General features: G+C 38.9%; 3 protein-coding genes, 1 non-coding gene and 3 pseudogenes across 6 annotated transcripts; 4 read left to right on the top strand and 3 right to left on the bottom strand.

Annotated features, from left to right (window-relative positions):
- Positions 1–4,149: 4,149 nt before the first annotated feature.
- Positions 4,150–5,438, top strand: FOXB2 (forkhead box B2). The gene has a single exon (XM_037149101.2). It carries the CDS (start codon positions 4,197–4,199, stop codon positions 5,436–5,438), a length of 1,242 nt encoding a protein of 413 aa, XP_037004996.2. The 5' UTR covers positions 4,150–4,196.
- A 2,948-nt stretch (positions 5,439–8,386) lies between these two features.
- LOC119052102 (replication factor C subunit 5-like) lies at positions 8,387–46,868 on the top strand (annotated as a pseudogene).
- A 52,117-nt stretch (positions 46,869–98,985) lies between these two features.
- On the bottom strand, positions 98,986–104,322 carry LOC128626022 (60S ribosomal protein L21-like; annotated as a pseudogene).
- A 16,492-nt stretch (positions 104,323–120,814) lies between these two features.
- Positions 120,815–318,360, top strand: VPS13A (vacuolar protein sorting 13 homolog A). Of its 3 annotated transcripts, XM_037149102.2 has the most exons (72): positions 120,815–120,914; positions 135,490–135,533; positions 137,634–137,676; positions 143,113–143,208; positions 143,696–143,797; positions 148,025–148,134; positions 148,824–148,883; positions 152,111–152,170; positions 152,378–152,458; positions 157,481–157,538; positions 160,161–160,288; positions 160,479–160,585; positions 162,236–162,407; positions 163,918–163,980; positions 164,485–164,617; positions 165,473–165,567; positions 165,895–166,037; positions 183,328–183,517; positions 183,605–183,719; positions 185,142–185,278; positions 187,445–187,577; positions 192,440–192,557; positions 198,995–199,133; positions 208,293–208,374; positions 209,623–209,771; positions 210,086–210,242; positions 212,585–212,664; positions 213,607–213,666; positions 213,884–214,037; positions 215,260–215,376; positions 215,453–215,556; positions 219,134–219,301; positions 220,955–221,256; positions 229,542–229,689; positions 235,221–235,368; positions 236,277–236,404; positions 236,761–236,930; positions 237,476–237,693; positions 238,650–238,882; positions 246,199–246,291; positions 246,631–246,984; positions 248,319–248,420; positions 249,691–249,849; positions 250,029–250,284; positions 251,722–251,882; positions 255,197–255,300; positions 255,648–255,930; positions 257,905–258,300; positions 258,550–258,654; positions 258,789–258,935; positions 263,723–263,851; positions 264,223–264,356; positions 267,251–267,380; positions 268,925–269,157; positions 273,492–273,645; positions 274,147–274,293; positions 274,498–274,579; positions 275,418–275,487; positions 276,525–276,630; positions 280,202–280,315; positions 281,361–281,506; positions 282,713–282,794; positions 283,636–283,749; positions 284,827–284,902; positions 284,993–285,156; positions 285,445–285,490; positions 285,600–285,723; positions 294,636–294,750; positions 311,754–311,839; positions 313,171–313,294; positions 315,837–315,911; positions 318,137–318,360. In XM_037149102.2, the coding sequence occupies exons 1-72, from the start codon at positions 120,815–120,817 to the stop codon at positions 318,185–318,187; spliced, it is 9,507 nt and encodes a 3,168-aa protein (XP_037004997.2). In that variant the 3' UTR covers positions 318,188–318,360. The 3 variants fall into 3 exon arrangements, with proteins under 3 accessions (XP_037004997.2, XP_037004998.2, XP_037004999.2); XM_037149103.2 differs by lacking the exons at positions 311,754–311,839; positions 313,171–313,294; positions 315,837–315,911; positions 318,137–318,360 and adding an exon at positions 297,246–297,751; XM_037149104.2 differs by lacking the exons at positions 311,754–311,839; positions 313,171–313,294; positions 315,837–315,911; positions 318,137–318,360 and adding an exon at positions 294,934–297,236.
- On the top strand, positions 271,757–271,872 carry LOC119052114 (uncharacterized; annotated as a pseudogene).
- A 14,358-nt stretch (positions 318,361–332,718) lies between the features above and the next one.
- On the bottom strand, positions 332,719–495,317 carry GNA14 (G protein subunit alpha 14). Its single transcript, XM_037149106.2, has 7 exons — positions 494,249–495,317; positions 405,567–405,751; positions 341,460–341,614; positions 338,974–339,102; positions 337,205–337,334; positions 334,697–334,850; positions 332,719–333,749 (listed from the first exon to the last, which is right to left on the bottom strand). Exons 1-7 carry the CDS (start codon positions 494,370–494,372, stop codon positions 333,559–333,561), a joined length of 1,068 nt encoding a protein of 355 aa, XP_037005001.1. The 5' UTR covers positions 494,373–495,317; the 3' UTR covers positions 332,719–333,558.
- LOC119052112 (U1 spliceosomal RNA) lies at positions 421,738–421,901 on the bottom strand. Its single transcript, XR_005083066.2, has one exon. It is a non-coding gene; the product is annotated as a U1 spliceosomal RNA (small nuclear RNA).
- Positions 495,318–541,547: the final 46,230 nt, after the last annotated feature.

The following is a 541,547-nucleotide window of genomic DNA, read 5'->3' as shown; positions in this document are numbered from 1 at the left end:
GATGACAGGTCTAGGGCTAGAAACCACGTGTCTGGATCCCACACAGACCTCCTCCCACCCACAGTGGGGGTGCTTCGGAGGAAAGTATAGGCGGAGGAGTCAGTGGAGGGGCAGGCGACTGGCCGAATGTGGCAACTTTTACTGTTGGAAAGTCCCAGATGTAATTAATCCGCGCGTCAGAGGTCAGTGGGTAAAGACAGAACCCGTGAAAAACCAAGATGTGCGCATTAACCTTCACGTTCTTTCCAGTCTGGAAAGTTGTCCCAGCTCCTTCGGTGACCAGCGCTCCTCCTTTCGCGGCAGCTTTGGGATTGTCTGGCTTGGATCGCGGCTGAGGATTGTGTGGGACCTTCCGGGGGCTGGGAGGATAGGAGAGAGGGAATGAATAGCCTCTCCTAAAGTTCCACAGATTTTTCTGGCAAATTTTTACGCCCCTCCATAGAGCCAATTAAACGCAATAAAACCTTGCATGGAACCCCTCTTCCTCGCAGAGCGTCGCCAACAATTGCCTAGGGGTAAACCAAATACGCCTGAGATAATTACCCTAAGCCCGGGGCAATGATTACCCTGCCAGCGTCCTCAGCGCCAGCCAATATTTGGATAGTATAGTGGTTGTGTGTGTGTTTTCAAATTACACGCGGAAACTTGAAACCGACTGGTTGGTGCCAGGGTGGATACACGATCTGTTTTTCTTGAACAGAGGTCTGTAGGCAGCTGGAGCGCGTCCGTACTGGCCCCCGCCGGTGTAGCTGAGCGCCTGCAAAACTGGCCGGAATGAAATCAACCTCCGGGGAATGAGGGGGGTGGGGGGAGCGCCACCCAACGCGGCGAGGCCCTGCGCCACGCCGGGGATCCCCCACAATACTCCGCGGCCCGGGCGCCTGCAGGCCCCTTTCCAGAACGGCCAGGCGTCTGGCCCTTTGGGTCTGCACTCTCCTGCAGCTGCGGCCTGCGCGGACCGGCGGGCCGGGGCTTCAGGGTCGGGAAGCACTTTCTGCCTTTGGCTAGCGCACTGGGAACGCGGAGGCATGAAGCTTGGGCTCTTCGATCTACCGTCGTGGCTCTGTTTTGGTCTAAATTGTTTGGTGGCTCTCCCGGACGAAGGCTCTGGCCTCGTGGCCCGCGACGGAGCCGAGGCCGAGGTGGCGGCGGCGGGTCTGTAGGCTGTAACGCACTCACAGCTTTCTAATGTCCAAGTTGTGAGTGTTTGCGCTTACCCCACGCGCCCTTGAAGGGCTCCTCCCCTCCCTCTCTCCCCAGACACCACAAAGCCCACTAGCCCGACGGTAATGTCCCTGAACTACTCCCAAGCAAGAATCATTGTTTTTCCGGAAACCCGCGGAAAAAGTACTCTAGCGAGTCGCCAACAGCAGATGCCTTTGACCTCTCGGTGTGCGGGGCCAGGGCAGAAAGAGCCAGGCTCCCACCGACGGCTCCTGGGCCGAAACGCGGCTTTTCTCGCACCTCATCTGTCAAGGGAGAAGGGTACACCCAGCCCCAGCGGACTCAAGCTGTCACTGTAACTGCGGGTGTCCTCGGAATTCCTCCACGACATCGCGAGGCTAGGGGGCCGTCTGCTGCTCGGTTGCTCAAACTGCCTCAGAGGACCAAAAATTCCCTCTGCCTCCAAAAAAACTCCATTGGCGGAAGGAACGTCCTCTGCCAGGAGTGAAGGCGAAAGCATCCAACTCTGAAATGGTCTCCTTCACTTCGGACCAGGCCAGAGGCCCCTTCCCACCCCCCACGCTCAGCCGGGGTCCTCTCGCACACTTTACCGTAACTGTTTTTACCTGTTCTAAAACGGCTGCTGGCCTAAGACAAACTGGCCAAATAGCAGTAGCCAGTCCCTGCCTAACGATGACTCTGCCCCGCTCCCTGCACTCCCAGGACCCGAGGGACACAAAGCCCCTCTCGTGGCTCACCGACAACCTTAAGCTAAAAACCTGGCGACACCAAGGTTGGAGGGTAAGAGGTAGTCTCCCAAGCAGTATAGGCCAGTCGCCTTCTGCTTTCAGATTTAGACATGAAAAAGAAGTTAAAAACCCAGTGAGCCATAGTCCATAATAGATGTTTTCTCCTCAACTGGCGGAACTGGAAGGTACCCGTGAAATTTCCAACTTCAGACATCTCATTTTACAAATCATGAAATTGAGGCCCAAGAGACTGGAAGAGAGTTTGGGGGGTGTTTTTTGTTTGTTTATCCCCGCCCCCCCAAACTCTGCGTCTCCTCCTAGCCCGAGGGCATCCACAACCAAAATCAGAATATAACTTTGGGTCCTCGCTGCACTCATTTGGGGTTCGCTGGGGGGGAGTGCGGGTGCGTGCTGCGCGGGAACCTGCTCCGCGGACCCCAGCAAGCGCCTGGACCTCAGCGCTTCGGCTCGTCCGCTTTTTTCGTAGAGGTCACACTAGGGCCCTGTGAATTCATCATTTTGACCTCTTGTGTGACTTCCGTTATCTCCTTTCCCTCGACGTGCTAAGACTAGGAAAGACTTCGTTCCAACACACTACCAACTGAGCTACCAACTCCTCCCTCGGGCCCCAACTCAGACGTCACCACCTCAGAGAAATGCCTCGCCTTGTCCCCTCCATTGCTCTGGAGAATCGCAGTGGCGCCTCTATCGACCAACCCCCTTGGCACCTACACGAATTTCCTGTTTACTGTGGCCTCTCCCTCCGGAGCGCGCCTGGAGCGCAGAGCGCTGTCTCGGGCTTCCCGGTACCTGGCGCCAGCAATGGGCCTGACGTACACAGTTAGTGCACAATAAAGTTGTGACGAAGTTAGCATTTGACGAAACTGTCCCTGGCTCTCCTCCCCCATGAGCTTTTTCCTCCAGCGTTCCAGGTACTGGGGTTTCCCGCAGAAAAGAAGCTTTGAGGTCATGGTTCTCAAACTTAGCCCAGAGTGGCTAGCCCAGGAGGAAGGTAGGATAAGTAGAGAGAAGTTCAGAGCCGGTAGTGAGAAGAGGTAAAGGGCGGGGAGAAGCAGGGGAGAAGAGAAAAGGCAGGTTCCAGTGCCCCCGGGCCATGCGTCAGGACCCGGACTGCTCGGGCGCTGCGCCCCCACCCCTCCGCCAGCCCCGTGCGCTCCCCGACCCACTCCGCGGCGGCTGGGTGCTGCGAGCGGGTGGCGAATGCTCGGGGTGGGGGCGCTCGAAAGGGGCAGAGGTGGGGGTGGGGGCGGGGGCGAAGCACCTCGCCTTCGTGCCCCATCTTCTGCGAGAGACGCGGCAGCGGCGGCGCGGAGTCCCTCAGCCTCGGTCATGTGATAGTCTCGAAGCGTGAGCTGCGGGGGTCTCGGCGTCTCGGGGACCATTACAAAGCGCAGTCAGGAGAGCGCGTCTCTGCCACAGCCGCCGCCGCCTCTCCAGCTCCAGACGGGCCCGGGAGAGCGGCGGCAGCTGCGGCGCGGATTGCCGAGGCCGGCTCCGCCGCGCTGTCATCCTCCAGGGGCTCCGAACGCCCCTCGGGCCCGCGGCGCGCGCTCCGCCCCACCCCTGCTCAGAGCCTGCAGGCGCCGCGGCTGCGGAAACCGCCAAACTTTTCCCCTCCAGCGACCGTCTACAGCTCTGTCCCTGGCTCCGCCAGGAGCCTCCGGAGAAAAGGGACAAGCAGGCTGCCAGGAGCGGGCTTCCTTCTCCTTACCTCGCCTCGCCCCTCCGGGAAAACGAAACTCCAGAGTGGACTAAGCGGCGGGTCTGGGGGCAGCTCCCCGGGCGGGTAGGTGTCGCCGACCCCGGCCTCCAGGACACCGAGTGCCAATTCGGATTTAAAGGGCCAGAATTCGGACTGTCCAGCTCTTCCTCCCAGCGCGCTTGGCCTGAGCCTCTCTCAGACCGAGAAAAAGCAAGGAGGAGCCCGGAAAAGAGCACGGCGCCTCCCCACTCTTCCAACGCCAGCCCCAGCGCTCAGTCTCTGGCCACCCGCGGGAAGGCGCCGCGAGGGTGGCAGGGAAGCTGGTTCGCCGGTCGGCGACCGTCGGGGCCAGAAGTTGTGAGCGGAGAGCTAAATTGGCCCAAAAGACCCATCGCAGAGACCCCAAGCAGCTGAGAGCAGGCGGGAGACAAACGGCAGGAGGGTCTAAGGGGCGACAGGGACGAGTGGCGCGGCGGGGCGGGTGGAGTGGGGGTTAGTGGAGACGCCCAGGCCTCTGGAGAGCGCTGCGGAGCCAGAGGGCCGTGGAGTCGCCAGGGGCGATGCCGCGGCCGGGGAAGAGTTCGTACAGCGACCAGAAGCCGCCCTACTCGTACATCTCGCTGACCGCCATGGCCATCCAGCACTCGGCCGAGAAGATGCTGCCGCTGAGCGACATCTACAAGTTCATCATGGAGCGATTCCCCTACTACCGCGAGCACACGCAGCGTTGGCAGAACAGCCTGCGCCACAACCTCTCCTTCAACGATTGCTTCATCAAGATCCCGCGGCGGCCCGACCAGCCCGGCAAGGGCAGCTTCTGGGCGCTGCACCCTGACTGCGGCGACATGTTCGAGAACGGCAGCTTCCTGAGGCGCCGAAAGCGCTTCAAGGTGCTGCGCGCGGACCACACTCACCTGCACGCTGGAAGCGCCAAGGGCTCGCCGGGCGCGGGGCCGGGAGGGCACCTGCACCCCCACCACCCGCACCCCGCGCACCACCACCACCACCACGCCGCAGCGCACCAGCACCACCACCACCACCACCCGCCGCAGCCGCCCCCGCCCCCGCCGCACGTGGTGCATTATTTCCACCAGCAGCCGCCGCCGCACCTCCCGTCGCAGCCCCCGCAGCCGCCCGCGCAGCAGCCGCAGCAGCCCGCTCACCCCGGCAAGATGCAGGAGGCCGCGGCCGTGGCGGCGGCGGCGGCCGTGGCGGCGGCGGCGGTGGGCAGCGTGGGGCGCTTGTCGCAGCTCCCGCCCTACGGGCTGGGCCCGGCCGCCGCCGCGTCCACGTCGGGCTTCAAGCACCCGTTCGCCATCGAGAACATCATCGGCCGTGACTACAAGGGCGTGCTGCAGGCCGGCGGGCTGCCCTTGGCCTCGGTCATGCACCACCTGGGTTATCCCGTGCCCGGCCAGCTCGGCAACGTCGTCGGCTCCGTGTGGCCACACGTCGGGGTCGTGGACTCGGTGGCCGCGGCCGCCGCGGCTGCCGCCGCCGCAGGGGTGCCCGTGGGCCCGGATTACGGGGCCTTTGGGGTGCCGGTCAAGGCCCTGTGCCACTCGACCAGCCAGGGCCTGCCTGCAGTGCCGGTGCCCATCAAGCCGACTCCGGCGCTGCCGCCCGTAGCTGCGCTGCCGCCGGCTCTCCCGGTACCCGCCGCGGTACAGCAGCCGCCTGCGTCGTCCGCTCTGTGCCCGACGGCCTCCGCCTCGCCCGCCGCCTCCCTGCGGGAGCCCAGCGCCGCGAGCGCGGCCGACAGCAAGGGGGGCTCCCTGCACTCGGTGCTGGTGCACTCCTAAGGCTCCCCGCGAACGCGAGAGAGGAAGGCGGAGAGACGTCTGGTCCCCAGACCTGGGCGCCGGGAGAGAGGGCCCTGACCCGGCTTTGCCGGGCAGGTGTTTAAACAAACCCAAAAGTGGATGCTCCAGTTGTCTGAATAAATGTAACACTTCTGGTGTCTGTGTTTATACTGTGTTGTACAATCAGATTAATGAAAGTCAATTTTCAGGTAAGAGTTTCTATTGTAATTAATATTATAAATCAGTAAGTTATGGGGGGGAGGGAACGAAGGCGTTTGGGGAAGCCTCATTAGCAGGCAAATTGGAAATGGATTTCAGCTCATTCCTGGGGCCAGAAGCTGTGGTGTTTAAACTCCGGGGAGACGTGCGGGAGCGTGACACTGAGACAGATCCCGGCCACCGAGTTCCCCTCCGCGGGTCTCCTACCGGGGCAGCCGCCTCTCGTGGGACGTTCCGGACAAAACAGCTATTCACTAAGGATTCCTCGTTTTATTTAAGAAGGAAAAGAGGGAGGGGTCGATACTGTTATTTTCCCGACCAGGGAAATGGGCAAGGAAGCGGTGTTATGAATGACGCCGCTTTACGGGGCAGTGGGAACGCCACCAGGGATCTTGGGAAACGTGTGAGTTTCCTGGCTCTGACCCAGGGGTCGAGGAGGATAAGAGAAAAGCGAAAGCAATTAGTTTGCACAAAAGAGAGGCAGCAACGGCTTAAACAGCAAAGCCCCAGATTCCAGAAGTAAATTTCGGGAAACGCAACCAAAGAGACAATAAAAGGCGACTTTCTACCTGCAATTCGTTTGTGTATCAATCGGATGAAACCGTTTACAAGTCCCCAAGTAATACGAATTCTTAACGATCTGCTCCGTTTGGGATGTTAAAGGGGAAAAATTACTTGCATCCCGGGATTTTTGTCCCCTAACTCATGAATGCAAGAAAAATCTGCCGCATCACTGGACAGTGTCGCTCCCAAGGCTTCCAGGAGCATTTTGTGGTTTTTGGTTTGTCCCCTCAAACAGATGCGAGAGGATGACCCGGCCCCTGTGCGCGCTGCAGTCCTTGTTGAGTGGAGAGGAAACTCGGTTTGTCGCTGCTGCTCCTTCCCCCCTTTGAGCCCCAGGAATAGCACTTTACTTGCAATAAACTTTGGGGAACGAAGGAGGGCGGGTAGGGAGGAGGCAGTGGCTCGTGGCCTCCGGTTTGCGTCCGCGCCGCGTTCGGGTTGTGATTTTGTGACAAGTTCGTGTCTGCCAGTGTTGTACCAGGTGTTCTCCATTAAAACTTCTCTCTGGATACGCCGGTGCCGGTGTGAAGGTGTTTCGCTTCTCAAGAGACCAGAGCGCGGTTCCAGAGCCCACTGCGCGATCACAGGACTCGGCAGACCCTTCCGTCCCCGTTATTTCCTAACATCAGAGCTTCCTCGGGGTGAGTTCGCAGGCCAGTCACCCTCAGGGACGCGTTTCCTGCGCGGCTCCCTCTATCAGTTGGCGCATCTATCTGCTGTACAAACGGAGCTCTAGTGCACCTAGTAGGCGGGGTGGGGTGGGGGCGGGGACGGTACAGTGATTTTCGTCGTTGTTTTTCCAACACGAGGCTCACATCAGTCCTCCACCACCGCCACCCCACACCCTTTCCCATCTCCTGAGGTCCTCGAGGCAGGCCGCGACAGGAGAATCGGCTCCATTGGGTGGGTACCCAGCTGCGCCCCCCTGAAATCCGAGGGGCCGGCGCCTGGATGCGGTCCCGGCCGTCGCGGCCGCGTTAACCAGGAGGTCCCGCTCCGCCGCCCGGGCCCGGGGACCTGTTGCGCGCAGGCGCCGGGCGAGCTGGGCTCTGGGATGGCGCCGGCTGGAGGCCCTGGGCCGCAGAGTGCTGGGCCCGCGAGAGCCCTCGGACCTGCGGCCCGTCCTCCCCGAAAGGGCCCTGAAGGCTGCAGCAACTGCGGGGCTGCGCGGAGAGCTGGCGAGGTGGCCCAGCCCGGTGCGGGGAACCCCGCTGGGGCCGGGCAGCCGCGGCCCAGCTTCGGCTCTGCATCCGAGAACAGGGCTCCATCTTGAAGTAGCTTCCCTCTGCCCAGCTAGACCCCGTGGAAAACTCCTGTAGCCTTTCCTCAGAAGAAAGTGAAGGGCCAACAAGATGACATGCGCACGGTAATGACACTGGGGGGGGGGGGGTTGCTTCTTAAAAGATAGATGTTTCCACGCATCCCTGACTTACAACTCCCCGGTCATCGTGCAGCTGATCCTGGCTGTGCCTGGGAAACACGTCTCAGTTCAGGCCAGTACCTCACTGAGGGCTCAGACAATTCTAGTGTATTTCATTCTGTCAGTTTGAGACTTTCCAAGGTTTTGCACTACACTAGTTTGATGTTGAAAGACAAAAAAGAAAGGGAGACACTGACATGGGAGTCACAGATTTGGGGGGACTTGAGAATCTGGCTTCTTTGTCCACATCTCTGGGTGAGGTGAAACCTGAAAGCCCTGGGTGGGGACCCCTAATTTAGAGGTGGGGAGTGACTTGGCTTGAAGAAGGAGGTCCTGGGTTCCAGGAGTTTCTTCAAAAGAACATCCTTCTCCACCGGTGTCTGAAAGAGCCAGTGAACTTTATAGTGATGCCTGTCGTCCCACTTCTGGGAAGGGGGCGCAGCCCAAAGTGACGTTGGGCAGGTGGAGGGCTGGCCTAAGTGCCAGCCTCTCCTGAGAGAAGAGCCTGTGGGCCACGCTTCGGAGATGGATGAATAATTGACCCCCACCGGTTTCCTGAACCTTCTTATCACCCAGTCCCACTTCTGCACACTCGCTTGCACCCCCTCTACCTGTGTGGGAGGATCATGGTTGTTTTGTTTTTACTGTAAGGAGAGAGAGAAAGCAGAATACAAGGCAACATGAGTTTAGAAATGATTCCACTTAGGTTTTCTTCCAGCAGGAGACCCTGGTACTCAAAGGAGCGATGCATGGCACTGACACCGGAGAACTCGGGGATTCATGTAAGTACACACAGGGGAGGAGCTTCCTCCAAAACTCTGACCTCGAGGGAGGTCCCAGTTAAAGCCCTGGACTCTGACTGCCCTGAAGACCTTTCCTAACTAAGATAGGACCTGCAGTCTAACTGTGACTGTGCTGTCAGGAGCCAAGCTGGGGTTGGCAGGGTTATTCTGGGCAGACCTCTGGGACAGCAGGACTGGGAGGACCCCAGGCCCCAGCTTGCTGCTGGACCAGAATCAGGTCTTCATACCCATGTGTCAAAAAACACCCACTCAAAGACACTGAGCCAGATTCAGTGCTTGTTTTAAATGTTTAAATAGGGGTCAAACCATTTTAAAAAAGTTTAGTCCTGGTAATCTAAGTATATGGAGAACTGCTAAAGATAATAAGAATAATAAGATGATGGTGATATTTTGGTATCCTTCTCAACTGAGTATGGGATCTCATATGATCTCACAGGGATTCTCTCTCTAGTTACATATTGGGGTGGAGGGAAAGTAAGTTTTGGACCTAAGTGAGATGGAAGTAAAGGAGCTTATATACTTACGACCATCTCTGTTCACAGGTTCAATAAGATCACACTGGGTATGCTAAGTACTGATGGAGATAAAAAATTACACTTCTTGTTTCTAGAACGATAGAAAGAAAAATGGTTGCTTAGCCTGTATCCCACTTCACTGAATTCACAGACCCTAAGGAAGATGGGAGGAACATAGAAAGGGAGAACGGTTTTAGTGTAGGGGTCCTTAAAAGAAAAGTAGAAGTAAAACAACCTGGAATAACCTATTTGATTGTATTTCCTTGAGAAGCTAAGACGAGAGCCAAGGGCCAAGGGAGGGTGTAGTGATGTTAGCTGGGGTCCCTAGGAGAACAGGCCCTCCTGCAAAGACTGGGATAGATGCGTTTGGCATCTGGCGCTTAGGAAGCCTGTCAGTCAGGCTGGCTTGTGGTCAATTATCTCCTTAAGTAGACTGGCATTAGTCCAGCCAGGGAGGAGGGCTGGCTGCATCCACAGGAATCAGAGCCAGTTAGCTGGAAGTGGCACTGCTGAACTCCAAGCGTCTTTGCATTGCAGCCTTTGGGAGGCTGATCAACACCTCTCCTGGGGCTCAAAGGTGACATTTGCCTGCTTAGCCCACGTGCAGACATACTCCAGAAGAGTGTGGAAACAGAATGCCTGAGAAGAAACATTGATCACCAAAGCCACTAAATCCCCTTAAATTCCATTCACCAACAAAATTGCCATTTCTGCTATGCACAAAATTGTAGAGATTATTGTAAATTGTGGTGGGATTTGGCTCCTCCACTGAATAACAATTTTCATTCTTCACTGTTCCTGACTATGAAATGGGCACAGGATATTTTGGAAGTGTGATCAAGGCTTGGAAGGTGTGTCCCAGTGGAGTTGAAGTTGTGTGGGTGTTAATCCGACTGTGTGTACAGACTTCTGCATACAGGGGAGCGGAGGCAGGGTGGAATTGGTGTTGAAAATGGGAAATTAGAAAACATGGTTTCAAAAGCCAGTGATGATCTCTTTGTAGGTGAAGAGGCAGAATGGGGATCCAAATGGAGGTGGGAAGTCCTTGAATTCTGGAGGGAAAAATAGTTTCTTCAAGTCCAACATTCTCATTCTGCTCATTGAAAGTATTTTCATGAACTTTATCTTTCAAAGCTGAAATGCTACCTTATACCCTTTGGGGGAGATTGAGGAGATCTGCTTGGGATTTGAATTCAGTTTTGAACCATTGTTCAAATGGTATGAGTTTGGCAAAGCTCCAGATGTACTCTGTCCCAAGCACTTTTTCCCCTTAACTATCCCATGTGTATTTTAAGGAAAATTCAAGCCACATGTTGCTCTTTCCCCCTTGCATTCAAATGTAGTTTTATTGAATTTTAGCATGGTCCATGAAATTCAAATTCTGAGTTTTAAGCCATAATATATTCATATGATCTACATTCAGTCACATGATACACACATATATCATTAACAGAAAATAAAGCATCTGAGAATTATAGTTGTACTATTATAGTAACATTTCTTTAAACTGAAGAACCATGCTGAGAATGTCATGTTAAAAAGGATTTTATTAAATGATCAAACAGTCAAAAAAGCTAATTTAGTAACTCACGAGAAAGTTTTTAAAATAATATTGTTAAGAAGATATTTTGGTTCTGTTTAGTTTGGTCCAAACGGTTCTTTCCTGCCACAAGGAACAGGTCTTCTGTGTGCGCCCAGGTCTTGCTTTAAGTCACAGGTCTCATTATTGAAGCATCACGTTTAAGTGCGTTCAGATATGCTTTCCCATCCGAGCCGCCTCCAGTTCTGTCAGCACCGTCATGGACGGTGTGTTTTTCCTGTTACTGTGGATAGATGCTAAGTAAGAAGGCAGCTGGAGAATTGTCGTACAGGCCCAGCTGAGTTAGAGTCATTCCAGAAAGAATGCACAATATTGAAACACACGGATGAGAAGGGGAAGGAAGGAGAGAGGGAGGGAGGGAAATGAGAAGAGAAGGAATAAAGAAAAGAAGTTGCAAAGTGAGAAAGAAAGTTAGGGAGCTCGGAAGGAAGGAGAGAGAGAAAGCGGCAAATGTATCCATCCAGTGCTGACAAAGGAAAACCACTTAATTATGGTTATAATATTGCCTTGGTTTTCTCTCAGGACGTTAGATCAGTCCTTTCAATGTGTATGACTACATGCATAGCACTGCTTAGCTACCCAAAGTAATTATACCTTAGAGATGATATTCCTCCTTTCTTAAAAATGTTTCTTGGCTAGAGAGGACAAGACATTGTATTACTAACTGGTAGCCTCATTTATTGCCTAAAAAGACAAGGCTTTAGTCTGCCTGAGAATTTATCCTGGGTGAGGATTTTGTAACATTAACTGTGTTGCAATTTATTTTTATAGGGATTAACCTATATCCCCATAGGAAAAATGTTTAAATAAATAATGCTGTTTGCAGTCTCTAGAATATTATGCAGCCATTAAATATAATGCTTATAAAATTTTACTCATCTAGAAATGTTTGTGAAGTCCTATTGAGGGAATAATCTCAACTCCATAGTGTACATTGAAAATGTACTGGAAGAGAGGAAACTGAATAGTAACAGTGGTACCTTTAAGTTGATGCAACAGTTGTCATTTTACATTATTTGAGTTTTTAAATGACTTACACTGGGGTACTGAAGTTGTTGAAATTATAAGATTGTATTTTTAATCCAGGAGAACCAGAGAACCAAACTATAATCAAATAAATACTGTTTCACCAACTGGAGAACAAAATAAGACCCTGTTTATTTACCATACAAAATATATGAACTCTCATCCCAGTTACTACTAGAAAATTTCTTTTCTTCTTCCCTGCAAGGGGACCCCAGGCTGACTCAGACCTGGTTGCTGCTCCTGCCTTGTAAAGGAAGAGTAAAAAGTCTATCAGCCTGCTAACATTGCTTCTCAAACTGTTGGTGCACATCAGTCATCTGAAGAGGTTTTGTCCACAGAGCAACACAGTGTGCTGGGCCCCACCTCCAGAGAGTCGGAGTCAGCAGGGTCAAGTGGGGCCTGAGACTCTGCATTTGTAACCAGCTCCCAGGTGATTTTGGCTGGGCCCCAGATCACACTTTGAGAAGTGCTGTGCTAAAAAAGATTCTTTTCTTTCAGTTTAGCTCACCTACAGCCACCTCAGTCAATCAGAGATATCCAAATAACCTGGAACATCATAAAGAAGGCATAGATCTCCACCCTTTTTTCTCTCAGAAATTCGTTGGTGCCTGTTAAATTACCTATCACTTTCCCAGTAATCTTTGGGTACTGTGTGTTAATGCACAAGGGAAACAAAAATTCCATATGATCTTGTCCTTTGAAACCTCATGAGAAATTAAAGGTGGCATAACGAGACTTACCACATATGTAGGCAGATGGCTGGATGAAGTAGGCAGTCTCTTTAGGATATGTTCAAAACCTGAAACTTTCAAGCATAATAGAAGTATCACGCTGGTTTTGTGTCATAAACACGTTCTCTCTATAATGTTAATTTTGGAGGCACTTCTACTGGGATGACAGAAAAGAGAAAGAGCTATGTTTTTCTGATGTGAATTTTTTGTCACTACCGGAAAAGAAAACAAAACACCTTATTTCATATACCTCCAGAATTGGGGGCATTCCCAAACATCAGTCACACATACGCATAGAAAAATTGGGTTGGAAAACAACCTTCTTATTTTGTCAGTAAAACAACTGAGGCAGGGAGCTCCTTGAAAAACAAATTAGTGAAAATGGAACCTAGAAGTCAGTCCACTCTCCTGTCCAATCCTACCTATACATCATATAAGCCTAGCCAATCACAAAAGCATTTTAACCAGTGGGTTCAAGGAACTATTCTTTTCCTTTCGTAATGTGGTGTGGTTGTTTGCGTACCACACTTTTATGTGGCTTTTATATCTACTATTTTATATAGGGGAGATAGGCTTTATTCTGCGTTTGTACGTACCCAGGCTCAGATCTACAACTTGGAGGATGGGCTCAAGTGGATATTCAAACAAAGCATCATTTCAGTGAACTCACACTTGGATTAAAAATAGAACCAGTCAGCCAACCATTTATGGAATATTTGGTTCTTCAGATCTGTGGCACAAAATGGTGTGCACTCTAACAAAACAAATGTCACCAGGATGTAAGCGAGGGTCCCCTCTCATCTTTGAGAGCTCATGAAATTTTCTGTAGCCTCCCCATGTGCTGTGCAGACTCACAGCCTGGTCACTCTGGGGAATTTTAATTGGTGGCAAAGTCGGTGTAAAGGCTTCAGTGCTCCCAGTTAAGGTGGGGCCTATGGATCATTTCACTGTCCAAAGCAAACTGCCCCTTCACTTGTAAACATTTCAGATGTAAACCGGTATGAGTAGCAAATGCCAATGCCTTGAAAACTTGATTTTACTTTGCCTTATAGTCATGGTCACAAATGTAAATTTCAGTATTTGCATTTATACTTCTAAAAGTCCTACTGTCCCTCAACCAGGAAATTCTCACTGGTTACCTTTTGCCAACTACTGCAGTCTTCTTACAGTTTGCTTGGACTTTTTTTTCTTTGACTGTACAACCTCTCCTATCCCTCCAGTTGCTTACTTTTTCTCTCACCTTACTTCACCCCAGTTTCCACGAACTCCTCGTGAAAGTGTAGAGGAGGAACAAATTTCCCTCTATCCTCAAGGTGCTCCAGCTGTTCTAATGATCAAGTAGACATGAGACAGATTAGCAAGAGAAAATGAACAACTTTAACACATACATGTGTATGGGAATCCTGCATATACAAGAGTGTCAGAGACTCACATACATGAGAGGTTCAGAGATAGAAGTTGGGATTGAGGTCTGAGAATATCCTGAGCTAAGGATGAGGTAATGCACCGGAGGACTTCAAATGGTTGTTGCAGGGTGATAAGAATAGACATTTAGTAAGTAGAAGTTCACCTTGCCCTATAGATAGGTCAAAAGAAGTTATCTCTGATACTCTTTTATTATAGGCAAGTCCCCTAACTTAAGTTCTGGGCAGTTAAAGGTGGGGGTGATACAGTTTCTCTCAAGCCTGCAGCTCAAAAGGCCTTTAGCCCAAAGTAATCTGCCTACCCCTGAGGCACATCTTGGGGTGGCTCATTCTGAACCCCCACAAAAGACACTTTATTTCTCTGTTTCTTTCCGGACTTTAACATTGGAGCCTACTTTCTACAGTGAAAGTAGTCCATCAAGTTATTTTCCTAAATGAACACAGTTCTTTTTATAGCATGTTAGCTATTAAAAGCACATATTTTGACCTAACAGTACGTACATATCCATTGCACAAGCATTTCTTCAATACCATACTGCAGGAACTATACCAGGTGCTAACAATAAGACATGTTTCCTACCAGGCCAATTATTAAGCTGTTGTCTCTCATCTCTAAGTCTACTGTTTTCTACTTAGCTCTGAGATCCAGGTGCTGAGACTTTGCAAACCACATTATTGCTTTGCCAGCTGGCTGTGTATTGGGTCCTGTTAATATGGGCCTCTAGTGGAAGTTAGCAGAAAGGGAGGAAATGCTCTTTCCTCTTTGTTCCCATTGGGGCTTCCTTTCTGCTTTAAAAAAAAGATTTTATTTATTTAGAGAGAGGGGAAGGGAGGGAGAAAGAGAGGAAGAGAAACATCAGTGTGTGGTTGCCTCTCACATGGCCCCCACTGGGGACCTGGCTTGCAACCCAGGCATGTGCCCTGACTGGGAATTGAACTGGTGACTCTGGTTCACAGCTCAAACTCGATCCACTGAGCTACACCAGCCAGGGCTTCCTTTCTGCTTTTGATTCCTGGAAGCATCATGCAGGCAAAACCTCTTCACCCTGCAGTTCCTTTTGGTATCCACAGCTCAATCCTAGTAGTTTTTCCAAAACTTGAAGAACCAGACTTTTCTCTGAGCCCCATCTCGGAGCCACCAGCATCAGTTAGCAGGTGTCCCCTGACATTCTGAGGTTTAGCTTCATGGAGATCACGTCTAAGTTTCTAAGTGTTAATAATTCCAACTTCTTCCTTTTGTACTCTCCATCCTAAGGGTAAGTAGCTCCTTCCTGGAGTTGCTGCATCAGTATTACCTTGGAGTTCTTTTTCTACCATGTCAGTCATTAACATCTTCACACCTAGTTAGCAATTTATTACATTAAATTCTGTCTGTAAAGACAGAATAGTTTCTGTCTCTTGACTGGACTTCGATACATGTGCCCTCCGGGACCCAGAGGGGAGTCTGAAGTAGAAGATTGTCTCCTCTGACAAGAGGAACATCGAGGAGAATGTAAGCGTCAAATTGATAATACCAGACAATATGTAGACATTGATAAGCTAATACTTTTCAATCAAGAAAGATATTTAAAAATGTATTCATTTTAGCAAATTAATAATATATACTTTTAAAAATAAACAGTTTAAGCCCATATTTATATTGGGATGACCTTGTGTCCTCTCTGAATGGCTTCATCGCGAGGTGGTTTTGAAAAGTTGCATCAGTTTGCAGATAGGTTCTTCAATCTCACCTTGACAGACCCAGTCCAGGAGCTAATTTCCCAGGGTGAGGTTACTCCCAACCATAATGTTTGACCTCTAACCTACAAGAATCAAGCAAAAATGACCCAGTTCTCCCTAGAAATGTATGGAACTAGAGAGCAGGGTGGTCAAACAAACAAACAAAACCATTGGGAACAAACCAACTAATCAAGTAAGTCAAAGACAAGTAGGGTGTTTTTTGAAATTTCTGAATTTTATAATTCTGCTTATAGATGTGAGATAAGAATAATAAAATTTTAAAACTACTTACAGTAATAAAAACTAGTATTTACTGAGCTTTATAAAATTCAGTTTCTATGAGTTACATCCATAAATCTCATGTAACCTCACAACAAGTCTTTAACTTGGGTGCTTCTGCCATCCTTATTGCAGATGAGAAAACTGAGGCATCAGCAGTTCAGAGAGCTTGCCCCAAACTAGGCAGCCAGTAAGCAGAGCCAAAGCCAGAGCTCTTCACCAGGAGGCGTATTTGGTCCCCTAAGTGCCTTAACAATGTCCTATAAAAAAGATGGCAAGTTGCGCTAAACATATTTCATCATAGCCTTTTGTAAAGTTTTCTATTAGAGCAGCAAATATATATTTAGAAATATAATTTTAACAGAGTATTCAAGTTCTTGACAAACCAAATAGCTAATGAAGGAGTTCAAGAAGTATTTGAGCACTGTGGAGTCCAGGTTTATTTTGATGTCAGAGACCTCCTACCTATTATTTTCCTGGCTTGATATTTGTAGAAACATTTTCTTTTTATTTTATTTTATTTTTATTGATTATGCCATTACATTTGCTCTATTCCCCCCTCCCTTCCCCTCCACCCTGCATACCCCTCCCCCACCATTTCCCCCTTTAGTTCATGAACATGTGTCTCAAATTCTTTAGATTCTGTATTTCCCCTACTATTCTTACCCTCCCCCCTATCTATTTTCTATCTACTGTCTATACTACTTATTTTCTGTACCTTCTCCCCCCCTTCCCCTCCTCCCACTCCCCTGTTGCTAACCCTCCATGAGATCTTCATTTCTATGGTTCTGCTCCTGATCTAGCTATCCTCTTAGTTTGCTTTTGTTTTAGGTGTGGTTCTTAATAACTGTGAGTTTGCTGTCTTTTCACTGTTCATCTTTTTTATCTTCTTTTTCTTAGGTAAGTCCCTTTAACATTTCATATAGTAAGGGCTTGGTGATGATGAACTCCTTGAATTTGGTCTTATCTGAGAAGCACTTTATCTGTCCTTCCATTCTAAATGAAAGTTTTGCTGGGTAGAGCAATCTTGGTTGTAGATCTTTGGTTTTCATGACTTGGAATACCTCTGTCCAGCCCCTTCTTGCCTGTAAGGTCTCTTTTGAGAAATCAGCTGACAGTCTGATGGGAACTCCTTTGTAGGTGACTGTCCCCTTATCTCTTGCTGCTTCTAGGATTCTCTCCTTCATTTTAATCTTGGCTAATGTAATTATGATGTGCCTTGGTGTGTTCCTTCTTGGGTCCAACTTCTTTGGGACTCTCTGAGCTTCCTGGATTTCTCGGAAGTCTATTTCCCTTTTGCCATCTTGGGGAAATTCTCCTTTATTATTTGTTCAAATAATTTTTCAACTGGTGGTTGTGCCTTTCCCCCTTCTGGTACCCCTATAATTCGGATGTTGGAACGTTTAAAGATGTCCTGGAGGTTCCTAAGCTTCTCCTCATTTTTCTGAATTCTTATTTCTTCATTCCTTTCTGTTTGATCTTTTTTTTCTTCCGTCTGGTCCTCTCCCTTGATTTGAATCCCAATTTTCTTTCCATTACTATTGGTATCTTTTGTATCAGCATTCATTTCAATTAATTTAGCTTCCATATGTTTCTCTAATTTGTGACTAAAATCCACCAGTTCTGTAAGGATCTTTATAACCAGTGTTTTGAACTGTGCATCTGAAAGACTGGCTATTTCTTCATCACTTAGGCCTATCGGTTCTGGGGCTCTAAGTTGTCCTAGAGCCATTTTTTGGTCTATTCGTGCTGTTAAGTGAGCGGAGCGAAGCCTTAGTTGTTTACCAGGACGGGGCGACCCAGGTCGCTGGTTTGTGACGCTGTGTGTGGGGGCGGGGTCAGAGAGGGAGCAATGGCGTTCCTCTCCGCTAGCCCAGCGCATCCAGTCACTCAAACGCCTCGGGCTTGCTTATCCGATCCTAATTTTGCGAGCCTGCTGCACCGCGCGGGTTTTCCTTCTCACTGGTTTCTCCGCACGTAAATGCGCGCGACCGACCCACCGCGCCTCTTCCCTGTGCGCTCCGGCAGCCAGCTCGCTGGCGATCAGCGCCCTCGGTTGCCTGCGCGCACCGCGCACTGCCCCGGGAATTTTTTCTTGCTAACCTGCTCCGCTGCTGGCCTCGCTCCTTGTACCGGTCCAGCCGAGTATCTAGTTGTCCTTTGGACTCCGTATTGTCGATTTTCCGTGTGGCTTGGTTGTGACTGCTGTTAAAAATAGTTGTTCTTAGATTTGGTTGTGCACAGAGGTGAGGTGGAACCTCCACCTACTTCTCCATCTTGGCGGAAGTCCAGAAACATTTTCAAAATTTCTAAAAATAGCTATTGTTTTCATCTCTGTACCTCCACTTGCTAGTATAATCCCTGACTCAAGGTAAATTTCTACTGAAAATTTGTTAAAGAAAAGGAAGAATTTGGTTAATATACTCCTCCGTCCTGATTTAACAAACAAATGTGTAGATCGTTAAAAAAATGGTTGACTAAAACAACGTCTACATAAATGGCTAAGAAAATTAAGTAACTAAATTCAAGTTAGCTTAACTGGCTTCTAGATAGACAGACTCAGCTACATTGCCAAGGTGATGTAACTAGTTTATGATGAAGCCAGAGCTGGGTCTCAGGGCAGTCAAACTCAAGTTTCAGCTCTTATGCACAGTGTTAAACTGCTTTGAAAGGTCTCTTCTCTGTTTCTTAGTTTTTCACGTCTGTAAAAAACTGGGCAAATAAAACCTACCTAATTAGGTATAACTTAACCAATAAATAAGATCAGGTATGTTGACAATCAAAATTGAATTTCATATTTTCAAAAACCAGTGGAGAGATATTTCTTAGTAATTTGAGACAGATTTTTAAAAACTTACTTAAAAATTAATATGATTCAGTAAAGAAGGCCAGCTGAAAGGAGGAAATTATATTGAACAATATTTAAAAACTAGATCCAGGCAATATTTCTTATAACTTTTCAAAGCTATGTGATGATTTTAAAATCGTATTTATAGAAACAATTTCCTGGCTTTAAAATTAATTTTGGTATTATATGGTACTTACTTAAAAGTAACTTTTTGTTTTAAAAAATAATTAAAACATTAAAAGCTTAAAAGCTATTTGAACATTATTTAGAATAAAGTTTTTCAATATGTCATGGCAAGAAGACAACCCTTGAAATTGAGCATAATTGAAAGTTCATGTGAAGATGGGGTTCACCCACAGTGATGAGGAACTATGTGCCATATAAATCATAACTGCTTTTAGCATCCCAGGCATATTTTGTCTCTTCTCTCTCATTTCATTCTTTCTGTATCCAACAATTGAATTCTGTCTTTACCTTAAAACCCAACTTAAAAGCCAATTTTTTTAGTGCCTAATAGCTTGTAGGAACCCAATATTTTCTATTTTTGCCAAGAAGTTTTATCAGTTTTTCTCCACTCTATTCGGTCATTAATCTCCATTTCCCCCACTCTTAGAGCATGTTGTTAGATCCATGGCACTGAGTGCTTTGATTGGGACTGGGCATGTCACTGGCTTTCCCGCTGAAATGAACTGTAGAATAGGATGGACTTGACCTTTAAAGAAATCTGCATATTCCTTACTGCTTGGTGTTTTCTGCATAGTAGAGACTGTGTGTGTGCATGTGTGTGTGTGTGTGTGTGTGTGTGTGTGTGTATGTCCAAATTATCCTAGCTGGTCTTCTTCGAGGCTGATTTCTAAACAGACAAGTAGATGATTCTAGCTTGTCCCTCACTATCTGTACTTTTGGGTACCCATTTCTCGTCCTGGAACATGAAACTATGTGAGACTGTTGACCTCTATCTCATGTTCCTGCAGCCATTGACAACATTCAATTTAAGACATAACAGGAGCCCCAGCTGTAGGTAGGGAACTCACTACACAGCAGATTTAACTTGATGAGAAAGATCATTTTGAAGTCCTAATTCTAGACATTTCCTATGAGAAATTCTGGCCTTTGTGAATGTCATCCAAAGGAAGACATGGTACAATGAGAAGGGCTTGAGCTTTGAACCCCACCTCTGAAATTTAATACCTTGGTCACTTTTAATGATAGTAATTGATTATTCATAGTTTAACATAAAGCCTCAAAACAACTGAATGCAATAGGTTCTAGTCCCAGATCCCATCCCCATTTTACCAAGGACAGAAATTTAGGACAGAAAAAGAGTTCATTTTCTTTCCAAGCTAGTTACTGATTATGCCTGGATTGGGAACTCAAGGCTATGAATCTCAAGTCCCAACTCTTAACTTCAGTGTCGTAGTGCTTACCTTTGCCTTCCTATTTTTGTTTTCTCATCTTAACAACCAAACAAATAATTTTTACCTCCTTAGGTTGTGGAGGTAGCAATACAATGAACATTAGCTGTCTTTTATATGGAATTGTGGAACCTAATCAAATTAAATCAGACTGAATTAAGATCTTCAGGAAAAACAAGGGAGTGGTCTATGTAATGCGCTAAATTGAATCCCCTGTTGTTTTAACCAATGAATAGCTTCCCAAAGACCCAAGTGTTCCATGGACATAGAATTGAGACTCCCACAGAGAACAAGATGCCTTGTTGGTCCTCAGCAACTTAAACACATTTCTCTGAGTAATGGAAGACTTTTAAAGGAGCACTTGCCACATTTTATTGACAACAGGTTTGCCCTTTACAAATAGAAACAATTATCTTAATTTACATATCTATCAATCTGAAATGGGTTAGCTGTGTATTCACTGCTGGTGAGGAAGACCAAAGCCTGCAAAGAGAAGCTGCCTTTATGTTCACAAGAGAGTCAAAATCTCACTCCTGCTTCCCACCGAGAAAAAATAATGAACAAAGAAAGTACAAAGGGCCTACCTACAGTGACATTGCTAAATCCCTTCTTTTTCCACAACAAATGGTCAACATCCAGTGACAATATTATGATGTTGATTGTTTAAAAAGCTGATGCATCATCAATTTTTTTTTCTGTTCTTCACATGTGAGATGAGGCCAAAGAATTTGTACTTTTTAATGATTTGTTGTCTTTTGATCCTCTCCCTAACTTTTATTTAACTAAGACACTGGAGTCTTTTTTTTTAAAAAGGTCCTTTATGTAATAAAGAGATCTGAGTTCTAGTGTCTGGTATTCTGCTTGTCTGATATTGTGTAAATGGAACTTTTCTGAAATGTAGTTTATTTACAAACCTTAGTTCTGAAAACATCGATTAAGCATATCTTCTGTAACATGCAGTTTGTTGGGAAGTGTGCAAGGGAGATAATAACGCGGTCCAGATTTCTCCACAAAATTGTTGCAGGATGAAGTACCTAAATGTTACATCTTGCTCCAAAGGTCAATAATTTTCATCCTAAAGAAGTCATGAGAATTAAAGCTCTTTGTGAACTAACTGTGCTGCAAATACTAGGGATGGAGATGATGGTGATGAGAATAGAGATGGTGATCACCTTGAGAAGGAGGAAAATGCTGTGATAGTTATTATCCTGTGTTTAAGGAAGGGTTGATGCTGCTCTCCTAGATTCATTGATTTTGAATAGGCAAACAAAACTTTTATGAATACGGAAATGGGAGAAATTTTGGCTTTGATCTAATAGAAGGTTGTATGATGGAGTCTATAGTATATATATATAATAAACATTGAGTTCAGGTTCTCAGAGATGAGATACTTGAGATCTGTATTACATGATACAATAAGCAGCTTCTTAACACATTTTACAGACATGATCTTAGGCAGAGTTAGACAGAAACTCAGATATATAAGGGCCTGTTGAATTGTTTGTAATGTTCTAAGCTGCCCAGTAAGATTTACAGGCTGATTTTTTTTAGAGCATCTCACTGGGAAAAGCAGAACTGATTACCTGCTCCTATACATACTGAGTATTATTCTTATTACATTGAGCACTCTTTGCCATTAAAGATAAAAATGAAACACTTGACACTCCTTACTAGTTTGATTCTTGCATTAAGTAAGATTAAAATATATGATACAGATATGGCTTCTAAAAAGATCTAAAAATCATTACATTCTATTAATATAATTAAAATCAACATAATTGAGACTCCTCAGTTTCTAAATTAGATAGCTATATGTATATCATGATTTCTACAAAAGCTAAGATTCAGAACTTTATAGCCAACTATCCATTTAATTTTTTGTGATGATGTGTTATTGTGGATACAATCACCATATATTAGAGTTCAAAATAAGAGTTCAGAGTTAGCCCTGGCTGGTGTGGCTCTGTGTATTGAGCGCTGGCCTGCAAAGCAAAGCAAAGGGTCACCGGTTTGATTCCCAGTCAGGGCACATGCCTGGGTTGCAGGCCAGGTCCCCAGTAGAGAGCATACGAGAGGCAACCACACATTGATGTTTTCCTCTTTTTCTCTCTCCCACTCTCTCTAAAAATAAATCAATGAAATCTTAAAAAACAGTTCAAAATTATCTGCATAGATGCCAGATATATTTATTTCCTATTGCTGGTGTAACAAAGTACCACAAACTTGATGGCTTCGAACAGCACAAATTTACTCTTGCAGTCCTGGAGGGCTGCACAGTATGTAGAAGTTCAGAATCAGTTTCACAGGAATAAAATCAAACTGTTTGCACAGTTGGTCCTTCTAAAGGCTCTGAGTGGAGAATCCATTTTCTTACATTTTTCATTTGCTAGGAACAACCAGTATTTAGTTTGGGGGCTTTTCCTCTATCTTCAAAGCCTGCTTTCATCATTGCATCACCTTCTCCTCTTTTGTAGTCTAGTGTCCCTCTGATGACCTTTCTAAAAATCATTTTTCAAATTGTTATTGTATTACAGTTGTCCCAATATTTCCCACTTTGCCTTCTTCCACCCATGCTGCCTCCTGTTCTTACAGGCAATTCCCTGCTTTGCTAGCCTCAGTGGAATAGGGCCCTAGTGACCAGTGTATGTTGAACATCACCCTGAGAGAAGTCCAAAATAGGTCCTCTAGTTGTTTCTCATGTTGTCTTTCTCTTGCAGATATGCACCCTGTAGAGGGGTCCTTGAGCCTGTCCTTCCTGTTTTGCAGAACTTCCTTGTTGGTGGTGCTTGCGATCTTGTAGGAAGTGGGGGCTGGGTATGTCCTTCCCTTCCTGGAGGTGCAATCTCTGGGGAAGGGGCTCTATCTGGCTGTAAATAATCTCAGGCACTCAACTGCCACGCATTCAGTTCCCAGACCACTGCCTTTGCAACAGACACAGTTCCTGGCTCTCCACTCTGCTCAGCCTCCAGCCTGCCATCTGTGCCAGGCTGGGGCAAGGAAATCCCCTTGCTATTCACCTTCCTGATCAATCTGCCCAGCTACACTCAGTGGGAGCAAACTGCCCCCTCAATCCTTTCCCCTGCTGGCAGGGCAGCTGCACATGGAGGCCCTGACCAGCTCACCTCAGCTCTCCTTTTTAAAAAAGTCTCTTTGGACACTCCTACTGCAGCATTCAATCACTTTCCAGCTGTCTATACACAATACCTCTCCAAAAAGCCCAAAGTCTCTCACAGTCACACCTGGGCATGGCCTGCCGCCTCTGCCTGACCCAGGTGCAGACACAATCCCTTTCTGTCTCTGGCACTCTCCTAGTTGGTGTTTACTGCTACAGCTATAGGTATGCTTCTCGCTGTGTTTGTGTGCACCCTGGATATCCCTGACTTCATGTATCCAAGTCACTCCCTGCACAGGTCTGGTTGTTCTCGGCCCTGGGAAGGGAGGGAGCCACAAAGCTGTGATCTCTGACCAGACTCTCCATGGCTGCAGGAAGCACAAAAGGGATATTTCCCCTTCAGCCTATAAAATATTCTTACCAACTATTGTGAAGCATCTTCTGTACTCCTTGGCTTCCAAACTTCTATACTCCTTGGCTTCATATCACCTAAGTTTCCATTGAATGTGCAGCTTATTTTTCAGAAGATCACTGAAGTATCTGAGTTGGGGACAACAGCAAGATGACTCAGCTTCTGCCCACTTGGCCACCATCTTCTCTCCCTGCTCTGACTAACTCTTTATAAAGACACTTACAATAAGGCCCCAAGGATAATCCAGGATAATATCCCTATTTTTTGATCTTTAATTTAATTTAATTACATTTGCAAAACCCGTATGCCATATAAATTAGCATTTACATGTTCTGAGGATTTGGATGTTGACACTTGGGGAAGCCATTATTCTTCCACACAGGTAAATTACTCATTAATTGGGGACTTATATAGACCTCACCCAGATGACATGGAAATGGAAATGATAAAATAACTTTTGATTTGATGTCTTGATTTGTTCCTCACAGTGAGTTCTACGGAGAACTCTAACTAGAACAGCTGGCATTGAAGATCACAAAGCAAGAAAGACTAGCATAGAAGAGAAAGTGATAATGAAAAAAGTTCATTTATATATCTCTCAAATTAACTGACTGCAAGATGATTTTGTATCTGCAAAGATCTTTTGAAGATATAAAGTATGAAGACACACTCATTCTAAGCCAGTGGAAGCAAGCTTGTGTTGAAAATCTTCAGTAGTACAAAAGATATTCAATGGAGATATGTTAGTTTTTTATTCAAGGGTTTATTCCTAGAATATTTTTCTTCTAGTTTTTTATACTAACATGATATGAAAAATCAAATCAGAAAATTTATTCAAAATAATCTCCTACAAAAGAAGCTCCATTTTCCAGGAATAGCAAATTCCTGGAACTTGAGATGGGTCCTCAAATACCTTGACCAAGTGTATACAATCTAACTAGTCTGTACAACACCCATAGAGTATATTAAAAGAACCCTTAACCTGGTTTAGGATGAACAGCAGAGATATCTAGCCATGTTAGGAAGATGCAAATCTATTACAAGAGAAATTCATGTGACTTTTGAGGTAAGAATTATATAACAGAGTTTGATCCTTCTAAGATTTGAGACCTCTTTCCTTAAGAGACAGGGTTCAGGGGTGGGAAGGGGTAAGAGATTGGGGGAAAGGGAAAACTCCTCAATTCCTATGGATCTGAGAACAGTGGATCCACCCTTATGTATTGAATATAAAGAAATAGTAAGAAAGGGTAAAAACGGGTGAGGATAACTGGTCCTTACTTCCATGAAAAGAAAGAGGTTTATACTAATTGTAATACATGTGGATCTTCACATTTTGACATTTAAAGGAGGTGTGTGTGTGTTGATATAAAATGTAAATATCAGGAGTTTGGGTGACAATATCCAATAACTCCTTTACAGAACATTTAACATAGAGCAAGCTTTGTTTTGTAAAATTATGCAGGATGATATTTTATTTTTAAGATAATTTATGGCATGTGCTCAAGTAATACATATATGCTAACCTAAAAGTTAACTGAAATCTTTTTCTCCTGATGTCTTTGCTGAGCATATGGGGAAAGTTTTAAATTCCAAATAGTGTTTTCCCCAATAATAGCATGGGATGGTATACTTCATTAGTTTCAAGTTATATTCCAAAAATACAAATTACATTTTTATAACTCAAATTGAATGTTAATAATCTCAACTCTCTATTATATAAAGAAATTAGTAGCACATGTGTTAAAAGCAGATCACATATAGATTACTGTATTTCACCATGTATAATGCACACCTGTGTTTTTGTGCACATTATACATGGGATTTCTATACCCATGGTATGTAATCGTTTTACCCATGTATAATGTGCATCCTTACTTTTTGCTCAAAATTTGGGCAAAAACTGTGCCTTATATGTGGCAAAATACAGTATATATTATTTCCAATCACAGAAAATTTTAGGCATAAGAAAAATGAGTGAATGGTCCCAAAACACCAGCAGACAATTCTAGCAGTGGGAACAGACACCAAGACTTTTGACTTCCAGCTAGGACCATGAAAAATATACCAACTTCCATCCCTAAAGCTGGAAAATTAACAAAAATTATTTACTGTAATTTACAATTTTAGAAAATGACTTTATCCCCTACGGCCTTGTTTCAAACACAAATTCCCTGGAAAATTACTTTAGTTGTGCACTTTATCATGTCCTCTGTTGATGTAGCCTTAGTTAATAAACAGATTTTGTTCTGTTTTATTATTTGATTAAGTCTCATCCAACCCTTCTCCCTGGCAGTTGGAGGAATCAGATTCTCCATCCTGAATGGAGCATTGGATTTAGTACTTTTTAACTCAAGGATTAGATTGGCAATTGGGGAATCTTTTGAGTAGCATCAAACCCACTCTACAGAATTCCGCAATTAATTTCACTTATAAATTTAAAGGGATTTTCAGCTGTCTTCACCCTTGAAAAAGGGTTTACTGAAATGTTGCCCTCCCCAGTGACAGAGACAGTTCTCCAACCAGTGGGACTTCTGCACTCCCAGGAGTAGATGGTCTGACCAAGGCGGATGAAATTAGCACACACACACACACAAAACAGACCATCTGAGACTTTCAGAAAATGTAGATCTGGGGGAAATCTTAGAGCATAAATTACTTTGAGGGTTTTTTTCCCTTTCTGAGGTCTTAGTTGGAGAGATTTGTGTTCTTTCACATGCACAGCTGTGGAGTCTCTGGGGGAATTTCTTACTCTTTTTCATTTTTGCATATACACTGAAAACCAAGATCTAAGTATCAACTGTTGTACCCATGTAATATGTATGGATTTTGCATATTATGGATTTTACATCTAAGGGATGCTAGGCAGGAAACTGATTAAAATCCAAACTGGGCATTTTGACAGCTGGGCTGTACCATGTGTAGGTAGCATGATGAGGGAAGATACAGCTGAACAAGTGAGGTTCAGGGCTTTTTTCATGATTGTATTTGTTGCTATTGCTGTTTATTTAGTTCTCAGTCTGGTTCTAACCATCTTTATAGACTTGGCCAAACTAATGGAACCTTCTTTTATCACAGCCGTACTGGTGAGATAAATATTTGTTGCACAAATAAACCAATGAACAAACCTGGGATTAATCTTTGCCATTTGACCTTGGCCAAGTGATTTGGTCTATACTCCTTTATTTCTTTGTCTCCTGGTTAGTCTAAATAAATTCTAAGATTTATTTTGGTTCTAAATTTAATAGTTAACATTTACAGATCACTTACTATAGGTTGGGCACTATTCTAAGCACTTCCATATATACCAACTACTTTAATCTTCACAAATACTTAGGAACTAAATAATAGTATTAGCTGCATTTAAAACACAAGGAAACTGAGACAGAGAGGATATATAACTTGTCCAATGTCATATAACTTGTAAGGGGCAGAATCAGAATTTAACTATAGAGATCACTCCAAATTGCATGCTTTAACCACAATTTATACTGCCTTGCTAAAATGGTATGGGAAAAAAAAGTGAAGAAGAGCATCTGCATGTACTACATCAATCTAGATCTTATCAAACTATAGATATTTTGTTTTCATTAGCAAGGAATACATTGACCGTGTCTTTGAATTCCACCCCAACCTTAATGCTTTCCCCCTTCAAAAAACAACTAATCCTATCTCTTGGTACCTACCCTTACCATCATTTCTTTTTCTTTCTTTATATTTTATTGATTTTGCTAGTACAGTTTTCTTGATTGTTTCCTTTTGCCCCCCTTCCACCCAGCACCCCTCACTCTCTCAGGCAATCTTCCCACCATTGTTCTTGACCATGGGTCATGCATGTAAGTTCTGTGGCTACTCCATTTCCTATACTGTACTTTACATTCCCATGGCTATTCTGTAACTTCCTAATTGTGCTTCTTAATCCCCTCACCTCTTATACATCATTTCTTAGTTTACACCACCTTTGGCTCTCATCCTGGGTCTCTGCACGTGGCTGGGAGATGATAGGTGAGAAGGCACTGCCCATCACTGGAAAATAAACAGAAGCAGAAAGTTGAGTGTCGTGGTTTGAGGAATGCATAGAAATGTCCCATGTGTTAAATAGAAGTTCAATAAAAAAAACCTACCACACATTTTAATTAGTGGAATTAGAAGTGTTTATTTATAAAGGGGCTATTTATGTGGAGTTTAAAGGAACCACAGAAATATTAGTAGCACCAGAGCTGTTACCACCCCTTTGGTGTGAAGGAAAGAACTGAAGGAAAGAATGTGGTTACCGGGATCCCAGAGAAGAGACTTTTACTGAGCAGCCACCTTTGGGGAAGCAGGACCTTGGAGGAAGGGTCTCAGCCATCTTGAGGCCACCCTGTAGTGAAAGGACAAGGACGAAATAAACACCTGACCTCAGTTTTCTCCGTCTGATTACCTGGGAGGACTCCCTACTGACCAAACCCAACAAAAAACCATTAGGCAAGGGAGTCAGTTTGTGTAATCCACACAGATTATCTTCCTGGGAGAAGGAAGAAGGGTGAAAAAGAATGGAGAGTATGGTGGGAGAAGCAAACTAAGATACCTGGCAGATTATATCAAACTGGTATTTACAACAGAGCAGATGTGGGCCCAGGGAGGTTAGGTTTACCCAGAAATAAATTTTATAATAGAACAGGTAGCTCTACACTGTCCAAATCCCAAAAGCCCTTAATATTTAAAATATGGCTTTGTTTTATCATCTTTTATTCACTAAACATCTATTTTTATAAGCCATTTTAAAGGAATTTATTCCTTTATGTTCTAATTTAAGACCTAGAAATCAAAATATTATACATTTTCTTAAGATCATTGTTTAAAATTTTCATTGAAAATGAAAACTTTAATCTCAAACCCACCTTTTCAACAGACCCTTCGCCAAATGGATATAGTAATTACTAGTTTTCTCATCAATGTACTGAAAACTTACAAAGAGAAAGAAACAATATTCTGCATTCCTGTGGCTCCTGCCAACAAAGTACCTTGTAGTTTACTTTCAAAAAACATTTCTATCTTTTTATTAGTGATTCCCTTCATAATCTACTACAGTAGAGCAAGATTTGTTTTGTTCTGTCTGTCTTTCCAACTAATAAACCTTAATGGAAAAAAAGATTAGGTGACTGCCTAATATCATGTAGTAGAATAAAGGTAGTGAGTGAAAGAAATTTAGCAATCTAATTAATGTTAAACAGCCATAGTATTGTACCTCAAGCAGCTATTTCCAACTCTGAGGTCAGGAATATGGCTAACCCAATGGCTTTTACTGATTCAGAAAACAAGTAGAATTAATTATAGCCAGAAAATTCTTTAATTACAGAGCTTGTATTAGTCACAATAGGCCAAAATATGCTGCACTAACAAGCAGCTCTAACATCAGAGTGGTTAATACATACACATATTCTGGGGTCTGGCATCTTTTCAGGTCAGCCCCTCTCCAAATGGTGAGTCAGAGTTTCTAGGCAGTTTTAATATTTTAGTTATGACATTCAGAACACGTGGTCTTCAGGTTGCCTGACGCAACAGAGGAAGAGAGAGCTTGAGAGTTGCATTTAAGTGCTTTAGCCTGGAAGACACACACAACTTCTATTTAACAGTAGTATTTGGTTAGAACTAATCATGTGGCCTTGCCTATCTGTTAGAGCTAGAAAATATGGCCTATTGGTATTTGGTGAGAGGCAAGTCTCTCTGCTACCAATTCATCTTCAAATAGTCATGTAAGCAGCAGGGAGCTGATGGAGTAGATGTGAGAGACCCCTCAGACATAAAAGTATACTTCTTAGTAAAGGAGTTTGACGCAGACACCGGCCCGCACGCAGTGTCCACGATGGCATGGATGAGACATGAACAAATTCACATGGACTGTTGAGTCCTGTGGAAGAAAAGGGACGGCACGGCTACTCCCTCAAGGGGGGAGCACCTAGGATTGGCCCGGCCACCCTCTCAAGAGGAGAGCGCACTGACCCTTGCCTGGACAGGCTTTTTGGGGGTTCCATTAACACAGGAATACAGGTACAGCTCATTAATCATTGTCAGGCAGTAAGTATCAAACAGTAGATAACATACAAAGAACTATTAGGGCTTCTTCTGAGTCAGGGTTTATTAGCTTTGGGAAACAAACTCATTTCCTGTTTGGACCTTTGTCATTTAATTGAGAGCATTCATAACAAAGCAAATTTCACAGGATTTTATATGTTCTTTCTTAGGCCTGATCACCCGGGGAACCCACCCTTTCCAGCACAGGGCTGCACTGCCCCTCTGTTATTATTTCAGGCTTAAATCAGGCAGGGAAGTAAGGCAGCCAAGAGATTATGAGACTTCTCGAAAACAGAATGAGAACTCAGGCTTTGTCAAAGCCAAGGGGTGAGGGTCCATCACCCCCTTTCTCTTAAAGCCCCCCAAGTTCTTCTCTGGGGCCTCCATGTGATTGTGTCTGTCTTAGGTCATTGCCGCCTTGGGAAATCTTACCCGCCATTGACTAACCAGCCAAGCATTGGGGGCCAGTTATGCATGAAGTAAAAGGAGCAGAAGTGGTACTCCTGCCAGGGAGATTAGCTTTGTCTCCTTAGTGGCTTACGGTCTAAAGGTCGCTCACTCAGCCTTAGCCACAGGGGCATCACAGCTTCTGAAACCAGGCAGGGTGGTTCCCAACAGAGTTTGTTCTCTCTACTTTCTCTTAGATTAAAACTTCTTTACAGGAGAAGGTTAAAAATGTATGTGTTTCTTAGTGTAGCATTGTCACTGAATACTCTTCAGGGATGTAGCTAAAGCAAATATGATGTCATGGCAACAGAACAGGGTTGAGAACCAGATGCTATATCCCCAGCTCTATCATGTAACCTTGGGGCTACTACTGATCTTTTCTGAGCATCAGTTTTCTTATTTGTAAAATGGAGATTAAAAAAATGCCTCACCTTAAGGATTGTTGTGAAGGGAGGGTAAAGGGTATTTTGCTTTAGTCATAAAAGAGCCAGGTAAGGAGTTCTGAGAAGAAATAATTGATCAGAAAAATGCAAGCAATGATGAATTTATAGAATAAGGGGTTGGAAAAATTACCTAAGAAAAAAAACCACCTCCGTGCTGGGAGAGGCTGCAAGTAGGAGGAAGGAGAGAAAATGATGCAGGTGGAATGTGGAGAAGGAGCCTGAACATGGACCTTGCAGGCTGTGGTCCCTTAAAAGGAATGCCCTTAATGGAGCTCTCTTTGGTCTGAAAGGAAGGGAACAACGTAGTCTAATTTGTGTTTTTAAAAGGTCACTGAGGTGCCAGTGAGGAGAGCCCATCAGAAGCGAAGAGACTGGTCAGGAGATTGTGGGGTTACATCATCTGAGAGATGATGACAGTATTGGATTAGTTAGGTGTGGAGAAAGAAATATTTAAGGTAGAAGAAGGCATTTAAAAGGTAAAATCAACAGGGCTTGATGACAAATGGAGTATAGTATATTAGGAAGAGGGAGTTATCGAGAATGGCTCCGAGGGTTTTGGCTTGCCTAATGATGAATGCTGCATCGTTCCCTGAAATTATCCCTGGAAGGGGATTGGGTTTGGGATATGGTAGAAAGATGAAAAGTCCACTTTTGGAAGTATTGAATTTAGTATCTTTGAGCATTTCAAGCGTAGATAACAAGAGTTAACCTAATGTGTAAAATGCTTAGTGTTGTTCCTGGCACATAGTGCAAATAAAATCAGCAATAGTATTATTGTAGTTATTGTTATACATCCATAACTTTCTGGGCCCTCCACAGCCTGTGACCAGTTTTCTTGTCCACCTGGAAACAGTACTACTTGCTTTCAGGTATAACTTGTCATCCTATTTACCTTTAGTCTATTTCAAACCTGCCCATTCTTTTTTTTAATTCTTTTTTTTATTTTTTTTGTCTTCACTCAAGGACATGTCTATTGATTTTAGAGAGAGAGGAAGAGAGAGAGGGAGAGAAAGGGAGAGAGAGAGAGGAGAGAGAAACATCAACTGGTTATCCCCTATATGCACCCTGACTGGAGATCAAACCTGCAACCTAGGTATGTGCCCTAACCAGGAATTGAACCTGCAACCTTTTTTGGTGTATGAGATGATACTCCTACTAATTAAGCCACCTGGCTAGGGCTCTCACCTACCCATTTTTTATCATCAGTTTCAAGTGTCATTTCCTATATGCACAAAATCTTTTCTTATTCCCCATCGCCAGCCTCTAAAATGCTGTAAAAAGTTTTGATTCTCAAAATCTGGATCTTGGTATTATTCCAAATTGTATGACTTTTTGACCAGAATCGCTTGCTCTTCTAGCTCTCTCACACTCAGTTATCTTCTCTTAAACAAATCTGGGACCTCTAGTTTCCACGTTTCCTCTGTTTTGTCTATCAGCACCCCTCCCATCTTTCCTTTCTTCCCTACCCATCATTTCAACCACATTCTTGTCAATACTCCCAGACCCTCTGGTTTTTAGTCCTTTTATTATAGATGTCTTCCAAAATCTAACCCTGGACCAATTCAATCTGCTACCTAACATCATCTACTACCTCCAGGATTTTATGTAAGTTTATGATACCACTAGAGAAAATGATTCCACAATGAGGTCAGCACAACTGTACATTTCTGTTATGTTTCTTATGCACAATTGACTCCCTTTCTCCTATCAAGAAATTTTTTAATTCTCCTAAATTTCCAACCTACAACCTCCCCACCCACAGCTGTCAGTAAAAGAGCTTGCTGTCACAGGCAAAAGATAACTAAATAAATAAAAGGCTCCAGATGGGGCCTGGTTTACTTTCTGACACTAACTCATGAACATGCCTGAATCTATACCTATATTTTCTTAATTGTCTCAGTTCATGAGGAAGAAAGTGTCCCATCATTATAAGGCTAGTTGTTATATAAACTCTGTTTCTACCCCAAACATCACCTCCAGGAACTTGATTCTCTCATCTTTAGCACCATTATCTTCCTTTGTACTGGCTCCTCCCCATCATCATTTAAACAGGCTCAATTGTCTCCATCTTTAAGTCAAAACAAAAAGACTCCCTTGCAGTCACAAAAAAATACCTTCTTGTAATCCTGCGTCTGCTCCACTCTACTCTCTTTCCCCCATCACAGCCTCAGTCCTTATTTTATCTAATCTCTTGGAAATATTTGATGCACTCTCTTCCCTTTGCTTCCATGATATAGGTTCACTTAGTTTTCCTTTAACCCTTCCCATCACTCCTTGTGCACTATGATCTCCTCCTGAAATGCTGGTGTATTCTCTTTGAGGCCCTCTTCTCTTATTTTCTCTGTATTCTCTTTAGGCAGTCTCTCACATGGCTACAAAATACTACCTGTGCTGATGATCCCCAGTGCATAGCTATCTCAAGCTCCAATTTTTCTCTTGAGATTCAGATTCACATATTCAACCATATCTTGCACATCACTAATTGGTTGTCCCATTCGCATCATAAATTTATAAGGATTATCATGTACTCATCATTTTCTCCCAAACCTGCTCTTTCTTTTGTATTTCCTACACCAATGAATGGTAGTGCAGTTTGCTTCAATAGAAATCTGGGAGAGAAGATGGTGGCTAGGTAAGAGGGAGCAGATTCCCCTTCCCCCTACACATGGGAGAGAAACCTGGCTGATCTATGAGGAACAGAGCAGACAGGAAACAGTACCACAGCATATATGAAAATAGGAGATCAAGAATTGTGATGGACATTGAAAAATCAGATTGTAAGCAGAGTGCTTCAGGACAGTAAGGGCCCAGAGATCAGCAAGGGGACCAGGGAGGCTATAGCCCCAGGCCTGCTGGGCTGGCCACAGGGCTCTTGAGAGAGAGCTGGGTTGGTGCTCCCTCCCCAGCCAAGCAGGGCTTGAGCAGCACTGGGAGAGACCTGGTTGGTTGAAGTCACAGAGAGGGGAGTAAGGTCTGAGAGGCAAACACATGGGGGCTGTGAGCACCCACACATAGCCTGGAAAGAGTGTGCGCCCAAGCCATGCCACTGGAGGTGGCCTGGCGGGGTGCACACGCCTGCAACCCCAGGAAAGAGAGGTTTGTGGAATGCATGGGGGACCACACCCATGGACACAGAGAGAGCGGGAGCGCCTCAGGAGACCCAGAGAAGGCACCAGTGGACCTGGAGTGAGCATGAACCTCAGGAGACCAGGAGCCTGTACTGGTAAACACACCCCTCAGCCTGCTACAGCCAGCAAGAACAGAAAAATCTGTTTGGCCAGTTTGAAACCAGCAAGAGGTTTTTTGTTGTTGTTTTGTTTTTTGTTTGTGTGATTTTTTAAAGTAATTTTTATTCTTTAATTTTTATTATATTTTATCTCTCAATTCCTTTTCCTTTTCTTTCTTTCTTCCTTTCTTTCCAATTTATTAGGATTATCTTCTAACTTCCCTAGTCTGCTTTTTTTAAACACCCATAAATGAGACAAAAAAAATCCAGAGCTGTGAAAAGACCAGAGTTGGACCCAAGAGGGGGCATCCCAATAGCTGAGACAGAGAGACAAATTTCACTTTGCTATTACAGAGAACCTGCAAAATATTGCATATTTGTATTATTATTTTTACATTATTATCACATCTTTTATTTGAATAATATTTTTGTATTCCTCTTCCTTCTGTTTAGTCTCCTTTGCTTGGCTAGTTATATTGTATCATTTGACAGGTTTCCCCTGTTCTCTCATTCATAGTGTATTGCTAATTTACTGTCCTTCACTTCACCTGTGTCCATTAGCATACTACTGAAGGTCCAATACTCCCAATTCTTGGTATCTAAATCTCACAGATTCTGTCATATGATTGTTGCTCTAATATTATTGTAAATAATAGCTGTTCTATACTATTGTAAATACTACAGAACACTCTGCCCAGTTCTTAGCCCACTTCACGGTTTCCTGAACTCTATTCCTGTAGTCGTTAACTCTATTCTCTCACACACTACACTTATTTACTATCCTTTACTCTCACCCTACCTCAGAATCTAACCTCCCACAACCTCACTGCTTTCTAGATCCAACTCACAATCCTTCCGTCCCCAACAACAGTCTTATCTTCTTTCCATCCTTTCTAAAAAATGGCTAGTTGGGTGGTATATCACAGTTAACACTATACATAACCAAAGGATCTCCTATGTCTTCTTTACTGGCTGCTACTGTAAATAGCATAGAATACTCTCTTGCTGTCTTAAACCATTTTCCCTTACCCCTCCAACTGATCACAAAAAAAGAGTAGGTGAAAGCAGAGAACACCAGGATACCTGAAAGAGCTGCACCACTGAATCTCACAGGTATTCTACCACAAAAGCTCACACCATAAACCCAGGGAGTCAGAACAGATCAATTTAAGAAGCTGAGGCTAACAAGAAGAGTCTCCCAAACAATGGGAAGACAAAGAAACAATCCCCAAATAAAAGGAAAGGAGGAAGCCTCAGAAAGAATGAAATAGAGGCAACCCTACTATGAGATATTGAGTTCAAAGCAATGGTTATCAGGAAACTCCATGAGCTCACAGCAAATTACCAGAAACTACAGGTAAACTACAATGAACTCACTGCAAACTATATCAATATGAAAAAGGAAATAGAAACTATCAACAAAGGCCAAGAGGAAATGAAGAATACACTATCTGAACTGAAGAGCGCAGTAGAAGGAATCAAAAGCAGGATTGATGAAGCAGAAGATCAGATTGGTGAGTTGGAGGACAAAATACAAAAAAAAACAACACCCAGAAAGAGCAAGAAAAGGAACAGAGGCTCAGAAAGAATGGAGAGGGATTAAGAGAAACATAAGACAATATGAAAAGTAATAATATCCAAATAATAGGGATAGCAGAAGGAGAAGAAGAGACAAAATAGAAAACCTATTTAAAAAAGTAATGAGGGAAAACTTCCCTAATGTGATGAGAGGAAAAGTGACACAAATCCAGGAATCACAGAGTCCCAATCAAGAGGAACCCAAAGAGGCCCACTTCAAGACACATCATCATTAAAATGGCAAAATTCCAAGATAAAGAGAGGATCTTAAAGGCAGCAAGGGAAAAAAAGGAAGTAACATACAAGGGAGCCACAATAAGGTTAGCTGCTGACTTCTCAATGGAAACGCTCCAAGCAAGAAGAGAATAGCAAGAAATATTCCAAGTAATGAGAACCAGAGGCTTGCAATCAAGGCTACTTTACCCAGCAAGACTCTCAATCAAGATAGAAGGCCAAATAAAGAGCTTCCAAGACAAAAGAAGTCTGAAAGAATAGGCCTCCACCAAACCAGCTCTGCAAGAGACACTAAAAGGACTGCTTTAAGGAAAGGAAGGAAAAGAGAGAAACAGAAACACAGGTACAAAAATGGAAATGAATAAGTACCTATTAATAATAACCTTAACTTGGCTGGTGTAGCTCAGTGGATTGAGCGCAGGCCTGTGAACTAGAGTATCGCGGTTCGATTCCCAGTCAGGGCACATACCTGGGTTGCAGGCCAGTTCCCGGCAGAGTACACATTAGAGGCAACCGTACATTGATATTTCTCTCCCTCTCTCCTTCCCTTCCCCTCTCAAGATAAATAAATAAAATCTTTAAATAATAATAATAATAACCTTAAATGTAAATGGATTAAATTTTCCAATCAAAAGCCATAGAAAAGCTGAATGGATAAGAAAGCATGACCCACACATTTGCTGCCTACAAGAGACCCACTTCAGGACAAAAGACCTACACAGACTAAAAGTGAAGGGCTAGAAATAAATTTTCCAAGCAAATGGACAAGAAAAAAAAGCTGCGGTAGCAATACTCATATCAGACAAAATAGACTTCAAAAAAAGGTCCACAAAGAGAGACCCAGAAGGTCACTTCGTAATACCCAACGGAAGAATCCACCAAGAAGACATAAACATCAGAAATATATATGCACCCAACATAGGAAGGAGCACCCAAATATATAAAGAAAATTTTAGAGGACTTCAAGAAAGTTATTGACAGCAACACAATTATAGTGGGGGATTTTAACACCCCACTGTCAAAAACAGACACATCTTCCAAACAACATATCAACAAAGATATTGTGGCATTGAACAACACCCTAAATGAAATGGACTTAACTGATATATATATAAAGCCCTTCATCCCAAAGAAGCTAAATACACATTCTTTTCAAATGCATATGGAACATTTTCAAAGATAGACCACACGATAGGACACAAAAAGAGCCTCAACAAATTCAAGAAAATTGAAATCATACCAAGCATTTTCTCCAAACACAAGGGACTGAAACTGGAAACCAACCCCAAAGGTAAAAACCCAAAACACTCAAAATCATGGAGATTGAATAGCATGCTATTAAACAACGAATGGGTCAAGAATGAAATTAGGGAAGAAATCAAAAAGTTTCTGGAAACAAATGAAAATGAACTCAAGACAGCCCCAAACTTATGGATGACAGCAAAGGCAGTCCTGAGAGGGAAGTTCATAGCAATACAGGCCTACCTAAGAAAGATAGAAACATTTTAAACAAACAACCTCACCCTATGCCTACAAGAACTAGAAGGAACCACAACAAAGACAGCCCAGAGCAAGTAGAAGGAAGGAAATAACCAAGATCAGAGCAGAATTAAATGACATAGAGATTAAAAGTACAATTCTAAGGATCAATGAATCCAGGAGCTGGATTTTTGAAAACATAAACAAAATTGACAAGCCTTTAAGCAGGCTCATCAAGAAAAGAAAAGAGAGGACCCAAATAAACACAATCAGAAATGAAACAGGAGAGATTACAACTGATACCACAGAAATAGAAGGGATTGTAAGAAATTATCATGAAGAACTGTATGCCAAGAAATTTGAAAACCTAGGTGAAATGGACAAATTTCTAGAAAAATATAATCTTCCAAAACTGAATGAAGAAGAAGCAGAAAACTTGAATAGACTACTAACGGCAGATGAAATCGAAGCAGTAACCAAAAAACTCCCAACACACAAAAGGCCTGGACCAGATGGTTTCACAGGAGAATTCTACAAAGCATTTAAAGAAGAGCCAACTCCTATTCTTCACAGACTATTCCAAAAAATCCAAAATGATGAAAGACTCCCAAACTTTTTATGAAGCCAGCATCATCCCAATTCCAAAACCAAATAAAGACACAACAAAGAAAGAAAACTTCAGGCCAATATTGCTGATGAACATAGATGCTAAAATCCTGAACAAAATATTGGCATACCACATTCAACAATACATTAAAAAGATCATACACCATGACCAAGTGGGATTCATCCCAAAGGTGCAAGGATGATTCAATATTCACAAATCAGTAAATGTAATACATCACATAAACAAAAGCAAAGACAAAAATTACATGATCATATCAATGGATGTGGAAAAAGCTTTTGATAAAGTACAACACCCATTTATGATAAAAACACTCAGCAAGTGGGAATAGAGGGAACATCCCACAATATAATAAAGGCCATATATGAGAGACCCTAGAACCAATATCATATTCAATGAGCAAAAACTAAAATCTTTTCCACTAAGATTAGGAACAAGGCAAGGTTGCCTACTTTCACCACTTCTATTCAATATAGTATTGGAAGTTTTAGCCACAGCAACCAGACAATGAAAAAAAATAAAAGGCATCCAAATTGGAAGGGAGGACACAAAACTGTCACTGTTTGCAGATGGCATGATAGTGTACATGGAAAATCCTATAGACTCTGCCCCAAAACTGCTCGAACTAATAAATGAATTTGGCAAAATAGTGGGATACAATGTCAATATCCAAAAATCAAAGGCATTTTTGTATAGCAACAATGAAATAGCAAAAGCAGAAGTCAAGAAAAAAAATCGCATTCGATATAGCAAAAAGAAAAATAAAATATCTGGTAATGAACCTAACCAAGGAGGTAAAAGACCTGTCTACAGAAAACTACACAACACTGAAGAAAGAAATCAAGGAAGACACAAACAAATGGAAACATATATCATGTTCATGGATCAGAAGAATTAACATAATCAAAATGTCCATACTACCCAAAGCAATTTACAGATTCAATGCAATACCTATTAAAGTACCAATGGCATATTTCACAGTCATAGAACAAACACTTCAAAAATTAATATGGAACCATAAACGACCCCGTATAGCAGCTGCAATTTTGAGAAAGAAGAGCAAAGTAGGAGGGATCACAATACCTGATACCAAACTGTATTACAAGGCCACTGTAATCAAAACGGCCTGGTACTGGTATAAAAACAGGCACATAGACCAATGGAAGAGAACAGAGAGCCCAGAATAAACCCAAGTCTCTATGGTCAATTAATATTTGACAAAGGGGGCAGCAACATAAAATGGAGTAAAGATAGCCTTTTCAACAAATGGTATTGAAAGAACTGGACAGCTACATGCAAAAAAATGAAACTCGAACACCAACTTACACCATACACAAAAATAAATTCAAGGTGGATAAAAGACTTAAATATAAGCCCTGACATCATTAAAGTCTTAGAGGAGAACATAGGCAGGAAAATCTCAGATATTTCATGCAGCAACATTTTTACTGATATGTCCCCTAGAGCAAGGGACATAAAGGAAAGAATAAACAAGTGGGATCTCATCAAAATAAAAAGCTTCTGCGTGGCTAAAGAAAACAGTATTAAAATAAAAAGAGAACCAACTGTATGGGAAAACGTATTTGCCAATGATACCTCAGACAAGAGTTTAATCTCCAAAATAAAGAACTTACACAACTTCACTCTAAGAAGACAAGCAACCCAGTTAAAAAATGGGTAAAGGACTTGAACAGACACTTCAAGAAGGACATACAGATGATCCAGAGACACATGAAAAGATGCTCAATATTTCTAGCTATCAGAGAAATGCAAATTAAAACCACAATGAGATACCACTTTACACCGGTCAGAATGACCATCCTAAACAAAGCAACCAAACAACAAGTGTTGGAGAGGTTGTGGAGTAAAGGGGACCCTAGTTCACTGTTGGTGGGATTGCAGACTTGTACAACCACTATGGAAAACAGTGTGAAATTTTCTAAGAAAACTAAAAATGAATCTGCCTTTTGACCCAGCAATTTCACTGCTAGGATTATACCCTAAGAACCCTGAACACCAATCCAAAAGAACCTATGCACCCCAATGTTCATAGCAGCACAATTTATAATAGCCAAGTGCTGGAAGCAACCTAGGTGCCCATCAGTAAATGAATGGGCCCCAAAACTGTGGTACATTTACACAATGGAATTCTGTGCAGTAGAAAGAAAGAAAGAGCTCCTACCCTTTGCAACAGCATGGATGGAACTGGAAATCATTATGCTGAGTGAAATAAGCTAGGTGGTAAAAGACAAATACCATGTGATCTCACCTTTATCAGGAACTCAAACAACAAAACAATCAAACAAGCAAAATATAACCAAAGACACTGAAATAGAGAATAGGCTGACAGTGCCCAGTGGGGAGAGGGGAGGGAATTTCAGGGGAAAAGGGGAAGGGTTTACAGGAACAAGTATAAAAGACACACAGACAAAAACTAGGGGGGCTTGGAAATGGAGGGGAGGGGTGAGGGTTGAGTGGGTGGGCTGGGATTGGAGTAAAAGACAGAAAACTGTACTTTAACAACAATTAAAATAAAAAAATCACACACACAAAAAGAAATCTGGATAGCACACCCTAGTTACTAATTTCCTTAAGGCAAGAATTACAGTTGTCAACCAAAATCTAACCCTGACCAATTTATTCACCACTGTATGTCCAGCTTTTAAGGCAATGCTTTACACATAGTATGGGCTCAGTGCATATTTAAGGAATGATTTAATTATTCTTTAGTTTCTTTTTTTTCTTCATTTGAATCAATTACTTAGGTTTTTTTCAATTTTTTTCTAAATACTCATTTAATTCTTATTATAATGGGCACTAACCTAGTTCAGGCCATTATTATTGTTTTAATAGTCTTTTAATTGACCTCTTTGCCCTTAGTCTGTCCCCTATAGCAGAGACTGCTAATTACACCCAGTAGCTGTACTCTTTTCTTCCTTTAGGTAATGTAACTGAGCACCCTGCCTCCCAGCCAGAGACCACAGTTCCCAGCCTCCCTGGCAGCTCCATATTGTCCCCCAAGCCACAGTGTCACCTGACCGAGTAAGTTCCAGTTAATAGTCCAAGAATAGAAGTGAAGTGTTTACCTTTGGAACCACATCTTTAAAATATAGATGCTCTTCTTCCCTCCCCTCATGTAGTCTGGATTGTAATGAGGTAATGGGGAGTCATATTAACGCTTGCAGGTGAAAACAGCACAGTAGGGGATGTAGGAGCCATAAGATACAGGAATGCTGGACTGGTTGCCACATCAAACTTTTAAGTGAGGGAGAAAGAAATATCCTTTCTTGTGGAAATCACAGTTATTTGGCTTCGGTGAAATCAACCAGACCAGTATCCTATTAATCCCTTTTTTTCCCAGCCAGAATCTTTTTTCCTGCAATCCAGCTAAAAGCATGTTATTACATTGCAAATCTGATTTGGTCCTTGTCCCTTGTCGTATTTATTTTTGTAGCCTTCAGAGTGTAACTGAGCAAACCAGGGCTCATGCACCTGGCGTCTTGATGCATGACCCGACAATCAGTGTCGAGGAAAACCTGGTGGGGGGAACTGAAAGCACTCCTGTTCAGAGCCCTGTTTTCCCATGACACCCAGCTCTTCCCTGGCTCCCCACCAGGCTATAAACCAAAACAATGCCCAGTAGTTCCCCATATTCTTTTCTGTTCTTAAGCTGGCTGTGCAAATAGTTCTCCATCCCCTCTGGAAGGCACACTCGTGGGTTTCAGAGTCACCATCCTCCTGCAGCAGCTCTCTCTCCTTCAGGATCCAGGGTTGTCCTCAGCCTCCATGTAGCAGTCCAGAAAAACATGTGCCATAATACACTGGATTGTGGTGAAATCCAGGAAGGGACACATCTCAAGAAAGTGGCTTCTGTATCCGTCCTTCAGAGAAGCATAAGTCTACAGTCTCAGCATTCCTGTCCACAGCTCGGCGTCCCAGGTGTCTCCCACAAATCCGAGCTTGGTTCTGCAGGTCCCTGCACAGCTCCATCAGCTCTCTCCTTACACCCTTTCCTCCTGTACAGCTGCTACTTCACTGCAGACCGCGTGCCTGCTTCCTTGCTACACCATGCAACATGCTGGAAACCTGACTACAAACTGCATAGCTGCTTGCTGCTTTCTCCCTCAGGCCTCGTGGCTACCTGCTCAGAGGAGCAGACATAGCTCCTCCCTCACTACAGGCAGCATGGCTGAAACTCTCTTACATAGCTACCCTCTTCATTACAGACTGCCGTGGTTGCTTGTTGCTTGCTCACTACCTCATGGCACACTGGCCCTTCTACACCCTTTCAAACAGCTTGGCTGCCCATCCTTATTCTAAATGCCGACACAGAGGTTCCTACATGACCTCATATCTGGCCCCTCCTACAATGAGCTTCTTTTGCCAGTTTCCTGGTAATCTTACCTCCTTTCAGCTGTCATCGGTGGTCAGGGCTAGGGTACTTCATGACACAGGAGCCTCTGCTTCCCTGACTCTTGTGCAGGTGCTGTGTAAGTTTCCCAGGCTATGTCACAAGTCACTGTACATTCTGAAAATCACGTACTTCTTTTGCCCGGGCAGCAGCTGCTTCCCTTCGGGAAAGACAAGGCTATCAACTTGCCTTTGTTATGAAAAGTGTCTTAACAGCTGTATCATCCCCTTCTCCCATCCCCCAACCATGAGATGTGGGGAATATTTTTGGTGACCCCTCACAAGAGCCCTGTTACAAGAGGGCTTAGTACATGATCTTGTGTATAGCAAGAGTTCACTACTGTTGATTGTTGATTGATAAATTATTAAGTTCATTTTCTTATGGCACCTAAATTACGAAATTTAAGTTTTAATTGCCTGCTGCATCATACATAGTCAGTGGATAAGAAAGATAACAGCTACCTTGGCTTCTGAAATCACCCTAGATTTCCTCTCACCTCCCAACTCCATTGTCTCATGACCAAAGAGTCAGAAATCTTTCAGGTGATGAAGCTTATCTACAAAGAATAAAATTCCTATGTGTGTCACTGGCCTCATTAAAAGCAAATAAATAAAGTAGCAAGAAAGTGGGGTGGGGGGAGCAGAGAAAACAACGCAGAACTCTGTTTAGTGAGAGGTAGTACAAAATCATTAGCATTTTATTTATACTACCCCTGGCTGGTGTAGCTCAGTGGATTAAGCTCGGGCTTGCGAACCAAAGGATCACGGTTCAATTCCCAGTCAGGGCACGTGCCTGGGTTGCAGGCCAGTTTCCAGCAGGAGATGCATGAGAGGCAACCATATATTGATATTTCTCTCCCTCTTTCCTTCCCTTCCCCTCTAAAGGTAAATAAAATCTTTAAAAAATTTTTTATTTATACTTACCTGGTGATGTAGGCTATATTATGACCATCACACATTAAACCATAAATAATGTCTTTAGGTGCTGCATTTCTGCTAGGAAGATGATCATTACAGATCCGGGTTGCAATTTGGCTCATATTTGTTGAGCCCCTAATATGTGTCAAGGACTGTGCATGAGAGAATCTCCTAAAATAATTCAGCGTTTGAAGCTCACTTGTCCTCCAGAGAGGGTTTCCTACCAGAGAGACTATCTGAGGCCTGGCAGGTTCTCCCAGAACAAGACCATCTTTTATAAGCCCTTAAAAGTAATCCTAACGAGCTCCGATAAGGTCCACCCCTAGAGTTGGGCTAAGACAGGGAGAGTGTCAGAAACTCCGTCAAGTTCAGAGTTGCCTCCTCCCCTAATGTATGTTTTTAAAAGCTTTGCCATTTTTTTCTCCTGGTATAAAGTGTCTTAAGTTTGATAACTCTTGAGTCATCAGTAAAACTCTGTCATAAAAATCCCATCAGTAATGCAGTTATTTTTCACAAAACACTCCATTACACTTGTCATTTGGAACTAAAAGCCGCATTTTTGTGTGACACACGAAACAGATTGCCCCAGACAGACAAGTAAAGACACCCGGTCAACCAGTGCCTTCAGCGGGGTTCTTGTCATTCCTCATCATTTTGTTCAATTCATCTTCTTGTTCTTTTTTTTTTTTAATTCAAATGTTGCACCTCAAAGAAATTAACTAATTTAGAATCAAAAGGCAGTGAGGATCATTTCAAATTCAAAGTTTGTTTTTTCCCCTAAATTGTAGTTGACAAGGTAGAGAACAAAGCTGCAAGTTTTAAAGCAATGTAAAAAACCAGCATGCTCTTTAAAAATTAATCTCAGTTTTAAACCCACTAAAGTTTTGAAAATACCTGTTAACCTGAACAGAAGAAACACCTGAAGCCTTGAGGCAGAGTAGAAAGAAGAAAAAAAACACATTAATATTTCATATAAAAGGAATTTTTCAAGGTACATATCAGCTCTCCAAACAAGTGAGATAGCTGACATACACCTCCACCGCAGGTCTGTTGAGTTTCATCTGGGAGAAATGTGTCAGGTAAATTCTGAACATTACACCCCGCTTCTCTGGTGAGAAAAGCACCATGTTTTGAAAGACAATGAGATCTCCACATCTGTAAGATAAAAGAAATGAATAATAAAATTTAAAAACTGCCAGTGTTTCTTAAGTACTTACTATGTGCTAGGCTCTATGTTAAGCACTTTATTTGAGTTATCAATTTTTTCAATGACATCAGCCCTTTGAGATGGATGTTCTTGCCCTATGAGGAAATGGAGGCCTGTAGAAGTTACTTGTTAATGTTGCACAGCTAGTAAGTGACCAAGTAAGGATTTAAGCACAAGTTTTAAAAGATTAACAGACTTTCTTAAGAGCAGTTGTAGGTTCACAGCAAAATTGAGTAGAAAATGCAAACAGCTTCTTTACAACCCCTGTCCTCACTCCCACATGCACAGCCCTCCCCACAATCAGTGTCCTCAACCAAAGTCATTTGTGGTCATCGATGAACTGACACAGCGCATCATTATCACTCAAAGTCCATAGTTTATATTAGGTTCACTCCTGGTGTTCTACATTCAAAAGGTTTGGGCAAATGTACAGTGAGATATAGCCATCATTACAGCATCATGCAAAATAGTTTCACTGCCCTCAGTGTCTTCTGTGTTCTGCCTATTCTTCCCTCTCTTCCTCTAAATTCTGGCAACCACTGATCTTTTTATCGTCTCCATAGTTTTGCCTTCTCTAGGATGGCATATAGTTAGAATCATATAATTTGTAGCCTTTTCAGACTGATTTCTTTCATTTAGTCACATGCATTTAGTTTCTCTATATCTTTTCTTTTTTTTTTATTTTTCTTTAGAGAGGAAGGGAAGGAGAGAGGGAGAGAAATATCAATGCATGGTTGGTTCCTTCTTGTGCATCCCCTGCTGGGAAACGGCCTGCAACCCAGGCATGTGCCCTGACTGGGAATCAAACTGCAATTGTGTGGTTCTCAGGCCCACACTCAATCCACTGAGCTACACCAGCCAGGGCTCTCTATATCTTTTCATAGCTTGATAGCTCCTTTCTTTTTAGCTCTGAATAAGATTTCATTGTCTGCATGCATAGCGTTTATATATTCACCTCCTGAAGAATATCTTGGTTGTTTCTAAATTTTGGAAATTCTGAATAAAGCTCCTATAAATATCCATGTGCAGGGGTTTGCATGGATGTGAGTTTTCATCTCCTTTGGATAAATACCAAGGAGCACGATAGCTAGATTACATGGTAGGAAATGTTTTGTTTATAAGAAAACACCAAACTGTCTTCCAAAGTGGCTGTACCATTTTGCATTTCCACAAAAATGAATGAAAGTCCCTTTTGCTCCACAACTTTCCTAGTATTTGGTGTTATCAGTGTTTTGAATTTTCACCTTTCTAATAGGTGTATAGTAATATCTGGTAGTTTTAATTTACAATCTCCAAAAACATATGATATGGAACATCTTCTCATATGCTTTTTTCCATATGTGTATCATTTTTGGTAAAGTGTCTATTAAGATATTTTGACCATTTAAAAAATATTTTTCTCATTTTTTTTACTGTTATTCACTTCCTTCAAGGTGGACTTCCTCCAAGGGTGATCAGACACTTGACTATTAACACCAATAAGTTTTAGCTATTACAAACTGTTACTCAAGGGATTGTTTTTAGCCATGAAAATGATGATGCATATTCATTTTTACAGATGTTCATGTTATGCTGGTAGAAAAAAGATAACAGAAGAGTATGAGAATATTGGCCAACTTTTATTTAGAAAATTTTGGAAGGACACCTACCAAGAAATTTACAATGGCAGTATCTGGGCAGGAAGCTTTCAGGAGAGGTATTTTTTGTCCGCCTATCAATAAAACATTTTTTTTACAATGACTATGAACTACGTGTAATATAAAAAGAACACAAATTTCTAAACATATAAATAACACTAATGTGAACTTTTCAAAGTCAAATTTCCATTAGGAGACATATTAGGGCCATAAAAATTCCCCTTGGAGCCTTAAAGCTGGTCACCCCTTGGTCTAGGCTGAAAGATACAAGCCACATTTCTCATGAAGACATCAGAGAAACATTCAAAATTTGTCAATTAAGACTGATTGCCCAATCTGCTTTTCAGTGACCCTCCAGGCTATCTTAGCCTGTGCTAAACAACCACACAAACATTTTTTAGAAATTAGCACCTCACTAAATGGAGGATACCATTCAAGAACCAACCCTGAGCTTGGCCAACACAGGACAAGATTTAGGAAAGGCTTAAAATTAGAAGCTAACACCATGACTCACAATGCTCAGAATGCCCAAGTGATTGAGGAATTTAGGAAGAATTTCATATTTTGCCTTATCTATAACTACCTATCAAAGATCACCCCTCCATTGCAGTCCTGGCGTGCTAGGATTGAAGTTTAGTACTTTGACTCCAGAACTCATTGTTGCCTTTGTAGGACAAACCGTATGAGGAGAGAAAGCTGATATGGGTGAAGATGGATTGAAAGCACTTATAATTCTTTCTAATGGAAACGTATGAAGGTTTTTTAATATTTTGTAGAGTTCCAACATGCTTTTTATTGGGGGCGGGGGAAGGACAGATACCACTTCATGTCTGATTTTGCCAACATTCTGGCCTGGATGCTGAATCAAGACCCCACCACAGCCTATAGAAATAATATGGAGTTGACAACTCTAAGGAGGTAGGCATTACATGATACTCTTTCCCGTACATACCATTGCCTTTCCATGATTGGTTCAAATATTCTTATTGATCAAAATGATGACATGGAAACATTCTGTTGATACCAATGAGAAGAAGATTCAACTGAGTTCCTTCATTGCTGCTTTTAAATACCCAGCAACTTGATTGTTGCAGAGAATTACACTTCTAGCTAAAATTCACAGGACTCAGCAGTAGCTGAGAACAAAGGACCCATTTATGTGACAGAACTATAATCACCCCAAAATACTGGGAAGCAAAGTTTCAGGCTTTAGTTGGCAGAATTTTTTAAAGTGCCGCATTTATGGTATAGTAAAGATGCAGAAAGCAAAATTTATGTTTAAATATGTTATTGTACTGCTTATTTGTCTTTCATAATAAAAAAACAAGAACAAAAGCTTTTGTTAAATTTGAGGCTCTTACTCTTCAGTTGATTAGACAAAGAAAATTTGAACTAACCTATTCTGATTTAGAATATAAGACTTCCAAATTTAATATGGTCAAAGTTTCTTATGAATGCTTCAAAATTAAGTTTAAATGTATAGCCTTGGGCATTGTTTATATTTATTTTTAAATGGGTGTTGAACTACTAGAAGAATTGCCGTCAGATTTCCTCATTTTGGTATTAAAGGCAGACAAAAGAAAGTTGTATTTTACGTATAAGATACATCTAGCTTTTAAATGATACCATTGGATACTAGTGATTATCCAAAAAGCACTTCTTGAATACAAGATGCTTGGGATAATAAACCTGATTCTAAATCTGTAACTGTTGAAAATAGAGAACATTTTATACAAACTTAGCTGCTTATTTTACAGCAGCTATATTGCATTTATGTCAGTGCTCTTCATAATTTTTTAAAAGCAGCTTTCTTGTTTCTGTGATGTATGACCTTTCTTTCTCAAGTGATACAGTTACAAATAGGCTGTCCTACATGCATCACTATTCAGGACTTCCCAGGATGAGGTTCACAGAATTACAATTCCTGGTAGTACTAAACTTTTCTTAGGAAATCTTTTTTTCTATAAAAATGTTAAAGTCTTACAATATTGACAGGGAGAAGTCTTATTTCATCATCTATGATTTCTGTAGATTCCACCAGCTAATTGTAGACATCTTCAGAAGTTTGAAAGCTAATGGCCAAGCAGAGGGTTTCCTATTTCAAGATATGCTTTAAAATAATTTTTTTTTTACTAATTGATTCCTCAAAAACTTCAATAGTCACAAAACTGTATGGGTGACAATGACCACTTATAGAAGCTAAATTGGTGTCTTGAAGTGCTTGGTGCATAGCCAGTGAAACTATACAGCACCAAATGCCATCTCAACTGCCAGGAACCCCAAAATATTTGAAATATGATCTTAGGCCAGAAATGAAAAAATACTTTTAATGAAAGTTTTTGTTTTCCAACAACCACCAGAAATTTAACAGAGGTTTTACACTTGAACATCTGCTGGAAAAAGAGTGCTAAAACTCCCACTGAGAGGGGTTACTGCTTGCTTTGTAGACACCAAGATGGTGATACAGAGTATCACTGTTGTATAGTGACAGAGGATATTGTGGATCTTCTCTCCACCATTCCTTGACCCCAGCTTCCTTTAGGATGCTGGAGATGGACAGGTAGTACCAGGTCTGTGCTGAAAGAATTTTCAGGACCCTTATGTAAAAATGCTTAAATTCACAATAAACTAAGGGACCAAAATTTACTCCCTGCCTATGGATTTTCTAAAGACCCAACAGGAAGACCCTTTCTTCCTTCCTATGGATGTTCTAAAGACCCTTTCAACTTGTTTGTAAGTATTCACTTCCCTTCAGTGAATAATAATTAAAATGATAATTATTAACATTTTTGTGCTTACTGTTTGCTAGGATCTGTGCTAATAATGTGGCATGTATTATTCATCATTCTTCATTCTCACATGACTGAGATGGGTGCTATCATTATCTTCATTTAATGTTCAGTTTCCCCAGATTCCCATTTCACACAGTGACCAAGTGGTAGAGTCCACTGTTGAACCTGGGCAGTCTCACTCACAGCCCTCCCTTTTGACCACTATTCCACCAACCACTCCGCTCCATAAAGGAAAAAGTCTCAATTGTTTTTAAAATTTTACAGATCATAACTATGCCAGTGGTCCATTCATCACTACCGGCTAAGCAACCACATCATCTTCTCTCACAGCTTCTTTGTGTTCTATAAAATGTCTCATTCTTGCCCTAGGCATAAACACTGAGGGGTAGGAAGGGGGGTTGTGGAAAGAAGGAGGCTTTCTCACCACTAGAAAGTTGATTAATTTACAATTAGCAAAGGCTAAAAGCTCCCTTTCTGAGAGTTTTGGCTTGGGGGCCTAGAATTAAAACTTAGTCACTGAATCCTGTCTCTCTTCTGGGGAAGAAGATCCATCACTAGGCAAACGCTAACTTTCTAGATCTCAAGTCTCCTCTCTACAGCTCAGCCGAGACAGTCCCTTGACACGGAATTTCAGCGTGGAGCCTGTGTATAAATGATATGTGCCTTGTATATATGTATATACATGGAGCCATGTATATATGATATGTGCCTTTTGTGCTGATTGTCAAAACTTGATCTTTTACTTTTTCAGCTGTACATTATGAAAAAATGTAAACATAAAGAAAAGATGGGAGTACTTAAAAAATAATATAAAATTCTGGTCAGTGTGTCTCAGTTGGTTGGAGTGTCGTTCCGTAGACAGAAGATAGCATACCCAGGTTGCATGTTCGATCCCTGGTCAGGGTATGTAGGAAAAGGCAACCAATCGATGTTTCTCTATCACATCAATGTCTCTGTCTTTATCTCCCTTCCTCTCTCTCTCTAAAAGCAATGAAAACTGTCCTCAGGTGAGGATTAAAAAATAATAGAATGGATAACCATATACCCACTTATCCAGATTTCATGCCCATATGCCTACTACCTAAATGTTTAATACTTTGGTATATTAGAATATATCTATTTATTTATCATGATCCTTGACTACTGAACACCGTAGTATACATCTTCTAAGAATAAGAACATTCTCTTACATAGTCATATACCATTAATACACATAAGAAAATTAAAATTTCCCTAACATCATATAATACCCAGTCCAAATCAAATTTCCCCCTTTGTCCCCAAATTGTGTTTTATAGCTGATTTTTAAAACCAGTATTTAGACAAAATGTACGCATCGTGTTTGGTCATTGTATCACTTTAGTATTTTTCATTGGAGAAGAATCTTCCCCCATCCCTCCTTTTGTTTGTTTGTTTTTTTTTTTTACTACACCAACATTTTGAAGATACCAAGAAGTTCTTGTATTGTGTTCCACATTCTGTATGCTTTCTATTCTTGGAGTCATTTAACCTGCTTCTCTAGTTCTTATATTTCCTGTAAACTGGAAGTTTAAGGGCTCGAACAGACTTAAATGTTTTGGCAATACTTTATAGGTGATGCATTCATGCTTGGCAGTCATGATGTTAGGTAAATCATTCTTTCTGATCTAAGTTTCACCATTGGTTATGGTGGTGACAATGAGATTGCACTTTTATAAATATACGTTTTTCTTTTTGAAATAGCAAGAAATCTGTGGGATTATACTTTGGCATTATTAAAATATACTGTTCCACCACATCTTTTCACTTGATGACTTTATAATTCATTAATGGTCCTTCCATTGACCACTTTGTCATTATTAATTAGCTTTCATTCTTTTTTAAAGAGCTGGAAATAGTTATTTTTCTCCAGGTGATTATGACACCAATTTAATAGTTCATGTTTTATCAATTTGGGGTTTGATTTCAATTTTGTTCTTTAAATTGATTTTACTTTTTAATATAAAAACATTCATAGAGTTTAAAGTTTCAAGTATATGAAAAGGTATATACCGAAAAGAACTGAAAGCCAGGACTCAAACAGAAATTTGTGTACCCGTGTTCACAGCAACATTATTCAGAACAGCTACAGTGGAAGCAACCCAAGTGCTCACTGGTGGATGAATAAAGAAGCAGAAAGTGGTGCATATGCACAATAGAATTTTATTCAGTCCTAAATAGGAAAGAAATTCTGACATACGCACATAATAAAACGTGGATGAACCTTGAAGACATTATGATAAGTGAAAGAAGCTAGTCACAAAAAGACAAACACTGTATGATTCCATTTATATGAGGCACCTAAAGTAGAAAATTTGTAAAGAGAAAACTAGAGTGATGATTGCCTGAGCTTGGAGGACGGTAAGAATAAGAAGTTGTTTGATGAATATAGTTTCAGTTTTAAGATGAAAAAGAATTTTAAGATTACAATATGAATGTAGTTAATACAACTATACACTTTAAAGTGGTTAAGTTGGTAAATTTTATGCTATGTGTATTTTAACAATTTTTTTAAATTTTAATTAAAAATAAAAGTAAATGGGAAGAGTGCAGGATAGGATGGCTTTACTGGTGAATTCTACCAAACATTTAAGGAATTAATGCCAATCCATCTCAAATTCTTCCAAAAAATTAGAGAAGAGGGAATCCTGCCAAAATTATTTCATGAGGCTGGACGGGGACATTATATGAGAAGAAAATTATGGGACAACATTTCTGATGAATATAAATGGAAAAATTCTTAACAAATACTAGCAAAGCAAATTCAACAGTACATTGAAAGGATCATACACCATGATCAATTGGGATTTTCCCTGAGATGCATATTCTACATGTTCAAATCAATAAATGTGATATACCACATTAACAGAATGAAGGATAAAGATCCTATGATCATTATGGTCAATAAAAAAAGCATTTGCCAAAATTTAACATCTGTTCATGATAAAAACTCTCAACAAATTAATTATAGAAGGAATGTACCTCAACATAATGAAGGCCACATCAGACAGACCCACAACTAACATCATATATAATGGGGAAAGGTTGAAAGCTTTTCCCCTAAGATTAGCAACAAGACAAGGATGTCCATTCTATTCAGTATAGTAGTGGAAGTTCTAGTCAGAACAGTCAGGTAAGGAATAGAAACAAAAGGCATCTATTCTCTTTGGGATAGATTCCAAAGAGAAAGGAAAAAAGTAAAATGATCTCTTTTTGTAGTGAACATGATATTACATATAGAAATCCCTAAAGATGTGAACAAAAATGATTAGAACTAATAAACAAAAAAATTAAAGGCACAGGACACAAAATCAACATGGAAAAGTCAGTTGCATTTCTATACACTAACAAGGAATTACTTGAAAAAAGAAAGTAAGACAATAATCCCATTTATAATAGCATTAAAAATTTTGTAAAATATTTATGAATAATTTGTAAATATTTATGAAATATTTATGGAATATTTATGAAAAATTTGTAAATATTTGTAAAAAAGAGTAAAATATTTATGAATAAGTTTAACCAAGAATGTTAAAGACTTATACCCTGAAAACTATAAAATATTGATATAGGTTAAAAAAGACACAAAAAAATGGAAAGATATCCTGTGTTTATGAATTGGAAGAATTAATGTCATTAAAATATTCATACTACCCAAAGAAATCTATTGATTCAATGTAATTTCTATCAAAATGTCAATGGTATTTTTTCATAGAAATAGAAAAAAAATCCTGAATTTGTGTGAATCCAAAAAAAGATGTTGAATAGCCAATACAATTTTGAGCAAGAACAAAATGTACTGCTTTAAAATTATATTACAAAGCAATAGTAATCAAGGCAGTATGGTTTGGTAAAAAAAAAATGGACATATACACCAATGAAACAGAATATATAGCCCGACAATAAGTCTACACATCTACATTCAAATAATGTTTAACAAGGGAAAGGATAGTTTTTTCAAAATAAATGGTCAGGAAATCTGAATAACCACAAGCAGTAGTATGAAATGGAAGCCATCTCACACCATACACAAAAATCAGCACAAAATCTATTAAACTTTTAAATATAATAACTGAAACTGTAAAACTCTTAGGAAAAAACATAGCAAAAAGCTTCTAGAAGTTGATCCTGACAATGATTTTTTTTTGGGGGGGAAAGGGTGGAAATAGGACAATAAAAGCAAAGGCAACAAAAGCAAAAATAAACAAGTGAAACTCTATCAAACTAAAATGCTTCCACACAGCAACAATGAACAAACCAAAAAGACAGCTTACTAAATGAGAAAAAATATTTGTAAATCATATATCTTATAAGGGCTTAATATCCAATATATATCAAGAGCTCATACAACTCAATGGCAAATAAAATAAAATAAAAATTTTAAAAGGGCAAAGATCTAAATAGATATTTCTTCAGGGAAAACACAGAAATAGGCAACAGGTATAAGAAAAAGTATACAGCATCATTAACCATTGGGGAAATGCAAATTAAAACCATGATAAGATATCATCTCACACCTGTTAAGGTGGCTATTATCATAAAAACAAAAGATAACAAGTATTGATGAGAACATGGAGAAAGCAGTACTCTTGTGCGCTGTTGGTGAGAATGTAAATTAGTATAGCCATTAGGGACAACAGTATGGAGTGTCTTCAAAAAAATTAAAAGCAGAACTACCATGTGATTCAGTATTTGCTTTCACTCCTGGGTATTTATCCAAAGGAAATGAAATCAGAATTCTGAAGAGATATCTTTAGTCCCATATTCATTCAGCATTATTCACAGTAGCCAAGACATGAAAACAACCTAAATGCTTATTGACATATGAATAAGTAAAATAAATATGGTATATATATGTATAATAGAATATTATTCTACCTTAAAAGAGAAAAATTCTGAAATAAGCCAGATGTAGAAAGACAAATACTGAAGAATCTCATTTTTATGTGGAGTCTACAATAGTCCGACTCATAGAAGCAGAGAGTAGAATGATGGTTACTAGTGACTGGGAGGAAGGGATAAGAGGGAGGTGATAGTCATAGGGTACAAGGTTTCAGTTATGTAAGATAAATAAGTGCTGGAGATCTACTGTGTAGCTCAGTGTGTATAACTAACAATACTGCACTGTATATTTAAAATTTGGGAAGAGGCTAAATCTTGTGTGAAGTATTCTTACCACACATCACCATGATCATCATCATCATCAGAAAAAATTTTGGGAGGTGATATGTCTATGACCTTGATGGCAGTGATGGTTTTATAAGTATATACTTATCCCAAAACTCATTGAGTTGTATATATTAAATATGTAAAGCTTTTTATATGCCAATTTTACTTCAATAAAGGGAGGAAAAATATACTTAGTGAAATCTCGTTTCCATCTGTTCCTTTCTATTCCCATGGGTAAGTGTTTTTATTTGCTTCTAATTTATATTTCTGGAGTTTTATCTTACAAGCTAAAGGAAATACATACATGCGTTCTTATTTTCCCTCCTTTCTTACACATGAAGATGATGTACAGTAGATCCAATGTTATTTCTTTTCAAAAAGATTATAATAAAGTAAATGGATTCATAGTTTCATATGTTTAGATATTACACAAAAGGTGACTCCTCTTACAGATGGAAACAGTGGGAGTCATACAAACTTTCTACAGTAGAATTTTTGGCAACTTTTGTTTGACTGTTACTCAAATGGAGAAGCTTGCTCTCGGTGCACCCTGAAACACACACACACACACACACACACACTACACAGTAATGATCAGTCTGATAAAGAGACTAGATTTTAGATTTTGATAACATCATCACTTTCTAATTTATGTCTCCCTTTTCTAATAATATTGATAAAAATAACCCTAAGAAAACAACAAATGTTTGCTATTCAGAATTAATGCATAGAACCCTAAAATTCCTGAACCAAAGATGATAAAACTGAAAGTAGAAATAGATAATTCTACAATTATAGTAGAATATTTCAATGCCCTTCCCTCAGTGATGATGAGGTATACAGAACACATAAAGAATCAGTAGAGTTGGACCCAGCTATGCAAATCTTATTAATGGTGACTGCTATTTCTCTACTTAAGTTCCAGATGCTTTGACTACCAATATTACCCCTTTTCTGATGTCTGGCATGGAGTGTGCTTAAAGTGGCCTTTCAGATTCTGATTGGCTGAGAAGTTGGAAAAATAAGAGTATGAAATTGTCATAACCTGCAATGCATGATACGGAGCTCGGGTTAAGCAATCAGCCTCTGTCAAGTGAGACTTGAACTGCTCCAACTGAAGAACATTTCAAGAAATGTCCATCACCACTATATAAGATTCAGGAGAGCCACCCAGAGTTATTGTGATGCAAGGACCCTCAACGTCCTTGAGAATGAGTTGTTGCCTCCCCCAATGTCCTGAAAATTACCCACCAAGGTCTCCAGAGCCCCATCAGGAAATGAGAGCCTTTGCCTTTAATCTTGCAGAAATTGACACAGTTGCAACAATGTCTGACTGGACTGAAAGAATATGCCCTAATAGGAGATCTAGCTCTATAATAATGAGGAAGTCCGAAATTTCTCTAAATCACTCTGGTTCAAGTTTTTGTATCTCACAGCCATTTGGTTATGTAGGAAATATATAAAACTCATATTGTGTCTTCCAATGTTCTCACTGATTAACAACGGCCAAGTACCAGGCACGGAAAAATACAGCAAGAGTATACGTGCTGGTATGTGAGTCATCTGGGAAAGAATGCCTGACCCATGGTTGCTGTTTGGCAATGGGGCATGTAGGCAGCAGTACAGCCATGGGTTCCTACCAGAACTGTTTACAAAGACTGAGAATTCTCCTGAGTCCAGGGGATAGTCAACACTCAAGGCAGAGTGATTCATATGTTACACCAACCATGAGGAGTTTTGAGAAAAAGGAATAGAAATTGTTCAGGTCTGGTTGTATCGTATAACAGAAAGGATTTTGAAGGTGTAAACTAGAAGTCTCTGCATATTGACACTGAGCAAAGGGCAAGTTTCTTGCCTGTTTCTTAGAGACAAGTGCATTTTACCAGTTCCTGGTATGTGACTTACACTCTGAAAACTCATTGAAGACCTTTTTTGTCACTTGTTTGCTTGGATTTTCAAACTTTGGATGTGCTAACTTTCTTAAATGCCCTTGAAAGTAAAAATCAGGAAGCTGACATATTTTCTTTAACAGAATAAATGATTTATTACGTTCAACCAAATGACTTTCAAGGTAAATAGACAAACGAAGTTGAGGGAGTGTATAAAGAGATAAAACTGAGGCTGAAGAAAGTTATCTAGGGTTGCTCAGACTTCCAAGCCATTTGGCTCCTCTGTAAGGTTTCCTTTTTAGAATCTGACTCTTCTAGAAAATGGTGAGATCCCCACTGATTCCACATAACGAAGACTCAACTTTTGAATACGTTAGGAGGTTTGATTTTTCTGTTAACTTGGAAAAGTACATTGAAGACCCCCAACTATTAGGCAGAGCCATTGAGCAGACTGGACCATGTCACTCATTGTGATAGATTGCCCTTAGTGTGCTGCCTTCTTCGTCTGGAGGTGTTGCAGTCACAGTGGACACAGAGCAACGATGCTCTGAAAATCTGAAAACCAGGGAGGCTGGGGATACAGAGAGGAACTAAGAGCTTTTTATGGGTGTTGAACCTAAAGAACTAAGTTTGTCAGACCAAACTGTAATATCTGCTACCTCTCTTCCTTTAACAAAAGATTTTTTTTGAGGGGGAGGAGGGTTTGAGTGTCATGAGTGTACAAGGTATAAAGAAAGGAGAAGGGGAAGAGGGAAGCCAACACAACAATTTCGTCCAAAGGCTGTGCTCATACTCCAGGCTCACTAGGTTTGGTGCTAAGAAAGACTTTTCTAACTGTGAGTTATAAACTAGGCCGGAGCACTTCATTTTGGCCCTTGGGAGATTAACCAGCCACTTGAATGCTGATTTGGTGCTTAAAGGACTAAAGACTTTAAAAGTCATGGGGCTGTAGCTTGCAGAGTTTTGAAAATAAGTCTTCCAAGCTGCAATGCCAGGCAGCGCAGCTGCATATATTTAAAAGGACCAAGATTTGTGTTCATCACAGTCAATTTCTGTGAATTCTGTAGTAAGATAATGTCTTCAAATTATATACTTTCCTCCTGCAAATTTTCACCTCCAAAAAACTATCTATTGAAACATTTTTAACACTACCACTTTAATGTAAATATATGTGATGTTTCATATCCCATTGGTGCAGTGGACACAAATAGTCTGTTATGGGACAAAAATTCTGATTGACAAATGACATTGAAGGAAATATTTGTTAATGGCGATGAAGTTAAAGATCACTTCTTGCACCTAAGAAATATTTCTGTTCTGATTTTGCTGATAGTAAGGGAAACCTATTTAAAATCTCATTAAAGAACCATCCCAACATCACATAGGCTTAAAAGAAAGACTTAACATATTAATTTGCAGAACAAAGCCAGCCCAAGCCTACAAACAAGCCATTAGCACATTTGGCAATGCAGAGCTTTAACACCCAGTTATTCCTACAACCTCAAGAAGCCAGGGCCCTATTGCAGCCAGCCCTCATCTTCACCCCACCCCCAACTTCTTGCACCTGGACCCGGGTTTTGTGTGTGTGTTATGAAGAGGGTTATTTTGCCATGGAGAGGGGAGGACTTTCATGACTTCAAACATGGACATTAGATCAAGTTTTTATCTTCTCCCATAATCCTGTCTTTGATGTCAACTAGACTGAAACCTCTCAGAATAGAAAGGAGGAGATGTGAAAAGAAGCCTAGTTAATTTATATGTTTAAGAGCTGCTGCCCTAATTCGCCCGGGTAGCATTTTCATTGTCTTCTGCTTTGCATCCTAAAGGCAGGCTTACACCAGGCAATTATGAATGGCCCCTCTGAACAAATAATTGAAATTCACAAGTTGTGGGGTATGGTTAAACAATCTCTGGGTTGGAGGTGTGAGGTCATACATATTCCCTTGGGCATTATTAAAGTTACAGGCACTCTCCTCACAGGATGAGTAGTATTTGTCTTACATTAGCTTTAATGGCAACTAATCAGATAAGCTCCATGAGCTAAAGACTATATAATCTTGGGGATTCACTCTCTACAAAGTAATCAGGGATCTAGGGCTCCTTTGCTCTGTAAAAACAACAAATTCTCTAGGAAACATGGGGTTCCAACATGGCCATCCAATTTTAAAGTAGGAGTGAATATAAAATGGATTTAATTTCTCAAAATAAAATCTTTCGAGGGCAAGAAAAAATGGTGATCTATGAAAATTCTAAGATGTCTTTTAAATGTTTTATTAGATTCATTGGGGGGTGACGTTGGTTAATAAGATTATATACGTTTCAAGTGTACAGTTCTATAATACATCATCTGTATATTGCATTGTGTGTTCACTATCGCAAAGTCTCTTTCCATCACCATGTATTTGATCCCTTTTACCCTCACCTCCACCCCTCCCCCTCTGTTAACCACTGTACTGTTGTCTGTGTCTGAGTTTTTGTTTTATTTGCTCATTTGTTGCTTTCTGTTTTATATCCCACATATGTGTGAAGTCATATGGTTCTTGTCTTTTCCTGTCTGATTTACTTTGCCTAGCATGATATTTTCAGGGTCCATTCAAATTGCCCAAATGACAATAGGAATGTCTTTTTTTGTTCCACATACCCAGCTAGTGTCATCTACAAAGAACACTTGGGGTAAATGTTCAAAGATGAGTATATTTGCACATGTGTATTCATACTTGCATACCTTTAGCTGACTAATTAAAAACTCTGCCCTCTGCTGTGTGTGTCCAAACTGCTTAATGTAGTGGTATGTTCTTCAAGAAAAAGATTGATGCTGGCTTATAAAACATAATAGGATCTTGCACTATCATAAATATTTGTTCTAAAGCAGAATTCAGCATAAGGCAGCACAAATAGCACTCTTAGAATGGGCCCTGTTTAGTGAACTTTTAGAAGAATTTCAGTAAGGTAAAAGGATTCTAATTTCTGAGGCTCCGAATTAATGGCCCCTACCACATCTAGTGAAAAAAATCCAATGTCAGCAGGAGACTGGAATAAAAAAATATTGATGAAGAGGTTTGGCCTTCCTAATTTCCTGATATCTATGAACTATTGTGTGTTCACAATAAAAGAAAAACACACAAGTGGCAAGCAAGTAATAATAGTGTCTACTCATGAAAATAGTGAGTCCAGTTTCCTGGAATTCCCCAAATTCCACCAACAATGCCTGTGTAAAAGGGTTTCCATTTTCTTCTACCATGTATAAAAAGATTTGCTGTGTTCCGCCGCCGCCCCCCCAATTCTTGGAGTTAAATTTTAGAACAACAAAAGAAGAGACTGTCCCTCCTCTCCAGAGCCTTAATTAATTGTATGATTTTCTTATACAAAATTCTGTTTTCTTTCTTCCAGAAAAGTTGGAATTGGCAAGGAAATCTCAGGATTAAAAACTGAGAATTGGATTTATAGGAATTGATAGCCATGTGTACAGATGTATGCAGACAAGTAAGCAAGAGTAAAGAGAGGCAGAAATACATGTTCACTGAAGCATTGTTTATAATTAGAAATCGGAAATAATGTGAATGCCCCTCCATAGGGCTGGGACTTCTGTGAAATGCATGTACGCATTAAAAGAATGTTACATTCAGAGATGGTTTAAGGATGTTAAAACCCTAAACATTGAAAACATGATGCCCCTTCAATATGTAATTCCAATTTCAAATAAATTTAAACCACAAACCTCAAAACTCTCTGCCAGCAGAAATAGCTTCTTTGTAGATTTTTTAGATTCTGGAAATATTTTGCACAGGCTTTGTATAACTATGTCAGAATAGATCTCTTCCTTCCTCCTCCCTTCCAGACTCCTCTCCTCCTTTCTCCTCCTTCTCTCTTTCTTCTCTTTCTTTCTTCCTGCCCTGGCTTTGCCAGTGCCCCAACTAGGTGCCCATCAAGCAAGGCAGCATTTGAGATAGCTATAGATATTTGTAAAATGATGTGCACAATACGCTTTTAAAAAGGTAGAGTGTCATGTATTGTGTGATAATATTTATAAAAAATAATAGTTGTCAATACCTAGCAACATTTATAGGGGTACCTAGAAGCAACTGGTAACAGTGACTAACTCTAAGAAGTGGGATAGGACTTGAGGGAGCATGAGGGAAGAGATATTCCTATTCTCACTTTATACCCTTTTATATTGTTTTAAATGCATTTTATTATAAGAATGTATTTCCTTAATAATTCAAAGAAAAAGGTTAGGAAGTTGGGTGAAGGGAAATTGTGTGGGAGCATAAAATTAACATAATCCCACTAGTGTGGATACAGCTGCATAGATGAATACACTAGACTTAGGGATTTTTAATCACTCAAACCTCCTGAATATGAATAAAAATCATGAAGTGAATTCTTCCAATCCAGCACAGAGCCCACTTACTCTGAAACAAAAGGCAGAGTTTATGTTCCCAATACCCTCTGGATTTGCCTCTGCAAGACAGAAGCTTTCATGATCACATTTTTTGGTTCAGTACAACGAAGTAGTATTGGAAAAACAAAAGAAACAGAGCAGAACTGAACAGTAGCTAAGAGCGGGGCTGTGCCAGAGAGCCTAGGTTTGAACCTTGCCCTTGGCCCTTCCTAACTTTGTGACCTCGGGCAAGTTAGTTAATCTTTCACTTCTTCAGTGCCCCTCCTCTGTATAATGGAAATAATAAATAGTTCCCATTTCAAAGGGCTGTTGGGAACAATAAATAATACCATGTAAGGTGATTAGTACAGTACTCTGAAAATAATAACACTTAATGATTACTGGCTATTATTAAGAATTTTTTATCTTTAATACACGCTGGGAGAGATGATCTCACAGAATCTTATTGACTCCTCAGAGCAGTTAGACAAGTGGTTCAGAAAACCAGGTTATAATCCATAGGACTAGCCACGGACAACCACACATTTTAGTTCTTGGTTTTCCATAGATTCTAAATATATTTATTAAACAAGGTGATTTAGGATCCAAGACCCCCCTAAGATCCTATCTTCCTGCAGAAATTTCAGATGGACAGCCTCAGCACAGATTACCCACAGGAGAAGATGGGCCAGTCATGTGCTGTGAGACCTCATAGTTGACATTCTTTCCCTTGGTAATTTACCAAGACTCAGACTCAAACTTAGTCAATGTTTTGTTGGGAGAAGTTCACTTTATTGGGTCTCTAAAGCTTGATGTATAAGACCAAATCATAGGGAATATAACTGTGATATAGACGAGGTAACTCACATTCATGACCAGTGTGGGCTTCATGTGGATGATCTATGTGGGAGACCAAGTTAGAGCCCCGAGGTTGGGAGAAGTGCACTCAGAACTGGGCTTCTTAGATGTACATTTTTATATAGATCAATCCCTGCCAAAATGACTGAGAAAACCCCAAGGGCTGTGATTTTCTCTAGGATTGAGTTCAGATGGTCTTCTTTTCTTCAGCTGATGTAGCTGTCAGTCCTTTCGGGATGAACACATTCTTACTTTGGTAAGGTCTGTCTCTTCGGGGGAACTTTTCCTCACTCTGAATGTGTGTGTTACTTGCCCTGGAATGGGCTCGGACTCCTGGCAACACTATGAACTAGCGATATTCACAGTATCCCATCAGCAGCCCTGCTCAGATCCTGTAGGGTCCTGCCAATGGCTTCTTTAAGGAGTCAGTCCACCTCGTATCTGATCTTCCATTTGCCTTCTATCTTTCCCAGCATTATTATCTCTTACTAAGAACGCTGCCTTCTTATGATGTGCTCACAGTAGGACAGCTTCTCCTCCAGCAATGTTTCCAGCTTAATTTACTCTAGTAGCCACTCATTCGTCTCTTTGGCAGTGCAGACTATCTGTAACACTATTTCAAATGAATCATTTTTTTTCAATTAGTATTCTTCAGGGTCCAACTTTTACATCCATACACTGGTAACAGCATATGAGGGTGTGGATGATCTTAGCTTTGTCTCTAATGACACATCTTTGCTCTTGATATTTGAGTGCTCATTATAGAAAACATTTTGTAGTTTAGTTCACAGATGATAACTTTTTTAATCTGTAGAGCTATACTATCTGTACTGAAGACCCCCACCAAATCCAATCTGAGTGTTGAGTTTCCTGTTGAATATAATAAAATATCACAATTATATCACTTTGCTATAAAAGTTTCTAAACCCTTACTTTCTGCACTTGACTTTCACTGACTGGTAACAGCTGTAGGGCTACCACCAGTCCATGAACCAGACTTTCAGGAGCACTACCCCCAAAATTCCTACTTAGTTTAATTTTAAACAAAAAAAAACACTCGAATTCTACCTGTTTCCTAAACATACATTGGATCATTCCTTCTGCTCGTTTAAGCAAGAGGTTCTTTCATCTCCTTAATCTTCACTTCTGGAAATCCTGCAGATGTTTGATGGTCAACTCAAGCAATTATTCAGCTAGACAGTAATTTTTCCTCCTCAGACCAAAGTAACACTTTGCGTTTTTCATACTCTGCAAAGCACGGTCTTAATTCAGTCTTCCTCAGAAACAGACACTTGAGTCAGGGGTTTGAATGCAATGAGTTTATGTGAGAGATGATGTTTTCTGATGTCAGGAAATACTGATAGAAGAGTAGGCTTATTTCAACTATGTAGAAACATACATGCATATGACAATAAAGGAAGGAAATATATACAAACAAAAATAGTGTTATTGTGCTAGTATTGGAGGGAATTTTGAAAATTTTTTCAAATATTGTTGCCTTTGCAAAATAAAACATAATCTAATTATATTTCTTTTAAAATAAAGAAGTATACTAAAAGTAAAAACAACCAAGCAAAGTCAGGAGAAACATTAATAATAATTAACATTATTAAGGATCTTAAATGAAAGGCACTATTCTCTGTTCTTCATAAGAATTAGCTCAGTTAATCCCCACAGCTACCTTTGCTGTAGGAGCTCTACTTACTGCCATTTTGCTGACGAGGAAACTGAGGCATGTGAGGATGGATTTACAACTGGTAAACCATGTAGTCAGGTTTCAAGCCCAAATCTTTGTGACCTCGGTAAATTCTTGACCTTCATAAAATAGTCTTTACACAATTCTTTAAGGACCAGTACTTCTATCTGGGGTGAGAATGGTTCACCCATAAGAGTTTGTTTCTTTGTTTTTGCTTGTTTTAAAGAAATTCACTGTGAGGGATGACTGAAAGGTAGAAAAGTAAAAGCAATTTATATGAGTCTTGACAGCCACTCTGTGGAAGTAAGATCTGTGCTGAGTGAGATAAAAAGAGGCTTCCCAACCCTGCAGATAAAGATGAGCTGCAACCAGGTTCTACTGTCCCCTCAGCTGCTTTACTTCATGTTTCTTCTAGTAGCCAAAAGACATGTTGCAGTTGAAATTTCAGATGTTGGCAAACATCTAACCCATTTCCTCATGCTAGTCGTCTGCCAGGGAGATGAGCAGTATGCTGTTGCTCCATTGTGCTGATTTGGCTGGGAGAGTAATGTATGAGGGCTAGTTGTTCAACAGACATTTGTCAAGGTCCCAAAGTGTAGGAATTTTCAGAAAATGTGTGATGCACATATGAGTATATATAAATTTAGAGTATAATCTTTGTCATATGCAGCTATACAAGGAATTTTATTCAGTGAAATACCATTAATCTTACTGTTACCAGGACAAAGTACCAATTGTCCTGTTGAATATAATGGTCAAAATTCTTAGCTTTTTTTCTTTAAAAATATAGCCTAGTAAAATATCTCTATCAATAAATAAGTGACTTTATGCTAACATATTATGCAATGAATTAGAAAATATTGTGATTGTGTTACTTTTGTAATTTTTTGAGATCAGAGGGTTGTTTTCCCCTTACAAAGAGTCAATATTTGATTTTACAAATAACCACGAGATTGGAAGAAAAAGTTATGCTATTACAATAAAATAGTAGTCAAGCATTACAAAATGAAGACATTTTGCAATTGTATGGTTGCATTTTATTGTCAGTTAAACTAGCATTTAAGGCTAACAATCTTTCCATTCAAAACAAAGGTTAACTGAGTTCAAGTTGGTGTTTGCAAATAAATTTTTTTCATTCAGAAAATTATTAAACAGAGTTGACCACCTCTATAATGCTTCAGCTCCAAAATGCAAATAAGTGGTCCTCTAGGTATTCCTTGTATATTGTCTCAAAACCTACATCCTTTTCACCTTTTTTATAGTCCCTTTTATGGCTATTAATTTTTAATTCTGGAGACATAGTCACTGTGTTACTGGTTCTCTGGTGGAAGATAAATGTGATTTAGATCCTGTTTTATGTATGCTTGGGGTTGATGGTTCTGATTGTATGTATTCCCCAAGAGAAAAACTGCTGGTTTCCACAACCCCTTGCTAGCTGGTCATAAAAACAGTATTAAATAATGGCAGTAAGCTATGAACCTCCTATAGTGCTCCAATTTTCAATTAAATGATTGCTGATGAAATATGGCTGATGGAAAAACAGATTGAATAGAGAACTCACATGATGTACCCAGTGTATAGACCATACATATTGCTTGGGCCCTTGAGATCTACTTGTGAGAGTACAGAATGTCAACTATTATTTTTCAGCCATAGTCTTGTAACTTACAGCTGTCTAGTATGTCGATGGGAGTGCAGAGGCTACACAAGCTGTGTTCTTTCCAAACTGGATTTCAGATTCCCAAAGAGACCTCAATTTGACACTTAAAATAAACAAACCCTATAAATCAATTACACATAATACTTTGTGTATTCCCCAACAGCCACTTCATATGAGGTTTGTGGAGGAGTAAATAACTTTAAAAGCCTTCAGCTCTTCCATTATTTTTTTATTTTTACTTTTATTTTTTAAATATTTTATTTATTTATTTTTAGACAGAGGGAAAGGGAACAAGAAAGAGTGGGAGAGAAACATCAATGTGTGGTTGCTTCTCATGTGTCCCCTCCTGGGGACCTGGCCTGCAACCCAGGCATGTACCCTGACTGGGAATTGAACTGGTGACTCTTTGGTTCACAGGTCCATGCTCAATCCACTGAGCTACACCAGCCAGGGCTCTTCCATTATTTTTACAAAGAATCTAAAGAAGAGAGCTAGAAGAATTTAACAGTTCCATATTTCATGATACTATGGAGCTCATCTAAGTATGCTGTCTTTCCTTTCTTTCTTTTTCATTATTGTTTTATTACAGTTGTTCCAATTTTCCCCCATTACTCTCCCCTGCCCTGCCCACCCCCCAACTCCCACAGTCAATCCCTATCACATTGTCCATGTCCCTGGGTCATTTGTATATGTTCCTCGACTACAGCCTTCCTCTTCCTTCTTCCCTTACCCCCCTCCATGCTCCCCTCTGGTGTTGTCAGACTGTTCCTTGTTTCCATGCCTCTGGTTCTATTTTGCTCATTTTTTTGTTCATTAGATCCCTCTTATAGGTGAGATCATATGGTATTTGTCTTTCACCACCTGGCTTATTTCACTTAGCATAGTACTCTCCGTTTCCATTCATACTATCATGAAGAGTAGGAGCTCCTTCTTTCTTACTGCCATGTGGAATTCCGTTGTGTAAATGTACCACAGTTCTTCGATCCACTCATTTACTGATGGGTACCTAGTATACTGTCTTAATCACGGGTAATTTTGAGAAGAATGATCCACTCAGTGCTGTTATTATCAGTTTCACAGATTCTGCAGGACTATTAGCTAAAATATACAGGATCTGTTCTAAAGTACTGCAAGGAAACATGATACCTAAGTAGGTATTAGGATCAAATTATGTGTGTGCATGTGTACAACCTGCTGTATCACACACATGTTAAGTCAATAGAGATATTTTGTTTTTCATTTATCTTTTAAAAATCCTTTTAGGGAACTGTTGACAATGTTCCTCACTCTTCTCAAATCCTCACAATTTACTCCTCCCAAAACTATGTTAAATTTTTCTTAGTAGCAGCAAAAATATTCATAAACACCAATCCATATTTAAGAAATAAACGAAGCTAAGTGGTATAATGCTGAGTACTTATTTAGCAGATCCCAAATATGCATTTAGTTTATATCGCTATACCATTAGCCAAATGATGAACATTCACCAGAGGGAGAGGCCTTTTCAGATTCAAATAGCCATTTGCAAAGAATCATCAAAAATTGATCTGTTGCCCTGGCTGGTGTAGCTCAGTGGATTGAGCGCGGGCCTGCGAACCAGACAATCGCGGTTCGATTCCCAGTCAGGGCACATGCCTGGGTTGCAGACCAGTTCCCTGCAGGCCAGTTCCCAGCAGGGGACGCACAAAAGGCAACCATACATTGATGTTTCTCTCCCTCTCTCCTTCCCTTCCCCTCTGAAGATAAATAAATAAAATATTTAAAAAAAAAGAAAATCCTTTAAAAAAATTGATCTGTTTAGGACTGCAGCACATTAATTGAATGTGAGATTCAGTTATGAGAAGGAAAAATGTGCTTTTACTAACTGTATATTATCCTATATGAAGAGAGGGAGGGAAGGAGGGAGAGATAGAGATAGATAGAGAAAGAGATAGAAGATAGATGATAGATAGATAGATAGATAGATAGATAGATAGATAGATAGATAAAGAAACTTTTAAAATTTTATGGTGAGGTGAAAGAGAGCTGGATTGGGATTGGAAGTGGTGTCCAAACTTGGTTCTGACATTTTTTGGTTCCATTTACTATTTGTGTCACCTTGGGAGCACCAGTTCACTTTTCTGAATGTCAGCTTACTCCAGTGAAAACAGGAATGATAGGTCAATTTGGTGTGTTAATTCAGTTTCTTTTTCTATTATGTCTGCTGGGTGAGAAGTGAAAAACCTTGTTTTCTCACTTTAGTCAAATTCTATTTGTGGTATGGTTGTCCTAACTAATCTGCTAAAGATATGGTAGTTTTAGATATTAGTCACACCTTCTTTAAACCGGTGTTTTTCAGACTTCAGTGTCCATACAAAGCACTGAGATCTGGTTGAAATGCAGATCTGGAATGAAGCCTGAGGTTCCACTTGTCTAACCAGCTCCCAGGTAACCTTTCTTGTTCCTTGATAACATTAGGGGCCACTTCAACACTTGCACATACTGAGCGCATGTTATTTATTGGATCAGCCACAGTGTTGTAAGTGCTGCTGCTGATGTCATTCGTGTTTTTGCCATGGTGACAAATACATCCTCTGGGAATAATTGCAGCCAACAAAGAGGACTGTAAACTGAATGACAGGGTGAGGTGAGCAGGGGGGAGAGTGATCTGTGGAAGAATCTGCTGCTTCTCCTCCTTCTCCTGGCTGTCACTCATGATGAATGGCTCTATGCAGAAAGGTTGGACTCAAGTGCAGTGGTGACTTGCAATTAAACTCCTCATACATCCTTTGCCATGCCCTTCATTAGCATACTGTCCATAATATGTACCATAAATATATTCTATAATATATACCACATCAAGGTGGAGACAAACTTTTATTTTGACGGCTTGTTACAAATGTGAGCTTATCTCCCTTATCAGGGCATTTAATTTGATATGTTAAAGCACAAGTTCTGTTTTCAGGACATCAAATTGAAACAATATGAGAAATATAGACACCGAGTTAAAATGAAAAGTACAAAGACCAGCCTAACTTTGCTAAAGTCATTTATTCACCACAGTCTCCATCGTTTTTAACAATTGACTCACCGAATGAATATTTATTGAGTGCATATAACATGCTAGATGTTGTTCTAGGATCTAGGATAAAGTAGTGAGCAAAACAAACTCCCTGCCCTGATATAACTTACTGTTTGTACAAACAAATAAACATGGAACATGTCAGGTAGGGATACATGGTACAGAAAGGAGAAAAAAGATGAAACAAAGTAAGAAAGAAAGGGAAAGCAGATGAGGGAGTTCTATTTTATATGGGGGGCTGGGAGCAGTGGTGGTAGGGGGCAGAGAAGACCTCAAGGAAGTGAGAATAAGATGCACGGATACGTAGCTGAAGAGATAATCAGGCAGCAAGAAAAAGAGGAAGGAAGAGGAACAAAACTTTTGCCTGAGCAACTGCAAGGATCATGTTGCCTTTTTAATGAGGACCATATGTAAGCATAAAGGACCAAGTATTAAAATATTCTGGGCACCCTTCTTCTAAATTCGATGTTAAATTCAATTTTAAACTGATGGGGTAAATAGAGAAAAATGAGCATTGTTGTATGCAAAGATTGATAATAACCCTTTAAAAATATATGGTAATTATTTTTAGAACTTTAATTATATAACGACTTTTTACATAACTGATATTTTTCTTTTAAATACACATTTTAAAGTTTAATTTGTATATATTCCTATAATATAATAATTTTTAAAAAAATTAGTGCTGTGTACTTTATAAGAACTGTTAGCAAGAAATAATACATCAGCTAGTCAAATCAGTGCATCAAAAGTCAAAAAGAAAGATCATATCTATAGATTTAGGAAAAACTTCTGATAAAATTTGACACTAAGGAACTTCTGCTTGCAGGAGTGTAGAGTGAACATTTTCCCTATTCTTTCTGAGCATGATTTAAAAACCTGGACATTATATATTAAACAAATGTAAGAAGACTCTAAAAAACAGAGAAGAAGGCAGACCAGCTAGGGATCTTGGGACCCACGACATGATGTAATGATGAATTTGTGTTTGCTTTTTGTTGTTTTGCTTTTTTAATCACATACATTCCAGGTTTAGAGCTGAAGAACATAGTAAACCAGTAAACTCCAATGGAGACAGATAAAAAAAAGGCACCAAAAAGGCCTGCTCTTTCTACCCAAAAGACCAGGAAAAGAGAAGTCTTGAAAGACAAAAATCTTTTAGTCAATAACCACTGCAACTAAGCATCACAGAGAACACAGTGACCAATTCCTATCCCAACCAGCAAAGACTTGTGAGACTAATACAGGCACCTGAACCCACTGCCATGGTGGTATCAAAGAAGACCAAACAGGGAGCAGGCACTTTTCATCCCCACTGCTGCTAACAAGGCCTTCCCCACACCTCTCCTGTGTCAGTGGAGACCAAGTGGGGAGCCTGGGCTTCTACTCCTTCCCCTGCCATGAGTTTTTTCTCTTCCCAATGGGGTGATGTCAGAAAGTGGGGACTTCCACCATTGCCCAGTGGTACCAAGTGCACCCCCACAGTGGCCTCATGAGCTGGAACTCCTATTCTCTCCCAGTAGTAACAACAAATCTTTCCAGCTCAGGCATCACCTGAGGCTGAATGGAACCAGACTTCTACCTTTACCTCACAGCGATGAGACAATATACCTCTCCCCTCTGATGGAGTAGTGTCAAAGAAAGTCAACTATAACAAATGGTATATATAAGATCCAGAGTCTTATAACATAATATAAAAATGTCCAGGTTTCAACTCAATATCACTTATCATACCCAAACCAAGAAAACCACAAACTATGAAAAGATGACCTACAGATGCCAACAGAGATAGAATTACCTGCCAAATATTTTAAAGTGGATGTGATAAAAATGCTTCAACAAGCAATTATAAACATGCCTGAAACAAAAGAAAAATAGAAAGCTTCAGCAAAGAAATAGAAGACATAAAGAAGAACCAAGTGGAAATTTTAGCAATGAAAACACAGTAACTGAAAAGCCCAGTGGATGGGCTTTGTAGCAGAATGTAGGAGGCACAGGGGGAAAAATCAGCCAACTGCAAGGAAGAACAATAGAAATTGCCCTGAAGAATAAAGAGAATATAGAATGTGGAAAAAGAAAAAGAAGAGCCCTAGAAACCTGTGGGACTAAAACAAAAGATCTAATATCATGTCATCAGAGTCCTGAAGAAGAGGGAGAAAGAAGAAAGGGCTGAAGAAGTACCTAAAGAAATAATAGCTGAAAACTTCACAAATTTGGCAAGGGATGTAAACCTTCAGGTTCAAGAATGTAAGTGAAGGCCAAACAGGGTAAACCCGTACCAAGACACATCATGATTAAACTTCTGAAAACTAATGATAAAAAAGAAAATCTTAAAAGCATCCAGAAATAACAACTCCATCCCTACAGTGGACAAACAAAATTGTAGCATATTTCTCATCAGAAACTATGTAGGTTAGAAGAGAGTGTTCTAATATTTTTCAAGGCTGAAAGAGGAAAAAAAACTGTCAATCCAGAAACCTATAATCAAAAGAAATTCTGTAAAGAAAGAAATTTTAAAAAGTCAAAGAACCTCTGGGCACCAGTAAGGGGTAGGGGGAAGAGGCTGAGAAAAAGCTATTTGAGAAGAATAAAACCAGGTTTTGAACCCAGAGGGGTTGATCCCAGAGTATCTGTTTTTTAATGATTTTTAAAACAATGTTTAATTACAAAAGGATTCTGCAACTAGTTGTAAAGAAAAACAAGATATTTGTTAATTGATATGACTATTCCCAGATATACCCTAAGTGAAAAAAGAAAGGAGTTAAAAATGCATTTATTTTGTGACATATTATATAAAATGAAAGTCCAGTATATTTTCCTAGTTTTAAAAAAAAGAAAGAAAAAATATAAAGCAAATTAATGAAATTGGTTACCTATATATTATAAGTGGAAGTGGACTAAAATAAATAGCGATAGGAGAAAGAGTTCTTTTTGACTTTTGACCCATGTAAATGGTCTAGATATTATTTTTAAAGCAAATTGAATTAAAAAAATATGTAAAAAGAAGTAACCGGCATTGAAAATGGAGGTGGGCCGTAAATGAAATTAATAACCAAACAGAAGAAAGGATTAATTCAAGCAAATTTTATATAGAAAACTCTAGCTGAAAATTTTTAGTGAAATATGTTCTAAGAGCAAAAATAATTACAAAGAAATCTTGTACTTGATTCAGTTGTTGTATCGGTAGAATCGTTCTGAAACTTTTGTGTATGTATAAGATACAGCAAATGAATAAATGTTATAGGGAACTACTGTGACAGATACAAATATGGAATAGGGGAATATGAGGGACCCTGTAATGTTGGATTGGAATTGGTGGTGTCAGTATAAACTGAGTTGCAGTAGTAATAAGCACACCTAGTAATAAGAACCTGGCTTCTAAACACCTTCCTCATAAGGGAACCAGAGCTCCTTAGGGAAATGGTCAATTCTTGATCTGGATGAGCCTGGAACATCTTTTTTTTTTTTTAACTTTGTATCACTTTAATTTCTACATGATACTCAAGAGGAAAACAAAAACAAACATAAAAGGAAATAAATGTTAGTGCTCACACTTAAACTTTGGAGAAAAAAATTTACCTATGATTAAATGAAGTTCAAGTAATGATTACCAAAACCAAGACAAAAGGTGTGCTGATCTATTTACAACATTTGATTTATTTAAGTTACATGTATTTTATGTTTTATGAAGATTTAAGTATTTTTGTTGTATTCATTATCCATTAACATTTAGTTCCCTTACCCCGCTCTCTCCCCTGCTGCAGTCACCACACTGTGGCCCATGTCCATGAGTCCCTTTTCCTTTGTGCTCAGTCCCTCCTGGAACATCTTTCACCAAAAAGGAGGAAGGCACACAAAGAGATAGTGGGACAAGCAAAGAGAATGCAGAAGCCATTGGTCAAATTTGAGATGATTTGAGCATCAAAATCAATAATTGAAAAAATAATCTGTTATATGATCCAGTAATGCCCACTTTGGATATATGAAGCTTTGGGGAATACATACAAAGGAAGTAAAATTACCTTGAAGAGATATCTGCACCCCCGTGTTTGTGCGACATTATTCACAATAGCCAAGGTATAGAAACAATCTAAGTGCCCATCAGTGATGAATGAACAAAAAAATGAGGTATATATACATGATAGAATATCACTTGGTGTTAATAAAGATGAAAATTCTGTTATTTGCAACAACATAGACAAAACTGGAGGGTATTTTGCTAGAAATAAGCCAGATAAAGAAAGACAAATATTGCATGGCATCACTTATGTGGAATCTAAAAAATTAAAAGACAAGCTCATAGAAGCAAAGAATAGAAAAGTGGTTTTCAAAGGCTAGGGTTTGGACAAGTAGAGAGAGGTTGGTAAAAGGGTACACACTTCCAGTTTTAAGATGAACAAGTTCTGAGGATCTAAAGTATAATATTACTATAGTTGATAACACTGAATTGTATAATTGAAATTTGCTAACAAAGTGAAATGTAAATGTTCACACACATACCCCTAATATATGTGAGTTGATAAACATGTTAATGAAATCAGTGTAGGGAGTTCTTTCACAATGTATATGTATTTTAAGTCATCACATTGTACACTTAAAATATCTTACAATTATATTTGTTAATTATATCTCAAAAAAGTAAAAAAGAAAAAGAATCTCTTATTCTATTAGGACAGGCACAGAGGAGAGGCAGGAGGTAAACAACTTCTTTACAGAAGTATGCCAACTAGCAAATGTGGAAAGAAATGCGGAATTAACAAACCACCATTATACAACCCCCCACATAATAACTAAGTCAGTTAAGGATTGTGAATGAATGCTAAAACAATTTGGTGAAAAGTTATAAGGGAATAGGACATCCACAGAGTCTCAAAGTATCACCCTACAGAGACCTTATTAATTATAAAGAAGAAGATATATAATATATATAATATATTATATAGTATATATAATGTATTATATAGTATATATATTATATATCTTCCCATATATATGGAAAAAATATAATGCTGGTCATCTTAACCAAATAATCAAAGTTGGCATTATCAATGATGGGACAAACTGGCATTATGTGTCTCCTTGTATGATATAATGAAAAATGCATAATATCCTATGTTCTACTCTTACCAAAAATGTTTGACCCTAGTTACTCTTGATTAAGAGAAACTAATTTTACAAATCCATCTTGTAGGAAATTCTTTCTACAAGACAACTGCTATGAACTCTTCAAAAATATCAATACTATGAAAGGCAAAAAGGGCAGATGCTTATTGCAATGGATTAGAAGAAGATTAATGAGCCCTGGCTGGTATGGCTCAGTGGATTGAGCCCCGGCCTGCAAACCAAAGGGTCTCTGGTTTGATTCCCAATCAGGGCACATGCCTGGGTTGCAGGCCAGGTCCCCAGTAGGGGACGTGTGAAAGGCAAGCACACACTGATGTTTCTCTCCCTGTGTTTCTCCTTCCTTTCCCCTCTCTCTAAAAATAAATAAAATCTTTTAAAATAAATAAATAAATAAAAGAAGACTAATGAAACATGACAATGAAATGCTATGTGTAGTCCTTGATTAGATACTCTATTTTTAAAGCCCTATGATTTATACTTTATATTAGGTAATATTACTGTATCAATCTTAAATATTTTGGGAGTGATAATGTTATAGCGATTAGGAAGAAGAACCCATGCTGAATTATCTGGTATGAATGATAAGGTATTTGCAAGTAACTTTCAAGTGATTGAAGAAAAGATGGAGTGCATGCAAATGTGGTAAAATATTAACAGCTGATGAAAATGGGTGAAGGGCATAGAAGCATCCTCTATATACCAAACAAATCCAAAACTTGGTGGCTAAAGAAAAACTCCATTATATTTTAACCATTTTGTGAATCGAGAGTTTGGAAAGGGCCCTAACGTATGATTGTTCTGCTCTATGAGGCATTACCTGTGTCATTTTGTGGCTTTCAGCTGTTTGGATGGGCCATTACATAGAGTCCAAACCTTGATGGGGATAAATGAAAAGCTGGATTAGGCTGGGATCCTCTCCCTCTCCACGTCACATTGAGGCCTCTACACCAGGGTAGTTGAATTTACCTGGTTCAAGAAACCACACCTTAAGAGCCAGTCCACCAAAAGATAGGTCCAGAACTGGCACGGGGTTCCTTCCACAATTTTTTTATTGCTTAAAGAAGTTACAGGTTCAAAGGAAGGGGAAAGAGACTCTGTCTCAGTGAGAAGAGTATGAAACATTTTATGTCCTTTCTTGTTTTTCACAATAGGTTTCTGTAGTTTTGAATATTTTCAAAATCAAAAATTGGGATGGGGTGGGAAATCTTTAATATATTTGGCATATTTTTGCAAGTATGTCTACACCCTAAACTCCTGAAAGTAGAATGATTTTTTATTTTGACAGATATTTCCAAGTTGCTAACTGTCTAAAAAGAGTGAACCCATGTATTTGCCCAGCAAAATATTATGAGTGACTGTATTCTTTATACATCATGGTAGTTTTAAAAAAGATTTATGATTTGACAAAAGATGGAGTCTGATTCTCCCATTGAATGTGGTCAGACTTAGTGACTCCTTTCTAAAGAACAGACTCTAGCACTGGTGGTGTGCTTTTCAAGGGTAGGTCCCAAAAGGAAATGCAGCACCCACCTGGATCTTTCTCCCTGGGACATGCACTTTGGGAGTCTTGAACTGACATGTAAGAACTGCGGGTAAGGGAGTAACCAACTTTGTAGAGAGCCAACCCCCGACACCATTATACCAGACTAAAAAAAACACCAAAAAAGTATAATATATAATAAATAAGTATATTCAAATACATCATTACTTTAACATAAAAATAGGAAAAATGGATATTTATTTGAAATTATATATTTTGTATTATTCATTTTTTGTGAAATGAATGCTATTATTTAAACAAAACAATAATAAGCCTAGTTAACAGTAGCAATTAGAATTGATTAATAGTAGGATTAATTAAGTAAGTAACAAGTGAGAAAAATATAACAGTATTTTATGCTGTTTCTGTCTTTTGGCACAGTGATTTATTTGATTTTTTTAATATATAATTAATTTTATTTAGTTATTTTTCAAGTACAGTTTTTTGTCTATTTCTCCCATCCCAGCCTCTCCCGCCCCTTGCTCCCTACCTCCCTCCCATTTCCACTCCCCTTAGTTCTCGTCCCTGTGTCCTTCCTATTTGTTCCCCCAAATCCCTCCCCCTTTTTTCCCTTAACTATTTGATTTTTTTTTAAACTATTGTTTTTTTAGACTTTTCAGGTTATATTTTTGTACATTCTTAAGATATATAAATGTAAGAATTTTTTAAAAGATTTTATTTGTTTAATTTTAGAGAGGGGAAGGGAGGGAGAAAAAGGGGAGAAACATCAGAGTGTGGTGGCCTCTCACACGCCCCCTACTGGGGACCTGGCCCACATCCCAGGCATGTGCCCTGACTGGGAACCCAACTGGCAACCCTTTGGTTCACAGGCGGCCACTCAATCCACTGAGCCACACCAGCCAGTACTAAATGTAAGAACTTTAAAAATGGGAACACAAATACAATAGGAATAATAAAACAGATACTATCTTTAGTTAAATTTTTTAAAAAAGATACATTTCTTTCTGTTCTATAATACCATAGGATATTTTTACTCTTTCTGTTTTCTTTTCCAAAAGTATTATTGGAAAAAGAAGTACCTGCAGCCTGTTGGATGCCCTTTATGTCCTTTTTGAGGTGGCAAAATTGAATATAGTCGAAAGTATGGTACACTTGGACTTGTAGTTTTGCTCTTATCAAGCCTATATTACACCAATGCCAATATCAGTTGAATGGGATGTCATTCAAGCTAAATGTTCTCCCAACAAAGGCATTTGAGCATGAAATACTTAGTATTTTACTTACTGGCAACAGCAGGATTTAGACTTGTAGCTTCTAATAATGCCCGTTTACTGTTCACCTATAGGCTTGTTCTGGGGACCAGGTAGCTCATTGTCAGTCAGGTGTTTTCCATCTATAAGTCAGGTGTTTTCCTCATTATATGCTATCCACATCTAAATTGTCTGTCATTTTCAAATGCTCTGAAGCACATTATGTGTCATCATTAATTAAGCCCTTTTTTCTTAGGACAAATGGTTTTAAAGCACAAAGCTAATTCGAACTTGAGAAATAGAAGACACCAAATAAGTTACAGTTTTAGTAAAGATATTGAAAAGATCCTCTTTCATTTGGCCTTTTTCTGGTGGCATTTTTTTCTTTTCTTTCCTTATTCTATAAAAAGAATTTATTTCACTGTACCACTTTTGCTACAGCCTACACAATATCAAAGAATAAAGTGCTCAATCAGTTCATTCTCTACCAGGCTCTTTAAGATCTCAGCAGAGATAATGAACCCAGTTTGGGGAGGGTTTGGCTTGATGTTCTGGCTGGTATTACCTGCAGTCACTGAATGGCAACTAAATCCCTGTTTTACAACAATCCTTTATTCAGTGTTCATTCTCAGTGTGTTTCCAGTGTAGATCAGGACATGCTGCATATGTCACATTTTGAAAACGTGTTTGATGCCAGGCCAGCACCAATGACAGTCATTGTGGGCATGTGCCTCAGGAAGCTGCTGGCTTTTCCCATTTCTATAAAGTCGAAAATCTCATTATGTGACAAAAATGGAAAGTGACCAAAAGTTTTTGTTATGAAAACTTCAATATAACAGGTAAACACATCGCACCTCTTTTTAGCAGTGTTGGGTCAAAGTGTGCAGGACATTTAGCAAACGAGATTGATGCATTTTCTTTGGTAAAAGTTAATAGATTGAGCGACATTTGCCAAAATATGACATTTGCACTGACTACCAAGTATAAAGACACATGAGTAAAGTCTAGTTTGTGTTTAGAGAAGATACAAGCAGTCTTTTTCTTAATGTTCCTTTTAATTTTATTAAAAACTTTGTAGAATTGAAAAACACAATTTGAAACTCCATTTTCTTTTTACATCAAAGTATCAGAAAAAAAAAACAACTGCGTAGTCCTTGCTTCCCTGCAGGGATGTTTCTCCTTCCTTCCCTTCCCCTCTAAAGATAAATAAATAAAATCTTTAAAAAAAAAAAGTATCAGAGAGCTAGAAGGAACATGTTTTCGTTGATTCAACATGTTCATCTAGAATTTATAGTGATATTAGAAATTAGGTAACGATTTTGATTTTCTTAAATTTATATTCGCCTAGCCCACTGTCTCAATATTGTTTACTAATACATATTTTGCCAACTGTGGTGTCTTTGTACTCTGTCAACCAAGCTAAAACTGAATTGTTGCTTACCAGTAACCTTTTCCTCAACAAAAGAGTTACCTTTTTAAGACCTTCAGTTTTTAAGCTTTAAAGATTTAGACTACATAGCATCAAATCGGAAGCTCGTGAAGCACATAGAACTTTGCCATGTTTCCTTGCCTTTGACACTTTAGCTATTCAGTACTTACTAGCTACTTACAAAGGACTTGTCGAAGAAACACAGGCATACCTCATTTTATTGTGCTTTACAGAAATTGCTTTTTTATTTTTTAACAAATTGAGGCAAGATCTTCCACCAGCAAAAAGATTGTGACTCACTGAAGGCTCAGATGATGATTAGCGTTTTAAGGTATGTACATTGCTTTTTAGACATAATATATTGCATACTTAATAGACTATATTGTAGTATAAACATAACTTTTTAAAATATAACTTTTATATGCACTGGGAAACTCCAAAATTTGTGTGACTCGTTTTATTGCAGTATTCACTTTATTGATGTGGTCTGGAACTGAATCTATAATATCTCCAGGTTATATCTGTAAAAGGATTTGAACAAACCAGGTCAGTTGTAACACAGTCTGCTCTGTAGTAGAGGCTCATATTTCATTTGTTCACTTGCATTTTGAGGAAAGATTTGATGTGTAGAGAAGTTGAAAATGATGTTGACTGAGAAATTCTGGTTTATCTCTGGCATTTGATTTTCTATTTCCCCTTTGTTTTGCATCATTATAGACACACCTAAGTTAGAGCTGGCTTGTTCACAAATGACAATCAAAAATCTGAGATTAAAGCATTAAATTTATTTCCAAGGCAAGTAGTTTATTGTCAGTAAGAGGAGATAGCTGTTGATGTGTTGGTTCAAGTGATGTAATTGTCACTCTCATCAAAGGAATTGCCTCTCATTAGATTTAGCATCATTCTTGAATAAGACATCATAAATATGATATAGGATTCATTTCAAAAGATCAGACCTATTAAATCAGTACTGGAGACTGCAAGAAGATATAATTTTTAAGTACATTAAACACTCTTAAACACATGACCCTCCTACTCACAGATACTTCTGAGAAAATGTAATTAAAAGATAGTCTGTTTTGTGGTATTTTTTAAAAGAAAAACTCATCAGATCTGTACAACATTAGAATATTGCATACCACGAGTGTTATTCTGCTGAATTCAACAATAAGTGCATAGTACTTATCTCTGCTTATAATGGAGAACCTGAAATGTGTGAAGACATGCTTCAAATGATGAAGAAAATGTAAATGCATCTAGTTTAAGGGGAAATAGACTATCAGCTAATTGCTTCAAGAATTGAGTGATTTGGAAGACCTCAGGAGAGGGTTCATTTCTCTGATTTGCATACACTTTGCTTATGCTACCTGGCTTACTATAAATGCTTTGCTGATGTGTGTGTGGAGTGTTCCTCATCAACACCAGAGACTGAGAAGGATCCAGTGGCTCTGGGGACCAGAGAGCTTCTTCCTGCTAAAGAAGCCGCCCTTCACTGATATCCAGCCCTTAGGAGAGCAGACTTCATGTTTGATAAATGATCTGGTTTCCTTACAATCCACTGTTACTATTATTTTTGCCCAAAGTTAATTGGCTTAATTTTCATGATGAGTCGAGTGAGTTTATTAGTTAATATAGCACTTTATATGCTCATAGAGACTTTCATGTAGAAAGGGATAGAAAAAGAAGTAATATTTTTATTCTTATTTCCTTCTGGAGCTTTCAACACCTGATAGTGTAAATAATTGAGGACTCTTAAAAGCACAAAAATCTAATGCAAAGATGGCTTTCTCTTGCACAGGTGGAGAATACGAACTCCCTTGGTGGAGATGAATGGGCCTAGAAAGGAAAGGGTGAGAGAGAAACAGGACAAAAAGGAGGGTGGAAATGGTGAAAATCGTATATTTGTCAAGAATTAGGGCAAAGAAATGCAGAGAAAAAATAAAATAAAAATAGAGAAACAATGAAAAGAAGAGGGAATAAAATGGGGACAGAAATTGAAGAAAACTGAAAAGAGAAAAGTAAATAGAAGAGAGGAAAGGGTACAAAGGAAGAAGAGAACTAAAGAAGAAGAACTATGTAACTTGTACCATAACATAGTCTGGTCTGGATTGTACATTCTATTATACCACTGGAAAAAACCCAACAACAAAAACCTCCATATTCACCACGATTTATAATACATAGATTACAATGAAAAATTTGACCTTGCATCCTAACACATGATGTTTTGAACTTCATTACCCCGGGTCTTCCATACTGAGTACTGCAGCTATGCTTGAGAGAATTAAAGTGGCCCTTTTCATTGCAGATGAAAACTTTTATTAAAGCAAAGCCTCAAAGTAGCAGCTCCTAGATATACACAAAGATAATCAAAATGTTAGGATTTTTCATTTATGTTGAGTACACAATTATGATTTGAAACAGTATAAAGGGTTGAAAAGCATGTCAAAGATAAAATGCACTTTAAAAATTAAAGGATTCAGAAGGTTAACTTTCAGAGAAATCTGTTAAATATGAATGTAAAAATGAATAAAATATAAGGTCATAGGCAAATGATCCTGTTTTCATGAACCTTGATCATATAATAAAAGTTACATTTGTTACTGAAATGTGAATGAAGATGGAATTCAAGATAAGGTATTAATCATAATTAGAATGACTATGACAGGTCTGTGGTGACAAATACTTAACAAGTAGTAAGAATGCTTATTCATAACAAACCTCTTAATTTATTAAATTTTTCATTAAAAGGGCAACCTCTTAATAAATTCAACATAAAGTTGGTATAACATGCTATTTGCATTTTCTCTCTTTTTATTTCCATTTTAGGGGTGTATTGTTAATAAATTGAGATAAATCATTTAAAACATATAATTACTTGGATATGGACGCATAGTAATTCCCTAAGCAATTGCATGGTTATAAGTTGTCAGTGTGCATATTAATTCATCATACCCACCAGCCTCATCTTCATTGATTTGCTACTAGCTGTTAAAAAGACAGATTAAGACGCACATGCTGCCCTTCTCTGAAAGTTTCATTGAGGCACAAGGAGGGCAGACACTGCTTTGCAATTAGAATCCTGCTGTTTGCTGAGACTTGACAATGACTAATTACAGTCCTAAATGACTTAATATGTTTGAATGCATTATTATTTATAAATACATTTTAAGATCTGCATAAAATAATCATCTCTGGTTTAAATATAAAAGACTACTTTCTGTGCAGAGGGCAAAGACCTGTTGAACACCTGAGGTCAGATCAAAAAAGATTGTTTTAATGTTAAGGTTAGAGTTTGCTTAGGCAACTATTACTTTATGAAAAGAAAAAAAAAAGAGTGAGTTGCTTATGATAATAAAATTGTAAGAGAAGAAATGTTAGGTTTAATCTTAGTTTTATTGTCTGTAAAACTCATCGCCATAGGGTTTTTAGAGAGGTTCACCATTCTTAAAATATTTAATTAACTCTTTAAGGTTGTGAGAATTAAACAGTAGTTAAAATGTGTGCAGCACTTTGACCAGGGGCTGGGATAGATAGAGTAATCATTCAATACATTGTAGTTTTAATTATGATTCTATACCTGAGTGACGACAGCAGTCATTAACTACTTGGTAGGTCCTGACAGTGTGGAGCTGGAGTAAAATTTGTGGATGGATAACTGATTTTTTAATTTCTTTTTAACATTTTAGGGAATTCATTTGATTACCAGTCATTCATTGATCTGCTTCTATGAGTCAAGCATTGTGACAGGCAGGCCAGGGAACTAAGAGGACCAGTACTCGAGGACCAGTATGCACAAATCACTGGATTGGGTTCCACTGCAGTGCAAGTCAAATAGATGATGAAACAGAGCAAAGTGGAGTTATGAGTTGTTTTATAAATAAACTACTTTTGAACTTAAAATATTTCAAATACATGTGAGTAGAGAAGCAATTACACTGAAAACCTCATTTGCACATCAAGATTTAGCAAATGTTAACTTTTCCTGTTTTTCATTCACTTCTGTAGCAAACAGACCTAACGTGCTCCCCAGCGATTTTTTCCCCCAACAGATTAGTTATTTTATTTTTTGATTTAAACTTTACTGTATTTTTGTTGTTGTTGGTCTCCACTGATTTCCCACCTCCTGGTTTCCATGCCATTGTGCAACCGCCTCCCTTGAGTGTGGGCAGACTCTATGACTTGCTTTAATAAATAGGATATGACAATGGTGATGGACTTTCACAACTATGATTATGTTTCTTCATGTCAGGCTCCATCCTAACTGACTGAAGTGAACAATTTTTCTTCCTGGCTTAATGAAGTAAGCAGTCACATCCAGGAAGCCCATGTGGCAGGGACCTTCATTCAGCCTGTAGGATCTGAGAGGAACCACAAGCCAACAGATAGAACAAGGTTGGGGCCCCCAGTCATTCAGCCACTAGAAAACAAATTCTGGTACCACATGAATGAGGATGGAAACAGATTCTTCCCAGTGGAGCTCAAAATGAGAGCACAGCCCATTGACACCTTGATTGCAGTCTTGTTAAACCAAAAACAGAGGACCCAACTAAGCCATGTACATACTTCTGACCTGTGGAAATTGTGCCTTTATAAATATGCTACCTTAAGTCATTAAGTTTGTGGTCAATTTGTTACATAACAATAGAAAATGAATACAACTTCTAATGATAGCACAAATGCATGAAGAAACAAAGTGGCTCTTAATGTGGCTACACATTGGAAAAAAAACAGAACTCCAAAAAAATGTTATTTGGTACATTATTTTTATCTTTAAAAGGGGAAGGATTTTAATGAACCTCAGATACATTTATCAGTATGAGAAAAGACCCAATACTTCCCCAACGATTCATTCAAGTGTTTAATGTGTCTTGCTGGCATACATTGTCATAATCTATAGAATTATGGTAAAACTTATTCATTATATTCCAGGATTTTTAAAAAGTATTTATTTATTTAATGTTTTATTATTTATGCTGTTGCCGTTGTTGTCCCATTTTTCCCCCTTCTCTCTCTCCTCTGCCCAGCCTGCCCCTCACTTCCACAGCCAAGTGCCACACCATTGTCTATTTCCATAGGTCCTTCATGTATGTTCTTTGACTAATCCCTTCACCTTCTTTCAAATAATCCCTACCCCTCCTATCCCCTCTTACCACTGTCAGTATATTCCATGATTCCATGCCTCTGCTTCTATTTTGTGCATTAGTTAATTTTGTTCATTAGATTCCTCTTATAAGAGAGATCATATGCTATTAGTCTTTCACTGATTGGTTTATTTCATTTAGCATAAATAATCTCCAGTTCTACCCATGCTGTAGCAAAAAGTAGGAAGTCCTTTTTTTGCTTCATAGTATTTCATTATGTAAACATACCACAGTTTTTTAATCTACTCATTTACTGATGGGCACTTGGCTATTTCAAAATCTTGGCTATTGTAAATTCTGCTGCAATGAAAAAACCATTTAAATAGCTATTTTCTAGTCTATAAACTTCATATTCTGGAGTTATTATCAATCATTTTGGCCTCTAGGATTAAGAATTAAGATTATTTTAATATTTTATGCTCCTTTTCTTTTATGCTTTTCCCCATTCTTCTCTGGAACTGTGTATACTGGGTATATTCTCTTTGCTCTTCCAGATTCACTCTTCATCCTTCTCCATTCTACTGTTTTGAGCCCTAGGAATTGACTTGTATGGACCAGTGGTGGCCTTTTCCAATAATAACCATTTTAATTTCTTTAACTCTTTCTTCTAATACTTTAGTCTTTAGGTACTGTCTATTGATATCCTTAAAATTTTGATTCTCTTATATGTCACTGCCACACACACACATATACTTTTATTCCCCTACCCAAACAAATTATATATATAACCCTGTTTTTATTAGATAAGTATTCAGTGTTTACATGATCATTACTATGTAAATATTATTCACAGTGAAGCACATCAAATACTTTGATTACTTTTCCTACTTTGCATACCTTTCCCCCTAGACTTAATGATTACATTATTTTAGTCCATATTTTATTCATTGCTATGAATCAAGCATCGATTTATCTCTAAATACTCTAAAGCAAGAAAAAACATTTTGGTTATGTTCAAATATATCAGACCTACATAGTTTATAGTCTTTATTTCCAGGATATGTCCCTCCTGGAGGTAACTTTCCTCCTGCTCTACTCGGGACTGCTTTCTAGGCTTGCTGCAGACTTGATATCCTGGGAGTCTTCTTTCACCATCATCTCGGGATTTCTTTTACCCTTCTATGTCTTGTATCACCCATTTTTTGGATCCCATACCTTTTCTTCAGTTTTCTTTCTTGTTTTAGTGTTTCTTTCTTGTTTAGCTCTTATAATACACATTATAAGAGCTTTCTGAAAATGGGTATATGAGAATAAATTTGGAAGACAGTAAATGTCTGCAACCCTCTTATCTGATGGGTAGATTTTCTGGTTATAGAAATCTGAATTAGAAATCTTTTTTCTTCAGAATTTTTAAGACATTCCTTTACCATCTTCCAGTTTCCAGTGTTGTGGTCATGAAATTCAACGCCATTCTAATTCTTGAGCTTTGCAAGGTGTTTTTGTTTGTTTACTTTCAAAAGCTTCCAGGATCTTTTCTTTCTCCAATGTACTGAAATTTTTTAATCATGTCCTTGAAGGGTCTTTCTTCATTTTGCTGTGCTGAACCTTTAATAGACTTTTGAATCAGGGCTTATGTTTTTCAGTTCTAGTGATTTAGAAAATATATTTCTTCAGTGATTTTATCCCATCTCCTTTTTTTGTTCTTTCAAGAAGTTCTTTAAAATTGTTTAAGTATTGTACTGTATGGACTTATGCTCTTTATTTTTCCTTTTATCTCTATATTCTACTGCCTAAAATATTTTCTCAGCTTTATCTTAAAGCTCTTTTATTAAGTTTTAATCCATTCTATCCTTTTAATGCTTAATATTCTTGTTCACAGAATGTTTTCTCTTTATAGCCTACTGCATTATTTTACAGACAGTATATATATTCTGTTTCCATGAGAAAAATAATTATGTGTTTCTTTGAGTGCTTTTTCTACCAAGACATTTTTTATGTTCTCTGGATTCCTTTTATTTTATTTTTATTTTGGTCTTCAGCTTTCACATTTGAAGCTTTCCTCAAATGTTCAATGATCCCTACTGTCCAGAATGAGGCTTTAAAATTCTAATTGTAATCCCTGTGTGCATGGGTAGAGCTTGTCAATTACGAGTTTCACTGTCTAGAGATCAGGGTTTGCGTAAATTTGGGCACTCCCAAATAGCAATATGTGTAAGTTTTCTTTTGGTCAAGTTTTTTCCTGAGAAAAAAACTCTTCAATTCAGCATTCTGCATTGGGGTATGTACACAGGTCAATCATAGGAGATTAGGGCTTTTATTGTTTTCTAGTTCACATTTCTCTCAATCCCTCTATTTTTATTATAACACCTCATTCTTGCCCACAGTTGACCTCGATGCTTCTATACCCAGAGCTTTTCTGGCACAAACTCTTTATACAACATGCTGTCTTCTGTTAGTGTGATGGAGGAGCAGTGGCCTGCTACGTGGAGCAGGCAAAAGATGTGGTGAGTGAAAGGAAAGGCATCTAAATCAGTCCTGTTGAATAGAAGATATTTGTACCACAAATGAGAGCCTCATATGTGGTTTCAAATGTTCTGGCTATATTTTTTAAAGTTTTAAAATAAAATAAATTAATTTCATCAATATATTTTATTTAACCTAATAAAACTATCATTTAAATACATAATCAATATAAAATATTAATTACATATTCAACCTTCTCTTTTTTATATATTTTATACTTATAAAACTTGTAGTACATCTCAATTTAGACTAGCCACATTTCAAGACCGTAAGAGCCACAGTACCTAGTGGCTGCTGTGATGAGCAGTCCAATTCTAATGCGCATGATATAAAACTATAAAACTTTAAGCACAAAACAGGTTAAAATTAGTGCAACATATGCAAAGATTTCTTAGATAGGCAATACAGAGCAAGAACCAAAAAAAAGACCCAACATGTAAATGGATTCACCCCAAATTAAAAACTTCTACTCTTCAGATGATGGAAAAAAGAAAAATGAAAATGCAAGCCACCCACTAGGAGAAAATAGTCACAACACACATTTTGACAAAGGACCTGTTTCTAGTATGTGCAAGAAACTCTGTACAACTCAATAAGACAATCCAATTAGAGGTTCTTACTGCCTACAGTTTTTTATCTTTTCAGAGTTCTCTGCTGGCCTCGGCCTGCTTTTGGAAGGTTTCCATTCCTATAGGTTTAGTTTCAGCTTTCCCCTGGCCAGCTAAATCTCTTTGCACCGGTTACCTATCCTTTTTGGACATTCAAAACATGTATTATCTCTTCTGTATTTTTTCTCCTCTTTGTTTTTATGAGTTTATGCATACTGCATCCTTAAAGGGGCAGTTAAGATAAATATACCTGGTTAATTTACCATGTTTAACTGGAAGTCCTATCTTAGATGTAGCTTTAATGAAATGTAATCTTTTTCATTCCACCTGTTTCCCCAACAGATTGTGAACTCCTCAAGAGCAGCGATGGTATTTTATTCTTCTATCTCCACTTAAAATGCACATATTTATTGTCCTCTTCTTCCTCTAAAATATAAGTTTCATAAAAGCAATGATCTTGTAGTTCTTGACGGTAAAACCCCTGTTGTCTAAAACAGTGCCCATTAATAATAGTAGGTGCCAAAAAATAAGGATGAATGAATGAACAAATTCACATAATTTTATAACCTGAGCACGTGTATTTTATTCTACTATATTTTACCATTTTATTTACTTAGTAGCAATATACACAATATACTTCTAGAGGCTCAATTATATCTCTCTGTGCAATTTGCTGCTCAATGTCTGTGATTGGATTTATGTGCATTGTTAACTTGACTATTCAGAACTAGTCAATACAATCAGTTCATTAACATGATTCAAATAATTAGACATCAACTGATCAAGACAGAATTCAATTTTTATAGAAGTCAAGAAAATAAAAAAAAGAAGAAAAGACAAATAAATTCATCAGATAGCCTTAGTTATTTTGTGGTTCTGGTTGGCATTTAAAGTCATATACTTAAGCCAGTTAGGTGGTCTTTCAGCACCTACTGTAGGATAATGGAACTCATTCTATCTCAGCTATACCAAATTTAATTCACCTAACTGGTATTAGGAATTCACCCCCTTCACCAGCCTCTGCAACATCCCACTATGATTTTCTTCTTCCATTATCTCTCATGCTGAGAAAAACTTCCAAGTATTCCAAATTAACATGTAATCTCATTCAGTTCAATCCCTCTTGTAGATTAAAACCTTTCCACTTTATTTATTCACCAAGACACATGCCAATTTTTTGATGATTTAAATATTATTACTTAACACTAACAAAAATTCCTAAATGTTTTTAATATGACTGAAATGATGGATATAGATTATGAATAAACACTTCTCATACCTTTCAAACAAAGGTCTTCAAAATTTTTTTATCTTAAATTAACACACTGACATTATTAGCATATGTTAAGCTCTAAAGACCTCGATAAATTCAATTGGCCTGGTAGGTCAAGACAATTGAGGTTTAAAGTTAGATACGGTTTTGTTGGTTTTGTTTTTCCTAAGAAGCAGTTGAGAAACCAGCAATATGGAATTTTTTTAAAATGGACCACATATCATAGAAACTTGAGATATTTCAAAAATTCTTAAAACTAACATTTTTTACTCATGACTTTGGAAACTGTTCTCTTCTTATATGAAATAATATCTTCAATCTCAAAGTGAAGTTTTCACCGAATTCGACTGTCAAGTTGTATATAATAAAATTTGATGAATTGCATTCAAAGAATAAATTATGCATCAGAGGTGTCTTGGATTTTAAAACAAAGGTAATTTATAATCCCACAATAATGTATATCTCACAACTTTGCCTTTGTTGGAAAATGGCCTAAATTTGGCTAGGTATAGATTGTATCTCTAAAGTGCTGCATTATGAAATCTAGTTACTTAGGGTTTTAACTGTACTGGCAATTTCTAGTCAATAAGAAAGCCTTCTACCTAGAATGCTTTTCTATAGTCTAGGGAAACACATTTGTACTTCAGTTAACTTATCAACCACAAAGATGCATTCCTGGTCTTTTTCCTTTACACGATTAGTTAAGTTTCCATTTCTTCTTTCAAAATGGGAGTTCTGGGTTTTGCAACTTTGCTATGTAACTTCTAGTAGCTGAGGTAGAAAAATGATGAGCAAGTTTGGCTTTGGCTGAAGGGAAGAACTCAGAGTTTATAAATGTCTCAGGTATTTCCAATAAATTGGAGGTCACCAGGAAAGATGTTAGGATAATAAATCTGGCTTCTAAGGATACACTCCCTTTCCCCAGCGGGGAGCCTCCTGGGATCATTTGTCTGCTGTTCATTATCTTGTCTGCATTATTCAACAGCTCTGTTCTTGCTCAATGGGCTTCAGAGGGCTTTTAACAGCTGCAGCAACCTCCAATTTTTACTTAAGTTCTCATTCTCTTTGTAATAGCAATAAAAAAAAAAACTCGGAAAAGGAAAAGAAAAAAACCTGTCTTTGATGCCCAAAACCTACCTACATGATTGAACCCATTGCAAAACTGAGTTTGTTTATTGATTTCACATTAACTCTATCAGTGTTACAATGCAGCATTTGGGATACCAAAGAGAAAGTTTACATTCATATACTAAGAACAGGAGGGTTAAAAAATCCCAAAGCATCTAAATGACTTAATGAAAAGTTAGAAAAAAATTAATTTCTTAGAGAAGTTCGACTCTATTTTAAGAAAAATTCTCTTTGGTATATGACAAACCAAGAAAGATTTTTTAAATCACCAGAAAAAATCTGTTACAACATTGAAAGAGAAAATAAGCTTTGAAGAAAGAGAGGAGCCAGTTTATTAGCATGCTCAGGTAAAAACTTCTGCATCTGATGGTTTCACTAGGACCTACTCAGCTGCTCAGGTGAAATGGGTTCTCAGGAAGGTTCACATTATTCATGATCTTGATCGAACTGAAGAGGTCTCTCTCAAATCTGACTAACCTAAAGTTGTTATGGTAAAATAAAGTATGTACCCTGTTTATCAACCAGATAATGGATAAAGTAAAATACAGTAGCTCTTCCAGTGACCAGAAGTAGGGCTCCTACTTGAAAATAAAGATACCTCATGGCAAAAAGAGATAAAAATAGTTCAAGGGAACGGAAGCTAAGGAAGCACTTCAGGGGCTTATCCTATGCTCTGTATTTCACCTAAGTTATGTGATATTCTGGGGTCTCATAAATATTTTTTCATGAACACTGTGAAGATCTATTTGACCAATTTGTATTGGTCCCACATCTTAAGGTAAAGACTATAAAAAGGCTGAGGTAAATGGAAAGCTTATCAGCAAAACAGCATTTAGAAGTAAATCTACCTCTTGTCATTTATAAGGAATTGTTTATTATCCAATGACAATGTGACTTGTAATTAAAACTACATGAACTGTTCATTTTACTATGTGGCTTATGCTGTGGACTAAAATGTATTCAGGATGGGAGTGGGAGGAAGGAATACTTGTGGACAAAATAGAGACATTTCAGCTTGCTCCCATGGCCTCGAGGGTCTCTGATCCCCGGCGACAGAATAAGGTCTGCAGAGGTGACAATCCACGTCCGGAATGGAATGTCTTGATCTATGTGCGATAACAAGGGGCTGCGATTTCCTAGCATTAGATCATCATATTAAAAACCAAGGGAGCTTTTCAGTGCCACCATTTGATCAGATTAAGATCCTTAGTGTTGTACAAAACACTGCTCGTTAGCCACCCAAAGTCTGAAAAGCATCTCTAAAGTGGCATAGAAATGCTAAATAGCCTCAGACACCTGGACAATGCCTGACATCCAAGTAAATACCAAAGATGTCCTCAATTATCGGGATATTTGTTACTGGGAAAAATCTAGATAATAAGCTGACTGTGTGATTGGGAAATATGTAAATAAATGCCTGAAACTTTTATCTAAATCCTTGGCATGGTTTTGTCTGGACCTCCCAAAACACATTAAATACTATGAAAGCAAATATGATTTTTGTCACTTGCTTTCTAAGCTGTAACAATAGTGAGACAGCAAAATTGTAAAAGCTACCCACTGCTTCTCAAAATTTTCTGGATTACTAAACATTCCAAATCTAAAGCTACTTCCTTGAACTATTAGAATTCAGTATGTAAAAGTAGCTCTTGCATACCAGATCCAATCTGGCATTGCTTTATCTGTTCATTCCCTTCCTTAGACAAACTAGACAGTCAGCCTTGCAATTCAGTCAACTTGATTCTCATCATCACTGCCTTTTGTTATGCTGTCAGCACCAAAGGAAAGGTTTAAAGTGGGACACCATTAAAGCAGCTCCATGCCACAAGTGGGCGCCCCAATTGTGAAAATAACGAATGTTTGTTTTGTTGTTATTTCTCTTTTTAATTTCATCACTGCTAGAGTGAAGTCTTAGGTTTCTACTCTCAGGGAAAAGGTGAACAATTAGTCAATATATATTTTTCTGGCTGATTTCCAAATTGTTAGCCAACCAAGACAATTTATGTCACAATAAGGAAAAAAACAGACTCTTGCGCATGTATCATTTATATTCAAAATGTCTTTTTAAAAACTGCCAATGTAAGAAAAGCTCTGCTAATCACTTTTATGTACTAGAGAGAAAAGAGAGTAGTAGGTAGACTCACAGGTTAAGTATAAACAAACCATATGGTGTTCAACCAAACTAACAGTTTTGCAGTTTTACGAAATGCTCTACAATCTTCACCATTTGCTCTTTTAAAGAAGGTACGCAGGCCTCAGGGTAACTGGAAACAACTTTATTCAGTTATAATATTGCTTATGTCACAGTGATTTCTGCTTCACTCTGACTTCTAGATTAGACTGAGAGAGCCAAGTGTCTTTTTGGAAAGGTGGGGGTGGGGAGGAAGGGAGAATGTCCTTGAGTCAATTTATGCTTCCCTTTACCAACTTTACACAGATAGTGTTCTGTGTATGGAAAAGTTATTGATGAAAACAGACATTACCATGGGTGGAGCAAAGGCCAAAGACCCCGTCCATATAGTTATCCACCAGACGTAACTGTTTATTTAAGGCACTCAAGCACATCTGTGGAGCATCTACCATGTATTATACTTGGAATCAGCAAACAATGGCCTGTAGTAGAATCAGGCATGCCATCTATTATACATCACATGAGCTAAGAATGATTTTTACATTTTTAAATAGTGAAAAAGGATAACAAATATGTATGACACAAAATAATATACAGTTCTAATTTTAGTGTCCATAAATAAAGTTTTATCGGGACATAGCCACAGTCACTAGTTTACACATCATCTATGGCTACTTGTGTACAAGGCCAGAGTAGAGTGGCTGCTACAGACACTATCTGACTTACAAGGCCTACAGTGCTCACACTCTCTCTCTTTACAGAAAGAGGGGCTAGCCTCTGTGCTAGGGGTAATATGTATATCACTCCATTTAAACAGCCATAGTTCCAAAGCATTTTAGGAATTGAATTCGTTCCTAAATTCATAGTTACATTAAAGTGGTTAGCAGAGCTTTTCTTACATTGGCAGTTTTTAAAAAGACATTTTAAATATAAATGATACATGTGGGAGAGTCTGTTTTTTTTCTTATTGTGATATAAATTGTCTTGGTTGGCCAACAATTTGGAAATCAGCCAGAAAAATATATACTGACTAATTGTGCACCTTTTCCCTGAGAGTAGAAACCTAAGACTTCACTCTAGCAGTGGTGAGATTAAACAGAGAAACAACAACAACAAAAAAACAATTGAATTCCTCACCATTGTTTAATCATTTGGATATTTTCATTTCATTTAAGGGACTTTTTTCTCTCAAAGAAGTATATTGCCAATGTCAAAACTTTTTTAAATGTGTGACTGCTAGAATAGTAACACAATGATCAGTGCCTTTTCCTTCCTTGTTTTTGTCTTATAAGAATTTCTCTCTTCTTTCTTTCTATCTCTTTATCAGTTGCATAAAATTGGTCTTTATATAAGTTGAAAAATTACACAGTCCTTGGGAAAAAGAAAAGAAACCTAGCTTCTTCTCAGGCAGTGCCAAGAGTCCTGTAATATGTACTTTCCCAAACAAGGCTGGTGAAGTTGGCCACTGAAGCAGCTGTAAAAATGGAAATGCAATCACAGAAGGAGTTATCAGCCTTATGAATTGAGGCGTCTTGATACTACTTGACATTCATTCTCAATTACCAAGTTCAGGCTTCTTGCTTTCATTGAGCAGCACTACAGAGCACCTCACATAAATGAGTGGATTCTGGGCAGCCATGATGTGTAAGTAGCAGGCTTCACTTCTTCAAAGGACTTGGGTCAGCCAACAAAGCACTAAGCATTAAATTATTTCTGACAGCAGCCACAGGCTATTAGAATGTAACCTGCCTCTCTGTTTCAGATGTTTATCTTCGAAGAAACCACTCACATTTTTATTGCAGTCATAAACTCTGTTGTAATGATAAAAATAAAAGAGGCATTTAACCTGTACCTACACACTGGAGCACAGCTCTGGACACATTAACTACCTTCTCTCACACTTCCTTCACTTCTAAATTGCAAGGTAAGACTCGCGGAGAGTTCAAAATGGAGAGGGGTTGCTATGGAGTCTGGGATGTATCAGGTAACTTGTCTTCCCAAGAATATGGATGGAAATGAGTAGTGACGGCTGAGTTTTGTCCAGACATGTATGCTTCTGTTGCAAAGTATTTATAGTAACCTCAAGCATTAGAAGATATAAAAATATCTATAGTTTCTTTGAAATGTGACCGTTCATAAAATTGTACAATGTTAGAACTTAAAAGAATTTATTTCATATGTTCATCTCTTTTATAGGGAAGTATAATTGACATATAACATTATATTAGTTTCAAGTGTGTAATGTAATCATTTGATATGTGTGTATATTGGAAAATGATCACCACAAGTCTAGTTAATATCCATCACCATACTAGTTACAATTTTTTTTGTGGTGACATTTAAAATGTACTCTCTTAGCAACTTTCAAATGTACAGTACAGTCTTATTAATGAGAGTCACCATTCGATACATTCATCCCCATCACTTATTTATTTTATAACTGGAAATTTGTACCTTTTGATCACCTTCATCCATTTCTCCTGCCCCCACTCCTCTATGTGCAGGGTAGGAAAAAAGTAGGTTCGTAGTTGTGAGTACACAAAACACAGCTTATTTTGCGTTACTATTAATAAATTATTATATTATTCTCTATACAAACAACTGTAAACCAACTTTCCCACCATCCTGTATTCATCCCTTTATTGAGCGTCTAATACATTTTAGACATTGTTTTAAACAAATACATATATGACTACTAATTGTGTTCAATGCTACTGAAAGAAGGAACAAAGTACTTTGATGCTTAATGGGAATGGTCTTCATTATGTGAGGGCTTGAGTAAGTATCAGGCAAGGTGTCTCTGAGGACAAGGAGCTTCAAGTGGGATGAGAAGGAAGAGAAGAAGCCAGGCAGGAAAAATACTCCACTACCCAATGACCAATATTGTGGAGTGTGGTCCTTTCAACTCAGTAAACGGGTCACTAAGATTCAGAGCTATATTCCATAAATTTTGATCCCATCGACATGAATAACAAGATAATTCCACTTCCCTTGCAGTTTACTAATTGAAATTGGGATTTTAATTTTTAGAAAAGAGATATGCTATGAGCTAAATTGTTTAATTTGCAATTGTGTATGCAGTTTAGTAATTCATGTGGTTAGGAAAATTAAGGTTCTAGAAAATGCCTGACAAAATCAGTAGATATGTTCAATATCCGAACTTTCTCAGCTTCTTAGTATTATCCTAGTTAAAACAAGAGATTGTTGGGTGTGGAGATGGAAATTCGCTTTCTATCTGTGCTTGAATTACTGTGACTAAGATGCTTTGGTTCCTGAAACCATTTGCCCAGGAGGTTGCCCAAGACCCAAGAGTTCATGGCAATGTTTCGACCTGTCTCCTATAAAACTACATAAGGTGAGAGATTCACTCCTTTATTATATGTAGAGTAGGACAGATAAATCACTGAGGAAAAGGCCCATAATCTCACAGGAAACAGTGGATAAAGAATGTAAACAGACAGTTTACAAGAAATACAAACAGACTTCAACATGAAAAGATGTTCAACCCTCTTTCAATGAAAGAAATTCAAGTTAAAACTGCATCGAGATATCATTTTCAACGATTCATTAACAACATGGATGGAACTGGAAAGCATTATGCTGAGTGAAATAGGCCAGGTGTTGAAAGACAAATACCATATGATCTCACCTTTAACAGGAAGCTAAACAACAAAACAAACAAGCAAGCAGAATAGAAACAAAGACACGAAATAGAGAACAAGGGGACAGTGACCAGAGAGGAGAGGGGAGGGAATTTAAGGGGTAAAAAAAGGGAGGGATTTGGAGGAACAAGTATGAAGGATACAGGGACAAGAACTAAGGGGGGTGGAAATGGGAGGGAGGTGGGGAGCACGGGGCGGGGTGGGCTGAGATGGGAGAAATAGACAAAAAGCTGTACTTGAAAAATAACTAAATAAAATAAAAAAAACCAAAGCTGAAACCATTTGTTAATGCAGAATCATGGCAAGCACGTGGAGGATTTTCAAAGACACTATGGATGGGAATATAAACTGGTACTTTCTATTTGTGGGGCAATTAGAACTATCTATTTAAATGTAACTTCCCATCCTTCTTGATTGAGCAGTCTTCATTCAAAAAATTTCCTTATAGCTATCTCTCCACTTGTAAAAGACAACATAATTATGAAGATATTACTATATCATTGTCTGTAAAAGAAATTTAAACTGGAAGCAGCCAAATTGTTTAACAATTGGGTTTGAGATAAAGAGCATACTCCATCTATCCAGACAACGAAATACTGGGCAGTCATTAAAAGGATAAGGTCGATGTATCTTTGTTTGCTGACGTTAGATCAACATATAGTAAATAAAAAAAAGCAAAAGACAGTGTGCACAGTAAGATTCATTAGTATATTTCTGAAGGTGGATATAGGTACATGATATGGTCTGGATTGTGCCCCCCTAAATTCATATGTTGAAACCCTCAACCCCAGTACCTCAGAATACCACTGTATTCAGAGATAGAGCCTGCCTTCAAAGAAGTAATTCAGTTAAAATGAGGTTATTAGGGTAGGCCCTAATCCAATCTATCTAATGTACTTATATGAAGATTTGGACATACAAAGAGACCCCAGGGGATGGGCAGGCACAGAGGAAAGAGCAGGTGAGAAACCAGAAAGAAGATAGCCATCTGCAAGCCAAGGAGAGAGACCTCAGGAGAAGCCACACTGGAAGACAACTTGATCTTGGACTTCTGGCCTCTAGAACGATGAGAACATAGATGTCAGTTGTTGAAGCCAGGTTATGGTGTTTTGTTGCAGTGGCCCTAGCCAACTGATACAACATGTATGTGTATATGCGTACACGGGACATTTCTATATGTTTACCCAAGAAACAGTTGATAGTATTTATTGTTGGACAAGAGTGCTTAGAGGTGGAAAGAAGACTGACTTGCCCTGCTTAAACTTTTTTTAATCTGCTGAATTTGATTTTAGGGATGATCAAGAAAAAGCCAGGACCACTGGGGAAGAGGTGACTTGAAGAAGGGATTCACGTGTCTAGACAGTGTTGCTCTGTTGGGGATGGGGAGTCACTGGGTCAGGGAGCTTGGGGGGACAGCAGTGGTTTGGCACTGCAGGTTTTGTCTTCCTTATGGCTAGTAGGTGTCGGGTGCAGTCCTGGCGGGGTGTGCAAAGTGAACAGATTCTAAGTGGCTAAAATCTGCTTATTGAGGCTATATTTAAAGCAATTAGATATGTAAAAATTTGAGTTTGGCATCAGTGAGCTAACAGTACTGGCCTGTTGTGAAGAAGTAACCAATATAGGGACCTGTATACTGAGGCCGTCTTTAACTCTTCAGTGTAACATCACTGCCATCATTTTCAAGTCTTTAGCAGGGAAAAAAAAGATCTGTCCGTGTAGAAGTTTCATTCTCTGGAGAGTGAGATAATACGTATTTTCACTTCTACTGTCCTCCACTGGGAAACCTCGGACCAAAGATTCCTGCCATTCGCCCATTAAACATTATATGACCCCCTCCCTTATCTGAATCCACTATGCCATGTCCTGTACCTAAAGCTGATAGTGTGTTCTGAACAGCAGGATTTGCACATCTCCCAGGAAGTCATTTTATGTTTTCTTAAATTGAGTTGATACATATTAATTGGTAACACCCTAGAGGCAATGTGTCCAGTGAAGAAAATGATACCTGAGATATTTGGGTTGTTCCATAAACAGAATGTCTGTTTTCCCAAGGAGCAGAATTATCCCAAGTAAGGCTTGGTGAAGAATGTGGGAGAGTGGAATTCTTTATGTTACAATTTGACTGAGTGACTCCTAAGATGACTTTAATAAAAGTTATTTTATGATTTAGTGCCAGATGTGATGCAGGTGGTAACTATAAGCGCCCAGCTAAAAAGATGAATGATAGTTGATATTACGAGGACAGGGAATTTTCATAGAATGGTTAGCACTTGAGCTGAGCCTAGAAGGATGAGCAGCATTTGTATAAGAAGTAGAAAATGGGTAGGCAAGAGAAACATAGAATCATAACACCAAGTTCCTACTCCTGGCAAGGTGAAGCTATCAGAGACATCAGCTCCAAGTGCTTCTGACAAAGGTGCAATGTCTGTGACCAGATGAGTGACCATGACAAAGTTCTTAGTCATAGAGGCCACAGCAAAAGATGAGGAGGATGAGTGACCATTTGGAGAGAGATCAGAATTAGAGCTAGAGAAGCAGATAAACAGTTCTGGACTGAGAGATGAAGCAAAGCCATAAATAAAACAAACCATAAAGAATGCAAAGGAATTAGCATAAAAGTTTGGGAAATGGCGTGCAAATCAATTTAAGTAAGTTCAAAGGGAGGCCGTGAAACTCTGAAGGTGCAGTAACCCCAGCTTTACCTAGTGCTCCAGGAAGGGCTCCCCAGGGTAAGGGCTACCGCTATGTTTTATGAAATAAAACAGCATTTCAAAATCAGATGCGGTCTTTTAGCAGCTGTTTCACAGAAGAGAAGCTGATGCCCAGAGAGGCTGGCTTGCTCAATATCATGTGACTTAGCAGCTGAAAGGTTTGCAGAGCAAAAGTAAAGAAGGTGGAATGATTGGTTGTGGTTTTTTGTTTGTTTTGAACATTCAAGAAATTGGTTTAACTACAAATAAGAGAAAGTGTAGGAGAATAAGGGTAAATAGGTGGTTCCGGGTTTGGGAACAATGAAAGATGGCAGAGAGCAGAGATCTGATGTTATAAGAAAATATCAGTTTCTTCAAGCCTACATGAAAACATCTCTGAGAACTGATGATAGGAAGGTGCAGATCCAATGCTGTGTTGTGTATGTTTATGTGTAAGTAATTATCTTTGAGATCTGGAGTGCTGATGTGTTTGATGTCAGAAATAAATCCTGGAAGAGGGAGGATTAAGAGGGTAGAAAATACCTGCACTGTGTCCATGCAAGCACTGGGATTGTTTTCTTCAATGGAATCGTTTCATATTATATGTATGGTTATAACCACATTATTATGACATATGAGAATGCATATGAATAACAGTATGTTTTAAAGAATCCATGAAAATATGAACCGTATGTGTATTTGTATTAAGATGGTTTGGCCCTGGCTGGTGTAGCTCAGTGGATTGAGCGCGGGCCTGCGAACCAAACAATCGCGGTTCGATTCCCAGTTAGGGCACATGCCTGGGTTGCAGGCCAGTTCCCAGCAGGGGACGCATGAAAGGCAACCATACATTGATGTTTCTCTCCTTCTCTCCTTCCAAAGATAAATAAATAAAATATTAAAAATAATAATAAAAAAATAAAAAAATTAAAAAAAAGATGGTTTGTATAACAGGTGTCTGTCCATAATGTTATACTGCTTCAATGCTAGAAAAATGAAATAATTCTTATGAAAAGAGCCCCTTGAGGTTATAAAATAGAGTAAATTAGACTTTTGATTGAAGTGTAATTCCTAGGCTGTGTGTTTTTTAGGACGGTATTGTTTTTTTGGTGACAAATGCTTAGGGCAAGATTTGATTTAATGTTTGGGACAAATAAACACTTTCTTGGTCCTCAGTCTCTACAGGGTATTCAAAATTGTCTTTACTGTTATAACTGTTACTCTGTCCCTGGTGTTATTACTATATGTACAGGATCTGGCAGAAGTAACGTCTGCTTGAGTGTGGTCGGTAGGGTAATAATATGGGTGTAATAATTTATAGTTTTAATTTGAACGCTTCACCTAAAATGTCATATGGTGTGCTTGAGTGTGATATTGTAATGTTACAGAATTACATGCTTATGGTTTTGTAATAAAAGATTTTGTAATAAAAAGGGGGCTTTAATTGTGCAGGACCCTGTATAATTTTATCACTCCAGCCAGAGATGACTATCAACATGTACTTTCTAAATGTTGACACTGATAGTGATTTATACAGTGAGGTAAGGATTGTATGAGTTTCTGAGCACTTGTTAAGTAAGCTTTCTAAAATTAAGGTCAGGATTTTTATAACATTCAGAACTTAATAAAGTGCAAAAATTCTTTACAAAGACTGCCTGAACCACTGACCATTTACTTAAACAGTGTAACTTTATGGTACTTTTTATGCATTGAAAAGTAAATAAAAAGTCTAAAAGTTTTAGAAGTTTTAAAAGTATAAAACTGCTGTGTATAAAAACCCAGAGAATCTGTAGTTGACATGACACAATGAAACATCACAGGGGGCATCAAATAGACGAGAAGAACCAACCAAAACTCCCCTATAACATAGTGAGGGGGGAAAACATTGAAGAAAAAAATGGATTGAAAACAAGGGAGGAAAGGCAAAACTTCATAAGACTAATAAAATATTGGCATTACTTGTACAATAAATGTTCAGCAAATTACAGTCAACCCTGGAAGAGTCTAACACAGGAAACCTGTGTGTTGAACTCTGAGCTTTGTGACCACATGTGGCTCATACTTCTCAAGTCATCGAACACAAATTTGGTTTTTATAATTAAAAAAACAACTTCCTGTACATTTGGCAGTTCCAGTCATTATTCATAATTCATGAAGGTAGGTTTTTGATGGTATCATTGTATGTTATCTGAAATCTTCATTTTTTAGTCAGAATTCAGTTACTGGACCCATTAAATGATATGTTAGAAAAACAAGATTGCCAATTATGTCTATACTATGCAAGTAAATAAATAAAATGTTAACATTTTATTAATTACTGTAAAGATCTGATGGATTCTATTGAACTCTAAAATTTACAATGTTTTCCCACATTTATTACCTCATCTTTTCAATTATTTATTTTTAGTGATATAGAAGACAAGACTCAAGGGGTTTATTTGGCAAAGTTGGAACTATAACCTATGCCTTCTCATTGCCAACCTACGTGTTGTTCACCAAATTATGTTAATGTCCAGGAAAAACAGAGTTCCCTTGGCCTGTTCTAAAATCACACTGTCACTTTGATCCAGCATGGATATTCAGCCCCTACACTCGAGTATGGCTGTGCCTGTTCTGCTTGTCAGTTTTCTGTTCTGATGATAGAATGTTTAATGTTCTAACTATCACCCTTGTTTCTATCCAAATCTATTCAGGGCCAACTTTCCAAGATTATTACGAATACAAGGAATATATACATTCTGAAGATTAATTGCATATTACGAATATTAGTCAAGTGACTTTTCCTGATTTTTGTTTAATGAAAGATATCATTGTTGAACTATTGAATAAAGATTGGACCTTTGCTACTGTTTATATTTATTACACAGGAATTTTTTTTATTGAGAAGGCAATACAATAGCAAGATGAAGAAAACTTAAACCTAAAAATAGAAGGTAGTCATTCTCATCGGATTCTATATGTAAGCCTGTAATCGTATTTTAATATTATGCTTTATTCACTTTACATTGTTATAAATATTTCCTTGTCCCTACATAGGTTTTCTAATTTTATTTAAATGGCTCCATATTGTGTTAGTGTATATAGTTTTTATTTTAATTGTGACATTATCATTTTAATATTAAATGTATTGGTACTATTGTTTTTGGGAAACTTCATATATTTGAACACATATGATACAAGCCGCTAAAAATATTGTTTAGTGAGTTATTAGTTTAATGAGTTAGGCTTTTTCCCCAACATTTTTATCCATATGAAGTCTTATTTTTTCACACTTGTCATGCCATGAATTCACAGGGAATGGGTTCCAACAGCTCAGGCTCCTTCCTGCTGGTTCTCACACAGTGCGCTTCTCGGGGTGGCGCAGGCTGGCACTTCAGCTGAACCCAGATGCCTTTCTCTTTGGCGTCCTTCTTTCTCTGATCATTTTCTTTCACATGTTTCAGGAACCTATCTCGGCTCTTAGAGTGTAATATGCTCAATTCACACATTACTTCTCTTGGCAAGAATCCTGCCCTTAACTTGTTTGTTTACAACAATGCCCACCGCATGCTGGGTGACACTGTAGACTCTTCCAGTTTTGCCAGGGGACATTTGTGGGGCATTCCTTTCGAACTGTGCCCATTCCCTTGATATCTACAGTATCTCCTTTCTTGTAGATTCACATGTATGTAGCCAAAGGAACAGTTCTATGTTTTCTAAAAGGCCTAGAGAATATACAACAGGTACCTCTCCTCTTTCCCTTTGTGTTAGTCTTTTTGGCGAATTACTGGAAGATGGTCGTTCTGGCTGAAAAGCTGACTTAGGCTTTTGAAAACACTGTAATCCTACACTATAAACTAACATAATTCCACTTGGAAAATGTGCTAATATACCTTTAAGGTATATTACTTTTATAATTTAAAGGTACAAATTACTTTTATAATAAATACCAAATGATTTTGATGTATTTAACATAAAATTTAAATCAACATGTTACATGCTTACTTAGGGGATATTTCCATACATTCTTTTTAGGAAATGAGGAAAGATACCAACTTTGGTAAAGTTAGAATACAGTGAATTTGGAATAGAAAGAATGAAGACCTATTCCTGACCATTAGGTTATTACAATAAGCTATAAATAGTAACCTATCTAAAACGACCATTAGGATATTCATGTTATCTTGGTTGTTTTGTAGTTTGATGGCCACTTCTGTTTTAGCCCATACAACAGTGTGATTTAATTTGAGGTCAAACCTCATGCAAACACAATTTATTGAAGCAAATTTTCATCTCACCAAAGCATAACATTCTGCCAAGCCTGTTAATGCCAGTGCAGACTATCTAGGGTGCAGTTAGATGCTACTGGCACTCGCACAAGCTGGGACATTTTCTGTCAGCAGTAGGTTGTATCTGGAAAGCCAAAGAAACAATGACATGCTGCAGGAGATTACTCAATTTGGGGAGGAAAGAAATATAAAACCAGCCAGCCCTTTTCTACTTCAGATTGGTAGTGAGGAAGCTAACTCTCCCCTCTTCCACACAATGTGAATTGTTGGGGAGAGAGAAAACACTGATTTGACTAATGCAGGATGAAGTTAATTGGCGTCTTCTAGTTAGAAAAGACAAATACAATAAAGAGTATGTTAAAGGGATCTAGAGACCATGCAATATTAAGGGAGAAGGAAAAATAACATTAACATAAAATATCATTCAGGTGATGTCAAGGAGAGAAAGAAAATCAAAAGGTGAATGGAAGAAAAAGAAATAAAAGGAATAACATGAAAGAAGGGGGAAAACCTTAAAGATGAAAATATACCAGGGGCATATAGGAAAATACAAAGCTAAATAAAAAAACTGTGACATAGATTATTTTAAGTGTTTCCTTTCTCTAATCAATAAATGCAATGATATATCAATTTGCCTATCCCATTAGCAAAATTTAAAAATATATACTAATATCCAAATTGGGCAAGTATGTAGGAAAACGGCCCCCTACACTATTGGTTGATTTATTGTTTTATTTATTTATAAATACACAAGCTGTGTGGAGTTCATGGGAAAACCATTATTAAAATATTCATATGCTTTGACTCAACAATTTCTTTTATTAGAGAGAAACTGAACAAGTATGAAAGGATATACGTACAAGGATATTGCCTGCAGTACTATTTATGATAATAGAAAACTGGGAGAAAAACTAAATGTGTATAAGTAGGGCATTGGTTAAATAAGGCACTGCACTCCATATAGTGAAATATATATAAAAGAATTAAGAAAATGTTTTATTAATAAATTGTTCAATATATTGGGTGGATATGTCTATACTATTAGCAATTTTAAACAAATAATAAAGAGGAGAAGAAGAAATAGAAAATATTTATTGAGAACTTATTTTGTCTGTTGTTCTGAGCCCTTTATAAGCATTACCTCTAATTCCCCCAAGAACCTTATGATGTAGGTTATATTTTTATCTGCATTTAATGAATAAGACCCAAAGCTCAGAGAGGTTAAATAATTGGCCCAAGGAGGCTGGTAAGGGTCAGAGCTGGGTCTCAAACCCAGATAAGCCTGGCTTCCAAGTGCAGTCTCTTAGTCTAATCTCCCAAAATATAGTATAATCCAATTTTATTTCCAGAAAAAATAACCTAGTAAATCATGGAGAAAGAAACACAGAATATTCACTAGATTATTCATATCCTTTATTTACCAAGGAGGAAATTGTGAGGTTATATTACATTTCTTATTATTTCTAAAATGTTTGTAGTTTTTAATAATATTCATTGTTTTATAATATTAAGAAAGATTAATAAAGTGCTTCCTTTATGAAAGTTAATTACAAAGTAGCACTCTAACATCACTACAAATGTCTTTAACCGGTGTTCTCAGAACTCTCTGTCAAGGATTCCCAAATGCCAGGCCCTGAACTGAACACATCCCAACCACCTGTCCTTTGGCCCCAAATGCTCCATTGTACCCAGTACGTCTAGGACGGAGCTCTGGAATTTACATCTTTTAGAAGCTCCCCAGGTGATTCCAACACCCAGCCAAGTGTGGGGATCACTGTCTGAGAGAATGTGGTTTATGTAGATGAAAAGTGGAAAGGGAGATAGTACGCCACATGGTATGTTAACTCTTTCCCTAGTTTCATTTTAGAACTGGCTGCACAGAGGTCTCTAAGTGACCAGTCTATGTAATTCAGCACACATTTACGTTATCGAAGATGTGCCACCAACTTTGTCCACCTGAAATATGACCATACTTTACAATGAAATGGCGGGAGGGAGATGTTTGCGAAGTGTGATACTGAGTAATTAAAATGCTGTGGCATCAGTGCAGAGATAGACATCGGGATCGACGGAGCATAATAAAAAGCACAGCAACCCATCCGAGCACAAGTGGGGCCTTGGCTTATTGTGCGGGTGGTCGGAGAGCAACAGACAAGGATGGCACGGGGCAATATGCGATCTATATAAGAAAAAATTAAGATCAACAGCAGAATGTCTGAAGCTTACTGGGCATCTGGATTTTTTAAAGGAGTAGCTTTTTCCCTGCTTTCCTGTCAATTGCCTTCATCAGCTGTTCCTCATCTTCCTCCCCCAGCTACCTTCAAATGCTAATGGTTCTGAGTTCTATCCTTGGTTGCCTTCCATTTTATTCACACCCTTTGTGCATCCTGGGCTATTTCATCCATGCTCATGACTTAGGCTACGAAGGACAAAAAGAAACTCCAAATCTATTATTTTCAGTGGAGGGTTCTATCCCAAACCAGATCCATATGATCCCAAAGTCTTTGATCCACGCCCTGACTGGGGATCAAACCCACAACATTTTGGTGTATGGGATGATGCTCCAACCAACTTAGCTACGCAGCCAGGGCTATATTCTTGTTTTTAAAAAGTGGATGAAGGGACAGAGGAGGAAGAAAAGAAAAGAAAGAACTGAAGAAATTAGTAAGGTTGTTTTAAAAAGAACATGAGAACGTTTTAAACTGTTTAAAAAACTGTCTTGTGGAAAAGGCTTTACCCTCCATATAGTAGGGATGCTTTAACCTAAGCTCCATGAATGAGCCTAGGAGATGCATTTTTCTAGGGTGAGTGTCCGTAACTCTCATAAATCCCATAAAGCACGTCTATGATCCAAAATAATAATGTTTAGAACTACTTCTCCAGAGGAGAACTAATGAGCAGATGTTACACGGAGACCAGTTTCAGATCTCTGTAAAGAAGAAATTTATAACAAGGAGAGATGTTTGAAAATAAAATCTTTACAACAAAATGTCCAGAGCTCAGGATCAGTGGAAGAATCAAGCAGAAGCCAGATAAACATGTCCAAAGATACAGGGAAAGAAACCCACAGAATTCTGGCAGGTTGAAGACTACCCTAGAAAAATTCCCACACTCTTTCAGCTCCTGTGATTCTGTAGTTCTGTGATACAATCCATAACAAATTTGTTTTTCTTTCTTTCTTTTTATTATTATTACTTTTTTTTTAATCTTTAGAGGGGAAGGAGAAAGGGAGGGGGATTATTATTACTTTTTATTTTACAAAGATTTTGATTCTTTCAGAACTATCACAGTCTGTCTCAGTCTGTTACCTTTCCATCTATTTACCTTTAACAATCTATTTATTTATTTTTAAAAAGATTTTATTTATTTATCTTTAAAGGGGAAGGGAAGGAGAGAGGGAAAGAAATATCAATGTATGGTTGCCTCTCATGTGTTCCCTGCTGGGAACTGGCCTGCAACCCAGGCATGTACCTTGACTGGGAATCGAACTGCGATACTCTGGTTCACAGGCCTGCGTTCAATCCACTGAGCTACACCAGCCAGGGTAACAATCATCTTTGGATGTCTTTACATTTCTTAATAAGCCCAACAACTTATATGTAAATTCTATCTTAGAGCATTGATAATTCCTATTTTTCATGCCCGATCTTCTTCTAAGTTGTTGTATAGCCTGATTGCTCATCTGTCATATGTATATATCTTCCTAGGTTACTGGGAAGTTAGTTTACATTTTATAAAACGTTGAACATGAGGTGTGGAAACAATTGTTCTGTAGACCTAGTCCCCTCTGATACTTGAATTACTTTAATGAGTATGGGTTTCTTTTTTTTCAGATTTTAAAACATTTCATTTGCATATTAAAAAATTATGCATTCCAATAATTAAAATCATTTTAACAAAAAAAGGTACTCTGATTAAACTGCGTTTTACAGCCTGCAGGACACCTTGGACCAGCTTGGTTTTTACTCTAGATTTCACTGTCGTCCCACCAGCTTCTTCCTTCACCAACATGCAAGTTCTCTTCCTTCCCTGCCAGCCAGAGAGGCAGATGGGAGAGGCAGGTGCGGCCTTCATTGTCAGTAGTTCTGATGTGAAAAGGGGCAACACAGTCATTTAAACTGACCCGACCTCTTTGCAATTTCCAAAGTTAAACAGCTAAAAAAAGTAAAATAAGAAAGCAGTGCTTGTGGAATAAATATACAGTGCATGTTGACGGTGCGGGCCTCATTACAATTTGCCTGCTTGCTTCTCCTGTTCAATCATTTCTTTGGAAGGCAGTGGATTTTTCTCCTGTGTTTTTGTCTTCTTCAATTTCGACTTACTGAATTTCTCAATCTCGGCCATATCGGGTTTATCAGACAGGATTGGTGAGGAAGCTGAGGGACACCCTCAAAGGAGAGGAATCTGATCTGCTTGGTGACCCCGCTGAATGAGTACGGCTTTCTTTTGTCCTCAAAGGCATGTATTTACTTCATAATCACTGGCGACAGAAAAAAAGCTGTCAAAAATATTTACATTGCTGATCTCCAAAAAATAAAATAATAATAACAACAATATCAATTTAATTTAATGATGTGTAGATTTTCCTAGTAACTTTTCCTGACATATATCTCATTATTTGAACCTCCAGGTGATTGAAAGGATGAAGTACATTTAAAGAGATGGGTCTGCATAAATGTTAGAGTTATTCACCAAGTAATAATAGTAAATGTTTACCATTTTGCTCATGTTCTGAAGTCATTGTATTCTATTTAGAAACATAAAAAATATTTGTATCTTTTACTAAGAGCAGCCCTAAAAGCTAAAAACATTAGATAAATAATCCTTTTTGGTGATATATATTAAACTTTATATTTTTGTGTTGTCAAGGAATAAATTAAGACCTTTGCTCCACTATTTCATGTAGTCAAACTTTTATTACAACTCTTTCAAAAGAATAGACCAGGTCTACCATGGAGTAACCTTCTTGCTTCTCAATGTGAGAAGTAATGGTCGAGGCAAATGTAAGTAACTTTTGTTGTTTTTGCTGACACAATTCAAGTAAAATGCATCAAGAACGTCAAGTCTGAAGGTGTGAATTAGAGCCCAAGTCTGGTCAATGTTTGCTGCCATCTTCTGGCCAAAAGAGAAATGTGCAAGGAACGGATGAAATTGGTGGCTTGTGCTTGTAAAAATAATGTACATGCTGGCTTCAGAGCCAGCCCCTTCTGAATGGCACAGGGGGAAAGAGAGCCAGGAGGCTGATGGGCAGGGTATAACTGTTTGCCCTGGTCCATGGATTTGGTCACTTAAATTTTCATTTCAAACTCCTCCTCCCTCAACTTAGATTGCAAAGGAATGGGGCCAATTTCTCATTGCACGGCACAACATTTCTTAAAATTTTGCCCCCCCCCCAGGAAAAATGGCTCTTCTTGGTCGGAGATTGAAAACTGTAGGCTAAATACAAATTATGAAATTGAGACATAGAATTTTATAAAATTGTGGCTATTGATTTTTTAAATGGGTACGTTCTTATAAAACTCTAGATTTCCAGCTTCTCTTGGAAAATTGGAACGTCAGACCACAATGGACTCTATTCCCACTAAATCTTTTAACACTTGGTATCCATTTTCTAATCGGTAGAATTTACTATACTACTCACAGAAGAAGTGTGAAAATTAGCTCAATAAAATTTTCCTCAATGAACTCCTTTTTGTTCTTTGGACAGGTGCTATCTTAGGTCAGTTCTCCTGAAAAAGAGAGTTTGAGGTGGAGATTTGCAAGCAGGAAGTTCACAGGGAGGCTCTTGGGAGCTAAAGAAACAGGATTGGCAGAGAGAAGCTGAGCGGCAGAGTTGTTTTGTAGCAGAGGGCTCGGCCAGTTCTGTAAAAATGTCCTCAGCTGAAACCACCTTTTAGAAGATGTCTCTATGAAAACAAGGGAACTGAGTCTTTGTGCCCCTGCACAAACCACCCACTGGTGGTAGGCTGCCTCTGCAGAGGGGACAAAGCTTGCAGGAGGAAAGGTTCTCCTGTCGGGGCAATGCTCAGAGAGGGACTAAGTAATGAACCATCAGCATCTCTCAGAAGTTGAGGGAATGAGCTGTGGTTCTGAAGGGAGACAGGAAGTTGCTCTACAGCCTCCTGTGTACAGATCAGGGTGTAATTCATGTATTTTAACTTTTATGTATTATTCTTATTATTTTCACTTCTCAGTGAGTCAGAACTAAACATTCCTGGCCGTCCTTGTGTGCTCTTGGACCGAAGATAGGGCAGGTTTACACCATTACAAAGATTAGTGGTTGTGAACAGCCAAACTGAGTACTAACTTCAATGTGCTCTGATCTTTTAGGTGAAGAGAATGGTGACTGTAAAGGTGAATAAACAGAGATCATTCTAAGCACTGGATTTGGAGGGGCAGGTGTTCAGGACAAACAGATACCAGTGATAGGAAAAAACAGGGCCAGTTTGGCAGGTCTTTTCTCAAGGCCTCTTGGCTGCCTCCCTGCAGTTTTCATAAGACCTTCCTAATCCCAACATGTCAGTCCCTTACCTCCTGTCCGTGATGGCTGGCATGGCGCCCCTCTGGCTTTCCTTGCAGTGCTCTCAGCTGCTCTGCCATCCTGCTGCCCCGATGATTCTGGTATCAAGATAAAAACCACTATTGACTTTGACTGGTTTTGAGATCAAAGCTAACAGAAGTAGTTTGTTTTGTATTAAAGGTGAGCCTGCCCACCAGGTGGGTGTTAACCACAGTTCTGTGTTAGTTCACCAATTTAAAATGAGGGCAATTGAATATATCTATGTCTTCTGCTGATCCTATGCAATGCTCTTTAATTGCTTGCACAGACCCATGTAATAGCTTCTGTAATACTTAAAGTAAACCTTTGAAGTAGGTCATCTGGGAAAACAGAAATTCAAAGATTAAGGAGGAAATTATGGTTGAGTTCTAGTGATTAAGTACCCAGTTTCTTAAATCATAATGAAAAGGAACATTTCAAAGTTATTCATACATTAAAATATGTATATATATACTGTATACACATAATTTAATCCTTTACAAAGATTGGGTTCTAGTAAGATAGAAAAATAAACTCTATTAATAGAGTTCCTTTATACCAACCAGGTACAAATAGTTTCTCAGATTCACATGGTGTTGAATGACATCGAGGGAGAAAATATCTAGATGGGTTAAGACATATTAAACGTATCATTATTCTGCCCTGGCTGGTGTGGCTCAGTGTATTGAATGTTGGCCTGCGAACCGAATGGTCATCAGTTAGATTCCCAGGCAGGGCACATGCCTGGGTTGCAGGCCAGGTCCCCAGCAAGGAGTGCTCAAGAGGCAACCACACACTGATGTCTCTCTCCCTCTCCCTCTCTAAAAGAAATAAGTAAATAAAATCTTTAAAATTATCATCATTCTAACAGCATGCGTTATCTTTATTGGTCTTTTTAAGGTATTATTTTAAACATATAGGAATGTATGAGTAAATGTGCAAGGATTATTAATTTTATAATCTGCCAGTTGCATGTCTCCTTTAAGTGAAATCAGGAAAAGAAACCTCATAGAACTGAATGAAGATGCTCCCTGAGAACAGGGACTTTGATTTGTATACTCAGCACCCAGAACAGTTTCTGGCACATAGCTGTAGGTAGTAATAAATATTTGTTGAATGAATAATGGATTGATGGTGAAATCAGCTACAGGGGGACCAAAACACTTTGAAATATCTCACAGGACTTAGATCATAGGAATGGCAGTGAAAGCTTGAAGCCAGGATGGCTCATTAAAACACAAGTGCGAGGAACTGAAAAGAGCAGCTGGAAGGCTCAAGGTGCAGGGACAGTATTCTTGGTTTGGGGTAGAAAGTCTGGTCCCAAAGAAGAGTCCCTTGAACATTTCTGAGAAAGAGAGACATATTCACCAAGCAAGAGAAAAAAAGTATTTAAACTAGAGATGCCCAAGTCCACTAAAATAATCCAATCCTCAGGACAGAGCTTGCTTTTATTTTTTTAAGGACCTGACTTTTATATCCAAATAACTTTTTAACATTAAATTCAGGTTTCCTCCTATCTGGGCAGGATCCCTCACTGCTGGAATCCCAGCGAAGTCCTCTTCTGATTCTTTTGGTAGGGATCAAACCCCTTCTCGCCATTTCACCCACTCATGATACAACTTTTCCAGCAACAAAATGCGGAAGAATGCCCAATCCTGACCCACCATCTTGTAGAACACAATGTGGCAGAGATGTTATCTCTATCTGTTTTTCCACCACCGGAGTCAACTCTGATCCACTTCTGCGAAGCCTTCCTGACTTCCCCAAGCAGTGTTCGAGCTCCTTCTAGGCTTCTGTCACACATGGAACGTACGCCCAGGATGATGTATTATAATATAATTGGTCATGTCCCTTTCACCCCAAGATTCAGTGCTCCTTGAAGGAAGACTGTGTCTCTGTTATCTGTATATATAACTCGACACAATCGGCTTTTGGTAAAATATTAATTAAAGTAGACATTAGTCTGACATACTGGCTCTCTGGAGGATTCATGGACCTCAACATACTTGCCAGTACTAGGATGGAAGATTGGACGTGTCCAATCTACCCTCAGGGAATCTATATTAACCAAAACTTCTAGAAGTCAACAAAAATACATTTTCCATCGAAACACCTCACTAATTCTTTCTATATCATCTTTCCTCACTCTGAAATACAACGCATACTTCATTACTTTAGGTTGAACCATATGAAGTCACTGATAATCAACTATTTACCTAGGAATTTCAACAGTATTAAGGGACTCAATGTAATAGCATCAGGAAAGAGAGAAGGTAGAAACCTGTCAGTCCCTCTAACATCACAAAGACACCACCTAATCTTGTGAGTTTTGGTATCTTCTGACATAGAGAAACTTCTCCTCAGAACTGAAAAGTTTCCGTATGACTCAGCTTTCCAGTATTTTGTACCAGGAATATCAATTGGGTTTCCTCCTACATGTGAAATGTCAGTAGATTATCAAGATTACAAGGGGAAAAAGTGAAAGTTAAATATTCTGAAACAAAGAAAAATGCATATCATCACTTGGTGGATTTCTTTAAAAGATAGGGAGCTTGATAATGCCAGAAGACTGTTACCATCTCTAATCTGATGAACATACGTGAGAGAAATACCAAATATTGTGACATTAGGACACTGTAAAAAACCAAAGTATTATGTATGTATGTGTATATTTCAGTTTTCTACTTTATAACTTCTGACAATTACAATTAGTTTATAATGAAATTCACTAGCAAAAAAAGAGGAAGGAATAAAAAGAAAGAAGCAGCAGCAAGAATCTATTACATTTTTTGTTGTTGTTTGATGGAGCAGAGTGGCTGCTAGGACCCCTTGAGAAGAAACTGTAATAATTCCACTGACCTCTCTAAAGTGACCAAATGAATAGTAGCAATGTCAAGCATGGAAATATCAAGTGTCTGGCTCACTCATGAACCTCGAAGACACATTCTGCAGACAGTGGTAGGCAAAGCAAAGGGCAGGACACAAGGGCTTACTGAGTGCCAGGACTTTGGCGAACAAGTCCTGGAAGAGGGAGCTTGAGCCGCCCTGGATTCTGCCAGTGGTAAGAAGGCAATGATGTGCTGGGAAATGTGGATTTAGCAGCAGAGGGCTCAAAAGAGACTATTGTCATTATAACCTACACCCTTTGGGCTGTATCCATAATCCAAGGAGTTAAAAAATGAAGATGCGTGAGTTACATCTATAAATCTATTAGACAAATCAGAAACCTCCTGTTTGCTTTTATTTCATTTTGTAGTCTTCTGAAATATTTCAAACATTTGGAAAACTAAATCATGACTACAAAGACTTTATTAAAGCATCTACAATAAAAATATGATAATCATCTTTGAAAATGTAGTACTCTACTTAAAAAACGTAGAAGATTTGGGAAGATGGAAGCATAGCACACTCTTCTGGCTCAAAATAAATATGAATATACTCTATTTCCTGTTTCTTAATGTATAAAACATTACTTTCTCTCAGTTAACATATTTTTTCTGATTACAAAATTAACACTGCACATTGTAACAAATTCAATCATTAAAAAAAATCACACACTCAAAAATTGTTCCCTAATTCTACCATGTAGAGACAACCATTGTTACAGTCATGTGTAAATCCTTCCAGACTATTTTTTATGGAGACTCTTACAGGAGCTGAACGAATGTCTGTGAAGTGCTTAGCACATAGCAAGTGTTCAAAAGAGAAGTCAGCTATTATTATCAACACTGTTTTTTTTACCAATCTTTTAGATTTAGCAATATATTCTAAATATACATCCCTTCCAAATTTATATATGTATATTTAATAAATTCAACTTGCATAATAATTATCCTATCAATGAATAATGAATGCTGTTTCTTACTTTTCTCTATTATAAACTTTGCAGTAAACATCTTTATTCTTATAGACATGCATATATGCCCATTTAAAAAAACTTATAGACTTATATGTAAACTATTCCAGATATTTGATCTCTGGCTTGTTGCTAAAACTTTCTATGCATTAGTTTCCTCATCTGTAAAAGTTGATGCTATCATCTGCTTACAAAGTTGTTATAAGGATTAAATACCTATGTTAATAAAATGCATACAATAGTGACTGGCTTGGGGATAGAATTCAATAAAAGGTATATTTTATTAAGAATAATTTACCAAATGTGGACTATATTAGTACAAGTTAAAGCCTTTTGATATATATTGTCAAATGGCTGTCCAGAAAGATTATACCAATTTCTATTACCATCACTGGTGTCTGAAGTTACCCATTCATCACTTCCTTCAGAACTGAGGCTACTATCAGTATTTTTAAATTTTTTCATCAATCTTGTAGGTAAGAAGTATTTTTAATTTATATTTTGTTTTCTGGAAGCTCAAATATCTTATATATTTATAAGGCATCTATATCCGTCCTTTCATAAATTGCCTATTCAAGTCACGTGTACTTTTCTACTAGAGAGCTTTTATGTTTATAAGAATATCTTGTACTTTAACATCATGACTGACTCGAAAACCATTCCCTCATTTTATCATTTGCTTTTAAGTTCCCTTGGGATGTTTGGCTTTAGTGTCATGCTTAGAGAATGACGAACACACCAAGATTATGTTATTTACCTACATGTCTGTTTGCTTATTTATGTACGTAGATATACAGCCAATTTTCTCAATTATGATATAGATCTTCTAGATCTTTATTCCTGAGAGAAGTGTGTTAAAGGTTTCTACTCATGGAAATGGCAATTTCTCCTCTATTTCAAACAGCTTATGTATTATAATCCTATATAGTTTACAGCTATGTATTTGCTGAAACTTCTATGTGGATTGTACTTTTTAATTAATTTAAATATTTCTCTTTGTTTGTTTTTTACCTGAACACTAGTTTGTTTTACATTAATAGTAGCATCTTGAATTTCTACTCCTGAATTTTCTTATTTTAACGTTGGCTATTCTTTAGTAACAATCTTTTAATGTCTTTTCTCATTTAGAGGCATACTTACAATACTATATAACTATTTTGTTCTTTGACTCAATGTGAGTCTAATAAGAAGGAATTAATTCTCTTATACTTACTATAATGACTAATATTTTATTTTTAGTCTTGTTATTTTATATCTTGGCTTAGTATGTTTTATTGTTTCATTCTTTAAAAACCCTATTTCCTTTTATATGTTGATCGTTTGATTTTTTTTCACCTTTTATTTTTATGGCGTCATTAACAGACATATATTCTTTTCTCTTATCTATTCTACTAGTGGATAATTAAAGATTTTTTTGAAATGTATTTGATCAATACTTCATATTCCAAAGCCATTTCTCCCACAGAAACTGAAAAGTACCTGTCATACTCAACGCAGTTTTTCTGGCATCAAGAGAGATAGAATAAATTTCACTATTTTCCTTAGAAACAATATTGTAAATTTTACTGTGATGATAATCAATGGCAATTGTTTTCATCAAGTTTTCTAGGTGTTAAGCACTCTGCCCAGGGCTCTGTACATTAAGTCACTTAGTTCTCAGCAAAATTCTGTGAGGTGGGTGCTATTATCATCCTAACTGTACAAGCTTGGGTATTACAGTTGGTAAGAACTCTTAAAAATACATTTCAGGCTAAAAATATTATAGCCATGCTCTTTGGCACAGAACTTGCATGTCTTGCTTACATCATTGTCTTCCTTTTAAAGCTCAGAACGATTCCTTTATCAGAAGGTGTACCCTGAGCCCACCTCTGTGTGAAGGTGGGATGGCTTTCTTAGACTTGGTTGTCAGGTAACTCGATATCATAAAAGGAAGCCAGTCATAACACCACTTCATTTGAGCTTGTTATTATAGATTTTTACTGTGCATTTAAAATGGTTACAATTAAAATATTTGGTAAGATACATAACCTTGAGCTCAGATACATTACCTTGAACGCACTAGTCCTTAATACTTATCAAAAGCTTATTTGAGAGAAATAATAATTTTGAGAATTGCCTGTAGGGTAAGTAACCTACCTACTTCTTTCCATGTCATTGAATCTATCCCTAAATAAACTAAAGATAGACCATAATACAAGTTATTACTTAAGCTGTAGTATGTGGCCTACCTATCCCCAACACATTCATTTATTCAACAAGTATTTACTTGTCAGGTACATTGCTAAATGCTAGGGTTGTGGCAATGAACAAAATATGAGTTTCCTGCATTCAGGGAGTTTGCATTTTAGGGGAGGGTATACAAATTATTTATTGGTGAATAACAAACTAACCCTAAATTGTGTCTTTAAAAACAAGTTTATTATTAGAGTTTTCCAAATATAAGACTTAGAGATAGCTTAACTAGGCCAGTTGGGGTTATTGGGGCAGCTCTGGTGACCGGGCACTGCCTGTATATTGCTCCCCCTCTAGTAGCCTGGACCACATGTGTTCTCATTGCACTGGCTATGAGGGAGAGAACGAGCCCAGTTGTGCAAACACTGTTCAGACTCTCCTTGCATCATATCTGTTAATATCTCATTGGCCTAAGCAAGTAACACAACTGAGCAGAGTCAAAGATTTGGGCTGGATCCAACACCCACAATACAAAGTTTAATAACAAGCTGGAGATGGATAAAATAATAGAGCAATGTTGGAATTATTTCAAAAGGATCCAGAAAATAAGCAAATATGTATCATGAGAGGTAGTGATAAGTACCATAACAAGGAGTGAGGTATGTGTGGAGGGATGGTCGGTGCTATTTTTGATAGAATGGTCAAGAAAAGCCTCTTTGATTAAGAGGTATTTGAAGAGACACCTTAATGTGAGAAGGGATCCTTCATGGAATTTGAGGAATAGAGGCTATAAGAACAACAACAAAAATTAATGAAATAAGGGAATATACCTAAAGTGAAAAGAAAACTTAGCTGGAAGCTATAAACTTGTATTCCCATCAGCCAGTATAGTTGCATGACCACTTTTATGCATTTCCAGTATGGAAAAGACACGCAGCCTTCATCTGCTGCTCCAACTGTTTGCAGAGCCTCTCACCTAATATGAAATCAGTATGTCAAGCTGAGGCGTTCACTGCGTTTGTCTTTTCATATCCAATGTAATGATGAACTTTAAGCAATTATGGTAAGAGTCAAATAGTTTGTGTTGGGCATTGCCACTAAAAGATAAATTATAATTCTATGCTTAAAACTTTTGAACTTCTCCAAGACAAGCTCAAATGCTTGACATAACCAGTGAGGAGGACTCAACTTTTGTTTAGGAACTGATCCATTAACAAAAAAATGTTGGGGAATAAAACAGAGCCAAAATTTTAATCAATAACATAAAACTGCAACCAGATCTTTTAAAAAAATATGAATCTGCATGAAAAGTAATAAAATCTTTAATATGTTATAATTAACACTCAGAGGAGAAAAATCAATTCGGTAGTTAAAATGTGGTTAAATGTTGAATGAACTAGTAACTTGGATTTTCTAATTGGAAGTTTGGTTGAAAATATACTTAGAATTTATTTTAGAAAATATATAAGAATTAATTTATAATCACTATCATTTAAAAAGAAAATGTTTAAATTTATTACTTCAACTTGAGGACTAATTTGGATGAATTTTATGTGAAACAATTCCACTAGATGGTGCTCTTATAAATTCCTCTAAGGGGAAACTGAAGAAGTTTGAGTCAGTAGTTGATGCCTGCCTCTGCTAATTTAAAGTTAACAACACAAAATTAGTGCATCTGACTCAGAATTCCTCTGGCTATAAAAAGCATAGTATATAACCTAAGAACACTAAAAGCGTGATAACTAATTGATGGAGACTACTTTGATTAGAAATGGAAAAATACCATGATTACTTTAAAAAAAACAGATTCTTTGTGCTCTTTGGCAAGGAAGATCTTATGAAATATGAACAAAGAAAATTTTAAACATTACAGGTTTTACTTAAATAGTTGTTGAATTAAACTAAATATTTTAAATAAAAACACACTGCCAATACTCTTTTTTGTTATTAAAAACCTATTCTTCACCTGTGGTACTATATGTGAATTTTATATATACATGCCTAATACATGTGAATTGAATTTAAAAAGTACAGAAGCTATATATGACATGGATAAAATTATCAAAATATTAGAGCACATTACAACTTCTATATGACATCTGTGCGTGCACATGTATTTGAGGGATTTGTTTTCTCAGGACCTCACAGACATGCTTATGGTGTTATAATGGGATATCTTGTCAAGGTTTATATAAGTACGTAAAGTTAGAAACAGTTTTATACACAGCCTTTTCAATGTCTATTTATAGATTAGCCTGTCTCCAGGCAAGTAGTTGTTAAATAAAGAATGCCGGGACAAACTGTGATTAAAGCAGCCAGAAAATGGGATATGTGGAGGTGACTGGTTTATTTCTGGATCATTTAAGATTTCTTACCAGGAATGACATTATATTGTGATGATAAAAGCATATACTAAGACAAGAAGAACTTAAACACTGAAAAAATACAAAAATAATGCGAGCATTTATTGAGTTAATGAAACCACATTGGAAATGAGCATCCATTTTTTAAAAAATATTTTATTTATTTATTTTTAGAGAGAGGGGAAGGGAAGGAGAAAGAGTGGGAGAGAAATATCAATGTATGGTTGCCTCTCATGCGTCCTCTGCTGGGAACTGGCCTGCAACCCAGGCATGTGCCCTGACTGGGAATCGAACCGCGATGCTGTGGTTCGCAGGCCCGTGCTCAATCCACTGAGCTACGCCAGCCAGGGCTGAGCATCCATTTTAATATCAAAGGAACTGGTGTAAGTACTTGATAAATGTCAACATGAATTTATTTTTTTAAATAAAAACATACTATTGCTAAATATAAAGTTCAAATTTGTTAGTGACAATTTGATGAAAATCTACTCTTTTAAAATGACTTTGGTTAGATGCTTCTTAGTTGGTAAATCAAAAGACGTTGCAAGGATACCCTAGCTGGAATGGCTCAGTTGGTTGGGTGTCCTCCTGTAAGGCAAAAGGTCACCGGGTCAATTCTCAGTCAGGGGACATGCCTGGGTTGCAGGTTTGGCCCCTCATAGGGACAACCAATCATGTTTCTCTCCCTTTCTTTGTCCTTCCCTTTCCCTCTATAATTAAACATCTTTTTAAAAAGACTTTGCAAGTACTCCCTAGTAGCTAAGTTTGGTTGAGTTTTTGAAGTTTTTATCTTTTCTGACATCTGTACAATTTTGATGTTGTTGACCACCCCTTCCTCCTAGAAATTCTTGGATGTCTGTGTAACCACACTTCGAGTACACTGACTTCTATACTAGGCCTCCTCTCTCATGTCCATTTGACTCTCTCCTAAATGAGTGTTTCCTCACTGTTCAATCCCTGGTCTGCTCTTCTCTCTCTCTATTTCTTTACCACCAGTGTCGTCCACACATTGAGTATGGATAATTGCTTCTTCGTAGGGAGCTTTTGAGATTCCATCTCTTGTTTTAGTCTCACTGGGACCTCCTTCTTTATTTATAGCACTAGAGAAATCACACTGTGTCCTGGATATTTTCCCCTAGAGAATAGAAGCAGGAAATGGAGATCACTGTCAATATTTAAAAGTTCAGATATGCAGAGAGTTCATATCTGGTAGGACTTAGAAATTTTGTTTAAATCAAGATTGGCTCAGGAATTGGGAGCTGCACTGAAGAAATAAGGAAGGGGCTCATATCAGCTTGTATCGAGCCTCCTAACACCCCTGCCCTCGCACCAAAGGATCATTAAGCACAGACTCCCAGCACTTCATGTGGGTAGACCGTCTCCTGAATCCTTTGTTGTGTCCACCTCACACTTCACTCCCTGACCTGCTCTTGATTATCCTAGTCCTTGATTCTTGGACTCATTACTTTACACACTGGCAGCTGCTGCTAATCCTGACACTTAATTCAATCTCTGGCCCTAAGTCTGGCTCCTGTCCTCCCCCACAATTTGCATTACTGTCTTTGATACTGCTGCTTCCATCTCTCCTCAGTCCGACTGATCATATTGACTGCTTTGGAGCATATTGGAGTATGTATGCTTCGATAGAAAGATACATACAAGAGAAGTGTTAACAAGGTATAAAATTGTTAAGTAGTGAAAGAGTGAAGAAAAGCATTCGAGTGTATTGCCCAGTTAGTTGTTGCAGGAAGCGAATATAACTCAACATGTTGAATAAGCAAAGGAACAGACTTGGGAACTTAGAAGAGGAGACTTGAGCTGAAGCTTAGAGGTCAAAGGGGGCCTACTTGGCTGGGTGTTTCAATCTGGGGAGATGATGAAGTTGGTTCTGCTGTCTCTGAGATGGTGCAACGGTGTTAACTGTGTAAGTTAGGGAGAACATAAGTCAGATGCAGGTGCTGCTACGGAAGTGCCAATGCCTGGGTGAAGAATGGTTGCTGGGGTGAGGCTCACAAGAAAAGCAAGTAGACAGAAAGCCCCATGAAGAACAGAAACAAGCAAGTCCCTTCTTCCTTCTCCAGTCTCTCTTCTGACCCCTTGTGGCAAAGCCCAACTAAATGCCAGCTGTGAAAAGTGAACATGGTTTGCCCCCACATGGTAGAGCAGAATATAGAAGGGTAGGTTTGGGGCTGACTGACAATAATTAAATAACTAGCAGGTGTGCTTTGCCTGCCTTCCACAAAAATGTGGGTGCTCAATCTGTTCTCGGCACAGAGGATAGAACCATGAGTAAAACAATAATATGAATTTCTCTTTGAGTAGCTTATATTCTATTATATACATTATAGTGGGGAGAGATAGATGGACAAGAAATAAGTAAAAAGCCTAACATGTTAGGTGCTAAGTGGTCTGAGGAAAGATTAAGAAGGGGAAGGTGATAGGAGAGCTGAGGGGTGGGAAGAGAGCAGGTGTCAATTTTAACTAGGCTGTTCAGGGAAGGGCTGAAAAAAGACAAGAGAGCAAAGACAGAGGGAGTGAGTCATGCACATATTTGAGGAAAGAGCATTCTAGATAAGGGCAGGGTAAAGGGGAAGGCTGAGTAGGTTGGGCCTTATCTACCATTGTAGGGGCTGTGGCCACTGCATGGTGATGCGGGCAGCTTTGGAGCACATGAGTGACACGATCTGACTTACCTTTCTGAACGATCCTTCTAGGTCCTCTTTTGAGATTTCGGTAGATTGGCCTCCCTGGACCTGGATTCACTTCAGCCCTGCCAAAGGGACCTTAATTCTGAATCCAGAGTCTTGCCTTCCATTTGTCTCATTTCTTTCTCTGTGTACCGTACCTGCCTCTCACAGCACTGCAGTGGTGGGCCCCAGCCAAGCTTCCAATGTCCCTGCTCCTAGGGCTGCACCTTCACTCCACAATCACAGCCCTTGGGGTTTCTTTTTTCTTTTCTTTTCCTTTTTCTTTCCTTTTCCTCCCTCCCTCCCTCCCTCCCTCCCTCCCTCCCTCCCTCCCTCCCTCCCTCCCTCCCTCCCTTCTTTTCTTTCTCTCTTTCTTTCTTTTTTTCCCCTGCTGAATAGTCTCTCCTTATGTAGATCTTAATATATTAATCTACTTCTCTGGTGGTATGTGTGGTCTTGTGAGAGTTGGGTGTGGCTTCATAGTCAACATTTGTTTATTCTTTCAACAAATATGTATTGAGAACCTGTTTTGTGTGAGGTGCTCAAGTAGGTACTGGACATTTGACAGTGAACTAGACACATTAGTTCCCTGTTCTAGTAGTGGCAGTGGTGGGAGAGACAGAAATTTTAAAAGTCTGTATGGAAGATACTTTCAGAGAGTGATAAATGAGATGAAGATCATAAGGTGATTATGACAGTGTGAATGCTGGCTGGTTGGGACTGAGAGGTCAGGAAGAACCTTTTTGATTAGGTGATAATTTTGGTAGAAACCTGAATGACGCCCTGGCTGGTGTAGCTCAGTGGATTCAGTGTGGGCCTGTGAATCAAATAACCACGGTTCAATTCCCAGTCAGGGCACATGCCTGGGTTGCAGGCCAGTTCCCAACAGGAGACTCACAAGAAGCAACTGTACATTGATATTTCTCTCCCTCTCTCCTTCCTTTCCCCTCTAAAGGTAAATAAATTAAATTTTAAAAAAAAGAAACCTGAATGACAAGCAATCAGTCACATGAGAATCTGGGATCAATGAATACTGATGGACATCAGCAGTGTTGGGACTCTGCTTTATGGGGGGAAGCACTCATTTATTTTTGATATTTTGAGCCAGAAGGAGGTGCGTGAAAACCCCTTATTAAACATCTTTCTTCCCCTAATATTTGATGTTTACGGAGTAATTGGTATTTTAATATGTTCTGATAAGGTATTACATACAAATCCTTTTTCCTTTTTGAATATTTTACCAAGCACCATGCACAGGGATATTAAAGAATCATGTAGATTAGAATATCATCTTTCAGGCTCATCTCATGCTCAGGGGCACCTCCTATTAAGCTCCAAGTTAGCAGAGCCTTTGAAAAATTATTTCAAAATAACTACAGATTTATAGAAAGTTGCAAAAAATTTACATGTGCCTTTAACCCAGTTTCCCCAAAGTATAACATCTTGCATAACTATAGTGCAGGATCAAAATCAGGAGATGAAAACATGGGAACTTATTCAGATTTCACCAGTTTTATATGCACTCGTGTGTGTGTGTGTGTGTGTGTGTGTGTGTGTAGTATAATGCAATTTTATGTAACCACTACCACAATTAAGATACAGAAGTGGTCTCTAAACACAAAGTTACTCCCTGCTATTCATTCCTTCTCCCCATAACTAGCCATTGGCAACTGCTAATGTTTTCTATCTCTATAAATTTGTTATTTTAAGAATGTTTGATAAATATTATCATACAGTTTTCACTCAGCATAATGTCCTGAGATCCACTTAAATAGTTGCATGTATCAAGAGTTAATTACTTTTTATCGCTGAGTTCCATGGTATGGATGTACTACACACAGTTTAGTAAATGAATAAAGCCACTATAAACACTCATATACAAGTTTTGTGTGCTTTCATTTTACAGTACAAGGATTTCATTTTTCTGGGATTATGTTCAGAAATACAATAGCTGGTTCGTATGGTAGACAGGTGTTTAATTTTTTCTTTTTTTAAGAAACTGCCAAATTTGCCAGAGTGGCTGTACCATTTCACACTCCCACTAATGCACGAATGATCCAGTTTTTCTGTGTCTTCACTAGCATTTGGCGTTATCACTTTTTCTTTTTTAGCCATTTTGATGGGCATGTAGTGACAGTGGTACCTCCTTCATTTGTGGCTTTTTCTTCATTGGTTAAATAATGTATATACTTTCGCATGCTTACGTGCACTGTGTATATCCTTTTTAGGAAATGTTTGTTCCTGTGTTTTGGCAAATTTTTGAAAGTTCAAACAAATCTCTATATCAATTCTCGACCAAGGTTGGGACCTTGCTCACAAACTTCAGTTAGTTCTAATTCTTGGGGTGACTCTCTAACTTCAAATCTGAAGAAACGCTATGTGATCAAAAGTGGCTCAGCGTTTTTGATCAAAAGAGTGCCATCTCAGGTGCAGGGAAGGGGGAGTAGAATTGCAACCATGAATTTATGGTTTGCAGCGCGGGAAGTTAAATGACCCACACAGTTTAAGTGCTCGACAGGCCCTCAGAAAATTAGTTCCAGGTTGGCGGGACCCAGGTAGCCAACAATGCCAGGAGCCCCTGCCTCCCAACCTGTAACAACCACAGCGGTGCTCCCTAGAAAAACCCTCACAACGCTTCCCGCCTAAAAGCGAAAACTCCACTCCCCGCTTTATTAAGTGCCGGATCTCCAGGTCCACGTGTTGGGGGGGAGGGGGTTCTTCCGGATCGGGGGTGGGTCTTTCCCTGCTGGGCGTAACCGCCCCACCCCCGCTCTCGAAGCGGACAAGGACGGGGTCTCCGGTTGGGGTTCGGGGCGGGGACGGAAGAATTCCGCAGCTCTGGTTACCCGCCTCGTTGCCAGGAGATGGGGGAGGAGGCGGTGCACCAGGAAAAAAGAGTCGGGCACCGCAACCGAGGGGAGAGCGTCCGGGGGCCCCGAGGCCCAATCACCTCCACTCCCTTTTCTAGCTGGAGCGCCAGGTCGGCGCCTGGCTCCGCCCCCACCCTCCCACCCGAGCTGCGCACGCGTCGCACGAGCGGTCACCTCCTCCCCAATGTCCGGCTGGAGGCGGGGCTGCCCGTCCCGCACGGGTTACGCCGCTGTCAGAGCCGCGCTGGAGCCGGTGAACCGAGCCGGTCTCGCGGGACGGCTACGGGAGGGCCAGCACCAGAGGAAGGCGCGCGGGGGGCTGGCCTCCGAGTCCACAGCGGCCGAGGAAAATGGTGTTCGAGTCGGTGGTCGTGGATGTGTTGAACCGCTTCTTGGGGGACTATGTGGTGAACCTGGACAAGTCGCAGCTCACTCTGGGCATCTGGGGAGGTAACGAAACCGCCGCTGTCCCTCAGTCTTGCCTCCCGCGTGACTGTTTCTTGCTGGAGCCGGGCCCTACTATCTTGGGACTTGGGGCCCTTGGCTTGCCAGGCGTAGGCACCTGCCACCGCCCTCCTCGGGGTCAAATTACGTAGAGCCGGTGGCAGTTCCGGGCCTCCGCCCGCAAGTTTATTTTTTTTGTCAGGAGGGGATGGGCTCATGGGGGCTGGATGAAGAGGCCCACTTTTTCCGAGCCTAGTGGCTGAGGGTGCCCTAGGGGACGCCAAGGGTCTGGAGTTCAAATTCCTGCCCTCGTGGTCCGGCTTCAGCTGTGTTGGATGATGGGAGGCAACCAGAAGCACCTGGGCTAGGTCTTACCCGTGTCATTTCTCTCCCTTGGCTTGTGACGGAGAGCCCATGGAGTGTCGCACGCTGCCTTGCACGTGAAGGCAAGACACTGTCACCCAAAACACCCTCCTCTTTCCTTCCCCAGCTTCCGAGTATAGCCAAACCTGGATGTTTTCTTGGGCCACACCACCCGGACTCCGGCTTGCTCTCCTGGATCCGGCTGATAACAAAAAGCGAAACTCCTGTGCGCAATAACTCCAAGGGTTGGGTTGTGTGTTTTCAATGCACAACCTGGCTCAAGAATGTGTTGCGTTTGGGGTTTTGTGGGTCAGAGGGAGTGACTGAATTTTTAAAGAAACGAGGTGCAGGTGTGCATCATACCAACCTTGGAAGAATCAGGGTTTCTTCCTGTGCTTAACGTTGCTTAGATAGTGAAGGACCTAAGCTTTACTTTGTATTTGTTTACTCTAGTGCTCTTATTAGTAGCCTCATTTTTAGTGCTTCCGTCGGCTTTTGTATTACACCCTTAATTTTGAACACCCACTAGAAATTAGGTGCCCTATCTTTATGAAATGAATCTCTCAGGCCAGACGAAGTTTGGGTTAATTTTTTGTGTAAATAGTATATTGTTTTTTAAAAAATTTATTCTTGAATGTGCACACACCTTTAGGCTTCTTCTAAAAGGCTTGTTTTTCTTGATTTTGTCTTTCATAACATAGGTAATTTAGTTTGATATAAGAAGACTAAGAAGACCTCTTGTTACTTACTGATGTTAGTACCCAGAACCATGGTAGACAGTGGGACTAAACAACTAAGGATATAAGTATTAGGTCGTTTCGGATATTGTTTAATCTGTCCTGCTTCTGATTTTTTAAGTTAAAAATAACAAAACATGCTTCCACCTACCTCAGTGGTGGGAGCCTTGTAAATACTTTATGGTGTACTTGGATTTATAGAGGCAGTTTCCTTCTGTGTACTAGGTGGAGGTTTGTGTGGGTGTGATTTATCCCATGATTTGTTTACTTAAAACTTACCTATAATAAAAATTCACTCTCATGATACATAGTTCCATCTGCCTTGACAAAATGCAAAGAGGCATGTAGCCACTATCACAGTCATCATACAGAAGAATTCCAGCAAGTCCCCCAAATCCCCTCTGCTGCCCTTTGGCAATCCATCCTGCCCGGTCCCTGCCCCTCCTCCTGGGAACCACTGATCTATTTCCAACTCTACAGTTTTACCTTTTCTAGAGTGCCAAGTAAGTGGAAATATGTGGTATGTAGCTTTTGGGGTCTGTCCTTTTTTACTTAGTTTTACTCCTTTCATTTAACTTACATCAAATGAATTTGAGAGTCACCCATGTGTCGCATTCCATCAGTGTTTCATTGTTACATATTTTTTAGTAGTTTTTCTTTTGTGTGGTTATACTGTAAATGTTTATCTCTTCAGGGATTGAAGGACACTTCAGTTTTTGGCAATTATGAAGAACTGCTATAAATGTTTCTGTACTGGTTTTGTGTGAATATAAATTTTTATTTTGTTGTATAAATACCTAAGAGTGTGATTTTAGGTCATATGGTAAGTGGACATTTAATTTATGCGAAGTGATGGAACTGCTTTTTAAAGTGGCTCTACCGTTTTGCAGCCTCACCAGTGTTGTATGAGTTCTTAGTGGCTTTGCTCCCTCACTAGCACTTAGTATTGTCACTTAAACTCTTTTTGGCCATCCTGATAGGTATAAAGCATAATGGGTTTAATTTTTATTTCCTTATTAATTAAAGATACTGAGCTTCTTGTTCTTATTTGCTCTTTGGGCATTTCTGTGGATGTATCTGTTCAAATCTTTTGCTTATTTAATTTTTTTCTTTTTCTATTGATATTTAATTCACATATTAAATTCACGCTTTTAAAATGCAAAGTGTTTTTTTAGTGTAGTCACAAAATTGTGCAACTATTAACACTATCTAATTCTAGAACATTTTCATCCCCGAGATAAACAACATACCCATTGAACAGTCACTACAAATCTCTCTTAGTTTCCCTCTACCCTCCCTTCAGCAGCCACTAATCTGGTTTGTTTCTGTGGATTTGGACATTTCTGTGGTTCTGGGTATTTCAAATAAATGGAATCATACAGTATAAGTGGCCTTGCATTTCTGGTTTCTTTCACTTAACATGTTTTCAGGGTTCATTCATGTTATATCAGTATTCATTTCTTTTATGACTGAATAATATTCCATTGTATGAATGCATCACATTTTGTTTATCCTTCATTCAGTTGTCGAACATTTAAGTTATTCCTACTTTTTGACTTTTAAGAATACTGCTGCTGTGAACACTTACATATAAGTTTTTTATAGGCATGTTTCAAATTCTCTTGGGTATATACCTAAAAATGGAATTACAAAGTCATACGACTGTTTAAGGAACTGCAAAACTCTTTTTCAAAGAGTTTGTTTTCTTATTGTCCATTGTTGAGAGTTCTTTAGATATTATGGGTACAAGTCCTTGTCAGATATGTGATTTGAAAATATGTTTTCCCACTCTTTCCCAAGTTTGTCTTTGCAAAGCACAAGTTTTGATCTAGTCCATTTGGTTAAAATTTTTTTATGTTTATTTTTTATTTTTATTTTTAAAGTATATTTTATTAATTATGCCATTATAGTTATTTTATTTCCCCCTTCATTCCCCTTCACCATGTACACCCCCCCACCATTCCCCCCTTTAGTTTTTGACCACGTGTGTCAAGTTCTTTAGATTCTATATTTCCCATACTATTCTTGCCCTCCCCCCTATCTATTTTCTACCTACCATCTATGCTACTTATTTTCTGTACCTTCTCCCCCCTTTTCCTTCTCCCACTCCCCTGTTGCTAACCCTCCATGTGATCTTCATTTCTATGGTTCTGCTCCTGATCTAGCTGTCCTCTTAGTTTGCTTTTGTTTTAGGTGTGGTTGTTAATAACTGTGAGTTTCCTGTCCTTTCACTTTTCATCTTTTTTATCTTCTTTTTCTTAGGTAAGTCCTTTTAACATTTCATATAATAAGGGTTTGGTGATGATGAACTCCTTGAATTTGACCTTATCTGAGAAGCACTTGATCTGCCCTTCCATTCTAAATGAAAGCTTTGCTGGATAGATCAATCTTGGATGTAGGTCTTTGGATTTCATGACTTGGAATACTTCTTTCCAGCCCCTTCTTGCCTGTAAGGTCTCTTTTGAGAAATCAACTGATAGTCTGATGGGAACTCCTTTGTAGGTGACTGTCCCCTTATCTCTTGCTGCTTCTAAGATTCTCTCCATTTTAATCTTGGCTAATGTAATTTTGATGTGCCTTGGTGTGTTCCTTCTTGGGTTCAACTTCTTTGGGACTCTCTCAGCTTCCTGGATTTCCTGGACGTCTATTTCCTTTACCAGATTGGGGAAATTCTTCTTTATTATTTGTTCAAATAAGTTTTCCACTGGTGGCTGTTCCTCTTCCCCTTCTGGTACCCCTATAATTTGGATATTGGAATGTTTAAAGATGTCCTGAAGGTTCCCTAGCCTCTCCTCATTTTTTTGAATTCTTGTTTAGTAATCCTTTTCTGTTTGGTCATTTTTTTCCTCCTTCTGGTCCACTCCTTTGATTTGAGTCCCAGTTTCCTTTCCATTACTATTGGTTTCCTATGTATTTCCCTTCATTTCAATTAGTTTAGCCTTCACATGTTCCTCTAATTTGTGACTGAAATCAACCAGTTCTTTGAGCATCCTGATCACCAGTGTTTTGAACTGTGCATCTGAAAGTTTTGCTATTTCTTCATTGCTTAGATTTATTGGCTCTGGGGCTCTGAGTAGTTCTGGAGCCATGTTTTGATCTTTTTGTGCCTGTGAGGAGCAGAGCCTTGGGCGTTCACCAGGGTGGGGCCACCCAGGTCGCTGGTTTGTGACACTCTATGTGGGGGCCGGGTCAGAGAGGGACAGTGGCGGTTCCCTCTGCTGCTACCTGCAGCTGGGGCCTGTGCAGTCCATCTCACTGCTAGCTCCTTCGCTGGTTTATCTGCATGCGAATGTGTGACCTCGATCAGCCCTCAGTGGGTCCACCGCCTTTCACCCTCAGTGGGTTCAATACCTTGCACCCTCAGTGGGTCCGCCCACTTCTCCACACCAGGGATCCACCCGCGGCTGCTGGTGTACCTGGGTCTCACGCCTGGGTCAGTCCTGTGGATCTTTCCTGCCTGACTCCGCACTGCTGCTGGCTCTGCCCCTCTTACCAATTTGGTTGAAGGGTTTGTTGTCAGACTTCTGCGTAGTTCAATTTTCTGTGGTTTGGCTGCGTTTTTGTTGCAAAAACTGTTGTTTTTAAACTTGGTTGTGTGAGAAGGCGCAGTGCTTCCTCCTCTACCTCCATCTTGGTGGAAGTCCCAGTTGGTTAAAATTTTTTGGAGTCATACTTTTGATATACATCTACAAAATCTTTGCTTAACCCGAAGTCACAAAGATTTTCTTCTAAAAATTTACAATTTAATATTTTGTTAGATTTCTGATCTGTTTTTGTACAAGGTGTTATATAGTTGAAGGTTGAAATTCATTTGTTTGCATATGGATGCAAATGTCTAATTGTTCTAGCACCATTTCCTGAAAATATCCTTTCTCTTTTGAGTATCTTTGTACTTTTGTAAATGTCAGAATACTTTATATTGTGCTTTATATTGTGTGGATTTATTTTTGGGTTGTAATCTGTCCCAGGGGTCTGTGTGTCCATCTTTTTACCAATACCACACAACACCTGTCTTGATAACTATATATATATAGTTATAGGAAGTCTTGAAATCAGGTTGTTTGATCCCTCTAGCTTTGGTGTTTATCAAATTCTAAAATAACATGTCAGTGTTTTACATGTAGTAGTTGGTTATATTTTGAAAAATAAAGCTTTAAATAATAGCTGGAAAAATTTTTTAAATCTTTTGAAAATTTAAAGTAATATTTTATAAATGTAGAGGATTTTAAAAAGCATTGTATGAAAATTTCAATACTAGAAACTATAAATACATGCTACCTTGGAAAAATGTTAAGGTTATGGACTTAATATTTTATGGTCTAATGTCAGAAAGACCTATTAGTTTTAAATTTATGCTTTTGGTAGGCTTCTGTGTAATAATCCAGCTAATTTTACTGTTAGTATATTAATAGTATTAATTAGTATTCAGGAGTAACACGGATGGTTCCACACTTAATTATGGGTAGTACTTTGAAAATTTGTTTCCCAGATAGTTTTTGGAAATTAGAATCCATTTTTCATTAGAAGTGTTGTTACACATGAGTTGTGAGTTTCCAAAAACGTTTAATTGTAATGGAGTAGAACAATGCTGCTATAGTGGGTCTTATAGGTTAAGTAGATTAAGTGCTAGAAAGCATTAATTTTTGTGGGGGGGCAAGAGTAATTGATCTTTATCTCAAGTCTTGGCAAATTTTGATGTTGGTAAAGTATACTTGTCCCTCCCCATTTTTTATTGTTGTTCAAGTACAGTTGTTTCCATTTGCCTGCCATCACTTCCCCCGACTCCAGCCATCTCCCCTTCCCACCCTTGATCCTGCCCCCCTTTGGTTTTGTCCATGTGTCCTTTATACATGTTCCTGAAAACCCTTTCCATTTACCCTCCCATTATCTCCTCCCACCTTCCCTCTGGTTACTGTCAGTTTGTTATTACTTTCAATGCAAAAGTATACTTTTCCTACACCATATACAAATTTCTACTCTTCTTACATGTCAACTACTTAGGGAGGTGGTAGTGCTTCATAGACTCATCTGAGATTTATCTTTCAACTTTCTAAAGCAATCTTAGCATTTCACACTTCTTTTAAGAGCTAGGCTGTATTTTACTATATGTCAATTTTAACTAAATAAAGCTGTTAATATATAGTTTTTAAAAAAACAGATGACTAAGGACTGCTTTCTACCACTAGGTGCCCTTAAAGAGTACTTCAGGGCAAAAGTAATAGAAATTCAGAGGCAGAAGCTGCTATTGTTTTGAACAGTTTTTCATTAGGTTATTCAGAATAAGGAAAACAAAAGGCTTGATTTTACTTTCATTTATCCCTTTTCTCATGCTCTTGTACATCTGAATTTCTGACCTATATCATATTTTTTTAATCTCTGAAAACTTTTAACACTTCTTGCAAGGAAGGTCTACTAGCAATAAATTTCATCAGTTTTTGTTTGAGACAATATTTCTCTTTTTACCCACCCTCCAACTTAAAAACTGTGGTAAGATGCAACATAAAATTTATCATTTTAATTAACCATTTTAAGCGTACAGTTCATTGGCATTAAGTATATTCTCATTTTTGGACAGCCATCACCACCATCCATCTCTGAAACTCTATTTTGCAAAACTGAAATACTGTGCCAATTAAGCAGTAACCACCCATTTTCCTTTCCCGCAGCCCCTGGCAGTACCATTTTATTTTCTGTCTCTTTGACCATAGGAGGTACCTCATGTAAGTGGTATCATACAATATTTGTCCTTTTGTGTCTGGCTTATTTCATTTAGCATAATGTCTTCAAGGTTCATCTATGTTACATATGTCAGAACTTCATTAATTTTTTAAGGCTGAATAATATTTCATTGTGTATATATACCATATTTGTTTCTCCATCTGTCAGTGGACACAAGGGTTGCCTCCATCTTTTGCCTCCATCTTGACTATTGTGAGTAATGCTACAACAGACGTGTTCAAATATCTCTTTGAGTCCCTGCTTTCAAATATTTTTGGTATTTATCTACCAGTGTAATTGCTGGGTCACATGGTAATTCTTTTTTTTTTTTTTTTTTTTGTGGAACCACATACCACTTTCCAGAGAGGCTGTGTCATTTTACATTCCAACAGTGCACAAGGGTCACAATTTCTCCATATCTTCAGAAACATTTGTTATTTTGTATTTTGTTGGTAGAAGTCATCCTGATGATTGTGAGGTGATATTTTATAGTTGTTTTGACTTGCATTTCCCTAATAACTAGTGATGTTGAACATGTTTTCCTGTGCTTATTGGCCATTTGTCTGTCTTCTTTGGACAAATGTCTATTCAAGACCTTTGGCTATCCTTGGTTTTTGTTGTTGTTGTTGTTGAGTTGGAGTTCTTGATATATTCTGGATATGAGTTGCAAACATTTCTCCCATTCCACGTGTTGCCTTTGCACTGTTGATAGTCTCCTATAATGCACAAAAGCTTTTAATTTTGATGAAGTCTAAATCATCTCCTTTTTGTTGTTTCCTGTGCTTTTGGTGTCATGTCCAAGAAATCATTGCCAAATCCAGTGTCATGGAACTTTTTACCTATGCTTTCTTTTAAGAGTTTTATAATTTTAAGGTCTGACATTTAAATCTTTGATCCATTTTGAGTTAGTTTTTGGATATGTTATATGGCTTTTGTATTAAATTAATACTGACCTCATAGTTTGAGTTTGGAAGCATTCTTTGCACTTCAGTTTTTTGAAAGAGGTTAAGGGAAGTTAAAAAAATGTTTGGTAGAATTCACAGTGAGTCTGTCTGGTCCTGGACCTTTCTTTTGCTGTTGTTGGGAGGTCCCTGATTACTGATTAAACCTCCTTATTAATTTTAGATCTGTTCAAATTATTGATATTTTCAGTATTCATTAGTCGTTAGAATTGTGTTCCTAGGATTGTATCCATTTCATCTAGGTTATCCAGTTTGTTGATATACAGTTGTTCATAGTACTCTCTTATAATCCTTTTTGTACTTGTAAAATTGGTAGTATTGTTTACTTTGTTTTTGACCTTAGTTATCTGACTCTCTTTTCTTAGTCGGCCTAGCTAAAGATTTGTCAACTTTGATTTTTTTGAAGAAACAACCTTTGTTCCCATCAGTTTTTCTCTGTTGATTTGATCTTCTCTATTTTAATCTTTATTATTTTGGTCTGTGGTAATTTTGGGTTTAGTTACTCTTTTCCTATTTCTTTAAGGTACAGATTTAATTTGTTGATTTGACATATGTATTCTTTTGCTGCATCAGTTTTCCTTCTGCTATTGATTTGTAGATTCATTCCATTATCAGGAAAGATACCTTATATGATTTCAATCTTTTAAAATTTATTCAGATTTATTTTGTTGCCTACCATTCTCTATCCTAGAGAATGGTCCACGTGCACTTGAGAAAATTTTATGTATTCTGCTGTTTTGTAGAATGCTTTGTATTATGTTTGTTAAGTTCGGTTAGTCTGTTTCCTTAATATTCTGTTTTTTCTATCTATTACTAAAGTCATATTGAAGCCTCCTAGTATTATTGTAGATCTGCCTATTTCTCTGTTTAATTGTCTCAGTGTTTGCATCATATGCTTTTGAGTGTGATGTTTGGTGTATAAATGTATGTTTATAAGTAGATCTTTTTAGTGAATTGACCCTTTTCCCATCATATAGTTTTTTTGTCTGTTGTAATGACTTTGACTCACAGCCCATTTTGTTTAATATTAGTATAGCTATCTGTGCTATACTGATAGAAGCACCTACATTTTGAATGCATTTGCAACACCATGGACCCCAACAACATGTGATTTGGACCCATACACTGCACAGCAGAATACAATGGTAAATCATTGCTGCATTTTTAAAAAATTTTTTCTCATTTTGTTTTACCTTGAAAACCCTGTGATGAGACAGTTGAAAATGAAGTATCAGATAATGCTGAAAGATAAGACTCCCAGGTCAGAAAGCACTCAAATGGTAATGGGGAAGAGTAGAGAGCAAGTACAAACAGCATTGTTGCTAATGACATAGCCGAACCAAAGCCAAAAGGACATCTAGCAGCTGATGTGTACAGAGGCAAAAGGAAAGTAGTGCTGCACAGCACATGCCATTAGAAATGGAATGTAACAAGCAGGAGCCAAGGTAAACCAAGAAATGGGACAGCTACACACAGAAGTGTTTGGTGTTAGTGAACTCAAATAGACTAGAATGCAACATTTATAGTTGGAGATTTACAATGGAGATAGAAGAGAACAATAAAAAAGGAAAAACAAGTGATCTCTATTCAAACTTAGAGTAAGGCTGAACACCACTAACGAAGTACATTATCTGACCAGAAGAAATAAAGGCAAGGTGGAAACAATATACTGAAAAATCTGTTCAGAAAAGACAAAAGTATGACAGATAGCTCTGAAGTAGATTCTTAAGAGAAAGAACTTGCAATTCTGGAAAGTGAAGTGAAAACTGCCCTGAAAGTATTAGGGGAAAAAAATGACCAGGGTTAGATGCAATTCTAATAGAAACTTTTCAAGCTATAGAGACTGAATTTGTCAAAATTCTAACAAGAATGTGTCAACAAATATGGAAAATAAAACAAATAAAACATTTCATCTGACTGAAAATGGTTGATGTATATCCCGATTTTTAAGGAGATGCCAAGTAGTGCAATAAGTATAGGACCATAACCTTAATTTCCCATTCAAGTAAAGTGATGCCCACTGTGACACAACAAAGGCTTCTGACTTGTGTAGAACAAGAAATGCCAGGTGTTCAAGCAGAATTCAGGAAAGGTAGAGGTAGTAATTGTGAACATTTATGGGATACTGGCACATTCCAAAGAATTTCAGAAGGTTAGTCTACATTTTATAGAGTACAGTAAAACCTTTGTGGATCATGAGTTGCTGTGGGTATCTCTGAAAGAAATGGTTGTGCCTCAGCACTTGATTGTTCTGATGCATAACCTGTGTTGTGGCAGGAAGCCACTATCAAGACAGAATATGGAGACAGAGAACCATTTTCTATCAAAGGTGTCAGATGAGAGTTAGTTTTATCTTCCTAGTTTTAAAATCGGTACTAGAACATATCATATGAACACTGGGCTAGACTCAGAGGAAGGAGGAGTAAAAATTGGTAGAATTAATACAAATTACTTAAAATATGCAGATGATTATCTTACTGGCTGAAAGAAGCAATAGTTTGAAATGACTTCTGTTGAAAGTGAAAGGAGAAGGCATCAAGGCTGGATTGCATTTGAACATCAAGAAGACAAAAAACATGACTACAGAAAAAATTTACAACTTTAACATAAACTGTGAAGATACTGGAATTGTTACAGATTTTGCTAATCTTGGTTCAGTCATCAATTCAGATGGAGGCAGCAGCCAAGAAATCAAAAGAAGGCTGAATCTTGGGTGGAAGGGCAGCAATAGAAGAATAGGAAAGGTCATCAAGTACCAAGATGTGTCATCAGTGATTAGAGCTCAGATCAGCCACATCCTTGTATTCTCATTTACTATGTGTGAATGACAAAGCTGGACAATGAAGAAAGCTGGACAATGGGGGAAAACAGATTCATTCGAAATGTAGTGTTTGGGGGAGAACTCTATGGATACCCTGAACCACCACAAAGATTAACAAGGGGGTCCTCAAGCAAATTAAGCCTGAAATATTACTGGAGGCAAAAATGGCAAAACTGAAGCTCTTCTACTTTGGTTATATCCTGAGAAGGGAGGGATCTTTGGAAAAGATAATTCTGGAAAAAATAGAAGGCAGCAGGAGAAGAGGAATACCACATATGAGATGGATTGACTCCATAAGGAAGCCATAGGCATGAGTCTTGAGGAGGTGAGCATGGCTGTAGAGGACAGGATGCGGTGGACATCACTTATTTATGTGGTTACCAGGAGTTGGAGCTGACTCAGTGGCACATAACACACGTGGGCATGTCTGCCCTCTTGGATATTTGTGTGGGAAGTCTTTTTCCATTCTTTTACTTTCAACTTATGTATGTCATTAGAGCTAAAGTGAGTCTTTTGTAGGTGACAAATAGTAGGATTCTATTTTATTTAAAAAACCATTCTGCCCATTTTTGGGGAATTTAATTACATTTAAAATAATTACTGGTAGGAAAGATCTTACTATTGCCATTTTGTTAATTATTTTCTATATGTCTTTTAACTTTTTCTGTCATATTTCCCCCTTATTCCCTTTGTATACAGTTTTTTTAGTGACATGTTTTTATTCCCTTATTTCCTTTTGTGTTTTTTATAGATATTTGTGGTTCCAGAGGGATGACATATATTTTAATTTTTATACATTTCAGCCATATTGTACATGGGTTTCATTGTATCTACACCTGCATTAACACTTCTCTTTGCAGTTTTTTCTTTTTTAAAAGATTTTATATATTTTTCGACAGAGGGGAAGGGAGAGAGAAAGAGAAGGAGAGAAACATCACTGTGTGATTGCCTCTTACACACCCCCACTGGGGACCTGGCCTGCAACCCAGGCATGTGCCCTGACTGGGAATTGAACTGGCGACCCCGTTTGCAGGCTGACACTCAATCTATTGAGCCACCCTAGCCAGAGCATAATATTTTAATTTTGTAACAACATATTTTAGCCTGATATCAACTTAACTTTAATCACATCAGTAACTGTAGTCCATTAGAGCTTACATTCCCAACTTTGTTGTTGATATAACAAATGACATTTTTCTCTATTATGTACCTATTAACATAGACTTATACATTTATTCCTGTCTTTTAAATCCTATAAAAGAACAAAAAGTGGACTTACAAAGTAAAATTGTAATAATACTATTTTTTATTTGTCCATTTATTTACGTTTACTGTAGAACGTGTGTGTGTACACACACACACACACATTTGTTTTTCTTATAGTTTTTTGTTGCTGCCTAGCATTTTTTCAACTTGGACTCCCTTTAACATTTCTTGTAAGGCAGATCTATTGGTAACGGGCTCCTTCAGTGTTTGTTCATCTGACTATATCTTAATTTTTTAGTCTGTCAGCACTTTAAAGATATCGTCTCTCTGTTCTGGCTTGCAAGATTTCTTCAGGGAAATCTACTGATAATCTTATTGAGGAGTCTGTGAATATGTCAGTTTTTTCTTTTATCTTTGTCTCTGATTATCATGTTTCTTGATTGAGATTCTCGGATTCATATAGCCACGTTTTTCTTCAGATTTGGTAGTTTTGGTCATTATTACTTCAAATAAGTTCTTCCCCTTTCTTTTTCCTCCTTTTGGATTTGTATAATGCATACGTTTGACAATGTCCCATGAGTCCCTTAGGCTCTGTTCACTTTTCTTCATTTGAAATTTTTGTTCCTTTGTGTTATTTTATTTATTTATTTATTTATTTATTTTTATTTTTAATTTTTTTAAAATGATTTGGTTTTAAGGTTGCTGATTCATTGTTTTGTCTGTTTGAGTCAGCTTTTGACTTTCTGTAGTGAATTGTTCAATTCAGGTACTCCTTGTACCTCTCTTGGGATGTGTGTTTCTCTGCTTTCATTCAGGCTTTTAATTTTTGGTTGATCTGACTTATGTATAACATTGTGTAAATTTAATGGGTGTAACGTATTGATTTGATACATTGCTTTACAGAATTGGGCAAAAGTAGTTTTACAGTTGTGAGTATGCAAAACACAGAGTTTATTCATATATTAATTAGTTGTTGTATTATGTTCCATACCTACTTTTGCCTCACCTTGTATTGTATTATGAGCACCACTGTAATTTTAGCTAACACATTTACCATGCCACATAGTTATCATTTTTTTTGTGGTGAGAACATTTGAGATGTAGTCTCTTAGCAGTTTTGTGGTATGTATTGCAATATTGTTGACTATAATCGCTATGATGTTCATTAGATCACCAGAACTTACTCATTTCCTAGTTGCAAATTTGTACACTTAAACACCTCCTCCCCAGCTTCCCCACATCCCAGCTCCTGGTAAGAACCATTCTACTCTCTGTTTCTGAATTCGACTTTTTATATCCTAGGTAAATATTTGTCTTTCTATGTCTGGCTTATTTTCTTTTTTCTCATGGCTGAGTATTTCATATATTTTATTTTTTATGTGTATCCCTTCTCTTTATCCCTTCTCTGTTGATGTACACACTTAGGTTGGTAACATATCTTGCCTATTGTGAATAACGTTGCCGTGAATATGGGAGTAGAGATATCTTGCTGATTTCTCATTTTCTTTCCCTTTGGATGTACGCCCAGAAGTGACATTTGTGGGTGACATTCAAGATTTTTCTTAGTCTTTGGTTTTCCTCAGTTTGATTATGATATGCCTAGGTGTAGATTTTATTTTGTTTTTGTATTTTTCTGCTTGCTGTTCTCTGAGCTTCCTGGATCTATGGTTTGGTGTCTTTATCATTAATTTTGGAAATTTCTCTGTCATTATCAATGCATTATTTTTGCCTTCTAGCATTTCCATTATGCATATGTTACAACTGTTATAATTGTCCTCCAGTTGTTGGACATTCTGTTTCATTATTTTTCTTTTATTTTTCTCCTTGTACTTTAGTTTGGGAAGTTTATGTTTATTTATCTTGCTGATTTTGGATTAATGAATTTCCAGTTTATTGCAAGTATATTTAAATATAATTAATTTTTGTATCTTGTTCTTATATCATGCTGCCTTGCTAGATTCATGTTATTTGTGTAATTCTGATTAAAATGTAAAAATATGGAGCTACAACTGCAGAGGTCATAACTTACGATAAATGATGTTTGGTCAAACATACAGTCTTAGACAAATGAAGGTGAGCTAATAAGATTATAGTTGGATTCTGTTTTCTCTTATGTATTGGATTGGCCAAAAAGTCCATTTAGTTTTTTTCTATAAAATAAAAGACACATTTTTCATTTTCACCAATAACTGTATTGATTTGGATATTTTGAATATGTCAACTCTGTCCTGCTATTGGCTTCTAGTGGGTAGAGGCCAGGGGTGCTGCTAAAAATCTTCCAACCCTCAAAACAGCCCCACAGCAAAGAATTACTTGGCTGCAATGTCAATAGTACCAAGAAACTTTGCAAAAACGATTTTGACACATTCTGTCAGTCACGGCATCTTCTCCAATGCTGCACAATCTTTTTTTGAGTTTCAGTTGTGTTTTTACCTTGAAATTAAGCACGTGTACCAGAAGTGTTGCTTATTGTCTTCCATCTTCAATAATAAAATGGACAAAAATTCACCAGTTTTGCTGTTTTTTTAAACACATGCTGATATGACAGCTGTCACAATACAATCTAACAAAATTGTTTCTAATGATGTTAAAAACCACTAAGCACTACTAGAGCCATCGTATGGAAAAAATCAAACAAACTTTTTGGCCAGCCCATTATCTTATTTTTAACTATATTTTTCTTAACACGACATTTTAGGAATGAAGTACACCTAATTTTTAATATGGAAAATATTTGAATACTTCAATTTCATTTTTTTAAATCTTTTTTTTAGGAGCTGTGGCTCTGAAGAACCTGGAAATTAAAGAAAATGCCCTGGTATGTTTTGACCATAAAAATTTGTTAGTGCATTTATATAGACTTTTTCCTGATTTACTTTGTCATCTTAAATCATTTAAGTTTGAGAAAATTTTTTGATTTTTAAAAAATTTATTTAATTATTGTTCAAGTACAGTTTTCTGTCTTTTACTCCCATCCCAGCCCCCCTCCCCCCAGTGCTCCCCACCTCCCTCCCATTTCCCCCCACCCCGCCTTAGTTTTTGTCCATGTGTCCTTTATACTTGTTCCTGTGAATCCTTCCCCTTTTCCCCTGAAATTCTCTCCTGTTCCTGTGCTCTCAAATTTTTTGAAAGTAAGTTTTACAAAATGTCAGTTTTGCAAAAATGAGTTGTTAATCTCCTTAAAATCACAAATTGACAGCATAATTTTCTCCACTTAAAAATCTTCTCATATTTATTTATGGTTTTATTTTTTAAAGTTATTCAAGTATAATTGAAACACAGTATTGTATTAGTTCCTATATATTTTTTACTTATTTTCCTAGTTATCTTCAATTTCTTATTTTAGCCAGTTTTTAGTATAGAATTGAGTGGCATTAATTACATTTACAATGTTGTGTAACCATTACCAGTATCTGTTTTTAAAACTTTTTCATTATGCCAAAGGGAACCTTGTAACCATGAAAGAATTAACTTTTCAGTCCTTCTCTCTGTAGACTCTGGTAACCTCTAATCTATTTTCTGTTTCTATTCATTTACCTATTCCAGGTTCCTCATATAATTAGAATAATGCTATTTTGTCATTTTCTGTCTGGCTTGTTTTACTTAGTGTAATTCCTTCAAGGTTCACCAGTGTTATAGTGTATATCAGAATATCTGTCTTTTTATGGACAAATAATATTCTAATATATATATTTGCCACATTTTATTTGTTCTTCTGTTGATGGACACTTGGATTGTTTCTGTCTTTTGGCTCTTATGAAAAGTGCTGCCATGAACATGGGCATACACATAGCTTTTCGAGTCCCTGATTTCCACGTATGTGAGTAAATACTTAGGGGCTGAATTGCTGGATTGCATAAATTACCATATATGGTAAATTTATGTTTATAGCCTTTTCAGGAACCACCAAACTGTTTTCTACAGCAGTTGAAGCATTTTATATTCCTACTAGCAATGCATGAGTGTTTCAGTTTCTTCACATCTTTGACAACATTTATTTTCTGTTTTTTTGTTAATACGCATCCTACTGGGTATAAAGCGGTGTCTCATTTTATTTTTTCTTATCATTTCTTCCATGACTAGTAAGGTTGAATATCTTTTCATGTGTTTATTAGCCATTTGAATATGTTCTTAGGAGAGATGATTGTTGAAAACTGTTACCGATATTTTAATTTTTTTGGTCAAGTTATATAGTTCTCTATATATTCTGGATTTTTACCCTTATTAGATACATAATTTGTAAATATGTCCCCCCATTCTGTGGGCTGCCTTATGTGTTGGTGTTCTTTGATTTGCAAAAGTATTTAATTTTGATGACACTGAAGTTTGTCTTTTTTTTTTGTTGCCTTTGACTTTGGTTGATATATCCAAGAAATCACTGCTAAATTTTATTTTATGTTTTTGTCAAAGGTTTTATAGTTTGAGTTCTTTTGTTTAGGCATTTGGTCCATTTTGAGTTAGTTTTTGCATATTACATTCTTTTGCAAATGGGTATACAACTTTACCAGCACCACTTATTAGAAAGGCTGCCCTTTCCCCCACTGAATGTGGAGAATTTTTTTCATGATATTTTTGCAATATAGAGCTTTAATCTCTTTACAAGTACTTGCTGACAGTGGAAGTTTTTCCACTTTTTTTTTTACCACAAGGTAAAAGTGGTAGTGATTCTGGTATGGGTAACTTAGGTGGTCATTATTACTATAGAGCCTTTTCCCTGTGTATTTTCAAAAAGATCAGTCTTCCTGAATTTTAGGGATTTGAGCACAATAATTCAATTATATATTTATAAATTTAAATGTGTTGAAGGTAAAGGGAAGATGTAAGTTAATTTAAACCCTTTAAATCTAGAAGAAACATAATCATCTGTTTTATTGAACTATATGCGCACTAATATTTTATATGAATATATTTTTTGTAGAGTCAACTGGATGTACCATTTAAAGTTAAAGTTGGTCATATAGGTAAGCTCTGTTTATTTGAATGTTCTCCTTGCTGGATGTGCAACCAGAATAATATGCTTAGTATTCTGTAATGTAACATTTTTTGTGTTTCTGAGCATTAATTGAAAATAATCATGTGTTTTCATATAGGTGGAACTTAACTTTATGACTTAAAAATATTGTGTGGTCCACATATTCTTTGCCCAGTATGTATGAAATTATACATCTTATTACTAAGGTGTTAAAAATGAGTTATTTGAGAGCTAAAACTTTGAGAGCATAACCCACTTGGTTTTTTAGGTTTGTAATTTGTTGTTATTTCTGTATTCTGATTGACTGTGGATATGTGGTGTAAGGAGTAGAGTCTAGAGCAGCCAGATGGTGTGGTTATGGACCTATCAGAAACCAAGTTTCTCCCCCTGAAAGTTTGCTGCATTTCCATGAATGTTGTGCTAGTTCTTTTTCTGTATTATTTTCCTGGTGTTGATATTTTGCATTTTAAATGTATTGCTGGAGCAAAAACTGATTGGAATGTGTGTTTTAAAGTGTTTGATTAAAAGGTACAAGGAATAAGAAGCATAAATTAGTAGGTACAAAATAGATGAGGGGAGGTTAAGAATAGTATAGGAAATAGAGAAGCCAAAGAACTTATATGTACAACCCATGGAGTTGAACTAAGTGGAGGTGAATGGAGGAGTGCAGGGCAGAGGGGGATGAAGCGGAGGAAAAAAATGGGACAACTGTAATAGCATAATCCATAAAATATACTTAAAAATAAAATGTTTAATAAAAACACACGTTTCATTTCTTATGCTTGCTTATTGTTTCAGTTTCATTGTTTAAATTACTGTTTGAACTTTATTCCTTTAAATATTGTACATGATGATAGTGTCATTATTTGAGACTTGAAAGTTATCTAGTTATACTTTGTTGTACAGATAGTTTGTGTACTAGTTAGGCTGCAGAGGATGGGGTGGGGATAGCATAGAAAAAGCATGCATTTTGAAAGCAGAGACCTGCCACCATTTACTAGCTGTGTGATATTGTGTCCTCAACATTCTTATCTGCATAATTGGGAAAGTCATAACCATGCAGGGTGACCATCATCATCATCATCCTCAGTTAGTAGCTCCTTTTGATTGAAGACTGTGTGCTGTATAGTGAATCTAGCACTTCAAGTGTATTATCTCATTTTGTTCCCATGACCATCTGATGGGGACAGTAATGCTGTTTCATATTACAAGTAAGGAAAGAGGCCTAAGTAGCTGCTCAAGATTTATGATGGCTCTTGGTAAAGTAGATACAGTATTTTTTTAAATTGTTGTACAATTGTCTCCATTTTTCTCCCACCACTCCCACCCATCCCCACTTCTTTCCCTCAATTCTATCCCCATTTGACTTTGTTCATGTGTCCGTCATATGTGGAACAAGGTATTTTGAAAGCTCATCTAAGTTATGTGATAAATATCTCCATAATTTTGTGCACTTATGGTTGGTGTTAGACCATGGGATATTTTTTCCTGTGGAGCTTTCCCTGCTGTGGGTTAGAATGAGTCATTCCAGACACAATCTGTTGTTTGGGCGCAAAAGGGGGTGGCTCTAGTAGAGAATGCCCTGAGCCCTTCTCCAAAACAGTTTTTATTGGAATCGGTATGTGCAGGGGTATATAGCACACATGCATAGCTCATCAGTCAATGTCCAAAGGCTGCAGTTACAAAAAACAGTTATTATTTATAGATCACAATAGAAAAAACAGATCTACCTCGGGTCAGGGTCTGTTAGACGTGCTGACACCAGATGGTTGTTAAGGCATATTTCATGAGATAAGGAGTTCACCCCTTATGCTTTGTACTTAAACATCTGGTTTACACCAACAGGGCTATAGCAAAGCAAAGCAAGCTTCAAAGGATAAAATGTATATTCTGCAGGCCTGATTTCCCATGGGAACCCTCAGTTTTAAATTGGGTTGTGCCTGCCGCCTGCATTCCCAGTGTTCCAGTCAAGATTTACAGGCCAGGCCTTGCTTGTGCGGGGCTACAGTCTCTGATACTACACGAAGTGGTCCCAGCAGTTAGAACGTTTGCCCATGGAAGTTTTTATTATTTTACATTGCTGAAGCACAAATTACCTCCACTCCTCCTAATTTAAAGACATTTTAGTATAAATAAGAGGAGAAACCTTGGCACCTATTACTTTTCCACCTAACATTTATTTTTTCATATTTCTATACAACTTTTTATTTGTACCCTTTAATTACTTGTAATCATAGTATATGTACAATTTCATACTCTAACATTTAATAATGATTTCTCATTAAATATCCATGTTAATTTGACCTCATTTATTTTTTATGGTAGTGTTACAACACAAATAGTATATATTTGGACATTGTAGAGAAATCATGTATTTTCAAAGCTACAAAAATATTACAGTAAATATTTTCACGTAGCTTTAAAAAAATTTCCAAAGTAATTGAATTTTATGATTGTAATTACTATATTTCAGTGTTTATAAATTTAACATCAATTCAAGAAAAGTAAAAAAATGTACAAGGAGGGTAGATAGATCTGATTTCATTTATAGCTTGCCCTCTTTCTTTCCTCTTTTTCTTACCTGAGCATGTTTAACCATGGTACTAATGCAGCTTTTAGTGTTATAACATGATAGTGGAAAGTATACTGCATTAAGTACCTAATACACAATAATTTCCATACTCATTTAAGGTATTGTTTACACACCTGTCATTCTTTAATACCATTTTTTTCTTCTGGACAATAAGTTTTTTGAGAAGTGGATTGAATTTTTATTGTATCTACAGCACTTAGCACAATACCTAGCATATAATAGAAACAATAATTAGTTGAATGAGAGAAATACATGTTTCCAAATGAGTGGTACAGTAGTAGTTTTATAGGAACATATTGTTCCCTTGCTATTATTGTATATTGTTATTCTTACTGATTTTTTGAAGTTTTCCTCATTAAGTATGCAGAATTCCACATTTATTGAATACAAATATTCATACATACATATTTTAAAAGTAGTTGTCTTCATGTGGGTGGTTTTTGGAATTAACCTTCATTTATATTTTTATGAAGTTTCCAAATGTTCTATAAGAAGACTACATCTTATAATGAGAGGAAAAAAAAGGTTGGTTAAGAAAAAGATTAAGTGGTGAAAATGCCACATAATTAATTTTACATGTTTTTCTTTGATTGTTCAATGCTATTTTGTCACTGTTCTCTGTCCTTAAGTTCATTTACTTTTTTTGGGTTATTAATGGATGTGTATATGTATGTAATCAGTCTGCTTGATACAATTATAAATAAACTCAAATATGTCACAACTCATTTCATTTTGGTTACATTTTGTACTATACAGAAATTTAAAATGGTCACCATCTTCTCTGATTTCAAAACTTAGAAAGTTATTCTTCTTTTAGAAATCTGATAGTTTCTTTTTCTCGAGATTGACATTGTGTGAAGAAATTTTTTTCTCAGTTTTTAAAACATGGGTTATGGAAAGAGATCTAGGTGGATTTTTTCCCCTTGCCAAATTACTAACCAGTCAATGTGATAATAGTGTATTTAATAATCTTTCCCTTTCTCAGTTATGACAGCTCTTTCTAAATCTGAAGACCATACTTTCTAAATAATTTAAAACTCTTTATTATATAATTTTCTAAATACAAAGCTAGAATCAATAGTATAGACAGCCCCTTATATAGTATTTTTTCACTCAAGATGTTTAATTCTTTTGCTCTCGGGTTATAAAATATTTGTTTAAATAATTCTCAGATATTTCCCATGACCTTCATTATTACTAGAGATATTTGTGTGTACATACTCTTGTGGTGATAATTATACACATGTATATTACTGTACATACATTCATACGTTGCATAATGACATTTTGGTCAACAGAAGACTGAGTATACTCTATGGTCTCTTGAAATTATAATGGAGCTGAAGAATTCCTGCTGCCTGGTGATGTTATAACTATTGCAGCTCAGTGCATTTACTCATGTGGTTGTGGTGGTCCTGGTGTAAACAAACCTACTGCACTGCCAGTTTAAAAGTATGGCACATACATTTAGATACAGTGTATAATACTTAATAAAGATAGTAAATTATTTATTGATTTATGTATTTACTTTATACTTTCTAATTGTATTTTAGAGTGTACTTTTTCTACTTAAAAGAAGTTGGTTGTGAATGATTTCCCATGTTACACCTACAACAGCGTCATACATCTTGTGCTTAACTCAGTTGCCCGATTGTATCATTTTCTCTTGTGCTTGATTTAATTTTGTGTTTCTTTGTATAAGAACATTCTGTACAGGTTTGTAGTCCAGGAGCAACAGGCTATGCTACATCACTTAGGTGCATACTAGGCTAGACCATCTAGGTTTGTATAAGTACACCTTACGATGTTTGCACAATGACAAAATCACCCAGTAACAAATTTCTTATAATGCATCCCCATTGCAAAGCTGCAGATCTCTGAAGGTCTGCAGCTTTATCTTCTGGAGGTCAGGCCCCTTGTAGTACAGGCCCCTGGTAGATGAGTGTTCTAGGAACCCATCTGTATCAGCATACCAGCTGGTGGTGGTGTGAGAGGCTGTCTGTATTCAGATTGAGTGATTTTTTTTATGACTCTTTTAGCAGGTTTGCCCATTTCATAATGGGTGATTTACTAGCATACCTACCCACACACCTTGCTGAGTGTCCAGTAGCTTGTGGCCAAAGAACAGCATGACCCTGGTGCCCCACACTCCCTATTTACCTGATCTCATCCTGAGCGACATTTTGTTTCCCTGTATGAAAAAAAGTCCTCAGAAAGAAATGTTTTGCTGATGTGAAAGAGGTGAAACAAAAAAACAGCAGAAGTACTTAAAAGGCATCAAAATCGACAAGTTCAAAAATTGTTTTGAGCAATGGAAAAAACATCTTGATAGGTGTATTACATCAAATGGAGAGTACTTGGAAGGTGATTGAAGTTTAAACATGTAAAAATAAATACAGTATTTTAATAAATAAATTGCATTTTGGGGGATTGCCACTCATACATGTGAAAATAACACAAAGTATATATCTACTGTTTTAAAGTATATGGAAATTACTTAGAGTAAGAATGAGGAGATTCTAAATATCAAGGATTGATACAATATCAAGGATTGTTAATCGAAAAAGAATATTAGAATGTTTGTGATACAGATTGTCATAAAAATAAACTTATAAATATTTAGGTTATCATTTAGTAAATTTTCCAATAATACTAATACAAATAATTTCAAATTTTCCCAAAAGGCTTGCTTTTTGTTATAAAATAGCTTTGTACAAAGTGACTGAGCTTGTGATGTCAGAGGTCACTATCTCTGCTGATGTCTGACAGGAAATAGGCTCACAGTAAGTATTGGTTAAGTGAATAATTTTTTGTTTTTTTTTTTTAATGTAGGTAATCTAAATCTTAAAATTCCATGGAAAAACCTGTATACTCAACCTGTTGTAGCTGTACTGGAAAACATTTATTTACTCATAGTGCCTTCTTCTAGTAAGTCAAATTATAAACATTGTAATTTAAGTTATTCTTTTTTGTGGATGGAAAGTCTTTATATTCTATTTGTTCAAAATATTTTGGGGAAAAAATTGAAAAATATTTATTTATTTTTAGAGAGAGGGGAAGGGAGGGAGAAAGGAAGACAAACATGGATAGGTTGCGTCTCATATGCTCCCCGACCAGGGACAGAATTGCAACCCAGGCATGTGCCCTGACCAGAAATCGAACCAGTGACCTTTCCCTTTGCAGAATGACACCCAGCCAACTGAGCTACATGGTCAGAGTACTTTTGGGGAATTTTCTTTTAATATTTAAATTTGGTAATAGGTAATTGAATTAAATTACCTGTGTTAAATTTTTTTGTTTGGGTTATGTCTAGGCTTTTATGTTAAATTTTTGCAAACTTGGAACTAGTGATTATTTCCTAGTACATTTTTTGGAATGAGTCTTTAAGATAAGATTCTTTTTATGTTCCCTGTAGTAATAAAATATGATCCCTTAAAAGAAGAAAAGCAACTCTTGGAAGCAAAGCAACAGGAACTAAAAAGAATAGAAGAAGCAAAACAAAAAGTAGCTGATCAAGGTAAAGAAAGCAAATAAGAACTGTAATAAGAAATGGGGAAAAGACATAAATATTGGTTACATTTGAATATTAATTTTATCTGGAAACACCAAGATTACTTAACAAATATGAGAGAAATATATTACATGGAGCATTTTAATGTAGTGTATTCTATTATGTTTATAGAAATTTTAGCTTACAAACATTTACCTTAGGGCAAATGGTACACCTAGCCTGTAAGGGCAAGGTTGGTTTTTAACTATAGTAATTAACTTAATTAGTTTTTTCTTTCTAGCCTTTTTTTAAAAATTAAATTTATTGGGGTAACACTGGTTAATAAAATTATGTGAGCTTCAGGTATAAATTTCTACCAAACATCATCTGTGTATCATATTGTGTGTTTAACACCCCAAGTCCACCCAAGTCCATCACCATTTATTCCCCCTTTTCCCTCTTTTATCTCCCCCAAGCAACCCCTGCAGCTATCACCATACTGTTGTCTGTGTGCGCGAGTCTTTCTATTTTTTCTTCGCTTAGCTAGCCTTTTATTTTTATTCTTGCTATAAGTTTACCTTTTGGATGTATTTTGTCCCTAGATGTACTTAAATTTTTCCAGATCTGTTTATTTACTCTCTGGTTTCAGAACCCAAATGGTCCATTACTTTAATCCCTTCTTTTGTTGCTGGAAGAGATGTCCTGCAGAAATTTAATCCTTTTCCACTTGTGCTTCATGCAGCATCAGCAGCTACCTTTTGTCCTCAGACTCTGACTTTTCTCTCTAGTGAATCTTTCTTCTTAGCATGTAAATATACTGTAGCATTTATCTTCTAACATAAAATCATGTTTCTAACCTAGTCATTTGTTGATCTTCTCCTCTGTCCTTCATTAAAAAATTAAACATCTTAAAAATAAATATGAGGCCTGTCCAGAATGTATCCAGCCATGTAACATGAAAAATGCAGACATTTATTGAAGCAGATACAAGATACAAGAAACATGGTACACAAGACAATGCCACCTCAGTCCCCCTCAAAGTAGGCACCTTGGGGCCTCACACAGTTCTCCCAATCATCATCAGCTGTCCTCCAGTCCTCTCTTTCCTAAGTCTTCTAGGATTTTTCCTTTAATTTTTTAAATTTTATTGAGAGAGAATAAATACATATACGTTGATTTAAAAGATAAATAGTAGTTTATGACCTATAATTTAAGGAAATTCTGTCTCCTGGCTTAACTACTCCTTATAGATCTATTTTCATGTTTTTAAGGGTTTGGGTTTTTTTGTTTATTTCCAAATGGCTACATAAGATGATTATGTCTTTATTACTTGATTTATTATATTTATATATCATTTTATATATAAACTTAATTTTATGTACTATGAAGATTAACCTCTTTTCCGTATTCCCAGTATAGATATGTCACATTTTTGTGTAAATCAGTGTTCATTGTTTATGTTCCCATGGCTTTATATAAGAGTTTACCACTGATCCAAATAATATTCTCTGATTACATATATTTTTTGGTACAGCTTTATTATTTGCTTGGCAATAGTAGGTTGATCTGGGTCTGGTTGTTTATTATATAGATCTTTTTACTTATGTGTTTTTGGTGTGATAAAATCTCCCGGTACCTTCATCTATGTGATTTCAGAGTTGGAGCCTGCCACGTTAATTTTCTCTAGAATAAACCCTTCCTTGTTTATTGGTGTAGGAAAAGGGTAGTTGCTTTGCTATGTGGGCTGGGAGAAGGAGAGTGAGTACCTGGAAGTCTCTAACTGCTCATTATACAGACTCAATCAATCTGTGTATTATACCCCTCCACCATTCTTTTTACTATTCATGTTTTCTGAGGACTCCAGTTCCTAAATCTTTCCAGGGTTTGTTAATTCCTTCCTCCCTTTCCTCCTTTCTCTTTCCCTTTCCCTTCCCTTTTCCGCCCCCCCTTCTCCTTCCCTTCCCTTCCCTTCTTCTTTTTTTTTTTTTTTTTTTTTGGCTCATCTTGTGTTTCATTGTTATCTCTGTCTATGGGCATTTAGGAATGAATTTCTTTTCTGAGTTGGCTAAGGCCATCTGCTTTCCAGCTTCTAATTTTTTGAAGCTATCTATTTCTTATATATTCTTTCTCTTATACTCTTTCTTTTGGCCTTCTGCATTTATCTATTTTAACCTTTACTTTTTGCGTTATGGAGTTTTACTGAAAAATAGGAAAATATTCCTCTTAGATACAATCCATCATGTTTAATCAGATGTCCCTCCTATTTCTATATATACTTAGGTCTAAAAGACAACTGTTTAACCATGCTTAAAATTGATCAGAGATACCTTATTGTTACAATGTAGAAGTTTGAACTCTTACGCATGATATATAAAAGCTCTTGTGATTTGAATCCTGCCTACTTCTCCAGCCTCATTATTGCTTCTCTCGTATCTCCTCTATTGTTTGCTCCAGCCATACTGACCTATTTGTAGTTTACTGAATACCAACTTCTCTGTGATTGTATCTCACTTCCTACATTATCCAATATATATGTGAGAATTACCAGCATATTTTAAACTATAAGGTGTGGACACTATTCCTGTAGCAGCAGTGTAGAATGAGAAGAGAATCCATCCTAGCACTGAGCCCTAAGGAAATCCCACATTTTATGATTGTATAGAGGAGAATACAATGACCAAGAAAAAGATGACCAAGGAGGAGTGGTCAAATAAGTAGAAGGAAATGTGGAGATTATGATTCCATGGGAAAAAGGGTGTTTTAGGAAGAAAAATGTATCAGATCCTACTGAGATACCAGGTGAATATAGGATTAGGAAATAATCATTTTATTTAAGATACAGAGGTCATTGGTCACCTTAGAAATAGATATTTTGATTGATGATTTCAGAAAAGGAGCTTCTATTTCTTCCAAAGTTGGAAGCAATGTCATGTACTAAGAGAGCAGTGGGAAGGTTGTTGGAACTTTGAGGAAATTCAAAAATAATTTTTAAATAGTTGTTCTGGAGAGAGTGAACAAGTTGACTGGAGAATTGTAGCAAGGCCGCTGGTTGGTAGAAATTGGGGATGGCTAATTTACCGTAATTCTAGTCTGCCCTATTGTGATTTTTCTCCTGCAGTGCTCACCTGGCAAGACATGGGTGTGTTGATATTAAACATAGATAGTTGGTTTTATTCAGGGTTGGAGCTGTATCGACAGAAGAAAATGAGAAAAAAAGACCAAGACTTTAAAGTATTGGTGAAATAAATTATGGAATCTGAGCTGGAAAAAGAAATCAGGAGGGAACTAATGGATAATCAAAGAAAGATTTAGCATTTAATTGAATGAACAAATTTATAGAGTAAAGGGTTTTATTAAGTAGTGGTGTGATTTAAAGATTAAAAACCTCTGTTGTCAAAGAGCTTGTATGTACTTACTAATTCTAAAGTTCTTATATTCAAATATGTTTACTTCTCATTCACTCACACTGACATTTTCACCAGCTTTCCTTTAAGGCCTCCTACGCCAGCTGAGTTAGGGAGTAGTTGGTCATGAGAGGAAAAGATAGGTAACACGTATGTGCAGGTAGAATAGGACCAGGAAGAGGAAAGGAGAGAGCTTTCACTGGCATTTTTAAGTGGGGGAGAAAAAGGGTAGTAACTCATTGTTATCAAAGGCATATTAAAAAGACTAGGAACCTCAATTTCTTATTCTTGCTGTTTCCCTAAAAAGTATTGAAACTGGAGATAGTAAATATAGTTTTTAGGGGAAAAAAGATGATGAACTTCATTCTTGCTGGGAAGGAGAGAGGGAAATAATTATATTTTGTAGTCTTCAGGACGAGGATTGTATTCAACTGTTTTACACATCTAACAACAGACAACTTATGACGTTACCATTAATTTTAATAGAAAGTCCGTCTTTGCTGCTCTCTCTGTCTTTTCTCATTGAATTCTATTATAATTCTTACCTAACAATCTTAATTGTTTTTCATATCTTTATTTATTCAGGTATAGTTAACAGAGGGAAGCTATTCAATTTAATACCAATACATTCTGCAAGGTTGACTTTAGTTTCTCTGAACAAGAAGCTAGTTTTTGAACACCGTGTTTTTAGTTGCTTTTGAAAGTCTTTGGTACCAAAGACTTTTGGAAAGCAAATCTGCATATATAGATTTTTTTCTTTAACAAGGTAACATTTATTTTACCTCAGTATGTGGACATTTATTGAGTATATTTTTCATTCAAGTTAAAAAAGAAATATTTGTAATTCTAGAAAAACACCTGGTGGAGAGACAGGACACTTTCACAGAAAAATTAATTACTCAGATCATAAAAAATCTTCAAGTGAAAATTTCCAACATCCATATTCGTTACGAAGATGATGTAAGTATTTAATAGATGATACTTGTTTTTATATTTATAGATATTCTACTGTTTATTGAAACCTGCTTTGTAGAAGCCAGCCTATTAGATTTTGGGAAGTGGAGGGATAGGGCTAAAGATGACATGATCTTTCTTTCTTTAACTGTAGTTGTAATTTGCAGTCCTTACTGTCTTGATTATATTTTTGTAAAATGTTCAAACATTAGATATTGGAAAAAATGCCTTTCTTATCACCTTTGATAGGTGGGGGTTATGAATTTAGCTATTATGTATTTTTAATATATTCAAATCATACAATATTTATCTCCTGTGTCAAGCACTGGTCTAGGAATCAGTAGAACAGGACTTAAATAATTGATCTCAAATAGATCATGTATTCTCTCTAAAACACATAATAAATAGCTTCTTATAGTACTATTGCGAGGGTAAATCATTTGTTTATAAGCTTTTTTTTGTAAACTGAAATACATTGTGTAGGTATATTATTACTCTACAACACTGATGCATTGATACTACTTTAATTTGTACTGTATTAGGAAAAATATATGAATAAAAATTGTTCTGAAAAATATTAAAGTGTTTTCAAATGCTTGAAATGGCATACTTCCCAGAAAGTGAACTTTTTTTAAAATGTGAATTTTGTTCCACTACTAAAAATCTGAGTAAAATTTACTGTGTTTCCTCTTTAGATCACAAATCGAGAAAACCCACTCTCATTTGGTATTTCCCTTCAAAATCTCAGCATGCAGGTACTTTATTTAAAAATAAATTTAACCATATTTAATGTGTAGTATGGATAATCAGACTACTAATTACTATTTACTTATGCCGCCATCAAAAAATAGGCATCTATATAGAATTGGTACAGAAAATTCATAGATGAGATTAGAAATGAGGATAGGTAATTTCACATTTAAAATCATGGTGGTAATCAAATTCAAGTTAAAATATGAGGGCCTGTTTTTATTTGCTAATTATCATAGTTGATACTTTTTTACTTAAAAGAATCCATTTCTGAGTGTGTATAAAAGTTATAAATGTTTATTTTAGAAACTTTGGTATGTCATGAAGAGTGTAAAGAAACAAATCACCATGTCCTCACCACCAATAATAATAATCATCTTTCTAATTTTTCAGATTGAAGAATTTATAAGTATAGAAGTATGCAGTGGATTATGAAACATTTGCTTCATAATCATTCTGCAACCAGAATGACTCCTTGTTAAATTTGTCATTTGGTTTGACTTATTTGTCTATAAATTCCCTTTTTCTCTTCACAAAGTTTTAAATACTTTAAAAGAATAAACTGCTACAAATAAAGTTTAAATATTATATTTGTTCTCTACTACTACACTTTCCTCCTACTGCAGAGGTAATGTCCTAAGTTTTTAAATTTCATATAATATAGCCATTAAAATTTTATATAGTATTTGGTAGATTTTTTAAAGTTTTACATAAGTATTTTATACGCTTCTATAAGTTCCCTTTTTCTTTTCACAATGTTTTTGACATCTGTGTTGCCAGCGTGTAGTTCGGTTCACTCAGTTTAACTGCCATGTGGTGTTTTATTACATGCTTTATTTGTTATATCCATTGGGTTTTTTGTGTATGATTTATTTTTGGTCTTTATTTTCTTACCCTCACCTAAGAATCTGTTTACTGAGTGTAGAGAGAGGGAGAGGGTGTGGAAAGAGGGACGTCAGTGTGTGAGAGAAAAGCATCTATTGGCGGCCTCCCATATGAGCCCAACCAGGGATCGACCTGCAACCTTATCTAGTGTACGGGACAATGCTTCAACTAACTGAGCCACCCAGCCAGGGCATGTGTGACTACTGTTTAACACATGGGCCCACTACAAGCAAAAGAAAAAGTCACATGTTGGAGCATTTAAACATGTCCTAGAGGTACCTAAGCCTCTCCTCCTTTTTTTGAATTCTTGTTTCTTCATACTTTTCTGTTTGGTCATTTTTTTCTTCCTTCTGGTCTGCTCCCTTGATTTGAGTCCCAGTTTCCTTTCCATTACTATTGGTTTCCTGTGCATTTCCCTTCATTTCAATTAGTTTACCCTTCATTTGTTCCTCTAATTTGTGACTAAAATCAACCAGTTCTGGGATCATCCTGATCACCAGTGTTTTGAACTGTGCATTTGATAGGTTGGCTATCTCTTGGTCGCTTAGAAGTATTGACTCTGGGGCTCTGAGCTGTTCTTGAGTCATAATGAATTACAGGGGTATAAGAAGGGGAAGAAGAAGAGAGACAAGTGGAAAACTTATTTGAACAAATAATAAAGGAGAACTTCCCCAATCTGGCAAAGGAAATAGACTTCTAGGAAATCCAGGAAGCTCAGAGAGTCCAAAGAAGTTGTACCCAAGAAGGAACACACCAAGGCACATCATCATTACATTAGCCAAGGTTAAAATGAAGGAGAGAATCCCAGAAGCAGCAAGAGATAGGGGGACAGTCACCTACAAAGGAGTGTCCATCAGACTATCAGCTGATTTCTCAAAGGGACCTTACAGGCAAGAAGGGGCTAGAAAGAAGTATTCCAAGTCATAAAATCCAAAGACCTACATCCAAGATTGCTCTTTCCAGCAAAGCTTTCATTTAGAATGGAAGGACAGATAAAGTGCTTCTCAGATAAGGTCAAATTCAAGGAGTTCATCATCACCAAGCCCTTATAATGAAAAATATTAAAGGGACTTATCTAAGAAAAAGAAGATAAAAAAGATGAACAATGAAAGGACAGGAAACTCATAGTTATTAACAACCACACCTAAAACAAAAGCAAACAAAGAGGACAGCTAGATCAGGAGCACAACCATAGAAATGAAGATCACATGGAGGGTTAGCAACAGGGGAGTGGGAGAAGGAGAAGGGGGGAGAAGGTACAGAAAATAAGTAGCATAGACAGTAGGTAGAAAATAGACGAGGGAGGGCAAGAATAGTAGGGGAAATATAGAATCTAAAGAACTTGTGACTTGTAGACATAAACTAAAGGGGGGGAATGGTAGCAAAGGGGGTGTGCAGGGTGGAGGGGAATGAAGGGGGGAATAGGACAAGTGTAATGGCATAATCAATAAAATATATTTAAAGAAATAAAATGAAAAGAAAAAAGGAAAAGCCATATGAAGTTATTCAATAAAGTTGAGTGGGGTAAAGTGGCAAATGATGCTCTTATGTTGAAAAATTAAGGATGGAGAATTAACTGTTGGATTTGGCATTGTGAAAGTCATTGGTGACTGTGACAGCAGTGGTTTTGACCATCCTCTTTGGAGGTCCTGGAAATTTGTCTCCCAGCCTAGATGTATTCAAATAGAAACAGGAATGGCCCTAGCATTCCATGTTTTAAAAATGCTCTGTGTGATTCTATTGCAAAAGAAAGTTTGAGAATCATTGTTCTAATTCATTCAGTTCTACAAAAAAATGAAAACCGTCTTTTTAAATGAGTACCGGATCACTTTATTGTCCTCAGTGGCTTTTTGTTGCTTTTAGAATAAAGTTCATAGTTTTGTCTTCAAGTCATTTATAATCCTTTTGTAATCTGATCCCAAGTAACATACCTGGTTTCAGCTCTTTTGTTTTGCATTATGTTTTCTGGTCATACTGGGCTCCTTAAGTTCTCTGAACCTGTCATGTATTTGCACATCTTTTTAGGATGAATCATTCCCTGGGGATCTTAGAGTCAGTAATTTCTATTCGTGTGTCATATATTAGGTTAGACATCACTTTCTTCATCACATCTCAAGTTTGAGGCTCATACTGTGTTCTCCCAGCACTGTGTATTTAACCTGTATAGTGGTACTTCTTTGTAATTGCTTCAATCAGCAAGGAGCTCCTTGAAAACAGACCTTCTTATGTTCAGTTAATATCCGAGGATATTTCATGGGAAATTGGTCTAGGACATGATAGATATGATTTATCACTCTGCCACACATGACATGGAAATGACAGTTTTACTACCGTTTTTCCTTTTCAGACGACTGATCAAAACTGGGTTCCTTGTTTACAAGATGAAACTGAGAAACTATTTCGTAAGGTAATAAATATTCTATTTTGTCAACCTAGAGAGTTGATGAAAGAGACTTTTAGAAAAGCTAATGGTAATATATAACATGAACTTATGTGAATTGTGTTTACTCGCTTAACTCTGTTATATGACTGAATTGTTTGGGACTTCTGAAAATAGCATGTGTTAAAGATCCTTCAAAGAAAATGAGACCTATAATAAACTGTTTATTTTCAGTTAATCCGATTGGATAACCTTTTTGCCTATTGGAATGTGAAGTCTCAGATGTTTTATCTTACTAATTATGATGATTCGTTGGTAAGTAATTTTTATATGTTATACACATATGTTGATACTGTATTTTGTATAAAGCTTTTTTCATTGTCATTTATTTAACATACAGTAGTGAGTGATAATTTTTTTAAGGCCAAATCTGTTAGCAGAATTTACAGAAATAGGTGAATGCATATGAGGTCTGTCCAGAAAGTATCCAGCCACACAATGATAAAACTAGAGACATTTATTGAAGAAGATAGAAGACAAAAGAAACATTGTACACAGGACAATGATGCTTCAGTTCCCTTCAAAGTAGGCACCTTGAGACCTCACATAGTTCTCCTAATCATCATCAGCTGCCTTGTTGTATTTTCCTGTATCTCATCAATAATCTGAAATCTCTTCCCTTTCAAAGGTGATTTTAGTTTTGGGAAAAGCCAGAAGTCACAGGATGCCAAATCTGGGCTGTAGGGGGGCTGAGTCACCTGGGTGATTCGATGTTTCATCAAAAAACTCTTCACAAGACATGATGCATGAGGGGGCACATCATTGTGTGCTGCCACACCACCAGTTGCCCATAGCTGCAGCCTTCTGAATCATCTGAAGTTTCTATGGAGGAATGTTCAGGCTTAACACAAAATTTAATGCAGATTCATTGCTTTCCTCAGTCATTTTGAGTATGATGGCCACACAGTACACATGCTCACCCAACGGCATCTACTGCCCTCACTGACTAGTACAGTGAAGTTATTGTTCACAGATGGGCATTCTGGTCCACTTTCCTTGGTTTCCAGGTTAACATTGCTATTGTACCAACTGTTCTCATTATATTAACAATGGGTAGACTTTTTCTGGACAGACCTTGTAAGTGTCTGTACATGAACATGTATAGACAGCTTGTTTTTAATAATTGACATAAAACATTATACTAGTTTCATCATAATGATTTGATATTGCATATATTACAAAATAATCACCTCAATAATTGTAGTTAACATCTGTCATCATACATAGTTGGAAAATTTTTTTTCATGGGCTGGGCAGAGGAGGGCAAGTGGCAAAAACTGGGACAACTGTAATAGAGTAAGAATAAAAATAAAAATACTTTTTGCCTGAGATGGGAACTTTTTTAAAAGTGTATTTTATTGATTATGCTGTTACAGATGTCCCATTTTTTCTCCCCTTTGTCCTCTTCTGCCCGGTACCCCCAAACCCTCCAGCACTGCCCCCCTTTAATTTAAGTTCATGGGTTGTACATATAAGTTTTTTTGCTGCTTCATTTCCTATACTATTCTTAACCTCCCCATATCTATTTTGTATTTTCCAATTATGCCTCTTATTCCCTGTACCCTTTTCCCCATTATCCACCCTCCCCCTCCCTGCTGATAACCCTCCATGTAATCTCTATTTCTGTTAATCTTTCCTGTTCTAATTGTTGCTTAGTTTGTTTTTTTAAGTTCAGTTGTTGATAGTTGTGAGTTTGTTGTCATTTTACTGTTCATAGTTTTGACCTTCTTGTTCTTAGATAAGTCCCTTTAACATATCATGTAATAGGGCTTGGTAATGATGAACTCTTTTAACTTGACCTTATCTGGGAATCACTTTATCTACTCTTCTATTCTAAAAAATAGCTTTGCTGGGTAGAGTAATCTTGGATGTAGATCCTTGCTTTCATGACTTCAAAACTTACCAGCCCCTTCTTGCCTGTAATGTTTCTTTTGAGAAATCATCTCAGAGTCTTTCGAGAAATCAGCTCAGAGTCTCAGAACTACTTTGCAGGTAACACTCTTCTGCTACTTTTAAGATTCTCTCCTTATCTTTAATCTTGAGTAATTTATTTATGATGTGTCTTGGTGTGGCCCTCTTTGTGTCTTACTTGTTTGGGACTCTCTGAGCCTCCTGGACTTATTGGAAGTCTATTTCCTTTGCCACATTGGGAAGTTTTCTTTCATTATTTTTTCAAATAAGTTTCTAATTTCTTGTTCTTCTTCTTCTCTTCCTGGCACCCCATGTTCGGATGTTGGAATGTTTAAAGTTGTCCTGAAGGTTCCTAAGCCTCTCCTCGTTTTATGAATTCTTGTTTACTCATTCTGTTTTGGCTGAATGTTTATTTCTTCCTTTTGTTCCAAAGCATATGAGTCCTGGCTTCCTTCCCTTCATTGTTGGCTCCTTGTGTTTTTTTCTTTATTTCATTTTGTATAGCCTTCACTTCTTCCTTTATTTTGCGTTTGTACTCAGTCATTTCTGTGAGCATCCTGAATACCAATGTTTTGAACTCTGCATCGGATAGGTTGGCTATCTCTGCATCACTTACTTAGTTCTTTTTCTGGAGTTTTGCTCTGTTCTTTCATTTGGACCCTATTTCCATGTCTTGCACATGTGTTTTGTTGTAAGTGGCAGAGCCTTAGGTATTCACCAGGGTGAGGCAACCCATGTGTCGTGCTGCTGTATGTGGGGGAGAGATCAGAGAAGGAACAGTGCCTCTCTCTCATCTCTCAGCTGCCTTGCCTGCCTGTCTACCAGCTGCCACCTTGCCACACATCTCCACCCCTCCTGCCAGTCTGGATGATTGTTTCTTCTTTAACTTCTTGATTGTTGGGCTTCCATACAGTTCAATTTTTTGACAGTTCTGGTTGTTCTTTATTTTTAGATTGGTTGTTTCCTTCTTTTGGTTGTGCAAGGGGGCAAAGGTTATCTGCCTACACCTCCATCTTGGCCTGAATGCTCCTGAGATGGGAACTTTTAACATTCTCTTGGCAACTTTTAAATGTGCAATGCAGCATTATTAACTGTAGTCAATGATGCTGTATGTTAAATCCCCTCTACTTATTTATTTTATAACTAGAAGATTGTACATTTTGATTCCTATCACCCATTTTGCTTCCACCTATCCTCTGCCCTTGGCAACCACCAGTTTATTCTCTATATTAATGAGTTTTCTTTGTAGAGTCCACATATAAGTGAGGTCATGCAATATTTGTCTTTCTCTGCCTGACATATTCTATTCATTGTACTGCCTTCAAGGTCCACCTGTGTTGTCTCTAATGGCAAGATTCCCTTATTTTTCTATGGCTAAATTATATTTTGTTACATATATGGCCACATTTTCTATTAATTCATCTGTTGATGGATATTTAGTTGTTTCTGTATTGTATAAAAAGTGTAAATAATGTTGCAGTGAACTGAATTCACAGTTTTTGAGATAGTGATTTTGTTTTATTTGGATAAATACCCAGATGTGAAATTGCTGGGTCATATGGTAGTTCTATGTTTAATTTTATGAGGAATCTCCATACTGTTTTCCATACTGGTTGCAACAATTTACATTCCATCAGCATTGCACAAAGGTTTCCTTTTCCTCATATTCTTTCCAACACTTGTTATTTCTTGTCTTTTTGTTAATACTCATTTGAAGAAGAATTAGGTAATATTATATTGTCATCTGATTTGCATTTCCCTGATTAGTGAGGTTGAGCATTTTTTCATGTACCTGTTGGCCATCTGTATGCTTTCTTTGACCCTCTGCTCATTTTTTAATCAGATTGATTGTTTTACCTACTTTTAATTGTATCAGTTCTTTATGTATTTTGGATATTGACCCCTTATCAGTAGGTTTTCTCCCATTCAGTAGGTTGCCTTTTTAGTTTGTTTATTGTTTCCCTTGCTATGCAGATGATGTAGTCCTACTTGTTTTTCTTTTTGTTTTTGTTGTGTTTGTTCTTGGAGTGACATCCAAAAAAGTCATCAATAAGACAGATGTCATGGAGCTTACCATGTATGATTCTTTTCTAAAAGTTTTATGGTTTCAGGCCTTGCATTAAAATTTTTAATCCATTTTGAGTTAATTTTTGATTATGGTATAAGATGGTGCAGTTTTATTTTTTTGCATGTTGTCTGTACAGTTTTCCCAAGTTTAATCATTTGTAGTAAGTTTAAGTTAGTTAAGCATGTGTAGGAACTTATTTCTGGATTCCCTGTTTTATTAGAGACTGATAAATGCACTGATCTGTGGGTCTGCTTTTGTTCTAGTACTATACTGCTTTGATTACTGTAGCTTTGCAGTAGAGTTTGAAATCAAGGAGTGTCATGCCTCTAGCTTTGTTCTTGTTTCCCAAGATTGCTTTGGCTATTTGGGATTTTGTGATTCCGTATAAAATTTATGATTGTTTTCTTTCTGTGAAAAATGTAGTTGGAAATTTGATAAGGATTGCATCAAATCTGTAGATTGCTTTGGATAGTATGGATATTTAAACAATATTAATTTTTCCAATCTTGAGTGTGGAATATCTTCCTATTTATTTGTGTCTTCAATTTCTTTCATCAAAGTTTTATAGTTTTCAGTGTATAGTTTTATAGTTTTCAGACATCTTTCACCTCCTTAGTAGATTTATTCCTAGGTATTTTATTCTTGTTGATGAAGTTATAAATGGTATTGTTTTCTTAATTTTACTTTCTTATCGTTTGATACTAGTGTAGAAGAAATTTTTTATCCTGCATCTTTACTGAATTTGCATATTCTAACAGGTTTTTTTGAGTGGAGTCTTTGGAGATGTTATAAATAATATCATGTTATCTAAATAGTGACAGTATTATTTCCTCCTTTCCAGTTGGGATGGCTTTTCTTTTTCTTGCTTAATTTTTCTGACTATGGCTTCCAGTACAATGTTAAATAAAAGCAGTGATAGGGGGCATCCTTGTCTTATTCCCGATCTTAGAGGAAAAGCTTTCAGCTTTTTACTATTGAGTGTGATATTAGCTGCAGGTTTATGATATAAACCTTTTATTATATCTAATCATATTAATCATAAGTAGATATCAAATTTTGTTAAATTTTATATATGTGCTTGTATGTTTAAACACACACATAAATCTCAATATTTCTAAGATATTCTTTTATGAGTTATTGTCTAATGAAATATTATCTAACCACTGTAATATTTTTATATCTAAATCCTCCTGTTTGTTTTTTTAAACTTTTAAACTTTAATTTTGCATATAATAGGATTTTGTAAAGATGAAGATATATTGGCCTTAATAGAAATAAAAGCAATTGTTTTTTAATAGGACAGCTTGAAGACTGGCATTGTCAATGAAAATATTGTTCCAGGCGGTTATGATTTTGGTAAGTACAGTTCCAAAATAAAAATTGCATATTTTATTTTTTCATCAGCATAAACTTTAAATAAACATTATTGATATTATTGTGATATTTTATGTCAGTTTTATTATGTAATTAAATGTATTTATATATATATATGCAAAAGCAAAACACATATTATTCATTGTTGTTGAGCTACAGGCTATATATCAAAACCAGGAAAGAATAATTTGCAATAAGAGGGGTTGCTAGTAAATTGTGAAGTCTCTAAGGACTACTTAATAAGAATTATGATGCCTTTTAAAGACATTTTGACACGGTAGATACAGTTTAGTGAGGCTAGCTGCTGTCGTCTACAGTGTGATCTTACTATTTAAAAAATGGCTACTTAAAATTTTTCTTTTTATATTTTTATCTGGTTTTAAATCTTCTTAAATGAACATATAGTACTTTAACAGTCAGAAATAAGTTACTAAAATATGCAGAGAAATGGAGGACTGTTTCTTTTACCCTGAAGGCACTCGATAACTACCGATTGGCAGTGGATAACTTAGTTCTTGGATTGACTGACAGTGTCATTAACCATGACTCTCCTTCCTGAAAGTATTTCTTTTTCTGACTTTAGTGGTGTGTTTTTGTGTACTTCTACTTTCATAAATATTCTTTATTAATTTTTTGAAGTGGCTCCCTTTGTGTTCACTCTTAAAATATTATTTTCATGGTTTTGAATTGGTTTCATTTTCTTGATTCTCTCCTCAAAGAAAACATTAAGAACAGATGGGGTTGTTTGCAATGTGTGTGGATTCTCAAATCTGTCACTTTAGGTTTGACTTCTTTTTCTTTCTTAAACTGTCATTTTCAACTGTATCAGTCAGGTCCAATGAAGAGAGAGAGAAACCAAAATGTATTTTGAGTAGGGACAGTTTAAAGCATTACAATTTGTGTAATGGGATTGGATTAACAAAGGAAATATTGTTGAAAAGTAGAGAGAAATCTAAAGAATCAAGGAGTAGTCGATAGAAGAAATAGCTCCTAATCAACGACTGAGATGGAGTGTTCAAAGAGGAGAGTCTGCTTTCCTCAGCACTGGAGTCTAGAACTTGTTGGAAAAGGCACGGCCATGGCTCATTGGTTGGAATTATTGAAGTAATTAATTATGGTATTTCAATAGGGTAGGGAGGGAACTGAGAATATGAAGCAGAGGTGAAGGACAGAGAGGGGATCAATGAATGTACATCCCCCAGAACTTGAAGGATTGGTATTGGAATACTAGAGAGATAGGCAGTGGTGGTGGTAAGGAGAGTTTGATGCTTGAGACCAAGTTTATAGGGTGGTTGAGGATAGTGGTGCAGTTGGGTCTAGTAGGTAAGGTAAGGGTGGAGGAACCCAAGGAACTGAGAGACCATGATTTTGGAAAGATCATTTGTGTATTGAAATCACTTGGAAATTAGAGTTGCCACAGCTAAAGTCTGAGAGAGGTAGAAGAGGGTGTGTAGCACAGAGATGGGTAGTTAATTGCAACTAGGGACATATGGGTGGTATAGCTTTTATGTAAAACAAGAATTAAAGTTGGAGAGAAGAATAATTTTATTTTTCAAATACTAATATTTTTACTTTATACATATACTTTTTAGACTTACTGTACCTTACATTTATATACATACAAAGATTTCTCATTTTTAACTGTATAGTATTTTGTTGTATATATGTACCATAATGAACTTAACTGATGATCTATTAGTGAATAGCTTTTTTCTCTTTTTTAAGATTATATTTTATTTATGCTAATGTTCCATTCAACTTAAAAGTATGTTTGAATGCTTAATATGTAAAAAATTAAGTGCTAGGCCTCAGGGATGATTAAAATGAGAGATATAGTATCAGTGTATAAATTAGATTATAATTTAATAGTTGATCTTTATTTAGATTCTGCTATTACTTGTCTTCCTCTGTGTTCTTCTCATTCTTTTTGGGCACTCAATACAAAGAGTTGAGAGAAATCTGTCTTAGGTTATGAGTTGAGCTAAGGAGGTTATCCTGAGCAAACTCTCACTCATCTTTTCTCTTCTTCTTTTTCAATTTAAAAGGGGAAAACAGATGGATACAGAGAAGCTGATTAGAAATTCAGAAATTATAATTATACAATGAAAGTCAGTGGTTTAATATGGGGTGGGCAAAAGTAGGTTTACAGCTGTGAGTATGTGAAACAGTTTATTCTTGTATTATTTATTTATTAATTATTGCATTATTCACCACCCCTGTATAATCTCTTTTCCTGCATTACTCATGTACCTTCCTTCCTTAAAACTGTGTATTGTTTTTAAAGCTACTATATTGGACTCTTTTGCCTTTTAGAGAGCATTCTTGCTTTCACAGCTTATGTTAGTGTCCTGAGGGGGAGTTTAGTTAGCCTTTATTGTACTTATAGATGGATGACAATATGATTTATAGATAGGAAAAAGATAAAAGAAACTTTTTCACCAATTAAGTGACAGTTCACCTGACCAAATCATAGCCCTGGGGAAATACAGAGACCGTGGAAAGGATATATAAGAAATGAAAATTAATATTTTCAACTTGGTCCCATGAGTACTTTGAAACTCTTGAAATATAACTTAGTTTATAAAAATTTGTATTATTTTTCAGTGTTTCGCCCCATATCTGCTAATGCCAAACTTCAGATGAATCGCCGATCTGATTTCGACTTTTCTGCCCCCAAGATAAACCTGGATGTTGAGTTACATGACATAGCAATTGAATTTAATAAACCACAGGTGACTTTTTAAATGGTATTTTAAATTGTGAGTTATAGTTTGATAGAAATAGAACTAAGATTTTAAATGGTTTTCAGAAATTCTTAATGTTACATTGTTAACTTTTTTAGGGGGTCAGTAATTTAACTTTTGTTTTTAGTAATTAGAAAAAACCTGAAACGTAAGAGCTTTAATTTTTTTGTTTTTACAGTATTTCAGTCTTATGGAGCTTCTTGAATCAGTTGATATGATGACACAAAATCTTCCATATAGGAAATTCAGACCTGATGTACCTGTTCACAACCATGCCAGAGAATGGTAAAATGTCTTAAATTTTAAAAATTGAAGTATAATTGACATACATTATATTACTTTCAGGTGTACGACATGATTCAATGATCACAATAATAGGTTTAGTTACCATTCATACCATATATAGCTACAAAGTTTTTCTTGTGAAAAGAAATTTTAAGATCTACTCTCTAAGCATCTTTTATATATGCAGTACAATATTAAGTATAGTCACCATGCTGTATTTTATATCCCTGTGACTTATTTTATAACTGAAAGCTTGAACCTTTTGACCTCCTTTACCCAGTTTGCCTGCCCCAAACCCTACCTCTGGGAGTTACCAATCTGTTCTCTGTATCTGTGAGCTCAGTTGTTTTTGTTTTTGTTTTTTAAAGATTCTCCATATAAGTAAGATCATGCAGCATTTGTCTTTCTCTCACTTCACTTAGCAAAATGCCCTCAAGGTCCATTTATGTTATCATAAGTGGCAAGATTCTATTTTTTATGGCTGAGTAATACGGTATTTCATTGTATACATATCACTGCACTGCATTTATTCATTCTTCCATCGATGGACACTTAAGTTGTTTCCATGTCCTGGCTATTGTAGATAATGTGGCAGTGAACTGGGGCACACATACATTTTTTATTTATCTATACATTTGCTCCAGGTAAGTATCCATAAGTGGAATTGCTTGAGCTAAAACGTTTTTAAGATTTAAAAAATACAGCAGAAAAGCTAATTCTTGACTTTTTAAAGATTCTTTAAAGGCTGATACAAACTGTAGTTTGATTTGCAGTTAGAAATTTATGTAGCTGATTTTGCTTATTATGTTAATAAAATTCAGTTAAGGGATTCTTTCTTCTGTTGTTGTTCAAGTACGGTTGTCTCCATTTTCACCCCACCACAGCCCCCAGTGGCACCCATCCTTGCCTCCCCACCTTGAAACTGCCCCCTTCGGATTTGTCCGTGTGGCCTTTATACATGTTCCTTGATGGCCCTTCCCCTGTTTTTTCCCCATATCCCTCTCCGCCCTCCTCTCTGGTTACTGTCAGTTTGTTCTTTATTTCAGTGTCTCTGGTTATATTTTGCTTGCTTATTTGTTGTGTTGATTAGGTTCCACTTATAATGGGATTTACAACTAGAGATACTAGAATATAATTTATCCACTGCATTTTTGGAATTATACTATATTCAGCTTGTTGTCCATCAGTTTCTTTAAAAATTTTTAAATTTCTTTATTATACACATTAAGCATATTATTGAACATGTAAAGGTTATGGGAGTATATAAAGTATTATCCTTTTTTGAAATTCAGAAGTCTTGTTATTCTAGTTATTACGTTCTTCCATAGTTTCTAGAAGTTGTAATTATTTCAGTTGACTCTTTTACTTACTGTTTAGGGGACTAAAGTACTATTTGCCAATTAATACTCTAATAGTTTTTCTGTAGACCTTTATTTGTTGTAACAAAATTAAAGGATTTTGCTTACTTTCACTTAGGAAAGATTAATTATTTTGAAAATAAATATGATATTTGAAAAAAGCAAGTGCTCAGACAGTATACCATTTTCATGCTCTCTGAATGATATGTATGTTAGAGCAGGAGCAATATTAACTATTTCATACTGTTGGTTTGAGGGTATTAAGTGTGGGGTTTTCTGTTTTTTTAACTAGGTGGGCTTATGCTATACATGGTATTCTTGAAGTAAATGTTTGCCCCCGTTTACGGATGTGGTCATGGAAGCATGTTAGAGAACATAGGCAAAAAATGAAGCAATACAAAGAACTATATAAGAAAAAAATAACAAGTAAGAAGCCACCTGGTGAACTTCTCAGCCTTTTGGAGGTTAGCATTTTTAAAACTTGTTGAGTATTTTTAGTACTTCCTAATTGTTTGTTCTAATTTCAACTAAGCATTCTCCGTCTCTCTTTTACTTAGATTTCTTTTTATTCCTGATTAAAGTCAGTTGGGTGATATAAGCTTTGGTGCTATTTCCCTGGGAGCTTTTGGAATTTGAGATTATTCTCAATCTGGAGAGATTTGGGTCTATGCAAATAGTAACTGGAAGCCTTATATTATTAAGATACTTCTAACTTCAAAAGCCTAAAAAGTTTTTCCTACATTGATTCCAATTTCTCTGTGTTGGTTTCTAAGCCTTACGTCACTAGTATATTTCCCTTTTGTTACCACAGTGTAACTGCATTAATCATATAGAATCTCCTGTCTTCTATGCGTTTTATGCTTATAGCCACATCTGTGCTCATGTATTCCATCTGCCTTTCTCATCTCTCTGCCTATCCCAGCTCTACTCAGCCCTCAAGTTCTGCATAAGTCCCATCTCTTTTCTGAATTTTCTGTCCACATAGAACTCTTTTTCTTTTAATTCCTGTGGCATTTCTAGTTTTTACCAGCAACTTTACATTTAATTATTTATGTTGAGAGTTCTCTAAATATTAGTCATGTTATCTTTTAACATTGTAGTATATTCTAGAAGGGACTGCTTTACAGATGGATAAAGTATAGCTAACCATTCTGAATCCAGGCCAGTTTCCAATTAGCAACACCTAAAGATTGAGTTTTATTGTTATTTTCAAAGTAGGAGACTTTCTGAAAAGCTGTGCTAGTATAAATGTTTAAATTTGTAGAGGCCTTTTGGGCTAGTTACAGATTTCCTTACTTAGTTTTAGATCTTAACTTGAGATGAGTCTGCTGGACAGTAGAACCCTGAGCTGTTTTTTGAACAGTAGGTCATGGTTGCTTCTCTTTGGGAGGGAAAGTAGAATGCACATGAAACTCTCAAAAGTAGTCATGGACATCATGTAGAGCAATGCGGTGAAAGATTTAGCTTATCTCAGTTTATTTCAATAGCCACAACAATGTTGAAAAGCATACAATTTAAAAACAAGTTTTTAAGTGTATGTAGGTCCAGTTGGAGTATCTCAGTGATGACATATAATACTGTGCTGTGCACATAATATGAAGGTTTTATAATTGTATTTTTAGTTGGAAGTGACACTATGTTTATCCTTAGCTATGGTTAAAACCCAAATTAAAAAGTCATTTTACACAGTGCATGTATGGGATCTTTTAGAATGTTATTTCCTAAGTCTTGTAGAGTTGTAACTTTTATGCATGATACAAGATTTCTTTGTTCACAAGGTTTTTCATTACTAATTTCCAAGCTGATATATATAAATAAGTATAAATATAAAAAACTATTGCTTCTCAGAACTTAATAAAAATATGTCGATGGATGATCTGCTTCATGCTTCCCATTGTATCTTTAGCACAGCAACTTGACAGATTATATATACTAACGTTATTTATGTAAACACATTTTTATTTATATTTTTAGGAGTTGGAAAAGACCCTGGATGTATTCAGTATAACTGTAGTGAGACAACAAGCAGAAGTTGAGGTAATTTCAGATTATCTTTCAGTTAGTAAATATAAACCTAGATTGATACAGATTTGACAAGTGCTGTGATGTTATTAATATGGTGCTGTGTTATACTATTTCCTAAAAGGGATTCAGATTTGCTTTTCTGTATTTGTTATAAGATAATTTGATTTAATGTTTTGTTGCATCCATGGAAATCAGACAGGTTCTATTGGAAAAATATTCTTTCTAAGTTATTGGACTTATCAAATACTCAGAGTTCATGTGGAAATGAAAAGCTAACTTTTTTGTTTGTTTTTGTTTCTGGAATTGCCTTTGTTCATAAGACAGTGGGGTTAACGGCCTGGTAATCCTAATTCTTATGTTTGGCTAATATTGCAGTTATTTCATTCTTGTGTCAGTTTGTATATTGTATACATTTATTTACTCAAGTAGACAAGTTTTGAAATGTCAGATTTCTATTTCTTTAGATTATTAAATAAAGGATAATTTGTCATTTATTTGAAATTTTATTTATTTTAGGTAAAGAAAGCTGGATACAGGATTTACAGAGAAGGAACAAAAGAATCAGAGGAAAATAAAGGATGGTTTAACTGGCTGTGGAGTTGGTCAGAATCAAAAACTGAAGAACAGCAACCAGATATTAAACCTGGAAGTACGTTCATTTTATTTTATAGCAGTGCAGTTAATCATCAGGTATGGTAATGTAGCTAATCATCGGGTATGAAAATTGTTTTGCAGAAAATTCTCTAATTAAATAGACATTGTAAGTATATATACACATGATATATACTTTATCCTTTTTATCAATAAAATTACTGTTAAAACATTGTAAGTATATGCCAAGTAAAAATTATTTATATTTTTTATCTTACTAGTGTTTGTAAAAGAACTGCCCATGGGATTAAGTAAATGCATATAGCACAATAACAGATAAATGAAAATGCCAAATGTGTATAAATCATTGCAGATTTTTATTGAAGTCACATCATTTCTTGGAAAGAGTTTTGTTTCTCAACCAAATGCTTAAGATTTTAGCTTTGGAGTCTTCGGGGCTTGGGTTTATATCATGGACCTATCACTTGTGAACATTGTGGCCCTGGTAAATTATTTAAGATCTTTGAGTCTCAATTTTATCATTTGTAAGATGGGAAGTTATGAGATTAATGCTACTTTGTGAGCTAAGTGTGTTGCCCAGCACAGTGTCATTAAGTGCCTAATACGATTAGCCATTTTGTATGCTCTTGGTTAATACCAATATTTACAAGTGTATATTGCTAAGTTTATGTACTTAGAAATTTATATTTTTGTGGAGTAATCCTTCTAAAATTGCCATTGCCATTCTGTCATTGTGGCTATAATTTCTTGAAAGTATTATTAAAATGAGAATAAATTTACATTTAATTTATTAAAGGGAACTATTATGGATTAGTTTTATCTAAAACTAATTATGGATTAGTTTTATCTTGGTATCAGTTAAAAACACAAAACACTTTTATATAATTTGTAGGTCTTGAAGAAATCTTGACACCTGAAGAAAAAACTTCACTCTATGAAGCAATTGGCTATAGTGAAACAGCAGTTGATCCAACCTTGCCAAAATCAGTAAGAGGTTTTCTTGCCTTACTACCTCTGTTTAATGATAGTGATACCTGTTTTTAATCCTTTAGGAAATCTGTGTTGCTGACTTTTTCTTTAATGTTTTTCTGTGTCTGCAATTATTGTTTTTTAATTTTTAAGGTAGGGATAAATATTGTACTTTGTAGTGTTATGTGATTATTCTTTAAGATATAAAGGGTTGCTTTTAAAGTATTTTCTGGTTTTTGGAAAGAATAGATTATATGAATAGGATGTAAATAAGAGTGGTTGTTATTTTCATTGTGTGTGTGTCTAACTTGTTTATTTAATTTTATTCCTCTGAATATACTCTAGTTTGAAGCAATGAAGTTTTATGTACACTTGAAAAGTATGTCTATTGTCCTAAGAGAAGAACAACAAAAACCTGAGCTGTTAGATATTGTAGTAGAAGAATTTAGCACTTTGATTGTACAAAGACCGGGAGCACAAGCAATTAAGTAAGTATTAATTTATTTTCTTTTATCTATAAGAAAAAATTTCATTGTGAAGTTGGGAGTTAGATTATAATTTTACAGTTATTTTCTTTTATTTTCAGAGGGGAAGGGAAGGAGAGAAGGAAAGAAATATCAATGTATGGTTGCCTCTCATGCGTCCCCTGTTGGGAACTGGCCTGCAAACCAGGCATGTGCCCTGACTGGGAATCAAACCATGATCATCTGGTTTGCAGGCCTGCGCTCAATCCACTGAGCTAGATCAGCCAGGGCTCATATTTTTTAAAATAAGTTTTTGATTTCTCGCTCATCCTCATTTCCTTCTACCACCTCTATGATTCAGATGTTGGATATTGCCCCAGAGGTTCCTAAGCCTCTCCTCATTTTTTTTGAATTCGTGTTTCTTCTTTCTGTCCCAGGTGAATGTTTATTTCTTCCCTTTGTTCTAAATCATTGATTTGAATCCCAGCTTCCTTCCCTTCACTTTCGGTCCCCTGTATATTGTTCTTTATTTCACTTTGTATAGTCTTTACTTCTTCCTTTATTTTATGGCTGTACTCAGTCATTTCTATGAGTATTCTTATTACCAATGTTTTGAACTCTGCATCTGATAGGTTGGCTATCTCTGTTATATGTAGTTCTTTTTCTGGAGTTTTGATCTATTCTTTCATTTGGGCCTTATTTCTTTGTCTCTGAAATTTGTCAGCACATCTGTTACATTGTAAGAGCCAGAGCCTTAGGAATTCACCAGGGTGGGACAACCCACTTCATTGTATTGTGATGTTGTGTGTGGGTAGGAGTCTGAGAGGGAACAGTGCTACTTGCTCGGCTCTCACCCAGCTTTCAATCATTTCCCCCACTTTCTGCAAATGATCAGCACCCTTATAGTTGCTGCCTTGTTGCTGATTCTCTGGCTGGCTGGGCTTGTGTATATTCTAGGACCACATGGGCCTAGAGTCCTAATGGATTCTCCTGAGAGACTAGCAGTTTCTCCTGCCACTGCAACTGCCACGGATTTTTACATATAGACATCATAAGGATGGGTCAGAGAGGGAACAATGAGAGGCAACAATGCTTGCTAGAAGAGGGGGAAGTAACTGAAAGCTGGGGAAGAGCCAGGCAAACCGTGCCCTTCCAGGTCCCTCACTGGTGCTGATTCCTGAGTGGGTGGGCTTGCGTACATTCTAGGACCCTCTGGGCCTCCCAAATGAACTCTCCTGAGAGATTGGAAGTTTCTTTTGCTGCCGCAACCCCCACAGGTTTTTACAGCCAGAGATAATGAGGCTTTATTTTTCCGGTGCTGGAACTCTGTGTTGTACAGTCTGTCCTGGGCAGGGATTGCTAGGTCCCCAGTTGTTCTTCCAGGTTTTTTATCCACATGCAAATATGGGACAGCCTGGTATGCCAACTGCTTCCTTGCTGGACATCCTTTTCACTGGCTGCCCGTCTCTGTCCCTCCTACCATCTGGATGAGTGTTTCTTCTTTAACTCACTGGTTTTCAGGCTTCCATACAGTTCAGTGTTCTGGCAGTTCTGGTTGTTTTGCTTTTAGATTGGTGGTTATCCTTCTTTTGATTTTGTGAGGAGGTGAAATGTATCTACCTACACCTCCATCTTGGCCAGAATCCCCAGTTTCATTCTTTTACATGAGATCATTCAGTTGTCCCAGCAACATTTGTTGAGAAAGCTATGCATACTTTCCTCGTTGGATGATCTCGTCTCTCTTGTCAAAATGAATTTACCATAAATGTAAAGATTTATTTCTGGATTCTTAATTCTATTATCATAGATATATATCACTAACCTTGTGCCAGTACACACTGTCTTGATTACTATACCTTTGTAGTAAAATTTGAAGTCAGAAAGTATGACCCCACAAGTTTTATTTTCAAAGTTTCTGTTTCAAGATTGTTTTAGCTATTCTGAGTCTCTTGATTTCTGTGTAAATTTTGGGATTATTTTGTCCATTTCTGGAAAATAAAAAAGCTTGGATTTGATAAGGATTATATTGAATCTGTAGATCATTTTGGGGAGTATGACATCTAAACAACATTAAGAATTCCAGTCCACAGATATTGGATGTCTTTCCATTTATTTAGATCCTCATAAATTTCAGCAATGTGAGTTTTCAGGGTACATGTTTTACACCTCTTTTGTTAAATTTTTTTCTTATGTAATTTATTGTTTTTGATTCAGTGGAAGAGTAAAAAATTTTCCTAGATTTTTTTTGGATCCCTGACTGGGTCTGAAAACTGACAAAGACAGATTAACAAGAGGAAAGCATACAGATTTATTTAATATACAGATTTATTTTACATTGACATAGGATCCTTCATGAGGAAATGAAGAGCCAAAGACTAGTTAGACCTGACCATTTTTACACTAGGTTTTAGAAGAGTAAACAAGTGTGGAGGAATATGGTAAGTCAGTGGGTTATGAGGTAAATATCATGAACTGGGGAAACATAGCAAGGCCTGTTTGTTAGGATTCTTGTTAGTATCCCTTTGTCTTTGGAGATCAGGATCTGCTTTCCTGTGGGTATTGTTGGGGCACCGCACATGAGGCTTTTATATCTGTTTGAGTGACAGGGGTAGGAGAAAGTCAGAGTGACCTTTCTGCTTTGACTGTTTCCTCAAACCCCTTCGACTTAAAATATTCAGTATGCCAAGGTACCATATTCTAGGGTAGTGTGTAGTGAACTCTATCAGAGTATTGTAAGTGAAATTATTTTCTTAATTTTATTTTTGAATTTTCTACCAGTGTATAAAAATACAATTGATTTTTATATATTATCTTGTGTCCTATAACCTATTAAACTTGTTAATTAGTGCCAATAATTTTTAGTAAATTCTTTAGTGTTTTCTGCATATATGAGCATGCCATCTGCAGATAGATAATTTTACTTCTAATTTTCCAATGTAGATAACTTTTCTTTCATTTCTTGCCTAATTACTGTGGCTTGAACATCCACTACTATTTTGAATTGAAGTGGTCAGAGATCAAACCCTTGTACGAGGTATCATTGGCAAATATGTTTTCCCATACAGTCAGTTTTCTTTTCATTTTAATGCTGTTTTCTTTAGCCATGCAGAAACTTTTTATTTTGATGAGGTCCATTTGTTTATTCTTTCCTTTATGTCTCTTGCTGTAGGAGACATATCAGTGAAAATATTGCTGCGTGGAATATCTGAGATTTTGCTGCCTATGTTTTCCTCTAGGATTTATATGGTGTCACAACTTATATTTGTCTTTTATCCACCTTGAATTTATTTTTATGTATGGTATCAGTTGGTGATCGAGTTTCATTTATTTGCATGTAACTGTCCAGGTCTCCCAACACCATTTGTTGAAGATGCTAATACCATATGATCTCACCTTTAAGTGGAACCTAATCAACAAAAAAAAAAACAAGCAAAATATAACCAGAGACATTAAAATTAAGAACAATCTGACAGTAACCAGAGGGGAGGTGGGAGGAGATAAAGGGGAGAAAGGGGGAAGTGTTTTTAGGAACAACTATAAAGGATTTGTGGACAAACCCAAATAGGGGTGGAATCAGGGTAGGGAGATGGGGGGGTAAATGCAGACAACTGTACCTGAACAATAAAACAGTTAAATTTTTTAAAAAAGGAAGTGGTCGGGATGGGCATCCTTGCCTTATTACTGAGCTCAGTTTTTTAACCATTAGGTATGATGCTAAGTCTTTCATCAGTTTGGAGAAGTTCTCTTGTATTCCTAGTTTGTTTAGCCTTGCTATTGTCATGAAAGGTTGTTAAGTTTTTTCAAATGCATTTCTGTGTCTGTGAGTTAAAATAACTGTGTATTCCTGGGATAACTCTCACTTGATCATGTGTATAATCCATTTTATACATTGATGGATTTGGTTTGCTAGTATTTTGTTGAGGATTTGTACATCTAAATTAATAGAAAATAATGATCTATAGTTTTATGATTACTTTGTTTTTTGTATTAAGATGATACTGTCCTCATATAGTGAATTAGGAAGTGTTCCCTCCCTTTGGAGAAGTTTGTGAAGAATTGGTATTGATTTATTTTTAAATGTTTGGTGATAGACTTCACCAGTGAAATCATCAGGCCTGAGCGTTTCTTTGAGAAATCAGTAATTCAAATGTGTACTTCTTACAGATCTATTTATATTTTTTGTTTCTTTTTTAGTCAGTTTTGGGTGTTTATTTTTAGGAATTTGTCCATTTCATCTCAGGTATGTAACATTTGGCATATAGTTGTTCATAGTATTACCATATAATCCCTTTTTCTTTCTATGAGGTTGGTAGTAATGTCTTCTTTCATTCCTAATTTTTTGAGTCTTTTATTTCTTAGTTTCATTAAGTTTTGTTGATCTTTTTAAAAAACTAGCTTTGGTTTTGTTGATTTTTTCCTATCTATTTTTATTATATATCTAATTGAAATTTTAATATTTTCATCTTCATTCTGCTTGCTTTGGGGTTTGTTTGCTTTTCTTTTAAAGTATTTTAAAAGGGAAGATTTGTGATTTTATGGGTTTTTTTAATGTAGTCAATTACTAATCCATTAATTTTTTTTAATGTCTTCTCTTTACTGAAGTGAATTTCTTATTTTGGCTCTGATTTCCATTTCCTTCGTGACTAATGTTGTCGAGCATCTTTTCATATGGCTGTTGGTTATCTTTACAATATGTCTTCATTGAACCTACTTTTAATTGGTCATTCTTTTTGTCATTGATTTGTAAGACTATTTTATAGACTCCAGATATCAGACTGTCATCAGATAAATAATTTGCAAATATTTTTTTTCATTTAGCTTGTCCTTTTACTTTCTTGATAATATCTTTTGATACACAAAAGGCTTTAATTTTTATGCATTTTAGTTTACCTGTTTTTCTCTTCCCTTGCTCTTGCTTTTGTTACCTCTAATAAGATTTGCCTAACTTAAGAATATAGAAATCTAATTTTGTATTTTTCTTCTAAGATTTTTAGAGTTTTATATCTTACATTTAGGTTTATGATTCACATTTTGTTAAGTTTTGTGTATGGTGTGAAGAATGAGTAGAAGTTGATGAATTTATATGTGAATATCCAGATGTCCCAATACTACTTGTTTAAGGAATTTCCCCATCAGATGGTCTTTTTCTTTCTTTTGTTTTTAATGTTGTTCAAGTATACTTATTTCCATTTCCCTCCCACAACTGACCCCTACCCCAGCCATTCCCACCTCCCACCCTCCATCTTACCCACCTTTGGCTTTGTCCATGTGTCCTTTATACATGGTCCTGACAACCCTTCCCTTTTTTCTCCCTATTATCCCCTCCACCTTCCCTCTGGTTACTGTCAGTCTGTTCTTAATGTCAGTGTCTCGGGTTATAGTTTGCTGCTTGCTTGTTTTATTGGTTAGGTTCTTCTTATAGGTGAGATCATATGGTATTTGTCTTTCGCCACCTGACTGATGGTCTTGGTACCCTTGTTGAAAATCAGTTGGCTATAAATATATGACTTTTTTTTCAGGACTCTTGCAACATTGCTGAATCATTAGCCCTAGTAAATTATTTGTAGATTCTGTGGGATATATATATATATATATATGTATACACACACATATATATATGTACATATATATGTGTGTATATATACACACATACATATACATATATACATACATATATATGATTATGTCATCTGTGAGTAGAGGTTTTTATTTCTTTCCTTCTAATCAGGTATCTGTGATTTCTTTTTCTCAACTAACTTCCAGAACAGTGTTGACTAGCAGTGGTAAAAACCAGCATCCTTGTCTTGTTCCTGATTTTAGAGGAAAGCTTTCAGTCTTTTACCATTAAGACTGATTTTAGCAGTAGGTTTTCCATAAAAGCCCTTTTGAAGGTTGAAGAAGTACCCTTGTATTTCAATTTTTTGAGGTTCTTATTTTTCTTATGAAATGACTTTTGGTTTTGTTAAATACTTTTTCTATATCATTGAGATGATCATGTGGTATTTTAAATCATTCTGTTAATGGATTTTTTTTATTATGTTTCCTATAGCAATCACTCTTAGATTTCTGAGTAAATCCTATCTGGTCATGATGTATAAGTCTTTCAATAGGTTGTTGAATTTGGTTTGCTAGAAGTTTTTGAGAAATTTGCCTCTATATTCATAAGGGATTTGAGCCTCTAGAATTTTTTTTTCTTATGATGTCTTTGCCTGGCTTTGGTATCAGAATAATGCTAGCCTCAGAGAATGAGTTAGGAAGTGTTCCCTTTTCTTCAGTTTTCTGGAAGAATGTTAGGATTGCTATCAATTCTTTAAATATTATGTGTATTTCACCAATAAATCCATGTGCTCATAGATAGTTCTGTGTTGGGAGATTTTGGTTACTAATTGAATCTCTTTACTAATTATAGATCTGTTCCAGTTTTCTATTTCCTCTTGAAGCAGTCAATGTAGTTTGTACATTGCTAAGAATTTGTCCATTTCATTTAGGTTACCTATTTTTGTTTGGTATACTATTTGTTTATACTTGTAATTCTTTTATTTCTCTAAGGTCAGTAATAAGGACTCCATTTTTATTTCTGATTTTTTTTGTATCTTCCCTCTTTATTTTATATCTAGCTAAAGGTTCTTTAAGTACAGTTTGTTGATGTTTTCAAAGTGGCACTTTTGGTTTCTTTTATCCTCTTCATTGTTTTTCTCTTCTCTTTCATTAATTATTTTATCCCTTCTGGGAGCTTGTGTTTAATTTTCTGTTTCTAGTTCTTTTCAGATGTGAAGTGAAGATATTTATTGATTTGGTATCTTTCTTTTTTAATGTATGCATCATAGATATAAACTTCCTATGAGCACTGCTTTGGATACATCCTATAGGTTTGGACATGTTGTTTTTCATGTGCATTCATTTTAAAGTATTTTTAAACTTATTTTTGGAACTATTGATTGCTTAAGAATATTTTGTTTAATTTCCATGTGTTTTGGAATTTTGAGGTGTTTCCTTCTGAAAATTACCAGAAACTTTGGATTTTACCTCTAAGATTTCTAGCTTAATTCCTGTGTTCACTTTGGCAGCACATATACTAGCTTAATTCCATTTTGATTGGAGAAGATACTTTGTACAATTTCACTCCTTATTAATTTTTAAAAACATACTTTAGCCTAACATATGCTCTATTTTGGAGAATGCTCCATATGTTTGCATTTGAGAAGAATGTGTATTCTGTTGCTGTTGGGTGGACTGTTCCTTATATGTCTGTTCTAGTGACCAGTTTATAGTATCAAGTTCTCCATTACTTTATTGTTTTTTGGTCTGGATTTCTGCCTTTATCGAGGGTAGGATATTGAAGTCTTTTAACTGTTAATGCAGAATTGTCCATTTCTCCCTTCAGTTTTGTCAATATGTGATTCATGTATTTTTGGTATTTGCATACATGTTTATAATTGTGTTTGATAAATTCACATTTTTATCATTTAAATTACCTTTCTTTTGTAACAGTTTTTGACTTTAAGACTCTTTTGTATAATACTGATATAACCACCCAGCTCTCTTTTGGTTACTCTTTGCATAGAATATCTTTTTATCCCTTCATGTTCAACCTATTTGTGTCTTTGAATGTGATGTGAGTCTCTCTATAGACAGTATATTTATCATGATTTTTCACTTATTCTGATACCCTGTTTTTAAATTGGTGACTTTAATCCACTGACATTTAAAGTAGAGAAGGATTTCTGTCAATTTGCTATATGTTTACTGTATGTTTTATACCTTTCCCCTCAACTTTAATTCTGCCTTCTTTTGTGTTTGATTTTATTTTAGTTTTTCCTAGTTTTTGGTTTTTTTTTTTTGTATACACTTTAGTTACTTTCTTAGTTGATACCATAGAGAATTTTCGGACCATAAGATGCACCTAGGTTTTAGAGGAAGAAAAATTTTGAAACAAAAAAATGTGGTAAAATATTGAATAACATAAATAACATCATATTTCACCAACATAAATGTGAACAGAAGTCAACAGCAGCATTAACCACCATTGTACCTCCCAAATGCAGGGGGTGAGTCTTATGGTCTAAAAAATATGGTAACATTTTAAATTTAAGACAATCTAGTTTAAATTGATATTAACTTAGCTTCAATAACCCACAAAAGCTCTGCTCCCCAAGAGGTAAATTTGTCCCCTTTTTGTTACTATTTTCTCTATATTCCATGCCTATTAACCTAGATTTATTATCATTTTTATGCATTTGTCTTTAAACTTAGAGGAAATAGAAGAGTAGAAAACAAAAATAAAGTAATGCTGGATTTTATATTCATCAATGTAATTCTTTATTTCTTAATGTAGCTTCTAGTTACTGCCTGTATGTTACCGTATGATACAGTAACATACTTTATGAACCCTCCTGTTAGCCTGAAGGGTTCCCTTTAGCATTTCTTGTAGGGCAAATCTGGTGACAAATTAGATCAGCATTTGTTCATCTGTAAATGTTCATTTCTTTTTAATTTTAAGAAGGATAGTGTTGTCAGATACAGAATTATTGGTTGACATGTTTTTCCTTTTGACACTTTGAGAGTATCATGTCACTGTCTTTTAACCTCTGCTGTTTCTGATGATAAATCAACTATTCATTTATTAAGTCCTTTGTATGTGATGTTTATTCTCTCTTGCTGCTTTGTTTTTGCTTTTGGCAGTTTAATTATGTGTTGTGTGTAAGTCTTTTTGAATTCATCTTAGACTTTGTTCAGCTTCCTTGTTTAGGTTCATGGCTTACATCATGTTTGATAAGTTCTGGGCCATTATTTCTTCAAATATTATTTCTGTCCCTTTTTATCTTCTCAGATTCACAGCATACCTGTGTTGGTCTGCCTACTGGCCTCCCACCTTAGATAATGTTCAGTGTTCATCTTCCTGTTTCTTTTTTCTCCATTCTCAGTACTTTCACTTGTTCTATATTAGAGTTCAGTAGTTTTTTTTTCTTTTGGCTGCTCAAATCTGATGCTGACCTTCTCTAGTGGTTTTTCATATCAACTTGTAATTTTTACCTCCAACATATCTATTTTTTTATTTTTACAGTTATATTCTCTGCAGATTTTTTCTCATAGATTTTCTTAGTTCTTTGTATGTTTTAAAAAAAGATAATTTATTTAGTTATGTCTTTGAGTATATTTAAGAGAATTATTTAATATCTTTTCTAGTGTCAGTGAATTTTGTGTAAGAACTGTAAGGCACACAAAAACTTTATTGGGTGTTTTTTTTAGGGACTGAAATTCAGAAGCATAGACTTGGGTAGATGCTCCAACTGTATTCCAAGGTGAAAACAAAAAGACAGAATTTATAAAGATAGAAAAAGGGGGGCTTTGAAAGGGATTATGCAAGTTGCTTTGAAAGAACTGTGACCAGTGCTGGCACACTGACTTACATTGTTATAAATGATTAATTACTTATGTCTCTTGCTTGGTGAAAAAATTAGTTGTTAATAGAGAGTTCAGTGATGCAGAGTCGGTTCCAGGAACTGTATCTGGATGTAGCTTTGTTGTTTAACTCAGTTCAAATGTCCAGTTTCACATGAAAGTACATATTAGCTCAGCTTCCAGGAGGCCTTTTGGTTTCATTTCAGATTGTTCTCTGGACGATATCAACTCAATTTTGCTGTTTTTCTTCCATATTCCTAAATACCATATCTGGGCTTTCACTTTATGTGTATTCTTTGTAATTTTTTGTTAAAACCTGGCATTTTGAATTGTACAGTGTAACTCTATAGAAATTAGATTCTCTCCCCACACTTGAGCTTGTTGCTATTGTCGAGGACTATAGTGGGTAGAATCGTTTCCTCCCAAAAGATATGTCAAGTTTTAACCCCTAGTACCCGTGAATGTGACCTGATTTTGAGATGGTCTGCTTCCAAATATAAAAAGGTTAATATGACTTACATCCTTATATGTAGAGGTAAATTTGAACATAGACACTCTGGAAGAAATAGGGAGACTGAAGAAGGCAATTTAAAGACAGACACAGAAGATAATGCCATGAAATGACAGGTAGAGGTTGGCATATTAAGCATTGTCAACAACCACCAGAATCTTGGAGAAAAGTTTGGAACATGATGTCTTGCAGAGCCTCCAGAAGGAAGCAGTTTTCTGACCCTTGTTTTCAGAATTTTGGCCTCCAAATCTGTGAGAGAGTATATTCTTGTTTAAAGATGCACGGTTTGTGATAATTTGTTATTATAGACCTAATAAACTAATAACAGTACATTTCCCAAACTATTTTTGAAAGGACTATTTTTTTGTCCTGTGAGGTCACTGATGTCTCTATTCCACTATTTCATTGGTTCGCTAGTGAACTGACAGATTTTTCCTTAATTTCCCGGAGCCAAATCAAAGCAAACAGAAATACCATCTGTCTTTGCTCTTGGCTGTGAGCTGTGGCACTTCTTTAGCGCCATGTCAGACTGCCTACATCTCTGCTTTAGCCTTCACATCCTAATTGAATGGAGCTCCCAAACTTGCATTACAAACAACAGAAATTTATTTTTCACAGTCCTGAAGACTAGAACCAAGATCAGGTACCAACATTGTTGAGTTCTAATGAGCGTCCTTTTCCAGATTTCAGACCACTGACTTCTTGCTGTGTCCCTACCTGGTGGAAGGGGCAGGGATCTCTCTAGTCTCTTTTAGAAGACCACCAATCCCAGTCATGAGAAACTTTGCCCTCCTGACCTCATTACCTCCTAAATGCCCCAATATGATTACATTGAGATTATGATTTCAACAAGTGAAGTGGAGGAACACAAACATTCAGACCATCGTAGCTTGTATTAGTCTCCTGGCTTCAGCAGGCCCGGCCCAGAGTGTTGTCCATTGTCCCCATAGTCACTGCCACAGTGAGGACTAGGTTGATAGTCATTTAAACAAATATGGCAGAGTGCTTCCTTTCTGAAATTCATCTGTCTTTTCCTTCATTTAGCGCTTTCCTGGTTGCTCTAAGTTTTTTATTAAATTCCAGACTTGCAAAACCGTTAATTCCGGCAGTGTTTACTAGCCAGAAATTTTACTAGCCAAAAACCGTTAATTCTAGTAGTTTTTACTAATAATGGCTATTTCATTGGAGAGAGTGATTCTTTGAGCACCTAACTCTGGCATTTTAAATGACAATATGCCATTAACATTTTTTAGGACTCTTGTTTTAGAGCAGTTTTAGGCTTACAACAAATTTGGGCGGGAGGCACAGACATTTCCCAGGAGGCTCCTGCCCATGTACATGCATAGTCTCCCCTCTTTTCAGTGTCTCTCACCAGATTGAGACTTTTTCTTTTTTAAACCAAGGATGAACCTCATTCACATGTCATGATCACCTGACGTCCCTAGTTTACAGTGCAGTTCATTCCTGGTATTATACATTTTATGGGTTTGGATTCTTATGGTGCCATAAAGAGTATTTTTACTGCTCTAAACATCTTACGTTCTGCCTAGTCATCCCCTCACCACTGACCAATGATCTTTTTAACTGTGCCCATGGTTTTGCCATTTCCAGAATCTTATGTAGTTGAAATCAGACATTATGTACTTCTCAGATTGGCTTTTTAACTTTGTAACATGCATTTAAGTGTTCTCTATGTACTTTTATGTCTTGATAGTTCATTTTGTTTTAGTGTTTACTAGCATCCTATTGTCTGGATGTACTAGTTCCATTTACCCACTGAAGGACATCTTAGTTGCTGCCAAGTTTTGGCAATTATAAAGAAAGCTGCATTTTCAGCATCTGTTGATATCATTTGGTTTTTATCTTTCATGTTGTTTGTGTGAGTTACTACATTTATTGATTTGTATATATTATACTGTTTATGTGAGGGACCTGGTTCTTCTTGCTGACACATGTAAAGAATTACAGATCAGCAAATCTATTAGCATGCAATCAGTTTATTAGTGGTCTGTTTCTATGGAAGAGAACAGGACTAGCTTGAGTTGGGGATGAAAGATAAAATTTCAGTGCAAAGCAGGGAGGCAAGGAAGAGCAGCTGAAGACCAGGGTGGCAAGCCCCCAGGTGACCTGAGGCTGGGTAACCAGAAGCCTGGTGGCCAGAGAGCTGAGAGCACCCTGAGTCCCCTGATCCCCCAAGAAAGAAAGTGAATCATTTGTTCTGAGGACTTACATAGTTGGTCAGATAAGAGGAAAAAGTTAGATATTGATTGGCGGGTAAAGGTGGTGCCAGCTCTCCTCGGGGGACGTGACTACCCAAACATAGGTATGTGTGGGGGTCTGTTATCCCGAATCCTTATCTAGACTCTCTTTGTTTGTCTTGTGGTAAAACAAATACGTGACAGTTAATTAAAATTGGGGCACTTTCCAAAGTCATTTATGGGCTCCTTCTGTAAGCATTTGGGACTCCCTCATAAAACCAGGTGACCAGAGGTAGACACTTAACCAAAGTTGTGTTATGGGCTTCTTTAGGCAACGTGGACCCTCTCCCGCATTCCAGGCCCTGGGATGAAAGCACAGTTTCAAGGCTTTCTTTCCCAGATAGCGGGAATGCTTCATAGAATTTCAAGGACTTCCCTTGTTTCTTGGTAACATAGTTTTTTTTTTTGTGGTGTTGGAACAACCTGGCAATATTATCAGACCAGGCTCAGGACTACTGAGTTGGTGTGTGACACATGTTTCCTCCCTCCTTCCTGCCTTGGTTAACTATTTATTCTACCTAAGAGGTAAAAGGTGTTTCCTGGCGATCAGGATACTAGACACTGGCCAGTAACAGCAGTGCAGTGTCAGAGTTCTTCCTATGCTGTCTCCTGCCTCAGTACCATTCTTGCATCCTTGGAATGAATCCCACTTGATCGTGTTGTATGAACTTTTTAATGTACTGCTGGATCCGGTTTGCCAATATTTTGTTGAGGATTTTAGCACTATGTTCATCAGCAATACTAGCCTGTAGTTTTTTTATTGTGTCTTTATTTGGTTTTTGAATTAAGATAATACTGGCCTCATACCAAAAGTTTGGGTGTTTTCCCCCTACTTGGATTTTTTGAAATAGAGAATTGAGGATAGCTGTTCTCTAAATGTTTGGTAAAATTCTCTTATGAATCTGTCTGGCTCAGGGCTTTTGTGTGCTGGGAGTTTTTTAATTTCTGGTTCAATTTCACTAGCTGGTATCAGTCTATTCGGGCTTTCTGCTGCTTCTTTACTAAGTTTTGGAGGATTATATGTTTCTAGAAATTTGTCCATTTTGCCCAGGTTGTCCAATGTTTTGTAATATAGTTGTTCTTAGTAATTTCTTACAATCCTTTGTATTTCTGTGGTATAGGTTGTAATTTCTCTTTTATCATTTCTGATTTTATTTATTTGGATCATCTCTTTTTTTCTTAGTTAAAGAAGAGCCTGGTTAAAGGCTTGTTGACTTTGTTTATCTTTTCAAGAACGAGCTGTTGGATTTATCGATCCTTTGGCATATTCTTTTAGTCTCTATGTCATTTAGTTCTGCTCTTATCTTGATATTTCCTTCCTTCTACTTGCTCTGGGCTTTGTTGTTGTTTCTCTAGTTTTGTAGATGTTGGGTTAGGTTGTTTATTTGAAATATTTCTAGGTAGGCCTGTATTGCTACGAACTTCCTTCTCAGGACCCACCTTTACTGTGTCCTGTATTGCTACGAACTTCCTTCTTAGGACCCACCTTTACTGTGTCCTGTATTGCTACGAACTTCCTTCTCAGGACCCACCTTTACTGTGTCCCATAGGTTTTGATAAAGCACAGCACCCATTTATGATAAAAATGCTCAGCAAAGTGGGAATAGAGGGAGCATACCTCAACATAATAAAGGCCATATATGAGAAACCTTCAGCCAGCATCATATTCAACAGGCAAAAACTAAAAGCTTTTCCCCTAAGATCAGGCACAAGACAAGGGTTTCCACTTTTACTCTTCTATTCAACATAATATTGGAAGTTCTAGCCACAGTGATCAGACAAGAAAAAGAAGTAAGAGACATCCAAGTTGGGATAAAGCCATCCCAATGGGTAAAGGGGTAAATAAAGCCATCATTGTTTGCAGATAAAATGATAGTACACATAGAAAACCCCATAGACTCCACCAAAAAAACTGCTTGACCTAAGAAAGGAATTCAGCAAAGTGACAGGATACAAAGTCAACATTCAGGAATCGAAGACAGTTTTGTACACCAACAACAAAGCACCTAAAATATCAGAAACAAATATTAGGGGAAAATTCCCACTAGATATAGCAATAGGAAAAATAAAATGTTTAGGAATAAACCTAACTAAGGAGGTAAAAGACCTGTACTCAGAAAACTACACAACACTGAAGAAGGAAATTAAGGAAGGCACAAACAAATGGAAACATATACCATGTTCATGGATCAGAAGAATTAACATCAAAATGTCCATACTACCCAAAGCAATTTACAGATTCAATGCAATATCTATTAAAGTACCAATGGAATATTTCACAGATATAGAACAAATACTTCAAAAATTTGTATGGAACCATAAACGATCCTGTATAGCTGCTGCAATTTTGAGAAAGAAGAGCAAAGTAGGAGGGATCACAATACCTGATACCAAACTATATTACAAGGCCACTGTAGTCAAAATAGTCTGACACTGGCATAAAAGCAGACACGTAGACCTATGGAACAGAATAGGGAGCCCAGAAATAAACCCAGGTTAATATGATGAATTAATATTTGACAAAGGGGAAAGGAGCATAAAATGGAGTAAAAATAGCCTTTTCGATAAATGGTGTTGGGAGATCTGGACAAGTACATGCAAAAAAATTAATGGAACTAGACTAACTTACACCAAAATAGAATCAAGAAGGATAAAAGACTTAAATGTCTTTTTATCATGATAAAAGTCATGGTATCATAAAAGTCCTAGAGGAAAACATAGGAACATGTTAGATATCCCCACACACAGCAATATTTTCACTGATATGTCTCCTAGAGCACAGGTGGCAAACACAAGGCCCGTGGGCCAAATCCAACCCTCCACCTTGTTTTATCTGCCCTGGCACCTTGTTTCTACCTGGCAGCAGCACCCAGCTCTGACCTAACAGTTACAGAGTAGTTACATTTATACAGTCCTAAAACTACCTTCGGCCCTTTGAAGGCAGCCTCAACTGTGAGGCTGATGTGGCCCCTGGTAAAAATAAGTTTGACATCTCTGCTGTAGAGCAAGGGACATAAAGGAAAGAATAAACAAATGGGACTTCATCAAGTTAAAAAGTTTCTGCATGGCTAAAGCAAACATTAACAAAATGGAAAGAGAACCAACCATGTGGGAAAAAATATTTGCCAATGTTACATCAGACAAAGGTTTGATCTCCAAAATATATATGTAAAGAACTCACATGACTCCACACCAAAAAGACAAATGACCCAGTTATAAAATGGGCAAAGGACCGAATGGACACTTCTACAAGGAGGACATACAGAGTGCTCATAAACACATGAACAAATGCTCAACATCTCTAACCATCGGAGAGATGCAAATTAAAACCACAATGAGATAGTACTTCGCACTGGTTAGAATGGCCATCATAAATAAATCAACAAATAAGAAATGCTGGTGAGGTTGTGGAGGAAAGGGAGCCCTATTATGTTTGTTGATGGGAATGCAGACTGATTCAGCCACTGTGGAAAACAGTATGGGATTTCCTCAGAAAACTAAAAATGGAACTGCCTTTCAATCCAGTGATCCCATTGCTGGGATTATGTCCTAAGAATCCTGAAACACCAATTGAAAAGAACCTGTGCATCTCTATGTTCATAGCAGCACTATTTATAATAGCTAAGTGCTAGAAATAGCCTAAGTGCCCATTAGTAAATGAGCGGATTGAAAAACTGTGGTACATTTACACAATGGAATTCTATGCAGCAGAAAGGAAGAAGGAACTCCTACCCTTCGAGTCAGCATGGATGGAACTGGAGAGCATTATGCTAACTGAAATAAGCCAGGCAGTGAAAGACAAATGCCATGTGATCTCACCTATAAGTGGAACCTAATAAAAAAAGTAAACAAATGAGCAAAATAGAACCAGAGACTTGGAAATAAAGAACAAAGTGAGAGTGACCAGAGGTGAGGGAGTAGGGGGTTAACAGGGAAGGAGGGTGAAGGGGCAAGCAAAGGAACATGAATAGAGGACTCATGAGCATGGACAGTGGGGAGGGGATTGGTATTGAGTGAAGGGGTAGCGGAGAGCATTGGGGAAAAGGTGTGACAGCTGTAACTGTACAACAATAAAAAAAAGTTGCTGTAAATATCCATGTGCAGCTTTTTCTATAGATAAGTTTTCAGCCTCTTTGGGTAAACACTAAGGAGCATGATTACTTGATTGTATGGTACAACTGTAGTTTTGTAAGAAACTGCTAAACTGTCTTCCAGAGTAACTATACTATTTTGCATACTACCAGCAATGTACTAAGAGTTTCTATTGTTTCACATCCTTGCTATTTGGTGTCGGTAAGTATTCCAGATGTTGGCCATTCTAGTAGATGTGCAATGGTATCTTATTGTTTAATTTGTATTTCCCAGATAATATATGATCTAAAGCATCTTTTTCTTTCTCTCAGTCATTTTGGCTCTGATAATACCCCATTAGGGTAGGAACTAGTTTCTCTAAAAGCCAGGTCTTGTTAAGAAGAACAGAGTCCTCTGTCATATTTTTAAATGATTTGTCTCCCTCTCCTTGCTTGAAAGTTGAGGGATTTTTTCTGCAATATTTACTGTGGGAACCTGGTCGGGTTTCTGGAGCTATCTCAAAATACTGTGGAGGCTTTGCTGTGACTGGGTCTGCCTAGAGTTTTTAACACTCTTGAGTTCTCCACACTGTCTCCAGCAATTCATCAACTACAATTCAGGTTTTCGGCCTTGGTACCGATATCCACAGTAGGTTCCTATCCTGAGCCTCTCCTCTGGTAAACTGTGCCTCCCTATATTCACTGTCTGTCTCTGTAATCTTTGGGGCAGTGCTTTGGTGCTGTGTCCTGCTGCTGCACTTTTACGTATCCAAGAAGAGCTGTTCATTTTTCAGTTCAGCTTTTACTTGTTAGTACTGAATGGTGACTTCCAAGTTCCTTTCATGGGAAACCAGAGACTCCCTAACCCTTCATGGCTTTTTTATGTAGAAATCAACTGTGAATAGGGTTCTGAGTGAATTAATCTTTTTCAAGTCAGACCTAATAGTTGTATATTTTGTTTGATGTGAGCAGACTGAAATAGCAGGAAATGCAATTTTTAAAATTATTTTCAATTTGAAAAATACTTTATAGTTATATCAATTGCTAGTATTTATCTTATCTTTTTCATGCAGATTTGAAACCAAAATAGATTCCTTTCACGTTACTGGCCTACCAGACAATTCAGCAAAACCCCGCCTTTTGTCTTCATTGGATAATGCTACATCACTTTTCCGGATTACATTTGAGACAAATCCATTAGATGAAACTATTGCTCAAAGGTGTATTATAGAAGCTGAACCTTTAGAAGTGATATATGATGCAGTAAGCATTCTTTCAATTTCTAAGTTTTCATACATTTTAGTTTGGTTTGATTTTTGTGCCTAATTTTAATAATGCTTACTTTACCAGAAAACAGTGAATAGTATAGTGGAATTCTTCAGACCTCCAAAACAGGTCAATCTAGCACAGCTCACTTCAGCAACTTTGACAAAACTTGAAGAATTTCGTGATAAGACAGCAACAGGTAAAAATGCTGGTATTAATTTTGGTGAATTAAGTGCAGAATTGTATACTAACCACTCACACATTTAAAGCTGATTTTAATAATGTCTTCTTTTTTTTACTTTATTATTACTACTTTTTATTATTGTTGTTCGGTTATGGTTGTCCCACCTTTTTTCCATTACTGTCCTCTGCCCTACCTCTCCCCAGTCAGTCACTAACCTATTGTCCGCGCCCATGAGTAATGTCTTCTTTAAATTTCTATCTAGACTAGATACAATTTAATTGAAAATAATTTGGTACATAATCATTTCTTACATTCAGGTCAAAGCTATTAACCACCTTCAAGTTAATCACAAAATTTTGTTAGGATTCTTGAAATTCTGTTTATTACAGAAACTGGCCTTTGAATTCTTTTATAAAATCATAGGGCTTCTTGAAATGGTCTTTTTTAGTTTAATCTCTGCCCTTCACCATTTAGCTCTTTTGTGACCTTACTTATGTAACCTCTGAACAGAAAGTTCTTTTAACTGCACATGCTTCTGACACAGTATGAGGTTATACACATTAAATAAACTACATCACTTAAGTTTTTCAGTCTAGCTATTCATAATTTTACATATTAGGTTGTTACTGTCATTTTTAGTTTCTCACAATTCAAGTCAAAACACGTTAGTTCTTTAGTGGGCTTTTTGGTTGTTGTCCTTTGTGAGCTAAGGTACCTTTCTGTTTGAATGTCAGATGCCCTAAACCTTAAAAATTAACATTGTTTATTGATTCATAGTGATTCAGTGGCTGTTTGCAGAATTTCATCTTTGAGGAGTAGTTCCCATCTCATGGGGTCATTATAATTTGATAATTGATAATAATTTTAGATTTGGGACTATAAAATAGATTAATTTGGTATATAAATCACATGACAATAAATGGATTAAATTTATTAGAATAAAACCTTAAGTGAATGGAATACCTAAGGAATAGAGAACACTGATTTATTGTCTCTTCTGGTTTACATATGCTTTTATTGAAGATGATTGAATAATTCAGTCTTCTTCTTGTCTCAGTGATATCACAGGGATCAAGAATCATTGTTCAGTAAGGTATATGTGCCTGTGTTAAGTTCATGATTTGGAAAGAATTACATAGATCCTTATATAGCAGTTATGAATAAATGTTTCATAAAACTTAAGTTTTTTAGATATATTATCTCTTGAGTTTTATCCAAATTGATTTTGGGGTTAAGAACATTTATTTGAGGAATCATTCTAATTTTGCACTCAGTTATTTTTAATTAGGAGTGTACACATTGATAACATTTTTACTTTATATTGAAAATATTTTGCTGTAGGTCATTTTATAATAAATTCTAATTTTACATTCATTTAATAATTTTCTTTCTTGAGTAATTTGTGAAAAATATTGTGATGATTTGTATTTTTTACAGGTCTGCTGTATATTATTGAAACACAGAAAGTTCTTGATCTCAGAATTAATTTGAAAGCTTCATATGTTATTATCCCACAAGGTGGAATTTTTAGCCCAACGTCAAATCTGCTTCTTTTGGACCTTGGTCATTTAAAGGTATATAGTAATAATATTTATTCTGAAATATGGAACGTAGGGTATTTCTTTGTTTAAAATGTATTTTGTATTTTAGACTGATTTGGCATATTGCTTTTTAGATTTATGGTACTTGGTAGGATTTGAGAAATCTTGTCTGGTGAATAAAGTGAGGGTTCATTTAATTAGGTAGTTTTTCTGCATTTCTAAAAGCAAAATGAGCAGTTGAACTCTGCAAGTCAGGGGTGAACCTAAGAATTACTTTTATGTGCATCATTTGAGAGTAGTGCTTAAGGAGTTTATTTTCTTTTCAGTTGAAGTTTATTAGTTGACTAATTAACATATATAGATTGTTGGGAGTTCTGGGAGTAATCAAATATATCTCTATTCTTCTGAAATTTTTTGTGTACATAACTTTAGATATTGACATTTTAATATTTCTGTTAAATAATCCTACATTGAGAGATGGTCATATTGCATTTACCTAAGTCATTTAACTTTCTATCCAACTATGTATATTTTTCTTTCTTAGTTTTAAGTAGAGGATAATTTTTTTGTTTCCAGATCTGCACTGTTCATATGATAACTGCTGACTACATGTGGTTGATTAAGTTGATTAACATAGCTCAGTCAGTTAGAGCATTATCTAGATACAAGGTTGTGGCTTTGATCCCATCAGGTCACACAGAGGAAGCAGCCAATGAATGCAAAAATAGGTGGAAGTACAAATCAGTATTTCTCTGGGTATATCTCAAAATCAATAAAAATTTTAAAATAAAATAAGATAAAAATTCAGCTCCTTAAGCACATTAGCCACATTCAAGTGTTTAATAGTCACAAGTGGCTAGTGGTTACTATATTAGAGCGCAGATGGAGAATAATTTTATCATTGTAGAAAGTTCTGTTGGATAGCACTGCTCTATCTCACTAAATGTAGAGGAATAGCTGTAACTGTTTAAAGATCCAAGAGGGATGGGTAATACTAGAATGCCCTTTCTTGCTGCCTAACATATGTATGCCTTTCCTTGATATCGACATTCTCCTTTTTCTATGTTTCACTCTTCAGTTGCTAATTATGTAGGCAACTGGTGGAGTCAGAGTTACAGTATTTATACAGCTAATTATTCATATGTAGATTTGGTTATACAGTTGGATCAAGGAAGCCTGGTATAATGGGAAGAGCATGAGGTCAAGAGTAAGGGTATCAATGTAGTTTTGTGAGCTTAGGCAATTTGCTTAAACTTTTACTTAAAATTCATTACCTTTTAAAAAGAGGTAATCGATTTTGACTGTATACACAAGAACTATTTGAAACAGAGGGGAAATGTTAAAATATATACATATACATACATACATATACATATATATATATATATATATATATACATATATATATATATGATTTAAGTAAGATCATTATATACTGTTGTGGAGTGATTTCCAGGATGTTTATGTGAAAAATGGAGTATGCATAGTATATCAATAAAGAGGAGATACAAATATAACTTGTTTGGGGTAACATAAATGACAGAATTGGGACTAAAATTCAGTCCTCCTAATATTTAATCCTGGACTTTTATCTATTTTATTTTTATTGTATTTTTTTCTTTACCACTTAGTCTCCTTATACCCTCCTCATCCCCACAGTCACCACACTGTTGTCTGTGTCATGAGTCCTTTTCCTTTTTGCTCAGTTCCTCCTCCACCCCCTAACCTCCCACCACTTAGCTGTCATCCCACACTCTGAGTCTGTCTCTATTTTGCTGTTAGTACAGTTTGTTCATTAGATTCCATATATGAATGAAATCATATGGTATAACCCTGGGCTCTTAGTTCTTATAAAATTACTTATGTACCTGTCATCATGCCAAAGAAATGTTTTATAAGCTTTATTTGTCTCTTGTTTTTATTAAAAAGGCTTCTTACCAGATTTTAAAATAATTCAGATATATTCATTATTCTCTAGGCCTGGCTTGGTTTCCTTCTTTTAATGTAAATAATTAGGAAATATAACTTAATATCTAATCTTATTATACATGTTATGGATAAAAACATTTCTAATAGCCTTATGTCAGCTTGAGTTTATTCTTTCCTATTAACTCTTTTATCATATTCTGAAAGATAAAAATCTTATCTTTCACTTTGAAGTGTTTTTGCTAGGTCTAAACTCTTGAAATTAATTTCAAGGTAACAAGTAAAAGTCGTTCAGAATTACCAGATATGAAACAAGGTGGGGCCAAACTTGAAGAGCTAATGGACAGAGCTTACGATTCCTTCGATATTCAGCTTACAAGCATACAGCTGCTTTACAGCAGAGTTGGTAAGTGTACAGTCCATTATATATTGTTCAGTTTACTGAAGTGATTAATTACATTTTTAGACAGTTTCTCTGAAGACCTTCATTCTAAATAAGTTAGGATTTTCACATTTTTTAAATTAGAAGTGTATGGTAGGCAGGAGCAGTACCTCAACTAAGAGTGATTTTACCTCCCAAGAGACCCTGTCAATGTCTGGAGACATTTTTGGTTGTCACACATGGATAGTGGGTGCACTACCAGTATCTAGTGGGTAGAGCTTAGTGATGCTAATGAACATACAATGTACAGGAATGTCAGCCAAGACATATTTGGCAAAAATGTCAGTAGTGTTAAGATTGGCAAACCCTGTTTTAGACCACTGTTTTCCAGCAGTTGGATAAGGTTGGAAAACACTGACACATTTTTAAAAATATTTATGTGAGACAGTAGGATAACCAGAAGAGACTGCTGAAGGGTGGAGGCAGCCAGCCCAGGGGTTTTGACAGCCCCTGCTGTAAATATCCGCTCAAATACTAGGAGAGTCACTCTTTTAGGCATAACTTTACCCCATTCAGTTTGCTGTACTAATTAGGAGTCTTTGATCCAATTCTAGCTGACAGAGCCAGCAATTTCTTTGTCAGTAGCTACTAAAGGATAGAGAGCCCTGAGTATTTGAGCCCTCTTTCCACTGCGTCATGCTGCTTTCTGGAGTGTTAGTGAACATTCAGGTAATTCAACAGAGGGACTGCTGACTGTGTTAGAGATCTCGATGTATTTATATGGTCAGATTCTAATAAACTGAGCTAACTAATGAGATGAGAAACAATGGAGTATCCAAAGTAATGGTTGTTAAAAATATCAGTTTACTTAGGACTGGAACATTTTGATTATTTGTCTTTATATTTGCTTTAGGGTAATGAGATTGGTGGTTGTTTCTACAATATTCTAGGTGGTGTAGAAGGAACCCAGAAGTATAGTGGGTAGCACATGTAAATTGTTTGTAGAAAATTCATAAATATTTTCAGGGAATAAATTACTATATTTTGGTATGTTTGATACATTTTGATCATTAGTTTTTGAAGCCCATTAACTGTACTTAATATTTAAGATATTGAGATGCTTTGTGAAAAAAATTAGATATATCATTATTGTCTGAAAAGTACTGGAATTCCCTGGAATATTTTTGATAGACATTAACTATTAAATAATTAAATAATTTTGAGCAAGGTTTTATGACATTGACTTACATTATATAATTGCTATAGATTCTCTTGGTAAATTCTAAAATACAGGTTTTTATTTATTTTTTTTTATTTTTATTTATTTATTTATTTATTTATTTATTTATTTTTATTTAGTTACTTTTCAAGTACATTTTTTTTTTTAAATCTATTTCTCCCATCCCACCCCACCCCCCGCGGTCTCCCCCTCCCTCCCATCCCACCCCCCAGTCCTCATCTCTGTGTCTTTCATACTTGTTCCTCAAAATCCCTCCCCCTTTTTTCCCCTTAAGTTCCCTTCCCTCTCCCCTCTGGTGCTGCCCACTTGTTCTCTATTTCAGCGTCTTTGTTTTTCTTCTGTTTGCTTGTTTGTTTTATTCTTTAGCTTCCTGTCAAAGGTGAGATCATATGGTATTTGTCCTTCAATGCCTGGCCTATTTCACTCAGCAGGTTTTTAAATACCATATCTTTTTAAGTATATTTTATTGATCATATTATTACAGTTGTCTGAATTTTTCCCACTTTGCTGCCCTAGGCCTGGTATCCCCTGTCCTTCCAACAATCCCCCTCTTAGTTCATGTCCATGGGTAGTGCATGTAAGTTCTTTGGCTTCTCCATTTCCTATACTGTTTTTAACATCTTCCAGTCTATTTTGTACCTACTTATTATGCTTCTTAATCTCTGTACATTTCCCCCACTCTTCCCCCCCCCCCCCAGCTGATAAGCCTCCAAATGATTCTGTTGATGTTCTGGTTGTTTGCTTTGTTTGTTTTTTTAGTTCAGTTGTTGATGTTTGATGTGGACTCTGGCCAGCAGTGTCCATGGTGTTGTGCATGAGATGAGCAAAATCACATGGACTGCCGAAGTCCTGTGGAGAAAAAGGGACAGCATGTCTGCTCTTTGAAGGGGAGAGCGCCTCGACCTTTGCCTTGACAGGCTTTTATTGGCTTTCTAGTAGCATACATCATAGCTCACATTCGTAATGCTCAGGTTTGCTTTAGGGAATTACTTTTTACAGATAACAAAGGAAAGAATGTTACTGATTACTTCTTACAGATTAACAAGAAAAAAATGTTGCAAATGCAACATTAGGGAACAATAAAAGTAATTGGTCTAGTTACATTCCATCCTTCAGGGAATTAGCACAGACTTCAGGAAGTTACTTTAAAGATATGCAGTAAGCATTTTCTGCCTCAGCTCAGGGTGAGGGAGTTTTAGCAAGAGCAAGCCTCAAAGCAGCCTAGGTATAATGCAGGCCTGATTTCCCACAGGAAAACCAATCTGTGGGTTTGGCATCTTGTGTGCTGACACGTGCCTATGGGCTTTCCAACAGAGCTGGGCTACATTTGCCATTCCACGCAGATAGGTTCCCTATAGATATTTGTGGGGATTTGTTGCCTTTTTAATGTTCACAGTTTTGATCTTCTTTTTCTTAGATAAGTCCCTTTAACATTTTATGTAATAATGGCTTGGTGATGATGAACTCCTTTAGCTTTACTTTGTCTGGGAAGCACTTTATCTGTCCTTCCACTGTAAATGATAGCTTTGCTGGATAGAGTAATCTAGATTGTAAATCCTTGCTTTTCAGCACTTTGAATACTTCTTGACCACAAAGTTTCTTTGAGAAATAAGGTGACAATCTAATGAGAATTCCTTTGTAGGCAACTCTCTGCTTTTCTCTTGCTGCTTTTAAGATTCTCTCTTTATCTTTAAAACCTTTAACATTTTTATTATCATGTGTCTTAGTGTGATGCTATTTGGACCCAAGTTGTTTGGGATTCTCTGTGCTTCTTGGCCTTGCATTTTATTTCCTTCACCAAATTGGGAAAGTTTTCTTTCATTATTTTTTCAAATGAGTTTTCAGTTTCTTGCTCTTCCTATTCTCCTGGCATCCTTATGATTTGGATATTGGCACATTTGGAGATGTCCCAGAGTCGTCTTATACTGTCTTGCTTTTTGAATTCTTGTTTCTTTCTGTTCTGGTTGAGTGTTTATTTCTTCCTTATATTCCAAGTAGTTGATTTGAATTCTGGCCTCCTTCCCTTCACTGTTGGTTCCCTATAGATTTTTCATTTCCAAATAAAGAAAAATTGTAATTTTCTTTAGTATTTTCTTAGTATAAAAATTGTAATTCAACCTGTTTTACTACCTGTGTCTAGAAACCTAATCTGTTGTTGACTTGGTTTTTGTTGACTAAAACATTTTATCTGACTCATGGAATTATTAGGTTTAAATGAGGTAATGTATATAATATATTTTAGTGCATACCCTTGGGTGTTTTTTTCAGTGTATGTGCCTATGAGTATATGGAATATGCTTCTGTGGTGTTTATGAGTGAGAGTATTTGTGAATGCATTCTTTACATGAGTTGTATAGTTTTAGATCGTGACTTTTCTTTCACTTACCAGTAATATTTTGGGCTCTTGAGTTCATGGTTTTTATTGGCTATCTAATGTTCTAAGCCTGTGTTGTCAGTTATTTAGCCATTTTCTTATTCAACATTAAGGCTTGAAATACTTAGCAGACCTGGATGTAAATTTCAACTTTATTACTCTCTAAACTACTACCACTACTTTATCACTCACTACCACCAAAGCCTTTTGGTAGTAGTAAGCAAGTTATACATTTCTTTGTGTCTCAGTTTTCTAAAATGGGATGATTATAAATCATTTTGAGAATTATATGAAAGTTTAAACATTGCCTGAGAAGAGTGTCAGTTATAAATCTTAAGTAAATGGCAGCTTTTATTAGTTAATATGGAAGAACTGTGCTCTCCCCTACCTTATTCATTATTGCCTTGGAGCCATGTTGTTTTTGTGGGTAAGGTATCTGGTTGAAGTGATTACCAGTGAAAGTACAGCAGATTTGATTAAAATTATATTGTTCTTAATAAGCATTTTCCCTATTAAAACATAAAGAGTCTTATGAAGCAGCAAAAGGAAAATATGAAAGGGAAAAGAATTTACCTGCCAAGTATGTGTACCTGGGTGTGGTGGACTCTGCCCAGCAGAGTCCACCTATTGTGGCTGACGACGAGAATAAATGCACAGGTGACAACAATCCTGTGGAGAAAAAGGGGACGTCATAACTGCTCTCTCAAAGGAAGAGTGCCTGTGGATGCCTCGGCCACTCCCTCAAGAGGGGAGTGCCACGACCCTTGACCAGACAGGCTTTTATTGTTTTCCTTGGGTCTTATATCAGAGAAAGATTTGTTATCTATTACATAGAATATTATTGTGTACATTTTAGCTATAATCAAGGAATTGAAAATAACATATAGAGGGGAATGGCGATGAGCTGATTAGCTCTGTCTTTGGGAAAGTTTATGTAGGCTTTGGATATTACCTTGAAGATAGACAGTACACATTTGTTGTTTTAGACCAGGGTAATAGAGTTTTAGGAAGAGCAAGCCATAACAATCTGCATGCATTTCTAGGCCTGATTCCCACAGGAAAAGTCGATTTGAAGGTCTGGCTCTTGCCCACCACTTTAGCTGAGTCGAATTTGCCAGACCAAAACAAACTGGTCCCCTACACCTGGGCATGTGGTATTATGATTATCTAGATGCGTATCATGCAGTTTGTGACTATGAAGTATTAAACATAATTTTACATTTGGTATCTTTTATATTATACATATGTTAAACATACTGTTTTTGTAATTAGGTGATAATTGGAAAGAAGCACGAAAACTCAGTGAATCTACACAACATATTTTGGTACCTCTGCACTTCAGCGTGGAATTCTCGAAGGCCATGGTTTTCATGGATATAAGGATGCCTAAGTATGTATCATCTGTTTCATGAGACAGTAGGTTTTCTCAGTAATTCTGTAACTAAGGAAATACCGTATTTATCGATTCATTGTGTGTGTGTGATTAAAATAAATATAACCTAACACCATTTTTAGCTGAATAATTCAGTAACATTAAGTACATTCATATTGTGCAATCATCACCACTATCTATCTCTGAAACTTTGTCATTTTCCCAAACTGAAACTCTATACCCATTAAACATTAATGTCCTTTCCTTTCTCTTTTCCCCCACCCTAGCTTATGACAGTCATGTCTGTGTTATATCTCTGTGAATTTGATTACTCTAGGTACAGTTGACCCTTGAATGACATGGATTTCAACTGTTTGGGTCCAATTATATGCAGTTAAAAAAAATAAATATACAGTTGTTCTTCCGTATAGCTGGGTTCACATCTGTTAGTTCAACAATACATAATGAATGGGCTGTGTTTCCATATACTTTATTTGGAAAAGTAAGCCACACTCTGGATTAACCCATGACCATAGTTTACCAGCCTCTGGTTAAGTGCATGACAGCCAAATGTGATTACTAAAAGGGAAATGACACCAGGAAAGCCATTTGAATTAGTGTTCTGTGATACTAAAATGGCTGTAATTTAGGATTAGGGAAGTGTACTGGAAATAACCACAGGTAGAAACTATAATGACTTAAAAAGATGAAATCTGAGAAGCTTTGAAAGAAATTTTGTAACTCGTGAGTAGTATAAATATGATAGCATATAAAATCCTAGAACTCTGCAAATATCAGGTAGGTTTTTTTTTTAAGTTTGAATTTAGAAAGTTGAAGGCAAATAAAGGAAATTCTCTATTATTTAGGAGGTAGTGTGTCGGTACCCATCATCTTCAGGTTACTTAGGCAAATTTAAAGAAATTGAAAAGTTTAGGTACATTAATGAGACTGCTCCATAATATATTCCTAAGTTAAACTGGTATGTGTGGGATTAATTACAAATAGTTAGTCTGTTTGTAGTAAAAGAAAGCTCATAATTTTCTCTGTGGAATTCAGTCATATTTTGAGAATTATAACCTTAATAGCAAATGTGTATGAATTGAAGAGTAAGTTTTAGGAAAAGTGTGCAGTTTAAAACAAAAGTGCAATGAATGAATATTTACTCTCTCTTTGGCGTCAGTCTCTTTTATTATTATTATTGTTAAAGATTTTTTGAGCAGTTTTAGGGTCACAGAAAAATAGATAGGAAGATAGATTTCACATGTACCCCCTGTATGTATTCACCTATACATAGCATCCGCCATTAACAAGATCCCCACCAGAGTAGTACATTTACAACAATTACAACAATTACATTTGTTGTAACTGATGGACCTACATTAAACATCATATTCACCCTAAGTCCATAGTTTACATTGCAATTCACTCTTGGTGTTGTATGTTCTGTGGTTCTGGACTAAAGCATAATGACATGTATTCATTTTTATGGTGTCATATAGAGTGTATCACATAGAGTATTTTTACTGCCCTAAAAATCTTCTGTGGTCCACTTATTTATTCCTCTACCATCCTGAAGCCCTGGCAAAAACTGACCTTTTTACTGTTTGGGTAGTTTTGCTTTATTCAGAATTTCATGTAATTGGCATCACATAATATGTAGCCTTTTCTGATTGGCATCTTTCACTTAATAATATGCATTTAAAGTTCTTCCATGTCTTTTCATGACTTCCTAGCTTCTTTCTTTTTCGTGCTAAATAATATTCCATTGTCTGATATACCACAGTTTATCCATTCACCTGCTGACAGATATCTTGTTTGCTTCAACTTTTGTTTATAAAGTTGGAATATAAAGTTTATGTGGGTGAGTTTTAGTCATACAAAACTATGAGTAAAGATGCTATAAACATTTGTGTGCAAGTTTTTATGGGAACATAAGTTTCAAATCATTTGGGTAAATGCCAAAGAGCTCAGTTTCTAGATTGTATAGTTAAACTATGCTTTACTTTTGTGAGAAACCACCAAACTTCCGAAGTGTCTTTACCCTTTAGCATTTCCAATAGTAATGAATGAGTGTCCCTGCTGTTAACACACCATTGTCATTATTTGGTATTGCCAATATTCCAGATTTTGGTCATTTTAGTAAGTGTGTTTTGGTATCTCGTTGCTGTTTTAGTTTGTATTTCTCTCATGATATATCCTGAATTTCATACATTCACTTGTCTGTATATCTTTTGATGAGGTATCTGTTGAGATTTTTATCCCATTTCTCCAATTGGATTGTTGGTCTTACTGAGTTTTAAGAATCCTCTGTATATTCTTGGATAACAGTTCTTTTTGAGATGTATCTTTTTCAAATATTTTCCCTTCATGTGTGGCATGTCTTATAATTCTCTTAATATTGTCTTTTGTAGATCTGAAGTTTTAATTTTATAAGGTCCATCTTATTAATTACTGTTTTTCATGAATTGTGCTTTTGTATATGAAAAAAGTCATGGCCAATACCTAAGGTCATCTGGGTTTTCTTTTTTTTTTTTTTTTTTTAAATTAAATTTATTTATTTTTTGAATTGATTATGCTGTTACAGTTGTTCTATTCCCCCCTCCATTCCCCTCCACCCTGCCCCCCAACCCCACCATTACCCCCCTTTAGTTTATGTCCATGTGTCTCAAGTCCTTTAGGTTCTAAATTTCCCAAACTATTCTCCCCCCCCCCATCTATTTTCTATCTACTGTCTATGCTACCTGTTTTCTGTACCTTCTCCCCCCATCTCCTCCTCCCATTCCCCTGTTGCTAACCCTCCTTGAGATCTTCATTTCTATGTTTCCACTCCTGCTCTAGCTGTCCTTTGGTTTGCTTTCGTTTTAGGTGTGGTTGTTAATAACTGTGGATTTGTTGTCCTTTCACTGTTCATGTTTCTTTATCTTCTTTTTCTTAGATAAGTCCCTTTAACATTTCATATAATAAGGGCTTGGTGATGATGAACTCCTTGAGTTTGGTCTTATCTGAGAAGCACCTTATCTGTCCTTCCATTCTAAATGAAAGTTTTGCTGGGTAGAGCAATCTTGGTTGTAGGTCCTTAGAATTCATGACTTGGAATATTTCTTTCCAGCCCCTTCTTGCCTGTAAGGTCTCTTTTGAGAAATCTGCTGACAGCCTGATGGGGACTCCTTTGTAGGTGATTGTCCCCTTAGCTCTTGCTGCTTCCAGGATTCTCTCCTTCGTTTTAATTTTGGCTAATGTAATTATGATATGCCTTGGTGTGTTCCTTCTTGAGTCCAACTTTTTTGGTACTCTCTGGGCTTCTTGGATTTCTTGGAAGTCTGTTTCCTTTGCCAGATTGGGGAAATTTTCTTTTATTATTTGTTCAAATAGTTTTTCCACTGGTGGTTGTGTCTTTCCCCCCTCTGGTACCCCTATAATTCGGATATTGGAGCGTTTATAGATGTCCTGGAAGTTCCTAAGCTTCTCCTCATTTTTCTGAATTCTTATTTCTTCATTCCTTTCTGATTGATCATTTTTTTCTTCCTTCTGGTTTACTCCATTGAGTTGAGTCCCAGTTTTTTTTTCATCTCTATGGGTTTCCTGTGGAATTCCATTCATTTCCCTTAATTTAGCCTTCATATGTTTCTCTAATTTATGGCTATAGTCCACCAGATCTGTGAGGAAGCTGACGACAAGTGTCTTAAACTGTGCGTCTGAGAGATTTGCTATTTCTTCGTCACTTAGATTTATCTCCGGGACTTTGAGGTCCCCCTGCGACATTTTTTGGTCTGTTCTGGCCCTTTAAGTGAGAGAAGCGGCGCCTTGGAGTCCCAGGTCGCTGGGTTGTGACGCTGTATGTGGGGGGCGTGGTCAGAGGGGGGGGAAATGGCGCCGCCGCCGGTCCCCCGCTCACTCCCTCACCCGCGCGTAACCGGGCACCCACAGTCAACTCGCTGCCACCGCCTCCCCACTGACTCCTCCGTAGTCACTCACCCGGTGGGCTGCTCACTAGGTCCAATCCTGGGTTTGGAACCCGTGCGACTGGATTCCGCGCCCGCGCCCGCGCCCGGGTCGTTCAAGTTCTCCTTTGTAACTCCTCAACCCGCCGCCGCCGGTTTTGCCTCTTACCGGCCGGGCCGGAGAATTCGCTGTTTGCGGACTTCCGAAAAGTCGCGCGTCTGGGTTCCGCGCCCGCGCCTGCGCCCGGGTCGAACGAGTTCTCCTTTGTAACTCCTCAACCCGCCGCCGCCGGTTTTGCCTCTTACCGGCCGGGCCGGAGAGTTCGCTGTTTGCGGACTTCCGAAAAGTCGCGCGTCTGGGTTCCGCGCCCGCGCCCCGGGTCGAACGAGTTCTCCTTTGTAACTCCTCAGCCCGCCGCCGCCGGTTTTGCCTCTTACCGGCCGGGCCGGAGAATTTGTTGTTAGCGGACTTCCGAAAAGTTCAGTTTTCCGTGTTCTGGTTGTGTTTTCTGATGCTAATATTTAGTTGTCCTTAAACTTGGTTGTGAGAGGAGGCAGGCACATCCACCTTAATCCTCCATCTTGGCGGAAGTCTCTGGGTTTTCTTGAACTTATCTTTTTGGAGTTCTATAGTGTTTGGATTTTGCACTTAGATCTGTGATCCATTTTAAACTTTTGTGAAGGTTAAGTTTGTTGTCTAGTTACATTTTTCTTGCATGTAGATGTCCATTTATTCCAGACACATTTGTTGAAGAGATTGTCTTTGCTTCCTTTTACTGCCTTTGTTCAAGTTTAGTTGACTATATTTATGGAGTTCTTTTCTTGGGCTGTCTATTCTGGCTAGATGATCTGTTTATTCTTTCATCAACATCAGTGTCTTACTGTAGCTTTATAGTAAGTATTTCTAAAAAGATTTTAAATTTATTTTTATGTTTAGAGAGAGAGAAAGGAAGGATAAAGAGGGAGAGAAACATTGATGTGTTAAAGAAACATTGGTCAGTTGCTTCTTGCACACCCCCAGCTGGGGACATGAGCCTGCAACCCAGTCATGTGCTCTAACCAAAATTCAGCTTGTGACCTTTACTTCTGCAGGCTGACACGCAACCCATGGAGCCACACCAGTCAGGGCTACAGTAAGTCTTGAAGTCAGGGAGTGTCAGTCCTCCAACCTTGTTCTTCTCCTTTAATACTGTGTTGGCGATTCCAGCCTTTTGTGTCTTTGTATAAATTTTAGAATTATTTTGTTAATATCTATTAAATAAATTGTTGGGATTTTATTTGTCATTGCATTGAATCTGTAGGTCAGTTTGGGAAGAACTGACATTTGATAATATTGAGTGTTCCTGCTCATGAAAATGGAAGATCTCTATTTATATAGTTTTTTTTCATTTCATTCTTCAGAGTTCTGCAGTTTTTCTCATGTAGATCTTGTAGATTTTTAGTTTTATACCTGAGTATTTCTTCTAGTAAAAATAATATTGTTTTTAATTTCTAGTTCCACTTTTCTATTGTTGGTGTATAGGAAAGTGACTATTATATATTAACTTTGTATCCTGCAGTTAACAATAATGGTTTATAAGTTCCAGGAGGTGGTTTTTTGTTCTTGTTGTTTCTCTTTGGGTTTTCTACACACAGGATTATTTCATCAGTGAACTGATGAAATAATGTTCAGTTCAAAACTGAAAAAAGACAGTTTTGTGTTTTCTTTTCCAATCTGTATGACTTTTATTGACTTTTATTTTCCTTCCTTGCCTTAATGCATTGGGTAGGACTGTCAACATGATCTTGGAAAGGAGTAGTGAGAGGAATGTCTGCTTTGTACCTAATCATACTTGGAAAACTTTGAGTATTTTTACCACTAAGTATAATGTTAGTTATAGGTTTTTCAAGTTGACAAGCTATCCTTTATTCTAGTTTACTGAGAAGTGTTTTTTTTATTATGAATGTATGTTGGATTTTGTCACATGCATCTATTTATGCGATCACGTGTTTTTTCCCTGTTTAGTCAGATCAGATTTTTAAACATGGTTTTAGATGTATGATCTCTTGTACAAGTTATTTGAATTTGCTAAAGTCTTAATTTCTTGGTAGAAACTATGTACATATGGGAATTTATAAGAAACAGAGAACAGAAATAAGTTTTCTACCTTCTAGGTGGTGAGAACTATTTAGCATAATGCATATCAGGTGCTTTTCTTATTGCCTCTCATGTAATTAAGACTTGACAAATAATAATTGTCAACTGTCCTTGGCAAATAATAGTGGGATAATAAACATTAAAAAATAAGCCTCTGAAAAATAATGAGATTATTTTACCTAATGACTGGTCAATAAATTCAAATGTAAATTTGAGTGAAGAACATGGGATAATTTGCCCATGGTCTGTGGGTGATTTTTAGTACTAAAATCACATTTGATTACTTTGGGATAATTTAAGGGGAACAGTCATCTTTTTAACTAATGCACTTAAATTGTAATAAAAATTGAGTTATGATTCCTGTCTTTTTGATACAGATTCAAGATTTTTGGAAAGTTACCACTGATTTCCTTAAGAATTTCAGATAAAAAACTTCAAGGGATTTTGGAATTGATTGAAAGCATTCCAAAACCCACACCTGCAACTGAAGTGCATGACCCTGTCAAACCATTTCAGGTAATATTATTTACAAAATGAATAAAAACACACAAAAAATTCACAACTATCATTTTAACAACCACAGAAATTTTAAATAAAAAGAACAGTTCATTCTGAACAGACCTTTAAAAATTACATTTTAAAAGAGCAAATGATGAAGTAATAAAAGGTGCCTGAAGTGTAAAATGGTAAGTCTATCTTTCTTTACTTCTCCAGCCTTCAGTGCTTGGCCTCAGTGGTAACACTTCAACCACTGCATCTCTAGTTTTCTGAAAATGTTTGTGGCATATGCTAGTACACATATGTAAACATATGTGTATGTACATGTGTATTTGTTCTTGTGTTCTTAAAATTTGTGTGAGATTATACTTAGTGTTCTGAACCTGTATTCTTTACCATTATTATCTATGTTAAACACCTTGGAGATATTTTCATTTTAGTCCAGATCTACCTTGTTTTTTACTGTGATATACAGGGTGGGGAAAAAGTAGGTTTGCATTTGTGAGTGTGCTAAACACAGAGTTCATTCTTGTATTATTATTTATTAATTAATATTTTCCATATGAACAACTATAAACCTACGTTTGCCCCACCCTGTAGTTTTGAATTATGTGAGTATACCATCCGTTATCTAACATAATCCCCTTTGGGTGGACATTCATATTGTTATGAGTGTTTTTAGTTGTGAAAATATGGCTTTGAACTTCCTTTTATATACATTTAGGCATATTTTTATCCATTAAATAAATTCCTAGGAGAATTGTTGAGTAAAATACCATGTGAATTTTATAATTTAATGAACTTTGCTGAATTTCTTTTCTAAATTGAGTCATAATTTATAGTCTCACCAATGAAGGTCTGTTTCTTTGTTCTCATGAATCATATTAACACATGTTAAAATTTATTCTGCTAAATGAAGGAATGTTACCTTGTGGTTTTAATAGGCATTTCTTTATGAATAAGATGGAACTTATTTTTGTAAGTTAGAGAATTTGCATTGCTGTTTTTGAAAATAGCTGTTTATATCTTTTGTTGGGTTATTGTTTTCCACTTAAGGAAATATTTGAAGTTTTTAATTTACAATCAGTTTTTAAAAATTTGTTATTTGTTTTTATTCTGATACATTTATTTTTGCCAAGCCAAACTTTCTATGTAGTTAAAGTTATTAAATTTCCCCTTTGTGATGTGTGGGTTTTGTGTTATGTCTGTTACCTCTTATGAAATGAATTTCAAAAAGGAAATATCAGCCCTAGCTGGTGTAGCTCAGTGGATTGAGCACAGGCCTGCGAACCAGACAATCGAGGTTCGATTCCCAGTCAGGGCATATACCTGGGTTGCAGGCCGGTTCCCTGCAGGCCAGTTCCCAGCAGGGGATGCATGAAAGGCAACCATACATTGATGTTTCTCTCCCTCTCTCCTTCCCTCCCCCTCTAAAGATAAATAAATAAAAATCTTTAAAAAAAAAGGAAATATCCATTCCTATTTTTCTTTTTTTTTTAAATTCTGATTTTTTAAAACTTTTTTTGAAATAATTTCAGACTTACAGCAATGTTGTAAAAATAGTGCAAAGAAGTTTTTTTCCTCAGAGCATTTGAGAATGTTTCTGATTTGTTGTACCATCACCCTGAACACTTTAGTGTTCTGCAATATTTTTTCATAGTCTGTTGCTGAGCTTTTTATGTTTTAAGTCTCTTTTTAAAAGATGTTTTAGATTTTGATGAAATTTAATTTTTACAATATTGTTTTAATGGATAAAACATTTTATCTCATCTGAACTCTTTGCCTAACACATGGGCAAAAGATTTTCTCTTATATTTTATTCTAGAAATCTTTTATTATTAGATTTTATGTTTAGCACTATGAGCCATTACTTGTTAATCTTTTTATACATTGAGTGTGATGAGTCATTCTATTTTTACATTTATATTTCTAGTTATTTCAGTTTCATTTGTTAAAAAAACTTTCTCCTGTGAGTTGAATCTGTTTCCGGCTATGTTCTTCTACAATGATTTCTGTATCCTTTTCTTTGATCTGTGTCTGTCCTTTCACTGATACCATACTGTTTTATTTACTGTATAGTTACTTACACGGTAAGCCTCTTTTTTAATTAAAAAAACTTTTTTATTCTCACCTGAGGACATGCTTAGAGGGGGAAGGAAAGGAGAAAGAGTGAGAGAAACATCACTTGGTTACCTTTCATATGTGCACCAATCCCTGACCAGGGGACTGAACCTGCATCCCGGGCATAGGCCATGGATGGGAATTAAACCCTTGACTTTTTGGTTTGTTTGATGATGCCCAGCCAAATGAGCCATACCAGCCAGGGTTTAATTTTTAATTTTTTATTAAAAAAATTTTTTTTAATATTAAATTTTATTTAGTTACTTTTCAAGTACATTTTTTTTTAATCTATTTCTCCCATACCACCCCACCCCCCCGCCCGGTCTCCCCCCTCCCTCCCATTCCCCCCTCCCCAGTCCTCATCTCTGTGTCTTTCATACTTGTTCCTCAAAATCCCTCCCCCTTTTTCCCCTTAAGTTCCCTTCTACAGTTATCTCCATTTTCCCTCTACAATTCCCCCTGACCCCAGCCATCCCCCCTCCCACCCTTGATCCTACCCCACTTTGACTTTGTCCATAGGTCCTTAATATATGTTCCCTGACAACCCTTCCCTTTCTTTTCCCCATTATCTCCTTCCACCTCCCCTCTGGTTACTGTCAGTTTGTTCTTAATTTCAGTGTCTCTGATTATATTTTGCTTGCTTGTTTGTTTTGTCTCCAGGAAGACAAACAATCCAATTAAAATTTTTGATTTTTTAAAAACTATATCCTGTGCAGATTGTTACGGAGAATTTCTGTGACAGCCTTCTGAGTCTGGTTCTTCCATCAGGTTTGTGCTGTGCTGACTGCATACCTCTGAGTCCTTTTTGGCTTGATGTTTAGTGTCTTTTACACTTCTATTACTTTTTTCTTAAGCTGTTAAAGCTTTAAGAAAAACCATCTGTGTAACTATTAGGTTCTATCTTAGTTAAGAGTGATGGCTAAGATGAATTCCCTCCCCACCCCACTCCCAGACTTAATTGCAGTATAACCAGGGTGGGCAAAAGTAGGTTTACAGTTGTAAGTAAAGGAATGGATTATTCTTGTTTTATTATTTATTAATTATATTATTTATTTGTATTACAACTGTAAAATTACTTGGCTCACCCTCTATATTAAGAGAGTCTTGAACACATGATCTACACTAGATCATGTTCCTTTTAAAAATTCAATGCTTACGTAAAAATAAGCAGAAAATTACCACTAAAATCTTTTTTAAAGTGGATTTCTATTTTGTGTCAGGCCACACATTTGGAAAAGGACTCTATTTAAGGCTCTCTATTATTTACATTTAGCACCTAGCACACTTCTTTATTTTTGCATATTTTTATCTTTAATCTTTATTACAATCTAGCAAGTTGCGTGTTATGGTCATTATTTTGCTTAATGGATGCTGTTTTCGAGAGGTTAAATATTTTGCCTAAGATCATGTAGCTTGTAGCTTGCTGAGCCAAAGTTTGAATTCAGGTTTCTTTTTATTTCTTCTTTTAAAACAAATCTCCAGCTGAGATTCTTTCTGCTGTTAGCACATAATTTTCTATACATATATGTGTGTGTGTGTGTGTGTGTGTGTGTGTATGATTTCCTAATCTGCAGGCGTTCTGTTTGTACTTTTTCCAGGTTTCCCAAGGAAGTTCAGTATGAAACAGTAGATCTTTACTAAGAGTTTTGATTTAAGCTGAAGTAGTTTTACATGTCAAATAAAATATTTTATAAACAAAGAATCACCTCTTCAGGAATGATTGTTTGGCATGTCTTAGAAACAGACTTTTAGTCACAAGTCTTAAATGTTTTAACATTTAAATATATCTTGGAGTTGGGTGTTCCTTTTCACTTTCTACAGTGATTTTTTAAAAGCTTTATCAAGGGATAATTGATTAATAAAGTTCTCAAATATTTAACATGTACATCGAGGTGATTTGATATACATTGTGAAAGTTTTTCCCATATCTAGTTAATTAACACGTCCATTACTGGTCATATTTATCTTTTTTTGCTGGGGGAGAAGAATTTAAGTTCTTCTCTCTGAGTGTATTTCAATTATACAATCTAGTGTTATCAACTATAGTCATCATATTTTAAATTAGATTCATCATATAACTAAAGATTTGTACCTTTAGTAAACTTTTCCTTTTTCTTCAACCCCCAGCCCCTGGCATCTACTTTTATACTCTGTTTCTTTGAGTTTGACTTTTTTTCTTATTTTAAATTCCACATATAAGTGACATTATGCAGTATTTGTCTGTTATATTTAGGTGATATATAGTGTTCAAGTCATTTTCTTACTGATGTTTTGTCTAGATGTTCTGTCCTTTATTGAAAGGTAATATTGAAATATCAAACTATTTGTAGACTTCTTATTTCTCCTCTTTTGTTAATGTTTTCTTTACATATTTTGGGACTTTATTGTTTGTAGTGTATATTTATAATTTTTAGTATCTTCCTAGTAAATTATTTTCTTTATTATATATAATGACTTTTTTGGTTTGTTACAGCTTCTCATGTAAAGTCTTTTGTTTGAAATCAGTATAACCACCTATGCTTTGACTGCTATTAGAATATCCTTTTTCATCCTTCATTTTCTATTTATTTGTGTATTTGGGTCTAAAATGAATCTGTTGTACACAACATGTAGTTGAATCATACGTACTTATATGTCTTTATCCATTCTGCAAGTCAGTGCCTTTTGATTAGATGGTTCAATCTGTTCATATTTAAAATACTTAAAAGGAAAGACTTCCTCCTGTTATTTTGCTTTTTTTCTTCTATATATCTTACACTCATTTTCTCTGTTATTCCCTCTTCTTGAAATTAGTGGGTTTTTGCAGTGAACTGTTTGAATCCCTTCTAATTTACTTTGTGTATACTTTTAGATATTTTCTTTATGGTTGGTATGTCAATTTAATTTTATTTAACATTCTTAGTTTATAATATTGTGTTTTGAGTTGATACTAACTTAACCTCAGTAGCATGCAAAAACTCTTTACTAATGCAGCTCTGGTCTCCCATTATTAAGGTGTCACAGATTGCACCTTCATGCACTGGGTGCTCAGAATCCATTACAAGTTTTTAATATATTTTCTTGTAAGTGTGTAGATAATAAAAATTATAGTTCTGAACTATAAATACAATAATACATTGTTATGTATATGTCCGTGTGTTTATCTTTACCAGAAATTCTATTTCTAGCTATGGCTTTGTGTTCCTGTCTATTGTTTTTTACTTCAGCCTAAAGGACTCTCTTTGGCATTTTTTGTTGGTCAAGTCTAATGGTAACACACTTCTTTGGATGTTTGTCTGGCAGTGTCTTAATTTCAGTTTTTTAAAGACAGTTTTGTCATACATAAAATTCTTGGTTCACCTTTATATTCTTTTAGCCCTTTCAATGTCATTCCATTACTTTTTGTCTTTCTAATGAGAAATCGATTATTAATTTAATGAGAATACCTAGTATGTGGTGAGAAGCTTCTTCTCTCTTTGAGTGTCTTTTAACTGATCATGTTTTTGTATTGATTTATTTGAGTGTATGTTACATTGATTTAGTGAACTTGTTGGTCTTTTAAGATTCATATGTTTTATCAGATTTGGGGACATACTTCTTTTTGTAAAACCTATCTTACTGTTATTTTCACTTGTAATCTTGTTCTTTTCTTTTAGCTCTTTTTTTTAGGTTCTTTCTAGCTCTCTGAGTGTATTTAAGACAGTTTAAAGTGGTTTTCTTTGCCGTCAAGGCCGATATTTGTGCTTTCTCTTGAACCGTTTCTGTTATGTTTTTTCTCTGTGTATGGGCCACACTTCCTTGTTTCTTTGCATGCATTATTATTCTGTTGTAACTGAAGAATTATGAGAAAAGAAAACTACAGACCAATGTGTTCATTAACATAGATGTAAAAGTCCTTAACAACTAGTACAACCAAATAGTATGATATTTTAAAATATAATACACTGTGACTAAAATCATTTACTCTAAGAATGCAAAAATGGTTCACCAGTCAGTGTTATTGACCACATTCATGGAGTAAAGGAGAAAAGTATATGATCATCTCAATAGAAGAGGAAAAAGCATTGACAAGATCCAACAACCATTCATGGTAAAAACTGTTAACAAACTTAGAATGAAAAGTAGCTTCCTCAACTGGTAAAGGATGTACAGGAAAAAACCTGTGGCTGATATATTCTTAATTTGAAAAAGACCGAATACTTTCCTTGTAAGATCAAGAGTAGTGTAAGAATGGCTGTTCTCACCAGTTCTGTTTAGACTTTCACTAAAGGTTCTAGTCTTTGCAACAGTAAAGAAGAATGAAGATGGGATGGAAATAAGAATGTAACATTATCTTTAATTACAGTTACATGATCATTGATGCAGAAAGTTCTAAAGAATGTAGAGAAATATGAGTAGTAATAGTAAGCAAGTTTCACAAGGTTGCAGGAAACAGCAATATAATTGTTTCTAAAAATGAAATTAAGAAAAATGTTATTAATAGTATTAAAAAGGGTTAAATATATAGGAAAATTAGCAAAAGAAATACAAATACTATATACTAATAACTACACAACATATCTGAAAAAAGACCTAAGTAAGTGGAATGATATACATAATCAAGGTTGGAGAGCTGAATTATTAAGATGGCAGTTCTCACCAAATTCTGTAGGTTTCTTACTATCAAAATACCAAAAAATTTTTCTTCTAGAAACTAACAAGCTTATTATAAAATACACTGGTAATGCAAAGGATACATATTACGCAAAACAATTTTGGATAAGAATAAGGTTGTAGCTTATCTGATACTTTATTTCAAGGTTTATTTTATAGCTACTTTATTCCAGAAAGTGCTGTAGAGGCATATGAATAGATGTTATAATAAGTCAGTAAAGTAGAATAGAGTCTGGAAATAAATCTACAATGTAATACATGGTTAATACATATTTGATTTCTTACAAAGATGTCAGTTTAACTAAGTGAGGGAAGAATAGTTCTTACAACAAATGGCTCTGAAGACCTATATTATTATGTGGAAAAAATAGGTAAAAAATAAATGATTATCAACCCTTACCTTAAAACATGAATGGAATTTAACTGGAAATGGAACATAGACCTACATGTAAATGCCCAAGGGTATAAAGTTTCTTTAACAAAAAACATAAGTAAAAATGTTTGAGTCCTTGTGGTAAGTAAAGATATCTTGGGTTTTAAAAAGTGAAAATATAGAAGAAAAATAAGTTTTATTTAATGAAAATTAAAATTTTCTGATTTTTAAAGACACTTAAAAATGAAAAAGGCAAACTATCAATTGGGAAAAGTACTTGAAAGGCGTGTAACTTAAAAAAGATTTGTCCAACATACTTGAATATAAAAGCCAGCAGCCAGATAGGAAATGACTTAGGTGTGTGACTTTATTTATTACTCAGCAGGAAAATGCGAAAGCAAACTACTATTTTATGTCATTAGATATAAAATATTACATTAAAATTAAAATTAGAGCAGCATTTTAGGTCATTACGTTTTGGGAGCATGTGCTGAGGAGCACAAGGGAGGCTTCTGAGTTCTCTTGCTAAGTCTAGATTTTGTGTGCATGAGTGCATTTACATTTTGAAAAGTTATTGAGCTATGTACTTACACTTATGTGCTCCTATGTAGTAGGTTATTTTTTAATAAAAATGTATCCTCAAAATGAATAGGATTCTGAGTAGGACAAACACAAATAACCTGTGAAACTTTAATGTGATGTGTAACTATTATGCATTTGTGAAATTGTAATTAAAACTAGGGTGAAACTGGCAGTGATATTGGCAAGGTTTAAAATGTCTGAAAACTTTAAGCTTTCTTGAGGATATGGAGCCATACAAACTCTAATCTGCTGACATTAGTGTATTGTATTGCAACCACTTGTGAATACAGTTTTGTAGCACTTCTAGAAAGGTGAACATACGCGTTTCCACTCTTTGATACATACACCACAGAAAGTCTTGCATATGAGCACCTGGGTCAGGTTCAAGGATGCTTATAATGCCACTGTGAGTAAAAGCAAAAACCTGTGAACAGTACAAATATTTATCAACAGCGAAAGGGACAACGAAGGAGTGTTTTGTTCAATGTCACCAAAAATTTTTCTTCTGGAAACTAAGTTTATTATAAAATACACTGGTAATGCAAAGGATACATATTAGGCAAAACAATTTTGGATAAGAATAAGGTTGTAGGTTACCTGATACTTTCTTGAGGATATGGAGCCATACAAACTCTAATCTGCTGACATTAGTGTATTGTGTTGCAACCACTTGTGAATACAGTTTTGTAGCATTTAGAAAGGTGAACATACGTGTATGTAGATTTAATGAAAATTTTAATTTTCATTAAATTACTCATTTGGAGAATGAGTAAACTGTCAATGCAGATAAAATTGAAGGTGGTTTTGTAGAATAATATTACCCAAAGATACATCCAATGTTTTCTTTTTCTACCGTATAGAAAGATGCAGAGGTAAATGCATTCTTTAGAGACTCATTCATAGGTTTAGAAAAGCAAACTAAATACAAGCCAGATCATGATCATTGGTAGGGAAAGCAATCAAAGGGGTAGCACAGAGGGTGTTTCTAGGTAGATAGGGTATGGCTTGTTTCTTTGCCTGGGTGAAAGGTTCAGGAGTGTTTTTTATTTTGATTTTCAAACTGCATTACATGTGTTTATGCTATATTTCCTGGAACAATAGTAAATTTACTGAAATATCTTATAAAAATTAAAAATAAAATTGCAAATTCTTCAAGTATATAGGCTTTAAATCTTGAGACTTCTTGTTCTTCATGGATGTCACGAAGGTTCTTCCTTATTTTGCAAGGTATTGAGTTTAGATATATCTAAGGTCATTTTCTACTCAAAGTCTGTCAACAGGAAAATTATTAAAATAGCTGTAATGTTTATATTTAGCCGTGAAACTGTAATAATCACTTCTTGAAATATATATCTTATAATTGTCTAATTCAGACTAGATTTTTTCCCTTTTGGGGGAGGTGTCCAAATTGTCTTAGAACCTTGAATAAAATCTTTGTGCTAATTAACAGTAAATTACTTTTCTTTCAGATACAAAGGTCTACTTCTTTGGGAGCATCACAGATATCACAGAAAGTGATTCCTCTATTGGAACTGAAACGTGTGGAAGATGGTAAAATGAAACCACTTTAGAAAACTTTCCTTGTTATAAATATCTTATAGAAATAATTCTCATGTTGAAACCATATAAAAATTTTAGGGAATAGCAGATACTTGTATGTTTTCCAGAAATTTTACTAAAATCCTTTTAGATCACTTTAATTTAGGTGTCCCTTAAAGTTACTTTTTGCAGTGGCATTTTTGATACATAAAAGTTAAACTTAATTACAAGGACATCTAGTAATTTAATTATCTTAATCCTGCTGTGAGCTAAGAGATCCCATTAAACTTTATAGATATCTAATTCTTGTGATATGTAGGTATTGGAGAATTTTGTTATTACAAGTTTATTTTTACTTTATATGTTTTCCTTTTTTGTTATTACTCCTTTTTATTATTAAAGGAGTAAAACCAAGCCTTAATATGTATTTATACAAGAAAACTGGTAAATATTTTGACATCAAATAGATGCTTTTTCCTGGCCACACTGGAAAGAAAAATAAATACAAATTTCAGTTTTTAAGACTTCTAAAACTGCTCAATATTAAATCACAGAAATTGCCATGTTGGCTTTCAGTTTTCTAGAGAATGTTTTCCTTTGTGTGTGGTAACCAGGGTAGGGATGGAGGGAAGGGAGAAGGTATTGTTTGTGAGGTCATCTACCTTAAATTCAATCTTAGGTTATTAGAAATATACTTCAGCTTGTCTTAGTTTCCTTTAAACCTTCCTTTAATGGTTTTAAGTTTTTGACTTTTTTAAAGTAGCAAATTCTAGAAATTTATCATCACATATGTATTTATGTATGTATGTACCTGAAGTAGTACTCCATCTCAATTTCTCCATTCAAACTTTAGGACCTGCCTTCTGCTTTTAACGTTGCAGAGTTTTTAACTAGGTCCTTTTTGCTCTCTAGGTGTGAGCATATTAGTGTGTTCCTTTGATTATTCATGATGTGGTAATCATTGGTATTGTCATTTGCTATAAAATTTTCTTTAACCATTTTTAGATAGACCAATGACTTTACCAGTTCATTAAGATAAAGAATGCATTTTGTAAATTTCAGTACTTTTTTTGTCATCAAGAATGTTATTCAGTTGTGATCTCTAAACTTTAAGGTTTATTTTCTCATCTTTACATTATAAATTTTTGAAAGAGACCCTTTTGGTGTTTTATTGATAATATTTACTTTAGAAAAATCATAAATATGTTATTAAATAAATCATTTTCGTTATTGATTTAAACAATGTTCTGTGATATTTAGATTCAGAGGAGGAATTTTATGATGCACCATGTAGTCCCTTGGAAGAACCTTTTCAGCCAACAAATAAAAGTTGTCAACCAAAAGAGCTTCAGAAGTTGGATTGTTCAAAAAATATAATTCAGTATAAAATAAGATTTGAAGTACCAGAGGTATGTACCATTGTAAAATTGACATGGTTTATTTAGATTGTTTATTATTTTTACTATTCACAGCGTATTTATATAGTGTCATTACTAAGGCATACTGTTGCTTTCATCCTATTTAAGCTGAACCCAGATGTTATTGTGTCGTTCCCCCTCCTTTGTGTGCAATGTATGTTTGTGTGCTTATAAAATCTTTTCTACATTTTAAGTACAGATCAGTTATATTATATGTATACTTCATGTATACATATATAACTGTCATTCACATAAGTAGGTCTTTGATTTAGATAATATTAGTTTCTTTTTTCTCTCTTCTCCAGGTATCAGTTCAGTTTTATCACCTTGTTGAAGATCGTGAAGTACCTGTAGTAGAAATTCTTGTCTTAGGATTGGGCACAGAAGTAGAGCTTAGAACATTTGATTTGAAAGCCACTGCCTTTTTGAAAGAATTCTGTCTAAAGTGCCCGGAATACTTGGGTAAGAATCTGTGTTTTAAAATGAATAATTTTATCATTGAACTGACTACTGGAGAGTTTTTAATTCTCTAGGCATTAAATAAATACATTTGCTAAAACATGCTCAGAAACATATTATTAATTAGTTTTTAACTTTTATCTTATACTTGGGAATCTAGGTAGACCAGAGAGAAAATGAAGATAATTGCTTTTATTATGGAAAATGAACGTCATGGTTTAATTATAAATCTGTTTAACTGAATTCTACAACACTAAATTTGTTTCTTGACAGTAGTTCCATACTCAACACTTGTTCTGTAGCCTTTGAGAACTTGAGTGTGGTGGATTGTGTTATCCTCTCTTGCTTAGGAAACCATCATACATACCAGGTACAGAGTTTTGGTTTATTGTGCTTTTTAAGTCAAGAAACGATTTGTTCTGGTAATTGGAAAAATAGGCAAACCAACTTGTTGGGAACCGCTCTGTCTGGTTTTAGGAGCTGTAACCCCTGCATGGCTAAGGCTGAGTGAGCGACCTTCGGACCATAAGCCACTAAGGAGATAAGGCTTATTTCCCTAGCAGGAGTGTCCCTTCTGCTACTTTTACTTCATCCATAGCTGGCCCCCAGTGCTTGGTTGGTTAGCCAATGACGTGTAAGATTCCCCAAGGTGGGAACGACCTAGGACAGGCATGATCATGTGGAAGCCCCAGGGAAGGACCTTGAGGGGGAAGGCTATGGAGAAAGGGGGTGATGGACCCTCGCCCCTCGGCTTTGACAAAGCCTGACTCCGCAAGAAGTCTCAAAATTCCTTGGCTATCTGCCTCCTCTGCCTGACTTAAGCCTGAAACAATGATAGAGGGCAGTGCAGTCCTGTGCTGGAAAGGATGGGTTTCCTGGGTGATCGGGCCTAAGAAAGGATATGTAAAATTCTTCAAAGCCTGCTTTGCTAAGAATGCTCTTAGTTAAATGATAAAGGTCCGAGCAGGAAATTAGTTTGTTTCCCAAAGTTTTGTAGCCTCTTTGCTGATAGACCCTGACTCAGAAGAAGCCCTAGTAGTTCTTTGTATGCTGTCATTTGATCCTTACTGCCTGCAATGATTCATAAATTGTACCTGTCCTCCTGCACAAATTAAACCCAATAAAATCCTGTCTAGGCAAGGGTAAGCGTGCTCTCCCCTTGAAGGAACAGCTGTGTGATTGGTCCCTTTTCCTCCACAGGACTCAGTAGTCTGTGTGAATTTGTCTCATGTCTTATCCATGATGCCGCGGGCACTGCAAGTCGGTGCTTGCGTCACCAACTTGACATTGTTTTCCAGTAATCCAGAAGCATTATACCAGTTGTTAATTTTTATGTTTATTCCCTTCCTCAAGAGCAAAGGATAAAAACCTTGTACAACGAATACAGGATATACAATTATCATTGTATCTATTTCTGTAGTATTTTTGCTTCTGTTTTCTTAGAGGGAATTGGAAGAAGTGAATAGTAGTTACTTACACAGAGCATATCAGTAAATAGTTGTTCAATGAATGAATAAATGTGAGGAATATGGGGACCTTCTCAAGGGTTGAAATGTGGAGCACCTGTAGTAGAAGTCTGGCTAAAGTACAAATGAGCTTCTCAAGGTGGAGGATTCTGTAGAATATGTTGCATCTTTTCCTCAAGAATAGTAAAATTGGTTTAGTCTTTTCTTCCAGTATCTAGATGCTAATTTCATAAGTAATTTGGTAATGATAATGTTAAAGGCTTCATATAAAATATTCCTCTACAGCAATTATTCATTTATTTTTCTAAGTTTTGAACAAAAGCAATAATACAGCTAGTAATTCTGATTGTATGGTAATAGGGTTCATTTTAATCTATATTAATATACAAGAAAACTTTGTTTCTTATCACATACTTAATTTCTTCTCAAAAACTAGGTTTTCAGGGAGTCTGACAATTTTTTTTAAAGTTACTTCTGTGACTCAGGGCTAGAATTATCTTCATGTCTTTTCATTGTTCTTTTTATTTTTTTCTTTTCATATATATTTAAATTGCTTTTCAAGTTTTTGCTTTAACTGATTTCTATTTTTTTATTATTCGTACATTTTATCTAGGTTTGATAAGGTAAGAGGTTTTAGCATTAGAATAAAAGAAGGGAAGGGAATTGTAGGTAGAAATTACATTTTTAGAGTTTAAAGGATGATGGACCTGACCTGGGTAAGATAGAATCCAAAGATTCTGTCTGAGTAAAAAGAATCCCCTGTATCCAGAACTGGTATAAGGGGATTCTTCTTTTCCAATTTTATATTTAGTAATATTGTTTGCATTTTAGTTTCACTTATTTTTACTGTGAAAGAATAATTTTAAAAATTATTTTTAGATAAAAACAAAAAGCCAGTTTATCTGATTACAACATTGGATAACACAATGGAAGACCTTTTAACACTGGAATATGTGAAGGTAAGTAGTACCATTTGTATCTGCTTATTACTGTAAATATATGCCTGAAATATTAAGGTTTGTAAGTTTAGTAATATTTAATTTGGTTCTGATTCTATTGAGATATCTATAGCTCCAAAACTTTAAGATTTGGGGGATTTTTTTGTTATATTTCACATAGCAAAATTAGAAGCCTGTGTTCTAAGTAGAAATGACCTGCAGTTTTTTCCCTACCATCAAGGTATTAGAAACACATTAATCATGATCCTGTTTATTGTGATTTGTAATGCAAGACGAAGCTTTCACTTTATTTCTTATAATTGTCTGAAGTTACCTAATTCTTCTGGTGTCAGTGATTCTGAGTGTCATCTTTTTCCTATCGATTTTTAATACCCATTTTATCACTTATTATGTTTTTATATATACTATGATATACTTATGATTTATTCCATGCTTCATTGACCTGTTCTCTTGTAAGTGCCACATTATTTCAATAATTACTTTATTGTAAGAATAATGCTGAAGGACCATTTTATCACTTTTAAGACCATTTTTACTATTATGTAGGTACTTTGGGGGCTTTTGTTTATTTATTAAATACCTTGGATATTACAAAAGCATTCTAGATATGAAGATAACATGGATTATTTAGATACTTGGTGGAAAACTCTGTCATAAGTTTTGTTTTCACATACAGGAGTTAGGAAGGACTTTGCAGAGTTGTTGATGACTCACTGTTCTCCATATTTGACAATATTTAATTGTCCACTGTTGATAATTTATTGAATACTTGCTATGTACCAAATTTGTTTTGTGGAAGCAGTTTTTCATTTAGGTAATTATATGTATAAGTAACTGGACATTTTCTATATGTGTTTATTGGGACTGTTATATAACTGTATTTACATATTTAACTGTTTATTGAAAGATTTTTCTAACAGATTTTTTTTTCTTTTTGGATAGGCTGAAAATAATGTACCGAACTTGAAAAGTTTCTATAATAATGTTGCACAACTGATTAAGGTATTAGTGAATAATTATTTGGTTTTTAATTAGATACTATATTTCTAAGTAAATAGGATATTATGAAAATTACTTTATAACCAGAACTCTAAGCTCTCTGAAGATAAAAATAAAATATTATAAATTGGATTCTTTGTAACACAAAGCCTAATGCCTTATACAGTGGAGGTAAACAAATATTTATTAACCTGGCACTAAAATCAACTTTGTTTTTTAGGTGAATTTTTCCTCTTTGGATATTCATTTGCATACTGAAGCACTTCTGAATACAATAAATTATTTTAATAATATTCTTCCACAATTGGAGGAAAAATCAGCCTCAGTGTATGTTGCAGACACTGAAGACAAAGGAGGGGTCATTAAAAAGATATGTATGTTTCTTTAAAATTCAACTTTAAATTTTTTACAAGGAGATTAAAAATTTTTAACTTTGGCTTTATCAATTTATAATGTTGCCTTCAGGATTTCATTGCCTAGCTTAAAAACTAGAATGATTCATTATATTCCAGGTTAATTTTAGAAAATAATAGTAAATTACTATTACTATTAGCAGTAGGTTACTGCTAAAGAAAATGTATCTTTAATTTATCATATCATTCTTTTAAGTTGAAGATAATATTATAGAATTATTTCATTTAGATTAAAATTTATGTATTCAATATCATTACTTTAGAAAAATAGAACCAATAAACTTTTAATAATATCAGTATATTTTTTTAATTAGAGTACTTTTTAAGCTGTTAAAAGTTGCTTTTAACATGTAATGTTCAGTAATTATCATCTAGTAATTATTGACTCTCAAAAGATTTATTATTTTACTTCTAGTAATGTCTCAGTTTCAAATGTTAGTCTAATCTAGCAACCATTTTTTGTTTTTGTCTTTTTACTCTTTTTTTGCTTGTTTTCCTTATACTTGTTTTTTAGAATTCCTAATTATTAGGGAATATCTTGCTTGTTTTCAGCTGAATTCCACATCAGGTTTTTCTCTAGTATTAATGGGTTAGCTAAAAAGTTCATTTGTTTTTTTCCATAAGATGGCCCTAGCAGTGCTCAGTTGTCTTGAACTTAATTTGAAACAATTTTGTTAGATTGTGTTGTAACAGCTGTCATTTCAGCATGCATGTAAAAAAACTTACCAAAATTGGTGGTTTTGGGGTAGCCATTTTAATATTGAAGATGGAAGAAAACACAACATTTTCAGCATATTACGCTTTGTTGTTTTAGAAAGGTAAAAATGCCACTGAAGTGCAAAAATAAAATGTGCGCAGTGTGTGGAGAAGGTGCTGTGACTGATCCAAGGTGTCAAAAGATTTCTCATTGGACAGTGCTTCATGGTCTGGTAGGCTAGTTGAAGTTAGTAACGATGAAAAGGAGACATTAATTGAGAGCAGTCACTGTTCTACCGCACAGGAGATAGCTGACACAAAGTTACTGGTGAAAATGAAAAATGTGTCTTTCATTTTATGGAAAAAAACATACAGATTTTTTGACCAACCCAATAACATTATTTTTTGTTACATTTTATTTACTTAATAATTGTAGTGAGGTAGCTACAAGTTTTTTCTTATGTTTTATAATATAATTTTCTTGCAGCATCAAAACGATCCAGGAATGAAGATATTATTACCCTGCAGATTTTAGCAGAACTGTCATGTTTGCAGATCTTTATTCAAGATCAGAAACGTAATATTTCTGAAATTAAGATTGAAGGTAATAAAATTTCAGAAAAAAAAATTCGGAACTATTACATGAACAAAAAGGCATTTAACCATTTTTTCCCTCTTAGGGCTTGATTCTGAGATAATTATGAGGCCTTCAGTAACTGAAATAAATGCAAAGCTAAGGAATATAATTGTTTTGGATTCCGATATAACAGCTTTATACAAAAAGGTATGAATTTATTTATTGTTTAATAATACATTTTTAAATGTAATTGTCCTTTAAGATTAGTTATAGCCTTAATTATACAGTTGTCAGACTTTAGCTGTGCGACTCATGTCTTTTGGTTTTGGAGTTAGTAGGAATTAGGTTTGTATCTTACTAGCTCTGCTCTTTAATAGTTGTGTGATCTAATATTGGATTCTGTTTCTTTATGTGGATAAAATGAGGATTAAATATCTTGTAAATGAGATGAAGTATAACTAATCACTCCAGGGAACATAGATGCAGGAGTATGTGATGACTGAGGAAGGATAGAAGACTAGTAAATGCCTTTTTCACTTTTTCCCCCTTTTTTATTTTCAAATACTGTAAATCTTGCAATGTATTTTTTTCAAGTCACAAAAATAATTTAATTAAATTAAACTTTTGAGGGAAAGAAGTAATTTTTCCACCTTACAAATTGAGGTGACAAAAAGTTTTGTGCAGAAGAAACAGTTCTTAAAACATTTTCCTGGAGTGGAATATTTTAAAAAATAAAATTTCATTTTTCTTCTTTTTAAAATTTTTCTTTATTTTATTTTTTTTACCATCACTATTTAGTCCCCTTATACTTGCTTCCCCCCAGCAACCTCCACACTATTCTCCACGTCCATGAGTCCTTGTTCCTTTTTGCTCAATCTCTACCTCCTAACCTCCCCACACCAGCTGCCATCCTGCTCTCCATCTGTCTTTTCCCATTTTCCTTGTCAGTTCAGTTTGTTCAGAAGATTCCATGTATGAGTGAATTCATAATATTTGTCTCACTCTGACTGGCTTATTTCATTTAGCATAATGTTTTATTTTTATTTTTAATATATATTTTATTGATTATGCCATTACAGTTCTATTCCCTCCCTTCATTCCCCTCCACCCTGCACACCCCTTCCCCACCATTCCCCCCTTTAGTTCATGTCCATGTGTCTCAAGTTCTTTAGAATCTATATTTCCCATATTATTCTTGCCCTCCCCCCCATCTATTTTGTGCCTACTGTCTATGCTACTTATTTTCTGTACCTTCTTCCTCTTTCTCCTCCCCAACTCCCCTGATGCTACTCCTCCATGTGATCTTCATTTCTATGGTTCTGCTTCTGATCTAGGTGTCTGCTTAGTTTGCTTTTGTTTTAGGTGTGGTTGTTAATAACTGAGTTTGCTGTCCTTTCACTGTTCATCTTATTTTATCTACTTTTTCTTAGATAAGTCCCTTTAACATTTCATATAATAAGGGCTTGGTGATGATGAACTCCTTGAATTTGATCTTATTTGAGAAGCACTTTATCTGTCCTTCCATTCTAAATGAAAACTTTGCTGGAAAGAGCAATCTTGGTTGTAGGTCTTTGGATTTCATGACTCAAAATACTTCTTTCCAGCCCCTTCTTGTCTGTAAGGTCTCTTTTGAGAAATCAGCTGACAGTCTGATGGGAACTCCTTTGTAGGTGACTGTCTCCTTATCTCTTGCTGCTTCTAGGATTCTCTCCTTCATCTTAATCTTGGCTAATATAATTTTGATGTGCCTTGGTGTGTTCCTTCTTGGGTCCAACTTCTTTGGGAGTCTCTGAGCTTCCTGGATTTCCTGAAAGTCTATTTCCTTTGCCAGACTGGGGAAGTTCTCTTTTATTATTTGTTCAAATAAGATTTCCACCTGCTCTTTTTCTTCCCCTTCTGGTACCCCTATAATTCGGATGTTGGAACGTTTAAAGATATCCTGGAGGTTCTGTAGCCTCTCCTCATTTTTTTGAATTCTGTTTTCTTTATTCTTTTCTGTTTGGTCATTTTTTTCTTCCTTCTGGTCCACTCCCTTGATTTGAGTCCCAGTTTCCTTTCTATCACTATTGCTTTCCTGTGCATTTCCCTTCATTTCAATTAGTTTAGCCTTCATATGTTCCTCTAATTTGGGGCTAAAATCAACCAGTTCTGTGAGCATCCTGATCACCAGTGTTTTGAACTGTGCATCTGATAGGTTGGCAATTTCTTCATTGCTTAGATTTATCAGCTCTGGGGCTCTGAGTTCTTCTTGAGCCATGTTTTAATCTATTTGTGCTTGTTACATATGAGGAGAGGAGCCTTAGGTGTTCACCAGGGCAGGGCTACCCAGGTCGCTGGTTTGTGGTGCTCTATGTGGAGGCGGAGTCAGAGAGGGACAATAGCGGTCCCCTCTGCTGCTTCCCTCCCACTGGTGCCTGCGCGATCTGTCTCACTGCTAGCTCCTTCACCTGGTTTATCTGTGCATGAATGTGTGACCGAGATGAGCCTGCCGCCTTGTGCCCTCAGTGGGTCCACCCATTGCTACTCCACACCTGGGATCCGTCCTCGGCTGACTGCATGCCTGGGTGGCACACCTGTGTCGGTCTGGTGGATCTTTCCTGCCCGACCCTGCTCAGCTGCTGGCTCTGCCCCTCTTACCAGTCTGGCTGAGTGGTTGGTTGTTGTCGGACTTCAGTATAGTGCAATTTTCTGTAGTTTGGCAGTGTTTTTTGTTGCTAAAACTTTGTTGTTTTTTAACTTGGTTGTGGGAGAAGGTACAATGTTTCCACTTACGCCTCCATCTTGGCAGAAGTCCTCATTTAGCATATTGTTTTAGATTTCAACAGCAGAGGGTCTAAAGTCAGATTAAACAAATAAGTTTATTTTTATCAGTGCTTACTGTTGTAGCTGTTACAATGTTAAGAGAGTCCTTTGAAGTTGAATGGCCAGTGTTTGAAAGATAGGTGTTTTGTTACTGGATATAAGACCATAAGGGGGCCTGGTGTGGGGCTGCAACCCCTCCTCCTTAAGGGAACTTTTGCAGACGAAATATCCCTCCTAGTTTTTATCCATTAAATGTGGTTGTGGGACCAGCTCATCTGCATCTCTGGTCCCTCCTACCAGTCTTTAGGTGGCTTCTTGAAATCCTTAGTTGTAGGACTTCCATTTTACTAGATTTCAGGTGGTTCTGAATGATGATTGTTCTGCAGTGTAGTTGTAATTTAATGTGGTTGTGGGAGTAGGTACATTCTGCGTTTACCTATGCTGCCGTCTGGACTGGAAGTCAGCTCCACCATTTTAAACTGGTATTGCAAAATTTGTGGTTTAATCTATTGATAGTAATTATTGGTTTGCAATTGAGATGATTTCAGAAACTAGTAAGGAACAGAAATATAGTGCTAGGAGACTTGTTTGAAGAATATGGAGAATCTATTCACGTACTTCAAATCAACAGAAGTACATTTCATTAAATCATGGAGGTACATAGTTTTTCAAAGTTTTGATAGTGACCAGAAATATATTTGTGTGCCAATTCTTAGTACGTAAGTGAACACACTAAATGAGAATGTATATTCTGATAACTTTTCTTTTGTTCTACCCATTTACAAAAATGTTGGGCCAGACCTATTAAATTGATTTCATTGTACACAAGGGGAGCTGCCACCACCAATTTGAAAACCAGCAATATGGTTCCAATAAAGGAGTTAGAATTGTTGCTTTATTTGTACTTGCTTGAATACTTGCAAGATTTTAAGACAAATCATTTAAAAGATGAATTTTGGCATTTGAATTTTCTCTCATTAAGGCTGTTTATATCACTGGAAAAGAAGTTTTCAGCTTCAAAATGATTTCTTATGTGGATGCAACTGCTGGTTCTGCATACACAGATATGAGTGTGGTCGACATTCAAGTTAATTTAACCGTTGGTTGCATTGAGGTGGTTTTGGTCACAAAATTTTTATATTCTATATTGGTAAGTATGTTAATCATTTTTTAAATTTTTCCTGGTAGTTGGAAATGGGTTGTGCATCAAACACAGATGAAGAATAAGAATTTCATGCTTTTTCCCCTGATTCTTCATAATTGTTTGGGTACCATTTGCTATGACTGAAATGTATAATACTTTATTTGTGTAGCATTACTTTCACATGGGAGTATCCAGTTAATTGAATATGTATTTCATATATTAACATAGTAAATATATGTATATTACATCACATATATTATATATTCATATAAGAAGTATAAATGACACATGAACAATGACAAGGAGGGCTGGAAATGGGAGGGAGCTGGGGAGGGCTGTGGGGGTGGGTTGGGGTGGGGGTAAAGGGCAGAAAACTGTACTTGAAAACAATAAAAATAAATGAATTGACTTTTTATTTATATATCATTGATTTACACTTTTGTTTTACCTGAGTTCCAACTCTGATTAAAGATGCTAAATATATAATTGAAGTTTGTTTTTTCTATGAGGTTATTTAAAAATTATATTTTCTATGACATTGTAATTCTGTGACTTGGGCTTTAAAGGCTTTAGATTTAGTATCTGTATGATACACCTTAAGATGTTTGAGTGTTAGTACTGCTTTTCATAGTGTTTTTTTCTGTGGCTTTCCCAATCTGCTATTTGATATTTTTTCCTATGTGTCATACATGTTTCATTGCCTTCACTATTCATTCTTTTAAAATGCTCCTAGTTTCATTATAAAAAGTAGATGATTGGTTGATTCTAAGTAAATATTAATTGCTTTTAAAAATCTTTTAAATTGAAACCGTCATGTAATTTTTATATACCCATACAAATTTTTTTACACCAAAAAGATGAACAAAATAGCTCAAAAGGAGACAACCGGAAGTTTAAAGAATGGTTTGGTAATTCACGATAAGAATGGTATGTGGCAGAGTCTAGGGTAAAGGAAGTCAGGTAGTAGGGAACTAACCAATTATGAAAAATTTAAAAAGTAGAATTAATAGTAACCATTGACTTGGGTGGATGTCAGGGTTAAAGGAGAGAGGTTAAAGTTGACTCCAGGTGGTAGGTAAGCAATTTGTATTATGAACTTGATTTCTTTTTAGAAACTCAAAAGCGTTATGTTACTGAATCTGTGCAACAGTTCCTTATACTAAAAAATTACTTGCAATGTTTTTCTAAATATGAAAATTAAGTATAATTTTAGGTATATTTTGGGTGATTGAAGTATTTTTCCAGAATTCAGAAATTAGAAAAGTTTTAGCATTCTTAAGGAAATGTGTTTGTTATTATTTTATCTTATAAACACGAATAACCTCTCTGTCCATTGAGGTTGTACAATATAGTTGCTTGACAATTAGATAAAGTAAGATAATGAAGGAACTAGATATCAGTGAAATATTACAATATCCACGTTACTTTGTTCCAGGTACTAGATTTTTATTGTTTTACTATAACTTTATCTATTTTTATTTCTCAGTTTTTATTACAGAAAATTGAGAATTAATATAGACAGCCAGACTTTGAAAATAATGCTTGGTTGTACCAAGAAAAATATCTTCTTATGGAGGTAGAATTATAAACCTCCATATACATTTAATAAGCTTATTCATTAATGGTAACCTTGCAAATATACTTCTGTTATTTTTACAGGCATTTATAGATAATTTTCAAGCAGTTAAAGAAGCTTTGGCTGAGGCAACTGTTCAGGCAGCAGGAATGGCTGCTACTGGTGTAAAAGAATTGGCACAAAGAAGTTCTAGGTTGGCATTAGATGTTAACATCAAAGCCCCGGTTGTGCTCATCCCACAGTCCCCAGTTTCTGAAAATGTTTTTGTTGCTGATTTTGGACTAATTACAATGACCAATACATTTCATGTGATAAAGAGCCAGAGCAACCCCCCACCCATTATTGATCTGATTACAATAAAACTGAGTGAAATGCGGCTATATAGGTAAGCTTTTTGTAAGTATATTTGTGTAGAATGCAGTTTTTTTCTAACTTTTTACATTAAAGGCTTGGGTATCCTGAGTCTTCTATTTACAGTTTGATTTTATTTTATTATAACTATATTTAATTTTGTGATGCTCTGTCCTCCAACTATTTTTTGGTGAAACCAGTCACAGTCTTCTAGTTTTTAAAAACTTAAGAAAGTATATGAAAACTAGTTCTTAGATAATTAAGAACACCATAAAATTATCTAAGGAAAAATATTTAAACTTATTTGCAGTTATTTATTAATTATAAGGTTATGGGAGAATTGGAGAAATTCCTAATATAAAACATTTATTCACTTCACAATTTGGGGGGCGTCTGTTGGTGAGTAATTGCTTGAGTCAGGAGGATAAATCCAATTTATGTTTTTCTATCTTAGATGAAAGGAGAAAATTGGCAAAAAAAAAACCCAAAAAGAATCCTCAAAAGAGACTAAAAAGGAGTACATAGAGATATAGGAGGGAAACCAGGAATATTGAGGCACTGCTGAGGGTTCTGTTGATGTTAGTATCCTTGAATTAATAGTGTATAATTTTTTAATGCAATCTTGATATTTGGTATTTGGAGTTCAACAGTCCATTGGATTCAGGCAAGACAGAATTTTAACAAGCAGGTATGACTGAAGTTAGTGGATCAGGATTTTAAGTTTTGAGTCATGTTACTGGATAATGGAGAGGGAAGGTATTAAAGACAAGATGGTACTGATAGAGTAAAAGAATGTAGAAAAGGTTTTATAAACTGGAGATCTCAAAAAATAGTACCGATTAAACTTCTGGCCAAAATGGAGGTGTAGGTAGACACATTGTGCCTCCTCGTACAACCAAAAGAAGGACAACAACAATTTAAAAACAGAAAACAACCAGAACTGACAAAATTAAATTGTATGGAAGTCCAACAACCCAGGAGTTAAAGAAGAAACATTCGTCCGGACCAGTAGGAGGGGCGGAGATGGGTGGCGGAGAGGACTCGGCCAAGGTGGTGGCTGGAGGACCCAGCTCCAGATTGTGAAGTGGGCAGTCCCACATTCATGTGAAGATAAACCAGGAGGAACAATTGGAGACCACGCAACCTAGAGCTCCAGCATGGGGAATAAAGCCTCAAACCACCTAAATACCTGTGGGGGTTGAGGCGGCAGCAGAAAAAACTTCCAGCCTCACAGAAGAATTTGTTGGAGAGACCCACAGGGTCCTAGCATGTGCACAAGACTAACCATTGGGGAATCTATACCAGAAGGCCCCAATTTGCTTGTGGGAAGTGGTGGAAGTGACTGAAAGCCAGAAGAGAGCAGAGCAAGCACCATTGTTCCCTCTCGGACCCCTTCCCCACATACAGCATCTCAGTGAAGCAACATGGGTTGCCCTGCCCTGGTGAATACCTAAGGCTGCACCTTTCACTACATAACAGGCACATCAAGACAAAAAAAAAATGGACAACTAAGCAACAAAGAGATAGCTAGCCTATCAGAGGCACAGTTCAAAACACTAGTAATCAGTATGCTCACAGAATTGGTTGAATATGGTTGCAAATTAGATGAAAAATGGAGGCTACACTAAGTGAAATAAAGGAAAATCTACAGGGAACCAATAGTGATGGGAAAGAAACTGGGACTCAAATCAATGGTTTGGAACAGAAGGAAGAAAGAAACATCCAAACAGAAAAGAATGAAGAAACAAGAATTCAAAAAAATGAGGAGAGGCTTAAGAACTTCCAGGACATCTTTAAACATTACAACATCCAAATTATAGGGGTACCAGAAGGAGAAGAGGAAGAGCAACAAGTCGAAGTTATTTGAACAAATAATAAAGGAGAACTTCCCCAATCTAGCAAAGGAAATAGACTTCTAGGAAGTCCAGGAAGCTCAGAGAGTCCCAAAGAAGTTGGACCCAAGGAGGAACACACCAAGGCACATCATAATTACATTACCCAAGATTAAAAATAAGGAGAGAATCTTAGAAGCAGCAAGAGAAAAAAAGAGTTACCTATAAAGGAGTTCTAAGACTGTCAGCTGATTTCTCCAAAGGGAACTTACAGGCAAGAAGGGGCTGCAAAGAAGTATTCCAAATCATGAAAGGCAAGGACCTACATCCAAGATTGCTCTATCCAGCAAAGCCTTCATTTAGAATGGAAGGTCAGATAAAGGAGTTCATCATCACCAAGCCCTTATATTAAATGTTAAAGTGATTTATCTAAGAAAGAGAAATCAAAAATATGAACAGTAAAATGATAGCAAACTCACAATCATTAACAACCACACCTAAAACAAAAGCAAACAACTAGAACAGGAGCAGAACCACAGAAATGGAGATCACATGGAGGGTTATCAACAGGGGAGTGAGAGGGGGCGGGGGGAAAGGTACAGGGAATAAGTAGCATAGATGGTATAGAAAATAGACAGGGGGAGGTTAAGAATAGTATAGGAAATGTAGAGGCCAAAGAATTTATATGTATGACCCATGGACATGAGCTAAAGTGGCGGAATGTGGGTGGGAGGATGGTGTACAGGGTGGAGGGGAGTGAAGGGGGGGGATGGACAACTGTAATACCATAATCAAAATATATAAAATATAGTACTGATTAATTGTTGATAGGTATGGCATTGCTGATAGATTGTAGGAAGAATAGACATGGTTAACCTGGATGATATTCTTCAAGGTATAGCATGATATTTCAGGGTCATAGTTGCAAATTAAGAAAATGATTTTTTTGGCATTTCTTTGTTTTACTTTATTTTTATTGTTTAAGCTGTTACTGTTGCTCCAGCTTTCTCTCCCTTTTCTCCACCTCCACCCAGTCCCTCCCTTTCCTCTCCCCAAACCATTTCCCACAGTGCTATGTCCATTGGTTGTGCATAAATGTTTTTCTGTTAATCCCTTCCCCGTCTTTCATCCCATGCCTTCTGCCTCTTTTCCAGCATCTGTCAGTCTGTTTTATGTGTCCAAACTTCTGTCACCATGTTCTTCATTAGTTTATTATGTTCATTAGATTCCACATATAAGTGAGATCATGTGGTACTTTTCTTTCATTGTCTGGCTTAATTCACTTAGCATAATTTTCTCCAAGTCCATCCATGCTGTTGCAAAATGTGTTTCTTTTCTATCTCTTAACCCCAAGTGAGATAGGTGTTGGAGAAAAGTCTGCCTCTGTTTAATAGAATGCCATGGAAAGTTAAGTTTCATTAAAATAAGAGCTTAATGATGTGTCTAGTGAAGATGTTGGAAAACATAGAATGATTTGTTCAGCTAAGACTAGGGATTTCAGAAATTACAGGGATTATTAGGTGAGAGACTTCTATTTTAGTAACAGCCCATAGATAGAGAGTAGTGACTTTCAGTTTTAGATGGCTCATTAACTTGGAGTTTAAACTACATAAAAGTCTGAATTTATTAAAATTTAATATTTATATACCTGTATTTAATCACATATTGCTAGATTTTAGGAAATGGTAGATGTCAATTATTAGTTGTGAGTCTATATTACAAACAGATTGTTTTTAAGATTTCACTAAATATATATAGAACACTATATAGTAATTCTGTATCCAAAGATTAATTTTTTACTGAAGCACAAAAAATGGTATTAAGATGAATATTAAAGATTGCTGACAATATGACCATTCAAAAGATAGGTAGTATTAATAACTTGGTATGTTTCTTCTAGTTAATTATATATGGACATATATTTAAGTTAGGTAAGAATTATTTTGTGTATTGTGGATTCTAATTTTTTCCCTTAACAATATGCCATATTTTGATATTATTTTAAATATATAATTTCTAAATATATTGTTATGTTCCATGGTGTTTTTAAAAATCCATTTGCCTATTGTTAGAAATTTGATTTCATTTTTTGTTATAAATAACTCTATAATGATGCTTGGTATCTTTGTTTATCAGTACTTATGATTTCCTGTTTATTTCTTAAGGATAATTTATTTCCTTCACATGAAGTCTTATAAATAGAATTACTATTATAGAATAAAATCAGTTTTTCTTGAAATGATTGAAAATTTATTGATACTTGAAATTTTATTTTATTGTTTTTGCTATACGGTTGTCCCATTTCTCCACTCGGCCCTCCCCCACTCAGGCAATCCCCACGCTGTTGTCCATGTCTGTGGGTCATGCATGTGTATGTTGTCCATGTCTGTGGGTCATGCATGTGTATGTTGTTCGGCTACTGTATTCTCTGGCTGTACTTTATGTTCCCATCACTGTTCTCTAACTACCTATTTGAACTTCTTAATTCCTTCACCTTTCTTGCCCACCTCTGACTCCCCTCCCATCTAGCAACCATCAAACTGTTCTATATCTTGATTTCTTTTTCTATTCTGCTTGTTTATATTGTTTTTTAGATTCAGTTGTTGGTAGATATGTATTTATTGCCATTCTATTCATAGTTTTGATCTTTTTTCTACATTCATCTTATTTTACATTTTAAAAATATTTTATTTTTTTATTTTTAGAGAGAGAGGAAGTGGGTGAGAAAGAGAGGGAGAGAAACATCAGTGGGTGGTTGCCTCTCATACACGCCCAGCTGGGAACCTGGTCTACAACCCAGGCATGTGCCTTGATTGGGAATCGAACCAGTGACCCTTTGGTTCCCAGGCTAGCACTCAATCTACTGAGCCATTCCAGCCAGGGCTGATGTTCTTGTTCTTAAAGAAGACCCTTTAACATTTCATATAATACTAGTTTGGTGGTAATGAACTCATTTAACTTATTATTGTCCAGGAAACTCTTTATCTGTCCTTGGATTCTAAATAGTAGCTTTTCTGAGTAGAGTAAACTTGCTTGTAGGTCCTTGGTTTTCATCACTTTGAATATGAGGAAGCACAGCTTCCCCTGTTACCCAAGCTGGGTTCTCATGGTTCACACACATGTGGGCTGTGTATACACTCCGTTGTACTTGAGCCTTGATTGCTTCTGGCATATCCTAGATCACATAGAGCCACTGCCTGTGTTCTGTCAGGAGTCACACAGCATAAGCTACGAAGTGACTTGCAGGTGGTTGCAAATTTTGGTTGGCTTGGAGGTGCCCAGGTGAGGCCAAGCTGTACACCAAGGCCAACTGTTGCTGGTGCCAGGCCTGGGGCAACTTATCAAGAGGTACTGGCCTACTGAAGCCTGATGCCACTTGTTTGAGATAATTTAGAAAAATCTGAAGCATGGACCAAGACAAGCCTTTTATATGGAAAAGTCACTGGAAACGGCTTCCTTAGGCCTAAAGTATGGGTATGGCAGGGCCTCAGGGAGTCACCAGGGTGGGTCTAGCAGTGTGAGCCAGGTTAGTGGAGACTCTGATGAGGCATCTGCCTGCTGGCTCTGTGTGGGAAGGGCTCAGAAAAGGAGCAGTGGCCTCCGCAGGACTTCTGTCTGGGGAAAAGCTGTTTCCAAGCTTTCACCTTGATGCCGGACAATTCAGTTCTTCCCTGTATGTCTCTAAAGCCTTTCAATCTGCTGCCCTGGTGCTGGAGCTCAGAGGGAGTGAGTCCAAGTAAGTCTCTGCATGGGCCCTTTAAGAGGAACTGCCTGAGACTGCAGCAGTTTCTGTCTTCCACAGCTTCAGTCCCCACTGGTTTTTACAGCCAGAGTTATGGAAATTTAATCTTCCTTGCACTGGAACCTTGGGCTGGGAGACTTGGTGGGGTCCTTCATTCCTGAGATCTCTCTCCTGCTTTTTATCTGCCACATGTGGGTGTGGGACCAGCCACTTCTGCCAGTGTTGATGTGGTTTCTTCTTTAATTCCGTAGTTGTAGGACTTGCATTCAGCTCAATTTCTGATGGTTCTGAACAATGGTTGTAATGTAATTTAGTTGTAATTTTGGTGTTATGGGAGGAGGCAAGTTGTGTTTACTTAGGCTGCCATCTTGACTGGAAGTCCAAAAATTCAGTTTAGTTATAGCTTCATAGAAAGCACATAAAGAAAAAGAAATACTTCATATTTTCTACTAGTATTTAATCATTTTTTTGCAAAACTGAATTGTAATAAAAATAAAAATATATTTTTAATACCTATGTAAAGCAGGTTATAAAACTTAACTAATGGCCAGGAAGAAATGTAGAGAGAATACTTTTCTAGTAGGGTTCTTTTTTTATTTTTATTCTATTACAGTTGTCCCAATTTTTCCTTTAGCACCCCCTGCACCCAGTCCACCCCTCTTGCCCACAGACAATCTCCTCTCTGTCATCCATGTCCATGAGTCATTCATGCATATTCTTTGACTAATCCCTCCTCCCCCCCAATGTCATCAGTTTCTTATAAATTAATTTATATGCTTAATTCAATGTAAATAAAAATTACAGCACACTTTATTTTTAAAACCTTTCAAAATTGTTAAGTTTTCTGGAAATATAAAAAGGGAACAGAATCTATTAATGTTATTTTAGAAAGAAATTTTGATGGGATATGGGAGAATTATAACAATACTAGAGATACTGCTAAAATATATTGTTATATCAAATGCTACCAAAATGTGCCATAAAGCTAAAATAATTCAAATAGCGAAGAATAGGAAGCTCCGCAATTGACCGTGTATGTAGTGTGTTTCCTCATTATGTGTGTGTGTATAAATATATAGTCAGTTCTCATTATTCACAGATTTTGTGTTTGCGAACTATCCTACTTGCTATAACTTATTTGTAACCCCGAAATAAATACACTGCGGGTATATGTAGGTATGTGCGAAGCTGTGAGAAATTTGGGTCCCCCAAAGCCTACACTTTAGGCTGAGGTGTCAAACTAGGTGACACTCTGCATCCTTATTTCAGCTTTTGTATTGTAAACAAGTGTCTTTTTGCATGCTATGTTTTTTGCATTTGGGGACATTTTGTTGGCCATTTTGCTGTTCAAAATGGGTGCCAAGCATGGTGCCAGTAATAACCATAAATGATCAAAAGTGGATGAATTGTATGAATCTGAATTGTCTCAATAACACTATTTAAAAAGCTAAAGGCTTAGGGAAGGTTAGGGGTGAAGGGATTAAGCAAAAAGAAAAAAGGCGTCATGGACATGAAAACAGTGTAGTGATTGATGAGGGGAGAGGGATATAAGGGGACTATAGTGGAAAAAATACAGTAAAGATTAAACAAAATACAAAAAATAAAGCAAAAAAATTAAAGGCAAATAACATGTAAGTATCAGTAGTAGGGTAAAACACATTCCTAATTTAAGCATTGAAGAAAGAAGAAAAGGGATAAGGAAGGGAAAAATATTGATTGGTTTTTAACTCTATAAGAATGTAAGTTTCTGAGAATTATCAAAACAAAATTAAAAGGAAGTAGAATGTGGGGTAATTAGCATCTTTATCAAAAGATAAAAATCTTGAAATATTTTAAACTAGTAAGAAAAGGATATTTTGAAAAATTGGTAAAGAACTTTACTAGATTCTTTAAAGGAGCAACAATTACCAATAAGCAACTAATAGAAGTGTTTAATCTCATTAATAATCAAAGGAATGAAAATTAATACAGTAAAATAATGTTTACCCTTAATTGTGAGAAATTTAATAATTAGTATTTCTTAATTGGGGTACAGGGACATGGAGCTCTCCTATGTTGTAGTTTACATATTGATCCAGTTTTTTTAATGAAACTTGGCAAATAATTTTATAGTACATGGTATATTGCAGTCATATGAGCCAAGTATTTGCAATAAAACAAAGAACAAGATAAACAGGCTGTGCCCTCATGAGGCTTTCATTCTAATTGAAGCTACAGATAAAAAAATAAGCTATTAAAATACAGTTCAGGAAATAGAATGACAGAGAAAGTTTGAGTTATTTGTGCGAGCACACAGGAAAGGCATCTGCCTCAAATAATGGGTAGTACTGAGAAGGAAAAGTTTCCCAGAATAATTCATCTCTTGACATAGCAATTAATGACTCTTGCATTTGTCCAGAGGAAGAAACTTAATCAAACATATTTATAAAGATAATGATTCAAGTATTTATTACAGCGAAGAATTAGAAACAACATAAGTTGTATGTGTTTGGCACTTTTATGCAAATTGCAAACTTCTGCTTTGAAAATCCATAGAACACTTCAGCTAAGGGAAAGTCGCCCAGGTTCCTGGTGTGCTGGAGGAACACATTTCATTTGATATGGAAAGCCTAATGGTTTTATTTTTTGTCTTCACACATACACAAAACAAATGATTTCTACTATTAGTATATAAAATGATAAATTTAATTGTTAATATATGAATATATATGAAACTATTCAAAGGAATTTTATTTCTTTTTATAGGTCTCAATTTATTAATGATACATACCAGGAAGTGTTGGACCTACTGCTGCCATTAAACCTTGAGGTGATTGTTAAGCGAAATTTATCCTGGGAGTGGTACCAAGAAGTTCCTTGTTTTAATATAAATGCTCAACTAAAGCCCATGGAGGTAATTTTTTGGATACTTACTGATTCCTGTTGGTTAAAAAATACTTCTTGGGAACATAAGACATTTTGGGTGTAGAAGTTATATATTTATTAATCACCTTTGTCAGAATTGAAATAGTAGCTATATCAAGCTAGAATTCATTGAATATTTTCTTCTCATTCATTCAACAAATACTTGAACATCTACTGTTTTAGGCCCTATGCCAGATATTGGTGATACAGTGCAAAGGAGCTATGACTTTTTCTGTGGCTTTGTGGATTTACCAGTCTGATGCAGGAGTTGGTGGTGGTTTTAAATACCACCAACCCCTAGCTGGAGGTGTGATAGATAGTAAAAAAGCAAATATATACATTATTAAAATGGTTTTAAATTGTGGCAAATTCCCTGAAGGAAACAAATATTAGACAGGGTGCCATAAGTACTCAGTTGGATATATTAATATAGAACTTAATGGAGAAGTCTAGGCTAAGAATGATAATTTGGAAATCACCAGCTATGGGAATATATGAAATAATCTACAGAAGGTTCAAGAAGAATGGAGACGTTGAAGATGAAAATTGTAAATGCGTCAGGGCCTTAGGCATAACTTTACCTTCCTATTGGTTGATACTGCTTCACAGATACCTAATGTAACTATCTGCAAGTTCATACTTTTCCCTCTTGACCTGATAGAAGGCCAAAACTGTATCTCATGCTTTGCTGAAGTGACGGCAACTTATGTTGTGTCTGAAGGTTTCTCTTTCTAGCCCCGTCCCCGGTTTTCTTTTCTGTTCCTTCCTGTTAAAAATGTATTCAAAAAGAGACAACAGTTGTTTTATAAAGTCTCAAGATTTTTAAGTTAAAAGAGTATTTAGAATTTAAAACATCTCAACAGAAATAAAATTTTAAATTCTTAGTGTATAAAATTGGATGGACTTACTAACTTATAGATAGAAAGTACCCTCTTATGATAAATAATTGAAGTCTCTTTATATTGGTAAGACAAAAGATAGAAACTTAGAAAACATAAGTAGCCTGTCTAGAAAGTCCTCCTCCCACTAGGCACAGTCATTAGGCGGATTTATGCGGGGGTGGCAGAACACCATTTTTCTTCACTATCCCCCATGGAGAATCCATGCCAAATGTGCAGATGATATGCAAATGCTCAGCTGCCCTTCAGGGCAGATGAAATTGGGTCTTCCCTCACCCTGATGTCACCTAAACAGTTAGCAGTTGAGCCCACCCCTTGGTCCACATATTTGACCACTCCTGGACATTATGCTCTGCATCAGAGAGAAGCTGGAATCAGCTAGTCTAATGCATCCAAACTGAGTACTGCAGCTTGTGATTGCTGACTTGGCAGGTGTTCGGTGATAGCACACACAGCCTGTCCTGACATACACGAGCTACCGAGCAGCAGTCTGGGGTCATACCATTTTTCCAGCTTCCGGCTCTTGACAAGATTGAAGAGTGGTAATTAACATCAAGATTTGGCAGGCATTCAATATACGTGTACTCTTTGAAATACATTGGCTTAGAAGTTATAATATTTGATTTCAGTTTATAAATTTGTATGAACATATTGTTTTTGAATGCCAGCTGCACAATAATCACAAAATAAATGTCATGAATAAATAATCTTTAAAAAACTAAAATTTAAAATAAATAATTTTAAAACAATATAAGTAACATGAATAAAGTACACATGAACTTGATATTATAAAGCTACATTAGTATAGAGGCATATCTTGTTTTTTTGTGCTTCGTTTTTTTTTGCACTTCACATATATTGCATTTTTTTATAAATTGAATGGGAAACCTAATTTGAGCAGCTAATCTGTTTGCAACATTTTCCCAGCAATGTTTACTCACTTCATGTGTCACATTTTAGTAATTCTTGCAGTATTTCAAATTTTTCCATTGTTATTGTATTCATCATGGTGACCTGTGGTCAGTGATCTTTGATGTTACTTTGTAATGTTGGGGGTACCATGAGCTACCCCCACATAAGAAGGCATACTTAATAGATTAATGTATGTGTTTCAGCTCCTCTACCAACTGGTTCCTGGTATAGCTGGTTCCCTTGTTCTTCCCTCTCTTTGAGTCTTCCTATTTCCTAAAACACAATAATATAGAAGTTAGGCTAATTAGTAACACTACAGTGGCCTCTAAGTGTTCAAGTAAAAGGAAAAGTTCCACCTCTCTCAATCGAAGTTTCAATCGAAAGTTAGAAATGATTAAGCTTAGTGAGAAAGGCATGTCAAAAGCCAAGATAGGCTGAAAGATAGACCCCTTGCAACAGACAGCCAAGTTGTGAATATAAAGGAATAGTTCTTGAAGGAAATTAAAAGTGTACTCCAGGGCACACACAAATGATCAGAAAGTGAAACAGCCTTATTGCAGATATGGAGAAAGTTTTCATGGTCTGGATAGAAGATTAAACCAGAAAGAACATTCTGTTAGGCTGAAGTCCAATCCAGAGCAAGACCCTAACTCTCTTCAATTCTCTGAAGACTGAGATCGGCAAGGAAACTGCAGAAGAAAAGTTGAAGCTAGCAGAAGTTAAGGTTCCTGAAGTTAAGGAAGGAAGCTGTCTCCATATCATAAAAGTACAAGGTAAAGCAGCAAATGCTGATGTAATAGCAGCAGCAAGTTATCCAGATGATCTAGCTAAGGTTGTCACACTAAACAACAGATTTTCAATATTGAAATGGTCTTGTATTGAAAGAAGATGCCCTGTAGGGCTTTCATAACTAAACATGAGAAGTCAATGCCTGGCTTTAAAGCTTCAAAAGACAGGGTTACTCATTTGTTAGGGGATAATACACTGGTTAGTTTAAGTTGAAGCCAGTGCTCATGTACTATTCTGAAATCCTATGGCCTTTATGAATTATGCTACGTGTCCTCTGCCTGTGCTTTGTAAATGGAACAAGAGAACCTGACAACAGCATGTCTGTTTACAACATGGTTTAATGAATATTTTAAGCCCACTGTTGGGACATACTGCTCAGAAAAAAAAAAGATTTCAAAATGTTATGGCTCATTGACAATGCATGTGGTCACCTAAGGACTATGATAAAGCAATACAAGAAGATTAATGTTATTTTTGTGCCTACTAATACAACATCCATTCTGCAGCCTGTGGATCAAGGAGTAATTTTGACTTTCAAGTCTTCTTATTGAATAAATACATTTTGGTAGGCTATAGCTCCCATAGGTAGCAATTCCTCTGATGGATCGGGGCAGAGTGCATTGAAAACCTCCTGGAAAGGATTTACCATCCTACATGCCATTAAGGACACCCATGATTTGTGGGAAGAGGTCAGATATCACCACCGTTAACAGAAGTTTGGAAGAAGTTGATGCCAACCTTCGTGGATAACTTTCAGGGGTTCAGGACTTCAGTGGAGGAAACAACTGCAGGTGTGATGGAAATAGCTGGAGAACTAGATTTAGAAGTGGAACCTGAAGATACGGTTGAATTGCTGCCCTCTCATGATAAAAGGAGTTGCTTCTTATGGTTGAGCAAAGAAACTGGTTGCTTGAGATGGAAGCTACTCCCAGTGAAAATGCTATAAAGTTATTAGAATGATCACAAAGGACTTATTCTATTTTACATAAACTTAACTGATAAAGTAGTGGCAGGTTTTGAGAAATTTGACTCTAATTTTGAAAGAAGTTTTGTGGATAAAATACTATCAAACAGCACTGTATGACATAAAAAATGTTCATGAAAAAAAGTTAATGAATATGGCAGACGTCACTGTTACCTTACTGACCTCATAAAAAGAGTTTGGGAGTCTTCCCTCTTCTTGGATTTGTTGGAATAGTTTGAAAAGAGTAGAGGTTAGCTCTTCCTTAAATGTTACATAAAATTCTCCTGTGAAACTATGCAGTCCAGGGCTTTTTTGTGTCGGGAGTTTTTTGATTTCTGTTTCAATTTCACTAGTTGTTACTCGTCTATTCAGGCTTTCTTCCTCTTTGATTCAGTTTTGGAAGATTATATGTTTCTAGAAATTTGTTCATTTCACCCGGGTTTTCAAATTTCTTGGCATATAGTTGTTTGTAGTAAGTTCTTACAATCCTTTGCATTGTTACTGTATTTTAAGAAATTTCCACAGCTCCCCAAACCTCAGCAACCACAACCTGATCAGTCAGCAGCCATCAACATCAAGGCAAGACCCTCTAACAGCAAAAAAAATAATGACTCACTGAAGGCTCAGAGGACAGCACTTTTTAGCAATAGAGTATTTTTTAATAAATGTATGCACATTGTTTTATTTTAGACATAATACTGTTTCATATTTAAGAGACTACAGTGTAGTGTAAGCATAATTTTTATATGTACTAGAAAACAAAAACATTTGTGTGAGTCACTTTATTGTGGTTGTCTGGAATCAAACCCACAATGTCTACAAGATAATGCCTGTGTCATCTTTGCAATGCAGCCAAAGGAATCCTGATGAAAACCAAATTGTTAATTTTGTGAAATTAAAATGATCACCTTGAGGTAATTAAATATATTAATTTAAAACTGAGAGGTCTTTTTATCTTTATTTTTCCATAGTGGCTTTTAAATTAGAGTTTTCCAGATAAATAAAACAAATACGATGTATGGGTTTGTGTGTACACATAGCCTGGATGCATAACACTGACTTCTTGAAGACTTGATATAGCCTTTTCCTTACACTGAGATTGAGGTCCAAGAGGGGTCAAATATGCGGTCTGCCTAGATGGGCTACAAGAGCATCTAACTACTGTGTGGGTAATTCTAGTGGGTCTGCTGCAGAAGGCAGCTGGGCATTCTGTAGATGGTCTGCAGCGTGTTTGTGTGCGTGTATAAAACACCTAGGAATATCTAGATACTCTGACCCAGCCAAACTGACATAAAATTAACCATCACATGTTTCAAGACAGAGCCTATGCTGGTGATTTTAGGTTAGATCCCAACACAGGGGATTTTTAGTTATTAAATTTGTTAAGTGGACTAAAGCATGATACTAAACCATTTAAGCCTCAATGTCTTGTAGAATCAGGACTGTATATTCTTTATATCTAAGACTTGGGAGGTTTAAATAAAGAAATTCATGTAAAATACATTGTGAACTAATGTTTTGAATTAGTTTTTAATTCTAACACATTGAATACATTGAATTAGTTTTTAAAACTAATTTTTGTAATATAATTGTATTATTTTCTTTACCCTAATTTATAAATTTAGCTGCTTACGAATGCAAAAAAGTGTAGCTAAATGAATACTTAAACATTTAATTTTATTTTAAGTTTTAAAATTACTAATTAGTACAGTCATAACAAGAATAGTTCCTCATTCATAGCTTCATTGGTATTGACATCGTATTTAGTTCTGTGTTTCACAAGGTGCTGAAGATCTTGCAAGTTTATTTAAAACTAAATATTCAGTTAGTAGAAATATCTCATGTAAAAATGGTTTCGTAGAGTACCGAGATGAAAGAATTATTTTTATTGTGTGGGAATTTTTTAAATATGTGAAATAGTAATATTAAAATAAGCAAATATTGTTTATTTAACAGTTTATTCTTAGTCAAGAAGATATAACAACTATTTTTAAAACATTATATGGTAACATATGGTATGAAGGTGATAATGTCTCACCAGCTGGAGTAAAAGATCAGAACAGTGGTACTAGTGGAGTAAATAACGTATCACATCATTCAGGAGGTATGTTGTTGACCTTCAATTCTTTCTTCCCCCACATCTCCCACTGTTCTTCTTTCCTTCCATTCTCTGTTTCTAGTTTTGGGTAAAATAATATTTATAAATCTTTTTGTATTATCTAATCCCATTCAAGTATCTGTAAATTGTTTATGATTAGTACTATCGATTTTTTCTTTTGATTCAAAATTCTGAGGCTTATTGTGACTAACTTTCTTAGTATTTATTTTTGTTATCCCAGCTTCCTATAGATTTTTTTTTTCAGTATTTTCCCCCTTAACCTCCTCTTCTCCTTCATTCCTAGTGCAGCATCTAACCCAGATGGGGTATTTTTATCGATATTAGGAGTATCAGATAATTAAAGGGGACAAAAGAGGATGAACATTAATTATGGATTTCTACAAATTTTTGGAGGATGGATGAAAGGAAGAAAACAGAGGGAACTATAACTCAGGCTGTGCGTCGAATATTGGCTATAATGTGCTATGTGGAACCTGACTGGGTTCTAGGTTTAACACCAGCGCAGACAGAAATTGGACCAATTAGGGCTGTTGGGATGATTTTGCTTCACAAGAACAAAAGGGTTCTCCTCATTCTGGCATTTTGGGAGATCCCCAAACCTACTTATCTTAAAGTCCAACCTACTAGTTCATAAAATTTACTCTCACAAAGCCCTGAGATTTTTACACAGCTTTTTCAGTCAAAGAGAATCCTAATACACAAACAACTCTACATTTATAACATGTATATGCCCATTACCCAGTTTTAACAATTACTATCATACGGCTGTTTTTATTACTACTATAACTCTATTCTATACCCATTTAATTAATAATTCTATTGAATCTATTTCAAGTCTGTTTTAATGACTGCTATCTTTCCTGACTTTGATTTTATCTAATAATTTTTTCCAGGAACAACTGTAGTGACAGCTGCCGTGGTAGAAGTACATTCCAGTGCCTCTCAAGTGAAGACGACACTGAACATGAGTTTCAGAACTGATTATCTCACCATGGTCCTGTACAGCCCAGGTCCTGAACAGGTAAGTTGAAGGGAAAAAGAAAATGTATTTTCACTTGATGAAAATTACAAAGCGAGTGTTTATTAAGATAACAGTTATTAATATTTCATGTATACCTTAGAGTATCTGTTTCTGTGAGAGAAAATTATTGATCTCTTCATTTTAATAATAAAATAATTTTAACCACTTTTCTTTTAAAATGAGTTATCTTTTTTATAACCAGTGATGTGAAAAATAACTTTAAATTACATTCAGCATATTTTCTGGTTTTTCATGAGTGAGTCCTTTGGAGATAGAGAATGTGGTAGTTCATATTTTTAAAAAATGTTTTGTATTTGTGTTTTGTGTAAAATTTGTATTGATTTTCTCTTTCATAGACTTCCTTTACGGATGTTCGTGATCCTGCACTGAAACTTGCTGAATTTAAGTTGGAGAATATAATAAGCACTTTAAAAATGTATACAGATGACTCAACATTTTCTGCCTTTTCATTAAAAAACTGTATTTTAGATGATAAAAGGCCTCATGTCAAGAAGGCAACTCCTAGGTAATGGAGTTCTTTGAGTTTTTACTTGGGAAATGATCAATATATCTTACAAAACTTATTCTCAAAGTTGTATGTTCATTTTCTGGGTAGATCCTTAACATCTTCAAAGCTTTAATTCAGTTGAATCATGGTTATCAGTCAACATTTAAAACGTCTTGGTTCAGTTATGTGCTCTTCTTGCTGGATGATTCATAGATTGATTAAATAGAAATAAAGTGGCATTATTTTGGTTTTATAAAATTTAACCTATATTATCTTAATTATTATCAATCCATTCAAATTGTAATGGGAAGTACGTGAAAAAATTGAGAGGAAAAACTATGCTGAGATTCCAATAATTCCAAAAATTCCAATAATTTCTTAAAGACACACTCCCTAATTTATGAAACAGTTATGCTCCAGAAGTTTATAAGTCTATTATTTGGAGTACCTGGAGATCCTCCTGTGAGAAACAACTTTAGATGCTGGTTTGCTGTCTTTCTGGTTTTATTGGCATGTTCAGTTATTTATAAAATACTCATAGGAATTATTACTGTGTTTTTCAGAATGATAGGGCTGACAGTTGGATTTGACAAAAAGGACATGATGGATGTAAAGTATAAGAAAGTCAGAGATGGTTGTGTAACTGATTTGGTCCTTCAAGAAATGTATATTTGTGCAAGTGTGGAATTTCTGCTGACAGTTGCAAATGTCTTTCTGGAGGCCTACACCACAGGCACTGCTGTAGAAACCAGTGTTCAGGCATGGACTGCTAAGGAAGAAGGTTAGTTATTAACTAAAATGTTTAATATCTGTGTTATTGAAGTACTACAATAGCACTTACCTTGACTAGCTTTGTAGATCAGTGATTTTCAACTGGTGTGCCATAAGAATTTTTAAAACATGCAGTACCTGACTGTTTAGTCAGCGACACTGAACTCTTTTCTCTTAGATTGTCAAATAAAAAAGTGACAACAGCCAGCACAACATTTGCCATCCAATGTGAGTGAATTAAAGTTATTTCTATTTTTTCCATCAGATCAGCAAAAAATAATATTTTTTTGCTGTGCTGCAGAATTTTAGTAATACATTTATGTGTGCCATGAGATGAAAAAGGTTGAAAATTGCTGTTCTATTTGATGAGGTTAAGTAAATTGGTAAATTAAAATCTTTATTTTTTCAGACAAAACAGGAAAACTTTTCTGTTGGGATGTACAGTTTGTATATTTTTTAAGGTGTGAATATGTATTGGGTTCAAAAATTAATGAGACCATTGTTATAAGAAGTACATGTATTTCTCTGCAGGAAGCAATTTGAAAAAATTTGTTGGAAGAAAACCAGCAGGGGAAAATACCATTATTAAAGATAGTATCTTAACTTAAAATACTCTAATTTATGTTTTATTTATAGTTTTTTACTGTCATTTACATATTTTATTTATTGTGAAATAGTGGAAAGAGTATCAAGCTGGACGTTGGAAACTGGATTAGTTTTCTGCTCTACCATTATATAGTCAAGATTTCTCCCACAGTTTTTAAATACCCTTATATCAGTAGCTTCTTCAAATCTTATACTAAGAGAGTTGCTATTTATTTGGGATCTAAGATTCCTTTATTTTACTTTTTACTTAGAATGAAAGCAACATTTTCCCATAAATAATAAATTTTTGTAAATAATAATATATATAACAAAGATTTAGAAATATTTTAAATTATTCATTTATTTCTATTTCTATTTTAGTACCTATACAGGAACAAGAGAAGTGGGAAATTAATATTATTATTAAAAACCCTGAAATTGTGTTTGTGGCCGATATGACAAGAAATGATGCTCCTGCATTAGTCATTACAACACAATGTGAAATTTGTTGGAAGGGTGACCTTGAGAACAATACAATGACTGCTGCTATTAAAGATCTCCAAATGAGAGCATGCCCATTTCTTCCAGACAAGAGAAAAGACAAAATCACTACAGTGAGTTTATTATTTAATTGTCTGCTTAATTATAAGCCAGTTTGGATTTGGTATCTACCACTTCAGTAATTTTCCCTACAGACTTTCCAACCTTTATTTATAAAGTCTTCTCTTTCTGCTTGGAGAGCCTAGTCTGCATTATTATTACACCCGCTTTGAAACTCTTTTTCATTCTTCCAGTTGTTCCTCATTGTATTATGTCTCTGTGTGAATAAGTCTAAGAAAAGCTGTTTTCATTTTCATACTTCTAAAGACCCTACTTGGACTTTCCATGTCTGCCACGGACCAGCCTCGCCAGGAGAGGGGAGGGGGTGGAAATGAGTCAAGGACGCAGGGAGTCAGGTTGGAGAGGTCTCAGCATCCCGCTGAGCCCCGAACTCCGTTTATTCAAGGCTTTTATTACAATTATGGGGAATAAGCAGGAGGGGCTGCACCCAAGCCAGTTTCTTTGTCCTTTCTGCAAAGCTACTCCACGGAACAACAGGGGCACACAGGGTGCTATCAAAACTTCTCTGTTTATCAAGCACTGGTGCATGACCTACCCTTCTACAGGGAAACAGGCTGTCTAGCTTTCTTGGGAAACCTATTGTCTAGCCACAGCAGGTTCCAGGCAGGGAGCCAAGCAAGGTGGAGAGGAACTGTGCCACGGGCAGCGGCCTTGCCAGCAGGCCCTGGCCCCCCGGCTTTGCCAAGGGGGGCTTACGGCACTTCTCCACGAGCAGTGACTATGCCGGCTATTCCTGACCCCCTGGCTTTGCCATGGGGGGCTAGTGGCGCCCACATCTCCCCCTTTTTGTTTTCTAAGCTGAAAGGTCACCACAGGCAGTGGCTTTGCCAGCTGGTCCTGGCCCCCCCCCCGGCTTTGCCATGGGGGGCTAGTGGCGCCCACACATGTCAATTCCACACTGTTCTTAGGACTTGAAGATTGCCTACCAGTTGTTTGAGACATGTTGCAGTTTTATTATTTTTTTTCATATTTTTCTCCCATCTGGACATTTTGCTCAGATACATAATTTTGCGTTTCTTCATGCAGTATATTTGAACTTTAGCCATTTGCTTCGACATACTTCACATTTGTATTTTACTCTAGCAATCTCCTGGCCTTCTTTATAACATTAAAGCTTACTTCTTCAAAGACATCTTTTCAAGTTAACTATCTGATCCCCCGTACTTTTATAAAACACTTATAAAAATGTTTAGTCTTCTACAGGAATAATAGAAGCATAAATATTCTAAAAATGATCAACATGGAAATGTAAGTTATAATTCTGTAGTTGCAAAGCCAATAGCTCATCACTAACACAAGACAGGATATAGAAAACTGAGAGTATCTGATTCTCTTTTATGTGATGACTTAGAAATTGTATATATGTTCTATATGCATCATAGGGCTTGAACATAGCTGTGTGACCATACTTATCTTCAAAAACAGTTGGAGAATGGTCTTTTTTTTTTGGAGTCACCTCATGTCCAGAGAAATCCTCTATTCAACTGATTTACTAAAGGCTGCTTTAACAGTAGGTTTGGGGAGGGGGAAAGATAGAAAACAGTTGTAATCTGATTGATTGATTGATTGATTGATTGCCACAGGCTGGTTCCTATCTCTGATTTTAACAAGAATTGTCAGAGAAAGAATAGGAGCCACAGTCTTCTCTCTTATTAAGGCTTGTCTTTAGAGCTTGAGTCTCCTCAGTATTTTACTTTCTCTCATAGGACTTTGCAAACAGCAGAAAGAGCTAGTAATACAGTAACATTCTAAATATTCCAAATCTGTATTGCTAAAGCTTTTGGCTGTTTAAAAATTGTATGGTCTTCCTTCCCAGTTATCACCAGTAGCAGTTTTACCAAGTACTTTGATACAACATTGTTAAAGTCATCCATCCACTTTGTGTTTTGAGATATACTTTGTCCATCTAGTTGCTAAATCAACCACAATTTTTTTTTTACTTTGTTGCAGCAGTACCTATTTCTAGGTATTAGAAATAGGATAGTTAGGATATTAATAGAATATAAATAGGATGTATTAGTTAGGATATTAATTAGGCTACTATAACAAGAGGTTTCGCCACCACAAAGAGAGCTAAAGCCTGCTAAAACTATATGTTTTTTTTTTTTTTGGAACATGGTCCAATGTCTCAATATAATGGCTATGGTTTAATATAGGGGAACCAAGCTATTTCTATCTTATTCTGCTGTTCCCAGGATGTAATTTACTCTGCTTGTTCAAATGTAGTTTATAATGAGTCAAGCTTATAGTTTGCTAGAGGTGAGTGGTGGTGATAAGGAGAACAAATGGTCAGATCTTCTTTGTCACCAAGTATTTGACCCCTTTATCCTTTAATACCCTCCACCCCTTTCCTTTTGGTAACCACCATACCGAGTTTTTGTTCGACTTTCTTTTTTGTTCGACTTTCTTTTTTGTTCATTTGTTGCTTTCAGTTTATATAACACATGAGTGAAACCATATGGTTCTTGACTTTTTCTAACTTATTTTGCTTAGCATGAAATGGATCAAAGACTTAGAAGGCCCGAAACAATAAATTATATAGAAGAAAACATAGGTAGTAAACTTTTGGAGCTTAGCCTTAGAGAGGTTTTTATGAATCTGGCTATCTTTATCATTGGTCTATACCTTAATATCCTTGTGGTCTGTTAACATGCCCTGACTTTAATTCTTTGAAATTTGTTTAGACTTACTTTACTTCCCATGATAGGTAATTTTATTTTTATGAATATTTAAATACATTGGAAAATGTGTTTTATTGCTTGGTGAACAGAATTCTATTTATATAGAGTTTGTTTATTATTGTTTAGATCATCTGTATTCTTAGAGCATTTTTGTCAGTTTTACCGGTTATTGAAAGAGGTCTTGATTTTTATTACTGAATTTTTAGGTTTTACAATCAGTCCTTCTTATAGATTTTTTCTGTTCTTTTTATTAAAAATTATTCACAATTATTTTAAAGTTTACTTTTGCTAATGCAATAATTGAGTCATATTTCTGTTTTACCTTTTGGTTGTGTTTCTCTTATATCAGGTATTTTAAAATTGAATGTCAGACAGTATAATGAAATGTTATAGAGGCTTTTATGTTTTCTTTCTTTAAAGAAGGTTTCACTGCACTTTGTTAGGCAGTAGAAACTGAATTTATTGGAGGCTAAATTGTAGTGTTGGTAAGGCCTTGTTTACTTCCGACTCATATCCATCACTAAATAGTATTTCTCTAGGGTCTCATCTGGGAGCCCTATTAGCCTATTTTGGCAGATTCTGAAATAATTTTATCTCAGCCTTATTTTGCTGACTGTTTGGAAATAGCTACTCTTTTCACTCTATTAACAGTAGCCTTCTGCTTAAACTACCACCAAGTTTTGAGATAGCTTCTCTGTTCCTTTTCCCCCTTGTTGGGCACTTGGCAAGGTTGCCTTGGTAGCTTGCTTATACTATTAAGCAGAATTTTTTTACATGATATTTCAGTTGGTAGGTGGATTATTGCTCGGCCATGAGTTGATCCCTTCACAGATGGAAATAAAAGTTTAAAAAAGGATATCTTTAGCTGGGCAATCAAGTCTCAAGGGAAACTTCTATGATAATAGGGAATTTTGAGAAATATACTTATGGCCAACTGGCACTTTTGGCCACATGCATTTTGATAAGTTGTTATTAGTGGAACTTTAATTGGCATTATTTTCACTTTCTATTAGAACAAACTTTCTTAATTCAGCATTCATCTATGAGGCTCCTGACTATTTATTTGCGAACTTTTTGAAAATTGTGTGTGTGTGTGTGTGTGTGTGTGTGTGTGTGTATAAAATGTGTGTGTGTGTTGTGTATAATAGGTCTTAGAGTAATGCTGTTCAGTTCAATTATTAACTAAATGTGTTTGTATGACACTGATGAGATGCCCTAGGAACTTAACTTCTTTGTATTGATTAGCCTTTGGTAAAATTGGTTTCACTGTATGTCATTTCACTTAAAGTTGCAGAACCCATCAAGGACACTAAGTAAGGACTTATTGTATATGTGTTTTTCTATGACAATTTATTTAATTTTTAAAGGATATGTGATCCCAGATTTTTTTTTTAATGTTAACATATGAGATAAGCTCATCTTTGCTGCCTCTAGAGTACAAATTTATCTGAGTTTATTTCACCCATTAGGGATTTATAATAAATTTTAAATAAATTTCTAAATTATAAAAAAAGCTAAATTATGATCCAGAGATTTAATTTATTTTGTGTTTATTATAAAGGCTTATCAGCTCTTTTCATGAATTTATTTTATTCTATAACTTTTCTAAGCTTGTGACTTGTACTATTTTATTAATGTTAGATTTTCTAAAAATTATCTGCAAAAGTCAAATTCTTTGTTTCTCCTTGACTATAAGGATTCATCACATTGCATTCCTATTGTTAAGTGAGGCAATATTACTATCATTTTAATATTTCTTATGAGTTTATATATAAAACCTTTAGTGTTTTGAGAAATCCTTTATATCTAATATAAAAGAATTTAATTATGAGTAAGTGTAGACTTTTACTGAGTGTTTACTGCCATCTTTTAAAAACACTATAATAGTTTTTACTGTGCTTATGATAAATTACTTCGATGCTTTTGCAGTGGCATACTGGCCTTACATTTATGGCTTAATCCTAAATTTGAGGGTATTTTGATTTGTTGTTGTATTCCATAGTAGCAGACTATAACTGTTCTGGAGGAGTGTAAGTAGTGAAGTCATCTCAGATGAAGTGACGTTTATGCTGAAGCTTGAAGGATGAGTAGGTATTAATCAACTGAGCTAAAAGAAGGGAATCATAGGAGTGTGTTTCAGGATGAAGGATTGGCATATGCAGAAAACCTGGGTTCCAAAGAACACAGATCCTTACCCCATATCTTCCCACCTACCAACATCTATACTCATATACTTCTCCTTTTTTCTTGTTATTCAGTGTTGCCTTTTTGCCCAGTATGGTCTCCTCCCATTAGATAGGACAAAGAAATGTAATTACGTTGCTAGCCAGTTAACTAAAGAGAGGTTCTAGGTGAGCCTAACCTAACTTTAAAACGCTGACCTTGAAGGAGCAAGCTGCCATGTTGTGGGGAAGGCTGCACGGTAAGAACCTATAAACGACTAACAGGAGTCAAAAATGGTCCCTGGCTGACAGCAGCAAGCAGATGGAGACAAGATCTCAGTTTTAGGGCCATAAATAAATGAATTTCCCCAACAGCTTGAATGAACATATACATAGACCTTTCCCTGGTCAAGCCTTCAGAAAAGGACACAGCTGGTACCTGATTTCAGCAAGATTCCTATCTCATAAAAATGAAGAAAAAAATAAATTTGTGTTGTTTTAAGCCACTAAGTTTATGGTACTTTGTTATGCAGTAATAGGAAACAAATACAGATTCTTATACCAGAAGTAAGATGCAGCAGTTATTTAAAATAGGGGGACAGCTTTGGAACTGGGCAGTATGCAGAGGTTTGGAGAAACTGGAGGGATTTTGAGATGAATGGTAGAGAAAGCCTAAATTGTGCTGAACAGACTCTTGGTAGAAATATGGTCTCTGAGAATGCTGCTAATGAATTATCTGAAATAAGGTATTGAATAACAGATATGTTTTTGGAAACTAGAGGCATGGCTTGATAATGTAGTCATAGAAAGCTTTGCAAAATTGTCTTGCAGTTTTATGTCAAGCAGAATGTGTAAGTGACCAACATAGATTTATAACTAAGATTTCCCAGCTGCCTGATTTGAAGGTGCTACCCAGTGTCCTACTTTTCATAGTAAAATGCCAAAGCAGAGAGATATTGTGAGAAAAACAATAAAAGAAAAAGCACTAGGACCTAATGATTTTGATAATTCTTAGCCTTCTAAATGACATAAGATGTTAAAAGTCAGAATTGGCTGCCAAAGTATAGCATAGAGAAAAGACTGTGCGAGAAAATCTTTTGCTAAACCTTAGATCAAAAATTCAGTTTTCTGTCATACCAAGAGCCCTTTCAAGAAGTTAATGTGTGTTTCTTTCACATAGCTTTTGAGTCAAACTAGAGGAACACTAGAAATCATAAGGGTATCAACCTCAGCTATTTCAGGAGGAGGCCATGAGTATTTTAAGAATACCTGTAGATGTGGTTTTTGCGTAATGGAGTAAAACCTTGTGAGAAAATTATTTTAGCAGAAACACTGCCAATATGGACTTAGGGTAATGGAGGGTACAAAATGAAGAGAAACTCTTGAACACCCAACAATCTATGGGCATTATGATAAAACTACTTAGCTGGGGCGGGGTGGCGGGGGAAGCTTGCTGCAAACTTGTGCTGCCTTTTTTATAAAGAAGGAAGGATGACTCAGGGTGGAGCTGAGAGCTGTAGAGAATTGTTATTAGGCTTTGAAACCAAATCAAGAAACTCATTTACCTGGCTGGATTTCAGAACCGCTTTGGACAAGAGGCTTCTCTTTACCTTCCATTTTCTCCACTTGAACAGGAATATCTGTAAGTGTCATCTGTGGTCTGTCCCACCATTCTACATTGAAAATGGTGGGAAAAGGTAACTCATTTTAGTTTCACAATTTTAAAAAGGGAAATAAATTGTGCCCTAGCAGCTTTACTTAATGGATTATACCCAGGAATTTCATCAGCACCTGGAGTTGATTTAGTTTTAGACTTTGAGCTGATAAGAGAGAGATGAGATTTTGGATTTTTGAATCAGTGAGAGAGAGAGACGAGATAGATGTAAGATGAGATACAGACTTAGATAATGTGAGTTTGGACTTCGGACTATGATGGCGTGAGACTGTTAAGAACTCTAGGAGGAAGTGAATATATTTTGTGTTTGGGAAGAATGAGTTACTGGGTGCTAGAGAGCAGAATTCTACTTACCACAGTCAGGGAAAACTCAGTTAATTTATAATTACATTAAGGATTACGTAGTAAGTCTAATGTATTTGTAATTTTTCCATCTCATCTTTTGTAGCTTTTTCTATACAGATTAATTTATTTCATTGTAATTTTATAATGGAAAAAATACGATAATAAAGTTTTTATTTTATTAAAATGCGTAATACAAATTTTATATATTTGTATGCTTATATATTTAAGGGTATTTAAGAAATACTACTTATTATTTTATTAATACTTCCTAATATAAATAATGATTATGTAAAGAGAATAATTAAGAAGTATATTATTGAGTCACTTTTTTTAACAATTTTGACTAACTTGTTTATTTAATACAGTTAACTATTACTAGAAAGGTCTTTAAATAAAAATATTTTAAGAAAATGGTAATTTAGTGCTATTGATGTTTTTCCTCATAGGTTTTGCAGCCCTGTGACTTATTCTATCAGGCTACTCAGACAGGTACAGATCCACAAGTGATTGATATATCAGTAAAATCACTAACACTAAAGGTAAGTTAAAATGAAGTCAGTCATTAAGATCTCTAGTGAACTTAAAAAAAGTAAACACTAGAAATAAGCGATTATTATAGCAAGTCTTGTTAAATAAAAAGCTGTATTTTAAAAATATTTTAATATCTATAAGATTCATGTAAATATCTTAATTGAAATTAGTTATGATAAAAAAGTAATGTAGGCAGTGAACTGTATTTGCTATTTCATGGTAGTAATAGAATTATTTCAACATTAATTACTCATGATCCTTCAGCAAATATATTCAATTTTTTTGAAGTACGTATTTTTAAAAGAGTATGAGTAGATGTTTTATTAGTTTAATTTTTTTCTCCTTAGGTTTCACCAGTTATCATAAATACTGTGATTACCATAACTTCAGCACTTTATACAACTAAGGAAACCATCCCACAAGAAACTGCTTCTACAGCACATTTATGGGAAAAGAAGGATGTAAAGAATTTAAAAATGTGGTTTCTTGAAGAACCAAAAGAAGTTCAAAACATAGCTCCCACAACTGAATTGGTACCCAAAGGAGAGAAAATAAAAATGAACATTGATTCTATTTTTATAGTTCTTGAGGCTGGAATTGGCCATAGAACAGTGCCTATGCTTTTGGCAAAATCATGTTTTTCGGGGGAAGGTAAAAACTGGAGTACCCTCATAAATCTCCACTGTCAGCTGGAGCTAGAAGTAAGCATATGTAGTATTTTTTCTAGGTTTTATAATAAATAATACTACGCATGGAATATTTTGAGACTCTACTTTATTCAAATTAAATATTATAAATATAATGTTGGCTTACAAAACTTTTGGAAGAAAGTTTTTATATATATATATATATATATGAGTTTGATATAGTTTTATGTGTACGGTGAGTCCTCACTAATGTCATTGATAGGTTCTTTGGCTTTAAGCAAAAGGACATATAACAAAACCAGTTTCACTGTAGCTAATTGATACGAACAAGAGTTAAATTCCTGCATCTCATTGGCGTTATAATAAAACAGAACAGCATTATTTGAGGACCTGTTGTACATTACTTTTAGACTACATATCCACATTAAGTATTAAGTCAGTATTTCAGTTGATTTTATCAACTTAAATGTAATATATTAATAGACTTGTTAGATTCAAAGTTCTTATTTTTATTAAATTGAATTTAAAAGAAACTTATGAATTAAGTTTTCTTTAAAAGAAAAGTAAACTATTTCTGAATCTCTTCTGAAAGAGTAATTTAAAGAATTAAGGATATATCTTATACTTTTATAAAATGCAGAATCTTTGTACTCTAATGAGAATACACTAAGATCTTTCAGATTTTGGGGAGAGTAGTTTACACAAAAAATATTTCTTTGAACCAATGTATTTTGCTTTGGAATTTATCTATATAAAATCATCTAGAAGTACTTTGGTTTAAATTATTAATCAAGTTTATATCTAGTAGAAATTAATATATGATAATCTACCTTTTACCAAAAAATGTATGTAGGTTTATAATCTATGTTATTTGTGTTGATACAATTATATATTAGTAGAGGTAGAATTGACTGACTAGATTACAGATGTTCAAATTCTGGCTAGAATTCTGTGTATTTTCCAGAGGATTTTTAATCTAAGATGTCCAGGAAGTTCAGAGAATTGAAATAAGTATACACTCATTGAATCCTGTGTTACTTGCCTTTGAAGGCTTTTGAAAAGTCAATAGAGGTAGACAGACATGTTAAAAATGTCAATAATATATGATAAACAAACACAGTTTTTTAGTTTAGCCTGGCCTTCCAGTCAAGGAAAGGTTGTTAAAAGAAAGTGTTGTCTGGATTAAATTATGAAGACTGAACTATGAAGTTAAGCAGGTGAAGAAAACACTGACAGAGTGAGTGTGTGTAGGAAACTAATGAATGGCAAATAGGATGGTTTGCACGTAGAAGAAATAGCACAGCCAAAAGGAATGTAGTGAGAAACATCATGGAAGATCATTTTAGCAAATACCAGAATTCCTAATTTTAAAAAACTTCTCTTTATAGGTGCATTATTACAATGAAATGTTTGGTGTATGGGAACCTTTGCTTGAACCCTTAGAAATTGACCAGACTGAGGAATTTAGACCATGGAATCTTGGAATCAAGGTATACTTGAATTCTAAAAATTTTTCAAAAATTGAGGATGTATACACTGCAGAAAACACATTAATTTTAATCACAACAAAGTTTCGGTTTTCTCACTGTGAACCTTGCTGTGTGCTTCCTCGTTTGACCTCTAAATATTAATTTTCAAACCTAAGATCAGTGTCCACCTACGCTTTTTCTAATACAAATAATTATATAACACTTATTATGTACTAAGCACTGTCTAAACAATGTACTTTTGCTTTCACCCTTATAACAACTATCTGAATATACAGTTTTTAATTTTATAGTAATGTGAGAAGACAGAAACTAGAGAGGGGCTTCTCTGACATACTAAAACACATACCTTCAAAGTGGAGGAAGTCGGGTGCAATTCTGGCTACAGAGCCCCCGCTTGTATTAAAACACCACTGCCCTCTTGTAGGTTATTGTGTATCCTGTTTCACTTGTCTTCTGAAGGATGTATATAGGGAAGAAAATTATATTATTTTGTTTAAAGTATGTCGTGCATTTATGTCATAAGAATCAGGACATTTAGATGGATGAAATTATGCTTCTGAGGTAAGTGACTACAGATTTACTAGCATGTTTCCTCCCTAATGAAGATTCAGTCAACCTGCAGACAGGTGTTCAGTGGCCTAAAGCTGTTTAAATTAACAACAGAGGTGACTAATTTGGCATGTTCACCTTTTTTTATATTAGATCACTACATTTGATTTAACACATTTTAGGTAAAGGATTTTGGTAAAGGAACTTATTTGGTGGTTTTTAGGTTGGAACATGGGCACTGGATCTGTGAATCCTAGAAAGAGGGAGATGGTATTGTTTCTTTCTTGGTTCTAGTGGCACTGTCCTGCAGCTGTTGTTGGACTTCGTAAGTCCCTGATTTTCTGTTCTTCCTTTATAACACAGACAATAGACTGGGTGACTCTTCTCACTCTTGAGTTTTCATGTGCTGTGAAGTATGTGCTTTTCGTTTTCATTCTGATGCCACATGCAGTTAGTAATTTTGATTTTTTTCTTCTAAAATGTGGCTGTCATTTTAGTATCACTGAAGATGAGAATTTTTCTTCTAATACTGCTCCTGTATTACGTGATTTTAGTTGGCTGATATCCAAGTAATTCCAATAAGGCAGTGGAACTGATAAAATGCTTTGCTCTCTTTAATATTATTGGAATTTATCTAAAGTTTGTCCTTTGCAAAATGAGTTATGTTGTGCTCATGGGAAGAAATTTTTCTTATATTTCTATAATTTATATGTCATTTTAGATGAAAAAGAAAGCAAAACAGTCCATCGTTGAATCAGATACTGAAGAAGAAAATTACAAAGTGCCAGAATATAAAACTGTCATCAGTTTCTATTCAAAAGACCAATTAAACATTACATTATCCAAATGTGGTATCGTAATGTTAAATAATTTAGTCAAGGTAAGAAAAGACATTTGAAACTTTAAATCTGTCTGACCTAGTCTGAGTTAACGCTTTTCTTTTTTTGAATAAAATTTTTTATTAACTTAGTTGTTTTTCGTATGTCCATTAAGGTTCTCCTTGTCATTTAGTTTTCCACATTTCATTTCATTTTACTTACAATAATTCTTCCTTATTAGGCATTTACAGAAGCTGCCACTGGGTCTTCCGCTGTCTTCGTAAGGGATCTAGCGCCTTTTATGATTGTAAACTCTCTTGGACTCACCATCTCTGTTTCACCAAGTGACTCTTTTAGTGTACTCAATGTTCCAATGGCAAAATCATATGTATTGAAAAATGAGGAGAGTTTAAGTATGGATTATGTCCGAACAAAAGACAGTGATCATTTCAATGCAATGACCAGCTTAAGCAGCAAACTTTTCTTCATCCTTCTTAGTAAGTGATAAATTATCTTCCTGGGGCTTTAATTTCTTTACAGTTTATTTTACATCCCATTGTACTCATGTATGATATCTTATAAATACAAGTTTTTTTTTTATCTCCTTCCTAATAGGTTGGGAATTTTGTTTCTTCCTTTGCAGGTCTTTGGTTGCTATTGTCACTGTATTGTCATATGCCAAATTCTAACTTTCTTTATTCACTGCTTTATTTATGCCATGGTAATTTACTACTGTTTAGTTTATGGAGGAGAAATAGTAGATCTCATTCTTACTCAGCTTTTACAGACTATAGCTATTGGTGGTGGTCGTTTTAACCACCTTTGGTATAACTCAGTAGTATTCCACCAGTGCAGCTGAATGAATTCAAAATAAGGTTTGAATTTATGGAAATGGCACATTGTAATAGTTTTAGGGTTTATAAATGGTATTGATATTATGCCTGCTGAGGTGAAAATTTCTTTTGACCTTTCTGCTTCCCAGAAGCTTTTTATTTTCATGAGAAGTGAAAGTAAATAAACTTTAAGTTATCATAACATATCTACTCATTATGAAGTGAAATAGTCCCCAAAGTCTTGCCTACACCACTTTCTGATACATTTGACATTGAAATAGTTAAGGTGGAGGGTATTTGAAAGGTTAATTAGACATTGGATTGGAGTTCCAAGACTGACAGCTAGTGTTTTCTCCTAATCAAGAAATGATGCACAACTGTGTCCAGGTTTCAGGTGTTGTCTGAACATTGCCAGTGAATTATCCTTGCCAGTTTTACCTCTGTTTGATTTTATCTTAAAATCAAACAGAGGTAACAGCTGCATGGTGTTCAATACAGTTGATTTTTATAGACTAGAGTGAGGGGATTAATGTAAATAATGCTTTATCCGCCAATACAGCATATGTATGTATATTAGATAAATGTATCTATAATTTTGTTTAATCAAATCCTAGATATCACAAAGTGTCACATGTTAAAAAATTAAAAACGGAAAAATTGCAGCTATCTTAATAATTTCCAATGATTGCCTGAAGGTATTAGGCTTTGGTTATTATAACAGCAAATCAGAGATCACTTTTCTTGTGTTTTATAATTCTTCTTCTCAGTAGTTATTTTGAAAAGGTTTATGAAACCTTTTTGTTCGTAAGTGTTGCCTTAGGTCCAAGTAGTGAATATCTTTTTTTTTTTTTTAATTAAAATTTATTTTGCTAAAAAGTTTTGAAACTTTTAGGTAAATGTGGTAAAAATGCATTGTGGTTTTAGAATATCCCTTGGTATATCTTATGTCTGTATAAAGAAATACCCTTTTGTATACTGATAAATCAATCCAAAGACTTGAGTAACTTTAAGAACCATCTCTTTTTTCTGACTCTTAACATCTATCTAAAATTAATATAATGATTTATAATAAAAATTTTCAAATATCTGTATTCAATTTAGCACCTGCTAATCACTCTACTGCTGATAAAATTCCTTTAACAAAAGTGGGACGCAGACTATACACCGTAAGACACAGAGAGTCTGGAGTAGAAAGATCTATTGTTTGTCAGATCGATACCGTGGAAGGAAGTAAGAAGGTAACAGTTCGCTCCCCGGTGCAGGTAGGAAATGATACAGTTTTCTGTGGGCACATATTAATATTTATGTGCTAATATTTCGTGAGCATATTATGTGCTAATAAAAAAGAACTAAAATTACTACCAAAAGAATACAAATTATAGTAGTAATATAGCCAGTATCAAAGAGTCATTACCAGTAATTGTACTACTCTAATATGAGCAATCATAGGATTTTGTTCAATGTACTTGTAATTTTTTAAAGGACTATTTTGTAAAATCTTTTTGACCATTTTGAAAAAAATCAACTAATTAATATTTTATTTGGGGTTTTATAGTATGTATATATTCTTTTGTTTTAATTAAACAATATGGTGAGAGAAAGTTTTTTAGCTTTAATGAGGTAAAATTGATGTACAGTAAGCTGCATACATTTCTACTTGTGGAGTTTGACACAAGAGTACACCTATGAAGTCTTTGTCACAGTCAAGGTAATGAATGTATTTATCTTCCCAAAATTTTTCCTCTCTCCTTGCCTTTCTGTTCTCAGGCATCCAATGACATGTTCTCATTATGCATTAGTTATACAATATAGAATTTTATGTAAATGAAATGCAGTACAAAATGGAGTCTTTGTTTTGTTAGGCATAATTTTGCAAACATCAACTTTTGTTATTAACAGTGTTACATGCAGTTGCATGTTGTTCAATAGTTATCTATAATATGTACATACATACTACACACCATTTTGTCTATGATATGAGGTAAGGGTTGAAGTTCATTTTTCTTCCATAAGTTGTTCTAAACAAGATTATCCTTATTCCATCAAATTGCCTTGATACTTTTATCAAACATAACTTGACTGTATCTGTGTGATTTACTGCTGAATTTTCTGTTCTGTTTTATTGTTGTTTATCTTCATGCTGATGCCACAGTCTCTTGATTATACTTGACCCTGAATTTTGCAAGTGGGCAGTACAAGTTGTCCCACTTTGTTTTTTAGGAGGTTGATTGGGCTGCTTTCAGTCATTTCCATTTAAATTTTAGACTCAGGTTTTAAATTTTTATTCAAAAATTTGAACAGAAACTGTATTTTTCCATACTAATTTCTGATTTTTATTATTAGGGGAAATGCAGTTAATTTTTATATTAACTTGTACAAACTTATTATTTGCACTGTTGAATTCTAGTGCTTTTTCTACATATAGTTACACTGTCTATAAAGGCATTTCTACATTTCTTTTCTAATCTGGATGTATATTATTTTATTCTGTTTTATTTTTTGCCTGTTGTGCTAGCTAGAACCTCCAGTACAATTTGAATAGGAATTGTAAAAGCAGATGTTTTTGCCTTGTTCTCAGTTTTAGTGTGAAAGTATTCGCTTTTTTAGCATTAAATATGTTTTGAGGGATTTTTTTTTTTAGATGCCCTTTCTTAGGTTGAAAATGCTCCCTTCTGTTCCTAGTTTGGTGATAGTTTTTATCAGGATTTGGTCAAATGATTCTGTGTTTATTGATAGGATCTTTTTTAAGAAATGTTAATACAGTTGATTTTTAATTGTTATATTAAATAAGATTTGATTGATTTTTAAATGTTAAGTCAGTCTTGCATTAATCTGTGAAATCCCAGTGAAATCTCAGTTAGTCATGAAGTACTATTAACCTTTTAATGCATTGGATTAATTTGCTAAAATTATGTTCAGAGTATTTGCATTTATGTCATTAGGGATATTGATCTAGGATTTTCTTATAATGTTTTCTTTTTGTGAAGGTTTTTAAATATAGTTTCACTTTATTTTATGTGTAAAGGCTACTCAGGTTAATCTGTTAGTTCTCAAGTGAGCTCTTCTAGAAATTTTGAGTCTTTCATGAAATTTGTCCATGAATTTTTATTTTTATTTCACTTTTATATTTTAAGTCATTTTCACTATAAGTCAATATAGATTGATTGCTTTGTGTTTTTTCATACTATTTTAAGAAATTGTTCCACTGTTGACTGGATTACATTGTTTCTGACCAGAATCTGCCTTTACTTTTACATTTGTTGTTTTATGAAAAGTGTTGATATTTATATGCATTTAAGAGGGTTTTTTTCCTTTATCATTGATGTTAAGTAATTTGGTTGTGATGAATCATGTTTCTTGTACTTGGGTTTATTAAGTTTCTTGAATCCGTGGATTTACAACTTTTATCAACTTTAGAAAGTTTTTGCCATTTTTTTTCAAAAAATTTTTATATTTTTTTCCCCTCTTCTTTCTTCTTTACTGACCACAGTTAGGTATGTGTTAGAGTTTTAGATCTGCCCCACAGCTCAGTAGTGCTCTGTTCATTTTTTCTGTCAGTTTTTTCCCTTTTGTGTTTCTGTTTTGTTTATATTGTTGTTTCTTTTCCCCAAAGTCCAGTCTTTCCTTATTTCCATCCAATATATTTTATCTCTAGAATTTCAGATTGCACTTTTATCTATATTTTCCATGTCATCTGTTAATACTTTATCTTTCCCCTAACTTTGAACATACTCCATATAGGTCCCTGGTAGAGGGCATACAAAAAGCAACTACATATTGATGTTTCTCTCCCTGTCTTTCTCCCTTCCCCTCTGTCTAAAAATAAATAAATAAAATCTTTAAAAAAAACCAAAATGTATTTGTATGGTTTTAAATAGGTGGGGCAAGCAGTATATCTAGAAATAAAATATAGGGAAGTTAAGACTATTGTCTTAATCTTATTTCCCACTGAGCGTGTTTTATGTTTTAGTTTGACTTTTTAAAATTAGTTTAAGATTTTAGTAAGATATAGGAAGATAGGAAAATGGTCTTCCTAACCAGTTTGTTTTTATCCTTCCAAAGGCAACTGTAACTGTTTATAGGTGTATCAGATAATATGTAATAATTAAAATTATGTTACCTTCATATCACTGTCATATGCTGTACTCACTGGGTGTGACACCCTCCCATATCCTGTGTCTCATGAACAGCAGTGTGAAAGGGGCATTTCCCAGCCTGAGGCTTGTTCTTTACTTTGTCATATAGACATTTAAAATTTTGATGTAATATTTTTTTCTTTGAACTTTTTCTGCTATTTTTGTTTAAAGAAGTTATTGCTTATCTCAAAGTCAAGAAGATACTACTTTTTTCTTTCTGGGATTTTTACAGTTTTATTTTTTGAGATTTTTTTTCTGTAAAACTCAAAATTTTTCTTGTATTTCTAGGAAAAACAATAGCATGTTTCTTTCTAACTTACATAAGCAAGATAAATATTACTGCATAGTTCTTTTGTTGGGGCATTTAGATGGGATATATTTTAAATGTCTTTAGTTTATTGGATTAATGGTACTAAATGTTATTTGTTTTTCTTTCCTAGATTAGAAATCATTTTTCAGTCCCACTTTCAGTTTATGAAGGGGATATTTTACTGGGAATAGCTACACCTGGAAATGAATTTAACATACCATTAGCATCTTACAGGTGATTCTTCTTTATCTTTCTTTTTGTTTGCTCTATGGTCTCATACAGAATTTTTAGTTTCTGATTTGTTAAGGATATCTACATATATTATAAACATACATTTAATAAAGATAGTAAATTTACAAGCAAAATGTTCTTAATGGCTAAATAACTTCATTAGTTTCCTGAAAGATAGAGATATCTGTCTATTGTCTATCTTACCTATCTCTAAGACTGTGAAATACAAAAATGTATTACAATAATACGAATATGAAGGGAGGTAATTTAATTTTTCTAAAGCTGTATTCATATAATTTAATATATTCCCTTTTAAAGCATTTCAACACATTCTTTAATCTTCTATGCAGATCACTTTTTTATCTGAAGCCAGAAGATGAGGACTATCAAATGTGTGAAGGAATTGACTTTGAAGAAATTATAAAAAATGAAGGCACTTTTCTAAAGAAGAACTGTAGATCTATAAACCCTTCTAAGAAACCATTTATCATTAATGTTGTCCCAGAAAGAGATAATCTGACATCTTTGTCAGTGTATTCAGAAGACGGTTGGGACTTACCATATATAATACATTTGTGGCCACCTGTCCTACTTCGAAATCTTCTTCCTTACAAAATTGCTTATTATATTGAGGTATTTTGGAATTTTTTAAATGCCTTTGTACCTTTGATTTTGTAGTTTCAGTAATTTGAAAATATGAACAATAAATTTTTTACAGTTTTGATGAAAATTTTAGTACTAGTCATGGGTAGTACTACAAATGGAAAGCAAATGTTTCAAATCATGTATAAAAAGAGGATTAAAAAATATTTTTCATTAATTTACCTTTGAAATTTGGCTACTAAGTTGAATATAAATAATATATGCAAATGTGATATGGCATTTTAAAAGTATTTATGAAAGTAATGTAAATTTCTGTTAGAAAATTTAGAAAATAGAGATAATAAAAAATGCCTATAATCAATCACATCATCTGAAGGTAGTACTTTAGGTGAAAATAATATTTTGGTTTTAGAATATGCATTTTTTAATCTTTTCTATACATGTACATTTCATATATCATCCACTAAAAGGATAGATTCTAATTTTTAAAACAATTATGAGAATTAGTATAATAAATTACATTTAAGTACTAGACTTAAGTGAAAAAAACCCTGCTACATTATATTATATTATCCTCATGTTCTCTAAAAGGATTTTGTGCCCTATAAAGATCCTTTTTCTTTTAAACAGTTTTAACAAATTATACCCAGTTTTAACAAATTATATCTTATTTGATCTTAGGATATTAATATTACATTTGCCATGCTTATAAGGAAGGTCTTCATTGTAATCTATTAATTATTTTTGTTGCAGTCTATTAATTATTAATCATTGGGGTTTACTATATGTATACACTTCTTATAAAATTTTTGGGAGGGTGAAGTTAACATATCTATGATTTAAGAATATCTGTTTTTCCTTATGCTTGGCAGATATCATAGTGGCTAAGAATTTGCACTTTGCTGTCAGGTAGCTTTGAGATTTAATCCTAGCTGTATTGCTTCCTAAGTATATGTCTTTAAGCAGGTTACATTATCTTTCTGAATTATTTATCCTAGTTTATAAAATGGGCATAGTAATAAAACTTCCATAATTGGGGTAGGGGGGAATCAAATGTAGCACTGTATGTAAAGGATTTAGTAGAGTGCCTAACAGGCACGTGGTTGCCATTTACATGCCTCTGACAACGCCACCACTGCCCTTCTCTTCTGTGGACATCAGCATGTCAGGCATCAGTCACTGAGATTGGTTTTTACTTTAAAACCTTAAGATGAAAAGATTCCTATTTATAACAGCAGTAAGGAACTAGGTTAGAGATGTTGGAAAAACTGGTAAATTATCCCGATGTACCATCTATGTTCAGTTCTCATAGAAGTTTTAATGTGATGCTTTTAGGGAATATGTTGTTTGCTAGCATCCAAAGCATATGATCAGCTTTTAAAAAGACAATTTAGCTGTGGTATGGAGAGGGATTAGAGGAGACAAGAGCAGTTAGGAGACTTAATGTGAGAGGCCACGGTGACCTGAATAGGACCGTAATAGGAGTGCACTGTAATAGGAGTGCGGGTGGAGAGAAATGAGCAGTTTTGAGACCTACGCAAAATGCAAAACAATAGTTGTAAATGTGTGGTGAGGGATTGTTAAAAATCAAGAATGGGAGTTAGTAAGGATTGCTTATTTTGGATTGCCATCAGTTTCCTCATGCATTTTTCATTATTTTTTAGATTTCCAAAGTAAAATCACTAATGGATAAGATTTTTAAATGTTTTACTAATTAATAGTGTTTTATGTTTATATAGTATTATTAGTTCCAGCAGAGTTTCACATTGTGTTGTTTAAATTTATCCTAACAATAGTCCATGTAGACCATTTTACAGATACAATAACTCAAATAATTTACACAATTCACATATCTGGCAGAGTTAGGATTTGAATATAACTCTTCTGTCTTGTTCTGACAGAAGTATATTTCAAAAGCATTTTGTATAGCATTTGGAATCAAATAGAATTTTTGACATATTATTCTGAAATGTTAAAAAAATTTACTATGTTTTTTTATTACAGGGGAATGAACAGAGAGTTTTTACTCTAAATGAAGGATGTTCTGCCCATATTTGTACTGTGCAATTGGATCAAGCCAAGATACATTTAAAACTACTTGACTATCTTAATCATGATTGGAAAAGTGAATATCATATAAAACCTAATCAACAGGATATTAGTTTCATCAATTTTACCTGTGTTACAGAAATAGAAAAGACCGATCTAGATATTGCTATCCATGTGACTTACAATCCTGGCCAGACAGTTGTGGCATTTCATAGCCCTTATTGGATGGTCAATAAAACCGGTCGAATGTTACAGTATAAAGCAGATGGAATTCATCGAAAGCATCCACCTAATTATAAAATGCCAGTTCTCTTTTCTTTTCAGCCCAAGCACTTTTTTAATAACAATAAGGTATGTAAAGTTTTCTTAACTTTCATTTTTCTTAGCTATTTATCACTCCTTTCTAGAGTTTAGAATTTTTAAGAATAAAATATTATGAAACAGGTAGAAATAACATTTGTTAACTATTTGAGGTTGTAAAGAGTAGAATTTCATATTGGGAAAGGCTTAGTGCATTAACTAAAAAGCAAAAAAATTATCAGTTTACTTTGAAATTTTTTAAGATATTAAATTGTAATATATTTGAAATATTTTTTCTAGGTTCAGCTTATGGTAACTGATAGTGAATTGTCAGATCAGTTTTCAATTGACACTGTTGGGAGTCATGGAGCAGTTAAATGTAAAGCCCTAAAAATGGAATATCAGGTGAGTTCATTCTGTGCTCATTACAAAACTTCTATCTAAACTGTGTCTGTTGACTCTATTGACTACTTAATTTTTAAGGATGTTATTTTAATGTAACAGCTTTTGAAATGTTTTTGAAAATATTTTTTCCTTAGGTTGGTGTCACTATTGGCCTCAGCAGTTTTAACATTACCAGAATTGTGACATTTACCCCTTTTTATATGATTGAAAACAAAAGCAAGTACCGTATATCAGTGGCTGAAGAAGGAAATGATAAATGGCTCTCTCTTGATTTGGAGCAGGTGGGTGGATGAATTTCGATAACATAAGTCTTTGGATTTTTATTTTTTCTTGAAGTTAGATAACTGAAATTACAATGTAATGTTTTAACTTTCTACTTGTACGCCCCCACAAGTTTATTTCAGTTCCATGAATGTTCATTGAATATTTAAACCAAGCCCTAGATATTTAATTATTAAAGTCCAAACGGTGCCATCTAGGAATACATTGCTTGATAAGGGAGGTGTAAACAGTTAACAGTTACTAACCAAATGGACTCAAATAAGATTAGATACGTTACACATGCAGGAAACAGAAGGAAATGATTTCTTTTCTTCAGGAAGCACTTTGGACTGCCTTTAAAGTGCATGGTAAACCAGTTCTTTTAGGAAGGAGAAAGTGACTTGGAAGAAAAATGCTTATTTTACTCCATCTTTAGCTATTAAACCTCTAGATAAGAGCTTTCTGAAGGACTGACTGACTCCCCAAGGTTGATAGAATATTTTACTTTTGAAGAAATTTTATTCTAGATATATTAGGATTATAAGAGGAATGTTTACTATTTTTATTCACTTTTCTTGCTTTTAAGCCATCCTTCTGGAATTCTTCTTCTTGATGTGCATCCTTTAGAATTTCCTTTGTGCTGTTGTTGGAGGAAAATGGAATATTTGTGTTTATCCATAAAAGTTTTTTTTAGAATAAATCCCCTGACAGCTATATTTAAACATAATACTTGCTTAAAAGAGGTAGTTTCAATCATTTATGCATTCCTCAGATTACTGAAAGGCAGTGTGGAATTTAAGTTAGAGGCACATTTTCTGGAATGCATTGTACATTTAATTCCCAGTTCAGTCCCTCTGGGCTATGTGATTTTTTTAATAATAATTTTTTAATTTTTTGTTCACATGTTATTATTGTTGTTAAAGTACAGTTGTCTCCATTTTCCCCCCACCCCAGCCATCCCCACTTCCCACCCTTGATCCTGCCCCCCTTTGGTTTTGTCCATGTGTTCTTTATAGTTGTTCCTGAAAACTCTTCCCCCTTTGCCCCCTATATCCCCTCCCACCTCCCCTCTGGTCACTGTCAGAGTGTTCTTTATTTCCATGTCTCTGGTTCTACTTTTCTTTCATGTTTGTTTTGTTGATTAGGTTCCACTTCTAGGTACCACTTCATGTGGTATTTGTCTTTTACCACCTGGCTTATTTCACTTAGCATAATGCTCTCCAGTTTTTATCATCATCTTCATGGTACTTTTTCTTGATAATGAATTCTCTTTTTTCTCAGCATGTATATTTTCCTCCACTGGTTTTTGGCATCTCTTTTTGTTGAGTGCTTCTGTCATTTCTTTGGAGGTTATCTTTTTTCTTTAGCTGCTTTCAGTCTCAGTGTTCAATGTTCTGCAGTCATACTACTGATTATCCACATGTGGGTTCCTTTTATGTATCCTGCTTGAGACGTCTTACTGCTAGGTCTGTGGATTAGTAATTTTTCATACCATTTGTAAAATTTGCAACTAGTGTTTCTTAAAATATTGTCTCTCCCCTTCCATTTCCTCTTCTGAGCTTTTAATCAAACATATTTGAGACTTTTACATTCTATCTTCCATGTTTTCTAACGTCTTTTTTATATTTTTCATCTGTATAACTCTCTGTGCTGTAATCTGGATAAATTCTATGTATATATCTTCCATAATTTTTTTTACTTTTACTGTGTCTAAACTGCTTTCTAAGCCTATGGTTGGGTTTTTTATTATATTTCTCATTTCTAGAAGCTCTACTTTTTTCAGCTTTGCCTGTTAATACATTCTTTCAGCAAATACTTACTGTGTACTCCTGTGCAGCTCATGATAAATACATCTGTTAATGAAACAACAAGTTACTGTCCTCATGGAGTTTATATTTCAGTGGAGGTATAGGAAAACAATAAATTAATAATGCCATGATCAATTAATAAAATATATAATATGTTTAAAGGTGACAAATGTAATGGAGGAAAAGAAAATAAGACAGATAAAGAAGTAGTAAGAGTTATCATGAGTAAGGGGTGAATTATAATTTTTTGTAAGGTGGTCAAGGATGGGACTCAGAGGTCGCATTTCAGTGGACATGGAGGAAATGTGACAGGTAGCAATTCAGGAGCTCAGCTGAGCTGCTAGGTGTTGGAGTAGCTGATTAATACAACAAACCTAAATGAATATAACAGTCAAGTTATTGCCTTTGATTGCCTACTGTGATAGTATAAACAAGAAGCTAAACTGGACAAAGCACTGACTCCCCCCAGGAGCAGCATTGGTGAGTGCATCAGCACAGATAAGGGGGTTTTGTCACAGTCAGGGGAGCCCTGAACAAAAGGCTTTTTTATGGACCTGGGGGAAGGAAGAGAACAAGGGGGAGAAGCTATGAGCGGAAAAGTCCTGAGCACTGAGTCAGAGTAGAGAATAAGCGTCTTCAAGGTTTCTCCTCTCGTCTTGATAAACTTTTGCAGAGGTTTCTGAGGAAGGCTTCTGCCGAGGGCCCTAATAAAGAGGCCTCTGGATGAAGTTGCCTGAGGTAGGAATCAGATAGTATTTGAGCTTGGCTGGAGGTAGGGCTGAGTCCTTGACAATGCGGTGCTGTGGCTGCATACGTCGTCTGGTATCAGGAGGTTGTCTGTTCTCTGTGAGGCCTGCCAGATAAAATCCCTTTTGTAATTGACTATGTTCTGACCTGAAAAATTACACATATCGGGGAGCTGGACTCCTTAGCAATGGAGATATCAGAGAAGAGCATTAGAGACAGAAGAATCAGCTGGGGCTGGTGCCCTAAGGTGGGAGAACACTTGGTATGTTTGAGGGATAGCAAAAGTGGCCAGTGTTTACTGAAAGAAGCAAAAGTAGCAGAGAACAAGGTATAACGGTGATGAGGAATAATCATGTAGAACTTTTTGAGCCATTGCAAGGATTTTAGCTTTTGCGCTCAGTGAAATGGAGAGCTGTTGGAGGGTTCTGAATAGTGATTAAACACAGTATACTCTCAGTACATATTTGCTGAATAAATATATGATTTATTTTTGCAAATGTTCCATGTGTGCTTAGTAAGTCTATGGGTTCTTGGTCTGTTGGATGTAGAGCTCTATTCTAGTTACTAACATTACAACTCCAGCCTTGCTTTGCTGTACAGATTTTTCTAAATGTATCCTTTTCTAATAACATTATTGGGTCTTTTTATTTTTTAATTATTTATTTATCTATCTTTAGAGGGCAAGGAGAGAAGGAGAGAAACATCAGTGTATGGTTGCCTTTCATGCATCCCCTACTGGGAACTGGCCTGCAGGGAACTGGCCTGCAACCCAGACATGTGCCCTGACTGGGAATCGAACCGTGTCCTCTGGTTCACAGGCCTGTGCTCAATCCATTGAGCTACACCAGGACCTAACATTATTGGGTCTTTTTAAATACCTAATCTATAGCCTGTCTTTCAACAGTTAATTATATTTACATTAATTGCAGTTAAAACTGCGTAACAACTTATTTTTTATTTTATTTTTAGTCTTTTTTAAGATAGGTTTCTTTGCTAGTTTAAAAGTTTTGCATTTTAATTTTAGCTTATCATAGCCAACCTTACCTTAAGATTTATACTCATGATTATTACCTATGTAGATTTGTTAAACTTACCTATTATTTCTATTTTTCAACTACAAAAGACAAAGTATTTTCCTACTTTTTCTAGTCTCAAGAGGTAGAGCACATAACATTTTTAAACGATACACAGCATACCTTACTAAACATAAAAACATATTTTTAAGGCAAATGCTATCAGAAAATAGCAGTTTAGGGGATTTTCAAAGAGCACATCTGTTGCTTATGGAAAGTATACTTGGGTTAGTATTCCAGGTAAGTTTCTGCTAGGTTGCAAGAAATCCTGAGAGGAACCTTCTCAGCCTCTTGTGCGTTCACCATGTTCCATGTCTAGTTCTGTTAATTACCTTTTATGGTTGAGTAGAACTGATTCGACAACTCAGTTCTGCTACATTGTTCCCTGGTCATATGGTGATAATCAGATTCACACATGAACAATCTCATTGAAATATGTGAAGTCCCCAGTCTGGTCAGGGCCTATCACACTAAGACAGAGTTTACAGTAGCTTTCACACAAGTTTGCTTCTCCTTTCCTGTTCTGTCAGCTCTTTTCTTTGTTTCCAGCTCCTATTGTCTAGTTTTTTTCTGGGTACACTGACTACCTCCTATTCTTTTAGTTTGGTTCCCAGATCACTGATATCCAAATTGTCGTTAAGATTTTGAACCTATTTCCTACTTTGAACTTTGAATATTTCTTTTACTTTTACCCTTGTTTGACTTCCCTGACTCTGGATTTAACATGTACCCTCAGTCAATATTTGTGTGTACTTTGACTACTGCTTAATTACCAAATGATGCCTACAATCTGATTATGATTTTTCATAACTGTGAGTATATCCTTGTTTTTAGCATGTATTGTCATTTCCCTTGCTTCCCAGCTCTCTCCTCAGGTGACTTCCTGGATTTTCAACCCTTCTCTAGATCTGTACCACATTAAAATTTCTGCTTATCATAGTTTTCCAACTTACTGCCAATTACTGCTTTCCTGTACCCAGCCCATGAGTGCCAGCCCATCTCTCAGCAGACAGTTTATAGCTGTTTAGGTAAACAACCAAATAACTAGAACAGCATTGAAAGAGATTTACTTTAATTTTATCCTAAGTCTACTCTGATGGATTTATTAAAATGATAAAGGTCTTTATGATGCAATCTGTTGGTTTTTAAGAATAAATATATGTGGTATGTATGTTTTAGTGTATCCCCTTTTGGCCTGAGGATGCTTCAAATACACTTCTTATTCAAGTTGAAAGAAGTAAAGGCCCTCCTAAAAAGATACATTTTAACAAGCAAGAAAATTGTATTTTATTGCGTCTGGATAATGAGGTAATTTGGGGAGAGGAGGGATTAAAGAAGCTAATGTTACTAATATTTAATTTTTTGTATCAAATAATTTTCTTATTATTTTTTCCTTTCACCAAAAATGCACAAAGATTTTTTGTGTGTTTGTGAAGGGAAAGAATACTAAAAGGAGACAGACATAAAATAATTTGTTTTACAGAAAGTTAGTTGAAGTGCCTAAAATATACATCTGGAATTTGACACATCTGTATATATATAACACATCTATATAATTAAGAGCATGGTTTCCCAAACCTACAATATAAAATAAAAACTTTATGAATAGCTTTATTATTGTTAGTTAATATTCTTTGCAAAATGATTGTATTAGAGAATATTTTTCCCTGTTTTTCTAGCTTGGAGGTATTATAGCAGAAGTTAACTTGGCTGAGCATTCTACAGTTATTACATTTTCAGATTATCATGATGGAGCAGCTACATTCCTGTTAATAAATCACACTAAGGATGACATTATTGAATATAGGCAAAGGTAAGATTATCACAAATACAGTATCTCTGGTTTGAGCAAAGTCTGAGTGGTAAGACACTACTTTATAATGATTTCTTAAAAATATAAACACTGATAATGGCATTTTGGCTACATTAAACTGTGTTCTCATTTTTTTTAATGTGTACTGAGATATGTAGGGGTAAAACTGACTTCATATATTTGTACTCTTGTTAAACTGTGGTATAATTGATGTATAACATTGGATCAGTTTCAGATCTGCAACATAATGATTTGATACTTGTGCATATGGCAAAATGATCGCCACCAAGCTAGTTAACATCCATCACCATACATAGTTATAATTTTTTTCTCATGATGAGAACTTTTAAGATTTACTCTCTTAGCAATTAAAAAAATACAGTATTATTACTATGGTAAGTCACAATGCTGTACATTATATGCTGTACGTTATATGATAATCATTTTATAACTGGAAGTTTGTGCCTTTTGACTACCTTCACCCGTTCTGTCTGTTCCCCAACTCTGCCCCTGGCAGCTGGCCACCCATCTGTTTCCTGTATTTATGTGTTTGGGTTTTTTTTAATTGTTTTCTTTTTTCTATTTTTAAGATTTCACATGTAAGTGAGATCATGTAGTATTTCTCTCTGACTTATTTCACTTAGCATAATGCCCTTAAGGTCCATCCATGGTGTCATAAATAGCAAGTTTCCTTTTATATGGCTGAATAATATTTCATTGTATACATATACCACATTTTGTTTATCTGTTCTTCTGTCATTGGACACTTAGACTCTTTCCATGTCTTGGCAATTGTAGATAAAGCAGTGATGAACATGGGTGTCACTCTTTTTCAGTCAGTGTTTTCTTGAGGCTTTTTGGGGAGGGGGCTATATGTGCAGAAGTAGAATTGCTAGATCATGTGCTAGTTTTATTTTTAAGTTTTTGATGAAATCCCATACTGGTTTTTTACAGTAGCTATATACCAAGTTACAGTCTCACCAGCAGTTCCCAGGGCCCCCTATTCTCCACATTCTTGCCAGTGCTTGTTATATCTTTTCTGTTTCTTTTTAAAAAATAATAGCCATTCTAATAGGTGTGAGGTGATATCTCATTGTGATTTTTATTTGCATTTCCATGATTAGTGATAATGAGCATCTTTTTATATGTTTATTGGTCATCCATGTGTTCTCTTTAAATTTACTTTCAAATACCTCAGTAAAAAAAAAAAGGAAAACTGAAGCAACTATGGCAGAAGCTTGATCATTGTGGAATTTTGTGAGGAAAATGTCAGGGTTAATCTTTATTTTGTCTATTTTTCATTTTTTTGTATTTTTAATGAACACAATATAAATATTCAAACTTCAGGGTTTTTTTTCAAACAGTACGTATCTTCTTGCTGAGGTATATTATAAAGGATTGCTATATTTTAAAACTTCACTAAAGACTATTTATTTATCGATATTTCAGGGCTCCTAACATCATTGTTTCAATTTGTTGTGTTATTATATCCTTGTAGTAGTGCTATAGTTTATGAAACTTTTTGTTCCTGTACTTACTGGTCCTAGACTGTCTTAAAATCATTTTGTCTGCTCTTTTTAGTTTGTTTTCATCCATCAGTTATAAGTGGGCCCATATTTATCAGTGTACCACTTTCCCTCCACTGCTAAATGTACAATTCCAATCACTGACTCAAACAAACACTGAGTGAGGACCCCAAGGCTGGGCTGGCACATAACCTAGAATGCCTCTTTGCCCATCAGTTCTCTCGTCTGTGGAAGATGTTGAGAGACAGGAAAGTTTATTTTTTATGATTACTTATAAAAATAATAAATTTGTTGATTAAAAATGGCAAAAACAGCCTTGGCCTGGTGCCTCAGTTGGTTGAAATGTACACACACACACACACACACACACACCACTACCACCACCACCACCACCACCACCACCACCACCACCCCCGTTGCAGGTTCATTTACTGGTCAGAGAACATACCTGGGTTGCAGGTTCCATCCTCAGGGCATGTATGGGAGCCAACCACTCGATGTTTGTTTGTGTGTGTCTCTCTCTTATTGACAAAAACCTTTGTCATAAGATTTTCTCTTAAAATTGTATAGTCATGGCTCTACTGTTTTTTGTCATTCAGTATTTTAGAAAAATGTAAGACCAGTCTTATTTTTATTACTTTGTTTGTAACTTCAATTTTCCTAGATGTTTGTAGACTGTTTTCTCTTTATTTTATTAAAATTTAAATATCTTACAAAGATATCTCTAGGATAATATTCTATTATTATCCTGTTCTATGCTAGTGTTATTCTGTCGGTATCTATTCCAATTGTGTCTCATAATCAATGAAGTCCTTTAATCTGGAGAATCAATTTACACAGCTCACAAAAGTTATATTTTAATAGTCCTTTGGATTGTAACTTCTCTAGTTTTTTTATTCTGGTAATCAATTTGTGAGTCGATTGAATTTCTTAGATTTATATTCTGTGTCTTAGGTCTTTAGAAATAATTGAGCTGTATTGTTTTTTGCCAGACCAAAACCAATACTTAGGGAAGAATTACCAACCCAGTTAAATTCTCTCATATTTAGTATAAATAAGATAAAGTAATTGGAGTATTTTTCTTTCATAATTAATTTTTATTAACACAAAAGTTGAAAAAGTAATTTGAAAGACCTGAAAAACCTTTATTTCCTATGTAGGACAAATATTTCTCCTAGAGTATTCTCATTATTTTCTTAGAAAACTTCTTTTTCATTGAATAAGGAAAAATTTATAATCTACTCTTAATCAGAGCTATTATAAATCTCAGTTATTGCACTCAGAATTAATGAAGTGTTGTTTTGGGGTTTTTTTATATATTCCTATACTTACACCTAATTTAATGCATATATTTACTACTTATGTCAGTTCTCTCAGTGAAATAGAAGATTCTCTCCCTCCCGGAAAAGCAGTGTTTTATACATGGGCTGATCCAGTGGGCTCTAGAAACCTGAAGTGGAGTTGTGGGAAATGCTACGGGGAAGTGACACAAAAGGACGTATGTATTGGGCTGATTATCATGCTGGTCTCAGCAGCTATTTTTTAATGGTATTCTCTTTTAGCCTTGCTAGTTTAACATTTGTTTTATGTTTATACTTGTAAAAGAAACTGCCAAAGCTTTTAAACTTAGTATTCAAACTTTAACTTAACCAAGAATATTTAACACTGGAACTAGTCTTACTTTGTCTGCGTCATTATTTGTTTCCATTATGTTACAGAGGTAAATCGTGCTGAGAGGGGTACCTTCAGCATTCACATCATAAACACAGAAGTTCCTCACTCACAGTCATCTTAGGTTATTTTCACTTGTGTGAGGAACACCTATGGCTCTACTAACTAAAGAATTTGTTTCTGGTAGCAAGCAATTATAGATTATTTTTTCATAATGATAAAGTTATACGTAAACATTTTCTAGTAACATTTTCAATGGCTTTCAGAAACTTTTTTATTAAAATTTTATTAGTCTTTCAAAATGTCTTAATTTGACTGTTGATTAGTAATTTTGCATATTTATGTCATAATGATAGTTAATTTTGAAAAAGCTAAATCTGAAATCCACTACAAAATATTAGAAAGACTTCATTTTGTTTTTTATTGAATTTATTGGGACGACATTGGTTAATAAAATTATATAGGCTTCATGTGAAAAATATATCATCTGTATTTTGTGTTGTGTATTCACCACCCTAAGTCGAGTCTCCTTCCATTACTATTTATCCCCCTGTCCCCTCTTCCACCTCTCCCTCACTCCCTTTACTCTGGCAATTCTCAGACTGTAGAAATATTTGAAAATAAGTTAGCTTTCTTATTTCTCAATGTAATTTTACTGCTATGTATTTTAGAAAGAATTATAAGTAATATAACTCTTCCTACATAATGATTTTATGGTAGCAACTCCAGTTTTAATTTCAATGGATTATAACATGACACATATATTTTTTCTTAATCAGAGTGTTACTTAACTAGAAATTTATGGATAACTGTGTTAATTTTTGCAATTTGCTGTATTTATCTTGTCATTGAACCTCAAGACACTGATATCAGCACAACGCTTATATATAAGGACTTCCTGCAGAATTACTCACCGGCGGTGAACATCCATGCTTTGTAGGGTGTGCAGTCGGATGTCAGACATGTTTTATTCCCCTCAGTTCAGCTCTGTGAGAAAACATGAATTTCTGACTGAAAACATGTAACATATTGGTTAGTCTTAGAGTAAAGGAGAGAAAATAATACTTTGTGTTATTGATAAATCTACACAGGAAGATTGTTTAATTAGATTTTATCAAAATGTTAAATAAAAGAACAATTGATGTATCTTCCTAATAACTTTATTGTAATAATTGCAGAAGCTAATAATGGTAGAAGCTAATGATTCTAATTATGTACATTTCCAGTATTATACAAATATTAATTAATTTAGTTTGTTTGACTCTATGAAGGAGATCCCATAACTATGCTCATTTTTAAAAATGTGAATTCTAGATATCATGTTGGTTGGGACAAAATTCTTAATTTTTTTTTTTGGTGCTTTTATTTTAGGATATGATGACAGCTATAAATTCGGGGAAAAAGACTATTTATTTAGTTTCATTCTTTGAAGGCTTACAGCGCATTATTTTATTCACTGAAGATCCAAAGGTATTTAAAGTGACATATGAAAATGAGAAAGCGGAATTAGCGGAGCAAGAAATTGTTTTGGCATTACAAGATGTTGGAATTTCTCTCGTCAATAATTACACAAAGCAAGAAGTAGCCTATGTTGGCATTACAAGGTTAGGTGCATTAACATTTGTATAAATTTAAATGATTAGTTGTTAATTATCAGGAGTGGTGATTGTAAAATATGAAATAATTTAGTTTAACTTTTTTGTTTTGGTTAGCTATTGATACAAAGGTAATTTGAAAATACTTGAGATTTCTTTTTTTGCCCTTTGAGATAAAGATATAACAAAAATCGAATTGATAAACCCTTGTTTATGTTGTTCATTCTCTCAGCTCTCTGAAAAGTTAAATTTATTCAGCTTATTTATTTAACATGTCATTAGGTTATCCTACTAAATGCAGGGTACATTGTAGACGTTCCTTAAATAGTTGTTCAAAGAGTAAAGACAATTATGTTCTATTTTGACCTTGTACGTTAAGATATTATAAACTAATACTATATTTATCATTCTCCATATAAGTCATCACCAGTGAAACTCTTTTCTTCCCCTGTACCTTTACTATTCCTAGTCATAAAAACTCAAAATAAAATTAGTAATTTATGTTTGTTCCTAATTTGAAAGCATTTCTGGATTCTAGGCTATATATCCCATGATAATATAGTTTCAGTACTTTGACTTAAACTATTAAATAAATATATATGTAACAGGCTGACAGTGACCAGAGGGAAGAGGGGAGGTAATTTCAGGGGAAAAGGGGAAGGGTTTACAGGAACTAGTATAAAGGACACATGGACAACAACTAAGGGGGGCGGGAATGGGAGGGAGGTGAGGAGCATGGGGGGTGGGCTGGGATGGGAGTAAAAGACAGAATACTGTACTTGAACAATAATTAAATAAATAAAATTTTTAAAAAGGCATATAACACAGATATAAATTTTTCTCTGTAACTGTATCTAGAAATGCTCCTGACTCCTCATTGAATGGAATCCATTTTAAACAGAATATTAAACACTATTTTGTTAAAAATATTTATTCTCAAAAATGTGTTTAGTATTTAAACAAAGATGTTAAGGAGGCAACAGATTTTAAGCCTGTTATGTCCTATGCTGTGGTGTGGATGCAAGTGGAAATAAATAATACATGTTTGCTACCTTTCTTTTGATTAAGTTAATATAAATTTTATTATTTTTTAAGAGAACCAGTGATTATTTATTTATTTTTTTATTTATTTAGAGAGGAAGGGAAGGGGAGAAGAAGAGAAATATCAGTGTATGATTGCCTCTCGTGAGTTCCCTGCTGGGAATTGGCCTGCAACCCAGGCATGTGCCCTGCCTGGGAATCGAATCACAATCTTGTGGTTTGCAGGCCCACGCTCAGTCCACTGAGCTATACCAGCCAGGGCCAGTTAATATAAATTTTAGAAGGAATAAACAAATAGAATACCTAAACAAAACTGTTTAACTCACAATAAGTTAATGAATAACTTACATTCTGAAACAGAAATAGTAAAGAAATTTCAGAATGTGGATAGTTTTTTTTAATTCTATTTTTTTCAGCAACTTTTCAGTGAATTAGATTTGTTCCTTTCACTCTCTGTCTCTCCCATGTTACTGTTTTATACTTTGTCTTTCTAAACCCCAATTCCCTGTCTTAGCTCACTGCCTTGCATTCACTTCACCAAGAAAATGGAAGCATTCAAAGAGGAACTTTTAGAGACCTACCCCTGGATATCAGCTTCCTACCCACCATCATTTATCACCTACCTACTACGCTGACATACTTCCCCACAGTTACCATAGATACATCATATGTGCTCCTATTTAAATAATTTTTTCTACGTTTGCACTGTATTCTATCCCCTCTTACCTCTTGAGACACTGATATAATTATTCTCTTCCTTCTTTCTCCTATATCAACAAAATTTTTGGCTCTCTTTTGGATTGTTCTTGTCAGTGTTATTTCTTTCAACTTAAAAAAATTCTCTTGAACCTAAAATCCCTGCTACCTACTACCTATTTACTTCTTCTTATAGCCAAACTGCCCAAAAGTGTTGTCCATTACAGAAAAGTTAAATATATTCACTATGTTCAATTCTTTTTTTAACCATTTTTTCTTTAATCATTCCAAATAGGCCTTTGCTCTCAATGTACCATGAAACTGGTGTTGTCAAAATCACCCTAGAGACCAGTGTATTGCCAGGTTCATTGCCCTATTACCAACCACTTCCCCTTCTGTTTAAAGTCATGACATTGAATACAAATCCCTTCTTTGACTTGACTTCAGGGTTCCTCACCATCTTGATTTTTCTTTCTGTCTCAACATTCTCAGTCTCATTGGTTGGTTCTGTGTCTTCTCCGCTGAGAAGACAATATTGGATGCCATGAGGTTCTCAGACCTTAGTCCTCTTCTGTGTATCAGTTTTGTGATTTCAAGTACTACCTGTATGCCAGAATTTTCTACAAATATGTCTTCAGCCAGATTTTTCCCCCTGAACCCCAGGCTTGTATATCCAACTGCCTCCACAAAATTTCTACTCAGATACCTAAGAGACTTCTTAAACCTTATGTTTTAAAACCCAGTTTCTGATCTACCAAAACCTGCTCTCCCATTGAAGTTAATGACTACGTATTTCTAGTTGCTTAGGGCAAAAACTTTGGAGTCATCTTGATTCATCTCTTTATCTCACACCCAACATCTAATCCATCTATCCACTTCTCAGCCTTTTGGCTAAGATCAAGTGTAGTATCTGTTCTTATCAGTTTAATCCATCTAGAAGTTCTGTGCTGACTCTACCTTCAAAACACACAGAAAATCTGACCACTTTTCACTAGCTCAATGTTGTCATCGTAGACAGAACCATCACCATTTCTCTCCCAGCTTACTATAATTAAACTCCTAACAAGTTTGTCTGCTTCTAGAAGTTATCCTCTATCTCTTCTCCCATCCCAGCAGTGTATTCCTAACGAAGGTTAAGTCAGATCATGTCATTGAACTTCTCATAATCAATCAGTGCTTCTTCACCATCGCAGAGTAAAACTCAAAGACTTTACAATATCCTACAATACAAGGCTTTCCTATTATTTGGCCTCTCACAATCTGTCTTACTTCATCATCTTCTTTTAATATGTTCCAGGTACGCCAGTCTCCTTCCTCCTCTTCATATGACTACACGTGTGCTTTGCTTTGGAGCCTTGGCTCTAGCTGGTTCTCTGCTTGAAATGCTCACTTGTCTTCTGGATGAATTTCCTTTAAGATTCTTGAAATCCTCTATGACAAAGCCCTGGGCTTCTTAAAGCCCTGTTGACCACTCTATTTTAATACTGAAACCCCACAAATTTACATATCTCAATATTCCATATCCACCTTACCCTACTTTTTTTTTCTTTTTTTTTTCTTTTTTATTTTTTTATTTTTTATTTTGTAGAATAAAATATGTATCTTTTTTTTTTATTTAGTTACTTTTCAAGTACATTTTTTTTTTTAATCTATTTCTCCCATCCCCCCCCCAATCCTCATCTCTGTGACTTTCATACTTGTTCCTCAAAATCCCTCCCCCTTTTTCCCCTTAAGTTCCCTTCCCTCTCCCCTCTGGTCGCTGCCCACTTGTTCTCTATTTCAGCGTCTTTGTTTTTCTTCTGTTTGCTTGTTTGTTTTATTCTTTAGCTTCCTGTCAAAGGTGAGATCATATGGTATTTGTCCTTCAATGCTTGGCCTATTTCACTCAGCATAATGCTTTCCAGTTCCATCCATGTTGTTGCAAAAGGTAGTAGCTCCTTCTTTCTCTCTGCTGCATAGAATTCCATGGTGTATATGTACCACAATTTTTTGATCCATTCATTTACTGATGGGCACCTAGGTTGTTTCCAACTCTTGGCTATTGTAAATTGTGCTGCTATGAACATTGTGGTGCATAGGTTCTTTGAAATTGATGTTTTAGGATTCTTGGGGTATAATCCCAGCAGTGGAATTGCTGGGTCAAAAGGCAGGTCGATTTTTATTTTTCTGAGAAAATTCCATACTGTTTTCCATAATGGTTGTACCAGTCTGCAATCCCACCAACAGTGAACTAAGGTCCCCTTTTCCCCACACCCTCTCCAACATTTGTTGTTTGTTGCTTTCTTTTTTTTTTCTTCTTTCAAAAGACCTTCACCTCCTACTATGTTAAATTATGCTAAATTACTATATTTATGTCCTCAGCTAAAATAAAGGTTCAGAATGGGAGAGATGTTTACTGATAGTATTTCTACCACCTAGAATGGTGTGCATAAGTAGGAATTTAATAAGATTGTTCAAATGGATTCATGTTTTTAAACTTGTAATATGCTTGCTTATTATTGAAGATATTGCAAAATTTTTACTCAAGGTTTTATAATTTATGTAATTAAACAGTTAAAATGTAAATGCATGTAAATTAGTACCATGAATTTTGCTTTCACATGTAGTTCTGATGTGGTTTGGGAGACAAAGCCGAAGAAGAAGGCAAGATGGAAGCCAATGAGTGTAAAGCACACTGAGAAGTTAGAGAAAGAATTTAAGGAATATATTGAATCTTCACCTTTAGAAGATAAGGTTACTGAGTTGGACACTAATATTCCGGTAATTTTTTTAAATACTGATAATGAAGCTTTAATTTTTATTTGTTGTAATTAGATTAATCACTAGTGAATTTTTAAGGGAAGTCTTATTTTGTTGTAAAACAATGAATGTTGTAACACATACTTCAAACAAAATATTTTAAATAGTTTATTAAAAATTCAGACTTTCTCTTGAGATGCAAATGATCTGGTCCTTGGTTAACACACCAATAGCCTTTTATTTTCTTATTGACTTTATTTCTAGGATTATTTTATCTTTTATCACTTGTTTGTGGTAAATGTTAGCAAATTACCTAAAAAATTATACAGCCACGCTGTAAGGAATATCTGAGTAGTTTTGTGAATTGTATAGATAATGGGCTGTAAGATCTCAGTCTGAACCTAACCAAATGTTTAGCCTGTTGTTTTAATTAATATTTAAAATATTTGGTACAGATTTCTAATTTTAATGAATTATGAGTAAAAAGAACTTCTGTGTTTTGGGGGATGGCATATTTTTCAGGTTGTCTTTACACCTAGTGGTAGTAACATGAAAATTCTGCAACCACATGAAATAGCTATACGAAGAAATTATCTGCCAGCATTAAAAGTGGAATATAACACATCTGCACATCAGTCATCATTTAGAATTCAAATTTATAGAATACAGGTGAGTTTGAAAAGATTGGCAGATTACATTCTAAAGGAATAAGCAATAATGTATTCCCATGGTCTGTTTTAGTTAGCACTTCCATTTCAATATGGTTCTAGACTCTTTGATTCCTTCTACTTCTTAAAACTTGCTATTCTAGTCAGGTTCTGTAATTAACATGTGCATATACTGACCTGTTTTTGTTTTTTTTAATTTCCTTAGATCCAAAATCAGATACATGGTGCTATATTTCCATTTGTATTTTATCCTATTAGACCTCCCAAGTCGGTCACCATGGATTCAGGTTTGTTATATTTCTAGAGTGCCATAAAAATGGTACTATTAGATATTTGGGTTTTTTACTATAAAAATATGAAACGAAACCATTTTACTCAGCTAACTTCAACAAAACTGAATAAATACTGAAGAAGAGACTAACTAGAAATATATGTTTTTAGAAATATTAATTTTTAAAAATTACAAAATTTAAATCTCTGATTTAAAAGCCACTGGGGCCTACAGATAAATTGTTAAGCTCAAATTCAGACTGATCATTTACCACAAAAAGTGTCCTATAATTTCCACATGACAATGACTGACAGGTCCTTTCTTCCATCCTCTTCTTCCCCTTCACTTTCTTTGTTGTCTCTATTCTCCTTACTTTCTTGTCTCTATTCTCCTTACTTTCTTCTCCCATCTCACTACCCTACTTCCCTCCCCTCTTTTTGCTTTCCACCCCCACCTCCAGACTCTAAACTATCTAAGGAATATTCATAATCTACTTGGAAACTCTTTGACCAGTATACATGCCCAAGCCCTTCTATCTAGAAGTCTGGGACAAGATCCTGAAGTCTCTGTTTTCATAAAGTTTCCCGAAATCTTCTTATGCTTGCTTCTAATTTAAAATTATGAATTTAAAGGATTGGTAATCCTTATAGTAAACGTAGATAATTTACAAAAACAGTCCTGGAGTCTGAAATTATGATTGTAATGGATCATGCAAATACTAGTAATTTTAATTGATACTCATAATTGAGTAAATAATTTAGTTGGTCATTGTGATATACATTACATTGCAAGAAAATGCTTATTATCTTTTGTTTAAAGCATTTTGGATTTCATCATATTATTAACCTTTACAGCACCAAAGCCTTTTACAGACGTCTGTATTGTCATGAGATCTGCAGGGCACTCCCAGATATCGCGCATTAAGTAAGTGTCTTAATCTATTTCTGGTGTGTGTATTTAATGTTTGGATTTAAGTATGTGAGTTAATTGTACTCTTTAAAAAATAAATTTTAGATGAGAAGATTTTAAGTATTAAATATTAAATTATAAATATCATAGAAAACGTCAGTTATTTTATAATTGTGGAGAATCAGAAGGCTCTGAATAAAATATGCCTAGACATTAAAAATAGACATTTTTAAATTATGGGCATTTTGCTGTAACCTGTGTGGCTCAGTTGGTTAGGCAAAGCAAAAGGTCACAGGTTTGATTCCTGGCCAGAGCGTGTGCCTAGGTTGCAGGTGCAATCTCTAGTCTGGGCACATGCATGCAGTAACTAATTGATCAATACCTCCGTCATCCATTGATGTTTCTCTCCCTCTCTTTCTCTCTCCCTTCCCCTTCTCAAATAAATAGATAAATAAAATCTTTTTTAAATGATGGGCATTTTATTATTTTTGTTTTTGTTTATTTTTTCTCATAAGCTCTCTGTAATTACTCATATTGTTTTAGAAACAAGAAAGAGTATTTTCAAATCCACTCACTACCCAGTCCACAAAATAAAACATTTACAGAAAGACCCATCTATTCGTTACTCCATTTTCTTGTTTTCCCTTCCTTATCACTAAGACAAACACTTTCATTCCCTTGCTTTTGAAATTATAGTTGTATTGTATATATGTACATAAACATTATCCTCTTTAATTTTCCCTTTATTAAAAAAATCAAACCATACATATACTGCTGGGACTTGCTTTTTTCATTAAACTTTTTACTAAAATTTATTTCTTTTGTTGTATGTAGCTAGAGTTGAGTCATAATCACTCAGTATTAAATGACTGCCTACCACAGTTACTGATAGATGGCCTCCTTGCGGTCATTTTCATGCTTCAGTTTGTTGCTATTATGAACAGTCTTGCTATGACAGTTATCTTTCTAGAAGAATTATTCCTACATTTTTCTCATCTAATTTTCTTAATAATGAATTAATTATCTTTAATGTTTTCTATTTTGTAATATAGATACTTCAAAGTGTTGATTCAGGAAATGGACCTCAGGTTAGATCTTGGGTTTGTCTATGCTTTAGCAGAACTTATGACAGAAGCTGAAGTAACCGAAAAAACGGAGGTAAGACTTACAATATTAACATTGATGGGAAGGACTAGGGAAAGAAGAATAAGAAAAATATCCTTATAAATTCTTAAAAGTGTTAAAATGGTTTTGTTTTATTTTAAAAATATAATTTTAATTATGCTGCTGTGGTAAGTACATTGGTAGAAATTACATTTTCTGATTCTAGAAGACAAGAATAGTTTTAAACAAATCTGTATTGATGCAAGACAAGCTGTCTTGCAAATAGAAGTTAGAGTTAGCAAATAGAAGGAAAGTTTTAAGCAAATAGTAGGAGGAAGAGGATCATTAGTCACGTTCACATTACTATTTTTTCCTATGTTGTGGTCTAGATTACTTTTGTTTAAATTAATAACTTAGACATTTGGAAATGACCAGGATATTTGATGGAAGAAGGGATAAGGCAAATTAAAGGTAGTATCTTATTTGTGACAGACAGTAAAGCTATAAAATCACAGTGATAGAGTGGGTCAGACATGTTGCCTTTTTTAGCTGCCCTTACAGAAACAGTTCTGAAGGTGGTATGACAAACTACATGGATAAAGAATAAGGGAAATAAACTTTTTTCTGTTAATAAGTTTATCGAGATATAGTTCATATGCCATACTTTATCCATTTAAAGTGTTTGATTCAGTGGTTTTTAGTATATTTACAGAGTTAAACAGCCATCCCCACTATCTGATTCTAGAACATTTTCATCACCCCCAGAAGAAACCATTCTAGCCCCATAGAACCACTACTATACTTTCTGTCCATAGGTTTTCTACTTTATAGTTCATATTAATGGAATCATACACTATATAGTCTCTTTTAATGGGATTATTTTACTTACCATGTTTTTAAGGTTCATCCATGTTGTAGCATGTATCTGTACTTAATTTTTTTATAACCAAATAATACTTTATTTTATGGATATGTGCCACATTTTGTTTTTCCATTCATCAGTTAATGGACATTTGAGGTGTTTTCACATTTGGGCTATTATAACTAATGCTGCTACGAATATTTATGTACAAGCTTTTATTTGGACATATGTTTTTATTTCTGTGGGATGTATACCTAGGAATGGAATTTCTAGGAACATGATAACTATGTTAAATCATATTAGGACTGCCAGGCAGTTTTCCATAGTGTCCATTTGATGTTTTCACCAGAATGTGTGAGGATTCTGATTTTAACAAATACATCCTTACCAACACTTGGTATTATCTGCCCTTTTGATTCTCGCCATCCTTGTGGGTGTGAAGCAGTATGTCGTTGTGGTTTTGATTTGCATTTACCTGATGAGTCATGACATTGAGCATCTTTTAATGTCTTATTTGACTATTTGCATATCTTTTGTGGAGAAATGTCTAGTCAGATACTTTATTACTTATTGTTTAATGGGTTGTCCTATTTTTATTGAATTGTAAAAGTTCTTTATATATTCTGAACACAAATCTTGAGTCAGATACATGATTTTTAATTATTTTTCTATCATTATTTGTATTTTGTTTTACTTTCTTGATGTCTTTCAAAGCACAAAAGTTTTTAATGTTAGTAAAGCCCAAACTTTTTTGTTGTTGATCATGTTTGGCTGCCATCTCTAAGAATCCTTTGTCAAATCCAACATTATGAAAATTTAGTTCTATATTCTAAGAGGTTCAAAGTTTTGGCTATTAGAATTAGTTCTTTCATTTTTGTATATGGTGTGAGGTAAGGGTATACATCAGTCTTTAGCATTGGGCTATCCAGTTGTCTCAGTACTATTTGTTAAAGAGACTATTCATTCTACATTAATGATCTTCATACCTTTATCAAAAAATCAGTTGATTATAGATATATGATTTTATTCCTGTGATCAGTCAGGATCCTTACTGGCATAAGCATTTCCATCCTTATGCCAATACCACCTTGTCTTTATTATTGTTGCTTTATAGTAAGTTTTAAAATTGAGAAGTGTGACAACTCCTACCTTGTTTTTTCAAGATGATTTGAGGCTATTATGGATCTGTTTGCAATCCCATGTGATTTTAAGAGTCAGCTTATTGACTTCTTTAGAAGTTGGGGGTAGCACCAGGGTGACATCGACTCTAGAGATCAATTTAAGGGGTGTTGCCATCTTAACAGTATCAAGCCTTTCAGTCCTTGAACATGGAATGTTTTCCATTTATGTAGATCTTCTTTATTTTCTTTTAATGGTATTTTATAGCTTTCAGAATGTAAGTTTTGTATTCCTTCTGTTAAATTTACTTCTGAGTATTTCATTTTTTTTAGGGTACTATGAATGAATTTGTTTTCTTACTCATTTTTGCTTTGTTCACTGAAGTATAAGGAAATACTTTTTTATATTGATCTTGTGTTCTTCAGCTTGACTGAACTTATTTATTAGCTTTAATTATTATTTTGTGGATCTTAAGGGTTTTCAATATATAAAATTGTATCTGAGAATAGAGGTAGTTTTACCTCTTCCTTTCTGATCTGGATACCTTTTGTTTTTTTTTCTTGCCTAAATTGTCCTGCTAGAACCTGTAGTACAACATTGACTAGAGGTGCCAAGAGCAGACATTTTCCCCCTGTGTCTGATTTTAGAGGGAAAACTTGGTCTTTCTTCATTAATTTTAATGTCATTGGAGGATTTTTTTTGTAGATGGCTGTGTTTCAGGTTGAGTTCTCTTCTATTTATAGTTTGTGTAGCAGTTTTACCAAGCATGATCAAACTTGTCACATGCTTTTTATGCATCTATTGGAATTATTACATGGTTTTTTGTTTTTGTTCTATTAATATATTTTATTTCATTGCACATTAAAACAATCTTGTATACATGGGATAAAATCCACTTGGTCATGTGTATAATTTTTTAAAAATATTTTGCTAGGTTTGGTTTGCTAGCATTTTATTGAGGATTTTACTCTTCATATTCATAAAAGCTTGGCCTAGCTGATACATTATTTAATCAATTGCTTTTTAAATTAGTTAAGAAAAGAAAGGGAAAAGATTATGTATTGATATTATCTTTTATAATTATATAGTTATCTTTACCACTGCTTTTTGTTTTTTAATTTGGATTCTGATTATCATTTGGAGTCACTTGCTTTCAGCCTAATGAACTTCTGTTAGTATTTCTTGTAAAGTAAACCTACTAGCAACAAATTATCTTAGTTTTTTTAAATTTTGAGAATGTCTTTATGTCCCTTCATTTTGAAAAGTAGCCACACTGGGTAAAGGATTCTTTGTTAACAGTATTTTTTTCCCTTTTGAGCACTTTGAATTCTGCTATTTTCTTGCCTCCTTTTTTTCCCAAGAAGCCAACTATTAATCTTATTGGGGTCCCCTTGTATATAATAAGTCGCTTTTCTTATTTGTAACATTTTTTTCTTGTCTTTGAGTTTCAACATTGTTTTGTAAATGTCCTTGTATTTATTGCACTTGGAGTTCATTGAGCTTCCTAGTTTCATGTTTGTTTCTAATTATGAATAATGTGGAACCTGGATATTATAGAGGAGTGTTTTGCAGTGTATGAGCTCTTGGCTTAAATACTTCATGAAGATAGGTCCCTTAACTTTATTTTTTTGTGTTCCTTTATAGATTGAACTTTTTCATAAAGATATAGAAGTTTTCCAAGAAGAATATAAAACAGCATCATTAGTAGACTCATCACAAGTCAGTCTCTATGAGTACTTTCATATATCTCCTATCAAGGTAGGGGAAATAAATCATTTTTGTTATCCACCATAGTCTAAGTAATAGCAAATTTACTGGATCTGTTGGGTGGACATAGTATTTAAATTATGTTCTTACATAGTTTATAATTTTTGTAACTTCACAATTACAAATATAAATAAATAACAAAGCATTAATCCTTTTAAATTTTTATTCTTACATTGTCATAATTTTCACCATACAGAAATAGTAGTGGAGCCTCCTGCAGTGTGGTTCATATGTTTATAGCTTGAATGATATCGTATCACTTTAGTGTTAAGGTATTTAATAACAATTTTCAAAATTTTGTGTATGACGTATGCGCAAGTTTGTGTTTCAGTAGAGTTGTAAGTGGCACATTATATTCATTTCAGGTGTGCAGTGTGAGGATTTGGTATTGTATACACTGTGAAATAGTCACCCCAATATGTTGCCATCTGTCACTATACATATTATAAAAACTGTTTTCTTGTGATGAGAACTTTTAAGATTTATGCTCTGAGCAGCTTTCAAATCTGCAATACATTATTATTAACTGTAGTGTATAAGTTTTAATTTATAAACTAGTCTTGATTTAAGATTTGACGATTGAATACAATTAAATGAAGTTCTTAACACAGAGTTTCTTTGAGTTACGGAATACTTGAAGAAAATTATTGTAATACAGTGTATGCAGTATGTATATGCATACAGTATAGGAATGCTTTTAACTGGCTTCATCCTGCTAACTTAGTTCTAATAGTTGACACATTCATTTAATGGAGATATTTGAATTATTTTCAACAGCTTTAACTCCTAGATTGTCATTAAAACATATAAAAATTAATATTTTCCTAGGTTTATCAAAAGAATTGCATTGAACTAAATATATCAATAAATTTAAAATTTAAAAAGAGCTATATTAGATTAAATTTTTTTAACTGTCCATTTATTAATTGTGACATAGTACTGATAACTTCGAAATTTTATTAATGGTGTAGTGACTTTTATTAAAAGTTAATATTGTCATTATGAAGTACTGATGTTTATTTCTTTATCTCATTAGTTGCATTTAAGTGTTTCACTGAGTTCGGGTAAAGAAGCAGCTGAAGAATCAGAAAAACGTGTAGGATTTATTGCAATTCGTTCTTTAAATCTTTTGCTGAAGAGTATTGGTGCCACTCTCACAGATGTGCAAGATGTAGTTTTTAAGTATGTTTAATATTCAAGTCTGTAAATTTAAGTCCTTTTTATATTTACCTTAAAATTGTAAGTTAAAGAGGTGTAAAGTACATTACAGATCTTAGGCACAATATGGTGTTTGCTTTTAAATGGAATATAATTTAGACAATGTATACCTGCTGTCCCTCAACTATTAAATAACAGATGAATTGTTAAATAATTTCTTTAAGAAATAACGATGGGGTCATGCATGTTTGTACATTATATAAGGCCTTTCTAGTCTAGGGAATGGCTAAGAAGCTGTGTGTGCCCAAGGGGGTGGTGCTTTTAAAGACACAGCGTCAAGGCCTATGGAATCAAGACTCTTGAAGCATATGTAATTAGGGAAAAAATGAATGTCATGATAGGAGAAATGAATGGATCAGTTTAAATGTTACTGTCAGGAATGGACATTTTAGTGTGAGTCATAGCGGGAGCTATTAGGATATCTGACCAAAGAGACTCAGCCGTAGCGGAGACTTTAGATGAGGATGCCCTTTCCAGGGAGCACCTAGAACTGTTGTTACTGAGCAGAGTGGTAAGAATCAATGAGTCTAATAAGGTGTAACTCTTAAGTCTGGATAAAGTTAGGTAACAGTCAAATTAAAGAACACAGGTTTGAAGATATCACATTGGGAATAAAGTGAGATTTCTTATCTTGCTGCTGTCTTATCTGCTATCCTAGAGCTTCCCAATTAGTGGATTGGGTATATGTGGGAATAGGTTATAAGTAAACTAATCTTGATTCCTCAGTTATTGGCTGAGCAGGCAGGCCCTACCCTGCAGCCACTGAACCCTGGCCATCTTGAGCAACCTCTTCCATTTATCTCAGGGTGTCAACCATTTTCAATGCAGGCCATGATAGGGCACAGTTGACAAATGTGAGTTCTGGTCCACAAATGGGACCCAAGGGGTCTCTGAATCCTCTCACTCACTTGGAAAATATGTTTATGTAGGTAGATTTTCTGAGGATAAGAGCCATGGCTTTTACCAGACTTTTAGAGCTTTCTTTGACCAGAATGTGCAGAGATATGGGCAAAGAGGTAGATTTTCTTACTGCCATGAGAAAATGTACTAAAAGGAAATATTTACAGAAAAGGTCTAATGAAAATAAAACCTTAATATTGAAAGCTCTCTCTTTCCCTCCCTCTCTTTACACACACACACATTTATACTGTTACATGTTTTTTTTTTCAGACTTGCATTTTTTGAACTCAACTATCGGTTTCATACAACATCTGAACTACAATCTGAAGTAGTAAGACACTATTCCAAACAGGTTTGTCTCAGATTATTTTACAAAGGGGCAGGGTGATATAAAATAGTGAAACTGAGTGTGTCTCTTCATAAAGAATGTAGATTTGGCAAGGGAGTTAATAGCCAGTTCAAAATTTTTAAAACATGTTTTTTATTTTCAAAACTGTAAAAAGAAATTGAGACTAATGACCATGGCAGTTTTCTGTCCTTCTAATTTTCAGCTACACACCAAAATCTTTTCTGGATCAGTATCAACTAGACATAAATCTTTAAATAAAATATTAAATAATTCATCACACTTACTTTAAAACATAGGGTCAAGGGAAACTATTAGTACCTACATGATGAACACAGGGTATTTTTAATAGACTTGTTGAGTCTGCTATATATTTTATTTTTGTAGATTTTTTTCACCTTTGGAAAGACTCTGGTATTTTGACATAACATAGAACATCTGAGACAACTGTTGTGTAGTGAACAGATCACTGAGCATGGCTCAGAAGGTGTGGGTTTGGATCCCAGTTTTGCCATTTAACCCCTGTGTGGCCCTTGGCATGATTTTGACCTCTGTGTTTCTCCATCTGTAAAATTATGGTAGTATTAAAAACTGTCACTTGTAGTGGTAAAAGTGAAAGCATTTTGAATATTCTAAATCACTATGTAAATATCTCATTATTTTTAATACTCTGGCACCAAATTTCTTTTTAAAAATGATGACTAGTGATAATAAGATAAGATACCTGGTTTAGGTGTTGAAATTGATGATGAAGGTTAGCCTAAAGAATTGGATGTATGTACTGACTATAAGAAAAGATATTAAATCTGGTTATCCAAGTTGATTAATATTCATACTTCATTTTTAGGCCATTAAGCAGATGTATGTACTCATTCTTGGACTTGAAGTTTTGGGAAATCCCTTTGGCTTAATTAGAGAATTTTCTGAAGGTGTAGAAGCATTTTTCTATGAACCTTACCAGGTAAAATAGTTATTCTTGCATTGTACACTATATCATACTGATACTTTTTAATAAATAGTGCATTTCAGTTGTTAAATGGTAGATGTAAATGGATTTGGGGAGATACTACACAGGGACATTATTCTGCAGCAAACAATAAGAGCTTTTAAGAAATTTGGGGAGAAATTTTCATCATTTCCCTTAATATTTAAACTTAAGACTTTATAAAAAATACACTGAATTTTAAGTGTCCTCTTGGAGTATTAAAGGGGGACAAAATTCATCCTGCAGTAGAAGAAGAGTATCACAGACAGGCAGTCTTGCTCGGCACAGTGGTGCAGGGCAGCAAACATAGCCCTGCAGGCTGGTGCTGTGCAAAGCAATCTGAATCAAAGGCAAAGGTTACGTTTTTCCATGTCCCTTAAAATTTTCTGTCACAACATTCAAAACTCTCCTACTTTTACTTACAAGAGTAAATGATAATGAAAAGTATGGTAAAACTAATATTTATTTTATATGCTTTAATTTAAAACATTAGATATATTAACAGTTAAACTGTTTTTACTTATTTTATAAAAAAATATCAAGAATATGCCCTAGCTGGTGTGGCTCAGTGGATTAAGCACCAGCCTGCAAACCAAAGAGTCACTGGTTTGATTCCCAGTCAGGGCACATGCCTGGGTTGCAGGCCAGTTCCCCAGTGGGGGCATGTGAGAAGCAACCACACATTGATGTTTCTCTCCCCTCTTTCTCCTTCCCTTTCCCTCTCTCTAAAAATAAATAAAATCTTAAAAAAATATATCAATAATAGTGTATGCCCACCTTCTTATTATATACCTTACAATACAGAACAAACATTTTTTGTGCACATTTGTGAATAGTCCTACTCCTGTCTGAGTCTGGGTTAGCTTTCAGCAGTTAATCATTTCTACTTATAATGTCATGAAATATCTGAGATTTCTGTTAATGTGAAATTTTCTGCTGCTCTCACTTTCTCGGGGATCTCTTTCTTTTTGTCACTACTATTTTCCTCATATCAATTAGTTTACCTTTAAAAGTAAATATAACCTCACTTGTTATTAATATTTGCCCCTTTAGGGAGCCATCCAGGGTCCTGAAGAGTTTGTGGAGGGAATGGCACTGGGACTGAAGGCATTAGTTGGTGGAGCTGTGGGTAAGAAACAGAATGCCTCCCGAGTACGGTTTGCCAGAAAGTAACGACATATTTGCTTTTACTAAAGATATGTATGATAATTTCTGCTAGGTGGGTTAGCCGGTGCTGCCTCCAGAATCACCAGTGCCATGGCGAAAGGGGTAGCAGCTATAACCATGGATGAAGACTACCAACAGAAGAGAAGAGAAGCCATGAATAAGCAACCAGCTGGTCTTAGAGAAGGCATCACTCGTGGAGGAAAAGGCTTAGTTTCTGTGAGACATGTCCTAGTGTGTGAACATTACAGGAAATGGCTTTTAAAGCCACATTCTGTGAATAAGGAGACAGACAAGTAACTTTCACTCATTCAAGTATTATGTGGATATTGGAGGAGCTGTGGGTTGTGGCCTATATAAAATATCTCAGCTTCTGAAAGCATCCTGTTTAAATAAAATGCTTAGGAAATATGTTAATTCTTATGGCATCTAGAGAGCACGTCAGACTTGGTTCTTCAAGGCGTCATGTAAATGTAATACAAATGTTCAATTGTACTTTTCTTCTAGGGTTTCGTAAGTGGCATAACAGGAATTGTTACAAAACCAATCAAAGGCAAGTATAGTAACTCCTTTGGGTGATATATATTACCAGGTCTTTCACAAGTTGATTCAGTTCTTATTCTTGATCTAATTGTCTAAAGCTTTGTCTTTTTTCTTCCTAGGAGCTCAAAAAGGAGGAGCAGCTGGTTTCCTTAAAGGCGTTGGGAAAGGATTAGTTGGCGCTGTGGCAAGGCCAACTGGAGGCATCATAGACATGGCTAGCAGTACATTTCAAGGGATAAAAAGGTAAATTTTCTTTGATGTAGAGTATGAGTAAAATGCTTAAGCCATGAGAAATGAAATAAACCTTCCATTTGGTTCAAGGCACCTAGTTGTGAAACCTATAATATGGCAAGTTGCATATGGTCTTGCTGATTCCTTTTGATATTTTAAGTTATTGCCATTGAATCATTTCACCCTGATAGAGTTTTCCTTTAGTCATCATTCATTCCCAACAGCCTGAAAGGTTTAGCAAGCAAGCTTTGTCATTTTCTTGATCAGAATACATTACAATAATGTAATGCTACATGTCAGTTATAAAATTAGCAAGTATAATATTGTTTCCTTTTGGAGAGAACAAAGAATGGCATTTTCTATTCTGAGCTCAGACCCATTTGTGTTCACTCTTTCTTTATAATATGTTGTTGAAGATTATTACATCCACTTCTTGTATTTCTGTTCCTTTGTGCAAATTTTAAAATATGTCCTCTCTTCCTCCAAATTAAATTTAGCTTAAGACTGAAAATAGTATTTGCATTGTTGTTACCTCTATTCTAGAAGTTTGTAGCATGGACTGCAGTTGATTCAGTTCATCCTAATGAGAACTAATTTAGAAAATTAGGTGGGTGGATATCTTCCTAATCTGTTCCTGTTTGTATTTTCTTTTGCTTCCTGCTTGAAAGAGATAAGTATTGTCATTGTATGAGTTACTCCTGTTAAGTCACTATTTCACCCTGCTTTACCATAGTTGTGGATGTTTCTAGTTTTCTAATTTAGAAGATTGGGAAAAAAGGGTTCATAGTTTATTCTACCTGTAATTTTAATTTCACAAATATAATATGTTGAGCCGTAGTCCTCGGAGAAGGTCAAAAGTCAGTGAAACGTGAGGATTCAAAATATGTAGAGATCTATGCAGATGTCTACCCAGACTGCTAGAATAACCTTACATTTATCAAAAACCATACAATCTATCCCCAGCTGCATTCCCTTTCAGCACAATAAAACATGTCCAGAAAAATAAGACTAAAAACTAACACAGAATGTACTTGTGAAGAAAGACCTTGAAAGAAGAAAGGAGAAGTGGGTTACAGGAATCAAATGTATGAATATATAGTAGTGGGTGAATCTAACTGAACTGGATAAAAACAACATTAGAACCAAAATGTTAAAAATAATAGGATACAATTTGAAAAGGGACTGATTGCCATTAAGCATTTTAATATTTCTAAAGATGGTTACTATATAATATTAGATGAAATAGACATTAAGACCAAAAAAAGCATTATTTTAGGTGTGTAAGATAATTGGCTAATGATAAAAAGAAGAGTTAACCAAGAAGATATTAACAGTTTTGAACTTTTACTCAACTCACAATGGACTCAATCTTTGTAAAGCAAAAACTGACTTTCCAAATCTTTTATAATGGTGGAAGAATTTGACGTTTTCCTCAATAATTGATAGGAAAACAAAATTAATGTAAAATTATTTGAATAGTTGACAAGCTTGATCTAAAGCATACATATAAATATTTATTGACTTAACACATTTTAGAGAGCAACTTGTATGTCTAGGTACTGTTTTAATCACCCAGTGAACCAGAATTGAATATAGTTGGCCAAGTCCCTGTCCTCATACAGCTTGTATTCTAGTGAGAAAGTATAGACAGAAATAAGTGAACTGATAAATATATGATATACCAAATGGTGAAAAATTCTGTTAAGAAAAATAAAGCAGAGTAAGAGACATAAAGAGATCCAAAGTGCTGGAGGGAAAAGGTGGGTATTTTATATATCAGGTATTCAGGGGAGTTTCACTGGTAAGATTAAATTTGAGGAGAAACATGGAGGAAGTCAGGTAGTAAACCATGTGGGAAGGACATTGAAGGCAGTAGGGACAGCAGCAGGTAAAGAATCCCGAGCATGCTTGGCCTGTTTAAGGAACAGCTAGACCAATACACCTGGAATAGAAAGCGCAAAGGAGAGGTTGGAAAGGTGCTACAGAAAATGAATGGTAACTAGATCATATAGGGCTTGATAAGCCACTGAAAGGACTTTGGCTTTTTTTTAAAGAGAAAAAACTTTGAAATATTTTGGACAACAGAAAAACTGTACCGGACAGAGACCAGCCCAGAGTGGGTCTGCCTCACACTAGCCTGTGGTGTATGGGTTCTTGACTTTATGTAGGAAAGATGTCACGAGTCTAGGTGATTTTGAGAATGTTTATTACATGTGGGGACAGTGAAACAAGGAAGGGCCAAGGGTAGAAGAAGCAACAGAAGAGAGCCTAGGTAGTGCTCTGCTTTGGCTCCCTAGAAATGTGGTAGGAAAGAAGTGACCCAAGGTGGGCCTGGTGTTAGTCCACTGGAAAGTCAAAAAAGGGGACTTCAGAGAGAGGATCAGTGGGTTAGCCTGGGATGAGCTACCGCTGCCCACTGCTCCCCAGGTTGCAAGTCTTACAGGGACCCTTAGCATTTAGGAGGAAGTAAAAAGTTCATGCCTGAGAAGGCGTGGGCATGCTCTAGAGCCAGTTGCTACACTGGGTCTTTGTCTTAAGGGTGTTAAATTTTCTTCTGTGGGTGAGAATCTTAGGGGAGGGTTTCAGTAGAATATTCATCAGCTTTCCAGGTGCATTTTTAATATGCCGATGCATTAAAATGAGTGAATAGGGAGTTTGGGATTATTCTTTGGTCTGCTTTACTGTTTCACTTTTATCTTAGGTCTCTGTGGCTCCAAGCAGGTTTTTGTTATTTGTTCCCTTGACTTCACCTGTTCTTGGTTTTAGCTGGCACAAATAGCATTAGTTGAGTCTCTGTTGTTTATTTTCTTGACCAGGGTGATTTAAGCTGTGTATTCTCTGGTTAGGAAGGAGAGGTATAAACCATTTGTTCTCATGTGTCCTTGGTTAGGAAGAATAGGTCTTGCAGTTCATTAGCTGGCTGTAAATTGTTCGCATGGTTGGCCTTGTTTAATTTTCTTGTCTTAGTTTCCCTATTCCACTAGCCCATGACTTTTCCTAGCTTCTTACTATCCTGTCACAGAAAGATGTGAACTGGCTGCTATATTAAAAATAAACCACAGGCAGACCTGGGTAGAAACAAGGGGAAAATAAAGATGAGAAATGATAATGATTGGACTATTACAAGGTAGAAATTGTAACAGGGAGTCATGTTCTGCATGTGTTTTGAAGGTAACAGGATTGATTTATAAATTGGATGTGGGATAGAAAGACAGTATCATCAGGGATAATTCTGAAGTTTTTATCTCAACCATTGGAAGGATGAGGCTGTTACTCTTTAGGGAATTGGAAATTTTGTTAAGGGTGTATTAAATTTAACACATCCAAATGGTGACATCAAATAGTTGAGACAGGAGTTTGAAGTTCAAGAGAATAGTCCTAGCTAGAATTAAAAATTTGACTTTCATGAGCCTATAATAAAGTGGTTAAAGCCATAAGATTGGACAAGGTTATCTAGAGAATGAATGGAAAAGAGACAAAACAAAATAAAGGTCCAAGGACTTGGTCCTGGGTCACATCAACACTTAGTAGTTGAGGAAATAGAGGGCCCAGCCAAGGAGTCTGAAAAGGAATGGCAGTTAAAATAAGGGGGATAATTGAGAAAGTGGTGTTCAAAAAGCCAACAGACCATCCCAGCTTATACTATTAAGAGAAAAGAGAAATCTCAGAATCTCAACACCCCCCTCCATATTATTCATCTTATGTGAGAATATTGATTTGCAAATCAGACGTGGAACTTAAAACAAGGATTACCCCCTCTCCTTAGAACACCGTTCACTCTGCCGTCAGCACGGTCACTTTCTACAGAAAGTCGTCTTCCCAGTGAGGCCTTCTGTGGCCACCCTAAAATTTCAGTGTATCCTCTACCCCCACCCCAGCTACTTCATATCTTTCTTCCCTCTTTTATTTTTTTATCTTTAGTTCTTATCACTGTTTAATACAGTATGTATTTTCCCTCGTTTACTTGTCCCTTTTGCTAGTGTGTAAATCCTGTGAATGCAGTGGCTCTTGTGTTTCCCTGGCACTTAGACTATTGCTTGCCATGTGGTAGTCTTTTTTAAAAATAAGATAATAAAGTCACATGCAGTTGTAGAAAATAATGCAGAGAGATTCTTCATACACTATATTTATGTTCCCAGTGGCTGCTGTAATGAGTTATTGTCAACTTGATGGCTTAAACATCAGAAATTTATTCTCTCACGGCTTTGGAGTCCAGACGTCAGAGGTCAGGGTGTCAGCAGGGCAGCCCTCCCTCTCGAGGGAAGAATTTGCACCTTGCCTCTTGCACCTTCTGCTGGTAGCCGCAGGCATTTTTTGGCTTGTGGTTGCATCACTTCAGTCTCTGACTCCAATCTTCATATCACCTTTTCCTCTGTGTGTCTTTTATATCCTTCTGCCTCTCTTATGAGGACACTTGTAGTGACATTCAGACCCCTCCTAGGTAGTCCAAGATTATCACTTCATCTCAAAATCCTTCAGTTAATCACATCTGCATGGACTTGACATTCGGAGATAATACCAAATAACATTCAGAGATCCCAGGGCTTCAAGCCTGTATCTTTGGGAACGACCATCAAACCACTGTACTTTGCCCAGTTTCCCCAGGGGTAACATTCTGTAAAACCATAATACAGTATCACAAGCAGGATATTGACATTGACATAACCCACTGATGTTATTCAGATCCCCCCATTTGACTTGTATATATTTGCTTGTATGTGCACTAATTCCATACAATTTTATCAGGTGTATTTTTGTGTACCCACCACCACACAAGATACTAAACAATTCCAGCACCACAAAAACCTTGTGTTGCCCTTTTATAATTTATAATCACATTTACCTCCCTCTCATATAATCCCATGCTGTATAATGTTGCTTTAAACACCTTCATATATAGTCTATCTAAAATCGAGATATAGTGTACATATTGTACAACACACCATATTAAGTGTACATTTCAGGTAGTTTCAGTATATATACAAGGTTGTGTGACCATCACCACTCTATAATTCCAGAACATTTTCATTCCCAGAGAAAGAAGCCTTGTGCTTGTCAGTAGTCACTCACCGTTTCCCTCCCCTGCTCAGCCAGTAACAACTACTATTCTTCCCATCTCTATGGATTTGCCTGTTCCAGACATTTCATGTAAAAGGAATCATACAATATGTGGCCTCTTGTGGCTGGATTCTTTCACCTAGCATTAGGATGTTTTCAACATCATCTATATTGTAGCATTATGAGAACATTTTCATGGCCAGATGATACTCCATTGCATGGATATACCACCTTTGGTCACCTATTCAGTGGCTGATGGGTATTTAGGTTATCTACAGTTTTTGATTTTTATGAATAGTGCTGTTAAGAACATTCATGTTTAAGTTTTGTGTGGACATGTTTTCAGTTCTCTTGGGTTTATAGTATTTAGTAGTGGAATTGCTAAGTTGATCTGATAACTCTTTACCTTTTTGAAGAACTGCCAAAGTGTTTTCCATGGCAGCTGCACTATTTTACACCCCCACCAGCAAGAAATGTTTTTGATTTCTTCACATTTTAACACTAGATAAAATTTTCCTTTTTTCTTTTTAAAATATAGGTAACCTATTGTGTGTGAAGTAATATCTCATTGTGGTTTGATTTGCATTTCCAAGTGACTAATGATGAGCATTTTTTTGTGTGCTTACTGACTATGTATATGTATATGTATATGTATATGTACATGTATATGTCTTCCCTGCAGAAATGCCTATTCAGATTCTTTTATATTTTACTTGAGTGGTTGTCTCTTTATTGTTGAATTGTAAGAGTTTTTTATATTCTGGAAACTAGATTGCATTTCCTCTAATTTGTGTTTTGTCTTAGCTTTCTTGATAGTGGTTTTTGATGAAGTCTAATTTATCCATATCTTTGATTGCTTCAGCTTTTGGTGTCACATATAAGAAAGCATTATCTGCTCCAAGGCCATGAAGATTTATACCTATATTTTTTTCTAGCTGAGTTATAGTTTTATCTTCTAAATTCAGGTCTTTGATCCATTTTGATTAATTTTTGTATACAAAGAGAGGTTGGGACCAAATTGATTCTTTTGCATGTTCATATCTAGTCTCAGCACCATTTGTGGAAAAGACTATTTTTCCCCATTGAAGGATCTCAGTACCACTTTCCCCATCAACTGACCATAAATTTGAGTTTATTTCTGGACTCTCAGTTCTATTCCATTGTTCTGTATGTCCATCCTTGTGCCAGTAACACAGTTTTGATTACTGTAGCTTTGCAGTAAGTTTTGAAATCAGAAATTGTGAGTCCTCTTTGTTCTTTTTCAAAATTGTTTAGGTATTCTCCGAGACACTTGAATTTCCATATGAATTATTTAGGATCAGTTTGTCAATTTCTACAAAAAAGACAGCAAGGACTTTGATAGGGATTGTATTGAATCTGTGGATCAACTTGGAGATTATTGCCATGTTAACAATATTAAATCTCTCAGTCTATGAAAATAGATGTCTTTCCATTTATTTAGGTCTTTTATTTAAATGATGTTTTGTAGTTTTCAGTATATGTATTCTTTTCTTAATTTTATTCCAAGTGTTTTGTTATTTTTGGTGCTGTTATAAATGTTTCAATTTCAATTTTGGATTGTGTATTGCTAATATATAAGAATACAACTAGTTTTTGTTTATTGACCTTGTATTATGCAACCTGACCAAATTTGTATATTATCTAGTAGTTGTTTTGTGGATTCATTAAGGTTTATACAGGTAGTTTTACTTCTCTCTTTCTGATCTGCATGCCTTTTGTTTCTTTTTGTTGCCTAATTACCTTTGCTAAAACCTCAAATGCATTGTTGAATAGAAGTGCAAGTGTTGGGTGGAGGTGGACAAAGTGGGGGAAGTGGAGGACAGCTCTAACAGTGTCAGTGATAGCAAAAAAGAGAAGAATATATTGTTTGCTGTTATTGGATTGAGTGTTCTAGAGATGTCTTTTAGGGTCAGTAAGCTATAATATTCAGGTCTTCTTCCTTGCTGATCCTCTGTTTGGTATCCATTACTAAAATAAGTATTAATTATCTTTTTCTTTTGTAGAGACTTTTACTGGTCTGTTTGTGGTTGTTGTTATAAGTTAATATGATACCATTTATTTTTTTATTTTTTTTATAGTTGTTCAAGTACAGTTGTCGCCATTTTCCCTGCCCCGCTCCCTCCCACCCCAGCCATCCCCACCTCCTACCTTCAATCCTAGCCCTTTTTCTCTTTCCCATTCTGTAAGTTTTTGCTTTGTGTATTTACTGGCTGTACTGTTACATACTTGCATGTTTACACTTTTTCTATCTTTGTGATGTATTAAATAACCCTTTTCTCGTGATAAATTGTCTTTGTGTTTAATAAGAATTTTTTAAAATTTTTTGTCTTACTATAACTATTCCAGCTCTTCATTAGCTATTGTTTACATGACTCTTAAAAAAAATCTTTTTTCTATTGTTTTACATTCAACTTAATTGTGTCTCTGACTTCAAAGTGAACCACTTACAAACAGCATATACAGAGTCCAGCACAAATAATGCCCCTTTTTTATTACAGACTCTTCTATTACAAAATCATAAGCATGTAAATCATAACTATGTTATTCATAACATAACAATTTCACACTCAAGCATACCATATGACATTTTAGGTGAAATGTTCAAATTAAAACTATAAGTTATTACAGCCATATTATTACCCTACCAACCGTACTCAGGCAGGCATTACTTTTGCCAGACCCCGTATATGATTGGATTCTATTTTTTATCAATTTTGCCAATCTCCACTTTTAATTAGAAATATTAATACTATCCATGTATATATGTCTATATGTGTGGATATATTATGTGGTAAGGTATATTTATGTCATAAATTAATATTGAATGCAGGAATATTTGTTGAATTAAAGAACAAATGTACCATTCTCATGTAGGTTCATAAATTTAAAATGTTAAATAAAATATTAAAGTACCAAGTTCAGTGATGCATATATGTGTTTCAAACAATATATATTAAGGCCAAGTAGAACTGTGAGGGATCTGAGGATATTTGAACATTAGAAAACCATATAATGAGATTTATAGCATTTAGACTGAAGAAAATAAGCCATGTGGTCACAGCAATGATCAGGAAAAAAATCTTATTTAAATCTGTTGCCCATTCAAGATTTTCAGAAACAGTAACAATGACCAAGAAATGACTATAAGCAAACTTAAAAGTAGAAATGAACTCCCTTGGCTTGACAAAAGGTGTGTTTAAAAAACAAAACAGCCCTGACTAGTGTAGCTCAATGGATTGAGCGCCAGCCTGCAAACCAAAAGGTCACCAGTTTGATACCCAGTCAGGACACATGCCTGGGTTGCAGGCCAGGCCTCCTATAGAGGGTGTATAAGAGGCAACTGCATATTGGTCTTTTTCTCTTTTTCCTTCTCCCCATCCCCTTCTTTAAAAATAAATAAATAAATAAATAAAATCTTTAAGAAAATGTTTCTAATGTCTGTACTTTTTGGAGAACTCTTAGAGGCTTTCTCTTTTATATCAGGAATGAGAAGGGATGCCTGGGAACCTCTCCTACATTTAGCATCGTACTGGAAGAACTACATAGCATCAGAGGCAAGGAAAAAGAATTTAAAGTTTTTAAATCAGAAAAGAAAAAGCAGTAGTCGTCATTTCCTGATTTTCTGATCTACAAAGTCCAAGAGTTGCTATAAACAAACTTCTTTACAGTTCTACATTTTTCTAAAGAATTTACATTATTTGTGGCATAAAGACAAGTTTTGAAAGAGAAGTTGTATAATAGTCTTATTTTATGCAAAAGAATTTTTTTTCAGTAACTGCATTTTAAAGACTACTTACCAACTTTTGAATATTTTTAAAAATCAAGTTATGTTTTTTTCCCTCTAGGGCTACAGAGACTTCAGATGAAGTGCAGAGTCTGCGACCCCCTAGGTTCTTTAATGAAGATGGAGTTATTCGACCTTACAGGTTGAGGGATGGAACTGGAAATCAAATGTTACAGGTGGGTAAATTAAGTTGAAATTAATTTAGTCAAGTTAGCTTTATTAAGTCACTGTGTAATGCTTTAATATATATTAGGTTTTTTAAACTTCTTTATGATTTGCTTAATTCCATTTTTAAGTTGCTTATATTTAGGTTTTAATGTACATTTATTTACTATAAGATTTTTTTTTCTTTTTTACAGGCATCAAAAAGTTTGATATGAAAAGAGTTAATGCATGACTTTGCAAGTGAAAGCCAACAGTAGATTTTAGTCTTAAAATTTACAAACTACCTACAGTCGTTTCACTGTTTTAAATACAAAGAAAAACTTTTGTTTTGGTAACTTTTGTATAGGATTTTTAGTGAATCTGATCTTTTCATAGGTTATTCTTAGTTCTGTCCTGGATTTGGTAGATTTGTTGAAAGTCATTGTGCCTATATTCCCTCATAGTTGGTGGTACTTTGTAGCCAATTAGACCATTGTGTTTTAGGGCACCTCATTCTCTTTATCAAGCCAGTAGGAGCTTTTATGCCTAATATAATTCTCATGTCCAATTAGACATGGATAAGGAGAAAAATCAGGACCATTACGATTTGAATTCTTAGGTTCGTGTGTTTTTCTTTTGAAGATGCTCAAGTAGCCAAAACCTTCTTTCTGCTTTATGCTTCTATAGTCTGTTTTAAAACCTTGTGGAATTTGTAAGTAGCTCACAAGAAAGCCAGCATGTTTTAGTGAGGAAAATTAGCTTTTGGAATAATAGACAGTTTGGTGGTAGAATATTGTATCTGTTCAGATTACTTTCTTACTAGTAAATTGGACTTTTTAAAAATCTGGATTATGGCATAGGTAATATGCATCATAATAGGTTATACCATTTTAAAGTGGTTTGTGTGGTTTAGATGTAGAATACTAAATTAAATTATTTTTGGAAACAAGGAATTATTATGCCGTACAGACTTGAAAATATTCAGGGTAATAATATACTGTGGGAATATAACCCTTTATAGCCTTGAAATTTTAAATATTGTCATATTTGAAGTGATAAAGATCAATAAAACTCTATTATTTTGCTCACTGCATGCAGAGTGTATGATTTTGCATTAAATGTGTACTTTCATCTAATGTAGTAAAACATAACCATTGAATTAATGTGCGATATTTAGTAAAGTGATTTGACATTGTGTTTAAAATATTGTTTAAGTCGTTAACATGATGCCATGTTGAGATGGAACTGGCAGTCGAGTGGGAGGCCCTGCTGTCTCGGGCATTTTGTGCAGTCCTTGCAGTGGCAGTGTGTCATTCTGTGGGGGAGGGGAATGTGCAGAACTCACCTGTGCTTCACACACTTGAAACATACCTTTCTACTGGGTACTTGCCTTCCCTTTTCAGAACACATACATTTTATTAGACTGAATAGTTATCACATCTTTTAAACAGCTAAAAATATTTAAGAAACTGTTTTAATAACTTTAGGAAGTAAGAATGAATAAATAAGAATTTAAAAATATATCATCATTATTAGAAAACAGATTATGTATTAGAATACATAAAAAAGCCGTGAGATAATAGATGTTTCTCGTAGTTGATAACTTGATTTCACTGACGAGTAACTTTATTCTACATCTTCATTAATTGGTTTTTGAAGCTTTAAACTTCAGGATTTAAAGGTCAGAACGTTTGATTATATTTTTAAAAATATGTATATTATTTTTAGTAGGCCAGTCTCTGCATTTATTAGTAAAAGAGCTATTTAAGTGACTGAAAACTCATAATTCTTCTCGGCTATTATTTGTTTTTAACAATAAAATGAAACACAGTGTTATCTGGAATACCTAGAGGAATTTACCAGATACCTTAGGATGTTCGTGGTTAACATTATTCTCTTATGGGTATCAGAACTGGGTTGTTGCTTTGGTGGTAATAGTGCTTCTTTGAATCAAAACTCTATTGTACTGTTAACAAAAACTTTAAAATATATGAATACTATGGTAAAGAAATGACATAGAAACAGGGTTTAAAATCTCATCAGTATAGATTTAACGTGATACCCTTAGAAAGTGTTTAATACTTAAAAATGTTTCTCCTTTTATTTTTTAATTTTCTAAAAATAGTGCTCTGTGTTTACTAAATTATATATGCCCTGATATAATAATTAAATGTAAAATATACTTTCATTTTGTAGCTTTCTATCTAGGAAGTAGCACATTATTGTAGTGCTTCCTAGTGGTAAATCAAAGTTTCCTACTAGAGAAATAGGATAATTCTAATATGTCTCTGGAATACTTTATTGGTGTTACCAGACTATTTTATACATTAAATGTAGCAGCCAGTAGAGTTTAATCTTAGTCTATTAAGTTATGGAATATTATATCCATAACTACTGTCCTACTCAGAGCTGAAATGTCTGATTCAAAATTTGATTCCTTGAACATTTTATAAGTTTACATGTTTTCCAAGGAATTTGTCATTCTTAACTAACATTGTGCTTCTTTTTCCCTTTGACATGCTTACAGAAAATTCAGGTCTACAGGGAATGGATTATGACTCACAGTAGCAGTAGAGATGATGATGATGATGATGATGATTAGTCAGAACTCAGATGTCAAAATTCATATGTTTGTCATTTTATTTAAAATATTTCATTAATATGTTTTGTATGACTGCTACCATAACACTCATATGCCCATTTTTAGTGAATCAAAATACTTTTCCTTTTCAAAATGTTTTTCTACACTATTTCAAAAAGCAAAATAAGTGCATTATTTAAGCACAGAAAAATGTATTTTATATCCAAAGTATGGCATACTATATATTATAGAATTTGTTTGTGTATATTTTGTAGTTTTGTAATACAGTTTATCTTTAAGGTTTAAAGTTAAACTTAAGTTTTTTGTTGATGTTAACTGGCTTCACCTTATCTTAAATTATCTGTTTATTTATTAGCAAAACTTCATTTTTAATGTTCCTTGTACATGTTTTTGGCTGTCACATAATGCCATTGTGTAAAAACATAATAATAGCTAGCCAGTATTTTATCCTTCTTCAGCATGTTAGAAGTATTTTTGTCAAATTTCTTTTAATAATAATAAACATGTAATTTGAAGCAATACAAATTTGTTGTTCTATTCCAGAGTCATATAGTTTGGACTGTTATAAGGAACATTTATGATTTGTCATGGAAGTGATAATTTATAGTCTGTGAATGAAGAAAAGTGTTCTTTCATTTACTTTTTATTTTATTTTTTGTACATAACATATATCATACGTATAGTAAAACAGTGAACAAAGTTGGTTTTACAGTCATTATATTTACTTACTAACTTACATATCCATATGCTATATCTCTATTATAAAATGATACAAATTAATTCAGGACAGAGAATTTTTATAGTAAGTATAGTTTTTCTTGGTAATATTAGAAAAATGTTACCTGTGCCTCTGTGAGCAAATTTTCATATTTTATGTACTGAAGGGTTTTATTTCTTGTAATTTCTACTTACTGAACCTGTCAAGTCCTGTCCCCTTAGTATTATCAGAGTGCTATTTTAAAAAACCCTCCAGAAAGTGAGTGACTGTTACTACTATGTTATTTAATCCCTTTAGACTGCAGTGCTTTTGAATCAGCAAAGGAACATTTGACCTGCCTTATGTTAAGCACTCTGTTCATAATGGAGTCATGTTACATTGCAATAAATAATTCCCTTAATTTTCAATTTTTGACTTAATTGATGCATTCCATGATTTCTGAATTTCTTCTAATTTTTTTAAAACTATATTATACTGACCATGCTATTGCAATTGTCCTGATTTTTCTTCCTTTGCCCCCACCTACCCAGCACCCTCCACTCAAGCAATTCCCCCTACCATTGTTCATGTCCATGGGTCATGCAGATAAGTTCTTAAGTTTATCAAGATTTTATTTCTGTGAATCACTGTTTTCTCTTTCTTAGAAAATGATTGTTTAAAATTGAACTTACAGAAAGGGAAGCTAAAAAATTAGCAGCTCTTGAAATTACTACCTGCCTAGCTTTCATTCAAATTAAAAAGAAACCAAGGTTGTGTGTACTAAGACTAAGAAATATGTGAATGACAAAATACTTTAATTATTGTTTTCATCAAAGTAATTTTCTTACCTATTTGGAATAAGTGAAAAAATGAAAACAGTGTACATTGAAATAGTCACTGCTTGTATCAGAGACAATTTGTCATGCATCCACTGCTTTGTCACCCTCTGCCAAAATCAAAGCCTGCTGGTTCTGTTAGAAGCTGTAAAGAATACAGCCTAGTGTTATGTATTGTGTATGCTGGAGGAATGTGTTCCTTGGCTTCTATTCCCACTTTGCTAGGTACAACACCTTTCTAAAAGAAAATATGCTAAACTACTTGTTATATGAGTTTCCTATGGTTGGTCTGTGACACTTAACTCTATAGTGTAGTTTCCATAAAGATCCTTAAGAATTTATCTGGAAAAAGTCCTGGATATTTCATCAGTGACACCATTTTAATGAAGAGAAAATTAGAAGTAGGATTACATTTATTTAAAATGCCTTGAACAATAAAAAGATTTAAAACAACATTCTAGTAACTAGCAAACTTTGTTCTTGAGGTCTTAAGGATTCACCACTCTTGTTTTTAGCCCTCAGAAATGAAATAAGTTCTTTGATAGTTTAATTGCCCTTTTTCTTTCTGTTCTCTGCCACTGAGAAGTATTCTTTTTAGCTTCTTTGACCACAGGTATTACTTTCTTCATTTTAAAAAATATTTTGTTCCTTTTTTTAGAGAAATGTTTGAGACTAAGGATAACATTATCATTTTACATCATTGTGTTTTTGATGGAGATTTAGGACCTGGACCAAATACCCTTCTTACTCCTCATCAAATATATAGAAAATGAGGTTTTTTTATTTTACACTGCAGTTTTCTTGATGGAGAAATAGGGCCTGTACAAAAATACAGTCAAACCTCAGTTCCCAAAGATCCTGGTTCTCAAACAGTTCAGTTCTTGACCACGTTGTTCACAGAAAAACATCTCAGTTGTCTAACAGCATTTCAGGTCTTGATTCTCTCTCACCAGCAGCCCTTTCACTCTGATACCTGCACGTGCAGTCACATGCCTCTCAGGCAACTCAGTTCTCAAACAAATCACTTCTCGAAAAGTGTTCCAGAATGAATTAAGTTCGACAACCCAGGTTCCACTGTATCTTCTTATTCCTCAGCAAATGTACAAAAAAGGAGTTCAACTTTGAGACTTTAATGAGATGAACAGATCTTTTATTTATTAGTGGCTCTGTAAATAATTAAAACTTTAAAATGGAAGTATCCATTTAATAAGAAAGTTGAGTGAGAAAGCTGTGTTTGAACGAGTATGTAATACCATTCCTTTCCATGTCCTTTAACTTTATTTATATTCCAAATTTCTACGTGATCTGTGTCTTAATATACAAAAAAGAGTTTTCCCTAAGGAAAACTAATCACTCATTTTCTGTTTTGCTTGTGTCTACTCGACACTTGAGTAACATACTGAAAGCTGGCAGGAAGAAAATCTTACCTGAAATTGTGGATACCCATCACCATAAGTTTGTAAGAGCCTGTAAGTAAAATTTATTAGTGCTCACATCACAAATAGATAACAAACATAAATCCAGAACAATAGTGCCAGGTTCAATATTTCTTACAGAAAAGGAAGTCAGAATAAATTTCTATTTGTTTATATTTAAAATAATCAGGATTTTATAATTTTCACTTTTTGAAATAGTTCAAAACACCTATCATTGATGCAGTGTTGAGTGTTGATTTTATGACATGTCAGTAAAATTCGCAGATGGAGCCTCATTGATTTGTGGCTGGGACATCAGTGGTCAGCACGGCACACATGCTGCTGTATTCACACCCGAAGGCCCCACACACTGCAGAATGGAGACTGCTGTAGTAGCAGCTGCTGTCCTCTGTCTGCTTTAAGCCCTGTGGTGACACGGTGCATCACACTTTTCTGTATCAGTGAGAGGACTAGAGACCACCATTCCAAATTTTATTTGAGTACGTTTTCTCTACTGTCCCTCCAATCCTCTGTTTTTTGTTTTATATATTTAATTGCAAACTTATCATAGTCCAAAAATATTGAAGGTCCTGTGGAGTCTAAATAAGATACACAGATTATTCATTGAGATCAAGTAATACTTATGATGGATGTATAAAAAGAATGTCTATTTTATTTCATTTTCAGTTACAGTTTACATTCAGTATTCATTTCTGTTGGTTTTAGGTGTGCGGTATAGTGGTTGGACAATCATGTACTTCACAAAGTGTTCCCCTCAATATTTCCAGGGCTCACCTGGTACCACACATAGTTATTATAATGTTAATGAGTATATTCCCTGTGCTGTACTTTATTACATCCCTGTGACTGTTTCATAACTTCCAGTGTGTACTTCTTAATCCCTTCACCTTTTTTCCCAGTTTCCCAACCTCCCTCCCCTCTGGCCATCATTCTGTTCTCTTTATGAGTCTGTTTCTATTTTTTTGGTTCATTTATTTTGTTCCATAGATTCCACATATAAGTGAAATAATATGGTATGTGTCTTTCTCTGACTGACTTACTTCACTTAGCATAACACCCTATAGGTTCATCCATACTGTCACAAATGGTAAGATTTCATTCTTATTTTTTATATAGCCAAGTAATATTTCATTGTATATTTACACCAAAACTTTTTTGATCCATTCATCTATTGATGGACACTTGGGTTGCTTCCATTTCTTGGCTATTGTAAATAATTCTGCAGTAAACATAGGGGTACATATATAAGAGAATGTCAGTATTATTTGTTATTCTATTCCTGCACCTTTGAGATACATGGAGACCAATTAAAATATTTAGATAATTTTTTATCTCAGTGAATGAATGAGTTCATAAAGTACAGTGAGTACAAAGTAGTACTATGCAAAACATAGAAGGTATGAAATCAAAGACAAATAAAATACATGATTTTAAATAGCTCTGTGTTAGGGAGGAAATTAGAATAATTTATGATTATCATATATAGGGGTTCATAGGTTTTTTTGTTTTAATGTGGTAGACCATTTTCACATCCATAATTATTCTCAATCATTGTGATGAATTTATTTAGCAGTTATTTCATATTGACCCATATATATATAGGTGTGTGTGTGTGCATGTGTGTGTGTGTATATATATATACACATATGTACATATATATATATGTAGCAACAGTGTACCTCCAATATCATTTTAAATAAATGTTTAATTTTATAAAATTTGTTTTTAATGTAACCTTTGTTGCATATGTATACTCTAAGCAGTGAAATGGTAACAGAGACATCTACTAAATTTTATTATGCTATTCCTCTGTATCTTAGATATGGCTACATATTTGAACATTCAAAATACTATAATCAGTATTTGTGTTTAAAATCAGTCAGTCAGAGATTAAGCTAAGTATATTCTTCTTAATTAGATGTGCTTGTTTTTGTACCATAGTAACTTATCAATAACCCTTTAACTACATATGTCTACAAAGATTTTCTGAATATATTCTTTAGAATGTGAGGTTTCTATTAAGTTAAAAGTTTACTGACTCATACTTCCATGGATAAAGCTAAATTCCTGTTAGGAATGAGTTAGCTAATATTCTCAATCTACAATTTTAGTATTTTACAGGAGGCATGAACATTTTCAAAAATTAAAGTAGATTATGTTCTACATTGTTAAAGAAATATATACTCAGGAAAGTTATCTTTTTTCCTCCACTATTGATGATGTATTTCCTTTTTAAATAGTTTATTTATGTGATTTTGATCCAGATATATAAATGTCTGTTATATATTTTTATTGTGAATTTTTATAAACAAAATTACTAACTTGTAAAGATTTTTTAAATGACCTGTTTACAGATTCATCTCCAACATGGAAACCCTGATTTTTATTTCCAGAATGCACAAATAGCCAACAAAACCTTTTCTTTATTTTTATAGCTGATTTTTCTTACAAAGATTTTTTGGTTTTGATTGAACATATTTGTACCTTTTGATTCTACGTGTTTTTTAAATTATTTTTACCCCTTAAAATGTTTGTGTGTGTGTGTGTGTGTCTGACCCTTGTCTTCTTCATTCATTGTATATGAGTATTGATAGCTGGTTGTCCAGTGGGGGCAGTATATTCTTATCCATTTCAGATATTTTTAAATTCTATCTATGTTGTTTTTGAATCTCATACTTCTCTTAGAGATGTCATAGTTGCCATGATGTAAGTTTTTGTAGAAGGGAGGCTGTTTTTGTTGTTGTATATTTCTTTTCTTTCAGAAATGACAGATGTTTATAATTAGCTTCAAATACTGCCTTAATTGCAATCGGACGATAACCGCCTTCACCTTGACTTCTGGAGGAGCATTACAGCTGTCTGGAGAAAGGGCTTTCCATAGGCAGGCAGATCACCAGAGTAGTGACTCACCTCTTCCTGGCTTCATCTGAAATTTTGAGTAAGTGCATAAGAACTAGGAGACAAAGGCTTATTGGATTTTACTCTTCATTTTGGAACTCTTCCTCTCCAGAACCATACTTCTGAATGGGATGAGAAAAGTGAAGAGAGCCAAATTCTATTTTCCAGGCAATGAGAGAGTTCTTAGCATCTCAGATAAAGCAGATCAAATGGAAATGGAGATTACATATCCATCTTGGATAAAATTACTATACCTCATTTATTAGTTTAGCTGAAATCTCTTGGAGAGTCTTTGGCACATTGTTTTCAAAAGCCCATACTTTTGAATAATTATTAATAGGTCACACTAACTTTATTTTGTCCTGATGGAGTAATTCACCTCACTTAGAATCGTCCAGTAGTCCCTTAAAATCCTTTTTTGTGTAAGGCTTTGAAATTACATCTTTTTTTTTTTTTTTTGAGGCAATAGTTCCACTTACAGGAGGTTCCAGTTTTCTCTTTGTCTCAAGTGGAAAATGAGATTTTTAATTCTTTTTTAAAATCAGTAACTTGAATGAGATTAATTTGATTCCTAATTCTTTTCCAAAAGCTTGTCATCATTGCATCCCTTAAATATATTAAGGAAGGATAAATACTATTAAAATAGAAAAGTTAGTACATTCAACTTTAAAAAAATCCTGAAATGTTAAGCTCAAGTAGATTCAACTTGAGTCTTCCTTTCTTCATACTGAAGTTGTGCAAATCGAGCTAAAACTCTGCAGTCAGTATTAGTTTTGCGGATTTTTAGCCTTTATTTAGCTAATGGTGCTAAATTGTAACCTGGGACTCAACCCATGACTTCTCTACTAATGTGTTAAAGCTTTGCCTTATAACTTTGCCTGCTTACTTTGAAAAGCACTAAAATTCTCAGCAGAAGTTGAGTTTAGTAGAACTAAATCAGATTTTTGTGTAACAGTACTACCACAGTGTTATTAGAAGACTTCAGTGTAAGTATGAAAAATCTATTGTGTTTATTGGCCAAGTGCCCTATGAAAATTCATTTTCATACACAATTAGATTGCAGGCCCCTTTCATTCATCTAAAAACAAAATGTAATGTAATTGGTGACAGGAAGCACCTTGTATACTTTTGTCAGTTAAGAGTCTTTAGTTATAAATTCAAATGAATTGCTATTCTGTTGTAGTTACTACTGACGATGACACTAATGAACTTAGTGCCAGTTTTTCAGTGAAAATTAACCCTAAAGAACCCTATAAGAAGCAATGTGGAGAAATGTACATTTAGATATTTTGTGGTACTTTGGGTCTAGGTAGTTGTTTTAGTTAGAAATTTCATGAGCCTACATTGTTAGAATACAGGTATGGGTGACTGGATATTTCATATAAAGTTAACCTTTCTGGGAAAAAATTGCCAGGCTAGTTTCAATATTAAAATTTCCAGAAGAGTAAATGTATAATTATATATGTACAATTGGATTTTCCTGGATAATTTGGTAGTTTATATGAATACAAAGAAAAATTATAATGTCACATATTTATTTTTTTACAAGTATTTGTTAAATTCCTATTAGTTATGTATTAGACACTGTTCTGGATATTAAGGTTATAGCTCTGAAGAGAGTGGTCAAGATTGCTGCTCATGTTGTGAGATTATAATAATAATGAACTTTATTATTCTGGTAATTGGGAGTAAAACACATGACCAGTCCTATAATGTTGGATCTTCAGTCTCATTCCCAGTTGTTGATTAGCTGCTACATGTGAGGCTTTGAAGAACTGTGGGAATTCAGAGACACATAAGATATGCCCAATTTTCCAAAGAGATAGTGATCCCAGGTATTACATGAAATTGAAGCGTTGCAAGAGACAGGAGACAGCTTGTGGGATATGGGAACTCATGTTCCAGTGAGTTGTAAAAGTGGAATCCCAACGCATCTACTGGAATCTACACAATTCTTTGCTCATCTTGACAATAAAATTGACTGGGATGTAGCAGTACCCTGTTCTTTAGGGCCTGAATTCTGGAACCAAGTAAATGAGTTCAATGCCAGCCTTTTCTTTTATTAGCTATATAATCTTCTATTATGCTTGTCTGACCTCAGTTTTCAGACGGTAAAATGAGGTAATTACAGTACTTAACAGTACCTTGATGTTGAGATACATAATACCTAGAGTACCTTAGTGGTTTTGCGGAGATTAAAACAAGTGAAATAATGTATATGATTATTAATACAATGCCTATTAAGAACCTGTTGTTATATTTTTGTTATTCCAGATGGATACTAGTTGATGCTAACTCCTGGTCATCATTAAATAATTCTATATTTCTCATTTGCCTCCTCTTCACCAAAATAAAAGCATCATTCAATTTTATCCTCCTTTTTTCTTTGTAGATTAATAGAATAGTTTAGTTAAAATTACAAGACAGTTTTCACACACGAATTGTTGAGCAGTAGAAACAATAAACCTCAATGATTTGGACTGCTCTTAATTATATAGTATTTTATAAATGCTGTTTTCAAGTATATATGGTATTATGGGTCATAAATGTTACTCATAGAGGTTCTGCTGGAAATGTGTTAGAGTCTTATAAACTACTCATTTACAATATTATTTCTAACCAACCTCTCTGGCCCTTTTTCTAGAATGTGTTAGGTAGGTTAATTACTGGTCTGTTGTTGTCAATGCATATGTTATGTCGTGAATATAGTACTTTCCTTTCTCTAGATGGCTTTAGATGAAGCAGTTGAAGACAATTCACCTTTCTTAAGAAATAGTTTATTTGATTTTATTTTATGTCACAGGGTTATCCCGACCTTTCCTGCACTCTCTGAACAGTAAGCATAGTTTATAGTTTGGCTGACAAATGAAATAGCTCATTAGCATAGGCAGAGACGAAGGTGTGAGGGATTAATTAAGGGATAATTTCATTTTAGATTTGGCAACAGTCGATAAGATTTGTTTGTTTTTTAACCAACTTGCCACGCAGAGTAAGCTAAATATCCCTTTTGTGCTCTCGTTTATACTTATTCTATTACATATGAAATCTTTGAGCTTTGAGGTAAGGGTAATGCATTTCTGCTGCCACCAATCATGCATCTTGGCTGAATGCCTGTTTTTCCCGGTGGTGGTCCTCAAAGATTTTCATAGTTGAAGAGAATTAGTAAACCATTTTTTCATAATCTTTAGTCATATAACTAAAGAAGTTATACTTACCAATTACATTTTTTCTAAAGATATGATTGTTTTGAACAGGTTGTCTACGTCTTAAATAATTAAGAAATGGTAACATTTACTATTTTCATTTACAGTTACCTGCCTGAATTTTGTTGGTTTTTCTTGTTTAATAGCATTCTTACTTTATCTTTCATCTTCATGAATTTTATTTTCTTTTATTCCCCATGATCTTTTAAAAATTAGTATTAATAAAATTTTATTCTTGTTTTTAGCCAAACTGTCTTGTTACCCTTTATCCAATTATCTTAAATATATTTCCAGCTAATATTAGCACTTTAAAATAAGCCCTTCGTGTCTGCTGATTCCACCAACTACATACTGAATTGAATTCAAGATGTCAAACCCACAGCTATGGATGGCCAACTAGGGGACTCGCGTATTGCCAGATTTTGGTACTGGGGTGGGCTGAGAGGAGAGGGTGTCCTGGAACTAATTCCTGTGGATACTGAGGAACAGCTGGATATTGTTTGGGATTTAAAGCCTTCGGTGGTACTGATTTGTTCCTAATATCTATCTATCTATACTTTGTCTTTTTCCAGAAATATTTTTGTTATAGAACTTTGCTACTTCATACCTGTTGTGTGATTTGAGTTAGCAGTGTTTTCTGCATAGTGGTTTGTAGTGTGTGTTCTCTTTCTGAAGCATTGGGGCCTATCTCACAGGAAATACAGTATTAGTAGAGGCTAACCCTGACACCAGTGTGTCGTTCAAGTTCCTACTCTCTGTGTGTTTCTAAGTTTGTGATAAATTTTGTTTGGGTTTATTTACATCTAATAATTAAGGTTTGCATACTCATCTTTCCTAATGCAAAAGGGATCCTTTTGCTGATAACCTTTTGCTTAAATGTAGTGAATGCAGTTAGCTTTGTGTTCCTGTTCACTTATTTAAGGAGGTTCTTAACAATGATAGGTAGTTCATATGTACTTTTTGTGAAGAAAGAAAACGTTGCTTTCTCTTTAACATTATAGCATGTTAAATCAGGCTAACATACCTAAAGTACTGGATAGTACTTGATACTTCAGCCATGTCATTAAATAGTTCATAAATCTTGGTCGTTATGCAAAGGCTCTACGTAGTGATTTCCTGGTTTTGCTAGTTCATTTATTTTACAGGGTATCACAAATTATTTTAGCCGAAACATCCATGCATGACATCCGTTTGGGATGGAGAAAGGTAGTATGTTAACAATAAACTATTTGGACCCTGGTACCCTAAAACAAACAAACAAACAAACAAACAAACAAACAAACAAGAACAGCCAGCCTACGCTGCTTTAGCAGCCAGCCTCAGCACCGTGCAGCACCCTGGAGTGTTGAAGCTGTTTTTGAGGTAGCTGTGTTGGGGGAAATGTATGACTGCCACCATAAGAGGAGACGTCATGGGATAGTGAAAGCACTGGGATTAGAAGTAAAGGAGCCACTCCACTGAGCCCACTTTTGCAACTGACAGTATGACCCCAACAAGTCACTTAACTGCAGTCTAACCAAGCTGTACAACGTGGTTGGGAAGATTGGATGGATCAGACATGTACCTGATCCTCAGTTTCTTCATGTTTAAAAGTGAGTTTGGGTGTACCATAACATTCCTTCTGGTCTAAAATTGTGTGCGTTTTTTTTTCCCTTAAAATAATATATAATATTCTGGAAAATATATAATGCTTCATATGCAGGGAACTTATAAAACCAAGTAAATAGGCAGGAAATTGTTACCAAACCATGATATTTGTAGACTCTGTTCACAGCATGATGGAAGCTGATGGCTGATATATCACATTCTCTCCCATGTGTCTGTGGGTTTTATTTCCAGAGTTTTAGCTTCTGCTTATGGTGCTTTTCTTATTCTGTATTCACATGTTTTAGTGGAGACTGACCAGAAAAATGTTGCTATATATGGAGTTATCTTTGACGTTAACTCAAATATATCCATTCTATTAACAAAGAATGCAGTTCATTATTCAGAGTAGACTGTTTTGGATCATTCATTCTTCAGGTGTTGTAGCTAAGGTGCTTGATGAACTCCACAAAACATTGCAGGAGTGACTTTTTTGGATTTTTTAGCTTTTATTTATACCAAATGCTACTGCGACTATTGAAATTGGTTAAACTGCATATATGCACAGGTTAGATTTGATTTCAGTTCAGTCTGAAAGTGGAAAGTGAAGAGAGGCAGGCTTCGCTGCAATGCCCAAACTTAACGCAATATTTAAATAGAAGCTAGGTACCGAGGTTAGAGGTAAACCATAGATTTTCAGTTATTTAAAGGTTTTGATCTATTAATAGGGTATATAGACTTCTGACTCCTAGTAGCAATGATGTTCTGGAGATCAACATTTGTATTCTTGATTTTAAAACTTGGCCATATAAAAAAGAAAGTAAATACTTTTAAGCTAACTTATTTTTGGATAACCACAAAACTGAAACAAAAGGAGGTAAAGTTAAACATAAAGCTTCACTTCCACCCCCACTATTACCATTCCCAAGCCCAGAGATAAGTGCAATGAACAGATTGGTGTGTTAGTACCAACCTTTCCAAAAATGATCTGTCCACATGTAAATAAGTATACACGTATTTGTTTCTGCTTTCCCTCCCATCCATTCTCAGTAATTTTACTCAATATATATTGCACATTGTTCTGCATCTTTACACATATCTGCCTTTTCTTTTTCCTGACCACATAATGTCCTGTTATATGGCTATACTATATTTATTTAAGCCGTCCCCTACTAATGAACATTTAGATTTTTTGCTTTTAACTCAGTATTGCCATGAAGACTTCTATATGTATATCTTGGGAGACTTTTGCATAAGATAAACCCTAGCAGTGCAATTGCAGACTCAAAGGTTACGTTTAATTGATTTGCATTTTCTTGATTTTGAATTAAATTGAACATGTTTGTATATGTTTATTGGTCCAATTTATTTGTGTTTTTCTGAACTCACTGTTCATAAACATCACCCTTTTTCTTACTAGTTTACTCATTTTTTTATATTGCCTTATTTATATCCCTGAATTCTCTGCATATAAAATTAGCTCTATATCTTTGTATTGACAGAAGTTTTCCAAACTTTTTCTTGGGTTTTTGTGTTATTTTCTTTCTGTCTATTTGTTTATTGTTCTGCCATTTAATACTGTTTGATTTTTATATATTTAGGAACTTTTTTTACCTTAAATTTTATGGACTTTGTATTTTATATTTAAGCCTTTTCTACTTTAAGATTATTAAAATGTTGTTCTTTAGTACTTCTATAATATTGTTCAACAAATTTAAATAAGTGATTCATGTGGAATTAATTTGGCATATAGAGAGAAGTAGGGATCCAACTTTAGCTAGCGAGCTGCCTGAAACACCATTTATTTGATAATACATGGTTTTGTCCAGGAACTTGAAATGCCGTTTTGATTTCATAAATCTCTATATTTGTATATGTAGAATTTTATAAAGTTCTGTGTCTTTTGGTCAGTTTTTATAATCTGCATTCTTACTATGATATGTCTGTATATAACTTCTACCAGTACCAAAGTGTTTCACTACTGTAACTTATAAATTGTATTAATATCTGCTAGAGTAGTTCTTATTCTCCTTTCATAACTTACTGAATATTATCACTTTTTTCCTAGACAGATTTTAATATAATTTTGTCTAGTCATTTCTCCCCCCTCCCCAAAACAAGCTACCAAATACCATCTTGGAATCACACCAAGAGTGTGTGTGTGTGTGTGTGTGTGTGTGTGTGTGTGTGTGTGTGTGTGTGAATAAAAATGGGAGGATAACATCTTTGTTATTATGTATCCAAGACATGGATTTCCATTTTCAAATTTTCTTATTACCCTCAGTAGAGTATTATAGTTTTTATCACATAAATTGTCCATGTTGTTTGTTAAACTTTTGTGTAAATTCCTTTTTTATTACATTTGTGAAACAGGATTTTTCCTTTCATTTTTCAAGTTGATTATTGTGTTTATTAAATAAGGTTACTGGATATAATGTACTTGGGTTTCCCGGACACATCTTATTTGCAAATAATTTCTACTCTTTTTCTCCTACATTTGATGCTCTTTTCCTGAAAATTTATATTTTCTTAAAACATGACCTATTTTGCCTAGTTTTTCTAATTTATTTACATAATTTGTGACCTAATAATTCTTATAAATTTCTTCTGCGTGTGTGGTTATGTCCCTTTTTTATTTGTAATTCAAGAAATGTGCGTTTACGTGCCCTACCTACTGCAGGAAAATAGTAAAGATACTCTGCTCAATATTATGATCTTTGAGATTAGAAAATTCTTCCATGTAATTAATTTGTATGCCTTATAGTGGGGTGTTTGTTATTGTTATTATTTTAACTTCTGCCTCCAATAGAAATGAAGACTTTTCTTCCTGTCAGGCTTCTTTACCAAGATTATTAACTAGTTACTTGTTACCTTTCTTCTAGGCTAAATAATTTTAGTTTTTTTAAATATAGCCTCATGGAACACAATTTTCTAAAATCTTTATATCCTCTTTTGGGATTTCTTCAAAAGATCTAACATTTAGGCTAAAATCTTAACATAACTCTTCTCACAGGATCTTAGTCACAATTACATCATTTGTCTTTAAAAATAGTAGTCTAACCTTCAGTATATTTTAAATATCAAAATAATTTCATCCTCAGAACAAATAATAGTATTCAGGACAGAAGAATAAGTCTCTTTTGTTCATAAGTTATCTTTATATATTCTGGGATGAAGAATTGTTGACAGTGTCATGGGTAGAAAGTATTTCATCAGCCTTGAGAATAAGTTAAAGGCCAGTGCATAGGTTAATTGGGACCTGGGGCCTGGAGTTCCTTGTTTGTCCAGAAGTGCTCTGCTCCTTAATTTTGAATGAGTTGTGAGACTGACCAAAAATGCATATTAGTGAGTCAGATAGGGAAGAGGCAAGGTGGAAGCTAATAGAATTTATGTGATGCATATGTTTAGGTATGTATGTTTACATGTGTTGTACAGATGAGATCAAATACTAACATTTTCTAAGATAAAATGAATGTAATAGAGCCAGGAAGTTTACTATTAAACTATCTAAAACTTTATAAGCTATTAACAATATTTTCTAAAATTCCAGCATTTAAGATCAGTATAGTTGCACTTAACTAATCTTGAATAAAACAATGCAGATAGATGCTTTTAAAAAGGAAGTGGTGATTAATTTGTGAATATTCACTTTTCTGATGATATATTTACTTGTAAATGTGTTAATGACTTGCCCCATTGAGAAATTGTTTTAGAAGATCATAAGGGATTACTTATGTTACAGTTGAGTTAATTACCAATTTTCTCTCACCTATTTTTAGGTCATAGAAAATGGAAGATTTGCAAAATACAAATATTTTACCCATGTCATGATCAACAAAACAGATATGTTAATGATAACCAAAAGGTAACTAACTTCCTCTGATGTAACGTAATAAGGGAATTAACCGACAGCCCCTCCTGAAGGGAGCAATTGTTACTCACCTTTTGTTCCAGATAGTCTCTCTGACTCCTGCTAACACTGGCCCTCTTGCTCTAAGGCTCGCACTTAAAACCTTACATAACAAAACCTTACATATAAAACCTTACAGATTAGCCTACCTTTGATTATTCACATGCTTGAAGGTGTACTAGAGGACCAGTGGGTTTGTTCTACAGCCCCGTGGTCCAGGGTTGGTGACCCAGGGTGTCAGAGACAGAAGACAGAGGTGAGAAATTCTAAATCCAGTTAGTTTTCTCTTGCATTCTAGTCAGGAGCCTGCTTTTTCTTTAACTCAGTCCCTTAACTTAATGTACAGGGTCCGGCGGAAGCAACGCCTGCTTCAGTGGGTTGGTAGGGTATTCATGTGGGTGTAATAATTCATAGTTTTAACTTGAACACTTTATCTAAAATGTCACATGGTATGCTTGAGTTTGATATTGCCATGTTACAGAATTACATGCTTATGATTGTGTAATAAAATATTTTATAATAAAAAGGTGTTATTCATGCCATTACTGTGTATGTAACTTAAAGAAATTTCTGGTTGCACTTAAAATTGACATTTTTCTTGGGGAAGAAAGGCCTTTGAAGGGAGGATGAAATAGAGTTACTATAGACAGAACGCATTTTCATCGCTTTATTTTTTCCCTCAAAATTAGGGGGAAGGACCATAATTAATTTTAAAAGCCTCTTATATAGGTTGGCAAACATATTACATGGAGTCTTAGTAATAAAAGCATTTATTCTACAGTATTAATTACATGAAAGTTCCTTAAAATATTGGTAGATAAGTGGTTCTGCAAATATTTTCTATTTTTATCAAGTACCTTTATACTCGACTTCATAACTACTTTATGTTTCTAATATAGTATATTGTGCCATAAATTCCCTATTAGCATTACTTACACTGCATCCCACAAATTTAGTTATGATGTATTTTTACTCTCACTCAGTTCAAAATAGTTTCTAATTTCTTTTGAGATTCTTTGATCCATGGATTATTTAGTAGTATGCTAATTTTTAAGCATTTAGAAATACTCTTATTTTTCTGTTATTGGTTTCTAGTTTAATTTATTGTGATCTGAGAACAGACTTTATGAGATTTTGGTTCTTTTAACTTCATTAAGATTGTTTTTAACGATCTAGCATAGTCTTGGTGAATGTTCTATGTATACTTGCAAAGAATGTGTTTACAGATATGGTTATATCAGTGGATGTAAGTGCCTTGGTTTTCAAAGTGGATTTTTTTCCTGCAGTGGTGTATTATTTGTAACAAAAGGAACATTTGGACAGCTTACATGTGAGTGGCAGTACAGTTTTGATGAGTTTACCAAAGAGCCATTCATTGTTCATGGGAGAAGACTGCGCATTGAGGCAAAGGTAAGGTGAATAGATTTTTTTTTAAAACTTGGAACCGATACTCTGGTTTCCCTTCAGATCATATAAAAATCTTTGAACGGAAAATAACACATTGAAATAGTTATCTTTACTTTTGCAAGTGTCCTCTTTTATAGATGTTTTATCTTCACGTGGCTTTTCTTTACACCTGCTATCTCACTCAGGTTTAAAGAAAAAGCTAGGATAAAAAAATACACTACTTTTATGTGCTGTTGCATCGACTGCCATGTTCCTGGGTTCTTATTTTATATTCGGTAATAGCATCTTACCTTTTCACTGTTTGCCGTCCAATATGAAAAAATCATTTGTGTATCTCAAAATCTCTAGCAGCACGCTGCAGAAAAGTTTTCTTTGAAAATCTCACAAAAGCACACTTGAAAATGACAGCTGATAGCTGAGAATTCTTCCTCTTTTTAAAGATATTATTTTATCTTCCCAATTCAGTTATAATTTGAAAGGCAGAGGCTGTTTCTCTTCCTGTTTTGATTACCAGCAGCTAGCACAGTACCTGGTACTTGAATGTTGATATAAAATACAGTGAGTTTCTAGTCATTGGGTACATCAGTAGACTCAATATCCTTTGTAAGTTGTAATGATCGCACTAGGTCTTATAGGTTGCAGTCACATATAGGTATAGTAATATAGTAGGTATATGTGATAAGATAATGTTACTTGGCCTCAAGGTATTTGACTAGTTACTTATGTATATATAGGGCCACGTTGGCACTGACTGTATTAGCAAATACTCTGACTCAATCCAAGTAAGTTTTTTTGTTATTTTTTTTAAAGGGACTTAGTTGGGCTCATGTACCTGAAAAGTCTAAGTCTACATCTTGTGACTTAGATATGCTCAAACAATGTCATCGGCAACTATGCTCTCCCTTCCACTGCATTCTCCCTTCATTGCCACCCCCATCTCCAGGTTCTCCTTTTCCTCACTGTTGGCTTCATTATCAAGCAGGCTCTCCTTTGGTGACAGGATGGCCAGCTGAAGTTCCAGGGTCTACTCCTAGTAGCTCAGCCAAATGAAATCTTCTCACTGGATCACCTTTGGTCATTTGCTTATTCCTTAAGAAACCCATCAGTTTGGTCAGGGAGGGGTCCTGGGATTGCCATGGTATTGCCAGGTATTGGAGTGAGAGAAGGTGAGAAGTAAGGGGACATTGGACACAGGCAGGCAGAATCAGCAGATACCTTCTGGGCATAACTGCCCTAAGGCCTTATTTTTAACCAGCAAATATCATTTCTTGAATCTTACCCCTCATTCCAAAAACATGGGGGTGGGGTAGGCTGGATATTAGCTCCAGACAAACTCTTCCTATCTGAGAATTTCTCTAACTCACTCAGAAAATGAAGGGCCCTGTAGTGAGCGTATGAAGTAATGGATAGTGGCTAGTAGCTTCTAGTCTTGTCGTTTTTCATGTTTTTTCTCTCCAAGGATGAACTTCTTATCTCCTCAATTTCTTCCCCTTCTACCTATTTTTGAAACATTGTATTAGCAGTCATCATTTATTTTATTTTATTTTTAAAGATTTTATTTATTGTTAGAGAAAGGAAAGGAGAAAGAAAGGTAGAGAAACATCAGTGTGTGGTCTCCTCTTGAGTACCCCCTACTGAAGACCCGGCCTGCAACCCAGCCATGTGCCCTGACTAGGAATCAAACTGAAAAGCTTTTGGTTCATAGGCCAGCACTCAGTCCACTGAGCCACACCAGCCACGGCCATCCTTTTCTTTTTAATAAATGAGTCTGATTTCTTCTGGAGTCTATATTTGCATGGAGATTGGAATGATTTACAGGAATTGTTAGACTACTAAAAAACTCCATATTGCTTCTTCTGTGACCCTACTCATAGTCCATAGTGGTAGGCACCACCCTCTTCCTCAATAATCCATTCTTTCTATTTGTCCCTCTAATGTTTAATGTCCACCACTAGACAGTTCTCCCCGCAAACACTGAACAGAATACTGAAAGAGCATAAAAAGCGGAAGATGGCCATGTAGGGTCTAGGAACCACCCTTATTTCCTTGATTCTCAAGCTACATTCTTATCGGATGATTAAAATGTCAGAAGTTACATATATACATACAAACATGAACACACTTCCATAAACACATGTATATGTATAAAAGTATGTATACAAATATGTATATTATTTTTTAGCTAAAATGATTATTATTCTATGGCCAGATATCAGGAAGTATCTGAGAAGTTTTTTGAAGGGAAAAACTGTGGCCCTTCTCCCAAATTTGTCTCCTTCCCATCCTCTATGTAAACTCTTTATGGCTTTAGCAATAAAACCTCACGTAAAGCTCTAGAACTTAGGGTTAGTGATAATGGATGTGTTAGCATTTAGTCTTTGTTTTTTTAATTTGTGTTGGATTCTTCTTGATTTCCCTCTTGGCTTTTTTAAATGTGTATGATTCGTGTAAAATGTACACCAATTTCTGAAACTGTGTGCCATTTCTTTCTCATGTTTCTACAACTAGACTTTTATTTTACTGAAGTCACTCATTCTGTTTATAGGAACGAGTGAAGTCTGTATTCCATGCCAAAGAGTTTGGAAAAATAATTAACTTCAAGACTGCAGAGGATGCTAAGGTAAATACAATTTTTTATATAGACAGATAGCAGCTGTGCTTTTCAAAGTCCCGAAAGTTGCACTGTTTTTTAAGGCAGATAAGTTTTGTTTGTTTTTATGTTTTGACATCTTTAATATATGTAACTAGATAATATTTCCCCAAAACTACTTTCCATTAGATTGAATATAACACACCCATTCAAATCCTATTGAATACTTTGTGAAAAAGTCAAACCAAAGAAATTATTTTATTCTAATGCTAATGTACTAGCTCTAGCAGGGAAGGGCTAGCCGCACATTGTAGATTTCTCTGCTATATAGCTATGGTGATTTTTTAATTTTTTAAAGGTTTTATTTATCTGTTTTTAGAGAGAGGGGAAGGGAGGAAGAAAGAGAGGGAGAGAAACATTGATATGAGAGAGAAACATTGATCGGTTGCCCCTCACACATGCCCCAATGGGGGTGGTGGACTAGGCCTGCAACCCAGGCACAGGCCCTGATGGGAATTAAACCGGTGATCCTTCACCCTGCAGGACAGTGCCCAACCAACTGAGCCATGCCAGTCGGGGCTGTGGTGATTTTTTTTTTAATTGCTATAGCTTGGCACATTAACAAAAGGAGCCAAGCCTATAGTCAGAAAATCTGGGTTTGAATATTGGTTCTGTTCCTACTTGACTGTAGGACCGTGGGGAAGTCATTTGACCTCAGTTTACTTAAAATATGAATGATATGTATTGAAAAGCACTGGGGTTATGGAAATTACCAGGATGTGCATTGTTAGGAGGAAGAGGACTGCAAACTGATTATCTACCTCATTAATCACAACTAAGATGCTATTTCAGATACTGAGTTGTCCTCACTGTGTCATGAAACATGTATTTACTGAATCCCTTATACTGTGTTGTCCTGGCTGGGCATGACTGTTTACCAGTTTACTTGTCACGTTGGGACCCCAAACCAAGAACACTGGAGCATTTAGCACAGGCCATGGAATTTTCTATCCAGACAGTGCAATACAAGACAACACTGGGCCCTGGCTGGTGTAGCTCAGTGGATTGAGCATGGGCCTGCGAAGCAAAGGGTTGCCAGTTCGATTCCCAGTCAGGGTACATGCCTGGGTTGCAGGCCAGGTCCCCAATAGGGGGGCAACCACATACTGATGTTTCTCCCTCTCTTTCTCCCTCATTTCACTTCTCTCTAAAAATAAATAAATAAAATCTTTAAACAACAATAACAAAGATAACACAGGCATACTAACAGCAGAGAACTGAAAGGAGGAATAAAGTGACTGGAGCCTCCACAGGCTTGTTGCCTGTAACAGGGACACAGACTAGAGCATGATAACCTCATGCCTTTCAGGCCGTCGTCCTTCATGGTGCTGAAGGGCAGTACCACCTGTTTCAGTGTCTCTGCCTTACGTTTTCCACTTAAGCTCTGTCTCTATGTTATTTTATCTGAAAAGGGTTGTTTTTCATCTCCTGCTCTGCCAGCAACATCCAGAGAAGGCTGCGGAGCTCGGTTCTCTCTCTCCTTATCCTACGTAAAGCTATGCCCACTAGGTTCTCCTTAAGTTAAAGAGGCACAGAGATCTCTCCCAGAGTTTATCAGAGAGGGCTAACCCCACTATCACCTCCAAGGCTTTTATCTGTCATACAGGCCCAGTGATAATAGACATTATTGATAGAGAAGTTTGCATTACATTTGCATTTGTGTTTGTCGTTTCAAATCTTCTCAGAACAGAAAATACTACATTATGAGAACAACTAAAAATGCTCAAGAATGTTGCTGTGCTACCACTAGCCACTGTAGAGTATGTAATTACTCCTGCTTAATCAGGGGAGTCCTATACATGGAGTCATGAAGGCTTGTGAGACAGGACTGGTATAGGTTGGAAAGGATTTTGCATAATTTTCACACTATGCTAGAGTTACTCCGTCTAGTTGCCACGTTACCCCATCTCTCAGGGTGGTTTATTTTACTTTTCTTATTCTGAAGATTAACATTCAAGTCTAATGACCTTAGACATTATTCTTACTGTTAAATAAAACTCAGTACCCTTGACCCTGAGCTGTGTGGGACATTATGTGAGTAAATGATCTCTTATGCAAGATGAATTTAATTATTGGCTCTGAGTATACACCCAACTAAACTGGAAAGTCAACTTTTAGATTTCTGTTCATTACATGTTGAATTTCATTGCAAGTTCATTGAAGTAAGTAAGTATTGGTTTATTTCCTCACAACAGTGGATCCTCTCAAAGCTAGAAGAAGCGAGAGAACCTTCCCCGAGCCTCTGATGTAGAACACTGCCTGGAGACACACAGTAATTAATCATTACAGTCGCCACTTTGTACCTTCCTGGTACAACCTGCTTGGGAAAGAATAGTCCAGAAGTAATTTCAAGTACATAAAAAAAAATGTGTCGGTTAGAATCAAGTAAAACCGCTATGCAATTAAAATATTTCAACTCTTTGGGGCTCCATCTGGTTTTCTAACTTGAAACATGCATCAGGTTAAAATTCTAATTACTTTATAAAAGAAACATTTCTTTTATAAATCTTAAATATTTGCTCCAGATGATTCTCTGCAATGGTGGAGAAATTACTCATGAAGCTAAGTTCACATGGAGCTAAGTTTAATGTTCCTAGTTTGCACTTTAAACCTTTCTCATGCTTACGTCACACTCCCTGAATAAGTGATGGGAGTGATCACATCAGTGATCAAATCAGACGTTGCCTCAGTAATCAAGAGAACTTTAGTGGTGGTTTCCTTAGAAACATGAAGTTCTTTTTACAGATAAAATATTTTGGTATTATTTTCCTTATTTTTATAAAGAATAAGTTTGCACTCTAATTCAAATATACAGCATGAATATAAAAACGACCTTTTTATATGTGTATACTACAGTTTAAACCAGCCTATTCAAGCCTCCTCTAAGGAAAGGTGAGAGATGCGTATCACACCACACGAGAGAAGGCCCGTCTCAGAGCTCTGAAGCCTTAGACGTACTTAGAAGTACATCCTCAAGCCATGCCCACAGGATCTACTCGGTTCGCCCAGGTCATGTTTTTAATAGATCACTGAACTTTGAAGGAATATTCCTGAAGCCTTAACAATACCAACTTCCCACTGAGTGGGAATGTGGAATAGACAGAATTCCCACCACCTTAAATAGGAGTTATGCTTCAGAGCAGAGAGCCCCTCCCCCAATAAGTGGATGTATCCTAAAGTCTAACCCAGTAACCTGTCCTGTCGGTAACAGGCTGAGAGTTCCTGGTTTTCCTGTCTCTACTGTTAGTCAAATGAGAATCATTCTTTTAAATATATAGTTCATCAGAACAAAAATCATGGCAGCAAATTAGTAAAAAATAAGGTCATGGGTTCTTTTCCATGGTTTTGTTCAAAAACCTTGATAATAATGGACTTTCTCAAATGAAAGGGGATAAATATTGATTGTGAACCAGGAAGAAAATGGTACAGTGTCTTATTTAGTTATTAAACAGTACAGAGTATTTGATGCATGTTGTATGTGCCATAAAATTATTGTAAGCTGTTTTGGGGATTAGAGACTATTTAGTAAATGGTTATGAAATGCTCCTCAAACCCTCGCTTTGTTGTAAAAGCTAAGATAAACGGCATGCCAGACTGTAACTATATTTCTTCCTGACCAAATCCTGCCACTCAGTACTGTTGATTTTCCTATGATTATAAAGATTCATTGTTTGCTATCAATAGTTTCTCCCAGAATGTTTTTTCTTTGCTGAACATAAGTTGAGTCAAACTATAACATATTTCAAATTACATGGTACTGTGGGTTCCCTTGATGACTTTTGTTCAGAGTCACATGTACATTTTCTCTGTTGCTGAGCTCGTCCAGTTTTGTGTACCTCAGAATGAAACCTGGGAGTAGATGTAGTCAGAAAAATCGGCAGATTGCCTCTCTCCAAAATGTTCCTTTACTGTAGTTCTGTTCAGTGCCATTAGCCAAGTACCTCATTACCTACTCCAGTTTCATGGTTTTATTCTCAGAAAAAAATACAGGGCCATAACTGCTTGGGCGTGCCATGGTGAGGGGGAAAAAGCCTGAAAGACTAGCAGAAAATTCTGGTACCCTCTGGCGGCTAGCAGGGGCGGGTCTTCTGACCCTCACCCATGCAGAGCCAGCGAGCCTGTCCTTCCTGTTCCCTTACCCGTAAGAACCCAAAGATGTCTTTTCTTAGCCTTTCTCTACCAGCCATCTGCCTGTCAGCACCTCCTGTCACTTGTTTCTGAAGTAGGAAGACTCGCAGCGTCAGGAGTGGCGGTTTCTCCGTCGTTTTAGGTTGTCTTCATCTTCTCAGCAGAGAATGTCAGTAGATGGATGTGTCTGTCTTTTTAGTGTTTTTAACATTTTACAATTATATATTCGATTCTGTGTTCTTTTTTCTTGAATATTACAGAGTCTGTAATCTTACTATAATGAAAATGATCTTCCCTGAATTATACTCGACTGCATTTAATTTGAGAACTTTAAGCTCGTTGTTTGGTAGTTGCTGTGGAATGAGGTTCTGAGTATTATGTCCATTCCTTGTATTATTTGTTAGCTGTAGCCCCAGGACCTTGACTCTAGCACAGCATGCATTCTGGCTCGCGATTATTGTGTGACACCCAAGGCAGAGTAGAGTGTCTGTTCCCTGCCAGCTCTCCTCCAGAAAAGTATGATCATGAGAAATAGCAACTTGGATTTCTGGTACAAAACGAAGCTTGTGATTTCGTCACATTAACAAAATACTCTCTGACCCAAAGATGTGCACTTCTGCAATGGCTTCCCTGTTATAGTCATGTGTCAGCAGCTGCTTGTCTAGTGTTAGCAAGACTCTGGAACTTTTCCCATCCTCAGTTGAGTAGAACTGCGTTATTTTCTGGTCCCTAAATAATCATCACTGGTTGTATGCAGCCCTTCCCTGGCCCTCTCTCCTCCATAGTCCTAATGCATTCCAACTATCCTGTGGCCTTAAATAAGAAAGTTTTCTTTTTCTATTGTAATTATTTCTCACATTTTTTTCTGAGGGTAGTGGCAGTAATATTATCTCAGTGACTAAATATGCCATATGGAAATGTCCTGTAAATAGCATTCTGTTTCTGTCTGATAAAAGATAAAGAGTGTATGCAGTACTGACTTTTCTGCACCGTAGTTATTCAGTCATCAGTTGATCCTTCAGGCCAAGCCATAGCCCCTGTATGAAAAAGATTGGGAGAAGGTGCTGGGTTGATTTGCCTGTAGGAGCTGGAAAGTGTGTGCTGAATACCCCGAAAGTGGAAGTAGCCATGTGGGACGGGGTGTGTTCATGCCCCAGCCAGCACAATCCAGAGAAATCTGTGCAGGTTCCAGAGCCATTACATTTTTAAAAAAATTATTTTTATTTGTGAGAGAGAAGGAGAGGAAAGGAAAGAGAGAAACATCAACTCATTCCACCCATTTATTCATTCATTGGTTGATTTTCGCATGTGCCCTGACGGGGAATCAAACCTGTAACCTTGGCACTCTAACCAACTGAGCCCCTCGGCCAGGGCCCAGACGCATTACTTTTTACCTTTTCTCAAGATCAGCCACCATCTTCAAGGATAGTGTTTTCCAAACTGTAAGTCTTAACCCATCAGTGGACCATGATATCAATGTAATAGCTCATGACCAGTACATTTAAAAAGTGGAGCAGGAAAAAAAAGAGAACAGTGCATGGAACAAGGTCAGACATTGTTTCCTCAAATATTGTTTTGGTTAAATACTCTACATACTATGTGTACTGAGTCACAATATAAAATACTTTCTATTGTGAATTGTGGTAAAAAATACAGAAACAAAAAAACCCGGAGACCTTGCAAGCCACTGCTGTAGGAGGAGCGGGGCCAGCAAGTGATGGCTGAAACATTGTAGACTGGTGGGGCCTGACCTTGGGTAAGGGGCAGAGCGTTACAGCCCAGGGAGCCTTCAGATTGTGAGCACCATCTTTTTCTTTAAAGTGAGAAGATAGGATAGATGTTGTTTGGTTTATAAAATGTTTTGCTTTCATGGTATCTATCAGGTCTCACTGCTACCATGTGTCAGTGGGACCAGAAAACACAACAGAAAACTGAGATCCACAAGCAGCACCCCCAGAAGGGCACAGGCTGTCATTTAACTCAGTTTGTTGGAACCTCTCTCCCAGGAAGCATATTTCCTAGCGTTGGGGACAGAAGTTCTCCTTTTAAGTAGGCTGGATTTGCTTCATCTTCCTTCTCATTCATCACACAGGTAGCAAAAGCCCTTAAAAATGGGGAACTTATGCATAGGCTACATCCTTGTAGGGCCATAATACTCGTTCACTGGAGGGCACTGTAAACATGCCAGTGCAGCTCAGCTGAAAATAATTGGGCTTCCCCCTTTCTGTAGGGTTCGAGTAGAGAATGCAGATAACCTGCATTTCCTATGCAATATTCAGTACAAAATTCATCCAGTCTGATTTTCTGCAGTGCCACCTTGGTGTATCACCTATGGTTCCTTTGCATACTCTCAGGGGGATCTTGTGCCCTCCCGCCCAATCCTTTGAAAGCATACCTTACTAATGCTAACCTGATCACATTGGCATTAGTTAGTTAAAAATTTTATGTTTCTTATCTACATTTTTGATGATTGGCCAAAACAGCTATTAGTGTAGACTTTTGTTCACGCTTTTCTTTCTGCCACAATTGGTGTAAAGTAGGACTTGTTTCAGGGCTATTCCAGAAGCAGGTCAGCACGCGTACTAAGAGGATGCTGGATCTTTTGTGTTTGTCACTTGCCCTTGAGTTCGTTCTGACTCCCGGCGACTCAGTGAGTGAGCAGTGTCCACAGTGTCCTGTCCGAGGCAGCCCTGCTCAGCTCCTGTGGCCTCCCGCCTCAGGATTCTTTTATGCAGTCAGTCACTGCCTGTCTAGTTTTCTTCTTTTCCTGATGCCGTCGACTTTCCCCAGCATCGTTGTCTTTTCCAAAGAGCTCTGCTTTCTCATGATGCACCCAAAGTAAGACAGTCCCACTTTATTACAAACCTCCTTCATGTTTTTTTAACTTGAAACCTTTTTGACTTTTTCTCCTCCTTTGTAAACTAAATTGCTCCATATCATCTTTTAAAGTTTCCCTTTACAATTATAGGTTAGTTCTTTTAAAAAAATTATGATATTTTTCCAAGAAAAAATATTTTGGTTACCCAAAGTGCTACATAAGAAGTGTGACTTCAAATTTTATAGCTTAATATGAGTGTATTTTAACATTTTTTTACTTTATACAAATACAAATTAATTTGCATTGTAGTTTAACCCCTGCTGTGGTAGACATCTGTCAGCCTGGAAATCTCTGGCCCTGAGCACCGCTCCTTCAGTGTTGCTCTGGTGCTTTCATGCTGTGTTCCTTCTCATGGCGCCCTTGTAACAAGAAACCCGGTGAGAGCAGCCTGATAAAATGTCTGATCATCAGAAACACACTTAAAACAGAACCCCTGGGAAAACCCCAGCATTTCTCACTGTGCCGTCACACCACCATTGGCCACCCCAAAGTTCCCAGTTCGGGGGCTGAAAACCGTCCGAGTAAAAGTGTAGATTACACTGGAATGTCCTTAGTGTCAATAATTTCATCTCCACACCCACAGACTTATTAGAAATTATATCTGGGGGTTGTTGCAAGGTCATTTTGATTGCTAGAGACTTGTTAAAGTGATCATCTCTGTATATGAATGTATATTACATATAGACATGAATTTTTCAGGGAATGTGTACTTTAACTATACTTTTTACTAATTTTTGTATTGACCAAAAGTGCTGCTTTGGAATGCTTACTCTTTGGTAAAAATATAGCTGTTGATGATGATAATTAGTTTTTTAAAATATCTATTTCTGTATCACTGCAGTATTTCTTTCACTTGTGTGTCCCTTTTCTGTGGGCTCCTGGCCCAGTTGCCTGTTACACAGTTTCTGCCTTGCTTTTGTGTATTCTGATAAGATGATTTACGAGCACAAATGTTTACAGTGAAGTTCTTCCTCTTGAAAATTTACCTTAGTCATTTTTTTCTCCCTGAAATTTGTTTGGCTGGGCTTGCTGATGACTAACTTTTCTAAATAATAATTATTTATTGCTATTGATAGAATTAAATTGCTTGGTCAGATGATTGCCTGGTTTAATTATGTATACCTTTTTCAAATAAATTCAGTCAAATAAAGATTTCTGGTTTTCAGCCTGCCTCTGTTTTTAGTTAACTGAACTGAACTAGAAACATTACCGATGAGCCTTCCCTCGCCCATCTAACCTCTGCCCTCTCTGAGGCCTACGTGGTGAGGACAACTAACAGATTGCCCAAGATCCTGATTTCCAGTCAGAGCAGCCAGCCGACAGCATTCCTGCCCGCATGAACATTGCTGACTAGAAGCTTCAGTGGTGATTCTTCTAAATTCTTAAGCAGCAAGACTGTGCCTCTCAGCCTCAGAAAACTTCAGATGGCTCGTTTCCACAGTAAGTAAGTAATGAGTATATTTTAAAAGAAGGGCGAGGAGAGAATTTTCTCCTTGCAGAATTATTAGTGACAGAAATAATAATTCACCTCTGGCATGGAGAGCTCAGCCTTTTCATTGCATATGAAAATGCTTCACCAGGTTTTGTTATGATTTATTTGACAGCTCTCCTGCAATAGAAGTGATTGAAAGCCATCATCTTCTCGTATGCTTTGTCAGCCAAAGGTAAATTAAAAATAACAATAACTCAATGCTAGAAAGTAAGTTTTTTAAAATCCCACATTTTTTAATTCCCCTGACTACTGATTCTCTTGACTCCTTTCCGTGGTAATTGAACAGTCAGAAGCAGTCCGTGGTATTTAACGCAGAGTGCCCGCCCCTTTCCCAGGATTGTCCTGGTTTTTTTGTGTTGTATTTCTTAAGAGCTACTTCCCCATCTCTTTGTTCTCTGACGTAAATTTTCCTGGCTCTTTCTGGACCTTTACTATTCCAGATAAATTTTTAATATCAGTTTCTCAGGTTCCATAAAAACTGTTCTTTTTACAGTTCCTTCATCTCTTGAGTGAAAGTCACTATATAAAGCCTAATGTCACTATGGTAGCTACAAGTGTTATTCCCGTCTTCTCCAACATTTCCGTACTTTTCTCTGATAGCTTCGCACTTGGAGGTAGAACGTGACCGTCCTGACTGGCTTCAGGGAAGGCTTAGTACAGTTATAGCAGTGCGGACACAGCGTTCCTTCCAACACATAACTAACCAGGGTGCATTCTGTAGACCGACTGGAGATAAGACGTGTCACACCTTAAGTTCCTAAGTGACGTGCCTGCATGTGAATGTTTGTGTGCCTTCAAGTACAAAGCAGGATAAAAGCATCTTGGGCCTTTATTTTGAAGCACCCTGCACTTTCCAGGTGATTCTGCTTCTGCTGTCTGACCTAGCCACTGTGGGAATTCTAACATAACATGATGAGTGAATACAGATTGGCTTTGGAGGATGAAGGGGAGCAGAGTATGGCACCCCAAAATATGCCTGTCTGGCATAAGGATTTTTTTTGAGCTGATGATGTTTAAGAAACAGCAAACACAGGGAAAGCTCTGGAAACCTAGTAGAAGTTATCCATCATAAGGGGAATTTGCATTTATAAGAGAAATCTCATTTGTAATCCCTCTTCATACCTAAAAAAGGAGACTCGAAGTGACAAGAAACTCTTATCAGTGGAGAAGGCTCCAACTTAAACCTGGGAGACAACCTTACTCTTGTTTCCTGTGCTTTTTCTGGTGCCTCCCTTAACTGGCCTTTCCCACTGCACCCCCGCAACATCTTTCTTGTGTTCTTAGCTGAAGAAGGTATTTAAGGGGATGGCTTGGGCCATTTTTAGGGAGTTACTCAATTTTCCTTGTTGTCTCTCATATACACAGGAGGTATTGGTACATATACCTATATAACAGGTATACATGTTATTAAACTTCTGTTTGTTTTTCTCCTCATAATCTGTCTTTTATCACATAGGAGTGGGTCTTGGTCAAGAACCTGCGAGGGTGGAGGGAAAATCATTTTTCCCCACATACAGTTTGGCAAGCCGTGAGATACCCTTCTTGCTCTAGAGCCTGCAGATAGGACCCTGGAAAACTGACTGAAGCCGGCAAAGGTATGAATTGCTACCAGTCAGCTCCCCCGAGTCCCTGTGCTGCCCGGTGTGGAGAGGAAGGGAAAATTCCACCTGTATATTCCTTTCTGTAATTTAGATTAGCAGGGAAAATAGTCATATGGAGTAGTTAAGAGATTCTGGAAAAGGTTTGTATTAGTACTCTTGTTTTCCATCGATCCCCTTCCTGCCAGAGATGTTTTCCGTTGTCTTTTTATATCATTTGTTATAAGGATGAAAACCACAGGCCGGACAAGATTTTTCCTTTTGTCCTATTCTAGATTTTAAGAGTTTGGCATTTTGACCAGCTCAAGAATTCTCTCTGGTCTCCACCAGCCAGAAGATGCAAGTATGGGCTCGTCTCTGGCAGACAACTGAATAGGCTGAGAATGTGAGACCCAGAGGGCTAGCTGCATTCTCGCTGTCCCACAGTGCCAGCCCTCGGGAGTATTTGTCTTACAGGGTCCTGGGCCGTAAAGGGCCTTCTGTTTCCTGGGAGTGAACTTTCTGGATCTCTTGAGGGCCACATCTTTTGCAACTTCTTTAGGGATGCCTCTCGTGTCCATGGCTAAGTCATAAAAAAGTTTCTTGGTTTGAGTTGCTATATTGGAATTAATTTACCATTGAATATTACTCATCAGTAGCCAGACAATGGATCCTTTAAATTGAACCTTGATAACCTTTAAATTGACAAAACATTGATAGTTAAGAAAATTTTTAGAGAGCTTACTTCCTAAACATTTGTCTTACTGGCACCTATGGAATGATCAAATTGAAAAGACATGGAAGAGCATGGCATCTGGCCTTAGGGACTCTCTTAACAAGATGAAATTACAAAGCCCTTTTCACCTACACTTTTCCGAACATCCCACCAGATTGAGAACAGAGAAAGACCAGTGCCCATGCACAACCCCTCTCCCAGGAACTCGTGTCTTCATCCCACCCACAATTACACTGTAGTTACCTGACACGCCAGACAGTTCCTAGGGAAATGCCCTCCCAGAGGACACAGATGACCCCAGTTTCTCCCAGCTCCTCCTACAAATAACCAGCGAGTGGACCAGTGGGAAGCCAGTGTTCTAGGACTGATAGAAGCAATAATGGAGGCTTTCCCCCTAAAGTGAGTCTGTCCAGGGTTGAATTTGTATGCTCACAAAGGAGAGCATGTGAAGCCTTTCTTGAAAACTTTATACAGACTTTACAAAGGCATACTGCATTAAATCCTGAAAGTTCAGAGCGTAGGATCAGAATCCCTTGATTTCTGTCTTGATTGGGATGGAAATCTTCTCCCTAACGTAAAGAAACAAATTGAAGATAATGTAGTTGGACGGGCAGGTCAGCCCCATTACATTCTTCAGGCTCACTCCACTCTTTGGGGCATTGGAAGCAACTGTATCTGCCTTCCACATCTTTGCCAAACCAGCAATGCAGTTCTACCAGCAGTGCAAAGTCCACCTGTCCTCCAGCCCCGAAAGGCTCCCCTCTTCGTCTCACAGTGTTGCAGACATTGTAAAAGATTGGGACATTGCTGACAGAATTGTTCTGCACTTAAGAGGAGGAAAAAATCAGAGTAATGACTCTAGATATCTGATAATAGACAAATACACCCAAAACTCCTTGGAGGAAACTTGGATACTTTCTGTATCCAGAAAAATTTGAGATGGCAATTTTCTACCCCCGTCGTTAGCACTTTCAAGCCATCTCTGATGCTTCTAAATGCAAACTTTAAAGAGGTGATTCTCATCAAAAGGGAAAAAGGAGCTATTTAGAAATTGGGCAAAAGAGAACTTGTGTCTTCTCCATAGATATACGTAAAGAGGTTTAAGCTCTTTGAGAAGGTAAATTGAACTTAGTCCATCTGCCAGAAACCCAGTTTGGATCCAGCTGTTGATAAGCTGTTGAGTTTTGTATTTACTATACCTGATTCATGGCTAAAATTTTGAATAGTAGCTATGAGGTCTCTGTTTTGTATGTTTATGTATGTCTATGAGTATATATTATGTTGTAGACATATGATATTTTCTACCTCCAGATGGTATGGCCAAAGTTAATTTGTAACAGAGCTCTATTCAGTTGGCTTTAAAGAGTGTGCTTATACCCTGGCAGGTGCGGCTCAGTTGTTGGGGGCATTACCTCAAAAGACTAAGGGTTCAATTCCCAGTCAGGGCACGTGCCTGGATTGAGGGTTCGGGCCCCAGTCAGGCACGTGCGAGAGGCAGCCTATCAATGTCTCTCTCCCTCTCCTTTCCCTTTCCTCTATCTCCGAAAGCAATGAAAAAATGTCCTCAGGTGAGGATTAAAAATTTTTTAATGTATGCTTATATAAAATAAGTATTTCTAGACTCTTAGAAATATGGAAACTCATTCAAGTGTTTCTTAAGTTCACATGATCTACGGAAATAGTAAGTGTAAGTTTAAGTCGGTCGAAAATAGAGAGGTGTTCAGAGTCGTCAGAATTAGATGTAATGCAGACATGCTTCGTTAGTCAAGTAGGTTCATGTTTCTCTGTTACAAAACTCGTCAGCAAGAAAAGTAACAGGATGATGGTAATTTTGTTTAATGTTTTGTGAAATTTTCAAGACTAATCTAAATCGGATTTTAAACAGTTATGAAGTATTATAACATGCCTACTTTAAAGTAGCTTCCAGGTCTTTTTGGTAACATGAAACCTTAAAATTTTGCCAAGATAAATGATGGAAATTCATTCAATATTTAGATCATTTTCAAATAAGATGAAATACTGAAAACATGAGTTACTGAATTTAGTTTTATCTACTCTTCGCTTATTACAAAAAAAACTAAACATATTTGGGTATGTTAGTAAACATATCTTGTACTATACTGAAAAATTGTCCTACAAAAAAGCATATTCTTATGAAATTATGAAATGTATTAACAAATTTGCTATTCTACATAATGTTAGTACATAGTAGTTTGAGATTGCTTATCTCTTAATTTTCAATAGAAATTAAGATTTCAAAGGTTGGGAATTCTAATCATTATATGTAATGAAATATAAAAATAGGGAAACATCTCTCTATACACAGAAAGTAAGATGTGTTTTTGGTTCAGAAAAGGTTAGAGACAGGAAGATGCATTTTTGTTAAGGGAAGGTAATTTTTCCTAAAGTACAACCAGTTGTTTCAAAACTGCAGAAGAGAATCAAGGACAAAATAATGGATGTAGAAAGTTGGGAAGTGAGACATAGAGGGAACCGTGGGTAAGTAAGGTAGCTAAAATGGAATGAATTTATTACAAGGGTTTAAATGTAAGCTTTAATATCAATAGTGTACTTTTATGCAAAACTGAAACTTAATGTTTTCATTTGCTAACCAGATTTTCTTGGACTATTGGTATGATCCTGATAAAAGATTATTAAAAGGTTTTTTTTTACCCTTTCAAGTAATTTGCCTAAAAAGCAAAGATGTTATACTTTACTAAAACAGTTGTGGGCTTCCTGTTATCTTTATGAGCAGGTATTTGATTACTTAAGAAAACCAAGTCTTCTCAAAAGAGCTAAGTTATGCTTATAACTCTGTAAATTTTTCTATCTGCCTTTAAAGTCTTGTATTGTCACTGTGGTTCAATGGTTAATTAAGAATTGTTTCATAATAATCAGTGATCCAATTTTATCAAACGTCTTTTGCTATTTTGGAAAAACTTTTGAAAATCAAATTCTAAATTAAGCTTATTTGACCTTGAACTAACTTGGAATATTTCAGAGGACCCCCTAGAACATATCAAGATTCCCCATGCAAAAAGAGATATTAAACTAATTTTTTGTTATATTACATGGGAAGGACTGGCAAATAAGTAATGCCAAAAATTTTTTTAGGTTGTATTTGTATGGATACATGTTATTAATGTGTGTTTTAGAATGTGTATGAAATTCCTGGGAACCTGATGTGTCCTAGTATAATGTTATCACTTATAACTCTAATTATCTTAAAATGTATGTCCGAGGGACAACCAGATGTCTTTGTTGATTGCATTATAATGAGCTCGCAACAGACTTTTAACCATGACCATTTTCTTTTGTCATCTACAGAAATTATTGTTTTGCTTTTGCAAAAGTGCCTCATCTTCATGGAGACTCATGGAAAGGTCTCTGAAGAGAGTGAGTTTCAGTTAAATTCCAAAGTATAGCACTGGACTGGGTAAGAACCAACCAGGAGAATTCTGAGGAAAAAATGGATTCATAAAACTGCTAACAAAAGATCAAGATCAACAAGTATTATCAGTGACTCAAAGCATTTGTTATTTGGGACTCAGTGAAATAATAAGGAAGATTACTATTTTTACAAAATTTTTTTAATGTTTTGCTTTTCCAGATTTAAGGAAACTTTTTTCTCTTAAACTACCTGTGACTTACAGCAATTTGGTAAGTATGCCTTTGTGAACAAGATGAAACAATTCCTCTTCTCCCTACCTGACTCCTGCAGAATTTGAAAATTTGGAGTATCCTTGTTTTCATGACAACATAGTTATTTGCATAAGTTCATTAAGAATCTGTTCTCCTTGTAACAGAACACAATTGTTTTACTACCAAGACTTTGACTGGAAAGTCACATGAGAACGCGTGAAGAATCATGTATGACCAGACAGCTTTAAGGAGTTTTAATAAAGCCCCTTGGAAAAGCCACCTGATACCTTGATTATAGGGTTCCTGGAAGTCTTACCAGGTTTGGAAGGTCACTTCTCAGCACATGCAGGAGTCTCAGGGTATTTGGGGGGCCTTGACTGAGAAGAGGTCCAAAGGGATAGATAGGTACTGCAGGCAAAGTGTGAAGGCTAGACCTTGGCTCAGATTCATCAAACCTGAGATTCCTTATGAAAAGTTCCAGCAAAGCAGATTTTTAAAATGCCTGTACCTGGTCAACCACTGTTCTTGCTGCACTTATGTAAATAATCAGGCCAAGTTTATCGGGACTGAATTTATTTTGAAAACAAACTTGTAATTGTCTTTGGTAAAAAAAAAATGAGATGAGAGAAAAATGATGCTAAAGGAGAAACTATAATGCATCTTATGGCTGACTCTAGTCCTGTTAATTGTCTGAGGTTTCATTTTCAACCTATAAACCAGACTGGATCCTGATTCTTCTAATATCCTCAAATAATCTGGCTACAACTCTTCAAACTAATGTTTCCATTTTTCCCACCACTCTTTTGACTTGGAATCAATAAGAACAAATTTCATGAAATTACTAGAAGTCTTGTATGTCCTGATGATATGTTGTCACTTCTAATTCTAGTTATCTGAAAAGGTATGTTATAGAAGTAACCAAATTTGTTTGTCAACTGCCTTATAAGGAACTCTGATCAAACCTTTAACCATTGCCACTTTTAAGCCTTTTTCATTTACAGAAATTACTGTGGTGTTTTTGCAGAAGAGTTTCCCAAACCCCTGCAAACAGAATGGGAACATGTTGATACAAACTTCAGCTAAATGGTCACAGTAGCTCCTGGTCAGCCACTTCCTGCCTCTGTTGCACAGGCCATTGAGACAGTTTACCTGAGCACCCAGTGACGTCAGACACACAACCATTAACTTTGTGTTCTCTTCTTTCCATAGAAATGCCTCTTTTTACATATCTGAGTGCTCCCACCATACAGGCCTAACTTTGGGACCCCACCTGCAATACCACCTCCTGAAATGAGAAATGAATGCTTCACTGAACTGACCTGTTCTCACGAGACGGGTTCAGGGAAATAACACAGCTGTCTGTCAACTCAGCTTCTGGACTGTGAAACGCCCATCATGTTCCAAAGGTAAGACCAGAGGGGAGCAGAATACACCACCCCAAAATATGCCTCGTTAGCATAAGGATTTTTGAGCTGATTTTTTCAAGTGCAGTTTTCTATTTCTCCCATCCCAGCCCAACCCGCCCTGTGCTCTCCACCTCCCTCCCATTTCCACCCCCCTTAGTTCTTGTCCTTCATACTTGTTCCTCCAAATCCCTCCCCTCTGGTCACTGTCCCCCTATTCTCTATTTCAGTGTCTTTTGTTTTTATTCTGCTTGCTTATCTGTTTTATTGTTTAGCTTCCTGTTAAAGGTGAGATCATATGGTATTTGTCTTCCAACACCTGGCCTATTTCACTCAGCATAATGCTTTCCAGTTCCATCCATGTTGTTGCAAAGCTGATTATTTTTAAGAAATAGCAGACACAGGAAATGTTCTGAAAATGTGGAAGTAGTGACCCTTTCAGAAGGGAAACTTTATAACAGAAATCTCCCCATTTGTAAATGCATTTCCCTGTGTATACCTGGAAGAGGATGGACGACTCTACATCAGAACTCATGGGAAAGGCTCCAACGTAAGTCTACGAAACAACCTTACCCTTCTTTGCTGTGCTTTTCCTGGTGACGTTCCTTAACTGGCCTCTCCCACTCCCCACCCGACGTAAGGTGATGGCTTGGGCGGCTTCACAGAGGTACCCAGTTTCGCTGGGTGTCTCCCATGGATACAGGGGCCTGCACGTTCTTAACCTTTTGTTTCCCTCCTGTTAATCTATTTGACTCTAGGAACAGGTCTCAGCCAAGGACTGAAAAGGGAGGGGCAAAATTATTTTTCCTTTCCTGTATGGACATTTGGAAAGTTTCTGAGTAGTTAGCTGTTAAAGTTACAGCATTTTAGGAGAAGAACCATAAATCAACCATGAGCTTAAAGAAACACATCATACAGTGCTAACAGCAGAATGGTGTATTTGCAGCCTCCTCAGAAAGGCACAGCGCACACGGTTTATAAAGGGCACATTGTGGTGGCCAGCAGAACTTCGGCAGGGTTACATCACGTTTCTTAAACAGCCGCGGCTTTCAGCCACTTCCTAAGTGTGTAAGACCTGGTCACGTGCACTGGCGTACACACACGCATTGTTAACAATATAACCTGTGCCCGCTCTCCGGAGCCAGTTCGCCTTGCGTCGACTTTGGCTTCGTGGTGATCAAACTGCGGCAAAACCAGACTAAGTGGACTGACATGGTCATTAGTTTGGCGTAGAAAGCTAACACAAAGAGCCACTTTTAAAAATCTTTGGTGGCATGTAAAGGCATCATACTTTTCAGCATAAAAACAAAAACAATTTTAAATGCCTCAAAATTATAAGATTTAATAAAAAGCTTAAAACAACTTTTTTTAAAAAAGTCACCCCATCTAATCCTAGAGGCCTCAAGCCATGATATCCAAAATTAATAGGCCCTGTTGTTACGTGATTTTCTAATGGCTGTTAAACACACTTAAATCTAATTTTGAAAGAAACAGCAAATCCCAGTGGCTTTTGAAAATTCTATAAAACCTCAAATTCAAAAATTACACAAAACCTTACAGCCAAAGTCAAGAAAAGAACTATAAAAACAATTTTGGAATGAGGACTTTCTAAAAGCTCTGTCGACCTCCAGTATTGCACAAGCTCCCTCACCCGTCTCTGTCCCCGTGGCCCGCAGACGGGCTGGGCAGCTGACGCCAGGAGCACTCGGCAGTAAAACACGGGGCTGCCTTCCGGTCGTGAGGAGGAGTGGGCGGCAGCTTTTAAACGAGGTTGAACTCCTTCAGGTTCAGCTGCAGAATCGTGTCTTTCACAGCAGCGAACACAAAGCGGATGTTCTCCGTGTCAGTAGCGCACGTGAAGTGGGAGTAGATGACTTTCTCCTTGTCCGGGTTCTGGTCTTGATAAAGCTTCAGGATAAAGTCTTTGGCAGCTTTAACGTCCTGCTTTGGGCCTGGTCACGGGGGCAGTGAGAGGAATAAAGAAGAAAGATACCAGCTCAACAAAATCAGCTGGTACTCCCCCAAATCAGTTCCAGTGTCCTCTTGTTTGGGGTCCTTCTTTAAGCTATCTTATTTCTAGAAAACAGTTTACCTGGGGCATTATTTTTTATTATCTCTCATTATGAACCTTTAAAAGAGTATTTTAAAGTGCCAACTGGTATCTAAAAATTGTACTTTGAGGCAATTGGTTGAAAATAGTGACCCATTTAACTTTCTGACCTGGACCACTTTTGAAGAGAGGTAATTCCTACTCACTCAGGCGGACAGAACTGGGCTAGGGCAAGGAGAAAGACGAATATGGGAGCTAGCATTATTAGCCGCCCAAGTCTGATTGTAAAGCTTGTGGGCTCCTATACCACACGGCCAATGCCGTTAATAAAAGTAAAATGCACAGTGCTAAAACACTGCTACTCTAAATATTGATGTCAAACTTAGTAATGTCTGAGACCTCCAGTACTAGACATAATTAGCCATAAGCTCTCCTGGAGTGGTCGGTCATGTGTATAAAGAGACTCAGTGCCTGCCCTGGGTCTGGTACGAGGGCTGCCATACTTGAATGTGCACAGTAGAAGTGCCTGGTGCCCTGCTGGACACTGGGAAAGCAGAGGCAAGCTGGGCACAGTCTCTGCCCTCAGGAGCCGACTGAAGGGTGAGGCCGGGTTAGCAAGGGGGCAGCAGGTGCACCTACCTCCTGGGGAGGAGTTAACAAAGGGAGCATACAAAGTGTATTCCAGGTGCTGGGAAAGGCATGTGTGGAGCTGAAAACAGACAGTGACGCAGCTGGTGGTTTGTTCAAAGGAATGGGGAGAACGTGTCAGAGGCAGATCGGGGAGGTCCCTGCGAGTCACATTAAGAACCCTGGACTGAGGTCAGCAAGGTCGACAAGATACACGCCTACCTGTGTATTCTGGAAAATAGCTAATTAGATGAGAGTACATGATTTTCTCTTCCAAAAGATCCTTCTTGTTTAAGAACAAAATCACAGATGAGTTCAGAAACCAGGGGTAGGTGATAATGGTTTTAAATAAGGCTTTGCTCTCCTCCATGCGGTTCTAGTGAGAAAAAAGGCACTTCAGTTAGCTAGAAAGAAAGGCAGTACTTCAGAAACAACACGGCCAAGCACCGGTTCTATCCGTCTGACCGCTCGCCCAGCCGCTTCTGGGGGTCACTGTCCTTGCTGAAGCCCATGAGCACGAGGGCCCTTGGCACACCACTTGCCCCACCTCACCCTCACTGGTCGCTCCCCTGCAGCACCTCCGTCCAGCCCCGAACTAATATGCAAGGACATAAGGAAGGCTTTTGTGCAACATGGAGAAAGAGGGTCCTTACCCATATTTGACAAAAGTCTTGTGTGTCATTACTGGGATTACCAAATGAGGGAAGTTTCAGACACGCATTTGGTGGGGTGTCGTGGGACAGGGAGAGGAAGACCTGCTCTCCCAGCAAGGCCACCACCCTTAGAAACGCCGGACACCGGAGAGAAGGGAGCAGGGCCCCTAGCTTATGGATGGACGTACCGCTGGTCACAGCACTTTCCCAAACCCATATAATGGTAGAAATCCATGCAGAAGGACAGTAAAATTTCTGAGCATTAGACATTGGCAAGAAAATATTAATTGTTCCTAATTTATGGAGAACGGACGGGCCACATACAAATCTCACCTGGTGCCAGTGACCATTCTAGAGCGCATTCTGCGCGCTCAAGCATTTCTAAGGGAGGGAAACAAGGATTTCCCTGTCGGGAGTTCTGAAAAAACAGCAAAGCCCAGAGGGACGAATGATAAATCTCCGTCCCCTGCAACTACCAGACACATGGACTCATGCTCCTCCTAAGATCTGGAATTTATCAACAGGGCAGTAAGACTTTTTGGATTTTAAAGCTTCTTTAAAAATTATTGTGATTATCAGTAATAACCTCAGAGGAAATACAGCATGACAGACGATTTCTACGCAGCACAGTGCGGGGCTGCAGCACCTGTTTGGGGCCAGAAGGGGGAGGGTCCGGAGTGGCAGCCTCCACTTCATTTTTCTCCGGACACCTTGTGGTTGGTTTGTTTTTTAGGACAGGAGAAACTAATTTTCTTAGCACATCAGGCTGAAGTACTTGTCCCTTGTACGTCTGAGTAATCATTTGAGTTTTGTGAGACAAATTTGGAGCTAATTTTTCATATTAATAATTTGAGGACTTTCCTTTGTAAAAAATTTCTCTGCCCGAAGAGCTGGGTGGCAGCCAAGACCCTATTCTTCTTCACACAGTGACACCCGTAAGTGGGTTAACTGTCCACTAATTAGCTAATGTAGCTGTGCTCCTTGGAGAGAAGTCTGCTCTCAAGAAATGCAAGATTATGATTTGTTCCTAGTTATTACCTAATCCTGGACAGACTTCCTTATTGATTTACTTTTGTGCCCTAGAAGCAAGAGACGTTTTTCTTCAAAGTCAAGAGGACTTGTGAAGGGTAGGGGGAAAGACCACGAGAGGACAATTCTGTCCCACAAAAACACACCATCTTCACAAAGGAGTGACTGTGATGGTCAGAGTCACTTTCCAGGCAGGTCCAGCTAAGGGAGCCCGCCCCAGCCAGCACTGTGCACCCTGCAGAGGGCACCAAAGCCTGGCGGGTGGAACAGTCACAGCTGCCCTGCGCTAGTCCCTCAGGGGAAGTGAAGGGCAGACGGTGCCGTCCAGGAGGCCCCTGAACAGCTGCAAGCATCTGGCGCCACTCTCCCTGCCCCTCAGCCGGGGGCCTGACTCGGGAGGGAGGGCGGGGAGCCTGTGCTCGGGTCAGGTTTATTAGAAATAGCATTGTTCCACTTTGGCAGTACATTCGCAGCCCTAGGGGACTTGGAAAAGATGCCCCCCACCTCAAACCCAGGAGTATGAATCTCCACTGTGGGGTCCAAAGATGGCATTTCTTTTTTCAGAACTCCACCAGGGATTCCAACACGCAGCTCAGGCGAGAACCAGTGCTTTGGAGTGGCTCCAGCCCAGCAGCGCGTTAGAGTCAATCCCACGCTTAAAGCTACACACGCCACTAGTTACATCAGATTCTCAGGCTGAATCCAGGCACCAGGTTTTCCCATCAGGCACCCCTGGAATTCCAGTGCGCACCAGCGGTGAGAACCAGGTTTCCAGGTCAGTGACCCTCAAACTCGGGTATGTGCGTGAGTTACCTGGGATCTGGTTAAAACGCAGATTCTGATTTACTCTATCTGGGTTGACTTAGAGGGTCCACATTTCTAACCAGCATCCAGGGGTTGCCTGTGCTTCTCACCCACTGCCTCCACTTTGAGTAGCAAGACAGCTTACCCTCAGGGATGGAGTGTAGTGGCGCAGCCAGCTGGCTTTTTACAAACTACAAAGAGAGCTCTGTGTTCCACAGCTAATCAAACCCCCCACCCGGCGTACCTCATTGTCAGACTCGGCCAGGACCTGGTCATATTCACTCAGAGCAACCAAAAAAATGATGGAGGTGACGCTCTCAAAGCAGTGAATCCACTTCCGTCTCTCGGATCGCTGGCCGCCAACATCTACCATCCTGTTCAGCAGAAACACAGATCTCTCAAAGGGTAGAACACCCGACTCTTGGGAGAAGAAGGGCACGAATCATGATACCGTGGGAGTCAGTGCTTTTTAGGCTCCTTGGGATTCTTTAAGGGTGGAAAGGGGTCCTAAGGTGGAAACGTTTGAGCACCGCTGCTTTAGGCAGCGAGGAGCCACCTGGAGATTCCTAGCAAAGGAGGACAGTATTAGTGAAGTTACTGAAAGCAGTGCAGAGGTCACTCGGGTGGAGCCTGCTTGGGGACACTGGGTAGGAAGCTGCTGTCATCCAGGCAGAAAGCACAAGCGCCCACTCAGGCGTCGCTCTGCCCACTGGAGTGCCGGGGCACCGGCCACGGAGGGGCAGGAAGGCAGGCCGTCTGCCGGTCCGCTCGGCTTCCCCCAGGCCTTGGCCCCTTCCCGTTGTCATGGCTCCCCCGATTTATCCACCAGTCCTTTGTACATTAGGGGACGCTGCCCCTTCTTCCCTCTAAAGATGTGTGGTAAGTGCCCCCTGACAAAGGAAATCCAAAGTGTTTGTCGGAAAGATTGCAGGGACTCCTAGCCAAAGGGTCCAGCAGTTGATGAAAGTGAGTCACACGGGCCCCGCACAGTTGGGCAGTGTGCACAGGGAGAGTTGGAGGGCCCCTCTGGAGGGGCCACGTGGCTGAGGCCAGCTGCTGGGGACGAAAATGCAGGCTCACTGTGACCAGATCTTCCAGCTTTTCAAGAGAAACTAGATACCACATGCTTTAAGTGAAACAGCCCAAATTGTAAATGTTGGCTCAAAAGTTTTTTAAAACACCAAGTGAGCCAAAGAGAACACATCTGTGGACCAGATACCGGCTTTGGAAGTTGGAGCAGCACTGATGCCGAGAAGGCTGAGATAAGCTCATGTGCACACAGAACGGGGGAAGTGCTCACAAGGACACAGGACTTGCAGGGACTTGACCCTAGGGCGCCCCACTGCTCCAGCAGCCCCGAGGAGTCAGGTTTGCAGACAGGACCTGGGCGCTGCAGGGCTGGACTCGCGTGGTCTCCACTCGTGTGTAATGACTATCGGGGGGACAAGGGGACCAGTGGATACAAAAGCGCTTTGACATTGGCAGTGCTGTGCATATGTGCCATATTATTATTCATCTTTTGCCATAATTAAATGCAACAAGGACCTACTTAAATCATCCTAAAAGTTGCTATATTTATATGTGAAAATTCTTACACAGCTGGAAAATAATTTGTATGAAACAATTTTGAATATACATTTCTGTATTGATTCTTAGTTTTCATTTTTGAGGATAAGTCTTGGATAAGGGAAGAGAAATATTTTCAAGTTAATGAAAGAGACCTCAGTATATTCGGTGTGTGGGTTATAGAAGTACCCATCTGTGTGTGTGAGGGGGGAGTTACACAGAAGACTCATCGCTGATGTCCGTGTGGATGGAGGCGCTTCATCCCCAGGGGTAATACAAAGGTGGGCCCCTCTCTAATACTAGGACTTGAGACCTACCGTAATTCTAAATACCCTGCAAGGGAGAGGGCATATTGTTCTGAAAGATAGAACCTCTTTTAGGAATAACGTATGTAAGAAGACTTCTGGGGGCTTCTGAGCCTGCACGAATTCAGGGAGACATTCTTACCGGAAGATGATGTTTTCCAGGTCAAAGGGATACTCAATGATGCCAGTTGTGGGCACTCGGACACGAAGCACGTCTTGCTGTGTGGGCACAAACGACGGCACGGCGATCCGGTCAATGTCACTCAAGTAACTGACATTAGAGAACGCAGAGATTCATTTTAGAGAAAGGAGGAGCTTCCCACCCCAGGGACGTCACCCCGACTCGGAGCAACCCCCACTCAGATTCACGGGTTCCATCCGCGACTCTGGGAGGCAGCTCTCCTACAACTGTTGTGGAGAGAGTAGACCAGAAGCTTCCCTGAGCCTTCTGGGAAATCTGCAGACCACGCCATCACTTCCTCCTGGATCTAAGCTTGATGGTTATCTGGGCGTGAGAGAGACAGCAGCGGGAAGGAAGGGGGTGCTGGAATCCGCCCTCCGCCCTCCGAGGTCCTTCCCCCTCCCACGCTCCCCCCCATCCATGATCATAGAGCACAGAGGCTGTTCCCAAATGCTTTGCTCAGTGAATTAGAGTTTCTAAGAAAATGTGAAGGCATGAAACAGGCCGACAGGAAGTTCTTTCCAAATATTAACAAGAAAGTTTTCCTGTTACACAGAGAAATTAAACATCTAAAATAAACCAAAACTTGTCTTGGATTATTTTTTGCCATATATCCAAGAAAGCCCCAGGAGCTTAAAACATATCACTTCTCTGTGGTAGAACAAGAGGATACTTAAAAAATAATTAAGCCTTTAAAAAAGGCATTTTTGAGTAAAATAACTCAGGGCCTGGCAATGACAGAGCTGGAGATTCCAAGCCCATCAGCCCTCTGAGACCACTCTGTGCCGCATATGTGAGTGACTGCGGCCAGTCGGTGCTGACCTCCATTTGTGTGATCTTTACACCTCTCTCACTCCACCAGACTGTACGCTCCTCAACGTTAGAGAGCAGTGCCACCCTCACCTCGGTGCCTGCAGCACCTTGGCCCTCCGCAGGCTTGCATCACAATTTAGTGCAACAAATGCCTGTCCAAATAAGCAGATGTGACTGGCAGAGCGGTTGACAGCTGCTGGCCTGGACCAAGGAAACACGCAAGTGTCTCAGGTCTCACCAGTTCCAAAGGCGGGCAGCTGTCTGGGTTTATCTTTGCTGCTGCAGCTCTATCCACCACCCCAGTCACTTCCGAGGGTCCTCTCCCACTTGCCACAGTGTGCAGGGCTCCACTGAATTTCATAGCGGCGCCTGTGGGTCTCTTCCAAAGGGATCTGCATCAGGAGCCCGGTCCCTCCCCTCCACAGAAGCAAATGGTGCCAGGCTCTCAAGAAAGAGCCAGGAATGCCTTGACCCCTAGGGAGCTGTCCCTGGCAGTCTGCCCTCCTTTGGGGACACTACCTCTCTTCTGGCTCTTGTCTGTGCCCACCTAGCACCTTAGTGGGGTTTCTCATCTTCCCTTTCCCTGCTTTGCACCTAAATGTTCCTAAACTCAGTCAGGAACTGAGTGTGCCTGCCTGGATAAAAGGAGTAAACTCTCAGCCTGGGACCAGTGCCGGAGGCAAGATTCCAGGTCCCCTTCCTGCTTGCTGCCCTGTCCAGAGGATGGGAGTGGATCACCCACCACGCCAGCTCAGAGGGCAATGACAGCCCTTGAAGGGAAGGGAACGTCTTGGGAAAGGATTTCAGGGCCCTCAGAAGGTGGAAGGTGACATGGGCCAAGGTGGGAGGAGCTGAGCCCCAGAAACAGGAATCACTTCTTTAAGAAGGACCTTGATTGAGCTATTTGCCCCGTGGTCTGGCTGACTGAGGCAGCACCACGGGAAATTCTTAAGAAAATAAGATTCTGTGATCTCACTGGAATAGTTTGCATGCAGAACCATCTATTTATTTTTTTATCCTAAGGACAACATTTAAAACCAGAGCTTTATGGATCCAAAAAACAAAACGAAACGTGTAGGCCTTTGCAAGTCAATAAACAAAGGACTCTAGGACTGAGCTTCCTCCCTGTGCTGGGCCCGCAGAGCCTATGCTGCCCACTAGAGGGCAGCACAAGAGCAGCCAGTGACAGCCTGTGCAGTGAGGTCTAAACAGGTTTTAGATTTTAGGGTAATTGGACCTGGAGTCAGTCTACTGATCAGGAAGCCAGAAGGCAAAGGAATATGGAGAGGAGGGAAGTAGAAGCCAGAAGCAGAGGCAGTTCTTACTTAAATCAGATCATTTCAGTAATCCAAATGAGATCAGTTCCACCAAGGGAATCTCGGGGTTGATTTAGCCCCATTGAAAAAGACAAAAGCTCAGGACACGGTGAGGAAAGGTGGGTAAGGGCAAGGAGAGAAATCTGGGATCCACAGAGGGGCTGAGGTTTTAGTAGGTGGGAAGAGGCTCCCCATGAAGCAAGAGGGGGACACAGACAAGCAGGAGAGAGGTAGACAGCTCCTCCCTTTCTCCAGGAGGAGCTTCTTTGAAGTGTATGGAGTGTGCCCCCCTGAAAGCCCCTTAGGCCCTGTACTCACTATTTGGCCGAGTCTGACAGCTGGTATTCCCTCCTCCTGTCGTAACACTCCTGGATTCCTGGGTCCAGCCAGAGCTGCTTGATGGCCTGCGCCTGCTCGCTGGAGAGTGCGGAGACCCTGTCTACTTCCACTTCTCTGATCAGCCGGGCATTTTCCTACTCAAAGGAAAGAGAACCTTTTATTAGGAAAGGAAGCCAAGCCATCCGGGACTTGGGGACAAGACCTGCCCTGGTTTGTGGATTAGGGAAGATGGTAGGTGCCGGAGTATGTGGTGCGTGCCCTCTGCAGGGTCCTCTCCCAGCCACCCGACTCAGCCGCAGCCATGCTGAGCAGAGCTGATGTGGCTGCATCGCTCAGCAAAGAACCACAGAGCCCAGCACGTGTGACTTGGGGTCCCGGCAGTACGTGGAAACCAGCTTCACCAGCACCCAACACCCGGTCACGAACAGAGACCCCAGACCGACTGAGCATCCTTAACATGCTCCTTCCTCGAATATCTGCATAGCCCATGGAGCAACTTAAAAATAGCCACTGCTCCTGTCGGTGGTGAGCGTAGCACGGGCAGGGTGGTGGAAGTGGGTGGAAGCAACGAGGGTGTGCACTGTCTTTAGAGAATTGAAAACCAATAGTAACACCAACGAATCACCAGTCTACTCTCTTTTTTCTCTTAAAAAAACTTTTAACCTTATGTTTTAGAGCAGTTTTAGGTTTACAGCAAAACTGAGCAGAGAACACAGAGAGCTCTCAGAGTCTGCTTCTTTTTATCACGTAAAACTCCCACTGGAAGAAGCCCCCATCCTGATGCCACTTATTGCTATACTGTTGATATGCACATTGTAACCATCGTTATTAAATAATTGTTGCTCTAATGCTATTGCCCTATTATTTCCATAATTAAGGTCATGATTATTGCAGTTACTGTTATTACAGCAGTTGCCATTTATTGCCCACTTACTATGTGCCAGGGGTTCTACATACATTCTCTCTTTGAATCGTTGGAAGGCTAGCACAAGGCCAGAAATCTTTCCAAACCTTAGCAAATGAACGTGATAAGGTTGGCCTGCATCCACAAGACATCCATGTGTTAGCCCCCGGGACTCAGCAGCCCACCCTTGGCTGCAGGTTGAGCAGACGAGAGAGTTCTGTGGCGAGAGGCAGAAACCTGGCCCCTCCTTCGTTCTCCCATCTTGCAGAGTCTCACAGCAACTCCATCATGCAGAGCTGACTACTCCTGGCAGCTGTGAGTCAGCAAAGCATCCATTTGGCAGCTGTGATCTCCACGGGTATATGTGCTACCCCCGGAAAAGTTGCTCTCATCTTGTATTGCTCATTCTCATTAATAGTCCCACAGGAAGCCAGAGAAGCGGGAGATCTAGATTCACCCGGCTCAAGCAGGACCGAGGGCTGTGATGACATCAACATGCCTTTGTACTGCACCCACCACCGGAGCGGACTGAAACTCTTCCACCAGCTGTGGGATCCTCAGCGGGGCAGAGTCTCAGGCGAAGTCACAGAGGGATGGGTCAGTGGGCAGTGCTCTGGCTGGCGAAGCAGGACCCTTGGTTCTAAGTAGTGCAGTTGGGACTTTTAAGGACCTCAACAAGTTACATGCCTCAGCATCCTCATTTGTCAAAGGAGCCAGTGATTTTCAGGGGAGCTCGATTTACAGAGAATCGCCCGAATGTAAGCAGACGTAGCCTTATTATTGTAACAGATGCCTCATAAATATTGGGTTGGCCAAAAAGTTCATTTTTTTTCCTGTAAGATGGCTCTGTTAGCGCTTAGTTGTCTTTAACTTCATTGGAACCAATTGGTTTGATTGTATTGTGACAGCTGTCATATCAAAGTGCATTTAAAACTAAACATCAAATTTGGTGAACTTTTGTGCAGCCATTTTAAATTGAAGATGGAAGAAAATATGCAACATTTTCAACATATTATGCCTTATTATTTCAAGGAAGGTAAAAACACAACTGAACACACACACACAAAGATTTGAGCAATGTATGGAGAAGGTGCTGTGACTGATCCCAAGTGTTAAAAGTGGTTTGTGAAGTTTCTGGCTGGAGATTTCTCACTGGACGAGGCTCCACCATCAGGCGGACCAGCTGAAGTTGGTAGTGATCAAACTGAGTGAACGTTAATTGTTCTCAGTTAACATTATACCATGTGAGAGATGGCCAGCATACACAAAATATTCAAATCAATGAAGTCATTCATGAAAATGAAAAATGTGTCTTTTATGGAAAAAACCACAGGGACTTTTTGGCCATCCCACTATTTCTTGTTTGCAAAACAGGACATGGCGATAGCCCCTAAAACCACAGCTTCTGACCCTGCCCACTAGCACATTCGAGCCTCTGACCTATTCTCAGCCAGAGAGGATGGTGAATGGAGAAGTCGGCCAGTGTTTGCATCAAACAGAAGGGCTGTCTCCCACTCCCCCCCCCTCCACCCTCCCGCCTCCCCACAGGATCACATGGTCTCTTCTCTCCCTCTGAATTTAAAGTGTCCGTGCTTAGCTCTGCCATCTACATTCAAAGTGCCTGTTTTCCTCTCTGTCTCTTCACAAGTCAGGAAACGCCACGAGGGCAGAGTCCATCAATGTCTTATTGGTCCTTCCATCCCAGAACCCAGGGCAGCAGTGTCTGGCAAATGCTGGGTGCCCTCTATTGTTGCAAATGTCCAATAAATATTTGTGGCATCCATAAAATATTTATCCAACACAGAAAATCACAAAGGAAATAATAGTACAAGGACGCCAGGGCGGAAGGGAAGCCTGCGTGGGTCACGGCCGGGGCACCGGGAGCTGGAGGACCGGAAAGTGTCAGAGGAGGAGATGCTCTGGTGACTTGAGCGTCTTCCTCTGCTTAACCGTGAAGAGGTTGCACTGGGGAATCATCAGGGATGTTACAGATGCCTCTGCCTCCTCTCACAGACACCAGGTAGGATAGTTTGGGGACATGCTGACTCTGAGGGAGCCGACAACTAAGATGTCCAGGACGCAGGCAGATGATTACAATGAGTCTGTAGTTCAGGGGAGCCCCAGGCTGGAGGAGCACGTTGAATGGAAACTGCCTGACACATTGTTTCATTGAAAAGAGAGGAAAATCACAAAGAAGCCATTGGAGCAGGTACAACAGAAACAGGACCACATTCTCCAACACTGAGCTATCCGGCTTTTCCTCTCCTCCCTTCTCAAACAAAACCAGCATTCCCACTGCTCTGGAGGAGGAGCTCGGAAAACAGATGCCCTACATGTGTTTCGCTGGGAGTTTCCCAGGGTGACGGTGAAAGGAGTTGCTCACGAAGTGGCGCCTTGCTGGTTTCACACATGGGCCCACGGCTGCCAGGGTGACAGACTCGGTGGAGCCCAGCGGGCCTCTCTGGCTGGAATCCAGGGCCCAGCAGGCAGCCCGGCGCTCCCCAGACCCTCCCCAGACCCTCCCTGGGAAAGCCCCGTACACAATGCACAGACCGCAACCGCAGGGCCTGCGCTTTCTCTCCCAGACAGACTTTCTCAATGACAAGTGGGGAGTCTCTCCTCTCATTAGGGAGCCAGAGTTCTTGTTCTTGTATCAGATGTTCAATCAAGCATTGTCATTAAAACCTGTATTTAGCCCGGGTTGGTGTAGGTCAGTGGATTGAGAGCGGGCCTGTGAACCAAAGGGTCATGCTTGAATTCCCAGTCAGGGCACATGCCTGGGCTGCAGGCCAGGTCCCCAGTGGGGGTGCATGAGAGGCAAGCGTACATTGATGTAAATAAGTAAGTAAATTAAAAAATAAATGAAAAACTTGTGTTCATTAACATGTTCTAGATGATAAAGGCCTAACGGTATTTTAAGTGTCTGCTGTCACATGTAGTACATATGACCCCATAAACTGTGAAAACGTGAGATTAAAACAAAATACGTGACTAAAAATGAAAGTTCTCTGCCCCACAGTGTTTCTGACTTCTGTACAGTCACCCCTGCTTGTTCGAACATCTATATCAAGATGCAGAATTGCACGCCATGTCCTCCTGAATGAAAATTATGAAGTAAAATCTCCGTGCTTCACAACCGTCGGCTTCTAAAGCATCCCAAACATTACAAGGACAACTGTGCAAGAGAAGTTTTTTCTAGAGAAAATAAATTAGGACCTTCTGGTCAAGGAAAACTGGAAAATTTAGATCAACTCATTAAGGACAGTTAGGAAAGGTGAGAAAAATATGTTCAAAAATATCAGAAAACTAAAATAGTAGATACTTGCTGGGCCACAATGCAGGGAAGAGTGACCTGCAAGGAGGTGACCCCACAGTCTGGACGCCTCTGCCCTGGGGCTTCCACTTACTCTGGAAGGGGTGCTTGACCGGCTGGACGGCTCCTGCTGTAACGTCACAGGGCTGGGGGAGAGGGATTGACGTTAAGGGCCAACAAGAGCAAAAAGCCCTTGGAAGTCCTAGGGTAGGGTCCCCAAGAAAAGCCCTTTGGGGGTTGAAGCTCAGCTTGGAGTCATCACTGTCTCAGAATTGAGTATCTCTACACACCTGACATAAGAAAAGGAAATTCTTTTGGGGGGTTTGGAAGATAACATCTTTCTTACCCTTAAATTCTTCTTCTCATGGGTGTCCAGCACATTAATACAAATAAACCAAGCATAAGAAGAAAAGGCAAGTCCAAAAAGCAGCAACAAGTAAAAAGATGGAAAAAACTGCACCATGAAACACTAACTCCAAGGAGACTCTGGGGGTAGAAAAGTGGACTTGAGTGTTTACTCGTTGTACCTCAACAAAGCTGAGAAAGGTGGGCTTTAAGGTTAAAAACATAGGAGATAGGGATATTTTATTTTTTCTTTTTTAATATATTTTATTCACTATGCTATTACAGTTGTCCCATTTTCCCCCCTTCATTCCCCTCCACCCTGCACACCCCTCCCACCCACATTCCCCCTCTTTAGTTCATGTCTGTGGGTCGTACATATAAATTCTTTGGCTTGTCCATTTCCTATACTATTCTTACCCTCCCCCTGTCTATGCAGCTTAGAAGAGGTAGGGATATTTTAAATAACCAAAAATTTCAGAAGAACTGTTTAAAAGTTCTATGTATAAGCTCAGAATATAGAAAGCAAAATGTCTTGGGTATGGCAAAATAGACAAATCTCATTTTACAGGGAATGTTAACATACCTCTTAGTAACTGATAAACAAAAAAGCGCAGTGAAGATATAGACAAGTCAAACATCATTCTCACCAAATTTGACCTGATGGACACAGGTGGAGCCTTATATTCAAAACAACCACAGAAAACTTACTGTTGTTCTAGAATGTGTGCAGAAGTTACCATTTGTTAAGATTTTTCACATTAAAAAGTGTGGTTTTCCACTTCTGATCAAATTCCAGCTGTTTTATGGACACACTGTCTCCCGCCCACCACCCCCTGCTGCTGGCATCGAATATTTCCCTGCTGGTCCGACGCCATCCAGGCTTCTCCTTGTGGAAAGCAACCTCCCACCTCACTCACAAGGGAAAGTACGCTTTCCAAGCAAGCTTTTCTAACCCAGTTCAAGATTCAAAGGAAATCTTTATTTCTACTACAATATTTACCTTCCTCTTTCTCATCTTCTCTCCAACAAAAATAACAGAATTCACTGGCCACGAAGTCTCGGCACGAAAGGCCAAGTTATTTTATCTTTTCCCGTCCAGTTCACAGTTGCTCACAGCTGCTCCATGCAGGACTGCCATCTGAGAATGCACATAGGACCGTGGCCCTGAATTTGAGGATTTCAGAATGGCAGCTATGGGTTTGATGGGAACTACATCAGGTCTACACACAAACACTAAGTGATCAAAGAAAGGGACAGATTTCAATTGGGGATGAGTGAGGGGATGGGCTAGAGGTGGCCGGCTGTCAGGAAGAAGTAGCATCACCCAGCCTCCCGTGAACGTGGGTTCCTGACTGTGGTTGCCAAAGGCAGCCATGCTAGAGGATGGGACCAGATCAGTTCTTTGCTCTGTGACCTGTCACCCACATTTCTTCCCCTGAGATGCACTGGACAGCACCTGAACCCTCTCAGGTCCCAAGGTAGCTGAGTATATTCAAGGTATAACTCATCAACAGCACCTAATAATCCCTCAAAAAGGAATGAGTATATTTGGCCAATGCAAGTTGCTTATCAGGAAAAATCATCTGTCTGGGGCGAGTTTTACTATGTTCAGGGGGCAGAGAATATGGCCATCAGATATATACCCAGATGGGACTGTCCATCCCTGTCACCACCTGCCCCTCCCCACCCCCTTTCCTAGCACACCAAACGAGAGACAGGTCCAATGAGCAAGGGGAGGATTTGTCCCGTGTGCCTGCAGAGCCTGCTGGGAGGAAGGGCACAGCCTCTGTGGGACCCACCCAGGCCCTCCCCAGACGGAGCCAGGAATGTCTCTGAAGCCCTGACCTTGAGAGGCAGGGCCTGCAGGGAAACGCAGAGAAGCAGAAAAAGGAGAGCAACCGAGGGGCAGGCTGGGGGATGCCCCCACTACGCCCTCCTCACAGGGAAAGTAACAGATGCTTTGCTCCCCCCGTCGCCTTCCAGTAGCCTCGCAGTCTCTCCTCGGCATTGGATTATGTCTGTGGCCTTTCTAGACATTGGCATTCAGTAACAAAAGGCTTATCATTATACAAAGCACTAACAACTCTCAATTCAAGAGAACTTTGATTCCAAACATTTATTTGTAAAGTTGGTTGTCAGAAGCTCCAAGTGTTTTCCCATTAAGACAGAGGCCTCTGTGGCTCCCCCAGTCCTGCTTTAGCTGCCTCTGGGCTCCCAGATTGTGCCCTATTTCCCCGTCACTCTGAAGTCAGCGGGACCTCGTAGCTGAGTCCTGCGCCGAGGGATTCGGGCTGAGGTGATGCGCACCACTCCAGGCCTGGCCCTTGGAACCTCCCGTACAGACTCCCCCAGTCTTTCCTTCCCCATTTCTCAGCTGAAAGGGGAAGATGATGAGGTCCCAGCAGAAGGGTGTCCCCCGGGAGGGTGTGGACCACAACCCGCCACCTACCGTCTCACATTAGATGGACCAGTGCTGATTTATTATAAGGCTACATATTTTACTTTATACACCCGTGGGGGGAGAGAGAAATGACCTTGGGATGAGGAGGGCCTAGGCCAGCTCAGAGGAACCCATTTTCAGCCGGCACAGATGAGCCGTCATGCCGAAGGTACCAGGCCACACTTGGGTACAAGGGTCATGGGGGTCAAGGGTCATCAGGTACAGTCTTTTATTTTAGTTTGTATTTTCTACTTACTGATTTGAGAGTGAGAGAAAAAGGAATGTTGATTTTTTTTGTTCCACTTATTTTATGCATTCATTGGATGCTTCTTAAATGTGCCCTGTCTGGAGATTGAACCCACAGCCTTGGTGTATCAGGACAATTCTCTAACCAAATGAGCTACCCGGCCAGGGCCCAGGTACGACTTTTTAAAAAACCACTTATCTCTGGTCTCATAGCTGCTACCCCCACCCACTCCAACCCTCCCCCTGACTGGCTCTCTCTTCAAGGCCCCAGTTTCTCAGACCCAGACGGCAGTACCACTTCCCACACACACTTTCCAAGGGTGTGAGCTCCCAAGTCTCCTCACCCCCTTCTCCCCAGTCAAACACCACGGATTTGCCAGGCAGGAGGGAACAACGGCTCTGTGCTCTTCTTGTTTTTTAGTTTTTTTCTTTTATTCACATCTGAGCTGAAGCTCGATATTACTAGAGAAGGCAGGCTAACAACCCCGAAATTTCAGTGCCTTAACAACACACACAGGTGTGCTTTGCACTCCTTCTCAGTCCAATATGAGTCAGGGGTGGGGGTGGGCCAGGCCCTGCAGAGACACAGGCACCGCTATCAAGTGTCCCCGCCGACTCCCAGGGCCCTAGGGTCCTGCGCTGGATCCTTTTCACCCGGTTGGCAGAGGAGGGAGGAGAGCATGGGGTGGGGGGCTGCTCGTTTTGCAGGCCAGGTGTGAACGGGGTGGACTCCACTCCTGGACACCCAGTTCATTGACCACAAGATGCCACCTGCCTGCCAAGGAAGCTGGGAGACGTGGTCTTCTTATGCTAGGTGGGAAGTGGAAGGGGTTTGGTGGCAATGTCTCTGCCACTCACACGTTCTCAGAGTCTCTCCTCTTCACCACAGGGATCTTGAAGGTGTGCGCCGTGCCTGTGTGTGCTGTTGTACAGATCAGGGTGAACTACAGCCACGGCCAAGTCCAGCCGTCTGCCCGCCTGTGCAAATTAACTTCTGTTGGAACACAGCCACACCCTGCCACACTGGCTGGTTTCACAACCACATCAGAGCCAATTGCTGCGACAGAGTCTGCACGGTGCAAAAGCCTGCCATACTTACTGCGGCCCTTCACAGAAAATGCACGCCAGCCCTGGTATAGATGAAGAAGCTCTAGCCAAGTGTGCCAGGTGGAAACTACTGTAACCCTGACTCCCTCAGTCATCGGTCAGTGCGCACGTAGTGGTGAAGCACCCACCCTTTGCCAAGCACAGTGCTAGGTACAAGGTTATGGCTGTGGAAAACTCTTTGTGCTCAAGTGTTCAGTCCTTATGGGAGTGATGGAAAAAGGCACGTAAAGTGTGGAAAGAGGATACTCTGAAGAACAAATGCCACGTGATTTCACTCATGTGGAATCCAATGAACAAACTGAACTAACAAGGAAAAGAGGGACAGACTCACTGATGGAGAGCAGGGTGACAGCTGGGGGAGGGGAGGTTGGGGTGGCGGGGTTGAGTAAAGTGGAAGAAGGACTCAGGACGTGGACGACAGTGTGGTGATTGCTGGGGGGAGGGGGGTAAAGGGGACTAAATGGCCGTGGGAAAAATACAATAAAGATTAAATTAAAAGAATAAGAACTTACAATACAGTACCAGACTTAAAAAGAAAAAAACATAATCAATGAGTATGAAAAGCAAAATAATTCTACCTAAGTAAATTCCCCCAACTCTTCAGAAGTTTTGAAGGGCAATGCCCAGACCGGGCCTGGGATGTGGCGCTAGCTGCCCTGTGACCGGAAAGCAGAGTAACATTAAACAAAACGCCACCCAGTGGAGGGACATGGGATTGTTTTGGATTCAGACTCCTTTTCTCCAAATTTTGAGGTGTCCATTTCTTTTTCCCCTTCATTCCTCCCTTAAGCAGCCCATGTTATTATGTCCTTGTTTCCTAAGGTATATTATTGCTGTTTTTGTAAAGTCTATGCTATGTCACCAGTTGGGGACCAAGGCCAGGCGTTTCCAGGCGCCCTGAAACCCACGCCCCCAGGCTGGCCCCGGGGCAGGTGAGCGGTCCGGGTGCTTCCACGGCACTCAAGTGCTTGTCAATGAGGGCTACAGACTAAGTCAACTACAGTGGCTTTTTCTTGACATTCAAGAAAAATAGGGGAATGGGGAAATATCCTTTAAGACAACTAAAAAAAAAAAAACCCTCCCATCTACTCCTATAAAACAAGTCTTCTATTCAAACCCCACAAAATGAAGAAAATACAAGATTCAAGAGTTAGTTCAGTGACACCAGCCAGGCAGGCATATCTGAAGCTGAGCTGAAGGACAACCATTAAGAAACAAAGTTCTTCCCACGGCCCCCAGCCAGAGGCTTATCTGGATGTCTCCAGTCAGAGGTGGTCCAGGGCCCAGCCACGATGCTGGAAGCTCCTCCTGTGCCTCACGTCCTTCAGAGAGCCTCTCCTCCCTACCCAAACACCGAGGCCAGAAGCAGCAGAGAGCAGGGGAAATCAGTGGGACTGGGCGGCCCCGACGGACTGTAAGCTGGGGCTGGGCAGGGGGCCATCCTGTGTTCCAGGGCTCCCTGCCTCCTCGGGCGGCGGCATTCAGGGACTTGCAATTCCAGTTCCCAGCTGGTCGGACTAAATGACTTGCCCTTTCTGTCGCCACCCAGGACTCTTCATGCTCATCACTCTTGAGTCTTGAGGCAAGACGAGGCGTTCTTCTTCTCTCTCAGCGTTTCCGTTCGCGGGGACTGTGGTCAGCCCGGCACACAGAGTGCTCAGCTCAGTGCCGGGCACCCAGTAAGGTCTCCACAGAGGGCAGCCCTCATCCACTGCCCGGTGCCTTCCCAAGGCCTGCCGTTTGCCTATCACCTCGACACAAGTTGATCCTCACTATTCACAGATTCCACGTTTGCAAATTCACCTACTGGTTAAAACCTGTAACCCTCATTCACAAGCAAGCACAGAGCAGCAAAAAAATGGGAGTTGCCTGATGCCCACCCTCCGTGCCAAGGCGAGACACAGCGAGGCGCTGCCTTCTCGTTTCAGCTCTCATACTATAAAAGCGTGTCTTTTTCCTTGTCTATTTAGTGCCCTGATTTGGCTTTTTTGTGCTTTCTCCTGATTTGTCATTAAAATGCCCCCCCCCCCCCCCGGTGCAGTGCTGAAGTGCTGTCTGTGACCCTCAGAACAAGCAGGCTGGGTCGGGCCTCCCGGGGAGAGCACACATGTTACAGACACTGTTTCAGGAATCGGGGACCTTAGAATAGAATTTCAGCTCATTCACCAATAAGGAGCTTTGAATAGATCTGTTGGCCCCTTGGGCCTCGGCTCTCTCATTGATAAAATGAGGTGGGGTGGAGGGGTGATCTTTTCTGCATTAATGATCTGTAGAGCTAAAGAACATACTCTCTCACTATTAGACCGCATAAACATTTAGTCTTGTGGACATCCTTCTGCATAAAAGAAAACTCACCCACCTTTACCACTTTCCTGGAAAACCCAAAGCAATCATTGCAATTTCTGAGGAAGGAAGAGTAGATCATGCCTACTTGCGGATATGAGAGCTGGCCCCCAGTAAAGTGCGAGGAACACACGGCACAGGACCACAAGGACAAGGGGCTGCCGTCGCGCCTGAGACCTGGGGTCAGGGCTCATCTGGGTTGGCCCTAAGGACCCTTACCATGACCAGCCCATCTCTCTCCTCTGTCTTTTCTAACCTCAAAATAACCGGAAGTCGGCATCATGAGCAGTTACCTGCTCCCCACAAAGATGATATCACCCCAACTCTTTCCCTCTTCTCGTCACAACTCGCCGGTAACCCCGAGGGCCCTGGACCTCAGGTTATTCCATCCCAGATGGGACATGCCAATCAAGCAGCCACAAAGGCACTCAGCCACTCTTCCACGCAAGTGCACGAGGCTCTCTGTGGTGCCTGGGCGAGCAAGCACACTTGTTGCAACTGGTGCAAAGTGAGTATCTCCTCAAGCATTTCGAAGCTGTACAAACAGGTAACCAAGTTTCATACTCCCTGTCAAAAAAATGTGACCAAGAGACCAGCTGGGCACATCTAGGGAGCAGGTAGGTATTTGCATAGAGAACTGGGCGTGGTTTCTTGAAGTCCCCAGAGTCCAATAGAGTGGATTGCATGCCGACTCCTCGGTAGTGGTTCTGGGTCTCTGGGGAAGAGGGAAATACAATCCACGGAGCCTGACATAAGAGAGTGACAGTCCTGTAAAGACAAAGACCAGCGCACACCTGACCGCAATGCCGTTTGACCTGGAATCCCGCAGAGATCTCCCGGTCCTGTCGGCAGATGTGGGCTTGAGACCTTGTCAACTGTCTCCTCTGAGGCCTCGGGTGTCACCAAAGTCACCGACTCACAGGACAAGTTAGCATCTGGATTTCCCCTGAAGTGGCAACAGAGTATCTACACTCCAGACCCTGGCAGAGACTTCATCAGCAATCACTCTGCTGTCTGACTCTTATCAAAAGTTGAAACAAATGGCCTTGGCTGGTGTAGCTCAGTGGATTGAGTGTGGGCCTGCAAGCCAAAGGATCGTGGCTCGATTCCCAGTCGGGGCACATGCCTGGGTTGCAGGCCGGTTCCCAGGAGGGGACCCACGAGAGTCAACCATACAATGATTTTTCTCTCCTTCTCTCCTAGTCTCCTTCCCTTCCCCTCTAAAGATAAATAAATAAAACTTTTAAAAAATTGAAACAAATGACATGCAAGGATGTTTTATCTGAAGTACGCATGGTCCAGCTAGGCCCGAGTCAGGATTTCCCAGAGTGCTATGCTACAGAGAACACAACTCTGCAGTGTGCTGGAAAAAAGTTCTTTGTCCAGATAAGCTCAGGACACGGTCTGAAACAAATCTCTCAAGTTTTCTTTAAACTACAAGACTTCCCAGTTGTGTGTGTGAGTGTGGTTTCCAATCGGCCTTGTGGGAACTATCTTGTGGGTATTGGAGGGTCTGTTAATTCAGGTGCCCTGCTGTCCTGCGGCTAAATGTTGACCGGCCCCCTTTGCTGAGACTGTGCTCCCTGAGCAGAGTTGTGAGATATTAGTGGGATCAGGGAAAGCAACCGATGAAATTCTTTCATTCTGAGGGCAATGGGGTGAAGGTTTTTCTTGTAGTGAGACCCCAGGAATTTCCAGGATCCCGTCCATTCCGAGGCTGTTTCTTCAGCCTTGTCCTTGATTCGTGCTGTCCAGGCATGGCCTCCACCACGGACTTTCCGTAAACTGTCTTCCCCGCCTGTCAGCCAGCATCTTGCTGTTAGTTGCAATGAAAATAAACAAACAAACAAAACCCACAAAAACCGTGACTCCTCACCCCAGCAGAATAAATGTAAACAGCCAGGGTCTGCAATAAACATTTTCCTGCTGTCGAGACACATCTGTTAACGTCTTCCTGTAGTCATGTTATGTTAAATGGAGTTTGGAAAGTTCCATCGACGCACTAGGCTTCATTTCTGGATCTATCCAAAGACTGTGGACTTCAGCCGTATAATCTGAAATAGTTTCCCATTGCTGCATAACAAATTGCCACAAACTTAGCAGCTTAAAATGATGTTCTTTTGTTATCTGACAGTTTGTGTCGGCCAGAAGGCGAAGCACGGTGCAACCGAGCTGTCTGTCCGGGTCTCGTAAGACTGAAATCGAGGTGTTGGCTGGGCTGTGTCATCACCTGGAGCTCAGGATCCTCCCCAAGCTCCTTTGGTTCTGCCAGTGATGGAGTCGCAGGACCGAGGTCCTAGTTTTCTTGTTGGCTGTCACTGAAAGGATTTCTCAGCCCCTAGAGGCTGCCCTTAGGTCCTGGGCATGTTGTGGTCCTCTCAGTATACATGACAGCTACTTTGCAAGACTCGCAGGAGAATCTCACTTCCTCTAGGTCTTCCTCTCATGGGCTGATTAAGTCAGGCCACCCAGGACACTTAAAGTCAACTGATTAGGAACTTTAACTACATCTAGAAAACCCCTTCACCTTTGCTTATCTCATTGATCTGGTTATGGGAGCCGCATCCCTCCAGATCCTGCCCACACTCAAGGAGAGGGATTATGAGGGGCATGGACATGGGGGGAGTGAATCTTGGGTGGGGGGCATCTTAGAACTCTGCCTACCACATGGTTTTACCCAGGTCCTGGGGAGTGTATCTACCTTTTACTTTCCCCTGACTTATAATAAAGGAGTGCCTATGATGCCTTATGTAGGCCAGTTGCTGGCATTACTGTCTTATACAGCTTGCCTTTGCTCTATGGTGCCCCACATGAGAAATATATATTTTTGAAGTAGGAACCAAGAACAATTATGCCTCCTTGAGGGATTAGTAGGTTTTTGCCTTGTGGGCCATAGGAGTTATATAAGTGAACCTGATTCTCTTTTCACTTTAGCTAGTGGGAAGCTCAGTGTGGCTGGGTCCAAGTAACTCAGGAAAAGTTTATGAGTGCCAGTGTCCTATAATTCCCATGTCCTCCTTTCCCCCAGCTTCACTCTTTATCTTAATTCAAATTTTTTCTAGCACTGAGTTTTGTTAAAGTGGACATTCTTATAAGTAGCTTCTAAAAAGTAAGGCACAAATACAAAAAAACCTAACATAATAGCTAATACAAACTGAGTCATTATATGTGACCACCTCACATAAATGTTACCTCATTTGACCATTTACAAAAACCCTGTAAATTAGATGCTTTGAATAGCCTTATTTAATAGATGGGAAACTGAGGCTCGAAGAGAAGAGGTAGCAGAGGTGGAGGAGTAGCCATCCAAACCCAGGTGTGCCTGAGGCCATGGGCGGGGCAGTTCACCATCATGCCCAGCTGATGCTAAAACATTCACATTTTAAAGGGAGGAAGGACTGCGGAAGGTGGTTGCCTGTGAAACCCTCCAGACCAGAAAGATATCGTCATCCATGAAAGCCAGAAGAATGATTGCAATCATTGCCTGCCAACCATTCTTTGACAACCTAGAATGAAGTTCTTTGGAATACAGAATTCAGTAGTGAGGCTCCCCTCGAAGGAAAGGAGGAAGGGGGGGGGCATTGGGAGGTAAAAGCAGGGCGTGGAAACAAGAAAGCTTTTTCCTTGGTGAACTGCGAACCGTACGAGAGAACATCTGACAGCAAGCCCCAAGAACGACATGGACTGTTCCCTGTGGAAGACGTTCGGGTAGACACCGTGCAACTAAGGTAAAATGTGTTCTTCAAACAGAACAACGTGAAAAGCGGAGTTAGAAATAACATTCAGGAGACTCGCCATTGATGTCAGTCCACGTATTCTTCAATCCTTACTATGAAGGATGTCATTTATGTAATAAACAATTGTTAAAATCAATTCACTGTTGCTTGTGCTTTATATAAGTGTCCATGGGTGTAATGTTGACAGAAAAAGAAGTAACGCTAATTAGTTCACATATCTCCCTGGACCCATCAACGTCCAGGCATTCGGTTCCCACCACAATGACTCAGAGCGCCACCTAGTGACAGCTTGCCCGATTGCAAGCCCACCGATAGTGGCAAGACTCCATGGTCCTTGCTTCATACCTTCCTATCAAGTTTTAGCAACAGTCACATGGTCTGGCGTTTACATTGAAGTCCATCTCAGAGTGAATAACGTCTGGGTAAGGACAGACATTCTCACTCTCCGAGTGAAAGAGGGCACAGACTGGGAGATTGAGAGTTTGAGTTTCATGGAAGGCAGAGACTTTCAAAGCTACTAGAATATTAAGCACTTAGAGGACAGTGACCTGAAAATTCAAATTTTATTGGCAAGTCCTTTGAAGTATATAAAATTCAACAAGAAACATTAAGTTGCATCTACTTAGTCATTAAGCAAAGAGTGACAAGGGGACCGAGCCCTGCCGTCCTTGTTCCTGAGCTGACGGAACTGCTTCCTCGGTGCGCTGATGACCAGCTCTGTGTGGCCAGCAGGCACGCCCCTACCAGAGTGGGAACGGGCTCCCAAGCAGGCAGCCGGTTTCCCTGGCGTCCGAGGGACTGCGCGAGGTCGTGCTCCTGTTTGCACGGAGTTGGCCATCGTGTTTCAGGCGCCTGCATCTCCCGCTGGCACGCCCGTCGTTTCACACGCACAGCCGTCTGGGCTGGAGACGCCCTCACCACACCTCCCCGCCTTCCGAACTTCCAGAATCACGCTCCAGTGATGCGGTGGTTCCCCCTCCACCCCGAAGCTAGTATTTCTGAAAACAAAATAATTGCCATGCAACTTCCAGAGAATCATCCAACAACATTCCTTGCTCTGGGAGGGTTTTTTCCACTTTTTTTGTTGGTGGTGGTGTTTCACTTTTTCCATCCTTTTCAATAGCTTGAAAGACTCCTAGCACACCACAACAAATATTTGGGTCACAGCTTGCTTTAATGATGTGCTTTTGAAATGGCGGTTATAATCCTGGACGCGTATTTGGTGGTTGTTTTCCTTTGGCAGTGAGAACCTACTGGCCTCTCTGCCTGGGAGGAGCACTGGGAGAGCAGGGTCCTGGGGGTCCTGAAGGCTCCCTCGTCCTTGGTTCTGGGGGAGGCCACTGCAGCAACCCCACTGCCCTATGGTCTTTTAAAAAATATTTTTTATTTAATTACAGTTGACATACAATACTATATTAGTTTCAGGTACACAACACAGTGATCAGACATTTTTATAATTTACAAAGTGATCACCCACATAAGTCTAGCACACACCTGACACCATACACAGTTATCACGATGTTTCTGATGATATTTAAATAAATTCAAAACATCTGTTGAAAAGATATTTGCACCCCTATGTTCATCACAGGATTATTTACAAGAGCCAAGATATGGAAGCAACCTAAGCAAGATATGGAAACATACACAATCAACACTCCTCAGCCACAGGAAGACTAAAACCTCGCTATTGGTGCCAACATGGATGGACCGAGAGAGTGTTATGCCAAGTGCAATACGTCAGACCCATCCTGCAATTTTCAGAGCATGTGTCCTGGGCTCTCTAGATGGGCTTAAGGAGGAGAAACGCCTCCGGCACCTGGTGGAGGAGTCTGCCACCAGGTGCCAGCCTCTGGCGGACACCAGGCTGGTCCATCCTGTTCTCACTCGGTCATTGCCCACTGCAAATGGCACCAGGCTGAAAAGCACAGGTGTGGAGAGGGAAAAGGGTCTCCAGGGAACTCCCTGTGGCCTGAGGTGTATTGGCGGGGCCACTGAAACTTTGTCTTGGTTGCCCTTGGTGGGGGGTGTAGGGGTGGGCTCACCATGTGATTATGAGCCTGCACGTTTCCTACGGCCACGAACTGGTGGTGAGAGACCCCACTACAACTAAGTTCTGGATTAAACAAGCTCTGATATCAAAGTTTTATCAGAATATGATTACTAAATAAAAATAGAGGACACCGGTTAAATTTGATTTCCAGATACGCAACAAATTCTTTTTTAATACAAGGATGCCCCATGCTTTCGAAAAGAACTTGTGCTAAAGTATCTTCTTTTTCTTTTTGTAAGTTTATTTTTTTTTATTTAAGTATTGTTGGGATTCAACATTGCTATACCTTACAATATGATCACCCAACTAATTTTAGAAATTGTCTGTTGTGGAGCGACTTGCCTCTCAAACCCCCCTGTGCACCACGGATGAGAGTGAATATGACTGAGACAAGATGTGATCTGCTTCAGGAGGCGAGGTGGTCATTTTCCCAGAGGGAAAAGGCCGTGAGCAGTGCCCAGTTCCTCAGGGGAAAAAAGGCTGTGAGCAGCGGCCAGTTTCTCTGAGGAGAAAAAGGCCTCAAACCCCCTCCTCCAGGACCTTTTATTGGGTTCTAATACACAGGAATATAGGGCGGAAAGGATCAAACAGTAGATAACATTTCAAAGAAATCTGAGGGCTTTGTATGAGTCATTCTGTCAGGAACAGAGTTGTAGGGTTTTTTGCTCAAACCCTTATCATATGAATGAAAGCACTCTTAGCAGAGCAGATTTCACAGGTTTATCAGGAAGTCTTTGTGATGCCAGATTTTTCCCCAGGACACACTTTAGCAAGGCAAGGAGCTGCACCTCTCCCCAACAGGTATTCAGGCTTAAGGGGATTAGAGCCAGGAAGCGCTTCTCCCAGAGAACATGGGGACTCAGGCTTTGGAGCTTTGACAAAGCCCCGGGGGGGCGAGAGTCCATTGCTTTCTGTTGCAGCCCTCCTTCCATGATGGCCTCCCAAGTGATCGAGTCTGGCTTAGGTTGCCCCCGGCTGTGAGGGGTCTTACCCGTCATTGACTTCCGACCAAGCTTTGGGGGCAGGGAGAGGAAACTGAGGCAGCGTTTGCTACCAGAGACAAGCTTTGTCTCCTGCGGCTCACATTCCAAAGGTTGTCCCTCGCCCTTAGCCACAAGGAGTCAAGATACAATTCCTAGAACCAGGCAGAGCTGTCTACAACAGTCTGTCACCAGATAAACTTATTAATGGAGGAAGAAGTCAGTGCCCATTCACCTCTGAGAGATGCCTTCCTGCTCTCCTCCCAGTGTCCCAGGAAGTCCACTTGATGGCAGAACCAAAGCTCTTTCTTATCACAAGCTGGAGAGGGCCAGCTGTGTCCCCCTGACCCAAGACTCCAGGCCCACATCCCCGTGGGTCCCTTTCTGGCACCCACATTGGTCCTCCCCCCACCCCCCTGCCCTCGCCTTCCTCATGCATAATAGGAAGTAAGGAACAAGCACAGTGTTAGGAATATACTTAACTAACTCCACTGAGCTGTGCACTTGAAAATGGTCATACTGATAAACTTAGTGCTATGTATGTTTTACAACAAATTAGAAAAGGAAAAGTAAGAAACAGAGGGGTCGTCTCACTGCGAGATGCCCACAATGCCCCCACAAGCCGACCACGCTCTGGGCGCCCTCCTGCCCGCAGAATTCAGCCACAGTATGTCCATCCTCACAGCCTGCCATTTGCCTCTGCGCATGCGCTCTTTACCTCCCACCCACAAACCCATGGCCCTTCTTGCTACTGGGATGTGTCCCCACGTGGCTCTCTCCCTCACAGATGGCCCCGCCCCCATCTCCCGCTGGAGGAAACCTCACGGCTCTCAGCCCTTCACGTCCAAGGTCCCACCGCTCACTCCTTCCGGAGCTCTCCCCGGTCAGTCCTTGCAGCAGAGGGTAGGTGCACAGTTTCTCCTGCTATTTACAGAATATTAGCAATGCCCCCTTCTCAACAATTTTTATTTATTTTCCAAATGTCAAATCAGCTTCTTGGCGGCCAAGCATAATAATGTGTCCTTATTCAACCCCGAGCCCCTCTAACAGGTACGAAGCTCTCTCTCAACCCGCGGGGCCCACAAAGTGCCTTTTCACCTCCCCGGCATCTCACAGCGCCCGCGGCCAGGTGACTCCCCCCCTCGCAGCGGCCCAGGCTGAGGGTCCCGCCCACCAAGCTGTTTACAGTCCCCAGTCCCCGGAGGCCACCGATGAGTCACAAGGAGAAAGTCCAGTAGCACCCACGTCTCTGTGCCGGGGCCTCCCTGCACCTTCCCCTGACGAGTGCATTTCCTTCTCTGCTTTGGTTTCCCTGTTAGGGATCTGCACCCTACACACTCGTCAAAAAGTTCTTCCAAACCCTAGTGCATTGAACAGCATCTCCACCAAGTGTAGGTCCGCCTCCGAAAGTGGCCTTATTTAGAAACAGTGTCTTTTCAGATGTAATTAAAGTAAGGATCAAGATAAGATCATACAGAATTAATGTGGCCCTAAATCCAGCGAGAGGTCCCTGTAAGAGACAGAGAAGAACACACGGAGACACGGGGAAGGAGGCAACGTGGAGATGGGGTCAGAGGTCGGAGTGCCGCATCTCCAAGCGGAGGAACCAGGAGGACTGCCGCAGCTCCGCAGCGGCTGGGAGACGCGTCGAGCCGCTTCTTCCCAGAGCGGCAGAAGGAACCCACCCTGTCAACACCTGATTTCCGACTTCTGGCTCCCTTTCCCTGGGCGTGCGCTCAGCCAAGGTGGCCAGGAGGCCGTGGCTCTTCCTCAGACGGACAGTTCATTTCCTCTGCAAGTGCACCTGCGCTTGGGCCTGGTCTCCGGGAACCAGCGATGGAGGGGTCCTGCTCAAAAGGTGCAGCGGCTCTTGCTGCTCGCTTCCTCTTGAAGTAGCTGGATGAATGATGGCTAGAAGCTCCACAGCCTTCCCTCTATCCTTCCAACTTAGTTCGCTCTTTCTGCAGCTTCTCGTGGCCTTTCAGGGTTCGGGGGGAATGGGCAGCTTCAAACTGCCCCCAGGACCCACAGATGCCCGAACACCAACTTCCTCCAGCAGATCTGCTGGCCTCGGGCCTCCCTACTGGGCTCCAGTGGTCTCTCCAGATGGCGGAGGAATTGGCTTGAGTTCTCTCCAGAGGTAACTGTGTGGTGACTTCACCCTCATCCCCACCGCATGGAGCTCTGTCAGCAACAACTCAAGGACATGAAACAGCTTAAAGTTAGAAGTGCAGGGTGAGGGAGAGGAGCTTGGAAGAGCAAGTTCTTATTTTGATCCTCTGCTGCGGACACAAAACACGCCATCCCACAACACAGAGTTACACTGGCTCTCCTCTAGATTTTAGAGCAAACGGCAGCAGAACCTCCCATCATAAAACACTCCCACCCACACGCAGACTCGTTTGCTCCGTGGATGGAAAAGATGCCATGGACCCCCTCACAGTCAGATGCAGCAATGATGCATCCAAACAGTGACCACGATTTGGGCAAAACCAATAATGATTCTATACTCAAGATACCCGAGACCCAGGGCAGCTAATGAAAACAGTTTGGAAACAGTTAATGTCATTAAAAAAAAAATAGGCTGCATTACAGGGGTGGGGTGGTCGGTTCTGAGACAAACGCTGATCTTGGCGCCAGAAAGCCTCCCTGTGTGGCACGGGGTGGGGCGGGGCCAGAAGGATCGCACTGGAGAACGTGGACCTTTATCCTTAACCTTTAGTTTGTAACTCTGGCCAAACATTTCTGTCATTTAGAAAGTGTGATTTGCTTTTAGATAAGTTTGTGTTTCTTCTGCAGAGAATACACATAGTTTCTTAACTAAGATCAAAAGCAACTAGAAATGTCTCAAAAATGATTATTTGGCCCCCATTTCAAGAGTGGGTGGCGGTAGGATAATGCCAAATTCAACAGGCCAGCACTCCACACGCCCAGAACAAAGCCAGGGGATCTCAGCGATCAGGGGCATCTTGGATGTGGGACAGAACCAGTCTAAACGAATGGCTAAAATTTGGGAGAGATGCCAAGGTCACTCTGGCCTCATGTGGGTGAAAGCCCATGTGTGGATTCCTCTCTTGTATGCCACTGCTTTTGAAATCACAGCAAAAAGAAGAAAGAAATGTGCAATGTAATTGTCTTTTATCGTCACCTACATAATTGCCCTCCACTGCGACTCTGTTTTTTCATGTGGATTTAAATCACTGTGTGCCCACCTTTCAGCTTGAAGAACTTCCTTTAGTATTTCTTTTAAGAAGGGCCTGCTAGCCACAAATTCTGTTTTTGCTTTTTTAATTTGGGAATGTCTCTATTTCTCTTTCACCCTAAGCCAACTTTACTCAGATATAACTCACATACCATACAACTCACCAGCTGAAAATCTACAGGTCTATGGCTTTTGGGGTAGTCAGGAGCTGTATGGGAATCAGTATAATCAATTTTAGAACATTTGTATAATGCCAAAAGAAACCCTGTGCCCATTAACAGTTAGTTATATGTTGAACTCTGTCCCCAAAATGATACGCTGAAGTATTAGCCCCCAGTACCTGTGAATGTGACTTTATTTAGAAACAAGATCTCTGCAGAAGTAATCAAGTTAAGACGAGGCCGTTTGTACGTTTGGCATCCTTATGAGGAGGAGGAACTGGACACAGACACACGCAAAGGGGAAAACACCACAGGAGGCCTGAGACAGATACCTGAGGGGAGGGAGGCCTGAGGCCGCCAGGAGCTGGAAGAGGCAAGGAAGGATTCTGTCCTGGAGGAGGTGGAGGGAGCTGGCCCTACCAACAACCTGGTTTTGGACTTCCAGCTCCAGAACTGTGAGAGCACACATTTCTGCTGTTTTATGCCCCCCAGCTTGTGGCACTGCCGTGTGGCAGCCCCAGGAAATGGGCACACGGTCACTCCCCATCCCCTGCACACTGCCCCAGCTCTGGGCACCCGGCAGTGCACTCTCCATCGCTATGGGATGGCCTATTCCGGAAGTTTCACTCAAGAGGAACCACACAATAGAGGGCTGTCCTCTGTGACTGGCCTCTTTCGTGTAGCATGACGTTTTCAAGGTTCATCCGTGTTGCAGCGTGTGTCAGTAGTTTGTTTCCTTTTATTGCCTCATAATATTCGGTCACACAAATATGCTGCCTTTAACCATTCATCAGGCGGTGGACATTTGGGTCTTTTACGCTTTGGGACTATTATGAATGATGCTTCTGTGAGCACTTGTGTGCAAGTGTTCGTGGGGACATGTATTTTCACTTTTCTTGGGTAGGTGCCTAGGAGTGGAATTACCGGGTAAGCCTGTGTTTAACTTGTTGAGAAACTGTCAAACTTCTCCCCAAAGCAGCTGCCTCGCTTTTTTAAAATCCCCACCAGCACCATCTGAGGATTGCCTTCATTTTAGAAAGTAAGCTTTGCTGGATATAGGGGTTTTAGTTGATATGTTTTTTTCCCCCTTTCAACACTCTGCATGCACACAGACCTCTGGCCCCTGGAGTAATGGTGATCTCAGGACAGTCACTCTTGGCTGTCTTCACTCTGCCACTTTGCTCATTGTTGCCAGCATCACTGAGCCACCAGCATCTTCTTCATTAGTCACCACCCAAATTTCCTTTGTTTTTGACAATGACCCTAGGCATGAACTTTTTCATGTTGTATTCCAAGTGAAGGCAGTTCTCTTGGTAGAAATGCCATTTCTACATCCTGGTTTTTTCTCAGGGTAGAACCCCCACGCCAGAGCTGGGGGTAGGAACAGTAGCCCACTTCTCCTGGAGTGAATGAAACCTCTGCTCTACAAATGAGTACCGTGTGTGAGGGCGGGGGAGTTGATAACCCTCAGTCTTCTTTTCTCGGCCCTCCTGACATGAAATCTCCACCCTGCAAGCAGGCTTAGGTGCAGGCAACTGAGGCCCCAGCATGCTTGGCCTATTCTGCCTGGGACAGAGATCCCGCCCCCTGAACAAGGACTGAATGGGGAAAGGGAGCCCAGACCTCTCAACCAGGCTTGCCTGAGACGGTATTTCCACGCACTGGGCTGGAGAGGATGAGGAAGGAGAGCAGCCCGCCCCTCCCAGAGCGAAACCACAGCCCTGGACTCCGTGTTGAGGAGAAGGCTGGTGACAGTGGCCCCATCTTCTCAGCCATGTCCTCCTGGGTTAGAGCTTCCGTCATGGCTCAAATGCTACCAACTCTTCATGTGCCTACTGAGCTATGGATGTTCTCGAATAAGCATTTCTCCATTTGCTGTACACTCTTAGAACAATGTCCAGAAATTTTTAGGTGGTTGTTATAATTTTCACCAGCTCAGTGGCTTTGCTGGTGAAAGGTTCTTCCAAACTCTTCACACCATCATTCTGAACATCTGAAGTCCTTTCTTATAATCAGACATACAGCGGCCAATTGAGCCTTCTTCGTCATCATAATCTAAAACACCCTCCAAGATCTGAAGTGGCTATTCTGTATTTGTACCATTTTATTACATGCTATAGACCTTTCTAATACTCTGCAATATTTCAGGGGCTTCTCTCTTTCTGGAAATATGGAAACATTCCCTTTTCCCGCCATCCTGGAAGTTGGGTGTGACTCCTATCTTCTTTGGCCAATGAAACGTGAGAAGCTTATCACTCCCAAGAAGAATCATTTGCTTGGCATTAATTGCTTGATTATGTTTCTGCTGTATGTTTCTCTATCTTGTCTCCTCTGTTGCAACAAACCATGAAGCTTTGGGATGATAGTGTCACAAAGTGAAGAGGCCTCTGGTCTCCTGGGTCCTGAGTAACAACTGTGCAAAGCAGAGCCTTCATTCTTCTGGTTGGACATGTAGTGTGAGCAAAAAATGAATCTTCGGTGTTCTAAGCCTCTGAGATTTGGGGATTATTTGCTTCCGAATCATATCCTAGTCTATCCTGACTGATAAGAATATTTTTCTTAAAATTTTTATTATAGGCAGTACATGTTCCTGAACTTCAGAAGATACTGGTTAAGGTCAGTTTCACTGTTTGGTGTTTGTATAAAATCCTAGCTCTGTAGCAAGCCCCCGAGGTGCCCCATGTCTGTGCCCTGCGAATCTGTTGGCCTCAGCGGTCCCCGGCTGCTCTGACTCCCCTTCCTCTCTTATATGAAACCGCACAAGGCTCTCGCCCCCATGCGCACCACCGTTCCCACTTCCTTTACATGGTACCAACATCCAACCTTCCAGACTCAGCATGTGCCGCCTTCTACAAACAGGGAAAGCCGGAGGGGAAGGTGGAATGAGGAGAGAAAATGAACAAGAGATTGCCTTTGCGTGTAAGTTGCTATGAAAGTGGGAGGGCCCAGAAATAGTCTTAAGATGAACTGTGTGTGTGTGTGTGTGTGTGTGTGTGTGTGTGTGTGTTTAAAGCTTGCCAGGATACTTGCTCACAAGTTTGTATCAAAGTCTTATTTCCAGCTCTTGGCAAGGAAAGACTGACAACAAAAAAAGAAGTCTGTTAAAAGATTATTAGGTTAGTCAGTCAGTTGTGTGGACAAGCCTAACTTCCCAGAAGTTCTTCATCATTTAGGAGTACCAGAGGATTGCTCAAGAATGCAATCAGGAATGCGAACGACTTCCCAGAAGGAGGCTGCTGATTACGTCATGCAGACAGTTGTGCTGCAGACCCGGTCTGACTTTTTCTCTTGCTCAGGAGGCTACAAAGAGACAGTATTGGCTTGACCAGTTGTGGCTCACTCATTGATTTCCTCTTTAGAGTAAAAAAGCATTCCTGGATTCTTGTTTTTGTTCACTCAAGCATTTATTAAATGACAGATGGCTAGTTGCTGATGTTTTAAAGATGAAAAGGAAGTCTCTGCTCTTCATGGAGTTCATAGCTTTTGAGGGGAGGCAGACGTGTCCACACATAATTGTGTAAACAGGCAAAACTGTGCCTCAGTATGTTCAGGGGACTACGCAAGATATAGAGGCTGCGGGTTTATTTGGACTCGGTGATGGCAGGGAAAGGGAAGAGTACAGAATAGGTTCGAAGAGAAATATTTATATTTCGGAGGACAGCGAGGAGTTGCCAGGACCCCAGACACTCTGGGAAGTGGAGTATGCTCGGAATGGACATGGCACGTTCAGGATGTCCAAGGAGCCTCACAGTACGTGTGTGAGGCTGGGGGAGGGGTAAGGAGCCTAAATTGAGCCCTGAGAACATGGGGTAGCATCAAGTCATGCTAGGAAGGAGGGTAACTGATCAGATGACTCTGGATAGTATTTTAAATGAGCAGAAATGGGTAAGAGAAGAATGGGAGGCTGAATGATAGATACAAGTGAGTATAAAGCACAGGTGAGAGATGACTAGGGTCTGGCCCATCTAGTGTCGAATCATGGTGGCTGTGAAATACTCTGTGATGGATTCAGTCAATGTCTATCTCCTTGCAAATAGCTCATAGAAGATTAAGATATTCACACATCTACAACCATAATTAATTAATAAGACACAAAGTGAAAAATGCCTAAGAAACCTATAGCTAAAGTGCAACAGGGCTTCGAAAGCAAAAAGATTACCAGTGATTGGAGAAAACAGGAAAGGTTTCAAAGAGAAGGTAGCATTTAAGATGAGTTATAAGAGCACAACAGGATAAATGCAGAGGCATTCACAGCTGAAGAGACAAGGTAAGCAAAGATCTGGCAGTAAGAAAGCACAGGAACACAAATGGAAGATGTTGAGGTATGGTCAGCAATAGATTTGATGGAAAGGAAGTCTTCATGGAAAACTTTGCATGCTACGGAATTTGGGCTGATTTTCCCAGTAATGGGGAGCCCTTGAGGTTGTATGAGCAGGAAAGAGAAGTGATCAGGACAATGTTAAAAGGCTCGTTTTCAACAAATTACATTGATCGAACAGATGGATAGAGGGGCCTCAAACAATCAAGGCCACTGGATGTGAGTGGAGAGCCCTGAGAATGGAGGCAGAGGGAAGTAGGAATGCAGTTGTTAGAAACCAAACTGGTGAACCCAGGGTGGCCCAGTAAAGAAGCAACTAGACCAAGAGGCAAGGGACTCAGGCAAGAAGTATAAAGGTGTCATCCTGTGAACATGGAGATCTTAGGAGAGCAGCTTGAGCAGGGGCAGTGGGGGATTGGTTTGTTATAAGTTGTGTTTGAGGTGCTGAGGATGCATTTCAGAGAGATGTTTGAAAGGGAAGATGAGAGCCCAGGAGAAAAGTTAGGGCCAGTAATAAGAGTGGCAAGTCAACCACTAAAGCCATTAACTACAGATGTGCTTGGGTTAGGATGAATTATCCGCCAGTCTCTGCAATGACACACCAGGTGGTTAGGACCTGAAGAGGTCCCTGTTCTCAAGTGCGATGAAAGGAGAGAGCACACACCTGGAAAGTTATTATGAGCAAGTAAAAAACAAACACATAAAAGGTAATGTATGTGCCAACTGCAGGAGTAAACTGTAGGCTATTAGTTATTTGGAGGTCTGTTTCCCCATGGAATCACTCATTTATAAACTATCATTACTGACCAATGCTCTGAGAATTGGATTTGTCTTCTAGCATTTGACGAAGTGCTGAGTCTGGCAGTGGTTGCCCAAGTGAACTCAGCTCTATGTGGCTTGACATCAGCATTGTTGCCCAGACGCCCCTCTCCCCAACTACTTACAGATAAAATACTCTTGCCAACCTGTCCACTAGAACTTCCATCAACAACCTGGACAATGGATGATAGCATACCAGTACTTTTCTGTTGTAAGATGTTTTGAAATGTGACCATAGGAAGGTGAGTTAAGGGGAGCCAGGTTAAGTGGAACCAGCTCACAAAGCCCCTCTCTCTGCATGGAATCTTCACGGCCTCAATCCCAGCAAGGGAGGACTGCATTTCTAGGGCCCTTACCTCCCAAAGGAAACAAGGCTGGAGTTCAGGTCAGGAAAACTAAGCAATAAGAAGAAATACAAAGCATCCAGATTGAAACTATCTCATTTCGTAGATGACATGATCTTACATGTAATAAATCCTGAGTATATATTAAAAATACTAGAATGAGCAAAGAAGTTAAACAAGGATGGAGGATATAAAGTCACTATAAAAAATCAATTGTATTTTTATACACTGGTAATCAACATTTCACAAATGAAACTAAAAAAACAATTCCATTTGCAACAACATCAAAAAGAATAAAATACTTAATAAAGTTAATTTAAAAAGTGCAAGATTTGTATGCCGAAAACTACAAAATCTCGTTGGAAGAAATTAAAGATCTAAATGAATGGGAAAAGGGACTTCCAGCCAAGATGGAGGCAGAGGTGGAAAAACTGTACCTCTTTGCACAACCAAATTTATGAACAACAAATATTTAAAAACCAGAATGCAACCAAAACAGAGAGAAAATTAAACTGTACCGAAGTCTGAGAACAACGAACTATTCACACAGACAAGTAAGAGGGGCATAGTGAGCGGCTGGTGGAGCAGTGTCAGGCAGAAAAAATCGGCCAGACTGACCCAGGCATGCTGGTGGCGGGTGGCAAGGGGCAGACCCAGTGAGGGCACAAGGCAGCTGGCTGACCACAGTCACACATTTCCTCACAGATAAACAAGGCAAAGGAGCGAGCAGTGAGATAGACCATGCAACCCAGGGCCCCAGCACTTAGAAATAAAGCCTAAAAGCACCAATTGGAAAAACTTTCAGGGGTCGAGGTGCCAGGAGAGGCTCCCAGGCTCACAGAGTTTGTTGGAGAGACCTACAGGGTTCTGGAGGGTGCACAAGCCCACAGATCTGAGAACTAGCACCAGAAGGGCCCAATTTGCTTGTGGGAAGCAGCAGGAGGAACCAAAATCCAAGAGAGAACAGAAAAAAATGCCATTGCCCCTCTCTGACCCAGCCCCCACACACAGCATCACAACCCAGTGATTGGGTCACCCCGCCCTGGTGAACACCTAAGGCTCCGCCCCTCATACCTAACAAGTGCAAACAGACCAAAACATTATGGCTCAAGCAGAAGAACAGCTCAAAGCCCCAGAGCCAATACTTCAAAGCAAGCAAGAGATAGCAACCTATCAGATGCATAGTTCAAAACACTGGTGATTAGGATGCTCACTGAACTGGTTGATTTTAGTCACAAATTAGAGGAGCAATTGAAGGTTTCACTAAGTGAAATGAAGCAAAATGCACAGGGAAACAATAGTGATGAGAAGGAAACTGGGACTCAAATCAAGGGAGTGGACCAGAAGAAAGAAAAAAAAATGAACAAACAAAATGATAAAGAAAGAAGAATGCAAAAAAAATGAGGAGAGGCTTAAGAACCTTCAGAACATCTTTAAACCCTCCAACATCCGAATTGTGGGGGTACTTGAAGGGGAAGAGGAACAGCAACAAGTGGAAAACTTATTTGAACAAATAACAAATGAGAACTTCCCCAATCTGGCAAAGGAAATAGACTTCCTGGAAGTCCAGGAAGCTCACAGAGTCCCAAAGAAGGTGGACCCAAGAAGGAACACACCAAGGCACATCATCATTACATTTACCCAAGATGAAAATGAAGGAGAGAATCCTAGAAGCAGCAAGAGATAAGGGGACAGTCACCTACAAAGGAGTCCCCATCAGACTGTCAGCTGATTTCTCAAAAGAGACCTTACAGGCAAGAAGGGGCGGGAAAGAGGTATTCCAAGTCATGAAATCCAAAGACCTACAATCAGGATTACTCTATCCAGCAAAACTTTCATTTAGAATGGAAGGACAGATAAAGTGCTTCTCAGATAAGATCAAATTCAAGGAGTTTATCATCACCAAGCCCTTATTATATGAAATGGTAAAGGGACTTATCTAAGAAAAAGAAGACAAAATATATGAACAGTGAAAGGACAGCAAACTCACAGTTATTAAGAACCACACCTAAAACAAAAGCAAACTAAGCAGACACCTAGATCAGGAGCAGAACCGTAGAAATGGAGATCACATGGAGGGTTAGCAACAGGGGAGTGAGAGAAGGAGAAGGGGGGAGAAGGTACAGAGAATAAGTAGCATAGACAGTAGGTAGAAAATAGACAGGGGGGAGGACAAGAATAGTATGGGAAATATAAAATCTAAAGAACTTGTGACATATGGACATGAACTAAAGAGGGGAAATGGTGGGGGAGAGGGTGTGCAGGGTGGAGGGAAATGAAGGGGGGAAATAGGACAACTGTAATGGCATAATCAATAAAACATATTTAAAAAATAAATGAATGGGAAAGCATCTAATGGTCATGGATTCAAAGACACTATTTTTAAGATGATGATGCTCTCTGAACTGATCTACATATTCAAAGCATTTCCTACCAAAGTTCCCCTTACTGCCTTTTTCTTTTTTGAAGAAATTCACAAGCTAATCTTCAAATAAATATGAAAAAGTGCAAGAGACCCAGGATCACCAAAATAATCTTGAAAAAGAACAAAATTGGAGGACCCATACTTCCCGATTTCAAAATTGACTAAAAAGCTGCAGTAATTGAGACAGTGCAGTGCTGGTATGGGGATAGGCACACAGATTAACAGAATAGACTTAAAGTTCGGAAATAAATCCTGATACTTGTGGTCAAGTCCTTTTTTAAACAAGGGCACCAAGACAATTCAATGGGGGAACAAATAGGCTATTCAACAAATTGTGCTGGGGCAACTGGATATTCACAAAAAAGAAAATAAAGCTGGACCCTTATCTCACCCAATATTCAAAAAATAACTAAAATAGATCATTGACCTAAGTGTAAGAGCTAAAACTGTACAACATTTAGAAGAAAGCACAGGAGAAAATTTTTGTGACTTTTTTTAAAATCAGGCAATGACTTCTGAATTGTGACACCAAAAGCAAAGCAACAAAAGAAAAAACATGTAAATTGGACTACATAAAAATTAAAGACTTTTGCCCAGGTTGGGTGAGTTCAGTTGGTTGGAGTATTGACCCATGCACCAAAGGGTTGTGGGTTCGATTCCTGGTCAGGGCATATACTGGGTCGCGAGTTTGATCTCCAGTCAGGGTGCATATGAGAGGCAACTGACCAATATTTCTCTTTCATATTGATCTCTCTCTCTCTCTCTTCCCCCTCCCTATCTCTCTATCTCTCTCCCCCCCCCCACCTCCCTCCCTATCTCTCTAAAATCAACAGACATAGCCTCAGGTGAGGATTTTTAAAAAATTAAAAAGTTTTGTGCTTCAAAGGACTCTATCAAGTGAATGAAGCAAAAACCAACCCATTAATGAAACAAAATTTGTAAATCACATATTTGTTGAAGGACTTCTATTCAGAATAAAGAACCCTTAACAATTCAGTTATTAAAAAAATGAAAAACCCAAAAATAAACAAAGGATTTGAATAGACATTTCTGCAAAGAAGAAATACAAATAACTGAGAAACACATTAAAAAGACGTTCAACATCATTAGCCATCAGAGAAACAGAAATCAAAATCACAGAAACACTACTTAGACACACTAGTAGTGCTAGATTCAAAAAAGACAGGGAATAGGTGTGGGCGAGGGTGTAGGGAGTTAGTAACCCTCACGCATTGTTGGCGGGACTGGAAATCATGCAGCCACTTTGAGAAACAGCTTGGCACTTCCCACCTGGTTGTTCTAGAACCCAGCAATTCCACTGCGAGGTCTAAACACCAGAGAATACAAGTTAGGGGACTAGGTGTGTGTGTCGGGGGGTGGAATTGAGCAAATAAGAAAAAAGGAGAGAAAAACTCATAGACACAGAGAGCAGTGTAGTGATTGCTGAGGTGGGGGAGGTGCAGGAGGGTATGGGGGTGATAAATGGTGATGGAAGGAAACTTGACTTGGGATAGTGAACATGTAATACAGTGCTGTGGAATTGGGCGCCTGAAACCTGTATAATTTTGTTAACCAGTGTCACCCCAATAAATTCAATAAAACATTTAAAAAAGAGAGAGAGGATACAAGATATTTAACCACATAAAAACCTATTCCTGAATATTCATGGCAGTATTATTCACAATACTAAAAGGTAAAACAACCTAAATACCCATAAACTGATGTACAGATAAACAAAATGCAATATATGCCCATACAATGGAATGTTATTCAGCAAGGGAAAGTAATGAGGTGTTGAGATATGCTACAACATGGATAAATCTTGAAAACCTCATGCTAAGGGAAAGAAGCCAGTCACAACATGCAATCAACTATGTGATTCTATTTACATGAAATGTCTGAATTGGCAAATCTATAGAGCAGAGAGTATGAGTGGCTGCCTAGGACTGGGAAGCAGTGAGAGGGATAGAAGGTAACTGTTTAATGGGTACAGGGCTCCTTTTATGGGAGACCAAATTTTTCTAAAAAAACCCATTTAATTACACATTTTAGAGGGGTGAATTGCATGGTACAGGAACTGTATCACAATAGAGGTATAAAATTGTTCAGGGGTAGTTTAGAAAGAGGAGATCTGGAAGTCCAGACCAGGGGAAGGACAGTTGAAGCAATAACTAAGGCAGCTTAATGAGGATGACACCTAAGTTGTATACACTCTTCCTGCTCTCATTACCCAGGTCTCCATTCAAGGCATGAGTCAGAAGGACCACTCTACTCCAGAAGCCCTCAAGGTATGCTTCCCACCAGCAACATCTACATCACCTGGGGACCTGTTAGGAAATCCCATTCTTCTGCCCCACCCCAACCTCCAGAATCAGAATGTCTAAGGGTAGAACCAGCAGTCTGGGTTACTTAAGTGCTCTGGTGACGGTGCAGCATGCCCAAGTTTGAGAACTGCTGCTATTCTGGCAGCTATGAGTTTTGGTGCAAACCAGAGGTAGGAGAGAAACAACTCATCAGTGCTGCTTACCATCACTAACTGGTGGAAAATCACTCTACAATAATGGAAGAGCAAAATGAGAACAGCGTGTGATCTGGAAGATGAAGTATTGACATAAACCCTCTTCTCCAGTGTGCTACACAAGGGGATTTGCTCACCTGATAATCACTGGCACCTATAATCAGGCTTGATTTTTGTAAAGATAATCAGAAACATACTGCATAAGAAAAATTTAGCCCCCAGGAAGAGAATTTGAAAAGGCTTACCGGATGACAGTTTTTGCACTATTGAAGCCACGTGACAGCACCTGTATTTAAGTATTTGTTTTGCATCACCTAAAATGTATCCTGGGATGAAGGGTGGGGCCTCAGGCCCTAGGAGAGCAGTGCTGGTCCTTCACTAAAAGAGTGGAGGGAGTGGAGTGAATCTGGCCTTGGGTTAGTGAGTGGTCTGGCTCCAGGGGAAGGGCTGAACCTGGGAATGTTCTTCCCTCTTTGCCTCCATCTCCTCTAATTCCCACCACTCCTCATTCTTTTCTTAGCAGGACCAGGCTGAGACATGTGCAACATCGAGGACACACAATTAAAGGGGACATGACATGCTGCCTCAGGTACCCGCACAACTGCAGTGGGCACACGATTGTGTATGCTTTTCTTGTTCACTAGAGGCACCTGGGGGAGAGGCACACAGACAGTGGAAGCCACTCAGTGCCCTTGGCTGGGGGTTCTGAGGGTCTGGGTAACAGACATGGTCTGGCAGCAGGGTGCAGGCTGCAGGTGGGCATGTCCTCCATGCCCCTTGAAGTCCTTGCAGGAGTAGGCCCAGGTGGGGCCCTCTAGTCTGAGTCACTGACAGTGAAATTGGTTTGGCACAAATACACAGGGTGACGAAATGTAACAAAAACCGCCCCACTTGTATGAATAACTTGGGACATGGGAATTCAAACAATTTAGCTTAGAAGGGTTCGAGCAAGGGAGGGATGTGGTCAGAATGCTTTAGAAATGAAAGAATCTGTTGCTTAATGCAGCATCCAGCATCCTGGAGAAATGATTCAGGTTTTAAAATTTTTAAATACTGACAAGACAAAACTCTACCAACAAAGATACCTGTTTCGGTTCTTTAAAATAATATAGAAAAATCTGGATCCTGAAAGCTGGCATTGCCATCTGTAGTAAATGAGGAGGAGTCTCTAAGGACAGAAACGTCTTCATCTCTGAGGAGCCACAGAGCAGAGTCTACCACCTGGCTCACTGCTTAAATGAACAAAACCCAAATACTAGTGTGTACACAGAATAATGAACCCCACATGCAGATGTGTGGAGAATTTCACATGGGCGTAGGAAATGCTAGCTGCACATACCAAGAATATTTGTGTCACAGAGGCAGTGTGGAAAGCATGGTGCGCTGTGTGCTAGGGCTGTTCTGAGAACCATCGCAGATGGGGCCGCTTACACAGAAATGTGTGTCTCACAGTGTTGGAGGTTGGAAGTCCAAGATCAAGATGTCAGCAGCAGGTTTGGTGTCTCAGCCTGCAGACGGCTGCCTTCTTGCTGTGCCTTCTCATGGCCTTTCCTCTGTGTGTGCACTTCTGGGGTCTCTTCTTGAAAGGGCACTGGTCCTTTGGAAGTAGGGTCCCAATCTCATGGCCCCAGTTAGCCTTAATAATCTCTGTAAAGGCCCTGTATCCACAGTCACTTTGGGGATTATGGCTTCCACATACAAATTTGGAAGGGATTCCACTAAAAATTCAGTACATAATACCAAGGAACTCAAGCCATCATGTTTGATACCAGGAGCAGTAGCTCAAAGGGGCATGGATAACTTGGGGGTTAGGGAGAGAAAAGACAGAGATTTAAAGCACCATATCTTAAAATGCATTCCCTGGATCCTCTAAAAGTCCTGCTTCACCACAGGAAAATTCCACGATCCAGTCTATCTGGGAAATACAGCAGAGTTTATTTCTGAAAACTCACAATGCATGTTAATGTATTAAGGTATTCTCAGAAAACAGATGATTTTATTTGGTCTACAGTATTTCTCAAACACATTTGACCACTTTAGATTTACCATTTTTTAAAATCCCATTTGAGGGAGACACTTTGGGAAATTTTGATTTAAAAGAATTGGAAATTTGTATCTACAAGGAAATATTGAACTGGAAGTATTTCACTTTAATGTGAAAACCAAATAGAGAGAAAGGGCCTTCAAATTTTGGCTTTATTTTTTTTTAAGATTTTATTTATTTATTTTTAGAGAGAGGGGAAGGGAGAGTAAAGACAGGCAGAGAAACAGCAATGTGTGATTGCCTCTTTCATACAGTAAATATGGGTGACGGGTTTTGACAAAGCTGAGTGGTGAGCAGAAAGGTACTAACTATGCTCTCTACAGTTTGCTGCATGCTTAGAATATTTCATAGTAACTGGAAAACCAGGATGCTCCACACCTTTAGGCACTCTCAGAATGTCACTGTAGGTTATAGTTTTTAAAAAGAAGCAAATGGGAAGGGGGAAAGTATATACAAGGGGCTTTAACTGTGTTTTAATGCTCTATTTCTTTTTTTAAAAGTGGTTCTGGCCCTGGATGGTCTGGCTCAGTGGATTAAATGCCAGCCTGCAAACCAAAGGGTTACCGGTTCTACTCCCCATTAGGACACATGCCTGGGTTGCAGGCTAGGTCCCCAGTAGGGGGCGTGTGAGAAGCAACCACACATTGATATTTCTTTCCTCTCTTTCTCTCTCCTCTAAAAATAAAATAAAATAAAATAAAATAAAACAAGTGATTCTGGCCCTGGCCAGGTGGCTCAGTTGTTTGGAGCATGGTCCCATACACCAAAGGGTTGCTGGTTTGATTCCTGGTCAGGGCACATACCTAGGTTGTGGGTTTGATCCTCAGTCAGAGCGTGTATAGGAAGCCCCCAATTGATGTTTCTCTCTCTTTCCCCCCTCCCCCAATTACTCTCTCTATAAAATCAATTAAAAACTTATCCTCAGACTATTGAAAAGAAAAAAAAGTGGTTCTGAGTGAGACAAATAAAAGAAAGGCAACATGCTCTGTCATACAGTAAAAAATCATATTCCTTAATGAGTCTGAATTTTTTCCAGTAAAAGATAATGCTTCATGAAAGGAATAAAGAACGTGCTCGATACCAGGGAGACCCTGGCCTTGCTCTGTGGGGTTGGGCCCGAGGGCTGGCAGGAGCGCAGGCCATGGCACCTCTGCCGGGGGACGCGCTCTGTGGGAGGGAGAACATCTACCTGTTCTTGGAAACTTGTGCCCTCTGAAGATGAGTAGATAAGAAAGGAATTTACCATTTTTCTTTCCTTTGGCAAATAATGACATTTTAAATCACGATAGTGGAAAAATACTGTTTTTGAAACAGTTGACTTTTAGTAAACTTTTGAGTAATCCACTTGCGTGGACACTGGCTTGGTTACTTTCCTCTGGGTTGATTCATGTAAAGCCTCAGATTCAAGACTCAAGTTCTCCCAGGACATAACATGGTGGTTCTTTACTTTTCACTAAGTCCTTTTAAGAAGAGCTTGGCCCTAGAATTCCCTGCTTATTTGGAGCTCAGACCTATGCAGACCTCCGGAGATGCTCCAAAGCATATTACAATTTAACAAAGCAGAATAGAGGGTACAGAACATTGGTTATATTGTTCTTTATACCTTTCTGTTTGATGAAAACAGTCCATTAAAAACACAACTTGAAGGGTATCAGTTCCCTTGGCTACACCAATTCTTTGACCTCGCCACTCATGCTGGGAGGGTGTTCTTAGTATGTTTTCCTTTCACAGTTTTACATTTTATATCGACAACACTCAGCTGCAATGACTCATCCAAGGGAGTAAAGTGTGCAATGCTCAGAGGAAACTATAGAACAACTCATTTCCACCAGGTGCATCGGAGGCTTGTATTTCCGTTTAGCCAACTCAGATTGGACTGAGCACTCTCCGCTTGCCAGGATCAGCGGGTTAAACCAGACAGTATAGTAGGAAAGGTGTGACCTGGGTCTGCCCAGAAAGAGGTACTAATTGCATGGCAGGAATTCACGGGCACATTCTTTCTGCCATGAAGGGGAATAAGAGATGTTTTCACGGAGGAAGTGACATTTGAACTAGACCTTAGAGTAACAAAGCACTTGTTCAGGAAATGTCAAGGTTATTGGAAATCAGTGAAGTGCTTACTATGGGATTAATCCACATATTATGCCACACTCATGGTATGCTTTGTGTTTTTAATAGGATATTTTGAGCAAACAGAAAGGTATAAAGAATAATATAACAAACATTTTTGTACCCGCTATCTTGCTTTGTCAAATGGTAATATTGTATGGTATTTACTTTAGGTCTTAATATCATGTAGAAGCTTCCTAGGTAGCCCTCTGTTTCATATTCCTCTTTCTCTCCAGAGATTAGCCACTCATTCTTCTAATCCGGACCTTGAATCCTCTGCTTCTTTATTCTCCATCCATGGCAGATGCTGCTAATAGAATGTTAATTCTTTCCCATGAACCTCAGAAGTGTTCTCCACTCAGGCCCACTGATCGAAGTTGTCACGAATGATAAAACCTACTAGTCTGGCCTCTAACTCCATCTCTTTCCAGATGCTTAGAACCTAAGAGATGGGTCTGATCTACCCTGTAGCTTCTTATCTGTGCAGAAGCTAATCTGGGCCTGAAAGGTACACTCCAATAACTGTTCATCTGGGTAGGCAAAGACCACACTCAACCAACCTGGTTTCAAAGCAGAGCTGGTTTCAGAATCCTGGATTTCAAAGCAGAGCTCCCCCAGGAACATGACCATGGGCAGGACACTCAGCTTCTCTGAGTCCATTTATTTACTTATAAAACAAAGACACACATGCCTGAGTTGCAATAGGGCTGCATCTGTGTGCCTTGGACATGCTTCTTTGGCATCTTGAATTTACCCCATTAGATCATTTCACAACTGTATAATAATTATTGACTCATTTGCCTTCTCCACTGAACTGTGAGCTTTATGGGAGTAGGGACCATGCACCTGACATGCAATAGGTGCTTAGTAAATACTGGATGAATTAAACTGATCAAACATAACTATATTTACATATACATATACATATATTCATGATCTATAAATCACACAAACAAATACCAGGTATAATTCTCATTTGGCAACACAAATTAGCATAAATGACCCTGGTAGCCACTGTCACCCCATCAGAGCATTGATACTTGGATTGCTGTACCAGGAAATGTTCCTGTGATGATGACCAAGCCCTAAGCCTCTGTGGCTAGGCTGCCAAGGTCAAATCCAGGCACTGTTACTTACTTGTTATGGCAAATTACTTAACTTCTTTGCTTCTCAATTTCTTATCTGTAATTAACCCAATAAATACAATCCACAGTGGGCAAGCATTTGGGTCTATTTTATTCATGAATCTAACAACATACCTGGAAAAGGACTGGGGCTATAGAAGGAAGTCTATTTATAATAGAGTTCTTGATTAAATGGATTCTGGGACCCACCATCTAGGGTCATGTGATTAAATGTGCCTGGAAGTACTCAGCATACATATTGAATAAGGAATACTCTTATACCTCTTTAAAAAAATGGTCTTAATGCATATCTCATAGCTCTGAGGGAATGAGTCTTGATTTTGGTCTCACAGACCTCAGGCTTCCCCACACTGAGGGATGCCATGAGCTTAGCTTTACCCACAGCTGAATGGCCAATGTCAGAGGCACTGACAGGTGTCTCTGGTCCTCCTGACTTTGTGTGGTGCAGTTCCTAGGGTCTCATGATGACAGACAGACACAGGCAATAAGTGGGGCCTGTGCTCAACCTCCCCCCGCCGCTGGCCTCCACTCTCCTCTCCCTTCTGTCAAGGTTCCTGGGCATACAAGTGTTCAGCCAACTGGACAATGTGCAGAAAAATCCACAAGCCGGTGGAGAAATGCTAACAGCTGTGAGGAATTACATGAGTGGAATTTTCTGGCACTTTGGCCTGATGTGAGGGAAGTGAATGTCAAACATGTTCTAGACTGGGGAGAAAAACAGGCCAAATGCTGCTATGTGGGGAATTCCACACACACATTGGAAACATAGATGGTATTAAGAAAAGGGTATTTAGCCAGTGGTTACCCCAGGCCTTTTAGCCTTACTGCCATGAAATATCGCTTCAGACCATTCCTTTGTTAAGTAACATTGGTATGTTTTCCTGATTTCAAAAGCTCATTTCATTTTTTATAATTATAAAAGTTCCTTGTAAAATACTGGAAAATACCAGAAAATGATTATGAAATATGAAACCTTTACCACCACAAGAATTATTCACTGTTGGTATTTGGATAAATTTTCTTCAGTATTTTATAGTTTACATATTATTTTTTAAAAATCTAATGACAAAATTTCAAAGAAATAACTATGGTGATTTTTCCATCTAGACTTTGTACATCTCACCATATTATAAAATACAGTTAATTTTTAAATTTTTTAAAAATTAATGTATGGTTGTCTCTCATGCATCCCCTGCTGGGAACTGGCCTGCAACCCAGGCATGTCCCTGACTGGGAATCGAACCTCGATCCCTTTATTCTCAGGCCTACACTCAAACCACTGAGCTACACCAGCCAGGGCAAATACAGTTAATTTTTTAAAAATAGTTTAGTCTATTGTAAAGTAAAACATGCATACAAACAGGACTGTATAACACGTATGTACATTTAAAAGTAAGAATAAGGACAATAAACACCCTGAAATATGGGTCTTGCTACTACATAGTATTTATTTAATATATTCTATGAATTATGCCATTACAGGTGTCCCATTCCCTCCCTTTATTCCCCTCCACCCTGCACACCCCCTCTTCAATTCTCTCCCTTTAGTTCATATCCATGTGTCACAAGTTCTTTGGCTTCTACATTTCCCACACTATTCTTGCCCTCCCCCTGTCTATCTTCTACCTACCATCTATGCTACTTATTCTCTGTACCCTCTCCCCCCTTCTCCTTCTCCCACTCCCCTGTTGCTAACCCTCCATGTGATCTCCATTTCTATGGTTCTGCTCCTGATCTAGATGTCTGCTTAGTTTGCTTTCATTTTAGGTGAGGTTTTTAATAACTGTGAGTTTGCTGTCCTTTCACTGTTCATCTTTTTTATCTTCTTTTTCTTAGGTAAGTCCCTTTAACATATAAGGGCCTGGTGATGATGAACTCCTTGAACTTGACCTTATCTGAGAAGCACTTTATCTGCCCTTTCATTCTAAATGAAAGTTTTGCTGGATAGAGGGATCTTGGATGTAGGTCTTTGGATTTCACGACTTTGAATACTTCTTTCCAGCCCCTTCTTGCCTATGAGGTGTCTTTTGAGAAATCCACTGACAGTCTGATGGGGACTCCTTTGTAGGTGACTGTCCCCTTATCTCTTGCTGCTTCTAGGATTCTCTCCTTCATTTTAATCTTGGGTAAATGTAATGATGATGTGCCTTGGCGTGTTCCTCTTTGGGTCCACCTTCTTTGGGACTCTGTGAGCTTCCTGGACTTCCTGGAATTCTATTTCCTTTGCCAGATTGGGGAAGTTCTTGTTCGTTATTTGTTCAAATAAGTTTTCCACTTGTTGCTGTTCCTCTTTCCCTTCAAGTACCCCCACAATTCGGATGTTGGAGGGTTTAAAGATGTCCTGGAGGTTCCTAAGCCTCTCCTCATTTTTTTGCATTCTTGTTTCTTTATCGTTTTGTTTGTTCATTTTTTTTTTCTTTCTTCTGGTCCACTCCCTTGATTTGAGTCCCAGTTTCCTTCTCATCACTATTGTTTCCCTGTGCATTTTGCTTCATTTCACTTAGTTTAGCCTTCGTTTTTTCATCTAATTTGCTACCAAATTTAACCAGTTCTGTGAGTATCCTAATCACCAGTGTTTTGAACTGTGCATCTGATTGGTTGGCTATCTCTTGGTTGCTTTGAAGTATTGGCTCTGGGGCTTTGAGCTGTTCTTCTGCTTGAGCCATGTTTTGGTCTGTTTGCACCTATTAGGTATGAGGGGCAGAGCCTTAGGTGTTCACCAGGGCAGGTCAATCTAGTCACTGGTTTGTGACTGGGGGGCAGGGTCAGAGAGGGAGCAATGGTGTTCGTTCTGCTCTCTCTCGGATTTCAGTCCCCTCTGCTGCTTCCCACAAGCAAATTGGGCCCTTCTGGTGCTGGTTCCTGGGTAGGTGGGCTTGTGTACATTCTAGGACCCTGTGGGTCTCTCCAACGAACTCTCCTGTGAGGCTGGGAGCCTCACCCAGCACCACAACCCCTGAAAGTTTTTCCAATGGTGCTTTTAGGCTTTAATTCTTGGCATTTGGGCCCTGTGTTTCATGGTCTGTTTCACTGTCCATTTTTCACCTGGTTTATCTGTGCATGAATGTGTGACTGCAGCCAGCCAGCTGCCTTGCACTCTCGCTGTGTCTGCCCATTGCCATCCCACACTGGGGATCTGTCAACCGCCACCTGTACACACACCTGGATGAATGGGCAGCCACCACTTTTCCCTGCCTCGACCCCTCTCCGCTGGCCTCCAACTCCATCCCTCTTCCCAATCTGGATGAATGGTTTGTTGTTGTTGGACTTCAGTACAGCTCAATTTTCTGTCTGTTCTGGTTGTGTTTTTGCTGCTAAATCTTTGTTGTCCTCAAATTTGGTTGTGCAAGGAGGTACAGTGTTCCCACCTACACCTCCATCTTGGCCAGAAGTCCCTACTACATAGTATTTAAATACACATACATGACATAATTTAATAGTTATTCTGTTAGATATTTAGGACCTAAGATCTCTATACAAATCTCTGAATATTTTTAAATGACATTTAAAATTATAATATTGTAGAATATCTGAAAAATATCTAAAGGACACTGATGTTGTTAATAACACTAACCAAACCATCCTGGCTGGGGTGTCTCAGTGGATTGAGTGCCAGCCTGCAAACCAAAAGATCACCAATTAAATTTCAGGTCAGGGCACATGCCTGGGTTGTGGGCCAGGTCCCTGGTTGGGGATGTGCAAGAGGCAGCTGATTTGTGTATCTCTCGCACATCGATATTTCTCTTTCTCTTTCTCCCCACTTCCTCTCTCTCTAAAAGTAAGTGAGTAAAATGTTTAAAAAAGTAACAATGCCCAAATCAAAAAAATATAGAAAGACACAAATTACCAATATTAGGAATAAAATAAGTAGACATCACCACAGACCCTGCAGCCACCAAAACGATTTATTGGTTGTTGAATGTTGAATTCCAGATTTCATCCTTTAGAAGGATGAACTTTGGGGAGTGAACCTACTGAAGCAAAGGATATATAACAATTTTTTAATTTAAACTTTTTATTTTGATATGATAGTTTTGCATGCATTTGTAAAAAAATAGTACACAGAGAACTATACCCTTTACTCCATTTCCTCCAACAACCAGGATTTATCAGCACTAATACAGTCAAGATATGGAATCTTTCCCTCTTCACAAAGGTCCCTCACGTTGTCCTTTTATAGCACAATCACTTCTAAGCTGTCCCCAACTCATTCGTAACTCATGTCAGCCACTAATCTGTTCTCCAGTTCGACTCTGTAAGTTTATTTCAAGAATATTATGTAAATGGAATCAGAGTATATGATCTTTTGTGATTGGCTTTATTCGGTCAGCATAACTCTACGGAGATTCATCTACACTACTGTATCAACAATCCAGTCCTGTTTACTGTGGAACAGCACCCCATGGTATAGAGAGATGCACCGCAATCTGTTGAACTGTTCCCTTTGAGAAAGATATTTGGGTTGTTTCCACTTGGGGGCTGTTACAAATACAGTGGCCATAAGCGTCTGTGTGCAAGGTTTTGTGTGAACATAATTTTTATTTCTCTGGGATACGTGTTCAGGAATGCATTTGCTAGGTTGTATGGTAGTTACGTGTTGAATATGTTGAAAACACTGCCAAACTGTTCTCCAGGGTGGTGGGACCATTCTACATTCCTACCCGCAATTTATGAGTGATCCAGTGTCCACATTTTCCCCGGCATTTGGTGTTGTCACTACTTTTCATTTTAACCATTTTTATAGATGAATAGGGATAGCTCCTCGTAATTTTAATTTGCATTTCCCTAATGACTAGTGATGTTAACCATTATTTCTTGGGATTATTTGCCATCTGTTTATCTTCTTTGAAATGTTTGTGATTTTTCCCGTATCTTAAACAAATTTTTTTTAGTGTTTTGATTTTTTTAATACATTGTAGTTCTAGTCTTTATCAGATACATGGTTTGAAAATATTGTCTTCCTGTTTGTAACTTGTGTTTACATCCTTATTAAAACATCCTTTTAACAAGATGTTAAAATCTATTTTCTCTTTGCTATTCACACTGGGTAATTTCTATTAGTCCATCTTCCAATTCATGGATTCTTCCCCAGTCTCTTCCATTCTGTTTGGTCATTATATTTTGTAGTTCTAAATTTCCATTTGGTTCTTCTTTATATGTTTTGGGGTTTTTTTTTTTTTTTTTGCTGTTGTCAAGTCTTTGTTTCTAGAGTGTTCATAATTGCTCATCAAAGAATTTTGACCATGGCTGTTTTGAAGTCTTGTCATGTAATAATATCTTCATTGGTATTAGTGGTGACATGCATTTTTTTCATTTCTTCGGGATCTTCCAGATACTTGACATGATGAGTGATTTTCAAATAAACCTGGACATTTTGGATATTATATCATGAGCCTCTGAATTCTGTTCTAGGTAGCCTGCCCTGCTCTGACAGTGGAGGTGGCTGGGGCCCCTAGATACTGCTGGGTGCAGATGGGAGTTCTGATTCCCTCTTGACCCGCCCCGATACTTCTCTGCTGAAAGAGGTAGGTCACTGCACCACATGTGACCTCCATCTACCATGGGGGCAGGGACAGGTGGCCTAGTTACTCTTTGTATTAACCATGACTTATTTTTTGATGTTTTGACACCTTGGAGCCTTGCTGACTCTGAGGGCCTTGCCAGTTCCTAGCGACAGGAAATGACTTCCCTGCAGGAGCACCTTCCATGTGAAGACCAACCAATCGAAAGCCCACAGCCCAAAGCACTCCTTTATTGGGCTCCTGTACTCTGGGCCCCTACCCTCCTGCCCCGAGACCCCAGGAGCGGCTATCAGACAACTCAGGACAGCCCTATACATAGCCTAGACCTGGAAACTAGCCTGGTATCCCTGCCTTCCCTGTTCCTTCCTGTGGAAACCGCAGCAAAGGCCTTCATCCTACCATTTATGCTACTTATTCTCTGTACCTTCTCTCCCCTTCTCCTTTTCCCACTCCTCTGTTGCTAACCCTCCATGTGATCTTCATTTCTATGGTTCTGCTCCTGATCTAGCTGGGGGAGGGCAAGAATAGTATGGGAAATAAAGAATCTAAAGAACTTGAGACACATGGTCATAAACTAAAGGGGGGAGGGAATGGTGGGGGAGGAGGTGTGCAGGGTAGAGGGGAATGAAGGGGTGAAATAAAACAACTGTAATGGCATAATTAATAAAATATATTTTTAAAAAAGGCCTTTGTCCATATTGTCTCCTGCTCCTTCTGCCCCCTGACCCATTCTGGTGCTTCCCTGTGTGACCCTGTACTGCGTGCCTTGCCTGCTTATACGGGACTGTCCATGTAAACTCCTCCCTTCACAACAGTCACTTCTTTGTCTGCAGGTCTCACCATGCCTGTTTTAAACAACTCCTGGGGACACATGACACATGATTGAGCAGTGATACAAGTCCTGATTCTCCACTAGGCCCCTCTGACATCAAACCCATGGGAGATGGGGGGCCCCTTTGTACCTCCCTGGGGGGGTGTCAGTCCCAGCTTTCTCTGGCAATGCCCAGCAGGGCTGCAGCATCTCGATCTGAGCTATGTGCTTGCATTGATTTCTAAAAAGGTTCTATGGAAATTTCCTGTGAAAATATCCTAACCTGACTGAGTAAGTACACGAGATAGTTATATTCCATACAGGCCAGAACACCAGGAGTCCAGTGCCGAAGGCAATGAGCAGGACCTGGTATAAACGCAAGCACCCGCAGTCACCACCAGCCAGACCCCATCACCTCTCTACTTATTCTGGCCCCAAATTCCCCATGCCAATCGTCACCACCCTCTTTGGTTAAGTTTCCCGCTGAGAAGTGAGAATTTAAACAACTTCCATCCCAGCCAACTTCAGGTATGAGTAATGGAAACAAATCTTTTTCACCATTTTCCATCAGAAATTCTTTTCGAGAGTCCTTATAAACACTGTCATTTTTTAAAAAGCCTTAAATTTGATCACTTGTTCAAGAGTATACAAATCAGATCTTCCATTCATGAGGCTGCTCTCACAGGGAGCCCACTTCCCCCGAGTGTTCAGCCTGTAGGGCAATCTAGTTGAGAGCACGCAGAGCTCTCTTCTGAAGGGCAAATGTCAGAAATGTTTAAAAAGGCAAAAGCTCCTCAGAACACTCATTACCATAACCAACTCTTCAGTACATTCCTAATCAAAAGAAACAGTCTTCCAAACCAGGATCTCCTTTCAGAGAGAGAAAGAGAGAAACAAGCCCACATTCAATACAGCTGACCATGTCCTCTGCTGGGGAAGGCCATGGTTCTGTTGGGCTATGGAGTGCTGACCATCTGGTCAACCTAAAATTCTAATTCACTGGGTACTCTCAAGTTAAAAGTCTCTCATCATTCTTTGTATTTGTCCTTTGCTGAGAGGGTGTAGAATTAGAGGCATGGATCCAGATGAGAACTACACCATTTTGAAAGGTAGGCTTCTGCCCAACTGGTCACCCATGTATTCTGTTTACAGAGAATTAGCCTGGCCAAGGATACAGTTTAGTGGACAGACTAAATATGAGAGAGTAAGTAGACCTGGCCTGATGAATAAAGAATATATATTTATAATAAAGGTCTTTTGAAAGTGCAGGATAAGAAACCATTTTAGCATTTGTATTTGCTATTTTCAATCTCTTTAAATAAACTTGGCAAAGCCTCTTTAAATAACAGTATAGATAATCAAATTATAAATTACCCAAAGCCAAGTCAAGGCTTGGCCGCCACTTCCCCTTCTCGGCTGCACATCGCATGGAGCCCCAGCCCGGTGTCTGCAGCGCTTACTGTCAATTGCTGGTCAGCATGGCTGCCTCTCTCCTGCTCTCCCATCTCACTGAAGACTGGGGATTGTTAAAGGCAGGACTGAGTCATAATTCATCTTTGTTCTACAAAAATGCACTATACCATCTGAACAGAACTTGTGAAATAAATGGATGCTTGCATTAGTGAGTGATCCAATAAAAATACATATTGCAGATTTTTGTCACGTGTTATCTGCTAGTCAGAAACTCCTGCATATGCCAAAGAGAGACATGAACTGAGACTCGGCCGCCTTACCAACAGGGAGGAAGGACAACCTGTGTAGCGAGCCACCACCAGTTGTCTTATTTTTATATGGAACTTTAGTCCCCAGGCCCACGTGAATGCGTGAATGCATAGCATGCTGACAAAACAACACCCTTCCTTTTTTTTTTTTCTTTTTTGTCTTCAGAAAAAAGTAGGTTAGCTCAGCACTGATAGAAATACAATGAAATGTTTAGGAATATGTAGTGTTAATGTCTCTTACAAAATTTAACATTTTCTAGTGGTCATTAAAATATAAAAAGGCACAAAAGAAAATAATTTAAATATTTTACAGTCAGAGCACATCTTGATTCAAACTAGCCACCTTCCAAGGACTCAGTGGCCACGCAGGGTGAGGGGCTGACCTACTGACAAAGTGTTAGAAACATACTTTGTGTTCATTTGCAGCAACCACTTTTTTTCATTGGGTTTCTGGTGTCATTAATTTCCCCTCCTCCCCCCATCCCATGACTCTTAATTACTTATCCTGACATTATCAGAGTGGTTGGAAATGTGTCGTTTCTTACAAGTCACCTGAAGTCTTTTTGGCAAGTGTGTAGGGTGCAAATTCTAAAGGAAAAGAAAACAAAGCAGGTTTTATGCCCATTTCACAGTTGAAGAGTTGAAGTTCGGAGTTGTATCTATGGTCACATGGCTGGTTAAATCTCAGGCCATGACTCAAGCTGAGGTCCTGGGACACCTCATTTTCATCTCATCATCTCTTAGAAACCGAGTACTTTGCAGCAGAGGAAACAGCTTATGTCCAACCGAGTTCAGTCAGGAAGAAAAGGAACTGCTCATTTCAATACGCTCACCCAGCTCCTGCACAAAAGGCCAAATGGCCCTGGGGTGACAACAGGGTCAGGTCTCAAAAGGAAGTTATTTCTCCAACTTGAAAGAAATACTTGGTTCTCTTCCAAAGGCAGGAGAACCTTTAAAAATAAATCAATTCCTCATTTTAAGAACAACCATGTAGAACATGCATGCTGGATCAAATGTCACATCTGAGAAAATGTCACCATCAAAGCCAACTACAGCAGCCGAGCCCCCCACGCAGAATGAAATCTTATCAGAATTCATAAAAAACAGCTGTCTTTCTCTCCATTTTCACTGAGTCTAACCTTCTGTACTATTTCTTGTTTAAGTAAACACAAAAAAGCATTTACTCCAAAAGTCAGAAAACCAGATTCTTCTTTTAAAAAATATTTTTCCGGCTAGCTCCTCTCTTCCCCATTCTTACCTCTTCTGTACTTCACTCCATGTGAAAGTCTTAAGTGTTGGAAAACCTCTCTTTCTCTCTGCTCCACTCCCCACGCCTGTGCTCCCCCTCCCTTTGCCTTCTCCATTCTCCTCCACGGCCATGACCAACACTACCACGGCCTCACCCCTACCATCCCCACCCACTAAGAAGGCGAGGAGCTCCATAGAATGCATGTAGCACTGCTAAGAATCAGAAGATGTGAATTTTATACTTTAGTTTTTAAAATGATTAATGTTATTGGAGTGATAAATCTGAAAATATTTTGTGTACTCAAGGGGAGAGCAGATAAGTTAATATGCTGGTATTCTTTGGAATCAGAGTTGTTTTATGGGAGAAAAGAGATAAATATGGACCGAGGTGAGCTGGGGAGAATGTGGTGCTGGGTTTAAAGTGGAGACTAATGATGAACATATCTGTATATTCGTATGAACATATTCGCATGTGTGTATATATGTGCATGTGTGTGTGAGGGCGTACACTGTGCACTGAAAGGGTAGGAAGCACATGACACCAGGTGGCAGTGAGCTCACCTAGCATCCAGACCTTGGTTTCTGACAAGAAGTCCCTTGTAAGTGGGCCCACATGTCCTTGGACAAATGGCTGTGCCTAAGACTGAGAGAGGGAGGAAAAGTCGGACTGAAATGTCTGGTGCCAGGAAATAAGGAATACTCAAAGAGGAATGGGGGACAGAGAAGCAGCTTGAAGGCACTTCTGATGACCAATTTCTAGAATCAAAAATTAATAATTAGGATAATATATCAAAATAAGAAGGAATAAACAAGAATTGCATGAGGTATTTTCAGTGGTACAATATACACAGTGTAAAATTCCTCATCCTAACCATTATAAGTGTGCACTTCAGTGGCGTTAAAGACACTCACGTTGCTGTGTGACCACCACCTTCACCCATCTACTGAACTTTTTCATCTTTGCACTCTGAAGTCCTGTCCCTATGAAAGGATAACTTTCCATTCCTAATTCCCCCAGCCCCTGCAAACCATATTCTACTTTCTGTCTCTGTGAATTGGACTACTCTGGGATCTCACATAAGGGGAATCACACAATATTTGACCTTTTGCATCTGGTTTATTTCACTCAGCATAAGGTCTTCGAGGTCCATTCATGTTTTGGTATGTGTCAGAACTTTATTCCTTTTTAAGGCAGAATAATATTCCACTGTATTTACTGCATTGTGCTCACCCCCTCATCTGTTCATGCACATGCTGGTTGTCCCCACCCGAGGCTCCTGTGGGTCATGCTGCCATGGACACATGTGTGCAAATGTCCACCGGAGTCTGCTTCCCATTCATTTGGGTACATGCCAAGACATGTAATTGCTGAGTCAAATGATAACTTTATGTTCAATCTTTTGAGCCTAGTGAGTTTTGAAAAAGAGGGAAAAGTAATACTTTCTCTACAGAAAATTACTAGTTAATAAACGTAAAAAATGTGGCCATTGAAAACCATCACTTTTCCCCTCTACGTAATAGATCCTGCTGGTGGCGACTGTCAGTGGACATTGATGGGTAGAGAGCAGGATGTTCACACGGTAGCAAGTGTCAGCCTGCAGACCACTCACTAGGCACTGAGAAAGGCGATTTCGTGATAGTGAGCTCAGGCAGGAACCACGTCACCTGGGTGGTCAAAACTTAGTGTCAACAACATTGGGACAAACTGGCACTAAGGGCTTCTTAGAGTGCCAGGGGGCACTTTACCAAACAAATACATTTGCCCCTCAGAGTGCACAAGTCAATGATTTTTTGGTGTATCCACAGCAGTGTGCAAACATCACTACAACAATTTTTAGAACATTTTCACCTCCCACCAATGAGACCACATCCCCATTACCAGTCACTCCCCATTCCTACAATTCCTCCAACCCGAGAAAACCATCAATCTCTCTCTTTCGCTGGACTTTCCTACCTCAGGAAATTTCATATAAATGGAGTCATAAAATAGTTGGCCTTCTGTGACTGGCTTCTGTCATTGAGCATAATGTTTTTGTGCAAGGTGTTCACGTATCAGTATTGCATTCCCTTTTATTGCCAAATAATATTCCATCATACAGATATGGCACTTTTTAGCCATTTGTCAGTCGATGGACATTTGTGCTATCTCCACTTTTTCCTGTTATGAATAATGCCTCTATGAACATTTATTTACATGTCTTCCTGTGGAAATATTTTCACTTCTTTCCGGTGTCTACCTCGGAGAAGAACTGTCGTGTTCTCCAGAACTCTGTTGTAACCTTTCGGGCAGCTTCCTGACTCTTCTCCGCAGTGGCTGTACCATTTCACATTCCGTGTACAGAGTAGGAGGTTGCCTCCGGAAACTCTTCTTGCTGAGCATTTACTCTAATGAGAAAACAGTGGAAATCCTTTTTGTGGGGCATCCTATAAGACAACTGTCCTGGACCCCTCAAAAATGCCAATGTCACTAGAGACAAAAGTATAATGTAAGGCGGGTGTAATTTAAAGGAGACTAAGGATAAAAACTAAATATAATGCAGGGTACTTGATTTGTTCCTTGATTTAAAAAAAAGAAGCTGTAAAGAACATATTGGGGGAACAAAGAGACATCTGAACTTGTATTTTATATTGTACAACATTATATCTACAAAGCAAACTTCCCTGGGTGTGCTGAGGTACTGTCACAGAATGCCCCGGTTCTGAGGAGGCACTCCTCAGAGTTCTTAAGGGTGACGTCATGATGCCTGCAGCTGACTTTTATTCACATGAAGAAAATGTCGGGGGGGGTGCATGTGCTCGCGTGTGTCCACGCATGCGCACATGTGCTGCAGAGGAGTCAGAGATGGAGAAAAAGTAGCACAAAATATTGTTGATCAACAGAGGGCACATGAGTGCTCATTGTGCTAACCTTTCAAGTTTTTTCTAGTTGTAAAATTCTTTTAAAAAGTTACGGGGGAAAGTTGTTTGGAGAACATAGGCACAGAATAAATTTTAATGTATAGAAAGCACAGATTAAGATGGAAAAAGAAGTAGGGGCAGACAACTTCCCAGCCCTCCTCAATTTATGATCTCAACTCCTGACTGGATTATATTAAAAAAAAATGAGAACCTCACTTTAAAAGTCATATTTAGATCCATGCTAGACTGACATGAAGCAGAACCCTACTGAGATTCTGGCCAGTCCTGCTAACTTGCCTTGAGCAAGCTAGACCACTTTAGACTACAGTTATCCAAACCATGGAAAGACCTGGGTTAACCTGGAACATACTTGAGGGTTCCTTAAAGCTCTGAAACTCTCTGATTCTATAATCCTACTTTTTGAGTGGGATTCGGGATGAACCTCTTTTTGAATATATTCTCATTGGGGTGACACTTTAGGGCTTCTACTTCACAGAACTTGAGATGGAATGAGTGATTTATTTCAATTCTAATCAAGAATCATTAATCACATCGAACCAGATGAACCTGGACACTGGGAATACCCTGCAATCCTCATGCTGAAGCACACTGCCCTCAGATGGGTTCTGCTTCGAGCTGAGGTCTGGTTCCCAGTCGGTGGCCTCTGGGCATCTCACCAAGGAGCAAGCCTCCATTCATGACCTAAGATGCCCTTGAGACAGCTCAGGAGGCAGAGATGGAATGTTCCCTTTGGCCCTTTCTGTATCAAGCTTCTAGGATATAATTAGGAAGCAGCTCTCAGGACAGATGTGCAGGGAGTTAGGTTAAAAAGTGTCCAGGGAGAGAAGGGAGAGAGGAGTGAGGAGGCATCTTGTCTGGAGATGTTCTAGGTTTGTTTGAGAAATGATGAAGCATCCCAGCCAGCCCTTGGGGGGAAGAGAAGAAGCTCTTAGAAGTAGCCAAAGTCAAAATGGGGCCAGTGTCTCCACATTAGAATTGCCCAGTAGATTTGAGTCTCAGACCCCAAGATCCAGGGCAGTAGACATTAGACATTTTCTCATCTCAAAAAATTTATTTTTTTAAGTCAAGAGGGGATAGAGTATTTTTTTAAAAGCCTTTTCAAGATGACCATAATTTTATGAAATTCTAAAATGTCCTCCTTTTTCTACTCCAATTCTAAGATAGGTCCTTCATTTCTCTATAGTTTGGACATTTAAAAGCCACTTAGTCCAGCTCCTTCAATTTACAAACAAGGAAGCAAGTTCTGAGAGGGCCATTAACTTGCCCACTTCATCCAGCACACTAGCCACTAAGGCATTGTTCCTAGCCCTGCTTTGCTCATTAGAACAGACCTTACTCTTCCACCCCAAGAATGCCAAAGCGTCCCTAATGCTGCAGACAACAGAAGGCACGCCATTCCCCACGTGGGCCCCGTGGCCCAGCTCACTGGTAGGCACTGGAAATCAGGTACCGTTCCCTGTGGAGAGAGAGAACGTGCAGGTGCAACGTGTGTGCAGGTGCAACATGTGTGCAGGTAGCTCATGTTCGCATCTCTCTTCCTTCTCCTCCTGTGTTCTTTCCCAACTGAATTAAACCCAACCCACAAGCAGATCTGGAAGTCTGAATAAATTGGGGGTGAAATTAGTTAAGACTTGCAATTACACCTGAGGCACAGTCCAGGTAGAATCTCAGAGCTAAAATGAGTCCCCTGTACACCATCTTAAGAATGTGCTCTTCAGGTTTTATTTGGCCTTTCCTAACTGTCTGGCACTGGTTCGAAGGTCATTGTCATGTTTTGTTTGCTTCAGTTTGGAAAATAAATTTGAAATCATCTCTGGCTTGTTTACTTCTCTCCTCTAGGGAAATAAAAAATTAAAAATATTCTCCATACAACTGTTTCAAATCCACTTAAAAGAAATTTCTTCAGTCCACAAACTTCATCCAACAGATGCACAATCCTGATACTTCTGGGTTGTTTTTTTTTAATTGCCTGACTTGTTTGTGTAAATATTGATAGAGCTAGCATAGACAGTTGTATGAGCAGGACTGTTGGATCCCAGCCGGGGAGACAGGAATTATTTGAAAGAGGCCAGGTACTGAGATTTTGAGAAAGAAGACTCTCCTTTCATACCATTTACTGCTTTTATCATCAAACCTTTAAAGGAAGATCCAAGACTCCACTGCACTAGCCTCACCTTACCCACAGAGAACATGAAGCACAGGAATGAACGGCTGGGCCCAGGAGGTCAGGCACCTGGGTTCAGTTTCCAGCTTTGATGTATAATACCTGCCTCACCTGAGGGAAGCGATTCAACCCCAGTACAGCTCCGCTTCCACATCAGTTTCTTTATGCTGATAGTATCCACACTGAAGAATTGCTGAGGTAGATGGTATCCCTCCAGTAAAGCTCGGCCCAGATTCACACCTCTTTGAGTGCTCACCCTGAGGGAGCCAATGCAATTTGGACAAAGATGGCTGCAGTCAGTGCTGCGACACAGGTGTGACACCACACTCTCCGTGCGGAGGCATGTCAGCTGAGTGACACTCCTGACCTCTGCCCCCTCCCCCGGTGCCCCCTCTCCACCCAGCTGTGTTCTTCAAGCCCTAGGTTGCGGATGAGCGCTGGCCCACCTAGCTGTGGGCGAGGCCTGGGGTCCTCCAGACCTAATGAGGACCTCTGGGTAAGTCTGTCACACTCTGAGTTAAGCATTAATTTGAGAGGTAGCATGACTTAGTTCTGAGCCACATTTTCTATCATTAGCTGTAGATGAACTAACAGGACATTTTGCTCACCCTATGTCTTACTTCTTTGTCTTATTTCTCAATTAATTTACAGCTAGGTTGCTGAGTTGTAAAGTAATTCATGGAGTCTCTCTTCTAACTACTAAGCAAGCCATTCTTCCCTACAACATTAATTTTGACCCTATGGGATTCCCAAACAGCTGCCTGGTGACTCAGCTTAAAAAGAGTCACCTCCACCAACTTAACTTGCACAGAGGAGTACATTCGCTGTCCTCCAAACATGTTCTGAGAGCTGAGCATGGCCAGTCCCAAGCTTCCAGCACTGGATCTGGAGCCCCACGACCAGGGCAGGCTTCTGGGTGATCTTGCAACTCAAAAGCAACATTTCCAACTGCCAGATATTTCTTTGGAAGAAGAAAAACATGGCCCTATAGACTCTTTGTTCCTGTTTGCCTGGTGTCACAATCCCAATGGTGAGGAAACAAAAACCTATTATGCAAAAGAACAGCTCAGTCACCCCCTGGGATTGTGAGTATCACCCCAGGACAAAGCTCTCAAACAGCTTTGAATTTAGGGTGTTATTTTCGCCCACAGTTAATGTTACTTCACTAACAATTATTGGGCCTAAGGAAATGCAGAGATGAACAGGATATGATTTCCAGTCTCAAAAAACTGGTCTGAAGTGGGAGTGATGAGTAAGAAATCATAATGTAATATGGTCAATGCAAGGCATTCTAAGTACCCTGGAAAGAGCACGTATCCCCACAGAGGATAGAAGAGGGAGGTTGTCAAAAAAAAGTCGGCTACAGTACTAGATGCCTTATTCAAGATAAATAAATGAAGCTAGCTATTTATGACTGCAGAGGGAATGGGTGTCAGGGTATTCTAACAGATGGAAACATGAGCGAACAGAGAGGCATGGGATATGTCAGAAACCATAATCCAACAGGGAGATCAGACGAGGTTAGACAGTTTGTCAGAGACAAGTTCCAGAAAGGCCACACATGGCCCTACAATCACCTGTGTGGGCTCATTAAAGAAAAATCAGATTCTTTTGTCCCAGAAATTGGTTTTTCAGTGAATATGATTTCAGCAAACTAGCCTGCACCCACGTCAGGCACTGGAGCTATAAGAGTGCGTAAATGCAGACATGTCCTTGACCTTCTTGGACCTTTTATTCTAGTCAAGGCCAAGAAAGACTAGGCAAGGAGAAAAAGAAAGAGCAGAGAGAAGATCATGTGTAGAGTCCTAGGCTTGAAGGGGCGTTGTGAATACCGAGGCCAAAAGAGAGGAGGTCACCGTGGCTGGAGGTGAAGGAGCGGGCAGTGGGGTAGTGGAGATGCTGCTGACCACAACCCTGGTGCTTGGACAAACAAGGCCTGTCTGCATCATTGGGTGCATTTTGTTTTGTCTTTAATGCCAAAACAATGATGTAACAACTTGAGATTCCTGATGCTGTCCACCTGGAAGCAGCTTTTATTTTTTTGGCATCCCCTTTGAGAGCTGGAAGAAACACACATAAATATATGAGTGCCTTTCAGGAGCTCAGGGGGAGCTGGGAGAGAGAGTGCTGGAACAGCTTTGCTTCATGCTGGAAGGGGAGAGAAGCACTAACAGGCCTGCGGTGCCTGCCCTGGGAGCACTGTGTTTAGAGTCCCTGAGCACTCGGGCCACGAGGGGACCTTCACTCTGAGGATTCTCCTTTTAGGGAAACAGAAAGACCATTATATCCTTGATGCCTTAGGATCTAAAATAGTTATCTATTTCATCTTCTCTTAGGCTCAAACTTTGCATGTAGAGAACTCTTAGCTTGTGCCATTTCTTTAATTCATAAAATAAATATGGATCAAGTGACTACCGTTGCCATGGAATGGGCCTTCACATGTAAGTTCTCTATAGAGATGACTGGGCATCAACAGCCATGTTAACATCTAATGGTGGCAGAAAGTCCACCCAGCCAGAAGCAAGGAAGTGGGTTTTCATAACCAAATTAAGGGAGAACTTGACCTTGCATGGGGATTAGGAAGGACATCAATCAAGTCATACCTTTGCTGACAGTAACAAGGGCCATCATTAGCCAAATGAAAAAGAAGAAAACCGAACCACTCTAACTACAGTGCTGGTGATTTCTTCCTTGTAGTTAGGAAAGTAGACAGCATGACTCAAAGGGACTAGCTCTTATTTCCCTGAACACAAAGCCCAAGTCCGGGCACCCTCAGACATATACACAGCCAGGGTGCCTGTCTGTGGGAGTCAAGAAATTACCGGATATAGCATTACTTGTTAGGGGAGATTTTCTCTCCAACCATTTAACCTCATCATTTAAAAAATATTAAAGAAGCCAAGCAAAGACGCTACATGGATTCTGTCTGCTTTTTCTGCCATTGAGACCCGAGATTTCTGCGAGCAATGTCCTCATCGGCAGATGCTTGCTCTTGTGGCAGAAGGTGAAAACTGTGGAAGATGCAGATGCCAGTGTCTGCAGGAAGGAGGGTCGTTCATTCATTCACTTGAAAACAAGCATTAAAAACCTAAAAACCTGTATTATCTTACAGGGACACGTCTGTAAACCACACGCGCTCTGGAACACGGGTTCCATTACGAGACTGGTAGACGCGTCTTTCTGGTTCTCATTCTGGTCCTTTTCGCTGTATCTGAAAAGAATTCCTGGATTATATTAAATAGAGTAGCCTATACGGATAAATTGTAGATAACAGTATATTTGATACAGTGTCTTATTAACTAGAAAGTTAACAATAAAAAGTGATATTTTTAAAATTTGGGTGAAAACAGCAACCTGTTTAGGATATAGCAGACTATGATTTTTGCCTCTGCAGGTAGGTTACACACATTCTAACTTTGTATTATCCCCAAAAGCTCACATAGCCTTTAATCAAGGAAGGTAATAAAAGCACTGAGAACTTTGGTGATCTGCCCAAGGTTACTAAGGACATAAATGACAGGCAGGGCAGGAATTCAATTCTGTCAGCTCTTGTGCCACTCGAGTACACCTAGGGCCAAGCTGACCTTGGAAAGAAAGAATTTCTTGTTTGGGTAATTACTAAATCGCCAGGGCTCTGCACCTCAACTGATCCAAATCACGAGGATGAGGATGATGAGGATGATGAGGATGATGATGATACTCCAAAGTCAAGTCTCCGTACAGCTCACCAGGGGAGACATTCCACATCCGCACAAAGCAGAGACACAGTAGGAGGGGGCAGGAGCTCAGGGCCTTGGGCCTGCCCACCACCACTCAACCACCCGCTGCCCTTGGTATAAGAGGGGGAACTCACAGGCCCAAAGGTTGCACGAGCACAGTCACTCCCAGCATCCTCAGCCTTTTCACAGCTAACCCCACCGTAACTATGGTCATTTTAATGAGAGTGTAGAAAGGAGAATGTAGAAAAACTTTCTAAATCTTTCTAATAAATTATACAATCACACACAAAAACAAACAATTTCCTAACAAGATCTTGTAAATGGTCAATTTAAACAAATCTTTACTCTCAATTATAGAAAGTGCCAAAATATTTTAAAATTTAATCTAGGGAAAATACAAAGCAATTAGTATCAGTGTGGAAGCTATTTCACATTAGTTTAGATCATCCTTAATTAAACCTGACAGTTCTAAGTGTCAGAAATCAAGATGAAGTACATGAGATACAATGCCTCAAAGCTCCCTGAAAACATTTGAGCTTCCGAAAAGAAGCATCAATTAAAAAAAAAAAAGAAGAGCATAGGAAAGAAAGAAAAGCTCACTGTTCTGGCTAGTAGTGAACATGGATTTCACTCTAAACACTCTCACCATGTGTGTGTGCAGAGGCACACACACACACACGTGCACCACAAAACCTTTTAACAATTTGTTTCTGTCAGATTAGTTACAGAATCCCATCTGAGCCCCCATCCCTTAAAAATCTTTTAGTAGAGAAATCATGCTTTCCAGAATGTTTTGCCTAGGATAATAATTGCAGAGCTTATTAACCAATCAATAAGAAAGTCTGCCTCTAAACTCAATACCAGACAATGAATACATGATTCCCTTGGCAGGACTCCAAAACAAACCCAGAGAGTAATCTACCCCTTGGCACACGTTTATGGCATTCATTCATCGGTGAGGGAACTAGGGGTCCAGAGAGGCGGGGCTCAGGGCACGGCAGCACCTGCACACCTGTCTGCTCTGCAGCCTGAGAAAACCGGAGGGCAGCTTTGCCCAGGAGGAGAAAGCAAGCTGTGAAGGATGTTAGACCTCACAAGAACTTTACTAGCATCACTAATTACGGTTCTAGCATTTCCTTCAAAGTTTTGAATCATGAGGGTGTTTCAAATATTCCCCATTACATTTTAAGATAGTGACAAAGTAGTATGCAATTTAAGAGACTCAAGGCAAACATTTCACATGTGTGGGATAGATGGACAGATGTTCAAGTACACTAATAACCACACTAGTTTCTGGATTGTTTGTCATTTTGTGAAATTTCCCCTTTTCACTAAATTTTTAAAAGCATTTCTTTGGATGCGGTACTATGTGCTAGACTTGAGGTAGAGGGACAAATTAATATTTCAATGGTCAAATAATTTCCTTTTCTCAAATCAGGCTTAATGAGAGTGGAGGAATCAGATTTACTTTTGATGGTGATTAAGGAGAAAACCAGTTCTTTCTCTTATTACATCCTCTGTCATTTTCCAAAAACTTATATTTTAAACAGTGACTACAGCAATTTTTATTCTTAAGTCAACAGTGATTAATCAGAGAACTATTGGGATATGTAAAAAATCTGCAGCGTAAGATGTTGATAGAGAATTTGTTATGACACTCGCTAGGACTCTAAGTTCCTAGTGAGGAGAAAATGTACCACAGGATTCTCACTACCCAATAGGACTCGGGGAAAAAAGAGCCCAAGTTAAACATTTGCCGGAGAACCAGCAGCCCTGGGCGGCAGCCCAAGTCAGAGCACGGGCCTCCCTATTCCCAGAGGCTCCTGGCAACTCGGACTTCTCAAACTGGATGAGAAAGTAGGACTGGAAAACCTATTTAAATAGATGCTTAAAAAATAGAAAATAAGAGGGTCTTAAAATACTTCAAGCCCTGAGAAACTCTTCTACAACAAGCGACATCAATTGACTCTTTTCACTTAACTGGGTCTGATTTCTTCACATGAGTCTTTAATAATCCTTCCAGAACTTCCACCTCTCACTTTCTGACAATGCAAAATTAAGCTGGAAGAGTTACATATACATGGATGAGACATTAGCAAAGTTCTTTTTGGTGTTGAAAAAGTGTTACTTTCTGTGATCTTCTCCCATAAATGCTAGACTTTATTGCTTAAATGTGAAGTATATTTGGTGTTTAAGTTGTGTACCTGGTAAGTTAGCATCAACAGCTAAAAATATATGAAATATGATGAAAATACATAATTGCTTAATTTCCTAAAGTGTCACGTCTCTAATTACTCACAAAATAAAGCTGTAAGCTATTTTTAGGATAAACAAAATCTACATCTTGGGCATGTCATCAACTTAATCTGTATCCCTGATTCTTTACTTATCAAAAAGAAATGATCTCTTGGCCATTCGGGTTCAAAGCGTACAGAAGGACCCCCTCTAGCCTGCCATGCCGAGATGCCATGTGGTTTTGGGCTAACAGCTGGAGAACACGGCAACAAGGCTGACAGTCCTGGGGACCGCAGGGCCGGTAGAGCCGATCACGGATTCACAGGAGACGTCTGAGACACTAAACGTGGGAATGCTGAGCTACAGACTTCTGTTGTTTTTTTTTCCTCCTGAGAGACAGAGCACAGTCTCAACATGAGAGTGCAGATTCAAGTACTGCACCAGGGGGTCAGTCTTCTGACAGGCGGCGACCATCCATGAGACCAGCCACTCGAGAGTTGAAAACATCCGAAACTCGACTGTGGCCTGCAGTCACTGGTGACCTGAGGGGTGGTTGTCAGTCAAGGAAACCAGAAAAATACTCTCAGACAGCAACAAAGTCAAAATAAGCCTATTGATACTTCAACAACTGTGAAGTATCGATGAAACAACTGTGATTATTAATGCCTCTAAGAATGATTTACATCGCACTAGTGCACTTGGGAACCAGGGGCCCAAAGTGACCTCCAATAAACCCACTGACTTCTGACTTCTGAGTCCAATGCACAGCAGACTTCTGACAGGGCGTTAGAAACACTCTACTGAACATCACTCAGTGACAAATTTTCATAAAGAAAGAGGATGCAAAACCAAGAAAAGGCCACATCAGCACGCTTTTCAATGTGGACCTGAACTACCTTCATGAACTACTGAGAGACAAGTGCCCCTGAGTCCCAAAGGCTCTCAGTCTGTTTCTAACACAAATGTCAACAGAGCAACTGCACATCAGAAGCAACCCAAACAAACTCACACAGAGTCAAAATACAAGAACTTGGAGATATGATGGAAATTCCATTCTCCCTCCGACAGCCAACTTGCCAGCACATCTCCAGACTCAGGCCGTGGAGCAGCATGACCAAGCCCTACTGCAGTTGGCGGAGATGCTGCCCCGCAAAGGGGCCTTGGCCAGCATCGCCTTTTCACCTGTGTTGTCCGGAGTTGAAGGTGAATCCCAACTCAACCCAGAGAAAAGCCAAAGAAATCAAGTGAAAATTGGCCATAGCAATTCTGAAGGTTATCTGTTTTCACTGGAAAAGGGGGGAAAGCATAGAAAAAGCAACATGAAGGTAATAAAAGCCTTTTGCCAAATGACCTTTCAGGTTTGATAATACAGATGGACCTTGACTTCACTCCCTTTATTGTAGCCCTGGAGTCAGGATGGTCACTACAGAGTCATTGTCTCCACAGGGTAGCCAGAGTCCTGAGAAATTCTTTACTGAGCCCTTGCTACTGCCTGGAATTTCCCTCCCCTTTTCCTGGAAGTTGTTGCTACCAGTGATGCCCGGTCCCACCTCCCGCGTATTCCATCTCAGGGAAGGGTCTACGTTTGCAGAGAGGCAATAGTCCCCCTTTGGCACAGGTTGAGATATCACACCCTCAGAAAAGCTCCCCACACCCACCTCACCCCCTGTCTCGGCTGAGTCTCCAGGTCCCATCTCAGAGACGCGAGAAGAGGGGAATGAAAGCTCCTGCTGCCAAGCGCTCTCCTCCCACCAGAGACCTCTCCCTGACCCTGTCTCTGCTCAGCTCCTGCAGGAAACTATGCAGAACAGTGGAGGACTGGGCTCTCTTCTGAAATGCTTGCTCATCTTTACTGGGCTCTTTGTTCATAGTAAGATTCACCATGACTGGCACCTTTGTTCACTTAAATCTTTCCAATTGGGTGTATATTGTCAAATAAGGGAAGTCAAAGGGAGGGGTAGCAAAGTAATGTGTTTCCAGGGAGAAATGAAGGGGCACTGAAGGAGCCTTTATATTTCTTCAGCATGGTGAGCAATGAAATCCCCTCCAGAAAGAAAAAAATATATAGATATCATTTTCATTTTTCAATAGTGGGGAAAGGAGGTCAAGAAGGCACCACTGCTCCAACCTCTAGAGAATGAAAGGCAGCACTTTCTCCTGGCCACACCCACCCCTAAAGCTCTAGGCTTGATGCTGTGCTGGGCCCCTGCAAGACTCACAGGAAACAAATACAGAATCTGACCTGACTTCAAAAATGTCCCCCGGAGGTGCTGTCAGAACTACTGTCACCAAACCTAACCAAGGCAGCAAGCACAGCTGCACAAAACAAACATATTTCATGCTGGCTACTCAATTTACCATTGGGTGGAGACTAATGAGCTCATTCCATGGAAAAGATTACCTCCCATTGTGGAAAGACTGATAGGACAGTCCACTCTGAATAATCTTGAGATATGTGTATCAGTGGTTCTCAGCATTGGCTGCCTAATCGGAATCACCTGGGAAGCTTCTTAAAGTCCATCCAAAAGCTTAGGCTACTTTCCAAAATATTTCACTCTGACTCTTGGGGCTACCAATCCTCAGTAGCAATAGAAAAGTCCCCCTGGTGATTCCAATGCACAGCCAAGTCTGCAAATCAACCCTTGTTTAGGTGCCCTAGCTGCCTGATAAACTCCACAGTCAGGAGAGGGGGACCCCCAAGGGGCTGAATCCCAAGACACTGCAGGGAACTGATGACAAAGGCATCTGTTTACCCAAAGCAAAACTTGCCAAACTTCCAATATATCAGTTAGAAATAGAGAGAAAAGCAAGGGATCAGGGAATAAGCTGGGAATCTGCTGCCAAGAGAGCCTATGAACCTACTTCTTTTGTCTAGACACCACTGAACATAAAACTAGAAGGCTTTTGAGAAGTCGGGTAGGCTGTCCTCTGCCCTTGGGGAACTCTGCATCTAGACCATCCAAGCAGATTCTGCAGAACCTTCCAGGGGATCAGAAAGACTTCCTTCTAGGACAGGTCTAGAATGACGATTTTCCAAGCTGGAGACATTACAAACAGCAAAAAATACGAAGCTCTTCAGGCTTCAGTGAAATTGTCACTAGTAAACATGAGTGATGGACTAACAAAAATTTAGGAGCCCTCCCACTGAGCAAGTGCCTTTGTAATATTTATTCAAGAAGTCATAAGTTCTATCCTGTGCTCACATGACACTCTTGAGAGACATTCATAAAAATTAGAGCTTATCAACAGAATGAGCAAGTACATATGAATCATTTCTTTAAAAAAAGGAGGCAAGGTAGAAGAAAATATTCTTCAAGGCTATATCTTAATTGGAAAAAAAAGATGATGGTTAAAAGCAAGTGCTGAATTAAATATCTGATAATTTTTCTTTCATAAGAATCCTGTCTGTAATAGGCAAAAATTTTCAACAACCTAGCCGGGCAATAATCTTGCTAACATTTAATGTTTTTTTTAAAAAAAAATACTCTAAAATCACTATTCATTTCCTTATACATGCTTTTGAGAAAGTGTTCCCAGCTCTGAAAAAAAATCAGATCAAACTAAATACTCAGCAAAAAAGAATTGAGGGAAGGAATACACCACTGTGAAAATAAAAGCTAATGAAGGCTTTGTTCATCCCTGTCTTCACTAACTGATGCAATTAGTGATGTAATTAGTGATGTCTTCCAGTGATGCAATACTTTGTACAGAAGATACTTCATATATACCACACTTCTTTAATTACTTAATATTTTTGGAACTCTAATCATTTCATCATTGTATGACTCAGTGAGTATGGCACTTTCATGTTCAAAAATCAGTTTTGGCCCACAGAGAAAAATCATTCAGAAAACAATAGAGAAGGAATGGATGAAACTGACCTAAACCAAAAACAAAACAAAACAAAACACCAGCAAAAAACAATGAGTCCATTTTTGGTTTTTGAACTTGTTTCAATAGTAACCTTATATTTATTGAGTGTTTAATTGTAACGCACTTCCTTTTGTTGGTGTTGGCTTATGAAATAGAGCATGTGTGGGCGACATTGAGCAGATGGAGAAATGCAGGACCAGAGAGGGTATATGGCTTCCCCTAGGACTAGGGTGGGCAACTACAGCCTGTGGACTCTATCTGCTCGTGGCCTGTTCTTGTACGGATCATGAGTTAAGAGTAGCTTTTACATTTTGCCATTGGAGCTTACAAGTGAGTCCCACTCCTTCTTTTATGCATTGCCTGTGGCTGCTTTTGCACTACAACAGCAGAGCTGAATAGTTGCTGTAGAGACTGTACCCCCCTCAAAGCCAAAAAATATTTCCTCCCTGGCCCTTTACAGGAAAAGTTTGCTGACTCCTGCCTGAAACCTACAGGGAAACCATGAGCACAGGCCAGATTTTTAGGAACCAGTCCAATGTTCTTTCCACTCAATCTTTTGCCTTTCCTTAAACCATTTCAGCATCTGGTTCATCCGAGGGATAAGAGGACATTTATGAAGCATGAAAATAGGTACTTGAAGTAGAAAGAAAGAAGGCATTGAGAACAGAGTCAGATACATGACATGAGGAGACCAAAGGTACACTGACTCATCTCCCAGTTCACGGATCTACGGAAGAGGAGAAACTCTGCTCCAGAATGGATCGAATCCTGAATTTCACCCATACCTGATTTGGATGATTTACGTGATGAGATCTGGAACCTTTTGAGTTGATATTTATATTCGATATGAGACAAAGTTGATGCTGGAATGGATTAAGACTTTGGGGACTATTGGAATGAGGCGAATGTGTTTTGCTTGTGGGATAGACAGGAAGCTGGGAGCAGACCGTACTGAGCTGGACAACATCCTTCCGAATTCATGCAAACTCAACCTCAGAAAGTAACTATATTTGGAAATGGTGTCTTTGTAGATGTAATCAAGTTATGATGAGGTCATTCTAGATTAGGGTGGGCCCTAATCCAATGGCTGGTGTCCTTATAAGAAGAAAATTTGGTCACAGACAGAGAGGAAAATGCCACGTGCACCGAGAGTCACCAGGGGAGAGCTCTTTGTGAAGAGCGAGGCGGAGCCTGGAAAGGACACCAGAGATTGCCAGCAACCACCAAAAGCCAGGAGGGACACAAGGAACGGTTTCCCTCAGAGCCTCCGGTTGCCACATAGATTTTTCTTTTAAACGACTCAAGGTGAGGCGCTTGGTTACAGCAGCTGTAGGAAATTCACAGAGATTAGTGACCAAGTAGACAAGGTGGATGACAAAGAATTAAGATCAAGAGAAAGGGGGAAAATGGTAGAATGTCAAACCCCATAAAATTTTTTTGTTCCAAGTACAAACTCGTCACTCTAGAAGAAGTTTTGAGGGAAAACAAAATCAAACCAAACCCAGAGACCTGGATTACAAAACTTGATTGGGTTTTACAAATATGTCGCCAAGGTAAGCAGAACTGACTTACACTTAAACATTCTCTTCCCTGAGGTCTGCTTACAAATCCATCCCTGAATTCCCAGCTTCCCCCAGCCACCCTTCTGTGACGGAGAAACCAAATGCATTTTACAACAGAGAAAAACAGATGAACTAAACCACAGGGATGTGTCTGACATACCTCTTCTCCTTATTCTAAATTTTCACAGATGGCCTAATTTTTAAAACACCTTGGACGGGGTAATGAAAAAAGGATGGCCCAGGTTTGAAGGATATAAAAGCGTGTACTTAAAACCAATGCGTGAAAGGATCATCAGAGTTACTTGTAGAATCTCCCAGTGGCTCAGATGCACCTCTCACATTACTCGGCACCAGATATATTAATGCCCAATGCCCCCTCTGCACACATACTTTGCAGCTAATGTCCCCTCAACACATTTTTCAGAATGTTGAAACTAGAGGCAAAATACACTTTTTTATTTCTTCAAGACTACAAGGATGTGGTGGTGGACGTAAATTTGTAGACACAGTGTAAAAGTAAGTCTAAGATTTGGTGCATGCTGTGTTTTTCCATGTAATTCAGTCACTGAGAAATTAAAAAATTAGATTGATTGCTTGAAAGTCTCTGTATATTATATAGGGTGAACACAAATAACACCCCTGTTTTTATTACAAAATCTTTTGTTACAAAATTATAAGCACGTAATTCTGTAACAACTATATCACACTCAAGCACATGATATGACCTTTTGGGTGAAATCTTCAAATTAAAACTATAAATTATTATACCCATATTATTACCCTACCAACCACATTCAAGCAGGCATTACTTCCACTGGACACTGTATGTATAAAATATACATGAACACAGGTGTCACAAGTTCATGATAAAGTTGTCCTTGGGGTCTATACAAAAGCCCATGAAGTTCTGGCTTTTTAGCAGCTATATTTCTTTTTAATAGATCCTCAAGAGATTCTTCTGAGACAGAATTTTTTCTTTATCATCATGTCATGTTGTAATTTGGTATTATTTTAAATAAACTCTATTTCTAACCCACATGCCTGATGAAGTTAGGCACAGTACTTTCCCCTGGGTTTCACATGCCACTACACTGCATACAGTTTTATTTGCCTCCTTCTCCCATCATCATGCCTCAGTATTTCCTATGGTCTTAAACCAATTTGTATTTTAAACATTTCCAGTGGTGACAGGAAAGCCAATGCCAGCTTGATATCATCATCACTTTGCCAGAGTCCGCTGCTATTTGGGACATAAACCGTCGCTCTCATAAGGAAGGGATCACTTAACTCCCAAGAAGGGCTAGCTCTCAAAATAAATAAACAAACCCCATGCTTTCTCTGAGTATCTACAGGGCATTTGTGAAAATATTTCCTAAGATGGGGAATTCTTAAAAAGTTGACCATTACAAACCCAAGGTCTTCCTTGCTCCATTGGAAAGCTAACTGGGTATCTCAGCTGAAAAAGAACACATACTTGTCTTCCTTTTCTCAGTCCCTGGAATAAGCCCACTAAACAACTTCCCCCATATCTGAATCCCTGCACAGGGGATAGCCCACACTCCCTCTCTGCTAGAGCTCCCAGCATACATGGAACCACAGGGCTGACCACATTCATTACACTTCTCAGACGTTTGAGCTCAAGGGCCTCTTTTGGCCTCTGACCAAAGCACCCAGTAAGCCTTTTAGCTCAAAAAACCCCTGCTAACAGAGCTGGAACACGCAGCCTCCCACACAGGGCCTACGCCCTTCGGCGCATTACCTTATTCTGCTCACACACATACTGGATCCTCAGCATGTCCATGGCTCTGATCATGGCCTGCATGGCGGTGAATATATTCTGGTACACCAGCTTCGTGAACCCCTTTCTGTCTTCATCGCTGTAGCCAGACCCATGGATAATTCTCATTTGCTTGATGAAGGTGCTTTTGCCACTTTCCCCGGTTCCTAACAAGACCAAACCAGTGAAACACACAGTCAGCAGTCTTAAAAAAACACACCAAGAGAGATAGGACCTCCTGGCAGGTCCGTCCACATCACAACTAACAGGCTGACTGAGTGAACTTGGAAAAGGCTTGTCGAGTGCTGAGCCAGAGTTAGTACCATCCTAAATCCTGGGCAAAGGGGTATTTACCCTGGACACTGTGCTTTAGGAGGCCTTAAATCAATCAATCAATCAATTAGCATCTCTCTCAAATTTGTAGAAACACACACATAGTTTATTAAGGACACATGAGTGCCTGTGTCACTTGGAGTAATCTTGAACATCAGCTCTGTGACTAACACAGTTTAGGCCCCAGAGAACTGCTCCCCCACCCCTCTTAACCCAAGTCCTCAAAACAAGTGGCAGCTGTGTCCAAAAGCTCCAGACCCCGGAGGATCCCCCACTGCTACAGGGCAGTGGCAGTCGTGGAGGTTGCTCCAGAGCACGGGATGGTGTAGGCAGCAAAACTGGCTGAGAAGAGAGGCTAATTCACTCGGCAAGCCCTTTCTTTGAGATCCCTGAATACAACCAGTTCTTGCACAATGAAGCACCCGCCCAACTGCACAAAGTGTCTATATTCTTGTTCCTCCTCATATTCCAATTTGTCGTTCAGGAGGTCCTCTAACGCCTGCACCTGGCAGCCCAGGAACAGCTGAGCACAGCAAATCATTTCAATTGTTCTTAAATTTGTACAGATGTCCAGGCATAACACGTGTGATATATGATGCCTGGGCTGTAGATTCACATTCGGTTGAGACAATGCTTGAAAAGGCAGTCAAAGTTGTTGTGTCAGTGATTGAGACTTTTATGATGGAGTTAAAATAGTTTGTACTGTTTTCTATGATAAAAATAATTTCTTGTGTGAAATCCCACTGTCATGTTTGGAACATGCTATGTCATATATATGCTTCATTTTTAAGGTCAAATATTGCTTTCTGAGATTTGTTAACAGTGCCGGTTGGTGTGCCCTCTGGAGGGCACAGTTTCCTCACATTGAATTGACTGAGAGATGGTCCCAAACTGAAATGACTCCAGAAAAGTTGTACACTTCAAACGTTGAATTGTATGGTATGCAAACTATATTTCAATAAAGCTGTTGCAAAGTAGGAAAAAAGTTGTCTAACTCAGTGTTTCTGTTAAAAGAACACAGAACTATATAACTATCTTAATTAAAACAATATCATTCATAATTTTTAAAGACTTGACTTTATTTATTTTTAGACAGAGGGAAAGGGACGGAGAAAGAGAGGGAGAGAAATGTCAATGTGTGGTTGTCTCTCATGCGCCTCCCCCCCCAACTGGGGACCTGGCCAGAAACCCAGGCAAGTGCCCTGACTGAGAATTGAATCAGCACCCCTTTGGTTCTCAGGCCAGTGCTCAGTCCATTGAGTCATACCAGCCAGGGCTGATTTTTTTCTATAAAAAAGACAAACATTATGGAATAGGAAATTATTAATGATAAAATCTTTATTTTGTTACTCCAGTGTCTCACTGACTCACCAGAACACCCAGACAGTGTATTTATAGTTAAGTTGAGTTATCTTTAATACTTTGTCAACTCTGAGTCATAAAACAACCATAGTTATATAAATCTTTTTTGACATTTTAGTTATAGAGACACGTTTGTCAGGGTGGGAAGATTAGCTTGATAATAACCCATAACTGTTAAGACTTACAAGAAATGGGTACACATTTGTATTCACGTCAGGGCCCTGAGAAACACTTAAGGGACTCTTTTTTTTCATGTGGATAACTGAGACAACTCTTAGTATTTGATAAGATTTTTCTTTGTAAGAAAAAACATTTCTTCAGACTGCTTTTTTAGAACACACACCAGCTTTTCAGTCTGTCTCCCTAACCTCAGCTCAGAGCCCTCATGACTTCCCACTCTGCTCCCGAAGACAGAGGAAAGTCAACACGGCCAGCAGGCTGTATGGCCCAGCCCCTTTGTCTTCACCAGCCAGTTCTCACAAAGCACATTCTTCTGCTCTCTGCACTCCAGCCACATGTTCAGACCCTCCCTTCTTGTAACCTGGACACACGCTTTTCACATTCTTAGAGTGGTCTTCCTTTGTGTTACTCACCTTTGCTCTTGGTCTGGCCTGGCCTCCTTGTCAAGGTCACATCTTTGTATTCTAGGTTCTCCTGATTCCATGAACTGCTCTTTGCAGCACCTAAGTACTTGTGCCCATTAGTGTCATTCTCCTTGTCACATGTGCCCCCCCCCCACCAGCCTGTAAGTTCCCTAAGGGGAGATGTGGCCATGTTGGGCGGGACTCACACTATCTCTCCTTGTGCCAGGTGTAGTGCCTCACACTTGGCACATGCTTAATAAGCTTTGTAAAAATGCTGGTAAAATAGACATAAAATGTACCATGTTAATCTTTTTAAGTGTATAGTTCAAGTAGCACTAAGTACATTCATGTCACTGTATAATCGACCTCTAGGACTCTTTACATCCTGCAGAACTCCATACCCACTAAACAACTCCCTGCTCCTCCCTCCCCCTGGCAACCACCATTTGATTTTCTGTCTCTGGAAATTTGACTACTCTGGGGGCCTCATGTAAGTGGACTCATACAGTATTTGTCTTTTTGCGACTAGCTCATTTAACTTAGCATAATGTCTTCAAGTTTCATTCATACTGTAGCCTAGGTTGAAATTTGCCTCCTTTTTAGGGCTTGAATACTATTCTAGTATTTTTAAATACATGAGAGTGACATAGAATTCATCTAGTCTCAAGTACTACACTATCTCCAACATAAGAAAATTGGGTAGGTCATCCTCTCTCAACCCCCCAGTGCTACGTGAGTACCAATGAATTCCATGGCAGGAATGACACCCAAAAGTGGCCAAGCACGAGGCTCATCCTGATTCTCTGAGACCCTTTCTGGTATTCTCCCAGTCCCAATGATGAATAAAAGAGTATGCTCCAGTGTTGTGGACCGCTCTGCCTAGTTCTAGGAATTGTAACTCTATCCCTGTGGCTAAGGACCTCTGGAATTTGAGCCGCAGGAGACAAGGCTTATCTCTGGTAGAAAATGCTGCCTCAGTTTCCTCTCCCTGCCCCCAAAGCTTAGTCGGAAGTCAATGACGGGTAAGACCCCTCACAGAGAGGGGCAACCTAGGCCAGACATGATCACTTGGGAGGCCTTCATGGAAGGACTTGGCGGGGGGGGCGCTGCAAAAAAGAGCAATAGACTCTCAGCCCCAACCCCGGCTTTGACAAAGACTGAGTCCCCATGTTCTCTAGGATAAGTGCTTCCTGGCTCTAATCCCCTTAAGCCTGAATACCTGATGGGGAGAGGTGCAGCTCCTTGCCTTGCTAAAGTGTGTCCTGGGGAAAAATCTGGCATCACAAACACTTCCTGATAAACCCGTGACATCGGCTCTGCTAAGAGTGCTTTCATTCATATGTTAAGGGTTCGAGCAGGAAACCTGAAAACTCTGTTCCTGACAGACTTGGACTCAGACTAAGCCCTCAGATTTCTTTGATCATTGCCGCCCTATATTCCTGTGTATTACAACCCAATAAAAGTCCTTAGAGAAAGGGGCTCAACGCCTTTTATCCCTGAGAAACTGGCCACTGCTCACGGCTTTTTTCTTCTGGGAAAATGGCCACCTCTCCTCTCCAAATAGATCACATCATGTCTCTGTAATGTTTACTTTCATCAGTGGCAGTCGTGGGGGACATGCAGGAAAAGTCGCCCCCACACTCCAGGTACTCTTTACAGGTTACTTTCTCTAATCCTCATAGTCACCCCATAAGATATGTGGTAGTATCATCATCTTTATGTTACAGATGAGAAAACTAGGACTAAGTAACCTCTACCAGGTCACACAGCTTGTAAGAGGAAGAATGAGGATTTTCAGGCAGTCAGACTTTACAGGCAAACTGTTTTTATTGGAGAAAAAAGCCAGAGTCATGACCAAAAGGACATAGTTATACTGTTCTAACGAGGACAGATCTGAAGTGCACAGCCACACACTGAACTCTGAGCCCAGACAGACCCACTATCTTGCAGGCGCCAGCTGCCAGGGCAGGAGGAAAACACTTCAGACAGGCGAGTGTCCTCAGAAGCAGTCTCTCTGTCACCTCACTTCCACCTCCAGAGGCAGGGGAAGTGGGTGCCGAATTCCCATGTCAGAGAGGAGAGACCTGGCTGGGAGTCAGCAAATGACAGAAGGGAAATGCAAACGCAGAGCTGGGTCTAGAAGCCAGGCCGCCAACGCCTCGGCCTTCAAGGCTCAGCACAAATATCACCTCCCCTGAGGGCATTTCTTCCCCTCCGATACCTGCCCCCTTTGAGCTCTCAAAGCGTCTGTGGACATCCCCGTGGAGCACACCCCATAACTGCTTGTTTACAACTAAGCCTCTCACTATATCCTTAGTTGATGAGGGTGAGGCTTGAAACTCACTCATTTGGGTACACTGTTGCCTGAGCCATAACCAGCTCTCAAAGAATGGCTATGTGGAGCCATGATGGGAACAAGCATGAGAAGCCACAGTTCTTCAAAGGCCTTATGTCATGACAACTGCAGGAAAATGTGATATAAGTTGTCTAAAGGTGATCATGATGAGAACAGGTGCCCCTGAAGCCACCGTTTTAAGGATGACTCTTGGCTGCCTAAACCCTACATGATAATGTGAGGACCTATGGGAAGATCCTACACTGTCAGAGCTCAGTCCAAAGTCCCTGATCGGATCAGATCTCTGCTCTCGCAGACTCCTGGGTCCCTGCACCTCCTCCCGTCTATGATAGTGCAATGCTTTCCTGTATTCCACCACAGTAAGGCTGACCTCGGGTCTAGTGCTACCTTACCCCAAGAAAGTATTAACACTTCTATATTCCACATACTACAAAGCTGAGATGAATGGACAGATTATGTAACTATCTCAAGGCAAACTATGATTTTGGGCCTGAAGCCAAAAAAAAAAAAACCAATCTCTCAAGACTCAGCCTAACTGAGAAAGTAGAGAATCCTTTTAGTTATAAAGGCCATTTACTGACAAGAGTTTAGAGCCCCTCGACCCCCATCCCAAGCATAGACGCATTTGTAAAAAGTCATTGACTTTTGCTTTTGGACATGGAGCATTTTTTTTAATGTTTTTAACAATTAATATTGAGTAAAGAGAACATGTAAATGTATTTGATTAAGGCCAATACTTTAAAGTATTCTTCAACTCTATATTGTGGTTATTTGAAGAATAAAGAACCAAATACAGAACAAAAGGGGACAAGTTAAAGGCAAAGGGCTGGAAAGCTGCCGCCACGGGGGCCTGAGGCCAAGACAGTAGAGACTTGGTGTGGGAGGTTCTCTTGCTCTCATTTAAGCCCCAACACACCCCAGCGAGTGTCTTTTTTTTCCAGAAGGAAAACTGAAACTCAGAAAGACCACATAGTTTATTTAATCTTTGTCCAAGGTCTAAGTGTGTTCAAGGTCACCCATCTTGGAAATATTGGATTTTGGGTCTAAATGTTGGTGTGTGCACTTCCCAAGATAACATGTGCTAGCTTTACACTGAGTGCTTCTCCAAATAAATGACGGTTACACCCTCCTATTGGCTTAAGCACAGGTTTCATCTGGTGCTGAGATTCTCACACATGGGACTGTATCTTTAATCCTTCAGAGCTCTGTTCCAAATGAGATGGTCCCAGCAGCAGATGGAGGTACGAGGGGAGAAGAGGCAGGAGACGAGCGCCTATCTGCAATGACAGCTGTGACGAGACCACGGGGACCAGTAAACTCAGGCTGAGGATCTGAGTTGAGTTTCTGGTTCTAAACAGAAACTCAACATTTGGACCATGAATGTAACCACTTAATCTGTACAAGTAAGAGAAAAATTAAAGGATATAACTTTTAGAAGGTTATTGGTGATTGGAGGATTAGGTGACTTAGCTTTTACACCCCACCTAAACGATCAGAATGTGTGGTTTGGGTCAGTAGCATGGGTCCACTCTACTCTCTTTCTTGTCTTTTTGTGAGGACTTTCTCACCTGCCCCCCCAAATCAACATGCTGGTGGGGGCTCCTCTACAGCCTGAACAGCTGCAGAAAGAGAGGCAACTTGAGCCCTCAACTTGGGCGCAGCTTTTGACTGGGAGGTGAACTCTGCTGTAGGGTAACCAAGGGATTCATCAAGAGACCTCAAGGGGGAAAAAAAAGAAGCCATGTGGGAGGGTGGAGGAGAGGCAGGGAGGTATTGGGGTGAGGAGGAACCACTCTGAGCAGCCCAGAAAGAATTTTGCTCCCTGACCCAAATCTGCTAAAACGCAAATGTGGAAAGAAATATAATTACAATATTGTTTCTAGATTCTGTTTCAAATATAAGTAAGGTAAAGGGCTCTCTTCTCCATTTAGTTTTTGTTTCATGATTTTTGTATTTGGGGGAAAATAACAACAGTGGTTATAAGTACTTTTAAACTTTCACTAAGACATTCTCGCTTAGTATCACCCTACCGCCACTGTAATAAAATCAGTGGGTACATTCTGGGTAAGGCACTCTGCCCTCCTGGCTGATGTCCAACCTGCTTCTCCAGGAAGTCTCAGGTAATCTGCCCGAGTCTCTCACTCACTGTAAAGGTCTTCTGGGCACCCCCGCCTCCCCCAGCCCCTCATACATGACTTCTTTCCTTTTCCAGAGTAAGTGGTTAATTTGAATACACACAGCTTGTTACTCTGGTGTGGTTGGCATGTATCGGTAATGCGTGTTCTATTTTAACTTAAAGCTCACCTCCACCAGCTTCCTGCTTTCTGGGGGTGATGGGTGCACCCCTCTACTTGGCAGGTCTGGGGGCCTTCCTATAGGACACTTGCTCCAGGCATCCGTGTCCCCCAAAACTCATTTCTATACCTCCCATGTGATTTTTATCATATTCATATACCATCTGTATGCTTATTTAATACTTTACATTCTTATTTAAGTAATCTTGTTATAAAAGGAAACATGACTGTCATAAATGAAAAACCAACATCATCTTCCATGATTAACCGAATTAAATATATTATAATAAAGTAAATAAACCTAGTGATATCCCAACTAAAAACATTTTGGTTGTCACCAGCGATTTGGGTATCATATTTTAAAAAACAATACACACAAATTATTGTCCTCTTGACATGAAATTTACCCTTCTATATCACATCCTCTCACCCTTCTGTCTAGGGGCTTCTTCAACCTACCTGAGACCTCACCCAGATATGAAAAAACAGAGGGTTGAAAGTCATGTCATTGAAAAACAGCCAACACAATGTCCTTGCACCAAAATTTGAAACTCTTTCTGAGATTTGAGACAGCAATATGAGGTTCATGTTTCAGCTTAATTTTAAATAAACAGAAAGGCTCCTGAAGAAAAAGAAAGTTGCTTTTTAGGAGTTATGAGGGAACAGAGGCCAAAGCAAAATAAATCCTTTTTAAGTGATGGGCCAAGGACATCTAAAGAGAAAGCCAATTGTTCTACAGTTTCTCTATGCTCTTGAGTAGAGACCGCCTCACTGACAGCCAAGGCCAGGGGCTGATAAGGCTCTGAGATGGGCAAAGCCCTCCTGGGTAGTCGGTGATATTTTCTAAATCCATCTGTGAGAAGTCATTGTGTTTTAGCTCAGTTTTATGGACATATACCAAACAAAATGTAAATCAGAACAAAAATGAGAACACACTGCAAACCAGAGGATCGCGGTTCAATTCCCAGTCAGAGCACATGCCTGGGTTGCAAGCCAGTTCCCTGCAGGCCAGTTTCCAGCAGGGGATGCACTAGAGGCAACCATACATTGATGTTTCTCTCCCCCTCTCCTTCCCCTCTAAAGATAAATAAATAAATAAATATTTTTGAAAAATGAGAACACAATTCTGGACATTTTTCGCATGCTCTGTGAGACCAATGGGCTTAGAAGAGGGTCTGGACATACTGAGGTGACCCACCGGTTGGCTCTGTAAGATGGGGCCTTGTTTCTTTTGTCCCTGAGAATCTTTGGAGCCTAAAACAGCACAGTGTAGGACCCTAATACCATTTTTCGGACTATAAGATGACCCCCCCCCCAATTTGGGAGGGAAATTAGGGTGCATCTTATAGTCAAAATGTAGCGTGCCTAGCTTGCTGGTGGATGGGGGCAGCAGTGGAGCAGGGTTATGGTTTATTAAATATTTTACCACAGTTTTTGCTTCATTTATTCCCCTATTTTCCTCCTTTAAAACTTAGGTGCATCTTATGGTCCAGTGTGTCTTACAGTCCTAAAAATACGGTAAATGTTCGTGAATGGGTATTTGTTGACTACAATGACCAGGATGATCACTGTTTTGGAAAGCAATAAAAATGGGTTTTCTTAGCTAAGGGAAGGCTCAGAATTGATTGGATAAATCTGAGTGTACAAGGCTACTTCACACAGAAGCAGGCACCCTGCCACTTGTCCTTTCTGATGAGGACACTTAACACCCAGTGCCAGCCACACAAGGAGGCAGCTTCAGGTTCCGTATCGCGGCTTCCTGGTAGTGGAGATAGATGAGTTAAGAAAATTACTTTTGGAATCTTTAAGCAGGAGTGCTCTCAGAAGCATGGAGGGTTGAGAGTGATGAGATTTGGGGGCATTCTGCTTGGCCCCCTCTACCTTGCAGCTGACTCTGGGCAGCAGCCACCCCACTCAGTGGGAGTTTCTGCACCTGTGAGTGCTGCAGCCTTGGAACTTATTCTAGTTTTATGAGAGAATCTGGCTAATGCTGGGGAAAATTCCAAGCCATTCACTGCTGCTTCGGTCCAAATGTTTGTGTCCCTCCTCTCTGAAAATCAGCCTCATGAATTGAAAATCTAATACCCGAGGCGATGGTACTAAGAGCCTTTGGGGGGTAATGAGGTCATAAGAGTGGACCCCTGTTGAATGGGATTAGTACCCTTATAAAAGAGAACCCAGAGAGCTCCCCTGTCCCTTCCACCAGTCAAGGAGACAAGAAGTCTCCAGTCTGGAAGAGAACACTCATCAGAACCCAATGGCACTTGACCTGCAAACTCCAGCCTCCAGACTGTGAGAAACAAAATAAACAACAGAAATTTATTACCCACGGCCTGGAGGATGGAAGTTGGAGATCTTACTGACACTTATGAATACCGGTCTGTGGTATTTCATTATAGCAGCCTGATGGACTAAGATACCTACCCAAGTGCAATCCAGTGGAGAGGAGAATACTAAAAAAAAATACAAATTTTGGCTCCTCCTCATTTCAAATCTGACTGGCACTTGAAGAAGCCTGGGAATATGCACTTTTTAACCAGCACTCCAGGAGTTCTGATGCACCCAGTTCACGGATTGGTTGGGAATCACTTCTCCTGGGCTCTTCCAAGGGGAACCTCTGCTAATACAACCTACTTGGGACTGAATGCTCAAGTTTTTACATCATGTTCAGTTTAGCTGATGGGGTTTTATACCATGGTCTAATTTCATTCCTGCGTGAATAAAATATCCCTGCATGAGCTCTGCTTCTTCAATTTCCAGAGGAATACCGTATTTAAAGTGCCATAAAGGTTTACTTATTTAAGTCAGCATGCTTCTGCCCAGCCACCCATGTCACAACTACATCTCTTTTCCCAGCTCCTGTGTTTGCAATTAGAGGCGCTACTTTTCACCATAAAAGGAGAAGTAGCAATATCCTAGGCAATGCAGAACTGTAAACAACTGGAGACAGGGCTCCTGGCTGTTGTCTCAATAAAAGGAGTGAATACAAAGCTTTTGAAACAAGAAGACAAAGCCGAATGAAATTAAGTGATGAGGCTCAACAGACAATATGAGATTAAAAAAAAAAAACTAACCATAAAACAATGGAGCAAAATTCAAAAAACACTATTATATTTAATAGCCTATTTATTTCATTAATCTGCAGAAGTGTTTATTGACTAACCAATAACAGCAGGGATTCTATTTCCCTTTACTTTATTTCATCTTTGGGCCTCATTTTGATCAAGAAAGTATATGCAAGTTCAAAGTTAATTTCTGATCTCAGGCAAAGCCAAAAGGTCATGTTAACAATTTTTTATCAAAAATAATTTTTGAATAATTGTTTTTCTAATTGGAAGTACAAAAAATGAATGCACTTCGCATATTTAGAAGTTTAAATCCCCAAAATACCATGTGATCTCACTTATATGTGGAATCTAATGAACAAAATAAACTGATGAACAAAAAAGAAACAGAGATGTGGACACATGGAACAGACTGACAGCTGTCAGAGGGGAGGATGTTGGGGGACTGGATGAAAAAAGGCGCAGGGATTTGCCAGAGAACGCACATACACAGCACACAAGCACACAGACAGATAGCAGTGTGGTATTGGTCAGAGGGGAAGGGAGGGGAAAGGAAGGGAGGGGAAAGGGAGGGGGGGAAAGGAAGGGGGGAAGGGGGAAGGGAGGGGGATGGGGAAGGGAGGGGGATGGGGAAGGGAGGGGGATGGGGAAGGGAGGGGGAGGGAGGGCAAACAGGAGAAAATTGAGGATGGAAAGAGACTTTGACTTGGGTGATGGGCACAGGATGCAGTGTGCAGATAATATTTCATTGGGTTGTACACTTGAAAACTGTATGGTTTTGCGAATGGTCAGCCCAATAAATTCAGTATAAAATGCAATGACACAACAAGGTAATTTTTACTTTAAATTAGTTTGAGCCATTTACCCATACAATCAAATTTCTGTAATTCACTATAAATGTGGTGTGGTATTCTTTAAAAGTTCAATACAAATGTTTAGCTGAGTACTAACTGCTTTGTATCAGGAAGCAGATGTCATTGACTGATAGACATCTCTTGTATATAGTCACATGATCTAGAGATCTTTGTTACTTGCCAAACATTATAACTGAGCCTTCTATAAAGAGATATACAACTTTACTCTCTTTATGTCAATAGCTCATGTGCATGAGTCTGGAAAAGTAGCAAAATATACAGAATCTTAATAATCAATTGCTTGTTAGTGACAAAAATCTATTGTGGAAGATGCCCTGGAAATCAATGACTTTTGCCTTAAAATGAGTAAGACACACAAAGGATAAGGAGAAAACTATTTAAATAAGCTCTATGGCTTACAGCTGAAATATTAGTGATTCCATGAGAAGTGCAACTCACTTTACTCTTAGGGAAGGTCACAAATCACTTTCCACTCTCTGACTCTGACTTGTTTTACTCTCCAAAAGGACAAATAGTATGCATTTTCATAAACAATTTTAGATCCTTCCACAGTTCACTCTTCCTCCTAAAAATTAATATTCACCCATTCTTATAGAAATGTTCACCAAGAAATCCTAACATCAGGTCACCAGCAAGACTTTGACCTCTCCAACATGAAAGAATCTGAGGCGTAATATAACCCTAGAACGGTGAACACCAGAATGAGTCTAAAATCAAATTTGTTCTTGTTCTAGTTATGATTGTCCAATAGTTTGATTTTGCTATGTTGGAAAAGAAAAAGGAAAAAGACTAGTAAAGAGAGAAAAATTTCTTAAGGGAAAAAAGAAAGAAGCAAAAAAGACAATGAATTTATTATCTTTAAGCCACAATAAGTGTAGGCAAGTAGACAAGCTGCCGTTTTGAAACACCAGCACCTACAGAGTACCAGGTCTACTCCACTATCCGTCCTCCCACAGCCCCAAAGATAAATTGAGGTGAAAATAAATGTTAGTTAAACAAAAGTGCAATCAGGTGTAGGATTAGGTTAAGAACTGAAGCATGGGATTCCAAACTGTAGGGCTTCAAAAATGCAATGCACTGTTGTCCATCGACCTGGGATAGAATTGTTCCCCTGAAGTCCTTCTCATGATTCTTATGTTGTATGAAGTGAGTTTTACTCAGATGTAAGTAGATATGCAAATAGCTATATGGTGCTTTTCCGGTTTGTCATCATAATCAAAATATGTAACAGAGAGATATTGGCAAGGTTAAAATTCAGGCCATGTAATTTTTGCTTTCCTTTTTCTACCTCAGTAGCCCGCTGCCTTCCAGGTCAACTCATCACACAGCTCCAGCATCACTTTTCCCATGAATCCCCCTGAATTCCCAGCTAGAAGACCCATAATTTTCTTCCTGTTACTAATATATCTTTACATACCATTCTTATTACAGTTTGTCATGACACTTATAGATTTATATGTCTTCTCACTAGTCTGTGATTTCCCTTAGATCATGAACTCCCTTTTCTACCTTTGGCAACCCCTGCCACAGAGTAGGCACTCAATAAATGCCTGGATATTGCAAGGATTACCTGATACCACTTTCCTTAGCACTCCACACCTAATCACTATGGAGCCTGTGGATCTTTCCAACCATTGCAATTCAGCGGAGCCTTTCCCAGAATACATGAGATATATCCTCCCCCTTTCATTCTCTTCTCAACCCCCATATCAACAAACAAGCCTGTGCCTACTCAACTCTTGATTCTCATCAAATGGTCTTCATTATGGTTTTATCCACTGAAAGAAACACATTTCTTTCCTGTTGTACAACTGTGAATCAAGAAGTTCACAATCCAGTGGAAGATGTGCTTCGCCATTCCAAACATTATTTACTGAGCATATATTGCGTGTCTAGGTTGGGCGCTAATTGTAGGGCATCTTCTTCCCCCAGTGGGAAGTGCCGCTCCCTGGCACCCTTTCCTCCAGGCCAAGATCCCTTTGAACTTCAGTCTCCCAGCCTCATGAGCTCCAGAACGACTAAGATTGAGAGATTGGGGTAAGAATTTTTCAATGTGTCTCTCACGGATACTCAAAAGAGTTCCTTAAATACATATGTTTAATTTCAAAAAAAAAACAATCTAATGATTCATGACTAATAGTAATCTCTAGCCCGCCCCCATCAAGCTCTCCCTCTGAGTGTGGGCAGTTCCCTCTGTTCGTGGTTGCACTCCTCTCTACAAGGCCAATTACAATGAGTAGTAGGACCACAGCTTCCAGTTGCTCAGGACCAGCCCCGTTGTCTTGAGGTAATTACTGATAGTATCTTCTTTTATCCTCAAACGTGTTCTAGTTCGGTCAATAAAGTACATGGCCACCCTCGGTATAACTGCCGAACTGGGGTTGGAAGAGGCTTTACAGCCACCTCCAACATTACGACTCTGTAATTTACTGCTTAAACATACAGCCCATGAGGAGAAAATCCATAACCTCCACCTTAGGGGAAAAAAACATCTTTTCAGTCAGACAGTTATGGGAGTAACTAACATGTTTCTTATGTTGGGAGGATGTACTTTTGACCTTGCTATAAAACCAGCTGAACAACGGAACCCACCCAGCTGCTTCGTTACTGGCATGAGGAAAATGTATTCAGGAGAGGTCATTTCAACTAAAAGAAATCTGTGTATGAAATAGCTATTATCTCTATTAATTATATCTCCAGTGACCTACTTACGGGGGGAAAAAAAGCTTTCCACCAAAAGTCAACCCAATGTCTCTTTTAAGGATGTAATTAAACATATAAAAGAAATTTCATTGTTTTAAGACAAAAATAAAGGCAAATAAGCTCTCTCTTTTCGAGTCTGTCAACACTGGGATGCATTTGCTGTGTTCACAACAAGGGTGAGTCCCGGAAGGTGTGGGGAAGCAAAGGAGAACGATTCGGGCCTTATTCTCATCTCACCCCAGTGACACAGACGTGTGCTGGGGGCCTTTTCCTTGAGTGATGGAGAAGGCGGTTTGGCAAATCATTACAGCCAGGCACTCCATCTGGGGTTGACTTGTTTTTTTTTTTCTTGGAACTATCAGGCCTGTTTTTGCTGGAATCCCTGATTTTTAACTAATTAACTGTGTGACCTTAGACAAATGACTTAAACTCTGAACCTCACTTTCCTCATCCATTAAGTAAACAGAATAGTACCAGTCCCATTATCATTTGTTGTGAAAATTAAAATCACTCTAATCCTAGAAAGCAGTATTCAAATATTAATTGTTATTACAAGTGCTAGGGAGATCACCACAAAAGTGCAGAGGAAGAACGGAATGCAATGGTGTGGAAGATTGAGTGTATTTGATAGACAAGATTAGCGACAGGAATTGTAACCTTTTTGAGCCCAGGAACTTGGTGGCATTTCTGACAATAATGAGGACGTTAGGAAGTAGTGTCTGTGTTAGTTTCCTAGGCTGCTGTAATAAATTACCATGAACTGGGTGGCTTATAATAGAAAGTTATTCTCTCCCTGCGGCTCTGGGGGAAAAATCTATTCCTTGCATCCCCCCCTTCCTTCCCGGTGGTTGCTGACAATCCAGGACGTAGCCTGATCTATGACAACAGAACTCTAATACGAGCCCTTGTCTTCACGTGGCCATCATTCCTCCAAGTGTGTCTGTGCCCAAATTTCACTCATCTTCTACGGACACCAGTCATATTGGAGTCAGGGCCCACCCTAATCCAAGAGGACTGCATCTTGACTTGATTACATGTGCAGAGACCTGTTGGGAACTGCCCTGCCTGGTTTTAGGAGCTGTAACCCCCTCATGGCTAAGGCTGAGTGAGTGAACTTCGGATCATGAGCCACTAAGGAGACAAAGCTTAACTCCCTGGCATGAGCACTGCTTATGCTTCTTTTACTTCATCCATAACTGGCCCCCAATGCTTGATTGGTTAGCCAGTGACAGCTAAGATTCCCCAAGGGGGGAATGACCTAAGACAGGCATGATCATGGGGAGGCCTCAGGGAAGGACTTGGGGGGCTACAGCAAAAGGGGGTGATGGACCCTCACCCCTCAGCTTTGACATTGCCTGAGTCCTCATTCTGTCTGTGAGAAGTCTCCTAATCTCCTAGTTGCCTTACTACCTCTGCCTGACTTAAGCCTAAAACAATGACAGAGGGTGGTACAGCCCTGTGCTGGTTCCTGGGGTGATCGGGCCTAAGAAAGAGTATGTAAAATCCTGTGAAGCCTGTTTTGCTAAGAATGCTCTTAGTTAAATAATGAAGGCCCCAGCAGGAAATGAGTTTGTTTCCCAAGGTTTTATAACCCTTTAGCTAACAGACCCTGACTCAGAATAGGCCCTAATAGTTCTTTGTATGCTATCTACTGTTTGATCCTTACTGCCTGAGAATGATTAATGAGCTTTACCTATATTCCTGTGCTAATTAAACCCAATAAAAGCCTATCTAGGCAAGGGTTGGCATGCTCTCCCCTTGAGAGGGTAGCCGTACTGTCCCTTTTCCTCCACGGGAGTTGGTTGTCCATGTATATTTGTCTCATATCTCATCTATGATGCCACAGACACTGCGGGCCAGTGTCCGCATCAGAGACCCTGTTCCAAATAAGCTCACATTCACAGGTGCCAAATTTATCACAAATTGGGGGGCACGCTAGTCAACCCAGGAATGTTTGGGAAAGGGAACTGCATTGTCAACCCTCAGAGAAAGTTGATATCACAATTTTGGTAGGATTTTTACAAACATAAGAAGAATAAAAGGGGATTCCTACACATTTTCTGAATATAATGAACATTTTAAACCTCCAGTACGAGGGGCAAGGGCTCTTCACTCTTTCCACTTGTCTTAACCACCATTTGGACTGTTTCTCAGATGCCAAAGAATTTTCTCTTTGGAACTTTCCCCCTCACATTTTCTATGGGAGGAAACGTCCTCGACTAAAGTTACTTTACATAGGGACTATAGTCAATAATATAATATCTTTGTATGGTGTCGGGTGGGTACTATACTTATTGGGTTGATCACTTTGTAAGTTATATAAATGTCTCCTCACTATGTTGTACACCTGAAGCTATATATAATAAGGTCTGTCCAATGTAATTAAAAAACAAAAAGGTTTTGTAAAAAATAAAGTTATTTTGGGGGAGTAAATGTGGGTGAGCTCATTATGTTTTGGCTTCAGCATGGCAACATCAATTTAATTCCATCAGCAGCAATCCCGGAAGTATGCACTCTAGGATACCATTCCCATTTTATTTGGTCAGAATATTGTTCAACATTTTCATTTTTTAATTTTTTTCAGGGGAGAGCACAAACACAGTCCCTCACTTCCACAAATTATGCAGTCAAGTCTCCCACATTTGGGGAAATCACAGGGGTCAACATGTCCGGAGTGCAATAGATAAGCTGTACCCTAGGAAAACCACCTTCGTGATCATGGTATCTCCCCTGCCAGGTAAGTAGCAACATTCTTATTTTTAATTGTAATTTTCTGGTTTTCTAATTCCACACAAACCCTCCCGCATTCTACCCCTAGTGCCCACTGTGCGTAGGAAATGGTGGCAGCAAGAAGACACCAGCCAGGGGCTTCTGTTTGTATTACTACCCATGCCCTGGCTTTGTGAAGGGCTTGCCTGGTTCGATACACACTCAGGGTTAAAGAGATCAATCTCAATCACAAAATTTTCTTATTTACCTAGCACATACCTTCCTAGCCTGGGTATATTTGGTATAGATCTACCCAATAGAGAAAATCTGACTTTTAAGTTATTTGCTGAAAGGAAGACAGACTAAAACAGAGAGTACTTGTTTTCACCCAGGGTCTTTAAGAACTGAAGAAAACTTTGAAAGCACATTAAGAATGGTATATGTTATTTGCTGAATAGGTGAGGATTCTTCTGAGCTAGCCAGTATTTCTGAACCCAGGACAATTGGGAGTGATGTCACGTGATCACATTAAACATCCACCCTGTAATAACCATTATCACAGGGCACATTGAGGTGCCAGACATATACATTATTATAACATGGATTTAAGTTAAGGACTACAGTGTGAAATCAGTTTGATAATACTACTTAAAATGCATTTAAAATATCTTCAAAGTAGCCATTAACACTTCATATGCTCTCCTATCATCCAACTATTCTCTACACTTTGAAATCCAAACAGAATCTAATGGGAGATGAAAATGAGATGATCTTGGAAGGATTTTCCCAAAGTCTGATTGTCCACAGGAGAAATAAGATTGGTTATGAGCTACGGTGTGCTTATTTAAATTGTCACTCTCATATTCACTCCCATACACTGGAAACTTGGTTATATTAGGTCTAGAGATCCAATTTGAGACTTTTCCCTTACTGGTTATGATACTGTGGGTCTAATTCCCATTTTTAAAGCCTTCAGGGAAATGAAAATTCAGCTCCAATTTTCCTGATGAAAACAGTAAATATTTTCATGCAGTCTGCTTAGTCTTCACTTGCTCCTGCTCCATCCCAACATATGTGGATTAATTTTTTCCATTATAGACTTAAGGAAAAAAATTCAACCTTTTTGGCAGACTAGCTAAGAATTTTCATTATACTTTATGCAGAACTTAATGTGTCTGCCAATCAACCAGAACTGAAATCAAGAATCCCTGGCTAACGATCTTTGATGGTTTGATGTACCTTCTCTAGCTGTCATTATCTTCCTCGTCCTCCTCATTCCAAATTCTGAATCTCTTTGCATTCCTGGATGATTTAGTTTCCATTTGTCTACTGATATATTTACCATCCAAACTCTGTCCTGCAGATAAACAGGGTCTTTAACTTTCTTCATCAGATTGTGATATCTGGCAACCACTGGCTGATATAAACTCACCCTCCATCCACCCTTGCCCCCTTTCTCCATGAAGTACATGTGTGGCAGAAACAAGACTCATCAAGAGACGACAATAACTGGGATTTCATTATAGACATACACACACACTTAGCCACCCACCCTCCAAGTGACTTCAAATCACTAGGCGATCAGGTACTGAAGCGCCTTCCAGACTGAAGCTGAAGTCCTCTTTCATGGAGCCTCCCCTGCTCCCCTGCTCCTAAAGTCTGGTCATTTCAGCCGCCCCCAAGAGAGAACAAACTTAGAAATGAAGGGGAGGGACTATTCTCTTACTAGATCTGAATGGCATCTTTGGGAAAACAAGAAACCATAATAGGGGATGAGTGGAGGTAGAAGAGGGTACAGGCGGGGAAATGGTAATGGGAAAAATCCAATAAAAAAGAAGCAATAATAAAAGTGTGGCATGTTTTTTGTTTTTCTTAAAAAAACAACCATTTTCCTTTTCTTGGTTTATCTGGTAGGAAATAGCTGCTGTAACTTTAGAGTGTCAATATTTGCAATACAGCCTTAATATAAAGAAATTCCATAAAAGCAGTCAAGTAGTTCCAACAAGTTGTAAAATGAAATAGAAGAAACTTAGATTCTGAGGGATTATTTATTTACATTTTGGGCTTGAGGGGGCTTATTTTGGTGGGAAATTGGTGGAGGAAAGTGCAGGAAATGGGGCGGCTTTGAGAGATGGAGAAATGAGCACATCTCCCGTTGCCCTGGTAATGACGTTGGCCTGCTGGAAAAGCAAGTCCCAAGAGAAAAGGTTCATCAAAATCCTAAAATGGCTTTACAGAAGCTACCAATTCTCACACATCATTCATAGGAGCCGCATAAATATTTACCATTAATGCAATGGTGAGATTTCAGTTGTTAGTACTGCTCTTTGTTTCTCTGCCTCCAGATCAACTCTTGGATATTGCAAGCCACTTAACATTAACTTTGTACCTCTGAGACAAGGCAATAGATTGGGAGTGAGTAAGAAGCTGTGTGCCAGAGACCACACCTACCACCTTCACAAATGTCATCTCAGTAAGTAGTATTGAGACTAGACTTTAACCAAATAGGGGAAAAGAAAGAGATCTGTATGGCATACCAAAGTTAATCCCAGATGAGTTAAAAATCTACATGCAAAAAAATTTAAATGATCAATATACTTCAAGAAAGGAAGGTGACTATTTGTCAAATATTGCATTGGGGAAATTCAGACTATTTTAATATAAACAAGATGTAAAATAGACCATGAAAAAAAGGAAGACCTAGCTAGGAAATAAGCTATCCTAACAAATAATTTATATTCTTTATTTAAAAAGCTATTGCAAATCGATTTGAAAAAGGTATCAACAGGACAAAAAAACAAACATGTCAAGTACCAAAAGACAATTCACAAAAAGAAAATACAAGTTGGCATAGGAAAATTATTTGGTCTCACTCTAGTGAAAGAATGCAAGTTAAAATGATGAGATACTGTATTTTGTTCATGAGAAGAGAAAAATGGACAAATTCCAGTATTAGTGGAAATATAAAAAAACAGAAAACCATTCCAATTTATTCTTGCAGCCCCTATGCAAAACAATAGGAAAATAATATGACAGCTTAGACCAACATCACACAAAATGTGATGTTGTGTCAACCAGAAATTCTAGTTCTGGGATATTTAACCTAAAGAAGTCATTGGACATGTGGCAAAAGACATATGTAATGAGACAGTGACCACAGTGTGACCCACAATAACAAATAAAAAATTAAATTCACAGGGATAGAAGATGAACTCAATTTGTTATGTTAACTCTATATAATGAAAATATTATAAGTACTCATTGATGCAGATGAGTACTTACCGACATGGAATGATGTTTCTAGTACAGTGTATGAGAAAGGCATGCATAAAACCTACTTTGCCAGGATAAATTTTAAGAGGGCTCCAATTTTGCGGTCATATTCTATGTCTGCTGCTCACCCGCTGCCTAACCTTGAACCTCAATGGCCTCCTCTGGAAAATGGGGATGATTCTAGTGTAAACAATTAGAGCAGTGCTTAGCCCATAGTAAACACTCAGTAAGCGTTAGTGTACTTTAAGGTGTAAGTGATCTGGATAGCTCTTATGTCTTCATATACACACACACTTTTAACTTGAAAAAAATCACCAGATGTTAATAATGGCAATTACTGGGTAATAGGGGTAGAATGTTTTCTTATGAATAAATAGATAAACAATTTTATACCCACTCAGTTTTGAGCACATCTATCAGTTGTCAAAGATTAAAACTAAAAGCTTTTTGGATTTTTAAAAAAATTTTAGTATGAGTTTTACTGTCACAAAGAATACGGATACAGTCTGTTCTATTTCCTCCCTATTCTCAGTGTCAGAACTTCATATCCTGTAGGCTATTCTAATACTAAGTTATCCTTTTCACATAAATTAAAAAATGACATTAACTATTAATACTCTACTGAAAAAATTTCAGATCCCCAAGATAATTGTGTCAAAACATTGTCTGGCAAGACTTTTGGCCTGAAAGGTCTACATTTATAAAATGAAGAATTGAGCTGCATTATTTTGCCTTCTAAATCTTCAGAAGAATGTAAGCATTCTGTTCTAACTTGCTCACAGACATGGGGCTTACTGTCCTGTGCTGGAAGTGAAGTTGGGATCTCTTTTGTACTTGGTTTACATGTTTTTGTGGCTAACTTTTCTTTTTTTAAATGCAAATGTAAAATTGATACTTTTAAATCCATCTGACTAGGGAAAATTAAAGTCAGATAGTAACAAAATGGTGGTGAATGTGCAGGAAAGTTGAAGTTTTCATGCATTGCTGTTGGGAACAATAAATTAACACGAATGCTTTGGAGAGACTTTGGAATTATTTTAGAATAAAAATATGCATCTAGTTTTGTATTATATGGTACTGTGGAATTATTTAACTTTCTTAGATGTGATCATTGTATTGTGATTATGTAAGAGAATGACCTTGTTATTAGGAGACCGATGGTGGAATATTTAGGAGGGAGCTCTAAAATTTTAAAACATTGTTTAAAAAAAAACCCTAAACCCATATATATATATATGTAGGTGTGTATATACATGTGCATATTATATCTATCTATCTATCTATCTATCTATCTATCTATCTATCTATCTATCTATCTATCTAGAGCAAGAATGACCAAGATTGAATATTTGTGTCCCCACCTCCCATTTCATATGCTGAAACCTAGTCCTGGAGGTGACAATGTTAGAAGGTGGAGCCTTTCAGAGGTGCTTAGGTTGCCAGGGTGAAGCTTAGGTCCTGAGCAGTGTCCTTTCAGGCTCCAGAGGGCTCAATTCCCCTTTCTGCCATGTGAGGGCGCAATGAAAAGCCAGCTGTGTAAGAACTAGGAAGCAGGCTCTCACCAGACACAGAACTTTCTGGCACCTTTATCTTGGACTTCCCAGCATCCAGAACAATGAGAAATAAATTGGTTGTTCATAAGCCACCAATTCTATGGTATTCTGATATAGCAGTATTCTGATACGGTATTCTGAACAGAGAGAGAAAAGGAGAAAGAGGGGTGGGGGAGGGGGGAGGGAAGGGAAGAGGGGAAAAGAATATACAGTGCAAGTCAAAAATTGGAAAATCTAGGTAAATGAAGAGCAGTTCATTTTTGTACGCCCTTTCAACTGCCCTCCAGCCTTGAAGATTTTCAAAACAAAAAAGTGGGAGGAACAGTGGCACCCTTTCATGTGCGCAAGACAACCTGGGCCACCGCAAAGAACCGTAGGCACTGAAACCTGTCCCTATGTCCAAACAAATGTATGTTTGTTGGGTAAAAATATTTTACAGCAATGAAAAGGCACGCACTGAATCTGCGGGATAGGCACATAGACGAGTCTCATAAAGCAGCGCTGAATGATAAATAAATAAATAAATAAATAAATAAATAAATAAAGCCATTTGGCCAGTGAGTTTTCCAATCTCCTCATTTAAACGTCTATTTTTACTCACACACACAAAATGTGTTGTTTCCTGGTTGTATAGCTATGACAGACGTGGAGAATGGGCTGAAAGAAGTCATGGTAAATACATGAAGTGGATGCTAATGGGGTGGGGTCGGGGGATCATGAGAGAAAAGGAGGGGCCATGACTGAGCTCACAGATAATACAGGGTGGGGCAAAAGTGGGTTTACAGTTGTTAATATAGAAAGTAATACAATAATTACTAAATAATAATTGGAGAATAAGCTCTGTTTCATATACTCACAACTGTAAACCTACTTTTGCCCCACCCTGTATTGATGAAAGCAATGTAATTCTGAGCACCACATCTGGGGAAGGTTTTTGTTTATTTTTTTTCAACTCAATGGAATAAATGTTTTAGAAATGAAGAAAATGAGTTCATCATGAAACGGAGTCATTCCAGGCCACCACCAAGGCATCACACTGCAGCTCCACTTGTGTTAGCAAATCCCAAGGAACTGGCCTTCCTCTTCTTCGCAGCCCAGGCCAGTCACAACTGTGAGCTCTGAGTTCTCCCCCTTCTAACCAGTCCCAGGCTTCCCAAATCAGAAGCTGGCTTGGAAACTGCCTTCTAAGTGACTAATATGCCACACATGTCCCATGGGTTCTTTTGCATTATGGTCATCAAGCAGGCTCTTGAAAGCAATGACCCTCTTGCAGCCCTTCATTCCGATGTGGGCTGGGCCAATGTAGAAATAAACCAATGGGGTGGGGATGCCCCTCCACAGCAGCCTGCCCTGTGCCTGAGGGCAACGAGGGGCAATACGTGAACATGCTGAACAAGTGAACGAATGAGTAAGTGAATGAGAAAGAAAGGAGGAGGGAGAGAGAAAGAGAAGGATGAGAGAGAGAAGAATAGAAAGAAAAAGAAGCAACGGACTTTGTGGCACTATGATGAATTAGCACAGCCAACCACATCTCCCAGATTTATTATACCCAAAAGCAATTCTGGCCCACTGGGAAAATCACCAGAACACAGTGCAAATCAAAAAATCAGCCCAGTCAGAGAAGACCACCTTGTTCTTTCCAATGTTTTTATGTTCTAGGGCAACCACAGACATTGTGCTCAGCACTCTCGCTCCACAATTCCCCAAACAATACTTTATTAAGAACAGGATACTGGTTAGCAGGGAATATGAATGGTCCATGTTAGGGAAAATGTTTTGGCAGGGGATGAAACCATCTTTTCAAAAACTAACAAAAAATATAATGGAAAAACAAGAGCAGGTCCAGATAAATAGTACGAAAAATATGCGAAGTTTGAAACAGTTCCTCCTCCAGTGGAACAAGGGGAACAGAGCTTAAGAGATGATTCTTTCATGGGAGAAAAGGGCACCATAGAAGGGAAAGTGACCTTTAGGTTTCATCACTAAACTAGACCATTCCTAATCAAAAATATAGAGGCAAAAAACAAAACAAAACAAAAAAAACCTTCCTTCACAAAAGCACGGTATCATTTGCATGTTTTTACATTCATAATTTATAATATTTTTGAAAGGGAATCAGAAGAGACCTTAGGAATTATCCTACCCAAACCCCTCATTTTGCCAGTGAGCTCAGAAAGCTAAATGTCTCCCCTAAGGCCTCGCTGCAGCTCAGAACAGCCATCCGTGGCTCCAGGGCCAAGTCACCCCTTTTCCTCACAGTACCACTTCGTTCCGTCCTTCACAGACCCCCTCCCAAATCTGCCTTCATTTCCCCGTCTCTGCAGCTTTTGTTAGAAAACTAATTTTTTATAATTGTTCTTAAGTGAGGATATTTTAATATAGATGGGATATTCTGTAAGATGGAAGTGTTAGTAATGCTCTCAGGTGTGAGGTGGGGGGAGGGCATAGAAAAAGCCACCAAGCTAGAGTAAGAGATTTATTTAGTCTAGAAAGCAGAGAGTAACATGAAAAAGGGAGGCTGGAACTCAATGGGATGGTGAAAAGGGAGTGGTCTGAATGATGGGGCATACACCGGGGCTGCTGGTGTAGGCCCAAAGTCCCGTGTGTCAGAAAGCACCCAGGAGCTATTAATTCTACTGGACAATTTATAGCAAAATATGCGATACCTGTTTCATGCCTGAGTCAACCTACATCTTCAACCATTCTTGATAGCATGACCTAACTTTTAAATAGAGGATCAAATAACTTTGTCTATAATTTTTGTCTTATGTTTCAAAATGAAATCCCAATTAAAGCACTCCCGTCTCCATTTACTCTGAAATGTTGGGCCCCAACCAAAGTGGGCGTATTTCAGTAGCCTTTTTTTGGAGTCAATCCTCATCAGATCATGGGGCCTCTTATGATTCCTAACTAGTTCATTTCAGCTCCATCCAGAAGCAGATTCCAAAAACAGGCTACTAGGCTTCTGGAAGTATACATGGGCGCCTGCTAGCCAGTGTCCAGCAACTTCAGAGTCCGTATGAAACCAATCTGGCATTTGGGGTGTTCACATAAATGCAGTAACTCAGTGGCAAGGGATTAAATTGTTGAACCTCTCACTGTATACTACTGCCTAGCAAATGTAAACCCAGGGACTAAAGCCAACCAAGGAAGAGATTTATGGAGCTAGGAAATGCTGTCATCTCGGCAGTGGAGCGTAACAAAGATCCCTTGTTCTCTTCGGAGCTCATGCTATATATTATCATTAGGAGACAGGTACTGAATCAGTTTCCTTAGGATGTGAGTGTTACCATGGTGACAAGAATGTGTGGCTTTAAACTCCAGGACAAATGAATGGAGCGTTCAGTAAACCAGACAATTTCTGGGTATTTTCAAAGCCTAGGAAAAGACAGATAATGGCTGGAAGTCTTGCCAAACATTGATTTGTCTCATTTCTAAGCCAGAGGAGGCTGATGATGGAAAAATGTAGGAGAACTGCATCCCAAACCAATACTGAACCCAGATCAAGTGTAAAATATGTCTGATTCTCAGAGGGGCTTAACTTGTCAAATGAAATTATGTTGGCTTTGCCCGGAATGGCACTGACACTGTGACTGTCATGCATTCGGGCAGAACACAGCAATAAGAAAATCTGTTTTTTTAAGAGATTTTTTTCTCAGTCCAATCGAAGTGGTGCTTTCTAAATACCAAGGATGGCGAACCTCATGTTCTCAAATGATGATGATGAGCTCATGAATCTAATTAAGTAAACAATTTTTGAAGTCTACGTTCCTTCCTTTTGTGAACTCTGTGTTCCTTTGTTAGAGTTCATCTAGAACTGCCTTAAAGACAGACCAGCCCTACTTTTACAGACTCTCATGACCAAACCTGATGTGAAGTTGGATGGCTGTGAATTAGAAAGACTAGTCAGACATTGCCATGTTCGTGAAACTCTGTCAAACCCCTTCTTCAACTTACCTGATCCATTTCAACTGTAAGATATAGACTTGCGCTTCTTCAACAACAGAAAAGAGCCCTCACCAGATTAAAATGCCTCCAAGTGCCCTTCCTCCATACTCAGGGTTCTCATTTCTGGCCACACTTCAGAATCATCTGAAGAGCTTAAGCTAGAAGCACCACGCTCAGGATTTTGAACCAGTTTGTCCAAGGCAGGGTCCAGGCTGGATCATTTATGAGGCTCCTCTGATGATTCTGTGGGGCATCCTGGGTTAAGAGCCATGGGTACCCACAGGTTGTCGGGACAGTTAGACCTAATGAACCCACTTTTTAAAGCACTTATTATTATACAGGTTATACATGAACAGGTTTATCCTTATTTTAAACGTTGAAGTGTTGCAGTTAAAGCCTGCCTCAGCCACCTCTCCTGCCTCTCGCAACCCCCGTCCTCCCTTAGTGACAGGTGCTCTTCCAGCAGTGTTTCCATGTATTTATATGTGAAAATACATGCACATTTCATTTTGCAAGATAACTTTAATATGTCATATCACCAGTTATTCTGCTGCTCTGTTTTCATAATACGCCTTGAGCTCTTTAGATGAAGTCCTTCTCTGCCTCATTAGTTTTAACAGCTGCATAGTAGGAGCATATCACAATTTTAAAAGCCGTCCCTCTAAATCTATTGCATACATTATGGTAGCCACTAGCTATTTGCAGCTACTGAATAGTTTAGTGAGACCGGTATGAACAGAGAAGTGATATAAGCATAAAATTCACATCAGATTTTGATTACTTACTACTAGAAAAAAAGAATATAAAATATCTCAGTAATTCTTTATATTGATTACATGTTGAAATGATATATTGGGTATACTGGATTAAATAAAACACTACATTAAAATCAATTTCACCTATTTCTTTTTACTTTTATAATGCCATGATTAGAAGATATATATTATATTTCTGTTGACTGGTGCATATTATGTTTCTATTGAATGGCTCTGTTCTAAATGATGGGCACTTAAGACATGTGCATTTCATTCGAAATTACCAAAACAGCACCCTAGTGGACATTCTTATACATCAGTGGTTCTCAACAGGGGGCAATTTTGCACACTGCCCAGGGGACATTTGGAAATATCTGGACACATTTTTGGATGTCACAACTTGCGGGTGCTGCTAGCATCTAGTAGGCAGAGGTCAGGGATGCTGCTAAACATCCTACAATGCACAGCACAGCACTGACACTGAAAAACGGTCTGGCCGCGAATATCAAAGTGCTGAGTCCGAGGAACCCAGCTATGCATGAATGGCTGTCCATGTGCAGGAGTGTTTCTCAAAGGTAGCTCTGAAGTCCTGGAGTTGCCTGTGCTGCTCACAGTTTTGTAGATGCCACCAAACCTCCCTCCAGAATGGGTGCCAGTTTCCTCTCTCACTGGCAGTAAAGAATATTCAAATTAATCATTAAAGAACAAATAAATCCAGCCCAGAAAAGTTCAAGAGACCTCAAAATGTAAGAGCTAGTCTGGGTTCTTACAGTCAACAACAGGAGTGACAAGATAACTCTAAGTCCCAGAGTTTAAATAATATTTGGAGATTGAATCTCTCATATCCTTTTGAAAACTATCTTCTTTGATCTCAGAACATAATCCATTTGGGGTTCTCACATAGTTAATTTTTAACTAACTAGATTAATTAACTAATTTCTTTGCTTTTCAACTGTGGTCAAAATTTGAATCTTAGGAAAATGAGTTGCAAGTCTCCAATACTGTGGTAATATAAAAAAAAAAATAAGTAGTTGTGTTTATCTTACACCCAGGTCTCTAAAGCACTGTTTTTCCAGCAAAGGCTGCCCTTAGAATGACCTTCATGTGCAATAACTGATAATATAAGTCATGTTCCAGGGGCAGCTGTGCATTCTAAAACTCTGTATATATTTATTATAGACGATCCTGTTACATGAATGAGCAAGTAGAAATATATTACAGACCTAAATTTGCTATGCAAATCCAGAGGTAAAATTTATATGAAATGCATCGCTCCCATATTTGCATTTTTACCTAGTCTTTTTTTTTTTTAGGAAGCGAGATTATTTACCTTCTCCAACCTTCAACTGTCATATTTACAAAAATGCAAATTGCATCAAACATGGTTCATGTTCCCAGTTTTTTACATGACAAGTCAAATGTGAGGCTCTATAGCCATAAAGCTTTTTAGGAAAATTGTGGCTCTTCTTCTTTTATGAACTACTAATAAAGAACTAATTTTAACATTCTTCCTGCAGTGATTTTGAATCATGAATTCACTCTCAGCATGAGAGCATGCAAAACAGAGTGAATGCTAGAAACAATTACAGTTCATTATGTCTAGTCACCATTTCCCCCCACGTGTTTTATAAATATGTTTTGTGGGCAGTTTCCTGAGTAAAGGTATTCAAATTATAGCCAACAAGAGCTGTGAGGACTTTTGCTATGTCTTGCTGTAAGTTAATATTTATTGACTCTCATATACTGACCTAAAAGATTCTAGATAATAAAAGAAAGAAGAGCGGTGGGGAGAAGAAGATGAGGAAGAAAAAGGAGAGGCTAGACTGTAAATTTTCTGATCAAAGAGAATTGTCTTTCTTGCTTATCACTCTATCTATAGCTTCTAGTATTGACATATGTCCTGGAACATCCAGCATAATTCAAATACTTGTTTAAAGAGTGTAAGATAGAGCCCTGGCTGGTGTAGCTCAGTGGATTGAGCACGGCTGTGAAACAATGGGTCGCCAGTTTGGTTCCGGGCCAAGACACATGCCTGAGTTGTGGGCCAGGCCTCCAGTGCGGATTGTGCAAGAGGCAACCACACATTGACGTTTCTCTCCCTCTCTCTCTCCTTCCCTTCCCCTCTCTAAAAATACATTTAAAATCTTAAAGAAAAAGAGTGTAAGATGGAGAAAAATAGTAACCCAGGTGAAAAAGCATGCAGATGAGACCTGTATTTTTTATTTGGAGGTGCCAGTGAGGACCTGGCAGAGTTGTGCGTACTGGATAGGCAGGAGGGAAGTGGACAGAGCTGTTCCTGGTTGTGGGAGATGGGGAAGGGATGGCAAAGTCTCTCAGAATCTGTTGTCCAGGGCCCACTTGGCCTTTGCAGTGGGCTGCAGAGCAAACATGCTGCCCAGACCTAACTGCTTTGACTGGCCTAGCAGAAGTAGCAACATGCAACTGAAGCTTCCAAGTTACCCTTCAGGAAACCTTAATGGGCCCTGACCAGTGTGGCTCAATTGGCTGGGCAACATCCCACAAAGTAAAAGGTTGCTGGTTTGGTTCCTGGTATGAGAGAGAAGCAACCTATCTACCTGATAGTTTCAGGTGAAGCTCCAAATCAAATGAGTTTGCCAATGCTCTGGCAGGAAAAACAACAAATAAACAACTTATATTAGGTTGACCAAAATGTTCAGTAGTGCTTAGTTGTCTTTAACTTGCATTTGAAACAATTTTTAGATTGTATTGTGACAGCTGTCATATCAGCATGCATTTTTAAAAACTTATCAAAATTGGTGAATTTTTGTGCAGCTATTTTAGTATTGAAGAGGGAAGAAAATAAGCAACATTTTCAATGTATTATGCTTTATTATTTCAAGAAAGGCAAAAACGCAACTGAACAACACAAAAAACAATTTGTGCAATGCACAAAGAAAGTGCTGTCACTCACTGACATACCTAAAGTTGTTTGTGAAGTTTCTTGGTACTACTGATATTTTGGCTAAATAATTCTTTGCTGTGAGTCTGTCTTATGTGCTGGAAGATGTTTAGCAGCACCCCTGGCCTCTACCCACTAGAAGCTGATAGCAGGAGATAGCCGACTTACTCAAAATATCCAAATCAATAAAGTTATTGGTGAAAATGAAAAATATGTTTTTTACTTTACGGAAAAAACTAAACAGATTTTTTGGCCAACCCAATATTTAGACAAGACTTGATGAAAAATCCAAGTCCCATACCCTTACCCCTATCATTTGGTAAAATGGCTCTAATACCCCAAAGAGCATTTTAAACTTAGTACTCAACCTAATGGATCTCTTTCTCCTCTGTTTTAACAAATTGAGTAGAAAAATAATGTTCCTTCTTTGTAGAAGGTGGTTTGACCTCACTCTTGCTGTCAACATATGAAACATGCTCCTGATGTGCCCTTTCCGTGATCCTGGCCCACAAGTGGTAACTAACATGAGAGGCCGAGAAGATCTTGACCCTGTTAGCAGAGCAGCACAGATGTCATTGGCACTTGGGCTTCCAAGATGGCACAGCTCAGAAAGGGAAACACATGTTAGCAGATATAGCCCAGCAGGAAGGTGCTGGCACTTTAGCATCTCCTCTCCAATGATGGAGGGGTCAGAACTGTCCTGCCCAACAGGTTTCCTGAGCACCTGCTATATGTCTGGTCCTGTCAAATGGCTGTGAACAAGATGGACATGGTCCCTGTTTCCCATGAGAGGGAGAGATACCTCCACAGGACACCACCTCAGAGTATAGATGCTTGGGGGTCAGTCCGGGGAGGGTTTAAGGCAGGAGAAATAAAGGGCCAAACTGCCCTTGGACTTTGGTTTCTCACCTGGGTTCACTGGATTTGAAGGTCTCTGTCTGGCTCCAAAAGAAGCAAGACTGAAAGAGGAGACTACTTCTGGTGGGAAGTACATGACACAAGGAAAATATCCATTCATTTGGGGTCTGAGGATTTTATACTGTTGAGCTTTTGTTTTGTTGCTATGGTTTGTTTGGGGGGAGTTGTTTCTCTTTCTTTAAGGTAAACAAATAAATACATATACCCTTAATTCTAAAACAATTTCCTCCCAATTTGTTAACAGCTTTGTTGAGATATAATTCGCGTATTGCCAAGTTTATCCATTTAACATGTATGATTTAATGGTTTTCCGTGCATTTGCTGAGTTGTTCAGTCATCACCATAACCTCATTTTAGAGCACTTTTGTCATTCTCAAGAGGAACCTGGGACCCATTAGCCGTTATTTCCAGTCCACACCACCCCAGCCCAGGCAGCCCTTAATCTGTTTTCTGTTTCTAGAGATTTGCCTATTCTGGACATTTCCGTGTGAGATCATATAATGTGTGGTCTTTTGTGATTGGCTTCTCTCACTTAGTATAAGGCTCCTTGAAGTTCATCCAGGCTGTAGTGCATATCAGTACTTCCCTCCATTTTATTGCCAAATACTCATCTATTGTGTGGGTATGTCACATTTTGTTTATCATTCATCATTTGGTAGAAATTTGCATTGCTTCCACTTTTTGGCTATTATGAATAATATTGCTATAAACATTCATGTACAAGTTTTCTGTGGACATATGTTTCAGTTCTCTTGGATAGATACCTAGAAGCAGACTGGCTGAGTCAAATGACAGCTCTGTGTCTAATCTTTTGTGGAACTGACAAAGTGTTTTGTAAAGTAACTGCAACATTTTACATTTCCACTAGCAGTACATGAGCCCTCAAAAATTAATGTTTCTGAAGTAAGGATACCATTTGTAATCCATGTGCATATTTAATATAGTCATCTCCCCTTACATTCTTTAATAGCTGTCTGTTTTTAAATGAATGTGCACTTTAAATTAGTGGCAACTAAAATAGAGTTATTTATCAAGCCCCAACTAAGGCCTAAGTATAGCTTAGTTAATGCTGGTTGACTTCGTGATAGAGCTATTACCTTAACATTCAGATGAGGAAACTAATGTTCAAAAATGGGTCATAATTACATAGTGACCACTGCACCGTTTTCTGCCAATGTCCAATTTTTTCCTGTATTTTCAAGCTGTTTTGCAAAGATCAGCAAGGGGTAATAGATACCATTTTATGAGTTTGCAAGCTTAAAAAGTACTCTGGGGAGGACAGAGATGAATTTTGACAGAGGGACTCTTAGAAACTCTCTTGGGATAAGTGGGATTTGAGGCAGGCCTTGTTTGGCAGGCATGGGTAGAAGAACATCTTGCATCAATGCTCCTAGACTGTGCCTTCCAATACGGGCACCACTGAGCCACATGTGGCTACTGAACACTTGATATGCGGCCAGTTCAAACGGGAAGTGTTGTGAATACACACTGGATTTGAAAGACTCAGTACAAAAAAAGAGAATGTAAAATAGTTCATTAATAATGTTTACATTGATTATGTGTTGAAATGGTAATATTTTAGATAGAGTGGGTTAAATAAAATGTAAATGTGAATTAAAGATCAAGAACAACTTCCTCAGCCTAACTCTCCAAACTCATAAGAGCGATGGATCAAATGTAACACCTGGGTGACTGCCCTGCACATAAATGGATGAGAAATCGAATCATATGCATAAAAGTGACATTAGAAAAACTCATGTCAATAGAGAAAAGGACAGAAGCTGGGGAAAGACAAGTTTGTGAAAGAATAAGAAGCCAATGCAGGACCTTGAAAAGAGAGAGAGCAGGGAAATTGGGAGATTGGGCTGCCTGGTGAGTTAAATAACATCAGTGTCAAGGAGGAGGGGGGCCCAGTGGCGGTGAATGCCAAGCAGAAACAAAAGAGGCACAGATGAGACGGTGCTTTCAATGTAGTGGCCAGGCTGTAATCCCAAGCTCCCAAGAGCCGTATCCACACAGGGGCTGGAACAGAAGCAGCAAGGACCGGCAAACACAGTCTTCTCTGATTATTTTAGAAGTAAACTGGAGAGATGGGCTGTCAGCTGCTTGAAGAGAGAAGCAAGTCAAAGGAATTCCTTTTTATCAACAAGAGCCATTCAGAATAAGTATAGAGTAATTCAAAAGATCAAGGCAAGGAGAAGGGCCACTGAAAGAGCAGGGTTAGGGAATAATGGTCACAGATGGAGGCTTTGAAGAGCTAAGTGGTGCTGATGCCCACCAGAGAGGTTCAGAGTGACCCTCATTTAAGGCACAGAACTATTTTGAAGTGGGGGCACAGGTGGCTGAGGGTATGTAAGAAGGTTTGATCCTATTCATGAACAGTGTTGAGTGGCAGGGAGGGCCTGGCTGCCATCGGACGCCCATGAACATCATCTCAGAAGTGGCCACATACCCAGGTTACCCAGGGTTACCCAATTCAAGATGCAAAAAAGCTCCCATAAGAAGTTGAATAAGTGAAGCCCTGCCAAGAATCTGGCATGGGTTTGGGGGAAAGTGAAATGAAACTGGAGACACAGACTGGAAGATGAGGCAGATACTGACCCAGAAAATAAAAGCACAGGGCAAAGGCCAGTCTGTCCCACTTTCATGTCACAAACAGTTAATAGAAATGAGAAAAAGTACCAATTTGTCTATTTATATTTATACTCAACCGTGTAGTGATTTAAGTGAGTGGTAAGCATCAGGTCCATTTATGAGTGGGAAAAAGACAGAAATATTAAAAGTAGTATAACAATTATTTTCCTTCAACCCTTTTGCTTTTCAATGTCATTGTTCACTTATTTAATCTTTATGGTATATCTGTAATATGTCAGATTCTGGAACATAAACATATAGAGAATGTGAAAAAGGAAGAAAATGTAGAATGCCTATTTTATTTAACCTGGAACTAAACCTTAATCCTGAGAAGTCAAATTAGGTGGGTTGGAGGCCTCTGCTTATAGACAAGCCAAGGGAATAGTCACTGGTGCTCTCCCTTGGAGCCTGGAGGAAGGGTGCCAACGGACTGAGGAAAGTCAGGAGTGCTTGACTGCAATGCCAGGTGTCACCTCTTGGGAGAATCTGTTGTCTCTCTGAGCATGTTTAAACTGTGCAAATGTTGGTGGTCCAGCAACCCTGAGGAAGAACTGAAGCAGAGTGAGGCTGAGACCAGACTCAGTGGGGAAGCCCGAGCAGTGCGCACTGGATAGCCCATGAAATCTCCCTAGGTTAGGCAGAAAAGTCAGGTCATTCCGGAAGCTACAGTGGGTCTTCACTGGCAGTGGGTGGTATTTGGGCAGTAAGTGGTAAGGATTTGGAAAGGGGGCAATAATAGTGACAGCAGAATATTTCACAAGGAAAAACACTCAGGGGTAAGAAACAGATCAAAACTAGAGGGAGGAAAGATTATAAAATATGCCTGCGTAGGAATTTAGACTAGGAGATAATATCCAAAAATATACAGAGAAATGTTACATCTTTTCCCCTATCTTAGGTTAGTCTTCTCTCTCCACCACTCCTTCTTTTATAAAATAAAAACACCTTTATATCTTAGTTCTACAGAATATGTAATGAGACACTAATTCCAAATTCACCCGAAAAAAAGATCTTAGAAGAGGCAACTTTGTTTCAATGTGCAATAAAGTAACCTGTGACTTGTGACCCACAGTTTTTTGAAAACATGTATATCAGAATCACAATCTGTAATTAAAAAAACTAAAATTAACTAGCTGCAAATAAAAAATCAAATTAGTTTGAATTGGCCAAGGCAATGGAGTCTATCCAAGGAATCAAACATTTTAAAACAACGATTAGCCTAAAAGGCATTCCATGCCTTGAAAATATTATAAAAACCTGCTCTCTGTGTGTCTGCTGGGGATTTTGCACATTTTGAAATGAGGTCGGGCCAGACCCAATTAGAAAGGTGAACACAGGGATGTCTCTAAATGCTTTGAGGTCATAATTCAATCAGGGGTAGCAATAATTCCCTAAATATGCCCCTGGTGGCTTTGTGGAGACAACATTGCAGGTAGACAAGCACAGGTCTGTCGAACTAAACAATTAGGAATTGCAGATATAAGCCATGAATAATAAGCCCACAACACAGTTAGGGTGAAATAAATACTTAGGATGTTATTCCAGCTAAAAATAGATTATAGGTTACTTTAATATCCTGCTCAAAAACTCCTTTTTTCAGATGTTGAACATTTCCAGAGAATAATTGAAGTTGAATTTTTCTGCACAAAGGATGCTGGGGTTGCAGAAAAGGGGAGCATTAATAGTGAAGATCTAGGTTTTAGGTTCCATTGGGATATAATCAACTTGTGCTCAAGAGATTGAAAATAGACAGACTGGGTTCATTTCTCAGGGCATCTGCAAGCTCTTTAATAGTGAAGAGGGAATGAGGGAAGGCAAAGCATGAGCAGTAGAATGAGGAAGATCTTCTATCAAAATTTCTAGGAGACTCGGCTGCCTGACATCCCATGAAGAACCATCACAGTTCAGAGACAGTCAGTGGCCAAAAATAACTAGACTTCTTGTACCATGTAGGCACCACCATTTGTTTCTTTGTTTTTGTTTTTAACATGTCTGCTTCTCTGTGGTTGTCAGATCCAAGGCTGGGGTAACTATCGGGGCTGGCAGGCTGCTAGCTCCACCTCAGGGAAGGAGGGGGCCAGGGGGAAGCACAGCACACCGCTTAGCAAAGAGACAGCCTGCAGGATGCACAGGGGCGCAAGCTGCCACTGAGTATGGAGGAGGGCAGATGTGAAAACCAGTCTCAGCAACAGAAAGATTGAGCTTGTGTTTAAAAGTATTTCAGGTGTGGGGAAAAAAGATAAGCTACATTTGACAGAAATAATGACTTTTGGTGCCTTACTTATGAATTAAATAAGTTGTCTGATAATTTCCTGTGAAATTACCTGCTCTAGAGGTAGAGAAGTTTGACATCTCTGATATTGGCTGGAAACAAAAAGTAATGTTTGTGGACAAGTTGGTAGGAGGTTATTTCCCCCAAGTTAGCACAAATCTGAAAAGGTAGTTATGTACGCATTAGTAGTACAGCTAAGAATGATTGATGGAAGAAAAAATTTATATAATCTGGGGATAAAATTTTATACACCTTTTCACGATGTCATTTGTGAAAGAAAGGAGTTTGACAGAGAGAAGAAGTAGATGAATGGGATGACTGTGATGATTACCACTGAGTGACGTTGTAAGAGAAAACGTTAGAACTGATTGTAGCTCCAGGAAAGACCATAGCAAAATAGACATATGTATAGGCAGCAAGGCCTGAGAGGGCTCTGGAATTCCGAGTTCTTAATTCTACAAATGTTATCATCCTAATTAAGTCTGACATCAAATTTAGACGATGAGGCTCTGATTGATTTGGCCTTGGCCATGGAATAGTATTGTAGACAGCTGAGTGCACCATCTGACAGCTGCAGAATGTAAAGTTAAGAGAGCAATAGTAAAGAAACCTCTCAAGGGGGTGCTCAGCCACAACCTGGGAACACTGTCTGATCAAAGTGGCTAAGACTGAAGGTATTCTGGTCTCATAAAATATTATCACCTTACTATTAGTGACTTTAGTTATTGATGAAGTCTCAGCATCAATAATATAACACTATATTATATATACTGTTTCTCCTCCTAGTTTGAATCGGTAGGAGCATAAGGATGAATATACATCCATTTTCTCCTCTCGCATTAAAATGGGTGGGAACATAAGGATTGAAATCAGCTGATACTCTCAAGTATATTCACTAATATTTGAGAGTCTTAGCAGTAGCATCACATTGGAAAAGCTCTGATATATACTCCCAGTAGCTCATTTATTTACAATCAATCTCATACAGGCAAGCAGCCCTCCTCCATGATGAAGCTATGCTATCTTCAGTATGTGGTCCAACCAACATTGAGGTGGACAGCTAAGGAAGAGAAAAGGGGGGAGACACCTGAGGTCTTACCTGCATTGTCCCAGGAGGGGCTCTCTGCTCAGAGTCACATGACTCCAATATGAGGAGGACTAAGGGGGAAGTAAAAACACAAATGTTTCAGCATGTGAAACATTTGGTGAACACTAACAGAGGTCTGTCACACACTCCGAACTTATTAAAGAAGAGCTGTCAGCCAGAAATATGCCCTATAGTGGGCAAAGTAAATGAGACTGCTAATGATACTTTTAACTAGAAGACAGTTTGAAATCTCTAATGTTAGCTAGAGACAAAAGGTAATGTTTGTGGGCAAATTGGTAGAAGGTTATAATTTCATACTTCATGCAAGCAGAATGTAGTGGTTGGGGCCCCATTTGATTTCAAATAGGGCTAGAATTCAAGTTTCTCAAATTCAAGTCCAATGTCATAAAACTAGACATTGCTTCTTTCTAGAATATAAGGACTCCTATTGAGATGTCAGGTTGCCTAAACTTTCCACATGAAAAAATTAATTCTAGGTCTTACAGTACTATTGATCAGCCCTGGTGAATTATAACAACCTGAGATATTTTTAAAACCACTCATGTCTATGCCTCTTCTTAGGCCAATTGAGTTACAAAGGCTAGGGACAAATCCAGGCAATGATTTTATTTCTAAGCTACCTGGGTAATGAAAGGCAATTAAGTTTGAGAACCTATATTTTAGAAGAAACTCACCTGAACTAGAAATTACCACTGTCTATTGATGTTAAGGCTAGGAAGCTTTAAGAAGTATTAGTGCTCGGGACTCACCCCAGATGTTCTGGTTTAATTGGTTAGGGTGGTAGGGGCTGGACTTAGGGATATTTACAGTTCTTCAGATAAATTTCAAATTAGTTAATTTTGTAAGGACTGCCACTTTATGACAACACAACCATCTCTAACACCATCCCCCACCCGCCCCACAAGGCCTTGTCAGACCAAAGGTGGATGGCACAGCTAAAACTGGGGCGGGGGGAGCAGCTCCAGGTGGTGCTCTCCGTGGTGCTGAAATGTCACTGAGGTGAATTCTCTATTGGTGAGAGTGAGCATTTGTTTTTAAAAGGATAAAACAAATTTTCTACTGTTGCATATTTTAAAATTGAGAGATGCAAAACTTTTATTAAACACATATAACTATTATTCTGTGGAGTTTTAGTTCTATATTACGGTGTGTTAAGGGAGAGAGACTGAGGGGTACAGTGAGTGAGTGGGGACTGGGGACCAGAGAAAGATGTAGAAAGAAAGAATGCTTTGCTGTTTGTACAGAGGGCAAGGCATAAATTAAAATAATTATAACTAGTGCTCTTATAGAATCCACATATTTTTATTTTTAGCTGGTGATAGTATCCTGAATATTTTTAAGTTATCAGAATTTCAAAAAATATAAGGTAATTTACCTCCCATGTAAAGTTTGAAAGCATAAATGTATACAGTTTTCATTTTTCTACTTAAAAATGTGAACATTAAATACTTTGAGAAAGAGCCTATTTTCACATATTAGTATTTTATACTACTTAATGATAAACCACTGGAGGTTTCTAGTTGATATATTTGTGTAGCTTTATAACAAATTACCATTGTGTTATAACTCCTAAAATTAGACAGCCTAAGGCCTTTCCCACTTTTCTCTCTACATTCCTTACATTATTACACAATCCAGTTGTCTAGTCAATAACTTCTTATATGTTCCATTGTCTAAAAGCCTACTCATTCCCTTAAACTTTTATAGAGATGATACATGTTCCATGACTCCATCTAATAACTTGGGAACAACAGGCTTGGATGAACACTTTAAACTTCCTCCAATTTATGACTGTTCTCAGAAATAAAGACTATGTTTTCCAGAGTAAATGACATTATTAAAATATGAGCCTCACCTGCTAACCTAAAAATGTCAATCATCTGAACCCTACTTATAATCCTATAGCTGAGAAACTTACTCCTCTTCCTTGCTGAATTCTAGCATTTTCTATACAGTAGTAGAATGGGAATGCACAGAAATATAATAAATCACACCGAAGTAGCCTTTGGAACAGTAATATTCCTAGCCCTCTGCAAGAAGGTATAAATTAAGGACTTAAGGCTAGACACCAAAGCACTCACACATATTAATGCAGATCCATGGCTGTTTGAAGAGTTAATGGTGGGAAGAAATCCTTCATCTTAAGTTAAGTCACTCAAGAACTCATTTTCGTTATTACCAAACTATATGAACTTGAACACCTGAATTTACTGTTTAGGAGCTATGGGGAGCATCTGCCCCCTACTTTTTTATATGCACTATACTCAAAGGAAAAAATTCAGATAAATTCCATTGTCCCATAAATGGAAGTTCAGTGCTTTGCCAGTTTGGTTAGTATAATAATAAAATAGTTCTCAGACCTTGGCAAGAGCTTACTCTTCATTTACTCAGACATTTAATTAGTGGGTCTGGTAGCTACAGCCTTTTAGTGGGCTCAAGTCAACATACTTAAAACACACACAAATCCACCCACTTTCCAATGGTGGGGTACCCTCCCCACCAAGGCTGTTACTGGTAGGATAAGACTTCTCTTTGCCAGAAGGTTTTCCAGAGGCAACTAGTTTACCATCAAAACGATTGGTTAAAAAAACGCTATTTATTTAGCACTTTCAAAGAGGGCTCTCTAGAATCTGAAGCAGGAAGACAGAAAAAAGATTTCGAGGGGGTACTTTGGAATCCCTGGTCGCACAATCAGGACTCCAGGATGGCCGTTTTAATGGTAAACTCGTAACTCCCACAGGCTCTGACTGATCCCCACCACCCCACTGTCTGGCTCTTTCACTCAACTCTGCAATAACTTGTTTTTTTACCATCAAATGATGTTGAAAACTCTTGTTCTCCAAGGAGTCATGTGTTTTTATGGAAGTAAACAAAGAAATCATAAATACTCCTCTCTTGCCATTACAAGTTCATATCATGGCAGTGTCAGGACACTCCTCATCAGAAGCCAGAAAAGTAGGCCAAGGATGACAGAGTGAATCAATGAATGGTCCTGGCAACAAGATCCAGTCTTGCCTCACTTTTGTCTGAGGACCTCTGGACTACCCAGCATCAGTGGCTCGGTGGTTTCAGTCTCTCACATTAATTTTAGAAAACTCTATTATGTCTAGAGCCAGTGACAGTTTTATATCACTTGAAAAACTTGTTTAGAACTTGTTCTGCATTGTGTTTCCTATATGACTCGACTATGGGAGTAGGTACAATGGTGAAAAATACTAACCTATAATACGAAAATAACAAGTCAGGTCACATGTTGCTATAACCTTAAGATAGAGATTAGCACTAGCTGCCTTAAAGCTCACAAAATGTGTCCAGCCAATAATGCTGTATTGCAATAGTAACTATTTATGGTGTTGCCTGTGTACAAGGCTTACCAGTGTAATCACTGTGTAAGTTATACAAATATTTAACCACTATGTTGCACACCTGAAACTAATATTGCATGTCAATATCATTGAACATTTTTAAAAGGATAGAATTTTTTAAAAACTTGCAAAATTAAATACATTAAATGAGTGAAAAAATATTTTGATGCCTGTATACCAAGATCCTCAGTTTAAACAGTGATGACTGTCCTTCTAACACATATCCTCATATAGTTTCCCATATTGTAGTTTAGTACAAACCCTCCGGTCCCTTGTTTCCACACTGATTTTTGTCCTCATAAAGAAACAGGCTTTGAACATAAAGAGGATTCATTACCAGGAACGGGAATGGACCAGTTGAGTGGGAGGTCCAGAGACCACCTAACATAGTGCAGGAAAAATAGAGCTCGGTAGTTTTTGTGTGTCATAAATCCTTCCAAACTGACTTGCATCCAAAACACCGCCTTGTGAGTGTAGAGAATGCAGAGGCCCTATCTCAGACTACAGGGTGACACTGGTTCAGATGCCTGGGGCAACCACTGAGTCACTCACTGCCTCTGGCCCACCCCACCCTGGGAGGCTGGCAGTGAGATGCAGGAGATGGGATGAAGATGCACAGACCTGGTGAGGAAAGCAGAGTTTGCCACCCCAAAGTAGGCCTTCTGGGGAGAAACTGATGATTTTAAGTCAGTTATTTTTTAAGAACAAAAGACTCAAAGAATCTTTGACCTTCCCCCTAACTACCTAAAGAGATTTAAGTAGAAGATCTGCTCTGGGAAAAAGCTATCATCACAGATAATCATGGTTTAGTATGAACTAGGTGTGACGGACACAGAGGAACCTGGCAAGGCCTCTCTCATCACAGTGCTCCCTGTGTCCCATGGTTGAAGATGGCCAGGCAAATATTTGTTCACCTGTTGGAGACCATTCTGCCTGATTTCAGGAATTGTATCTCTACCCCTTGTGGCTAAGGGCGAGAGACGACCTTTGGAATGCCAGCCACAGGAGACAAAGCTTGTCTCTGGTAGCAAACGCTGCCTCAGTTCCTCTCCCTGCCCCCAGAGCTTGGTAAGACCCCTCACAGCCGGGGGGGGGGGGCAGCCTAATACAGACTCAATCCCTTGGGAGGCCTTCATGGAAGGACTTGGCGGGGGGCTGCAACAAAGAGCAATGAACTCTCACCCCCTGGCTTTGACAAAGCCCGAGTCCCCATGTCTCCTGGGAGAGGCGCTTCCTGGCTCTAACGCCCTTAAGCCTGAATACCTGATGGGGAGGAGTGCAGCTCCTTGCCTTGCTAGAGTGTGTCCTGGGGAAAAATCTGGCACCACAAAGACTTGCTGATAAATCTGTGAAATCTGCTCTGCTAAGAGTGCTTTCATTCATATGATAAAGGTCCAAGAGGAAATGAGTATGTTTCCCAAAGTTTCTGCAACTCTCTTCCTGACAGACACTGACTCAGACTCTGAAGCCCTCGGATCTCTTTGAAATGTTATCTACTGTTTGATCCTTGTCACCCTGTATTTCTGTGTATTACAACCCAATAAAAGGCTATGGAGGAGGGCACTCAGGGCCTTTTTCTCCTTGGAGAAACTGGCCGCTGCTGGCCTTTGTCTCCCCTGAGAAACTGGCCACAGCCCACTCCTCCTCCCCAAGCAGATCTCATCATCTCTCAGCCATATTTATTCATTCATGTGTGTCCATGGCACTGGGGGGACTCAAGAGAGAAGTCGCCCCCGCATTCACCGAACATTTGCTTTCCACTTCCATGTCAACGGCCTTCCTCCTGTTTGAAGTGAAAACCCCTACCCCACTTTCTCCTTAGCTTCAGATGGCATAAAAGCTTTAACTGCCCAATTTGTCCTCAGGTCCTATATTCTTATGGAACCTCCAAAGGTACATACATAATTAAATTTTGTTATTTTTCTCCTATTAAACTCTTATATCAATTTAATTCTTAGGCCAGCCAGAACTACAGGGAAAAGAGGGAAAATTTCCTGTTCCCCCACATCAGGAACTCTGAGATCTGCGGCCTTAGTCCCATCCCACAGCACTCCTGTAAAGCCAGAGTACCAGCCCATGGGGCTGGCCCTCAGGCACTCTGAACAAATTAAGGGTCTTTTTTTTTTTTTTGTCTTCTCAGTACATTTTATTCTTGTTTCATCAACCATTGTATTATCTTTATCAATTCCTTCCTCAGTTTTTTTTCTTTTGCAGATCTACTGAAATGAAATGGTTTTTATTTTTTCTATTTCTTTTTATTTTTTTATTTTTGTTGTTGTTCAAGTACAGTTTTCTGCCTTTTACCCCCATCTCAGCCCACTTCCCCAGTGCTCCCCACCTCCCTCCAGTTTCCACCTCCCCCTTGTTATTGTCCATGTGTCCTTTATACTTGTTCCTGCAAACCCTTCCCCTTTTTCCCCTGAAATTCCCTCCCCTCTCCCCTCTGGTCACTGTCAGCCTGTTCTCAATTTCAGTGTTTTTGGTTATATTTTGCTTGTTTGTTTGTTTTGTTGAGTAGGTTCCTATTAAAGGTAAGATCAAATTAAGGGTCTTCATTCCAAGGCTGAGAACAAGTGACTGCAAAGGAGCAGGGCAGGTGGTGTTGACAGTTGTCTTAGGTGACAATACTTTATGCCAACACAAACAACTGTCTCCCTCCCTCCCTCTCACCCTCTCACCTCGACTGTTTCCCCCAAACCAAATACTACTAAGACTAGAAGTCCTGGGTGGGTGGGGCGTGTCCCCAGTCCTGCACTCCTGCAACAACAAAGATTAAAATCTAGAAACCAGAGGCCAGCAGCTTGTCCAAGCTGGTACTGGTTCTGGTTTCATGACACTATGACCTTGGAGCACATTCTTTCAGTTGCCCAAGAATCAAGTTTCTCCAGGTTTGTAAAGTGATATTAGCTTTGCAAATTCAAAGGAAATCTGGATTCCTGAAATCTCTGGTCTTGGCCTTCTCAATGATCTGTGATATCTCTTTCAGCCATTTAACTTTGCTTTCTACAGCAGGAGATGCTGAGTGGAGCCCAAGCTCTCCCTCAGACACATTTCAGTGATAGACTCTCTAGGAGAGGCAAAACAAACTGGATTTCACAAGTTTCCTTTGGATTTGCTGACTAATTTAAGTCAATGGCAAGTATTAACCTGTTCAACCATGAAGTGCTTGGACAAAAGTTATTGCAAAGAAAAAGAGATTCTATGGGAAGTGACCTCACAGGATGATCTAACCATAAATTCCTAATGGGCAGGTCTTGGTGGGTAGTCATTCCCCCAGCATATAACTTTTTAATAAAGGTTTGTCTTCACCTTCAGCAGGCCCTGTTCATTGTTTCTGTGCCTCTAGGTTAACACCTTGAAATGCCTCTTTTCAGACCCTCAGAAGCCACTCTCAAGAGAACACATAATCTTGTTAACTATCCCCACCTTGCCTTCCCCCACCTGCAGATAATCTTCTTTATACTTCCCCCTTAATTCACAATGCAAGAAAAGAAGCTGCAAACTTCAGGAAGCATTTTTCTAGGGAGCATTTGACATCTTGCTTGCCAACAACTGTCATCAGTTTGGCTCAAATTCTTCCAAAAATTCTCTGCAGTTTTGGACTTTTCTTACATTGACACCAGCTACGCCCTTGCCTTTCTCCCAGCAATTGTTTCCTATCCTTCTCCGCATACCTCTTTAGGACACACTGAACTTCAGTCATTTATTCCTTCAAAATCTATAAACCAGGCTTCTTGGAATTTGCAATTTTTGAATTTTTGTCCTTCTCTGGCAGATTATAAATATTATGGGTCCACTTGTGGCTCTTTTCAATTCTTGCTTCATATAGGACATGCAACTAAGATGGTCTGGTTTGCCTGGAAAGGCCTAGTGTGTGCCTGTTGTGCTGGCATAGTCAATAGTGCCCACTTTTACTCTCCGACAGCCCCAGTTTGACTGACAAATTGTATTGTCGCCCTACAGCTAACTAGATCCACCTGCAACTCTCATGGACTTGGGGTGGGGTGTGGGGGCATGTGGGAGGAGGGCCACATTTATAGGGACCTCATGACACTTTATTTGCTAGTCTCTCTGACAGGCTGTGGGAGGAAACCATGAAGCCTGCTCCCACCTTTTAAGAAACGTGTTTGGAATCATTTGTTTTCAGAAGCAGCCAGTCACTCAAGAGGTTGAGAGCATAGACCTCACAGCTAGACCTGTCCCAGCTATGTGCCCCTGGGCCAGTCATTCAACCACTCTGTGCCTCAGTTTCCTTACATATAAAGTAAAGACAATGTAGTACCTACATCATGAGGGTGTTGTGAAGAGAACATGAGTCCACATACCTGGGCATACTAACTGTTAGAAAGAGTTTCCTGCCATGAGCTATCACCTGGGTCCAGATCCCAGGCCCACACAGCTACAAACTGGCCCAGCATAAGGGAGATCCACTTTCAGAGAAGATTTGGTACAGAAGACTTTGGTTTGCATATTGATGGAATCAAATTCAGATTCTCTCTTTTAGGAAATAAATGCCTGACAAAGTAAGCAGGTCACTGAAGTTGAATCTTAAGTGACAGAAGCTCCTGTTCCCACAGTTTGCCCAAGTCACAGACTCCTCAGACCCCATGGCTCCTGACTCCTTGAAGGAATCAGCATATTCCTGTGCACGTTTGTTATGCTCTCCCATCACCAACTTCATCTATTGGTAGACCTCCCCCACCATCTTAAAGCAATACAGGACGACAGACCCAACTTAATTCAGAGGATGGGGTGCAAGGGAGTCTGGTACCCCAAACCTGGCATCCACTGGAACCTTCCCCTTGTGCAACATTCAATTCTAACAACTTGCCCTCTGACCACAACTTCAGATCAGCTCACCCTCCTGGAGCACATAAATACCTTGGGTTCTATGGAACACCCATTTTCTCTCAAATCACCTTCTCTCCTAGCTTCATTTTCTTTTTTACACAGTCTGGATCATGTAGTTCTATCATTTTTAAAAATAATTCACATGGTTCTCTCCTTTCGATTCCTTTTTGCTGACACTTTACTTTTACTTCCCAGTTTGCCCAGCTGTGGCACCCAAAGCTTCTGACCCTGCACTGATCCTACTCTGCACATGAAAGCCCCAGAGAATCTGAAGAAACCTTGGATGTGTGCTGATAATTTCAGTGCCCTTGGGATCATGCTTTCCCTCAGCTTTGGTCAGTTCCCACCTTCATCACTGCCCACTGCAGCTTTACTAGCCTTTCCCCCTCTCCCTCTATTATGGACTCACCCCTCCCCTACTGCTTTGCAGCCTAGTTAAGTACACCCTGGTTTAAGAGACACTGTCCACCGTGTCCACCAGGGTAAAATCTGGACTCCTTAGTCACTGTCTATCTGCCTCTCCTGATATCCTGTCCATCACCTTGGCCTTGCAGTTGACCAACACTCAACACCAACTCACATGTTCATTTTGCATAAGCTATTCCATCTACCTGGATTTCTTTTTGTTCTCTCCAGTTTATTAGACAAACATTATTTAACTTTCAAACACAGCCCTGTTTTGCTTGATCATCTCAGTTGCCACAAAATTTAATAATTCTCCCCACTCTTATCGCTTGACACCCCCTACATATTCTGGTAATTGCATAACGTATATGTGGTTGCTGATGTATCCATCTACAAATCTCTATCTGTCACAAGACACTGGGCTCTGTAAAGTCAGAGGCCTGGTCTTGCTTATCTGTGATTCTCAGGGCACTGAGCAGTAGCCAGGAGGTGTCAAAACCACTGCGTTGATGGAAATCTCCTGGCTGGGCAGGGCTGGGTTTTCGCACCTCCACACAGCCATGTCAGATCAGGTTCCCCGCTGACTTCTACAGTGCCAGTGTCTGAAATTTGTTTTGGTCAAACTGCTTATAGACAGATTCACAGAGATTTCCCCTCAGCACTCATGAGTACAAAGACCTAGATGTCTTGGAATATGCAAGAGTTTTACCCCATCTCTATCTAACTGGCCTAATTCTTAAACAAATGAAGAGACAGCAAAGCCTTTGTTTTGTGAATCTGCTCAGGAAATGGAGGCAATGCCTTAAAGACTGAGTTTAGGTTGGAGGACAGGGAGGAAGAAAACAACCAAGGGAGAAAAGAACATGCCCGAAGTTGTTAGGCTGCAGCTAAGAAGGTAGGTAAATTGCAGGCAGCTGGGAAATGTGGACAAGCTCTGGAACCAAAAAACCCTCATTCGAGGAATCTGGACTAATGCTTTCTCTGTGAGTTCATGAAATTCCACTAAACTTTTGTTTGGGATTTTAATTGTTTTTGTTTCATCTTCTTGTTGGTTGAAGGATTGGGATTTTTTTATATATATATATCTTTTTAGAATAGGTCTGTTGGCTCTGACTGACCCATTTCCGAGTGTGGTTCTGGGTAGATGCCAGACACCCTCACTTTCTGTGTCTGTGGGTTATGATGAGATCCCATGATCTCCTCTACCTGCCTCCTGCCCTCCACTGCCCATGCCCCCCAAAATCTCCTTGTTTGGCCTTTTCACTAGTGCCTCTAAAACTTTTCTGTGTATGCACATCTCCTAAGTTCTTGTTAAAATGCAGATTCTGACTCAGCAGGGCTGAGAGGTAGTCTGAAATCTGCATTTTTGTCTTGCTCACAGATGATGCCATTGCTGCTTTGGAGACTTCCTGAGTAGCAAGGCTTTAACCCTCTGGACCTAAAGTAGGTCACCCAGGGAACAAAGGAGATACTTCATTGGTCCATAGGAAGAAAGTATTAAACTTCTATTTATGTTATTTCTATCTAAAGGTTTTAAATCTAAACAAGCACAGGTACCTTCGCTTGCCCATCTATCAAATGGACTCCTAACAGGTTATATGAAAGAATCATGACAAAGGGTGGAAATAAACTTTTGCAACTCAGAGGGGTTGAGAGAGGTGGACTGACTTGTTCACTCCATGTAGCTTACTGCATGCAATAGACTGAAGTGTGTATGTCACAGAATTTACGGGACACATTATCCAGTTTTGTTTAAACACTCACAAAATGTGTAAGAGGGTTAACTAATGCCAAGAAGTGGCCAATTAAAGATAACACTAAGAATCTGCCAACTAGTTGGTCCAGAAAGCCAAAATTATAATGAAGATTATTTGCAGTATGGACTTACAATCATCTCTAATTATGACCTGAAGAGTTACTGCATCTGGAGATAATATCAGTATGTGCATATAATTTTAAGTAGCAATTCCTACTTTGAGGGGCACATATTGCAAATATATTTTATTGATGAGGTCTGCCATCAAGGTTTAGAGACCACTGCTCCATACTACCAGCTGGATTCCCATGTATTATGGAATAAGCAACCTGGCATCCAGTCAACCCTCTGCCTCCAACACACCTTGTCTTCAGTGCTGTGACCCCTCACCCCCAACCTTCCATTTTAACTTATGTTTCATCTGCAGTGGCAGAAGGCAAAGCCAATGATTCCAAACTCAAATGCCTAACAGTGAAGGAGTGATCATAAAATTATCTAGAGGGAAGAGTGTTTTGAAAAATGATAGCACCTATGTGATGATAAGAGGAAACTGACTCCAGGTCTCAGCACTGAGAATACAATAGGGAATAGTAGAGACTGTGGCAACATCGAGAATGCACGCCTTTTCTTCTTACTATTTTTTGTCCGTATGGGCAAGCAGACCTGGACTTGTCCAATCTTTTGATATTTCAAGGAAAACACACATCACATCTGGATTTTTACTGGATATCCCACAATATTTAAACATAGATGCACATGCATGCACATGTATACATACACAAACATTTGAATTTGCCAAAACGTCAAGCCACATTTGGACCATGAGCATCGGTCTGCTCTACCCACTCTGTATAGAGTTAAAACCTTTACCTGAAGCCCCACAATCATAATTAATACAAAGACAGGCAGGAAATGAAGAACAAAGTTCATAAGTCATGAAGTCAGAGTCAACACAAAGCTAAAGCTTATAAAGGGGAAGGAAAAGAGAAAGAAAACATGGAAAAGTTAAGATAAGAGGCCAAGCTAATGAAAACAAAAGAGCAAAGGCAGGGATTCTTGTTTGCTTCCTTTTTTCCCCATGGGGTCAATAATCAATCAGTCTTGCTTTCCCAGAGTTGTGGGCCCACTATGCATGGCCTTGGGAAAGTGATTTGTGCTCATTAATGTTCACATTACCTTTTTTTTCTGAGCAGCAAGACTACTTTTCCCAGCATTTTTTGCAGTGGGTGTGGATGTGCAAGTAAGTTTTAACCCATGGAATGTGAGCAGAAGGGATGTGCAGAAGTGCCAGGCCTGGCCCATGAATACACACACACACACACACACACATACACACACACACACACACATATGGAATCCTCACTCTTTCCTTCTTCCTTTTCTGCATGAGGGAGCAAAGGTTTGGAGGAAGGTGGAGCCATATAATCCAAGAAGCTGAACTCAGCCGTCACCACCACAGACCCCTCTGGATTAGATGCGAGCGAGAAAGAGACTTTTATTTTGTTCATCTAAACTACTTTGGTCTTAATCCTCCCCACTTTGAGAACAGTGATCACAGCCTACCTCCTCTTGTCCAGAATCTTTCCTTCTTCAGGTAAACAGCCCATTTCCTTGACTGTTACTCTAATGGCATGATTCCAGTCTCCTGGCCTCTCACCTCTGAATGTGCTCTACTTTGCCTGCATGACTCTCAAGGTGGGGAGCACAGAATGGAATTCCTTACCTGAAGAGGTGTATGATGAGTGCAGAACAAAAGAGTCATCACCTCCTTTTTCCAGATAGTATGCCTCTGTGGATACATTCTGTGATATTTAACACCAAATATTTCTTTCTGGTGTTTGTCTTCTGCTACATCTTCCCTGTCTTACAATTTCCAGATTTCTCTCTTGGATTGTCAGAGCTTTTAAGTCTAGCACATTAGTTTATTTTGCTATTCTGTAGTGGTACCTTCTTAGCATGCTTTTGTGGATTCATTTTGTTTTTGCCTTTCCAACATCCATTTGCCCTCTATTTCAAGTACATGCAGTCTCAGTGGTACTAGCAATCAAGACCGTCTGCAGCCATCTATCCTAGCAACCGAACATTACACTGGCTACAGCAGCCACTCTGCCCTCTCAAATCAGAGACACAAGAATTGAAAGCAACTAGAATCAATACATCTTCAAAGAAATGTCTCTCATGGATCACCCATTACTTCCTGTGACCCAGAATACCACGGCATCTTTCCCATGACTAGGTTGTTCAATATTCCCTTGAATTCTGTCAGTCCCTCTGCATTTGTTTTTTATTGCTGCTATAACAAATTGCTACAAACTCTGTGGTTTAAAACAACACAAATTAAGGGTCTAGCATCCAGAGTATATAAAGTCAACAAAAAGACAAAAGGCAATTTTCAGATGGACAAAGGACTTGAATATACCATTCTATATATAAGATGTACACATAAAATTTGAATGCTCAACATCATTAGTCATTAGAGAAATGCAAAACAAAACCCACTAGTGAGATATCTACTAGGATAGCTATATTTTTTTCAAAAAGGAATATAAGTGTTAATAAGGTTATGGAGAAATTGAAATCCTTGTATATTGCTGGTAGGAATGTAAAATGGTTAAGGCACTAAGGAAAAGGGTTTGCAGTTCATCAAAAAGTTACAGACTTACCACATGACCCAGCAATTTCACTTCTATGCATATACCCAAAAGAATCAAACACAGGTACCCAAATAAGTCCATGCACATGTGTGTTCATAGCAGCACTATTCACAATAGCCAAAAGGTCAAAACAGCCCAAATGCCCATCAGTGGCTAAAGGGATAAACAAACCGTGGTATATCCATACAACAAAATATTATTCAGCCATAAAAAGAATGAAATACTGATATATGCTACAACATGGATGAAGCTTAAAAACATTATGCAAAGTAAAAGAAGCCAGACACAAAGGATCACATACCATATGATTCATTTATATGAAATACCCCAAACAGGTAAATCAAAGACAGAACTTGGGTTGGTGGTTACCAGGGAGAGAAGGGGTGAAGAGATGAGAAGCAACTGCTTGGTAAGTATAGGGCTACCTTATGGGGTGATGAAAATGTTTTGGAACTAGATAGAGTGATGGCTGTATAGCTTTCTCAATGTACTAAGAGTCACTGACTTGTCCACTTTAAGGTGGTTAATTTTATGTTGTATAAATTTTATGTTAAACACACACATTTATTATCTCATAGTTCTAGAGGTCTGAAAATCAAGGGGTCACAGGTCTGTACTTCCTCTGGAGGCATTAGAGAAGGATTCACACATTACCGTTTCCAGCGTCTGGAGGCTACTTGCTTTCCCTGGCTGTGGCCTCCTTCCAGCAATGCCATCCCTCTGACCTTTGCTCCTGTCATCACATCTCCTCTGGTTGACCCTCCCACCTCCTTCTTATAAGGACCCTGTGATTACCTTGGGCTACCAGGATAGTCCAGGATACTCTCCACCTGCAAAGTCCCTTTGTATTTGTAGGTTTCAGATTGTATTTACAGGGTTTAGGATGTGGACATCTTTGCAAGGTCGCTTTCTTTCTACCACACTCCAAAGCCCTGCAGCAAATTTTTTTCTTGCTTTCTTTAGCAAGTGTCTATTACTTGTAACCATAGAATCTCAATGAGTAAAATGCTTTATATTTTTTCAGCATTTTGAATGAATGGAGAACATGAAGGCAGCAGGCAGAGTGTGGTGATTTCTTGACATAACAGGAGAATGACTAAGTAACTCGGTAGGAATTTTGAGTTTGGCACAGTGCTTTCCCCAGTAGCAAGGAAGCAAGACAAGCAGATGCTTAATAAGTGTCTGAGGGCTGTTTGAATAAAAGGATGAGAACAAAATATGGAAAGTTTAACAACAGCATTTTATCAGAGCCTGCAGAAGCAAGGGTAAATCTGCACAGAGACAAGTCAGGAAACAGCAAAAGGTAGTAAATGTAAAACCTAAGCTAAAATGCTGTTTAGCACAGAGAGCACGGATATTGCTACCTGTCACTCTTTTTTACAGTGTGACACCTTCCTACCATTAAGCCTTGATCTGAGTCCGAGGTCACCTCAGTCTAGAGCCTTCTGCTGTCCCCACACAGAGTAACAGCTTTCTCCATTCTGCAAACTTTAGTGAGCGTGACTGTGCTGCTCTGAACAGTTTGAATCACAGCCAGCTCTTCAAAGGACAGAACGGGCTTTAGCATTCCCTTGGCCACCACCTAAAGGTGCTTGGGGCACAGCACAGGGTCGCATATTAGCCACGTCGGGGAAAAGCAAAAAAGTGCCAGAAGGGAAGACAAGGAGAGCTGTTTGTTGAGACATGAGCATTTAAAGGCATCTTCTTTTTATTCCATTTTTATATAGATCCTGCAATACATTTGAAAAGTCAAGTTTGGAATCATAGGACCTTTGGGGGCCCCAGGAATCTATTTAGTTCACTAACTTTTAGTACCAGCTTTCTAAAACTTGGCATTTAAAATAATTGACTTAGAGGAAGGAAGAGACAAAAAAAGAAACACTGATATGAGGGAGAAACATTGATCAGGTGCCTCCCATATGCACCTCAACCAGGGATCAAACCTGCAACCTAGGAAGATGCCCTGACCATGGATCGAACGTGCAACGTTTTGGTGTACAGGACGATGCTCCAACCAACTGAGCCGCCTGGCCAGGGTCTGGCATCAGTTTTCACAGGTACATGTCTGTGGCCTGGTAATCAAATAATCAATTGTGAAGACAGTCTACCTTTCTGACAGGCCAGGCTACTTCGTATCCTGGAGCCTTTTTAGGGCAGAGCTATTTGACTGCCTCTGCCTTAAACAAACTGTTAGTATAGCCAATTTATTTTACCTTGACCTAGAAATTTTACTCAGGTTAAACAAAGTGAGCTATGTTTTTATTAGGAAGTCAAGGTTCCTGGAAGAGCAAAGAATAATCTTTATTCAACATATCATCCTGGGGTTTGGGTATCACTTGTATTTGATTCTCAAAGCCATTGCATGAGTCAGCTCAGCCTTTATAGATTCGTGTTTGTCAAAAGGGGAGGGGGTGTTTGTTCGTCCAGGGTGGAGAAAGCACCAAGGATGGCTGGATATTGCCTCTCCCCCTCTGCTTGGGTTTTAACCTTTAGTCAGTACACACTGGGTAAACTAGGTTACCTAAAGCAACCCAGGGACTTGGAGCTGCCTGCGAAGGCAGTCTCTGGGATTTTAATTATGACCGTCAATCAGAGTTATTGCCTTCGGGACAGAGAACTTAACTTCCTAAGATGATATTTTGCAACACACGTCTTTTAGTCAGGAAAATATTAGATAAGCCTACAGCTGACCCTTGAACAATGTAGGGGGTTAGGGGCACCAACCCCTTGTGCAGTCAAAAATCCACATACAACTTTTGATTCTCCCAAAACTTAATACAGTCCCTAAATATCCACAGGGGATTGGTTCCAGGACCCCCACAGATACCCAAATCCTTTGATGCTCAAGTCCCTTATATAAAATGGCATAGAAACAACCCTACACATCTGCAGATTTCCAACCTGGATAGAAAATACTTTTTTTAATCTGCCGCTGGTTGAATCCGTAGATATGAAACCCAGGGATATGGAGGGCTGATTATACATTTATTGGGAAAAAATGTGCACATAAACAGACCAGCACAGTTCGAACCCATGTTGTTCAAGGGTCAACCGCATAATCATGCCCCTTCTCCCAAAAATGGGTGAGAAAGCCAGTGACATCAGTACAATGTCAGTTTTAAACTCAGCCCACTTCCTTATCATTTTCCTAATCCTTTGTAATTGATTAAGAGATTTCTCCCTGCAAAACAAATGTTCTGGGCACGGGCTTTGCACTGAAGGAAGCCAGCGTGGGCGTGGTTGAGGGGCTCGCCTAAGATTCGAAGCGAAACCAGCGCGACCTAAAGACACACTGCACACAACTTCGCATTTCAGTGAGCCGCGAGGCTGCCTCTCCTCGTTGCTTCTCTGCTGAGGAAACATCACGGCATGGGGACCAGACATCCCACGTCGTCCACCACAGCCCTGTTTCATTTATTTTGACCTACAGTCCCAGAAGTCTGCTGACGGTCATGCAGCTCTGACCGTGTGAGCTCTTTCCTGTGTCAGAATGATGGGCAGCGGTAGCATGGGCAGGGGTGGGGGACACAAGGGAAGGAACCTTTTTAAAGGCCCAGTCACCCATTAGGACCATCCAAGACTGTCCCACACATTTTTTTAAAAATTTACACACAAAGTCATTAGGAAAATACCATTACTTATCAACACAAATATTCCCCACCATCAGCTCATTTTCAAAGAACTAAAATTCCAGAACTTAAATGGAACTTAGACCTCATCTTATCAACATTCCAATTAGAAAACCACAAGGTCCAGTATCTGGAGAAATAAGAACAACACACTGAACATTTTTAAACATTTCAAAGTGTTACTGGTGCAGGTCAGGAGTGGAGACCCTATGCCAGACCTGGATTTGGGGTGAGAAGTTCTACAGTTCTTCCTGAGGAATAAACAAACATGGGTCACAGCCCTGAAAGAATCAGTAAATTCAGTTATGTCAGGTCCAATGACAGACAATGAGTGACAATGTCAACATGCTCTAAGAGATGAGTGTTGCCTTGCAGGAAGACGGTCCCTGTACCAAATATTGCGTTTTCAGGACAATCACCCACTATATCCAGGGAGAACTGCACTGGTCCTACCCTCCCGACAGCCACCGCTCAACCTCCAAATGAAATTGCTTCCTAACGTCAACCCTCCTGATGGAACTGAACACTCCATCCTTGCTCTCAGATATCTGAATATAAGGTGAACTTACAGGAGATGGAATTAGTACACTAAAAGAAATAACAGATTTCTCCTTCTCCCTTAAAAAATAAAAAATTATAATAATTTCATATACCAGAGGGTCTAATTATCCAGGTATTAAAACCAAATGGGCCCAATTCAAATCCTAGCCCCTCTCTTCCTAGCTGTATAATCTTGGGGAACTCACCAAAGCTCCCATTTCTCATGTGTTACACATAATCAATGATCTCTACCTCTAGTTTGTTAGGGTGAAATGGTTTCATTTGTGTAAAGCATGTGGCATAGTAGTATGTAATACAGTAGCATAGTGCCTAGATCTCTCTGATTTAATGCTTCTCATATAGCATTGTATGAGAAGCATAATTTCTCCATCTGGTAAACCTATCCCCCTGTTCACAAACACCATTGACCCTCCATACCGAGAGGATTATGTTTAAACTTCCTCTCTGGCATCCAAGGTCCTCTGACCTTCCCAAGCCCTTCGTGTACTCAATGCTCCAGTTTTATGAGAACGCACTTGAGTTTCTCGTTCACACCCAACACCTTCCTCCCTGTGCCTGGGTGCTGGCATCCACCCCTAACATTTAACTCAGAGGTTGTAACCTAATAGCCATGAGCACACCACACATGCATGTTTACTCTCATGGGGTCTTAGCTTGGTTTTTTAATTGTCAAAAATTGGAACATTTCACTCAAAAAAGAAGATTTCTACCTTCTCATGAAACATGAGGTCTAGCCACATGACAGTCCCAGGTGGCAACCATTGGCTTGGCCTGAAAAACTGCAACCCCTTTAGGAGGGATGAGCCTTCTCCAGTTTACCCCAGTTACCACCACTCCCTGTAGGATTCCTCATTAGGTTCCCTTCTTGGTCCCCTGAAGGCATTTGAGTTTGTGATCCCCAATCTATTTAACACATCTTACACATCCTAAGCCCTTTGTAAAATCTTCCTTGATTCTTCTGTATTCAAAATATTTTTTCTTCCTTTTTCAGCCCCTGTGGCTGTGTTTGTTAAGGTACATGTCACTGCAATGACACTCACACTGCATTACTCTGTGTCAGAATACTTGATGTTCTTGCTTTATTGCCCTTCCTGAAGTACAAGCTCCTTGAGACAGAACTTGTGACTGGACTATGCCTGGCTTAGCACCAAATATAAGCAGGTGCTTGATTAATAATTTTAATTAAACAAAAACCAGGTATTTTATCATGAGAAAGTCAGATCTCGCAAGGCATGAGACTTTTCTCCCTGGGCTGGGCTTAGTTTCAGTGATCAATTATTCCTCCTAGGAAAATTACTAGGAAGCTGTGTGTGTGGTGGGGGGGAGGTGGCAGGAAGAGGGGTGGAAGTCCACCAGGAAAGGAGAGAACATTGTACTTCTAGCCCCGGTGTGCAACTTCAAATATTGTCCTATATTCATTTGCAGAGAAAAATCCCTTAAACTCTTTAATAACTGATGTGTTAGCATTCTTTATCTGGTCTGCACTTTATTATGTTCTGTGTATTGTGACAGACATTAATACTTTAGAATCACAAAAAACCATGAGGACTTGAGCAGTGTTTTGACCCCCAATACAGAGCTCAAAGGCAAAGCTGTACTTTGCATGAACAAAACATCCTCCCCAACAGCTCCTGACTGCTGAAGGCTGAAACAATGTGAAGACCTGTGCAGGGCAGATAGCGGGGTGCTCGGATGTCTGGGCTGAGGGCGATCTGTCTGTCTACACCATCTAAGCTCTGATCAGGGCTGTCCAACACGTCCTGCAAACAATCACAGTCACTCTCTTGCCTAGGGATTCTCCTTTTGAACTATGCTGTTCAACTACATATTGGCAAAGCAGAGAAAGGGAGGAAAAAAATCCAGGTCAAGTATGTGCACAGTTTTAAAAGCTTGGTTTCAAGTACTTTTTAATTCTTTCCTCCTAGTCAGCAAATGAAGAGGTCTGATAATGCTAAAACCACCTTATATTGTACCATTGTTCATGTTTAGGATATAATTCATAGACCTGTTTTTGTTTTTTGTCTAATGCCTCAGAACTTAAAAAGCCCCTTTACCAGAAAGCCCTCATTTGTTAGGAGTTGGGTGTGTGTGTTATATCGCTGCCAAGACTAAATAAATTAGAAACAGTTACAGAAATAAGGAAATAATTCATCATCAACGTTGGAACAACAGGCTCAGAAAGAGCCGGAATATAAGCACTCTCAGCTTAGAGACTGGTATCTGGGCCCATTCCTTGCTTCTAGGCTTATGTTTTTCTTTGTATTGTTCTTCTCATCCAAGGCAGAGATTGTGCCGGCTCTACTGAACACGGCAGGTCAGAGACTCAGAAGTGCAGCTCATTCCCCCGCCTCCTTCACACTGGCCCAGAGTGGCGGAAGGAAAAGGTGTCTTTCTAAGGTTCAGCCTGCTGCTCTGGTCTCCAGCTCACCCTAAATAGGATAAGAACTGAAACCAAATCACAAAATGTCTTACACCCGAAGTTTTGGTGTCTATGGGGAGGCTGCTGGGTTCTGAAGAGCCTGAGCTGCCAAAGCCACAGAACTAGTCAGTCTGGACAAAGTGTCCACTTTCCTCATCTCCCAAGTTTGAAAAGGGCCCTGGGCACACTTAGAGAGCTTAATGCTTTGGATGGTGTGTATAAAAGATGAAAGAAATTAAATGACATATCAGCTGTCATGAGAAACTCTCTCCTGAGGTATAACTGAGTTTATAACTAGCGACCCATTCTCAGAACAGAAGATGCTGGGCTTGACCTTGGCCCTGCCAGGTTTGCTCAAGTTTCCACCACGGTGTCTTCCCACATATGTGTGGGAGAGGGGGCTGTACTCCCCAAGTCCATGCGCACTGCAAACAACTCTGGTTTTGCTTGAAGCAAGAAGATACTAACGTGTTATAAAAATAAAGAATACTGTAGGCCCTTGGGGGGAAAAACTGACCAGCATTTTATGTAAGTGCGAGGGATTAAACCAAGCCTTTCTTACTGCCTCTGTGCCTGAAACGCCATTCCCCAGGATTTCTACCACTCTACAATGCCTGGCTCCAATGCCACCTTTGGCAGGAAATCTTCTCTGACTACTTCTGAACTGTATACTTTACACCCTTCTAAACACTTTACACCCTTCGCTTGGCAGCAGCCCTGACCGATGATGTAGCTCTTTGCCATGTTTCATGCCCTCATTGGAATGTTTGCCACTGTTGCCACATCTTTTCTATTTGCATTCTCCACACCACTTGGCAAGATCCACAAGTACACAGCTGATGCTTGATAACCATTTGCTAAATTAATGTCTGGATTTATTCCTTGGCTTTACTCATCAAGGACTTGAGAAGCTAAATTAATAAATTACAGATGGGAATATGCCTTCTCTACCCGAATGAGCTGTCACAGCTCATGAGCACAGTGGGTGATTCTTGGTGACAAATGCCTTGAGTGCTTCTTCCGAGTTCTTTATTCATGATAATGATACCACCACCCACCCAGGGCTTTCCGCATACACCATGCTGAATGCAACACACACACACCCCACCCCACCCCACTCCACTCCCTTCCCCTCATCTTGCAGATGAGACCAGCAGCTATTTAACTTCTTTGAGCCTGAAATCACATAGTTAGGCTGAGGTGGCAGGGGGGTTTGGTCTCAGAGCTCTTGCTTTTTTTATCCAGCCCAACATACTACTCCCTTCTGAACCGTTGTCTCTAAAGCGAGATGCTGATTGTGTGATTATAAAACACAGCGCTTCTCATTTTGTTTTGCTTCCTGCTGCTCTCAACTAACCCATGCTATCACTTGACAGGCACGTAAGTGTGATAACGTAAATCGAGACAGCACCACGGACAGGAAATGAATTGTACTGTGGCAGAATCCAAATTGCAACAATTTTGACAAGAGAAAGATAGGAAAGAAGCACTCAAGGCTTTTAGGGATATTTTCGAAAGACAAGCGCCTCTTCATGGACCAGGCTGAGGTTTTGTTTTTCTTTTTTTAAACAAAGACAAGATATGAATCCTTTGGAACACTGCCCAAGTCAGGGCTGTGTTTATCTCCCAGGACAGGGAGGATGGAAATGGCACACAGGGGCTCCCTCAGGACGCAGGGAGGTGGCTGTTTGCTCCCCTGCAGGCCCAGAGTCCAGGGACACATGTAGAAGTGCGCTGTGTGAAAATATTCAGCGCCGCAAATGCCTCTGAACAGGACAATGCCACGCCGCTTCATGTGCCTCTGCACTGCGACATGCTTTCCTTCAAATGCCAGCTCTATCCACCTCAGACCATTGTCTAGAGAGACAGTGCCACTAAGCAAATGCCATTCATTGCATCAGATATAAACATAAATGTCAGGATCAATCAAAAGATATTTTCTCAATCATTAAAATTAAGCCATAAGCCATGTTCATTAAGCTGATTATAGGAACCTTGAAAGGGAGACAGTATTTCCCAATGAATTTCTTCCTTTCTGGCCAGAGAGACTTGTATAGCATAAGGTATTACACGAGTGATGCTTGGGGCTGTTTTTGCCTAGCATTAGAAATAAAGACCTGACTAAGAAACCATACCAGCTCCCTTAAACACAAGGTTTTTGCTTTCTCCTCAGCCTCTTCGCCATGACAGCCGATAATGAGTGCTTCTCATGCTGTCGTGTGAGAGGCTTTCAATGAAATGCTCCTTGGGATACACTTCAGGTGGTAACATCGAGGGAAGGAAATGGGAATAAGGCATTAAGCTGATCCCAAAATATCCCAAAAGGATAAACAACAAGTTTGGTCATTCTGCTATCTTATTTCAAGTTTGAATTCCAAGCGTGGTTGAATTTGTTGAAGGACAATTTTGTAGCTATTGGCAGCACTTCAAACAAACAACATTCCTTAGAATTAATTAGACCCTCAGAACTGCCCTGACAAACCGAGCATCTTGCCCACATTCTAAAGATGTTGCATTTGTACCAAAATGTACAAATTTACAAAAAGGGTAAAAACCCCTTTTGGCCACACAGCTTGAACTTCTCTAGAGAACTGATAAACTTTGCAGAAATGGTTCTAGTAAGTGGCCTTGAATGGGCACATTATAACTTTAAATACAAAACTGAGTTTTGAGCCCTGGCCTGTGGCTTAGTTGGTTGGAGTGTTGTCCCATAAACAGAAAGGTCTCGGGTTTGATTCCTGGTCAGGGCACATGCCTGGGTTGTGGGTTCAGCCCTCAGTCACGGAGCATGAGAGAGGCAACCAATCAATGTTTCTCTCCCACATGGATGTTTCTCTCTTTTTCTCCCTTCTTTCCCCTCTCTCTAATCATATATATGGATAAGGAAAAAAATGAGTTTTGAAAACAAAGCCAACAGCATCATACCCGAATACGTTGGTAAACTTAATAAACAGCCTCTGCTTCAATGTGAGATTCTTTTCCTGGCCCATCTTCTTCAGCAAGCTTTTGAACTATTGGTCTTGTTTGGCATTCCATCCTTAGTGATCTTTTTTGGTAGAAAATACAGGAAAAAATGAGATATTTGACATATCCTCCAACTTTCAACAAATTTTTGTATTTAAAAGAACTCTTTTGAGTATATCTTTCCTTTTCTTTGTATTGAAACCTGGCTTAGCCCACTTAGTCATTTTTGTGTTAATTTGCCAATATTTCATATGGTTAAGCAAAAAAGTCTATTGTTTTCAGAGTTTCCACCACCTTAAAAGCCTGGCCCAGGCTGGTATAGCTCTGTGGATTGAGTGTGGGCTGTGAACCAAAAAGCCACCAGGTTGATTCCTAGTCAGGGCACATGCCTCGGTTGCAGGCCAGGTCTCCTGTATGGGGCGTGCAAGAGGCGGCCACACATTGATATTTCTCTCCCCTCTTTCTCCTTCCCTTCCCCTCTCTCTAAAAAGGAATAAAATATTTTTAAAAAATTTTGGGACTGATACACATATACTCCTGACTGGGTCATCTTTGTATCCTCACAGCCTACAACAGAAATACATACATCAGATACGTATTTCTCAGTTGGATGGATAAACTGAAATCCTACTTATCACTCAAGATCCATCTCAAAATCTGCTCCGATGAAGACTTCTCTAGTCACCAAAGGCTTCGGTGATTTCTGACCTCTTGTACAGTTTATCACTTTATATATTTATCTCCCCAATTAGAGTGCATGTTACCTCGCAGACAGTGCTTTATGTTCAATAAGACTGAATAAACATAAGCTGTAAATTTGCCTCAAATCCATCAAATCCTATTGCTCCTGAGTCTCAGGTAAAATCAAGGAATAGGGGGGAAAATCACTCCTTCTAGAGGTCTTACTAATTCTTGATCCAGCCATGAATCAAATACAAAATACCAACTGGACTTCAGGCAAAGAGCCAGGAGAGTTTAGTCCTTCCAGCTGCCTTCACTTAGATCAGCTGCTTTAAGGAGTAGTCTCTAGGAGTGTCCTATCTGAATGAAAAGCCCCATGGTGGGTGCAAAGTCTGACTGACCAGTTCGACACCATGATTCATTATTTACTTGTTAGGCACCTATTCAGGTCTAATAAACCAGGAGCCAGTGATGAAAAAATGACTAACTCTGCCTCTGATCTCCGGGGGAATCTCTCTTTAGGGGAGGCTGGTGTGTAAATACTTATTATACAATGTAAGAAACATGAAAATATGGTAGATGAACACACCCATTACTACAACTATTCAGAGAAGGAAATAACTAACAGTTGAGAGTGTCAGGAATTTCTTTCACAGAGTAATCAATATTACAGTGAACCTTGAGAAATGAATAAATTTTTCACCAGATGTAAAGTCAGGAAACAGTATCCTGGACAATGAAAACAGTACTGGCATTGTAATACATGCCTGGAGTAAGCACTGCTATTTACATCTTGGTTTGAATTTATTCATTGAGTAATTAGGTCATTCTGTAAAATGAAAGCCTGGAAGAAAAACCCACACAACAGAGAAGCTCTGAGTAGAGGAAAGGGAAAAGCCTAGACCCCTTCACTGTAATATTGAGCATCCCTGTGAGTGTGGGCGAGGGTGTCCTTACACCGAGGGTGGTAAGTACAGACTGGATCTGGCCCAGGGATTTGCTGTGGGAGATAACCTTTCCCTAACTCCCACAAAGACACTAGATAGGCTAATTATGTCTCTGTTGGTAATGAAATTTGATCACCATGAAGAAGAGGTAAGTGGGACAAATGCCACCCACTTTGTAATTTAGATAAGCTTGTCTCTGAGGGCACAGCATATGCTAACTCAATAGGGAGCCTGTTGTGGTCTATTTCCAGTGTCGGGTTGGTCAAGTTCAGATGTATTGGTCAAGTGCATGCTGGACCATGAGCTGACAGCTGTCACCAGGCCTCCACCAGGCTAAGGCATTTCTCCTGGTGAGGCATCCCTTCCATCCACCATTATATCAAGTAATATCAAGGTCTGAGACATGGTGGCTAGTGACAGAAATGAAGAAAATTAAATTAAAAAACTAGTCAATCAGAAAACTATATGTGTTGCATCATCAAGTATCTCAATTTTAAAAGTGAGGTAACAACACTTCTCTTTCTGTTTTAATTAAGATTCAGTGGGAATTTCAGGGGAAACGAAGAAGGGTTTGCTGGAACAAGTATAAAGGACACACAGACAAAACAAGGGAGGGTGAAAATGGGAGGGAGGTGGGGAGGTCTGGAGGGTGGTCTGGGATGGGAGTAAAAGGCAGAAAACTTTACTTGAACAACAATTAAACAAACAAACAAATATTTAGCTATAAATAGTCATGATGTCCTGGTTTGGGGTCTTTTCACAACTGGCCAGTTCTTTCAAAACTATTGGAGGTTCAGATTTTATGAAGTCCAAGCTCTGTACCTGCCTAATGGAGTAAAGAAGAGGGGCCAGCTGAAGCGTGTTCCTTCTCATCACAGCATTTCAAAGCAGTAATGTGGAATGATGGTTAAGCCTTTATTCTGACAACTGAGCTCAAGTATTCTTATCAAGAAAGAGCTTTTGTCAGTGAAACTGATATTTTAAACTCTCTTTTTCTTAGGAAATTTTGAGAGCAATCAATTTCTTCTTTACTACCTGGAGTGTACAGTACATGTGAGGGTTCTTCTTGACAAAACTGGGAAATTTGTGACCTCCAATTTCTTTGTCTAGGGTCCAAAATGTGCAAATGCCCTAACGCTTGTCACATGGCACCTTGGAGTTGCTAAAACACTCCCAGGCAGTTCCCCTTGTGAGATCAGGGGAGTCCGAAGAGTGAGACGAGAAACCACAGTGGTGAAAACAGAGTGTGAGTAACGAAGAGAGCCAGGGGCCTTTGGCAAAAGGAAGAGAAGCCAAAGGAAGACTCTTTCTTTACGAGATTAATCAGTCTCTAATATCAGTGTTTACAGACAGAACCCTCATGTATTACAATGAAATAAACATGACTTGAATAAAACTCTGGCCCTACACACAATGTTTCAGCAGTTAGGATTTGCAATATTTTCAAATGAGAAAACAACACATTCATGTAACAGCAGGGTTTTAGTCTACATAGAAAGTACTTTCTCAGTTTAAGAAGCTCTATCAGGGCCAGTCTCATGGGCATGTGAGCCGTGTCACTTCACAGGGCTTCCTGCTTGGAAGGGTCCTGAGCTTAGTGTAATGCTCTGCTGATGCCATCTTGAACTTCTTCCTAATATTTGCACAAAGGACCATTTTCATTTTGCACTGGTCCACAAATTAGGCAGCCAGTTCTGAACATTATTTAGCCTGCTACCAATTCATAAATGTCCCACATGTCCTAGGTTATATTTCTACGCTGCCAACTCTTTTCCTGCCTTCTTTAAAGTACAGTAAACATGTGGTCATACCAGGCTCCCGACAAATCAGTGGTTGTCAAAGTTTTGCCCACTCATCTCTTCATGTAACTGGCAGGCTCATACTGGTATCTGTAGTGTGGGCATGCTTATATTCTCCTTTCACAAAACAAATTACATTTGTATTAAAATCACACCTCACTTTCTACTATTACAAAAGTGATGTCCTTTCTCCTAACTAGAGAGAGTCCCCCCTTAAGTGCAGGGGCACATTCCAAGACCTCCAAAGGATGCTTCAAACCACATAGCATCAAACCCTGTATATACGAATTAGGAATAGTAATAGATTAACAATAAAAAGGAAAATAGAACAATGATAACCATGTACAGTAATAAAAGTTATAGGAGTGGGATCTCTTTTTCTCTCTCAAGTTATGTTATTGTACTGTCCTGATCCCCCTCCTCATGATGGTGTGAGGTGACCCACTGCCTATGTGACAAGATGAAGTGAGGTGAATGATGTGGGCATTGTAACAGAGCACTAGGCTACTCTGAGGGTTACTTGCACACAAGCACTGGGTTTACTTGACAAGCGAACAACTACATGGCCAATGAGCAAATAGCACCTACAATGTAGACATGCTGGACAAAGAGATGATTGACATCCCTGGTGGGATGGTGCAAGACTTCATCATGCTTCTCAGAATTAAACACAATTTAAAGCTTATGAATTATTTCATGAATTTTCCATTTAATATTTTTGGAGTGTAGTTGATGGCGATAAACCAAGGAGGGTGGGAGTGCAGGTCAGAGGCGCTATTGTGCCACTGGGATGGGTTCTGTGTGTGGAGACAGAAAGTGGGTACAGTATGAAACATATGGTCTGGTGACTGTAAATGTCTATGAGCTACTGATGCAAACCCCCAATCACGCCTACTGGCCAGCAGCAATGACTGCAGCTTTCTAGTCCCAGGAGAAGCAGAAGGAACTGCAGTGCTGGCCTGGGTCTGTGCTTCTGAAACCAAAGAAGAGAAAACTAAGGGCAGCTGGTGGTGAGCTTGGTACACAACCCCACTGAGGAAATGTCTAGAAAGAAGGTATTGCTCATCGTAACTAATCTGGAATGTTATCTTTGATATGGGAACAAATATGTTAGAGCCTAATGTAAAATCCCCATTAATTTTTGTAAATATAAGATGTCAGAGATACTTCCTGCTGAGATACTGTGGCTTAAGCTTATACTAAAATGCCCAAGTTTCCTCCTTCATTCTCCTCTGCTATTAAGGATACTTGGATGAAAAAGTTTCAGAATGCTCTTTTCTGCTATAAGAACCACAGATATGACAAGTTCTCACAGGATGACAGTCCCATGGTTTGTATGAAGAAGAAAGCAACCATCTGGTAAAGACTGAGTCTGAGCCTCCCTCATCTTGGCAAAGCCCCAAGTGGAGGTTCAAAGTCAGCACAGCAGGATGGGATGTGGGGTGGATGCTAGTCCCTTATACATGCTGTCACTAAGGTGACTCTGGCCACACAGGCAACAGGACCAGCTGATCACTGTTTAAGTCCATCATTATCTCAAGCCTGTGGATATTGTCTGAAAACATGGCAAAACAAACCCCACCTGGATTTTCTCTCCTAACTGCCACCCGGTAGACCTGCCAGTTTATCTTATAAATCTTACCAAGGAAGCAGAATGACATGAAGCAAAAACATATAATTCAGAGCTCAGAAATCTAGAACCAAGCCATGGCCCCACCACTGGCTAAATGTGTCTGAGTTTCTGCAAAGGGAAAGTGGAAGTACCACCTGACTACCTACTGGGTCATCACAATGATCAAATTAAATAGAGGAAAGCAGTATGTACACTGTACGGTGCTAACAATCATCTCATTCTTTCTACTCTTCACATTGATTTTGGCATCACCCAACAGTCCAACTTAGCTCCATAAATACTGGTACTTAACCCTACAAAATTACATACATACCCCAACATTTCAGGTAAAATACTTAAATATGAAAATCTAGCTGGGCTATGGTGACTAAGGGAACCAATACCATTTCATTGCCCACAGATTTCTCAAAATTTCTATAGGAAAGCACTTACCCTACCCTCCAGCTATGTCCAGCAAAAACATTACCGTATTTTTAGGACTATAAAACACACCAGACCATAAGATGCACCTAGGTTTTAGTGGAGGAAAATAGGAAAAAAATTGATGCAAAATATGTGGTAAAATTTTTAATAACCTGTGACCTCGCTCCACCACAGCCCCTCCCCGCTACAGCGAGCCAGGCAAGCTACATTCTGACTATAAGATGCACCCCCATTTTCCTCCCAAATTTTGGGGGGTGTGTCTTATAGTCCAAAAATATAGTACCGATCCTCAGAGGGAAATATGGGCCCAGGGGACTCCTTATGGTGAACTCTAAGTCCTCAGGATAAAATGCCAAAGTGGAGGTGACTTCCCAGCCACTCCAAAATTTTAAAGGCCCGAGTCCTTGCCCTTCTATCAAAAAATCTGTTCATTCCACAAACTCTAGAGGTACTGACTCTGGTCAATAAATGGCTCTGGTGACCAAGAATGAGTGCTGTAAATTCATACTAAGCCGCAAATGCACATCAGTGGAGCCATCCCTGAACACGGATACAGGAAGCACAGGATGGCTGAAGCAGCTCCAGGGTCCCTGGGTGGGGAAGAATGGGTACAGGACCCAAAGGTGATGGAAGCAGAGGCTGGAAACCCCAGAGGAGTGTTCCTTGGGCTAACTCAAAGGGGAAAGTCAACCCAGACTCACTTATGTGTCTTTCCTTTCATGTTCTAGATCCCTGCAGTTGGAGGCATCGTAAGTTCCTGCCACTTCCCCACTGGACTAGAAGGGACCTTAGACTAGAGTCTAAGACTAGAGTCACTAGTCTTAAACTAGACTGGAATCACTGTCAGAATTTTCTTTTCTTCCTTTTTTTTTAAAGACCATTCTAAGCAAGAATATTCACTGCACATGACAGCCACTCACTGTGGTGCGAATGCCCATTTGACGCTCAGATCCACAGCGTCTGGTACCCAGACATGCTCCATAAGCACCTGTGGAACTTTTCAAGGGGCCATGATCCCAGTTTTCTGGAGACACGGCTCATACGTCTTTGAGTCCTAGAGAAGGCTGCTTCAATGCTGCCATGAGGTTTGCTTCGTTTCTGCCATTCACCATGGATGAGGATAGCACAGGGCTGACATAGCCCCATGCAATGAGAAAGGAGGCCGGTGTCATGTCATAAACCACACTAATCTGGATGCTAAGGAGCGCTGGTTCTGGTTCTGATTCTTTACTAATTAGCAAGTTCCTTCCCTTGGTCCCAGTTACCTCAGCTTAAAATAATGAAGCTAAACTATATGATTTCTAAATTCCTTCCATGTTCTGAGATCCTATTATAAGCAGCACTATCTTTCCATTTCCAAACAAAGCTAGATTAAAAAAAACTATCCATTGGCAAAAAAGTAATCCTTGATAAGTTTAATATATTCTGTTGAAAGACATCTCCCTTTCCTGTTAATGGGAGGGAGTCATTCAAACAATGAAGTAATTCAGGAAATGTTTGCCAGAGCAAGATGAACTAGATTCTTAAGTAGGCAGCAGTGAAATAAAACAGAAACACTGGAAGTGCTTTATTATTCTCCCCCAAAAGGAAGAAACTATTCTCCCCTTTTAAGGCCTCGACCCAGGAGAAGGTAATCTAATTGATCTGGGAAAAATTACCAGCAATCAATAGTTCTTGTTCTGTAAAAAAGGAAATAAAAGTTATCTCCTACCAAAACAAATTCTGAGAAGGTGATTTTCCAGTTAGGATAAAATACTTCATTCTTACTGAATCTTTTTAGTGAGAGTATGTACCAATCTCTTTGAAGTCAAGCAACATTTCTCCCTACAAACCCATTAAGTTGGTTGTGATTTCTGGTACAACTACGAATATTATCCTGTAATTATACAAAACCAGAATCTCAGTCTCTTGGCTCCTTCCTTTGTAAATAGGTTGAGCCCCTTCTTTTCAAGAGGTGAAGGGCCACGATCATTGAAACAAGGGTAACAAATATCAAGACCGAGATCTCTGTTTCAGATGCTGTGTCTCCTACACACCCACTGTCTTAGCAGAGGCTCAGAAGAGAGTTGGAGTGTGAATGCTGCCATCACACGCACTATAAAGGGCTTAATTATGTAGTTGGATTTCATGGGCTTGTCATTTTCTAGGTAGATGTTGTGAAAGGAAAAATGCTATGTAGCTCAAAAGCTTCAGCCTCACTAAGTCTTCAGTTTTGCACTGAATATCTATCCCCCACACTCTGCAAATCCATATGTGAATCTCCAACTTCTAGTATGTTGATATGAGGAGTTGGGGGTCTTTGCGAGGTGATTTGGTCTAGGGGAGATCATGTGGGTGGAGCACCCATGGTAGGATTAGTGCTCTTCTAAGAAGAGGAAGAGACACCAGAGCCGCCTCTCTCCACCGCATGAGGTCACAGGAAGGAAACAATTATCTGCAAGTCAGGGCAATGGCCCTCACTAGAACTCAACCATACTGGCACCACGATCTTGAGCTTCCCAGGCTCCAGACTATGAGAAATAAATGTCTATTGTTTAAGCCATCCAATATATAAAATTTTGTTATAGCTTCAAACTGACAAAGATACCTCCCTTTCCTTATCTGGATAATAATGGATTCAAGTGGAATGATTTTAGATTTATTCAAGCCTCCACAGTCTATGATAATAAAAGAAAACACAGATTACCACCAAAGTAGAGTAAGAGAATTCCGCATCAGTCACTGGCTCACATAGACAAATCACATAAACAAAGATACCAAGCAACATGCGGAAAAAGCACAAGAAATCAGAATAAGTGACTGCTGAGGAATTCTGAAAACAGATATCATAGGTCAATGAGCAGGGAAAGTGACTTGATGGAACCACTATTCTGAGGTAGATGATTCAAGTGAGCACATATAAAAGTTGGGATGGTACACCAGGCCAGACATGTTCAGACCTGTCTCATGCAGATTAACATCATCTTTGCCTCATACTCCTGAATTAGATGTTCAAAAGTGGCTGTGAAACCAGAATATTTCCTATAAAGACCAACTCCCAAGATCCTCACAGAAGTTTCTGACTGCTGAACATCTCCTCAATGCCTGCGTGCTGGTCTGTATTAGTTTCTTAGGACTGCCATAACAAAATACTACGGACTATATGGCTTAAACAATAGGAATTGTTTTCTCATTATACTGGAGGCTGGGAATCCCAAGATCAAAGTGCTGGCAATTCCATTCTTCCTGGCTTGAAGATGGCCACCTTCTCACTGTATCCTGAAAGGGAGGGGAGAAATAGGGAGATGTGGTATCTCTCTACAGAAGCACTATTCTCATTGGACCATGGACCCTCTCTCGTGACCCATCTAACTATTTACCTCCCAAAGGCTCATCTCCAAATACCCTCACACTGGGAATTAGGGCTTCAACTTATGGATTTGGGAAGAACACAGTCATTCAGTCCCTAATATGCTCCTCCACACTCACAAACTAAAGCTAAATAAGTCATTGATTCATTAATGCCAACATGTATATGAGTTTAATCAGATGCAGACAACAAAATAAACTACTTCTATTATTCATGTCTGTTATAATGTTACAGATCTGAGCAGAGAAAAAAGCAAGAATCATCTATCAGAAATATTTGTAAAATGTAAGAAGATTCAACTCTTGTCTCAGAGAGGACTAATGTATGAATGCCACTAATTTTGTCCCTCTCACTTGTGTCAAAAGGACTCTGGTTTAATTTCTTAAGACATTTTCCCATTCCTCACACTTCAAGGATGATTTTGCTCTTGGGACTTTAATGCAGAATTGGGAGAAAAGGAAGACTGGAAGACTAAGAAGTGGATACATTCACACTCTGAGGCTGGACCGTATGACTCATGACTTCAATTCAGTTATACTGGTTTTACCCCACCTTATTCTCGAGTGCTTTTAAGGCAGACAGAAGACTGGTGACCAAGCCAACACCATCGAGAACTAAGAAGGGTCTAAGATTTAACCCTACTTGAAAGCTAACAAGTTAGCCTGACACATGGTTTTCATGGATTCTGGCAGATGACTTGAGACTCCCAAGAGTCAGGGGCAAGGAAGAGTATTACTCATAACAGAAAAAAGCATGAGCACCAGCGTATTTGTTCCCCTGGCCCCAAGTCCCAAGGGGCTGCGTGGGCAGGCCCAGATGGATGCCTGAATGCTCTGTGGTTGCATTACAAGAGAGGAACTATGAGTTGAGGAAACTTGAATTTTTTATAGGGGATTGTAAGTATGCCTGCCCTTTACTCTGGAGAAAAACACTGTCTCTATTTTTCAAAACTGTTTGTTACATGAACATCCTTGAAAAGAAAGTCTGGGAAAAGGACAGTTAGTGCCTTGCTTGCAAGACATGCAGAAACATGAGAAGTCTGTGGGGAACTACCTCCCAACAGTGGCCATGAAGGTGCAGAGATGTCAGACAGTGCCTCTGCCTTGGCTTTAATCATCCTCCTTGTGTACTGCCCCCTTTCTAGCCATTTTCTCAACCTGCATTTTCTGGAGGAAAACAAATAAGCAAAGGCAAGGTGATGGAAGTGACAAAGTATTTTTCTGCTTCCAGTGATTATTTGAGTGACTTGTCCTTCTTGCACCCACCACAGCTTCACACCAGAGTTAAAAATGGAAAAGACCATTGTCAGTGATCCAAACAATATTCACCCTTTGAATTTCTACACTGAGCTGCCCTTACAGACACAGATCGACTTAGAATTCTCTCATGACCTGGAAATTTCTAAACTTCAGTTGCCCCAGAATGCACAGTATGAAGACCCATAATCAATGTACAACTTAAAAAACACCAACATAAGAAAAAACTAACAAGGAAACAGTGGCTAATGTTGTCACTAGTAGTAATAATAGAGCCAATGGGCCTGGCTGCTGTAGCTCAGTGGATTGAGCACAGGCCTGCGAACTAAGGGATTGCAGTTCAATTCCCAGTCAGGGCACATGCCTGGGTTGCAGGCCAGTTTCCAGCAGGGGACTCACGAGAGGCAACCATACATTGATATTTCTCTCCCTCTCTCCTTCCCTTCCCCTCTAAAGATAAATGAATAAAAACTTTAAAAAATAGAGCCAATGTGTCACATCACATTCATCACTGGTAAACTGCATAAACAACAATGGTCTCCAAAGATGGAGCTGAAAAACCCCTCTCCCCTGGTGACGTGTAACCATGGTAGCACAACCATGTGCAGGTGCATTTGGGACATAACGCTTGACAGCAAATGGCCATGTAACTGATTTATGTGTTTGCTCTACTTATACTTTTTGGTCATTATTTTAGTGTATACCCTTTCCACTTACAAAAAAAAAGTTTTCTGTAAAACAATACGCCATATTGCACCAGCAGCAGCCTTGTATACCTCATTTTTACCAAGTTTTTGCATCATTTTCTCTTGTGCTTGATTTAATCTCATGTTGTCTTAGAAACTTGGTGTGGCCTGAATGTACAGTGTTGATAAAGTCTAAGTCATGTGTGGTTACGTCCTAGGTCTTCGCGTCCACTCACCACTCACTCACTGACATCCAGAGCAACTCCCAGTCCTGCAAACTCCATTCATTGGTAAGTATCTTATACAAGTACCATTTTTATATTTTCTATCATATTTGACTGTACTTTTTCTATGTTTAGATACACAAATGCCATTGTATTACAATCACCTACAGTATTTAATATAGTAACATAGTGTGCAGGTGTTGTCTCGGAGCAATAGCCTGTACCAATGTAGACTAGTGTTTGGTAGACTATACCACCTAGGTTTGTGTAAGTGCACTTCTGAGATGTTTGCACAAATACAAAGCACCTAACAATGCATTTCTCAGAACGTACCTCCATTGTTAACTGGCGCATGACTGCATTGACAAAAGAGTTATTACTGGTTATGATAAACCAGAAGCTATGTTAAAAATACACACCCACACAATTTCATTTGATTTTACAAATAAGTAGAGTCCTAAAGAAATTAAGTTATTCATCAAAAGTCACACAGACAGTAAGTGACAGTTTGAATATAGACACAAAAACTGAGCTCTTGCACAGTGCCCCAGTTTGTCTCTGACAAAAAAGAAAAAATAAGATTGCACGTACCCAGAGAACCAAAATCAAAATCCTTACCAAAGACCATGGCTAGCAGGTGTTCAAAGTGAGGTAACAGGAAGGTTATGCCGGTTTAGGTAGAAAACTGCTGAACACTCAACACAGTGGAGGCAGGTGTGCTCATAAAAGAGTCTTCAAAAAAATTTATTGTAGCCAAACACAGCTTCTCACAACAATGCCAGCTAGTACATTGATATGGATGAGTTCCTAGAACACTCATCTACTGGAGGAAGACTATAAGGGGCCTGCCCTCCAGAAGATAATTCTGGTTTTTTTTGGGGGGGGGGGGCTTGTATTTTCTTGTCTCCTCCATAAATCCTGGGGCCCCATGCAGCTCAATTTTGACATGTGTCGGTTCAAATAAGCACAGTGAGGCAACTAACATATACTTAATTCTCCAATTCTTTCTCAATCTTTACAAAATGCCAAATTGAGAGGTGTACTCTTAATTTCCAGAATGTATTCTCAAAATGTTATGTCCTGATCACTGTTCCTCTTAATATCTTCCACACAGAGAGAAAACATTCCCTAAAATGGGGACTCTCCTACTCTCGATTCTCCAACACTTCCTCTGAAAACGCCCCCTGCCATTCAGCCGGATAGCTTCTCTCTCTCTGGCCTCTTCCCCACTTCAGGTCTGCATTATAGATCAACTTGGCCTCCCTCACATCTCCAGCATTCTCTGCACTATCCACTGCTTCAATCTCCCATGGAGAGCAACCAGCAGACCTAGTGAAAAAGAATCTTGTCCTCAAAGAGACAGTCAGGGACAGTCAATTGCAAATACTCCCACTATAATAATTTACTGAAGTGCCAAGAGCATTTAAAGCAGCAGAAGCCAGCTTGCCTCCTAAAGGGTGATGAGCCTGGAAAGACCAGGGGGCTTAAAAGTCTAATTTAACTGAAAATCCATTTACATTCGTCAATCTTACTCTTCTCTGAGCCTGCTGTTCTTGGCATGGAGAAAGTTCTCAGTTGCCTCAATGAAGGCAAATGGTTTGTAACTGAAACAAATGTGACAGAAGCGCCATCACAGAACCCTTAGAAAATAAGGAATGTGACGGACCACTTGATTTCATCAAGTTTTTTTTTTTTAATTTTTAGAGAAAGGGGAAAGGAGGGAGAAAGAGAGGGACAGAAACATCGATGTGAGAGAGAAGCATCCATCAGTCATCTTTCCTACTTGCCTAACCTAAAAGCAACTTATGCATCTATTTATTGTCACATTACAGTAAGCACCACGTGGCTTTGAATTGTTCTCTTCTGAACCCCAGGGGTCTAGAACAGGACCTGGCAAAGAGTAACCTCTTGGATATTTATGGAAGAAATCATTAATTTTTTAAAAACCTCACCCGAGAACATGATCATTGATTTCAGATAGAGGGGAAGGAAGGGAGAAAGAAAGGGAGAGAAACATCAATGTGAGAGAGAAATATCTATCAGTTGCCTTTCGTATGTGCTCTGCCAGGGATGAACTGCAACCTAAGCATGTGCCCTGACTGGAAATTGAACTTGTGACCTTTCAGTTTGTGGGATGACACCCAACCAACTGAGCCACACTAGCCAGGGCATAATTTTTTTAAATCCAATAAAGCATGGTCACTTTCTGAAAATCCTTCTCTGGTATGCACACATATATTGACATTACATTGCTTTTGTGATTCTTAAAGGATCATTTCATTGTTAAGTTATCTTGGAATGAATTCTTCATGCCATGTAAGCAGGGAAGAAACAAGTAATCTCATGGTAAACCACTTGAAGAGAGTAGGTGTGTCCCATCATAGTCCTGGAATTTAAGAGCTGAGGTCTTAGTGATCGTCCATCACCGAGGTCTTATTTTACGTAACCTCTCCAAGGTTTCCAGAGCTGTGCCATCCCACCAGCCACATGGAGCCATCAAACACTTAAAATATAGGCAATTTGAACTGAAATGTGCTATCAGTGTAAAATACATAGCAGATTCAAAGGAGAGCAGTAAGAGCAAGGGATCCCTCAAACCAAACTACTGGTCAGTCAAATCCCACATCTAGTGGGGTATGACTTTGGGCAGCACGTTAAATCTTTCTTTACCCCAGTTTCCTCAACAAGTGGAAAAAGCGTACTGCATTGCTCAAGGATGAAAGGAATTAACAGATACAAAACCCTTAGAATCATATCTGGCATATTGTCAGGGTTATAGAAGCTTATTATTAAATGTTCATATGCTTTAAAGGAAATTGAAAGCTAAAAGATTTTCAACTAATGACAAATTGTGTTAGTTCAGGAGTCATTTTTATCTCACTAGATGTTTCTACAATGAGACATTCCAGTCAGGTTACCCATTCAATATGTTTCTGTCCTGGACAAACCTGTTCCAATATACTGAGATTACTACATGTGTCAAGTCTCGTATGACATGAAAATTCAAGCACAGTTAGAAAACAAAGGAATATGAAGAACTCTGTGCCATTTGTTACCAAGGCATCAGTAACTAGGAACCGTTTCCTCAGTTGTGCTGGATACACACACACAGAGCCCGTTTCCACAGAGTGATTGAGGTAACTAACACTTCCACTATGGCTGAAGAGTTACCATGGCAACTCAGCTGGAAGAATTTAGAGACTGCTGAATCCAGCCTCCTCACTTGAATGATGAGGAGCTTCCATGATTTTGTGATTTGCTGAAGGTCATGCTACAAATCAGAAGCCGTACAGGGACTCATACCAAAGATTTCTGCCAATCCATCTACAAGGCTTTAGACAACATCCGGCTTTTTCACGTAGTTGAAAGTTGGAGAGTATTCAAATGAAAAACAATTCACAAAACAGGCAAGGCAGTGACTGTAATATGAAATGTTTAGAATTTTGAAATGATGTTTCTAATGTTTGCTTTAGCAGATATCGCAATATAAATCAAGGTGTTCTTTGAGTTTTCTTCATCTTAATAATAATGAAAAACCACACCCATTCTGTTTTGGCCAACACAACTTTCCTTAAAGAGAAAGTTGACTTAAAACAGAAATTTCAGATGCTCAAGATGAATACTCTAAATAAAAGAATACCCTTTCCATAAATAGTAAGTTGTCTGGCTATTTTCTGGTTTGCATTGGGCTATAACTTCATTATAGATAGAATCAGTTTAATTATGTTAATGGAACATTCAACTTGCCTTGTAAGTATTAACTGATTTCAAATTATCTGCTGGTAATGGTGGTGTGCGTGTATGCGCACACACACAGCAAATTGGCTTCACTGGGGCCGTGCCTATTTGATTGCCACTAACTTTAGAGTCCAATCTTTTCTTAATGAGCTTGTGTCAAGTAAACCAATGCCTCCTCATTTCCTCCACCTGCCCATCCCCTAGTGCAGACAAATGAAATTATTAGGCAAGGGAGACAGATTTCCTCATTGCTTTAAGTGAATGGTAATTTGAACATAGTCAGGGAAAGTTCAAGCAGTTTCCTCATTCATGAGCTACCTATAGTCTGCAACTTCAGAGCAACAAATGCAGAGGCAGAGAGATGTTAAAGCAAGTGATTCAGCCAAATTTTAGACATTTTAGAAGACAAAAAAGAGAAGCATTTAAATTTAAACCTGAATGCTTCTTGCTTTAAAAGCTTATAGATGGTGGAGTTTTCAGTAGGCTTATGGTTTGTATTAGGGTTTTATATTTAATTCACTCTATCTCACCTTGTTTTCAACTCATTCTTAAATTGCTTGATGTTTCCTTTGAAAGGGAAGAAATGTGTGAACAATATTAGACTGATAAGATATGTTCAAACACAGGTTGTCCAGAGCAGAATAGAGACCAGCATTAAGAAAGGACCTCATATCTCTCATTGCTTGAATCTGAGACTGAAGCTTTTCTTCTTTAAAGTGGAAGCAAGAGAAGTAAGAGAATTAGAAATGATGGTCATGAAACAACTAAAAGAGCTTGAAAAGTACAGAATCTATTCAACACAAATTAGATAATGAAGAAACTAGTGGCCACTGCAGGTTCTATACCTAATCAATTAAAATGAGGTGATTACAAGTTAAAAAAAAACAGTAAAAATTGGAATAAAGGAATAAGTGATGCTTTGGGTTGCCAAGATATTGTAAGGACTTGAAAAATAGTCCTAACTCTTCTATCATTTGTTCAAATAAGTTTTCCACTGGTAACTGTTCCTTTCCCCCTTCTGGTACCCCTACAATTCGGATGTTGGAGTGTTTAAAGAATTTCCCCAATCTGGCAAAGGAAATAGACTTCTGGGAAATCCAGGAAGCTCAGAGAGTCCCAAAGAAGTTGGATCCAAGAAGAAACATACCAAGGCACATCATAATTACATTAGCCAAGATTAAAATGAAGGAGAGAATCCTAGAAGCAGCAAGAGCTAAGGGGATAGTCACCTACAAAGGAGTCCCCATCAGACTGTCAGCTGATTTCTCCAAAGAGACCTTACAGGCAAGAAGGGGCTGGAAAGAGGTATTCCAAGTCATGAAATCCAAAGACCTACAACCAGGATTACTCTATCCAGCAAAACTTTCATTTAGAATGGAAGGACAGATAAAGTGCTTCTCAGATAAGATCAAATTCAAGGAGTTCATCATCACCAAGCCCTTATTATATGAAATGCTAAAGGGACTTATCTAAGAAAAAGAAGTTAAAAAAACATGAACAGTGAAAGGACAACAAACTCACAGTTATTAACAACCACACCTAAAACCAAGGCAAACTAAAAGGACAGCTAGATCAGGAGTGGAAACATAGAAATGAAGATCTCAAGGAGGGTTAGCAACAGGGGAGTGGGAGGAGGAGAAGGGGGGAGAAGGTACAGAAAATAAGTAGCATAGGCAGTAGATAGAAAATAGATGGGGGGCAAGAATAGTATGGGAAATATAGAATCTAAAGAACTTGAGACACATGGTCATAAACTAAAGGGGGGTAATGGTGCGGACGGGGGATAGGATGGAGGGGAATGAAGGGGGGAATAGAACAACTGTAATGGCATAATCGATAAAAAATTAATAAAAAGAAAAATAGTCCTAACTCTCAGGTCAAAATTGCCAATCTTTTCTTGACTAAGCTGAACTTTACAAGCCCCGTTACACTAAGTAACAAATATACCTGTAGCAATAATAAATGTAGTGCTAATACTCTAAGTTAAATTTAAGAATAATAGCCATTAGTCAGCATTGAGTTTTTAATTGTATTGTTTATGCTGTTACAGTTGTTCCTGATTTTTTTCCCTTTGCCCATCTCCCCCAGCCCCAGCTTCTCCCCTCACTTAGTCAATCCCTGTATCATTGTCTGTGTCCATGACTCATGCATTAATGTTCTTTGGCTAATTCCTTCACCATCTTTCATCCAGTCCCCCCTTCTCTCAGACAGTCATCAGTCTGTCCGATGTATCTATGCTTCTGTTTCTATTTTGTGTGTTTATTTTGTTCATTAGATTCCACATACAAGTGAGATAATGTGGTGTCTGTCTTTCATTGACTGGCTTATTTCACTTAACATAATATTCTCTAGGTCTATTCGTGCTGTTGCAACAGGTAAGAGTCCTTCTTTTTTTATTTTACTATGAAATCATATTCCATTGTGTAAATGTACCACAGCTTTTTTTATCCACTCATCTGCTAATAGGCACTTAGGCTGTTTCCAGATCTTGGCTATGGTAAATAATGCTATTAGGAACATAGGGGTAAGTATATTTACTTTGTATTGGTGTTTCAGAATTTAGGATCTATTCTCAGAAGTGGAATTACTGTTCAAAAGGCAGTTCCATTTTTTTATTTTTTGAGGGTACTCCATACTGTTTTCCAGCATTGAGGGGGTTTTTTGATACTATGTTATTTAAGGTATTTCGATATGATATTAAATAATCTACCAGAGTTGTAATAAATTTAAAGAGTATTTTATATTTATAGACAGTATTTGATTATTTAAAAGAATTAGATTAGGCCCTGGCTGGTGTAGCCCAAGGGATTGAGCTTGGGCCTATGCACCAAAGGGTCACTGGTTTGATTCCCAGTCAAGGGCGGGTGCCTGGGTTGCAGGCTGGGTCCCCAGTAGAGAGCATGTAAGAGGCAAATACACATTGATCTTCTCCTTCCCTTCCCCTCTCTCTGAAAATAAATAAAATCTTTAAAGGAAAAAATAATATTAATTTAATTTATAACTTAAGGTTTCTGAGGTCTACTGGGGTCTCTTAAATGCTTAGTTTTTTTGGGGGGGGGGCGTTGCCAGCTTTGTCAGGGGTTTGAAACACTTGAGGATACTCATGTTTTTAATATTTATAAATATGTTTTTAAATGTTTGAAGAAAATCTAAATATTTAATTCACTGAGTTAACAAGTGGACTTAAGTTAGTAGTAAATTAAAATGTAATCAAAGAAGTGAAATACATAGTTATTTTTATACAAAAATGGCTAAATTTTTAAAAATTAAGATGAACACTAAAGGCTTAGGAAAACCAGGTTTTTCCATTTTTCAACTTTAATAAATTCAGTATCAATTAAAACAAGAAGCTTCAAAAGTTTGCTCACAGAAAAGCCCCTATTGAATAACTGCAAACTCAGTTACAGAAAACACAGGAGAGCATGTGGTGTATCACGACGTTAATGACGGTGCAGGAGTGAGAGACACAGACATAGCACTGCCTGCAGCTGGCCGATAATGGTGTCGCATTAGATTCCCCCTCCCCATTTTCCATTTTGACTTTCTGCCTCAGAATTACATATGCTTTGGAAAGAACTCTCAGACATATTGTTGAATATTGAAAATCTAAATGCAAAACAAAATGAATATTTTTAAAACTAGGATACCAGTTTAGCTGCCATGAACAAGGGTTCCATCATTCATCGTTCAGGGCTAATATGGCAGCTTCATGGAATCATGGACATGGGTCTTTTCTACCTTGTTGCTTTTGCATCCTCGGCATAGACTCCCTTCTCTTTGTAAAAGATGGTTGCTCCAGCTCCTGCCACCAAAGTCAGCATTCTTCTGCAGAAGGAAAGAAAGCTTCCTTTCCTTTTAAGGTCAAAACTCAGAAATTGCTTATATAACTGCAGGCTTACATCCTGGGGGGCTATGTACTAGTCAAATGGCCACACCTAGTAGCAGGCAAGCTGGGAAATATATAGTTTTTGGATGGTATCCATGTGCCCAGAAAAAAAACTTTTGGTATTACAGGAGGAAAGAACAGATATTCAGGAAATGGCTATCCACTCTAATACAAATATGCCAGTTTTAAAGTTAAAAAAATATGTACTTATAAAGAGCATTCATTTTTATGCATAAGAAGATCTGGAAGCCTAGGAAACAAATAAGATACCTGAAATAAATCATTGGTTCCAGAGCATCAGCTCAGAGTCCAATGTCAGTGTGTAATGACTTTTTCATTCTCCCAAAAGCAAAGGTTCAAAAAGGACAAATGGGGGGGGGGTGGAATGGAGACAATTGTACTTGAACAACAATAAAAAAAAATAAAATAAAATAAATAAGGCAACAAACAACAAGTGCTGGTGAGGATAAAAAAGTTAAAAAAATAAAAAGAACAATTAATGAGTTAGTCATAAAAGCACAGTTATTTAATTTAAAGTGTTATTATCTCTTAAGAATAAGCTCTTCCTACTTTTTGAAGTCAAAATATCCTTTCTTTAATGCAATAATGTTGATACTAACTGGAAATATATTTGTTCATTCAGAAATGTTTATGAAACACCCAGGCATTATACAAAATGCTGAGGATTCACTGGTTCTAGTCATCCCTACACTCATCCAATTTGGAATCCAGCAGGGAAAACAAAGAGTCAATACAGTATCTAAAAGAGAGTTTCAAGCTAGGATAAGCGCTGTTTTTTTAAAGGAAATGTAGAATGGACTATGGGAGAATATTCTGAGGAGACTGTGAATTGGGGAGTCAGGAATATTCTGGAAGAAGGAATGTTTAAGCTACATTCTGAAAATAAGTAGCAGTTAGCTTGAAGACTAGTAAGGAAGCACATTGTAGAAGGTGGGTTGGCATGTGCAGAGATGTAAGAAGAAAGAGTTTGGCCAACTGAAAGTCCTAAAAGAAGGCCCTGTGGTCAGAAATGAATTATCACAGAAAATAATGACAGAGGGGTAGTAGGGAACAGAGGGTCCCACAGGCCATGCACAAATTTGAGATTTATACCCAAGGACAATGGGAAGACATAGGTTATTTGAGCAAGAAAATAATCAGCTTTATGTTTTTAAATTATCACTTAGGCCACAGTGTGGAGAATAGATGAAGTAATCCAGACAAGAGGTAGGAAGAAAGTAGAATGACAAACAGGATGGCAAGAATAGGGCACAGTAGAGATTTGGCCTCTTGGAGTAGATTCTGGTAAAATGGTGGCTCTGGGGGACAGAAGCAGAACCATGATATTTCTGTCTCTCTCTCTTTTATTGTTGTTCAAGCACAATTGTCTCCATTTTCCCACCACCACTCCCCCCTACCCCAGTCGTCCCCACCTCCAACCCTCAATCCTACCCCTCCCTTGGCTTTGTCCATGTGTCCTTTATACATGTTCCTGAAAACCCTCCTTCCTTTCCCCCCATTATCCCCTCCTACCTCCCTCTGGTTACTGTCAGTGTGTTCTTTATTTCAATGTCTCTGGTCATATTTTGCTTGTTTGTTTTGTTGATTAGATTCCACTTATTGGTGACATTGTTTGGTATTTGTTTTTCACTGCCTGGCTTATTTCACTTAGCATAATCCTCTCTAGATCCGTCCATGCTCTCATGAAAGGTAGGAGTACTTTCTTTCCTTCTGCTGCATAGAATTCCATTGTGGAAATGTAGCACAGTTTTTTGATCCACTCATTTACTGATGGGCACTTAGGTTGCTTCCAACACTTGGCTCTTGTAAGTTGTGTGACAGTGAACATTGGGGTGCATTGGTTCTTTTGAACTGGTGTTTCAGGATTCTTAGAGTATAGCCCCAGCAGTGGAATTGCTGGGTCAAAAGGCAGTTCCATTTTTAGTGTTCTGAGGAAATTCCATACTGTTTTCCACATTGGCTGCATCAGTTTGCATTCCCACCAACAGTGTACTAGGGTTCCCTTTTCTCCACAGACTCACCAGCACTTGCTGTTTGCTGATTAGTTTATGATGGCCATTCTGACTGGTGTGAAGTGGTACCTAATTGTAGTTTTAATTTCCATCTCTCTGATGGCTAGTGATGCCGAGCATCCTTTCTCATGTCTCTGGGCCCTCTGTATATCCTCCTTGGAGAAGTGTCTGCTCAGGTAGAAGCAGGGCCATTATTAAGAACCAGGGCTCTGGAGTCAGGCTGCCTGAGTTCAAATCCTAGTCCTATTCTGGCTGGTAAACCTTGTCCTGGGGCCTCAGTTGCCTCAGCTGTAGAATGGAGAGGGTGATACTAACTGCACCTCAAAACACAGTGAGGAATAGGTGAGATCATTCATTTTAAGTGTCTAATGATTAGATGTATAATGTGACTAATACAACTTATTACTATTATTAAATATTATCATCATTTCCATCTCTAGTGTTAGCTGCAGGAGAAAGAGTCAAGAAAGACTCTTGATTCTGGTCTGGGCACCTGGATGGTGAATGGTACCCTTTACTGAGAAAAACAGGTGGAAACATGTGTCTTAGGGAGAAGAAGGGGAAAGCCTTCAATTTTATTCAATGTGTTCAATTTTGGATATGTTAAAAAGGAGGTGATAATCATGTCTAAAGTCACTTTTTAAAGATGAATATATTAAAATACATTTAACGTTCTTACTTGGTAATTTTTTGAATGAATAGTTCCATTTTGTTTCCCTTCCCAAATTTTATAAACAAACTCAAAATTTCCAATTCTGAAAATTACTTATTTTTTAGATGTTACTCATTTATTTTTAGAGAGAGATGAAGGGTGGGAGAGAGGGAGAGAAACATCAATGTGTGGTTGCCTCTCATGTGCAACCCTACCAGGGACCTGGCCTGCAACCCAGGCATGTGCCCTGATTGGGATTCAAGCCCACAACCTTTTGGTTCGCAGGCTGGCACTCTATCCACTGAGCCACATCAGCCATTGCAAAACCATTGTTTTAAGTAACAGCATTTATAAAGATTTATATCAACAAAAGCAATGTGTTGATATGTGAAGCATATAACTTCTTATCACTTCAAATATCCCCACTTTAGTGCAATATAAGATTATTACTTCTGCTAGCTGCACAAAAAGAGGCCAATTTCACATGAACTTTGCTCACATGAATGGCATGGCTCTTAACACACTATTCTAGGTCTTAAACTTCAGAGGATTTAAGTCCTTGCAATTACTGATTCCCATTTTGGAATTTCCACATTTCTTTTTCAGAAAATTAATTGTGAGATTGGCCTCTAAAGTCACGAGATCTAACTCCTTTATTTTATAGACAGATCTATATATAATTAGAAAAGCTACATAAAGACCATGAGGAGTTATGATTTTTTAAAATTATTTCTGAATAAAGCAATAGAGAAGAATGGTTGGCAAATTTCTCAAGTATAGTTCCAATTATATATCTAAATTTTATCCCATACAAGAATAATTCTTTATGGAAATACGATAACTATTTTCCAAGTATCACTTCAGTCCTGGGACCCAGGCTCAATTTTTATATTTTGAAACCACTAATCTAAATACAAATATATATTCAAAAAAACTAGTTATTGGACTTTTTTTAAAAAATCAGTTCTGGAATTTTCCACTTTGTTTTTCTTAAAGAACCAGCCTAGGCCTATCTTCCTTTCATGAACCTTCCCAGGCCATGCCAAACAGCAGGGGTCTCCATCTCCTCTAAGAAATTCTTCATACTTCTCAACCTCTATTTCACGTAAACCACTGCATAAAGAATGACCGACATTTTCATTCAACCTGCATTTGAGCTTAGCTGTATGCCCAGCACTGTGGACTCAATGGTGAGCAAACCCTTCAGTGAGATCAAGGTCTCATTTGAAACTCTTCCTAAACTTATCTATTGCCCAGATGTGGCCCATCCACAGTTATGCAGGCATTGGAGTTCTCACAACATTTGGTTGCTCTTATTTTTTTCTTATCCTTCTTTGTATATAACAGTCCCTCTAGTCCAGAAAGCAACCCTTTTCAAAGTTTTACATAAAAACTCAAAATAGAACCCTGGGAGCTAATGGTAATACAGAGAGGTTTCTTCCCTAATCTGATTTCAGCATGGAAATTGGTCGCATGAAATTAAATACGATGTTAATAATTGGAACAGTTTTGCTTTATTTTAACATGTACTATTTGACTGGGGGGAAAAGGAGAAATAAATTACCTTATATCCTTGATTTCAAGATTTTTGCTACATGAATGAACATTTTTAAGGTCGAGATGCTTTTGCAATGAAGTGCACGTTTAACTATAGTGATTGTTGGTTCCTGAAAAAGCTGTTTTAAAGTCAATGACAAACCTTAAAATCAGGGTTGCCTTAGAAACAACATAATTCAACATGAAGACTCAGACTGATTTGATGAAAGAATGAATTGGCACTCAGAGACTGGACTTCTGGCCTTGGTTCTACGGCCAATTAGCTGCTGAACCCCAAGCCCTGTGACATCTGTCCAGTCTCTGCACTGCTCTGGACCTTCTCTGCCCCATCCATAAAATGAAGTTTTGCACTTGTGTTCCTCAAATTCTCTGTGGTAAGGAATCAATTTTTTAAAACTTCCCCCTCAGTGGCAGACTGATATGTTTATGAGACACAATAAAAATACCCGTCCATGGCACAGCCATAGTGAATTGCTACGAAAGCTTCCACGTGCTCACTCCCCATGCCTGTCTTTGTGCACAGGCTGGCCTGTGCCTCCAGCTGCACTGAGTGGCACATTCCTTAGGAATTGGACCACCATGCAGGTTAAATGATGACTCTAAATGTGATTTACCACCATCTTTTACTTGATTCTGTTTGGTAATACAATTAGCTCATACTCCTCAATTACCAAGTAGCTGAGCAGAAGGAACAATAATTCTGGAAATCGGTTATTCAAAAGGAAGGTGTTATTTGTGGAAAATTTGAGAGAGCAGTGGCATAGTTAATCCATTTGTGGGTCACTGACGACTAACAATACAGAAGACACCTTTCAGGCAGAAGACGCCTTTCAGGCAGAATAATAAAAGATAAGTGTTCTCTTTTCCTCTTATTAAAAAAATATGCCCTGGCTGTTGTAGCTCAGAGGATTGAATGCGGGCCTGTGAACCAAAGGATAGCAGTTCAATTCCCAGTCAGGGCACATGCCTGGGTTGCAGGCCAGATTCCAGCAGGGGATGCACAAGAGGCAACCATACATTGATATTTCTCTCCCTCTCTTCTTCCCTTCCCCTCTAAAGATAAGTAAATAAAATATTTAATAAAATAAAATAAATAAAATAAAAAGTTACGAAAATTTATCAGTTGTTTAAAAAAGACTTGACAACCAGGAATATCAATCACTCATTGGATGGAATTACCAGCCAATGTTTCTTTGAGGGTGAATTTTGAGAGAGAAGACTGATGACATATGGGAGCTCTCCCTAGAATATGCTTCCTCCTCACCACTTAGTTCATGATAGAAAGTTAACTACCTAATGGTTATTAACCACAAGGCCATTGCAATATAAGGAGAACAACTTTTTGAGTAATTCATCAGAGTGCAAGAGTGCATGCAAGAGTGCATGCTTCATAAGGACTCTGGCCATGGTAAATCATACGCATGCACTTGCTCTTCCTCTTTGCCCACCAATTTGGGTACAAGGCCAAAAGACTAGAAATTACCCAGCTCAGACTCTGAAGACCCTTCATCATGTTCACGAAGGAGAAGGTGCTTCAACTTCGAGAAACAGCATTCCTTAAGCAGGGCAGGCCCAAGGGCCTCCTGGAGAACTGCTGAAAGATGAGGATGTCTGCCTTAGAGCCTAGAGCAGTGATCAGAGGCTGTCCTGTCCAAGTACCAGGCCACACTGTCCCTCAGAGGTTCTCGCCCTGAGTGTGTATCAGAATCACCCACCCAGATTGTTAGTAGATTGTTGGCCCCATTCCAGAATGTCTGTTTCACAGGGCCCAAGAGTCTACCTTTCTAACAAGTTCATAGGAGATGCTGATGCTACTGGTCGTAGAAACACACTTTGGGAACTATTGGTATAAAACATCTGATGATAGAATTGGGAAGACCTTGGAAGTTACCTAATCCAAACCTCTCATTTTAAAAGTAAGGACCTTGGGGGGCTCAAAGGAAAAGTCTTTCTGTCATATATCCAGCACTCAGAGGCTACATACACACTCCAAAGAAAGAAACTTGGGTCTCCAGAGCCTTAATGCATTGTTCACATCATGATTCTGTTATGGCCACACATCAGGAGCCTGATATCTGAGAAGAAGGGGAACCAGCAGGGACTTTATGCCATTGACCTTGCTACCCACATGTCCTTGTAGGAGCTACATGCTAGTTCTATCAGTGACCTTGTAATGGTAGGTAGGTGTCCTGGGCCCAGACCGGGGGTTGGCAGCACAATGGGAACTACCTCTTACCTAGATCTAAACCCAGAGAACATGTTCTCAGCACTGTGCATGTTGCCTCTCCCCCCTCTTCCTGCCAGCTTGGCACAATCAGATGGACTGAGAATTTGAAAAGTGGCACAAGGATGCAGGAGATGGTCACAGATTATTTGCAGCCGTGCAGTGGAGGTAAGTGTCCAGCACAAGGCTCAGTGACTATTGGGATGGCAGAGTCACTGGCTGTCTGCTTGACAGTCTGACCTGGTACCAGTGTCAAAACTCCCTTGGATCCTGCCCTTTGGCTGAGCCTGTTCTGCAACTGCCATCGATTCTGTGTGCTTCCTGCTTCCCTTCCAATAAATTATCCTTCTGCTCAAATGGTCTGCAACCAAGAACCCGAGCCAACATGATAGCTCATTAATTTCCTCAGCAGCAGAGAGCCAACTGCTCCTGAGGAAAGTGAGGGCTGCCGCAGAAGCTCCCGCCTTGAGTGCTCATCAAATTGGGTCAGGAATTATATATATTTATACAAAATCTAGAGGGATATTTTGATGAGGAGCAGAATATTTGCATGGCCTTAGAAAGCATCTCCCCCAGGAAACTGTTCAACAGTAGAGAAAACAAGCAGGTGCTCACTTAGTATTACCAATGAGGGACAGACAGGCACGGGGCATCTCTAGAGGTGACCCCTGGGAAGGACACTTACCCAGAATTCCAGTCAAGAACATACAGTTGGAATCTCTAAGAAAATCATCAAACCCCAAATGAGAAGTGTTCTATTAAAAAGATAGAGGGTTTAACCAGAGAGAGAGGAAGAGAAGAGAGAGAAAAGAGAGAAGAGAAGAGAAAAGAGAAGGAGAGGAGAGAGAAAAGGAAGAAGGGACTATATTCTTCAAAAATGTAAAGTTGCAAAAGTGATGACAGCCGGTGAAAGTGTTCCAGAGTAGAAGAAACTAAATACATACACATATATGAGAACAGATACATATATGTCTTACTGTCAAGCATTTCAGAAAAACCAAAGGGAACACACAAATGAAAACAAAGATGAGGTGAAACTTCAGTAATAGGTCAAATGGGAAAAAGGTACACCTGTGGGTTTTGGCACTATGCTCATTATTACAAGTTGCTTCCAAATTTTAAAAAATGTTTTAATAATTTGAGGAAAAGACATTGAGTACAGAGGGCACAGGGAAGTTTAGGGGATGGTGGAAATGTTTGCATCATGACTGTGTGAATGCTTACACAAGTGTTCACATTTGTCAAACTGCACACTTAAAATTGGTGACTTTTGTTGTAGGTAAATCATACCTCAATGCACCTTACTTGAAAAGGTAAAAGAAAAAGTCCAAGTCCATTATCTAAAAGGTTCTGTGTTTGTTTAAAGGCAGAAAAGGGAGAGGGAGAACTTTCATTTGTCTCCTGAGAGGCTCCAGGGACCGCTGTGTCGTGGGTGGGAGCGGGCTACCTGGTGAGGTTGGTTGATTCCAGCCTGGGTGGGCATGAGCCACAGACAAAATCTCATGGTCTTCCTTTCTGAAGCACATTATGGCACAAAAATTTAAGCACTTACATTAACAGTTATTTTGTAGTGAACATAATATTCACATAAATGGTTTAAAAAAAAACATGAAAACGCAATGCAATCTGCCCTCAAGGGGTCCTTCATATTATCCCAGATCCTGAGAACATCATTTACTGTCCTCAAAGGTGGCCCTTTGTAGGCAGGGATTCTTGCATGTGTCCCACAGAAGCCACACACCCCCATGTGATGGCATCAGCACCCTTCCTTCCCCTTCCTTCACGGCCCTACTCAGAGGATCCCTCCCACTCCCCTTTCACACTTGGTAGTCTCTGCTTATGACCATCTTCCTCGTAACAGTTACCTGTGAAAAAGCAACCCCAAGTCAACTTGGAAATGACCCTCAGCTCTGAGCACCATGCCTGGCACTTTGGAAAAGCCTTTTGGATTAAACTAAGCAAAAAGAAGCATGGGCATACTTATCATTTCATTCCTTTTCTTCTTCACAGAGTCAGAATTCTGTTGCCTTCTACTGAGAAATTCATACTATCTACGCCATTTCCTCTAATGGACTTCCGGCCCAGAAACACGACTTTAAAATGGGATTTTTGTTACAACCAATGTAATAAAACGTTCTGAGACTTGGATTTTCAACTCTTTGTTACAAGGAGGGAGAGACACTTTAAAATGAGCTTATGGTGCAAAACAAAACAAAACAAAAACATAAAAACAGTGGGGGAGACTCAGAGCAAGCCATTTCTGTCAAAGCACCACCAGGACTATTTAGACAAACTGCTACGCTACCAACAACTGGGCAACTAAACTGGACAGCAGCACTGTCTCGGTGAAAAACGTGGCCATGATTGCTGACACCAAGTGCTCACTGCCAAACAAAGTAAAGAGAAGTGAGTCCACAGCTAGGAAGGGGAGAGCCAGGATTTGAACCCAAGAAGTCTGACTTAAGAACCTACATTTTTAACTCCTATACCCATGGAAGTTCAATTCCAATTCCCCAGTAAACATTCTTTCCAGACAGTTCCAGCATGAGGTCTGCATCCAAAATTAAGACTCCACCTGATTAACAACACTTAACCAAGCCTCATTTAATACTACAAAACAAAAGATCATATTTCTCTCCATTGAATTTCTATTGTCCAGCCACTTTCTTCTCACACTGAAGAGTGCCTAGGAGATTTCTCATGGGAATACCCAATGGCGCTACTTTTATCTGCAGAACTGATAAGGATTTTCTTTCTACTAAAGTTGAGCCTCTTCTTTGTTTTCAACCTCCTTTCTCTGAGAGCATCATGCTGACATCTTCCAATGACTAGCTCTAATGAGACCACAGCTTTATCTTTCCTGTGGACACTGACCTATACTTGTATTGTGTGCAGACAGGATATGAACTGAGCCATCGATGCACTTCAGAAACATCCTCAGATCATGTAGTAGCAAAAGCATGCTTCTTTGTGAAAGAGCTGATGGCTTTTCAGGCCAGGCCACGCTTCACACAAGATCCTAAAGTCCCATTTGCAGAGTAGAGCTTTCACCTGAGGTATCTGAGCAATGGATCACCTCCACCCACTACAGAGGCTCAGGTGAATGAACTTTGCACTTGAACTGCCTGACTTCAAACAAAATAGCATACCCTTCCCTGATCCCTGAGTTTCCTGAGTCACTGACTCCTCCTCTATTCTGAGAAAAAAAGGAAGTGTGCCCTACTCCCTTAAAGACTGAAAGAAATCAGAGGTTTTGAAGTCCATCCTTTGGGGGTTCGGACAGCTCCATGTAGCTTGGAAACAATTTCTAGCAATTTCTGAGCGACTAGCACCAACTCAAGGAGCTAGTCACAGCTAGGCCTGATGAAAATGGGGGTCCTGGGAGGTCAGGCGGTCCTGCCTCGAGGGGATGGGAAGAGGGTTAGGCATGGGCCTGCGAAGATGATGAACGATTCTAGTCATCAGGATTAAATTGGCTTCCAGGGCAAACAATTTATCTCTGCACATTCCTCCCCTAGTCTGAGTGTAAATGCAAGCATTTTACTGCAAACAAATAGGCTTATTACCAATACAGTATAGCTCAGCTTACCGCTTCATTTTTCATACAACGAGCCAGCACCTGCCAAGCTTCTGGTATATTCCAGACACTGTACTTCTTACACTGACACAAATCGAAATATTTCAAAACGAAAGGAGGGTTCAGCCTGTCCTTGATGAGAAAAAGTGTGCAGCTAAAGCCAAGGCCACCCCTACCATCTATGGGGCCAGGGGCAAGAGTACAAATGGAGACCCACATAATTACTACTTTAAAGTGCTAATCAAGCTAGCAAACTGTCACAAAATCCTTCTCCCTTGACAAATGTAGCGTTATAACCACCTGGAGCCTAGGTATGATTTAGAATTCTCAGACCCCTCCGAGTTCCAGGCCAGACAGGAAAGAGCAACTCTGGCCAATCCATGCATCCCTTTCCCTCCCTCCCCAGCCCCCTTCCCTCCCCAGGGAGGCGTCTGGGGCATCCTATGGACCCTCAGCCTACATTTGCAAGATGGTCCACAACCTGGCACACCTGTTCCTTTGGGCACTCCTCGGGGATGGAATCTGCCCTCTCTGCTTGTGAAGGCCCTGAAAGCAAGCTGGGGGACTCTAGGCAGGGAATCCCACCGTGTCTAGGACTTGAAGGTCAACGGGGATTCTGGGCGGGCAGTCCACTTCACCTGCAGACAATTAGCTCAGTGTGGGGAGGGGACACTGCGTGGGGAAGCTTACACCCTGCCCTCTAAACCCCTGAAAAAGGTGTAAGGGATTTTGTTACTCAGGTTCAAGGCAAAACAGACTAAAAAGCCTTCCCTGTTTTATTCTAACTACATCAACTTTTCTTTCTGGGAAGAAGGTTCCTTATACCAAAGATAAACTGGTGTAAGAGAGGAGTCCTGTCTGGAAGGGATAAAAGAAAAAGCTGAAATACTGGCAGCTAGCTGTTCTATTCCTCAGACGGCAAACCCACTGAACAGAGTTCCTTTCCTACGGCATAAACTGGGCAAACCTTACATGTTCTTTCTGTTGTTGAGAGAATGGGTGTCCTACCTAGAACCGGGAGACCAAAAGAGCCAAATGAAGAAGTAGCCGAAGCACCTAGGGCCACAAAGCCACATCTCAGGAGCCTCCTCACGCTGAGTCACCTGGGCAAGGGAGTTTAGGGCCTGCTGCAAACGAAAAGGCCTCCCAGGGAGGGGGACGGGTGGCAAGTGGAGGTGGGTCACAGTGAGGGAGGTGGCCAGGACCCGGGCTTCACCCACATGGTTGAGCTGGTATCTGCTTTGCCTTTTTTTGGCCAAGGCGAGTTCGCCAATTTTCTGAGCCTCCATTTTTAACTCTCTAAAATGGAAACATTACCTGTCCGCCTCAGTTGGCGGTGATGCCCCTAAGAACTTAGCACAGTCCTGCACTTGTTAAGTGCTCTGTCAACAGTACTTATGTATTAGAACTGAGTGTGAATCCAGCCTATGAATCAGTCAGTTCCCCACCACCGACCCGAACACCCAAGATGGGTTTCTGCAGAATCTGTGTACGCTGGCGGGATGGAAGGGGCCAGGTGAGGAGGTCGAGGCTTTAGGGACCGAGGCTAACGAGAACAGGTGGGGGAAGGCACACAGAGGTCCAGCACACGGGACGTCTCAACCCTGTTTGGGGGCAGCTGAAAGTCACGCAGCTGGAGTTGCAAAAGACAGGCGCCTAAGGCATCCGTCTGCCGCGGGGATTGGAGGCGGGGACCCGCACGAGGGAAAGGCCGGGAGGAAGGTGTCACTCACCCAGCAGGAGCAGCTTGAGCTCCCGGCGCGCGTCCTTCTTGTCCCGGCGAAGCTGCCGCTCGATCTCCGCGCTGATGCGCTGCGACTCCTTCTCCTCCGCGGACAGGCAGCAGCAGCCCGCCATGGTGCTCGCTGCAACCGACGGGGCGACGTGGCCCGCAGCGCCCGGATCCTTCCCCCGGCCGCTCGCCGGGCCCACCCGCGACGGGCGCCCGGCTTCGGAGAGAAATGACGGGGGCCGACTTGAGTTTCGGAGTAAGAGGCCTGGACCTTCGGGGTTCAGTCTCTGCTCCCGGGTGGGCTCCGAGGCGGAGGTGAGTCCCAAGCGCTGGCACTGAAAAGTGCACCCGGGATCCGGGCTCGCGCAGCCTGCACTCACCCGGGGAGCAGAGGGCGAGCCGAGCTCAGTTGCGAACGGTGCTGGCACCGGAGGTGGACACCCAGTCAGGGAGCGCAGACAGCACGTAAAAAGTTGGGGCGTCGGTGCCGGAGAGCGGAATCTCCCAGGCCTGGGGGTATCCCAGGCAGGGTGCAGGCACGGCGTCGGTTAGAAGCCAAGCTTCCGAAAACCTCAGCAATGACCGCAGACTAAGACCAACAGAGAAGGTTCCTGCTAGTGCTTACGGCTCTAAGTGCCAGAAGGAGGCGGAGCGTCTCGAACCTGCAACCCTGGGCGTCTGCAAGAGTTGACCTTGGGGCACAGCATGCGGATGGCGAGTGTGGGAGAAAGGGGCGAGCAAGGAGCCGGAGCGCGGACCCGCGGGTGGGGGCGGCCAGAGTCTCTGGGAGCAGCTCCCACACCTGCCTCCCTGGCTGTGGCGTCCCAGCGCGGGGAGGGCCTCCAGCCGAGGTTGCTGTGACCACCCTGCTCTGGCCGCCAGGCCCTGCTCCCTGCCCAGATCCGGGTTCCGACAGGTGAGAGCGTTTCACCGACTCCCAGCCTCAACTCCTCCCAGCTGCGAGAGGAGTGGAGGGAAGCCAAGCGTCCGCCGCGCGCCACGGCGTGCCAGGCTGAGCTCTCTACATCACACGCCCCGGTTTCCTAACCCGGCTCCTTCAGCTTCCCGGAGGCCCCAGCTCCGCTCAAGCTTGGTCAAAGCCCACGGTCAGCTCGGCTGCCTGCCCTCCAGGTGCGGCTAGCCCTGACCCCGCTGGCGCTGCCCTCAGAGAAGCACATGCCGTTGGGTTCAGTTAAATGAGAGAAACCTGGGAGCGGAGAATAAATATCCTCCCAGCCCCTTCCTACACCACAGGACGAGGAGGGCCCGGGATGTGGGGCATGGAAAACAGCAGGCTACTTTGCATTTTATGATGGGGAAGCCTCCTGCTTTGTGGAGAGGGCTGATACGTCTCCAGCAACACCTGCTGTGGTCCCTGCCCCAGCCCTGAAGCCTGACAGCCGCCTAGTAAAGAAAGGTGTGTCCTCCCAGCCACTTTGGCCCGGCTCCTGGATTGTCGGGAGATAGTTTGAGCTGCATTGATAAAAACTTACTTAAAAATTGAAAAGCACGTCTTTGTACTCAAATAGCACTAAAGAATGCAGATTATATCTGATTTTGTCTTCTGCGTAGATTCTGAGGCAGAGAGCAAACAGGGTCACGGGGGAAAAGAAACAAAAAGAAAGGCGACGAGAAGGGATCCTGCCGTTCACGGCAATGAATGCTTTTTTCCCCTCTTTTTCGTCAGCATACATGCCACTTAAACCACTTTATTGGCGTTAGGTAATTGGCTAATGCGTCCTCTATTAAGAGCAAGCAGCAGCGCCTTTCACGAGTCGCACACATTTAATCAATTCAAACGCAGGAGCATATTGAGTGGAGAGAGTGGTAGGCGTCGTTATTTAAAGAACTTGGCACTATTGATGCTATTTGGCTGAAGGTCTTATTTATTTTGCAGTTGAGAGAATGTAGACAACTCAGGCATTAAAAGTGAATGAGCATACATTCTTAAGTGCATGACTTTATTTTCATTTCCTCGCAGGCCCAAGTTGCCCGTTACAGTGACCCCTGCAGGAAAACCCCCGGACACTTCCCGTAGATCCTCGGGCATTTAGTCGTGTGTTGCTCCCCGAGCCCTTCACAGGTTCATCTACAATATGAGAATGACACTTCTTATCTTTTCAAACTAATAGTTGCATCGCAGTTGTTAGTATTTTTAAATGAGTAAAATTAGGGCAAAGTTGAACTCCACATGATCTAGAGTAACTTTCAAAGTTGATGAAATTTCAAAAGAGATATGAAACATTACCTGTGGCAAATCTGTATAACTTTTCTAGACTGATCAGCTTGGTCGTTATGTATCTGAACCTTTAAATGTGCTCATCCCTTTAAACCAAACTGGTATTTCTCCCCTTATGAAGTAATCAGAAGTTTTCGGTCATATTTGCCTCAGGGTGTTGAACACATAATACAGTGCACAGATGATGTCTTGTGAAATTGTGGACCTGAACCTTGTATGATTTTGTTAACCAGTGTCACCCCAATAAGTTTAACAAAAAGGGAAAAAAGAAATGAATAATTAGAGAGAAGCCATAATTTAGTTGCAAAGGTTTTATTTCTAATAACAACAATAATACAAAACAAAAACTAAAAGCCCAGTAACAGGGAATCAGTCAAATACATTATGGTATAGCCATGCAATGAGATGTTATATAGTCACTATTTCAATATGTCAATGACAAATGTGTAAATAACAATACAAGATTTAGGGGGAAACCTCAAACCGTATTTAGTGAAAAGGGCATGATACGAACATATAGACAGTATGATACAAGCTTTATTATGGGAACATGTGCACACATTTTTAAGAGACCAAAAGGACATATACTAACAAGGGGTTTGCTCTGAGTCATAGCTTTTCGGTTGGTTTTAATTCTCTGCTATAAAATTATTTGGGGTAGCTCTGTTAAAGTTATCTTGACCCCCACCTTCCTCAGCTGCAAAATGAGAGGGATGAACCAGATTAAGCTCAAAGGGATCTTTGTAGCTATGTGTAGATACACAAATACTTAAAATGAGTTACAATTGCCTACAATTTTCAGTACAGTAATACGCTGCACAGGTCTGTGGCCCAGGAGCAACAGGCTTGTATCATGCAGCCTGGGTGTGCAGTAGCCTGTGCCATCTAGGTTTATGGCATGCACCCTATGATGTTCACATGACAAAATTGCCTAACGAGATGCATTTCTCAGAGTGCATCCCCGTCACTGCGATGCATGGCCACTTGGACAATGAAGCCTGCCTGCAAACACACATGACTTTGGGTGGGCAGGAATAGCCACTGTTTTTAAATTTGAATTTTCATGGAAATTGGGTGCCTCAAGAACTTAAGGAGTAAAAATCTTTGTGATAGGAAGTTTGGAGATTTTTATTTTGCTTTCTTTTCCTTTTTTACATAAGTCCTCCTCTACACTCATATGGTTCTCCTCCAGAATGAACCGAATTTAACAATCTAGTATGTTTTCTTCTCTATTTTGTTATGCTCTTGTAATGCTACATAAGCATAAAAAACCCATAAGCATATATAAGTGCACACAGAAGGAGTTTGTCATCATTTATTTAAAATGAAACTATATTACATGAACTCCGTATTTTCCTTTCCCCTCCAACAATGCCTTACGAGAATCTAAGTAAACTGGTTACCTCAGATTCAGTCTTTCATACATTCGTATGAAGGAGGACCCCAAAAATTCCAGAATTATCTTCTGGAGAATGGGCCCCTTTGTGTTACAGGCTTCCCCAACTAGGTGAGTATTCTGGGAACCCATCTGTATCAGTGTACCAGCTGGTGTTGTTGTGAGAGGATGCATTTGGCTTCAGTGAATTTTTTTTTGAAGACTCTCAACACATTTGCCCATTTCATGATGGGTGACTTACAAGTGCCCCTGCCCACCCTGCACTGAGTGCAGTAGTTTTGGACCAAAAACCCAACATGACCCCTGTGCCCCACCCTCCATATTCACCTGATGTCCCCCAAGGAACATTTTTTGTTACCTGGAATGAAAAAAGTGCTCAAAGAGAAACGTGCTGCTAATAGGGAAGAGGTGAAACAAAAAACAGCAGAAGCACTAAAAGGCGTCAAAATCGACAAGTTCAAACACTGTTTTGAGCAATGGAAAAACACTTCGATAAGTGTACTGCATCGAATGGAGAGTACTTTGAAGGTGACTGCAGTTTAAACATGTAAGAATAAATACACAATTTTTTATAAATAAATTCTGGGTTTTGGGGGATCTCCCCTTGTATATTCATAGTATTTAATAACATAAAAGGGCCATATTTTATTCAGCTTTTCCCTTTTGAGAAGCCTTCACTCTTATTTTCAATTTTGGGGCTCTAAAAACAAAGCTGTAATAGAATCTCTGTATCTAAATTCACGTGCACTAGTGCCTTTATTTCTATGGGATAGATTCCCAGGGGAAAAAAGACTGCTTAATTGAAAGATATATACTTTTTTATTTTAATAGATGTGGCCAAATTCTTGTTCAAAAAGACTATAACAATTCACATTTCCACCAAAAAATATGACTAGACACATCCCTACAAGCAATGAATAGCACTCATTAATTTTTGGCACCCTGAAGAAATACAGTGTTAAAGTGTTGTCTTACTTTGCAGTTTCCTGACAGTTCATGAATTTGTACATTTCTTCAACGCATGTTAGCATTTGCACTGGCCACCCTGTGAATTGTCTATTTACATCCTTTGCCCATATTTTAAATTAAGCCACTGTCTTTTTCTTAAAATCTGTAAGAGCTCTTCAATATTACATACCAACTTTGCCATCTGAATTACAAATTTTCAAATACATTTCTGTCTTTTATAATTTTTAAAAACTTTAAAAAAGATTTTATTTATTTGTTTTTAGAGAGAGGGGGAGGAAGGGCAAAAGAGAGGGAGAGAAACATCAATGCGTAGTTGTGTCTTGCATGCCCCCTACTGGCCACCTGGCCCGAAACCCAGGCATGTGCCCTGACTGGGAATCAAACCAGTGACCGTTTGGTTCTCAGGCTGGTGCTCAATCCACTAAGTCATACCAGTCAGAGCTGCCCTTCATAATTTTTAATGGAATCTTTCTCCACAGAAAATATTTTATTTTTACTTATCCAAATATCTTCAATTTCTTGCACAGCTTCCAGAGTTCTAGTCTTTGCAAGATGGTCTCCCCATTTCTAGATCGTACATGCAGTATCTTAAATTTTCTTGCAAGCACTTCTATTATTTTCTTTTTAACATTTAAATATTTAATCCATCTGGTATTTATTTTTGTAAAATGTGTAAAATAGGAGGCTAATTTTATTTTCTTCCAGATGGATAGCCAGCTGTACCAACATCATTCATTTATTGAACAGCCCATCCTTTCCCCCAAAGAATTAGAGTGTAATCTTTGTCATGTATTGCAGTTTCATTTTGACTGAAATCCATTTCTTCAAGTCTCTACTGTCCCACTGAGCTATTTATTCCCACATTAATAGCATCTTGATTTGATTACACGGGCTGTATGGAATATTTCAGTATCAATGGGACATATCACCTATCGCTGTTATAAAACCCTTCTTAGTTTTATTCAGATATTTACTCTTCCACATGAACTATAATGTCATTTGTCAATGACTTCTCCCCTGAACTTCAAAGCATAACCTTAACCCTTAAGTTCAACTCTCCTCTTGACATGTTGGCTTGGATATCTAATAGGCATCTCCATCTCAATTAACAGTCCAAAACCAAAACAAAACTTGACTTTGTTTTCCCCAATACATCTTCTGCTGCCTTTTTCATCTCGGTGCCCCCAAACACCTAACTGATTGCCTCTTCACTCCACCTCCCACGCATAACCTTTGCAGTCAAGGATGAAGCCTTCAGCCGCATCCTGAATTCTTGGGAAACCAGTGCATGCGGCCACCAGCTTCTGTAATGAGCAGTTGGGGGGATGTCACACACATTTAATCTTTATGAATGAAGTCCCTGAATTGTCCTCTGTTGTGTTCTTACTTGTGGTCCCCAGGTATATTCGTTTTTATGTTTGCTGCCACCACTTTCAACCAAGCCAGCAGCACCTCTGACCTGGACTAAAACAAGAGCTTTGTCACTGGTCTTCCTACTTCTACTCTTCATCCTCTAAAATCCACTCACCACAGGACAACAGTCAGAATGAGCTATAAAAATCCCAAAACAGATTCTACCATTCTCTAGCTTAAAATCCATCAATAGGTTCCCATTAAAAATAAAATCAAATCTCCTTGTTCTAGACCAGGAGGCCTAAGCTATTGCCTACCTCTCCAGCTTCATATCCTAACATTCTCCCTCCTGTTCAAATACACTCTAGTCACATGCATATATGACTCCATATATGATTTCCTTTCAGGATGGTTTAGAAATGGAAAAATACTAACAAATTTGGCAATTGCTTGGGGTCTATCACCTGACATGATAAATGGCTACTCCCACGCATGCACACAACACCAGGCCTTAGCCAGGGTGTGAAATCATTGTCACCTGGGCCACACTTCGGCCTCGAGGTTGCCTTCAAAGGGCCAAATGTAATTTCAACTCCTTAACAGTTGAGGAGTAGTTACATCTATGCAGTCGTAACATTATTTTAGCCTTTTGAAGGCAACAAGGCTGATGTGGCCCCTGGTGACAATGAGTTTGACACCCCCGCCTTAGACAAATGAGACTGATGTCATCTTGAACTCCTCATTGATTTTCACCTTGATTTATTTAGAGTGGATGCATTGTTTGAAAGAAAAAACACATGTCATATAGATTGTCTAAATTAAAAGCGTTTACATACACGCATGCACAAGAGAAACAAAGTACAGACCTTGGAATGTTTGGTTTATACTTGGCATGTAGGTCTCAACTTGAATGTGACTGACTAAATGTAGGCTTCCCTGGCCACTACAGTAGCCCCTCCTCCCTGGCCTGTATACTTCATATCATCGCACTCTTACGTTTTCATCATAGCATTCGTATTCGTCTGATTTCTTACTTCCATCCTTCTTTATTTGTCTATTGTCTTCTCCCACCAGGAAAAGAAGGTGATTTCCACGAGAGAGAGGATTCTAACTAGCTTATTCACCACTGTATCTCTAGGGCCTGTGCTGAGAAAGCCACATCATCTTAAACTCGTACCACCTAAGTCTGTTCAGATCCTGTTCTCAACGATGAGGTTCAGTCCTGGAAAAGTCAGCAATATGAGATGTGTGGCTGGACACTTGCCTGTTTTATACTGTATTATGTAATACCAAGGAAAATAAGACATCCTTGCAGACCCTTGATTTGTGGAGATAAGACCCTGCCTGTAAGCAACTACGACCCAGTGTAAATGGATCGTCAGAAATAGAATTTATTGGATCTTAGGACTAAGAAGTTTAGGGATGGTCTTAGCTATAAGTTCTCATGGCTCCAGGTGCTAAAGCAATGTAATTAAGAAGCCATGTAGTGCTTATAAGTATTTGAGACATTAATGAATGAATGACACCTACCTGGTTGGATTATTGGTAAAGCTTAGAAGAGGGCATATATATAAAATCTTTGGTTCCTTGCCTTAAGCTGTTATATTCATTTGTCATAGACAGTGTTTCTTTTAAAATCATATCATTACCATCAAAAACTTCATTTTCAAAAAACTGTGATACGTATGTACAATGGAATATTACTTGGCCATAAAAGAGAATAAAGTCTTACCATTTGCAACAACATGAATGAACCTAGAGTATATTAAGCTAAGTGAAATAAGTCAGAGAAAGACAAATACCATATTATTTCACTTATATGTGGAATCTGAGGAACAATATAAACAAACAAATAAAACAGAAATAGACTAAAAAATATAGAGAATGTTTTGACAATTATCAGAAAGGTTGTGGGGGGCTGGGTGAAAAAGGCGAAGGGACTGAGAAGCGCAGGTTGGTAGTTACAGAATATTCACAGGGCCCTAAAGCACAGCACGGGAAATACCGTCAATAATGGTGTAAACACTATGTGTGGTGCCAGGTGGGTTCTGGAAATATCAGGGGGACACTTTGTGAAGTATATGATTGTCTAACCACTATGCTGTACACCTGCAACCAATACAAAACAATATTGACTATAAACAAACAAAAATACTTCATTTTCACACAACAGATACTTCCACTATTACTCTGATACTATGGGTATGAGAAGGAAGAGTTCGCACAGCCATTCGGAACAATTCCGGCCGTCTGGAAGCAGCAGCAGAAGGGAATCACATAGCAAGGCTTCCTGGCAGAGGAAGAGAAGTAGAAGAACGCCTTGCATTGCCTGTCCAGTCCAGAAAGGAATTTAGCCATCGAGGTTTTTTTTAAGTAAAAGTTGATTAAAAATATCTGAATGAAATATGCAGTTTGTTAAAGGTCCTCCTAAATGGAGCAAACAACAGAGTTCTCCTCTCCTAAATATTATATATTTTGCTTAGTATTTCTCTCCCTAATTTTAAGATTTGTAAACTTGGTAAATACCAGTCAGAACTATGGAGTTAAGAAGAAAATACATAGTTGCCTTCTGTCTCGTTGAGTACTCGAGTCCCTCCTCGAGACCTCTGAACAGGAGGGAGTCCACCCGCCTGCTTTTCAGTGGCATTGTGGTGGGTTCTGATGTCCAGAAATCCTTGGACACACCTTTTTTCAAGAAGTGAGATGTTTCCTGCTCCTGAAGCCGGGCGAGCTATGTGGCTATTTGACTGACAGACTAGAGTGGAAATGATACTGGGTCAGTTTCAAAGTCCAGGCCTTAAGAAACTAGCAGCTTCCATTTCCTGTCTCCTGAGTCACTCACTGCTAGAGCCCTGAGCTCCCTCCTAAAGATCTGGAGAGATCACCTGGAGAGATCCTGAGACTAACTGGCTGTGCTTATCCTCCCAGCAATACCCACACAGGTGCCAGGAATGTGAATCAAGGATCCAGGCCTTCCAGCCCAATCCAGCTAGAGCTCACCAAGGGTGAGCCTGCCCCAATTCCTAGCCCACAGATTTCAATATATAATAAAATGCTCATAGTTTTAAGGCACTGAGTTTTGAGTAGTTTACTAAGCAGCCATAGGTAATCTGAACTCTTTGGTAATATTTTATATAGTTCAATAGTTATGCATCTAAATCAGGTTATTTCTGAACTGATACAGGATGAATTAAGGACATCAAAACTAGCCATGGGAAAGCCCTTGAAGCAAGTTAGACATTAAGTGGTTTGCTGGCCAAGAAAAACTATACTACAACAGTTTCCACTTGGTGGAGAGTACACCTTTTTCTTTCAAGTGCCTAGGGTATGCAGGTACTACAACGTCAGTGAGCTATGGAAGACCCAGTACACGTAAGCAGTCAAACTTCTTGAGCTATGTATTAAACACTGGTGTGATAACAATTGTGAGAAAGAGGAGCTATCTTTATGAATCTCATAATCTATTGGAGAAAATATTCAGAATTATTTGCCCAATGCTTTTGGAGAGGGGGGTTGCAGGGGAAGAGAAGGCTACATAATCCTGTGACTGTACTACTGAACTCTGCCCAAATTCCATTTCAACAATACAGCTTAGTCTTAGAAAAACCAACAAAATTGTGGTATCATAAATATATGATTTGAAATTTGTTTTATACCAGATTATGTAATAGCAAGGAAAACAGAACACTGCTTTAGACCCTTGACTTGTGGAGACAGGACATAGCATGTCGATTGCAAGCAACAGAGACCTGATATGAACTGACTTTAGTGGAAAATGAAATTCATTAATGATTAGGGCAGAGGAATTCAGGGATGGTTCGGCTTCAGGCTCTGCTGGACTTGGATGCTCGCGTATGTCATAGGGAAGCCGTCTTGCTCCATGTTTTTGACTGAACTTGCCGCTGAACTCTAGTCTCAGGCAAGTCTCACCCAGTTTGACTGCCAGAAGCTCTGCACTTCTTGGTATCTATTGGCAACCTCAACAGAAACAAAAATCCTTCTTTACAATATTCTCGCAAAAGTTTCAAGATTAACTGATTAACTGAGTCTGAGTCACTGGTTCCTCCCTGAACTGATTCATGATGGGCAGAGTAACAGAGTACTCTGATGGACCGAGCCTAGAGAACACACCCGCCTCTGAAGGGAGAAATGCATTTTGGTAATTTATTTTATTTAATCCAATATAGTCAACACATTATTGTTTGTTCAGTGTTACAATTTCTAATGAATTTTTAATTTATATTAAGCTGTAGTTTACAGTATATACTTTATAAGTATAAAGTATACTTTAGTATACTTTATACTTTACTAGGGGCTGTGGAGACCTAGTAGATGACACCAGGATAAAACACTGTACTTGGAACCAGGGAAGGGAATCTGCACATCTCTGTAGGTGCCACAGAGAAGAGGTACCTTGACCCAAGATGGAGAGGGAGGCATCATAGTGGAAGCTATGGTCAGATGAGAAACTCAGGTCAGACCCCTCTCGGACCCACACCCTCTTCCTTCCTTTGGAATTCAGGGTGAAGACATGAGACCACGAGTTGACTGAGAAATATCTGATCTGAGTTTACTCGGCATTGAATAGTTTGTAGAGAATCTCAAGAAAGAAATTAAGTTTAGATGTAAAAAATAAAGTTACATACAGTGCATATCTGAGATTATTAGCCTGAAAACATTACACCTGAAACAAATCTCAAAAACTTTGCTCAACAAATAGAACCACACTCCTTTCCCCTGGAGGTAGGGAAGTTTGGCCATCATCTCAACAGACCAAGACTTTGTTCCCCGCTGCCCGCAAGAGACAATTGGCAATATCAGAATTCCTTGTAGGTTGTCACAACTAAGGAAGAAAGGACTGGTGCAGGCGGAGACCAGAGGTGCTGTTAAACACCCTGTGATGCTCAGCACAGTCTCCCCACACAAAAGGACTGCCCTGCTCAAAATGTCAGTAGTGCCCAGGCGAGGAACTCTAGACTATGCCATGCTGAGATTCTTGAGAAGAATGTGGAGAGAAGAAAAGCAAGTTTTTCCCTTCCATGTTACAGGACACCTACAGTAAAAGAGAAGGTAGGCCCTGGGGCTGCACATAACATCGTTTCTATGGTAATGGAGATAACTAAGTCTTGTGCCAGAGTAGCAAGTCTAAGGATGAATAATAGGCTGAGTCTGGTCCAAAGGCTGAGGCCCCACAAGGCATTTCATTTTCTTTCCTTCATCTCCCTTCTCCTTCATCTTTCTACCCTCCAAGGAAGGTTTTCCCCAGGCTGAAGTGGGAACTGACGCTGAGAAACTGGGGTGCCTCCACACAGTACCTGTGCTTTTTCACTGGAGTCCATGTGCCTGAACTCTGTGTGTTTACAATACATTCAAATGCTTTTTCTACCAATAATGATGGGGATGTCTAATGATAATTTTGAGGCTGCCCTGAACACTAACTCACCATTGTTCATAGCATGTGTTTAGTCCCCAGAAAGTAGGAAGTGATATTATGAGTGACAGATATGTTTGCTTGGCATCCATTTGAGAGATAATCATTCACCATTCTATAAAAATTCAGTCCCATCCACCTGGTTGACACAGGACTGATATTGTTTCTGACTCATGAGCACAGGATCCAGGTCTGGCCTGTCAGAGCACTTCATCTCCTCAACCAATAGATTGGTTTAAAGGTGTACACATGACACAAGCTTGGCTAATGAGAACACCCCTCTTTAACCACGGAGATTTGTTCGGGGGATGCTAAACTAAATCCTTCCTAAAACTTCCCTGAGCCATGTGGAAGGCTGTGCTCCCCTTTCTCTAGGATAACTAGTTTGAAAATATGAAATAACCTGGGGCTACTGGGAGTCATCTTTGCAAAGATATGGAGCCTCTCCCCCTGCATAGAACACAGACAGACAGAATGCAAACCACGAGATGGAGAGAAAGAGAATCCACCTCCTATGATCTGAACTCCTGAATCCAGATGTGTGGTTATTTGAGCCAGTAAGGGTCTCTGTTACCCATTGAAGCTGGTGTAGATTGTGTTTCTGTCTCTTGCAACCAAAAGAATCATGGCCAGTGTTCCCAAAGAGCCAGATGTTAGTGGGTGGACAAAATTGAATACCTTGGATTCCACTAATGATTATTTCATAGTCCCCTAATATTTTAATACCTACTTTATTGTCTTTGTAGGAAAGACTAGTGGTGAATGGCCATCAGATTCTTTCTACTATGTCACAAAAATAAGCTGAAAATTGACTAAGACATAGACAATAGAAATGAGCAAATAGGCCTTTTTATAGCTGGCATGAGGTTGTGTTTTGGCTTAATTTTCTGTCAAACTTTATTCCTTGATTGTACGTTTAGTTACTACTTAAATCTCCGTGGTCAGATAGGGTTGTTTGTTGGTTGGTTTGTTTTTTAATGCATGTGTTAGTAAACTTTTGGGGTTGGGGTGCAGCAAATTTACATTTTCTGAATATTTGGGAAAATCTTTATCTGTCAGACTTCTGAACCATCACCTGTACGTGTATCAAGAGTATTTAGTTTAATCTAAGGAAGTAAGGATATTGCTAAAAAGACTGGTCAGTCCAGCACTACCACTGTAGGACTCAGAGCAAAAGAACCCTGGTAAATAATTACATACTCAAAGGGAAAGACTTCACCTCAGTCTGAGTGGTTTTTGTTTGTTTGGATGATTATTTAAGAGTGACATGGTTTCCCTCTGGCCCTTGTCTTCATTTTCTTTGGTGTCTATTCATCTGTGCGCTTTGCACTGCCTTGGAGCCTGAAGTCGGTAAGTGTCTGGGAAGGAACTGCTCCAAATGACCTGCTTGCCAGTGCAAACCTGCCTGACAGGTTTATTGACTCGACTGCGCACAGAGGGAACGAAACCAGCTGGGCATGGGTTCCTCTCCAGTGGCGGGGCACCAAGTCTTAAGTTGTTTCTGGTTTCAGCCCTGAATTTGGCTTCAAGGTTATCATCCAGTCTACCCTGAGGTAGGCTGTCAGTCTATTCGTGCCTCCCTTCCTTCTTTCACATGTGCTCGTTAGGGCCTCTGGCCTGGATCACAGAACTAAGTCAGTCTCTCTGTCTCTGTCTCTCTTTCTCTCTGCAATTCCGACTTTTAGTGTATAATTCAGTTGTGATAAAATGTGTTGTCTCATACACAGTCCATTAATTAATTCAAAAAATACATTTCCAATTTAGTTGTTTCTACAGAAGCAACTAAATTTGAAATTATATTTTTCTTACTTATGTGTCTGGCCTCCTTAATTTATTTTTTAACTTTGAAAACATTTAAAAATTACATGTGACATTCAATATTGTATTAGTTTCAGGCATACAGCACAGTGGGTAAACATTTATGTAATTTACAAAGTGATCCTCCGTGAGACTCCGTCCCTTCTTTGACAGAACTTCTAGTCTTGTCAGGGAGACAGATCTATCAATAAATTTACAGCGCACCCTAAAAGTGCTCAGATGTATCCCCAGGTTCTGGGGTCACCGAGGAGGGGAACTTTTGGGAGTAGGGAATATCTTATCTGTTACAAACGTTTTCTTGATGAGTATTCAGGTATGTACCATCCTTCCTGGGACATGCCATTTCTCAAAATACTTCTAAATAAAATTAAAAAATCAATTCCTAGCTCTATGTGCTATATATGACTAAAGTCTTCCTACTTATTACTTGGAGAATTTTCAAGTGTGCCACAGAAAATTTGAAAGTGTGCCACAGAGAATGCCTGTAAAGTCTTCACCGAGATTCACCAACTGTTGATATCCCCCCGCATTTGTTTTATCTTTTTTCTCACTCTCTCAAAATCTGCATTTGCCGACCTGTTCGAAGGTAAGTTGCAGACATCAGAGCCCTTCTCCACTAAGTAATGCAACCATGTTGCTTAAGAACACGGCATTCTCCTACAGAAACCCAATACGATCATCACACCTAAAAATGTTAACAACTTGATAACATAATTTAATACATAATACATATTCCAATTTACCCCATTGTCTCAAAAATCCAGGATATAATCAGAGTTTATGCACTACATTTAGTTTTTATCTTGAGTCCCTTTAACCTAGAACCGTCCTTCCACGTTTTGTTGTTTTTCATGCAATTTTTGAGAAATTTAGTTCACTTACAGAACACCCCACAGTTTCCATTTATTTGATGGTTCTTCCTTATTTGATTTCAGTTTGAAAATACAGTCAGGAATATTTTAGGCCATTTCAATAGTTCTTTTAAGGTTTTTAATTATTTTTAGAGAGGGGGAATGGGAAGGAGAAAGAGAGGGAAAGAAATTATCGATGTGAGAGGTAAATGTTGATTGATTGCCTCTCTCACATGTCCGAACTGGGGACTGAACCCACGACTCAGTCATGTGTCCTGACAAAGGACTGACCAGTGACCTTTCATTTTGGGGACAATGCCCAAGCAACCGAGCCATATCAGTCAGGGCTAGATAGTTCTTATTTCATTATATTAGTAAGTATGCGGTGGGAATATGATTTAAATTGTAAAGTTATAGATTAAAACATCAAAAAACAAGAAAATAGTCAACTTCTTTTCTGATTAATGAGAAAATCTAGTGATTTAAGACCTTACTATTCCAAGTATAGACAGGAGACCTTAGATATTAAAAAAATCCAGATCCCTCCCCAGATGTATTGAATCAAACTCTGCATTTCTAACAATATTCCCAGGTGACTCACCTGCATGCTAACGTTTGAGAAGTAACTTTCAAGATATTAACGAGACACTAGAGGACGGATGTCTGGCGGAGCGGTTCTTTCAAATCACAGGGTAATTTGTGGCAGATGCTCTTGGGACACATTATCCATTTCTTCTTTTTTCTAACAAGAAAATTTTATACCTAGCTGAAAAGCTACATTTTCAATCTCTTACAAAGTTCAAAATTGCCATGTGACAGTTCTGGCCCATTAGATGGATGGAAATAAGAGTCCCCAGTGGAAGATTTACGGGAAGAGCACAGACTCACCTGGCACACACAGTTTGCCCTTCCCCTCCTTTCTTCCAAGTCCATGAACATGAAGGAAGGGGTGGAGATACTACTTGAGACTCTGAGGCATTAAAACACATTCTAAGGATGGCTGTGTGGCAACAGCCTCAAAGAGCCCGGGACTGCCACCTCCTTACCTCTTTTATGCAGGTAAATTGAAGCTTCTGGTTTAAGTCAGTGTGTTTCCTATTACACATAGTCAAACTTAATCCTTCACTGATACACTGTTGAAAGGATTTCTTAACAGAAGATTTTGGGGAACCACTGGTATAGAAGCACAAATATGAAGGGAGGCAGATACTTTCTTGGATGGTATTTTTTCTTGCCCCATTTATGATTTTGTCCATTAAGAGAGACTGAAATGTGAAATGTATCCCTTTTGCACTTGTGTATGTTCTTTTTGGAGAAGTGTCTCTTCAGGTACTTTCCCCACTTTTTAATTGGATATTTTCTTTTGGGTTTTTTTTTTGGTGTTGATTTTTATAAGTTCTTTATAAATTTTGTATATTAACTTTGTATCAGATGTATTGAAGAATATGTTCTGCCATTCTGTGGGTTGTCTCTTTAGTTTGTTGATGGGTTTGTTGTTTTGTGGTTTTTTTGCTGTGCAAAAAATTTTCAGTTTCATGTAGTCCCATTTGTTTATTTTTTCTTTTGTTTCCCTTGACTGAGGCAATATAGCTGATAAAATATTGCTATGAGCCATGTCCAAGATTTTACTACCTATGTTTTCTTCTAGGACTTTTATGTCTTTGGGTCTAACATTTAAGCCTTACTCCATTTGAATTTATTCTTGTATGTGGTGTAGGAAGGTGGTCTATCTTCATTTTCCTGCATGTATCTGCCCAATTTTCCCAACACCATTTATTGAATAAAACATCTCTATCTCACTGCATGTGCTTGCTTCTTCTGCTGAATATTAATTGAATATAAAGGTGTGGGTTTATTTCTGGGTTCTCTTTCCTGTTCCACTCATTTATGTGTCCTTTTTTATGCCAGTGCCAGGCTGTTTTAATTACTATGGCCTTATAATAGATATTGATATTAGGTAGCAGGATTCCTCCAACTTTGTTCTTCTTTCTCAGGATCGCTGTTGCTATGCAGGGCCTTTTGTGGTTCCATATAAACTTTTGAAATATTTGTTCTAGTTCTATGAAATATGTCATTGGAATCTGGATAGGAATGGCATTGAACCCAAAGATTGCTTTGGGTAGTATGGACATTTCAATAATGTTAATTTTTCCCATCCATAAACATGGTATATATTTCCACTCATTTGTATTTTCTTCAATCTCTTTCTTCAACGTCTTTATAATTTTCTAAGTACTGATATTTTACTTCCTTGGTTAACTATATTCCTAGGTATTTTTATTTTTTATTTTTTGGTTCAGTTTTAAATGGTTTTTTTAGTTTCCTTTTCTGATAGTTCATTACTGGTATGTAAACATGAAACTGATATTTGAATATTAGTTTTGTATCCTACTACTTTGCTGAATTTTTTAATGAATTTTATTAGTTTCTAGGTGGAATCTTTAGGGTTCTCTACCTACTGTATCATGTCATCTGCAATTAATAACAGTTTTACTTCTTTCTTTCCAATTTGGATGTTTTTGTCTCCTCTTTTTGTCTAATTGCTGTGGCTAGGACTTCCAGTACTATCTTGAGTATGAGTAGAGAAAGCAAACATCCCTGTCCTGTTCCTGATCTTAAGAAAATGCTTTTAGATTTCCCCCCAGTGAGTGTAACATCGGCTATGGGCTTGTCATATGTGGCCTTTATTATGTTGAGGTATGTTCCCTCTATTTCCATTTTGCTGAGAGTTTTTATCATTAGTCCGTGCTAGATTTTGTCAAGTGCTCTTTCTGCATCTATTGATATGATCATATAATATTTATCCTTTATTTTGTTTATGTGGTGTATCATGTTAACTGATTGGCAGATATTACACCAACCCTGCATCCCAGGAATAAATCCCACTTGATCACACTGAATGATCTTTTTAACATATTGCTGGATTTGGTTTGCTAACATTTTGTTGAGGACTTTTGCATCTATGTTCATCAGGGATGTCGGCCTATATTTTCTTTCTTTGCAGCGTCTTTATCTGGTTTTGGTATTAGGATAACGCTGGCCGGCTAAAATGAGCTTGAGTGTCTTCTTTCCCCTTGAGTTCTTTGGAATAATAGTCCTGACTGGCTTCTAGTGCTGGGGTCACACTTAGCACAGTGGTCTCTATCCAAGATTACTGACACACTAAAAGGGCCTTTTTTCTTTCTTTTTTTAAGATTTCATTTATTTATTTTTAGAGACAGGGAAGGGAAGGAGAGAGAGGGAGAGAAACATCAATGTCTGGTTGCCTCTCGCATTTTCCCTCCTGGGGATCCGCAACCCAGGCATGTGCTCTGGCTGGGAATCAAACTGGTAACCCTTTGGTTCACAGCCCACACTCAATCCACCGAGCTACACCAGCCAGGGCCTTTTTCTATTCTTTTCTTTTTTTCTACCGATGACCTCTAATCCATCTGGAATTTCCCTTTGAAATAATCAAAATGCTGTTTCAGATAAAAACGAATAAAAATATGTGAACTGACAAAAAAAAAGGCACATATTGTAGTATTTCATTTATGGGAAATGTCCAGAATAGGCGAAGGCACAGAGAGGGAGCAGACCAAGGGCTGCCAGGGGCAAGAGGAGTGGAGAGCGGGTCCTTCTGGTGCAGGGTCTCCTCTGGGTGATGGAGCCTCCTGCAAATAGATAGCAGTGCTGTGCAAATAGATGCTTGCACAGCATCATGAATGTGCATCATGCTCAGGAATGGCACAAATTTAAAATACAAACAACATCTTTTATTTAGTATTTAAAATGAATCACACCATGGAAATACAAAGGATAAAAAAAGAAAAGAATACAACACCCCCTCCCACCACGAAGAACCCCAGATAATAAAATTAAAGAAATAAAAAACTGAATCACACCATGGAGAAAAGAAAAACAACAATAAAAGTACATAAAAGAAGAAAGTCAAGGAACAAAGGTAAAACAATTCAACAGGTTCAACAGGAGGCTCTGGAGCTGGCCCTGATGCATCTTCCTGAGGGGGCTTCTCTGCAGCAGGAGCCAGGGCAGGTGCGAGGGAGGGCTCTTCAGGCAGGGGTGGGGGGCCTCAGTCAGTCAGGAGATGCTGCAGTTGGGCCCCCGCTCCAGAGCTTCGGCTGGTGCAGCCGCTGGATGTGGCACAGCCACTAAAGGTAAACACCCCCCCAGGTCTGGTGCAGCCTCCTGATCTGCCCCTGCATCAGGCTCCTCGGGCTGTAGGACAGATGTTGAAGCAGGAGCTGGCTCTGCCTCCTGGGCCAATGCTGGGAGTTGCAGGAAGAGAGAAGGTCCCCCACATGCCTGCATTTCCATGTGCCCCCAAAGTCAGAACATAGCCAGAGCCCAGGACCCACCCTGGACACCCTCCCTACAGGCAGTTCAGGTCATGAGTGGTATGAGGTCAGTCTTTGCTCCTGTCTCGCCTCTGCAGGTGCTTCCTGTGTGTCTGGCACTGACCTCTCCTCAGAAGCTCACATGTGCCTGCATCCCCATGCTACCCCCACCTTCTTACCCTTGAGCTCTGCCTCCCTGGGCTCCAGGTTGTCTTGTCCTGTGTGTTCAATGTGGGCACCATGCTCCAGGCTGCAGTCAGAAATGGTGAGCTGGCTGTGGAGCCTGGGCAGCTTCGGGGGTGGTGTCCTTTTCCATCTGTCTACTGGCTTTTGTTCTCCAGATTCCCAGGTAGCCACAGTCTCCTTGGGCCTGCTCTGGCCCTTGGTGATGTGGAACACCTGCCCCTCGATGGTGGACTGAGGTGGGGGGTCTTCATTCACCACCTGCCATTCCTCCAGGACCTGGGCTGCGCTCTGCAATGACAGTGACTGGCAGCCCGTCCAGTGGCCTCAATCCCTGCCTGTCCCTAGTCACTGCTGCTTCTGCCCACTGGACCTTCTGCCCCCAAATCAGGCCCAGACCTGTGTCTGCCCAGACCTGTGTCTGCCCAGGCCTCCACTCAGGGGAAGTGAGATTCAGCTCCAGGTCTCGGGGTAAACCTCGGTCAGAGGGCACTGCCCACACTCTACGTCCACCCAGCCAGCCTTGACCTGCCCACCAGGCTTCTATGCCCACCTCTCTCAGCCTGTTCCTGTTTGGGGAATCCCCTCCCCACGTGAACCCCCTCACACACACATGCGCGCACATGCACACACATAAGGGAGGGGCTGCTCAGGTGGGATCAGAATGGTGTCCTGGCTGAATAAAAGCACACTGGGCCACCCTGTGTTACCTCTGGGTCCCTCTGTGAAAAGGGCCATGGGCATCTGGGATGCGTGTGGACCCAGCATTGGCTACAGTGGAACATATTATCGTCGCTGCCTCTTTTGAGTCCACAGCCTCTGGACACGGGCAGACAACAGAAAACATCCTGTTGGGTACAGACATCTGTAGCCACATGAACCAGGTAGGGGCAGTTTTAGAATGAGGCTGCTGGTTACCAGGGTTCTAAGTCCTGTTGGGCTCTATTGTCAGGAAGTGAGGTCACCGCTCAGTGAAGCTCAGTGTGGTCAGGTCACTGCCTGGGCCCCCTACCCCCAGCTCCTCCTCAGACAAGAGCACTGATTCCACTTTTTTCCCCTGCACAGTGCTTTTTTATTGCATTTTTTCCATTATCGTTTTGCCCCCTCCTGACAGTCACCTCACCATTGTCCATGTCCATGAGTCCTTTTTCCTTTTTGCTCCCTCCACCCCCAACCCCCACCCCTACACTGTCAGCCTGCTCTCCATCTGTGAGTCCATCTGTTTCGCTTGTTAGTTCAGTTTGTTCATCAGAATCCACATATGGGTGAGATCATGTGGCATTTATCTTTCTCTGACTGGCTTATTTCACTTAGCATAGTGTTCTCCAGGTCCATCCATGCTGTTGCAAAGGGTAAAATTTTCTTCTTTTTTTACGGCCAAGTACTATTCCATAGTGTAAATTTCCCTCATCTACTGATGGTCACTTGGGCTGCTTCCACATTTTGATGATTGTAAATGAACATAGGGGTGCTTATGTTCTTTCAAATTAGTGCTTTGGGTTCTTTTGGATATATTCCCAGAAGTGGAATCGCTGGGTCACAAGGCAGATCTGTTTTTAATTTTTGAGGTATCTCCATACTGCCTTCTCCAGTAGCTGCAGCAGTCTGCATTCCCACCCACAGTGCACCAGGGTTCCCTTCTCTCCACATCCTCGCCAGCACTTGTTTGTTGATTTATTGATGCTGGCCATCCTGGCCAATGGATGTGGGGTGGCATCTCATTGTGGTTTTTATTTGCATTTCTCTGATGATTAGTGACATTGAGCATCTTTTCATTTGTCTATTGGCCACCTGCATGTCCTCTTTAGAGAAGTATCCATATTTAGATTTTTTCAATGAGCAAAGGACTTCAATTGACATTTCTTCAAAGATGACCTGAAAAGATGCTTAACATCATTAGTCACTGGGAAAATGCAAATTGAAGCCACAATGAGATACCCCTTCACAGCTATTAAAACAGGTGTACTTTTTTAAAAAGAAGACTAAGTGTTGGTGAAGGTGTGGTGAAGTTGAAACACTTGTGCACGGCTGGTGGGAACATAAAATGGTGCAGCCGCTGTGTAAAACAAGTTGGAAGTTCCTCAAAATTTAGACATTGAATTGCCTTACCACCCAGCAGTTTCACGGCTATAACCCAAGCATCCTAACTGGTACATGGACGCTTTCCAAAGCACTTTCTTGTTCATCACCTCCTCTCAGCACCTGAGGCCAGCGGCAGAATGAGGGCTGGAACCAGACCTGCTGCGTGCACACTAGCCCCCTTTGCCATGTTGCGCAGCCTCATGGAGGGAGCCATTTGGTGCAACCATAGGCTTTTCTGTAGGAACAAATGTGTCAGGCCTTGGCCAAAGTCAAGGACACTCTCAGTGCTGGAAGGAGTTTCTTCATGATGCAGCCAAATGCTGAGGCCCAGATCCAGAGAAAACAAATGAACACGGAAAGGCTGTTGTACATTAATGGGAATCAAACTGCATGATTTATTTGCTTAATGGTGGCTGAAAAAGAATATGGCATTTAACCATTCCCTTCTTCACAAATACTGTGTCAATCTTTTAAAATTCAACCAATGAGAGAATTGACCAGAGAATCGTTTTGACTTTCACTGGCTACTAGTCATGTAAAAATAAATCAAGAACAAGCCATAACACCAGTTACAAAAGACTGCACACTACTGTATAATTTCATTCGTATGAAAGAACAGGCAAACCCAGAGAGACAGAAAGTAGATCGGTGCTGGGGGTTGGGGGGGGGCTCGGGAGCGGAGAAGGGGGAGTGGCAACCATAAGAGGTACAGGTTTCTTTTGGAGCTTATAAAGTGTTCCAAAACGAGATTACAGTGACAACTGCACATAAATACACTTACAAAATACAGAATTGTGTACATTAAGCAGTGTATTCAATGCCTTGAAAATTATATCTCAATAAAGCTGTTAAAAAGAACAACTCATAGGAACCATCATTGTTCTGTTTCATAACTCTATCTTCTAATGTTAATAGGAAACACAAATAACTTTTATTCAACATCGGCAATGCGCCAGTCATTACATTATTAATTATTCCAACAATACTCTTGGGCAAGCATTATTGTTATCCCATTGTACCAATGAAGAAACTGAGTCTCCAAGACATCCTATCATTTGCTCAGGGCTACGTTGCTACCCAGGAGGTTGCACCCTGGAACTAAAATCCAGATCTATCTGACCCCAAAGCATTGGGCTTTAACTTTTTGTTTATTCTCTGATTATTTTGTTGTTGTTGTCATGGTATGAGTGGTAAAGACAGTTTACCAAAACAGGCAGACACCTTCTGGTTTCTGAAGCACCCTGAAACACATGTCTGGATGAAGCAGATATTCACTGTGTCTGCTAGGATTACTTTACCAAAGGCTCTCTTTGTGGGTAGCAGAATGGTGGCTGGATCATTTCACTAGAAACTAAAGGGATAAAATGGTACAATGTCCTTTGTACCCACCAGTTTTTTAAATACTCAATTCAGTTGCCTGGGGTTTTTATCTGAAAACCAGACTGTGGGCTTTGGGTTCTGCCTGAGCTCATAGGCCTGGGCACTTGGCTCAGATAAAACTGTGCTCTCAAGGTCTCTTTGAGCTGGACACTTTGTCTGGCCTCTGCCTACACCAAAAACCTGCAAGATCTCTTTGTGCTTCAGAGATTAGCTGCTTTGGAAATCACTAGAGAGGCTCCCCTATAGTGTACATTTAAATGTGTGGGTTATCTTTTTCTTTCTGCAAAATACAGACTTGGATGTACAAGATGTAAGGGGCACTATTTGGCAGAATGTAAAATCTGCCTTAAGTCTCCCCATATTTGGCAAAGAAGTTCTCTCTCTCTCCTTCAGCAGATTTCCAATTGCACTTCATAGATGAATTTCAGCTGGTCCTTCTCCCCTGCTGTATAAACTCGAGAAGGATTATTTGGACTACGTTTCAAATCAGTCTTCCTTGAATTTTGACCACCAAACACTGCTAAAAATGCACCAGAAACTCTAACTGTAATTCCTTACCAGGGTTCAGAAACACTACTTGACACTTTTCAATGCCAGCATTTCCATTCTTCTGTCTATAGATTGTTCAGACTTTGAGAAGCCCCTTTCTTTCTGTGTATGCCTTGGAATCTTTTTCATTGCCTCATTGCTGGCATTAGGGATGGGGAGAAGGAAGGGAAAGAGGGGTGAGCAAGAAAAACGGGGGTATGCCCTGGTTGAGTGGCTCAGTGTGTTGGAGCTTCATCCATGCACCAAAAGGTTGCAGGTTCAATTCCCAGTCAGGGCACATACCTAGGCTGTAGGTTCAAACCCCAGTCAGGGAACATATGGGAGGCAACCGACTGATGTTTCTCACAGCCATCTTTCTCTCCCTTCCTCTCTCTCTAAAATCAGTAAAAATATATATGGATAGTTTTATCTCTATCTATCTGGAACTCAGCAGTTTGTTGAAAAAATAGAGAAAGTTCATATTAGTGATCGAGACTAGAGGGAGACCCAGCCAGTGTCCACCAATGGGGAAATTTTTCAAGTGTAAGCCACTCAGTAGCTGCTGAATAAATGTTTGTTCTAGCAACTAGTTGCTAGAGCCAAAGATTTAAGGAGTAGTGTGTGTGGTAGGGGGCCAAGAATAGTTTGATATACTTGCTGTCATTGAATAGAAGCCCCCCTTATTAACAATCACTGTCTATTTTGCCTAATGAAGCTTTCCAGAGAGGCAATTCATGCTTATATTTTTATCCTTTACTCCCTAATATATTTCTGCATAAGCATGACTTCTTGAAAATGCTGTAGACAGATACCACGCTGTTTATCCCCTGGGATTACATGTTTTGGTGAGTTAAAGGAAGGCTGTTTTTGCTGTATACAACAAATAAGGAGAAGAATACAACAGACCCGCTGTGCTTCAGGGGTAGAAACCATTTGCAAATTGACAGTGGAGAGATTCTGAGAACAGAGTGTTTCAAACAGATTCCCCACACTGCTGCTTGTCTGTGTATGTTCTCCTGACACTGAGCAAACATTTCAAATTCCCAGTTGTTCACTGAGGCCGACAATAAATTCAAGCAGGTATATATTTATACCTTTATGGAATTTTGATGAAAGTGACTTTTTGTTCTCTGCTAGTCCTATAAAGCCAAACAAACTTGGTAACCAGAGTAACTATCATATGAAAGCGACCAGAGGAAACTACTGGAATTATAGGAGGGTGGAGCCTTTAATTTAGAGATGAGGAGACTGAAGCCAAGAGAGGTAAAGCGACTTGCACAAGGTCACAGAGATCAAGGTTGAGGGAGGCCCACGGAGAGGGCATATTCATCTGACTGTGTGCTGATTGCTTTCTAGATTCCTGTAGGGAGACAGCTTGGTCCTTCAGGCCACCTAAAGCAGACAAACACTCAAGCCAATGGTCCGTGCATCCGTGCAGGGCCTTGGGTCATCAAGGGAGGAAAGTGGGTTAAATGTTCACAGCAGGAATGGGAGAACTGCGGAAGAAGGCCTGGAGGCAGCCCCAGAATGGCAGAGAGGGAAAGGGGAGTGAGCCAGGCAGCCGCCAACAAGGTCTGCTGGATCCCCATCAACACCTATCTGCCATTGTTTGTCCCCCACGAGATAGGGTTATAGCAAATATCGCCACGCGTCGGAGATATTGCGGGTTCTGTTCCAGACCACCACAGGAACGCAAGAATCGCAATAAAGTGAATTATAATATTTTTGCTGGTGGAGGGTCTTGCCTTAAATTTGTAAAAAAACAACATCTAGAAAGCACATAAGGCAAAGACCAGTAAAATGAGTTATGCCTGTATAAAAAGGTTAAAGAAGCCTTTAGGTCAGTGGCTCTGAACATTGGCTGCACTTTAGAATCACCTCAGGAGTTTTAAAAAACAAACAAACAAAATGATGCCCTGGCCAGTGTGGCTCAGCTGGTTGGAGCATCGACCTGTAACCCAAAGGCTGTGGGTTCAATCCCTGATCGCGGCAGGTATGGGAGCAACCAATCGATGTTTCGCTCTCACATCAGTGTTTCTCTCTCTCCCTTCCTCTCTCTCTTTCAGAGCAATGAAAAAATGTCCTCAGTTGAGGACAACATCGAAACAAACAAAAACAACTGGATACCCAACCTGCACCCCCAAACCACCTCAGCAGTGCGTTTTCAAGGCGGTCTCAGTGTGTGTGCAGAATCGAGAGCAGCTGCTCTAGATAAATTGTGGCCCCATTACAGGAATGACAGGTGTGGTTTACCTCCGAGTTCCCGAGGCCGACCTTCCGCCTGCCTTTCTCAAGTCCTCAGTGCCGATGCCCAACACGAGGCAACGCCGCCCACACGCACGGGGCTCTTTGTTAGCTCTGATACAGTGACACGCTGGACACGTGCTGAGTTTAGGTCACCGAGGACTGACTGCTTTTCTTTTTTTCCAATTAACGACTGCTGTGTAAGAAATCACCCCAGACCGAGTGGTGTAAAACACCAGTGACTGTTATCTCTGGAGCTTCTGCAGGGCACGTGGGTGATTCCTCTACTGATTTTGCTTGGGTTCAATGATGTAGTTGCTTTCAGCTGGAGGGTGGCGGGCTTGACAGACATGAGAAAGCCTCACACACACCTGTGGTTGCCGTTGGCTATTGGCTGGGGCACCTCAATTCTTTCCATGGTGCTCCAGGCCAGCACTCCAAGAGAATAAAGGTGGACCCACACGGTCTCCTAAGGGCAAGCACATCACTTCACTTACGCTGCACTGTCCTGGTCAAAGCAAGTATAGCGAGTGGCCCAGAGAATGTACTGGGTTGGCAAAAAGTCTGTAATATTTTTTCCTGTAAGCATCATGGGCTTTTTTCATTTTCACCAATAACTTCATTGATTTGGATATTTTAAAGCATGTCAGCTGTTTCTGCATGGTATGAGGTCGATTGTTCTCAATGTCTCCATTTGATCACCACCAACTTCAGCTGGTCTACCCCATTGTGAGTGTCGGCCAGTGAGAGATCCTCACAGCACGAAACTCTGCAAACCACTTTTGACTTGGTTGACCACTCACAGCACCTTGTCCCTACACTGCACAAATCTTTTTTTGTGTTCAGTTGCATTTTTACCTTTCTTGAAATAATAAAGCATTATATGCCAAAAATGTTGCGTATCTTCTTCCATCTTCAGTATTAAAATGGATGCACAAAAATTCACCAATTTTGATGCTTTGTTTTAAATGCACACTGAGCTGTCGCAATATAATGTAACAAAACCGTTTTTGAATGAAGTTAAAGACAACTAAGGCACTATTGAGCCACCTTATGGAACACAACAGACTTTTTGGCCAACCCGATAACCTGCAGGCCTCTCACTGCAGGAAATCTAATTGATTGGAGGCCTTAGCTACTGTGCTTTGAAATCCATTGCTGAATTTGTACAGAGGCCACAGGCTGGATATTAAGTCAGACCTATTGCTGGGAGACAAGGCATTTCTTTTCCAGCCAACTTTGGCTCTAGGATTCCCCAGCGGCTTTGCCAGATATTTCTTATACACTGCTACCCATCTGTCTCTCCCTGTCTCCTTCACTCAGGATTGGACTTGTGTTAGGTTTGATGGCTCTGCCAACTTTCTCTCCAGAATTTCCTTCACACAGGTGCTTCCCCTAACAAAATCTTTGCACGTTTACTCTTGCCTTGACTTGTTTCTCAAAACCTGTATTAACCCAGAAACTTCCCAGATTCAACAGGAGAGGAAATAGACACCACATGCTGATGGGGAAAACAGCAGCCACACTACAGTCGAACATGAGAATTTTTCCCACCATCTCTGCACACTAGCTACCATGGTTTCCCCTTGGGAGCTGCCACTGCCTTCACTCTCAGCACAGGTGCTCTGGGTGGAGTTGATTCTATTCCCAGCTCTAAGAGGGGCATGTGATACCGAAGGGGTGATATTAATAGGTGGAGTCTTGGGAATTAATTAACTTCATGTGAAGACTTGTGGGCAGAGCCTCTGTGACATAATTAGGGTTGTTTTAAGAGGAAAAAGAGACTAGACATCACTCTGTCCACCATGTGAAGACACAGTGAGAGGCCAGCCATCTCCAAACTAGTAAGCAGGTCCTCACTAGACATCAACTCTACAGGTACCATGAACTCGGACTTCCCAGCCTCCAGAACGGTGAGAAGTGATCGTTTGTCGTTTAAGCCACCTGTTCTATATTTTTGCTCTCCCAGCCTGAGATGACTGAAACAGGAAGTAAAATATATGACTAATAATCTGTAAATTAATTACATGTTGAGATAATATTTCAGCTATATTGGCTTAGATAAAAATATGTAATTTTAAATTAATTTTGCCTTTTTAGTTTACTTTGCTAACTAGAAAATAGAAAGGCTCAAATTTGTGACTTGCTTGACATTTGTATTGGATAGCACTGCCTTTAAATATCACATTTTCAAGAAATTAAATCAATATTTCAATTAAATACTACTTTTGAAATAATTGTAGGTTCATATGCCATTTTAAGAAATAAAATAAAGAGATCCCTTGTACATGAATGTTTAGCAGTTTTATTTGCAAAAGTTGAAAAGTCTGTGATACATTTTGAGTTAATTTTGTATGAGATATGAAACTGAAAGCTGGAGGTTTATTTATTTTTGCCTATTGACGTCCAATTGGTATAGCACCATTTGTTGAAAGGGCTGTATTTTCTCCCTTGAGTTGCTTTTGCCTCATTGTTAAATATCAGCTGGGCATATTTATGTTGGTCTATTTATGGGTTCTCTTAATTCTGATCCACACCACATGATTTTAATTATGGTAGCTATATAGTGCCCTGAATCTTTAGACTGATTCTTCCCACCTTATTTTTTCAAGTGCTTAAGTGACTCCATTTTCTTTGTCATACTAGCATCTCATATAGAATAATCCTATCTACATCTACAAAAAAATCTTGCTGAAATTTTGGTAGAAATTGTGTTAAATCTGTGGATAAATTTGGGGAGAACTGACATCTTTACTATGTTGAATCTTCCAGTCCATGAACATGGTATGTCTGTACATTTGTATCGTCTTTGATTACTTTATCTGCACTTTGTAGTTTTCAGCATATACCTTCGGTACATATTTTGTTAGATTTACACCTAAGTATTTTTAAGCAATTATGAATTGTATAATTGCTTAAAAGTACTATTTAAAATTTTTGTGTCCATTGCTAATTGCTAATATATAGAAATACAATTAATTTTTGTATATTTATTTTGTACCCTGAAATTTGATTAACTCACTTATTAGACCTAGGAGATTTTCATAGATTTCTTGGGATTTTCAAAAAATAATCCTGTCATCTGCCATTGGAATATTTCTTACTTTCCAATGCATATCTTTATTTCTTTCTCACATTGCATTGGCTAGAATTTCCAGGACTGAGCTGAAAAAGAGCGATGATCCATCTGAACATATTTGACTTTTTCCCAGTGTGAGAAAAAAAGTTTAAATCTAGCTGTAGGTGCTTTTAGATATTCTTTATCAAGCTGAGGAAGTTCTTTATTCCTGTATTTTGGGAAACTTTTGTGGTGAATTAATGTCGAATCTCGTCAAGTGTTTTTATGCACTGATTGATGTAACTGTCTAATGTTTCTTTTTTTTAACCTGTATATATGGTGAGTTAGATCGACTAGTTGACTTCCAAATATTAATCCAGTTATAAAATCCTGGAAATCCAGTTTTAAAATCCTCAGTGAGTCATGGTATGTGATTCTTTTTATATACTGCTGAATTCTGATAGTATTTTGCTAAGGAATATGCTGTTATGCATTGAAGGTTTCTGCCATACACACCTCTCAAATCCACATGCTGAAGTCCTAACCCCTAGTGGTATAGCATTTGGAAATGGGACATCTGGGAGGTAGTTAGAGTTAGATTAGATGATGTGAGTAAAGGCTTTATGATGGCATTAGTGACCTTACAAGGGAGAGATCTTTGTTCTTTCTGTCCAGTCCCTCCCCCTGTATATCATAGGGTTTGTACCAGGTTGGGTGGCAGAGAAATGTGAGAGAGAACACAATACACATTCCCATCGCTTATGAGAATGCTTGATTAGTGTGTGGGCAGAAAGGGTCATAATGCTCCCTGAAGTTCGCTAAAGGCAGGAAAATTGGCTATAAGAAGGAATTTTAAGAACAAGGTCATTTAATGTCCTTAAATTTTATAGTGACAAGAGAGGCTTATAACTTTGAAGATATAATCTACCTGAAACAAATGTGCAAGAAGATTTGTTTGGGGACAGGAAGGAAACATCTACATTTCATTTCTAGATTCTCCAATTGTCTTTGTGGTCTGAGCCCTAAAAATCCTCAATGCCTTGGGGTCTTCTCTCTGTGGTAGCTAAATTCCATTAGAAAAAAGAGGAGTTAGGGTGAAGAGTGACCCCTTGTCTTTCCTGATTCCTTCTGTGACCTATGAGTAGCTTCCATATGCCCCCTGGATGAGACCCAGCTTGGGAAGTTGGTAGTTGAGTTGTGTGTGTGGAACTCATGTACTGTGCAAATTTGACAATAATAAAAGTCCAACTTTATCCTTCATAGGAAGCTAGGAATAACTCCAAAAAAGTTGGTTGGTCAGACCAGGATTTCCTTCTCAAAGACCTACATTGTTGGCTGTGTCAGGGAATGGTCAAGAAAGAAAATTTTTTTAATATTTTGTATTCAAGATAACTGATCAAGAAACCAAACACAATAGAAGCAATATGCTCAAAAAAGAGTGTATTATTTCTGCTCTCCACTTGAGTTTTATTTTACTCACTGACTAACACCAGGAAGGAAAGAGTTGTAAGAGCAGCTTACAGGAACCGAGAGGGAGGCCCGTGTCACGGTGGGGCAGCAAGCCAGGGAGGAGAAACCGAGTGCTCACTCAGTCCGGCTGGAGTTTCATCATCATTCAGATACACCAATGTAATGCTTAAAGAATGTGTTTCACATAGTTTGCTTTCCACATCTTTGTGTTTTCCCAAAACACATGTATCTCTTGGAGAATTCACAGCTTCCAGCTTTTACTTTTGGAAAGTCTTGAGCTATTCAGCAACCACAACTCCATCTGCAGAAGATTCAGGCTCAGGTGCAATTCCCGCTTTCAAAGTTCTGACTGACACTCTTCCAAGTGACCTCAAGGATGGAGTGATCCACTCTTGGGCCAGCTACCCAGTCGCTGATGAGAAAAGGAAGGGGACTGTCAGGGTAGCATTTGGGAGAAGTCTCAAGGCCATCTCTGCTTGTGAGTTTTCAGTTTGAAGAATGTCTTGATATTCTTGCAGAAAATCAAGGCTAGGACCCAGTAGGATTCAAGAAGTGCTGAGAAGTATATGTTACTACCCCTGAACTCAGCAGATTCACTGAGTGAAACAGTGCTGTAACAAGATTTCCAGTCAGGAGTTATCTGGAAGGCTTGAGGAGGTATTTGCCACATGTGACACAACTCTAAGTTATTAACGCCACCTCTGTTCTGCGAGGGGACTCACCAGTAGGGTATATTCAAGCTCTATCCAGCCATGCTTTTTTATCCTGTATTAGCTTTCTGTTGCTGTGTTAACAGATTAGCACAAATTTGGTGGCTTAAAACAATGTAAATTTAATATCTTACAGTTCTAGAGGTCAGAAGGCTGTCACAGGTCTCACTGGGCTGCAATCAAGGAGTGGTAAGGGTTGTATTCTTTTCTAGGGCCTCTAGGGGAAAAATCTGTTTTCTTGCCTTTTCCAGTTTCTAGAGGCTGCCCGCTTTCCTTGGTTCATGGCCCCCTCCCACCATCACTGCCAGCAACGGCCAGTTGAGTTCTTCCCACATCACTCGAACACTAACAACTCTTCTGCCTCTAGTTCCACTTTTAAGGACACTTGTGATTACACTGGGCCCACTCAGATAATACAGAACATCCCTGCCTTGAGGTCATCTGAGTAACAGCCTTCATTTCACCTAAAGCTTAATTCCCCGTTGCATGCAATATGCATATAACATATTCACAGGTTTCGGAGATTAGATGGAAGACATCTTTTGGGCAGTGTTGATTATAATACCTATCATGACCCCACTGCCCTTGGAGGTTCTTGTCATCAAAGTTTAGTAGTTTATAGTTGTGTTTTCACTCAGATAAACCCTTTGAAGGCATTCCTCACAACCTAGTTTGATTTCCTAAACCATGTCTTTATCATTGTCTGGGGCTTGTGTTTTACTTGCAGCTTGTGGAGTAAGCTTTACTTGCAGGAGGAGATACTTTCCATAGGACATAGTTTTATTTCTGAGGCTTGATGATCTGGGCATAATGTATCACACAAGACCTAGTTCACTTCAGAAAAGAAGGTAGTGCTAGTGAGAGAGAAGGAATTAAGAAAATAGGAACTGAACGTCTGTTTATGAAAGTCTACTATTTATCCAAATGCATGCATTTTTCTTCAGTCAGTATTTACTGAGTGCCTGCCATGTGCCTGAAAATGTGATTAATACTGGAAATGCATTGGTGAGCAAAACTAGTCCAATGGGAGATAAAAATAGTAATCGAATAGTCACACAACCCAATGTAAGGCTTGTGTTCAACTAGTGCTATGACAAAGTGTGTGGCACCACAACAGACCATAATAAGGGGACTGGAGCTACCCAGAGAGGCCAGGGAAGGCTTCCCTGGGGAAAGGGAAAATAATTCTGAGGGTTGAAGCTCATGCAGGGAACCAATCTGTGTGGAATAGCAAATGTAACTCAACCCTATAGGAAAGCCCATAAGTGCATGGTGGCACACAGGACGCCAAACCCATGAATCAGTTCTCCAGTGGGAAATCAGGCCCACATTGCACCTAGGCTGCTTTGTGACTTGCTCTTGCTAAAACTCCCTCACCCGGAGTTCAGGCAGAAAATGCTTACTGCATATCTTTAAAGTAACTTCCTGAAGTCTGTGCTAATTCTCTCAAGGACTGAAGTGTAACCAGACCTATTACTGTTATTGTTCCCTTGCATTTGCAAGATTTTTTTCCTTGTCAATCTGTAAGAAGTAATCAGTAACACCCTTTTCGTTGCTATCTGTAAAAAACTAATTACCTAAAGCAAACCTAAGTATAATGAATGAAAACATTTGATGTATACTATTAGAAAGCCAATAAAAAAGAAGTAGACTTTATGTTTTAGGGAAGTTTTAGACTCACAGCAAAATTGAGCAGAAGCTGCAGGGATTTCTCAGACGCCTCCGACCCCCAAGCACACACAGCCTTCCCCACTGTCAGTGTCTCCCACTAGAGTAGTCCATTTGTTATAGTGGATGAACCTCCACTGATACATTATTATCACTCAAAGTCCACAATTTACTCTAGGGTTCACTCTAGGTGTTACAAACTTAGTGGATTTTGACAAATATATAAGGACATATATCCACCATTATAAAATCAAACAAGATAGTTTCACTGCCCTAAAAATCCTCTGTACTCTGCCCATTCATCCTTCCCTGTCCTCTACACCCTGGCAACCATTGACCTTTGCGGGTATCCATGGTTTGCCTTTTCCAGAATGTTCTATAGTTGGAGTCACAGAGCATGTAGCTTTTTCAGATTGTCTTCTTCCTTTCACTTAGTAACAAACATTTAAATTTTTTTATCTCTTTTTATAGCTCAATTGCTTAGCTCATTATGAGCTGAAGATATATTTCTGTTTATGTTCACTTATTTTTTGGTTGCTCTTCATTTCTTTATGTAGATCTGAGTTTTCTACCTATATCATTTTCTTTCTCTCTGAAGAACTTTGAACATTTCTTGCAAGTCAGTTTTACTATCAACAACATCTCATAATGTTTATTTTTAGAAAGTCTTTCTTTTACTTTTGAAGGATAATTTCAAAGGATACAGAATTCTAGGGTCAATCCAGTCACTGGGTTGTGACTGGGGGTGGAGTCAGAGAAGGAGAAATGGCATTTGTTCTGCTCTCTCTCAGATTTTGGTCCCCTTTGTCGCTTCCCACAAGCAAATTGGGCCCTTCTGGTGCTGGTTCCTGGGTGGGTGGGCTTGTGTATGTTCGAGGACCCTGTGGGTCTCTCCAACAAATTCTCTGTGAGCCTGGGAGCCTCTCCCAGCACCTCAACCATTGAAAGTTTTTCCAGTTGGTGCTTTTAGGCTTTATTTCCCAGCGCTGGGACCCTGGGTTGCAGGGTCTGTCACACTGACCATTTTTAAACCTGCCTGGTTTCCCTGCTCTCAAATGTGTGTTAACGGTCCGCCAGCCACCTTGGGAGCCTTACTGGGTTTTTGTCTGGTGCCTGCCCAGGTGGCTAATCATTGCCTCCTCCTGTTCGGGACCCCTCTCCGCCCCTCTTATGGGTCTGGATGAATGGTTCGTTGTTGTCGGGTTTCAGTACAGTTCACTTTTTTGTCAGTTTGGTTGTGTTTTTGTTTCTAAATCTTTGTTGTCCTTAAACTTGGTTGTGCGAGGAGCTACAGGTTTCCACCTACGCCTCCATCTTGGCTGAAGTCAAGGGCCTCAGTCTTTCAGTGAGCCTGTGTCTCTCCATCCCTGAGCTGTGGACTTCACAAGTGATTCTCAGTTTTTTCCAGACTTCAGCCCGGACTGATTGCTGGATGGTACTGGAGCAAGGTGTTTTCTCCCAGGTCAGGCAGGCTTTCACCAAATGCCCAGAGCACTGGTTCTGGTAAAATAGTTTCTCTCAAGGGCAGGGGGCATTTTTCTCTGATCTTCACTGTGAGAACCTGGTAGAGTTCCAGGAAGTAAAACTCACAAAAGTCTAGCCCTCCACCCCACTGGGCATCTATAATCCACAGATTTGTCTATACCGAGCATCTGTTCACTCATCAATTACGGTTTGATTTTACAGTTTAGGTTTTCCAACCCTGGTATATGTTCCCACAGATGCTTCTGTTAACAGGTTTCAGCTCCAGTAAGTTGTGATTCTCTGTCTCTCCAGTTTTGGGAGCAAGAGTTATTAATATTTCAGCTGGTTCAACATTTCATTCATTTGCTGGACTGGAAGCTGGAAGTCTCCTCATACCATATTCACATTTATATTTACTGTGTGTTTCTTGTAAACAGCATTTTTGTGTGCTTTTTAAAATTCAGTCTCATAATTGCTGCCTTTTAGTATTTGTGTCATTTATAATTAATGTAATTATTGATAGAATTAGGTTTAAATCTATCCTCTTGCTGTTTTCTTTTTTAAATTGAACCTATCAGTTCTTTTTCTTTTCCCTCTTTTTTCACTTATTTTGGATTAATAATTTTTTTTAAATTTTACTTTGTCTTTTCTCTTGGCTTATAGCTATACCTCTTTGTGTTGTTCTGTAGTGGCCGCTCTAGCGTTTATCATATGCATATTCAACTCATTACAGCCTGTCTTCAAATAATATAAACTACTTCACTTGTAAGAGCCTTAAAAGATATACCTCCACTTTATTCTCCTGTCTTTTGCTATTGTTCTTATATTTTTCACTTCTACATGTTATAAAGTCCACAATCTACTATTATTTTTGTTTTTCAGTTCATTATCTTTTAAAGAAACAAAGAAGAAAAAAAGGACAAACACCTTTCATGTCTCCCCACATATTCACCACTTTCAGTTTTTTCAGTCCTCCGTGAGAAAGAGATCCAAGTGTCTGGTACATTTCTTTTGTTGGGAGAAATTCCTTTGATATTTATCATAGTGCAGGGCTACTTGTAGTACATTCCGTCAGCAATTTTTTTGCTCCCCCAAACGTTTGTATCTTTAATTTTTTAAGGATTTCTCCTCCTATTGGATATGGCTATCTAGGCTAACTTTAGGTTTTCTTCCAACACTTGAAACAGCATTCCATTGTCATAATAGTTTCAGATAAGACGTATCTGTTCACTTTGATCTTGGTTCCTCTAGGTATGAGGTGTCTGGTTTCTTACCCTACTTTAAAGCCTTTTCCCTGTTACTGTTGGTTTCTAGTAACTTGAGTATGGTGGATCTTAGTGTGATTTTGTGTTTATCGTTCTTGGGTTTGTTGAATTTTTAATACTATGAGTTTACAGTATTCATAACATTTTTTTAAAATTGCCATTATTTCTTCAAATATTTTTTTTCTTTCTCTCCTCCCAGCTTCCCCTTTCCTCAGCCCCCACCCTATTCTGGAAATCCACTTATGTCAATTTGCTCTAAATGTCAGCCATGCATTTTTAATTGAAGGTATTGTATTTTGCATTTCTAGTAAGCTCATGCGATTCTTCCTTTTTTTCCCTCGTTACTTTAAGAGGTCCCCTCCCCCAACCCCACAGATTTACTTATCTATTTACTTTGGAAAGGAATGGATTTTTGAGGAGAAAAAACATGAAGCAGAGAGGTATGGAATAGAAAATGAATACAAATGTAAGCTGTTTTGTTAATTGTTTTATAAGCACAACAATGAGCACACAGAACGCCATGTACAAAACAATACAATAAGGGTTCAAGGTCAAGGACTTCCTTTAGGCAAGGCTGAGGTTCTCATCTCTGGTATTGGGAGTCTGCCCTGCAGTCCTTGTCTCTGGATGCATCACTGGGTGTGTGAGAGTCTGTGCTTTAATCAGGTTAAAACAGGACAATGCCCACTGGCCCAGGCAGAAGCAGATGAAGTCTTTGGTTTCTTGTGTCACATAACCATCATAATTGCCCGCTGGGACGGGGGCCTGGTGGGGTTGTACTTCCTGTCTAGCCCCTGCCCCTGGGGCCCAGGGTCCTTCCGAGTGTTGTCCTTGTCCAGCGCCTGAGCAGCACACTCTCCTGAGGCCTGTTGCATTACCTCCAACATACCAGCATTTTAATTTATTTTAGTTTTCAATTATAGTTAACATTTAATATTATTTTATATTAGTTTCACATCTACAGCATAGTGGTTAGACAATCATATACTTTACAGAGTGATCCCCCTGATATTTCCAGTATCTGCCTGGCACTACACAGTCACTACAATATTATTGACTATATTCCCTACAGTGTAGTTCACATCCCTGTGACTATTTTCTAACTGCCTGTCTGTATTTCTTAATCCCTTCACTCTTTTCGCCCAGCCCCCAACCCTCCTCCCACCTAGCAATACTCAGTGAGTTCTCTGTAGATTTGGGAGCTTGCATTTTCACTTTCATTTGTCTCTAGATATTTTAGTTCCTTTTTGTATTTCTTCGTTGATCCATCGGTGCTTCAGCAGTGTGTTGTTTAATCTCTGCACATTTGTGCTTTTTTCCTGTTTTCTTCTCATAATTTCCTTCTAGTCTCATAACATTATGGTCGGAAAAGATGTTTATGATTCTTGATAGGATTTCAACCTTCTTAAATTTGTGTAGGTCTGGTTTTGCGGACTACCGCGGAGTCTGTCCTGGAGACTACTCCGTGTTCACTTGAGAAGAATGTGATCGAGTGTCTATTTAAATTCTTGAGCATATTTATAATACCGACCTAAAGTATTTGTCTGCTAATTCTGTCATCTCTGTCATTGCCAGGTGTCTTCTCAACGACTGAATTTTCTCTCCTGGTTGTGGATTCCATTTTCTACCTGCCTACTAATTGTACATTGGACATTATGTACCTTATGGTACTGAGTGCTGGATTTGTTGTATTTCTTCCAGTACTGTTAGACTTTGCTCTAGTGGTCTGTTATTTGTGGATCAGCTTAATCTTTCAAGGTTTACTTTTTTTTCTTAAACATTTGCTAGGGTGGGTTAAGAGTAGCCCTTACTTTAGGCTTAATTTAACAGTATTTATAAGCAGTGCTCAGTGAGAAGGCTGCACTCTGATTGGTTGGAACTCAAGCCTCTACCAACTCTGTGCGAGCTCAGGGAACTGTTGAGCTTACCGTTCCGGTTATTCCTTGCTGTGGACCATGCACTTTCACTGGGTGCCTGGTGCCCGCGTGCTTTTGTACTGAGCAGCAGACCCGGCGGCTGGGGCCTCACTGCGGACCTCTGGGGGCTCGCTCTTTGTGCCACGCCCTGCATTCTGGCAGCAGGCCCCGCGCATCGCAGCTCCCTCAGCCTTTCTGGACTCTTGTCTTCGTGCCCTGCTTACAATCCTGCGCCTTTACTCTCCTTCAGAAAGTATTTCCAGGGAGATACTTTCCAGGGAGCCAGATTATAGGGCTCCCCTCCATTGTCTTCTTTCTGGCAGGGATCACAGTTTGCGACTGTTTGTCGTCTGAAATATGAAGACTTTTTTTCCCCAGTTTTCTAGTTGTTGGCCCTGGGGAGGTGAATCTGGTCCCATTTACTCTATCACAGCCAGAATTATTTCCTTTATTCTTTTCACTTATTTTCATCATGAATAGAATTCTAGGTTGGTAGTTTCTTCCTATGCTTGAAAGATATCATTCCATTGTCTTCTGGATCTGATTGTTTCTGTGGAAGGGTCCATTAAAGGTAATTCGGTTTTGATTTTTTATTTCCCTCTGGCTGCTTTCACCATTTTTCATTTGTTTTTCAGCATGTTTAGTAAGATATGTCTAGGTAGATACTTCTTTTTATTTATCCTTCTCAGGGATCATTGCACATTTTGAATTTGGGACTTCATGCGTTTTATCAGTTTGGAAAAGCTCTACTGTCTCTAAAAATTCCTTCTTTGCCACAGTCTCTCTCTTCTCCTATGGGATTTCATATGTATACCTCTATAGGTATGTTTGTGTGTGTATGTGTAATATATAATCGTCTCACTAATACCTGTATGTCTCTACCCTATATATTTTACATTCTTTTCTTCTTACCACACTGTATCCTATGTTCTCATGGTCTGTTTTTGAGTTTACTGTTTTTCTCTTCAGCGGTTCATACAGCATATCATTGAATAACATCATTTTGCTATGGCTTTGATTACAAAAACTACTCTGATCCCCTGCCAGGCCCACTGTTTGTCTGGAGTGTGCATGTCCTCCCCGTTTCTGCACAAGTGTGCGCTGGCTGATGGGCCCGGTACGGGAGTGGTGTGTGTGTGAGTGTGCCTTGTGATGGCATGTCAGCCTGTCCAGGGTGGGCTCCTGTCTTGCCCCTTGAGCTGCCAGGATGGGGTCTGGCTACCAGCAACTCTGAACTGGAATAAGCAGATTAGAAAATATCTTGTTTTTATTAATCTTTCTTAAATGTACATGTAGCTTCCATTTATTTCAATGTTTGATATTAGAAGCATTTTGGGTCTTTATTTAGATGTTTAGTGATGTTTTTGTGACCAGAAACATGCCATAGGAACTTAACCCTTGTTTATATCAATTAGCCTATAGTGCACTTGGTTTCATTATGTATTATTTCATTTAAAGTTGTGGTTTTGCAGAACCTATTGAGGATGCTAAGTGAGGACTTAATGTAATCTACAAATGAATCACATCCTAAATTCATAGTTTAGGTTATTGACCTTTTTTCCCCTTGAATGTTCATTAGTTTCTTTGCACAGTTATCAGATATCTTCCAAATCCACCATCTTTTTCTTGTATCCCATTTTAGTCTGAATTCATCGGGAAGATGCACCTCAGGCCCCATGCATTTCTGCTGGTCCATCATCATAGTCCTAAGGCTGTAGTCCTTATACCTGCCATCCCAAGGTGAGGTAGTTCAGCTGGACCACCCTGCCTGACGGGCACTGTACTCCACCGGGTTTCCTTGACTGTAAAAGGCCAAGTATCACACTGTTTCTCAGCTTCTCCTTGGCCCTCCCTGGAACTATAAATGCTGTCAGAGGAAAACAGATGGACCTAAACACAGGACTCCTCCTGCTGGGCTTTTGTCTTCCTCTGTATCCTGGTCCAGTAGTTACTCACTATCCTGTCAGCTTGCCCATGCCTTTAGGAAGCTGTTTTTAATATTCTATCCAGTTCTTCTAGATAACCTTGCTGGGATGTCTGAATTATCTAGTTTGCTGTTTTTTTGTGGGGGTATTTTAGAGAGAGAGGGAGAAGGGAGAGAGAGAAACACCAAGGTGTGAGAGAAACATTAATCAGTTGCCTCTCCTGTGCCCCCAGTGGGAGACCTGGCCTGCAAACCAGGCATGTGCCCTGACCAGGAATTAAACTGGTGACCTTTCAGTTTGCAGTCTGGCACTCAACCCACTGAGCCATGTTGGCCAGAGCTAGTCTGCTATTCTAAGAAATAAATGTCTCAAGGGTCAACATGAGGTTGAATTTATAGTGGAAGTAATCTGTTCTATTTGGTCGTTCTCTGCAACTTCCTTCAGCTTTACAAGTGCAGGCATGGAAAAATAAGTTAGTGGGCTTCATGTCTGCAACAAATAGACTAGTTTTGTTTGGGAAAGAGTAAGTATAGAGTGTTTCCAAGTTTGTTATTTAGTTCAGGAATATGAAATCTGACCTGGATAAGAAAGAGAGAAAGAAAGAGAGAGGGCTGGTGCACTGGGAGAAAGTAAAGTGGTGAAAATCCTGAAGAAAACCCTAAGAATTGAGAAAAATTGAGTGGAAATATTAGGTTGGTAAAAAAAGAAAGTCTATTTAGTTTTTTTTCTGTAAAACAAAAGACATTTTTCATTTTCACCAATAGTTTGATTGATTTGGATGTTTTGAGTATGTTGGCTATCTCCCACTTTCGGTTTCTAGTGGGTATGAGCCAGAGGGGCTAACCATCTTCCAATCCGTGAGATGGCCCCACGGCAAAGAATTATTTGGCCACAATGTCAGTAGTAAAAAGAAACTCCACAAACCACTTTTGACACAGTTGATCAGTCACAGAACTTTGTTGATACACTGCACAAATCTTTTTTGGTGTGTGTTTCAGTTGTGTTTTTACCTTTCTTGAAATAATAAAGCATAATGGACCAAAAATGTTGCATATCTTCTTCCATCTTCAATATTAAAATGGCTGCACAAAAATTCACCAACTTTGATAAGTTTTTTTAAAAAATGCATGCTGATATGACAGCTGTCACAATACATCTAAAAAATTGTCATGAATGGAGTTAAGGACAACTAAGCACTACTAGAGCCATTATACAGAAAAAAATCTAAATGAATAGTTGAAAAAACAATTAGGAAGCATAACTGTAGTCAGATGTTTGAGTGAGTGCTTTGTAGGTAGAGAAGTTACAGATGCAAAGATTGAGCATGGAGATGGGTGGCTAGAGTGGAGCAGAGAAAGTGATCACTGGAGATGAAAATACAGAGCATCCAAAGTCTAGGCTGCCAAATTGGCTATTCCTAAGTATACTGGAGTGACCTAGGGTAATGTCAGGGGCATTAGTAAGTGGCAGGAAGGAGGAGGGAACCAGGCACATTTATTTTCTAGACCATGAATCAAAGTTTTGCAAAGCCTTGATAAAATCCTGTGTTCTCTTTAAATGGCCTAATCATACCATCTGATGTGGTTTGTAGTCACCTGCTAAGACTGCTGCATGTTTAGTATGTTTTTTAATGATTTTAAAAATCTGGACTCATGATGCAAGAGTTTGCCCAGTGACTGACTTGACTCCCATGCGGAACCTTCTCCTTGATTGGCCTCTCTCTAGAGTTGGCCATATGATATACACCTGGCCAGTGGGTGTGAGCAGAAATCTGCTCTGTGGTATGTGGAAAAGCTCTTGCTTTCCTGACACGGTTACCCCCATCTTTTTCTTCAGTCTTCTATTGCATGTAGTAATGATGGTTGGAACTACAACAGCCGTCCCCTGACCATGAAGAAAAGGTGTGAAGACCTTAGGGAAGTCAGCCATGTTGCAGATGAGTCCTCAAGAAGTAAGCAGCACTTACTCTGGACTTCACTTACTCTGCACTTGGTGATGTGTGAGGGGGAAAACTGATCTGTTGAAGTCAGTTAAGCAGACTTTTGTCTCTAAAAAAAGTCTTAATATATATGGTTTATAACAGGTATAAGCCTAAAGCTATACGTTCATAGTAATGATCTGGCTTCTTCTGATGGGGAAGTGTACCCTTCAGTCCATACCATACTGTTTAGCCCCCTGACCTCCCGCAACTTTAAACAAGAGTATGAACAGACTTCAGGTAAAAATGCCCAGGGTTAAAACACTAGGAAGAGATCACTTTCTCCCTAGTCTATTCCATGTTTGGTGGATTATGTGTAATTCAATCTATAGTACTTGCAATAAAATTTATCCTCAGTATTACTATTTAACACCAGTACATTCACAAGTGAGTTTATGGTGATGTGTCCTATTTAAAGTGATAAGTCTAACTCATAAAGATGTCAAAAAGAAAAACTGTCTTTCCTTTCTTCAGTGGCTCTGTGGGTGTCCCTAGTCCCAGAGGTGTGAGAGCCACCATGGAAAGGCGAATAAATAACAATCAAGTGAAACATTAAGAAGCTAGAAAGAGGTCTCAAACTGTCATCTGAGTAACTGAAATGAGGGGCATGTTTTAAAAATGTATAAATGATGATGAAAAGGGATAAGAAATTATAACATATTTCTGGTGGTTAGTTAGAATGGGAGAAGTCAGTTTTGTTAGAGATTTCCCTCAATCACTCATATTTCAAACCATTAAATTAGTCCCTTGGTGCCTAATTCCTCAAAAACAGTGGATTTTCTTTTTACTCCAAATTTTTCCCTTAGTTTATCTAAAGTTTTTCCAAGTTCCAGACACACTGGTACATATTCTTTTATATGGATATTTTAAAATAATTTTTCCCTTAAAATATATTAAGCCATCATTGAATTTTATTTTTTCTTTCTGGAAACATCTTCTCATTCTTTATAGAATTATGCTCAGGAAAAGTGTTTGGATAAACAAAAGCTGGTTTTATGAAATAACTTGGAATCCTGGCTGTACCGTCTAAAAAGATAACAGCATTCGATTTGGAATGCAGTCTTATTTAGCTTTGAACTATCTCAAAATTTACAGGCATGCAGACTCTACCCCAAACTCATTCCTTTACTGTCTAGTCCAAGGACTGACTTAATAAAGTAATTATACAGCTAAACACAATTTAAGCACATTCCGACTCTTCAGGACAATGTATTCAGACATTAGCACTAGCAAAATCATGATATAATAGTTTTTGCATTGGCAGTGAGCCTCTCATTCGTAAGTACTGTTTTATAAAAATTGCCAACATAGTTTCCTTATTTTTTCTAAGGACATACCTTTATCAACCATCAAACACTGGAGAAACTTATTTTTTTTAAAGAAGGCAATTTTTCAGAACATGGCCTAGATGATGTTCCTTTACTTTTGTTATAGTTTTCATTATATTCCCTCTCCTCTGATTTTTCTCCCAACAATTAAATATCACCATATGTGCGGATTCTCTGATGGAATAGTCTTTCCTCTCTGACTCTAATTATATTAGCACCATCCACTGAGTGGGGAGCAAAAGTGCATTTCCATCTCCAAGGAGGCAGCTGGCCTGACCTATCTGGAATCGATTAGTCAGGGCTGGTGTGAGGGCTCATCCTGCAGGCCATGGCCAGGGCTGGACAGGTGGAAGAAAGGAGTAAAAGGAGTAAAGCAGCCCTCTGAACAGAACAGCAGTAAGGTCAAAATGTCTACATTACATTTCTTCAACAATTAAAAATTATCTCTAAAAAAATGCTCTAGTGGAGCTTCCAGAAAAAGGTGAGATTTTTTTCATACATGTGTTATTGATATCTATCATCTATCTATCTATCTATCATCTATCATCTTTCACTGTGGGCTGTGGTAGGAGTCATTCCATGCTGGGGGTCCAGGTATGAATCTTGAACATCAGCTCTCAGCTGCAGTTTGGAGTGCACTGAAGGCCATGTGATTCTTAGCCTTAATTGTCCCATTCCTGACCAGTCCCTCAGGTGCTACCCACCTGAAAGCCGTCCCTGGATGGCCCTGTCCTCTTAAGCGGGCTTTCCCTAGAGAAGACCGTGTAAAGGATTTAGGTGCATTTGTTTCTTTGAGAGGTGACCTCGGAAAGCACAGGGGGAATGTGGAAGTGTGGCAGGGGAAGGTGAGAAACCAATAAAGGTTCCGTGAGTGAGCCAGTTCCAGCAACACCAAGGGGGCTCCAGCCCACTGGGGACCCTCTAAAAGGGTGTGTTGAGTAAGCTTTGGGTTTGCCCACCAAGGACCAGAAACTGCAGTGTGTACCCACCACTGCCTGTCCCTCACTTGTGGTGTCATTCCTGAGGAGTTGACTTACGGCTTCTGGTCTGGGGCCAGAAAATGCTGGAAGGGTTAGCTCCTGACCCAAATGAGAACTGTCTGCAGTAACCCTTTGTGTGAGTTAGGGGACATGGAAAGATGGTCACCCTTAACCAGTCCGAGAATAGTGACATAGGGCCAGCCAAGCTCTATACATCCCCTGTGGAGCCGAGTCTGTGGTTTTGTGTAGGCATGTGTGTGGTGTGAGCCTGGAGTTGTGGGGATTCATCATCCTTCATGGCGACTGAGCAACCCACAAAGGGAAACTTACCTTGGGAATGGGAATGATGAATCCGGCAGTGATTGTGCACTAAATCATACAGGCCTCACCTTTGTGATTCGGAGATTATATCCAGCATCCACCTTCCAGGAGACCCGCCCTCCTGTTCTCTGCTGGAAATATAGCCCCTCATCACTCAAGGTACCGGAGCCCCAGCCCAGGTTCATCTGCCCTTTTGAAAACATTATTAATGTGCCATAATTAGGTATCCATTCAGATATGGAAGAGCTCTTGAAGGCACCTGGAAAGCCTGACACGACACATTTTAAAGAAAATATTAATCATGGATTTTGTGATCTTTTCTGTGTTGATCATGCCAGTATGGGTTTTCTGTGAGTGAAAAAACTTCTGATAACCAAGGGATATGCAAGTATCACTATATATAGTCATCATATTTGCACACGTACCTTTGTGCACAACTTCAACAAAGTCAAACCATTTTTAAGTTCTACATGTAACCTGCAGGCATATAGTTTTATAAAGCACTTAGGATCAATGTTTTCACCTGATACAAACACCTGTACAGGCTTTTTCTGTGCTCAGTAACACCAGAGCTGCTTGGAGACACGGAGACAGTTCACACACACACACACTGAAATTCACAAAAGTGTTGCGTTAATCCAATATCCAAATTGGTTTTGCATCCTCACTCCCCCCAGCTTCCTGGCTATCCATGCCTGCCATTCCTTTCCAGGGTTTATGTATTTCGTACCTATGGCCAAGCTGCCCCTTGGTAATCAGCCTGAGGGCACAGGGGCAGGCAGGCAGGTGCTCTGAGGGCAGTGGGCCAGGTGGGCGTGTCCTGCTGCCAATTCCCCAGGTTTACAGGGAGTCGTCTTAAAAAGGCCGAGGGTGAGGGGCAGGTGCCGCTTGGGAGCACCTATTGGTAGAATCTTTTCCCAACTCTGAGTTCAGTGACAGCACCAATCAGTAGCTTAAAACTGGGCATGGTGGAAGTATTTATTTACATAGAGGAAGCAAGCACACACTATACATCAGTACCACACTCCTGGACTGTCACCCCCTCTCCAATTGTTAACCATTTACCAGGATACCACTGGCAGTGGCCCTTTTGTATTCCAAGAAAAAGAAGCAGGCCCCTTTTGCTAATACTGTGGTGATCCCAGGTGTATACTCATTGCTGCTATAACCCCTGGTGTGGCCCTGGCATGCCAGGGCAGAGTGGCAGGCAGTGTGGGATCCAGGTGTCCTAGGTGAGGCGCACCCCAGAGCAGACAAGACCACAGTCTGGTGGGCAGCTGTGTTTGCCTCCTAGCAGCTGGGTTGCATGGTGTGGAATTCCCACTTGCAGACTTAAATAAAGGGTTGGCCAAACCCCATTTGCCAGTCTACCTTTTCCTAGCCTCCTCATTTCTAAAGATACTTTAAATAACCACCACACCAGTATACTGGGCAAACTGAGAACAAAGAGAAAGTCCCAGGGGCCCTTTTCGATGCAGTCCTGGGTGGGACAGGCCCACACTCCTCTAAGAGCAACGCCTCCCCCAGGGCTCGGGAGCTAGAGCAAGGCTGGGGAGGCTCTGCCAAGGGGTTCCTGCCAGCTGCTCTTTGTTATCATTTGGCTTAATTACCCTCTTAATTAAAGAGGGTAAGTTGCCTCATTGTACCCACAGGCTAATGGGACAGAAAAATACCTTTGCATTCTTGGAGGAAACTGGATGTTTTTCTATGAGAGAAAATCAACACAGATCAGATTTCAAGTCTTGAGGCGTCAGAATTCAAAGAAAAAAGAATCTTTTCAGAACTCCCTGTGCGCAGCTTAGATTTTAGAGAGACCTCCATTTCATAATCAAGACCTTGTTTTGCAGAGAGCTGGGAAGCTTCCTTAAAATAGGCTGTTCCATTCCTTGTAATAGCTAGATCTGTATTTTGCTCAGTCCTGGCAGTAAAACAAAGGAATAACGGCGATGCACAGATAACTTTAAAGAAAACAAACCACCAAGAAGGCCACCCTTTACCACTGCCTTCAGCTCTCCAACCTTGACCAAAAGTTCTGTAACTCTTTAAACATGGAGTAAGAGAAGAAGGTGGCGATGACTCAACATTAGCAAAAGAAAAGCAACTGGCTGACTTACCATCGGAAATTGCTCTGTATGCTTTATCACCAAACGTATTGTTCCTCAGCATCAAGTTCCACCCTCACTTCTGGCTACGGTTTCACTGGTTCCTAAAGAGGCAGCCCTCGGGCTATCCAATGACGAAAAACGGGAGGAGGCAGGGAAGATGGAGAGCTCCGCAGAAAAGCTTTCAGACCAACTCAGTTTTCTTTTTTCAAAAGAATAGGACAGGGACTTCCGCCAAGATGGAGGCATAGGTGGAGACGCCGTGCTTCCTCACACAACCAAGTTTAGAGACAACTAAATAACAGCAACAGAAAACACAGCCAGAATACAGAAAATTGAACTTTTCAGAAGTCTGTTAACAACAAATTCTTCAGGCTGACCGGTAAGAGGGGCAAAACCAACAGCTGGCGGAGCGGGGTTGCACAGGAAAACTCGGTCAGACGGACTCAGGCGCGCGGAATCCAGGCACAGGGTTGGACCTGGTGGGCAACTAACTCAGCAAGCAATCGCGGGGAAACAGCGAGGGAGCAGGGCTGTGGGTTGACTGTGGTCACGCATTCCTGTGTGGATAGACAAGCAAGGGAGTGGGCAACTGGACAAGAGCCAGCAGCCCCAGCGGAAAGCGGCTCCGCCATTTCCCCGCTCTGACCCCGCCTCCACATACAGCGTCATAATCCAGCGACCTAAGTGGCCCTGCCCTCGTGAACAACCTGAGGCTCTGCTCCTCACCCAGCTGTGAGAAACAGCAGAGGGGGCCGCCATTTCCCCGCTCTGACCCCGCCTTCACATACAGAGTCACAACCCAGAGACCTGGGAGTCCAAGGCTCTGCTCCTCATACTTAATAAGCGCAAACAGACCAAAAATGGCTCAAGAAGATCTCAAAGCCCCAGAGCCTATAAATCTAAGCAATGAAGAAATAGCAAAACTCTCAGATGCACAGTTTAAAACACTGGTGATCAGGATCCTCACAGAACTGGTTGATTATAGCCACAAATTAGACAAACATATGAAGGCGAAACTAATTGAAATGAATGGAATTGCACAGGAAACCAATAGTGATGAAAAGGAAACTGGGACTCAAATCAATGGAGTGGACCAGAAGAAAGCAAATAATGGCCAAACAGAAAAGAGTCAAGAAGCAAGAATTCAAAAAAATGAGGAGAGTCTTAGGAACCTTCAGGACATCTTGAAACACTCCAACATCTGAATTATAGGGGTACCAGAAGGGGGAAAGGAACAGCCACCAGTGGAAAACTTATTTGAACAGATAATAAAGGAGAATTTCCCCAAGCTGGCAAAGGAAATAGACTTCCAGGAAATCCAGGAAACTCAGAGAGTCCCAAAGAAGTTGGACCCAAGAAGAAACACACCAAGGCACATCATCATTACATTAGCCAAGTTTAAAATGAAGGAGAGAATCCTAGAAGCAGCAAGAGATAAGGGGACAGTCACCTACAAAGGAGTCCCCATCAGACTGTCAGCGGATTTCTCAAGAGACCTTACAGGCAAGAAGGGGCTGGAAAGAAGTATTCCAAGTCATGAAATCCAAAGACCTACAAACAAGATTGCTCTATGCAGAAAAACTTTCATTTAGAATGGAAGGACAGATAAAGTGCTTCTCAGATAAGATAAAATTCCAGGAGCTTATCATCACCAAGCCCTTATTATATGAAATGTTAAAGGGACTTATCTAAGAAAATGAAGTTAAAAAAAAAACATGAACAGTGAGAGAACAACAAACTCACAGTTATTAACAACCACACCTAAAACAAAAGCAAACTAAAAGGACAGCTAGATCAGGAGTGGAAACATAGAAATGAAGATCTCAAGGAGGGTTAGCAACAGGGGAGTGGGAGGAGGAGAAGGGGGGAGAAGGTACAGAAAATAAGTAGCATAGACAGTAGATAGAAAATAGATGGGGGGGCAAGAATAGTATGGAAAATATAGAATCTAAAGAACTTGAGACACATGGTCATAAACTAAAGGGGGGTAATGGTGGGGACGGGGGGTAGGGTGGAGGGGAATGAAGGGGGGAACAGAATAACTGTAACAGCATAATCAATAAAAAAATAAATTAAAAAAATTAGAAATTGTCAAAATAATAATAAAAAAAGAATAGGACAGAAAATAATCTGACTAGGCAGGCTTGCTCCAGGAGTCAAAGGTCCAGTAAGAATATTTCACTTAGATTAAATAATGTTCAGCGAGTTCATGTGTTTTCTGTGGACCGAGGGTCTTCAAGATGGTGATGTGGAAGGACACAGCTCCTAGGGTGCTCAAGCCTGGGTCAGAAGGCGACCGAG

Source organism: Artibeus jamaicensis, unplaced genomic scaffold (assembly GCF_021234435.1).
Source record: "Artibeus jamaicensis isolate MK-2021 breed Jamaican fruit bat unplaced genomic scaffold, CSHL_Jam_final scaffold_1964, whole genome shotgun sequence".
Lineage (NCBI taxonomy): Eukaryota > Metazoa > Chordata > Mammalia > Chiroptera > Phyllostomidae > Artibeus > Artibeus jamaicensis.
The sequence above is the reverse complement of the archived record's forward strand: the minus strand, read 5'-3'. Positions and strand labels throughout refer to the sequence as shown.

Excerpts from the sequence above, each read along its gene's own strand:
- GNA14 (XM_037149106.2), bottom strand. The coding sequence starts at position 494,372 with ATGGCGGGCTGCTGCTGCCTGTCCGCGGAGGAGAAGGAGTCGCAGCGC. Across the intron at positions 405,752-494,248 it reads GCTCAAGCTGCTCCTGCTGG|GAACCGGGGAAAGTGGCAAA; the intron begins GTGAGTGACACC and ends TGGTCTTGTTAG. Across the intron at positions 341,615-405,566 it reads ATGTGTGTGAGCAGAATAAG|GAAAATGCCCGGCTGATCAG; the intron begins GTAATGCGCCGA and ends TCCTTTGAGTAG.
- FOXB2 (XM_037149101.2), top strand. The coding sequence starts at position 4,197 with ATGCCGCGGCCGGGGAAGAGTTCGTACAGCGACCAGAAGCCGCCCTAC.
- VPS13A (XM_037149102.2), top strand. The coding sequence starts at position 120,815 with ATGGTGTTCGAGTCGGTGGTCGTGGATGTGTTGAACCGCTTCTTGGGG. Across the intron at positions 255,931-257,904 it reads AAATTGCTTATTATATTGAG|GGGAATGAACAGAGAGTTTT; the intron begins GTATTTTGGAAT and ends TTTTTATTACAG. Across the intron at positions 285,491-285,599 it reads TGTTACAAAACCAATCAAAG|GAGCTCAAAAAGGAGGAGCA; the intron begins GCAAGTATAGTA and ends TTTTCTTCCTAG.